General features: G+C 44.1%; 3 protein-coding genes and 1 long non-coding RNA gene across 29 annotated transcripts; 1 reads left to right on the top strand and 3 right to left on the bottom strand.

The window, feature by feature from the left end:
- Nucleotides 1-16,719: 16,719 nt before the first annotated feature.
- Nucleotides 16,720-281,852, bottom strand: CLOCK (clock circadian regulator). Of its 16 annotated transcripts, none has more exons than XM_033945122.1 (22): nucleotides 281,661-281,852; nucleotides 262,376-262,426; nucleotides 253,427-253,517; nucleotides 243,909-243,968; nucleotides 233,587-233,735; nucleotides 201,721-201,812; nucleotides 175,877-175,966; nucleotides 171,012-171,132; nucleotides 156,774-156,905; nucleotides 148,173-148,291; nucleotides 141,655-141,737; nucleotides 134,588-134,694; nucleotides 124,969-125,116; nucleotides 119,674-119,749; nucleotides 115,433-115,577; nucleotides 99,867-99,967; nucleotides 76,757-76,846; nucleotides 59,735-59,893; nucleotides 57,215-57,418; nucleotides 45,494-45,693; nucleotides 28,994-29,231; nucleotides 16,720-18,156 (listed from the first exon to the last, which is right to left on the bottom strand). In XM_033945122.1, exons 3-22 carry the CDS (start codon nucleotides 253,444-253,446, stop codon nucleotides 17,992-17,994), a joined length of 2,499 nt encoding a protein of 832 aa, XP_033801013.1. In that variant the 5' UTR covers nucleotides 253,447-253,517; nucleotides 262,376-262,426; nucleotides 281,661-281,852; the 3' UTR covers nucleotides 16,720-17,991. The 16 variants fall into 16 exon arrangements, with proteins under 16 accessions (XP_033801013.1, XP_033801031.1, XP_033801078.1 ...); XM_033945140.1 differs by having other exon boundaries at nucleotides 253,427-253,513; XM_033945187.1 differs by lacking the exon at nucleotides 243,909-243,968.
- Nucleotides 281,853-297,532: 15,680 nt separating this feature from the next.
- On the bottom strand, nucleotides 297,533-386,261 carry PDCL2 (phosducin like 2). Of its 4 annotated transcripts, none has more exons than XM_033945002.1 (6): nucleotides 385,977-386,037; nucleotides 368,091-368,211; nucleotides 360,265-360,355; nucleotides 328,970-329,113; nucleotides 301,139-301,347; nucleotides 297,533-297,896 (listed from the first exon to the last, which is right to left on the bottom strand). In XM_033945002.1, the coding sequence occupies exons 1-6, from the start codon at nucleotides 386,007-386,009 to the stop codon at nucleotides 297,745-297,747; spliced, it is 750 nt and encodes a 249-aa protein (XP_033800893.1). In that variant the 5' UTR covers nucleotides 386,010-386,037; the 3' UTR covers nucleotides 297,533-297,744. The 4 variants fall into 4 exon arrangements, with proteins under 4 accessions (XP_033800893.1, XP_033800875.1, XP_033800903.1 ...); XM_033944984.1 differs by lacking the exon at nucleotides 385,977-386,037 and adding an exon at nucleotides 385,565-385,654; XM_033945012.1 differs by lacking the exon at nucleotides 385,977-386,037 and adding an exon at nucleotides 386,118-386,261 and having other exon boundaries at nucleotides 297,534-297,896.
- A 37-nt stretch (nucleotides 386,262-386,298) lies between these two features.
- On the top strand, nucleotides 386,299-402,328 carry LOC117360767. Its single transcript, XR_004539510.1, has 3 exons — nucleotides 386,299-386,436; nucleotides 400,379-400,467; nucleotides 401,933-402,328. It is a non-coding gene; the product is annotated as an uncharacterized LOC117360767 (long non-coding RNA).
- NMU (neuromedin U) lies at nucleotides 400,293-448,028 on the bottom strand. 8 transcript variants are annotated; one of them, XM_033945026.1, is made up of 11 exons: nucleotides 447,285-448,015; nucleotides 432,599-432,657; nucleotides 428,242-428,289; nucleotides 428,090-428,149; nucleotides 425,515-425,565; nucleotides 418,477-418,506; nucleotides 418,317-418,367; nucleotides 413,364-413,438; nucleotides 409,407-409,460; nucleotides 402,570-402,609; nucleotides 400,293-400,525 (listed from the first exon to the last, which is right to left on the bottom strand). In XM_033945026.1, exons 1-10 carry the CDS (start codon nucleotides 447,439-447,441, stop codon nucleotides 402,571-402,573), a joined length of 624 nt encoding a protein of 207 aa, XP_033800917.1. In that variant the 5' UTR covers nucleotides 447,442-448,015; the 3' UTR covers nucleotides 400,293-400,525; nucleotide 402,570. The 8 variants fall into 8 exon arrangements, 7 of the variants coding, with proteins under 7 accessions (XP_033800917.1, XP_033800943.1, XP_033800926.1 ...); XM_033945052.1 differs by lacking the exon at nucleotides 413,364-413,438 and having other exon boundaries at nucleotides 447,285-448,023; XM_033945035.1 differs by lacking the exon at nucleotides 402,570-402,609 and having other exon boundaries at nucleotides 447,285-448,021.
- Nucleotides 448,029-461,060: the final 13,032 nt, after the last annotated feature.

Raw genomic sequence — 461,060 nt, 5'->3', positions numbered from 1 at the left:
CTACAAGCCAGCCTATAGGAGCTTATCTCTTCTGCTCGAGTTTATTTTCATAGTTTTTAGTATTTTCTTTCATGGGTTTGCCCTCGTGCTGTGGTTTCTCTGCAAGGACATCCTTGCAGCAGGCGATCACAGATTGTTGGAGAATGTTTGCTTCTGGGGGGGGTTTCCTGCTCTGCAGTAAGCCCCCTGGACAGCCTGCAAGTCAGATCGGGGCTCCAGGTTTGGAAGCTAGCTCGCCCGAGGTTCATCCGCTAGTGGATTTAGTGCAGGCTGAGCAGTTCTGTGGAGGCGTGACTGGGATCAGAGCCAGACTGCGTGCCTCCACCAGATGGTTCTTCGTCATATGAGAGGGTGGCGGAGGTCATCGGCCGTGGTGGTTGGGCCAGTGGGGCACTCAAAAGACTTGAAATCCAACTTCCTGAGGTTTTAGATCTCCCTACATGCTGTTCCAGCATTGCCTGCAGCTTCTCTCAGCCAGCCTGTTTAGCGATTTTGGATGGTTTCCCTCCATGCCCTACCTCCTCCTACCTCTAAAATCCCCAAATCACCATTTTTATTTTTTTTTTCTCAATTATATTCATTTCTGGAGAAAGGGGAAGGCCTAGACCTTCGCCGATAAGGCAGCGGCACAGCAGTATCTGGACTCCCGGGCTATTTTAATGCAAAATTGCACCTGCGGCGACCATTTTGGATTTTTCCCAATTTGAAAAATTATATTTTTTATAGTTAGGGGCTTCGTTTATGCTCCAAACTTCACAGGTGGCCTCCTCAGGTCAGGATCAATTCATGCCTTTTTTTGCGGTGGATGGCTGTCAGGTGCGTTGCGGCCTACGAGGGGGGTGAAGTTTGCAAGAATGCGGTGCCTTCCACTCCGGGGAGACCCTGTTTGAGCCTTCTGCCCCAATTTCTGCAAAAAATCATGTCGGTAGGCGCTCAGGAGAGCACTGGTGGTGTATCAGTGAAACGCAAGTGTGGTTCCGGAGAAAAGCCTCATAAGTCTACCAAGCACTTTAGTCTGATGCGCACAAGGCGGCTCTCGCTGCGGTAGACCTTTTTCCCCTGGAACTTGTGAATATGCTGTCGGGCATACTTAGTTAAGAAATTCATGCCTGTGGTCACCCCACTGACATCTGGGCCGTCCATGGAGACTATGTCTCCACGGGACCCGGGTCTTTCGCTTTGTTCCCTGGTGGGGACCACTGAGCGGAAAAGGGCGATGGCTGCGATTACGTTGGACACTTTCTCGATCCCTCTTTCACAGGGAGATTTGGCGGTGTCTGCAGATGTGGCAAACCTGGCGGAGCTCCGCGATCTTCAAACCTGGTCATTTAGAGGACCTCATTATGGAATCTCTACAGGAATTAAAGCTGGAGCCAGATCAGCCAGTCCAGGTAGAATGTTCTCTCATGAGTGATCAGAGACTGCTAACTGGACTTTCTGATAACAATGATGTGGTTCGTATCCTGGTGATTTGGGATAACCTGGCGGGCCCCTTGAAATGTGCTCAGGCCTCGGGTTGGTTTTACCAAGCACTTTGCTTCACTGAAGGTGGATTCAGCTATAAGTCAGGTCACAAAGCATTCTTCCCTCCCTACTGATGGAGGGTAGTCCTGAAGGATGCTCACGACAGGCATGTGAATTTCATCCTTAAACGGCTGTTTGATTTGGCTGCGGCCAGTGTCAAGGTGGCGACAGCCTCATCCTTCGTTGGCTCGGGCATGCCACTCTAAACTATGCCATGACCTTGATTTTCTCATCTCTGGGATGGATTATATGGCCTATGCCTTTATATAGTGAAACTTTTCGCCAAGCTGGGTGCTTATTCGGTGTCCGTCTGGAGGATGCTGGGGATCTGGTCTGGGGTAGAGAGTTGCGCAGGGACAGAAATCCCACCCATCCCTGTGAGGAATCCCTCCATCCCCACCCGTCCCCGCGAGGAATCCCCTCCGTCCCCGCCCATCCCTATAAACTTCAGAAATAGTTATTTCATTTAATTATGCTACTGAATTAAAGGCTCTGGTAGAAACCCATTTACAAATAAGCAAAAAGACTTTATTAATTTGGAAATATTAATTGGGAAGTATACATACTTTGTAAACGGGTTTCTACCAGAGCCTCTAATGTTTATAAATTTTTATCAACACAACTAATATACTACTTTATCCTGAAGCAAAAAAAAAAAAAAGAAATATAATTTTTTTCCTACCTTTGTTGCCTGGTTTCTGCTTTCCTCATGTTCTCATTCAATTCCTTCCATCCACTATCTCTCTTCTCTCTGCGTCTTCCATTTGCTCTGTTACTGTGCCTCTCCCTTTCTCCCCCCTTCCAAATTGGCCTGGCACCCATCTTCTTCTCTCCGCTCCCCCCATAGTCTGGCATCTCTGTCTTCTTCCCTGCCAGCATCTTCTCCCCACTCTCTCTTCCCCATTTCCTTTCAGTGTCCTTCTCCCCCCATCTTCCCCATGACCTGTCAGCGTCCTCCTCCCCCCTCTGTCTTCCACATGTCCTTTCAGCATCCTTCTCCACCCCCATCTTCCCCATGTCCTTTCAGCGTCCTTCTCCTCCCTCAGTTTTACCCATTTCCCTTAAGCGTCTTTTCCTCTCCACTCCACCTTTCCTCCCTTTATCTCTCCCTGCCCCTTACCTTTGTGGCGCTTCCCCGCCCGCCCGACAACAGAACAGGCCCGGTAAGACAAACCTCCCTGCCCTGTAGCCGCGAGTCTAAATTACCTTCTTACAGCAGCTGGAGTATTGAAGCTGCTGTAAGAAGGTAATTTAGATTTGCGGTTACAGGGCAGGGAGGTTTGTCGGACTGGGCCTGTTGTCGGTCGGTCGGGGGAAGCGCCACAAAGGTAAGGGGACCTGGCCAGCTGTGCACCCCCCCTAAGGCTGCACCCGGGCGGACTGCCCTCCCCGCCTCCCCCTTGGTACGCCACTGCCTTTTCCCTACCTGCTCTGCCGCAGCACACAGCCGACCGGAAGTCTTCCCGATGTCAGCGCTGATGTCGGAGGAAGGGAGGGCTTTGCTTAAGCCTCGCGAGTACATCCAACCCCGCAACCCTAGGGGGTGTCCCCATGGGATCTCTGTGACCCGAAGGGGGAACCCACAAGATCCCCTTCATCCCCGTGCAGCTCTCTAGTCTGGGGACTCCTCTTCCAAGGCCAGCTTCTGTTTAGCCAGGGCCTGGATGACCTTAAGGCACGTGTACAAGACAGCAAACCCAAGGCTTTGCCAGGGAACAGGTCCTGTCCTGCCAGAAGTTCGGGGCATTCTCATTTTTGACCGTTTTGATGCCCTCACCAGTACATCAGGCAAAAGGTACCCTTCTTCTTTCAGGCCGTGCTTCATTGGGGGGGGGGGGAGTGAGGGGTCTGGCCATCAGCTCCTCCAAAGAAACAGTTCTGACGCCAGGCCCCCGGCCTCTCTCCCGCGCATCGGGGTGGGGGGGGCTCCTGGAGGAATGGGAGACCATCACGTCTGCAGAGTTTTGGAGTTTCTCTGTCCTATCTCGGAGTACTTTCTGAATTCCTCTGTAGGCCGCCCCGAGAAAGTGCTTCGGGTACAGGCCACAGTCCAGACTGTTAGATCTTGCGGTGATCAAGCCCGTGCTAGAGGGCGACTTAGGCGCAGGGAGATACTCGATATAATTCATCGTTCCAAAGAAAGGCTCTGAAGATTGGAGACCAATCCTGGGTCTCAAAGCGGTCAATATGGTGCTGAAGGTGCCCCACTTCCGCATGGAGACGGTGCATTCTGTCATTGCTTTGAGAGTGCCGGAGGCGTTTCTGGCCTCCCTGTATTTCACATCCTGGAGCAGCACTCTCAGTCTGCGTCTCTTCCATTCAGATTGAGTCTCTTCTATTCGGCGCCCAGGACTTTGACCGAGGTGATGGTAGTGGCAGAGTATCTCTGCTCCCTGGGTGTCCTTTGTCCATCCGCATCTGGATGACTGGCTATCAGGGCTCCCTCTCTGGCCAAGGGGATCCAGGCTGTGCAGCAAGTGGTTCACTTGTTACAATGTCTCGGCTGAGTGATCAACCTTCAGAAGAATCAACTTAGGCCTCTGTTGAGCCTTCCCTGTCCTACCTGGAATCTTAATCTGGTTCTTCACTCTCTGGTTCTTCCACCATATTAGCCTCTGGAGCAGGCATCCCTTATGTATCTTATGATCAAGAAGGTCTTCCTGGGGGGCTATTACTTCAGCTCGTAGGTTTTTGGAGCTTCAGGCTCTCTCCTGCCGGGATCCTTTTCTGCATATTACAGATTCCACTGTGATGCGTATTGTTCCTTTCTTTCTTCCAAAAGTGGTTTCCGCTTTCCATGTGACTCAGGAAGTTTGGCTTCCTGATTTTGCTTGCTTCTTCTGGTTCTAGGGAGCAGGACCGGGTGATGCAGTCCTTGGACGTGCACAGGATTTTGTTGCGGTATCTGGAGCTCACTAATGAGTTTCACCTCTCTGACCACCTATTCTGGTGGGGCCTGCTTCTAAGGCCACCATTTCTAGGTGGATCCGTGTGGCCTTTTTCATGGCGGTCGGGAAAAAAGCCCCCCCCTCGTGGAGTGGGCTTAATTTACAAGAGGTGTTTCGTTGGCTGTTTCTCTAGATGAGATTTGCAGAACTGTTACCTCGTCCTCTTTGCATACGTTCACCTAGTTTTACAGGATCGATGTGGCAGCCAAGCAGGATGTTGCTTTTGGTGCCTGTTTTGGCTCATCAGTCCCACCCTGATTCTTCAGGACTGATGTTACATACCACTGGTCCTGGAATAAAGTGGGATTGTACAACAATAGATTAGGTTCTTACATCTGCTAATCTTTTTTTCTTGTAAATCTACACTTTATTTCAGGAACCCACCCTATACCTTTCTGATTCGTCGATCATCTGCCTTTACCAGTACTGGTAAAGCTGGATTGCTTATCAGCCTTTATAAGAGTGCCATCAGAATGGGTTTAGCACTTAAGTTTGGGGAGTTCCTGGTTCAGGTGCTCCCTTCTGACAGTGTGGGCTGTCTCTCCCTTTAGCACAGTTTTGTCATTCAGGTTTTTAATGTTTCATAACCTGATCTCTCATTTTTCATTGCTGCTGTTTTACATTTGTTGATATAAGCAAAATTGACTTACTTGCCGGGGAGTTTCCCCATTCCTCTCTTTCTTGTTGTTTTCTACAGATGTTCCTGGCTGCTTTAAGAGTGACTGAGGTTACAGAGACAGCAATGAGGAAAAAGGGGGAGGGGTTTAATTTAAGTCTCTGAAGTTTGAGGCTTCCTACAAAGTCTTGGCGGGTAGACGGAAATAACACACTGGTCCCGGAATAAAGTGTGGATTTGCAAGAAAGATTAGCAAAGGTAAGAACCTAATATTTATTTCCATTAGGATTCAAAGTGCATGTTAAATTTTATATACAGTGGAACCTTGGTTTACAAGCATAATTCGTTCCAGAAGTATGATCGTAAACCAAATTGCTCATATATCAAAGCGAGTTTCCCCATAGGAAGTAAGGGAAACTCGCTTTGATTCGTTCCACCTCCTCCTCCCCCCCCCCGAAGCTACCGGCGCTGCTCCATACCCCCCCCCCCGCTTGTGTCGCCCCCTCCCTCCCCTGCGATCCTACACACACACCCCGAGCACCGCAACGACATTGCTTACCCCGATTGGGCACCGGCACCAGCACCAATGCACAGGAGGTGCCGGTGCCCGAAGATCCTCCCTCTTCTGGCCTGGGCTGTGCGACGTAGATCCTCCCTCTTCCCTGTGCTAGGCTGGGCTGGGTTTGAGCATTTGCGCATGCTCAAAGCCTTCTGGTCTCGCTTTCTCTGAGATTCTCAGATTCAGAATCTCGGAGAGAGCGAGACCAGAAGGCTTTGAGAATGCACAAATGCTCAAAGCCCAGTCCAGCCCAGCCCAGGGAAGAGGGAAGATCTCCGTCGCACCGCCCAGCCCAGAAGAGGGAGGATCTTCGGGCACTGGCACCTCCTGTGCATTGGTGCTGGTGCCCAATCGGGGTAAGCGATGTTGTTGTGGTGCTCAGGGGGGGGGGGATGCCGGATCGCGGGGGTGGCGCTCGTAAACCGAGTCAAACTCTGTTTCCGAGGCGCCGATTTTGCGAATGTTTTGCTCGTCTTGCAAAACACTGGCAAACCAATGCACTTGTAAACCGAGGTTTGACTGTATACTTAAAATGATTCATTACATGATTAAGTATTAAAGTGACAATCAATAAATGCAGTGTCCACAATATCATGATTTGATAATTACAATGTTCAAGCTCTGCCTCTGTGCTGTTCTCTTGTGCAAGTAGGAATTTGCATGCACTTGTCATTAATCTGCTTTCTACATTTATTTTAAAACTATTTCACCAAGTGTTAATATCCAATGCTATATATTTAGTATCTTAAGTGCAATCACTTTTTATCTATATTTTACTGCAATAATGTCAGCTGGGGGTTACTTAATCCAACCTATTTCGCTGGAACAGCTGCTTCAAGGATAACCCTTAATTTTGCCTCCATGGTTCCTTCCCCTGCATGTGTAAGTGCTTGAACATTATAATTACCAAATCAAGATGTTAAGTGGTAGAGACAGGGTAGGTAGGGAGGCAGGCCTACCCCCCCAGGAAGGCAGCAAGAAAGGCCCGGCCTCTCCCTCCTCACTCCCCAGGCAGGTGGCAAGCAGCAGGCAGGCCCTAGCCCTCTTCCTCCTCTCCACCCCCGTGTACTTTTTTTTTTTTTTTAACTTCTGGCGCCTCACTCGCTGAGAGCAGTGCACAAAGGTTGCTGGCTGCCTGGTCCCCGCCGTGAACAGCAGACATGGCTGCCTCCTCTTCTGTTATTTGGCAGCATAGCAGCGCATTATCTGTCTGGCCCCACACCGCTTCCCAATAGATGCACCCTTATTTTTTTGCGGGAAAAAAAGTGTCTTTAATGGAGCGAAAAATACGGTAAGTATTTAAAACATTAAACCCCACATTTTACAAAACCGCGCAAGTGTTGAACGTCGGAGCAGCGCAGAGCATTGAGCGCAGTGGTGTAAAATGGGGAGGTGGTGAATGTGATGAATAGATATGTTTTTTTTTATTTTCCAGAAGAGAGCATAATCAAAAATTCACCTGACTTGGATTGGGTAGGAAAAGGAATGATCTAGTATTAATTTTGATTTTATATGTTTTAAGGAAAAATAGCCTTGTTTTTAGAAGTCTTGAAAAATGAGAATTTGAGTGAAAAATAAGATTATGTAATAAATTAGAAAGTTTGACTGAATTTAAATCAAATGATTTGAATACAAGTCAAAAACACAAAAAAAACCTGCAGATGAGCATACAAGATGTAGGCTATGTTTATTAAAACATTTATTGTAGTTAATGTCACCACCTCGATATAAACCAGGGGACCTGACACGGTCTGTGTTTCAGTTAACACGCCTTCATCAGAGGTCCCTAATCTGTAAAGGTATCAAATCAAACAACAGTAATAAACGTGAGCCTGTGTTGTATGAAATTAATCGCTGCAAAAGTATCTCTAGAAGCTTTGCAAGAATGCAAGTCAAGCCATTTTAAATTTAATTTGAGATTTGACCGGTAACCAGTGTAAGGTTTCCAGCGAAGCAGCAGCTCATTCAAACCTAGACAGCCCAAGTATCAACCTTACTGCTGTATTTTGTAGCAGCTGTAATTTCTTTTATAACATTACTCTAATTCTGTCTATAGTGAAATTTCAATAATTTAACTGTGGAAGCAATATTGCCTGTACTATAGTTCTAAAACTATCCTGATGAATATGTTTCACGAAGTTGCCTTAATTTTTTTTAAAAAAGGTCTTAAATCCTTATTTGGTAAGGTAAGTTTGAAATCTGGATTATTCCGAGAACTTTAGATTTACTTTTTGGTCATTATAACTTCTCCAGTGCTCCAGGTTATTTTTTTTTTTCTTGATTTCAGGGTCAAAATCACAAAACCATTTTTGTTTAATTTGAGATAATTATTATTTGTCCAATTGTCTACTAATGAAATGTTGTTAAACCTATCTAGAAGTGGAGTTAATAGGTAGATGTGAATCACTTGTTTACTGTTTCAAAAAATTATAGTACTAGGGGGGCATACGATGAAGCTACTAAGTGGCAGATTTAAAACAAACTGAAGAAAATATTTCTTCACTCAACATGTAATTAAACTCTGGAATTCATTGTCAGAGAATGTTATAAAAGCAGTTAGTTTAGCAGGGTTTAAGAAAGTTTGGATAACTTCCTACATGAAGAGTCCATAAGATGTTATTAAGATGGACTTGGGGCAATCCATTGCTTATTCTTAGAATAAGCAGCATAAAATCTTATTTTTTGGGATATTGCCAAGTACTTGTGACCTGGGTTGGCCACTCTTGGAAACAGGATACTAGGCTTGATGGACCTTTTAGTCTATCCTAGTATGGCAATTATGTTCTTAAGCTGCTGAATTCAATGGATGAGACATCTATAGTAGAGTGGCAAAAATCCATTTGTGCTGCTTTTGCCAATCTTTAATACCTCCTCTTTTCACACATTCGCATCACACTGCTTTATAAAACAAAACTCAACACAACTGCCAGTTTGGTCACACAGTCCTTCAGAATTTGTTTGCAGTCTAGAATATAGCTCCAACCCTTCCCAGGCCCATTTTGTTTTTGTTCCAGGCTGTCCATATAAAAGAAAAATCACAGAAACCTTAGTTATACATTTTGGTGGAATACATTATGCCATATATTTAAAATGGAACGAGCAATAGCAGTATAAAGAGGGACATATACTAACTTTATAAAAATATGGGGGCCATTGGCAAAATAGTGTAGTGCAGTGTTTTTCAACCTTTTTTGGGCAAAGGCACACTTGTTTCATGAAAAAAATCACGAGGCACACCACCATTAGAAAATGTTAAAAAATTTAACTCTCTGCTTATATTGACTATATATAAAGTAATTCTCTTGAATAGGAATCAAATAAACACAAAGAAAGTATTTTATAATTACTTTATTACGAAATAAAAATTATAAAAATTATAAAATACTTTATTCAGTGCGAAACCTGGGCCTGTTTGGCTGAACACAAAGCTGATATTCTGGCTGGAATCGAAGAAAGACACACACGTAGCTCTTCGTCAACAGCTCTCAGTCTCTCTCTGTATTTGGTTTTTATAGCATACAAAAATAGACAAATATACCCTCCATCCTTTTTATTAAACCACAATAGCAGTTTTTAGCGCAGGGAGCTGCGCTGAATGCCCAGCGCTGCTCTTGACGCTCATAGGCTCCCTGCGCTAAAAACCACTATTGCGGTTTAGTAAAAGGGGACTATATTGTAAAATATAGACAGCAGATATAAATTCAGAACTGTGCATAGTAAGTGAAGGGAAGTTTTCATCTCTGGGAATTTACCCAGTTAACTATTAAGTTATTTGGGCAAATTCCTTTGAAAACTGTGGTAATACTGCCTCCACTTTGCTAAATTTAAAATCAAATCATTTTTCCTACCTTGTCTGGTGATTTCTGGTTGCACTTTCTTCTTCTGACTGTGCATCCAATCTTTCTTCCCTTCTATCAGCCTGTATGCTTTCTCTCCTCCACACCTCATTCCCTCCCCCAACTTTTTCTTCCTCTCTCCCTGACCTTTCTTTCTTTTTTTCTGTTTCTCTTCTTTCCTTCCGTTTCCCTGCCTGCCCCCTTTCTTTCTTTCTCCCTGCCGTTCCCCAAGCCACTGCCACTGCCGCTGCCATCGGGGAACAGGACCCACCAATGGATAACAGGCCCCAAAGCCGACGCGGACGCATGCTCTCCCTGACGTCAATTGTGCAATCGGAGAGGAAGTTCCGCCCAGCCAGGCAGCGATTGGCTGGCCCGAACTTCCTCTCCGACTGCAGAATTGACGTCGGGGAGAAGAAGACTTATCGGCTCGATAGATTAGATCGCCAAGACAAAGTGAGTCCTGGGTGATCGACTCACTTTGCCTTGGCGAGCTACTGGCGCCCCTGCCTCGGGCCCCCTGTCAGCTCCGGGCCCGGCGGCCCTGCGGCACACCAGGCAACATCTCGCGGCACACTAGTGTGCCGCGGAACAGCGGTTGAAAAACACTGGTGTAGTGAATAGTCATCACTTCTTCTCTTCTCCTTTTCTTTTTTAGCACACTAAAAGGGGGAGGGAGTTGGAAATAATTTTACATAATATGTTATACTATGATATATAATATGTGTATATTTTTATTGAAAATATGATGAAGGGTGGGTGGTAAGGGGGGTTATTGATTTACTAGATTTTTATATGGTAGATATCAAAGTGCTATTGTGGAATAATTTGTTGTAATATATTCTTTTATGCACTTGTTTAATTTGAAAACGAATAAAGAATTATTAAAAAATAAAAATAAAAAATACTTCCTCTTGACATCTGTGAATAGAGTTTATAAAAGAGTATTTTCACTGGGCTACAGGCACCAGTTATGCATCTCCATGATGGACAGTCCTGCTGCGCCAAGTGCACTTCTTGAAACCCCTGGGAGTTTGAGAACAAGATGGGAAAAATAGCTGAGATGAAATCAAATGGCTCAATGCTGAAAAATTCCCTGAACAGCTGCTTGAGGCCTAAGGGAGCTGTAGAAGAACAAAAAAAAAATAAAAGGGAGTAGAGGACTAACAGCCCCATGTGAGAACTGGCAAGGCAAGTTAAACCATGAACCATAGTTTAAAAAAAAAAAAAAATGTTACCAAGACACCAGCTATGGCGAGAGACCATATATGTGTCCTCACTGCTCAGTGGGAAAGTGTGTGCATGTATATTCTTTTACTCAATACCTTTCAAATTAGGGATCCCTGATGAAGGCGTGTTAACCAAAACATGGACTGGTTGGGAATGGGAGAAGGAAGCTGACTTGCAAAATGCTGGTAATGAGGGGGTTGGAGGCTGACAGGCTAAAGAAGGGAGAAGGGGCTGAGTTGGGGAGTTGAAGATGGAGAAGAGGAGCTGAAAATATTGGAGAAGGGTGATAAGCAGGAAGGAACAGAAGTGATAAAAGAAATGTAACATTAACACCTCTGCTTTCTAGGTCCTTAGGTTGGACCTGAATTAATGGAGTTCAACCAGGTCAAAATTGGCTGTGGTATTGCTCTCCTCCCTTCAAACTACGCCCATGCTTTTTGCCTTCTACTCCCCTTTCTCTTTACTTCACACCCCTGAAAGACAGAGGAACAAAGTGAGAGAGATGGATTGTGGGGTGAATGAGTGGAAGGCAGCAGGGCAAGTGAGGAAGAGTTAGGAATGAAGAAGTGGAAAGCAGAGTAAAGTATAGGGGAGGAGGAGAAATGTGCGATTTGCCTCTCATCCCAGATTAGGCCACAAATAGGGCATGAATCCGAAGTATCCTGCCCTGAGTCCATCTCACCTATTTTGGAGCACAAACAAGGTGTACCTGAGGCAGAAATAAGCTTTTCAGTTGAAATCTGGAAATCCAAGATGGCTGCCACATCAGCAATTTTAGACAATACAATGAAACCTCCTGCCCAATGTGAAGGGCGGCCAAAAGCAAACAAGATGCTAGATATTATTATTAAAAAAGGGATGGTTAACAAAATTAAGAATGTTATAATGCCTCTGTATTGCTCCATGATGCAACCTCACCTGGAGTATTGCGTTCAAGTCTGGTCTCCTATCTCAAGAAAGATATAGTGGCACTAGAAAAGGTTCATAGAAGAGCGACCAGGATGATAAAGGGGACATAACTCCTCTCATATGAGGAAAGACTAAAAAGGTTAGGGCTCTTCAGCTTGGAAAGAGACAGCTGAGGGGAGATATGATTGAAGTCTATAAAATTCTGAGTGGAATAGAACGGGTACAAGTGGATTGACTTTTCACTGTGTCAAAAATTACAAAGACTAAGGGACACTCAATGAAGTTACAGGGAAATATATTTTTCACTCTGAACGTATTGCCAGAGGTTGTGGTAAGAGCGAATAGCGTAGCTGGTTTTAAGAAACGTTTGGACAATTTCCTGGATGAAAAGTCCATAATCTGTTGTTGAGAAAGACATGGGGGAAGCCATTGCTGGCTCTGGATCAGTAGCATGGAATGTTGCTACGCTTTATGTTTTCGCCAGGTACTAGTAACCTGAATTGGCCACCATGAGAACAGGCTACTGAGCTTGATTGATGGACCTTTGGTCTAACCCAGTAAGGCTATTCTTACGTTCTAATACTTATCCTAAGGTGTTACATCTATCAATTGTTCTGCCAACATTCTTCCTAAAATCCCATGTCCAAACTGGCAAAAGTGCATTGCACACACTCTGGACTGTGAGAGAACTTTGGCCATCTATCTAGAGTGGATTAAAGCCCATAAAAAGATCTCTCAGTTTTTTGTTTCTTTTGACCTGCCATTCACACATTATCCAACTGGCTAGCAGATTGTATCGCCTTCACTTATGCCCAGGTTGGGCTTACTCTGTAGGGTGATATCATGGCTCAGAGTCTCAGAACCATGACTGTGTTGGTAACCCATTTGAAATCAGCCTCCATCAAGGAAATCTGCAAAGTGATAATCTGTTCACACATTCGCATCACACTGCTTTATAAAACAAAACTCAACACAACTGCCAGTTTGGTCACACAGTCCTTCAGAATTTGTTTGCAGTCTAGAATCTAGCTCCAACCCTCCCCAGGCCCATTTTGTTTTTGTTCCAGGCTGTCCATATAAAAGAAAACTAGTTAATTCAGTTTCTAGTTAGCTACAGGCTTTCACTTTCACCCCCGCTTGTTACAGGCCTCAGTTAATTTCCTTTTTACTTTGACAGCCAGGTAACTAGGAATTTCTATCCATGTGAGTATCTCATCCTGCTTGTCCTCTGAGAAAGCAAGATTACTCACCAGGGACAGCAGGAAGAATATCCACACAGTCTTCCTTCCCTTGAAATCGCATTCTATCAACTATTATATTAGACTGACTGGTCCCACAAAGCAATGACAGGTGGGAAGACATGCATGCATGTGTGGTGACACACTTCCAAAGGCTTCCAGAATAGTACGCTGTATTGGAGCTCCAGCTCACATCACTTCTCCAGGTGGCTATTTATCCTGCTGTTCTCCGAGAACACCCGCTACAAGTACAATAAGATATCTTGCTAACTTCATAGATGTAAAAAGTCTTAATGTTACTTTATTGAAACAGGTACCCATCCATCCCTTTTAAGTTAAATCCTATATTCTTCTATCATGTCTCTGGCCATTCCTATTCTCCTATTCATATGCCTGTGCAGTACAAACCTGACAAAATGATACATGCAAACACTAGTTCTGCCTTATACTAATTACAGTCTGAAGAAGAATTTCTAAATCTCTATTCGTTCAAATAACTATTATGCTATGTGAATAGTATGTGATTTCAGTTGTCAGTCCAATTAAATACAGGCCTCCCTTTTAAATACGTTCAGGGTTTATTTTAATTGTATTAAGTGCACCTGTTCTTGAAATCTTTGAAATGGTTTCAGATATCAGAGTTATAAAGACATACTAGCAAATACTTTTACAAATCATTTAGTTTCAACTGTCAACTTGGATTCTGATTTGTATTTTAATTCCACAGGACATTTTTAGATTTACAGTTTTTGAAATGACCTCAGACTTAGCTACTTCCATTCAGTCAAGTTGATCAAGCAGTAATGTTTTTAATCCCTCTCCTCCCCACGGAAACCTTTTCTGGGCATCACATTTACATATGTAGATCAGTTATGGCAAGAACCACTGAAAAGTAGACCTGAGAGAGAGCTATAAAAATATAAAATATCAGGAAAGATATTTGAAAACACCAAGAGAAAGGTAAATTCTTATTTAAACCTGCTCACTATTGCATAAAAAAAGTTTAACTTATGTTTTGAAGCATTTTCTTGACAGAAATTCTCTCAAAATATGTATGTTTTCAAACTATTGGATCAGACTTTTTGTGGGGGGGGGAGAGGGGAGTGAAATGAGAATGTAGCAGGTTTCTTCCTCTTTTGTGGCTTTCAACTCATTTGGAGCTGGGTTACTGCAGTATATGTCTTTGTCATAATAGCTAAGGTATTTTCCCTGTACTTCATAACCCTCAACTTGCTTACTCTAAGCTAAGCAATGACAAACCCCAAATGGGGACCAAGCATAAGTGCCTTTTGTAAATTTGCAGTCAAGGCACTAAGTGGGGAATTCATCAACATGTGGTAAAAAAGATCACTCTTTCCAATACCTTGATGCCCTGTGGGATTCAGCAACTTGCAAGTTCCTAGTATCGCAGGTTGCTGAATCCTGGGTCAGAAGAAAACTGCTGCTTGCGAGTCATCTCACAAGTAGCGTTATTCCTACGCTGAAGACCACTGGGCTGTAAAACTGCAGCTTGATACTTCTGGGCCAACAATGCAGGGTCCCTCCAGGTATCTGGCCCACCTCCACCCTCCAAAAGGGCTTCCTTATTTTATTGGTGGTCCAGGGGGCCCGGATTTGGCCAGTAGTGATGCCCAGTTGCTCCTGGCAAGTCCTGTGCTGCATTCTAAATGGCGACTACAACTAGGGATCATATTCACCAGCAGTGGTTGCGCAAGACTACTGTTGGGGGCACCATTTTGAATTCAGTATAGGACTGGCCAAAGGCTGCTGGGCATCACTCCTTGCCGAACACTCCCTCAGACCCCCCTCCCTCCCCAATAACATGGTAGCACTTTGGAGTATGAGGGAGGTTTGTTCTTGTGGGTGGGTGAGCCTTGTGGTGGGGAAGGGTTATAGTAGGGGGGGTAGATATCGGGGGGGGGGGGGGGCGGGGGACTCTGCACTAGCAGCCCAGGAGTGTGGCTCTGCAGCCTGATGCTCCTAGATGGTAAAATAACAACCCTAGCAAAACGCTGGTGATATTTTACAGTGGTTTTTTGGGGGCTATAACACAGCATACAGTAGTATATCACCGCAAGTCGTGTTAGGGTATTTGCATAGTAATGAGATGCAAAATATGCATTTACATATTTTGTATCTCATTACTACCTAACCTGTGATGTCTTAATTTCCACAGTATTTACCTTACAGTTAAGCAGTGTTAGGCCCTTTAGGTTAGTTTAAGGGCCACATAACCCTTATTGAAAACAAGGCTTTTTTTCTGAGAAGTTTTATGATATGGATTGAATCAGATTGATATGAAGTTTTGTGTGCTAAATGTTATGGTAATATATGGACTTTTATTGATAATGAATGGCAGATTATGTATACTTAATAGAAGAGTTATTGATAGGTAGGAGTATAACAGTTGGGGGAATTGTATACTTGGGAAAGCTTAGTTATATTGCCAATTTTATTGTAGTATGTAATGTTTAATATTGTAAACTGCTCTAGAACTTCAGTTTGAGCAGTATATCGCATATTAAAATCAAATCAAATCAAACACCTCTTGGTGAATTCACCACTAAATGTGCCACTGTTGTGCAATAACCTTCCCTTATGTAGAAACTAATTTTATATTTTAACTTCCGTGTTGTCCTTGAATCGATAATTCATTCTACTCTTAGGTTTTATACTTTATAGGCTTGCTCTTATGTTCTAATTTAATCAACTGTAAACTGAGTCGAGCTCCTCCGGGAGATGACCCAGTATCTAAACTGAAAATTGGTATTGGCACTGAAAGCAGATCTACCTCAGGAACTGAACTCTGGTTCTCTGCATTGCAACATGTATTCTTAAGCTACCAAGTCAGCCTTGAAGCAGATGATTTGAAAACTTTATAACAAGTTTTCAAATCATCCATTAAAAGATAAAATTTATATATAAAATAACCTTTCTCTCACAAAAATCTAACCTGGACCAGACAGCAGCCTTCTTTTTCACACATGCTACTTCCTACTTTTTGTAGTCAATTCTATCTTTCACAGACCTAGCTTTTATAAACATCAATCTTGGAAAAATAATGGAAAGATGTTATGTAACCTTAAGTGCACACTTTTCAACCACCATGATGATCGTCAGAGGATCAATAAGGTCTGATTTTTCAGGAAACCAAGCTGTGCAAAAATAGGCCAAATTCATGTTTGAGGTATAGTCCCTTTTGGAGCGCTGTGGGGAGTAGATAGAAGAAACAGAAGAACCCTTTTGACTATCAAATTCAAGATTACCTTAGATTCCTTGGGGCAAGTGTTGGGTATCTATGCCACATCTTTGATCTGGGCATGTAAAGAAGAGGCATTTTAATGTTCCTTATATAATATTAAATATTGATAAAATGAAAATAATTAAGGCACTGTATCACAAACTGTGCCGTGGCAAATTCTAAGAGTTCCGTGATATGCCAACGAGGAGGAGAGGTGCCAGCTGATTGCTTACAGGATGTGCCTCTCATGACGAGAGGCACGTCCTGTAAGCTGTCAGCTGGCGCCTCCTCCTCCTCCAGCAACTCCCACTGGCAGTAATAGGAGGCTCAGGGCCGCGGCTGGAGGGCATCCACACATATCAAGGTGATGATGTCAAACAAGAGTGTGACAACGCGTTGATGTCCCCGCATTTCAGGATGTCCTCCAGCCACGGCCCCGAGTTTAATGTGCCACAGCTTCAAAAAGTTTGCGACACACTGAGCTAAGGAAAAGAAAACAGGACTTAGCTACTGTCAGATATTTCAAGAGAAAATGAAATGTATATGAAGCCACAAAACTTCCAGAGATGTCTCTGTGGCTCCAATGCTTCATAGATTCTGGCACATTCTAATTTCAAAGACAATAAATCAGGCAAGCTTGCCCTTTACTAAAATTTACATGTGTTAAGCAGGAAAAATAATATTAACAGGATACTCATTATTTGCATAAAGTATTTAAAACTGTCAAAAATGTGTTACAAACCAAGGACAACATATTTAAAGATGGCAGACATATCACCTGAATCAATAAACCAAGGCACTGTGGGATATACATTTTAAATAGTCCTGAATCATTTCCATGAAAGAAAAAAAGCTTATTTTTTTAATTGTTTGATAACCTCTTGCAAGCTATCATTTTCACCACAGACTAAAAGGTGCCAAAAATATTTAGCAAATGTAAATAGCTTGTGCAATCACTCCTATAACGGAGCCATTCTTGAAAATGTACTTTCATATAATGTGCTTCATAAAGCCTTTACATAAGTATTTCCAACTACAGTATAAGAAAAATAGCTCTGAGACATAAAATTTTAATCTGTCTGCTGTACAGAAATGAAAACGTCTCGATCCAAACCTAACATAAATGAAGACAAATAACCAAAACATTTTCTATGGAACTTAACATTCAAGGTGCTGTAATTTAACCAAAATAAAATCCTTAGTGGTATATTAATCTCTCACACAGCTGCAATATCCAGAAAATACGGCTTGTGCTGAAGTTAAGGTAAAACCAAAAATGTAACAAATCCCTCCCCCCCCCAAAACAAAAAAACTGCAACGATGTACTATGTCATAAACAAACAGCACACTGGAAAACAGTGTATGCATCTAGGAATTTAGAGATATCTACTCAAATCTACAAACAGAATTACAATCATGCATCATATAAAATATGTTGCTCTGTGTTTATATATTTTACAGCTTTTATACAATACAGAATTTGATTCCACATGACATTTCAAAAACATTTAGTGTCCCATAATTATCGAGAGAAAAAAATCCCCATCTTTTTGGATTGTCTTCAGGACATTATTGTCAGCACACTTCAATGACTCAAGAGCCATTTCTAACATAACACTGGATACACATAATGAACTGCTTCAACATACTTTAAAGTGCCATTTTCTGCAGATAGCTTGATGTAGTGAACATCCTTGTCGTGCTTCCTCTGTGCTAACACCAAAACCTGGGCCACTGACTGTTTGTAGTAGCCATATCTATTCCAGGTTATAAGTAGTAGAATGCCATAATGTATTATGTAAAACTCTTGACATTTCTTCTGCCAGCAGTAGTGCCATTACTGACTGAGCAGTTCCCACACTATGTGCATTACTCACAATCATCCTTCTGTCACTGCTGCTGAACTTTGGAAGGATCATCCATGCTGTCATTTCTAGGCTGGGAAAGCTGTTGTGACTGCTGCTGGTGGGACTGAGTAAAAGTGTCCTGCTGTAATGGAAAGGCAGCTGAGAGAACAAGTTGAGTTGACTGATTTCTAGGCAGTAATCTGTTTGCCTTGAGACAAAAAAAGAAACAAATAAAACCCAGAAATCAGAATTAGCATTTTCTCTTTCCAAGTTTATTTAAAATTTACTATCTTGCCCAACGGAAACCTAAAATGTTAAGAAAGATAAAGGTACAGTCATAACACACATAGACATGGTAAAGAAGGTTAAAAAAAGGGTGGAACTACAATAACTGATAGGATAAACTTCTGTTAGTCCCTAGAGAATTTCATATGCTAACTGTTCAATACCAATCTGCAGTCTGGGTGTTGCAGAAACCCACACCTTTTCTGAAGACATGCTCCTCCCTCCTAGGTTGAGAGTCATCAAGCAACCTTAGTTCAGTCCCAAAGCCAAGCAAGGTGGTAAGGGGGAGAATTCCCATCAACACAAGTAAATCATGAATTGGCTTGCACTGTAAAATATTAACAAGTGAGAAACAAGCACAAAGGCAACTCAGAAAAAACACAAAGGAACAATACAATACTAATCTGCTGTATGCAGTGAGCACCCCAAGGCCTTCAGTAACGTGTATACTCACAGAAACTCCCTACAGGATCTGCCAACTGGCTGGAAAAACCTCAAACCTTTAATGAGATTGACTGAGGCAGAAAGGAGCAGGCTACTCCAACAACTGAGTGAAGACAAAGAGGGCGGGTCGTATGGAATTCTCCAGGGACTAACAGAAAGAAGATTATCAAAGGTATAAACATATATTTTCCATTCTGTTATGTCCCTTCCGGATTCCATATGCTAGGTGATGTACCAAAGACATGGTAGCTAGGGAGGGACAGAAGAGACTGCCCTCAAACCTGAGGTCCTGAAAAATGGCATCAGAATGCCCTGTCACAATTTCTCGTTAAAATCCGGCAAAAGTATGAAGAGAGGACCAAGAAACCGCCCTGCAAATTTCATCAGGATGAATTGCGAAAGATACCCCCCATAACACAGCCACACTTCTTGTCGAATGCTGTAAACGAGGTCAGCGGCTGCTTGCTGGGGGGCGACGGAAGTCGTGGAAATGGCCATTCTAATCCATTGAATGATCGAGGACTTGGACGCTGGCCTACCACAGTGAGGCACAGCAGTGAGAACAAAAAGGTGATCAGACAACCTGAACTCAATTGTCCTTTCCAAATAAAGGAGCAAGACCCTCTGGACATTCAAATTGCAAAGATCTCATCTGGCGCTCCAAACCTGTCAGATGAAATGCTGGCAACCTAACCTCTTGATTGACTTGGAAAGCCGAGACCACCTGCGGCAAGAAGGAAGGTACAGTACAGAGAAAAACACCCGTATCCAAAACACGAAGAAAGGATTCCCTGTACAAAAGAGCAGAAACTACAAAATATACCGTGCTGAGACAAAGGTGACCAGAAAAAATGTCTTTCAAAGGGGGCCTCACCAAGGCCCTGTAAAACAGTGTCAAGATTCCACGAACGGAAAGGAAAATGCAAGAGAGGCCGCAGACGAAGCGCCACTCTTATACACCTGGCAACATCTGAAAGAGCAGTAAATGAACTAGCACCTCAGCACGCTTGAAACTACGCAAAGCCTACAACCTGAACTTTCAGGGAGGCCACTGCCACCTAACTGGGAGCCTTCTCAGGCTCCACCCAATTCCTAGCACTCCACTGTGAGAAAGCCTACTAGGCTTTGGCAGAAGAAGCCATAGTAGAAGGGACTTCGAACACAAAAGAGTTGAGAAAACTACCTCCAAATAACCGCTCATCATCAAGGCTGAGCACTCAAGAGTCATGCTGTAAGACCAAAACGCCTAAGGTTCTCCATGGACACCGGTCCCCGACTAAGAAGATAGTGAAGAAAAGGGAACCAGAGCCTCTCGTCCCGCTAAAGCCGTACGAGAATTGCATACCACGAGTGGCAAAGGCCAATCCGGAGCCACCAGGCTGGGATGCGTCGCTGTCCAGCGGAAGACCTAATCAACCAGAAGCCACTGAGGGAACCTCATACAGACACTTATGAGTCAGCCAGGGCCAAACCAAGGCATCCGGTCCTAATTTTTGCACTGTTCGTTGACCGAAAAGGCGCCCGGCCTTCAAGATCTCTGCCGAAGCCAACAAGATCCTCTGGGGAAAACCCCATCTCTTGTAAGAGCAGATGGAACGACTCATGTGAGAGGAACCATGCTCCTGAGACCAGGAACTATCAGCCGAGGAAGACTGCTGGAACATTGTCGACTCTGGCCCCATGGGCCGCAAGAAAGACAGAAGCAGCTCTTCCGCCCAGAGGAACACTGCCGAGTTTTCTGGTCCAAGAGAGAGAGCACTAGAACTCTCTCGTGAAGTACATACTCCACTGCTGTGGTGTCAAAAACTTGCACCGCTGGTCTTTCTGAAGGGGCTGGAAAGCGAGTAGCGCCATCCGAATTTCCTGAAGCTCCAGACTATAGGCCAACAAACGTTGCAGACCAGGAGTCCACTACCCTACTACCCCTGAATACAGTTGGTCCCGCAATGAGCCCGCAACCCAACAGGCTGGCATCCATGCAAAGAGTTATCCACTCTGAAATCCAAAGAAGCTAGCCCTAGCTGAGAACCACTTCCTGAAGCCACCAGCTCAAATTGCTTCTAGCTGGCTCCATCCAGGAGAGCAGCCTCTGAAGAGGGAAAAACTTAGCAGAGATCACAAAGATAGGAGGGACTCCCATCACGGGTTCATGGGTGCTCTGACCCAGGGGATCGCCTCCAAGGAGGCTGCCCGAGACCCAGAACCTGCAGATAAAACCAGGCTGAGAGCCAGACAGTCCGAAAGAATTCTATCTGTTGACAAAGGTTCTGTCCACTTGCCCTGAAAAGAAACACATGACCCTGTCTGGAGACTAAGAGAAGCTCCAGAAACTCCAGGGACTGGGAGGATACCAAGCGTCTTCCTGAACTTGCCAATGCCTGTAGCAGAGACACTACTGTCCCCACCATGCCTACATACATCCAATGAGATGGAGACCGAAGCATCCACTGTCCCAGAAAGGGTGGATGTGACCCCCCTGCTGGCAGAAATCCACCTCAAGTACAATCACTTCGACAAAAGTACAAGGCCAAGGGGCAGAGCTGCAAACTGGAAAATACAGTTGCACAACATGGAAATTCAGAAACCTGTGATGTTTTGGGCAGCATGAAATATGGAGGTAAACCACTGGGAAATCTAAAGACACTGGAAACTCGCCTGGAGACAGCAGCTAGCACAGTATACTCTTGTTGTCCATTCGGAAAAATGGAATTTGCAAGAAGTGGGTGATCGACTGTAGAACCAGAATATGTCAAGTCTCCGAGCTTTTCTAGCATGAGGAAGTATAAGGAATATCCACTTAAGCCCCCATTCGTGGACTGAAACAAGGTCCAGCATCCCGAAGATTAAGAGGTGCTGCAGAATATCGCAGACCCTGGACTCTGTTGCTGTTGACTTGCCAGAGTCTAGAAACCAAGCTGGAGGCAGACAAAGGAGGACTAACATGTGTCTGACAAAAGTCGAGTCAACTCCTGATAAAATGGTAGAAGACAGCCTGCGAGTGAGGAAGCCATGCCCACCCCAGGCAACATCGGCGTTCTTCTTTTTTGTGTGTAAGGCATAGCCACTGCACAGGAACCTGAGGACGCCTAGAATGGGAACCAGAGTAACATGATCGTAGCCCAGGAAATGACTCTAGGAGGGAAAACCTGAGTATCCCTGATGACACCTGTGGGAGGAATGAAGAGAACGATCCCCTCCCGATGTCCAGCGAAACTGGTTCACAGAGAGCATTGTAGAGGTCATCCAGACCTACATCAACAAGAATCTGACCTTTGAAAGGATGGCCGCTGAAGGGGATCCTCGAGACAGCAACCTCATCCAAAGACAGTTCAAAGAGTTTGGTGCTCAGACTCTGCACCAGCAGAAAATATACTGAGAACTCGAATGAGATCATAAAGGTTGCCCAGCATTACAGACACACCAACCAGCACCAGCTCTAGCTGCAGCCTACAAACTTGCATAAGGGCATACAATGCATCCAGCAAATAAACTGTGCCCGCCCCAAAAAAATTGAGCATAGGGAACCATCGCCTCACTTTCCAGAGTGCACTTTTGAGTGTGACATGCACGAGTGACACAAGATGTCACCAAAGCAGTTTTAATGCCTAAAGCAGCTGTGTCAAAGAGCTTCCTGAGGACCACCTACACACGGTAGTCCTGTGTATCTTCCAATACTAAGCCACCCACATTGGGGGAAAGGAGAAATTAGGTTCTTACCTGCTAATTTTCTTTCTGTTAGCTTGTAGACTGGTGTAGTCCTTACTAATGGGTAATATGCCTCACTGCTACCAGCAAGTGGAGACTGAGATCAAACTTGAAAATCAGTATAGCATGCTCCTCTTGCTATTCCAGTTTGCCGAATAGCCAAGCAGAACCTAGGAAATTTCTTAACTGAAAAACAGTAAATAACACTCCAAACTGGAATGTAAGAAAACAACAAACATCTTTAAACAACTGTTGGAACATGTATAGAACTTGATCCAGGAAGTAAACATCCCCACAACTCACCAGCTAAGCTAGCTGAGCCATTGCTGCTGTTCTTAATTCTCCCTGACCCTAGAAAAATACTAGAACCCGCAGAAAAATTAAAAATCTGCATGCAAGCAAAAACCTACAAACACCGCACAAAGACAGACAGGGTGGGGGACTATACCAGTCTATAAGCTAACAGAAAGAAAATTAGCAGGTAAGAACCTAATTTCTCCTTTCCCCCAATGTAAACTATGAGGAGAAATAGCGCAAGAGGCCAATTTCAAGCCCTTCTTTAGATACGTAAAAGGGAAAAAACCCGCAAAAGAGGCGGTGGGACTGCTGGACGACCAGGGAAGAAAAGGCTACATCAAGGAAGACAAACAAATTGCAGACAGACTAAATTCCTTCTTTGCGTTTGTTTTCACGAAGGAGGACACCGCATCAATACCCGAAACAGTGAAAGTATTCAAGGGAGTAATAGAGGACAGCCTCACCACGGTAGAAGTGGACTTGGACCAGGTATACTACCAGATCGACAAACTTAAAAGTGACAAATTCCCTGGACCGGATGGAATTCACCCAAGAGTCTTAAAAGAACTGAAGGTAGAAATCGGGGAACTACTGCAAAACCTCGACAACCTGTCAATTAGAACTGGACAGATACTGGATGACTGGAAGATAGCGAACGTCACGCCAATTTTCAAAAAAGGATCAAGAGGAGAATCGAGCAACTACAGACCTGTGAGTCTTACATCTGTCCCTGGAAAGATGGTTGAAGCACTGATTAAAGATAGCATAATCCGGCACTTGGATACTCATGACCTGATGAAAGCCAGTCAACACGGCTTCAGGAAAGGGAAGTCATGTTTGACAAATTTAATTCAATTTTTTGAGACAGTGAACAAACAAATTGATAGTGGACAACCGGTGGATATAATATACTTGGACTTCCAGAAAGCGTTCGACAAGGTTCCACATGAAAGACTTCTCAAGAAACTACAAAGCCATGGAATAGAGGGAGATTTACTAATATGGATAGGCAAATGGCTGGAGAACAGATTGCAGAGGGTGGGCATAAATGGGAAGTTCTCAGACTGGGAGAATGTGACTAGTGGTGTGCCCCAAGGCTCGGTACTTTGGCCCATCTTATTTAATATTTTCATCAATGACTTGGAAGAAGGACCGTCCAGTGAGTCATCAAGTTTGCAGATGACACAAAGCTATGCCGGGCAATCAGATCGCAGAAGGATAGCGAGGAACTCCAGAGCGACTTGTGTCAGTTAGAGAAATGGGCAGAGAAATGGCAGATTAAGTTTAATGTGGAAAAGTGCAAAGTAATGCATCTGGGCAAAAAGAACAAGGAGCACGAGTATAGAATGTCAAGTGCAACTCTGGGTAAGAGCAAGCAAGAAAAGGACCTGGGTGTACTGATAGGACAGTTCCATCACTAAAAATTATTGGAACTCGTCGCACTGACATTTTTTCTGTTATAGCCCAACAATTATGGAATAGCTTGCCCCAGTATCTTAGAGTAGAAAAAGATTTGAAACAGTTTAAAAGTAGCTTAAAAAGTTTCCTTTTTAAAGACGCATTTAATGTATGAAATTAATTTACCTAATTCTTCTCTAACTTATTTTTTCTCTTCTCTTTCCCTTACCTCTTGTTTTTTTTACCTTACATTTTTTTTTTTTTTATACAATTGTAGTTTTACCCTTTCTTTCCTTATGTGTCCGTTAGTCTGTATGATTTTATTTTTAACAATGTATTAAATTTTAATTAACCTGTTATTTACATTATTATTTGTAAATCGCTTAGTAATTTAAATAAGCGATCCAACAAATCAAAAATAAACTTGAAACTTGACCCTGAAACCATTGGCGCAATGTGTGGCGGAGGCAAAGAAAGCAAATAGAATGTTAGGCATGATAAAGAAAGGAATCACGAGTAGATTGGAGAAAGTTATAATGCTGCTTTATAGAACAATGGTCAGACCACACTTGGAATACTGAGTTCAACATTGGTCTCCCTACCTAAAGAAGGATATAAAACTGCTGGAGAGGGTGCAGAGGCAAGCAACGAAGCTAGTAAAAGGTATGGAGAACTTGGATTACGAAGAACGACTTAGGAAACTGGGATTGTTCTCCCTTGAGAAGAGGAGACTGCGAGGATCTGATTGAGACTTTCAAAACACTGAAAGGAATCGACAAAATAGAGCAGGAAAAAAAGTTATTTACAATGTCCAATGTGACTCGGACAAGAAGTCATGGACTGAAACTGAGGGGGGACAAGTCCAGGACAAATATCATGAAGTTCTGCTTCATGCAGCAAGTGGTGGACACCTGGAATGCTCTCCCGGAGGAGGTTGCTGCGGAATCCACCATTCTAGGATTTAAAGGCAAGCTAGATGTACATCTCCTTGCAAGGGGCATAAAGGGATACAGGTGACTAAGGTTACGCCAGGGTACACCTGGCTGGGCCTCCGCGTGTGCAGATCGCTGGACTTGATGGACCTAAGGTCTGATCCGGAGATGGCAGTTCTTATGTTCTTAAACAGGCAGCATATTCTTCCAAGCCATGATGAATGGGATAGAGGGGGTTGGCGAAGAAATATAGAAGTTATAGTGTGTGTGTGTGTGTGTTTTTTTTAACTATTTGCTGAACTATGCTCAGGTTGGGCCAGTACCTAAGGAGGTGCAGGCAGTGGTGATGGATGCGTCTGCAGTATGACAGCTAACTTCTGAAGCAGTTCCCAAAGTTGTTTCATAATGGACAGCGCCGGTACCGTGTCTAGAGCTATTGGTACAGATGGAACAGAAGGTGTCAAGGCATTGGTGACCTCGATGAAGAGGCATGCCTCAGAGGTGACACAGCCTGCACTGATGGGGAGTGCTGCTTGCATTAACATTTTGACTGCATTGACTTACTCGATGCTTATTTAGTCAGGGATGCATGCTGAGAAGGGGAAGAATGTGTCTCAGCCTGTTTCTCTGATGGAGGTACTGAGTCCGACATCGAGGGAGGTGTCAATGCCAAAATCAGTAGTAAGGGTACCAGGAGAGCAGCAGGATCCACTGTGGAAGATGCAGACATTGAGGAAGTTCCCCAAAGATTTTCCTGTTGGAATCGCTGAGCCTTCAGAGAACGTGTTAAAGTGAGATCAAAAGAAGCAACTTTTACCGATGGTAGAGGTAGACATTCTTCTGAAAACAACTTGATGCCTGCTGAAGAAAAGAGGCAGCTGAAGGCCCAAAAACGTAATATTAAGAAAAAGGAAAAAAATAGAAAAAAAACCGAAGTACTAAACTACAGTATACCTGAAAGAAAATTAAAAATGAAGTGAGAGAAAAAAAAAGTGCAAAGGAAGGCATTAAAAAGTAAACGTGCTGAGAGTCTCCAAAGACACAGCTTCTTTGCTCTGTGAAAAACAAATAACTGATGGTCCCACGAGCCGATGTCAGGCAGGAAGGCACATGCATGGTACGGGCCGTCTCGAGACTTTTGAAGAGTTAAAGTGATACCACACTTTTAGACCATCAGTACCGGGCTCCATGGATGACATCACTGTTATGTGAGAATATGCTGCTTGCTTGTCCTAAGACAAAAAAGAATTCCATGACCCATGCTCTGCCCTACTTGTTTACTTGTAGTTTAACTATATGTTTATAGCTATTCTGAATTTTACTCAGCTACTGGATGTTTAGCACAGACATTGCACAACTCTTAACTCCCCCACACACAAAAAAAACCAAACAAACAAGGGATGGTAGGGGCACTTTGGAACACAGCAGGGAAAAACCCCTTCACTGTCTACCAGCTGTTTCTCCACCACCTCTTGTTACTGATTGTTTTATGCACAAGCACAACAGGCCATCCAAATATGGGGCAATCAAGCAGAACTTCATTGTTGAACCCAATGCAGGTCATGTTTTGGCATGAACCACCCGGAACAAGGGCCATACAATATAATCATGTGCTAGAATACCATCAAACTAAACTGGGAATGGGTGCTGCTGAAGCTGGCAAACATCTACCTAGTTATGAAGCCAAATGTGTAAGGATGACATTATCCTGCTTGTCCTGGGAGAACTCAAATCTTATTTCAGATATATTTGTGGTAATTTAGTTAGGACTTTTACTTAATCTTCCTTATAGGTCAGATTTTTTTAAAAAAATTGAAATATAAAGTTTTATGGCCTTTGGGCCACAATGCAGTAGCCAACATTTACAAGTTCTGTCTAGTAACTCGGCAAAACCACCAATGTTTTTAATTGGACTACATTTTTTATCTATCAAATGTTAATGGATAGTTGCCAAATGCAAAAAATTTGAGAACCAGTTTTATATATTGCATCAAATGTTTCCATTGCTACTAATGATGAATTGGGAGAATCTTCCTACGGAGAAGAATTATCATAGTAATATGGTGTTTGTTAGTGCCAAAGAAGATTTTGACCGGCTAACAATTCTAAATTACTAAGTAAGCAAAAGAAAGCAGAAATCTTCCACAATTTAATCAACAAAGACTAACGCCAGGATTTTCAAAAACCCATGTTAAAAAGCGACAGTCTGCTAAGGCAGCCATTTTAATACCAAATCTAAAAACCCAAGACATTCTTAAAAACTCGCTCATGCAAATAAGTTCGCCAGACAACAGTGAAGGTTTCCTACATTTGCATGTGCCCATCGCCAATGGGCACATGCGCAGAAAACCCTCATAAAAAAACAAAAGCACACTCTCCCACTGCCCCTGTGTTGTGATGCAGCAGGAGAGATGCCCATTCTCTCCGCTGCATCACAACACCCCTTCCCTAACATCCTGGCCATGACCCCAGGCAGCAGGAGAGATGCCCACTCTTTCCTGCTGGAAATAAAAATCTACTGAAAAAAATCCAGCCCATACAGGTTGTGCCCCCCCCCCCATTCTGTGGCAGCAGGAGAGATGCCCATTCTCTCCTGCTAGTAGTGACCCCCCTCTCTCTCTTACCTGACAGATGAACCGGCAAGGACAGAGACAGACATCCTCGTTGCAGCTGCGTTGTCTGAATTGGGTAATCCCCTCCCCGGTACATCTTGGGATGCTCCGGGAAGGGGCTTGAGGCTCTGATTGACCCAGGGTGTTTAAGGCCCCTCCCTAGAAGCGTCCTAGGGTTCTGATTGGTCCAGACACCCCATAGGCGGGCCTTAGGCATCTGGGCCAAGCACAGCCTTAGGCATCTGGAGAGGGGCCTGAAGCTCTGATTGGCCCAAGATGTTTAAAGCCCCTCCCATAGAGAGAGGAGCCTTAAACATCTTCATCCAATCAGAGCCTCAGGCCCCTCCCTGGATGCATCAGGAAGGGTCCTAGGACTCTGATTGGCCCGGACACCCCATAGGCGGGGCCTTAAGCACCCTTGGCCAATCAAAACTTCAAGCCCCTCCTCAGTGCATCCCAAGATACACCGGGGAGAATACCCAATTCAGATGACACAGCAACGCTGCAACGAGGATGTCCATCTCTGTCCTTGCCGGCTCATCTGTCAGGTAAGGGAGAGGGGGGGGTCACTACTAGCAGGAGAGAGTGGGCATCTCTCCTGCTGCCATGGATTTTGTTTTTAGATTATTATTTTTTATTTGCAGCAGGAGAGTGTTCGGGTCCATACAGGCAGGATTTTTTTTGTTATTTTTAAAATTTCCAGCAGGAGAGAGTGGACATCTCTCCTGCTGCCGCAGGATGGGGGGTGTCACGGCCAAATTCTTTTTTTTAACTTTAATAGTGCTGCAGACAGGAGAAAGTAGGCATTTCTCCTGTTGTGATGGGAGGGGGGGTTACGGCAGGATTTTAGGCAAGGGGTGTTCTAGCAGTCTCTGACACTGACCAGCACCCATGGACCACTTGCTTTTTTTCTAGCAAAAAGCCAACGTTGCTTTTAGAAAATGGCTTGGCAATTTTTAAAAATCCACTGGAGGGGTCATTTCAATGTTGAAGAGCCCATTTGCATGTATCGGAGACTGCTAGAATCCTCGCTAGAGAGGAAGATAATCCCTTTTGATAATCCGTTGCTGAACTTCCAGAAAACAGTTTAGCGACAGCGTTAAAGCTTTGAGAATCTAGCCCAGAGATTCTTATAAGGAGAATATAAGCCTTTAGTGACATTTAGCATGCAGATGTACCACTTTAGTAGTATGAGAGACTGGATAGAGAGGAAGCATAGAAGACAAGTGATAGATTCTCAAGAGGCCCCCCCCCCCCATCACATAATGTACTATTTCCACTAAGAATATTCTTTGAATGCTATCTTGTTGCTAGTGTCTTCAGTCCATGTATTAGTTTTCACAAAGTGCTGCCATCAAGCAAGTTGCATTACCTGTATGAACTGTTGAGATTGCTGGGTCAGCTGTGCTCGAAGGGGCTGCTGCTCTTGAGGATTCTGCTGCTGCTGCTGCTGCATAATAGACAATGTTGGAGAAGGCTGCTGCTGTGTAGAAAAAGTGGGGTAAGCTGTCATCACTTGACCCATGAACATAGTACTTGGTACCATGACTGTTCCACATGCCACAGGAGCAGTCACTAATTTGGTTACAAGTTGCTGGCCTTGAGAAAATCTGAAAAATAAAAGTTAAATGATAGTTTAAGTCAGTGTTCTTCAACCTTTTTACACCTATGGACCAGCAGAGGTTGAAGAACATCGGGCTAAGTCGTGGGAAAGACGCTGCCCATCTCTACCCAATCTCCACCCCAGACCTCGCCCCCATAATAGTACTAATTGTAACACTATTTTTTCCATTCATTTTTCACAGATACACAATATAATCTTATTGACAACACATAATGGTTAATCACAAAATGAAACTACACAAAGCACACCGACAGCAGATGTAAATTCTCAAAATTGACATAATTCAATCACAAAATTCAAAAATAAATTAATTCCCCCTACCTTTGTTGTCTCCTTCCCTCCATGCTATGCCTTACCTTCTGGCCTGCTCCCGCCTGGCCATTTTATGCCACCCCTGGTGTTATCTTCAGGCCGGCTCCCTCTTCCTCACTGATGCAGTGCACAAAGCTGCGGGCAGCGGCTCCTTGCGCGTCCCGCACCTCATCTGGAAGCCTTCCCTCTGATGTTGCAATGTCAGAGAGAAGGCTTCCGGTTTAGGCACAGGACGCACATAGGAGCCACTGCCCATGGCTTTGTGCACTGAATCAGTGAGGAAGAGGGAGCTGGCTCGAAGATAACGCCGCATCGATCGCACTGTGGACCGGCGGTTGAAGAACACTGTTTTGTGCCTGATGCACATGCCGGCAGGAAATTTCTGTGGACCTGCACCGGTCCATGAACTGGTGATTGAACACTGGTTTAAGTAATTCACTAATTCTAAAACAAAGTGGGTGTGGAACTATTACATTCTATGAAAAATAAATATTTATATTTGCTATTGCCTACATTTTCTTCTGTATGTTACAAAACAAGACATACCAAAGACTACCATTACGTGGATTAGGATCTTTAAACCTGCATTTTGCATCTAAAATATAGACACTATTAATATTCATGTAAAATTCATTTGATACAGCTTTAAGCCTTTGAAACAGACAGCATAGTTGCTTACCTGTAACGAAAGATTACGTTCTTAACTTTACTAGAATTAGTTTTTGTAAATCCACACTCTTATTCCTAGACTAGTGGGTTATGCAACTAAGGTCATCAGACTTGTAGGAAGCCTCAATCTCACAATGTTTTCAGTCCATTTCCTCTTATCTCAGGACTGCCTCCCAGGAAGCCAATTAGTGCAAAAGTAGACAGTGACATCTGTAGAGGACAAGACAAAAGGGAAGGGTACAGGGATACTCCCTGCCAAATAAGTCTAATCTGCTCATAACATGGTAGCATGTTTAGAAATGCTTCTAGTTTCATGCGCAGGACCCAAGAGGCAGGCAAAGCTCTGAAGTCTCAATGCGTGGTTGAGACGATGGTGCAGAGATGAGGGATTTAGATTTGTTAGGAATTGGGCTACCTTCTGGGAAAGAAGCAACCTATTCCGAAAGGATGGACTCCACCTTAACTGGGATGAACCTGGCTGCTGGAACTAACATTTAAAAAGCAGATAGAAGGAGAAATTAGGTTCTTACCTGCTAATTTACTTTCTTTTAGCTTCTCCAGACCAGTAGAGGTTAATCTTTACGAATGGGTATATATCCAATCATGACCAGCAGGTGGAGACTGAAAACAAAACTTTGGGATAGTATATACTATCCTCCCTTCTCTATTTCCCTCAGTCTGCCGAATAGCCAAGCAGAACCAAGAACTGGAAAACAGAAAGAAAACAATACTCCGAACAGGAGTAACAAATAACATATCCAAATGCTGTTGGAAAATGCAGAGGAGAAATACCCGAAGGAAAATGTCCCCACAGCTCGCCAGCTAAGCCAGCCGAGCCACAGCCGCTGTTCTTTAATTCTCCCCGGCCCTAGAAAAATACTAGAACCCGCAGCAAAAAAACAAAACTGCCCGCGAAACAGCCCCAACAACAACAACAACAGACAGGGTGGGGACCTCTACTGGTCTGGAGAAGCTAAAAGAAAGTAAATTAGCAGGTAAGAACCTAATTTCTCCTTCTTTAGCACTCTCCAGACCAGTAGAGGTTAATCTTTACGAATGGGACGTACCAAAGCAGTCCCTCTCACGGGCGGGACCCCCGAAGGGCCGATACCAGAACACGCTCACCGAACACCGCGTCCCGACGCGCCTGAACATCTACCCGATAATGTCTAACAAATGAATGCAAGGAGGCCCAAACCGCAGCCTTACAAATATCCACCGGAGGCACGAGCGACGACTCAGCCCAAGAAGCCGCCTGACCCCGAGTAGAATGAGCCTTGAGAAACTCCGGAACCGGCTTCTGACTCAGAAGATAAGCGGAAGCAATCGTCTCCTTGATCCAGCGCGCAATAGTAGCCTTAGAAGCGCCAGCCCCCCGACGAGGACCCGCCAGAAGGACAAAGAGATGCTCGGAGCTCCGAAAGTCCCGGGTCCGCTGCACATAAGCGCGGAGGACCCGACCGACATCCAACTTGCGCAGCTGCCGTTGCTCAGAAGAGCCCTCCCGACTACCCAAGACCGGGAGGACCACCGATTGATTGACATGAAAAGGAGACACTACTTTCGGCAGAAAAGAAGGAACAGGCCGCAAAACAACCCGCTCCCTCGAAAATTCCAAGAAGGGAGCCCTACAAGAGAAAGCCTGTAGCTCAGAAACCCGCCTAGCGGAAGTAATGGCCACCAAAAAGACCGACTTCAGCGTAAGGTCCTTCAAAGAACAGCCATCCAACGGCTCGAACGGCGGGCGCACCAAAACCGAGAGAACCAGATTGAGATCCCAAGAGGGAATCGAGGGCCGAATGGGAGGCCTGAGCAACTTGGCCGCCCGAAGAAAGCGAATTGCATCAGGAATGGCCGACAACCGCTGACCTGTCACCAGCCCCCGAAAAGCCGACAGTGCCGCCAGTTGAACCCGGAGAGAAGACCAAGCCAGGCCTCTATCCAGGCCATCCTGCAAGAACTCTAGAATGTTAGGCAGGGAAGCACGAAAAGAGACCACTCCCCGCGCCCGGCACCATTCCTCAAAAAGACGCCAAACCCGCACATAAGCCCGAGAGGTAGAAAGCCTCCGGGACCCCAAAAGTGTAGAGATCACCTTATCTGAATATCCCTTCTTACTAAGGCGGCCCCTTTCAAGAGCCAAGCCGTAAGACAAAAGGGAGACGGGTCGAACATGGGAATGGGGCCCTGCGTCAGAAGATCGCACACGAGAGGCAGAGGAAGAGGATCCGCCACCAGATGCCTCACCAGATCCGCATACCACGGACGACGAGGCCAATCCGGAGCCACCAAAACCACCAGCCCCGGATGGCGAACAATGCGAAGCAGTACTCTGCCCACTAATGGCCAAGGAGGGAACACATACAACAGCCCCTCCGTTGGCCACGGTTGGACCAGAGCATCCAGACCCTCGGCCAGACCGTCCCTGCGACGACTGAAGAAGCGGGGCACTTTGGCGTTGCCACTTGTGGCCATCAGATCCATCAGCGGCTGCCCCCAAGCCTGCACTATCAACTGAAACGCCACGGCGCCGAGACACCACTCTCCTGGATCCAAGAAGTGACGACTGAGGAAGTCCGCCTGAACATTTTCTACCCCGGCAATGTGAGAGGCCGAGAGGTCTAGAAGATGTGACTCCGCCCAAACCATGAGCCGAGCCGCCTCCTGCGCCACCTGAGTGCTCTTGGTGCCCCCCTGACGATTGACATAAGCCACCGCTGTGGCATTGTCCGACAGGACTCTGACCGACTTGCCCAACAAAAGGGAGTGGAAAGCCAACAGCGCCAGCCGGACCGCTCTGGTCTCCAACACGTTGATCGACCAGGAGGCCTCCTCCGCGGACCAGGTACCCTGAGCTGAGTGACCCAAAAACTGAGCCCCCCAACCCAGGAGACTCGCATCCGTAAGGAGCACTGTCCACTGCGGAAGATCCAGACCCACCCCCTAAACTAGGTGAGGGGTCTGGAGCCACCAACGCAGACTGCAGCGCGCCAAGCCCCGCAGGGGAACCGGAACATCCATCCCGTGCCTCTGGGGAGACCACCTCCGGAGCAGAGCATACTGAAGAGGACGCATGTGGGCCCGCGCCCACCTCACCACGTCCAGGGACGCCGCCATCGACCCCAAGACCTGGAGGAAATCTCGCGCCCGAGGACACCGGGACGCCAAAAGCAGGCGAATCTGAGATTGCAATTTGCTCACCCGGGCCTCTGGGAGGAAGACCTTCCCCAAGGAGGTGTCGAACAGCACCCCAAGGTACTCCAGACGCTGAGCCGGGACCAACCGGCTCTTGGAAAGGTTGACCACCCAGCCCAGCGACCGGAGAAACTCCACCACCCGAGCCGTAACCCGGGAGCTTTCCTGCAACGACTTTGCCCGAATTAACCAGTCGTCCAGGTAGGGGTGTACCAGGATGTCCTCCGACCGCAAGGCTGCCGCGACGACCACCATCACCTTGGTGAACGTCCGGGGAGCCGTGGCCAGCCCAAAGGGAAGCGCACAGAACTGATAGTGCCGACCCAAGATCGCAAAGCGCAGGAAACGCTGATGAGAGGCCCGAATGGGAACATGCAAGTAGGCCTCCGTCAGATCGAGAGAAGTGAGAAACTCCCCCGGCTGAACCGCCAGAATGACCGACCGCAGAGTTTCCATACGGAAAGAGGGAATCTTGAGAGCCCTGTTGACCCCTTTCAAATCGAGGATGGGCCGAAAGGTCCCCTCCTTCTTGGGCACCACAAAGTAAATGGAGTACCTGCCCGTGCCCCACTCCGGAGGGGGCACTGGCACAATTGCCCTGAGATCTAGCAAGCGCTGAAGGGTCTGGCGAAAAGCCTGCGTCTTCCCAGGAGTCTGACATGGAGAAGCGAGGAAAAAATCCAGCAGAGAGCGGGCGAACTCCAGGGCATAACCGTCCCGCACCACCTCCAGGACCCACTGATCGGACGTGATCTCGGCCCATTTGGGGAAAAAGTAGCGCAGCCGGGCCCCCACCGGAACCAAAGGGGGCGCCGGCAAGGCGTCATTGTGCAGGACGGGAAGCGGGGGAACCGGCGGCGGGATTCCCTGCCCCCCGACGGGCCCCCCGAAAGGGCTGCATGCGCTGGAAGAACCGACCCCGGGAAAACCCCGGAGACTGGAAAGAAGCAGCCCCACGCCCAGGGCGATACTTGCGAAATTCCCGCAAACGCCCCCGGGCCGCACCACCCCGAGACGCAGGGCGGGCACGGTCCTCCGGCAGACGGGGCACTTTCGAGTCCGACAGAGTCTGAATCAACTTATCCAATTCCTCCCCAAATAAAAACGACCCCCGAAAGGGAAATTTAGTAAGCTTAGCTTTGGACGCAGCATCCGCCGCCCAAGCGCGCAGCCACAAAACACGCCTTGCGGCCACGCCAAAAGCCATAGACTTAGCCGAGATCCGCACCAAGTCATATAGAGCATCTGAGAGGAATGAGGCAGCCATCTCAATCTTCGCTACCTCCTGATCCACCAGAGACCAGTCATCAGACTCCCGATCCAAGACACGCTCCGCCCACCGAAACACGGCGCGAGCGACCAGTCCCCCACAAATAGCCGCCTGGACCCCAAAGGCCGAAACCTGAAAATTTTGCTTAAGCAAGTTCTCCAAATTGCGCTCCTCGGAGTCCCGCAAGGCAGAACCGCCCTCAACAGGCACGGTATGCCGCTTGGAAATTGCCGAGACCACCGCATCAACGACTGGCGAAGCTAACGTAGCCCGATCCCCTTCTGGAATCGGATACAAGCGAGCCATGCTGCGCGCCAGCCGAAACGGCGTCTCCGGCGTTTTCCACTGCTCTAGAATAATATCCCGAATATTCTGATGCATAGGAAAAGAGCGGGAAACGGAACGGATCCCCCGTAACAGAGGGTCCCCCACACACGGAGTCTCCAGCGGCGCGTCCTCAAAACGCAAAACCGAAGAAACCTGTTGAATAAGGTCAGGCAGCTCATCTCTCTGAAAAAGGCGCACCACGGACGCCTCTTCACCGGAGAACGGGAAACCCGACAACCCGCCGCCAGCTTCCGTCCCCTCCAGAGGGTCCTGGAAATCCTCAGAAGGGTCCAGGTCCTCCTCCAGACCGACACGTTCCTCCGACCACAAATCCTCGTCCCACGAAACCCGCGGACGCTTGGACAAGGGAGGCGGCGGAGGGGACGCCACACCAGACGAGAGAGGCAAAGCCGCAGGGAGCGCGGAGGAAACCCCACCCCCCGAAACCCCCTGGGCGCAACCGGGACCCCCAGCCGCCTGAAAATAGGCTCTGCATAAGGAAAAAAAGAAATCAGGAGAAAAACCCCCCGAGGGTCCCAAGGGACTCCCTGCCACAGCAGGGGACCCAGCAGAAACCTGCCCCTGCATAGACAAAACAGGGGGAAGGTCACCTGAGGTGGAAGACAAAATGGAGGGGCCAGACAGAGAAGATGGCGACTTTCCCGCCAAAAAAGCTCCCTCCATAGCTTGTAGCGGCTGAGAGACCTGAACAGTCTCAGCCGCTAAAGCAGGCAAGCCGGCATCAGCTGTCAAAAAATCAGCTGAGAGGGAATCCTCAAAAACCCGACCGTCGGCGGCTCGGGGAATCCCTCCGTGGGCGGATGGAGAAGACCGGGCTTCTCCACTGCTCCCAGCCGACTCGCGAGGCACCATCGGCGGGGAGCTCTGGGCGCCTGCAGCCACTGCCGACGGAGCTCCTCCACCGCACCGGCCTGAACACCGCTTGCACAGGCCGGCTGCGAGTGCCTCGCGTCTGGAGCACAATGAGCACTTTTTCCCTTTAGAAGTGCTCATTGCTCCATACGCGACCTAGCTGTAAAAAAAAGTGCCGGTTAGTTGAAAAAATACAGTAAAATACAGTTTTCTTAAAGGGAAACAACCCTCCAGACCAGCACTACCTCAGGATTTTTTTTTTTTTCACAGAACAGACTCCACAGGCTCTCGAAGCAATATGCCTTGCTTGATTTAGGGGGCAAGGCTTACTGCTGAGGCTCCTCTAAAAAAATGTGGGGAGGTGGAGGAAGTGGGGGGAGGGACCCCGCTCGAGACCCGCCGGGTTTGACACCCCCGAGGTCGGACGAACCCCCAAACAGGGTCCGCCCAAGCTCCGTCCGGCCAAAAACAGGGACAATAAACCCCCTAAACAAATTCCAACAGCCCTACCAAGGGAGATGGGTACAGATCACATCAACACCTGCTGGAGACTGAAAGAAGACTGAGGGAAATAGAGAAGGGAGGATAGTATATACTGTCCCAAAGTTTTGTTTTCAGTCTCCACCTGCTGGTCATGATTGGATATATACCCATTCGTAAAGATTAACCTCTACTGGTCTGGAGAGTGCTAAAGAACAGCTTTTAAACTAAGATGGGAGGTCACCCAGGAGCAGATGGTTCGGTGTGGAGTATCCTTGAAAGATACTGTTGAATCCGAACATTTATGGAGTCCCAACAGAGAGGTTTCAAAAATGGTAAAAGAAAGCCAAGAGTGCTTAAGAGGGAAGAAGAGTATGTCAAGTTAATCCCGTCATCTTCTCAGCAGCCCTTAGGAAACAAGGAAAAAAACATAATTTCAAGTGTCTGTATACAAATGCTAGAAGCCTAAAAATTAAATAGGAGAGTTAGAGTATATAGCACTGAATGAACATGTAGTAAGGTTAGCCCACCAGTTTTCTCATAGGGGTTACCCTAGACATAGTATTAAGAGGGACTTTAAAAGGGTGTTATAAACCCATAATGAATGGTATGCTAGCAATCAACATCAAAGTGCTTCCCATAGATAAAACCCTTTAACTTGTGTCTTGCATTATTCTTCCAATATTCCTCTAATAAGGTCGGTTTTCTTAAAATATTGGCATGTGCTTGGATTTCACCCACAATTGCAAGGCCTTCCAAGGTATGCATATACTAGGAACTGCAATCTAGGAGTTATTAAAAGCCCCTAAATACAACAGAGAACAAGTCCCAGGATATTTTTGTTGTGGGCACTGTTTATATTGTAAATATGCGATCCAAACGATAGCAGTGCAGCATCCAAATTCTACAAAATGGTTTTATATGCATAGCCATACTGATTGTATGACTAAGGGAGTGATTTATTGTATTGTGTGCCCCTGTGGTCTTTTTTATATTGGACAAACAAGTCGCCAGATAAAAATTCATATTGCAGAGCATCTCAGCAAGGGCAAAATTAAAGCCCTTTTAACTTATCATTGGCAACAAAGTAATCATATGGTGGAAGAATTAAGATACTGTCCTGATCAAGCTGCAACAATCTATGGCTGTTGTTAAAAGAACAGAGAATAAATTTTGAGTGGTGTATGGTTGAACTGTACGGGTTGAATCACAAAGTGGCATGGCCTCTGGTATAGTGGAAAGGATCGTGTCAGTATGCTTTCAGCGTAAGCAAACCAGATGCTATTTATTTACTGTGATTAATTTAGCCCTCCCCACATTGGGTAGTTTAAATCTTAGTGAGTTTTCCCTGTTTAGGATGCCATGAAAGAATTATGATAGAATCATCTGCAGCGGAGCTTGGAGTTTTCCCTGGCTATCTCCACTTTATCATAATAATATTTCATGTTTTAAGCTTAAACAATTTTATTGATGATAGTAAAAAGAAAGCAGACAATATAAATGCAGCCATCTATACAATGGGAATCACTACACAAAAAGAATTTGAACAGACCAATTAATAAGGTATCATCATCAGTTTTTCAAACAAAGTGACTGATATGTTACAACTATCCCCAATCCCAACTATCAACAAGAATCTGGGCATAGCTGTCTCAGGGTCCTGGACTCTTATGAGCCCTGAGAAGCAAGGGCACAACCTCCCCCCCTACCCATTCCCTAACTTACACCAATGAAAAACATATTTTATTGATGACATGGAGCAACAAAAACAAAAAAAAAACTCAAGTACCGCCATTCGGGCATCTGCATAAAAAACAAGAGGCAAGCCATCAGTTTGTACATACTGTATATACTCAAATATAAATCGATCCAAATATAAGTCGAGACCCCCATTTCCCCCCTCCAAAAGGAGGAAAATGGTTGACTTGAATATAAGATGGGGACTTAATATTCAAGTGCCATGCCCTGCCAGGATCTGCACCCAGTGTCCCCTCCCTCATGCCCTCTCCTGCCAGGTTCTGCACTCGGCCCCTTTCCCTCCCTGCCCTACCAGGCTATTTATTTATTTTAAAAATTTCTATACTGTTTAAACCTAAATGGTTTACATATCTTTACATACATAATTCAATAAAACAAGTAAAATCAAACAAACATGAACAAATAACCCTCAGAACATCGTAGAACAATGGTTCAGCAAAAAACAATCACAAAAGATCAGTATCTAGAAAAATGCTTTTATAAATACAGTGTTCCCCCGTGAATTCGTGGTTCGGACTGCTCTGACCACCTCTTCCTGTAGTAAAGTCAGGCTATACCAATCAGGAGCTACGTGGCAAAACAGCTCCTGATTGGTGTAGCCCAACTTTACTACAGGAAGAGGAGGTCTGAGCAGACCGCGAGTGATTTTCTTCACCCGCTGATGCTCCAGCTACTCTCTCCTGCCACATTTGTGGTTTTTCAAAATCTGCGGGGGTTCCTGGAACGGAACCCCTGCAAATTTCGGGGGAGTGCTATAACTGATATGCAGCCAGCCACCCTCCCTATAAGGCTCTGAACCCAGCCCCCCTCATTAATTGCCAGGTTCCGTACCCAGCCCCCCTTACTACTTGCCAGGCTCTGCACCATGTCACATCTTCCTGCCCTGTACCCTCTTCCCCCTCTGGTGGTCTAGTGCTATTTTGAATGTTTCCTGACCCACCTTCACCCCTTGCATTGCAGACATCTCTTGTAAGTCTCTAATAAGTGGGTCCAATATTAACACGAACAGCAGAGGTGACAAGGGACAACCCTACCTCGTTCCTCTACCAATGAAAAAGCACTCAGACTCACTATCTGGAAATACTATCTTAGCCCTTGGAGACGCTTATAGCGTTCACACCGCCGACACGAAAAACCCACTAAAGTGAAAGCCTCCAGCGTGGCAAAAAAAAAAACCCATATGACGTTATCAAAAGCTTTCACTGCGTCAAAGCTCACCAATAATGATGAGGTTTTCCGCCACGCCTGCTGTTCTAGCGACAAAAGAAACCATCGAACATTCTTGGCGTTTTTCTACCCTTAATGAAACCCATCTGTGATTCATGTATCAACTCTGGTAACACTTTAGCCAATCTGTTCACCATGATCTTAGCTAACAATTTCACATCCGTATTCAACAGCGAAATAGGATGGTAAGATGCCACTAATTCCGGATCCCTGCGGGGCTTAGGTAAAACCAATATTTGTGCAACATTCAGATTATCTGGCATTGTCTCTGCATTTATCATTAAATTAAACGTTAGCTAAGGCCCCATAGAGAAAGTGTGTTCTTGGAACCCTGCAGGTCCCTGTACCTATTTTCCTGAGTTGACCCCATAAGGGGTCTCCAAGGCCCCAATCACATACCCCATAAGCTCTCGTGAGTCTCCCCATCATTCAAACACCACCAGCCGCACTCATGCATCCCTTCCTAGCATCCCCTCTCCTGCTCACTGAGTGGCTCCTCCCTCCCATATGTCCACCCTTTCCCCAGCATTCACTCCATATGAACAACACTTCACACACCCCTCAAACACCCCGTTCTGCAGTCTGAAACAAAGGTAGTCAAAGTTACAATGCAGAAACTTCAAGGTGGTCTCGCTACTTCTCCGGACAGAAGAATGGCACTGGATGCAACTCCCTTCTTCCTACACTTACAGCAGCTTTCTTTTTTTGGAGCCGCTTCATCCTTAGCTGCCATGTTATGCCCTTCCGCCAGCAGATTAGGAGCCTCCAACACCATGAGCATTCTCCAGGCTTCCTCCATTGTGTGCACAGTTTTTGTCACCAAACCCACCGTTAGTGCCATAGCAAACGGGTAGAGCCAGCGATAACGCAGGCCCTCCACTCGCAAATAACTAGTAACTGGGCCCATTTCTTTGCACTTCTGGAGTGTCAAAGGGGCCACATCCTGGTACATGTCCACATGGAGGCCTTGCCAAGTTAGTCCTTACACCTTCTGGCTGCCACATAGTAGCTTCTTTTTGGCAGTAGCTGGCAAGACACAGCACTGTCTCATGGCCAGTTCTCCGATGGACGACCTAGAGCAGGGGTGTGCAACCTGCGGCCCGAGGGCTGCATGCGGCCCTGTGAAGTATTTTGTGCAGCCCCGGTTGAGGGTGATGCAGCATTTTCCTCTGCTGCCCCTGGGTGTTTACCATCTTGCCAGCTCCCTCCTGTGTCTTGCTGCAGCATTTGAAAGTTTGTGCGGCCCCCAAAACATTTTTTTCGGCCAATGCGGCCCAGTGAAGCCAAAAGGTTGGACACCCCTGACCTAGAGCATGGTGAGCTCTCTCAATGTGCACAGCCTCCTGCTGCTCAGTGGTGCCCTGCTCCTGGGCCACCTGCCTTGCATCGTGGAAATGGGTTTCCTCTGGCACCCCTCTTATGCGCAGGTTGCATTTCCTGGAGCGATTCTCCAGGTCTTCCACTTTGTCCCACAGTTCGCGCTCACTTTTCCTCAACTCGGCCAACTCAGTTTGGGTGTCCACTATGTTCTCTCCATAGCCATCCAGGCGGTGAGTGAGTTCCACCAGATCCCTGGAAGGTGAAGAAACAGTGTGACAAGGCGGTGGCTGTTGCCAGAAGGATGCTAGGCTGTATAGAGAGAGGCCTGACTAGTAGAAGAAGGTGTTGATGCCCCTGTACAGGTCGATGGTGAGGCCCCACTTGGAGTATTGTGTTCCGTTTTGGAGACTGTATCTGGCAAAGGACATAAAAAGCCTTGAAGCGGTCCAGAGGAAAGTGACGAAAATGGTAGAAAGTTTGCGCCAGAAGCCGTATAAGGAGAGACTGGAAGCCCTGAATATGTATACCCTAGAAGAAAGGCGGGACAGGGGAGATATGATTCAGATGTTCAAATACTTCAAAGGTACTAACATAGAACAAAATCTATTCCAGAGAAAGGAAAATGGTAAAACTAGAGGGCATAATTTGAAGTTGAGGGGTAGTAGATTCAAGAGTAATGTTAGGAAATTCTTCTTACGGAGAGGGTGGTTGATATGTGGAATGCGTTCCTGAGGGAGGTGGTGGAGAAAAAAATGGTGACAGAGTTCAAACAAGAGCGGGATGAAAACAGAGGATCTCTAATCAGAAAATAATGAGTATACATTGAAGGAACTAAGGCCAGTACTGGGCAGGCTTGCATGGCATGTGTCCCATATATGAATATTCAGTTGACGACGGGCTGCGGAGGGTTTTGATGGCTGGGATGGTTAAGATGGGCTGGAGTGAGCTTTGATGGAGACTCCAGTAGATGGAACCTAAGCACACTACTGTGCAGGGCTCTGGGTTTCTGGCTCAGAAATATCTAAGTAAAGGAACATTTAAACTAAATAATTAATTTACAGAGCATGTATGTTTGGGCAGACTGGATGGACCACTTGGGTCTTTATCTGCCGTCATTTACTATGTTACTATAAGACTGCAATTTCTCACTACCTACAAGAGAGCATTCTGCGACAGATCAACTAACCTCCAACTTCAACTCCTAGAGGAACTCAGAGATCAGATCAACCAGGTTTGCGGGTGACAAAAAATCTCCTCACTGTGAGACCCTTACCCAGATCCTGATTCTGGAGATCTTCGAGCACTGCAGCATCCCCGCAGTAGTAGTGCTAGTCTATGTAAGCAAAGGCATGGCCGGGCATCCAGGTCAACTGCACCAACAGCTGGTGATACCTCGATAAGACTGGACATAAAACCTATGTCATGAGAAAGGGAAACCCTCATAGCCAGCGAGGACGTCGAATAAGGTGCAGTGACACCTTTTTCTTTGCCAAATAAGCCTGATAAAGCAAGTTAATAAATTCCGGGTGAAACCTGTTGTCTGAGGCAGAAGCTGCCTTCCAGGGAGCCACCCGTAGAACCTCTGGAGGACTTGTGCACTTTAGGTGCCTAACTGCAGCTGCATTTAGTTGGGGCCTCAAGGACGTTGTCTGTGAGGCACACTTACAACTTTTTGGGCTGTCCCCAGCTAGTAACAGTGGCAGGACCCTCTTTAGGGGCCGAGGGAACTTCGCCCCCCTCCCATGCTGTGGAGCACGTGGAACATGGCTGCTCACCAGCCATCCACTGCAAACAAGGCATGAATCTGAAAGTATCCTGCCTTGGGGACTCCATCGGAGTGTTTTTTTCAAAAAGAAAGCTTGTAGAGTCAAAAAATTAACTTTAAATTCCAATTAAGAAAAAAAATCCAAGATGGCTGCTGCCGAGCAATTTTGAAAAGAAAATAGCCCAGGAAAAGCATAGGGACATCCAAACAAACCCAGGGATTTTAGGGGTGGGGATGACTAGGGCTAACTCCCAAACTGTCCAAAAACCACCCAAATCGCTGTGACAGAGTGTCAGCTTTGTACCGACATGCTGTGTGCTGGAAAGCTGAAGAAGCTGAATCAGCTTACAGGCAGATTCTTTGCCTCAACAAGCCTTGCAAACTGGTCTACTGCTCTTCTGATTTCCCCCACTGGCCCAAGTCCTGTGGCCAGCGACCTTCGCCACTGGAACACACCGCACGCACCTGGTGAAGGAGCGCAGTCGGCCCTGATCATGAACATATCTCAAAGGAGCCACGCAGCCTGCGCTCAAACCCACTAGCAGATGAATCTGGGGCGAGCCAGCTCCCAAGTACAGTCTCTGAGTCCTGATCTGAAAGTGCAGGCTGTCCAGAGGGTGAACTGCCAGGCAGCCAAACCCCTAGAAAAGGACTTTCCCCAAAGTCTGCAATCCTCCGCAGCCAGAGCTGTCCTCGCAGGGAACCTCTATAGCACGAAGACGCAAATCACAAACAATTTTAAAGAAAAATAAACATGAGCAGAAAAAACTAGCTCCTACTGTCTGGCTTGTAGGCATGCAACTTGCTTCCAGGGAGGCAGTCTGAGGTAAGAGAGGAGGGATTGAAAACATTGTGTGATTGAGGCTGTCTGGAGACCATAGTTGCATAACTCACTATTCTAGGAATAGAGTGGGATTGTATAAGAATGGGGTTTTCTGTAGATGGCAGAATGCAGCCACACTTGCTGGTGAAGTCCTCCAGTCAGATTCCGAGTGTGGTGCTGTCTTCTATAGGGAATCTCACTTTAAAGGGCCCTGGAGCACAGATCAGTGTTTTTCTTAAACGCTAGCCACCGTCATTAAAAAATATACCCAGATTCTCAGCGCTAATATCTAGATACTGGTGCTGAAAATCTGGGCTAGCATTACATAATACATTTACCTGGGTATCAGTGATATTCAGCACCGATACCCAGATAACTAGTTAACTCAGGAAGGCTCTCTGGGGACCGGCGCTGAATATCACCGATACTTGGATAAAATCTGGCTCTGCTTCAGCCTCAGCATTACTTAGATATTGTTAAGTAGTGCTGCATGATTCAGGAAAAAATATTTCGATTTGATTCAGCCTATTGAATTGATTTTTCGATTCGATTTTCCTGCCCAATTGGGTGTTTTTTTCAAACATCATGGTGGGTTTATTTTAAAACCTCTTCACCTCCTTTGCCTTCTCCTAACCACACTGTGCTGTGGTGTAAACAAAATAAACAAACAAAAAAGACTTTTCCTCTCTCTGTTAAATCCTAGCTCACGTTTGCGGTCTAACACCAGCTCTGGCAGGATACACGTTTCAAATCTGACATATTGTAATCACAAAACAGAAAATAAAAATATTTTTTCTACTTTTTGTTGTCTGGTCATTATTCAAATCTTGTTGGTCCCAGGCTCTGGTTGTCTTCTGATAACTTGCTTGCCACGGTCTTCTTCATTCTTCTTTCTCCATGCTAACTATCCATCTTCCATCTCTGTCCTCCCCTCTGTTTCCCTTCCCTCCCCCGGAGGTCTGGCATCTTTCATTTTTTTCGTCTCCATCCACAGAGCCACCTTTTCGTCTCCTTTCTCACCACTCCAGGGTCCACCATCTCTCCCTTTCTTTTCCCAATTACCCTCCTATCCAGTATCTCTATCCCCCCTCCACCCCATCCCTTGTGTCCAACTTCTCTCCCTTTCTGTTCCTTCCCTCCCTAAATCCCATTGTCCACCATCTCTCTCCCTCTCCTCTGTTTTTAGACCCATTATTTCTTCCCCCAAAGTTTGGCATATGCATATCTCTTTGAACCCCCTTCCCTCCCTCTGTATACTTCTACATCAGGGCACCCTCCCCTGAAGTTCTGTTCCCCCCCAAAGGCCTGCACCCCACTCCTAAAGGCCTGCCTGTCCCCACTGAAGGCCTGTGCCACCAACCCTGAAGATCTGTGCCACCACCCCTGAAGGCCTGTCCCCCTGCCTATCCCCCGTGAAGGACTGCATCCTCCCCTTGGGAAACCTGCGTGTTACCCCCTGACCTCCCGCGCATCCATTTTCCTAATTTCAGCAGCGGAGCAGCCTGCAGAAGGATCGCCAGTGCTAGCGATCTTTGCAAGCTGCCATAGGCCTTCGAAGCTCTCTTCCCTCTGCCACAGTCCCGCCCCTCCTCTGACGTCAGAGGCAGGATCACAGAGGCAGAAGAAAACAGCTCCGGAGGCCGATGGCAACCTGTAAAGCTCACTAAAGTACCAGCAATTTTCTCTGAAGTCTGCTCCACTGCTGGAATTAGGTAAATGGATGCGTGGGAGGCCAGGGGGGAAGCCGGAGGCCAGCACTTCCCGACTGACCCTCCCCCCTCGCCCTCTAAAGTGGCAGCAGCCGGCCAACAAGAGGCAGCGCTGCTGCTCCTGCTTTAGGGGGCGAGGGTAGAGAGTCAGTCACTAAATCGGGAGGCTGATTTTTTTGTTGTTGTTGTTTTAAATCGATTTGAATCAATTCACCTGAAGTGATTCGGTGAATCAATTTGAATTGTGAATCAGGCAGCACTACTGTTAAAGCAGTCTGTCCAGATTTTCAGCAGCATTACCCAGACAATTCCATGGAATCCAGGTATGGCCCCGGTATGTAAGGCTTATCTGGGTATGAGTAGCTCTTATCCTTAAGTGCAGCTGAATATTAGGCCCAAACATACTCCCATCCATTTGTTAAATAAGAACTCTTGTTGCACAGTGATATCCAGCAGAAGTATAATTGCTGAAAAAAAAAAATCACAAAAACAACAAAAAAAATTAACACGTCTGGTTTACCTGATTTGCCTGTCCTGGGTAAAAGTGGTCATTGAAGCATTGTTGCTTGATGGTATACTAGAAGGGATCTGAACCATATTTCCTATGGTAGGCTGGGAAATCACCATAGTGTTATACAAGGGGGTAGTAAGTGTTCCCTGTGTTTGGTTAGGAAGAGAAGTCTGCTGATTGTGTCCACTCAGTACATTCTGCTGACTTTGCTAGAAAAGGAAGACATTTCATGTATTAGTTCAGTAGACAAACGGTGAACAGTACAACACCTTTGTGTATAAAGAGATTATGCCCTTACCTTGATAATATCTTTTCCAGTAGATAGGTGTGTCATTCTGGACAAGCAGGTCATCTCCCCATGGCCGCGAGTCATATTCAGAAGGAATCCACTCCAGATTTTTTTCTATCCTCCTACTTCACCGGGAGCTCTGCAGTTAGTACCCAAGCATGCAAGAGCTCCATCGAAATTATGTGAAGGACAAAAATGGAAAATTTTCCAAACATATTAACACTAGAACACTCAATGAACAAATAACAGCCATCCAGCTGCACGCGACTTCAGGAAATGCTCCAGCTGCTTGTTAAGAGAAAAAACGCCAGTGAAGGTAAAGGCAAGGGAGGAAGATTCACGGACCGCGGCGGGCGAGAGGGGGCTGCTGCTGGGGACAGAGGACCAGGCTGAAATGAACCTTTTTAAAAAATATATTAGGTTCCCACAGAGCTTGGGGGGGAAAAAAGGACACCAAAGCAAAACTGGCCTAGGAGTAGGAAAGAGAAAGGGCAGAAGGACAGGCAGGTGAGCCAGATGCTGGAAGCTGGGGGTAGAAAGAGGGAAAGAAACTAGATGGAGTTGGAGAGGAGAAATCTGGACACAAGAAGGTAACAGAAACAGAGGTGAAATTATGTACATGGGGATATAGGGACAAAGTCATAAAGGGGAGATACATGGGGATGGTATATTGACACGGGGGGGGGGGGGGGGCAATGCCGGTCACAGGAGGGAGTATATAGATACAGAGGGGAGATATTAGAAACAGGGAAAATAGGAACACAGAAGGGAGATGGTTTGTGCGGTTGGAATCAGATGGTTTGCAAAGACGGGATGGGGACTGAGCTCAAGGGGACTGAGCTTGCAGGGACAGGACGGGGACCGAGCTCGTGGGGACAGGATGGAGACGAGCTCACGGAGATGGGGCGGAAACAAGGACAAATTTTTCCCCCATGTCATTCTCTACTCAACTCATGCGCATTTATATTACGTAGGTTCGAGGATCATTTCATAAATAATGCACATCTCTTTTTTAATTTACATGTTTTATTTTTTTTTTTAACCATTTCTTTACAATCCTTCAATATAGTTTCCCTGCTTTGCAATGACTAAGTTCCAACGTCTGGGAAGCTTCATTATTCCATCCAAGACACCGTTTTTGTTCAGTTGCAGAATGGCTTGGGTAATGGCGGAAGAAAGCTCTTCCAGAGATGCAAAACGATGTCCAAACAGGTTTTTTCAACTTTGGAAAAAGGTCGAAGTCTAGTGTACTCATTGCCTGGACTATAGGGAGCATGAAGTTAACACCTCCCAGCTGTATCTGCGTAGTTTTTTGATGACGACATTCCCTATGTGCGGGCAGGTGAGCGTTGTCGTGAAGAATGAGTGGCCCAGCCAAGAACAACTGAGGTTGGGTTTTGTGCAATTTTCTGCGCATGTTTTGCAAAAAATCACAACACACTGCTGTGACCCTTCTTCCACATGGAACTTTGTCTATGATGATGATGCCTTCATGATCATAAGCAAAAATAATCATTTATTTGACATTTGATTGAGCTTATCAAAATTTTATTGGTTGTGGGAAAGATGGAACTCTCCACTCGTTGGACTGTGATTTCCGCTCCGGCTCAATGTCTCTGACCCATGTTTCATCAATAGCAAAAATACGATTCAAGAATGCCTGACCTTCAACGTCAAATCTTTGTTTCAGCACGATTGCATTGTCCAGGTGTCTTTGCTGCTGTTCAGCAGTCAAGAAGTGGGGGACTCATCGCACAGAAATTGATCTCTTTTTTAAATCATTTGTCAGAATTCGGTGTACTGTCATCAGTGGAATCCCTGTGGTTTCAGAAAATTCCTCGCATGTCGCACGACAATCTTGTTCAAGAGCATCAGCCACGAGTTTCATACATTGTTCATCGGTTGTTGATTTCAGTCTTCATGGTCTGCATCATCATCTATGCTCACACGACCACTCTGAAAACAAGTTGCCCACCGAGAAACTGTACTACAGTCCATTGTTAACTCACCACAAACTTCACGTAATGCACTGTGGTTTTCTGTCGGGTTTTTGCCACCTAGTTTCAATCTTAATGTACGACTTCTGATAGTCAACAGACAGTACCCGAGACACCTGCAGCCTCCATTTCCCACACTTGTCACAGCTACAGTATGTACACTACAGAGCTCCTAAGCACATGTCCTGCTGCTTCAAGCACTGAAGTGAAAGTGAAACATGGTTTACTGCAATTGCATCATCCACTCCCCAATGTTGTCAACCTGTGCAAGAAATGACCCTCGTATTAAAACGTCTATCATATCTCCCCTCTCCTGCCTTTCCTCCAAGGTATACAGATTGAGATCTTTAAGTCTGTCCCCAAGATTATATGATTTATTTATTTATGTGACTTTACTCAGTTAGGTTCTAATGAATAAAGAGATTGTGTCCTTACCTTGATAATATCTTTTCCAGTAGATAAGCAAGTCATTCTAGACATGTAAGTTATCTCCCAATGGCCGTGAGCCATCTGCAGAAGGAATCCACTCCAGATTTTTTTCTCCGACTCTCCTCTACGTCACTGGGAGCTCTATTGCCACCAGTAGTTAGTACCCAAGTATAAAGAGCTCCATCGATAGTATGTAAAGTAGGGTCACCAATGGGAGCTTTCCTAAGAATCAACTGTTCTACTCAAATGAGAAACTTTAGAAGAACAAACAGCAAACAAAGCATCAAAAGAGCTCAGGAAGTACCCGTATTTTCACTTTGAACATATATACAGAATACTTCAAGGCCCCAAAGGGCTGACTGGCATCCAAAAATCAAACTTGGAGAAGCATAAGCAGAATGAGATAGTAGGCAGGCATAAGAAGGACAGGGTGGGAGTCTAGAATGGTGACAAGTCAAAAGTGCGCGCCGACAACCTAGCACAGACAATTGAGCACAAGGCGGAAGTGCGCCGAAGAAAAACAGTATTTTAAAGGGCTCCGACAGGGGGTGTGTGTGGGGGGGAACCCCCCACTTTACTTAACAGAGATCGCGCCGGCATTGTGGGGGGCTTGGGGGGTTGTAACCTCCCACACTATATTGAAAACTTCACTTTTTCCCTAAAAAAGAGGGAAAAAGTTAAATATCCAGTAAATGAGGGGGGTTACAACCCCCCAAACACCCCACAACACCAGCGTGCTCTCTATTAAGTAAAGTGGGGGGGTTCCCCACCAACACCCCCCCCCCCGTTGGAGCCCCTTAAAATACTGTTTTTCTTCCGCCTTGCGCTCAGTTGTCTGCGCTGGGTTGTTGGCGCGCCTTTGTCGTCGCACGCTTTTGACTATGAACTGTCTAGAATGACTCACTTATCTACTCTAAAATATATAATCAAGGTAAGGACATACCTATTGCACTGGAAAAAAGTGAGTCATTCTAGACATGTGGGATGTACAAAAGCAGTCCCATAAAGTTAGGGCGGGCTGACTTTGCCGACCCTCAAAATCAAGGATCCAAAGGCAGAGTCCTGTCTCACCGCCACATCCACTCTGTAAAATTTGTCAAATGTGTGCTGAGTGGACCAAGTAGCTGCTCTATAAATCTCCTCAGGGGAGATAGCTCTAGCCTCAGCCCACGAGAAGGCCATACACCTGGTTGAATGCACCTTAACAGAAACAGGAGACTGTTTAAAACAATTACAAACAGTCCAAAATACAGCCCTAAGACTAATATACTCGCTGAAAAAATATGACTACATTACCTCAGTTTTCCAAGACTCACACTGGCTCCCAGTACAAGCATGCATACAACACAAATTCTACTGCACCCTATTCAAAGCCCTAAATGGAAATGGACCAAGCTATCTGAACAACACATCTGGAAAAACACATCTAGACTAAGGAGAACTCAAACACACTTTACCCACCCCCCCAATCAAAGGCATGCAAAGCCTACTAGCCACCAGACCACTAGTGGTCTACTAGCCACCAGAGCAGCAAAAATAGACCACCACCTCTCAAATCTACTGACCACGACGCCCAACTACAAAACATTCAGGAAAGAACTGAAAATCATACTATTTAAGAAATTTGTGAAATGATCTAACCAAACCCTATCGATCATTCCCAGATCCCGACGCATACTATAGCTATCAACCTTGTAATCTCCCTGGGAATGCCCAGGCTAATTTCTTGTTGTAAACCACCTAGAACTGAAAGGTTTTGGCGGGATAGAAGACATCAATGTAATGTAATGTTTACCGCATAGAATGTATGTTGATGAAATGGCCTTATGGATCCATCTGTAAACAGTGGCCTTGGAAGTGAAAGTGCCCCGCTTTGAAGAATGGGTCAGCACAAACAGATGGTTAGACGCAAAACTCATTCGTGACCTCCATATATTTTGTTTATTAAAAAATTTATATACCGCATACAACTATGCATTTCTATATCACGTACATAAAATCTTGTTTCCCTCCGATTATCACATATAACATAGATATTTACACATCCAACTTCTTCAAAATGTGATCCTGCTTTCTAGAACCTGTAGGCTGCAAAACAGGCAAACACACTTCCCAATTAACATGAAAGGACGACATCACCTTTGGCAGAAACAAAGAAACTGGGCGGAGAGAGATTCCAGGCTCCGAGATCCTCAAGAAAGGCTCTCTACAAGACAAGAGTCTGGAGCTCCGAGACACATCTCGCTTAGGTAATGGCAACAAGAAAGACTGCCTTTAGTGTCAGGTCCAAGAGGAAAGCATCCTTCAGAGGTTCAAATGGAGTTTTGGTGAGGCCAGACATAACCAAAATAAGCTCCCACGAAGGGAACGGTGGTTTGATATATGGTCTAATGCGAAGAACACCTTTCAGAAATCTGGCCACTTCAGGGTGAGACGCAAGCGAAGGACTATGGTCCCGGCCTCTGAAACAAGAGAGCCCAGCAACTTAGACCCAAAGAGAAGCCACGGTGAGGCCCTTAGCAAGGTCTGCTTGGAAAAAAAATAGCACCACTGAAACCAAATATGGCTCCAATGCTGGAACGTCTTCAACACCTTAGCGTAGGCAGACACAGTAGTCAACTTCTTAGATTTCAGAAGAGTAGAAATGACAACATCAGAATGTCCTTTGCGCTCTAACACTTCACGCTCAAAAGCAATGCCATAAGAGCAAAGTTATCTGTATTCTTCATGCAGACTGGCCCTGAGAGAGGTCTGCAACTGAAAGCCACGACCTAAGTGAAAATGCATCAGATTTGTGTACCATGAACTGCGAGGTCAATTTGGAGCCTCCAGAATGACCAGTCCCTGATAGTCGCAATCTGGTGAAGGATCTGTCCTATCATGGGCCAGGGAGGAAAAACAAACAGTATAACTCCCTGCGGCCATGGCTGAACTAGAGCGTCTAGGCCCTCGCTTCTGGGCTTGAATCTTCGACTGAAGAACCGGTCTGCTTTCATGTTCTTTGCCATTGCCATGAGGTCAAAGTGAGGCCAACCCCAATGCCGAAGACAGCACCCACTTGCCCAGATCCAAGATATGTCTGCTGAAGTCTGCTTGAACATTGTCGACTCCTGCCATATTCGCTACCAAAAGGACTAGAGATGACGCTCCGCCCAAAGAAAGAGCAGGTAGGCTTCCTGAGCCAGAGAAGCACTCTTGGTTCTTCCCTGGTGATTGACATATGACACCACTGTTGCATTGTTGGAGAAGACTCTGTCTGCCCTCCAGAGTCATCTGCCCTCCAGAGTAATCTGCAATTTCACCAGAGCCAAGTGAATGTTCCGCAGTTTCATTCAGTTGACTGACCATTTCTTTTGAGAGGGTGTCCAATGCCCCTGAATGGGAAGATGATTGTAATGGACTCCCCAGCCTTGGAGACTTGCATCTATTGTCATAATCACCCAAGATGCAATCCACAGCGGGATGCCCCTGGAGAGGGACTGCGGAAGGAGCCACCAAGTTATGCTGCCCGGGCCTCCAGAGTCCAAGGAAGAGCTGTCGGCAACTCTTCCATCTACGGAGCCCAGTGAGAGAGCAATGTGTGCTGGAGAGGATTCATATGTGCCTTTGCTCAAGGAACCACATCTAGTGGCCACCATGGCCCCCAGGACCTGGAAATCGTCCCAAGCTGACAGAGATGCTTTGTCCAGGAGACAAGATATCTGATAGCACAGCTTCTGTCTGTGTGCCTGTGGAAGACGGATGTGTCCAGCTGCCATATCAAACAAGACATCCAAGTATTCTATGGACTGCGTCGGGGGTCAAATTGACTTTCCTATAATTCACAATCCAACTGAGGTCTTCCAGGACCTGGACCACCTGATCTACTTTGCGCTAACCCTTGGCAAACGAGGGGGCTCTAATCAGCCATCATCCAAGTATGAATGTATCTGCAGCCCCACTTTCCTCAAGTGAGCTGCCATGGTCACCATCACATTGGTGAAGGTGCGAGGAGCCGTTGCCAGGTCAAAAAGCAGAGCTGAAAACTGGTAATGATTTTCTAGAAAATGAAACCTGAGGAATTTGTGGTGTGTTGGAAAAATTGGAATATGCAAGTAAGCCTCTGTGAGGTCCAGTGAGGCCAGGAACTCTTCTACTGAGGCCACTGCTGCTATGACTGCACTATCTCCATGCGAAAGTGTGAGACTTTGAGTACTCCATTAACGTGCGTAAGCTCCAGGATTGGACTCAAATCGTCTGAGCCTTTCTTTGACATGATAAAGTATATGGAGTATCTGCCAAAGTTTTTGGGCAGCACTGGTTCAATAGCCTGAATATTCAACAATCTCTAAACAGTGGCTTGTGCTTTGACCACGTTGTTTGGGCATCCCGCCGAAGAGGCCACAAACCAATTTGTCAGAGGCTGAGCAAATTCCAGCTTGTAGCTGGACTGAATAATGTCCAGAACCCACTGGTTGGACAAGATGTACACCCAAGCCTATAGGAATGCTGAGATTCTGCCTCCAATATGTAGAGAAGCCTCCCTCGGCCTGGCATTATTGTGCCTTTATGACAGAGGGAGCCGAAGAGGAGATGGAAGGCTGGTTACGCCTGGAGCCTGAGAACCTCTGCCTGTAGCCCAGGGAAAATCTCCGAGATGTGGAGCTTGAATATGGGTGGGAACGCCTGGAGCTCCGAAAATTAGTGTCCTGAACCTCTAGAGCAGTGGTCTCAAACTCAAACCCTTTGCAGGGCCGCATTTTGGATTTGTAGGTACTTGGAGGGCTTCAGAAAAAATAGTTAATGTCTTATTAAAGAAATGACAATTTTGCATGAGATAAAACTCTTTATAGTTTCTAAATCTTTCCTTTTGACTAAGTCTTAATAATAATATTGTCATTTATAGCTAAAGAGACAGATGATCAAGAAACTGTTTTATTTTACTTTTGTGATTATGATAAACATTCCAAGGGCCTCAAAATAGTACCAGGCGGGCCGCATGTGGCCCCCGGGCCGCGAGTTTGAGACCACTGCTCTAGAGGTTCTGAGTCTGCTGTCAGGTAGGGTCTTAGGGTGAAGGTCCACCACCGAATTCATGAGTTCGTCCAGGCCTTTGCCAAATAATAACCGCCTCTTAAAAGGGAGTTACACATAAGAGTAGCTTTAGAAATGGAATCATCAGCCCATTGTCTGATCCAGACCATCCTGCGAGCAGAAATTGAATATGCTGACACCTTACTCAAGACGCGCATAAGGTCATACAAAGCATCAGCAACATAATCTACCCCAGCTAACAGAAGCTGAGGAGGAGGCTCCACAGCCTCACTTTCCGGAGTATGCAGCTGGGACAAACAAGCCCATTTGACAAAGGACGCCACCGAGACAACTTTGACTCCCAGAACCACTGCTTCAAAGAGTCTCCTGAGAACCAAATCCACATGGCGGTCCTGCATGTCCTTGAGCACCATACTACCCTCATTGGGAAGGAAAGTGTGCTTAATCAACGCATAACTAGGCTGACTAAAAAGCTGCTGGCACTCCTGCTGCATAGGATACAGACGGGACATAATGGTTCTTGTCACCTTGACAGTGCTTTCCGGAGAGTCCCATTGCTCCAAGATCAGAACGCTCATATCAGGATGCCAGGGAAAAGCAGAAGATTGAACTTGCACTCCACAAAGGAGAGAAGGAGAGGTAAAAGGAGCTGGCTGAGTGACTAAATTAAACTCTTGCAGAGTCTCCAAGATGAGATCAGGCAAAGCAGCTGACTTAAATAAATGCAGAACTGTGGGATCATCCTCAGGTTCGAAAACCATAGAAGGATCCGAAGATCTGGCATACTGTCCTGAGACCCGTGCCATGGGAAGAACATTCCCGAAAAACAAGGGGTCCGCAAACTGATCATCATAAGTATCACTCAAATCAGGGTGGGCCAACTCAGGAACAGTGGCTGACTGAGAAGAGGACGTGCTTAAAGAGGCAAAACGGGCTGAGAGAAGTCTGAGGCAGATAGGGACTGCACAGGGGAAGCACGGCTATCCCGAAAGGCATTCCACAAATATTTCATAAATTCCGAGAAGGCCTCCGGTCCCTGGGTAGCAGAGCCACCCATAGATGACTGGGCTTTGCGTTTCTTGGGCTGCAGGGCATCCATGTCCTTTCGTGCGAAACATTTTGCCCTATCGGGCCCTAAAAACAGAAATAGCCACCCATTTTGTCACCTGCTTAGACAGGGGAAGAGGATAAGCATGGCACTGCTGCCTCTCCCGAACACGGTACATGGTGCAAGGTTGCTCCGTGGGCACTAAATTTGCATAATCCTGGCAAGGATTTGAAGCAGACGAGTCCAAGGACTCCATCCCAGCAAGTTTTGAGGCAAAAATAGCAGTTTTGGAAGTACACAGAGCTTTTGAAAAAAGGATTGTTAAAATACAAGTTTTTAAATCTGGCCTGCACCCCCCCCCCCGACCCTTTCATCTCTCCCTCCCATCCAAACCCTGCCGATCGTGAGACTGAAATACCTTGTTCCAAACAGCAGCATCGGCAGCAATCTAGACAGGCTGCTTTGTGGCCTTCTCCCGCCAGGGTATTCCTCTGCCACATCACTGATCATGTCATCAGCAATGCGGCACATGGAATGCTTCTGTGGGAGAAGCAAAGCAGCCTGTCTAGATTGCTTTCGTTTGGAACAAGGTATTTCGGTCTCGTGGTCGGTGGGGTTCGGATGGAAGGGAGAGGTAGAAGGGTCAGTAAGGGGGGGGGGTGTGCGCGGCGGCAGCAAAGCTAGCAGGATTGATCAAGCACACGTTTTTGAGCTATGGTACCGTAGTAAGGTGCTGAGGAGATTACTACTGTATATAGCTCATGTTCTGTCTGTCTAATTTTACTCAGAAGTGTGCTAAATGTAGTACTGTTAATGAAGCGGATTGTGCTCTTTTGTCTCATTGAGGTTACAGCTTCAGCAGATAAGCAGGTTTTTAATTTGCCTTTGAAATGGCTGCTTCCTGAAAATAAGACCTAGTGCATTTTTGGGGCCAAAATTAATATGACAGTGTCTTATTTGGGGGAAACATGGTATTAAAAAGACATTTGTTTTGCATTTTTCCTGCAATGCCTGTGTTTTCCCAGTAGATGGCACATTAACCTTTGTTGAGATGTGACGTATTACTCCATTCCACATTTTTGATTTGCATTTTGAGCCCCATAGTACACAAGAGTGGCCCAAAGAAAAGTGGTGCAGAGTGTTTAAGAGGGAGTGAATAGCAAAATATTTTTTCACTGAAGTTTGATCAATGGCTGTATGTCTGATATGCCAGGAAACTGTTGCGGTTTTCAAAGAATACAATATCAGCTGTCACTTTGCCACGAAGCATGCTAACTATGCTAGCAAGCAGTCACCGCAAGAACAGGAGGCTACTGCTCAGAGGTTGACAGCAAATTTACAGGCTCTTGGTCTGGCCCCTCTGCCAAATTTAAGAACCCATTGTGGCCCACGAGTCAAAAATTTTGCCCACCCCTAGACTTGACACAGGTGATCTTTATTAACTTACTTAGGGCTAGATTCACTAAGCAAACTGATTGTGCATCGATCAGTTTGCGAGCCCTTTGCAACCCAATTTCCCTCCTGGAGTATTTACTAACCTGTTTTGCAATCCAATTCCGACCCACGCATGCAAATGAGGGGAACTGCATGCAAAGTAGGCAGGGATGCGATTCACTAAACAAATTTGCTGATTCGACTGAGCTGGCTGATCAACCCAAAAAGCAACTGCTGAGGACCAGTCACTGAAGCCCTTTCCAACTGCCTTCTGCCGCCCTACTCTCAACCCTGTCAGCCCCAATCTCCTGCTTCCCCAATCTGCCTACCTGCCCTAACTATAGCTGCCCTTATCGCCTGCCTTCCCCAATATGGCTGCTTGCCCTGACGCTGCCCTCATCGCCTGCCTGCCCCGACTCTCCCACTCTTCCTGCAGTGTAAGCCCATGCTTTTAACTCGCAGGCTTTAAGCGGGTTAAAACCACGGGCTGTAAAAAAGTTTTTAAAAGTGCCGGGCCGGAGGTCCAGCGCATGCACGGGGATTGCTATAGAGCGATCCGTGCCGGCAGATGGGGCGTTCCTCTGATCACCCCGATCTGCATTTTGGAGTTTGCTGAATTCGTCGGACCTACCCAGATCAGGCAGGTTAGTAAATCTGGCCCTAAGGGCCTTGTTAAGACAATTTTTGTAAGCAAAGCTATGTGAGTTTGCTTTGACAAAGGATGCAAAAACTAATGCAATCAAGATTGTTTGTTTTCTTAATTTCTGAATACTACAAAAACTGTTCTTCCTACTTTAATGTATTTGGAATTGTATGCTTAAGACAGCAGAATGTGAAAAATGCAAGGGAATGAAGACATAAGAGCATAAGAGTTGCCATACGGGGACAGACCGGAGGCCCATCAAGCCCAGTATCTTGTTTTCAACCATGGCGAACCTAGGTCCCAAGTAGCTTGCTAGATCCCAAGTAGCAAACAGATTCTATGCTGCTTATCCTAGGAATAAGCAGTGGATTTCCCCAAGCCATCTCAATAATGGCCTATGAACTTCTCCTTCAGGAAATTATCCAAACCTTTATTTTAAACCCTGCTAAGCTAACTGACGTTTATAAGGCACCATCGTGCATCACATTATTAGCTCCTGGAACTAGCTAAAATAGTTTAGGTACAGATTATTACTTTGTCTTGCAGTTTTTTCATTCCCATAATCCACTGTCCCATAAAAGTCAGTTACATTCTAATTTCTGGAAATAGAAACATTTTCTGTAATTTTAAACTTTGAACTGAACTGTGAGAATATTATCATTTACATTTTTAAAGGAAAATGAATATGTGCTGGAAGTAAGCTTATATTTGCTATACTTTAGGATTCTGCTAGGTACTTGTGACTTGGACTGGCCACTGTTGGAAACAGGATACTGACGGAGTGCGGCTATTCTTAAGAACAAAAATACATTTGAGTTAGTTAAAATTTTGGCAGCTTAGTGATAAGTACTCTTACCTGGACTGTGCTTTGTAGAGGCTGCTGTTGTATAATGTGCTGAGTGCTTATATGTCCAGTGTTCCCTCCTCCATGGAGCTGGTTAGCTTGAATGACTTGCCCCTGCATGCTTACTGGCATAACCTGTTGAATGTTTGTAGGGTTTCCAGAAGAAAATTGAACTGATCCAAAATTTAATCCAGAGGATGACTGCTGTAAAAACATCTTTAAGAAGTCAAAACATTAAATTAGGAATCTATCAATAACAAAAAATGGCACATGTGGGACTATGTGCAACTTATGAAGTGAAAATAATAATAATAACTTTATTTTTGTATACCGCCATACCCCGAAGAGTTCTAGGCGGTTCACATTAGTTAAACAGAGATTACAAGTGGTTACATATCAAATTGATCATAGAGTTGCAAACAGCAAGGCGAGAGTAGTTACAAGTGGTTGCATATCGAATTGATCATAGAGTTGCGAACAACAAGGAGCGAAGTGGGGAGAGAGGAGGGAGAAGGGGGAGGGGAGTAGATCAGGACGGGGAGAGGAGGAGGGTAGAAAAGGGGCATTAAGGGTCTTGATCTCGGAATAGGTGAGTTTTGAATAATTTTCTAAAGTCGAGGTAGTTGTAGGCCTGGAGGACCATTTGGGCTAGCCAAGGGTTTAGTTTGGCGGCTTGGGAGGCGTAGGTTTTGTCAAGGAATTTTTTTGAGTGGCATAGTTTTAGGGAGGGGAAGGCGAAGAGTTGAATTTTTCAGGAGTTTTTATAGTTGTGGTTAAGGGTGAAGTGAGGGGTGATGTAGCTTGGGGATAAACCAAATATTGTTTTGTAGCAAAAACAGGCGAATTTGAATATGATTCTGGATTCTAGTGGGAGCCAGTGGAGTTTGTGGTAGAAAGGGGTGATATGGTCCCATAAGGATACTGTATTTTTCGCTCCATAAGATGCACCTCACCATAAGACGCACCCCAGATTTAGAGAAGGAAAACAAGAAAAAAATCCATTCAGAACAAAACTGTATACTAATATATACCCAACACCTTTAAATTCCATCCCAGCCCCCCCTATCAATCATCACTTTTACATACTCCTCAGCATCTTTAAATTTTGTCCCAGCCCCCCCCAATCAATCAATCATCACTTTTACATACCCCCAGCACCTTTAAATTCCATCCCAGACAACCAGCACCTTTAAATTCCATCCCAGCACTCCAATCAATTAATCATCACTTTTACATACTCCCAGCACCTTTAAATTCCATCCCAGCCCCCCCGACAGTACCTTTAAAATGTGGAGGTCAGTGGACGGTTGCCTGTTGCTTGTTGGGGCCCGTGGTGCACAAGCACACTAATGCCTGGGCCCGCGCCACTTCCTAATTGTGCCGGTCACTGGTAATTGGCTGGACAGCTGTCTGTTGATTACCGGCATGTAAGGGCCGGTGGCATACAAGTGCACTGCTGCGTGGGCGTGTGCCACTTTTGAATGGCTGATTCAGTTCCCATGAGGAGCTAGCAAGAACTGAGGCAGCCATTCAGAAGAGGTGTGCGCCCATGCAGCAGCGCGCTTGTGCCCACAAGCAGCAGCCAGCCATCCACTGACCTCCACAATTAAAAGGTACAGCCCGGGGGGGGGGGTATATTCACTTCATAAGATGCACCCTTATTTCCGCCCACTTTTTTGGGGGAAAAAGTGTGTCTTATGGAGCAAAAAATACAGTATTTTGCTGAACTGAACCATAAAGTACATCCTGCTAGAGAAATCCGATACTCAGAAGCTACCAACAACTAATTTCCAGGTTATGCACCAAAGATATTCAAACAGCTGTATGAATACATTTGGTTCAAACATTTTAATTAGCAAATAACCCTCTAATAAAAACAAACAATAAAAATCATTAGGTCCTTGAAGGACTGGAACTGGACTGTTCAAATGCCTTTACAGTAAACAGGTAAAACAAATGTTTTCAAGTGCTCAGGTCTTCTGTTCAGAATGATCACACAAGGCCCTTCTTTTCAAGTTTGCTCCAAAAACAAATATTAATGTTTCAACCGGGGCTGGTCCTACTACTGAGCAACTTCTTTATACATGACCGCACTTTTCAAACTAATGACTTATGCAAATGAGATTCAACAATGAGGTTCTGCACCAGTGAACTAGCCTATCTAGGAGTGGTGCACCCATTCCATAGCTGGTGAAGACCCCAAAGCCCTGTCCAGCTGATGAGCTCCTCAAAGGTACCCTGAACTTTCTCCTACACAGCTCGGTAGTCAGGAACACCAGCATTCATACTCATACATTCTCAGTTTTCACACATGCCAAGATGTCAGCTTGAGTGAGTCAACCAGATTTGTTTAAACTCGCAACCACACAAGCTCCAATGCAACCTGGATTAAATCCAAACTGCTTTTCCTTCAGCTCGACTACAATTTTTTAACTTGACTTAGAAAGTGGCAGATAAACACAGAAAGGCTTTCTTCTAGAAAAGCTAGTTTTTCAGACCTGAAATAAAAAAAATAAAAAAATTACATCCTACCTGAAGCCCCTGCCCATGAACTAGATGGAGTTGTTCTTGAATTTTACGGAGCTCTTCTTGCTGACGATGGATATTTGCCTCTATCATTCGGGTTCTCTGCTCCAGCTGATCCTTGAGGTGCTGCATAGCTCCTAGCTGGGCTGAGAGCTGAAAAACAGGCTAAAATGCCACATTAAACACAAAAGTAGAGTTTAGAATATGTAGTTTTCAAAAAAAAAAACCCCAGATTATCAAAATATTTTTCCAATTCCTGTCTCCATATATATCAAAGAAAGAAATATATTGACTTACAAATGTAGTTTGCCTTTGTCTAGTTTAGCGCTATGCATACACATTTTCAGGTAAGAGCTGTGATTTGAGCAATTTATAACCATGTCACGAAGAAAAGCAGTAATAGTGAGTTTGTGGGCCAGCAAAATATGAAGTTAAATGACTTATATTTTCAATGCTGTACTAGCACAATGAACAAAAACAGATCTTACTATAGCTTCCCAAGAAAATCTGGCCATTTTTTTGCACATACATAGTAAACAAGAGACTAAGACCTATATTCTATAATTGGCGCCAGATATTTAGGTGCCCCACTGGCTCCCAAGCAAAGCATAAAATGCCATTTAAACAACATTTTAAACCGATTTTCAAGGTGCCTACTGGCGCCAGAATCGTGCCTCCATAGGTATGGCTAATGCTGGAAATGGCATTGGGCGTGATTCACATCAAAGGTAGTGCCAAAGGTGGCTTACATTTCCAGTGCTTACTTTTGCCTGAGTTGTGATTCTCTAAACGGTGCTGTCACATGACTGACATGCGATCCAATGGTGCCGTTTAGAGAATCCAAGCCTAAGTGTAGAACTCAGCAATAATATTTTCAGATTTCATTATATAAGGCAGAGTCTTTAAAAATATATATATATTCTGGAAGCAGACACAAATGTCAATGTAGCTCTCATTTATCACTATGGGCTCCTTTTACTAAGGTGCGCTAGTGGTTTTAGCGCGTACTAGACGCTAACGCCTCCATAGAGCTTGCGTTAGTATTTTTCGATTAGCGCATGGTTTGCACGCGCTAATCTTCAGCGTGCGCTAAAAATGCTAGCGTACCTTAGTAAAAGGAGCCCTATATCTTCCTATAGGGGTCCAGCATAGTTTATAGGAAAATAGAGAAAATAAGTAAAAAATAAAAACGAATATAAAAGTCCATAAAAAACATTTAAAAAAAAGAAAGAATCAAAAATACAACATCAATAAAAGTAATCTAGCTAGTGCTTGCTAAATAAGGTGGTCTTCAATTTTTTCTGAAATGCAATTCAACTCAATTCTATTGGTTGATGATAAGAAGTTCCAAAAATGAGGTCATGGAAAAGAGAACACAGTGTTGAATTTTTTTGAAAAACAAACAACTCTAATAGTAGGTGGATGGAAAAGCAGCTGACTTTGCAAATGAAAATAATGTCTGAACAAAGAACACTCAATAAATTTATTAATAATTCTGAAATAAGTTTATAAAATGTTTGAAATACCAAACAGGCTGACTTAAACAATATCTGCTCAAGTATTGGAAGTCAATGTAATTTTGCTGTGTAAGATGAAACACTATCAAACCTGATCTTGTAGATCATCTGGGCCAAAGTTGGAGCTTATTCAATAAAACTTCGTAGACAGACCCAGGTAAAGAACATTACAATAACATGTGGAAATATCAGCATCTGAATTTTATTGGTTTAAGATTGAATTCAGGATTAAATATATATTAATACTATTAACTTATCTAAGTATGCAAGGGTGTGCTCCACAATATATGGTTGAATGTGTATCCTCCTATACTATGCTCCAGAAGCTGCGTTCAACAACACAGAAAGCACAGTTACTTACTGTAACAGGTGTTATCCAGGGACAGCAGGCAGATATTCTCACATATGGGTGACGTCATCCACGGAGCCCGGATGGGGACAGCTTCGCAAGCTGATTTGCTTGCAGAACTTAGAAAGTTTGTGACTGCCGCACGAGTGCCTACCCGTCCAGGGTAGGGTACGTCTCTCTTCAGTTGAGATAGCTAGCAGAGAAGCCAACCAGGGGAGGTGGGTGGGTTGTGAGAATATCTGCCCGCTGTCCCTGGATAACACCTGTTACGGTAAGAAACTGTGCTTTATCCCAGGACAAGCAGGCAGCATATTCTCACATGTGGGTGACCTCTAAGCTAACCAAAATGGGATGGTGGGAGTGTTGGCAACTTAGAAGAATAAATTTTGTAATACTGCCTGGCTGAAATTGCCATCCCGCCTGGAAAAAGTATCCAGACAATAATGAGAGGTGAAAGTATGACCCGAGGACCAAGTGGAAGCTTTGCAGATTTCCTCAATAGGAGTAGGACATAGGAATGATAGGATGGACATAGGTATCTTATGTAAGTGGGAGTTAGGAGTTGAAAGCAGCCTTGAAAAAGTGGGCTTTTTAGCTAGAGATGGAACTTGATGTACTGACTCGGGAAGTCTGTTCCAAGCATATGGTGTAGCAAGATAGAAAGGACGGAGTCTAGTTGGCAGCGGAGGAAAAAAGTTGGGATAAGAGAGACCTACCCAATAGGGGAGCACAGGAGCAGGTAAATGAGGAGAGATGCTAGATAATGTGCCGCAAAAACATTTGCTCCTTTTAGTGATTCAGAACACAGCGGTTAAAATGATCTATGGTCTTAAAAAGTATGACCATGTAACTCCATTTTATTGTGAGTTGCATTGGCTTCCAATGGAGGCTCGTGTTCTGTTAAGTTGGACTGTTTCTGCTATAAGGTTATGTATGCACCGCTCCATTTTACATGGCTAATAGATTTTCTTTAGCATCGTATAAATATAGTAGAAGATCTCATGCTCTGTTTACTTTTCCATCAGTACAAGGCTGTAAAAGCAAGAAATTTCTTGACCATACTCTAGCATTCCAAGCGGCTTCCCATGATAGAGAATTTCGATTGTTATTGCTCGGAACTTGTACCTATAAACACTTTAGAACCCAAATGAAAACTCATGTTTTTTCAAAATACTTGGTCAAATAATTTTCCTGCCATAATCAAATTGTTTTAAGTTTATAATTGTCAGCCTAGAGGCCTCTGGGAGATTATATCAATCTGACCCTGGCATGGGAACGCAGATAGACCCTTAGTGCAGGGAAACTGTTTTAAGTAGCCCTGATTGATATATTTTAAGTTTCAAGTAGCCCCGATTGAATCATGGCTACCTAAAAGGTGTTAATGCCTGATTAAGAGGGTGCTTAGGACAATGGTGCACAGATCAAGCCAGAGACTTAATCCCATCAGGTTTCTCACCCTCCTTTGTTAATTAAATTAACCATTGTCTCAAACAGTTTACAAATTCTAAACAGAAAGATACTGGGGGATACAATATTTTCTCTATTCAGAATAAGATTCCAAGGTATAAAAGCCTGCTCTCTGCAACACACAAGTTCTCTCTCTCTCTCTCTTTTCCTATGGAGCTATCTCTTGGCTCTTCTGCAAGCTTCTATGTCCCTCTCTGCCTCTGACCTCTGTAAGGCAGTGAGACTGCTTGCTCTCTGCTTAAGTGTAATGCTCTCTGCTTAATTGTAATGCTTATAAATATTACTTTTCTGTAAGACTATTTCTATAATATATTCTTTATATAATCACCCCTGGCTGTGCTTCTTATTTGATTCTATCCCTAATGAAACTTCTGTGAAGGAACTGAACCTGGGACCTGGCGTTTGTCAGTACGCCTTTCACTTAACCCCTACCACCTAATATTGTGGGGGCCACTTTCAAACTGACATTTTGGGGGCTCTGTCTCGGTCCTTCCTGATGATTTCATTTGGATAAGTAGAATTTAATTTTTTTTTTATGCACTGTGCAATAGGATTATGTATAGACAGAGTGATATAGAAATCAAAAGTCCTTGGAAAACCCTTAGATTGATTGTACGTTAGACTGGATGACACACTGTTGAAAAGTTCCAGTAATATTGTGGGGTTTTATACTTGGTGAGATTTTATTTCAATTTTGATTGATAGACAGAGTGAGATAGAAATCAAAAGTCCTTTTGGAACCCTTAAATTGTTTTAGACTGGATGACACAATTGTGAAAAGTTTCAGTAATATTTTGGGTTTTATATTTGGTGAGATTTTACTATCAAAAGTCTTTGTAGTTTACCTGTGCCAGTTTGCATTGTATGATTTGCTATTATATGCTTGCTAGGGTGTTGCATGTAAGAATATTTGAGCTGCTCTGAAGAAAAGCAGGGTTCAAAGTGAAAACAGTCACTCAATTAAGACACGCCACATCTGTACTAACTTTTATTTTTTTTACCTTGTGCTTTTAATTCTATTTCTTGTCAGTCTCTGCCCTGGTGAAAGGCCCAGTGCACACTGGACTGGAACTGGCAGCTGACACCTCTGCTCTTCTATATTTTTTCCTGCTAAACTTCTGCCTGTAAATTTCAGGTAGTAACCAGTGTGGGCAAGTGTAGGCATAAGTGTATTACTTATGCCAATGACTCTTGCCTAACACGCTTTACCTTCCTTTTCTACCTATTAACTAAAGTCTCCCTCCTTCATAAGTGGGAGCTTTTCAATCTCAAAGGCTACACACAGACAGGGACATTTAGAAGCCCATTCTCTCTCATGAAATATATGAGCAAGGCCCACGAACCAAGGCAGACTTCTGCAGCCTCAAATATGAACCCTTTTGATTTTCAAGAACTCATACACATTCAGTACAGGCAACTAGTCTCTCTCTCTCTCTCTCTATGCATTCAGTACAGGCAACCTGGTTTCTCTCTCTCTACATTCAGTACAGGCAACATGTTTTCTCTTCCATTTTCTATCTCTTATTTGGATCACACTGGAGTACAGCTGCTGAATGATATCGGGACTCTTTTCAAATCCCTCCCTGTATGCACAGACATCATTTCATCTCAAGGGCGAACACCACCAGTTTCCAGTGACTTGACTGATCCTGTGCAAACATCAGATCCTGTGCAAACATCCTTTCATTTCAAGTGTGAACCTCATCAGTTTAAAGAGACTGCTGGTTCCTGCTGGACTAATTCATCTTCATGCACCCTGACTGCAAAGACTTTTCCACACATGCTGTACACAATGTTTCCTGTTCATCGGATATAGCCACCTTCCTAAGAACGCTTTGCTGTACAATTCCTCCTATTTAACCTATTCTATGGACATTCCAGACTTTATTTCTTATGCTGTACATCCACTACCTCTTGGAATGGGGAATGAGACATTCCACAAGCTGCTGAACTTTACTGAACTCCATACTTACATTGGTAGGGGTTAAGAAAACTTCCAAAGAAGTGATTCATACTATCACTTTTTAAAATGGACAGATTGCACAAAATTTAATACAAGACGCTCATGTCTCAGTTTGGGAACTTTTCTTTGGGTATTCGCCCACTGCAAACCATGTATTTAATGTTTTAATTCACCCTATCATTATCTTAATTATTGTACAAATTTTGTTATGTATTATTATGATTTTTCTTTGCTGTAAAGTGAAACACATGTACATTTCTTTACAACGCTTATCATACAAGCTTCCCTCTAACTTTTAAGGCAGTTATACATGTATTTCCAGTATCTTTTTTGACACTTGCTAATTTGGTCCTAATTTGGTTTTAATTTGGCATGGCCTATTGCATGACCATTACCAGGGTCAGATATAATATTATCCCATATCCCATACTTAGATACTCTCTCTTATGACATCTTGGTACCTTTATACCTGAACCTCCTGAAAAAGCTTCATCCATTATGCACGGTTCACTCGCTCAACGACGGGTAAGATATAGGCATACTGGGATCCCCGCCCAGATTATGGCCTATACGACCTAAGACAGAGGTTTGAACTCGTAATGGGAACTGTTTACAACCTATCTTCATAGCTTGGAGATTCTGCAAGACAGGGGACGTACTGTTGGAGGTAAGCGAGGGTACCACAAGCTTGCCCTCATTTCAAAGAATAAAAATAAAAATAAAAAAATTATGGGAGATGTCAGCCTAGAGGCCTCTGGGAGATTATATCAATCTGACCCTGGCATGGGAACGCAGATAGACCCTTAGTGCAGGGAAACTGTTTTAAGTAGCCCTGATTGATATATTTTAAGTTTCAAGTAGCCCCGATTGAATCATGGCTACCTAAAAGGTGTTAATGCCTGATTAAGAGGGTGCTTAGGACAATGGTGCACAGATCAAGCCAGAGACTTAATCCCATCAGGTTTCTCACCCTCCTTTGTTAATTAAATTAACCATTGTCTCAAACAGTTTACAAATTCTAAACAGAAAGATACTGGGGGATACAATATTTTCTCTATTCAGAATAAGATTCCAAGGTATAAAAGCCTGCTCTCTGCAACACACAAGTTCTCTCTCTCTCTCTCTTTTCCTATGGAGCTATCTCTTGGCTCTTCTGCAAGCTTCTATGTCCCTCTCTGCCTCTGACCTCTGTAAGGCAGTGAGACTGCTTGCTCTCTGCTTAAGTGTAATGCTCTCTGCTTAATTGTAATGCTTATAAATATTACTTTTCTGTAAGACTATTTCTATAATATATTCTTTATATAATCACCCCTGGCTGTGCTTCTTATTTGATTCTATCCCTAATGAAACTTCTGTGAAGGAACTGAACCTGGGACCTGGCGTTTGTCAGTACGCCTTTCACTTAACCCCTACCACCTAATATTGTGGGGGCCACTTTCAAACTGACAATAATCTTTTGTAAATCGCCTAGAATTTATGGTTAAGCGGTCAAGAAGTACGATGTTATGTTAGTGTGCCGGAGCTAAAAATAAGTTTGAAAGACACTGAGCTAAATACATTCTTGAAGAGGTGGGCTTTTACTCTGGATTTAAATAATTCCAGGGGCAGAGCTTGACATACTGATTCGGGCAGTTTGTTCCAGGCATAGGAGGAGTGTGTGGCGAAGTGGTTGGATCTACAGCCTCAGCACCCTGGGGTTGTGGGTTCAAACCCCGCGCTGCTCCTTGTGACCTTGGGCAAGTCACTCAGTCCTCCATAGCCCCAGGTACGTTAGATAGATTGTGAGCCCACCGGGACAGATAGGGAAAATGCTCGAGTACCTGATTGTAAAAACCGCTTAGATAACCTTGATAGGCGGTATATAAAATCCTAATAAACTTACAGCAAGAGAGAGAGGATGCAGTCTGGAGTTGGCAGTAGAAGAGATGGATGGATCATATCACTGAGTCAGCCACTGACTTTTGGCAACACACACAGAGGAATCCCTCCTGCAGTGTCTCACAGCAGAGTACAGGAGTGATTTGCCATTGCCTTCTCCTGTGCAGTGTGTGGCTCCTCTGTGTCACTGCTACCCAACATAGGGCACCCTCAGCCTACAACACCTGTATTCCCAGGTAGTCTCCCATCCAGGTACAACCCAGGCCTGACCCTGCTTAGCTTCTGATAGAGCAGGCCTACTCAGGGCAGCCAAGGCCATAGGTGAGTAGAAGAGAAGGTTACAGATAAGAGAGATTTGCCTTTTGAACGGAGTTCCCAGAGAGGAGTGTAGGGAGAGAGGAGAGCCAGAACTGCAAGGTCCGCCCAGCACTACAAGGTTGAGGCGGAATAGAAATCAGTAATGTAATGTAATAAAAATGATAAAAGAATAGGAAGACTTCCCTATGAGGAAAGGTTAAAGCGGCTAGGGCTCTTCAGCTTGGAGAAGAGAAGGCTCAGGGGTGATATGATAGAGGTCTATAAAATAATAAATGGAGTGGAAAATACTAGGACTAGGGGACATGCAATGAAGCTACTAAGTAGTAGATTAAAAACAAACCAGAGAAAATGTTTCTTCACACAATGTGTAATTAAACTTTGGAATTCGCTACCGGAAAATGTGGTGAAATCAGTTAGCTTAGTGGGGTATAAAAAGGTTTGGATAATTTCTTAAAAGATAAGTCCATAGGCTATTATTGAGATAGCTTGGGGAAATCAACTGCTTATTCCTAGGATAACCAACAAAAAATCTGTTTTACTACTTGGGATCTAGCTAGATACTTGGGACCTGGGTTAGCCACTGTTGGAAATAGGATTCTGGGCTTGATGGAACTTTGGTCTGTCTCAGTAAGGCAAGTCTTATGTTCTTAATATTAAGGTTTCAGATCAAAGATGGCAAATGCACAAAAGGATGTAATCATGTCACTCCCCTCAAAAATCTTGCTACATCAGGATGGGAAGTGAATGACACTTCCCCCACTCAAGCTGTAAAGCAAGAAAGGTCTGACACCTGTACTTTGGGGGAGCCAACTATGAGGCCCTTCTCCAGCCTGTCCTGTCCGCAGGACCACAGACAGTGGAGTCTGGAAAGACTCCACATTCTGTGTAGCTGAGAAGTCTTCCAAAACCTTAGAACAGACCGATCAGTCACCGTTTTTAAAATCTTAGGAGGGTAGCCATGACCATCTCCGAGTAGCTCCTGTGTGCTAAGGCTGCGAATTCAAGAGCAATGCCGTAAGTCCAAAACGTTCCAGATAATCTAGGGACTCTGTGAAAGAAGAGTTGGATGAAGTGGCAGTTTGAGACATTGGTTCCTCTGTAGATGGACCAGATCCATGTACTACGGCTGACACAGCCAATCTGGGGCAAACAGGATTACAAACCCCGGCCTATCATAGGCCATGGGGAGAACATGTACAACAACCCCTTCTCTGACCAAGGTTGTACTACAGCGTCTATGCTGATACTTTCAGGCTCGAATCTTCAGCTGCAGAAGCAAGGCTTTCATGTTGGCTGCTGGCGCCAATAGATCAAATGTCGGAAATCTCCATCGACACACAATACTGTCAAAGGCCTTCAGGAAAAGGTACCGCTCAACTGGATCCAGGGTCTGCTGGCTAAAATAGTTGGCCTGCACACTGTCCACACCCGCTACATGTGTTGTAGACAGTGCCTGCAGGCAGCCTTCTGCCCAGCAAAACAACAACGGGGCTTCTATTCTTAACGGAATATTCTTGGTGCCTTCTTGTCTGTTGACATATGCCACAGCCGTGGCATTGTCCAAGACAACTCTAACCGCCTTTCCTTCTACAGCGGTCTCCAAGGCATGAAGTGCTAACTGGATTGCTCACAGCTCCAAACTGTTGATGGATCATGTCCTCTGAGAGGATGACCATCGGCCCTGAAACGGGCGACCTTTGCAATGACAGTCCCTAGCCATAAAGACTGGCATCTGTTGTCAGAATCATTCAAGAGGAGACGTGGAGAGGCAAGCCTTTTGATAGGGACTCTGGCTGGAGCCACTAACGCTGACTTTAATGGGCCCCCACCTTCCAGGGCAGTGGCATTTGAAGGGAGTCCATCTGCAGAGACCAACAGGACAATAGTGCATCCTGCAGAGGGAGAAGATGAGCTTTCACCCAAGGAACCACTTCTGTGGTTGGCAACATTGACCTCAGTACCTGGAGATAGTGCCAAGCAGAGGGAGCTGGCATTGCCAACATTTGTTGTTGAAGCTTCATTCTGCATGACTCTAAAAGGAAAACACGGCTTTCTGCCTTGTTGAAGTGAATCCCCAGGTACTCCAGGTGGCTCTTCCGGAAATTGATGATCTAACACAGATCTTGCAGGAGTTGTATAACTTGCACCACTGCTCTTGATCTTGGAAGGGGCTCTAATCAGCCAATCATCCAAACATGGATGCACCTAGAACCCTGACTTGCGCAAGTGCACCGTCTCAATGACCATCACCTTGGTAAAGTGTGAGGCGCTGTTGCAAGACTGAATGGAAGTGCTGGGAATTGAAAATGTCTCTTCAGCATGTGGAAACTCAAGAATTTCCTGTAAGCAGGAAATATAGGAATACGCAAGTACGCCTCTGTTAGATCCAGCGAGGCTAGAAATTCCCCCGGTGCCAGCGACGCAATGACCAAATGAACAGTCTCCACCCAAAACCAAGGCACTTTTAGCACTACATTGACTGACTTCAGATCCAGAATTGGCCTCCAGTTATCAGAGCATTTCTTGGGCACAATAAAGTATATAGAGTATCTGCCCACGTCTGACTCCTCAGTGGGAACAGGTTCCACAGCTTGAATATCCAGAAGTCATTGCACCATGGCTCAGACCCTGCTCGCTTTTTCTAGCCATCCAGTCGGAGAATAAACAAAAAGATCCTTCAGGGTCCAATAGAATTCCAGTTTGTAGCCTTCTTGAATGAGGTCCAGACCCAGTGGTCTGAGTAAATTATCATCCAGGTCTCCCAGTAAGCTGACAACCTTCCTCCTATCCATGGGAGGTTGGCTACAGCCTGGCATCATTGTGACTTCTTGGAGTGAAAGTGCGATGTTGGAGCTCTCCTGGAGCCTCTGAACCTCTGTCTCGATACCTGAAATGATTTCTGAACAGAGGGCACTGCAGAGTATTGATAAACTGTCACACACCATGAAAGGCACTGCAACTGCTCTCCTCAGGCACATGGTCTACTGTCTGGTAAAGATTTAGGACAACGGTCTGCCACACTGGCCATAAGATCATCCAAGCCTTTGACAAAGAACATAAGGGCCTTGAAAGGAAGCCTGCTCAAAGTAGCCTTGGAAGCAGAATCTCCCACCCATTGCCTGATCCAAAATATTCTATGGGTGGAGACAGAATAAGCAGAAACTTTGCTCATGACTCTGATGATAGAAAGCATCTAATATAATAAAACCCTTACTCGCGCATGCACAGTTGAAACAGTGTGATCCCTGCCGCTGTGATTTGTGCCTCCGTGACCGTGTTCATTTTGCGGGGCGTGTGCAGCGCATGCGCGGCAGTGGAATCTGTAGTGGTTTGATTTGCAGTGTGTAAGAGGAGCTTGCGGCGCTGATTTTCCCCATTGCCAACGTCGCTTCCAGCCTAGGGCAGGGAGGGAGGCTTTAACTCGCTGCTCCTGCTTGCTTCGGGCCTTCCTCACTGCTGGGTCCTGCTCCTGCCTTCATGCACAAAAAAAGTAGGCGGGAACTGGCAGTGACGAAGGACCAAAGCAAGCAGGAGCAGCGAGTTGTGAATGCTGCGCTGCCGACGGTTGTGTGAGACCCAGGAGGAGAGGGGAGGGGGGATGAGAAACGCTACTGATGGCTGTGCGAGACCGCGGAGGGGAGGGGAAATGCTGCCGATGCCTGTGTGAGACCGCGGAGGGGGAATGCTGCAGCAGCAACCTTTTGGGGGGAAAGAGGGAGAGGGGAAACCAGGGAAGGGGGGCAAGGGCTACTGCAGGACAGGGGGCGCAGGAAAGGGGTGCTAGTGAACAGGGGAGAGGTAAAAGGAAGGGAGAAGGGCTACTGCTGGACAGGGGGAGCATGGAAAGGGTGCTGCTGGACAGGGGGGAGGTAAAAGGAAGGGAGAAGGGCTACTGCTGGACAGGGGGGAGGTAAAAGGGAGAAGGGCTACTGCAGGACAGGTACAACAGAATGGGTGATGCTGGACTGAGGAAGTAAAAGGAAGGGAGAAGGGCTACTGCAGGACAGGGGGAGCAGAGAAGGGGTGCTGCTGCACAGGGAAGGATGGGAGGGAAATGCTGCTGCTGCACAGGGAAGTGGGGGGGAGCAGGGCAGGATTAATTCGTCGAGGGCCCCTAGGCACATAAGTACACTGGGTCCCCCGCCCCGCCCCACCTCACCATGCGCCCAGGCGGAAACAGGAAGCTGCGTCAGAGGGAAGCTTTGGGCAAGCAGCACTGCTTGCACAATTACAGTTCCCGTTGCCTTTCTTACCCACGTTGCTTGCTTGTCTTACTTTCCATCGATGGGGGGGGGGGGGCCCACTTTGCTGATAAGGGGTGACCCATGTTGCCAATCGATGCTGGAGGGGCCCATCGCCGTTTGGAAAAAACAATGTTAATGCCCTCCTTCATTGGGGCCCCCTGACCATTTCGGGCCCTAGGCACGTGCCTACTTGGCCTATTGGTTAATCCTGCCCTGGGGGGGAGAGGGAAAGGGGGCCAGGGAGCAAACTTGCTATGCTTTAGGGGGGAGGGGTGTGCTGAGGGGCAGGCAGTAATCTTGGTTTGCTCGGGGGGGAGGGAAGACAGAAGGGGGCCATGGAGAGAGACAGAAAGACAGGCAGGCAGCGCACGAGAACGAAAGACAGACACACACAGAAAGACAGCGGGCAGGGAGAGAGTCAGAAAGCAAGAAAGATAGACAGACAAGGGGCCAGGGAGAGAGACAAACAGAAAGAATGACAGACAGGCAGTGGCCAAGGAGAGATAGGGAAAGAAAAAAAAGATAGACAGCTAGCAGCCAAGGAGAGAGAGAGACAAAGAAAAAAAGACAGACAGCGGCCAAGGAGAGAGAGAAAAAAAAAGACAGACAGCTCATATGGTAAGTTTTCATTAAATTTTGTGATCTGTTAAGTCTACACATCTATTCTAGCACCCGTTAATCTAATGGGCTTAAACACTAGTCCACTACATAATCCACCCTCAAAATTAGCAACTGGGGGCTGGCGTCCTCCTCCACAGTCAGAGCCTGTCACAGGATGGTATGGCTGGCGCGTGTAACAAAGAAAGCCACTACCTCCGCCCTGAGCCAAAGATCCAAGGCCTCAAATGGCATCTTCAGGACTAAATCCATCCTCCGATCTTGTGCATTCTTTAAAATTACTCCACATTTACTAGGGAGAGAAGTATGTTTCATAACCTGTGCCACTAGTACCGTATTTTCACGCATATAACGCGCGCGTTATACGCGTTTTTACCTACCGCGCATACCCCTCGCGCGTTATATGCGTGAGCGCGGTATACCAAAGTTTTAAAACATAGTTCCCACCCCGCCCGACGCCCGATTCACCCCCCCAGCAGGACCGCTCGCACCCCCACCCCGAACGACCGCTCGCACGCGCTCCCATCCGCACCCGCATCCACGATCGGAGCAAGAGAGAGCCCAAGCCCTCTTGCCCGGCCGACTCCCCGACGTCCGATACATCCCCCCCCCCGGCAGGACCACTCGCACCCCCACCCCGAACGACCGCTCGCACGCGCTCCCACCCACACCCGCATCCACGATCGGAGCAAGAGGGAGCCCAAGCCCTCTTGCCCGGCCGACTCCCCGACGTCCGATACACCCCCCCCCCCCGGCAGGACCACTCGCACCCCCACCCCGAACGACCGCCGACTTCCCGACAATATCGGGCCAGAAGGGAGCCCAAACCCTCCTGGCCATGGCGACCCCCTAACCCCACACCGCACTACATTACGGGCAGGAGGGATCCCAGGCCCTCCTGCCCTCGACGCAAACCCCCCTCCCCCCCAAGAACCTCCGACCGCCTCCCAGCCGACCCGCGATCCCCCTGGCGACCCCCACGACCCCCCCACCCCCCTTCCCCATACCTTTGGTAGTTGGGCCAGAAGGGAGCCCAAACCCTCCTGGCCACGGCGACCCCCTAACCCCACCCCGCACTACATTACGGGCAGGAGGGATCCCAGGCCCTCCTGCCCTCGATGCAAACTCCCCTCCCCCCCAAGAACCTCCGACCGCCCCCCAGCCGACCCGCGATCCCCCTGGCGACCCCCACGACCCCCCCACCCCCCTTCCCCGTACCTTTAGTAGTTGGCCGGACAGACGGGAGCCAAACCCGCCTGTCCGGCAGGCAGCCAACGAAGGAATGAGGCCGGATTGGCCCATCCATCCTAAAGCTCCGCCTACTGGTGGGGCCTAAGGCGCGTGGGCCAATCAGAATAGGCCCTGGAGCCTTAGGTCCCACCTGGGGGCGCGGCCTGAGGCACATGGGCCCAACCCGACCATGTGCCTCAGGCCGCGCCCCCAGGTGGGACCTAAGGCTCCAGGGCCTATTCTGATTGGCCCACGCGCCTTAGGCCCCACCAGTAGGCGGAGCTTTAGGATGGATGGGCCAATCCGGCCTCATTCCTTCGTTGGCTGCCTGCCGGACAGGCGGGTTTGGCTCCCGTCTGTCCGGCCAACTACTAAAGGTACGGGGAAGGGGGGTGGGGGGGTAGTTGGGGTCGCCAGGGGGATCGCGGGTCGGCTGGGGGGCGGTCGGAGGTTCTTGGGGGGGAGGGGGGTTTGCGTCGAGGGCAGGAGGGCCTGGGATCCCTCCTGCCCGTAATGTAGTGCGGGGTGGGGTTAGGGGGTCGCCGTGGCCAGGAGGGTTTGGGCTCCCTTCTGGCCCAACTACCAAAGGTACGGGGAAGGGGGGTGGGGGGGTCGTGGGGGTCGCCAGGGGGATCGCGGGTCGGCTGGGAGGCGGTCGGAGGTTCTTGGGGGGGAGGGGGGTTTGCGTCGAGGGCAGGAGGGCCTGGGATCCCTCCTGCCCGTAATGTAGTGCGGTGTGGGGTTAGGGGGTCGCCGTGGCCAGGAGGGTTTGGGCTCCCTTCTGGCCCGATATTGTCGGGAAGTCGGCGGTGTTGTCGGGAAGTCGGGAAGTCGGCGGTGTAAGGGGGGTGGGGGGGTCGTGGGGGTCGCCAGGGGGATCGCGGGTCGGCTGGGGGGCGGTCGGAGGTTCTTGGGGGGGAGGGGGGTTTGCGTCGAGGGCAGGAGGGCCTGGGATCCCTCCTGCCCGTAATGTAGTGCGGGGTGGGGTTAGGGGGTCGCCGTGGCCAGGAGGGTTTGGGCTCCCTTCTGGCCCAACTACCAAAGGTACGGGGCAGGGGGGTGGGGGGGTCGTGGGGGTCGCCAGGGGGATCGCGGGTCGGCTGGGGGGCGGTCGGAGGTTCTTGGGGGGGAGGGGGGTTTGCGTCGAGGGCAGGAGGGCCTGGGATCCCTCCTGCCCGTAATGTAGTGCGGGGTGGGGTTAGGGGGTCGCCGTGGCCAGGAGGATTTGGGCTCCCTCCTGGCCCGATATTGTTGGGGAGTCGGCGGTCCTTCGGGGGGGGGGGAGGGATGTATCGGACGTCGGGGGGGGGCATCAGGCTTTCAGGATGGGGACAGACCTTCAAGGGGGGACAGTGCACGGAAGTCAGGGGGGGTGAACGGAGAGTCGGGACAGCGCACGGAAAGTCAGGGCGGGCGAAAGGAGCGTCGGGCAGCATGCGCGGTATACCCGTGAGCGCGGTATATCAAAGTTTTTGTGCAAATCATCGTGATTTCTGCGCGCTATATTCGTGTGCGCGTTTTATACGGGTGCGTGTTATTTGCGTGAAAATACGGTAATCTACTTTAGGTGGGACAAACAGCTCTAGAAATCTGGAGCCAGCAGATACAACTTTGCCATAGTCTTGGCAACCCGCAAAGGGCCCTCTGGAGTCTTCCACTGCTACATTAACATCATTGTAATATCTGGATGCGAAGGAAAAAAGATGGTCTGAAACTTAGAACTGCTCATGACAGAACGCTGAGCAGAGTTCTGCGGGGGCTCAAGCTTTAAAACTGTAAGGATTCAATGATCACCTCCAGCAAAACCACTGGCTTAAAAAGGCGGCACACCATTGGGTCTTCCCTCTGGTTAAGGGCCATCACAGCCCTCTGACTGGAGGCTCCTGCCTGAGACCCCCGAATCCTCCAAAACTGAGTATTCATTTTGAGGTAGTAAAGGAATAGAATCATACTCCCAGTTGTTTTCCAACCGTATCTGCTGTTCTGAGAGGGAAAATCCCTGTTCGCACCAACCAGCATGACCCCAGATGGTGTAAATGGGCCCCTATAGCCCATATAAGCTTCGAACATAAGACTGACAAATCAAGAGTGGAATTCTGCACAGGATGTCATTTGGATATCTGCGGGGAAGCCCCTTGTCTCTTCATGGGCTGAGACATCTGCGCTTCACTGAAGATGCCAAGTTGCTGTCCGAGGGCTACAGGGGAGAATTTTTCTTCCAAAACTGAGCCACCTGGAACTCCATTGCCCTAGAGGGGCCAGAGGGGGCTAAGCCCATGGCTTCTGCCACCCCTCATGTGCCTTGCAGAACGTGGCACAAAGACGTTCTTCCACCGGCCATCCAGCGCGAATCTGGCATGAGTCAGGAATCCATTTCTAACTATTTTAATCAAAATAGAGGAGTTTTTGAGGCAGATAAAGGCTTTTAAATTGTACTGAAAAATCCAAGCTGGCCACTGCAGCAGCTTTTTAGTGTCAAAAAAAGGCCCAGGAGAGCTAAATAAAAGTTAAAAAAATGTTGGAAAGGGTTTTTTGCAGGTAGGAGACCCAAATTCAAGCCTCAGAAACCCCCCTAATGCAATTAAAAACCCCTACCAATGTTTCCCATAGACTACAATAGACTGCACTCACAGTTATGCTGGTGCTGTTCCTGTTTCAGCTTAAATAGTAGCTGGGAAATGATGAAGACTTCTGCCTCAAACAAGCATAACAATAAAGTCTTAGATGTTTGGTTCTTCAGGCTGCCCATCAGACCCCACAGCTCCATGCATATCCTAGGAGGAGGGGGAATGCAGCTGGCAACCAATAAAATCATACAGCCTGTGCTCCAGCTCTGTTAACAACCAGGAGCGAGCTACACTACAATGGGGTTGGTCCCCAAGCCAATATTAGTGCACGCTGGCTGGGTATGTGCCCTGCAAAAGGGTTGCCCTCCCAGCTACAGACCTCTGACACTGTCTTCACCCAGGCAGAGCTGCCCCAGGAAATCTGGGGACCTATGTAGCATCAAACAAGTCTCCAAATAAATAAAAAAGATCTCAAATGTTACAAACCAAGAGCAGAATAGATCAAAAAGACATTTCAACTCGCATATAGAAGGAAAAAAAACTGAGAAACGTGTGCACAGGGCAGAGAAAGAGAAGCCAATAAAAGTAGATGATGCCTTCTACACAACTCGTGATTAGAGGTGAATAACCCACTGGTTCAAGACTTATGCCTTTTGCACTAGAACTTTAAATAATGCGGGTTATAAATCTTTTAAAATAAAAAGTAGCACTACAAAAATGATAAATATTATCAGAGTGAAGGCTAGCTTTCACTTTTTAATCAAAAAATGGCAAGAAAAATAATCTTAAATGTTAGTATTTTAGTTGTGTTAAAGAAAATTATCTTATTCTTTTATTTATTTAATATTTGAATTAAATAAAACTGTCATATTCATACCTGGGTCGTGCCTGCCTGGATCTGTAAAGTTGCTGCAGACTGAGAAATCAGTGGTTGTAATGACTGTCCAACGGACTGAGAGCTTAAAGACTGAAAATACAAAGAAATACCATAGCTACTCGTAAATGGGTAGAACACATGGCCTAATACAACACTCTATATTGGATACATTATGAAAACCAACACTGGCTTTATTTCCTCAGAATTCTGCAGAGAGACAAGGAAGCACTGGTAGCACCTCGATTGGCTTACTCTCTTGCTCTCATTTTCTATTCCCCTCCCTCCTCATAGTGCCATTAGTGCACTCTTTCATCCCTATCCCATGGCACCTATGACATACATGTTCCTCCTTGCCCCCTCTCCCCCTCCATGCCAGCATGCAGCATTGGTCTGGTGCTGATCAGGAGGAGGAAGAAAAACAGAGGGGCCATGCAACAAGCCAAATCCTCTTCTTATGCCACTCAGTGCTGAATGCATCATTTAAACAGCAGGACTCTATAATGTTGCACATGGTTCAAACTTTGGATTGAGCACCAAAGCAACAGAGGAGGAAGACATGGCTCAATGAACAATTTGTCTCTTTCCTCTTCTGCTTTTGATCAGCATCAGGCTGTCACTGTGTACTTGAATAGAGGTACTGCAGAGTCATGGTGGTATGCACTGGGTCTCTGTAACACATGGGGAGGAAGGGAGACAGGGAGGCAGAGAATTCTGGATGTCTGTGTTCCACGGAAAGGGGGGAGAAACGGAAAGAACACAAGGGGGAGAGGAAAAGAACACTGAGTGTGTGTATGCTACCAGGAGGAGGACAGCACTGCGTGTCTGTAGGCCTGAAGGGGTATGTTTGTGATAGATGGAGGGGTGAATCTGGGGAAGCAAGTACCAGTAAGGAGAAAAGAAAAAGCTATAGAGATGTATGAAGGGAATCAGTTATGGGGAGTAGTCATTGAGAGACTACTCACATTTTTTTTTGGGGGGAGGGGAGTGCTAGAGGGGGTTGAGAGAGCAGCATGGAATATGTGCCTGAGAGAGGGAGGTTGAGAGGGAGCTATATGGGTTGTGTGTGTCAGAAAGAGGGAGGTTGAGAGGGAGGCTATGCTATATAAGAGGGTGTGCCAGAAGGAGGTAGGTTGGGAGGGAGCTATATAAGTGTAGGTAGGAGGAAAGAAAATTGAGAGGAGCTATGCGGGTGCGGATGTAAGTGTATGTGCAGGTGCAGGAGTGAGGGAAGAAGGATGAGAGAGAACTAGGGGTGTTTATATGTCCCAGAGGTAGATATTGAGAAAGGGATAGACCAAAATGGTTATGGGAGTGTGTGCCATGGGGGTGGGGGGTGATTTGAGACAGAGCTATGGGGTATGTGAAAGCGGGAGAGTAGATGAGAGAGAAGGTAGGAGTAATGTGCCTTAGGGAAGGAAGTTGAGAAATAGTTATGGAAAGTGTGCCATAGGGAAAGAAATTGCGATATGGCCATGGGTGTGTGTACCAGAGGGATAGAGCAATGGGTGTGGTGTTGTGTGTTCATCCTAGGGACAGGGATTGAGAAAGAGAAGGATGAAGGGAGAACCATGAGGGGGGGTGGGGAGACCTTTTGGGAGAAAGAAAAAATAAAAGTTGGGTGGGTGTCTACCCTGCTAAGGGGACAGAGAAGACTGGAGACCGAGCTCGCCAGGGATTGGAGAAAAGGAAGGCGATCAACTCAAGATGGAGGGGAAGGTAATGGAAGATTAGGTTCTTACCTCGTTAATCTTTCCATTAGAAGACATAGAATTCCATACTGAAGCTGTTGTCCTTCTTTAGTTCCGGACTTTACACAAGGATATCATTCAAATCTCTCAACACCTTCCCTTTAGCGGTGGAGAATAGCTCCTTCTTCAGTTAGTATCAAAGCAATCAAATTCCACAGAAGAAAAGAGGAGGGGTACGGGGAACTTCCCTGGAGCAAACTATAATTCTGTTTTGCTCTGTAACTCATGACAAAAGCACAATGATTAACAATAATTAACATGAACTTATAAGTATCTAAGGACCAACCTGCTATGTGCAACTAGCACTATAGGATAAAAACCCCCAAGTTTAAGAACAGCATTATTCATACTATTTATTTTTCCATCCAAATGACAGGCGCAGAAGTCCCGTGATGGACATCAGCAATGTCTGAGGCAGTAAACAGGCAAATAGTAAGTCTGCACAAGGCAGGCTCTAAAGAATCCTGTGTCTTGTAACAGAAAGATTAATGAGGTAAGAAAATAATCTTCCATTCTGTTGCAAAGACATAGGATTCTCTGAAGCTGATGTACCAAAGCAGTGTCAGATGTCTAGGGAGGGTCAGATGAATCTGCCCATAGCACCAAACCCAAATGTGGCATCCTCTCGGGCTGCCACATCTACTCTGTAGAACCTTGTAAAGGTATGAAGAGTAGATCAAGTAGCTGCTCTACAGATTTTGTCGGGTGGAACAGCCTGTGACTCCACCCAAGCAACAGCAAAACTTCTAGTCTAATGTGCTGAAAGAGAGATAGGCGGCAGTTTTCCACAGGCAATATATGAAGAAGAAATTGCCATGTGAATCCATCTGGCAATTGAAGCCTTGGAGGTGAACCTGCCAAATCTTGATTGGCTAGTCAGTACAAAAAGATGGTCTGATAGACAGAAATCATTGGTCCTTTCCAGGTAATGAAGAAGGACACTTTGCACATCCAACCTCTGCAAACTCCTGTCCTGTTTAGCTGAACCCATAAGGTGAAAAGCGAGCAAACAAATCTCTTGATTGACATGAAAGGCTGAGACCACCTTCGGTAGAAAGGACGGTACTGCAGGCAGAAAAATACCAGTCTCCTTAAACCTGAGGAATGGTTCCCTACAGGAGAGAGCTTGCAATTCCAAGATTCGCCTCACTGAGACTATGGCCAGAAAAAACCCATCTTGACCGTGAGGTTCAAAAGGGACAGTCTTGCAGAGGTTCATATGTGGCCTGAGATAGGTCCTTCAGAATGACATTAAGGTTCCATGATGGAAAATGCCGATGCAATAGAGGATGTAATCTAAGTGTCCCTCTCAAGAACTGAGTGATACCTGGGAGAGGCGCCAGTGACTGCTGGCCTCCTAGAGCCCGAAAGAACAAGAAACATGCTACCTGTATCTCGAGAGACACAACTGTTAGGCCTTTTTCTGGTCCAGCTTGCAAGAATGCCAAGAACACCGGAACTGGTACCTGACAAGGCTCTACCTGTTTCTTAGTGCACCATAGCTGAAAAACCTTCCAAGTTTTAGTGTAAGCCACAAATGCTGAGGGCTTCTTTGCTCTAAGGAGGGTAACAATGACTATCTCCAAATAGACCTTACAAGTTAGGGCTGTGCACTCTAGAGCCATGTCGGAAGACCAAAGAGCCCTAGATTCTCCATGGGTACTTGGCCTTGACTGAGGAGCCCCAAATGAATCGGCGTTTGAAAGACCTGCCTCTCTGTAGTCGTATCAGATCCGAATACCAATGCCGGTGAGGCCAGTTCGGGATCACCAGTATCAACAGACCCTGGTGGTTGAGATAATGAGATCCAATTCTGGTCTTCCCCAGCGCTGCACAAAGAGGCTGAATGCTTTCTGGGACAGGGACCACTCCCCTGGATTCAGAGTCTTCCTGCTTAAAAAGTTGAGCCAATTGAAACTTACTCCAATATATATAAGATACTAGATGTCTCAGCAAATTGATCAGTTTTTTCTTAAACGCTGAGAGATATGAAATGGTAATGGGGAGTGACAGCCCCCCTCGCGGAGTTCACCATCCTGTCATAGCATTGTAAATCTTTTGATCAATCTCTGAGGCATGGTAGTATAATCCTTTGTTCTTTTATTTTTATTTTCTCTTTCTCGTTATATAATCTTTCTGTAATGATTCTTAAGCAAGATTACAAAAATCAGATGGCAAAAAGTCTAGCACTCAACGATCAGCGTTAGATACTTTGGCAAAAGATGAGAGTATCATAATTCAACCAGCAGACAAAGGTGGGAGAGTGATGATTATGGATATAGATCAATATGTGGCAGAAACCACGCGACAACTATCTGATTGTACATATTATGAACCGCTACAAGGAGATCCCACACAACACATTAAAGATGTCATGTCACATTTACTGGTACAAGCGCTGGAATCGCATATCATCAATGAGAAAGAATTTAAATTTTAGGATCCCGGTGATATATTTTGTTCCAAAGATCCACAAGTCCTTGGAAAATCCTCCCGGGAGACCCATCGTATCAGGGATAGGTTCACTGTTAGAACCCCTGTCAGAAATGTTCAATAATATCTTAAAGAATGGGTTCCTTTGGCCGCCTCTTACGTGTTGGACTCCGCCAATATCATCAACTTCTTGATAGGAAGTTCCATCTCATGCCATACTTATTACCTTGGACATCTCAACATTATATACTAACGTACCACAAAAAGAGGCCATTGATATTACTATGGAGGAACTACAAGCCTTAAGAGTTATCTGAAGCCAGGATTCAACTTTTGATACATTTAGCATCTATAGCACTGGGTATGAATTATTTTCAGTTTGACACCACTTTTTATAAACAAATAAAAGGCACGGCAATAGGGGCTAAAATGGCCCCGTCCGTTGCCTGTTTATACATTTCAAAATTTGAGCGCACTTTTTTGTATACCTCTGAATTCTGGCAATACCTTCTTTTCTGAAAACGCTACACAGATGACATTGTTGCAGTGTGGACGGGTACGCGAGAACGCCTTGATCAATTTTTTGACTGGCTTAACCACTGTGATGCACACTTACAGTTTACTATGATTACTAGTGAACGTGAAGTCCCCTTTCTGGACATTAGCATATCTTTGAGATATGGTATTTTTACCACAAGTATCTATAGAAAACCCACAGATAGGAACAACTTACTGCAGTATGATAGTTTTCATCTCAAACATTTGAGAAACAATATTCCATTGGGACAGTTCCTGCGTCTTCGGAAATTATGCATTACCATAGAGGATTATATCAGCAAAGCAAATGACATGAAGAATAGATTTTTAAGCAGAGGCTATCCTCCTTCCATCATCAATAAAGCCTACAAACGAGCACTATAGGCAAATTGACCCTTGTTATTACATCCTAGGGCAAAAATGGATGAGTCTCCACTGGTTTGTGTTCTCCCATAATCCCTCTCGCATTTCAAATCAAACACATTATTAAAGCGCATTGGGACGTTATGCAATATCATCCGGAGTTTCAAAATACACCTAGATTTGCATTTGCAAAAAGTCAAAATCTAAAACAACGGTTAGTCAGGTCCCAATTCACAAGGCGGCAGCCAGCTAACACCATGCTAGGTGAACATAGGGCATGTGGATGGTGTAAAATGTGCAAATGTAGTATCACTGTACAGCAGATGCAACTCCCTGAATGGGTAATGAGGAAGACACACCGCTGATACACAGATTGTAATTCTGAACAAGTTGTATAAATCATTTGCTGTCCGTGTGGGCAGCATTATATGGATATATCAGTCGGAGTATTAAAATCAGAGAGGGAGAACATATCAGTAGAATTCGGTCAGCCATCCAAGAAGCACCGTTGGTGTCTCACTGGCTAACACACAAACATGAAGATGAAGATTTACAGTACTCCATACTAGACACAGTTACTAACTTAAGAAGAGGAGATATAGCACATATTTTATGGCAGAAAGAGCAACGGTGGATATATGCTCTCAACACTCTCCAACCACATGGACTTAACAATGAGATTGAGTGGTTGGCATTTCTTTAGACTCTACACATATTTCAGTCCAAGGATTATGTTTCTAGCCTGTTGCCATTGTTTTACAATTGTCAAATCGTGATAAGTACTTACGTCACCACGCCACTATGTCTTTGGCTGAGCAATGAGATATCACATAGGGGAAGTCCAAATGGTCACATCATTACGTTTTGATGTCATCACGTCCTGGCGTCAGTTTGAGTAAAACTTTTTTAGCGGGCTGCTGACGGCGTTCCTTATGAGTTACACTTAGAACGCTGCCGTGCAAGCACTGATCAACTTAAACACGGTATGCATTAGAATTTGCTTTCCCCCTGCATTTGCCAGTAAAGTTTTTGTATCGCAGTGATGCAGTGTAGATTAGAAATTACTACAAAGTATACACTTTTTTGTATTTGTATTTATAGAAATATTGCAGAAACACAGTAGGACCTTTAAATGAACGAGTTACACCATCATTGATTGGAAAAGGTGGAAGTCTCTATTCAGGTCTCCTGAAGCAGACCTCGAAACGGGGCCACGTTGAGACTCCCGGAAAAAGTTCAAAGTTAAGTGAAGAATCTTATTTGACTAGTGACTTTTTGCCATCTGATTTTTGCAACCTTGCTTAAGAATCATTACAGAAAGATCATATAACAAGAAAGACAAAAAATAATAATAACAAAAAAACAAAGTATTATACTACCATGCATCAGAGATTGATCAAAAGATTTACAATGCTATGACTGGACGATGAACTCTTCGAAGGGGGGCTGTCGCTCCCCATTAGAGTTTCATATCTCTGAGCGTTTAAGAAAAAACTGATCAATCTGCTGAGACATCTTATATATATTGGAGTAAGTTTTAATTGGTTGGACTATAGTGCACTTTTTACCTCCTTCTTTAAACCACAGTATCCTGTTTTATCACAGTTGATTGGATCTGTGCTTAAAAAGTTGGCCTGAAGTTCTCTATTCCAGTCACGTGGGCTGCTGAAAGTTCCTATAAGTGAGCCTCTGCTCACTTGAACATGATCTGTGCCTTCAGGCACTTCTGGTGTCTCCCTGTCTATTCACATAATGCACTGCGGTGGCATTGCCGGAGAATACTCTGACCGCCTTTCCTGGCTGGAAAGTCTTCAGTGCTTTTAGCGCCAAGTAAATGGCTCTCAGTTTTAGATGATTTATGGACCACTTGCTTTCTGAAGGGCTCCACTTGCCCTGGAAAGGGTGACCATAACAATGGATCCCCCAGTCACTCAGGCTGGCATCGGTCATGAATGTCAACCATGAGGTGATTTGGAGGGGCATGCCCTTCGCTGAGGCATCCCCTTGGAGCCTCCAATGTAGGCTGTTTCTTGCCTCCCATGACCAGGAGAGCTGCATTTGTAGAGAATGCCATTGCGGGGACCAGCTGGAGAGGAGTGAATCTTGGAGTGGATGCATATGCACTCTTGCCAAGCGAACAACCTCCAGGGAGACCACCATTGAACCCAGCACCTGAAGATAATGCAAAGTCGTGAGGCTTAGCAACACTAAGATCTCTGTGATCTGCTTCCTGTGCGTCTGTTTTCTTGTGATCTGCTTCCTGTGCGTCTGTTTGCTGTGTCAAAGTGGACAACCAGATATTCCAAGCACTGAGTTGGCTGTAGGTGACTTCCTGAAGTTAACTATCCAACCGAGTCCCTGGAGAAGATCCACCACTTGCTGCACTGCATGCATGCCTTCCTTCCTGTCTTGAGCCAATCGTCCAGGTAAGGGTGACCCTGCATGCCCATCCTGTTACCACCACCATCACCTTGGTAAAGGTGCGTAGAGCCATGGCCAATCTGAACGGTAGCGCCACAAACTGGAAGTGCGTCTGGAGAACATGGAATTTCATCTTCTGTATAGGCCTCCAATCTTCTGTGCCTTTCTTGGGCACAATGAAGTACATGAAATATCTGCCGGAGTTTGATTTGGCTTCAGGAACTAGTTCTATTGCATGAATGTCCCAAGAGCCATCGTACCATCATTCGGACCCTGTCCTCCTTTTCTGGCCATTCAACTGGGAAGTCAAAGAACAGATCTGGAGGGGGTGGAAAATCTTGATCTTGTGCCCTTCTTAAATAATGTTCAGAACCCAGCAGTCTGAAGATATCTGTTCCCATTCCCTCCAGAAAGCAAACAGTCTTCTGCCAATGTCAGGAGGCAGTTGATCCGGGGTCACTGTGGGTTTTGGTAGCTGAGCCGCTGCGAAACACCAAGGTTTGTTGTGTGTCTGTAGTTGCCAAATCTGTCTGGACCCTTGGAAGGATCTCTGAGGGGTTTTGAGGCAGAAAGAAATTTTTGAAAAAAAGATTGATAAAAATCCAAGATGGCCACTGTCAGTAAAATCGCATCAAAAACGGTCGTGGAAGCTTTGTCGAAAAAGGTGTCTTGGAGGTAGGGGAACCTAACTCTAACCCCAGAAAACCTCGGATAAATCTTTTTCAGACACTCCACTTCCCCTCCCCCCACAAACAATTTTCCCCATAGGGAATAATGAGAGTAATCACTGATTTCTGGTGCCTGTCTGTCAGCTTGCAGCAGCCTGCCTGCATGGAAAGCATTTCTGTCACAGAAACTGCTGGGGTCTAATTCACCACTGGAATTCTTGTGGCTGACAGTCAGGCGGATACCGATCAAGGACTCAAAACCCCAAAAGTCCACATGGCGTATTGCAGGAAGAAAATTTGCAGCCGGATCCCTGATACCCAGAGGGTTGTTACACAGGGGTCCCACAGCCTGTGTTCAAGCCTCTGATAAATCAACAGATAAGAAAGCTCCCAGGGGAACAGACCCATAAACTCTCGGACCACAAAGCAGGAAGGTTCCACAGGTACTCCAAGAGATTGGTCTGCAAGCAACTGCCTGCCCTCATGGTCTACATCCTTTCCCTGGTGGAGTAAGCCCAAGAAGGGAACCTCTGAGCACCGAAGCCATGCAGGAAAAAAGGACCCAATAGATAAAAATACCTGAAAATAATAAAAAGAAAGCAGAGCAGAACAGAACACACATCAGTTCGCTTTGCTGAAGGAAAAACTGAAGAGAAAGTTATTCACCACTGCTGAAGGGGAAGAGCTGAGAGATTTGAGAGACATCATTCTGCAAAGTTTGTGACTAAAGGACAACAGCTTCAGTACAGTATCCTTTGTTTTTGTAACAGAAAGATAGATTAGATGTGGGACTGCTGAGAAAGCACAGTTACTTACCGTAACAGGTGTTATCCAGGGACAGCAGGCAGATAGTCTCACGAATGGGTGACATCACCAATGGAGCCTCGGTACGGACCACCTTAAAAGTGCATCACCACTTTAAGTCTTTAGAAAGTTTGCGATAGCCCGAACCGCGCATGTGCGAATGCCTTCTCACCCGTAGGGTGTGCGGTCCCTCGGTTAAGATAAGCCAGCTAAGAAGCCAATCCGAGGAGGTGGGATGTGAGAATATCTGCCTGCTGTCCCTGGATAACACCTGTTATGGTAAGTAACTGTGCTTTATCCCAGGACAAGCAGGTAGCATATTCTCACGAATGGGTGACCTCCAAGCTAACAGAGATGGGATGGTGGGAGTGTTGGCCTAAGAAAATAAATTTTGTAATACAGATTGGCCAAAGTGCCCATCCCGTCTGGAGAAAGATTCCATACAATAGTGAGAAGTGAATGTATGAACTGAGGACCAGGTGGCAGCTTTACAGCTTTCCTCAATGGGCATAGATCTAAGGAAAGCCACAGAAGCTACCATAGCTCTAACTTTATGGACTGTGACACGATTCTCCAGTACCAGTCCAGTCTGGGCATAGCAGAACGAAATGCAGGCAGCCAGCCAGTTGGAAATCATTCTCTTGGATACAGGATGCTTAATGTGACCATGTATTTTTTCCATCAAAACGGGACATCTATTAATTGTTATTCCTGCCCCAATTCCACCCTAGCCCCACCCCAATCCCAACAACAATTTCTTCAATTCATTTTTCATGTACACATAATATCTTATTAATTCATAATGGTAACCATAAAATTAAAAAAACCCACAAAGCACACTATACACAGAGAAAATGTTAATTATCATTTATATTTGGGGGGGGGGTTCAAAGATATCAAGGCAGATGACTTTAAAATATGCAATGTCACCTCAGTAACTAGAGAAAAATAGACAAATATAGTGCAAAATATAGACAGCAGATATAAATTCTCAAAACTGACACATTTTGATCACTAAATTGAAAATAAAATCATTTTTCCAACCTTTGCTGTCAGGTGATTTCATCAAGTTTCAAGTTTTATTTTAATTTGATGAATCGCTTATTTAGATTTACTAAGCAAGATACAACATTAATAAAAAATTTCATGAGTCTCTGGTTGCGTTTCCTTCTGACTGTGCATGCTTTCTTTCTACACTCAGGCCCAACAATTGTCCCTTTCTATTCCCTCCCTCCTTCCTTCCTATGTCCTTATTGCCCACTCCTGTGTCCTTAGTGCCCCCAGTGCCTCCTTCATATGTCCTTAGTGCTCTCAGTGCCTCCTATATCCTTAGTGCCCCTTCCCGTGTCCTTAGTGCCCCCTCCCGTGCCCTTAGTGCCCCCAGTGCCTCCTTCCTATGTCCATAGTGCCCTCAGTGCCTCCGTCCTATGTCCTTAGTACCCCTTCCCAGGTCCTTAGTGCCCCCAGTGCCTACTTCCCATGTCCTTAGTGCCCCTTCCCATGTCCTTAGTGCCTCCTTCCCATGTCCTAAGTGCCCTCAGTGCCTCCTTCCCATGTCCTTAGTGCCCCTTCCCATGTCCTAGTGCCTCTAGTGCCTCCTTCCCATGTCCTAAGTGCCCTCAATGCCTCCTTCCTATGTCCTTAGTGCCCCTTCCCATGTCCTTAGTGCCCCTAGTGCTTCCTTCCCATGTCCTAAGTGCCCTTAGTGCCTCCTTCCTTTGTCCCCCTCACTGCCTTCTAGCCTTTGTCCCACCCCCTCCCCCTAAGCCTACCTGCCTGCCTGCCGTGCCAAAGCCTGCCTGCCTACATCCCTGCTGTGCTAAAGCCTGGCTCCCTCCCTGTCGCACAGATTCAAACCCCCCCCCCCCCGGGTCCTGCTTCTTGCCGCCCAGAAGCCTTCTTCCCGATGTCAATTCTGACATTAGAGGAAGTTCCGGGCCAGCCAATCGCCCTGAATTTCCTCTCCAATGTCAGAATTGACGTCAGGAAGAAGGCTTCTGGGCGTCAAGAAGCAGCGGCTGCGGCGGACCTGGGGGGGGGGGGTTGAATCTGCGTGGCAGGGAGGGAGGCAGGCTTTAGCGCAGTAGAGAGGGGAAGTGATCGCCAATCCGTCGTCCCCGCGCACAGCTTCGGGACGCTGTCCCTGAAAACGGGACATTTCGGCTTCCTGAAGCGGTGGGTCGGGACAATGGGATGGTCGCTCCTATAACGGGACGTACGGTCACCTTAAGGATGCCCCAACTTGTTTGGATCAAAAGAGATGAAAAGTTGGGGAGATGTTCGTTGTGGCTTTGTCTGGTCAATATAGTAGGCCAAAGCCCGCTTACAGTCCAAAGGATGCAAAGCAGTTTCTCCAACATGAGAATGAGGTTTAGGTAAAAACACTGGTAGAACAATTGACTGATTGAGATGAAATTCAGTGACAACTTTTGGAAGAAACTTTAGATGCGTATGCAGAACCACCTTGTCATGATGAAAAACTGTGAAAAGTGGATCTGCTACTAATGCAGTAATAGCACTAAGATGGACTCTGATAGATGTAGACTTGAGATCAGAGTCAGACAGATGAAGAAGATAATCCAACACCAATTCCACTGCCAAAGATGTTGCATCGTGATGATGAAGAAGACACCAGGAAGAAAATCTAGTCCACTTTTGTTGGTAACATTGCTGAGTGGCTGGTTTCCTGGATGCATCAAGAATTTGACTAACAGGCTGAGAAAGCCGTAAGACAGATGAATTCAGCCTGAGAGAAACCAAGCTGTCAGGTGTAGAGATTGTAGGTTGGGATTTAGAAGTGATTCCTGTCTCTGAGTGAGCAGAGTAGGAAATATTGGAAGAGGCATGGGCTCCCTGGAGCTGAGCTGAAGGAGAAGGGAGAACCAATGTTGTCTGGTCCACCGTGGAGCAATGAGAATCATGGCAGTTGCTTCCCTCTTAACCTTGAATAAGGTTCGCAACATGAGAGGAAGTGGAGGGAATGCATATAGAAACAGACCCGTCCAATCCAGGAGAAAGGCATTTGCTGCCTAACGGAGAGGACAGTAAAGTCTGGAACAAAACTGGGGCAGCTTATGATTGTGAGGAGCCGAAACAAATCCATTTGAGGAGTGCACCACTGAGCAAAGATGGACTGGAGAGTTGCAGAGTTGAGAGTCCATTTGTGAGGTTGAAGAATTCTGCTGAGGTTGTCTGCTAGGGAATTTATCTCCCCTTGAATGTAAACAGCTTTCAAGAACAGATTGCGAGCTGTCGCCCAAGTCCAGATTTTTTGGGCTTCCTGGCACAACAGGAGAGAGCCTGTGCCTCTTTGCTTGTTTATGTAGTACATTGCTACTTGATTGTCCGTGCAAAGAAAGAAGACCTGAGGGCAAAGAAGATGATGAAAAGCCTTGAGGGCATAAAACATCGCTCTGAGTTAAGAAATTGATGTGAAATTTCCGCTCCCTGGTGATCCAAAACCCCTGAGTCTGCAGATCATCCTTATGAGCCCCCCCAGGCATAAGGGGATGTGTTTGTCGTGATGATCTTGTGATGAGGGGATAAATGAAAAAGAAGACCTCTGGATAGATTTGAGGTCATCCACCATTGAAGCGACCGCAGAAAAGATGATGTCACAGATATATGTTGTGAGAGACGATCCGTCACTTGAGACCACTGGGAAGCCAGAGTCCATTGAGGAGTGCGAAGATGTAGTATTGCCAGTGGTGTGATATGGACAGTTGAAACCATGTGGCCTAGAAGAACCATCATGTGTCTGGCAGAGATGGTTTGAAGAGGAAGCAATTGCTGACAGAGACAGATGAGAGTCTGAAGTCTATCTGGAGGAAGAAATGCTCTCATGAGAGCAGTGCCTATGATTGCCCCAATGAATTGCAGACGTTGAGTTGGAATGAGATGTGATTTGGGGAAGTTGACTTCGAATCCTAGAATCTGGAGAAAAGAGATGGTCTGAGATGTTGCTTGGACCACTTCCTGAGATCTGTAATGGAAATAGGGCGAGCACACCGTCCGCACTTCTTAAAACCCGTCTGAGGACTGACATGGAGGAAAAAATGGCCTCGGCAAAATCAAAAGTCGAGGCACAAGGAGGGAAACAGGCCCCGCCGGGCCGAATTCGCAAAAGCGAAAAAGTAAAAAAAATTTAATTTTTTTTTACTATAAAAAAGAAAGAAAACAAAAACTGACTAAAAAGTCAAAAAATAATCCGCGTGAGCAGGAAGGCAGCAAAAAAAATATCAACAGCCGTTGATGAAGCGACTTCTTAGCACCGTGGAAACTAAGAAACTGAGGAACTGCACTCGCACATGCGCGGTTAGGGCTATCGCAAACTTTCTAAAGATTTAAAATGGTGATGCACTTTTAAAGTGGTCTGTACCAAGGCTCCGTCAGTGACGTCACCCATTCGTAAGAATATGCTGCCTGCTTGTCCTGGGATAATGACTGGAACCTGGGCAATGAGAAGTCATGCCTTTATGATGGGGAAGTATTACAGAAAACAATTATAAAGACTGTAGAATTTTCATATAATGTTTGCAGAATTCCTCCAGGAGTAATATATATATGACATATGCTTATTTCATTTTTTTTTTTTTTTTATTTATTTATAAATTTCAAATGAACAAATCAAGATAAATCTTGTACAGAAAGTGATTACATCAAAAGAAATGAAACCTCATAATTTTACACAGAAATCAAGTTTTTGTATAATCTCTCAAGTCCACAATTATGATCCATGATGTAAATTAAACGGAATTGAACATAGAACTTTTATTAAAGATAAGTGGTACGTGGTTAACTGAAATTCAGGCGCCTTATATCTTAAAGCCCTCATTCTTTCCCCTTTTCCAGGCGAGACAAGGAGAGAAGGGCCGTCAACTGGTTTGGTTCAAAGAAAACATATTTCTGAGAATTATATTGAACTATGCACTTGCAAGGGTGGCGAAGATAGAAAGTTCCCCCAAGAGCCAAAACTCCAGGTTTTAATAGTAGAAACTCCTTTCTACGTCTTTGTGTGTCTCTTGCCAAATCTGGGAACATCTGTATCTTAAGATCAAGAAACTTTTTTTCCTTATTTTTGAAGAATAGTCTCAATAGCCAATTCTTATCTAGCGTAATAGCCAGGTCACAATCAATGTAGCAGGTATTGCAATTTCTTTATCAGATAGTTCAAGTAAAGCTGAGACATCAATTGGTCCCTGAGTTTTTTCTTGAAGATCCTGATTTTTATTAGGCAAATAATAGACCTGGGTGAAAGGAGGTAATGAATCTTCCAGTACTTCCAATATCACAAGCTATCACCACTGCATAAAACAGACCTTGCAGCACATAATGAAATCCAACCAACCAAATTTTACAGGGGTGTTGTCTAGGGTTTCAAATGAAACTCTGCAAAATTTTTTGGATCTATCTCAATTTAGTCACGAGCTAGGGGTGGTTGAACAAAAGCAATCGATCCACTCACATGGCTCGTGTCACCTAAAACGCCAACTTTGCTTAAGCACTGCGGCAGAAGGAAACTATCTAGGAGTCTGAAATTTTGCATTTTGGTACAACACCTTGGGGCAAGTTTCTGTGTCAAGTTTGAAATCTTTTGCGAATGTGCTTCCATTTCTACAGGTCAGTAAAGTAGGCAAAAAAAATTCACTTACAAAAATTTTTGGTAAATTTGGCTCCATACTGCTGCTGGTAGGTAAGTCAGATGAGGATACAACTTTACCAGCAGACATGTACCATGAGGTACTTCCAAGATTTGCAATATGAGCTTTTACAGTCAAGTGAAGCTGAAGATATGATCATCCAAAAAATATGGCTTTATGCATTTATGCTTCATAAAAATAGGGAGATTGCCAATATAAATTTGTAATGAATATATCAAATCTCATCAACTTAATCACAGTTCTTAATATTACTCAATAAATACTTAAATATTTGTAAAGTGCTCAGACCAATAACCAATAGTTTAGTGATAACACCAAACTGTGGTTATGAAAGGGACCATCATTGCCTTTACAGTCCCTGACCCAACCATTAGAAATACTTAATGATAATAGGTAAAAAACCACTTATCTGAAGTAGCTGGAAGGTTGGGTACTCAATAACCACAGCTGTGATAAAGTGCCAGTGCTCAATGTGCTTGAACGTGCATTCAATTTTAACTAAATCGCCATGTTAAAATCCCTGGCCCCCCAACCCTATTATCATTAAGTATTTCTAATGGCTGGGTTAGGGACTGTAAAGGCAATGATGGTCCCTTTCATAGCCACAGTTTGGTGTTATCACTAAACTATTGGTTATTGGTCTGAGCACTTTACAAATATTTAAGTATTTATTGAGTAATATTAAGAGCTGTGATTAAGTTGATGAGGTTTATGCATTTATGCAAATTTTCACTGTTTTTCAGATTCAAATAGCTCTAATGTGTAGGGTTTTTGGGGGTTTGTTTTTTTATATCATTTGAAAGAGCATGTTTTTTTTACTATAGAAGCTATCCTGTTTTATCTTTCTTTGGTGAGAATTAGGGAATGACACGGGGAAAAAATTTGTCCCTTGTCACCGCCCTGTCCCCGCGACCACCGTCCCTGTCCCCGCCCCATCCCCGTCCCAGCAGCATCCATACAAGCCTCAGTACTGCAAAATTTAGCTTATTCCTTCCTTATAAATCAAAGTTCTGGCTGCTGAACTAGAGAAAGAGATGTTCAGCTGGCAGGGCTTTGTTTATAAATTTTTATAAATTTCTGCATCTCAATGGCCACAAATTTGGTTTTGGAGAATGAGATGTACAATGTCAGCATCTATGAGGCAAACTTGGTTCTTTTTGTTGCATAGAGCTTTTTGGACCCCAGTTCGTTTGCAAAAGTTAGATAGATCTAAGTCTAATAAATGCTGGCATTGTAATCTGGAAGTAGGGACATTGGATCATTTACTTTTTTACTGTCCCTGTATTAAATTATTTTGGAATTCAATTTGGACGCAGGTTAACCGTTTACTTGAAAATCATGTTGCTTTGTCTTATGATACTATTCTGTTTGGCATGGCTATGAGGAAAAAAAGTCAAATTTCATCTTATAATAACAAACTTCTATTAATAATGACAGGGGTGGCAATTCAGCACATTATGGCTAATTGGAAAAATTATACAAATTTTAATTATTCTTTTTGGTGGAATTCACTTTGTCACATTTTTAAAATGGAAAGAGCAATTGCTGTACAGAAAGGTAATTATAACAACTTTATAAAGATCTGGGGGCCATTAGAGAATTATTGTAATGAATGAACATCGTTTTCCTTTCTGATGGATACATGTATTTTATTGGGGGGAGGGGGAAAATTGGATGATTAATATTTTTATTTAATGTTTGGATTTCTGTTGTATTATGAAAATTTCGTTGAAGAATTGTTGGGTGGGGGGAAGGGTTATAATTTCTACTTTAATGGATTATATGTATAAGAATGTCAAGTGCTGTATATTTTATTAGTAATGTAATGTTTTAATATTAATCACTTATTTGTCAGTTTTAAAATGAATAAAGAATTTTTTTAAAAACCCACAATTAATATACTACTTAAATAAATAAATAAAAATTTTTTTTTCCTTTGTTGTCTGCTTTCTGCTTCCCTCATCTTCTCATTCAATTCTTTCCATCTACTGTCTGTCTTCTCTCTGAGCCTTCCATTTGCTCTGTTACTGTGCCTCTCCCTTCACCCCCACCCCAATTGGTCTGGCACCCATCTTCTTCCTTCTGCTCCCCCATAGTCTGGAATCTCTGTCTTCTTCTCTTCTAGCGTCTTCTCCCCACTCTCTTTTCCCCATTCCCTTCAGCGTCTTCTCCCCACTCTCTCTTCCCCATTTCCCAGCATCTTCTCCCCACTCTCTCTTCCCCATTTCCCAGCGTCTTCTCCCCACTCTCTCTTCCCCATTTCCCAGCGTCTTCTCCCCACTCTCTCTTCCCCATTTCCCAGCGTCTTCTCCCCACTCTCTCTTCCCCATTTCCCAGCGTCTTCTCTCCACTGTCTCTTCCCCATTTCCCAGCGTCTTCTCCCCTCTCTTTCTTCCCCAGTTCCCTTCAGGTTGCTTCAGCTTCTTCTCCAATCCATCCCCCCACCCCCTTCACACGGTCCAGCAGCTCCCTCCCGCCGGCCAGCCATTCATCTCCCTCCCTCTCTTCCCCTTACCTTCTCTTCATGGCAATTTCTATAAGGCTATGCCTTGTATTGTAGCCGGAACCTTGAAGTCGCCTCGCATTTGCTGCTGGAAAGGTCTCCTCTAATGCAACCGGAAACAGGAAGTTGTGTCAGAGGAGACTTTTCCAGCAGCCACACGCGACGCGACTTCAAGGCTTCGGCTGCAATACAACACATAGCCTTATAGAAATCGCCACAAAGAGAAGATAAGGGAAAGGGAGGGAAGGAGATGCACAGCCGGCCGGCCGGTGGGAGAGAGGGGGCTGCTGGACAGCACACTCGTTCACTGCGTGTGCTCACTCCTTTAACTGCGGATACAAGACCATTCACTGCTCCATGGGGCGGTGAATGGCCTTGTCCCCGTACTCGTGGTGACCTTTTTTTTATTACCGTGTCATTTTCTAGTGAGAATTAAAGCTTCAAACATAAGCATTAGTTGTATATGCACACAAATGTTTAATATTTTTAGTGGAGTCTAGGGAGTTAACTTTCTTGCATTGTCCTAGGGCACACCCAACTTATTTTTTGGTGTCTTTTAATAATATTGAAAAGAGGCATGTTTAACACAAACCATGTTGTATGCAAATAAACAAGGTTCATGAAGTTTCACAGTTAAGTTCAGATTGTTACTGTTTTATGATCCCCTTCCCTGTATCCATGCATTTTCATATACCCACTGCCACTGGTCGTGAAGATCATGACAAGTGTATTATACACTGAGACCACATATTTATCAGTTATTGATCCATTGTCTGAAAGATTCCCAATAGTCAGATAATACCATATAAATTTCTAAGCTTTATCAAAGACAAAAAAGAAGAGTGTAAAAACCACACATTTATAGTACGCATACATACTGACAAAGATCAGGAAATCGCATAAATTCAACTTTTAACTCAGTTTCTTGCACATGGTTTTGAAAGTCTGGTCAATGTTTGCCAAAATAGCTTGTGGATAAGTGTACTGTCTGCCTGATGAAGTGGTCATAGGTGCATTAAGGCCTGCAATAATATGCTGTTCAGGGATCCAGCATATGTCTCTGTGGGGAGGCCACAGAAATGACCGTGCAGGACTTTGTGGATGCAAAAAATTAACCAGGATGTTGCATTCTTTCATTGAAATTTCACATACATGACCAATCCACCAAGAATTGTCATATGTGCAAGCTACGTATTGTCCAGGTTGAAAGCTGGATGCTTGAAAGGTAGGGACATGTTCAGGATCAGTATCAGACTCTAAGACATTGGCAATGAATGAGCTGGTGTCACTTGAAATTTTGCTAATGCAGAATCTAGCAGTGTCTAGGGTTTAAATTGGTAATTTTCTCTAGTTCCAGGTACTGTATGGCACATACTAAACCTTTGCTCCTGAGCAGGTCTCATTGCTTCAATATCTTCCTTACCAATGAAGAAAAATTTGATTCCCAAGACAGATTTATCACAGAATTCAAATAGACCCCATGATGTCAAAATTTGGTTATTGAGAGGGCATTGTAAGCTGGCATGGGCAGCTAAACGCTTGGCTATTCCCCCAATCCCATCACATGGAGATTTGCCATGGCTGGTGCCAAAGAACTTCCATTCAGCAGTAATTTGAAAGTGAGTATCATGGCTGCAGAGGTTAATGAAATTCTTGAAGTTTCTAGATTGTGCAGGAGAACTATAACTAAAGTAGTGAATATGGCTTAAGACAGGCAAGACTTCCTTCAGATGCAGAATAAGCTTCCTCAAAAATGCAAGAACAGCAATAGTATCGTGACGCAAGTAGTCACTGATCATGCATATGCATAGGCTTTGGATATCAGGATTGCAGCAGTAGACAACGAAGGGGTGTAATGTTGCTTGGCTATTTTCCCAGTGAAACCCCTATACTACATCCTGAACGATGAAGGAATAATTTTCAGCGAAGTCCATCAAAACAATAGCATGCCCCTTCTTTATATTTGCTTTCAGTTCCTTCAGATAAGCACTTTGGTACTTGGAAATAAAATGGTGGCTGGTCAAATTAGAAATTTTTCCAATTAATTTGGAAGTGAAGTCTTTTATGGATAACTGTCAAGTTTCCAGTGTATCCTGATCATTGTGAATCCACTGCTTAAATTCAATTATATCATCTGGATCATGTTCACCAAAGAACTCAGTAAAATATTCCGCCAGAGGGATCTGCCCAGGACATATTTCACACCGCTACAACATGCAGTTTTTTTTAGTTCATATCACAGACAGTTTTATTCAGAAGCACCTTGTAGTCATCTGGAACTGCAATTGCTGAAAGCATAAGTTTCACATTCTGGTGAATTGTGCAGACAGACTGAATGAGTCCCTGATGAACTGACCGTGGCATACCACTTTGAGAACCCAATTTCAGGCCCATTCTGACTGCGATAGGTGGTGTACAGTTCCTTCAGATTGCATAATAGCAATTTTTTCTGCTTTTGCACTTTTTCACCACAGATCCGAACAGAGACATAATCTTTTTTGCCTGGGAATATTCTAGAGATTTCGACTTCATAAAAATCCAGGACTTTCTGTGTAATCTGCTGAGCAAGCACTTTTTCTCTCTTTGTTGCTGGAACAGCAAAAATGCCATCCTGCTGTTTCAGCTTCCTGGCATTTTTAACCATTCTTATTGAAACACCAAATTCCAAAGCAGTTTTCTCAATAGTCCAGCTGTGTGGAGCAAGAGTGAGAATTTGTATTTTCTCCCTATTACTAGATAATTCCAACTTCTGCTTCAGTTCAGTCAATAGAAGGTCATAGTCAGAACACCTTTTACATTGGCCACTTTCTGGTTCTGCTTTAATATCAGCTGGAGTTAAGTCACCAATAACTGCAATTTGGTCTGCAATTGCATTATGGGCTTCAGAGAGTTTGTGTTTAGCATAACTTAAGGAATTTTGCTTGCTAATCCGTTGAATCTTTAGAGGAGAGATTCCTAGTGGTGAAAAGCTGGCACTGAGGTTTCCAGATGCATTGGTAGGGTCATCACTGTCAGAATCAAACTTAGGGCTACTTATATCTTGCAGTTTGACACGCAAGTCTTGCCTGCATCTTAGGCAAAGCTTTTGGACTTTTTTAAACTCGTGCTTTGTGATAGCTTTTAAATGATCAGCTGCAGGAAGATCAATTGGGTGTAGACCTTTGATATTGCAGTGATTCTGTTTTCTGGACAGATTACAGCAGTTTTTCTGTAGAAATTTAAACTTCGTCAGAATCAAGGCTTCATGATGAGTAGAGATATTAGATTCCACGGACAAAGTAGAAAGTCCAGAGCGTCTTTTAATTAATTCTTGGTCAGGCAAAGAGAAATCAGAAATAAGTTTCAAGCAGCTTTCTCCGGTAAAGAAGGTAGATGGTTTCTGGCACTCAGAACTATCATAGATTCCAATACTGCAGGACTCTAGCTTATTATTAGTCTCCATAAGATAAGAGTCACCTAAAAATATAGAATAAAAGTAAGGTGAAAAATATCAGTGTGAAAACACAATGAAAATAGAGCAAAGCAAGTTGTACATGTCAGCAAGTGCAGAGTAAGTTTCCAAAATCCACACAGGCATAGTCTAGTTAACTAGGGAAAGAACCAGATGCTGCACAGAAAGAATAGATGGAAAGCAACATGCCAAAGCCAAGCTTTGCCAAATAATGAAGTCATATGGTGTTATAAGGTCATGATGAACCTTAAAGCCAGACTTGTTCATACAGCCACTGTGCTGTGATAGTTGCAAGTCAGAACATGTTCAGAAAAGCTGCATGTATCAGACATACTTCTACAGCTATGCGTACATTCTTGTGAATCACATGATTATGCGTTTGGGCATGCACACAGTAAGTAGTTTGTGCAAGCCAATGCATGTTTTCACTGTCATCTTGCAAAAGTGCACAGTAAGTTTGTCAAACATTGAAACGAGTACTTGTGGCTGGCAAAGCTCGGTTATGAGTTTTCAGATCAATATAGTTCCACTGCACATTCACAATGAAGTGCCAATGACCCTTCAACATAACATGTTTATGCAAGCAAGTAATGCTTATCTTTGAAGCTTTAATTCTCGTCAATGAAAGATCGGGTCCAAGATGAAACAGGATAGCTTCTGTAGCAAAAAACATGCTCTTTCAAATGATATAAAAAAACAAACAAAAAACTACACATTTGAGATATTTGAATCTGACAAACAGTGAAAATTAGCATAAATGCATAAAACCATATTTTTTGGATGATCATATCTTCAGCTTGATTGTAAAAGCTCATATTGCAAATCTTTGAAGTACCTCATGGTACATGTCTGCTGGTAAAGTTGTACCCTCAGTTGACTTACCCACCAGCAGCAGTATGGAGCCAAACTTTGCTAAAAATTTTCATTCATGAAATTTTTGCCTACTTTGCTGACCTATAGAAATGGAAGCACGTTCGCAAAATTTCAAACTTGGCACAGGAATTTGCCCCAAGGTGTTGTACCAAACTGCAAAATTTCAGATTCCTCAGTAGTTTCCTTCTGCTGCAGTGCTTAATCAAAATTGGCGTTTTAGGTCACACGAGGCATGGGAGTGGATCGATTGCTTTTGTTCAACCACCCCTAGCTCCTGACCAAATTGAGATAGATCCAACATTTTTTGCAGAGTTTCATATGAGACCTTAGACAAATCCCTGTAAAATTTGGTTGGATTTCAAGGGGGTCAAGCGTGGGCAGTTTTCAGTATTGGTCCACTTGACATGGAATGACCCTTTTACTTATTCGGAATAGACTCCAAGGCTCTCAAAGCTGAAAGCCTGACCAACCAGGGGGCCAGGTTGCCGGCTGAGGCACCTCTACAAAAAGTTGGGGAGGTGGAGGAAGGTGGGAGGAGGGACCCAGCACGAGACCCGCCGAGTTTAACACCCCCGAGGTTGGACAGATCCCCAAAAAGGACCCGTAGAAGCTCTGTCCGACACAAAAGGGGAACCTAGAAGTCCAAAACAAATTCCAACAGTACTAAGAGGGGAGCCAAATTAGTCTTATCACCTGCTGTTGGAGACTGAGGAAGACTGGATTGCTAGGGGGAAAGCTATCCTGATATACAAGTTTGTTTATAGTCTCCACCTGCTGGTAGCAGTGAGGTATATAACCCATTCATAAAAATTATACCAGTCTACCAGGCGCTACAAAAGATGCAAATCAACAGATATCCTAAGTTCTTAAGACAGGGCTCCAATGGAAGTAGCTGACTCAACTGTACTGGTGCTAATGTAATAAAGTACCCACATTGCCTTGGATTTAGAGAGATTTAACTTAAGAACATGTGGCTCTAACCAAGAAGCAATTGCAGCTAAATGTGAATTGAGATAGATCAGGGCAAGAAGGATCTGTAAAAGTTAGCAACTGCATGTTTGTGGATAAATAGGCACTAATTTCCAAAGACTGACAAAATAGGGCTAATGGACTCAACAAGCTGTTAAATGAAACAGGGAAAGAACTGATCCCCAAGAGCTTCACTATGGAAAGGATAATGATTTTTTTTTTAAGTTACTCAATTAAACAGTTCACAATAATAACGGTCAGTTAACAAAAACTAAACAATTTAAGCACTTTCTCTAAGACTACAGTCAAAGATGTGATAAGAACGCATGGTCTACCAAGACAAAAGCAGAAGTGAGATCTAGAGAGATTATTAAGGCAATCTTACCTCTATCTAGATACCCATGGATATCACTGAGCAAAGTTCAAAATAGAAACCAAAAAAACTGTAAGATATACTCTTTGTACTAGACAAGTATGTTTTAGAAAATTTATATAAATTTATATAAATAGCCTAGAAACTATTATTTTGAGTAATTAATTAAAGAAGGCAGGCTGAAGTCTGAGGACAGAAATATAAAAAGCCATATTTCACATGAAATCAGAAAATGTACATTCTTAACTTACATAAAAAAACAAACAGTCGTTCTTGGTCTCTGCTTTTATGAAAGGAAAAGCATTACCTGGCTACTGATAGATGACCTCCGCTGCATCGCCTTATCATGGCTAGATAAATTTTGCCTTGGAGGAGTGTTAGTGTTCGTCAGCATTTTTGTTGGTGTAGCTAATAAACAAACAATATCATCTTTTAAAATTATCATAAAAGCAGGATGAAACCACACATTTTGAATATAAACCCTTTTTCAAAAAAGTGAAACTCGTTTCTGCTGCTAGCAAATATCTTATTCTACACTATTTGTTACCTGTTCATTTCTCTCAGATAAGCTGTGGTCAAAGCATCCCATAAAAACATCTCTCTATAAAGTACACAAAGGACAAAATAAAATGACAGCAGAGTTTGTATTCCCTTTAATTTTTTGCCCAGCAGTTTTCTCCTTGTACTTCCAGCTCAACTGAACCCACTCTGGAACTCCCTGTGGAGAGGGAAAGAGCAAAAGTCCATAGACGATGGGCTTCTTTGCAAAAGGGTAAGGACCCTGAACCCCCTTGTTTGTTCAGATAGAACATCGCTACTTGGTTGTTTGAATCAGAAGCTGTATGTTGCGCACATACTTGCTGAACGCTCTGAATGCATAATAAAATTGCACGAAGTTCCAGCAAATTAATGTGCATATGGAGTTCTCTTGTTGACTAAAGACTCTTGAGTCTGAAGGTGAATGGGATGCGCTCCCCAGCCCTTTGTTGGAGGCATCTGTGATAATGGTGAGAAGAGGAGGTGGAGGCTGGAACGGCATCCTTGTTTCAGGGCTGGAGAGTGAATCCACCAAGATAGAGAAAATGCTGATGCCAATTTAGTTTGAGATGCCATTGCAGAGGACACATGTGTAGTCTGGCATGTGGCACTAGAGGAAGGGATGCAGCCCGGTGACCTAAGAAGGCACAACACTCTGCATGCCAGAACAGTATGTGAGAGGGAAACTGCGAAGATTGGGTTGCAGTAGATAAGTATCCTGCTGGAAAAAAAAATGATCCCCAAATGGGATTGGATGGGCATCAGAAGGTTCAGAAGGATGGGATACCAGATCTGGCTGGGCTAACAAGGAGCTTTGAGAATCAGTTGAGCTCTGTCTCTGATGGTCTTTGAAGAACTTTGGAGATCAGCGAGATTGGCAGAAAAGCATAGAATCAATTGGAGGTCCATGGAATTGAGAAAGCATCCCTGGCGACTGCTTGAGGAGCAGGTCCATAGGGAGCAATAATGGGAACACTGAACATTGTTTGTGGAAGCAAATATAGTAACATAGTAGATGACGGCAGATAAAGACCCGAATGGTCCATCCAGTCTGCCCAACCTGATTCAATTTAAATTTTTAAATTTTTTCTTCTTAGCTATTTCTGGGCAAGAATCCAAAGCTTTACCCGGTACTGTGCTTGGGTTCCAACTGCCGAAATCTCTGTTAAGACTTACTCCAGCCCATCTACACCCTCCCAGCCATTGAAGCCCTCCCCTGCCCATCCTCCACCAAACGGCCATACACAGACACAGACCGTGCAAGTCTGCCCAGTAACTGGCCTAGTTCAATATTTAATATTATTTTCTGATTCTAAATTTTCTGTGTTCATCCCACGCTTCTTTGAACTCAGTCACAGTTTTACTCTCCACCACCTCTCTCGGGAACGCATTCCAGGCATCCACTACCCTCTCCGTAAAGTAGAATTTCCTAACATTGCCCCTGAATCTACCACCCCTCAACCTCAAATTATGTCCTCTGGTTTTACCATTTTCCTTTCTCTGGAAAAGATTTTGTTCTACGTTAATACCCTTCAAGTATTTGAACGTCTGAATCATATCTCCCCTGTCTCTCCTTTCCTCTAGGGTATACATATTCAGGGCTTCCAGTCTCTCCTCATACGTCTTCTGGCGCAAGCCTCCTATCATTTTCGTCACCCTCCTCTGGGCCGCCTCAAGTCTTCTTACGTCTTTCGCCAGATACGGTCTCCAAAACTGAACACAATACTCCAAGTGGGGCCTTACCAATGACCTGTACAGGGGCATCAACACATTCTTCCTTCTACTAACTACGCCTCTCTTTATACAGCCCAGCATCCTTCTGGCAGCAGCCACTGCCTTGTCACACTGTTTTTTCGTTTTTAGATCTTCGGACACTATAACCCCAAATAGATCCATCACATAAGTGCCCCATTGGTGAAAAACAGATTGCAGTACTTCTGTATTTAAGGCCCACAAGTGAGGATTGAGCTTTCAGCTGAAGGAATATGCAATAACATTCATTTTTCCTGGAATGTATACTGCGAGCATATCCGTGGAGAAGGAGAGAGCAAAAGTCCATAGACGATGGGCTTCTTTGCAAAGGGGTAAGGACCCTGAACCCCCTTGTTTGAATCAGAAGATGTGTTGCGCACATACTCGCTGAACGCTCTGAATGCATTATAAAATTGCACGAAGTTCCAGCAGATTAATGTGAAAATGTAGTTCTCTTGTTGACTAAAGACTGAGTCTGAAGGTGATTGAGATGCACTCCCCAGCCCTTTGTTGGAGGCATCTATGATAATGTTGAGAAGAGGAGATGGAGGCTGGAACGGCATCCTTGTTTGAGGGCTGGAGAGTGAATCCACCAAGATAGGGAAACCGACTTTTGTCTGAAAAAGGAATCAAAGTGGCCAGAGACTGAAAATACTGATGTCAATTTAGTTTGAGATGCCACTGCAGAGGACACATGTGTAGTCTGGCATGTGGCACTAGAGGAAGGGATGCATGCCAGAAGAATATTGCATCCGATTCACCAGTAATAATTGCCTGATGACTTTCTTCTGGTAGACAAGCCCTTGTAGTGACATTGTTGAGCTGTGCGTCTATATATGTGAGGTAATGCACAGACTGCAGGTTGGATTTGTCGTGATTAGAAAGCCCAGTGCTTGGAGGGGGTGCACTGTGGCTTGAATGGTAAGCAACAGCTGTGAGCAACAGGAGTGAGCTACTAGGAGCCAGTCGACCAGGTAAGGAAAATACCATGTGATGTTTTGCCCTGAGGTCGGCTGCTACCACTGCCAAACACTTTGTGAACACACATGGGGCTAATGATAGGCCGAAAGGCAGAACTTTGTATTGGTAATCTTTGTGAGACACATGAATCTGAGGAATTTCCAGTGGACAGGATGAATTGGGATGTGAATATACGCATCTTTGAAATCCAGGGCAGCTAACCAATTACTGTGACTGAGAAGAGAAAGGATTGCTGGACGAGAAATCACCTGGACTGTTTCTGGTGTGAGAAATTTATTTAAAGGACGAAGATCGAAGATAGGCTGAAGACCTTGCGTGTTCTTGAGGATGAGAAATAACCCGAAATAGAATCCACTGAGCTGTTCTTGCTGGGGAACTTCCTCTATTGCGTTGTTCTGTAGTAATCCAGAAATGTCCTCTGTGAGTTGAGGAAAGTGCTGATGCAAGATATTGGACAAAGGAGAAATTATGTCTTACCTGATAAATTTCTGCCCTTTAGTCCTACCAGAACAGTCCAGAATGAATGGGTGTCTTCCATATACAAGTGTTTGGAAGAATTGTAGTGCCAAGCAATTCACCCCCTAAGGATGTCTTGCAGTCTGGGATGCACAGTATTTCAAGAATCCAAACAATGGCTCTCAAAACTTCAATTACAATTAAAAATGAAAAACTCAACAGCCAATGAGATCAGACTGTCTGAATCTGAAGTTGTAGTGAGGCTCAGTCTCAACTAGCAAACAGATAGTGCTTCGATCCAGAAGTTATATGACAACAGGATGTTGTATGAAACCTTTTAGTATACCACTTAGCTGTCATAATAGTTCACAGCAGTGTACATGTGCCCTCAGGCCTTCCTTTCCCTATTACTACCTTTATTTAGGTCTTGTGTCAACTTACTTGCACTATTAGATTTGGTTCAAAAATATTTTAGAGATATGTAGGAATGGCTGAAGATAATTTACCACCTATTGTTAGAATTCAGTATACTGTACATCCTTCCCTGGAAAGTCTGCAAGACTTTGGCAAAGGAGATCAATATGTGCAAAAATGTGATGGATTTCCTAGAGACTGCATTAGATTTAGTTACACAGAAATTGACACTAGAGGTCACTTATGACATATGAATGAGCAGTATTCAAATTTCTCAGATCTTTCTAAAATGATTGAAAAAAGGGAAAGATGAATATTTGGTGTACAAACCAATAGTTATTGCCCTGGGAGCATCATTTTCTCTTCTGATTTTTTTGTGTTTTTTTTAGGACTAAACATAATTAGGATTACTAGGCTAAAAATAAATAGTTGTCTTGCTGTATAAGCTGGCTGTAGGAATTCTTGCTGGTACAGTATTATTCCTTTATTAGTTCCTATTCTTGACCTTGTGTATTGTGGATTAACAATTGTAATCCTTGGGGTTATCATATAGTGGTCATTATGCAATAAATTATTTTCGCCAAGAGGAGGAAACTGATGAACTGCTCCTGAAAGATCAGTGGATTGCTGGAGAAATGTAATACCGTCCCTCATATTTTTGTTGTTTTTACAGCAGAAAAAATATAAAAGAATACCCATGAGAAGTTGAGAAGTTCTTATTAGTACTGACTGAGGAATAATTGCCTGTTTAGGGAGGGAAATTTATCTCAGACACAGTAGTGGGAGAAAACTGCCCACTTTTTAGTGGCTATAGAGGTATGATGTCGTGGAGTCATAACTGCTTCTTGGAAGCTGTGGCTGAATATCCTGAAGATTAGGGGTGCCTGGTCCCTCCAAATCTTTGTCTACAATTTTGAAATGATCTCTGGCCCGAAGGCCCCCTGCGAACTGGCGGTAGCACCTGGAGGTCTGAAAATTACCCTAACATCATCCAAGCCTTTCTCAAAAAGTAACTGTCCCTTGAATGACAGTTTACTTAGGGTCGCCTTTGAGGAGGAATCACCTGCCCACTGTCTGATCCATAGCATCCTGCAGGCAGAAATGAAGTAAGCTGACATTTTGCTCACAACTCTGAAAAGGTCATACAGAGCATCAGCCACGTAATCCACACCATTCATTAAAAACTAGAGATCTTTGTCCACGATAGTATCCAGATTGTGATAGCAAGCTTGGGCAGCAAAAGACACTACCGTGGGTGCTTTCAAATCTGAGACACAGCCTCAAAGAACCTTTTGTGCACAAAATCTAATCTACGGACCTGGGCATCCTTCAATACCATGCTGTCTTCACTGAGAAGGAAGGTATGTTTGGTAAACTGCGCCACCAGTAAATCCACCTCTGGGGGAACAAAAGGCTGATTAAATGCAGCATCCATCAGATAGAGCTTTGACATAGCATTGACCATCCTAAGAGGCCCCTCCAGTACCTCCTATTGATCCATAAGCATTTTTGTAATGTCTTAATATGAGGGAAAGTAAGAAATCTGTGCCTTGGTGCTGCCCATAAGTGAGCACTGCATGGCAGATGACTGAGGAGCCTCTAACTGCAATTCTTGGAGGATTCTGTTATCATCCCAAGAAGCACTGAAAGTTTAAAAAGCTCTGTAGTTTCAAAGTTCTGTAGTTTTGAAGTGAAGAGATTTCCCTAATTTTCCAATGTAGGTAACACCTTTTAGGGAGGAGAAAGATTATTTGAGCTTTTGGATAAATCTGGTGATGTCAGGTCTCGCAGCATTCCAAGATAGAGAAATTAAAGGGGGAAAGAATGACATGTAGTTTTGACGTGAAGAATGTATACAGTTGGATCCTCACCAAAGTCTGGAACCTCCCCCAAATCTGCTATAGAGGACCTTGACTGGAAGAGCAAAGGCATTAAAATAGAATCATTATCATCTGATTTGTCTTCTAACTGAATTTCTCTGACATGAGCATGGCACCGTTGCTAAGAAATTGTGCTCTATTTTTTTATTTTTTTTTGGGGGGGGGGACCCCAGTGCTAGCAGGGCCACAATTCCAGAGGATTCCATGTAGCCCATGTTAATTATACAAGCCTCAAACATCATATTAATAAATTCAGGGGGAAACCCCTGCCTAGAGTCACCATATTTAACTACAGAAAAGCCCGTACATATGGCCCAGCCCCATTCCGCCCCCCAGCCCCGCCTTGCTCTAACTTTACCCCTGCCCATTTCACCTTCAGTCCCGCCCCCAAAAAGCCTTATCTCTTTTATCCCAACCTCCAGTCTCCAGGATGTCAAATGGATGAGTGCGACATTATTCGCACATGCTTGATGAAAGCCCTCCAGACACAGCCAGAGTTCGGGGCTTTCCAAAATCCGGACATACTGCCGGGTTTTGGAAAGTCCATCCAGGAACCTGGACAGTCCTCTAAAAAGAGGACATAGAAACATGACAGCAGATAAAGACCAAATGGCCCATCTAGTCTGCGCATCCACAGTAACCATTATCTCTTTCTCTCTCTGAGATCCCAGGAGTGGGATCCCTAGGATAGTAGACTTGGGGGTGGGTCAGTAGAGTGGGCAGACCTGATGGGCTATGGCCCTTATCTGCCGTCATCTTCTATGTTTCACATGCCTATCCCAGGCCCTCTGAAATTCAGACACAGTCACCATATTCATCACCTCCTCCGGGAGAGTATTTCCTTAGATTACTCTGGAGCCTATCACCGCTTAACTTCATCCTATGCTCTCGCATTGCAGAGTTTCCTGAAAGAGACTTGACTCATGCACATTTATATTATGTAGGCATTTAAACAACTCTTATTTTATCTCTCCTCTTCCACCTTTCCTCCAAAGTATTGAGATTGAGATCTTTAAGTCTGTCCCCATACGCCTTACCATGAAGGCCACACACCATTTTAGTAGCCTTCCTCTGGACCAACTCCATCCTTTTTATATCTTTTTGAAAGTGTAGCCTCCAGAACTGTATACAATATTCTAAATGAGGTCTCACCAGAGTATTACAAAGAAGAATCGATACCTCCTTTTTCCTACTGGCCATACCTCTCCCTATGCAACCTAGCATCCTTCTAACATTCGCCGTCACCTTTTCAACCTCTTTGGCCACCTTAAGATCATCACGTCTGGGTTTTTCCAAACATCTGGTAACCCTATCCCTGCCCCTGTTTAGCTCCTCTGGGGTTTTCCAGCTGTATTTCACTGGGGACACACTTGTGCTGCTCTTTGGGTCAAATTTGGACATTTTTTCCTTTCCTTGGACTGACTAGGTACTAACAGCCCCTGAGGGACCAGAAGGGGTTAAGCCAGAAACTCCCGTCTCCCACTCACATGCCACCTGGCACATCGAACAAGGATGCTCCTTGGACTGATAAACACCACAAATGGGGTATGAATTCATCCTGACCTGAGGAGTCCACCCCACCTGTTTCTATGCAAAAACAAGATGTTTTGAGGCAGATTGAGGTTTTAAAATTCAAATTGGGAAATCCGAGATGGCTACTGAACAGCAATTTTAGCTCTAAAAACGGCCCAGAAGAGCTACACTGAAAAATAAAAAATAGCAAATTGGTGATTTAGAGGTGGGGGAACCCATCTCTAATCCCAGAACTCCTAAAAATTGATTTTATGAATACCCCCCCTTTTGATTTGGTTTGTCAGAATGACAACCTGTTATTCACTGTGTGCTGGGAGTTGCAAGAATGGAAGCTGCAAACAACTTACAGAAAGAACCTCAACAAGCCTGGGATCTGGACTGCTTGTGTTTTCTGACTGCCTCTCGGATGCAACAAACCAGCCGGAGACCTCAACCCCCATCAGATCACGTGCATACAAATGGGGGAGAGGAACGCAGTTGGCCCTGATTTGGGAAAAAAATACCACTCAGCCTGCGCTCAAGTCCACTGCAGACAAACATGGGGTGAGCCTTGCTTCCAAAGGAACGATCCCCGAGCTCCTGAACTGTTAGTGAAGGCTGTCCAAGCAGGTGCACTGCAAAGCAGTCTGCCCTTTGGAAGCAGACCCTCGACTTCAGAGTCTGTGCTCTTCTGCAGCCAGAAAAGGGATCCTTTGCAGCACCAAAAAGCCTTGCAAATGGTTAGCAAAAAAGACTGAATTTAAAATGAAAAGAAACACAATCAGAAAAGACAAGCTCCTATTGTCTCACTTATAGGAAAACAACTGAGGAGTTGAAAGACAGCCAGAAGGAGCAAAATAATTCAAATGAAGTTCCCTACAAGAGTTCTCGTGGGAAGAGGTTGACTACCCACGGTTCAGGAATAGAGTGTTTGTTGTACTAGATTGCAAGGTTTACTACATTGGCATCATGACTCTAATGCCACTAAGGGATTTAGTTACAAAGCTGCAGTAACATATCATATTTTACCATAGCTTAACATATCACAGGAGTCACTAATCTATGGTAAATCTGTACCACAGATTAGTAACTCAAAGAGTAATGCAATTTGTGATCAACTTCACAAGTTGTACTATTTTTCTCTCTGGGTTTGCCTTAAAGGAACCAGAGTTGTTTAAATTGTGACCACCCCTCAACTTGTTCAAGCTCCCTGAAGAGACACCCCCCAAACACTTCCTCCAGACCTAATAGCCTGTGTGAGGGAGGGGGTAGAGAGGAAGAGAAGCAATCTCTAGTCATTCCTGCACTCTAGTCTGCAAGATTCAAAATGGCACTGAACAAACTTTAACAGTAGTCTCGCATTTCTAATTTGTCAGCCTATTAGCAGTACTACCATAAGACTATTGCCATAAACGGACCAACACCATTTTGAACCCTGTAGTCTTGCCACTAGGAGGCAGGAGCAACTGAGGATCACTTCTGTGCCCCCCAACCCCAAGGATAGGGCCAGTAGATCTGCAGGGCTGCTCCAGGGGGGCGAGGGGAGAAAGTGGTAGAGGGAAGTCTATTGGGAGGGCATCTGATCTAGAGGTGGGAATCAGGGGCTAGCATCACAAACTGAAAACCTCTAGCCCTTTTAAGATAGCTCTTGTGAGAAACTGAGGCACATGTTACTGACATGATGATCCAGGGAAGGAAAAACAATTTTTCTATCAATAATGCAGTTTGCAAATTTCAATTCAACTGCATTTTTCAATATGCATAATGCTAAGATACTTTGTTTGTCATTATTATGTAGCATAAACTGCAGTAAAATGAAAATGTATTAATAGCAAATATAGGGGGTCTTTTTACTAAGGTGTGCTAATCATTAGCATGCACTAAATACCAAGAAGCCCATTTTAAATCTATGAGGGGGTGCTAAAAAGTTCTCAGCCCAACCAACCAACTTCCTAAATTCTGAGTGTTATTTTGCCACTGTAGCTGAAAAGCACAGTTACTTACCGTAACAGGTGTTATCCAGGGACAGCAGGCAGCTATTCTCACATATGGGTGACGTCATCGACGGAGACCGGATGCGGACGCCTCACAAGCAGACTTGCTTGAAGAAACTCGAAGTTTCGAGTCACCCACACCGCGCATGCGCGAGTGCCTTCCCGCCAGCACAGGGCGCGTCTCCTCAGTTCAGATAGCTAGCAGAGAAGCCAACCAGGGAAGGTGAGTGGGTTGTGAGAATAGCTGCCTGCTGTCCCTGGATAGCACCTGTTATGGTAAGTAACTGTGCTTTATCCCAGGACAAACAGGCAGGTATTCTCACATATGGGTGACCTCCAAGCTAACCAGAATGGGATGGTGGAAGTGTTGGCAATTTAGGAGAATAAATTTTGTAATACTGTTTGGCCAAAGTGTCCATCCCTTCTGGAGAAAGTATCCAGACAATAATGAGAAGTGAAAGTATGAACCGAGGACCAAGTAAAAACCTTACAAATTTCCTCAATAGGTGTAGATCTGAGGAAAGCTGCTGAAGCTGCCATTGCTCTGACTTTATGGGCTGTGACTTTACTGTGAAGGGGTAATCCAGCCTGGGCATAACAGAAAGAGATACAAGCCGCCATCCAATTGGAGATGGTACGTTTAGAAATAGGATGGCCCAACTTATTTGGATCGAAGGAAACAAAAAGTTGGGGAGCAGTTCTGTGTGGTTTGGTGCGTTCCAAGTAGAAGGCCAAAGCACGTTTACAGTCCAGAGTATGAAGAGCTGATTCTCCAGGGTGAGAATGAGGCTTTGGAAAAAACACTGGATTGGTTGAGATAAAATTATGAGACCACTTTAGGTAGGAATTTCGGATGAGTACGAAGAACAACTTTGTCATGATGGAACACCGTGAATGGTGGGTAAGTAACTAAAGCTTGCAGCTCACTGACTCGTCGAGCCAAAGTGAGGGCAATGAGAAACACCACTTTCCAAGTGAGATACTTCAGATGAGCCTTATCAATTGGTTCAAATGGAGGCTTCATGAGTTGAGTAAGGACAACATTGAGGTCCCAAACCACAGGAAGCAGTTTGAGAGGAGGTTTGACATTGAAAAGTCCTTTCATGAATCTGGAAACCACTGGATGAGCAGAGAAGGGTTTCCCTTCAATAGGCTGATGGAAAGCCGCAATTGCACTGAGATAGACTCGTATAGATGTAGACTTGAGACCAGAATTGAATAAGTGCAAAAGATAGTCCAAAACAGAAGATAAGGAGGAATGCTGAGGCTCCTTATGATGAGAAAAACACGATGTAGAAAATCTAGTCCATTTTTGGTGATAGTATTGTCTAGTTGTACGCTTTCTAGAAGCTTCTAAAATGTCTCTAACAGATTGAAAAAACTGAAGAGGGGTTATGTTGAGAGGTACCAGGCTGTCAGGTGTACAGACTGCAGGTTGGGATGAAGCAGAGATTCTTCACTCTGTGTAAGCAGAGAAGGAAAAACTGGTAGAAGGTATGGCTCCCTGCTGCTGAGTTGAAGTAGAAGGGAGTACCATGGTTGTCTCGGCCACCGAGGAGCGATTAGAATCATGGTGGCATGATCATTCTTCAATTTGACCAGAGTCTTGAGAATGAGAGGGAATGGAGGAAATGCGTAGAGGAAAAGATTTGTTCATTCCAGAAGAAAAGCATCTGCCTCGAGGCAGTGAGGAGAGTATATCCTGGAGCAGAACTGAGGCAGTTTGTAGTTGTGGGGAGCTGCAAAGAGGTCTATCTGTGGCGTTCCCCACTGTGAAAAAATGTGATGAAGAGGCGAGGAATGGAGAGTCCATTCGTGAGGTTGCAGTAGACGACTCAAGTTGTCTGCCAAGCAATTCTTTGCCCCTTGAATGTAGACAGCTTTGAGGAAGGTGTTGTGGCGGATTGCCCAGTCCCAAACCTTCAGAGCTTCTTGACAAAGGGAGGCAGACCCTGTCCCTCCTTGTTTGTTGACATAATACATAGTTACTTGCTTGTCCGTCCAAACGAGGACTACTGTATCGTGAAGTAGATGTTGAAAAGCATGGAGAGCTTTGAGAATCGCTCTGAGTTCCAACTGATTGATATGACACTGACGATCCGTACTGGTCCAGAGGCCTTGAGTACGGAGACCATCGAGATGAGCGCCCCAAGCGTAGGTCGAAGAGTCTGTCGTGAGGACCTTCTGATGAGGGGGCATTTGAAAAAGCAAGCCTCTGGAAAGATTGGAAGAGAGCATCCACCAATGGAGAGACTTCTTCAAGGAAGGAGTGACTGAAATGTGTCGAGAAGGAGGGTCGCAAACTTGCGTCCATTGAGATGCCAGTGTCCACTGAGGAATTCTGAAGTGAAGTCTGGCAAAAGGAGTCACGTGCACTGTGGAGGCCATGTGACCCAGAAATACCATCATGTGTCTCGCTGAGATGGAAGAGCGGGAAGACACTTAGAAACATAGAAACATAAAAGATGACGGCAGATAAGGGCCATAGCCCATCAGGTCTGCCCACTCTACTGACCCACCCCCAAGTCTACTATCCTAGGGATCCCACTCCTGGTGACAGAGTTGAAGAAGAGCTTCCAGACGTTGTTGTGGAAGGAATACTCTGAGTTGGAGAGAGTCCAGAACAGCTCCAATGAATTGTAGATTCTGTGAGGGCTGAAGTTGAGATTTGGGAAAGTTGATGTCGAATCCCAAACTTGTAGGAACCAGGTAGTCCATTGGGTCGCTACATTAACCCCTTGAGATGTGGAATCTTTGATGAGCCAATCGTCGAGGTAAGGAAATACCTGAAAACCATGATTCCTTAGAACTGCCGCTACCACTACCAGGCACTTGGTGAACACTTTGGGAGCGAGGCCAGGCTGAAGGGTAGTACTCTGTATTGATAGTGAAGATTCCCCACCCGAAATCTGAGGTATTGACGGGAGGCCGGATGAATGAGAATATGAGTGTAGGCCTCCTTGAGATCCAGAGAGCATAACCAGTCGTTCTGCTTGAGAAGGGTATAAAGGGATGCCAGGGATAACATTCGAAACTTTTCTTTGACTAGAAATTTGTTGAGAGCCCTGAGATCCAGAATGAGTCGCAGATCTTCCGTCTTCTTTGGAACAAGGAAGTAACGAGAGTAAAATCCCCTGTTCTGCTGTTCCAAGGGAACTGGTTCGATGGCATGGAGATGAAGCAGAGCTTGAGCTACCTAAAGAAGAAGGGCGGTCTGGGATGGATTGGAAGGATACTCTCTTGGAGGAAGCTCTGGTGGAACCTGAGTGAAATGAAGAGAGTATCCTTCCCTGATGATGGTAAGCACCCAGAAGTCGGATGTAATTATCGTTCATCGGTTGTAAAAATGATGGAGACGACCTCCTATAGGGGGAAAAAGATACAGAGACAGAACGGTGGAGGTTATGCTCTGTTGTAAACAGTCAAAAAGGCTGAGAAGTCTTAGGTGCAGCAGAAGGTTGGTGTTTGTGTTGCTTCTGAGGTTGCTGTTTTTTCAGAGGAGGGCGAGTATAAGGAGCAGGCTTTGGAGCAAAACGCCTTGATAGATAACAGCAGGGCGTGCAGGCTTGGCAGGAGCTGGCTTTCGTTTAGGTCTGACTATAGAAGCAAATTATTTTTCATGGTCAGATAATTTCTTGGTGGCTGCCTCGATGGATTCATCAAAGAGGTCGTTGCCCTGACAAGGAATGTTAGCTAAGCGGTCTTGAAGGTTAGAGTCCATGTCAATGGTACGAAGCCAGGCAAGACGACGCATAGCTACAGAGCAAGCAGCCGCTCAGGCAGATAACTCAAAGGCATCATAAGATGATTGGAGGAGATGCAGACGTAATTGAGAGAAAGAAGCAATGACTTCTTGAAACTCAAAATGCATTTGGTTATCCAAATAAGCCAAAAACTTTGGTAGAAGAGAAAGAAGAAATTCAAAATAAGTGATGAAATAAAAATTATAATTGAGGACTTTAGAAGACATTAAAGCATTCTGGTAGATGCAACGTCCAAATTTGTCCATAGTTTTCCCCTCCCTTCCAGGAGGAACTATGGCATAGACCTTGGAAAGATGGGATCTCTTCAAGGAGGATTCAACAAGCAGGGATTGATGAGATAACTGTGAGTTGTCAAACCCTTTGCGATGCACAGTTTTATACCTAGAGACCAATTTTCCTGGAACTGCTGGTATGGAAAAAGGTGCTCCATGCATCAAGCAAAAGTCTGATTCAAAAGCTTATGAAGTGGAAGCTTAAGACACTCTGCCAGAGGTTGAGGAAGATGCATGACTTCTAGATACTCCTTAGAATATTTAGAGCCAGTAACCAATCGAACATCCAAGTCTACAGCCATATGTCGCAGGATAGACGAGAAAAATAGCTGATCTGCCAATGCTTTGCCTCGAGAAGGACTCAAGGACGTCGAGGCAGCCTGTGTTGAAGAAGAAGCTTCGGCATGGAAAAAGGCATCAAAGGAACCTGGTGACTTGGACGAGGCAATCGAGACCGGAACATCCTCGAGGTCCGGCATCGTAGACCTCGAATGAGGAGTCTGGTCGAGGTTGGAGTAGATTGAGGCTTCGAGGAAGATGGTCTATCCTGAGAAAAAGAACGATGCCTGGAAGGATACCTTGATGAAGGCCTCGAATGGTGGTGAGAACTGTGTCTGGAACCAGATCTTGAGGATCGAGGAGATTTCGCCTCGGAGTCGTATGAATAGGACTAGAGGCTGTAGATCGAAGCTCCAGAGGCTCGATGGAAGGACCTCGATGCACTCTCAAAGACTCTGCTCCTTGTTTAGAGTGTGAGGATTCTCGTCGATGCACTCGCAAAGAATCTGCTTCTTGCTTTTCGTGCTTGGATGGCAGACCAGACACTCGCAGAGACTCTGCTCCCTGCAAAGAGTGTGGAAGCTCAGACTGGGACAAAGGAAGCGGCTCGACCTCGCGGGAGTCTGCTGAATGCCCAGGCTGGATAAGAGGAAGCAGTTTAGGTCCCATGTTAGTAAGGAACTGAATAAACTGCTTCTCTATCATGGTCTGGAAAGAAGCCGGCAAGGATGGATCCACATCTGAAACTGGACCACCTGCTTTGGCTGGAGGTTCCTTCGAGGTAGTGTGAGTGTGTTTCGACTTAGAAGTCTTGGACACTTTAATCACCACCGGTGGAACAGACTGCTGAGCTATCTGACCTGAGGAAACAGGGGAAGATACAGCAGATGACGTCGAAGCAAGAGCCGCTGCAAACGACGAAGGTCTGATGAGGCTCGAGGTGGAAGCAGTAGGCGAAAAGGAGGGTCGATGGAAGTCGAGGCCGAAGATGCTTTCGAAGTGGAGGGATCAGTAGGAGACTCCATCTCGAAAAGCTCGAAAAGCTTGTCCACCAGAATGCAACAAAGCTTGAAAGCACGAGGCTGAAGTGTTTGGCAAGGCAGGCACGACCTAGGATGATGTTTCAGTCCAAGGCACTTGAGGCAGCGTCCGTGAGGGTCCGTGAGAGAGATCACACGCTGACACTTGCTACACCTCTTAAAGCCTGTAGCAGGCCGGGACATAGACAGAAAAATAGCCGCCGCAAAGTCGAAGCCCTCGGGCTGCAGCCGAGCAGCCCGTCCCGGAAAACGAATGGAAGAAGAAAAAAAAACATTTTTTTTTGAACTAAAATAAAATAAATAAAATAAAACAGCGATTCGTAGAGAAAAAAACACAAACTGCGGTTGAGAGAAGGCACAAAGTGAACGAAGTTAAACGCAGAGAGTCAAAGACAGACTTCTCAGCTCTACAGAAAACTGAGAACTGAGGAGACGCGCCCTGTGCTGGGCGGGAAGGCACTCGCGCATGCGCGGTGCAGGCGACTCAAAATTTCGAGTTTCTTCAAGCATGTCTGCTTGTGAGGCGTCCGCATCTGGGCTCCGTCAATGACGTCATCCATATGTGAGAATACCTGCCTGCTTGTCCTGGCTTAAAGAGTGTTATCTTATTTTGTTAAGTGCCAATCTGCAGAAACAAAATTCTATGCTTTGACATTGTTTCAGGTAATTGATTCAGGTAACCAGATCCACATCATTTTATTCTTGACTAGGCTTAGAATTTTACAGCACCCCCCTCGTATGGGCTTCTTAGCATTTAGTGCACACTCATCATTAGTGAGTACTAAATCTATCAGAGCACCTTAGTAAAAGGATCCCAGAAGATTTTGTCTTTTAATGCATGTTAAAGTGGCAAAATCCTATGTTAGCCCCTTAAGGCAAGTTAGTAACTACCTCTCTCTGAAAGCAATATTACAATTCCTACAAAGCAAAAACAAGTTATTTCACAGCTATTAATTACTAAGCTTGCTCTGTAAGTACCATGGGGTACTTACAACATGGGTCAGACACTGCTGTATGAGACGATGACTTTCTAGAACTCCTCGAGGAAGCTGAAGGTGTTCCACTGTGATCAAATCTTTCCAGTGCTTCTTTAAGACTCACAGTATTAACATGATTTTCAGATCCTGAATCCCGGCTCTAAAGGAGGACACAAAAATATTATTGAGAAATAGCTGTAACGTAACATAAAATCACATTTGTATACCGTAAAATCTTGCAGTTCTATGCAGTTTAACAAACTAAGAAGACTGATCAATCTCAGTGATTAACAAGTCAATTTTCCAAACAAACTTGGTTTTTTTTGTTACATAGAGCTTTTTGGACCCATGTTCGATTACTAAATTAGATAGCTCTAAGTCTAATAGATGCTGGCATTGTAATCTAGAAGCAGGAACTTTGGACTATTTAATATTCTATTGTCCCTGTATCATGGTCTTTTGGAAATCAATCTGGTCCCAAATTAATTGTTTACTGGAAAACCATGTAGCATTATCATATGATACAATTCTGTTCGGGATGTCAATGAGAACAAAAAGTCAAATTTCAATAAGTAATAATAAACTTTTTTTTGATTATGACAGGAGTCGCCATATCACCAGTAAATGGAAAAATTACAAAAGGCTTAACTATACATTTTGGTGGAATTCGCTATGTCATATTTATAAAAAGGAAATAACAATTGCCATACAAAAAGGGAACTATAATAATTTTAAAAAGTTTTGTGGGCCATTGACAAATTATTGAAATGATTAAACGCCATTATCCACTGAAAGTACATGGGGGGAGGGTATAAAGTTATAGTAAAGGTTTGATCAATAGATAAGAATATAATATTTATATGATATTTTTGATTAAAATATTTGTGGGAAGGGTGGGTGGGGAGGGTATAAATTTATGTTTTTAAGATGATGTTAGAAGAAATACAAGTAATGTTTACAAGGTTTAAATGATGTAATATTGTGTTCTTGATGTAAGATGGACAAATGAATAAAGAATTTGAAAAAAAAAAACAAGTCAATTTTCCAGGAATTTTGCGAATAAACTAGATTTTAACAATTTTCTAAAATGCATATAAGATAGAGAAAGATAAAATAGTCTGTGAAACTCTGTATCCTAACTAGCACTTGGTAAGACACTAATCTTTGTAAAAATATCTTATATGACCACTCATAAACAGAAGGGAAAACAAGCAATGCAGTGGCTTGCTGTACTATCTGTTCAAGTACAGTAATGATAAATTGATAAAAAAAAAAATAAATTTGAATACCTCAATGTCTAAGTCAGTAAGTGCAACCCCCACCCCCAAACCTGTAAGACAACAAGGCTGATTTACCAACAAACCCCTCCCTGTGGCAAAAAAATAAATAAATAAAAATCAAGAAAGTATCGGTGTCTTAAAAAGCTTTATTACCAACGATTTCACTTCCTTGAGATGGACTATGGTCACCTCACAAAAAGTATTTGATAAAGATTGCATGTGTACATCTGAAGGGACATTGGATTTTACATGTGACAGTTTCCATTAAAAAAAAAGAAACATAAAAATCCATCTCCATCCTTAGTACTCCATCTTCTGTTGAACTGAAGAAATGGTTTGCAGCCAAGAACAGGAGGAAACAGCTAAAAAATCTCAAAGTAAAATGTAGTGGTGGTTGGTGATTTTTATTCTAAGAGGTACAGAGGTGCCCATCTGCTGACCAGACATGATGTCAAGGGAGGTGTGTAGTTCTCCTGGTGCAAAAATTTGAGATGTAACAGATCGTTTGCTGAGATTCATCAAGCCTAAGGACCATTATCCTATGCTGCTCAACCATACTACTCATCCATACTGCTAGCCATCTCGCTGAATATATCAAAAGTGACTTCATGGCCCTGGAACAGAGGGTGAAGCAATTTGGTGCACACGCGGTGTTCTCATCAATCCTCCCTGTCATGGGTAAAGGACAAATGAGGGAAACTTGCATCCTGGAGCTGAATTTGTGTCTGCGTGGATGGTGTCAACGTGACTGATTTGGTATCCTAGACCAGTGTTTCTCAACCGTTTCAAGCCAAGTACCCCCTAAGCTTAACAAATACCAACCGAGTTACCCCGCCCCAGACTCCACTCCTATAATAATAGTACTAATCCTAATGCCATTTCTTCTATTTAATTTTATAAACAACCAATCTCAACCAAGGTCTTGAGGAATGCAAATTAAACTTTTCATACAACATTAGATACATAAAAAGTACTTGTACTGATTAGTCACTATAGGCAAGTTCTCTCACACACATCCCCCCTCCCCCTTCCAGTGGTCTGACATCTCCCCTCCCTTCCTCCTTTCTGGTCCCCCTTCTAGTCCAATATTTCTTCCTCTCTCATCCCCCGGATCATGTTCAGCATTTTTCACTACTGCCCACCAGCCCCATGCCTATTCCTATCACCCCTCTCCAGCACCATGCCGAAAACCTGAAGTTTTAATGCCATTGTACAGGTCTATGGTGAGACCTCATCTGGAGTACTGTGTTCAGTATTGGAGGCCACATTATCAAAAGGATGTGAAGAGAATGGAATCGGTTCAGCGAATGGCTACTAAGATGGTCTCAGGACTCAAGGATCTCCCATATAAAGAACATCTAAGCAGGCTGCAGTTATATTCTCTTGAGGAACGCAGAGAGGGGAGACATGATAGAGACGTTCAAATATCTTACAGGCTGTGCTGAGGTGGAGGAAGATATATTTTTCCTTACAGGTCCCATGGCAACAAGAGGGCATCCACTCAAACTCAAGGGTGGGAGACTTCATGGCGATATCAGGAACTACTTCTTCACCGAAAGGTGGTTGATCGTTGGAATGGTCTTCCACGTCAGGTAGCCAAAGGCAGCAACGTGCTCGTCTTCAAGAGACAATGGGATAAACATGTGGGTTCACTCTGGGGAAATGCTTAGGGAAGGGTTCTTTGAGTGGGCAGACTTGTTGGGCCATCGACCCTTTTCTGCGTCATACTCTATGTATTCTATGTATCTCTCCCTAAATCACTATGTCCAATATTCCGCCATTTTGCATCTCCTTCAATCTGTCCCTCTGTTCCCTCTCCACCACCATATCCAACTCAATAAACAATTAATCTGTGGAATTTCTTGTCAAATTATCCACTCATGCCATGCCCCCTAACACAAAAAGAATTTATTATTAGTATTAGTACAGTGGTACCTCGCAATCCGAATGCCCCAGAACTCGAACGTTTTGGAATCCAAACTTTTTTTTAAAGTAAATTTTGTCTTGGAATCCAAACGCTGCTTTGGAATCCGAACACCCTGCACATTATGGCCCTGATTCTGCAAAGTGCTCCTGATTGTAGGCAGCTGTAGGCGTCCTACAGCTGTCTAATCAGCCAATCGGGAGGCATTTTTTCTAAAAAAAAAAAAAAATGCTCCCCAGGTATAGCGGATGCAGCTACGGCCTCCAGTCTCCCCTCCCCAACCCCCTCCCTGACGATCGCAGCAGGAGGGTGCCCAACACCTCCTGCTAGACCCCCCAACGGCCCCCTCTAATATCACCAGCAGGAGGGTGCCCAACCCCTTCTGCCGGACCCCCCCCCAATGAAAGCCCCCACCCCGGAACCCCTCCTTGGGCTTATCTCTAATTTGGCCGGACGGCAACTCGCACTGTCCAGCCTACAGGCCCGCATCCGTCCAAATGAGGTGGGCCCACCCCTCCATTGCCCAACCCACAGGATCCTAGGGCCTGATTGGCCTAAGCACCTAAGGCCCCTCCTATAGCATAAACCGCCAGCATAGAATTCCGCTTGCCCAACTGTATAAAAGAAATAAAAAGAAGCCGATGTGTTTCTCTGAGGATACACAACTTGGAAGTTAGCTAGACAGCCTGCCTAAGGCCCATCCACACAACTACCAAGCTCTTGTTTCATATTTGATCTCTTTTGGGGTTTTCTTGGTGGGTTGGAGGAGAGGAAGAAAAGTTGCAGGGGAGCACCTGACTCCCACAACCTTGATTTTCTTTCTTTTGGTCTTCCAACCTCCTCTTCATCCTGTAATCCCTCCATCTTCTTCTTTCTTGCCCTTATCCAATTTTACCCCACAAAAGACACCTTCCCTCTCCAACCAGCACCATAACCTCTTTTGGTGACGGAAACCAGTCTGTTATCCAGGCAGCTGTAATTTTCCCATTATTGGCAAGCAAAAAATATAGATAAATGAGAAACTATAAAATGCAGGATGGTGCAGTGCTTACTTTATCAGCAGCTATCAATGAAGGAGATTCTACAATGCCCAGCTCTCGCCTTCGTTCTGCCCGAACTTCTGCACAACTACAGAAACAAACAGAAATAAAGATATATATTTAAATTTAAAAAAATCATCAGTAAAAACTATGAAGATTATGACTATGAAGATTATAAATTAATGTATGTTTAATACTGACATAAAAATGCCATTTGCAAATAAAAAGAGGATTAAAACATTACTAAAGTTACTATTGCTAATACTTATTTTAAATCAAGGTCACAAAGACATTTCAAAAAAAATAAATAAATAAATAAAATACTTCCCCCTCCAAAACGAATCTTCCTTGTCTGCATTCATAGTTATAAATTATTTAATACAGCTCTAATGAATTAACCTATATAAAGCCATTTACTCTATAATAAGATACTTTTTCCAGGGTTATAACACATGAGTAGCTTTTAACACTCATCCAAAAGCCATCCAAAGAGCATCATCTAGCAAAGGACAGATCTTTTTATCTTCCCAAACTATACCAGATGGGGAAAGCTAGATGTTGAAAATTTAGGCACCAGACAAAATAATTAGGAGAAAGAGGAATGTTATTAAACTTATATCATATGTGTGCCATGCAAAATGCAAAACAAAAGGAAAGATGAATTGTGTTTTTACCTGTTAATTTCGTTCACTTGATTCTATAATACACTAGTCCAAACTAATGGGTTATGCCATTCAACCAGCAGATGGAGGCAAAGAACATGAAATTTCCAGTGATATCACCTACAAAGGGACTAGTGCAGTTCTGGAACTTGCTAGTAAACCACTGACAAAGCTGAAATCACCAGCAACAAAGAACAAGGAATGAAGAACACAAACCTCAATATGACAGGGAAAGAACAGTTACTTACTGTAACAGGCGTTATCCAGGGATAGCAGGCAGATATTCTCAGATGTGGGTGACATCATCCACAGAGCCCGGTACAGACAGAGATAAAAGTGTATTGTCACTTTCAACATTTTAAGAAATTTCGAGACTGCCCGCACCGTGCATGCACAAGTACCTTCCTGCCCAATGTCAGCTCATGGTTTCTCAGTTCCGTAAGCAAGCTAAGAAGCCAACCAGGGGAGGTGGGAGGGATGTAAGAATATCTGCCTCCTGTCACCATATTCTCACATGTGGGAATCCATAGCTTACTGAATAGAAAGAAAATAAATTATGTAAAACTGCTTGGCCGAAACAACCATCTCGTCAGAAATAGTAGTCCTGACTACCATCTAGACCAGGGATCTCAAAGTCCCTCCTTGAGGGCCACAATCCAGTCGGGTTTTCAGGATTTCCCCAATGAATATGCATTGAAAGCAGTGCATGTACATAGATCTCATGCATATTCATTGGGGAAATCCTGAAAACCCGACTGGATTGCGGCCCTCAAGGAGGGACTTTGAGATCCCTAATCTAGACAGTAGCAAGATATAAATGTGTGAATTGAGGACCAATTAGCTGCTTTGCAAATATCTACAATGGAAGTGGAACACAAAAAAAGCCACTGATGCTGCCATAGCTCGGACCATGTGTGCTGTAACACGCCCTTCGAGTTGCAGCCCAGCCTGAACATAGCAAAAGGAAATGCAGGCCGCTAACCATCTGGAAATAATTTGTTTGGTTACAGGCAGACCCAGTCTGTTAGGATCAAAAAAGAGATGAACAGTTGAGGGAAAGACCTGTGTGGCTTAGTCCTTTGTATATAGTAAGACAAGGCACGTTTACAGTCCAATGTGTGAAGAGCCATTTCCCTAGGATGAGAATGAGACTTTGGAAAGAAAACAAGTAATACAATGGATTGATTAAGGTGAAATTCCATGACTACTTTCGGAAAAAATTTAGGATGAGTTCTGAGAACCACCTTATCATGATGAAATACTGTAAAACATGGGTCACAAACCAGCGGTTGAAGTTCACTCATTCGACGAGCAGAAGTAACAGATTAATAAATAATAATAATAATAATAACTTTATTCTTGTATACCGCCCATCCATAAAGAAGACCACTTTCCAAGTTAGAAACTTAAGATGAGTGGTTGCCAGAGGTTCAAATGGAGGTTTCATCAGGCTGGTGAGAACTATTGAGATCAGAGATAACTGGAGGTGGCTTCAGTGAGGTTTTGAGTTCAAGAGTCCTTTCATGAACAGCAAAGATAGGTGGTGTAACCGTAGCTTATCAAGGCATGGACACGACTATATCCTGTACAAAGTCAATTTTTCTTGGAGCTATGGGAAGAATGAGAGGAGTTTACCAGTTCTTAAACATAGCTTCCTTAAGTATGAAGAGGTAATTTGAAGAGCTCTTTAGGAGGCTCATCAAAACCCAATACCTCAAGGCGCTCAGCTCGGTTCAATGTCTGACTCTAATTTAACACAGAAACATAGTAACATGATGGCAGATAAACGCCAAATGGCCCATCCACAGACAGTCTCCACCACCTCTTCCGGGAGATTTTTCCACATATCTACCACCATTTCTGTAAAAAAGGATTTCCTTAGATTACTCCTGAGCTTATCACCTCTTAAAAGGCAAAGTTTTCCTCATCTGCCTGATAAACTTGGTGAAAGATAATCTCTCTGCGTCTGGGTAGTGGAGATGGATCTGGTGGGATGATATACAACTCTGGAGCAGACAACATAGGTTCAAGATCAGTATCAGTATGAACAGAGAGATCTGAATCAACTTCCCAAACTCCAGGAGACTCTGTGTAAGAAGGAGAAGATGGAGATGGATGCTTTTTGGTCTAGGGAGTTTGATGACAGTGAGAATGTCAAGAAGAACTCCTGCGATGATGTTGGTACCGGTCAGTTGAAGAATGTTGAGAATGTGTAGATCTTAACTTACGTCAAGGTGAATGAGAACCCATACCGCGCGATGCTTAGATTTACTAGAAGACTGAGGATTGGTACCTTGAGATCTTGATATATTTATATTGGTGTGATATACAGGCCTCCTTCACAGACGGAAGAAGTAGATAGAGATTTAATAGTAGACATTCAGACTATATCTAAAAAAGGGGAAGTCTTGCTAATAGGTGATTTTAACATACCGGATGTTGAGTGGGGTATCCCTATTGCAGAGTCTTCTAGAAGTATGGAGATTCTGGATTCTCTACAAGGAGAACTGTTCAAGACAAAGAAGAACTCCGAACCCTTTTGCTTACCCTCCACTCAAGGGCACTCAGCGCAAAAAGATGTTTGATAACCTTCTGGCGACGCAAGCAGCAAAACTTAAACACTCCATCTCCAACCTGTTGACGGCAACGGGCGACTTCAAAACTTTTCGAAAAGAAATCAAAACTCTACTTTTCAAAAAATTTATCCAGATATCTTAACCCAACCCTTCCCCCTCCTCCTAGATAAATTCTCTCCCAAAACCTCCACTTAAATAATCTCTTCCTCCCCAAAACACCAACCAAGTATTCAGATCCCTGAAATGTAATGTAATCTTATTTGTACTCTAACTGTAATCTATTTGTTATATCACACAGTAACGTACAGTCAATTTAATATCCAATTTGCAAGTTCTTCCGGAATTAATCCAGCTACCTCTCCTCCCTTGTAACCAAAAAAACCCCAAAAACAACTAATACTGTTGTAACTTCACTGGAAATGTCCAGTTAGCTCTTTTGTAATCTGCCTTGAACTGCAAGGTATAGGCGGAATAGAAGTCCCTAATGTAATGTAATGTAACTCACAAGGGATGGGGGTCGTACTGGACTTAGTGCTTACAAATGGGGAAAGTGTTTCTGATGTTACAATGGGTGATTATCTGGCATCCAGTGATCACTGCATGGTACAGTTTAATATTAAGATGGGTATAGAGAGGGCTCATTCAAAAGCAAAGGTTCTAGACTTTTAAAAAACTAACTTTGTTCGGATGGGGATTTACATGAAGGAATTATTGTCAGGATGGGAACGTCTGGAAGAAAAAGCAGTGGGCAAAATTAAAAGGAGCGACTGTAAGGGCGACAAAACTTTTTGAGCGGCAAGTAAGTAAAAGTAAGAGAAAAAAAGGACACTGGTTCTCAAAAGTAGTAGCTGAGAAGGTAAGGAATAAGAGGTTAGCTTTCATAAACTACAAAAGAGTGCAGAAAGAGGAAGACAGGGAAAAATATCTGGAAAAGTTGAAAGGCTGGTCTTGAAGTCAGGAAAGCAAAGATGCAAATGGAAAAAATAATAGCTGATACGGTAAAACGGGAAGACAAGACACTTTTTAGATATATTAATGATAGGAAGAAGTACAAAGGTGGCATTGTGAGACTCAACGGTGAAAGGGGGGGGGAATATGTAGAAGCTAATAAAGAAAAGACCAAATTGCTTAACAGATATTTCTGTTCTGTGTTCACGGCTAAGCACCAGGAGCGGGACCGCAGATGAAAAACGTGAATAGAGATCGAGGAGTAATAGACCCTGATCGATTTTCAGAGGGCTGTGTTCGTGAGGAGCTAGCTAAAATAAAGGTAGACAAAGCAATGGGGCCGGATGGTGTAAAATGGCCGCATTTACTGTTTTTCCTATTAATGCCCCTCCTTTCCTTCTGTGTCCCGAGTTCATGCTCCCTCCCCATCACTGCCTTCCAAGCCTTTGTCCCACCCCCTTCCTCCCTCCCCCAAAGCCGACCCACGCCGAAGCCTGCCTGCACACAAGATGATCCACCACTGATTCCTCCTCGCTGCCGCCCCCATCAGCTCCTTTTAATTATCCCCAGCCACAACTCCAGGAAGGGAAGGGCCAGGCATATGCAGCAATTGCACGCCGCCGGCCCACAAGCCTTCCCCCGACATCAAATCTGACATCAGAGAGAAGGTCCTGGCCAGTCAAACAGCGATTGGCTGGCCTGGACCTTCTCTCTGACGTCAGAATTGACATCAGGGGGAAGGCGTGTGGGCTAGCAGCATGCAATCGCTGCACGTGCCTGGACCCTTCCCGGAGTTGCGGCAGCAGTGGAGGAAAATTAAATGGAGCTGGTGGATGGCGGCGGGGGGTGGCAGGGAGGAATTGGCAGTCAGCCAGGCGGTACACATACCGTAGGTTGAGAAACACTGACCTAGGTGAGCTCTCCATAGGTTCATCATTAGTCTGCATCTTCAAAGGGGAAGGGGTGGTTAACAAATTTATTTGACTTCACTCATTTTTGGTACCTTCAGATCTTACTTTCATAATGCCAACAAATAAACTTTTCTTCTCAGCCACTACTTTGGCTAAGAGATTGCTTTTCTACACCATTTGAAGGCCAAGCTTCTGTAGATATTTCATTACCTTACTACAGTGTGTGCGCAGACAATGAACTCTGGCCTGGAATTCCACTGGTGATAAGTGATATAGTACTGAGTTTGAAGCCATATCCACTGTTGTCCTTTTGTCAAGAACCGGTAATAACATGATTTGCCTTTTCCATATTGCATTACTAGAAAAAGAAAAAAAAAGTGCTTTACATTTTTAGTCTATGAATACTAATCAACGTGTTTTCTGGGAAATGCTGCTATTAATTTCTGCAGTGCTACTAGAATGATGTACTTTTTTTCTTTTAAAATACTGTATATAGTTCAGCTAAAACATTTTAATCCATTTACAATACATTGATTTCTGACTTTTGATCTTCCCATGTGTCAATTCTTATACTAATATTAAACTAAAAGTAAATGTCAATTAAAACAATAACCAAACTATTCACCTAACATACCCTCCACTTTTACAAAACTACAGAAGCGAATTTTAGCGCAGGCCGGCGGCTGAATGCTCTACACTGCTCCCGACACTCAGAGTGCCTATGAGTGTCAGGAGCCGCACAGAGAATTCAGCGCACCAGCCTGTGCAAAAAACTGCTTTTGGTTTTTTGTTAAAAAAAAAGGGGGGGGGATAATAACTTGGAGGGGCATTTTCGATAGGATGTCTAAGTCTAAGTTTGGACGTCTTGGGAAAGACATCCAGAAATCCAGTACAGAAAATGTCCATTTTCATAACAGCAAGATGCCTTTTTTTTTTTTTTTTAATGACTTATCTAGATGTTATGGTTCTTCGTATGTCTATCTTTTTTGGCCACCCTCTAATATAAAGACAACCAAATGAAAAATGCCAAAAGCCAGCTTTTCAGAATTCCTAGCAGCTAGCATTCTCAGAAAACTGCCCACACAGATCTGAGCAGATCAGAGGGGCACTCTAGAGGTTACTGTAAAGAATGTCACATTTAAAAGTCCCAGGTACACATCACTATAACAGAGAAGAGAGCTTAGAGATGTAAATGGGATGAAATTAAGTTTGGAGGGTAGAATGTCAACTATGCATGCTAGGATCGTAGCATCAATGATATCTGTGGCTGGCGTAGAACTATGGAATGCCTTGCCTGGTATCCTGTTTTGTATGGGGAGGATTAATTTTAAGAAAATGCTCAAAACTCAATTATTTGCCAATGCTTTTTTATGCTAAAGTATATTTCAGTTGATAATTGCCTTTTAGAATTTTTCTGACATCAATGTATGATTTAAAGCTTGCTTGTATTTCTGAATTGATTGAATTTGTGCTCTATCCCTATTATAACAGGGACGATTAATGATGTTGTTTAGATATGTCTATGTTATATGAGATAATCAGAGGGAAATAAGATTTTATGTATGTGGTATATAAATTTTTTAATAAGTAAATAAACCTGTTTATATTGTATGTTGAGCCCTTCAAAACCCACCCAAAATTTACTGTACCTACCTGTATACCATAACAATACACTTCTCCCTCTGAATCCGCGGTTTCGGTACCCGCAGATTTGGTTATTCGCGATTTTTTTTTTTTTTAAACGCTGCATCCCGCACCTTCCCCAGACCTTACCTGGTGGTCTAGCGGTGACGCAGAACAGGATCAATCTTCCTACACTCCTGCCCCGTGCAGAGCCATCATCAAAATGGCTGCCGTTAGTTCCCGTTATAGTCTCGAGACGACTCTACACAGGGCAGGAATGTAGGACAATTGAGATATACAAGGAGGCCACATCAATACTGACAAGAAATATATCCTGTGTCCACTGGCCCTCTATAGCAGATAATTCATGAAGGAAATGAGTAGTATCTTTCAAGGGATTGCACTTTCTCCAAACAGGGTTGCAAATGATGATTCACAAACTTACATGATCTTTCCAAAAGAGAGTCACGAGCAGACACAATAGAAAGGTTTTTATGTATTTTTGGAAGAAGGTAGAAAGCAGGCACTTTAAACTGACGGAAAGTTAGAAAATTAAACTCATGCAAAGTCAGAAAGCCTGCCTTCCTACCCTCAGAGGAAACATCTAATACCAAGCTATAAACTCAGTCTGAAGGATCATTCTCTAAAAGATGATAATTATTCATAGTCTGAAGCTGAAAACTAGCCTCAGAGAGATAATCATCCCTGTCCCATAACAACAATAGCACTACCCTTTGGCAGCCCATCAAACAACGATGGACCTTTCAGAACATAGCCATAGATAAATTAGAACTGAACCTATATGAGGAAGATTCCATAGACTCAACATCTTTAAGAATGGACAGGCAAAAGGCTGCCAAAATGGGATCCAGAGGTCCAGAAGGAACCCAAGTAGATTTATTGCACACAACAGATCTATCAGTATACAAGCCATCACCTTGATCAAAATGGAGTCTCAATTGGAGTTTACGAATAAATTTTTCAAGTTCAATACGAAACTGAAAAGGGCGGCGACTGTCGCATGGGACAAAGGATAAACCCTTAGAGAGCATACTTTCCTCTAGGGCACTCAGATCATATTTGGAAATATTTACCACAATTGATCCGCTCGAGTCTGCATTCGAGTGCGGGGTCTCCTGTCCCTGCCTCTTCTATTGCCCCCTGAACCCTTGAGACTGCCTCTCCCTGGGCGAGACTGTCATCTTTTAGGGATACATCCTCACTTGCGCTGGAACCCTCTGAAGATAATTGGAATTTAGTGGATTTCTTTTTAGCATTCTGACCCACCGGTCCACTCTTAGCCTCCGCATCACTCCTCATCCATACATATACATACCCGGATGAATAATCCTTCTGATCTCGCTAAAATTTAGTAATTTTTTTAAATAAATCTTTATTAAGTTTCAAATAATCATAGTGCATAACAGTTATTTTTGTTGGCGTAGTTCAGATCTAAACTTATCAGTTTTATTAGTAAACTCAGCAAATTTCTCCTCATACAACTCAGTATTGGATAGGGCCTTCAACCCTTCTGTTGATCCTTTGATTGTTCCAGGCTTTTAGGGATACTGGCAGCAATGGCAGTGCTTTTCAACAGCTAAGTGCTTGTGGTTTTTTGCATTTTTTGCTTTTGATTGTGCACTGCTGATTACTAACTGTGCCTTTATAGTATATTGAGTCTTTCCCTGCAAGAATTGAAATGACTCTTTGCATTACCTGAATGGAAGAAGAAATGGCTGATTGTTTGAATATTATTTAAGAAAGTGGAGTTTTTTTGAACCCATGAAGCTCATCTGAGGTTTTTTCTCTCCCCTTTTTTTGAATCATTTTGTGTGCGATTGGCCTCTCTCTTTATTCTTCCTCTTTCATGCATTGAGTAAATTTGGTTTGTGTGAATGCAGGGGGGCTTTCTATGTATCAGTGATTATAGAGTATGTATAGTGGATTTTTGTGATTGAACGTACTCTCTCCTGGGAATTTTGTAATTGAAATCACCCATTATTATAGTGTTGCCCATTTCTCCAGCTTTCCTTATCTCTGAAAACAATTTCTTCATCTGTCTGCTCATTTTGTCCCAGGGGACAGTAATATAACCCAACCTTTATATTCCTTCTCTTCACACATGGAATTTCTATCCATAAGGATTCCATACTGTTATCTATGCCAAGCAGAATGTTATTTGACTTGATTCAATTCCCTCTTTAACATATAGCGCAACCTAGTACTGCCTGATTCAGGAAAAAAAAAAATTTTGATTCGATTTTCCTGCCCAATTGGGTGGTTTTTTCCACACATCCTGGTGGGTTTATTTTATAGCCTCTTCACACCCTTTGCCCTCTCCTACCCACACTGATCTTGTGGTGTAAACAAAATAAACAAACAAAAAATACCTTTCCTCTCTCTGCTAAATCCTAGCTCACGTTCGCGGTCCAACACCAGCTCTGGAAGGATACACATTTCAAATCTGACATATTGTAATCACAAAACAGAAAATAAAATTATTTTTCCTATCTTTTCTTGTCTGGTTATTTTTCAAATCATGTTGGTCCCATGTTGGTCTGGTTGTCTTCTGATCAGGCTCTCCTTCTTTCTTCTTTCTCCCTGATAACCATTCGTCTTCCATCTCTGTCCTCCCCTTCTGTTTCCCTTTCCTCCCCTGGAGGTCTGGCATCTTTCTTTTTTTTCATCTCCATCTCCCCGCAGCTGCAGTGATGGACCCCACCAGCCCCCGATCCACCATCTCTCCTTTTCTCAACTACCCTTTCATCCAGCATCTCTCTTCTATGTCCCTGTCCCTATTCTCCTCTCCAGTACTGTCCCCCTTGTGTCCCTTTTCCTATGCTCCCTCCATGCCCAGCTTCTTATCTCTCCCCATATTCAGTTTCTTCTTTCTCTCTTCCTTACCTCTTGTATCCCCTTCCCCAAGTACAGGCTTTCTCCTACTATCTCTCCTGCCATCCTGCACCCTGCCCATCTATCTTGGAGCAGTATCTGTCCCTCTTGCACCCTTCCCCTTGTGGTCTTGCATTTCTTCTCCCTCTCTCCTTTAGTCCAGCACCTCTCCTTTGATTTCCTCCACCTCTTTTTTGTTTGGTCTCTCTCTTCCCTTCACCCCAGGACTGGCATCTCCCTTCCCCTCTCTTACTCCTTCCTCCTCCTCCCTCTGCACAGGCCTGCCTCCCTACCATGAAGGAACTCTTCCTCCTCTTCCCTCTGCACATGCCTGCCTCCCTGCGATGAAGGCCTCCTCTCTGCCACGAAGACCTGCTCCTCCCGCAAAGGCCTGCCCCCCTGCCGTGAAGGCACTCTTTGGCCTGCTCCCCGCCGTGACTGCCTGCTCCCCCCCCCCCCACAAGCCTGTATCTTCCCCCAGCTTCCCCGCTCTTACCTTTAGGCTAACATGGCAGCCTGCAGGATCACTAGTGCTACAGCAATCCCTGCAGCTGCCCGTCGTCCTCAGCCGCACATTCTCTCTGCCACGATCCTGTCCCTGATATCAGAGCGGGGAAGCTGGGGGAGGCCTTTCTGACTGACTCTACCCCCTCAAGCAGGAGCGGCAGCAGATGGCCAGCAAGAGGCAGCGCTGCAGCTCCTGCTTTAGGAAGGCACGTGGGAAGGGTCGGTCACTGAATCGCGAGGCCGATTTTTTTGAAAATTAAATCGGGCAGCACTAGCGCAACCCCCCCAACCTCTAATTTGATCTACTCTATCTTTGCGATATAATTTGTACCCAGGTAACACAGTGTTTCATTGATTGTGCTCCTTCCACCAAGTCTCCGAGATGCCTATTATATTTATCTCATCATTACCAGATGCTAGGGTCCACCTTGGGGGTTAGCACTCAAAAAAAGATCTAGGTGTCTTTGTAGACAATATGATGAAACCTTTTGCCCAATGTGTGGTGGTGGCAGCCAAAAAAGCAAACAAAATGCTAGGAATTATTGAAAAAAGTACAGTTAACAAGACTAAGAATGGTATTATGCTTCTCTATCACTCCATGGTGCAACCTCACCAGGAACATTGTGTTCAGTTCTGGTTGCCTTATCTCAAGAAAGATATAGCAGAACTAGAAAGCGTTCAAAGAAGAGCGACCAAGATAATAAAGGGGATGGAACTCCTCTCATATGGGGAAAGATTAAAAAGGTTAGGGATCTTCAGCTTGAAAAAGAAATAGCTGAAAGGAGATATGATTGAAGTCTACAAAATCCTGAGTGGTGTAAAACAGGTACTCCATCAAAAATTACAAAGACTATGGGACACATGAAGTTACAGGAAAATACTTTTAAACCAATAGGAGGAAATATTTTTTCACTTAAACAATAGTTAAGCTCTGGAATGTGTTCCCAGAGATTGTAGTAAGAGCAGATAGCGTAGCTGCTTTTAAGAAAGGTTTGAACAATTTCCTGGAGGAAAAGTCCATAATCTGTTATTGAGACAGACATGGGGGAAGCAACTGCTTCCCCTGGATTGGTAGCATGGCATGTTGCTACTCTTTGGGTTTTTGCCAGGTACTAGGGACCTGGATTGGCCACCGTGAGGATGGGCTACAGGGCTAGATGGACCATTGGTCTGACCCGGTAAGGCTATTCTTATGTTATATTGGCTTAACCATGAATTGATAAAGAGGGGGTGGAATCCAAGATGGACACTGGAGCTGGTTGCTCCTTAGTTTTCATTGACTTTGGATTACCTTGGGAGATTGCAATAATGGGGAAAAGAGGAGGAAAGGTGGTGCTCCACCTACAATATACCTCTTCCAAAACCCCTCAGTATACAATAACACACTATATGATTTCCTCTACTGGCGATGTAAGAGGCTTCATTGCTGGAGCGGAAGAAGGTGGTCCCTTGAGGAAGCAGTTTCATTGAGTCTACCAACCCACAAATCACTGCAAATTGTTTGCTAGTAAAGGCAAATAGCTTCTGCTGCTGGAGGGAGTCCTGATATTGATCCTGAAAGCAAATGAGTGCAGCTAGCGGTAACTACTGATCAGAAGACTCAGGGCACCTCAGTCACAGAGCAGGAAGGAGTTCCATCGACAGTCGTGGAAGCTGGAAGAAAGGCTCCCACTACCTTCTTAGTAGTCTGTGCAGTGGAAGTTTTACCATCTGGCCTGGTAACTTTGGAATTGATTTGGCAAGCAATTGCTTGTCTGGGACATGAAAGTAAGAATCTGAAGCAAGTAGAGATGGATTTATAATCTTTAAATGCTAAAGAACTTACATAGGAAACAGACAATAGAAGTGATGTGCAGAAGCTGGAAAGATTTGAGAGGAATTTAAAGGGTGTTTCCCAGATGCGAATAGGGAAACACAGGAACAGCGGAAGCAGTATTTTGCCTTGAGAATTCAGATTATATAAAATGGGTATATAGTGGTACCTTGGTTTGCGAGCATAATTCGTTCCAGACGCATGCTCGTAATCCAAAGCGCTTGTATATCAAAAAGAATTTCCCCATAGGAAGTAATGAAAACTCAGACGATTCGTTCTCCTCCTTCCCCCTCCCCCCCCGACCTATATCCCTTCTTCTCTCTGTCTTCTTGTCTTCTCCAACTCCCTGTTTCGGCATTTCTCTCTGTTCTCCCCTCCCCTCTCCAACTAGATATAGAATTTGTATTCTCCTCTCTTTCCATCCCCACAGACCATCCCTACCTTTTTCTTTCTCTCCTCTGCGGTTCACCTTCAAGCCTGCCTTCAGCTGAACAGCCGCAGTCATACAACTAACCCAAGATACCTCCCACCAGCATCGCAGCATTCCCTCTGCCAAGCTCTGTCCCTTTTGAGTCCACTTCCTGTTTCTGGTGGAGCTGGATGTGGCATAGGCAAATCGGTGGTGCCAGTATAGGTTAGTGGGTGCTGTTGGCCAGTGTCGGCTAGAGGTAAAGGTTTGAAGGTGAACCGCAGGGGGAAAGAAGCCGGTTCCCGGGGTGGGGTGGTGGCAGCTCAGTTTGGGGAGTGGCGCACTCGTTTATCGAGACAACACTCATTTTGCAAGTTAAAATTTGCTGGAATGTTTTGCTCGTCTTGCAAAACACTTGCAAACCCCATTGCTCACAAACCAAGATTTGACTGTACTTGTTTCCTACGTTTTTCAGTTAAATGTTTAGTAAAAGATATTCTTTTTATGATTCTAAACAGTTGCAGTCATTACTGGATAAGTTAGTTGTCCAGACTGAAGCTTTGGTCCAGGTCATGGAAGTTCACTGAACCATAAATGTGCATGGTATTAATTGCTCTAGGGCCATCAAATATTTTGTAGATATTTTTCTTCTGTAATAGGGACACTTCCAAGATTCTTTCTTTATCCCTCCCTCTGCTTTTTGGAGACTGAGGGCTCCTTTTACTAAACTGCGGTAGCGTTTTTAGCGTGCGCTGCAGATTAGCGCGCGCTAACCCCCACGCTACACGGAAAAACTAACGCCAGCTCAATGAAGGCGTTAGCATCTAGCGCATGCTAAAACCGCTGGTGTAGCTTAGGGGTTTTTCTGATTTATTTCTTACTGTATGGATTTTTTCGTTATTGTTTGAAAGAATTATGTTTTCTCATCTCGATTTTCTGTTATTCGAGCGATTGTTAAATTTTGCTTGAAATCCAAACTATAATTTCAACAAATATATAGCGAAAAAAAAAAAATAAAAGAATTGATAATAAGTGTGACCTGTTGGCAGACTGGACGAACTGTTCATTTACTATGTTACTTGCATTATTCCCAAGTCAATCCTCTGCAACCTAAATTCATGTCCTCTAGTTCTACCACCTTCCCATCTCTAGAAAAGGGTTGCTTGTATATTAATATCTTTCAAATACCTGAATGTCTGTATCACATCACTCTGTCTCTCCTTTTCTCCAAAGTATAAGAACATAAGAATAGCCTTACTGGGTCAGATCATTGGTCCATCAAGCCCAGTAGCCCGTTCTCACAGTGGCTAATTCAGGTTACTAGTACCTGGCCAAAACCCAAGGTGTAGCAATATTCCATGCCACCGATACAGGGCAAGCAGTGGCTTCCCCCATGTCCTTCTCAATAACAGACTATGGACTTTTCCTCCAGGAACTTGGCCAAACTTTTCTTAAAACCAGCTACGCTATCCACTCTTACCAGATCCTCTGGCAACACGTTCCAGAGCTTAACTATTCTCTGAGAGAAAAAAAATTTCCTCCTATTGGTTTTAAAAGTATTTCCTTGTAACTTCATCGAGTGTTCTCTACTCTTTGTAATTTTTGAGAGTGAAAAATTGATCCACTTGTACCCATTCTACTCCACTCAGGATTTTGTAGACTTCAATCATATCTCCTCTCAGCCATCTCTTTTCCAAGCTGAAGAGCCCTAACCATTTTAAGTCTTTCCTCATACAAGAGGAGTTCCATCTCCTTTATCATCTTGGTCGCTCTTCTTTGAACCTTTTCGAACGCCACTATATCTTTCTTGAGATAAGGAGACCAGAATTTAATGCAATACTACAGATGAGGTCGCACCATGGAGCGATACAGGGGCATTATAACATTCTTAATCTTGTTAACCATCCCTTTTTTAATACATCTTCAGGTCATCAAGTCTTTCCTCATACTCCTTTAGGCGCAAACCCCATACCATTTTTTGACTCTTTTCTCTGAAACGCTTCAAATCTTTTTACATCCTTAGCAAGATAGTCTCCAAAACTGAACACAATACTCGAAGTGGAGCATCAACACCTCCTTTCTTTAACTGGTTATGATTCTCTCTATGCAGCTCAGCATCCTTCTGGCTGTGGTCACCTTGTTTTGTCACCTTGAAATCCTCAGACACTATCACTCCAAGGTCCCTCTCTGAGCTGTGCTTATCAAATCTCTCATCTCCTATTTCATACATCTCCTTAGAATTTCTGCATCCCAAGTGGATCACTCTGCACTTCTTTGCTTTAAATTTTAACTGCCAGAAGTTTAATCATTCTTCTAATTTTTGGAAATCTCTTTGAAGTTTAAAAGAAAACTGAGGCTTATGCTTCTGGGAAGCTGCCAATATCATATTACAAGGTAAATGACTATGTTATATTATTTTATGTTAAATTTCTTAACTCCAAATAACACAAGTTGAGTTTTTTTTAGAAAAAATGAGTACATGTTGAACACTACTAGACATGCATGCCTAAAGATGAGCAAGTTGCTAAACTTCACAAGTTGAAAAGTTTTAAATTTATTATTGGAAAGTTTCAACATTTACTTACAGTGCTGGTGGCATTTTGCAAGATTTTCCAAGTCATCAACATGATAGTAATCATACCCCGAAGTCCCCAGAACTTCAAATGGTAAATAACCTATTACTGGAGGTGCCCTACATCACAAAAGACATTAATGTGTTTATAATTACATTTAGCTTTTACTTTGTTCTAACAAATGCTTCTAAATCTTTCTTGGATACAGGCAGCACATAGTTATATATTATGGAAAAAATATTACTCCTGTCATCAATTTAATGAAGTGTTCACACCGACAATGTTTAATAAGGTAGTTCTTAAACCTGTCCTAGGAGACCCCCCAGCCTGCTGGGTTTTCAAAATATCCCTAATGAATATGCACAAGAGAGATTTACATGCCTACTACCTACTTTGTATGCAAATCTCTCTCATGCTATTCATTATACAAACTCAACAACAAAAGAGAGCTATGACTACAAACTATTTACTTTAATAAATATTTAATCATTTATTATAATTTCATATAATACATACATACAACCTCCAATCACCTCCCCACACATGAAGCCTACCCAATCACCCAAATCACTTCATGAAATGTTCATTTTATCAATAAAGTGCTGTTTTAAATACGCAGTCTTCTTCACTGAGTCAATTTTCCATTGCTTTATTTCTTCAATCAATTATTCATATCATCTCCTCTGTTCTTATCACATTAGTCCAACCTGATCATTGGAGACAAATAAGCTCGACACAGTTCTGTGCTTTACCCTAAGGCGTCATCAGGAGCTTAAAGCAGGCTCCACTTCTTCATGATTACTGATACTTCATAATATTCTTTTTCCTGGCAGCCAACAGGAACAAGACACCCAAACCAGGACCTCTCTCCAGTTCAACCAAAGGCCAAACTCAATTTCCTTATTCATTAGGGATATCTTGAAAACCCAACTGGCTGGGGTTCCCCAGGACAGGTTTAAGAATCACTGGTTTAATACATTATCTGGAAAAGTAAAGTTTAAGAGCCAAATTTAAAACTATTGCACTTCAATCTAGATATTGGGAAAGGGGGAAGAGTCATCATCTACCCCACTGGTAGAGAAATTCTTTATTCATATGTATATTTTCTTAACAGTAAAACTTATATTCTTGCCCTGAAACTGAAGGAGCAAATTATGCTAAGTGTCTTAGCCAATAAACAGAATTTGACAAAGGCTTGGAACATCACAGTACTTGTGCCTCATTTCTTACATAGTTTAGATACATTTTGCAAACCAAAAGGACCTTGGTTGATTGCAGAAAAAAAATAAATAATAGCAAAACAAAATTGCCCAATACACTATAAACAAAAAAAAAACCCACACCAAAATATTTTTTTGTCGTCGTATCTTCCAGTTTTTAGCACCAGGAGCCACGCAGAATGTTCTGTGCTGCTCCCGATACTCATAGGAACAATATGAGCATCAGGAGCAGTGAGGGGCATTCAGTGCGGCTCCATGCGCTAAAAACTGCTATTGGAGTTTAATAAAGGGGGCCTTAGTTCATCCTGTCCTGAATGAAATTGATGTAAATTGTTCTAAATATTTCCCACTGCACCACCATACGACCTTGTGAAAATAAATTGTTAATGAAATAAAAACACATTAAGTTTTTTGGCGTACTGTATACACTCGAATTTAAGTCTAGGTAGCCCTTCCCCCCCCAAAAAAAAAAAAGAGGAAAAGGGGTTGACTCAACCAGAGGGGGGGTGTTAATATTTAAGTGCCCTGTCCTGCCAAGCTCTACACCCAATCCCCAATCTGCCAAGCTCTGCAAACAGCCCCCTCCATTTCTGCCCTGCCAGGCTCTATACCCTGTCTCCCCTTCCTCCCTCCCTCCCCTGTAACCGCTTCCTCCCTCCCGACGCCTTGCAGGCCTTCACCAAGCCTGCTGTAAGTCCTGGTAGTCCAGCGGTGGGCTGGGACAGGAGGGATCCCTTCCCACCTCCTGTCCCAGCTGACTGTAAAGCACAGTTACTTACCGTTAACAGATGTTATACGGGGACAGCAGGCAGATATTCTCACATGTGGGTGACATCATCCAAGGAGCCTGGCATGGATAGTGCTAAAGTGTACAGTCACTTTAAACTTTTGCAAGCTTCAAGACTACCCACACTGTGGATGTGCCTTCCCGCTCGACATCAGCACGTGGTTCCTCAGTTCCATAAGCAAGCTAAGAAGTCAACCAGGGAAGGTGAGCACAGCAGAAGGAAATACATGCCGCTAGCCATGTGAAATAGTTCTCTTGGTTACAGGCCAGCCCAATCTGTTAGGATCAAAAGAGATGAACAGTTGAGGTGCAGTCCTACGTGGCTTAGTCCTTTGTATGTAGTAATCCAAGGCACACTTACAGTTCAGTGTATGACGAGCTGTTTCTCTAGGGTGAGAATGAGGCTTTGGGAAGAAAACTGGAAGTACAATGGATTGATTTAGGTGAAATTCTATGACTACCTTTGGAAGGAATTTAGAATGGGTTCAGAGTACCAAGCTGTCATGATGAAATACTGTGTACGGTGGGATCAGAAACCAAATACCTGAAGTTCACTCACACTGCAGGCAGAAGTGATAGAAAATAAGAAGACCAAGTAAGAAACGTAAGTAGAAGCCAGTGGTTTAAATGGTGGCTTCATCAAACTGGTAAGAACTACATTTAGATCCCAGACAACTGGAGATGGTTTGAGCGGAGGTTTGGAGTTGAATAGTCCTTTCATAAATCTGGAAACCAGCGGATGAGTGGCCAGAGATTTATTGTTGATAGGAACATGGAATGCGCTAATAGCTCTAAGGTGAACTCTAACGGAGATGGTTTTCAGGCCAGAATTGGATAAAAGGAAAAGATAATCCAACACTATAAGAAGAGAAGAGATGGATGCATCTTGGTGATGGAGGGTACACCACAAATTGAGCTGGTTTTTGAGGAGCCAAAGACTGAAACTTTTGAGGACTCCGTTGTTTTTGTCTCTTCTGTGATGGAGTTTTGTAGAAGAGAATGCTGGATACTTTCTCTTGTAGAAAAAAAGAAGTAGGTACTGCAGCAGGTTTAGATCTGTTTAAAGAGTTCAAATTTTGCTCATGCTAAGTAAGCTTTTGAGTAGCTGCCTCTATGCGGTCGCCAAAGAGTTCTTCATCAAAACATAGTATGTTGGCTAAGCAATCTTGAAAATTAATATCCATGTTAGAAACTTTCAGTCAAGTGAGTAGTCTTATAACCACAGACATGACTCTTGATGTTAGTTCAAATGCATCAAATGGATACTGTGAGTAGTCTGCTGAAAATCTTCAAGACGATCTGAGAGGAATATGATGTTCAAAATCAGTTAACTTCTTTGCCAGATGTTTAAGATAGAAAGACATAAGCAATGCCTCTGCTGGGTCAGACCTGAGGTCCATCGTGCCCAGCAGTCCGCTCACGCGGCGGCCCAACAGGTCCAGAACCTGCGTAATAATCCTCTATCTATACCCCTCTATCCCCTTTTCCAACAGGAAATTGTCCAATCCTTTCTTAAACCCCAGTACCGTACTCTGCCCTATTACATCTTCTGGAAGCGCATTCCAGGTGTCCACCACCCGCTGAGTAAAGAAAAACTTCCTAGCATTTGTTTTGAATCTATCCCCTTCTAATTTTTCCGAATGCCCTCTTGTTCTTTTATGTTTTGAAAGTTTGAAGAATCTGTCTCTCTCCACTTTCTCTATGCCCTTCATGATCTTGTAGGTCTCTATCATGTCTCCTCTGAGTCTCCGCTTTTCCAGGGAGAAGAGCTCCAGCTTCTCCAATCTTTCAGTGTATGAAAGGTTTTCCATGCCCTTAATCATTCGTGTCGCTCTCCTCTGGACCCTCTCAAGTATTGCCATATCCTTCTTAAGGTGCGGTGACCAATACTGAACACAGTACTCCAGGTGCGGGCGCACCATTGCCCGATACAACGGCAGGATGACTTCTTTTGTTCTGGTCGTAATACCATTTTTAATAATACCCAACATTCTGTTCGCCTTCTTCGCGGCTGCTGCGCATTGCGTCGTTGACTTCATTGTTGTATCCACCAGTACACCCAAATCTCTTTCAAGGTTACTTCCCTCTAATACTAATCCCCCCATTTGGTAGCTGAACATCGGGTTCTTTCTCCCTATATGCATGACCTTGCATTTCCCTACATTGAATTTCATCTGCCATTTATTCGCCCACTCCTCCAGTTTGCTTAGGTCCCTTTGTAGGTCCTCACACTCTTCCGTAGTTCTGACCCTTCTACAGAGTTTAGTGTCATCCGCAAATTTTATAACTTCACATTTCGTCCCCGTTTCCAGGTCATTAATAAATACATTGAACAGCAGCGGTCCAAGTACAGACCCCTGCGGAACTCCACTCGTGACTTTCCTCCAGCCCGAGTAGTGACCCTTCACTCCAACCCTCTGTCTCCTGCCTGCCAACCAGTGTTTGACCCATCTGTGTACGTCCCCTTCCACCCCGTGGTTCCACAGCTTCCTAAGTAACCGCTCATGGGGTACCTTGTCAAAGGCCTTTTGGAAGTCAAGGTAGATGATGTCTACAGGTTCCCCTTTGTCCAAATGGCTGTTTACCCCCTCGAAGAAGTGCAGTAAGTTTGTTTGGCACGATCTTCCCTTGCAGAAGCCAAGTTGGCTCGCTTTCATCAGCCCATTTTTTTCGATGTGCTCACAGATGTTGTCCTTTATCAGTGCTTCTACCATCTTGCCTGGAACCGATGTCAAACTTACCGGCCTATAGTTTCCCGGGTCTCCTCTTGACCCCTTTTTAAAGATAGGTGTAACATTTGCTATCTTCCAGTCCTCCGGTATCTCTCCAGTTTTCAAGGATAGGTTGCAAACTCGTTGGAATATTTCCGCTATCTCATTTCTTAGTTCTTTTAGTACCCTAGGGTGGATTCCGTCTGGGCCTGGTGATTTGTCGCTTTTCAATCTATCTATCTGTTGGAGGACATCCTAATGGCTCACCTCTATTGCCGACAGTTTTTCTTCTTGATCACCATGGAAGATCACGTCGGGTTCCGGTACTTTGGATGTGTCCTCGCTTGTGAAGACTGACGAGAAGAATTTGTTTAACCTGTCAGCTACCTCTTTTTGCTCCTTTATCCCTCCCTTTTTATCTCCATCATCCAGAAGTTATAATTAAGAACTCTGTTGGCTAACATAGAATTTTGGTACAGATGACAACCAAATTTATCCATAGTCCTCCCCTCACATCCTGTTGGCTTTATTTATGGTTGATTCTACAAGCAACGATTGATGTTGAAGTTACAGCTTGTCAAAGCCAGGACAGGATATTATTCTTTAGATCAAATCAATCTTTCATGGAGCTATATAGAGAAAGAAAAAGGAGTCTCAAATTTTTAAAAAGTGCCTCTTTGAGGAGACCATGTAAGGGCAACTTAAGTAACTCCTTAGAAGACTCGTTGAAATCTAAGGTATCAAAGAGCTCTGCTCTGGGCTCAATGTCAGCCTCTAATTTGACAAGGAGAGTTTTTCCCAACTGTCTAACATATATACTGAGTTAAAGTCTTTCAAACAGAAACCGCCTTCTACTATAGTGTTAAACTAACTAAACTAAACTATAAACTTAACCTTATATACTGGGTCTTCAACCAAAGGAAGCTCAACACGGTTAACAATAAGTTAAAAGATAAGTTAAAATACAAGAGAATTAGTTTTCAAAATGTTTAGCGAATAAAAAGATTTTAAAGATTTACGAAAAGATTGGAAGGAACTGAGACACCTCAAAATTAGAGGAAGTTCAAGCAAATACCAACTGAGTACCCCCACCTAGGCTCTGTGAATCCATGTTTCAAGATTTCGACCAAGACCATGACTGATTGGCTGAAGGTTGGGTAGGTCCGTAGTAAGCATTTGGCATTAACCTCATGCTTCAGTGTTGTTGAAGTCATGTACAGGTGATCGTTCTTTGTGTTAATTGGTGGAGCTACTGTAAATATCTTTTAATCTGTAAACCAGAAAAAGCTCCGGGTATTTGGTCAAAAGCTGCTTGCACTGTTTCAGGCGTGTGTTTTTGTTCTATAAAGTTAACTCTTGGGCACGCTTTTTAAGACATTTTAGTTTAAGATCATCATGAATTATCTTAACCACAGTTGTCTGGCTTATTCCTGCTTCTCTTACTATTTGGTAAGTTGTTCAGTGTGTTTGTGGCACATCCTCCTGGCTCAGTACAAATTCGTATACAACATCAATGTGCTCTTCTGTGCAAATCGAATGCGGTCGTCCGCTGTCTGGCTTATGAACCACAGTGCCTGTCATTTGGATCTTGGATCAAGGTTGTTTTTGCTCCACCCCTTCTGTGGGGACTCTTTCAACAATCGTCGACTGCTGTAAACTTTTAGCAGTACCAAGTTCTTTATCAGAATTTGTTCTTTTCCAGTCAAAATCATTTTGATACAGAGACTGTTTACAAGCTTCATCTGCTTCTACATGTATCCCAGAGCAACAATTAATTTTCACAAGTAGTGTAGTGGTGCGGTGAGAAATATTTGTAACATTTTACATCAACTTTATTCAGGACATAACACACTCAATTTCATAAAAATCATCAGAGTTCTGTGGAAGATATGATAGAAAACATTTTGGTGTGTTTTTTTCAGTTAGCCTGGTCGTTCGCAGTCGGCGGTCCCAGTCATTCACAGTATTTTCCCACCGCGAACCGCCAACAATGAGAGGGCAGCGGGAGAGGCAGGAGAGAGCAGCTGGAGCACCAGCGAGTGCAGGAAATCACTCGCTGTATGCTCCGACCGCCTCTTCCTGCACTATCGGGCCTTATCCAATCAGGAGCTGCTTTGACACGCAGCTCCTGATTGGTAAGGCCCGATTAAGTGCAGGAAGAGGAGGTCGGAGCATACAGCAAGTGATTTCCTGCACTCGCCGGCGCTCCGGCTGCTATCTCCTGCCTCTCCCGCTGCCCTCTCCAGTCTCCCCCATGAAAAACCGTATTCGCGGTTTTTTCAAGATTCGCGGGGGTTCCTGGAACGGAACCCCCGCGAATATCGGGGGAGTACTGTATATCACATTATTAAAGAAACAAACCTGTGGTCCAAAAACAGGAACTTCCATTCTAAACTGTGTCTAGATGTAAATTCTTCATTGGGTTCTTCAACTGTACACATTTCCTAAAAGAAAACCACAAAGTCATAACTTACAAAAATACTAACTCCTTGACATTCAGACCAAAACTGTTAGCATTTGTTTTAAATGCTGATCACTGCTTAATGGCTACCGCTGAATATATGGATAGGACTGTGAGGTGTCAGCACTACTGGGACAGCTTTTTTGCTGTCCTAGGTTATCCAAATAAATTCTCTCTTCACTCTGACGTTATCCAGAGAGTTTATATATGTGATCCCTCATTAAATAACACTGAGAATAAGCCTCCTATCAAAATTATAACGTCTCGATTTTGCTCCCTTTTGATTGATTATGGCACACAATGCACAGTTCTCCTGTTGGATATAGACTGATTCCTGAGGAAGGACTGTACCTCCAAGAGCTCAGTTGGACCCTAGATATCACATGGGAAATTCATTCAAATAAGTTATTATTTTTGTTGTGATTATTATAAGTTTGTGCATGTGGGACAATATATAATTTATGTGCTACAAAATATACAGTATTGCAGGATTGAGACTAAGAACATGACACATGATTTCTTGAGTGCTTTTGTACATATATTAATTTGATGGACACTTATGATTGTGATTTTCAGTTTATGTGCAAGAGAGACCCATTGATGTTCCTAGTGACCAGATTCCAAAACACAGTCCTGAGACTAATTTATTCACTAAAAAAACATGACCATATCACCGAGGCATATCTTGACTCACACTGGCTCCCAATTCAAGCAAGAATACTATTTAAATTCTACTGTCTATTATTTAAATCCATAAATGGTGACAGCCAGTCAGCGGCCTGGAAGAGCTAGAAGGTCTGGACGAAGGCCTGGACAAGGAAGGCTTCTCTCTGGAAGAGGACCTGCGCCTCGATGAGGGCCTCGACCGACGAGAGTACTGCCTGGAAGCAGGTCCCATGTAAGGTCGAGAAGACTTCGCCCTATGTCTCGAAACGGGCAAAGCCTTTGATGAGTGAATAGGGATGGAACCTATAGATTGAAACCCCATAGACTCAGTAGTTTGGATCGAGGAATCTCGAAGCACTCCCAAAGACTCAGCTCCTTCTATGGAGTGTGAGGATTCCTGACGAGACACTCGCAAAGACTCGACTCCTTGCAAACAGTGTGAAGATTCCAATCGAGTCACTCGCAAAGACTCGACTCCTTGCATACAGTGTGAAGATTCCAATCGAGTCACTCGCAAAGACTCGACTCCTTGCATAGAGTGTGTAAATTCCAGACCAGACACTCACAAAGACTCGCCTCCTTGCATAGTGTGTGTAGATTCAACATGAGGCATAGGCAGTGACTCAACCTTGTGAGAGACTGCTGATTGCCCAGGCTGGACTGCAGGAAGCAGAGTCGAGGCAGGACTGTATTTGCTCAGTAATTGAACAAATTCACGCTCTAAAATGGTCTGGATAGTAGCCTGCAATTGTGGATCCGAGTCTGAAACTGGACCACTTGCTAAGGCTAAAGGCTCTGAGGTGGCAGAAGAAGCATGCTTCGACTTAGAGGATGGATGCTTGGATATCTTGAGGACCACCGTAGGAACCTTTTGCTGAGGTATCTGATCTGAGGGAAGCTCAGGAGAAGATATGGCAGGTGTACTCGAGGCCAAGGACGATCCAAATGAGGAAGGTCTGATGAGACTCGAGGACGGAGTTGTGGAGACAGGAGGATACCCCACTGAAGGCTTAACCGAGTCGGAAGTCGAGGTTGAGGGTGTAGCTTAAAAGTCCATCCTGTAAAGCTTTTCCACTTGAATTTGACAACGATCGAGTGCTCGAGGTTGAAGGGTAGCACAGCGAGTGCACAACTTCGGACTATGGTTAGGTCCGAGACACTGAAGACACCAGCAGTGAAGGTCCGTGAGGTAAATCGCACGCTGACACTGGCTACACTTCTTGAAGCCCGTGACTGGCCGGGACTTAGGAGGGAAGATAGCCACTGCCAAGTCGAAGCCCACAGGCTACAGGAGCGCGACAAGCCCCGTCAGTCAACAAAAACTAAAACTTTTTTTTTAAACAAAAAGAAAAGTAAAGCACAGCCATTCGGTAATAAGAAATTAAAACACAAACCGCGCTGAAGAGAAGGCACGAAGCAAACGAAGTTCAGCGTAGAGTGTCAAAGACAGACTTCTCGGCTCCGCAGAAAGCTGAGAACTGAGGAGATGTGCCCTGGACTGGGCGGGAAGGCACTTGCACATGCGCGGTGCGGCAAACTCGAAACTTCTGAATTTCTACAAGCAAGTCTGCTTGCAAGGCTGTCCGCATCCGGGCTCCGTGGATGACATCACCCAAATGTGAGAACGGGCTGCCTGCTTGTCTTGGGATAAGGGGATGCATCCATCATAATGCATCCATCGTGATAAGAGGGTAAGTGAAAAAGAAGACCTCTGGATAGAATGGAAGACGTCATCCACCATCGATGTGACTGCAGAAGAGATGATGTTAAAGATATATGTTGTAATAGACGATCCGTTGCTTGAGACCACTGAGAAGCAAGGATCCACTGAGGAGTGAGAAGGTGTAGTCTTGCCAGTGGTGTCCCATGGACAGTAGAAGCCATGTGTCCGAGCAGAACCATCATGTGCCTTGCCGAGATGGATTGAAGAGGAAGCAGTTGCTGACAAAGGCGGATGAGAGCCTGAAGGTGATCTTGAGGAAGAAACGCTCTCATGAGCATGGTGTCTAGGATTTCCCCAATGAATTGCAGACGTTGAGTTGGAATGAGATGTGATTTGGGGAAGTTGACTTTGAATCCTAGAACCTGAAGAAAAGAAATGGTCTGAAATGTTGCTTGGACCACTTCCTGAGAGGATACAGCCTTGATTAACCAGTCGTCCAGGTAAGGGAAGACTTGGAGGCCGTGTGATCGAAGAGATGCGGCCACTACAATCAGGCACTTCATGAAGACCCTGGGAGAGGTAATGACACTGGTTATTTGAAAACGGAGATACTTCCTGGAAGCCAGATGAATTGGAATATGTGTGTAGGCTTCCTTGAGATCCAGAGAGCAGAGCTAGTCATTGTGATTGAGGAGAGGATAAAGCAGGGCTAGAGAGAGCATCCGGAATTTCTCCTTGACTAGAAATTTGTTGAGAGCTATGAGATCCAGAATGGGTCTCAGTCCCCCTGTCTTCTTTAGAACTAAGAAGTAACGGGAGTAGAATCCCTGCGCCTGCTGATTGAGGGGAACTTCTTTGATGGCATTCAGCAGAGGAAAGGATTGAACCTCCTGGAGAAGAAGGGAGGACTGTGCAGGGTCCAAAGTAGACTCTCTTGGAGGATGGTCTGGTGGCAGGGTGTGAAAATTGAGAGTGTAACCCTGACGAATGATGGTGAGGACTCAGAGGTCTGATGTTATGAGCTCCCAACAGGCAATGAAAATTTGGAGACAGCCTCCGATGGGCTGAGGCACAGTCTGCAGAATGCTGACGTTGGCTATGTTCTGTAAAACACACATCAAAAAGGCTGTGTAGACTTTGGAGGGTAACCTGTGGTTTTTTTTGCTGCTAATGTGGTTGCTGTTGTCTTTGTCTCCTGGGTTGAGAAAGAGCTGGAGTCGCAGGTTTTGCAGCAAACCTTCTCTGATACGAAGAAGCTGGTCTGAAGGGATGAGAAGGTGGATGCTTCTTTTTGGGCTTGACCAGGGTGTCCCATATGGTCTCATGAACAGACTTCTGGGTAGCTGTGTCAATGGAAGGGCCAAAAAGCTCATCTCCTAGACAAGGTGCATTCGCTAACCTGTCTTGATGGTTGACATCTAGCTCAGAAACCCGAAGCCAGGCCAGACGTCTCATGGCCACCGACATTGCTGCAGCACGTGAAGTGAGTTCAAAGATATCGTAGGAGGAACGAACCATATACTTTCTAAGCTGGAACAGGTCAGAAGTAAAATGCTGGAAAGCAGGAAGCTTACACTCTGGAAGATAGTTGTAGAAAGTAACAACTTGTTTGACTAAATGCTTCATGTAGAAGAAGTGAAAATTATAATTGTCAAACCGGTTGGCTAACATATCATTTTGGTATAGTTGTTTACCAAACCGATCCATGGCCTTGACTTTCTGCCATGAGGTACAGAGGCATACACACTAGCCCCCGAGGATTTCTTCAAGGTAGGTTCTACCAGGAGAGACTCGTGTGGAAGTTGTGGTTTGTCAAATACAAGAATAGGTACCACCTTATACAAAGAGTCCAACTTACGAGGGGCCACAGGAATAGTAAGTGGCATCTCCAAATTTTTGTAAAAAGTTTCTCTTAAAATATCATGAAATGGAAGCTTGAGGAGTTCCTTGGGTGGTTGATCATAATCCAAAGCATCCAGAAACTGTTTAGATCTTTAAGAATCAGCTTCCAGAGGGATGAACAAAGTCTCTGACATCTCCCAAACAAACTTGGAAAAAGAAGATTTCTCAGACACTAGAGGAGCCTCTTGAGAAGAATGATAAAGGGATTCATCCTCTGAAGAACCCTCATCTTCAGACAGGATAGGATCTTGTTCAGAGTCTCCCCATAGATCTGAATCCTGAACAGTCCTAGATCGATGCCAAACACTTGGTGTCGAAGGCTCAAGATGTTTTAATTTCTGCAGTGCCTTTCCAGACCTCACCGACATCAACTCAGGTGACGTCTGTGTGGAGGACGACGTGTGTCGGCGATTCATTAACAAGAAGTGGAGGCACCGATGGAGACTCCGCTGCAGGTGCAACCGGTGTCGAGGGCTCAGAACGAACTGGCACCGGGGGAGTCGGTGTCAACATGGGCAGAAGTTAGGTTGGTACCAGCATTTGTAACTGCTCACGCAATTCTTCTCTTAGCAAATCGTAAATCTTTTGCTTAAGAGTAAGAACCGATACCACTGGCTTTTTTGCCTTTGGTGTGGCTCTACGCTCCAGCGAAGAGGAGGCCGATGTCGAGGCACTCACTGAGAGTGGAGCGTTTCTTGGGCCTCTTTGAAGTCGGCAGGACTTGGCTCACTGCTACGTTGACCTGAGGCCCAAAGGGGGTGGGGAAAGGCTTCTTAGATGGCTTACCCACTGAAGTATGCGACACTGCAGCTGGTTCCACCGGTGTCAAAAGTTGCGGTGTCAACTTGGCCAGTGGCAACATCGGAAGCAGTGTAGAGTCTCCTCCCATTGCGACACTGAAAATAAGCCGCTGTTAGATTAAGCGATTCTTTAAAGTTCTTTTCTGTAGAGAAGAACAATGGGAACAGTCTTCAGGACGGTGCTTGGGCCCCAAACACTGGAGACACCAGCGGTGTGGGTCAGTCAAGGAGATGGGGTGAGCACAAAGTCCACACTTTTTGAAACCTGTCTGTGAGCAGGACATTGAAGGAAAACTGGCCTCGGATAAATCAAGACCCGAGGCCAAGGTGGTCGAACAGGCACCACCGGGCCGAACCCACAAAAGAGAAAAAAAATGAAAATTGTTATTTTTTTAAAAAATGAAAACAATTAAAAGAATAAAAGGAAAAAGAAATGACTGAAAAGTCAAGGTCCGTGAGAGCAGGAAGGCAGCAGAAAAAAAAGTTTCAACAGCCGATGAAAAAAATGCATCTTAGCTCCCCGGAAACTAAGAAACTGAGGGACCCTGCGTCTTACATCAGGCGGGAAGGCACTCACGCATGCGCGGTTCGGGCTATCGTAAACTTTCTAAAGACTTAAAGTGGCAATGCACTTTTAAAGTGGTCTGTACTGGTGACGTCACCCATACGTGAGAATATGCTGCCTGCTTGTCCTGGGATAAAGAGTTTTACCTCCTGCAAAATTGTCATTTCTTTAATAAGACATTAAGTATTTTTTCTGTGACCCTCCAAGTACCTACAAATCCAAAATGTGGCCCTGCAAAGGGTTTGCGTTTGAGACCACCGAGATAGAGTGAAGCTGGGCTGTGCAGCCCAGGAAAGGAGCTTCAATTATTATCCAAAGATAGCACCCTAGTTGCTAGACTTAGGACCCATGATTGTAGGGTCAATGCATAATCCAATGCATAATCTCCTGCTGAAAATTATCCCTGCAATGACTGGCTAAGTAATCTGAGACAGAGAATTTAAAATTGGGGAAAGATTTCAGATATTTTTAATTGAAGGGTTATACAGCTGTAGTTCAAAAGAGAATTGTTTTAATTCCACTAAATACTCAAAGGGACAGGAGGAAACTGCAGTGCCAAACACCCAAACAACTCTAGTATAAATAAATCATAAAATCTTTTCAATATCTTACACAACCGTCTAGAAAACTGGTAAAACAAATTAACATTTTATGGTGGTAAGGTTAGGAATGTTATCATTAGCATTCTGTAAACTGTATGTCAGTCAACCTGCAAACTTTGAGCCCTTAATTAGCTCATTTATTGTACTTGTAGATCATGACACAAAACTAAGCAGCAGTAAATATTTCTTTTAATTTGAAGAAGCAAAACCTGAAACATACCTTAATAAACTGTGGGGTAGCTAATCTCACTGTAGCTACAAAACAGACCCTATCCTCGTATGCAAGTTTGAGGGATCGTTTCAAACCTCTTTCAAAACCATTATGTACAGAGTTAGGCACTAAATCAGAGTGAACAGACAAGAACAAAATAATGCAAATTGACATATTGAAATAAATGCTCCTACCACTGTCCTCACCCACCCCCTCCTGAAAATTTTTTTTGTCAGAACATGCAACACCTTAGAGGATCCCTTTGTAAAGAAAGATTAGGTTCTTACCTCAATCTTCTTTCTTGTAAATAGGTATGTCATTCTTGACAAGTGGTTAGTGAATCCAAACCCACATGCTTTGCAGAAGGTATCAATCACTGTTTTCAACTCCTCTTCCTTCCTCAGTGGAGTGTGCTGTCCCCTTCAGTTTGTCCCAAAGCAGGCGATAGCCCTCATAACAGAATATAAAAAGGAGAGGATACTCCCCAATAACACAGGTATGTTCTGCTCTGCAAGAAATATACTAAACACAATTTATGGACAATGTGAACCAATAAAAACAGCAGTGTAAAACTGCAAGTATGTTTATAGAGCTCATACATTCCCCAAAGTGTGACATGTTTGTTTTTCTTATTTTATTTTTTTGGGGGGGAGGTTACAATTATATAAGTGCTTGAATCCCTTATATCTGACTGGCCTGAAAAATTTTAGACTACAAACTGTCATTTCTGTATAAGACGGAAACCAATAAATAGGTGAGTCATATGAAGTAAAGGGCGGAGTTCCAGAATGACACACCTATTTACAAGAAAGTGGATTACTGAGGTAAGAACCTACCGTATATACTTGAACATAAACTGAGATTTTTGGGTCAAAAAAAGTCCCCAAAAGGGGGTCTGGGTTCCATTCAAGTCAGCACTGACCCCCCCCCCTCCAAAACCTGTTGCAGGTCACTGCTGGGCCTGTCGTAAGACCTGGTGGTCAGGCGGTCGGCCGGGACTGGAGGGATACCTTACATCTCCTGCCCAGCCAACTTTGAACAACTTTTACTTCCCCATTCCCCCCCCCCCCCCAAGTTCCTGTTAAATCTCTGCTGGTCTACAGGTGGGCCGGAACAGGAAGGATCCCTTCCCTCTCCTGCTCCGGCCAACTCTGAACAATCTTTATTTCACTCTTCCCCCCCCCCCCCCGGCATTCCTGTTAAATCCCTGGTGGTCCAGCAATGAGCCACCTCTCAGAGGTTTTACCTCCTTCCCCCACCTTTCAAATCCCTGGTAGTCCAGCGGTGAACTGCGGCATGATGACCTTCCTTTGATCCTGCCTGTGCAAAGCTGCTAGCTGATTGGTTGCTGCGAGTTCTTGCAGTCCCGAGAGAACTCATGGAAGCCAATCAGCTAGTGGCTCTGCATGGGCAGGAGCGAAGGAAAGTCGCTCCTGCTGCGGTTCACCACTAGACCACCAGGGATTCAAAAGGTATGCAGGGGACGGTAGAAGATGATAAAACATTTGAGAGTCAGCCAGCAGAGGAGGCGGGAGGGAACCCTCCCCTCCTGGCCCACCGCTGGACCACCAGGCTTACGGTAGGCCCGGTGGAGGGGGACAGGGGACAGAACCTTTCAGGACAGGGAAGGAGGGGGACTGGGTGCAGAGACCGACAAGTGAGTAAGTGAGGGTGGGTGGGTTCAGAGACTGATAGGGCAGGCAAGGGAGTAACAGAGGGAGCTGGATGCAGAGTCTGGCAGAGCAGGGAGGAAGGGGGGAACAGAGTGCAGAACCTGGCAGGGCAGGGTACTGCCCTTGAATATTAACACACACACACCCAGTTTATATTTGAGTCAACCTTTTCTCCTCATTTTTTGTGGGGAAAAGTTACCTCGGTTTATATTCGGGTCAGTTTATATTCGAGTATATACGGTAATCTCTCTTTCTAGTGCAAACAGGTGTGTCATTCTGTCCTTGGATGTACCAAAGCAGTCCCTGGAGTCTAGGGTGGGAATGATGAGCCTGCCTTTAGAGAATGACACATGGACAAAATTTTTCCCCAGCCCCGCAGGAACTCAATTTCCCTGTCCCGCCCCACAAGTTTTATTGCTGTCCCTATACCTGTCCTATTCCTGTAAGCTCTGCCTTAACCATATAAGCCTCGGACACTTATGATTTTAAAGTATTTGAGGCTTGTGCAGATGAGGACAGAGCTTACAGGAATGGAGCAGGGACAGAAAAAGAACTTGCCAGGACTGGAAAATGAGTTCCTGTGGGGATGGAGAAAAATTTGATCCCGTATTGTTCTCTACCTGCCTTCAATACCAAGGACTCAAAAGCTCACCAATACCAAGGACTCAAAAGTTGTTGTTTCGTTGCAAGCTCTCACTGCTACATTCACTCTGCAGTACTTTGTAAAAGTATGAAAAGTGGGCCAGGTAGCGTCCCAGATCTCAGGCAGAATCACTCAGGCCTATGTCCAAGAAGAAAAAATATTTATTTTTAAATAATAATAACAACTTTATTTTTATATACCGCCATACCACAAACAGTTCTAAGCGGTTTACAAGGGAAGAGACTATACAGACAGCGACATTCAGCGAACTTTCGAATTTACATTGGCTTCTTAAGTTTAGTCAGATTTATCTGGAAGTGTATTGGGAGTACATGTGCTCTCAAAGATATTGGCAGCTGTAATAAGCTGACTTAATGGCCATGCAAATCAATCTAGAAATAGTGGTCTTAGGCACCAGTTTCCCCAGTTTAACTTCTCTGATGAGCACAAATAAATGACAGGAGAGACAAAACTCGTTAGTGACCTCGAGATACCGAAGTGTTAGTCTCAGCATATTCAGCAACCACAGAACTTTTGTCTTTTTTTCTCCGAACCTGTGGAGTGGAATGCCGACAATCATACTTCTTGATTAATGTGGAAAGTTGAAACTAGCTTCGGCAAAAATGAAGGCATTGCATGCAGGGAAACCCCTACATCCGAAGTCTTGAGAAAAGATTCTCTGCAGGATGGCACCTGCAACTCAAAGATTCCTCTTACTGATGTGATAGCTACTAAGAAGGCTATCTTCACTGAGAGGTCCATCAAAGATGCCTGCTGTAAAGGCTCATACACAGGGCTGGATTAATCAATAGGCTCAGAAGGCACGTGCATAGGGCCCGAAACTGTGAGGGGGACCCACTGAAGGAGGACGACTCACCTTGCCATGAACGGCAACTGGCCCCCCTCCCGGAATGAACGGCAACAGCCCCCCCCCCCCCCAGCATCAATGGCAACGGGCATCCAGGCATCAACCCCAATGCAGCCGGATTTGTTACTGGAAGGTCCCGCGATGAATGCGTCTGCAGGTTCATTCCCCTCCGACGTCACTTCTTCCGGAGCAAGTAAGTGACGTCGAAGGGGGATGGACCGGCAGAAGCAGTCATTGCAGGACCTTCCAGTAACAGATCCAGCTGCATTGCGGTTGATGCCAGGAGGGGGGCCCATTGCCATTGCTGTGGGGGGGGCTTTGCCATTTCTGCAGGGGGGGGGCAATGCCCTCAGCTGTTATAATGCTACTTTCAGGCAAAGGAGCTCAGAAGGCAGAGCCGGCAGCAATGTTTGGAGGGGGAAAAAGGAGCATGGAAGGGTGGTGGAGGAAGAGAAAGGAGTTATGGTGGTATGAAAGGGTGGTGGGAAGGATGGTGGGGCAGTGTGGTATGGAAGGGTGGTGGAGGGAGAGAAAGGGGGCAGATGCTGATGGAATTGTGTGCAAAGAAAGGGAAGGATACTGGATGGAATTGGGTTGGAGGAAAAGAAAGTGGGGTGGAAGGAAGAGGAGAGAGTGGAATGCCAGACCATGGGGGTGTGGGAGAGGGCAGGAAAGAAGAGGAGAGGAGAGAGATGCCAGACCATTGGAGTAGGAAATGGATGAAGATGGATGCCAGATCAATGGAGGTAAAGGAAAAGACGGAAGGGGGAGGCATACAGTTTCTGGAAGTGGCACAGAAGGGCAGAATATGAAAGGAAGATATTGACAAGAAGATGAGGAGAGCAGAAACCAGACAAGAGAAAGGTAGAAAAAAAATTTATATTTATTTATTTTTTTGCTTTAGGGGACATGCATTGCTGTTTCTGTGGTGTTGCATTGTATGCAGAGTTCAGCGTCTTTGTGGTTTTATTTAACCTTTGTCTACATATTTCTATTTTATCCCCCCTTTTACAAAACTATAGAGCATTTTTTTAGCGCTGGCTGTGGCTAAAAACCATACTACAGTTTTGTAAAAGGGGGGAGAGGTTAGTTTGTGATTACATATTCCATACTAGGTGAAGGTGTTTTCTGTGATCTGTTTGCATGAAAGACATGTTTTTTTGTTAGCGATGATATTAGCATTGACTAGCCTTGTTTGGCGAAATGCATCAGGCATGGTTCTTGGGAACACCCTGAATTAACCTGATTTGAATCGCCTTATTTTCTGCCAATCTTCTTTTGTTTCATGTTGGATTCTTTGGTAGACTGATTGCCTTGTTGTTTCGTTGCAAGTTAACATGCATGTAGTGGAACATACTAGAGGAGTTACAGATTTGGTTCTTTATACATACATAGAGTGAGGCAGTTGAGAGGCATTGTAAACTTGGTTATTAATATAGGTTTATATTTTGGATAGTATTACTGTTTTACAAATATTTGAACACTTTTATATATGCATGGAAAGGGTTCAGAGTTAAAGTCCTAGGTAAGTAGGTGGGAAGGGAAGAAAGGGGAATTTGTTCAGAGATGTTTGGGGGTTGCATAGAAGAAAAACTGTGCACTGGTATGCTAATCTTTGTTTGTTTTGAATTAAAAAAAAGAAAAAAAGAAATACAAGTGTAAATAAAGAAGTAAATAAGAAAACAGATAAATGGGACGGGACATGGGTGGGGTGGGACATGAGCGGGGTAGGGGTGGGGCACGGCCAGGGGGGCCCAGTGTACTTGTGTGCCTAGGGGCCCTCGAAGAATTAATCCTGCCCTGCTCGTACAGGGCCTTGGTCAGACCCTCTAGTCTAGGGCAATGTTAAGGTTTCATGATGGAACGAACTGAAGAACATGTGGATACAACCTGAGAGCTCCTTTCAAGACTCTGGCTATATCTGGATGAGAGGCCAGAGAGACATTTACTTGGGCTCTGAAACATGAGATACCTGTCACTTGTACTTTGAGAGAACTGATTGCTAAGCCCATTTTCGATTCCTGCTTGGAAAAATGCTAGCACCATTGAAATTGGGGCTCACAGTAGTTCCACCTTGTCTTTAACACACCAGTGCTAAAACATCTCCAAGCCCTTAGCATAAGCTGAGACTGTGGTTGGCTTCTTGGCTCTAAGGAGAGTAGCAAAAACTACCTCTGAATATTCCCTGTGTTCTAACTCCTCACACTCAAGGGCCATGCCATAAGACCAAAGCAGTCCAACTGTTCTAGGGCAACTGGTCCTTGAGGCAGTAGCTCTGGAGATACTGTGAACTGGAGACACGTGTCCCTCTGTAAACAGATCAGATCTGTGTACCAAGGCCGCCGCAACCAATCTGGGGCTACCAAGACAACCATACTCCTGGGTCATTTGCAATCCTGTGGATTAGTCGGCCTATCATGGGCCAAGGGAGAAACACTTGTAAGAGTTCCCTTAATGGCCACAGTTGAACTAAAGCATCCAAACCAGTGCTTCCATGCTCACATCTGCGGCAGTAAAAAATATCTACTTTCCTGTTTGTTGCCGTGGCCATCAAATCGAATATCACACAATACTTTGGGAGGCTTCTGGAGACAATGACCACTCTCCAGATGTAGAGTCTGTCTGCTGAGAAAATCGGCTTGCACATTGTCAACTCCCATCTATATGTGCTGTGGATTTCTCTTGCAGGTGGGCCTCTGCTCATCTGAACAAAAATTGGTCCTGTTGGTGCCTCCTTGCTGATTGATATAAGCCACCGCTGTTGCACTGTCCAAAAAGACTCTGACTGCCTTGCCTTCCAATCTGGTAAAGGGTGGGAAAATTAGAGTTTGTAGCCCTCTCGAATGATATCTAGCACCCATCTATCCTTTGCTAATTTGCTCCCAAGCCTCCACATAAACTGACAGCCATCCCCCGATCTGCAGGAGGGACACTGCGGCTCTGGCATCATTGCATCTTTTTAGTGGTTGTCACTGGGCCAAGAACTGGAGGACTGAGGCCTACCAGTCCCTACCTGAGACCTCCAAGTCTCCCAAGAATGAAGCCTCACTGTGTCAGTAAAGTTTCACCAAGCCACAGTCCAATAGTTTTGAGAGGGATTTTTTTCCTTTTAGTCATGACCCCTGGTGGCTCCCTAGCCCTAGAGACCTCAGAGGGGAGCTAAGCCTGAGGCAACACACACATGTCAGATTCAAAAGGTATGCGGGAGACGGTGGAAGGAGATAAAACTTCAGAGAGTTGGCCGCATGGATGCTCCTCAGCCAAACATACAGTACAAAACTGGCATGATATGGGGGTAAAAGGGTCTGAGGAGTCCATTACCATTGATTTTAAAGTCAAGCAATGGATTTTGAGGCAGATGGAGGACTTTAAAATAAAACTGAGGAATCCAAGATGGCCACCATGGCAGCGTTTTGACACAAAAATTCTAAAAATGGAAAAAGATAGGATTTTGGAGGAGGGGGACCCTCTAGGCAACCTTACAAATTGCCAAAAGTTCAGTTTGCAGACCCCCATCCCCCTCAATTTTTCCATAGACTGTAACAGTCTGTACTCACTGAGATATACTGTGCTGCAAAGGTGTCCTCAGCCTGCTTCAAACAAAATCAGTCAACCATGTTGAAATCTTCTGGCTGCCAGCTGGAGCGAGACCAAACTGGACCTCTTCCTCCTCTGAATCATGCATGCGAAGTGGGAGTGGTAACACGTAGCCTGCACCCTGAAAGACCCCCAAAAGGACCACTGCAGGTACCAAATCAGCCTATGCTCAAGCTCCTAAAAAAAATCAGGGTGCAAGCTAGCTTTGATGGAAATGATCCCCAAGCTCCAAAAATATTAAGCAACCTGGTTAGCAGGTACCATAGAGGGAGACTTGGCCTGCCAGTTGCAGACCCCAAATCTGCTTCTTCTCCCAGGCAGTTACCCAAGAAATATTGGGAACTCAGGAGTACCAAAAGCCTCCAAAATTTGAATTTTAAAAAAAAAGGAAAATAAAAAAAAATTTTAAATAGCAAATAAGACAAACACCTTACTGCAAACGTGCAGAAGGAAATACCAAAGGGAGCAGCATACTCCGCTGAGGAAGGAGGAAGTTTTGAAAAATGTGATTGATACCTTCTGAAAAGAATGCGAGTTTGGATTCACTACCCTCTTGTCCAGAATGACACCTATTGTACTAGAAATGAGAGATATGTCTAAGCAGCACTCTAGAAATTTCAACATTTAACTGCATAGTTTTTTTTCAGGTTTTTTTATTATTTATCAATTTTACACAATATTATCAAGCATTTAACATCTTGTACAGTAAGATTGTAATTAGGAACATAAAAAAAGAAAGAAAAAACCAAAATAGGAGAAATATAAACATATTCCCCTTATAATATTAAGCAATCAATAGTCCACAATTATATCTGTAATCCAAAACTTTCAAAGAGTGACTATTTAACAATTAAGGAAAATCAATTTAAGGGAAAATCAAAGTGACTGAAGTCGCAGGGAGTAACTCAATAACATTGTTAACTCAATAACATTATTTATTTTATTTTCATTGATTTTAAGTTAATATAATATGCAAAAGATTTTGTGTTGCGTGAGCTGTCAGTGCACAGCGGTAATTTTATAATGGGGAAACTCATGCCAAAAATTCAAAAAGGCAACTACAGTACTTTAAACTATTTTACAAAGACAACATAGGTGCTTCTGCATTATTTGCAACAGGGTAAAAAGCAGACTTTGCAAAAAGAATTTCCTTCACAAACAGTAAAATTTTGTACAGTTTCCCACGTATAAAATGTTATTTAAAATAATGTTAATGTGCTACTGAAATGCAAAATTATGAAAAGCAGCTCAATTAGTGCATAATAAAACTACATGAAAAATTTCAAAAAATATTTTTCACCAAAACAGCCTTCACAGAAGTTATACAAAATTTTCTGTAGCAAAATAGTGCAAGATAACCGAACACAAGTGGTGCCCAACCAGCAAGTACAACAAATATATATGATAACAACACTATAATTATATTTATTTTTGATTAAGGAAGAAAAAAAGACCTCACTGGGGTAGGCAGACTCACTATTTCTATTTCTAGTGAGTTTGCCTACCCCAACGAGGTCTTTTTTCCTCCTTAATCAAAAATAAATATAATTATAGTGTTATCATATATATTTTTTGTACTTGCTGGTTGGACACCACTTGTGTTCGGTTATCTTGTAATAAATTGGTATGAGCCTTTTGAGACTCCCATTTTTGTGTATAGTTGCAAAATAGTGCTTGCAGAAAAATATACTTTAGTACATCAGCAAGAAATACCAACTGTGCACTTACAAACATATTACATTTTTAATATTTAGCTAAATTGACAAGCAAATCCCAAAATATGTCATTTTATTCTGTTACAAATAATTTGCAAAAACTTGATGGCTTACCATTATTTAAGCATTTGAAATTTCCTATAAATTTTACATATTCATATGTAGGCAGCTCTTTAGGGTCTATTGTTCCTCGCAGCATATGGCAACAAAATTCTGATTGATTTTTTGCTGGAAAGAATGAAAAATCTATGCAATGAAATAAATAGTAGGAAAATGAAAGTCATGCATGTTTACAAAGAAGCTATTCACAGTAGACTCTCAGTTAACCGGCACCCATGGGGATTGATATTTGCTGGATAAAAAAATATTATGTACTTACCCTGGTAAGCTCTTTTCGAGTAGATAGGTGAGACATTCTGAATCTAGATAATAGTTATTTCCCCATACTTGCGTGCTGCAGAATAAATCTACTCCGGATTTTTCACTCTGCCTCCAGTGTACTTCACAGACCAGTTTAGTGCCCTCTACAGTCAGTACCCAAACACTGAGAGGCACCCACATATGTGAAGTAGAGGCACCTCTAACAGGCTAAACCATTGTTCTGCTCAAATATAACTAAAGAGTATCATTAACCGCCAACACAGGCTTCAAAGGAGCTCAGTAACTACTCCCCAACAAGTTGAACATATATACAAATTCTTCTCAACCCCTAAGGGCTGACTGGCCTCCAAGAATCAGATTAGAGAAGCATATATAGGCTGTAAGCAGGCACAGCAAGGACAGGGCGGGGAGTCTAGAATGTCTCATCTATCAACTGGAAAAGAGCTTACTAGGGTAAGTGCATAATCTCTTTTTCTAGTGCAATAGGTGAGACATTCTAGACAGTAGAGATGTACCAAAGCAGTCCCCCACATAGTCAGGGTGGGCTTGCTGCGCCGGCCCTTAAGACCGAGGACTCGAAGGCCAAGTCCTGTCTTGCAGCAACATCCACTCTGTAGAATTTGGCAAATGTATGAAGAGAAGACCATGTTGCCGCCCTGCAAATCTCTTCAGTAGGAACAGAACAAGCTTCGGCCTTGATAGAAACAGGAGACTGTGGCACAGAAATAATGTAGGCTGACAAAATGACTCTTCGGATCCATCTAGAGCAGGGGTGTCCAACCTTTTGGCTTCCCTGGGCCGCATTGGCCGAAAAAAATGTTTCTGGGGCCGCACAAACACTACAGCAAGACAGAGAAGGGAGCTGGAAAGACAGTAAACACCCAGAGGCAGCAGAGGAAAACACTGCATCGCCCTCAACTGGGGCCACACAAAATACTTCACGGGGCCGCATGCGGCCCTCGGGCCACAGGTTGGACACCCCTGATCTAGAGATTGTGGCCTTAGAAGCCAGAGCATCCCGCTTAATTAAATGAGTCAGCACAAACAGATGGTCAGAGAGATGGAACTCATTAGTGACCTCCAAATAACGCAGGAGAACCCTGCACACGTCTAGTTTCATCAAAAGGCGAACCTGTGTTCTGAAACCTGTCAGCTGAAAGGCAGGCAAACACACTTTCTGATTGACCTGGAAAGTTGAAACAACCTTCAGCAAGAAGGAAAGAACTGTCCGCAGATAAAACCCTGCCTCCGAAACTCAGAGAAAGGGGTCTCGACAAGACAACGCCTGCAGTTCTGAAACCCTACTTGCAGAAGTAATGGCGACCAGAAAACCAGTCTTGATTGCCAAGTGTAAGAAGGAAGCATCCCGAAGAGGCTCAAAGGGAGCTTTGGTAAGGCTAGACAGCACCAAGGTAAATTCTCAGGCCAGGAAAGGATATTTAACCACTGGCCTGACACGAAGAGCCCCCTTCAAGAAATGAGCAATATCAGGATGCAACACCAAAGAGGACAGACTGTCCCGGGATCTAAAACAGGACAGTTTGGTAACCTGGACCTGCAGAGATACCACAAAGAGGCCTTTATCCAAACCAGCCTAAAGAAGGGTAAGAATCCGCAAGACCAGAGTCGAATAAGAAACCACCTGGTCTTGGGCATACCAATGTTGGAAGGTCTTCCACGCTTTAGTGTAGGCCGACACCCTAGGCGACTTCTTAGACTTGAAAAGCGTATCAACACAAGGGCAGAATATTCTTTATGCTCTAAGGCTGCGCGCTCAAAAGCCATGCCGTAAGAGCAAAGTGACCCGGAGCTTTCATGGCTACTGGACCCTGAAAGAGAAGGTCCAGAGAGACGTTTAGGTGCAGGCTGCGACCCACGCACAGACATACCACAGTCTTCGAGGCTAATCTGGAGCTACCAGAAGAATGCAGACGAAATGAGCTGTAATCCTATGAATGACACAGCTGATCATGGGCCAAGAATGAAAGACGTACGGAAGGACACAAGGAGGCCACATTTGCACCAGAGCCTAGAGCCCCTCGCTTCCTGGCTCGGATCTTCGCCTTCTTGTTTCTTGCCATGGCCATGAGATCGATGCAGGACTGCCCCCAGTGCCCCACAATTGCTTGGAACACCTCTGGGGATAGGCCCCACTCACCCGGATCCAAAGTCTGTCTGCTGAGGAAGTCTGCTTGAACATTGTCCACTCCTGCCACATGGACTGCCATCAGCACCAGATGATGTTCCGCCCATACAAAAGAAGGTGGGCTTCCTTAGCCAAAGGAATACTCTTAGTTCCTCCCTTGTGATTGACAGTCTACTGCCGTCACATTGTCAGAGAAGACCCTTACCGCTTTGCCCTCCAGGGTCTTCTGTAATCTCATCAAGGCCAGACAAATGGCTTGGAGCTCTAGTCAGCTGATTGACCACTTTCTGTGTGTCGGAGTCCAACAACCCTGTATAGGACAACAACTGCAGTGAGCTACCCAGCTCCGAAGGCTGGCATCCGTCATTACCACAATTCAGGAGGCAATGTGAAGCAGAATGCCCTTGCTGAGTGACTGCAGGAGAAACCACCGGGCCACGCTTGCTCGGATCTCCAAAGTCCATGGCAGGCACATCTGCAAGACATCTCGGTGGGGTGCCCAGCAAGAGAGTAAGTCATGTTGAAGAGGGTGTATGTTCGCTCTCACCCAAGGGACTACATCCAGCGTGACAACCATGGATCCCAGAACTGGAAGATAATCCCACGCCTAAGGAGCCGACTTCTCCAAAAGAGCAGAAATCTGGACACACAGCTTCTGTCTGAGATTCACAGACAGGTAGACACAGCCCACAGCCGTATTGAAGAGAATTTCCAGGTATTCCAGTGACTGTGTGGACATCAGATGGCTCTTCCTGAAGTTGACAATCCAACCCAGGTCTACCAGCACCTAGAGCACCTGCTCCACTCTACATTGTCCCTCAGCCAGCGATCAAGCAGTCATCTAGATAAGGGTGAACTGGCAACCCCATCTTCATCAGGTAAACTGCCACTACCACCATCACCTTGGTGAAGGTACGATGTGCTGTCGCCAGCCCAAAAGGCAGGGCAGAGAACTGGTAATGCTGTCCCAGAACATGAAATCGCAGAACTTGTGATGGGCCGGAAATATGGGAATGTGTAAGTACACCTCCGTAAGATCTAGGGAGGCCAGAAATTCCCCCAAAGCCACTGCTGAAATGACCGACCGCTCAGTCTCCATTTGGAAGCAGGGAATCTTAAGAGCCGCATTCACATGCCACAAATCCAAAATAGGCCTCAAAACTTCTGAGCCTTTCTTTGGCATGATAAAGTATATAGAGTATCTGCCTGAGCCCGAGATTGCGTGGTACTGGCTCTATAGCTTGAATATCCAGTAAGTGCTGAACAGTAGCCTGGACTCTGAGCACTTTGTCCAGGCCTCCGGACGAAGAAACAAGACCAATCTGACAGAGACTGGGCAAATTCCAGCTTGGAGCTTGATTGAATAATGTGCAAAACCCACTGGTCTGCTGTAAATCGCATCTAGGCAGGCAGAAACTCTGAGAGCCGGCCCTCTATTTGCAGTGGGGCATCCTGCGTCCTGGCATCATTGTGAGTTTCTGGCAGGGTGTGCAGGACGGGCGGCAGAAAGTTGGGACCGCCTGTAGCTGGCGTACTGACTTCGGGAGCTCTGGGAAATTCTCTGCAATGTGGAATGTGCATACTGTCTGGAGCACCTGAGCCACAAAAATTAGAATGACTAGAACCCCTGGAGGATCTTGATCTACTATCAGGCAGAGTTTTGGGGTGACGGTCCATTGCCGAATCCATGAGGTCATCCAGGTTTTTGCCAAATAATAATGGCCCCTTAAAAGGCAGCCTCGCTAAAGTGGCCTTGAAAGTGGAGTCAGCAGTCCATTGCCTGACCCAGAGTATTCAGTGGGCTGAAATGATAGATGCCGACACTTTAGCCAGCACTTTCAAAAGGTCATATAAAGTAATCCGTCCCAGCTATTAGAAGCTGAGGAGGAGGCTCCAACGCATCAACCTCTAGCGTGCGCGTGCAACAAAAGACATCACCACAGGAGCCTTGATGCCTAAATTGGCCATTTCAAAAAGTGTCCTGAGGACCACATCCACACAGCAGTCCTAAATATCATTTAACACAACTCCCCCATCACTGAGAAGAGAGATGTGCTAAGTCACCTGTGCCACCAAGGAATTTACCTTGGGCTGCCCCAAAAGCTTCTAACATTTATGGGCCAGCAGATAAAAGCGGGACATAGCTCTAGAACTCTTCAAAGGACCATAAAACTCATGTCTGGATGCCAGAGAAAGGTCGCAAATTGCGTGCATATACTACAAAGCCAGGAAGAAAAAGAAGTGGATGGAGCCGGATGAGTCACTAAGTTCAATTCCTGCAAAGATTCAGCAATAAGATGAGGCAGAGCAGCAAACTTAAATAAGCGCAGGACAGGAGGATCATCACCAGGAATTGGAACCTCCAGGGATCCACAGACCCAGCACACAAGTCCGAGTCCCCTGATCCAGGAAGGGCTGCACTGTCAAAACAATGCATCAGAGAGGTCAGGAACAGCATCCAGATCCCCCAGAACACGAGCAGGTAGAGCAACATTCGTAGCAGGTGGAGGCAGGGACTTCCCCAAGGGTACCAAGATACTTTAGGGGGGTAAGGAGACTGCCCAGCAGCAAAACAGTGACTAGTGGTGTACCCCAGGGCTCGGTACTTAGGCCGATCCTTTTTAATATTTATATCAATGACCTGGAGGAAGGAACATCCAGTGAGATCATCAAGTTTGCAGACGATACAAAACTATGCCGGGCGATCAGATCGCAGGAGGATAGAGAGAAACTCCAGAGTGACTTGTGTCGGTTAGAAACATGGGTGGAGAAATGGCAGATGAAGTTCAATGTGGAGAAATGCAAGGTAATGCATTTAGGCAATAAGAATAAGGAATACGAGTATACAATGTCAGGTGCAACTCTGGGGAAGAGTGAACAAGAAAAGGACCTGGGTGTACTGATAGATAGGACCCTGAAGCCGTCGGCACAATGCGCGGCAGCGGCAAAGAAGGCAAATAGAATGTTGGGCATGATAAAGAAAGGAATCTCGAGTAGATCGGAGAAAGTTATAATGCCGCTTTATAGGGCAATGGTCAGACCACACTTGGAATACTGCGTCCAACATTGGTCTCCTTACCTAAAGAAGGATATAAAACTGCTGGAGAGGGTGCAGAGACGAGCAACAAAACTGGTGAAGGGTATGGAGAAACTGGAATACGAGGACAGACTTATAACACTAGGATTGTTCTCCCTTGAGAAAAGGAGACTGCGTGGGGATATGATCGAGACCTTCAAAATACTGAAAGGAATCGACAAAATAGAGCAGAGAAGATTATTTACATTGTCCAATTTGACACGGACTAGAGGACATGTAATGAAGCTATGGGGGGACAGGTTCAGGACTAATGTCAGGAAGTTCTGCTTCACTCAGAGAGTGGTTGACACCTGGAATGCCCTCCCAGAGGAGATTATTGCGGAATCAACCGTCCTAGGCTTCAAGAGCAAACTAGATGCATATCTCCTTAAGAGAGGCATATAAGGATATGGTGGACTATAAATTACGCCAGGTGTACACCTGGCAGGGCCTCCGCGTGTGCGGATCGCCAGACTTGATGGACCGAAGGTCTGATCCGGAGATGGCAGTTCTTATGTTCTTTGAAATTCTGAACACAAAAACTTCATAAAGTCAGAGAAAGTATCTGGTCTCTGGGGCATAGAGTCACTCTTAAATGACTTAAATTTGTGCTGCTTAGGCTGTGGAGGATCCGCAGCCTGGCTGACCAAGGAACCAGCCATGTCGCGTTCCAAAAGCAATGGAGGTCGCTCCACCAGGCTAGCCAAGCGTTTAGTCACCTGCTTCTATGAGAAGGCAGCTGAGCTGGTGGCTACAGCCCACCCACCCCCACCCCAGTTGCGGCACATGGCACAAGGACGCTCCAAAAGCACTAAATCTGCACCAACCTGACATGAATTCACATGAGAAGATCCTGAGGACTCCATCCCAACAGTTTTCCAGGCAAAAAATGAAGTTTTGAACAAGTAGGGAGAAGAAGAAAAAAAAAGAGCCTTAAAAATCCAAGATGGCCACTGGTACCAAATTCACACCAAAAACGCGATATTTTTTACACTTCCCAAAACTTAAAACCAGCAATTTTAGGATTTTTTCAGGAGGGGGAACACTTAGAAACACAGAAAACCTCTCATTTTAAACTTTCCCCAATGTTTCTCACAAGCTGTCAGTTCTGAGTGACCTTATACATTGGGCTACACCTGCTTCCAGCTCTCTTTAGTAGCTAGAAAAAAATTCACTGCCACAATGCTGGGAATGCTTTCTCAAATCTGATCTTCAGGCTGCCGGTCAGACTCCACTGTCTGACTATGCCTCCACCCCTGTGGACCACCAGATGTGCACCAGGACAGGTGCAGGTGCAAAAACGCAGCCGGCACGCTGCAGAACACCATTGAGCCCCCTAAGCATGCCTAACAGACTGCGCTCGACCCCTGCTAAACAGAAGGTGAGACTACTTCAGGGAAGACCCTGCGCTCCAATGACAACTATGCAGACTGGCTAACAGGTACCCAAAAGGATCGGCCTGTCAGCTACAGACCGAAATCTGTGAATTCTCAAGCAGGCAGAGCTCCAAATTTGCTTCAAATGTGAATATTCCCTCAAAGGGGACAAACTATGTCAAAATTAGAACAATAAAATGAGGAGAGCAGAACACACACAGCTGTAAAGGGCGCTAAATTGGTCTGAGTATGAAGTATACTGGAGGCAGAGTGAAAAATCCAGAGTGGATTCCTTCTGCAGCATTTGAGTATGGGAAAATAACCCTATTGTCTAGAACAGTGTTTCTCAACTCGGTCCTGGAATACCCCACTTGCCAGTCAGATTTTCAGGATATCCACTACAGAATGAAACGGGGACTGTTTACCACGGTAAACCCGAAGGAATGGAGACATTTGAAAATGGTTTACTGCAGGAATGGGGACAAGACCTTTTACCTCCCCGTGGGAACGGTGAAAAGTCTTGCTCCTGTGGTAAAAAAAATTGCGTCCATGTTAGACTCGGCATCTCTTCCCCAGCTCCTCTTGAGCCTATTTTACCTTCAGGGGCCAGCCATACCACGATGAAGACAGAAGGAACCCAAAACCAAAGCCTGAGACCAATGTGATTAGAAGAATAAAATTACCAGACAACAAAAAGTAGAAAAAAATTAATTTATTTCATATTTTGTGATTACAATATTTCAGATTTGAAATATGTATCCTGTTAGAGCTGGTATTAAACAGAACTGAGGACTGCAAAGCCCAGACTGTGCTTCTTTAGTTTCCAGCTGGCTTAGGGCTCTCTCTCTGACCAGGGGGCAGTTGCCCTAGTTGCACTCCCCTAACACTATTCATGACATGTGTGACTAAAGTATTCTGTTAGCTTGAATTTTCTATGTAGCATTCTGTAATAATTTGGTTTGTTCAGTTTTCACAATAGTGGAGGAGATATTTGTGAAAGGGAGGGGAGATAGCGGTTTTGTTGATCCTTGCTCTGTATTATTTGTGTTTATAAAATGACAACTATACAGAATATTGTCTCTTTTTATACTTTAATAAAATAAGTTCAGTATAAAATCATAACTATTCGAGGCTTGTGCAGATGGTATCTAACAGTTTGCAGGGCGGGGACGGGGACTGAGCTCACAGGAACAGGGCGGGAACGGTGATAAATTTTTCCCTCGTGTCATTCTCTAATATCCACAATGAATATGCATGACAGAAATTTGCATATAATAGAGGCAGTGTATGCAAATCAAGTTTATGCAAATTCATTATGGATATTCTGAAAACCTGACTGACAAGGGGGTACTCCAGGACTGAGTTGAGAAACACTGGTCTAGAATGTCTCATCTATTGCACTGGAAATGTAGTTTCTGGTTGCTTGAGAGTTACTATTAAAAACAGGCCTAATACTATACCCCATACTAGTTGCCATACCATAAACTGTTCCAGACAAAGTACCGGATATGTGGTACTCAGATGTGGCGTTCTAAGTTTACACTTAAATTTCTGCCAGAAATTGATTTTATTTTCATTTTTATTTAATGTGTTAACAGTATTTCTTAAGAATTTTTTTTTTTTGGTTGCTTGAGAGTTCTGGTTAATTGAGTTCCGGTTAACAGAGAATCTACTGTATCAGCATTTCTCTTTCTAAAGATACGTTTGAATGTTAAAATATTTTAATATATTTAAAGGATAGATTTAATGATAAGCTTCAGTGGGCTCCTTTTACAAAATTGTGCTACCAACTAGCATGCACTAAATGCAAAGAAGATCATGGGATTTGAATGGGCTTCTCTGCAATAAAAGAACATAAGAATTGCTGCTGCTGGGTCCATAGTGCCCAGCAGTCCACTCACAGGGCGGCCCTTAGGTCAAAGAATTTGAGTCTAGCCTTATCTGTGTATGTTCTGGTCCAGCAGGAACTTATCTAATCTTTTCTTGAATCCCTGAAGGGTGCTTTCTCCTATAACAGCCTCTGGAAGAGCGTTCCAGATTTCTACCACTCTCTAGGTAAAGAAGAACTTCCTTACATTTGTACGGAATCTATCCCCTTTTAACTTTAGCAAGTGCCCTCTCGTTCTCTTCACCTTGGGGATGGTGAACAATCTCTCTTTCTCTACTATGTCAATTCTCTTCAATAGCTTGAATGTTTCAATCATGTCCCCTCTCAGTCTCCTCTTTTCAAGGGGGAAGAGGCCCAGTTTCTCTAGCCTCTCATTGTACGGCAACTCCTCCAATTCCTGAACCATTTTTGTTGCTCTCCTCTGGACCCTCTCAAGTAGTACTATGTCCTTTTTCATGTACGGCGACCAGTGTTGGATGCAGTATTCCAGATGGGGGCGTACCATGGCCCAGTACAGCAGCATGATAACCTTCTCAGATCTGTTTGTGATCCCCTTCTTAATCATTTCTAGCATTCTGTTTGCCCTTTTCGCCACTGCAGCGCATTGTGCGGACGATTTCATTGTCTTGTCTACAAGTACTCCCAAGTCTCTTTCCTGGGGGCTCTCACCAAGTATAGCACCGGACATCCTGTATTAGTGCATATGATTTTTGTTACCGACATGCATCACCTTGCACTTATCCACGTTGAACCTCATTTGCCATTTCGCAGCCCATTCCTCGAGTGTGTTTATGTCTCGTTGTAGGTCTTCGCAATCCTTCTGTGTCCTCACTACTCTAAATAACTTTGTATCGTCCGCAAATTTAATCACCTCACTTGTCGTGCCAATTTCTAGGTCGTTTATAAATATGTTAAAGAGCACAGGCCCGAACTCCAAACCCTGCATCACTACACTCGTGATGCTTTTCCAGTATTGTCCATTTACACCCCACTCTCTGTTTCCTATCCGCCAACCAGTTTTTAATCCACGTAAGTATATCACCCTCGAATCCTTGGCTTGCAATTTTTTGAAGTAGACGTTCATGCGGGACCTTGTTGAATGCCTTCTGAAAATCTAGATATGGGCTTACATAGTAACATAGTAAATTATGGCAGATACAGACCCGAATGGTCCATCCAGTCTGCCCAACTGTACATGCTCTATAAATTAATAATTTAATAATAATTTCTTAGATATTTCTGGACCAGAAACCCAGAGCTCTGCCCCATAGTGTGCTTAGGTTCTATCTACTGGAGTCTCTGGTCAAAGCTCACTCCAGCCCATCTAATCCATCCCAGCCCTCCCCTGCCTGTCCTCAACTGAATGGCCATATACAGCAGTGTTTTCCATCCTTTTCAAGCCAAGTATCCCCTAAGCCTAACAAATACCCACCAAGTACCCCCAGCCAAACTCCGCTCCAAACCCACCCAAACTCTGCCCTTGACTCACCCAAACTCTGCTCCTGACTCCACCCCCTTAATAATAATACTAATTGTAATGCAATTTCTTCCTTCCATTTTTCATATACACACAATATAATCTTATTAATACATAATGGTAACCATAAAATTATTTTTAAAAAACCCCACAAAGCACACTGTATGCAGAGAAAGCACAGTTACTTACCGTAACAGGTGTTATCCAGGGACAGAAGCAGATATTCTCACTGATGGGCGATGTCACCGACAAAGCCCCAGTACATAGAAACATAGAAGATGACGACAGAAAAGGGCTACAGCCCATCAAGTCTGCCCACTCTGCTTACCCGGTACAGACACTTGAAAAGTTATTGATAGCCCACACCTCGCATGCACAAGTACCTTCCCGCCCGACGTAGGCGCGCGATCCCTCAGTTAAGATAAACCAGCTAAGAAGCCAACCCTGGAAGGTGGGTGGGATGTGAGAATATCTGCCTGCTATCCCTGGATAACACTTGTTACCAGTAAGTAACTGTGCTTTATCCCAGGACAAGCAGGCAGCATATTCTCACAGATGGAAGAAAATTGGGCAGGAAAAACCTGCACGGAACAAGAGCCATGAAGAGGGGAGAAAACAAAATGGCGATCCATAAGGCCCCAGAGGCCAAACTGACAACGGTAAAGAAAAAATAAACTATAAGTGTACTTTTTAAAAAAATTTTTAGTGTTAAACTGTCAAGAAAAGAAAAAACTGAAGAAAAAAAAATCAGAAAACTGCAAGAGTGGGAAGACAGCGAAAATAAAATTTTTCATCAGCTGTTGAAAACATGACTTTTTAGCTCCGCGGAAACTAAAAAACTGAGGGACCACGCACCTATGTTGGGGAGAAGGCACTCGCGCATGCGCGGTGCGGGCTATCGAGAACTTTTCAAGTTCTTGAAGTGTCCATACCGAGGCTCCGTCTGTGACGTCACCCATCAGTGAGAATATGCTGCCTGCTTGTCCTGGGATAAAATGTTAATCATCATTTATAGTCGGGGATTTTTTTTCTAAATATGTCAAGTAAGATGACTTTAAAATATGCAATATCACCTCAGTAACAACTATAGAAAAATAGACAAATATAGTGCAAAATATAGACAGCAGATATAAATTCTCAAAACTGACATTTTGATCACTAAATTGAAAATAAAATAATTTTTCCTATCTTTGTTGTCTGGTCATTTCATGAGTCTTCTTCCTTCCTTTCCTCACTCAGGCCCAACAATTGTCCCTTTCTATTCCCTCCCTCTCATGTCCCAAGTTAGTGCCCCTTTCCTCCCTCCCTCCTTCCTATGTTCCATTAGAGCCCCCTTCCTCCCTCCCATGTCCCAAGTTAGTGCTCCCTCTGTCCTTCCCATGTCCCGAGTTCGAGCCCCCTCCCCCTCAGTGCCTTCCAGCCTTTGTCCTTCGTCCTCCCTCCCTCCCATGTCCTAAGTTCAAGCCCCTTCCCCTTCACTGCCTTCCAGCCTTTGTCCTTCAACCTTCCTCCCTCCCTGACGTGCCAAAGCCTGCCTTCCTCCCTGCCGCGCTGAAGCCTGCCTACCCATTCCTCTGCTACCCAGTCCAGCGACACCGATTCCTCTTCCCCTGACCGCCGCTGCCACTCGCTGCAACTTTAGGAAGGTAAGAAGGGTCAGCGTGCAGTGATTGCACGCCACCAGCCCACAGCCCTTCCCCTAACGTCAGTTATGACGTCGGAGAGAAGGTCTTGGCCAGATTGGCTGGAGAATGGCTTGTGGGCCGGCGGCATGCAATTGCTGCACGCTGGCCCTTACTTTCCTGGAGTTGCGGCAGTGAGCAGGAACCAGCGGCGGCAGGCAAGCAGTGGCGGGGGACGAGCGGCCCCATAACGCATGTTGAGAAACCCTGATATACAGGACACAAACCATGCAAGTCTGCCCAGTACTGGCCTCAGTTCCTTCAATATATACCCATTATTTTCTGAGTAGAAATCCCATGCTTGTTTAAACTCTGTCACCATTTTCCTCTCCATCATCTCCCTTGGAAGTGCATTCCATGCATGAAATATGTCACCGTTTTCCTCTCTATCACTTCCCTCGGGAGTGCATTTCATGCATCAACCACGCTTTCCATAAAGAAGAATTTCCTAAAATTACTCTTGAGTCTACCAACCCTCAACCTCAAATTATGCCCTCTGGTTTTACTATTTTCATATCTCCCCTGTCCCTCCTTTCCTCTAGGGCAGGGGTATTAAAGTCCCTCCTCGAAGACCACAATCCAGTTGGGTTTTCCGGATTTCCCCAATGAATATGCATGAGATCTATTTGCATGCACTGCTTTCACTGTATGTTAATAGATCTCATGCATATTCATGGGGGAAATCATGAAAACCCGAGGAAGGATTTTGACACCCCTGCTCTAGGGTATACATATTAATTGCTTCCAATCTCTCCTCATACATCTTTTGGTGCAAACCTCCTACCATTTTTATCGCCTTTGTCTGGACCACTTCAAGTCTTATGTCCTTTGCCAGATACGGTCTCCACAATTGAAAACAATACTCCAAGTGGGGCCTCACCAATGACCTTTACAGGGGTATCAATACCTTCTTTCTTCTACTGGATACGCCTCTCTCTATACAGCCTAGCATCCTTCTGGCAACAGCCACCACCTTCTCACATTGTTTCTTTGCCTTTAGATTTTCAGACACTATCACCCCAAGGTCCCTCTCCCCATCTATGCATATCAGCCTCTCACCTCCCAGCACATACGGCTCCTTCCGATCTCTAATCCTCAAATGCATTGCTCTGCACATCTTTGCATTGAATCTTAGTTGCCAGATATTAGACAATTCCTCTAACTTTTGACGATCCTTTTTCATGTTTTCCACTCCTTCCTAGGTGTCTACTCTGTTACAAATCTTGGTTATCATCCACAAAAAAGCAAACCTTTCCTTCTAACCCTTCAGCAGTATTGCTCACAAACATGTTGCAAACAAACAAGACTGTGGAGACTCAATGTCCTCGGACCTTCAGTTGTAGTTTATTCAAAATTTAAAAAACAATAAAACCACAATATAGATACTGTCCACATTTATCATGAATGGACCCAACACAAGTCTTTTATAAATGTGAAAAAGGATGAGGGGCTCTGATAACCCAAATGCTGAAGTTCGCATGTAAACCACAATATAACAGTTAATGTTGAACAGGATCGACTCCAACACCGATCCTTGAAGGACTCCACTACTCACCTTTCCTTCCTCTAAGCGAATTCCATTAACCACCACCTCTGGCGTCTGTCCGTCAACCAGTTTCTAATCCAGTTCACCACTAGTTTCTAATACAGTTCACCACTTTGGGTCCTAACTTTAGCCAGTCAAGTTTGTTCAAGAGCCTCCTATGAGGAACCATGTCAAAGGCTTTGCTGAAATCTAAGTAAACATCTAGCATATGCCCATGATCCAATTCTCTGGTCACCCAATCAAAAAATTCAATCAGATTTGTTTGGCACAATTTACCTTTAGTAAAACCATGTCGCTTCGGATCCTGTAATCCATTAGATCAATGTATTGCAAACTGTGTGCCTCCTGAGATTTCTGGTGTGCCGCGGTACACTGGGGAAAAGGAGAGGTGCCGGATGACTGTCTACAGGACGTGCCTCTTGTGAAGAGAGGCACGTCCTGTAAGCAATCTCCTGACACCAGCACCTCATCTCTATGCCGGCCCTTCTCTTCAGAGCGGGTCTTTCTCTTGTGACATCATCATGCTGATGCCAGCGCATTTCCGGGTGTCTCGAGCCGGGGACACTAGGTTTTAGTGTGCCCCGGTTCACAATAGTTTGCGAGACACTGCATTAGATTCTAGGAATTTCACTACCCTTTCTTTCAGCAACACTTCCTGCATTCATCATACCACTAATTTGTAGTGCCACTCTGTAAAAGGAGACTGGTCTGTTAAGCTACATTTTCTTGAAGATATTTTACATAAAATACAGGGATTTCAATCTTAAAACAATTACTTACATTTTAAGTGTTCTGATGTCAGTGTATCCTGGTCCAGCATATGAGAAGACAGAATTTTATACACTTCTGAGTATTCTCCCTCTGGGACAAAATTAAAAATACTTTGATCTACAAGATCTGACTGAAAAGAAAAAAGAAATTCTTACAAACCAGTTTAAGTCATTTCTTGCAGAAAAAAGATCACATAAGAAAAAAGGCATACTTCCTAGACTCCATACTCTCATCTATTCTCTGAATTCTTTAGTTTCTTCTCTGTATTTGCTCTCCTTAAATTCTAATCTTCATTAAAAAGAAATTAAGGGCTAGATTCACTAAGCCCAAGGATCCGATCTGATTCGTGGGCAATCCGAGGCCGGGCAACCGATTCTCAACGCGCCCACATGCAAAGTAGGTCGATCGTAGGCACGCCCCCCACCGACTACACAGATCGCTAGAGAGCAATCCTAATGCATGCGCAGATCATCTTCTTTGCCTGTAGATGGTCTGCGTATGCTTACAGAGCTGGAAATGTTTTTTTACTACTTCGCTAGCCTGTGGTTTTAACTTCCTTTAAACCCGTGGGTTAAAACCACGGCTCGCACTGCGGGGAAGGGCGAGCAGGAGAGTCGGGGCAGAGAGCGGTGAGGTAAGAGGAAAATCAGGGTAGAGAGCAGGGCGGCAGGGAGCAGGAGAGTCGGGGCAGAGAGCAGGGCAGCAAGAGGAGAGCTCGGGCAGAGAGCAGGGCAGCAGTTGGGAAGTGTGCTAAAGGGGCAGCAGTCCGGCTCCTTGTGACTGAATCCTTTCTTCCGGCAGAGGACACCACATGGGGTCTTACGGCACTGAAGCCACCAAGAAAAACAGTCTAAGTGAAAAAAAATAAGAAAAAGATGCAGAGAACAACAAAAGACTTCTGCATGAATTGCTCACAGAAATTGAAAACTGTAAGGGGCTCACTCTCTCTTTCTCTCTCTAAGGTAGGAGGAACACATGCGCAGAAAAATGTTTGGATTTCTGCAACTCCCAGATTGCGGTAAGGGATTGAACACCTCTAGAGCATATAATCTGGAAGGGACGCTACAGAATAAATCATTAGGCCAACAAGTCTATTTTGAGCTGTAAATAAGGTACCGTATTTTTCGCTCCAAAAGACGCACTTTTTCCACCCCCAAAAAGGGGGTGGAAATAAGGGTGCGTCTTATGCAGCGAATACCATGTGCCCCCCACCCCTGGTACCTTGATGTAATCCTGGCGGTCCAGCGCTGCATCGGCAGGCCCCCCCTGCTGGACGGCCACCCGAGTCCCCATCTGCCAGGCAGGCATGAGCCCTGAGTGCCCCTGCCTGGTTCCGTGCCGCCGCCCGAATGGTGTCAGCTCGGCCCAGCGCTGTATTGGCAGGCTCTCCCATCTTCCGTGAAAGTGAAAGGCAGGCACGAGCCCCGAACGCGCCTGCCTGGTCCTGCGCCACCGTCCAAATGATGCTGTTGGTTCTCGCGATACTCACGGGAGCTGCCGGCACCATTTGAGCGGCGGTGCGGGACCAGGCAGGCGTGGTCGGTGCTCGCATCTACCTTTTGCTTCCGGCGCAAATGGGGGAGCCTGCCGATGCAGCACTGGACCGAGCTGACATCATTCGGGCGGCGGCACAAGACCAGGCAGGTGCGCTCGGGGCTCGCGCCTGTCTCACTGCCGCAGCAAATGGGGACTTGGGCGGCTGCCGATGCAGTGCTGGACCACCAGGATTGCATCAAGGTACCAGGGGGTAGGGGGATGTTTAAAATACCAGGATAGCCGTCTAGGGAGGGAGGGAGGGAGAGATTTTTAAAAGTACAGAGGGTATGATTAAAAGAAGTACGGGGGGTACATGGGGGGATGATTTAAGGTACTGAGGGTATGGGGGATGATTTAGGGTATGTGAGAAATATGGGGCCTGCCTGCCTGCCACTAGGCCAGCCTGCCCTGTGCCCTGTCCCTGCCTACCACTAGATCACCAGAGGGGGGACAGGGTCAGGGCCTGACAAGGAGTATGGGGTTGGGTACAGAGCCTGGCAGGGAGAATTTGGTTCAAAATATTTTTTTCTTGTTTTCCTCCTCTAAATCTAGGGTGCGTCTTATGGTCTGGTGCATCTTATGGAGCGAAAAATACGGTATGCATTTTAATTTCTTTCCGTGTGCATTTGCTCACAATTTAGGTTTAGAAAGAAAATTAATATAAATTCTATAATTGTATTTTTTATGTATTAAAAAAAAAAATAATTGAGCAACTCTAAATGTTCACCAAAAGGCTTATAATTTGCCACAATTAACAGTGGGCAGACATAGAACAAATATAGACTTATGGAGGTCATGTCCCATGAACTTGATTGTTTTGGCCATCCTATCAATGGGCTTTTTTATTCTGGACTGTGCATCAGGTTGGTATAGTGTCCGCAGCATAGACCAGTATCTGGACTCCTTTACCCTATTTACGTAGTAAGAATCTATATCATACCAGTCCTTAATCAGTTTTATAACAGGAAACATCTCAATGTTCCTTTCTCTTGTTACTTGGTCACAGTATGGGTAAGCATAAAAAGCAAAAAGCTGGCAATCATAATATTTTTTACAAGTTTTCCCAAAGTACCTATCTCAAAATGTATTTAATTACAGCTGCATTGACTTGGAAACCTAAACATGCCATACTTGTTGAGAAGTTCTTGTCAAAATGGTTCTTCCAGTTGTCAGCCTGTGTTTGCAGTTCCTGGAACTGTATGGTAATCTCCTGTTATGGGTGTGCCCCCTCCCTGCCCCATCCCCAGCCCGTCCCCTTCAATGCCCCATCACCGTCATTCCCTTCAACGCCCCGTCACTGTCACCGCCATCCCCTTCACCGCCCCGTCACCGTCACTGCCATTCCATTCACCGCCCCGTCCCCGCAGTATCCATATAAGCCTCAGTACTGCAATATTTAGCTTATTCCTTCCTTATAAATCAAAGTTCTGGCTCCTGAACTAGAGAAAGAGATGTTCAGCTGGCAGGACTTTGTTTATAAATTTTTATCAACATAACTAATATACTACTTTATCCTAAAGCAAAGCAAAAAAAGAAAAAGAAAATAAATAGAATTTTTTTTCTACCTTTGTTGTCTGGTTTCTGCTTTCCTCATCTTCTCATTCAATTCCTTCCATCCACTGTGTGTCTTCTCTCTGTGTCTTCCATTTGCTCTCTTACTGTGCCTATCCCTTCATCCCCCCCCCCCAAATTGGTCTGGCACCCATCTTCTTCCCTCCGCTCCCCCATATTCTGGCATCTGTCTTCTTCATTTCCAGCATCTTCTCCCCACTGTCTTCCACATTTCCCTTCAGGGTCTGTTCCTCTCCACCCTCCTTAAATGTCTGTTCTATTCCTTTCCACCACCACCCTTCCCTCCCTCCTTCACCATCTGTTCCTTTTCTACCACCCTTCAGCTCCTCTCGCGCGGCCTATCTACCTTCCTCCCTCTTACTTTCGTGGCACGTTACAATGTAATTTGTGCAAGCCACTGGAGCCTGCGAGCTTGGTCCCCAAACAATCTCGCTTCTGTGTTCCTATTTTCCCCATTTCTAATATCTCCCCTATGTATATGGCATTGCCCCCCCCCCTGTGTCCATATACCATCACCATGGCATGTATGTCCCCTTTATGTCTCTATTCCCCTCTGTTTCTGCTACCTTCCTGTGTCCAGATTTCCCCTCTCTTCCTCTTCCACACCAATGTGTCTCTTCTCTTCAACCCCATCTAGCTTCACCCTCCCCCTCCCCCCCGCTTCCAGCATCTGGCTCACTGCCTGTCCTCCTCTTTCTTTCCTGCTGTGGGTTTCTTTCTCTCCCTCTTCATCCCCTTGGCCCAGAATCTCTCTCTTTCACTCCCTCCTTCCTAGTGTGAGCCGGGAACACACAGCGCCTCCTCCCGCCCGATTGCAGCATTTCGTCAGCTCCCTCCCTCCACTTCACTTTAGATGCCGAGTTTGCTGGATTTCTTTTTCTCCCAGCCGCACGTGTTCAAAAAGCCGCGCATGCGCGGCTGCTCAGTTGTTCAATCTTCTTCTCTGACGCAACCGGAAACAGGAAGTTGCAGCAGAGAAGATCGAATAACTCGAGCAGCCGCGCGTGCATGGCTTTTTGAAAGCATGTGGCTGGGCGAAAAAGAAAGCCAGCAAACTCTGCATATAAGGTGAGGTGGAGGGAGGGAGATGGTGGGGGCTGCTGGACCGCGCGATCCTTGATTGCCTCACTGAGGAGACAAGACCATTCACCACTCTATGGGGCGGTGAATGGCCTTGTCCCCGTCCCCGCAGCGACCACTATTTTTCTTTCCCCGTTTCGGCGGGTTACCCGCGGCTACCCGCGGGTAACAACCACCATGTCATTCTCTACTCACAGTCCCCAGTGGACCTCATTGGTTCACATTCACCCAACCAAACTTTAGTTTTCGGTTTTGGCCAAAACCAAACTATAAGATTTGGCAGCAATTTTTGTTTCTATCAGCCTCCAGTACATGGCTGCAAGAGTTATGCATTATTCTTTAAGTGGCATAGAATGTAAATGCAAAGGGGTTGTCCACATGGGTGAATATGGGAGAAGCAGAGAAAGTACTGCTACTTATCTTTGCCAGTTACAAAATACCACAAGTTTCATGTGCCCTTGCTGAATTTAGGCTCCAGCAGTTACACCATGCTAACTACAGATGCCTAGATTCAAGGTGCACCAGTACCAGGTTAGGGTATTCTCTAACAGCATATGAGTACCTAGGTGCCGATATAAAATAGGCTCTCACTGAACAGCATCAGGGCACCTAAATAGAGGTACCCACTTATAGAATTACCTCCTTTATGTGTGAGAGAAATCATTTAAACTCAGTATGATACTTACTGGCAAATGTTCAAGTAAGGGAGTGACACTTTCAGACACATATATTATATTTCCATCTGTCATGATTGCTAGAAAAAAACCATCAAGAGCCTGAAATTAAACATGACAACATTTAATTAAAAGGAACAATAAAGAGCATAGAAATCAAAAGTTTTATTTGAGAAAATCACATGGGTTGGGAATAAAGTGCTTCAATAAATGCATTCACCAAGTTGTTCAAATGTTGTGTGTTAAATTTCTCCCAATATATTCTGTAGTGCTGCACACTATTAGTAAGTATAAATATTACCTCCGCATTTTTCCTCATGTACAGCACTTTTTACACACAAAAAGGTAAAATTTTGTCATATCTTTTCATTAATCTAGGCACACTAGTATGAACATGGTGAAGTGGTTAAAGCTACAGCCTCAGCACCCTGAGGTTGTGAGTTCAAACATACACTGCTCCTTGTGACCCTGGGAAAGTAACTTAATCCTCCCACTGCCCCAGGTACATTAGATAGATTGTGAGCCCACCAGGACAGATAGGGGAAAATGCTTAACAACCTGAATAAATTCATGTAAATCGTTCTGAGCTTTCCTGGGAGTACGGTATAGAAAATTAATTAATTGAATAAATAAATAAATAATATATGTATATATGTTAATGTTTTATTTCCTACCCGACCGCCTCTTCCTGTACTAAAGTCGGACCTCACCAATCAGGAGTTGCTTTGACATGCAGCTCCAGATTGGTGAGGCCCGACTTTAGTACAGGAAGAGACGGTCGGAGCTTACTGCGCGGAGCATACGTGTCCGGTGGTCGCATCCGCAACTACCTTCAGCTCTCACCTCCTCCAGCACTGGACACAACCACCATCTTAAATCAAGCAGTCACCGCCAGGGGAGGTGCTGAATTTCGAGACAGTTCACGAGATTACATACACACACACAAGCTGCACTGCCTCCAATGGTTACCTTATGTTCTGGAACGTTGCCCGCCTCACTGCTGTAACCTCACGCAAGCGCTTTCCTGCATCTGTACATGACTGTACCCTCAACTCCACCTCACAATCGCATACAGACGCAGAAAAGCGCTTGCGTAACATACCGAGGGCATCAAAATAGTTACCTGGCAAGCCGCATGTGGCTCGAGGGCTGCGAATTTGAAACCACTGTTTTGCTGGTACTCTTCAGAATGTTATTGCTAAAGCAGCATAAAGTCCTCTGCAAGGTTGGCTTAACAGGACCAGAGGAGTCTCTGGTCCAGGGCACAGGCAAGTAAGGGTGCCAAAACTCCCAGCTTCTGACCTAACGTTACTTATTTTCTTCCCCCCTTTCCAGTGGGTCCAGTATTCTTCCCCGCCTCTCGATCCCCATCTCTCAGAAATTCAGGACTAGACATGCATCCTCCATCAGCACTGCCTAAGAATAGATTTACAAGGGATTACGCAAGACACCAGCATTCCTTTCCTCCCTCCCCCCCTCCAAAGGGTCACCCATATCAGTTCTCAAGAGTACCAACGGTCATAATCTCTCCAAACTAAAGCAGTTTGAGGTGCATAACGTCCAAAAACCTGCCTAAGTTAGCACTTGGATGTCCTAATAACTTTCAGGATGCCTAGCAGCACTTCTAAGCTGCTCTGTGTCCAAAGCTGAAAGGGGCATGTTGGGGTGTGTATTAGGGACAGGAATCGAGTGGGCTTCCACCTGGACATCTTGAAGCAATAATCAAAGCTTTTCCAGGACATCCTAGGCAGAACACACATGCCGGAACTTAGACCAAAGTAAAACAGGTCTAAGTGCCCCAAAAGTGACCAAACTGACAAGATGACCACAGGAGGGTTTAAGGCAGTGTATCGCAAACTGTGTGCCTCGGCACACTGAGGAGGAGGAGAAGTGCCATCTAGCTGACTTGCCTCTCACTGCGAGAGGCACCTCCTGTAGGGCCAGAGGTTTGTATGCATATCTACAGGCAGCATCTCCCTGCTGCCTTTGTATTTCTCTCTGTACCCCACCCCCCCAACCCCGACCAGTAGCAGCTCGGTGTCCTTTTAACTTGGTCACAAAGCTGCCGCTATGATTAATTTAGACACAGTTTCATCCGGGAGCCTCGGGGCCTTTGCTAGGCCAGCCCATTTCGATGATGCAACTTCCTCTTTCGTCAAGGCGGGCCAGCCTAGCAAAGGCCCCGAGGCTCCCGGATGAAACTATGTCTAAATTAATCATAGCGGCAGCTGTGTGACCAAGTTAAAAGCACATTGAGCTGCCACTAGAGACAGGAGAAGTACTGCTGGACAAGGGGGAAGGGGGAGGATGGAAGGAGGAAGGGAAAAGGGGTACTGCTGGATATGGGGTGATGCTGGACAGGGGGCAGGGAAAGGGAGAAGAGGTGCTGCTGGACCTGGTAGAAAGGGAGGGAAAAGAAAGATGCTACATACTGGAGAGGAGGGTGAGATGGTGGATGGGGAGAGAGCATATTAGCTGTGAGTGGGGGAAAGGGAAGGGGAGAAGGGGTACTGCTGGACAGGGGGAAGGGGGAGGATGAAAGGGAGAAGGGGTACTGCTGGACAGGGGGAGAGGAAGGATGATGCTGGACAGGGGCAGAGAAAGGGAAGGGAGAAGAGGTGCTGCTGGATCTGGTAGAAGGGGAGGGGAAGGAAAGATGCTACATACTGGAGGGGAGGGTGAGATGGTGGATGGGGAGAGAGCATATTAGCTGTGAGTGGGATTGGGGGGAGGGAGGGAAGGAAGGAAAATTGTTACAGGAGGAGTGAGAGTGATGAAAGAGGGAGAAAAGGACATGGGGTGGAATAGAGGGAGAAATGATGCATGGGGAAAGAACATGGGTTGGGGAGTGGGAAGGATGTCACTCAAGGGAAGAGGCAAGGGGAGAGAGAAAAAGTGTGCAGGAGGCAGAAATGGTTGGACTCAGAGAGGGCGAGATGGATGGGGAGGACAGAAAGGAGGGAAGGAGAAATGTCAAACTCAGGAGGGGGGAAGGAGGAGAGGGCAGAGTGAAAAGTTGAACCCATGGAGGTAAAGAGAAGTTGGTTAGGGGAGGGAAGGAGGACCAGAGAAGAAGCATGCAGGAGGAAGAGAGAAAGAAATGTTGGACTGGTGGAAAGGAAGGAGAAATGTTGGAATGGGAGTGGGCTTGTAAATCAAGAGTTTAAGAGGTATAATCAGCCTGTACTCTCAGATACCTGCTTGGTAGATCATCAAAGATCTCAATGACCAAATTTTGCAGGTTCAGATATCAATCATTGAGTACAGAGTGAAAACTCAAAAAGTGTACTAAAGTGCTCAAACTAAGAATTGAAAATAAATAAATAAATGAACTTATCTTAGTGTAGTGTAGTTAAGATAAGTTCATTTATTTATTTATTTTCAATTCTTAGTTTGAGCACTTTAGTACACTTTTTGAGTTTTCACTCTGTACTCAATGATTGATATCTGAACCTGCAAAATTTGGTCATTGAGATCTTTGATGATCTACCAAGCAGGTATCTGAGAGTACAGGCTGATTATACCTCTTAAATTCTTGATTTACAAGTCTATTTGAATTTTAATCTTGGGATTCCTTGACTTGGTACATTGAAATTTGTGATGGAATGGGAGTGGGGCCAGAAAGCAGGAAGAGAAGGGAGATGGACTGCAGGGGGTACAAAGGAGGAAGGGATAAAAAAATGTTATACTAGAGTGGGGGGGGGGGGAAGGAGAGATGATTAAAGGAAGGGAGAGATACCAGACCAGGGAATAGAAGGGAAGGAGGAAGGGGGAAAGGAAGGAGAAAGATGTCAGACTACTGAGAAAAGGTAGGGAAGCGGAGAAATGTCAGACTACTAGGGGAAAGGAGGGACGGAGAGAGATGTAAGACCTAGGAAACGGTGAGGGAAGGAGAGAGAGAAAAAGAGAGGAAAGGAAGGCAAGACCTGGAAAAGTAGATTCTGAGAAGAAAGCAGAAAAATGGAAAAATTGAATGTTAAGTTAATGCCAAAGATGGATGCAAAGCCTAGTACAAATTGGCAAGTAATTGTAGAGATTCTTTTATCCAGCCTGATACTCTCCAATCAACACAGATTGCAATAGGATCTGGATATGATGAATATGAATGCATCTCGCCTGAATTCAAAAAGACGCCTCAGCCCCACCACTCCTCCGCTGTAATAATTTATACTGCGGGAAGCATACTGTGGTGCTTCATCATTAGCTGTCAATTTGTTGTCATTTCTTCAATTTATTTCTTATTAAAGTGTTATCTTAAATAGTATAAATAAATGCTTCATGTCTTCAATATTATAAAATTTGAAGTATAATCAATACTTATCTCAGCCAAACCTGGGAGTCAGACCCGACATGTTTCGCACGGGAAGGAAGATCTTTGCTCACATTTAAATTGGAGTCGGATGACGGCGGCAACCTTGGGAGACCCTTGATAAAGCACCTTCCCGTGCGAAACATGTCAGGTCTGACTCCCAGGTTTGGCTGAGATAAGTATTGATTATACTTCAAATTCTGATTGGCCCAGGCGCCTTAGGCCCCACCAGTAGGCGGAGCTTTGGGACGGATGGGCCAATCTGGCCTCATTCCGTCGTGCCTCATTCCGTCGTTGGCTGCCTGCCGGACAGGCAGGTTTGGCTCCCGTCTGTCCGGCCAACTACACAAAGGTATGGGGAAGGGGGGTGGGGGGTGTCGTGGGGGTCGGCCAGGGGGGTCGCGGGTCGGCTGGGGGGGCGGTCGGAGGTTCTTGGGGGGGGGTCGGTCGTTGGGGGGAGGGGGGTTTGCATCGAGGGCAGGAGGGCCTGGGATCCCTCCTGCCCGTAATGTAGTGCGGGGTGGGGGTAGGGGGTCGCCGTGGCCAGGAGGGTTTGGGCTCCCTCCTGGCCCGATATTGTCGGGGAGTTGGGGAGTCGGCGGGGCAAGAGGGCTTGGGCTCCCTCTTGCCCCGATCGTGTCGGGGGTGCCGCGGTTGGCTGGGACAAGAGGGCTTGAGCTCCCTCTTGCCCCGATCGTGTCGGGGGTGCCACGGTTGGATGGGGCAAGAGGGCTTGAGCTCCCTCTTGCCCCGATCGTGTCGGGGGTGCCACGGTTGGATGGGGCAAGAGGGCTTGAGCTCCCTCTTGACCCGATCATGTCATGGAGTCGGCGGGGCAAGAGGGCTTGACGTTAGAGAAAGGGCGAACCACCGGAAGAGGAAGCAGCGTAGGCGCAGGGCTCACAGAAGGGCCGGGACCGCCAAGAGGAAGCAGCAGGACACCGGTAGGAGCTTCTACATGATGGGGGGGGGTCGGGAGGCTGTGGGGGTGCGAGCGGTCCTTCAGGATGGGGGTGCGGGTGAGGGTGGGAGTGCGTGCGAGCGGTCCTTCGGGGTGGGGGGTGCGAGCGGTCCTGCGGGGGGGGGGGGGAATCGGACGTCGGGGGGGGGGAACTATGTAAAAAAAAATTTGTACAACGCGCTCACACGTATAAAGCGCAAGGTTATGCGCGGTTTGTAAAAACACGTATAACGTGCGCATTATATGCGAGAAAATACGGTAGATCTAGATCCTACCATTTCCTCTCATTATTGACCAATTGCCAACATACCTTTGTTGACAAAAATGATAGAATCAATCGTTGCTAGTCAACTTACTAACTATCTTGAGAAATTTTCAATACTTCAACCATTTCAACATGGATTTCGTTTAAATTTCAGCACCAAAACCTTGCTCATTTCCCTACTTTCAAAAATTCAACAATTACGATTACAAAACAAATATGTTATTTTGTTTCAGTTTGATCTATCTGCAGCGTTTGACATAGTGCATCACGACATTCTGCTTTATTTACTTTCAGACATCGGTCTTAATCAGGCTGTTCTCGACTGGTTCTCCAAATTCTTATCGTCTCGTTCCTATTCAGTTAACATTAAAGGTGACATCTCAAAATCCTGGCAGCCCCCTTGTGGGGTCTCTCAAGGTTCTCCGCTCTCCCCAATCCTGTTCAATCTCTATATGACTACATTGAACCTTTACAAGTAGTCATCTTGGGAAACACTGTTCACCTATGCAGATGACATCTTTATATTGATTGAGATTGATTCAGATATCACCAACCCAGCTTTTAAAATAAATAATTGTATCTTCAAACTCCAAGCCCAGGCTACGTCTGTCCAGATGAAGCTAAATGCTGCAAAAACAAAACTTTTATGGCTAGGCCCAAAATTGGACTGTCTTACTCTAACTGTAACTTTGGATTCCGGGGTCTCCCTGCAGATATTGAGAGTTATCATAGACTCTTCTCTTAACTTTAAGGATCAAAAACTCCCTTGTCAAGAAGTGCTTTTTTAGCCTCCAAATGTTGAGAAAGGTCAGAAGCCTTTTCCACCAACAACACTTCTCTGTTCTGGTCCAATCTATCATATTATCCCGGCTAGATTACTGTAACGATATCTATCTAGGCATAACAAAGACCTGCCTTCAAAGACTCCAACTGATATAAAATACCGCTGCAAAATTAATTTTTGGAAAAAGTAAATTTGACCATGTATCTCCTTTGCTTTTAAACCTTCATTGGCTTCCGGTCTATCTCAGGATTCACTTTAAATGTGCATGTATTACTTTTAAAAATTTATATGGTATCTGCTTCCCTCTTGTCCCTTTATTATGGAATGCTTATAGATTCTCCTATGCAAGAGGCACCCAACAATTCAAACTCTCCCTTCCTTCAGTGAAAGGAATCAAAGGAGTCAAGAATTTCAGTCAATCCTTGGTTTTCAAATTTTCTCAACTTTGGAACGAACTTTGTCTTATTTTATTATTATTATTATGTTCTTGTATACAGCCATACCCAAAGAGTTCTAGGCAGTTCACATCAATTAATTCACATCTGAACACGGATTTACAACATTTTGTCGGAGTTATAAGCAACGAGGAAGGATATGTTGGAACATTTTCGCAGAAATATATCAGAGTTACATGTAGCGACAAGGTTGGATGGGAAGGAAAGAGGGAGGGAGAGCCAAGGGAGGGGAGGGGGGAGGTGGATTATTGCGGGGGAATGGGGGTTAGGGGTCCTGTTCGCGGAATAGGTATGTTTTAAGAAGTTTTCTGAAGTCGAGGTAGGTCGGGGCCTCGAGCATCATTGGGGCTAGCCAAGGGTTCAGCTTCGCCGCCTGGAAGGCGAAGGTTTTGCCGAGGAATCTTTTGAGCTGACAGTTTTAGGGAGGGGAAGGCGAACAGCTGAATTCTGCGGGATTTCTTATTGGTGCAATTCATAGTGAAGTGGGGAGAGAGGTATCTTGGTGATAGAGCAAATACTGTTTTGTAGCAGAAGCAGGCGAATTTGAAGAGGACTCTAGATTCGAAAGGCAGCCAATGTAGTTGGTGGTAGAAAGGGATGATGTGTTCCCATTTATTCAAGCCGAAAATGAGGCGGACGGCTGTGTTCTGAATCAATTTTAGTCTTCTGGTGGTTTTCTTCGTAGCGCTCAGGTAAAGCAATGTTACTTACCGTAACAGTTGTTATCCAGGGACAGCAGGCAGCTATTCTCACTAGTGGGTGATGTCATCCGACAGAGCCCCGATACGGACGTCTCACAAGCATGTCTTGCTTGAAGAAACTTAGAAGTTTCCAGATGCCCGCACCGCGCATGCGCCAGTGCCTTCCCGCCCGATGGTCCGGGCGCGTCTCCTCAGTTCAGGTAGCTAGCAGAGAAGCCAACCCAGGGGAGGTGGGTGGGACGTGAGAATAGCTGCCTGCTGTCCCTGGATAACAACTGTTACGGTAAGTAACATTGCTTTATCCCAGGACAAGCAGGCAAGTATTCTCACTAGTGGGTGACCTCCAAGCTAACCTCAATGGGATGGTGGGAGAGTTGGCAACTTAGGAGAATAAATTTTGTAACACTGTTTGGCCAAACTGTCCATCCCGTCTGGAGAATGTATCCAGACAATAATGAGAGGTGAATGTATGAACCGAGGACCAAGTGGCAGCCTTACAAATCTCCTCAATCGGTGTCGATCTGAGGAAGGCTACAGAGGCTGCCATAGCTCTGACCTTATGGGCTGTGACTTTACAGGGAAGGGGTAATCCAGCCTGGGCATAGCAGAAAGAGATACAAGCCGCCATCCAGTTGGAGATGGTACGCTTCGATACAGGTCGTCCCAACTTGTTTGGATCAAAGAAGACGAAAAGTTGAGGAGCAGTTCTGTGTGGCTTGGTGCGATCCAAGTAGAAAGCCAAAGCACGCTTACAGTCCAGAGTATGAAGAGCTGATTCTCCATGATGAGAATGAGGCTTTGGAAAAAACATTGGAAGCACAATGGATTGGTTGAGATGAAATTCAGAGACCACCTTAGGCAGGAATTTAGGATGAGTGCGGAGGACCACCTTGTCATGATGGAATACTGTGAAAGGTGGATCCGCCACCAAGGCCTGAAGCTCACTGACCCTGCGAGCAGAAGTGAGAGCCACTAGAAAAACCACTTTCCAAGTGAGAAACTTCAGTGGAGACTTTTTTAGAGGCTCAAAGGGAGGTTTCATAAGCCGAGAAAGGACAACATTGAGATCCCAAACCACTGGAGGCGGTTTGAGAGGAGGATTGACATGAAAAAGTCCTTTCATAAATCTGGAAACCACAGGATGAAAAGAGAGAGGTTTCCCCTGTAGAGGCTGATGGAAAGCCGCAATAGCACTCAGGTGGATTCGTATAGATGTAGACTTGAGACCAGACTGAGATAGGTGTAGAAGATAGTCCAACACAGAGGATAGAGAGGCTCGCTGAGGCTCCTTAGAGTTGGAAATACACCAGGAAGAAAATCTAGTCCATTTTTGGGAGTAGCACTGACGAATAGCAGGCTTCCTGGAAGCCTCCAAGACATCCCTCACCGCCTGGGAAAACTGGTGAGGGGTTACGTTGAGAGGAACCAAGCTGTCAGGTGGAGAGACTGCAGGTTGGGATGAAGTAGAGATCCCTGATGCTGAGTAAGCAGTGAAGGAAATACCGGAAGAAGGAATGGCTCCCTGCTGCTGAGTTGAAGTAGAAGGGAGAACCAAGGCTGTCGGGGCCACCGAGGAGCTATCAGGATCATGGTGGCATGGTCGGACCTCAGCTTGACCAGAGTCTTTTGAATGAGAGGAAACGGAGGAAACGCATACAGAAAGCAATTCCCCCAATCCAGCAGAAAAGCATCTGCCTCGAGGCGATGAGGAGTGTAGATCCTGGAGCAAAATTGAGGCAGCTTGAAGTTGTGGGGAGCCGCAAAGAGGTCTATCTGAGGCGTCCCCCACTGAGCAAAGATCTGATGAAGGGACGTGGAATGGAGTGTCCATTCGTGAGGCTGGAGTAGACGACTCAAGTTGTCTGCCAAGACATTGTCCTTCCCCTGAGGAAGGCGTTGTGGCGAACCGCCCAATCCCAGACTCTGAGAGCTTCCTGGCAGAGGGAGGCCGAGCCCGTGCCCCCCTGCTTGTTGACATAATACATGGCGACCTGATTGTCTGTGCGAATGAGGACCACCATGTCGTGAAGCAGATGTTGAAAAGCTTGAAGAGCATTGAAGATGGCTCTGAGCTCCAGAAGATTGATTTGATGGAGTCGGTCCGCACTGGTCCAGAATCCCTGAGTGCAAAGCCCATCCAGATGCGCTCCCCAGGCATAGGTCGAGGAATCGGTTGTGAGGACCTTCTGGTGGGGAGGAGAGTGAAACAGCAAACCTCTGGATAGATTCGAAGAGGTCATCCACCAAAGTAGAGACTGCCGAAGAGCAGGAGTGACGATGATGTGTCGAGTCAACAGATCTGACACCTGAGTCCACTGAGATGCCAGGGTCCACTGAGGAATTCTGAGATGGAGTCTGGCAAACGGTGTCACATGAACTGTAGAGGCCATGTGGCCCAGGAGTACCATCATGTGTCTCGCTGATATGGACTGGCGAGAAGACACAGACTGGCAGAGAAGAAGAAGAGCATCCATGCGCTGAGGAGGAAGGAATGCTCTGAGACGTAGGGTATCCAAGACCGCCCCGATGAAGGGGAGCGACTGTGTAGGCTGTAGATGAGATTTGGGAAAGTTGATCTCGAATCCCAAACTCTGCAGGAACAGAATCGTGGACAGAGTCGCCGAGATGACCCCCGATGCTGAGGGGGCCTTGATGAGCTAGTCGTCGAGGTAGGGGAATACCTGAAGACCCTGGTTCCGGAGTGCAGCGGCCACCACTACCAGACACTTCGTGAAGACTCTGGGAGACGAAGACAGACCGAACGGAAGCACTCGATACTGCAGATGCAGATGTCCCACCCGAAATCTGAGGAATTTGCGAGAGGCCGGATGAATGGGAATGTGAGTGTAGGCCTCCTTGAGATCCAGAGAGCATAACCAGTCGTTCTGCTCGAGGAGAGGGTAGAGAGAAGCAAGCGTCAGCATGCGAAACCTCTCTTTGACTAGGAATTTGTTGAGGACCCTGAGGTCCAAAATGGGTCGCAGGTTGCCCGTCTTCTTCGGAACAAGGAAGTACCGGGAGTAAAACCCCTGGTTGTGTTGGTCCACAGGGACCGGCTCGACTGCCCGGAGCCGGAACAAAGCCTGGGCTTCCTGAAGAAGAAGGGCGGTCTGTGTCAAGTTGGAAGGATACTCTCTTGGAGGGTGGTCCGGAGGGACCTGATGGAATTGAAGAGAGTATCCTTCCCTGATGATAGTAAGGACCCAGAGGTCAGTGGTCACGTCCTCCCAGCGATGATAAAAATGATGGAGGCGCCCTCCGATGGGAAAAACAGGGGGAGGCAGACGAGATTGGTTATGCCCTCGACGAGACAGTCAAAAAGGCTGAGGAGCCTTAGGGACAGCAGACGGCTGAGACTTTTGCTGACCCTTCTGAGGAGGCTGCCGCTTCGCAGGTTGCCTCGCTGGAGGAGCTTGCCTCGGCTGATAACGCCGCTGATAAATCAATGGCGGTCGAGAGGGTCGAGACTGCTGAGGCTTAGGCTTCGGCCTAAGAATGGACTGGAAGGACTTTTCATGATCCGACAATTTCTTCGTGACAGTCTCGATGGATTCGTCAAAAAGATCCGCCCCAGCACACGGGACGTTAGCCAGGCGGTCCTGAAGATTCGGGTCCATGTCAATGGTCCGCAACCAGGCCAAACGGCGCATCGCCACAGAGCAGGCTGCTGCTCGGGCCGAGAGCTCAAAAGCATCATATGCAAATTGCATCAACTGAAGACGAAGCTGGGACAGCGAAGCAACCACTTCCTCAAACTCAAACCGAGCCTGGGACTCGATGTAGGGCGTGAATTTCTGAAGCACAGGCAGAAAAAATTCCAAGTAGGTGGCGAAGTGGAAATTATAATTCAGGACTCGGGACGCCATCATAGAATTCTGATAGATGCGTCGTCCAAACTTATCCATGGTCCTGCCCTCGCGGCCCGGAGGCACCGAAGCGTAGACCTGGCCAGGATGAGACCGCTTGAGCGAGGATTCGACCAGGAGGGACTGATGAGAAAGCTGAGGTCCCTCGAAGCCCTTATGATGCACCGTGCGGTACCAAGCATCCAATTTTCCAGGGACCGCAGGGATAGAGTAAGGAGACTCAAAGCACCTCATGAAGGTCTGGTCGAGGAGCTTGTGCAGAGGCAGGCGTAAGGACTCGGCCGGAGGACGAGGCAAGTGCATGGTATCGAGATATTCCTTGGAGTATCGAGACCCAGCATCGAGGGTAATGTCCATGTCATCCGCCATCTTTCGAAGGCGCGGGGCCCCAGCCACGCGGCCGACCCGGTGTCGAAAGAAAAAATTTTTTTTTTTTTTTTAAAAGAAATCAAAGAAAGAAACAAACGCACGGGAGAGCCAAAAGAACCCAACCCGCGGGAATATAGAAGGCAAAAAACAGATTCAATGGGCGCAGAATTGAAGTTGAACTTCTCAGCTCCGCGGAAGAAAAAGAACTGAGGAGACGCGCCCGGACCATCAGGCGGGAAGGCACTGGCGCATGCGCGGTGTGGGCATCTCAAAACTTCTAAGTTTCTTCAAGCAAGACATGCTTGTGAGACGTCCGTATCGGGGCTCTGTCGGATGACATCACCCACTAGTGAGAATACCTGCCTGCTTGTCCTGGGATAAATGATACCGTATTACAGTAATCCAGTATGCTAAGAATAGAGGATTGTACTAGTAGGCAGAATGCGGTGTCATCGAAGTATTTTTTTATGGTGCGGAGTTTCCAAAGCACCGAGAAGCTTTTCTTGACAATGAGATCGGTGTGGTTTTCCAGGGATAGATGTTTGTCTAGCGTGACTCCCAGTATTTTCAATGTTTGTTCGAGTGGGAAAACCAATCCTTTCACTTGGATTGTGGTGTCTTTGATTTTGTCTTTTGGGGTGGTCAGGAAAAATTTAGTTTTGTCGGGGTTTAGTTTTAGTCTGAAGGAAAGCATCCAGAGTTCTATCTGAATGAGTATGTTTGTGATGTAGGCGAGAAGTTCCTGGGATAGATTGGTTAGGGGGATGACTATTGTGATGTCATCGGCATAGATGAAAAATTAGAGCTTGAGTTTATTTTAAGGGGTCCTGGTCCTTTTCAATTTTTTTGTAAATCTTTAAAAACTATTTTATTTGCCAAACACTTTGGAAACTAGTCATATTAATATTTTCTGATTGTTACTTTTTAAAGTGTATTTTTAGTTACTGTTAACCGAGTCGAGCTCCTTTCTGGCTGAAGACCCGGTATATAAAGTTAAGTTTTAGTTTAGTTTAATCAGGCTCTCCATATACTTGAGTTGCGTGGTGCAGAAGTTGGTGAAATCTCATGGTTTCAAGTCCTGTGAAACTTCCCAAACCCCCTGCACTGTGTGGTTTAAGTATATGAAGAACCTGATCGCTGTGCCAGGCTGAGAGAAGGAGCTTAAAGCAGCGCTGCAGAAAGAAAACAAGAATCTTTTGGTGGGTATGAAATCCCGGGCACCAGGATGCAATTTCTAGGTGCCATGGTGAATTGGTGCCCAGGATGATATACATGCATATTATTTAAAAAATTCAAAATTAGTTTACCAAAGAGTATCTATTCGTAGATGTCGGACTATCAGAATCTGGCCAGTACCAAAAGTATTCTTCTATGTACAAAATGACCTTCCTGTTCCTCACTAATCCACATTTAACTTTTCATCATTTAATTATTATAATAAATTTTCTAAATATAACAGTATTGACTTATCTTCAAAAATCATAATTAAACTCTCTCCAACATGATCACGTTTTCTTGAGAACTTTGAGATTTTATGAGATGCTTGTTTGACATTATTTATATTCATCTCTCTGGGACATTTACCTTTATAACACAGGGATATGTTTTTGGACATTCAATAAATGCATCCAGTTATAAAGTGAAAGGGGAAATTTATTTATTTAACTGGATTTCTACCCCGTCCTCCCAGGAGCTCAGAACGGGTTATAAGCCAACATTCACAGTATGTTACATTGGACAGTACGTTTGGTTAATACAGTACAATACAATACAATATACTATAATACAATATCATATAATACAGTAGCATAATGACAATGCTGGACAGTACAGTAACTTAAGGACAGCTTGGAAAGGGACATTCGTAGGATTAGGGATTAGGACTTGTATGCTGCCTTTTTGTACAAATCAGTTTACATACAGGTACTTCAAATATTTTCTCTATCCCCTATCATAGAAACATAGAAAGATGATGGCAGAAAAGGGCTATAGCCCATCAAGTCTGCCCACTCTACTGTCCCACCCCATTAAGTCAGAGTGCTACTCGACCTACGTAGAGATCCCACTGGATGTCCCATTTATTCTTAAAGTCGAGCACGCTAGTGGCCTTGATCACCTGCACCGGTAGTTTGTTCTAGTGATCCACCACCCTTTCTGTAAAGAAGTACTTCCTGGTGTCACCACCAAATCTCCCTCCTCTGAGTTTGAGCGGGTGCCCTCTTGTGACTGAAGGTCCCTTAGGAAAGAATATGTCGTTTTCCACCTCGACACGACCTGTGACGTACTTAAATGTCTCAATCATGTCACCCCTCTCCCTGCGCTCCTCCAGAGAGTAGAGCTGCAACTTGCCCAGTCTTTCCTCGAATGAGAGACCCTTGAGTCCGGAGACCATCCTAGTGGCCATTCGCTGGACTGACTCAGCTCGAAGTATATCTTTACGGTAATGTGGCCTCCAGAATTGCACACAGTACTCTAGATGAGGTCTCACCATGGTTCTGTACAGTGGCATTATGACTTCAGGTTTATCTGTCCCGGTGGGCTCACATCTATCTAATGTACCTGGGGCAATAGAGGATTAAGGGCTAGATTCATGAATCTGCCTGATTGGGTCCAATCCGGGCAGGTCCGATGCATTCATCAAACTCCAATTTGCAGATGGGGGCAATTGGAGGAACACCCCCATCTGCCAGCATGGATCACTGGTGTATGATCCTGACACATGCCCATCCGAGCCGCAACTTGGTTTTTTTTTACTTTTAACTTTTTAGCCCAGTGAGCCTGTGATTTTAACTCGCTTTAAACCTGCGGGTTAAAACCACGGGCTCACAGTACGGGGAAGGGCAGAAGAGATTCTGGATGGCAGGCAGGAGAGATCCAGGGACGAGCAGCCAGGGCAGCGATTCAGGAGAGAGCAGGGCCGTGATTCGGAGCAGAGTAGGGCAGCGATTCGGGGCAGAGCAGACAGGAGAGATCCAGGGAACAGCATCGGGACAGCAGGCAGGAGAAATTCAGGGCAGCAGAGAGCAGGGCTTCAATGGAGATGGAGAGTCGGAAAGTCGTTTGCGAGTGTTCTCCAGCAGTCACTTCTTCGGTTGATCTGCCAGCCCAGTCGGTTTCAAAAAAATTTTTTATGAATCGTGTCCCTGTCTACTTTGCATGTGTTTCCCCTCATTTGCATGCACAGATTGGAAGCAGATCGCAGGAGAGGTTAGTGAATTGGGCAGGAGGAAGATCTGGTCGCAAAGGGGTCACAAGCCGATCGGTATACAATCAGTTTGCTTTGTGAATCTAGCCCTAAGTGACTTGTCCAGGATCATAGGGAGCAGTGTGGGGTTTCAACCCACAACCCCAGGGTGCTGAGGCTGAGGCTCTAACCACTAGTCCTCAGATAGCCAATCTCAAGTGCTGGCTGCTCTAGCCATTCCAGCAAGACAATATCAGAAAACAGCAGTGACAGCAAGGCCCATAAAGGGCTCAACAGGGAACCTTATGATGGCCAAGAAAGGACCAGACAGTTCTGGTATCCATGAATCCTGAGGATATTTTTAGAGGGCAAAGAGTTACCTATTTAAGAGGGCAAAGTTTAAGAGGGCACTAGTTTAAGAGGACAAAGAGTCACCTATTTAGATCCTATTTTATAAGTGCCCATGTGTGATCCTATTTTATAAATGCCCATGTGTCTATAAAATACCACTATAAGCAGCAGAAATGGTGCCTACTTTGAAAGCACAGACACTTACACCTGCAGTGATGTATAAAAGACTACCTTCCCCCCAATTTCCCCTATTACTGCATATGTTTGTTTGGTTTTTGTTTTATTTTATTTATAACCCACTTTTCCCAAAGCGGCTCACAAGTATAAACATACATAATAAAAAATACATATAAAAACAATCACACAAATAATTGACCAGTGCTTACATCTAAACAGCTGTCTTAATGCCCATATTTCATATTACAAAATAGGTGTCTCTTCAACACCTTCTTGAACCCATCGAGATTACATTGCTTTCTGATATATAAAAGTAGGAGATTCCATTCCTGGGGTCCCCTACAGGAGAACATAGTCACACGTGAAGAATTCAGTCTCAGGTCCCTTACAGATGGCACAAACAAATCGCCATGATGGACAGAGCGCAATTTTGACAAAGGGACATAAGCATGAATAGTACCCACCAAACCTGCAGGAGCCAAACCATTCAAACATACATGTATCATACTGAGTGAATTTTGAGCTTAAACAAAACGTAATATTAGACAAAGGGACCTGAGTAGACAAATCACAGGTTTTTTTCATTATTACATCATTTATTTAAGGAACAAAAGTTATCTAACACATATATAATTCACGTGAAGTAACTGCTCCCTTAGTTACATTACATTACATTGATGTCTTCTATCCTGCCAATACCTTTCAGTTCTAGACAGTTTACAACAAGAAATTTGCCTGGACATTCTCAGGGAGATTACAAGGTTGATAGAAATACAGTAGCGTCGGGATCTGGGAATGGTCGATATGGTTTGGTTAGATCATTTGACAAATTTCTTGAATAGTATGGTTTTCAATTCTTTCCTGAATGTTTTGTAGTTGAGAGTCCTGGTCAGCAGATTTGAGAAGTGGTGATCTATTTTTGCTGCTCTGGTGGCTAGTAGACCATCATATATTTTTTTGCTTTGCATGCCTTTGATTGGGGGGTGGGTAAAGTATGCTTGAGTTCTCCTTGGTCTGGATGTGTTTTTCCAGATTAGGCGGTTGTTCAAATAGCTTGGTCCATTTCCATTTAGGGCTTTGAATAGGGTGAAGTAGAATTAGTGTTGTATGCGTGCTTGTACTGGGAGCCAATGTGTGTCTTGGAAAGCTGAGGTAATGTGGTGGTATTTTTTCAGCAAGTATATTACCATATTTTTCGCTCCATAGGATGCACATTTTTCCCCAAAAAAATTGGGCGGAAGAAAGGGTGCGTCCTATGGAGAGAATACAACCCCTGCCCCACGGTTGTTACCTTATTTCGACCGCCGCCCACTGCTCCTGGGTTCTGCTCCTGCCCGAATAAGTAGAGGAAAGGAAAGGCCAATGGGGTGCAGTAATTGCACACCGCCGGCCTAGAAACCTTATCCCCGACGTCAATTCTGATGTCGGACTGAAGGTCCAATGGCTGGCCCAGACCTTCAGTCCAATGTCAGAATTGACATCAGGGGTAAGACTTCTGGGCCGGCGGCATGCAATCACTGCACCTGCCTGGCCTTTCCCAGCAAATCGCTCCGTGCCGGCTCCCGCGACCCGCTGCAGAGCCAGGAGTCCAAACCCCCCACCTCTGCTGCAGCAGTGGGAGGTAATTGAATTGAGCAGTCGGGTGGGTGGGCAGAAGAGGACAAAAGCTGGAAGGCAGTGAGGGAAACATGGGAGGGAGAGAGGAAGGGATACCAGTAATTGTTGGGCCTGAGTGGGGGGGGAAAGAGGACAAATGCTGGAAGGCAGTGAGGGGAACATAGAAGGGAGAGAGGAAGGGACAATTGTTGGGTCTGAGTGGGGGGGGGAAGAGAACAAAGGCTGGAAGACAATGAGGAGAACATAGGAGGAAGGAAGGAAGGGACAATTGTTGGGCCTGAGGAAGGAAAGAAAGAAATCACCAGACAACCAAAGGTAGGAGAAATGATTTTATTTTAAATTTAGTGATCAAAATATGTCAGTTTTGAGAATTTATATCTGCTGTCTATATTTTGCAATATATTTGTCTATTTTTCTGTAGTTGTTACTGAGGTGACATTGCATATTTTAAAAAGTCATCTGCCTTGACATCTGTGCCCTGTCCACAACTAGACCACCAGAGGGGGGGGGACAGGGTACAAAGCCTGGCAGGGAGCAGGGTGCAGAACCTGGCAAGGAATGTGGGGTTGGGTGCAGAGCCTGGCAAGGAGAATTTGGTTCAGAATGTTATTTTTTCTTGTTTTCCTCCTCTGAATTTAGGGTGCATCTTATGGAGCGAAAAATACGGTAGTCTTAGGGCTGTATTTTGGACTGTTTGTAATTGTTTCAGCATGCTGGAAGGGCATGACAGGTAAAGTATGTTACAGTAGTCCAGGAGTCCTAGGATTAGCGCTTGTACCATGAGTTTGAATTGTTCATTGTTGAAGTATTTTCAGACTTGTCTTAAGTTGCACATGGTTGCGAATGCCTTCTGAACCATTTTGCTGATTTGAAGTTGCATGGTGTAGCCTTTGTCTATCATTATTCCCAAGAGTTATAGGTTGGGTTGTAAGGGATATGTGATGGAGTTTATTTCTAAGTTTGTTATGGTTGGGGTTTTGTTTCTTTCTAGAAGAAAGAATTTGGTTTTGTCTTGGTTCAGTTTTAATTTGTGGTCTCTCATCCATTTTGGCACTGTTTCTAGTGCAATGTGTAGTTTGTTCGTTGTGTTGGGGGTGGTTTGTTTGAAAGGCAGGAGGATGGTGATATCGTTTGCTAATTGTATGACGTTATACCATGTTCGTCTAAGCATGTGCCAAGTGTGGTTAAGTAAACGTTGAAGAATGTTGGTGATAGTTGGGAGCCTTGGGGGACTCCAAGGGTTGTTTCCAGGATTCTGATTGTTCATTATTTGCTTTTACTCTGTATCTTTTTGAGCGGAGGAAATCCTTCAAACCAAATGACCGGATTTAATTGATAATTAGATTCAGCTGACTGAATACAGCCAGACATAACTGCAGCCAGTCCTGCTGAATCTGAACTTCACTATACATCAGGGGTATCAAACTCAATCACATAAGGGGCCGAAATCTGAAAAAAAAAAAAGCTAAGCCACGGGCTGAAATTTTAATTAAGATAATTAGGGGTCCTTTAATTAAGGTACGCTAATCGATTTAGCACGCGCTAAATACGCACCTTAATAAAAGGACCCCTAAGTGACTAAAGCTTAGTCTTAGCAGAAGTATAGGGTTACGTCTCCAACCCCACACCAGCTCTGTGGTGTAAACAAAATAAATATTGTAATCACAAAACAGAAAATTATATGTTTATATTATATTTATGATATAATTGATTATAATATTTGAAAGAAGGTGGGTGGGACGGGATATAATTTTTATGTTTTTAGAATTATATGAGAATTACAAGTGTTATTGTTGTTACTAATGATATATTCCTGTACGCTTGCTGTAAGTTTTCAAAATGAATAAAGAATTAAAAAAAAACTAGAAAATAAAATTTTTTCTACCTTTTGTTGGTCCCAGGCTCTGGTTGTCTTCTGATAACTCGCTTGCCAGGGTCTCCTGCCATTTGTCGTTTTCTTCTTTCTCCGTGCTAACTATCCATCTTCCATCTCTGCCCTCCCCTTCCATTTCCCTTCCCTCCTCCGGAGGTCTGGCATCTTTCCTTTTTCTCGTGTCCATATTCGCAGCTGCAGCAATGGACCCCACCATCCCCAGATCCACCATCTGTCCTTTTCTCAACTACCCTTTCATCCAGCATCTCTCCCTCCTTCCCCACCACCCCAGGGTCCACCATCTCTCCGTTTCTCTTCCCAACTACCCTCCTATCCAGTATCTCTATCCCTACTCAACACATCCCTTGTGTCCAACTTCTCTCTTTTTCTGTTCCTTTCCTCTTTCCCTCTTCTCTGTTTTTTTCTTCCCCATCCCATCCCACCCCACCCTCCACTGTCCGGCATATGCACATCTGGACCCCTTCTTCTACACCAGGGTACTTCTACACCAGGACTTGTCCCTGTCCCGAAGGCCTGTATGTTTTCCCCCCGTCTTCTTCCCGGTCTCACCTTCAGATTTGGCCCACCGTTCCTACCCTCCCTCCATCCCAGGTTCTTGGTCTCCTCTGGTCCGCCGGCACAAACCACTGCTGCTCTTCACTTGCGTCTGCCTTCACCTGGCCTCCTCTTCAAAGCAGCCTGCTGAGGATCACCGGCCAGCTGTAACGAACCTCACATGCCGCTGTCCACCTCGGTAGCACGTTCCCTCTGATGCAATCACGCCTCCCTCCTCTGACGCACTGGATTGCGTCAGAGGGAACGTGTTACCAAGGTGGACAGTGGCCTGCAAAGTTCGCTACAGTTGGCCGGCGATCCTCAGCAGGCTGCTTTGAAGAGCAGACCAGGTGAAGAGCAGCAGCGGCACAGTGGTTCGGCTGGCCAACCAGATTTACTATAAAATTTAAAATGTCTGGCGGGTCAATTTTTAACACACCACGGGCCAGATTTGGCCCGCAGGCCAGAGTTTAACATGTCTGCTATACATTAAGCCTTACTCCATATTCAACCCACATTGGGAATTATGTTTGATAGGCCTTCAGTCATCTATCCTTTGCCTATGGATGCTAAACAATTTTTGAAATGGGTGGTATTGATGGCAAAAGAAGATGCCCCCTCTTTATTACAATGGAGACTGTTAATATCATCACTACTTTGAAAAAATAGAAATTGGAGATCTGAAAACCAGTAACAGAAAAATTCCAACATACATGGGAAACCTTTTGGAACTCTTTCTCCTAGGGCACTTAGTAGGACGCTTCCTATATAACTGGCAGTACTCTGTTGTACAGAACCTTTCTGGACTGAGTTGTGGTTGGGGGAAAATGCCATGTTGGGAAGGAGGATAATGTTTATTCTTACCTGTTGAGTAAGAACATAAAAATAGCCTTACTGGGTCAAACCAATGGTCCATTAATCCATCTTCACAGTGGCCAATCCAGGTCACTAGTAACTGGCAAAAACCCAAATAACAGCGACATTCCATGCTACCGATCCAGGCCAAGCAGTAGCTTCCCTCATGTCTGTCTTAACAACAGACTATGGATTTTTCCTCCAGGAAATTGTCCAAATCTCGGGTCTTTTCCAGATAAGCCCCGCCACTAATGCAAAAAGTGCACGAGCGAAAACTTAAGCCCCGCCACCACTAATGCAAAAAGTGCACGGGCGAAAACTTAAGCCATGCCACCTTATAAATTATTAAACTATTGAAGCCCTCCAAGGAAATTATTCACATGATTTGAATAATGACTCGTGGGGTTCAAGGGGGGGCTCCGGGCCCCCCCTTGTATATCACTTTCCCCAAGTATTCACTTAGCATGGTGTTAGCTAAAACTGTGGCGGGGGTTAACTTTTTGGCGGGGCTTATCTGGAAAAGATCCCAAATCTCTCTTAAAACCAGCTATATTAATTGCTCTTACCACAACCTCTAGCAACAAGTTCAAGAGCTTAACTATTTTCTGAGTGGAAAATATTTCCTCCTATTGGTTTTAAAAGTATTTCCGTGTAACTTCGATTATCCCCTAGGCTTTGTAATTTTTGACAGAGTAAAAAAAAAATTGATCCATTTATACCCATTCTATATCACTCAGGATTTTGTAGACTTCAATCACATCTCCCCTCAGCCATCTTTTTTCCAAGTTGAAGAGCCCTAATCTTTTTAGTTTTACCTCATACGAGAGGAGTTCCATCCCCCTTTATCATCTTGGTCGCTCTTCTTTGAACCTTTTCTAGTTCTGCTATATCTTTCTTGAGAAAAAGCAACCAGAATTGAACATGTGGAGATGTTGATTTATTATTCTTATTTATTTATTTTTAGCATTTATATACCACTTATATTCTAAATAGTTTACATTCAGGTACTCGAGCAGTTTTCCCTGTCTGTCCCAATGGGCTTACACGCTATCTAATGTACCTGGGGCAATGGGGGATCAGAAATAATCAATTTTTCAGATGAGATAAAATCAAAATGAGGATCAAAATGATAAACACCGAAAACAAAACAAAAGTACTGTATATACTAGCTCTCAAACTCTTGAATTCACTTAGGACTAAAAGGGCTTTCAACGACTACATATTAACAAAGGAACTGTTTCAATAGGTTATATTTTTATTTCAAAAGATAAATGGATAAATTAGTTCATTGAAAAATAATTAGAATTACTTACTAATAAATCCCTTTACCAGAATTACAAATCTGGCCTTAGCAATATATGGTTAATTCAAATGTAATGGTCATTCTTAAAAGGTAATAATCAAAAATTATGTATTTTAATCAGATTATGGTACATGTCAAATTAAATAGCAGTTCTTTAAAAAACAAAAGATTAGGTTCTTACCTTTGCTAATCGTATTTCTTGTAAATCTACACTTTATTCTGGGATGATTGGGTTATTTCCACATACCTGCCAGGACTGTAGGATGGCTCAAATTCCAGGGACTTGGGTCTTCTTCTATCAAACTGCGATAGCAGTTTTTAGCGCGGGGATTCGCGCTACTCCCGACGCTCATAGGAACTCAATGAGTGTCGGGAGCAGCGCAGGCCATTCAGTGCAGCTCCCCATGCTAAAAACTGCCATCGCAGGTTGATAGAAGAGGGCCTTGAGCTCCACCCCTCTCACCTCAGCCGGCCCCCTGAGGATTTTATCGTAAAGCAGCCAGGAACATCTGTAGGGGACAATGACAAAAGAGAGAGGGGTACAGGGACACTCCCTGACCAATAAGTCTAATCTGCTCATTTCAAGAAATGCAAAACAGCAAAAATTAAACCTAACTGAACCAGGTCAATAAACATTATAAACCTGAATGACAAGAAAACAGTGCCATTAGGAGACACCACCTGCACTGTCAGAAAAGGGCACCCAAACTAGGGACCCTCCAAAACTAAGTGCTATACCCATTCTGAGGGCACTCTTATAAAGGCTGGTCAGAAAACAGAAATCCAGCTTACCAGTACCTGGAAAGGCAGACAATTTGTGAATCAGCAGCACAGGGTGGGTTCCCGGAATAAAGTGTAGATTTACAAGAAAGAAGATTAGCAATGGTAAGAACCTAATATTTTGTTCTTGTACAATCCCACTTTATTCCAGGATGACTGGGATGTAATAGAGTAGTCCCGGAGAATCAGGATGGGACTGATGAACCTGCTGCCAAACCAAGAGGCATCATAAGCAGCAACCCACTAGGCTGCCACATTGATTCTGAAAAACTTGGGGAATGTATGCCAGGTAGTGGCTCTACAAATCTTGCCTATAAAGATAGCCGGAAACTTTGCCCAAGAGTATGAAATATTTTAGTAGAAGGAGCCCATCCCACAAGGGGGTGGGGTGCTTCTTTTCAAGCCACAACAGAAGCCACAAAAATGGCCATATGACTCCATCTGGCAACCCACCAGAACAAAAAGTTGGACAGAGATGAAAATTGTTCTTAACCACCAGGAACCGGAACTACAGCTTGCGCACGTCCAAGGACCGCAACACCCAGTTCTGAATCACATGGAAAGTGGGAACCACTTTTGGAAGAAATGAAGGCAGAAAAAATCCTCGATAGATTCAAAGGAAAATTAAAAGGATTACAGATGCATTTGAATCTTAAAACTTCATACAAGGCAAATGTCATTCTCTTTTATGCTCTTATTATCTATAATTCATTGTAGTTCTCACCACTTCCCTTTTGTTTGGGTATGTCTCTGTCTACGTTTTTAGCTACTAAAATGTTGTTTGTTCTTCCCTTTTTTAAAAAATTGTATATCTTTTAGAAATTTGGATAATGCGATTTCATCAAATTTTTATTAAACTTGAAACCTGAACAGTGCGCAGTCCCACACCAGAGAAAATGCAGAAAGGAATCCCAGCAGGAAAAAGCCAGAAGCTCCGAAGCCCTGCAGGCAGAGGTAATGGCCACTAGAAAGACAATCTTGATCGCAAGAGCCATGAGAGATGTGCTCCAGAAGGCTAAAGTGGATGAGCCCGAGTGGGGAGAACCAGGTTGAGATTCCAAGTCAGACATGAAAGGCCTGGCGGTGGCTTTTCTCCGGGTACAGATTGCTGATCTTTCTTGTATGGGCCCTTCTTCTCTGAGGGGCTCCTTAGCAGCTTTCTGGATGTAGTCTGTTTTGTGCGAGGCGCTCTGAGGCTTTGGTCTCCACTTTGAGATAAGAACCACTCTCCGTGGTCCAAAGTCAGATGACTGAGAAAATCCGCATGAACGTTGTCCACTCCGGCCATGTGCGCCAACTGGTGCCTCTCCACCCATAAGCAGAGAAGCAGAGCCTCCATTCTCAGAGAAGCAGTCCTGGTACCCCCCTTTTCAGATGACATATGCCATTGCCATGGCATTGTCCAAGAAGATGCTGACGGCTTGATGACGGTGACGACCATCATGTGGAGAAGAGTTAGCCAAATCGCCCGAAGCACCAATCAACTGAACATTCACTGGCACTCAGAGGGAGCCCACTGGTCTGAAGCAGGAATGGTCAAACAAAGCCTCCCAGTCTTTGAGACGCACATCCATCATCAGAATAACCCATTCTGAAATCCGGAGGGGAAGATCCCCGGAAAGAGAGATCGCACCAACCAGGCAAGACTGGCCTATACCAGTGTCATTCGGGGCAAAGGATCATGTAGCAGGTTCTGTTGCCGACTCCAGCACGAAACAGAGCATCCTGCAGCGGACACCAAATGGGCTCTTGCCCAAGGGACCATAACTATTGACACCACCATGAACCTGGAAGCACTGCCACGCTGTTGGGACTGTACCCGGAGCCTCTCAGAGAAGAAGGGCCCATACAAGAAAGATCAGCAATATGTACCCGGAAAAAAGCCACTGGAGTGGCCAGGTCCCTGATAACCTGACAAAGCTGCTCCTGATGAAACATGGGCAGGAACGCTTTGTTCTGACCCATGGGAAACTGAACTCCCAGGTATTCCAAATTGTGAGTCAGCTCGAGGTAACTTTTCTCAAAAATGATCACCCAGCCCAGACGCTGCAACCATTACACAACCTTAGGGACAGCCTGACGCCTCCCAGCTACAGGTGAACCAAGACACCCAGGGTGGAAAGATGACCGAACTATAAAGAAAATAAACACAAGCAGAAAAGATACGCTCCTACAGCCTGGCTTGTAGGAAGGAAAACTGAGTCTTCAGGGGACAGTGCTGAGATGAGGGGGTAGAGCTCAAGTCTCTGGAATTTGAGGTTTCCTAGAGAGTCCTGGTGGGTATGTGGAAATAACCCAATCGTCCCAGAATAAAGTTGGATTGTACAAGAACATTACATATGCCTTCAGATCTGTTTGGCAAAGCTAATGTAATATAATTATAAAAATAAGTACAGTGGTACCTCGGAATCCAAACACCCCAGAATTCAAACAACTTAGAATCCAAACTTTTTTATTAAATTTTGTCCCGGAATCCGAACGCTGTTTGGAATCCGAATGAACGGGAACTGCAAGCGTTGCTCAGCCCAAAGCTTCCCCTCTGACGCAGCTTTCTGTTTCCACCTGGGAGGGAAGCTTTGGGCTGAGCACCACTTGCAGTTGCTGCTGCCATCTTGCTGCCTATGCCGGTGGGGGCCCGATCTTGCTGTCTATGCCAGGGGTACCCGATCTTGCTGCCTCTGTTAAATTTATTGGAAAATCTGAATTTGTGGGACCAAGGAACAGATTAATCCAGTTTCCATTATTTTCAATGGGAAAAATTATCTTGGAACTCGAACAGGGTTCTGGAACAGATTAAGTTCGGATTCCAAGGTACCACTGTACATACATTTGAAGAGAGGCCAACCAAATTTCATTTTTGGTTTAGTGACAGAATACGCCCAAAACCAATATGCAGCCTTATTTTAGTTTCAGGTAAAAACTTTGTACTGTCTCCATAACACTCCTCACTCCACCACACTGGAGCAGGCTCTATTTACTCCCTCCCTCCAAAACAGTATTTCCCACTTTCTCCCTCTCCAGGCCTACCTTACAATTGCTGATAGTCTAGTGGTATACTCAGGGCAGGAGTGATTCCCAGACACGCTTGTCCATGCCATCTCCACTGTCAAAATGGGTGCTAGAACCTCTAGCAGCAATCTCAGGTCACAGCAGCCATTTTGACAGTTTAGATAGCAAGGAAGGCAGCAAATGAGAGATCACTCTTGCCCCGACTACACCACTTGAACACCAGGGATTATAAGGAAGGCCGGTGGGGAGGAGGGGAAACACAAAAGTATGGAAGAGAGAAATCTGGATGTCAGGCTACTCTCATTTGGGGAGTAACATGGGGCGAGGCAGGGCAGGGAATAGTAGCTAGCTTTCAGTTTTATTTGGTTGCCTTCTACATTTGATAAATATAAAAATCTATCTTTTAAACAATAAGATTTTCAGAATAACTGAAGAATCTTACCTCTAACATTAACTGTGTGAACTCTTCATTACTAAGGAATGTAGGTTTCCAGTCCTGTTGTATCTCACTGGCGTCTGATTGTGCGGTGATTTCTGGGAATAGATTGCACTTTTAAATATTGCCAAGCATTTGTCCTAATATGCCTCACTAAAGGAAAATTAGGTTCTTACCTCAATAATCTTCCTTCTAGTAGAAAGGCATGAGTCTTTAACCAGTGGGATATTCTCCTTTAATCGCGAGTTGTGTAGAAGGCATCACCTAAGTGAACATATGGAAGGTGGACCATGTAGCCGCCCTACAAATTTTCTTGAGCGGAACTGCCCGGGATTCTGCCAATGTAGAAGCCACACTCTTCATAGAATGTACTCTCAAAGAAGCAGTGGTTGCTTTTCATACCTGATATACGCTGATGAAATAGACATACAATCCATCTTGAATTGAACATCATTGATGAAAGCTGGTCAATACTGGATAAAGGGAACAATATTCTTACTGGTCCTATTCGACCTTAGTGCTGCCTTTGACACTATTGATCATCAACTCCTCTTGAACAGGCTTGCTGACATTGGCTTTAGAGACTCGGCTCTACAATGGTTCACATCCTTCCTATATCAGAGACCGCAAACTGTGCTACTAGGCCAGGACAAATCTAGACCCAAACCCATTAAATATGGAGTTCCCCGGGGTGTGTTGCTGTCCCCACTTCTCTTCAACCTGTACATCAGGCTAGTCATGAACATTGCCCACAAATATAATATCATGATTAACTCCTACACTGACAATATATAACTACTGATCCCACTAGGTGAGGACCAGTCCGCCCAACTCACCCACCTCCACCACTGTCTCGATGACATGAAGAGCTGGATGACAGACAACAAACTCCAGCTAAATGCCTCTAAAACCAAACTCTTCTGGATCAGAAAAAAAGAACACCAGTTTCACCTGCCCAACGTTATCCTGGGAATCCACCTCCCTAATGTCAAAAGACCAGGTTCACAGCCTTGGAGTGATAATAGATAGCCACCTGTCCCTCTCTGCTTACATTTCACAGGTGATCTCCACATTTTTCTACTACTTACACCAACTCTGAAGAATCAAACCCTACCTCTCAAAACCAGATCTTGCTCAGCTCCTCTTGGAATCGCCACAAGAGACCTAAAACGCCTCCAGAGGGTGCAAAACTCAGCAATCCGCCTCCTGTACAACCTCAACTTCCGCGATCCCATCACCCCAGTACTCCACGCAGCCCACTGGCTACCTGTCAGCAAGCGCTGCACCTTTAAGGTCCTTGTAATGGCCCATAAAAGATTCCCAACAAATAAATAACTAGAGGGGTAAAGAGTAAATAATGAAATTCTCAAATAAATAAACAAATAAGTAATACAAGAGAATTCAAATAAACAAAAAAAATTATATACCAAAACGATTTAATAAATGTGCTTAATAATATCAATCCATTCTAAAAACCAGAGGAAGGCAGAAAAACTCCATTCAGCAGTTCTATCTCCACTAATTCATAAATAACAAATACTCTCATAAAAATGACAAATCTGAAAACACCAAAACTAATCCTAAATCAGTCAGCAAATGTTTTTTGGGTAACCCTTTCCGGTGGTCCTGATCACTGCTCCTGGTTGATTCAGTTTCTTTTCCTCACCCGTGTTCTTCTTCTTGAGAAAGAGTCTTATTGAAGCGCGATCTGTGTTGAGGAAGTTGACTTTGTTTTGGATTGATTACATCTATTATATATTTGCTGAGTTTGTGTGAATGATGAACTTGGATTTTACATTGATGCAGTTGAACTTTCTAAGCACTGTGTGAAGAAACTGGGACTTGGCAACACTTGGACACCATTTTTTTCCAGTTGGTTAAGGACCCTTTTTGTTTCTATCGATTCTCCTTTAATTGGATTACAACTGAACTACAAGAACATTTGCTGACTGATTTAGGATAAGTCTTGGTGTTTTCAGATCTGTCATTTTTATGAGAGTATTTGTCATTTATGAATTAGTGGAGATAGAACTGCTGAATGGAGTTTTTGTTTTTTAGAGTGTATTGATATTATTAATTACATTTATTAAATCGTTTGGTATATAAATTTTTTTTTTTTGTTTGTTTATTTGAATTTTCTTGTATTACTCATAAAAGATTCCACCACAAAACCTCCACCTATATAACATCCAAGCTGTGAACATACACCCCCAACCGTCCTCTCCGCTCTGAATCAGAGAGATGACTCAGCATCCCCCTAGGAAGATCTCTCAAAATAGAAACTGCAAGCAAACACTCCTACAGCCATTTTCTTCCTCGACTATGGAACAAATCGCCTACTCAGATCAGGTAGCTGAATTCACTGATGGCTTTCCAAAAAGCAAGAAAGACCTTCCTCTTCTACTAAAAATGCATTTAGCAGACAGACTCCCTTTGTATACTCCTGTTTGTAACCACTCATGTCTTTAACTTACATTGTGAATGTCTTATTGTAACCCATTCTGAGCTTCTGGGAGACGAGACAAAAGTCTAAGGCCCAGATTCTCAAAAATAAAAACAGCATTAACGCGGTCACTAAACTGGTTTCCAACGGTTTATTTAGCCTGCATTTATTTTAGCAGTGGATTATCAAAACAGCTTAGAAACATAGAAACATAGAAAAATGACGGCAGAAAAGGGCCATAGCCCATCAAGTCTGCCCCCAACTTTACCCTCTTAGAGATCCCACATGCGCATCCCATTTACTCTTAAAATCTGGCACGTTACTGGCCTTAATCACCTGCACTGGAAGTTTATTCCAATGATCGACCACTCTTTCGCCATCTTCCTGGTGTCGCCATGAAATTTCCCGCCCCTGATTTTTAGTGGATGCCCTCTTGTGGCCGAGGGTCCTTTAAGAAAGAAAATATCATCTTCCTCCTCGATACGACCGGTGATATATTTAAACATCTCAATCATGTCTCCCCTCTCCCTACGTGCTTCCAGAGAGTACAGCCGCAATTTATTCAGCCTCTCCTCGTATGAGAGATCCTTGAATCCCGAGACCATTCTGGTGGCCATTCGCTGAACCGACTCAATTCTCAGCACATCTTTTCGGTAATGTGGCCTCCAGAATTGTACACAGTATTCCAGATGAGGTCTCACCATGGATCTGTACAACGGCATTATGACCTCGGGCTTCTGACTGACGAAACCTCTACGGATACACCCCAACATTTATCTAGCCTTGGAAGAAGCCTTCTCCACTTGATTGGCAGCTTTCATGTCTTCACTAATGATTACTCCTAAATCACCATTTAGGGTGTAATTTCTGCACAGATTTCTGCTGCCAATGTGCATGACCTTACATTTCTTAGCATTGAAGCTAAGTTGCCAAGTCGAGGACCAATGTTCCAACAAGAGTAGGTCCTGTGTCATACCGTCGGGCAAATTGCTATTACTTACTATGTTACATAGTTTGGCGTCATTGGCAAATAATGTTATTTTACCTTGAAGCCCCTGAGTCAGGTCTCCTATGAATATGTTGAAAAGGATCGGGCCCAAGACCGACTGGTTACCTCCGACGTTTTGGAGAGGGTACCGTTAACCACCACCCTCTGAAGTCTACCACTTAGCCAATCATTGACCCATGTAGTTAGTGTTTCTCCTAATCCCATCGATTTCATCTTGCTCAATAACCTACGGTGTGGAACGCTATCAAAAGCTTTAGTGAAGTCCAAGTACACAACGTCCAAGGACTCTCCCAAATCCAGTTTTCTTGTGACCCAGTCAAAGAAGCTAATTAGATTGGATTGGCAGGAACTACCCTTGGTAAATCCATGTTGGTGGGGATCCCGTAGATTCTCTTCGCTCAGGATTGTATTTAATTCATGTTTAATTTGTGTTTCCATGAGTTTATTCACTATCGATGAGAGATTCACCGGTCTGTAATTCGCAGCCTCTGTCCTGCATCCCTTTTTGTGCAGTGGAGTGACTTTAGCTGTTTTCCAGTCCAAGGGGACTCTTCCCGTACTCAGGGAAAAATTGAAGAGCACGGATAACGGTACCGCTAGGACATCACACAACTCTCTGAGCACCCTGGGGTGTAGATTGTCCGGTCCCTTGGCCTTGTTCACCTTGAGTCTTGATAGTTCGCGGTAGACATCGCTGGGTGTAAACTCGAAATTCCGAAACAGGTCTTCTGAGTTTTGCCTTGCCTGCAACTGTAAACCGGACCCCGGCGCCTCGCAAGTGAAGACTGAGCAGAAGTATTCATTTAGAAGTTCTGCTTTATCGGAATCTGATTCTACATAATTCCTGTCTGGTTTTCTAAGGCGTACTATCCTGTCTGTTTCTTTTTCTGTCACTAATATACCTGAAGAAGGATTTGTCCCCCTTCTTAATGTTCTTCGCTAGATTTTGCTCTATTCGAAGCTTGGCCTCTCTGACTGCCATTTTGACTGCTTTAGACCTGGGTATATAGTCTGTTTTAGCCTCCCTTTCCCCAGATTGTTTGTAGGAAATAAATGCTCTTTTCTTTTCTTTAACGAGGTCCGAGATCTCTGCAGTGAACCATTGGGGTCTATTTTTTCTTCGTCGTTTGCTCACTGTTTTTATGTAGCGGTTTGATGCTTCGTGTAGGGTAGATTTCAGGGTTGACCACATCGCCTCCACATTATCGGTTTTGGCTTGATTTTGTAGTGTCTGATGGACGAAATCTGCCATGAGTTTGAAGTCAGTGCCCCGAAAGTTGAGTACCTTTGTTCACGTGTTTGATCTAGTGAAACCTTTCCTGAGGTTGAACCATACCATGTTGTGGTCGCTGGAGGCTAGCGTATTGCCTACCGAAATCTCCGAGACGCTTTCTCTGTTTGTGAGTACTAGGTCCAATATTGCCTGATCCCTAGTGGGCTCCAATACCATTTGTTTGAGTCGTGCTCCTTTTATGGAGGTTAATAGCCTTCTGCTGCCGCTGGTTGTCGCTGAAAGTGTATTCCAATCTGCATCGGGCATACTGAAGTCTCCTAACAGTACAGTGTCCCCACGTAAAGTGATATTCTCTATGTCCTCGATTAATTCTATGTCCTTGTCTTCCAGCTGTCTTGGAGGTCTGTTTACTACACCAAGATACAGGCATTTTTCGGTACCTCTGACCAGATTCACCCAGAGGGATTCTCCGGTGTACTTGACATCTGTGATTCTGGTAGTTTTTATGTCTTCTTTAGTGTATAGAGCTATCCCTCCTCCTAACTTGCCCTCTCTGTCTCGACGAAGTAAGTTGTAACCCGGTATAGCCATATCCCACTCATGAGAGTCCGTGAACCAAGTCTCGGATATCGCCACCACGTCTAGCTCGGCGTTTATTATTTCCGTCTCCAATTCCAAAATTTTGTTGCCTAAACTGTGTGCATTAACATACATAGCCCTCCATACCTTATGTTTGCTAAGTCCCTGTGGCGGTCTTTTGCGAGCTTTCTAGCAGTCTCCAACACTGCCATGCAAATAGGCTCTTCAGTATTCAAACTAGCACTCCAGTGGATTCATAAACAGTTGAGCCATTCTCCAAGAGCAGCGTCAGCTTTTAGCAACAAAAATCAGCGACTGGTGCTGGTATAGTGACAGTACTGTGAAAAACACATCTCTGGCGTGTGTTTCAAAAACAACAAAAATCCCAAATTGAAATTCAACAAGAGAGATGCCCTATCTCTCCTGCCGCGTCACCGCCAACCAACACCCCGAAAACTCCCCTGGCAGCAGTAGAATTATCCATGTTCTCCCGCCCAACTGACATACACACACAACCGCAGTGGGCAATATGCCCAATCTCTCCCACCACAAACCAGCACCCCTTCCCCAACTCCCCTTGGCAACCTTAGGATCCTCCCTGGATGCAACTGGGGCTCTGATTAGCCCAGACACAAAAGGCCCCACACAGAAGCATGCCTGCTGACCAGAGGGAGTAGGCATCCCTCCAGCCAGTCATCTGAAAATAAGGTAAGGGGGAGAGGGCAGGGGGTCAACAGAGGCATGGTGGAGGGGGTTTGCGTGGTGACAGGAGAGCATGGGCAACTCTCCCACTGCCAAGAGGGATTGGCTGTTGGTTGACGGCAGGAGACATTGGTCATCTCTCCTGCTGTTGTGGTGTTTTGGTTTTTTTGTTTATTCTGCGCATGTGTCCATCACTATAACTAGCGATGGGCAAATGCTAATTTAGCGAGTCTTCGCTATTCTCCACCAGCCTCATTTACATGAGCATTTTTTGGAGAATGACTTGCTTTTTTAAATTGCTACTATAACAACTGCGACAAAAGCCTGTGGTTTTTTTTTTTAAATCTAGGACTAAATAAATAAATTAAATAAATAAATATCCAAGAGCAGTTTTACTGTTGCTCAAATCCTGACTGCTTTCTCTGGCTTGCCAGCTGAAGAGTCCACAAATAAATCCAGAAAAGGATCAAAGAATCCGAACTTATAACCTCTCAAATGATGTCCAGCACCCAGTGGTCCAAGCAAATCCTTGTCCAAATCTCTCAGTAAGCCGACAACTTCCCTCCTATCCACAGGGTTTCGGCTATCGGTGTTACTGAGAATTCTTGGAAGTTGCTGTGGAGCACGACTTGGAGGGTGGAGCTTCCTCAACTCTCCAAAACCCTGCTGAGCACCCTGAAACGATCTCTAAGCAGTGGACCCCGTTGAGCACTGATGATATAGTCTCAAACCATGAAAAGTACAATGATCCGATTCCCCCAGGGGCACACAGTCTACTATCTGACAAAGACTTAGGATGACAATCTGTCACACAGGCCATCAGGTTGTTCAGCTCCTTGTCAAAGAGCTTTTGGTCTATGAAAGGTATCTTGTACAATGTGGCCTTGGAAGCAGAATCTCCTGCCCAATGCCTGATCCATAGCATTCTACAGGTAGAGATAGAAAAAGCCGTCACCTCGTTCATGACCTGAACATGTCATATCGAGCATCTACTACATAATCCACCCTCGTAATTAGAAACATGATGGCAGATAAAGGCCAAATGGCCCATCTAGTCTTCCCATCTGTAGTAATCATTATCTCTTCCTCTCTCGATCCCACGTGCCTATCCCATGCCACAGAAACTTGACGGCAGATAAAGGCCAAATGGGAGTAGGCGTTGCTCTCCGCTGACTGAGCTTGACACTAAATGTTATGGCAAGTGTGTGCAACAAATTAAGCCACAGCCACCGCATTCAGAACCAAAACCAATGATTCAAACTGTCTCTTGAGGACTAAATCCACCCTGCAGTCTTTCACACCCTTTAACATTACTCCACCTTCACTAGGCAGAGACATACGCTTGGCAACTTGTAAAACCAACGAATCCACTTTAGGAAAGTTGCAAAGGTTAGGACCATAAACCAGGCGTGGATGTTATTTAAAAATACTGTCTTGGAAACCCAGACCAGATGAATTCCACGTATCAGCAAAGGTGAAGTGAAAGAGGCTATTAGAGCCAAAAAAAATCATCCTTTAAAGAATGGAAAAAAGATCCGAATGAAGAAAATAGGAAGAAACACAAGCACTGGCAAGATAGATGCAAAGCACTGATAAAGACAGCTAAGAAAGAATATGAAGAGAAACTTGCAAAAGAGGCAAAAACTCATAGCAATTTTTTTAGGCATCAAAAGCAGAAAACCTGTGAGGGAATCTCTGGGACCATTGGATGATCAAGGAGTGAAAGGGGCGCTCAGGGAGGATAACGCCATAGTGGAAAGCCTGAATGAATTCTTTGCTTCGGTCTTTACGGAAGAAGATATAAGAGATCTACCTGAACCGGAAATGGTTTTCAAGGGTGATGATGCAGAGGAACTGAAAGAAATCTCGGTGAATCTGGAAGATGTACTAAGCCAAATCGACAAGTTAAAAAGTGATAAATAACCAGGAATGGATTTATAACCCCCTTTGGCAGCAGGAGAGATGCCCGATCTCTCCCGCCACCAACTAACACACCTTCCCAGTAGCGAGAGAAATGCTCAATCTCTCCTGCCTAACCAACACACACACCCTTCGGCAGTGGGAGAGATGCCCAATGTCTCCCACCGCCAACCAACACCTCCTCGGCAGCAGGAGAGTTGCCCCCACTTTCCTCCCACCCGCAATCCCCTCCTTGCCTCCAACGACCCCTGCCCTCTCCTCCATACCGTGTTTTCGGATGGCTGGCTGAAGGGATGCCTACTCCCTCTGGCCAGCAGGCCCGCCTCTTCAAAATGGGTATTAAAAGAACTCAAAAATGAAATTACTGACCTGCTGTTAGTGATCTGTAACCTGTCGCTAAAATCGTCTGTACCTGAAGATTGGAGGGAGGCCAATGTTACGCTGATTTTTAAAAAGGGCTTCGGGGAGATCCAGGAATTTATAGACCGATAAGCTTCACTTCAGTGCCGGGCAAAATGGTAGAAACAATTATAAAAAATAAAACTGCGGAACATGTACAAAAACATGATTTAATGAGACGGAGTCAGCATGGGTTCAGCCAAGGGAGCTCTTGCCTCACAAATTTGCTTCACTTCTTTGAAGGTGTGAATAAACATGTGGATAAAGGTGAGCTGGTTGATATAGTATATCTAGATTTTCAGAAAGCTTTTGATAAAGTTCCTCACGAGAAGCTCCTGAGAAAATTAAAGTGTCATGGGATAGGTGGCAAAGTTCAGTTGTGGATTAGGAATTGGTTATCGGATAGAAAACAGAGGGTAGGGTTAAATGATCATTTTTTTCAATAGGGAAGAGTAAACAGTGGAATGCTAAAAGGGTCTGTACTGGGACCAGTGCTATTTAACTTATTTATAAATGATCTGGAAATTGGAACAAGTGAGGTGATTAAATTTGCAGATGACACTAAACTGTTCAAAGTTGTTAAAATGCATGCAGATTGTGAAAAATTGCAGGCGGACCTTAGGAAATTGGAAAACTGGGCGTCCAAATGGCAGATGAAATTTAATGTGGACAAATGCAAAATGATGCACATTGGGAAGAATAACCTGAATCACAGTTACTGGATGCTAGTGTCCACCTTGGGGATTAATGCCCCAAAAAAGGATCTGGGTGTCATTGTAGACAATATGATGAAATCTTCCGCCCAATGTGCAGTGGAAGCCTAAAAAGCAAATAGGATGCTAGAAATTATTAAAAAAGGGATGGTTAACAAGACTAAGAATGTTATAATGCCCTAGAGCTGACTGCCTCCTGCTGGAGTTCCCACTCTGCAGTCAGGCACCTCTGCAGCCACTACCGGCATCTGCCGATCAGAGGAGAGGTCCTCTCTCCTCAGGATAAGAACACTGTGAGCCGTGGAACGCGGCCACGTGACCGAAGGGACATGGCCAAAGGGGCCAGACTTCTCTTTGGAGCCCCTTCAGAGCCAGGAGGAGCAGTTGGGAAGAAATTAAGGGAAAACGAAAAGCCAAGATTAATCCTTCTTCATCTTTAAATGTAACTGGACCAATGGATCGTCACCTATCTGTGTTAACTGGAATACCTCTAGAAGGTAAGATTGACTTACGAACCCAATCTGCCTCTCTCTCATCTGGTGAACCCACGCCTCCACCTCAACCTCTTACTTTATTACTAGAGAAGGCTGACTCCTATTAGGTTCGGATTCAGCCTCTCCATTACCTTTTGAGCTGGACTCTAAAAACTTATCGAAGGGGGAACAATCTTTTATGGTGTCTCCTGTTTCAATGCCCACCGGTCCTAATTCTAGGCCTGAGTTGGGCAATAAATCAATTACATTGCAAGATGTCTGGACTGTAGTAAGCAGAATTGAGAATTCATTACAGGGCACAATAGTACAGCTTTGTCAATTTTCTTCAGAAATAACAAATAAAGTGGCTGAGCATGATACTCAATTGGCAATAATGGGAAAGAAATTGAATAAAGTGGAAGCATCTGTCTCTGTAATGCAATCTTGTGCTATATCTCATGTTAAGGATAATACTTTATTACACTTGCAGTTGGAAAAAATGGAAAACACTATGAGATCTAGGAACCTCAGATTTCTGAATTTTCCTATATCTCATTACCTTTCTCCTTTGGAGCTACTAAAAATGAATTTGAAAGATATACTTTCTTATACTCATCTAGAAAACTTTTCTCCAGATAATCTTTATTATTTCCCTAGTGGTACCAAAAAGATTTCAGAAGAAGGGGGGAAATATCAACTAGTGTCACCTGATACTTTAAATATTTCTCAATTTCTGGAGTCATCAAAAGATTTTATAGCCAAAATAGCAACATTATTAGTCACTTTTATGACTGAAATTTCTCAATTTCTGGAGTCATCAAAAGATTTTATAGCCAAAAGAGCAACATTATTAGTCACTTTATGACTGAAATAGAAAAACAAGATATTCTTAAATTGTATTTTCTAAACAAAATTGCTCTGTTCTGTGGTCAACAGATAAATATTTTTCCAGATGTCTCTAAACAGATGCAGTACAGGAGGAAGCAATTCCTGCAACTCAAGGCTAGAACCTTGGGTGTGGGTGCTTCATGTAAATGCTTGGTGACATATCAGAATACTAGATATATTTTTCTTGATCCAGCTCATTTAGAAAACTTTCTTTTAGATAAACCTAAATTGGACATATTGCCTGTAACTAGTGCAGAGGCTGAGAAGTAATGAAACGATAATTATTTGCCTGACTCTAGAGTGTATTAGAATACTGTTTTTATTTTTATTTCCTCTTTAGATACAGAGACTATGGCAGGAATAGCCAGCCCTTAATAATGTGGACTTGATAATGTATTTCAATTTTGACTTATTTCCTTTACAATTGTTTATATTACCTGAATTTGTTATATGTTGTAACAATTAATAAATTTATAAAAATAAAAAAAAATTAATAAAAGAATGTTATAATGCCCCTGTATCGCTCCATGGTGCGACCTCATCTGGGGTATTACGTTCAATTCTGGTCTCCTTATCTCAAGAAAGATAGAGTGGCACTAGAAAAAGTTCAAAGAAGAGCGACCAAGATGGTAAAGGGGATGGAACTCCTCTCATATGAGGAAAGACTAAAACGGTTAGAGCTCTTCAGCTTGGAAAAGAGAAGGCTGAGGGGAGATATGATTGAAGCCTACAAAATTCTGAGTGGAATAAAACGGATACAAGTGGATCGATTTTTCACTCCGCCAAAAATTACAAAGACTAGGGGACACTCGATGAAGTTACAGGGAAATACTTTTAAAACCAATTGGAGGAAATTTTTTTTCACTCAGAGAATAGTTAAGCTCTGGAACGCGTTACCAGAGGATGTGGTAAGAGCAGATAACATAGCTGGTTTTAAGAAAGATTTGGACAATTTCCTGGAGGAAAAGTCCATAGTCTGTTATTGAGAAAGACATGAGGGAAGCTACTGCTTGCCCTGTATCGGTGGGTTTTTGGGTTTTTGCCTTGGGTTTTTGCCAGGTACTAGTGACCTGGATTGGCCACCGTGATGGTCTGACCCAGTAAGGCTATTCTTATGTTCTTATGACATGACAAACAGCTGCTGAAAATCAGGAGCCATTGGGTACAATCTTATCATAGTCCTATCCACCTGTTGTACTATTACTACTACTACAATTTATCACTTATATAGCGCTAAAGTCATACACAGCGCTGTACATTTTGACATTTAATAGACGGTCCCTTCTCAGAAGAGCTTACAATCTAACTTAGACAGACTGACATGACATATAGAGTTGGGGATGGGTAAGGTGAGAAGAGTTAGGAGTTGAAAGCACTCTCAAACAGGTTGGGTGGGTTTTTAACAGGTTGGGCTTTTGAACGCTGCCAGAGACGGAGCCTGCTGTAGGAATTTGGGCAGCTTGTTCTAAGCATACAGCACAACAAAGTAGAAGGGATGGAGTCTGGAGTTGGCAGAGGAAGAGAAGGGCACAGATAGGAGGGACTTACCAGCTGAGCGGAGCTCGCAGTCGGGAACAAAGGGGGAAATAAGTGAAGAGAGATAGTGAGGGGCAGCTAAGTGAGTGCATTTGTAGGTCAGTAAAAGGAGTTTGAATTGTATTTGGAAATGGATGGAAAGCCAATGAAGTGACTTTAGGAGAGGGGTATAGCAGTTCTCACAGAATATGAGTTGTGCAGCCGAATTCTGGGCGGATTGGAGGGGAGCGAGATGTCTAAGCAGGAGGCCTGAGAGTAGCGAGTTGCAGTAGTCTAAGTACAAAGTGATGAGGGCATGGATAAGGGTTTTGGTAGAGAGCTGGGGTAGGGTCAGATTTTGGTAACATTATAGAGGAAGAAGCGACAGGTTATAGCGATATCTTGTATCTGAGCAGTGAAAGAGAGATAGGAGTCAAAGATGACCCCGAGATTATGAGCAGACAAAACAGGAAGGATGAGAGTGTTGTCCACAGAGAAAGAGAACAAGGGAAGAGAGGGGAACAAGGTGAGTTTAGGTGGAAAGATGAGCAGCTCCATTTTAGCTATACTCAGTTTCAGATGGCAGTGAGACATCCAGGCGGCAATGTTGGACAGGCAGGCTGATACTTTGGTCTGGGTTTCAGTAGAGATATTTATTTATTATCAATTTTTAAAATTTCTATCCCGTCTAAATTCTAGGCAGTTTACAATATATCCATATGCATAATACTTAAAAACAGTTCAAAAGAGAGATAAATCAGAAGAATTTAAATTCACAGTTAATCTTCAATCAAGAGAAGTTAGACCCTATAAAAAAAGCACTGACAAACAATTGTGTTCAAGGAGTTTTCTGAAAGTTCTTCTGTCAACACATTCCCTTAACTGTTCTACCAGCAAATTCCATAATTTCACCCCAGCACAACAAAAAGTCATTGCACCAGCCTCTTCGGCACAGAAAGGTAGATCTGGAAGTCATCAGCAGAGAGGTGATACTGGAAGCTGTGGGATGAGATCTGTGCTCCAAGTGAGCAAGTGTAGATTGAGTGGTCCCAGGACAGAGCCTTGAGGTACACCAATCGATAGCAGGAAAGCTGTGTAGGAGAAATCACCATTGCATACACTGAAGGTGCAATGGGAAAGATAGGAAGAAAACTAGGAGAGCACAGAATCCTGAAATCTCAACAAGGACAGCGTGTCAAGGAGTAGGCGGTGATCAACAGTATCAAAGGCAGCAGACAGATCGAGATTGATGAGGATAGTGTAGAAGCCTTTGGATTTGGCCAAGAACAGGTCCATAAGGGTAGTTTCAGTAGAATGTAGTGGGTGAAAGCCTGAGGAGAAGGAAGGCCAGGCAACGGTGGTGAACAGTAGTGCTGCCCAATTCAAATCGGTTCACCGATTCACTTCGGGTGAATCGATTCGAATTGATTTAAAACATTAAAAACTTGGCTTCCCGATTCGGCTGACCCTCCCCCCTCTCACCCCCTAAAGCAGGAGTGGCAGCGCTGCTCTTGCTAGCCGGCCGCTGCCGTACCTGCTTTAGAGGGGGAGGGGGAGGGTCAGTCGCGAAGTGCTGCTGTCTGGTTCCCCCCCCCCCGGGCGTCCGGTTTCCCCCTGGCCTCCCCGCACCATTTATCTTATAGGAGCAGTCTGCAGAGAAGATCACAGTACTAGCGATCTTTTCAAACTATTTCGCAGCTGTTTCCTCCGCTGTGATCCTGCCTCTGACGTCAGAGGAGGGGCGGGACCGCTGCAGAGGAAGCAGCTCGAAGCAGTTTGCAAAGATCGTTAGTACCGCGATCTTCTCTGCAGGCTGCTCCTATAAGGTAAATGGTGCGGGGAGGACAGGAGGGAAGCCGGACACCAATGGGAGGCCAGGGGGAACACGCAGGCCTTCCGGGGAGGGGGGGGGGACAGGCCTTCAAAGTGGGGGCAGGCCTTCAGGGATGCTGGCACAGGCTAGCCTTCAGGGGTGGGGTGCAGACCTTCAGTGGGGGACAGACCTTCAGGGGAGGGGGGCCCTGGTGTAGAAGTACACAGAGGGAGGGAGGGAGGGAGGGAAGGGAGGTTAAAAGAGATGTGCATATGCTGGCTTGGGGGTGAAGAAATAATGGGTCTAAAAATAGAGGAGAGGGAGAGAGATGATGGACAATGGGATTTAGGGAGGGAAGGAACAGAAAGGGAGAGAAGTTGGACACAAGGGATGGTGTGGAGGGGGGATAGAGATACTGGATAGGAGGGTAGTTGGGAAAAGAAAGGGAGAGATGGTGGACCTTGGGGTGGTGGGATGAAAAGGTAGTTAAGAAAAGGTGGATCTGTGGATGGAGATGAAAAAAAGGAAAGATGCCAGACCTCCGGGGGAGGAAAGGGAAATGGAAGGGGAGGACAGAGATGGCAGATGGATGGTTAGCACAGAGAAAGAAGAAAGAAAAAGACCATGGGCAAGCAAGTTATCAGAAGACAATCAGAGCCTGGGACCAACAAGATTTGAATAATGACCAGACAACAAAAGTTAGAAAAAATAATTTTATTTTAAGTTTTGTGATTACAATATGTCAGATTTGAAACGTGTATCCTGCTAGAGCTGGTGTTAGATCGCAAAAGTGAGCTAGGATTTAACAGAGAGAGGAAAAGTCCTTTTTGTTTCTTTATTTTGTTTACACCACAGCGCCAGTGTGGTTAGGAGAAGGCAAAGGGGGTGAAGAAGCTATAAAATAAACCCACCAGGATGTTTGAAAAAAAAAACAAACAAACCCAAACACCCAATTGGACAGGAAAATTGAATCGAATCGAAAAACCAATTCAATAGGCTGAATCGAATCAAAATTTTTTTTCCTATCGGGCAACACTAGCGAACAGCACATTCAAGTAACTTGGATAAAAAGGGGAGTAGGGAGATGGGGCGAGGATATGTGGGGTCCAGTGAGGGGTTTTTGAGGAGGGGTGTGAAAGCATCAGGGACAATTGCAGTAGAGTGCGATAGGTTGAGGATGTGACAGATAGGAGGGATGACAGAGGGGTAGATAGCGCCGAGTGAGTGGGAATTGGATCAGTGGAGCAGGTAGTGGGTTTGGAGGAGGAGAAACGTTATGTGGTTACCTCTTCAGTGAACACGGACACTTTTCAGTCAGCCATCCAGGGCAAACCTGGCATGATTCAGGAGATAAAAAGCCTGAGTCTCTTATCAATTTTTAATCCAAATTGAGGAGTTTTGAGGCAAATAGGGACTTTTAAAATGAAACTGGGAAATCCAAGATGGCCACCGCAACAACATTTTGGCACCAAAAAAATGGCCCAGGAGAGCTACACCAAAGTTAAAAAAAACCTCAGGAAATGGGTTTTTGGATGTGGGGGACCCTAAACCTAGCCCCAGAAACCCCCCAAACTAAAATTAAGAAACCCTTCGATGTCTCCCATAGAAAGCAACATTCTGTACTCACAGTTGTGCTGGTACAATGCCTGCTTCAGCCAAGTCAGTAGCTGGGATATGTAGAAGAATACAGTACTGCCTAAGACAAGCATGTAAAAATGATCCAGGTGCTTGTATCTTCAGGCTGCCAGTCAGACCCCAAGAAAACTTGATACCCCAGATCCCAACAGCTCTATCCACATTGTCATGCGGAGGGGGACCCCACTGGCACCCAACAGAATCTTCAGGCCTGACACAGATCACACAGCCTGAGCTCAAGCTCTGAGAGTACCAGGAGCGAGCCTTGCTACCAAGGGCACAGACCCTGAGCCACCAGAAAAGTGTTAATGCAGGCCAGCCAGGCAAGTGCCCTGAAAAAGGGTTGCCCTCCCAGCTACAGACTTCTAACCCAGAGATTCTGTGTCTTCTCCCAGGAAGAGCTGCCCCGGTAACACTAGAGACCTCTGAAGCCTCAAAATCCAGATAAAACCTGAAAATAATAAACCAAAATCAAAGCAGTTCAGAAAGACACCTTCCAACTCATATGTAGAAGGAAAAACTGAGGAGCTACAGTTCAGCCCAGGGATGCAGGAGGTGAGGCCGAAAAATATAGATGATGCCTTCACACAACTCACGATTAAAGGAGAATAACAAGTTTCAATTTATTTGATATACCGCAAATACAACCACAGTTACGGTAGTCTAAGCAGTTTACAATAATAATATATTAAAAATTAAAAAGACATAACAAGGGAGGCAATAAGCAAAAACACAAATATAACCAACATACAAACAAAAATGGGTAAAGAATGGGGAGGTTACAATAAAAACAAAAAAAGGTGGGGAAGGGAAGGAGTGCAACAAAAGGGAAGGGAAGAAACTGTGAAATTCTGCCCAAACAATTAACTATAATAGCTAAGGTCAAGAAGAAAGGGTGATCCACAGCATGATTAAAGTAAGGAAAAAGGTCAGGAACCCATTGGTTCAAGACTTGTATGCCTTTTGCACTAGAATTCAGATGATGGAGCACTAGCACAATGTGTTTCACTCAGACAGCCACTTTTAGTAGTGACATCTCAAGAAACTACTTTTCTATAGAAATAATTTCATTAGTTTTTAAGATTATTATACTGATACTGTAAGTAAAGTATAATCAAATATAAAAGGCATCCTACCAATTAAGCTTCCTGCTCCTATTTCCTACATGCATGTAAGAGTGCAGTGCTTTAACAAAGAGTGCAGTGCTTTAAAATATTTTCTGCTGAGTAGCATTTAATAGAATGACTGGGGATGGGTGGAGACAAAGGGTAGGAAGGGGTATAATTAAGGGGGCCTGAGGTAGAAGGGGGATTGTTTAGATTTTAAATAATTTAGAGATGACTCAATGATTTTTATTAACAATTTCTAATTCATTTTCTAATTCTAATTTCTAATTCAGGAATGTTCTTTTAACCTAGCAGACAAGTTTGGTATCATGAGACAGCATACTTAGCAAAAGGGGAGGTGAGAAGGGGTTTATGGGAAAATGTTGTTTCCATTGTAAACACTTGTATAATGGTCAGTTTCAGACATTTTTCTTTATATTCTCGTTACACCTTTGTTGATTCAAAGCCACTGGCTACCAGGATATTATAGAATCCATTTTAAAATTCTGGTGATTACATTTAAAGTTTTATACATTTAAAGTTTTATACATTAGACAGCCTAGTACGTTAAGAAAACTAATTAGGCTATATGCCCCTACCTGGGAGCTGAGATCGTCAGGCCTCAGTGCTTCAGGTACTGAAGGTTATATTTGCTAAATTGGAAGCTACACCTAAGGGAGCTTTTTTTTTATCATGTGCCTGATTTATAGAATTCTCTATTAAAGAATTGAGGGATGAATTGTCCCTAATTTGTTTTAAGGGGGGGGAGTCTGAAAATCTGGCCATTTCAGCTAGCGTTTGGAACTTTATTAAGGGATAGTTAGGTTTAGGAAATAAATAAGTGTTTGACGGTTGTTGGTCAATGTGGGATGTTATGAGAATTGAGTAGGTTCAACGAATGGCCACCAGGATGGTCTCGGGGCTCAAGAATCTCCAATATGAAGAAAGACTGAATAAATTGCAGCTATACTCACTCGAAGAACGTAGAGAGAGGGGGGATATGATTGAAACGTTTAAATATATCACGGGCCGTATCGAGGTGGAAGACGATATCGTCTTTCTTAAAGGACCCTCTACAACTAGAGGGCACCCGCTGAAAATCAGGGGCGGACAATTTCATGGCGACACCAGGAAGTATTTCTTCACTGAAAGGGTGGTCGATCATTGGAATGAACTTCCACTGCAGGTGATTAAGGCCATCAGCATGCCAGATTTTAAGAAAAAATGGGATACGCATGTGGGATCTCTAGAGGGGTGAAGTTATGAGGGTGGGTCATTAGGGTGGGCAGACTTGATGGGCTGTGGCCCTTTTCTGCCATCATTTTCATTTTCTATGTTTCTATGTTATGTTTTCTGAGGGGAGGTTTTGGGGAGGCATACTGTCCTTTATAAGATTGGTGCTCCTTTCAGTTTTTTATACTGTACACCAGTGCTTCTCATAACGCGGTATGCGCATCCTTGGGGGTATGGTGAGGAAAGTGCTGAGGAAAGTGAGATCCTGTTTCCACCAACAACATTTTGCCATCCTTGTACAATCTATCATCCTCTCCAGACAAGACTATTGTAACTCCATCTATTTAAGTCTAACCAAAAAAAGTCTTCAAAGACTTCAGTGGATTCAGAACATTGTGGCCAAGCTGATTTTCACAAAAAGCAAATACGATCATGCTTCCCCCTCCTGTCCAAACTTCATTGGCTTCCAGTAATTTCCAGGGTTCACTTTAAATGCACCTGCTAGCTTTCAAGATCCTACACGGCATCCTCCTTCCCCTAATTCCACTATCTTGGAACTCCTTGAGTCCTGATTCCATCAGATCCACCCAAAAGCTTAAACTATTCCAGTGTTCTCTCTAGCGGGTTTTAGCAGGGCGCTCCGCCCGGCTAATTTAGGTGAGTACACGGCTGTCAAAATTTTTAAAAACCCTGGAGCATGGGTTCAATTCACTGCAGGCTAAGGTGGGAGATAGGGCAGCGAGTCAAAGGAAGGGAGGGAAGGAAGCAAGCTTATGTGCGTGGTGAGTTGTGCCTAAGGAGGGAGGAGGAGGAGCAGGAGGCGGGGTGGGCTGGTAGGACGGTTGGTTTTCAGTTTGCCTCTGGAAAGAGGGGGAGGGTTAGCGTCTGCATGCTTGGCCCCTCTTAGTGCTTGTTGTTCTGCTGCAGTGCAGGGCGAGCGGTGAGCCTCTTGGCCAGCCAGCAAGGGGCTGCGGAAGAAAAATAAGAGCCTCCCGGTCTTCAGCCATGAATTTGTGATTCAAAATCATGCCGATATGTTGTCGTGCATGGCCATGGTCATCCTGCTGGGACTCATGTTCGAGGTATTGGGAAGCTGCTACCAGTGTGGCCTGTCTGCGCCTGTCAGCCTGTGCAACTTATGTAACGAAAACCCCTGTCCTCCCTGCCTTGTCCCAGCGCGCCTAGCAGCGAATCACTTGTAAGGCTTACCAAGTTTCTAAACCTTTATCCCACCAAACTGAGGTTAACGGTTTTACTTGCTTCGGGCCTTCCTCACAGCTGGGTCCTGCCTTCACGGAAACAGAAAGTAGGCAGGACCTGGCAACTAGGAAGGCCCAAAGCAAGAAAAAGCAGCGAGTTGTAAGCTTCCCTCCGTCGCTGACCTATGGAAGATAGGTCAGCGATGGAGGGAAGCTTACAACTTACCTAGCGACTCTGCCGACGGTTGTGTGAGCTGGGAGGGATGGAAAGAGAAAACGTGCTGCTGCACCGAATGGGGGAGGGGAGGGGGAAGAGAACTGTTCTGCTGCTGCACCCATTTTTGAGGGGTAGGGGGAAGGGAAGAGAAAGCACAGTTACTTACCATAACAGGTGTTATCCAGGGACAGCAGGCAGCTATTCTCACATATGGTTGACATCATCAGCGGAGCCCAGATGCGGAAGCTCGCAAGCAGACTTGCTTGAAGAAACTCAAAGTTTCGAGTCGACTGCACTGCGCATGCCTGAGTGCCTTCCCACCCAGTGTAGGGCACGTCTCCTCAGTTCAGATAGCTAGCAGAAAAGCCAACTAGGGGAAGTGGGTGGGTTGTAACTGTGCTTTATCTCAGGACAAGCAGGCAGGCTATTCTCACATATGGGTGACATCCAAGCTAACCAAAATGGGATGGTGGGAATGTTGGCAATTTAGGAGAATAAATTTTGTAATACTGTTTGGGCAAACTATCCATCCCTTCTGGAGAAAGTATCCAGACAATAGTGAGAAGTGAAAGTATGAACCAAGGACCAAGTAGCAGCCTTGCAAATTTCCTCAATAGGTGTAGATCTGGGGAAAGCTACTGAAGCTGCCATTGCTCTAACTTTATGGGCTGTGACTACTGTGTAGGGGTAATCCAGCCTGGGCATAGCAGAATGAGATACAAGCAGCCATCCAGTTGGAGATGGTACGCTTAGAGATAGGATGTCCCAACTTATTTGGATCAAAGGATATAAAAAGTTGAGGAGCAGTTCTGTGTGGTTTGGTGCGTTCCAAATAGAAGGTCAAAGCACGTTTACAGTCCAGAGTATGAAGAGCTATTTCTTCAGGATGAGAATGAGGCTTTGGAAAGAACACTGGAAGAACAATGGATTGGTTGAGATGAAACTCCGATACAACTTTAGGGAGGAATTTAGGATGAGTGCAAAGGACCACTTTGTCATGATGAAATACCGTGAAAGGTGGATCAGCAACTAAAGCTTGCAGCTCATTGACTCTTCGAGCAGAAGTGAGGGCAATAAGAAACACCACTTTCCAAGTGAGATACTTCAGATGAGCCTTGTCAATTGGTTCAAATGGAGGCTTCATCAGTTGAACAAGGACAACATTGAGGTCCCAAACCACAGGAGGCAGTTTGAGAGGAGGTTTGACATTGAAAAGTCCTTTCATGAATCTGGAAACCACCGGATGAGCAGAGAGAGGTTTCCCTTCAATAGGCTGATGGAAAGCCGCAATTGCACTGAGATGGACTCGGATTGATGTAGACTTGAGGCCAGAAGTGGATAAGTGCAAAAGGTAATCCAAAACAGAAGATATGGAGGAATGTTGAGGCTCCTTATCATGAGAAAAATACCACGTAGAAAATCTAGTCTATTTTTGGTGATAGCATTCTCTAGTGGTAGGTTTCCTAGAAGCCTCTACGACATCTCTTACAGATTGAGAAAACTGAAGAGGAGTCATGTTGAGAGGTACCAAGCTGTCAGTTGTAGATACTGCAGGTTGGGATAAAGCGGAGATCCCTGACTCTGTGTAAGCAGAAATGGAAAAACTGGTAGAAGGTATGGCTCCCTGCTGCTGAGTTGAAGCAGAAGGGAGTACCAAGGTTGTCTCGGCCACCGAGGAGCAATCAGAATCATGGTGGCATGGTCATTCTTTAACTTGACAAGAGTCTTGAGAATGAGAGGGAATGCATACAGGAAGAGATTTGTCCATTCCAGAAGAAAAGCATCTGCCTTGAGGCGATGAGGAGAGTATATCCTGGAGCAGAACTGAGGCAGTTTGTAGTTGTGGGGAGCTGCAAAGAGGTCTATCTGAGGCGTTCCCCACTGTGAAAAAAGGTGATGAAGAGGCGAGGAATGGAGTGTCCATTCGTGAGGTTCCAGAAGACGACTCAAGTTGTCCGCCAAGCAATTCTTTGCCCCTTGGATGTAGACAGCTTTGAGGAAGGTATTGTGGTGAATTGCCCAGTCCGAAACCTTCAGAGCTTCTTGACGAAAGGAGGCAGATCCCATCCCTCCCTGTTTGTTGACATAATGCATAGCGACTTGGTTGTCCGTCCGAATGAGGACTACCTGGTCGTGAAGATGTTGAAAAGTGTTGAGCCTTGAGAATTGCTCTTAGTTCCAACAGATAGATATGACACTGATGATCCAGTGGCCTTGTGTACGGAGACCATTGAGATGAGCGCCCCAGGCGTAGGTCATAGAATATGTCATGAGGACCTTCTGATAGGGGGGCGTTTGAAAAAGCAAGCCTCTGGAGAGATTGGAAGAGAGAGCTTCCACCAACGGAGAGACTACTTCAATGAAGGAGTGACTGTTGTGTCGAGAAAGTGGGTCGCAAACCTGCATCCATTGAGATACCAGGGTCAACTGAGGAATTCTGAGGTGAAGTCTGGCAAAAGCAGTCACGTGTACTGTGGAGGCCATGTGACCCAGGAGTACCATCATGTGTCTCGCTGAGATGGAAGAGCGGGAAGACACTGTATGACAGAGTTGAAGAAGAGCTTCCAGACATTGTTGTGGAAGGAATGCTGAGTTAGACAATATCCAGAACAGCTCCGATGAATTGTAGATTCTGTGAGGGCTGAAGTTGGGATTTGGGAAAGTTGATTTAAAATCCCAAACTTTGTAGGAACCAGGTAGTCCGTTGGGTCGCTACAATAACTCCCTGAGAGGTTGAATCTTTGATGAGCCAGTTGTCGAGGTAGGGAAATACCTGAAGACCATGGTTCCTTAAAGCTGCTGCTACCACTACCAGGCACTTGGTGAACACTCTGGGAGATGAAGCCAGGCAGAAGGGCAGCACTCTGAATTGATAATGCAGATTCCCCACCCGAAATCTGAGATATTGACGGGAGGCCGGATGAATAGAAATACGAGTGTAGGCCTCCTTAAGATCCAGAGAGCATAACCAGTCGTTCTGCTCGAGAAGGGGATAAAGGGATGCCAGGGACAACATTCAAAATTTTTCTTTGACCAAAAATTTGTTGAGAGCCCTGAGATCCAGAATGGGCCGCAGATCGCCCGTCTTCTTCGTAACAAGGAAGTAACGGGAGTAAAAACCCCTGTTATGCTGTTCCAGAGGAACTGGTTCAATGGCAAGGAGACGAAGCAGAGCTTGAGCTTCCTGAAGAAGAAGGGCGGTCTGGGATGGATTGGAAGGATACTCTCTTGGAGGAAGCTCTGGTGGAACCTGAGTGAAATGAAGAGAGTATCCTTCCCTGATGATGGTCAGTACCTAGAGGTCGGATGTAATTGTCATCCATCGGTGGTAAAAATGATGGAGACGACCTCCTATAGGGGGAAGAGAAGTCAGAGACAGAACAATGGAGGTAATGCTCTGTTTGAGACAGTCAAAAAGGCTGTGAAGCCTTAGGTGCAGCGGAAGGTTGGGATTTTTATTGCTTCTGAGGCTGCTGTTTCTTAGGAGGAGGGCGATTGTAAGGAGCCGCCCTTGGAACAAAACGCCTCTGATATATAGGAGGAGGACGTGTAGTTTTGGCAGGAGCTGGCTTTGGCTTAGGTCTGACAATAGAAGCAAAGGATTTTTCATGTTCAGACAATTTCTTGGTGGCTGCCTCAATAGATTCATCAAAGAGGTCATTGCCTGCACAAGGAATATTGGCCAAGCGGTCCTGAAGATTAGGGTCCATGTCAATGGTACGAACCCAGGCAAGGCGACACATGGCTAAAGAGCAAGCAGCTGCCCGGGCAGACAACTCGAAGGCATCATAAGATGAATGAAGTAGATGTAGTCTGAATTGTGATAAAGAAGCAATGACTTCTTGAAATTCAAAGTGTTTTTGAGTATCCAAATAACTCAGAAATTTAGGTAAAAGTTATGAGGAATTCAAAATAAGTGATATAATGAAAGTTATAATTCAGGACTCTAGAGGACATCATAGAATTTTGATAGATACGACATCCGAATTTGTCCATAGTTCTCCCTTCCCATCCAGGAGGAACGGTGGCGTAAACCTTGGAAGGATGGGACCTCTTTAAGGAGGACTCCACAAGAGATAACTGTGAGTTGTCAAACCCTTTGCGATGTACAGTTTTATTCCTAGAGTCCAATTTGCCTGGAAGAGCTGGAATGGTATAAGGAGTCTCCAGGCATCTGGCAAAAGTCTGAGACAAAAGCTTGTGAAGAGGAAGCTTACGTGACTCTGCCGGAGGTTGAAGTAGATGCATGACTTCGAGGTACTCCTTAGAGTATTTGGAACCAGCATCTAATTGAAGATCCAAGTCACCAGCCATCTGACGAAGAAAAGATGAGAAAGATAACTGATCTGCCAATGTTTTGCCTCGAACAAGGTTCGAGGACGTCGAAGCAGCCTGGGTCAAAGATGAAGCTTCGGCAGGAAAAAAGGCATCAAAAGAATATGGAGACTTGGACGAATAGAACTAGAGGCTGAAGATCAAAGCTCCAGAGGCTTGGAGGAAGAACCTTGATGCACTCGCAAAGACTCTGCTCCTTGCTTTTAGTGCTTGGATGATAGACCAGACACTTGCAGAGACTCTGTTCCCTGCAAAGAGTGTGGAAGCTCGGACTGGGACATAGGAAGCGGCTCGAGTGGTCTGGTCGAAGTTGGAGTAGATCGAGGCTTCGAGGAAGATGGTTTATCCTGAGAAGAACGATGCCTGGAAGAATGCCTCGATGAAGGCCTCGAATGGTGGTGAGAATTGTGTCTGGAACTAGATCTCGAGGATCGAGATTTCGCCTCGGAGAAGTAAGCAGCCGATGCCGATGTATGAATAGGACTAGAGGCTGTAGATCGAAGCTCCAGAGGCTTGGAGGAGGAACCTCGATGCACTCGCAAAGACTCTGCTCCTTGCTTAGAGTGTGAGAATTATCGTTGATGCACTCGCAAAGAATCTGCTCCTTGCTTTTCGTGCTTGGATAGCAGACCAGACACTTACAGAGACTCTGCTCCCTGCAAAGAGTGTGGAAGCTTGGACTGGGACATAAGAAGCGGCTCGACCTCGCGGAAGTCTGCTGAATGCCCAGGCAGGATAAGAGGAAGCAGTTTAGGTCCCATAATAGTAAGGTACTGAAGAAACTGCTTCTCTAATATGGTCTGGAAAGAAGCCGGCAAGGATGGATCCACATCTGAAACTGGACCACCTGCCTTGGCTGGAGGTTCCTTCGAGGTAGTGTGAGTGTGCTTCGACTTAGTAGTCTTGGACACTTTAATCACCACCGGTGGAACTGACTGCTGAGCTATCTGACCTGAGGAAACAGGGGAAGATACAGCAGATGACGTCGAAGCAAGAGCCGCTGCAAACGATGAAGGTCTGACGAGGCTCAAGGTGGAAGCAGTAGGCGCAGAAGTCGAAGTCGAGGGATCAGTAGGAGACTCCATCTCGAAAAGCTTGTCCACCAGAATGCAATGACGCTTAAAAGCACAAGGCTGAAGTGTTTGGCAAGGCAGGCACGACCTAGGATGATGTTTCGGCCCAAGGTACTTGAGGCAGCGTCTGTGAGGGTCCGTGAGAGAGATCGCGCGCTGACACTTGCTACACCTCTTAAAGCCTGTAGCAGGCCGGGACATAGGCAGAAAAATAGCTGCCGCAAAGTCGAAACTCACGGGCTGTGGCCGAGCGGCCCATCCCGGAAAATGAACGGAAGAAGGCAAAATTTTTTTTTTGAACTAAAATAAAAGAAACAAAATACAACAGCGATTCGTGAAGAATAAAACACCAACCGCGGTTGAGAGAAGGCAAAAATTGAACAAAGTTAAACGCATAGAGTCAAAGACGGACTTTTCGGCTCCGCGGAAAACTGAGAACTGAGGAGATGCGCCCTGTGCTGGGGCAGGAAGGCACTCGTGCATGCGCGGTGCGGGCGACTCGAAACTTCAAGTTTCTTCAAGCAAGTCTGCTTGTGAGGCGTCCGCTTCCGGGCTCCGTTGGATGACGTCACCCATATGTGAGAATACCTGCCTGCTTGTCCTGGGATAATTACAAGCATCAGGAAAGAAATGGAAAACAAAGTTGAAAATGTTATAAGAGATCCTACATGTCTGTCCCACGCTATCTTGAATTCAGACACAGTCTTCGTCTCTACCACCTCTACAGGGAGACCATTCCACGTATCTAACACTCTTTCTGTATCATTCTGTGGACAACCAGACCAAGGCTTATCTACCTGTGAATCCATTGTTTTCTTCTTTTGTATAATCTTCGCTACTGCGCTGTGACTGCAGCCAACTTTGCTGGCAATCTAGCAGCACAAAAATCTTCCTCGCTCATCACTAACACACGAACACAAGTGGCTGCACCTTGATTACTGTGTGTAATTTTGGTCTACAGCATCTCAAAAAATATATAGAGGGATTTGAAAAGGTATAGAGAAGGACAATGAAATTATAAAAGGGATGGGACGACTTCCCTATGAGGAAAGGCTAAAGCGGCTATGGCTCCTCAGCTTGCAGAGACAGCTTAGGGGAGATACGAGAGGTTTATAAAATAGTGAGTGGAGTGGAACGAATAGATATGAATCACTTCTTTACTCTTTCTAAAAATATTAGGACTATTAATGAAGCTATTAAGTAGTAGATTAAAAACAAACCGGAGAAAACATTTTGTCAATCAACTTATAAACTCTGGAATTCACTGCCAGACAATGTGGTGAAAGCAATTAACTTAGCAGGGTTTAAAAAAAACTTGAATAATTTCCTAAAATAAAAGTCCATAATCAATTATTAAGATGGACCTGGGGAAATCCACTGCTTATTCCTTGGATAAGCAGTATAAAATCTTGTTTTACTCCTTGGGATCTTGCCAGGTACTTGAGTCACGGGTTGGCCACAAGGATACTGGGCTTCATGGACGGTCGGTCTGTCCCAGTATGGCAACTATTATATTCTTATGAGACATGATTCTGTTGCACTCTAACCTGAAGGATGCACTGATGAACAACTGTGAATCTCTCCTCTCGGTGCAAGTTGTACCAAAGAAGGTGAATATGAAGTACTGTATTCAAAAGGCTTCAAGAGGGCACAACTGCCTCACTACTCTGTGGTGGTCTTATTTACTTTGGAGCAGGCCAGAAGCTTGCGGACTTATGTCTCAGTGTGCCTAGTTAAAGAGGCATGGACTTTGAACGCATTGAGAGAAAACTTAATCAGGTCTCGATGCTTAATCAGCAAATTTAATTATCTCACTAGTTATTCCCATCTCTAGATCACTGATAAATATGTTAAAAGCAGCAGTCCCAGCACTGATTCCTGGGGAACCCCACTATTTACCCTTCTTCATGAAAATATTGACCATTTAAACCTACTCTATTTTCTATCTTTATACTTATCTTATATTGCCAGAACTTAAGAGCTACGTGTGCTAGGCAGAGTCCTCACTAACGTCACCCACATGTGAAAATACACTGGGCCTGCTCGCCCTCGGAAAATAAATTCTTAAACTCCTTCAGAAAAAAATTATAGAAAAAAGATATTACGCTACAGTGATGTGCAAAAGTCTGGAACCACTAGTAAATTTTGTATTCTTTCAACTTTCTGCCCTTTGTTGACCCAACAGATTTATCTGTGTACCACATTATAAGGGATACATTTGTTTATCAGAATCAAGTTTTTATTCAAGTTTGACCTTAAATTTCTGAGTTTGTAAGTTAAAGTTGCCATGTTAATAATTTGCTGGCCAAAAAAAGTACATATGAGCATCACCTATCCTTCATGTTCATGTAGATGGCTTTGAAAATAGGTTGCTTGTGTGTCAGTGATGGCTCAGTATTTTGTGGGCCACCCTCTGTACTTGATCACCTCTCTGCACTGTGTCAGCATTGAGTGAACTAGTTTGATGAGGTGATCATGGATGACAACATGGTTCCAGGTTGTAATAAGTGACTCAGTCAACTCGCATTTTGATGTTGGATGTCTCTTGGATATCTTCCAAGTCACCTTTTGCCACAAGTTCTTAATCCGATTGAGATCCAGAGATTGGGCAGGCCAGTCGATTGACTCGATGCTGTTCTGACGCTTCCAGTTGATCACCTCTTTGGAGCAATGGCAAGGTACATTTCATCTTGGAACTGATCTGGAAACAATTGCTGAGCTGATGGCACCATGAACTTGTGCAGTATTGTGCTGTAATTGACCATTCCATCGATAATGTGCAGATGTCCAATGCCACTGGCAACCATGCAGCCCCAAACCATGACCTTCAAAGGATGCTTCACAGTGAGGATGAGGCACTTAGGCTTGAACTCCTCACCAAGAAACCTCCTCATATAGGTGGGGCCTGGTTATTAAACAGGCAGAAGGTGTTTCATCACTGAAAAGCACATTTCCCCACATGTCACAAGTCCAGCTTCAATACTTCTGCACCCATTCGACCTGGTTGCATCTTTGGACGTCAGTCATCATTGTCTTAGAAACATGACGGCAGATAAAGGCTGAATGGCCCATCCAGTCTGCTCCTCCACAGCATACACTATCTCCTTCTCTCCCTAAGAGATCCCACATGTCTGTCCCAAGCTATCTTGAATTCAGATAGTCTTAATCTCCACCACCTCCACCAGGAGACTATTCCATACATCTACCACCTTTTCTGTAATTAAGTATTTTCTTACATTATTCTTGAGCCTATCACCTCTTAACTTCATCCTATATCCTAAACTAAACTAACTAAACTAAACCTTAGGTTTATATACCGCATCCTCTCCACAATCGTAGAGTTCGGCATGGTTTACAAGAGTTGAGAGAGAAAGGAACTCCAGTGAAGGTTAAAGGGTATAGTGAGAAGGATATTTGGGGGGCTTAGGATGCCAAAGATGGGGTAAGTATTACATTTTTTGAAAACAGCCAGGTTTTCAGATGTTTGCGGAAGAGTTGGAGAGGGCTCAGGATCCGAAGGGGGGAGGTAAGGTTGTTCCAGAGCTCAGTGAATCTGAAGGGGAGGGAGGTCCCTAGTTTTCCTGCACGGGAAATGCCTTTTAATGAAGGAAAGGATAGTTTAAGTTTGTGAGTGGGTCTGGTGGTATTAAAATTTAAGGAGTTCCAGGAAAGTGGGATAAAGGGAGGGAGGATGCCGTGAAGGATTTTGAAAGTTAGACAGGCGCATTTAAAGTGGACCCTGGCAATAATCGGAAGCCAGTGAAGCTTGGACAGGAGCGGTGAGACATGGTCGAATTTACTTTTTGCGAAGATGAGCTTGGCCGCGGCATTCTGGATCCGCTGAAGTCTATGAAGGTTTTTCTTGGTAAGGCTTAGGTAGATTGAGTTGCAATAGTCCAATCTGGACAGGATGATAGATTGGACGAGAACGTAAAGTGATTTTGATGGAAATAGGATCTTACTTTCCTCAGCATGTGAAGGCTGAAAAAGCATTTTTTTTGCCAAGGAATTGAGGTGGTCGTTGAAAGACAAAGTGGAGTCGATGATGATGCCCAGAACATTGCTCGAGGACTCCAGCTGCAGAGTGGAACCAGAGGACAGAATTTTCCTTCATTTGAAAAAGACTCATCTCCTGTACATTATTGCCACAGAGATATTTAAACATTTCTTATCATATCCCCTCTCCCCCTACTTTCTTCCCAAGAACAGTGGAACCTTGGTTTACGAGCATAATTTGTTCCAGAAGTATGCTCATAAATCAAATTGCTCATATATCAAAGCGAGTTTCCCCATAGGAAGTAAGGGAAACTCGCTTTGATTCGTTCCACCTCCTCCTCCCCACCCCCGAGGCTACTGGCGCTGCTCCATTCCCCCCTTGAGGCCACCGGCGCTGCTCCATACTTCCCCCCACCTTGTGATACGGCATCCTTCCCCCCCAGCTCATGTCGCCTCCCCTCCCCCGAGATCCTACATCCCCATCCCCCCACCCCCGAGCACCGAAATAACATCCCTTACCCAGATTTGGCACCGGCACCAGCACCAACGCACAGGACATGCCGGTGCCGGTGCCGGAAAATCCTCCCTCTTGGCTGTGCTGGGCTGGGCAGTGCTTCGGAGATCCTCCCTCTTGCCTGTGCTGGGCTGGACTGGGCCTTGAGCATTTGCGCATGCTCAAGGCCTTCTGGTCTCGCTCTCTCCATGAACACATAACAGAAGTAATTGTTAAGCAGTTCAGCCTTATCCTTATTGTTTTCTGCATATTTGTTCCCTTCACCCTTGAGCCTCATTATGCTATTTTAACACTTCTTCCTATCACTTATATATCTAAAAAATGTTTTGTCTCCCAATTTTACCTATCAGCTATCTTTTCTTCCATTTGCATCTTTGCTTTTCTAACTTTTCCTGCGTTTCACAGCTTTTCCACATATTTTGATCTGTCTTCCTCTTTCTATGATGTCTTGTAATTTATGAAGGCTAACCTTTTCCTCTCAACTTTTTAGCTACTACCGTGTTTCCCCGAAAATAAGACAGTGTCATATTAATTTTGGGCCCAAAAAATGCACTAGGTCTAATTTTCAGGGTAGGTCTTATTTTTTTCATGTACATGATCATCTTTCCTTTCCTCTCCTTCACCCCAATTCATCTTCTTTCCTTTCTTTCCCCCACATGTGCAGCATCTTTCCTCCCCTCTCACCCATCACCTTGTGCCTTCCCTCTGCAACAACTTTCTATCCCTCCCTCCCTACCATCCCTCGTGCAGCAGAACCCTTACCCAGTTTCTATCCTTCCCTCACTCCCTCATGCAGCAGAACCTTTGAGCAGCCCCCACCCCCGTCGCCAAACCCCCGCTGACCCTCCCATGCAAACTCCGCCGACCACGAACCCTACATACCTTATCAAGAGCAGCATCGGCAGCACTCTAAACAGGCTGCTTCGAGGCCTTCTCCTGCCGGGGCATTCCCTCTGCTGCATCACGGATGATGTCATCAGTAATGCGACACACGTAAGGTCCCGGCGGGAGAAGGCCGCGAAGCAGCCTGTTTATGGGGTGCTGCCAACGCTGCTCTGGAGGGAGGTATGTAAGGTTAGCGGTCAGCGGAGTACAGAAGCGCGGCGAATCCAAGGACTAGGGCTTATTTTGGGGTTAGGACTTATATTAAGATCTACCCTGAAAATCATGCTAGGGCTTATTTTCGGGGTAGGTTTTATTTTCAAGGAAACATGGTATATTTAAGAACCAAATCAGTCTTCTTTTCCTTTTACCTTTATGTACTTTCATAAAAAAAGTTTGTCACATTTAGAATAGCTCCTTTCAGTTTCGCCTACTACTTTTTCTACTTCATTCAGCTGTTCCCATCCAACTAACTCCTCCTTGAGGTATTCCCCATCTTGATAAAGTTAGATCTTTTGACATTTAGAACATTCAAATTTGAGTAAGTTCTTTTGTCCCGTATTTTAATATTGAACCTCACCATTCTGTGATCACTAGATGACAAAATGATCACCCACCATAACCCCATATTGAACCTCATCATTTGTAAGTACAGTACTAAGTCCAGAATAGTTTTATCCCGTGTGAGTTCTGTTATTAATTGCCAGAACAATTCTTCCTGTAGCGAATCCAAGATCTCCTTGTTTCTAGACGACTCTGCAGCATGGAAGGTCCAATCAACACTTGTTGCATGCTTTGCAGCCCAGCAGCCCAAACTGCAGACATTGGTGACAAATTGTTGATGAGATGACACTGACATGACACTCGTCTGATCCTTCACGCAGTAGCTGAGGTGAGGTCAACTTGCAATTGGTCAATGAAATCCGTCAAAGTGCATGGTTTTGGCATGATGTTGATGAATGTGGACAACCAGACCAGTGAACCCATTGTTTTCTTCTTTTGTACAATCTCTGCTACCACACTGTGACTGCAGCCAACTTTCCTGGCGATCTAGCAGCATGAAAATCCTTCCTTGCTCATCACTGACACATGAACACACTCCTCCAACATCAGGTTCCAAGTGTTTATGTTGATGCAGAAAGTGTATGAAACTCAAAAAGCTCATGCTTTTTACAGTTCCCTATTATCTAGACATATGGACTGTGATTGGCTGATGAAAGCAACCTCCTGATCGGTCACAAATAACACGTGCTGATTGGATAGTCTCGATCCAGTTTTGAAGCATGATTTGTATAAGTTATAGTAGCTATGTTCCAGTATCAACAAAATTATAAAATTAGAAACAAATGGCCTTAAAAAGTTGATTCTAACAGCCAAATGAATCCCTTATAATGTGATATACAGACAAATCTATTGGGCCAAAAGGGGGGGGGGAAGGTCAGAAAGTTGAAATAATGCAAAATTCACAAGTAGTTCCAGACTTTTGCATACTGAAGGGGCACATATATTTGTAAGTTTTTCTATTCCTGCTTGTGTAAAAGGAACTGCTGAAACAGTTATCATTTTGCCAAGAACCCACAAGATCTTTTCTTTTTGTGTTCTGAGCTCTGTGTCCCCATTTTGTTCTGTAGTTGACGTGTTTTGATAAGAAACATTTGTTAAAAAAGAAACATTGCTAGACCTTAGACAAGATAGTATTATATGCTATAATGGAAACTTCCCACTATTCCTCCCCACTTATGTTTGCTACCTTTTTCTAGTTGCTTTTATGTATCCTGTTACCAAATATGGTCTTTCCTACAGTCATATGCTAAGAAAACTGACCCATGTGAAATGCTATATATATGTTACAGTACTCTGAATAAAGGATATATATCTCTTGGCATATTGGCATGTGCGTTTGTGTGTGTATGTGACAGCAGGACAGCAGAACGAGGCTAATACAAATTGGGACCTGGTCGTTTCACACACCACTATATATAGAGACTTATTACCTTTGTGCTTTCGTAAAAAATCAATGCTCGTCTGCAAGACAGTAGATTTGTCCATTTTCCGGGCATTTCCTGGAAGCATGGATCCCAGTTCTTTGATGAGAATATTAAACTGGTCTCTACGTTTCTTTTCAGATTTATTTCTGGATACTCTGAGGGTGGAGAGAGGAGGGAGAGAATAGAAAGACAAAAGTTTTATTTTAAAACCAAATTTAAAAAAAACAACCAAATGAAGTACTGTACTGGGTTTCAATGTTGACTACTACGAATTGAAATTAAAGATTAAGAAACAAAAGAAATAATATTAGGGAGGCAAAAGAAGATCCCCTATCAACTCTTCTCAAAAGACTGGTTTTCTTTGAGAAGGTCAAAAGGGATGATCATAAGTTTTTATAACTTTTTTAACGGGTATAATATAGCAAAGGAGGAGAGTGTGGCATAGTGGTTAAGAATTACAGCCTCAATACCCTGAGGTTGTGGGTTCAAACTCTGCACTGCTCCCTGTGACCCTGGGCAAGTCACTTAATCCTCCACTGCCCAAGGAACAGATATGATTTGGAAACAATCTGATCCTCTTGATTGAAAATTTTTTTGTAAACTTTTTACTAAATATGCCAAAAAGAACTGTCAACTAGATAATTGTCCTTTGAATGTATTGAAAACTGCTCCTTTTGTCTTAAAGCAGATCTCTTCAAATGGACTACTTTTTCTTTAAATAACAGTTTATTTCTAAGAGAATAGATCAAATTTTGATTACACCTATAATAAAAAATGCTAAGGAATCCATCACGCTTAATACTAACTATTGGCCCATAGCCAGTATTCCGTTGTTTACCAAGGTGTGGTCAAGGCTGACTTGGGCCTCCTTTTATAAGGTGCGCTAGCGTTTTTAGCGCGCGAAGGATTAGCGTGTGCAAACCTTGCGCTAAACGAAAAATACTAACGCAAGCTCTATGGAGGCATAAGTATCTAGCGCGCATGGTATTGTAGCGCGCTAAAACCGCTAGTGCACCTTAGTAAAAGGAGCCCTTGGTGAAATATTTAGAAAAATTTCATATTCTTCATGAATATCAATCTGGGTTTTGTTCAGGATTTAGCAGAGACAGTATTGGCCTCTTTAACTGACCATCTCCATGGGTTATTGAGTGTAGGTTCCAGTGCGTTGCTTCTTCAGTTGGATCTAAGCAGTGCCTTTGATCTGGTTGTTCATGAGATCTTGTTGTACTGCTTGAACTCAACTGGAACTGGCTTGAGGGTTGAGGGAGAATCAGGAAAAAGACCTTCATGAAAATGTAGGTGCAGACCTCTATGAAACCCCAAAAAGTTATATTTTGAAGAAAGTCATTGTGCTACTGAATTCTAGTTTCTGAACAATCATTTCGATCCCTGTCAGCAAGAAAAAAATAATTTGCTCTGTAAGAGATTCATCTTTGCCCCCAAAAGCTGGCAAGCATCTGCTGACTATTACAACATTGGTTATCTGCTGACTGTAACAGCCTTGGATATTTTAGGATTTTCCAGAAGACGACGAACCCAAAACAAGAACAAGAAGATAAGCCCAGGCACCATTACTGCAAGATAAGATGTCCTACCAAAAGTTATTTAAACTACTAATGAAGGACAATGAAGCTCAAGAAGAGAGAGGGTCTGCTCTCAGGAATTACTGAACTTGGTATTGAGAATGCATTGTCAGGGAAATAGAAAGGTTAGTTTTGACACTAGGTGACATCATGCTTCAATATGGCTCCAAGATAAAAATGCAGACTATACAATTAGTAGATATGATAAATGTGTCAACCCAATAGAAAGTGAGTATGTAATCATACCGGCTGGCTTAAACTTTAGGATAGATCCATAAACAGAAGGTGGCCACTCTGTATGTATCCATTGGCTCAATGTGCTGTACTTTGTTGTTCCATGAAAAGCTGACTTTTGTCTATTGCTAATAAACCGATATTATATACAGCAATTTGGTTGTTGCGAGGTCAGTTTTATGATAGGGTCTGCAGCCTACCTTATCATCTGGTGATCCCAACCGGGCTCTTTGCCTTTGCTTTTGCGCTCGCCTTTATTGACTGGCGTTTTGTAGCCACCAGCACTTATATTTGACTAGTGTGTATAGCAGGAGTAACTGAGCAGAGCCAGCAGTGACTGGTGCATATCGCCGGAGTACCCGAGGTGACTGGTGCATAAGCCCGTGTTCTTGAGCTAGAGCCAGCAGTGACTGGTGCATATAGTCAACGAACATGAGCAGAGTCAGCTTTGCATCGTTTTTGACTGGTGCATTGAAGCCAGCTTTGAATTGTGTGCTTTCTAAATGATATGAAGCGTTAGAATAAGAAAATGGTTATTATATTATGCTGCTTTTTAGAATGCTTTGACGGGGGGGGGGGGTGTTTAATGTGCTTTACTAACAATAGACGATTTTGACGTTGAATTGTGCTATTTTTATGAATTATCACCATTGGTACCATGTGAATACAGTCACTTACAAAGCTTTTCCTGGTAACCAAACTTTAATCTGATCTATCACTGTTAACTGTTTATATACATTTCCAGTCAGCATGCACCTTGGTGAACATATATTGACAGTATATGGGAACTGATGCCCGACTTCTTTTTTTCTCCTTAACCTACATTTTCCTCCTGAAACTTCCAACCTATTAAAGGTTGGTGCAGCACACTTTGTTTTTAAGCATACTTTTGAGGGTGGTCTTAATGCCAGTAAAACTCTACTGAAAACCCACAAAATTTATGTTCTCGAAGCTATCTTTCAAAGCCTCTCTTCTACATAAAAGAGAGCATTTCTCCATACGATTAAGCCTTTTCTGGCTATGTCCTGGTGCCAACAAGTGAATTAGGGATATTCAGAGTATACATGTAGGAGTAGACGGATTTAAATCATCATTGTTTGTGCATAATGGAGTAGAGAGAAAATAGATGAGAAAGTGTACAGAGGTCTTGATAGCATTGCGTATTTTTTAGGGGATGTATGAGATGATTTAGGTTGGTCAGATGGGACTGTGCATCTGACAATGCAAGGGAAATGCAGGGGGGTTACCGGAGGTTGAAGATATGATAGTGTAAGTTGATGAGAAAAATCAGTTTGTATATTCACAAAAAAGTAGAAAATGAAATGAATGTTGAGTGAATGATTGGACATCCTTGCATGCTTGTTTAATGTATGCTGTGAGATAAACCCTTTATTTTTACAGGTCCAAGAGGTTGCCGTCACTTTTTCCCCATTATTAATGCCTAATTTGTTTTCTAGAGCTCTAAAACTGCAGTCTTCTGCCCACAGCGGATCATGTGGTCCTGCATTCTTTTCTTATGACTCTGCTTTGTATACAGTGCAATTTAGGAAATTACTTATTGGCCTTCATTTATGAGTACTCAAGAATATAGAAACACTGACCATTGTACTCGATTTGAAATGTACATTCTATCACTGAGCGGTGCTGGTATAATTCCTGCAAACTCTGTGGTTTTGAGACAGTGCCTTAAACATTTCCTAGTTTAGATGTTAAAAGTAAGATTTATTCCTCTAACAACCAAGGGGTTCCCTAACTAATTTAGAGGTTTATCCTTTACAGTATAAATAAAGACACCAATATATTGAGTCAGCGAAATTAGGGGTAATTAGGACAGCTGATATTGCCAGAAATGCATTTCTGTCAGTTTATCAATTTGCAAGGACACACGCTGGAAGCATTGAAGATAGTGTTCACTGACCAAATGTTTTGGAGTCTGCATAGATAAGATTGTGTGTCTTAACCCTGTTTCCTTTTTTGTATTGTGTATTGTGCTTAGCTAAAAGGGAATGGGAATTTTTAGCATACACTACTTTGCCTTCTCTTTTATTCTATTTATGGTATGCATACTGTCTAATTTTTCTATTTTCCCTCCACCCATGTGGCATTCCTAGAAGTTCCTTTTTTCCTTCTTACGAGAGGGGAAATATATATAAAGTGCATTGTACTACTTTTCATCATGTGATGTAACGTGCTGGCCTGTTTATTTTTTTTTTTCCTTCACTTGTACAATTGTCAGTACTAAGAGGTGGGGGGTTTTTTGCGTATGACACAGTGCAGCTGAAGGACATGTATAAGGGAATATGCATTTTGTCTAGTTGTGACCTTTCTCTCTTTCAATAAACATATATTTAAAAAAAAAAAAATTAGTGCACTATAATAGTTGCTGGACGTCCAGGGTTTATTTTTTTTTTAGCACTGCACTTCAATTGTTATATTTTGTCTTATCAACGTTGAAGGTTACACAAGCACAGTTTCCAGCTAACAAGCAGTGTGTTCTGCTTCTATGATTTTTAGCTAGACATAGAGAATGCTTTGCTCCTTTGCAAGAATATGAGATATTTAAGTAAATAAAGGAGGTCTACACTGCTGCTAGGTTGGCAATCTGTCTTTAGATTTGTGTACCTGTGTATATGGTATTTTCATTCTGTGCAGTATGTTTTTCTCTCTCTCTCTTGTTTACTCGAGATGAAGTGAACATCTGTGGTGGTGCTTGGGATTATGGGGGATGTAGTGCTGAATTTCTTTAACTGTACAGATCTTTGCAAATGTTTCCTTTTTTTCTCTCATTGTTTCAGTCTGTATGTGTAATCAAGCCGGCATAGTTTTAATGCAGTCTGTCTTTGAAATGCCTGGCAGTGGAGGATAACGTCCAGCATTAAATGGCCTTTTTCCTATTTGGGGAGAACCTTATGTAAACATCTTTTATGTTAGATGACTCTATTATGTGTAATATGCATTTCTAGTGACATGTATATCCTGGACATACAGATGATTCAACTGGACTCTACAGACCTATCTTTTCACTTGTGTATGCTGGACACCCTGCTGGAAACTACAGACATATTTTCCCATAGCCAGGCCCAGACTGTTTGCAATGCTAACAATGATGTTCTTGTTTCCCTGCTGGGAGGATATCCCTTCAAGGTTATGCTGAACTGTTATCACTGCTATATGACTTCATAGACTTCATATGCCAGACACCATAGAAAGCCATAAAACTTTTATAATGAGCAAGGAGCTCTGCTCATGTGGGTGTAACGAAATGAAAGAACTTGGTACCAAACCATGGGTTTCCTGTCTCCCAACCAAACTATGGGAACCAGACTGCTGGATTGTTGAAAGGTCATCTTTGCCAACTTTTCATCTTACAAGGACACCAACTCGAATACGCACAGAATTGTAACACCTCTAATTAGCAGCTGCATGTCTCAATGCTGAAAGAAGAAAGTTCAACAACAGTTCTCTGTTTCTGCAAGGCCCCCCTTTTACTGGGGGGGGGGTTGTGGAGGTGAGAAAGAGGCGTGGACGAATGGGAAGAGTTAGATGTATATTATTTTTATGTACCAATAGGGAATTACAGAACCAGAATTCGGGGATGGACTTTCTTGGAACAAAGGAAGATTTGCTCTGTATAAAAAACACGTGCATTCTAGAAAAAGCCAGAGAGATTCACTTACTTATGCTATGGGGAACTGCTAGCCCCCTGCTAAGCATATGAGTGCAAATTCTTCTCTCCATTGCATATTCTGAACTGACAATACGTTTTTTTAGATATGTCTTTGCTGCTGTAATACTTATAGTTTTTATATTAACAATAAACAAATATTGTCTGTTTTGGAAGATACAATGCCGTCTTGTAGTTATTCCAATGAGGTAAACAAAGCAGCCTTTTACTTCACTAGTTTTAACTCTGTTTCATGAAATTTTTTGGAGAGGTTGTCCTGAATGATCTTGGCCAGGGTGATTGTTGTGATTTGCTTTGGTTTTCTCCCTCTCACATTCTTTCTCTCTCCTGCAGACTGCAGCGGTGGGAAGGGGAGGACCTGTGACTTTCATCTTTCACTTTAGGAAATTTTAATGTGTGATAACTTGCACTACAGTTGTGTTCTATGAATGCCTGAGTATATTTTTGTTCACCGTATCTTTTGCTTATGTTATAATTGCACTTGAGAATAATTCACCTGTTTAATTAAGAGCTAAAGCTAGTTCTTGGAGGTCCTGTTTATATTGAGAATCATAATAATTTATTTTACTCGCTTTAATGTAATCTTGAATCCACATTTGAGGACTTGAGTTGAGTTAGTTGTAAGAATTTCCTGTATTTAGTTTTCCTTTATTTGGATTGAATATGATTTATATTCTACTAACTTACTTTCTTATTATGTCATTTGAAAAATTAATAAAATAATTAAGAATAATTGAGAATCATTTGGTATATGACTTTTCTTATAAGCCTTATGTATCTTTCTACAGACTAAATTATGTATGGGAGCAATAGAACAATGTTTAAATTGTTACCGGATGCATTTTTCTTTTTTCTCTTCTTGGAGGACTAATTTATGTTTCATTAATGAAGTTATGACCCTTTGGTGAGATGCGTACTTTCTTTTGGGAGCTACTATGTTTGAAATTGCCCCATATCTTGTATGTTTGCTTTTTGAATTTCAATAACACTGTTTGGTGTTGAGCGTCTATACATGCCACACATTAGCATCTCAGCATCTGAACTGAAACCAGTTTGTACAAGCAAAAAGCAGGAAATGGTCTCCCAACCTCTGAAAGTCTCCCATAAGCTTCTGTCATATATCTCAATAGGCAGTGAAATGCTCTATCCTGAAAGAAATGTTGTAGGTTGTGAGTGTATGAGGCTTAATAAGAAAAAATATGCAATCGTGATTTCAATTTTATTCCTTTTTAATTTATACTTTGGTATTTTTTCATGTTTTCCCAGGTGCCCTCGATTTTGGTTCTGATTTGTTTTTGTACCCTTTATTTTTCCCAGGCAAGGCAAATCATAGGTTGCATATGCAGGAGTTTCGTCAGCCATAAGCCTGAAGTCATTATGCCATTGTATAGATCCATGGTGAGACCCCACCTGAAATACTGTGTGCAATTCTGGAGGCCGCATTACCATGCTGAGACTGGAGTCGGTCCAGAGAATGGCCATCCGGATGGTCTCGGGACTCAAGGATCTCCCATACGAGGAACGGCTGGATAAGTTGCAGTTGTACTCACTCGAGGAACGCAGAGAGAGGGGTGACATGATCGAGACATTCAAGTATCTCAAGGGCCGCATCGAGGTGGAAGAAGATATCTTCTTTTTCAAAGGTCCCGCTGCAACAAGGGGGCATCCGTGGAAAATCAGGGGCGGGAAACTGCACGGGGACACCAGGAAATTCTTTTTCACTGAAAGGATGGTTGATCGCTGGAATAGTCTTCCACTTCAGGTTATTGAGGCCAGCAGCATGCCTGATTTTAAGGCCAAATGGGATAGACACGTGGGATCTATTCACAAAGGTAGGGGAGGGTCATTGGGGTGGGCAGACTAGATGGGCCGTGGCCCTTATCTGCCGTCTATTTCTATGTTTCTATGATCTGTGAGGAATGGCCCCGATAAAGCCTAAGGGGGTAATAATAATTTAAAAAAAAAAAAAGTCTAAAAAGTGTCCTAAATGGCTACACTTGGACGATCAAAAAGCCTGATTGTCCAAGTACCCATAACCAAAGCTGGTTTTTAGACGTATCTAAAAACAGCTTAGGCCTTTCCCCTGCCACTAAACGCACAGAGAGAAAAGAGGTGTGTTTAGAGGAGGGGAAAGGGCGGGCAGTGGGCAGGAGGTGGGCCGACCTACACCTAGGCGTACAACAGGTATAACCAAAACATTTACAAGTTGCCTAGTCAGCACTTAGACCTTTTTGACTTAGACGTAGTCAAACCAGGTCTAAGTGCCGAAAAAGGGGCTGCTGAGCTGGCGCCATCAGTTCAGCAGCACGGCATCCTACCCACCGCAAGCATCGCGGCAGGAGAGATGCCTCATCTCCCCTACCGTGATGCCATCACTCCTCTAACCAAACTGCCGCGATCCATCACCCCCCCTCGCAATTAACATCGGGCCAGGAGAGCTCCCAAGCTCTCCTGGCCCTGGCGACCCCCCCGACGCTACTCGTTCGGGCCAGGAGGGAGCCCAAACCCTCCTGGCCCTGGCGACCCCTCCGCCGCTGCTCGTTTGGGCCAGGAGGGAGCCCAAACCCTCCTGGCCCTGGCAACCCCCCCGCCCCTACTCGTTCGGGCCAGGAGGGAGCCCAAATCCTCCTGGCCCCTGCGACCCCCTACCCCCACCCCGCACATTACGGGCAGGAGGGATCCCAGGCCCTCCTGCCCTCGACGCAACTCCTATTCTGATTGGCCCAGGCGCCTTAGGCCCCACCTGTGGGTGGGGCTTTGGGACAGCTGGGCCAATCCGGCCCCATTCTGCTGTTAGCTGCCTGCCGGACAGGTGGGTTTGGCACCGTCTGTCCGGCCAACTTGAAACAAGGTACGGGGAAGGGGGGTGGGGGTGGGGTCGGCCGGGGGGTCACGGATAGGCTGGGAGGGCGATTGGGGGTTCTGTACAATTGGTCCCCACCTTACCATCTTCAATTTTAATAAAACTTGGCATGTAAATACCCTAACTTATGGCACTAAGCAATGCAAAGTTTCAACCCCTAAAACCTGAAATTCATGTAGTAAGAGGTGCCTAAGTAGAGGCCTTAAATTTTTTGTGTATGTCGTACGAAACAAATGGGCAACTTCAATGGCCTCCTGTACACAGAGTATTGCTAACATCAGCCTGAAAATTAACCCCTCTTCTACGAAACTGCGATAGCAGTTTTTAGCACGGTCAGCTGAACAGAATGGCCCACGCTACTCCCGACACTCATAGGAATTTTAAGAGAGTCGAGAGCAGCATGGGCCATTCAGCGTGGATCAACGCGCTAAAAACTGCTATCGTAGTTTCATAGAAGAGGGGATTAGTCTACTGATGCAACTTTTTGTACTTAATAAGCTTTTAGAGTTTCAAAAGTCTAGGCTAAGTGCTCTTCTAATGCCTCAATGCCAAAGTTAGCCAAAAACTCAATTCGCTAATTTTGGGCTTCATCTTTGGGGGCCCTAGATTTGTAACAAATTTAAGTGTTGACTTCTTGCTTGGTACACCTGCTCAACTATTGATTACTGTTCATCTATGAAAATTTCCAAGGCCTGCTTTCATTTATTTGCAAAGATATTGCAAGTCAAACAGAGCAGCAAAAATATTAATAACAAATTTTATCCATTTTTGAAGTCTTGTACAGTGGAACCTTGGTTTACGAGCATAATTCGTTCCAGAAGCATGCTCGTAAACCAAATTACTCATATATCAAAGCGAGTTTCCCCATAGGAAGTAAGGGAAACTCGCTTGATATGTTCCCACCCACCGAGAACCGGCATCGCTCCCCCCCTCCCCGTGCAAACCGGCACCCCCCGCCCGAACAGCAATGAACCTTACCCCCCATCTGGCACCGGTATGCAGCCCACAGAACGTGCCGGTACAAGAAGTTCCTGCCTCTTGCCTGGGCCTTAAGCATCTGCGCATGCTCAAAGCCTTCTGGTTCTCGCTCTCTCTGAGATTCTAGAAACCTAATCATCAGGTTAGAAACCTAATCATCAGGTTAGAAAGAGTCTGAAGTTTATCAGTAACAATATTGCAGAGCTGGAGGAGTTGCCGTACAGACAACGATTAGAGAAACTGGGTCTTTTCTCCCTTGAACAGAGAAGATTGAGAGGGGACATGATCGAAACATTCAAGATAATGAAGGGAATAGACTTAGTAGATAAGGACAGGTTGTTCACCCTCTCTAAGGTAGGGAGGTCACTCTCTAAAACTGAAAGGGGATAGATTCCATACGAACATAAGGAAGTTCTTCTTCACCCAGAGAGTGGTAGAAAACTGGAACGCTCTTTAGGAGTCTGACATAGGGGAAAACACCCTCCAGGGATTCAAGACAAAGTTAGACAAGTTTCTGATGAACCAGAACATGCACTGGTAGGGCTAGTCTCAGATAGGGCGCTGGTTTTTGACCAGAGGGCCACCGTGTGAGCGGAATGCTGGGCATAATGGACCACTGGTCTGACCCAGCAGCGGCAGTTCTTATGTTCTTAATTAAGGACTCTGACAAAAAATCAGTTCACACCTGGTCAAAAGTTGTGCATAACTTGTCGAAAAGAGATAAACACCACAATGACTGCTCAAGCTTCATTATCTGATCCATCATCTGATGAAGAACCAAAAACTGAAAAAGTGAAGGCTTGAACTATAAATTTCCAAGTTATTCGTATTAACATAGTGCTATTATATGTCTACAAATGTTATATTTTTCAAGGTTTTTACACAGAGAATTTTAAAAGAATAAACTTTTGGAACCTTTTCTGACTTCAGACCCTCACTTTTATATACAAGTAAAACATCAGAACAACGTGCACTTCTGTCCTACCTTTTTGCTTTATCTTTATCATCATCTTCCACCAGTCCATCAAAAATACTAATATCATCTCTACAAGAGATAAAGGGAGAAACAAACTAAGGCATACTAATGTTAAGCAAAATTCTTCCATAAAAAGAAATTAGGCTTTTACCTTGATGATATCTTTTCTAGTAGATAGGGATGATGTGCTAAACCATAGGGTTATCCTTCTGCACTCACAAGCATATTGCAGAAGATGTCAATCATAGTTTTTCAATTCCTCTTCATCTTCCATGGTCTCTACTGCCCCCCTTCAGTTCGTACCAAAGCTGGCAACAGCCCTAGAGAAAAAGACAGGAGAAGGAGGACTACAGGGAATTCCCCCAAACCAGGGGTCTGCATGACAGCGAGACTCTTCTGGTAGATATAATTGCTACCAGGAATTCTGTTTTGACAGATAGATCCATGAGAGAGGTGTCATGTAAAGGCTCATACCCTGTTGAATCCTTCTAAGACTATGTTAAGATTCCATGATGAAAACAGATCTTGAATCGGTGTCCTTAGTTTGAGGGCTGGATTATGGCCCTCGAGGACCGGAGTTCCCCATCCCTGTTCTACAGGAATAAGAGATCCACGTACTATGAACGCCTGGGCCAGGGTGGAAACACATACAGTAGCCTGGTCTTTGGCCTTGGTTGAACCAGGATGTCTAGCCCTGCACTTCTGGGTTCAATCTTCAGCTGAAGAAACGAGTCACCTTTTCGTTCTTTGCAGTCATCATTAGGTTGAACATCAGACATCATCATCGTTTCACAATGGCTAGGAATGCTTTCAGGGACAATGACCACTCTCCCGGGTCTAATGTCTGTCTGCCGAGATAATCCGATTAAATATTGTTCACCCTGGCTATGTGTGCCACAGAGATTGCCTACAGGTGAATTTCTGCCCAACAGAACAATGTTTTCACCTCCTGCCAGAGCGGAGTACTCCTGGTGGCATGGCATGCTGCTACTATTTGAGTTATTGTCAGGTACTTGTGACTTGGTCTGGCCTCCATGATGATGGGATACTGGATTAGATGGACCATTGGTCTGACCCAGTACAGCTAGTCTTATGTTCTTCTGGTGCCTCCCTACCTGTTGACAAAGGCCACTGTTGTGGCATTGTCGGAGAAGACTGACTGCTTTGCCCTCCAGCAAAGACTGCAGTCATTGCAGTGCCAGACAAACGGCTCACAGTTCCAGCCTATTGATAAACCATTTCCACTGAAACAGAGTTCATTGTCTTTGAACTGGATGACCGCTGGAATGAGCCCTCTAGCCGAACAAGCTGGCATCCGTCATTAGGATGACTCAGGAATTGATCCGGAGTGTGCTTCTGGAGGAAAGACTCGGCCTTTTGCTGTGTTGAATAAGACCCCCAGAAATTTCAGGGACTGTTCCAGAACTAGGTGGCTCTTTCGAAAGTTCACAATCCAGCCCAGACTCTGCAACATCTGCACAGCTGCCGCTACTCCTTTTTTTCCTCATTCTGCTCGAGATGGTGCTCTGATGAGACAATCTTCAAGTGCAAGTGTACTTGCCAATCCTCTCTGCAGAGATAAGCAGCCATTACCATCATAACTTTGGTGAAAATTTGAGGCACTGTTGCCAGCTAGTAGTGATTCTCCAACAAGAAGAGAAGAGTGAATGTGGTCCCTCTTCACAAAAGTGGATGCAGAGAGGAAGCAGGAAACTACTGGCCAGTAAGCCTCACTTCAGTTATTGGAAAAATAATGGAAACATTGCTAAAGGAAAGGATAGTGAAATTCTTAGAATCTAATGGATTACAAGATCCAAGGCAACATGGGTTTACTAAAGGTAAATCATGCCAAACAAATCTGATTGAATTCTTTGACTGTGTGACCAGAGAAATGAATCAAGGACATGTGCTAGATATAATTTACTTAGATTTTAGCAAAGCTTTTGACACGGTTCCTCATAGGAGGCTCTTAAATAAAGTCCATGGGCTGAAATTAGGGCCCAAAGTGGTGAACTGGATTAGAAACTGGTTGACGGAGAGATAGTTCTGCCCACAGAAAGATGTGAAGTGCCTTATGACCCTAGAGACTCCCCAATTCGTAATCTATTCGTATTACATTCAGAAATCAATTCTATAGTGCTACCAGACACACACAGCGTTGCACAGAGGCACAAAGAATAAGAAAAGCTCTAAACCTCCACAGACTCACCCTTCATGGACCCCGAGAGAGACAAGAATATACCCGTATAAAACATCACTGTGCAGCAATTTGCCTTCTGCCGACCCATAACGACAAAAAACCGAGATTGGGCGGCTGAGCACAGGGCAGAATCTCTTTCTTAAGCACTGTGAGGCGTAACAGTATAGTCCAGATTAAAGTAGTTAAGTCTTTCAAGTAGAGAGAGTGGGGAAACACACAAAAGGTATATCACCGCAACAGTGACAAAAGCTGTTGAAACACTCTCGACGCACAGAACCCCGAAAACAGGGACGCCGCGGGATACAGTGACCTAAGTCAGCTGCAAAATAAACCCCGTGAACGCTGCAGTGTTCCCGCTAGCACTGGAGACCCAAGTGCGTGCCTGTTTCATGTCAAAATGAACCGGCTCTATCAAAAGCGCATTAAAAATCTACCCGGAGCCAACCATTAAAATATTTTTCTCACTGTCATAGCATAAAATGCTTAAAATGAACATTGGAAAGAAATAAATGAATGTTGCTTCGTTCTCCTCAACTTAGGAAAATAAGCGTGCGCCTCTTGCGCTCAGTCAAGAACCAGCTATGTGAAGAACACACCCGGAGCCATCCAAATATTCACCTCCACCCGGTCACAGGAACTGCCAAGCAGAGTCCGCCTCGGGGAGAAAACCCACTACCGCTGTGGCACTGCTGCCAGAGTATGAAAACAAGCACGCGCCTACAACACAAGGGAAGGCACCAGTTCCATCAACAGAGCTCTATCCTTACACCCGAAGCCTTTTACTGAATAAACTTCATACAAATTTAAATTTACTTGTCAGTTGCTAAACTATTTCCACAACTCTACAAAAGATAGCGTTTGATAAAAAAAACATATTCCTTCTGTAGATTCACACCAAACCCGCAGCTCCACCACAACCAGAAACCAGAAAAGAAGTTCAAATGAAAAACATATACTCACAATTTTGTTGATAGGGCCGGCAGATGCCGGTTGCTAGCACTATGAGGGCAGAAATGTTTAATAGTCACTGTGGTCTCTTTTTTTTTTTTTTTTAAACAGTGAAGGGAAAGAAGAAAAATCGAGACCAAATCAGACCCTCTATCATTGGAGGGAAGGTGAAGCAGGGACCTGGGGGGACCCAGGTGTAATCCCTAAAGCCAGCACCGTTCAGCCAGACACCCCTGTCTCACTGAAGAGAAACCTCAACAGGAGAAATAAAATTGCCATCTCACTGAAGACAAACCTCAACAGGAGAAAATAATTGCCAAGTCACAGCCAGAATCCATGAGCTAGATGAATAGCAATCATCACCTGCTGGGAGATAGAGCATACTGATGATGCAGGAGCCATGCCAGCCAACAGGATCACATGTTAATCAGTTTCTCTATCTCCACCTGCTGGTACAGGATCACCTGTTAATCAGTTTCTCTATCTCCACCTGCTGGTACATGTGTGCTATCCCATTGGTCTCTGGATTCATCTGCTGCTGTTGCTAAGGGAAGTGGAATTTTGTCAGCTTAGCTTTGGATGCCACATCTACCAACATTGCCTGAAGCCACAAGGTATGACATGCAGCCACCCTGAGAGCCATAGACTTGGCTGAAGCCCGCAACAGGTAAGGCAAGCAAGAGCAAGGAAGCAGCAGGAGAGAGTGAAAGAAGGAGAAGGAAGCAAAAGCAAGAGCAAATAATCACACGAGGGGAAGAGGAGGCAGGAGACTACAGGGGGAATCGGCAAGAGTTAGTTCCGCCCATCCCTGACGTTGACCACCGAAGCTCCCCCTTAAAAGGGGAGGGGCCAACGGCACTCAGCCGTTTGGCGCGCGTCGAAGGCGAGCGTTAAAGGCGCTCGCCTTAGCAAGAGTGCCTTTGCGAAGGGCCTTGAGAAGGGACGCCAAAGGAGAGCAGAAGGAGACCACAGCAGGCGCAGAGGACACACAACTAGGCAGACACAGCAGACAACAGGCACAGAGGACAGCCACAGCAAACACAGAAGTCATCCACAGCAGACCAGCAAGCGGGCAGCAATGGAAGCAGCAGACAGAAGCAGCATGTTGAGCTACCCAGTTTTCTGCACTGTCTGCCATATGCATGACTATCTCTCTTCTAGGAGGCGGTCTTACGTATGCGCTCGATGCAGAGAACTGAAGACTCCTGGAGGGCAGAATACTGAAACTGGAGGCACTTCAAGCAATGGAGGAGGAAGACAGAGATGCAGAAAACACCAAGACAGAGTATGCAGCAAACATTAAGACAGAGAACACCATCGAGGAAGAAGTCCGAGAGCTGGAGAAGTTCATAGAGGAGACATATAAGGAGGCCGTGGAAAATCACCAGCAACAGTGGAACTGCTGAGATACACCTGCAGAGAGCGTGGACCACCCGATGGACAACCACCAGGAAGAAATGGGTGACACAGCAGCAATATCTGGAAACAGCGGAGGGAACCCAAAAGAAGACGAGTCTGGTGCAAGCCACCGCCAGGATGAGAGAAAATAGATGGGAACGAGGGACATGAACCTACGGCTGGAGAGATGGACATACACCAGGGACACGGACCTGCGCCTGGAGAATCAAGAGAAGAGAGAGAGGACAACAATCGTTGTGGGGGACTCCATCATCAGACAAGTCGACAGCCACATAGCGGGAGGAAGACTGGATCGACTGGTGACCTGCCTAACGGGAGCCAAGGTAGAAGACATAGTGAGCCGCACCGACAGGATCATTGACAGCGTGGAAGAAGAAGATACGGCGGTGGTGATCCATGTGGGGACAAACAATGTGATCAGCAAGAACTACAACAGGGAAGAACTGTAGGACCAGTTCCGGATGCTAAGAAGGAAGCTGAAGACCAGAACACAGAGGATAGCATTCTCGGAGATCCTGCCGGTACCCAGGGCCGACGAGAAGATGGAGATGCAAATGGAGGCAGCTGAAGCTTCAAGCAGTCAACGCATGGATACGGCGCTGGTGTGAGAAAGAAGGATTCCACTTCATGTGCAATTGGACGACGTTCTGGGGCAAGAGCAAGCTATTCAGGAAGGACAGACTCCACCTCAGCAGAGACAGAACGAGGCTACTTGCAAGCAACATCCAGAGAGAAGTTGAGAAGTTTTTAAACTAGGAAGAAGGGGAAAGCCGACAGTCGACCGAGAGAGAGTCGATGGTTCGGGAACAGGTATACCTGGAGGATACCGTGCAGGAAGGGAGAGAGGAAGACCCATCAGATCACAAGCAAGACAGATTGAAAGGGACACAAGAGGGAAGGAAATGCAAGAAAGGAACAGGTCGTAAACTCAAATGTATGTACACGAGCGCAAGGAGCCTAAGGAATAAGATGGGTGAATTAGAAGCTATGGTACAAAAAGATAACGTTGACATCATCAGCATCACAGAAACATGGTGGACTGAGGAAAACATCTGGGACACTGTGCTACCGGGATACAAACTATACCGCAGAGATAGAGTGGCTCAAAAAGGTGGGGGCATTGCCATATATGTCAAAGAAGGAATTGAATCTACTGGAGAGAACATACCACAACTGATGGATAAGTTAGAGTCTCTATGGATCAAAATTTCAGGAACAACTGGACTGGAAACGAAGATTGGCATCTACTACCAACCCCCAGGGCAGTCCGAAGAAATTGATGGGGAAATGAGAGACGAGATTAAATGCAACTGCAAGGGAGGCAACGCAATTATCATGGGTGACTTCAACTATCCGGGATAGACTGGAACCTAGGCACCTCAGGCTGCGTTAGGGAGACCAAGTTCCTGGATGCTGTAGGCGATTGCTTCCTGGAACAACTTGTAAAACAAAATACAAGAGGAAATGCAATTCTGGACTTAATTCTAAATGGACTGCGAGGACCGGCACAAAGTGTAGAAGTAGAAGGGACGCTGGGAAGCAGCGATCACAATATCATCCGCTTCGAACTGGATGCAGGTGAGAAACATCGGTCCTAAACGACGGCCACGGCACTGAACTTCCGAAAAGGGAATTACAAAGGGATGAGTCTCATGGTGGGGAAGAAGATTAAGAAAAGGATAAGCACTGTAAAAACTCTAGAGTAAGCTTGGTCACTTTTTAAGGACACAGTCACCGAGGCGCAAAATCTATATATACCGCATATCAACAAAGGATCCAAAATGAAAAAGAACAAAGAACCGGCATGGCTCACTGTAGAGGTGACGGAAGCAATCAGAGACAAGAAAACTACATTTAAAGGAATGGAAAAGGTCAAAAACGGATGAAAACTGGAATAAGCACAAACATCAATGAAAGGTGCCATAAGGCGGTAAAAGGGGCCAAAAGAGACTACGAGGAATAAATAGCCAAGGAGGCAAAAACTACAAGCCGTTCTTTCGATATATTAAGGGGAAGCGATCTGCGAAGGAAGCAATAGGGCCGTTGGATGACTGTGGAATAAAGGGAGTGCTAAAGGAGGACAAAGAAATTACAGACAAACTGAACACATTTTTTGCGTCTGTATTTACCGAAGAGGATATACACAGCATACCGGAACCCATCAGGCTATATGCTGGAAACTAAGACAGGAAACTGACAGGGTTGACAGTCAGTCTAGAAGAGGTATGCAAGCAGATTGATACGCTTAAGAGCGATAAAGCTCCAGGTCCGGATGGCATCCATCCGAGGAGTCATCAAGGAACTGAAAGGGACTATTGGCTGAACTGCTTCAGAATCAGAAAATAATATTAAATATTGAACTAAGGCCAGTACTGGGCAGACTTGCACGGTCTGTGTCTGTATATGGCCATTTGGGGGAGGATGGGCTGGAGAGGGCTTCAATGGCTGGGAAGGTTTAGAAGGGATGGAGTAGGTTTTAACTGAGATTTCGGCATTGGACATTGGTACGATGAGTGAGGTAGAGCTTTGGATTCTTGCCCAGAAATAGCTAAGAAGAAAAAATTTAAAAAATTTAAATTGAATCAGGTTGGGCAGACTAGATGGACCATTTGGGTCTTTATCTGCCGTCATCTACTATGTTAATAGCCAATCTGTCGATCAAATCGGGAAAGATTCCGGAAGACTGGAAGGTGGCAAACGTTACGCCGATCTTCAAAAAAGGTTCGAGGGGAGATCCAGGAAACTACAGACTGGTGAGTCTGACCTCGGTACCTGGAAAGTTGGTAGAGGCGCTGATAAAGGACCGCATCATTGATCACCTTGACGGACACGATCTGATGAGAACCGGCCAGCACGGTTTCAGTAAAGGAAGATCTTGCCTGACGAACTTGCTGCACTTCTTCAAGGGCGTAAACAGGCGGATAGACAAGGGCGACCCGGTCGACATTATATATCTGGATTTTCAGTAGGCGTTCAACAAAGTTGCACATGAACGACTACTTCGGAAAATTGCATACCATGGAATCGAGGGTGAAATACTCATGTGGATTAAAAACTGGTTGGAGCATAGGAAACAGAGAGTGGAGGTAAATGGACAATTCTCAGACTGGAAGAGTGTCACCAGCGGGGTGCCGCAGGGCTCAGTGCTTGGGCCGTGCTCTTCAACATCTTTATAAACAATCTGGACATTGGTACAATGAGTGAGGTGATTAAATTTGTGGACGATACGAAGTTATTCATAGTAGTGAAGACACAGGGAGATTGCGAAGATCTGCAACATGACATAATCAAGCTCGAGAAATGGGCAATGACATGGCAAATGAGGTTCAACGCAGATAAGTGCAAAGTGATGCATGTCGGGAACAAAAATCTCATGCACGAATACAGGATGTCCGGGGCGGTACTTGGAGAGACCTCCCAGGAAAGGGACTTGGGAGTTCTGATTGACAAGTCCAAGAAGCCGTCTGCGCAATGCGCTGCAGCGGCGAAACGGGCAAACAGAATGCTAGGAATGATCAAGAAGGGGATCACGAACTGATCAGAGAAGGTTATCATGCTACTGTACCGGGCCATAGAGCGCCCTCACCTGGAGTACTGCGTCGAGCACTGGTCACTGTACATGAAAAAGGACACGGTACTACTCAAAAGGGTCCAGAAAAGAGCGACTAAAATGGTTAAGGGTATGGAAGAGTTGCCGTATAGTGAGAGACTGGAGAAACTGGGCCTCTTCTCCCTTGAAAAGAGGAGACTGTGAGGGGACATGATTGAAACATTCAAAATACTGAAGGGAATAGACTTAATAGATAAGGACAGGTTGTTCACCCTCTCCAAGGTAGGGAGAACGAGAGGGCACTCTCTAAAGTTGAAAGGGGATAGATTCCGTACAAACTTATATTTTGGTGTCTTTTAAGGATATTTTGTCTTGGGGTTTTTTGCTATAGTAATCTCCAATACTGGGAGACAGTCACCTGAGGCTACAGAAAAAATGGAGGTGCTTCCCGCCAAAATCGGAGCCAAAACTGCTAAAAACGGAGCTCTGGAGGCCTGCAGCATCTGAGAGGCCTGAATCGAACCCAGCCGCTAAAGCAGGCAAGCTGGAAGCAGCGGTAAGAGAGAGTCCCCAGCAGCATCAGCGGTAAGGGAATCCTTTTTGCCCTGACCATCGGCAGCTGGGGAACCTCCTGCATGGGCATCAGGGGAAGCCCGGGCTTCCCCACTGTCAGTTGCCAATTCATGAGGCACTTGCGCAGGGTATCCCTGGCCGCCGGCACCCGATGCTGACGAGGATCCCCCTCCACTCCGGCCTGCACATCACTTGCAAAGGCCAGCTGCGAGTGCCTCGTGTCTAAAGCACAATGAGCACTTTTCATCTAGCTAGGAGAAAAAGTGCCGGTTAGCAGAAAAATACAATAACATACAGTAAATTTAAAGGGAAAATACCCTTTAGACTGGCACAGCCTCAGGATTTGGTTTTTTTGATTTTTCTCATAACAGACTCCATTGGCTCTCTAAGCCGGTGGCCAGGCTGCCAGCTGAGGCACCTATACAAAAAATTTGGGGAGGTAGAGGAAGGGGGGGAGGGACCCAACTCGAGGCTCGTCGGGTTTGACACCCCCGAGGTTGGACGGACCCCCAAACAGGACCCATCCAAGCTCCATCCAGCAACAAAAGTGGACAAGCGGCCCTAAACAAATTCCAACAGCACTAACAAGGGGAGCCTATATTTTTTCTAGCTTACTACCTGCTTGGAGACTGAGCAAGACTGGTTTAGGAGAGGAAGCCTCAGCTAATATACTACAACCAACGTTTGGTCTCAGTCTCCACCTGCTGGTCACAGTAAGCTATTACCCATCAGTCAAGAACTGTACCGGTCTAGAGAGTGACAAAGAACATTTTTTAAAAACTTTGCTGAGACTGATGGCTAATTTTCTCATTAAACATTTTAAATTTTTAAGCATACCTGTCTGCAATGGAGCTCATTTTATGCCTGTTTATGGTAAAGAACAGAAGATGCCACACTTTAGTCTTGTGGTAGACATTTGTACACCTGTCTGGGGGAGAAAGGAAAACAGATAAATGATACTGCTTTAAAAAAGGACATGTTCATATATACAATGACAAATCTTCTCAAACAGAAAAGTGGAACAACTAGAAATATAGTGGAACCTTGGTTTATGAGCATAATTCGTTTCAGAAGGCACCCATCCCGCACGAACCGGCACCCCCCGCCTGAACAGCATTCAACCTTACCCCCCATCTGGCACCGGCACTCCAGCCCACAGGACGTGCCGGTGAAAGAAGTTCCTGCCTCTTGCTTGGGCCTTGAGCATCTGCGTATGCTCAAAGCCTTCTGGTTGTCACTCTCTCTGCCAGTGCCAGATGGGGGGTAAGGTTGAATGCTGTTCGGGCAGGGGGTGCCGGCAAATCGAGTCAACGCTCGGTTTGCGAGACAAGATTTGTGAGAATGTTTTGCTCATCTTGCAAAATACTCACAAACTGCATTACTCGCAAACCGAGGTTTGACTGTATTAAAAACTTATGCATTTAGTTTTACATTATACAGATCCATTTTCTTCTATACATGAAAAAAAGTTGTAAATCTATGTTTTCTGCTGTTATGAATTGTACAGTTACAGATATTGTTACAAATGAGGAATGTGAGGGGAGTACAGAGACCAGCAATCAATGTTTCTTACTGAAATGGGCAGCGACATGGCAAATGAGGTTCAACGTGGATAAGTGTAAGGTAATGCATGTTGGTATCAAAAATCCCATACACGAATACAAGATGTCCAGGGCGGCACTTGAAGAGACTCCCCCCAGGAAAGAGACTTGGGAGTACTGGTCGACAAGTCAATGAAGCAGTCTGCGCAATGTGCCGTGGCGGCGAAAAGGGCAAACAGAATGCTAGGAATGATTAAAAAGGAGATCACGAACAGATCAGATAAGGTTATCATGCCACTGTACCGGGCCATTGTACGCCCTCACCTGGAATACTGCGTCCAGCACTGGTCACCATACCTGAAGAAAGACACAGTACAACTCGAAAGGGTCCAGAGAAGAGTGACTAAAATGGTTAAGGGATTGGAAGAGTAGCCGTACAGTGAGAGATTAGAGAAGCTGGGCCTCTTCTCCCTTGAAAAGAGGAGACTGAGAGGGGACATGATCGAAGGGATCAAGGGACATGATCAAGATAATGAAGGGAATAGACTTAGTAGATAAAGACAGGTTGTTCATCCTCTCCAAGGTAGAGAGAACAAGAGGGCACTCTCTAAAGTTAAAAGGGGATAGATTCCGTACAAACGTAAGGAAGTTCTTCTTCACCCAGAGAGTGGTAGAGAACTGGAATGCTCTTCCGGAGTCTGTTATAAGGGAAAACACCCTCCAGGGATTCAAGACAAGGTTGGACAAGTTCCTGCTGAACAGAACGAACGAAGGCAGGGCTGGTCTCGGTTAGGGCACTGGTCTTTGACCTGGGAGCCGCCGAGTGAGTGGACTGCTGAGTGCGATGGACCACTGGTCTAACCCAGAAGCAGCTGTTCTTATGAAAGCTGTTGCTAACCTACAGAAAAGGTATCATACAAAAACAGACATTATTGAACACATAGATAAGAACATAAAAGTTGTCATACTAGGTAGGACACAATGAAGGTCCATTAAGCCCAATACTGGCTTAAAAATGAGTTTCATTTTTGAAACGTTTAAGTCAAATTTGTATATAACTCGGATCATATGAGAATCTGTATGTACTGTACAGTATTTGTGTATATATGCACTGTATAGTCTCTTTCCCTCCTTCCCCCCCAGCCCATGCAGTAAATTCTCTCTCTCCTTTCCACTACCGCAGCCTGTGCAGTAGACTCTCTCTCTCTCTCTCCTTCCCTTGCCACCACCCCAGCCTGTGCAGCAGATTCTGTCTCTACCTTATGTAAACTTCGTACCATGGGGTGAAAGGAGACGTACATAGATAGATCAGAAACTGGTTGGCGGGTAGGAAACAGAGGGTAGGAGTGAAGGGCCACTACTCGGACTGGAGGAGGGTCACAAGTGGGGTCCCGCAGGGCTCAGTGCTCGGGCCGCTGCTATTTAATATATTCATAAATGATCTAGAAACAGGGACGAAGTGTCAGATAATAAAATTTGCGGACGACACCAAACTATTTAGTGGAGCTCGGACTAAAGAGGACTGCGAAGGGACTTGAACAAACTAGGGGAATGGGCGACGAGATGGCAGATGAAGTTCAACGTTGAGAAATGTAAAGTATTACATGTGGGAAACAGAAACCAGAGGTACAACTATACGATGGGAGGGATGTTATTAAATGAGAGTACCCAAGAAAGGGACTTGGGGGTAATGGTGGACATGACAATGAAGCCGACGGCACAGTGCACAGCGGCCGCTAAGAAGGCAAACAGAATGCTAGGCATAATCAAGAAGGGTATTACAACCAGAACGAAAGAAGTTATCCTGCCGTTGTATCGGGCGATGGTGCGTCCGCATCTGGAATACTGCGTCCAATATTGGTCGCCGTACCTTAAGAAGGACATGGCGTTACGCGAGAGGGTTCAGAGGAGAGCGACGCGTCTGATAAAGGGGATGGAAAACTTTTCATACGCTGAGAGATTGGAGAAACTGGGTCTCTTTTCCCTGGAGAAGAGGAGACTTAGAGGGGATATGATAGAGACTTACAAGATCATGAAGGGCATAGAGAGAGTAGAGAGGGACAGATTCTTCAAACTTTCGAATAATAAAAGAACAAGAGGGCATTCAGAAAAGTTGAAAGGGGACAGATTCAAAACGAATGCTAGGAAGTTCTTCTTTACCCAACATGTGGTGGACACCTGGAATGCGCTCCCAGAGAGCGTAATAGGGCAGAGTACGGTACTGGGGTTCAAGAAAGGATTGGACAATTTCCTGTTGGAAAAGGGGATAGAGGGGTATAGATAGAGGATTACTGCACAGGTCCTGGACCTGTTGGGCCGCCGCGTGAGCGGACTGCTGGGCACGATGGACCTCAGGTCTGACCCGGCAGAGGCATTGCTTATGTTCTTATTAAACATTACTTTGATTTCCTCTCTTTTCGACTGCTGGTTCAATCTTTAATCTTAAGTACCCTAGACTAATGCAATATCATATACTTGGGATCTTTTAAGAAAACCATCAAACGACTGAAAATCGTCCAGAACGCTGCAGTCCGTCTCATCTTTGGCCTCAAGAAATCGGATCATGTAAGCTCATATTACAAAAAACTACACTGGCTGCCTGTGGAAGCAAGGGTCATCTTTAAGTTTACTTGCCTTTGCTTCAAAACCATAACAGGTTCTCCCCAATCCACCTGTCTCACCATTTCGAATTTCCAGGCACAACCTGTATACATAGTGCTTACTGTTCACCTTTCCATCCTTGAAGGATTGCATCTACAAGAGATTCCTTGATCGAACACTATCATTCCAAGAAGGCAAATGGAGCAAATGTTTATTAATAATAATAATAATTTTATTTTTATATACCGCCAAAGCCACAGTAGTTCGAGGCGGTTTACAATAAGACGAGCTGGACAGTCAGCGAAAAAAATAATAATGATGTCTTTGAATGCATGAATATTTGTAGGGAGGGAGAGAGACAGAGTAGAAGTAACAACGTAGGGACTTCGAGTACATGTAAGTAGTATACAGGGATACGGCTTTAAGAGTTCTCGGTTACAAATTGGTTAAACACGTTGGTTTTAATTAGTTTTTTGAAGCTGAGATAGGATGAGGAGTGCTTGATGATGTTGCCTAGCCAGTCTAATCTAATCTAATCTAAACCTTAAGTTTATATACCGCATCATCTCCATGAGAATGGAGCTCGACACGGTTTACAAGAACTTAAAATAGTGGGTAGAGAAGAAGAAAAAGGATTACATGAACTTATGTGTAGAAGGGGGGAGAGAAAGGGGGGAAGGATAGAGCTACAATTTGCTGAAAAGCCAGGTTTTCAGTTGTTTGCGGAATAACTGAAGGGAGCTCAGGTTCCGCAGCGGGGTGGTGAGGTCGTTCCAAAGACCTGTGATTTTGAAGAGAAGGGATTTTCCCAGTTTGCCTGAATAGTGGATGCCGCGTGGAGAGGGGAAGGCTAGTTTAAGCCTTTGGGCAGTTCTGGAGGAGTCGGGACTGGAGGAGTTGAAAGACAGTGGGATAAGAGGAGGCAGGATTCCGTGAATGATCTTGAAAGCCAGGCAGGAACATTTGAAATGGATTCTGGAGATTATTGGGAGCCAATGAAGTTTGGCAAGGAGTGGGGAGGCATGGTCAGACTTGCGTTTTGAGAAGATCAGTTTGGCTGCAGTATTCTGGATTAGCTGGAGTCTTAGAATACTTTTTTTTGATAGATTTAAGTAGATGGCGTTGCAGTAATCTAGTTTGGAGAGGATGATGGATTGGACAAGGATGGCAAAGTGTTGTTGGCTGAAGTAGGATCTAGCTTTCCTCAGCATGTGAAGGCTGAAAAAGCATGATTTTGCCAAGGAGTTGAGGTGGTCATTGAGGGAGAGAGAGGAATCGATAGTGATACCAAGGACCTTGCAAGAGAACTCGAGCTGTAGTGTATCGCCTGTGGGTAGTGTGAAAAGTGTGGGCAGGTGTTTGAATTTTGGGCCGAGCCAGAGTAGTTTTGTTTTAGATTCGTTTAGTTTCATCTGTACCGAGAGGGACCAGGCAAGGAGTCTCATTATGCAAGCTGTAATGTTTTCGTGGAGGTTGGTGAGGTTCTGGTCAGTCTCAAGGAGGACAAGGATGTCATCTGCATAAGTGTAGATTGTTTCCAGGGGGGATAGTTGAAAGAGTTTCAGGGAGGACATGTAGATGTTAAAGAGAATAGGGGAAAGGGGTGATCCTTGAAGGACACCGCAAGATGGAGTCCAAGGAGTGGACATGGTGCCAGTCGTTCTGTTGACCTGCTTGGAAAGCAAGAATTCTGTCAAGGAATCTTTTATATCGGCTGGTTTTTATTGTAGGGTGGCTAAACATATGTATTCTGCATGTAGGCCTGGTGGAACAATCCAATTTAAAATGGGAGACCAGGTATAGGGGGGCCATACCAAGAATAGATTTAAAACATAGGCAGGCAAATTTGAACAACACTCTTGCTTCTAGGGGCAGCCAATGAAGTTTTTGGAAGTAGGGGGTTATGTGATCCCATTTTTTATACCGAAAATCAGTCACACTGCCGAATTTTGTATGATTCGGAGTCTTTGAATGGTTTTCTTGAGAGACCCCAGATAAATGATGTTGCAGTAGTCGAGTAGGCTTAAAATGGAGGATTGTACCAGTAAGCGGAATGATGCTGAGTCGAAGTACTTTCTGATGGTTCTTAGTTTCCATAGTGTTGAGAAGTCTTTTTTGATCAGTAACTCTGTGTGAGTATCTAGAGTGAGGTAACGGTCCAGAGTCACTCCCAGAATTTTTATGGAATCGACAATAGGGAAGTTCTGACCGTTCAGGGAAATTGAAGAATCTTTGATTTTGTTATTCGGGCACGTCAAGAAGAATTTGTTTTTTTCAGCGTTGAGTTTCAGTTTGAACTCAGTCATCCAAGATTCAATTTGCTTTAAAGTTGATGCCAGATGATTCTTGGTCTCAAGGGTCAGGTTTGTTAGGGGAAGGACTAAGGTGATATCATCGGCATAGATGTAAAATTTGATTTTTAATTTTTGCAGTAGATTCGCCAATGAGGCTAGGTAGATGTTGAACAGAGTGGGGGGATAGGGGGGAACCCTGTGGTACTCCGCATGGGTTTATCCAGCTGGAGGATTGGATATTATCGCTATAGACTCGGTACGACCATTTGGTCATGAAACCTTGGAACCATTTTAATACATTCCCGGATGATCCAATTGTCTCCAAGCAGTCAATTAGGATAGCATTATCGACTAAATCGAAGGCACTACTTAAGTCCAACTAAAGGATTAGTGCACTAGAACCCTGGCTGAATAAATTTAGGAAGGAATCCAGCAATGAAGCAATAACTGTTTCCGTGCTAAACCCAGAACGAAAACCTGATTGATTGTCATGAAGTATGCTGAGTTTATCCAGGTATGTTACTAAATCTTGGTTTACCAAGTCTTTCATCAGCTTTACAAAAAAGGGAATGTTCGCAATGGGTCTGTAATTCGATGTCAACTTGATAAATTCCTTGGGATTTTTTTTACAATCGGTGTGATTAGTATCTGACCTAACTCCTCAGGAAATGTACCAGACAGTAATAGAGAGGAGAGTCAATTGTGTAACTTGGCTTTGAAGGTGACTGGGGCGGCTTTCATCATGTCTGGTGGGCAACTGTCAAGTCTGCAGTAAGAATCAACATATTTTGAGTAGAATCTGCAGAACTGTTGCCAGGTGGAGATAGAAAAATTATTCCAGTACATGTCTACCCTGGGTTCATCAATGTGTTGGGCGACTGGGTAGTTCAAATGGTTGGTTGTGGAGATTGATAGGTTGGATCTTAGGTTATTTATTTTGTTGTTAAAAAATTCAGCCAGGGCATCGGCTGATGGTGGGGAGTCTGTAGTAGGGCGGGAAATGGCCTGTATATCTTAAAGATTGTTAACTAGTTTAAATAGATTTTTGTGTTGGTGTTGGGAAAGTCTATTTTTTGTGCGTAAAAATTCGTGCATTTTGTAGTTATAAGTTTTTTTGTATTCTTTTAATTTTTGTCTCCAATTTGTTCTTCCTTTGTTATCTCCTGATTTCAGCCATTGTCTTTCTAGTTTTTGTAATTCTCGTTTCGCTGTTCCTAGCTCGGCGTCAAACCAGCCGTCCAGGTTTTTATTTCTCATTTTTCTTAATTTGATGGGGGCAATCTTCTTTAAAATACTTGTGCTCGTATTGGTCCAAGAGTCTGCAGTGAGGGAGACTGAGGTGATATCGTAGTGTGACCAGAATTCTACTGGATTTACCAAGCCTTTGGTGGCTGCCATTTTCCTAATCCTTTTTGCCTCCTTGGGCTTGGTTGGGGAGTGTTTGGCTTGCCAGTTAAATTGGAAATTGCATAAACGGTGGTCCGACCATTGAGTATCAGTCCAAGTGGTTTGGTGTCAGAGTATTTTGGGGTAAATTAGGTCTTTGGAAGAAAAGGTGACTAGATCTAGTTGATGTCCTTTTTGATGGGTTCTTTCTGGGGGTGGCACAAGGAAGTCTAGGGAAGTGATAAAGGATAGTAATTCTTTGGCATCGCCCTTCTCTACCTGCTCTAGGTGGATGTTCAGATCACCAGTCAGGAGGTTGTAGAGTTGTAGAGCTGTAGAGTTGTAGAGTTTGTAAGGAGGAATTCAAAGAAGGTATCCTTGGCAGTGGACCATTTCTTGTGAGGAATGTAAAATAGCGTGATGATTAAGCCCTCTTCTAACTGATCAGACCCAAGTTTTAAAGAAAGGATTTTGAGATCGTCTGAGGATTTTGAAGCTAAGATGGTGGCTTCAAATGAATCTTTTACAATGAAGGCTAATCCTCCCCCCTCTTCCCTTGCTTCTGGGCAGAGAAATGATTTTGAATCCAGGTGGGAGGCACTCATGTATGATGATGTCATTATTGGAGATCAGCCATGTTTCGGTTAAGAGGACAAAGTCAGGGTTGGTCTCTTCAAGCCAGTCTTTAACCAATTGTAATTTATTCCTAATGGATCTAATGTTTAGGTAAAACCCTTGGACATTTTGAAGGTGGGGGGGGGAGTCAGTTGTTGCTGAGTAGGAGACTTTCCTCAGTCTCCGCTGCTTTTTACAGAAAGGTCTGTTTGGTTTACGTGAGGGAGGTAAGACCGGGATTTGAAAATGGCCCCATTCGGAACAGTCATGTATGAATTGATGGGCAGGTCTCTGGGGTTCTAAGTTGGTGTAACGGGGTCTTGTGAGGATTGGGATAGGTGTATAGGGCATTGGCTGACCTGCTTATGTAACAGGATCAGTAAAACATGAGAAACAGTATTAAATGCTGATTTACAGAACTATATTTCAAACGCATTTTCTTATTAAACTTTCAGGAAGTCAATCAAAACTTATCTCTTTGACAAATTTCTACGATTCCACTTCTGTCTTGATGCATTCCTAAAACACTCCCAGATAAATTAAATTAATCTTAACATGAAAGTTTTTTGTTTTATCGCTGTCTGTATACAGTTGCTTCCTCTGTAAACCACTCTGAACTATTTGTGGTATTGCGGTATATAAAAATAAAGTTATTATGATTATTATTATTATTCCCACCACCCCAGTCCATGCAGCAGATTCTGTCTTTCCCTCCCTCCCTTCTCATGCTCAGCCCATGCAGCAGATTCTCTCCTTCCCTTACCACCCTAAGTCCATGCAGCAGATTCTGTTTCTCCCTCACTTCCCACCACCCCAGCACATTTACCTTTTCTTCAGGATGCTGGCAGCAGTTCCCACATGCTGGTGCGGCTGACCAAGAAGCTTTCCTTCTGACGCGTTTGCATTCTGCATCAGAGGGAAGGTTTCCAAGTCAGTCGCGTTAACGTGTGAGAGTCACTGCCGGCAATTGCCTGCATACTGCATATCCTAGGAATAAGCAGTGGATTTCCCCAAGTGCATTTTAATAATGGTTTATGAACTTTTCTTTTCGGAAATGATTCAAACCTTGCTAAGTTAACTGCTTTTACCACAATGAATTCCAGAGCTTATTTACACAGAGTGAAAAAAATGTAAGCTTATTATCCTGAAGTATATTTATTGATCAGCCGAGTATAGGGAAACAGTGCACTCAGGATAAACATTAATGAAAGATTAGGTTCTTACCTTTGCTAATCTTCTTTCTTGTAAATCCACACTCCATTCCTGGACTAATGGGTTATTTTCCTATACTCGCCAGAGCTTGTAGGAAGTCTCATTACACAAAGCCTTGAAACCCTCCCCCCTCTTACCTTAGGATTGCCCCCCAGGAATCCAGTCTGTGACAAAACAGCCAGGAACATCTGTGGAGAACAAAGGCAAAAGAGAGGGGTATGGTGACACACTCCGATAAATAAATCTAATCTGCTCATAACAAGAAAATTTAGAACAAACAGGAATTGAAACAGGTCATTAAACATTAGGAACCTGAATGACAAAAAACAGTGCTATAAGGAGACACAGCCTGCACTGTCAGAAGGGGGCGCCTGAACTAGCCAGGAGTCCTCCACCCACAGTCTCACCAATAGAGGGTGCTGTTTTACTGTCACATTTTTCAATTGTGAGGGACAGGCAAGTTCTGCAGGACTCCAGGGAACATACCTGTCCTTAGCGACTGAAAATATTCCACCCCCTAGTGGTAGCAATGCAGCTGGAGGACACCTGCTCAGCTTAGAGGGAACAGTGCTAGGGACCCTCCCCCCAAACTAGGTACTAAGCCCATTCTGATGGCACTCTTATAAAGGCTGGTCAAAAAACAGAAATCCAGCATATTGGTATTTGTAAAGGCAGTCAATTGATGAATCAACAAATCCCAGGGCGGGTTCCAGGAATAGAGTATGAATTTATAAGAAAGATTAGCAAAGGTAAAAACCTAATCTTTCATTCTTGTACAATCCCACTCTATTCCTGGACCAGTGGGACAAAACAGAGCAGTTCCAGAGAGTCAGGGTGGAACTGATGAACCTGCTGCCAAAAATAGAGAAACCAAAAGCAGCATCCTGCTTGGCCACCACATTTATCCTATAAAACTTGGTGAATGTATGCAAAGAGGACCAGGTAGTGACCCTGCAAATCTCCTCCAAAGAGATTGCCGCCGACTCTGCCCAAGTGGATGAGATGCTTCTGGTAGAATGAGCCCTCATTGCAAAGGGGGGGCTTCTGACAGGCAAAGACTTGGGCGTGTGGTTTTGCACACTAGCCTTGAGGTCATCCAGACCTTGGTCAAACAGGAATTGCCCCTGGAAAGGCAACCTGCTCAATGTTGCCTTTAAGGACAAGTCACCGGACCACTGCCAGATCAACAGCATCCTACGCGCTGAAATGGAAAGCTTGCAGAAGACCTTCAGCATGTCATATGGGGCATCTGCCATGTAGTCCACCCTCAAAACTAGGAAGTCGAGATCCCGGATCATGATAGTGTCAGCATCATGGCACAGCTTAGAATGGCAAGACCTGGCCACAAAGGAGGAGGCTGTCACTGCCTTAATTTCAGCGGCCCAAGTCAAGAAAGCACTTGAGGATAAAATCTACTCTACGGTCCTGAACATTCTTCAGGACCAGCCCCATCACTGGGGAGAGAAATGCATTTAGTAACCTGTGCCACCGAGAAATCCACCTTCAGGGACACAAAGCACTGGTTAAAAGCATCTGCCATCGGATAGAGCCGAGACATGGCCCTAGCGCATTTCAAGGGGCCCTCAGGTGCCTCCCAAATGTCCATGAGTATCTTTACTATGTCAGAATGATCAGGAAAGGTGGCGGACTGCAGCCTCTGGTCATTTTTAAGGGAACATTCCACAGCGAGAGGCTGCCCGGCCTTCAACTTCAACTCCTGAAGGGACTCGGAGGTCAAATCCACCAAATGCGCAGGCTTAGAAAATCTCTGTTATCATGGGATCTTATCTCAGATTAGGGCAGGGGTAGGGAACTCATGTCCTCAAAAGCTGTATTCCAGTCGGGTTTTCAGGATTTCCCCAATGAATATGCATGAGATCTATTTGCATGCACTGCTTTCAATGCATATTGATTGGGGAAATCCTGAAAACCTGACTGGAATACGGCTCTCGAGGACTGGAGTTCCCTACCCCTGAATTAGGGGATCCACCCAGATACAGAGAATTCTGGAGATCCGCAAGAGCTGCAACATCCCCCGTTATAGTGGTGCCCGCCTGTATAATTAAAAGGCATGGTCAGGGCATCCGGGTCAACCACAGATAGAGCCAGCACGCTAACCAGTACCACAGTGGGGGAGCAGGGAAAAAGCCACATGCCCTGGGAAGAAAGGGTCTCCACAGCTGGTAAGGATGCTTGCGGAGAGGCAGTTGGCATCAATATCTTAGCCAAATAAGCCTGATACATCATGTCAATAAATTTGGGAGAAAACTCATCATCTGGGGCAGAAGCCGCCTCCTGCGGATCCTTCTCGGAACTCTTGGAGAACTTGTGAGATCCCCCAAAAAAGCAGCAAACTGCTCAAAAACCACTTTTAAAGACTCCCCCAAAATCTCTGTGAAACTTTCAGCTCTGTACTATGCTGTGTGTTGAAAGGCTGCAGAAAGAAGCTGAATCAACTCTGCTTCAACAAGTCTTGCAAACAGGGCTGCTGGTCTACTGACTGCCCCGAGTTCTAAGGCCAGAGACCTCCGCCACCAGAACACACCATACACATGACCTGGTGGAGAGGCACATCCCGGACACACCTCCACGGAGCCATGCAGCCTGCACTCAGATCCAGTAGCAGACAAACCTTCACAAGTGAGGACACATCCACTGTACCAGAACCCGACATGATCTTCCATGGTGATCAAGAAGAAAAACTGTCAATAATAGAGGTGAGCCATGAGGATGTCCTCCAACAGATAGATAGATTAAAAAGCGACAAATCACCAGGCCCGAACGGAATCCACCCTAGGGTACTAAAGGAATTAAGAAATGAGATAGCGGGAATACTCCAACGAGTTTGCAACCTATCCTTGAAAACTGGGGAGATCCCGGAGGACTGGAAGATAGCAAATGTTACACCTATCTTTAAAAAGGGGTCAAGAGGAGACCCGGGAAACTACAGGCCAGTAAGTTTGACATCGGTTCCGGGCAAGATGGTAGAAGCACTGATAAAGGACAGCATCTGTGAGCACATCGAAAAACATGGGCTGATGAAAGCGAGCCAACATGGCTTCTGCAAAGGAAGATCGTGCCAAACAAATTTACTGCACTTCTTTGAGGGGGTGAACAGCCAGTTGGACAAAGGGGAACCCATAGACATCATTTACCTCGACTTCCAAAAGGCCTTTGACAAGGTACCCCATGAGCGGCTACTTAGGAAGCTGTGGAACCACGGGGTGGAAGGGGACGTACACAGATGGGTCAAACACTGGTTGGCAGGCAGAAGACAGAGGGTTGGAGTGAAGGGTCACTACTCGGGCTGGAGGAAGGTCACGAGCGGAGTTCCACAAGGGTCTGTACTGGGACCGCTGCTGTTTAATGTATTTATTAATGACCTGGAAACGGGGACGAAATGTGAAGTTATAAAATTTGCGGATGACACTAAACTCTGTAGAAGGGTTATAACTACGGAAGAGTGTGAGGACCTACAAAGGGACCTAAACAAATTGGAGGAGTGGGCGAATAAATGGCAGATGAACTTCAATGTAGGGAAATGTAAGGTCATGCATATAGGGAGAAAGAACCCAATGTTCAGCTACCAAATGAGGGGATTAGTATTAGAGGGAAGTAACCTTGAAAGAGATTTGGGTGTACTGGTGGATACAACAATGAAGTCAACGGCACAATGTGCAGCAGCCACGAAGAAGGCAAACAGAATGTTGGGTATTATTAAGAAGGGTATTACGACCAGAACAAAAGAAGTCATCCTACCGTTGTATCGGGCAATGGTGCGCCCGCACCTGGAGTACTGTGTTCAGTATTGGTCACCGTACCTTAAGAAGGATATGGCAACACTTGAGAGGGTCCAGAGGAGAGCGACACGAATGATTAAGGGCATGGAAAACCTCTCATACACTGAAAGATTGGAGAGACTGGGGCTCTTCTCCCTGGAAAAGCGGAGACTCAGAGGAGATATGATAGAGACCTACAAGATCATGAAGGGCATAGAGAAAGTAGAGAGGGACAGATTCTTCAAACTTTCAAAACATATAAGAACAAGAGGGCATTCAGAAAAATTGGAAGGGGACAGATTCAAAACAAATGCTAGGAAATTTTTCTTTACCCAGCGTGTGGTGGACACCTGGAATGCACTTCCAGAGGACGTAATAGGACAGAGTACGGTACTGGATTTCAAGAAAGGATTGGACAAATTCCTGCTGGAAAAAGGGATAGAGGGGTATAGATAGGGAGCTACTGCGCAGGTCCTGGACCTGTTGGGCCGCCGCGTGAGCGGACTGCTGGGCATGATGGACCTCGTGTCTGACCCAGTGGAGGCATTTCTTATGTTCTTATGAGCCAGTTCCCAAGGAAACCCCGATCAGAAAATGCACGCTGTCCAGAGGGTGCACTGCCAGGCAGCCAACACCCTGGAAATAGACTTTCCCCAAAATTTGTGATCTCTAGCAGTCGGAGCTGTCCCCCGCAGGGATCCTCTGCAGCACAAGGCAGAATTTGCGAAAAGACTGAATTTAAAGAATATAAACACGAGCAGAGAAGACAAGCTCCTACAGTGTAGCTTGTAGGAAAAAAATGGATTCCTGGCAGGCAGTCCTGCGGTAAGAGGGGAGGGGCTCAAGACTGTGTAATGAGGCTTCCTACAAGCTCTGGCGAGAATGGGAAAATAACCCACATGTCCAAGAATAGATTGGGATTATACAAGAAATGTTGATTACATTTTCTGGCATAATTACAATTAACACCTTTCCTCCCACTCTATCCCCCACCCCCCAACTGACAACAAAGTCAGGCAAAGCACATCATATAAACAGTAGTACATGTTCAGGTTCTTCAAGTGTTTAAAAGTCAGCTATGTGCCATAAATATAAGAGATGACCAAAAAGGCTTTCAAAAAAAAACAAATTTCCTTGGCCCAAGATTACAGGGTTCCTACTTCTCTGCATTCCAAAGATGCCTGCAGTATCATCAACGATCTCCACTGTTGTAGCAAAGGTTGGCTTTCTTACCCAGCAACACAGACCACTGAGCAAAGGCTCTTTGGAACCGATGATCTCAAGGCAAACTTACCAAACAACGTGGAAGGCTGTGGAAACTATCAGACTTGCCATAAAACAGACACATGTACAAATAATGTCCCCAAAATTCTTCCCTCATGGGTATTGCCAGAACACGAGTCTTAGAATTGCACTGGGTTTAAAAGATTTCAAATAACAGTTATTCTGATACAGTTTTAACTCAAAATGCCCTGGATGGACAAACATACAGTCTGAGGATAAATTTGTACTGCAACATGTTTTTGCCAAGTCCAGTGATTTTCTATCCCAGATACAGCAGGTGCTAGGAGCAGCTAGGAAGGTTTAGTTAATTAGTTAAGTGCCATCAACTTGTGTTCAAGTCCTAGTGACTTGATGAATTACAGATCTAAAAAGAAATCAGTTTTATGCTAGTCCAATGAGGTCCTCCAGCGTCTTCCCCATGGTTATTTTCAACATGTCCAGCCATCTGATTGCAGGTCATCTGGCTCCTTCGATCTTCCTAAACATGATGTGGTTCTCCAATGATCTTTCTCTTCTGACAGTATGGCCAAAATAAAAACGGTCATAACTTCATCATTTAGGCTTTGAGTGACATAGCCAGTTTGATCTCTTCCAAAATCAATTTGTTAGTTCTTCTGGTGGTCCACGTTATGCATAAAATCCTTCTCCAACATCAAAGCTCAAATGAGTCAATCTTCTTTCTGTCTTTTCCGAAATGTCCACCTTTCACATCTGTAACTGACCACAGAGAAAACAAGTGCGTGGACAAGTCTGATCTTCATTTGGATGTTATTTCCATGCTTTTGAATACTTTGTTGAGAGCCTTCACTGAAGAGTGACCAAGTGCTATTCTGTGGAGTATTTCTTCCCTGCTAGTTGATTCTTTGTTTGCAAAAGTGCCCAAGAGACTGAAATCCTTTACAACTTCTTTTCTATCGCCTTCGAGCTCAAAATTTTCATCATTTTCTGTGATCTTCATCTTTGTTCAGTTCTAATCCCATGCTATCACTTTCAGCTTTGACTTTTCTCAGTAGATATAGCATATCTTCTTTGCTGCTGGTAATCAGAGTTGTATCATCTGCATAGGGCAGGTTCTTTATATTTTGGCCATCAACTTTGAAACCAATGCACTCTTCTTCCAAGTTTGCTTTTCTGAAGATAGCTTCACAAAGTTTGAACAGATAAGGTGACAAGATGCATCCTTGCCTGATGCCATGTTTTATTGAAAATCAATCAATGTTACCATATTCTGTTCTCACTGCAGCTTCTCAATTTTTGTAGAGGCTTTTTATCAGCCGAGTTTTGTGTTTGGGTATTCCCATGTGCGCTAGAGTTTACTGTAGATGATGAAGCAAAAATATAGGAGCTTTTGGTTTTCTTTGCTCTTTTCCAATATCATTCTAACATTGACAATAACATCTCTTGTTTCTCGACCTTTTCTGAACTTCAGGTAGTTCTTGCTCAACATATGATTGTAGCCTTTGTTGTATTATGTTCAGCAATATTTTGCTGGTGTGTGGAATTAATGCAATTGTTCTGTAGTTGTTACAGTTTTTGGCATCACCTTACTTCGGTATAGGTATGAACAGTGATCTTCTCCAATCGGTTAGCCATGTTTTCTCCTTCCAAATCTGTTGACAGTCGCATGAGGACAATAATAGCACCTTCTTGAGCCTTTGATTAATTCAACTGAAATACTGTTGATATCAGGTAACTTGATGTTGTTTTTTGTATAAAGCTTTAACTGCTTCTATTAAAATATCTGGGTCTTCTTCCTTTTCCAGTCCAATTTTCCCAAAGTTATCCTCATTGCCTTTTTTGTATAGATTTTCCGTATATTCTTTGCATCTCTTTTTAATGCTTTCTAGATCACTCAATATCATTGCATCTTTAAGCATCCCAAATTGAGGCTGGAATTTCTGCCACAATCCCTTAACCTCCCGATAAGCTAATCTGATTTTTCCACTTACATGTTCCGATTCAAATTTTTGACACATATCCTTAGATATCATTCTTTGTTTTGCCGAACTTGACATTGAAACACTCAGTTTATTTGTGATACTTTTTCTCTTTTATCACTAGAAAGTTTTGCTCATCTTCTTTGTTCCGCTACTTTTCTGGTTTCTTCTGAGATCCCATGTGATTTCTTGGCTTTCTTTCTCTTTTGGAGCGGGGTTTTATTTTAGCTTCATCATTAATTACGATTTTGATGTCATTCCATAACTCTTCAGGCTCTCTATTTCCTGTATCAAGACAGGCAAATCCATTGTCTATTTTTATCCAATAGTCTTATGGAATATTTTCAAGGTCATATTTTGAGAGGTCTCGATCTTCTTACATATCAATAGCTCAGTCCTTGTAGTCAAATCTACAGATTTCCATCTCTTTCCTATGCAAATGCAGTCAATTTGATTTCGATATATGCCATTTGAAGAGGTCCATGTATACTGGCAATATTTGTGGTGTTGGAAATGCATTTTTATTATTGTCAGTAGGTTCATTTGTATTAAGTAACTGTATTAAGTTATCACCAGCTTCATTTCTTTCTCCTATGCCATGCTTTCCAATCACTGCATCTTCAAGTGTACTTCCTACTTTTGCATTAAAGCCCCACATAATAATCAGTAGACCATGTTTCAGTGGTTGATCTATTTCATTTTGAAGTTGTTCATAGAAAACTATATCTTCATCTTCCACGTCTGTCATAGGGGCATATATTTGGATCAAGGTGACATTGATCAGCTTTCCCTGTAGACGGAATAACATGACTATCATTGATAGCATTGTACTTTATTACAATGTTATCAATGTACATATCTGATAACCTACCAATTCCCTTAGTGGAACATACTACCAACTGGAAACCTATCCCATGATTAGACCATCACATACTAAATTTCTTCCTCAAGCTACCCAAGACCAGTAATCAAAGATAGACTAAAGATATCAAAAATGCAGAAATATATCAGCAGAAAAATTCTAGAATATACTCACAGCTCAAGTACATCCAGTGGATGCCAATATTGACGACATTCCATCAAAGAAATTAAAACCTGGATAAAAAGACTTTCCCAAAAACACTGTCATCTAGACATCTGCCCAGCACAACTACTGGAACACACCACAGCAGAGTTCTTGCGATAGTTGACAGTGCTTATAAACAAGTGCCTGACCCAAGGCAAATTACTCAACAGCGATATCCAAAGTTACCCTAATCCCAACACCTAAAGCATTAGGATTAAAAACTTAACAAAAAAGTAGAGAACTTTAGACTGGTAGCAGGCATCCCATGGCCTGCAAAGCTACTAGACTTCTGCATCAACACACATCTTACCCAATATTAGAATAAAATGAATGGCAAACACACCTTACAACATGGCTTCAGGCCCATGCACAGCACTGAATCACTATTACTGAACTTACCTCTAAGGTAAAACTTAACCTAAGTAAAGGTATCCAGACAATACTACTCCAATTCAACATTTCGGCAACATTCAATGAAGTAGACCACTCACTTCTACTAATGAACCTAAATGAACTGGAAGCTAAATGAAAAGTACTACAATGGTTCGCCCAATTTCTGAAAAATAGATTGTATGAGATATGGAAGGGTGAAAAAAAAAATTTGCAAAGCTTCTTTGCGATGCCAGAAATACAACACAATACAGCACATAAAAAACACAATAGACTACCTAAGTCTGGCTGGACACAAAAAAAACTACCTCAAACTAAACAAGTCCAATACCAAAATTCTCTGGTTTGGCAACTTCAACTCACTGCCTTGTACAGAAATTGAACTAACTTCAGGAAAGAAACTACAAATAGAAAGAACCACCAAAGTGCTGGGTGTCATTCTAGACTCTTAACCTATAAAGAACAGATAATGCACCTACCCCTTCCTTCTGTATCAATTAATTTTGTCTCGTCAGTCATATTTATATAATTTGTTTCCCTTTGATTATTGTAACCCAATATTTTTATCTTTTGTTCATCGCTTAGAAGTCAATATAAGCGATTAATCAAATACATAATAAACTTGGAAACTTGGTCAGTCCTAACAGAAAACAACTTCAGGACGACCAGTCAAGCAATACTACTACCTTACCTAGAATACCGCAACTATACAATGGTATTACAGAAAAAGAATTTTAAAAAACTAAACTATAGACACTCCAGAATACTGCAGCCAGTCTGATACTGACAGAAAACAAAATGGAAAAAGCAACTCCACTCCTAAAAGAACTACACTGGCTACCAATAAAGAAAAGAATTCAGTTCAAGATGATCTGCATGATCAACAAAGCCGTATATGGCGAAAACTCCCACGAGTTCACCACAAACATCAAGTTCATGCATTCCTTCCTCAACTTCCTCAAGATTCCTTTCCCTTCCCCTCAACAAGTTCACCAAAAAAAGATGCTCGAGTCCACTTTTGAATTTCAAGCTCTACAAATTTGGAATAAACTCCCTACATCTTTACGACAGATCACCTCATACTTCTGCTTCCGGAAGACAGTTAAGACAAGTGGTGCCTCACACAACGAACTTAATCCGTTCCAGGAGCAAGTTTGTTATGTGAAACGTTCGTTGTGTGAAACGCGTTTTCCCATAACAATACATGTTAAAAAAAATAATTCGTTCTGTAACATAAAATATGCTAAGATGACATAAAAAAAGATAAATTTTTGGTTATTATTTTTATTTAGATACATCTAAAAACATAATTGTTTTTTAAAACAACACACATTTTTTAAATTTAAAGACAGACTAAGTAGAGTCTAATTTTACAGTGAGAGGGCAGAGTCTCAGCGGCAAAAACTGGGACTTAACTGTTCTTTTTTTTTTTTTTTTCTACCGTGTTTCCCCGATGATAAGGCAGGGCCATCAAATAAGACAGCCCCCCCTTTTTAGAAAAAAATGTAAAATAAGGCACCCCCCCGCAAATAAGCCACCCACCGATACCTGCGCTTACCCGAATCGGGTGGTACGGTGGGTGACTCCGTGTAGTCCCTGGCACCCCCGACACGATCGGGGCAAGAGGGAGCTCAAGCCCTCTTGCCCCCCCGACTCCCTGACACGATCGGGGCAAGAGGGAGCTCAAGCCCTCTTGCCCCCCCGACTCCCCGACACGATCGGGGCAAGAGGGAGCTCAAGCCCTCTTGCCCCCCCGACTCCCCGACACGATCGGGGCAAAAGGGAGCTCAAGCCCTCTTGCCCCCCCGACTCCCCGACACGATCGGGGCAAAAGGGAGCCCAAGCCCTCTTGCCCCGCCGATTCCCCAACTCCCCGACAATACCGGGCCAGGAGGGAGCCCAAGTCCTCCTGGCCACGGCGACCCCCTAACCCCACCCTGCACTACATTACGGGCAGGAGGGATCCCAGGCCCTCCTGCCCTCGACGCAAACCCCCCCCTCCCCCCAACGACCGCCCCCCCCCAAGAACCTCCGACCGCCCCCCCAGCCGACCCGCGACCCCCCTGGCCGACCCCCACGACACCCCCAACCCCCTTCCCCGTACCTTTCTGTAGTTGGCCGGACAGACGGGAGCCAAACCCGCCTGTCCGGCAGGCAGCCATCGACGGAATGAGGCCGGATTGGCCCATCCGTCCCAAAGCTCCGCCTACTGGTGGGGCCTAAGGCGCCTGGGCCAATCAGAATAGGCCCGGGAGCCTTAGGTCCCTCCTGGGGGCAGGGCCTGAGGCACATGGTCGGGTTGGGCCCATGTGCCTCAGGCCCCGCCCCCAGGAGGGACCTAAGGCTCCCGGGCCTATTCTGATTGGCCCAGGCGCCTTAGGCCCCACCAGTAGGCGGAGCTTTGGGACGGATGGGCCAATCCGGCCTCATTCCGTCGATGGCTGCCTGCCGGACAGGCGGGTTTGGCTCCCGTCTGTCCGGCCAACTACAGAAAGGTACGGGGAAGGGGGTTGGGGGTGTCGTGGGGGTCGGCCAGGGGGGTCGCGGGTCGGCTGGGGGGGCGGTCGGAGGTTCTTGGGGGGGGGGCGGTCGTTGGGGGGAGGGGGGGTTTGCGTCAAGGGCAGGAGGGCCTGGGATCCCTCCTGCCCGTAATGTAGTGCAGGGTGGGGTTAGGGGGTCGCCGTGGCCAGGAGGACTTGGGCTCACTCCTGGCCCGATATTGTCGGGGAGTTGGGGAATCGGCGGGGCAAGAGGGCTTGGGCTTCCTTTTGCCCCGATCGTGTCGGGGAGTCGGGGGGGCAAGAGGGCTTGAGCTCCCTTTTGCCCCGATCGTGTCGGGGAGTCGGGGGGGCAAGAGGGCTTGAGCTCCCTCTTGCCCCGATCGTGTCGGGGAGTCGGGGGGGGCAAGAGGGCTTGAGCTCCCTCTTGCCCCGATCGTGTCGGGGGGGCGGGGGGGGGGGCAAGAGGGCTTGAGCTCCCTCTTGCCCCGATCGTGTCGGGGAGTCGGGGGGGCAAGAGGGAACCAGGCGGAGAGAGGGCAGTTAAGCGCAGTGCCTGCGCGGAAGGATGCAGCTCGGGCGACTTCGTTGTGTGAAACGAAGTTCGTTGTACGGATCAAGACATAAAGTTCGTTGTGCGCAGCGTTCGCTGTGCGAGGCGTCCGTTATGCGAGGCACCACTGTATCTCTTTTCCTTATAAGATAACTCTAGCCTCCTCATCTTTCACCAAGATTCAATTATTGTTTGATTGAAAATGGTCCTGTCCATTTGAGTTCACTGATCCCTATCAAATCAATTTTGGGTTTTTCCATCTGATCTTTAACAATTTCCATTTTTTCTTGATTCATGCTTCATACGTTCCATGTTCCTATGTTAAGAATATCTTTACAGCTTTTGATCTCCCTTTTCTGTCCATCAGCAGCAGCATCAGGACGTCTTGGTTGCTTTGATTCATCAGCTTCACAAACACTGGGGCATACTCTGGGTGATGATCAGCATTTCTTTAGTAGCACAGTAAATGCCTTCCAACCTAGAGGACAGAAGGTTTACTCTCTCCCATAATATTTATTTTAAAAATTATAACCCGCTCTATCCCTAGACAGGTTACAAAATAATGCAAGAGGATATCATTTGTGATGGGAAGTTTATAAGATTAGCAAGTGTTATGTACTGATCAGCATCATATGTATCCACTAATTTTCCTGGGTGTATTTATGGAAATCAGAGGGCTTTTTAACATTATTTACCAAATGCTGTAAAGCTTTGTTTCTCAGACAGAGAATTTGTTTGCTAAATTGCTGTCTCTCAGCACTGATAAAATAACAACACACTTTCACATATTGTTATGATGACTGGTTATATGTGGATGAAAATCTAGAGACCTTGGACTGTTTTGGGTTGCCCAGAGATACTGGTTTACCACTTGGTAAGAAATTTATTCTTATCCTAGTAAGGCTGGGGGTTTCTGTTTGGTCCCTTCAATACCTCTAAATATCTAATTTTATTTTGCCTCCTATTAGTGCAAAGGCAATCTGACTTTATGAAAACTCTGACAGTGGTTTATTTGACTGACTAACTTTACCAAATACTTCTGTCAAGGGGGGGGAAGAGGGGGAGCTACTTTTTGCATTCTTTTTTGTTTGTGTAATGCGATTGCAAGTAGTGCTGTTATGATCTTGTATAGTAATTTAAATGGGAAATAGAGTGTTCCAAATACAGTAGACTCTCTGCTAACTGGAACTCAAGCAACCAGCAACAACAACAACAACAAAAAAAAATATCAAAGAAATACTGTAATACTTTAAATAAAAATCAACTTCTGGCAGAAATTTAAGGGCTCCTTTTACTAAGCTGTGCTAGCGTTTTTAGCGCACGCTAAAGATTAGCGCATGCTAACCTAGCGCTACACAAAAAATACTAACACCAGCTCTATGGAGGCATTAGCGTGTAGCACGCGCTAAAACCGCTAGTACAGCTTGGTAAAAAGAGCCCTAAGTGTAAACTCAGCACGCCACACCACACTTTGCCTACATGTCCAGAAGGGATCATTCACTATGAGTCCAGATAATGATTGAAAGGTTTGAAGAGGAAAGGGCTCTATGACAAGAACTGAAGTAATAAAGGTAATGAGGGATGCCTCAGTTACCATGAAGACATGAGAATCATGGTGGTTTTAATCATGCTGAAATGTGAATAAGAAGTTCCATATTACAGAGACGCAGGGGAATGCAGGTTGGAGCTGGGTTGTGATTTTGTACACCACTTAGGCAACTTTTAAGCGGTATATCAAATTTTAAATAAAACTTGGAAACCTGGCCAGGCCAGAAGAAATTCAATGGAATCCAAAGGATGAGGAGAGTTCAGACTGGAACATAATTGCATAAGATTGCAATTGCTGGCAGAGAGGAAGAGACTTAAGCGTGGAGAGCCCCAAGAAAAATTAGATTTAACATAAAGGAGATGAAGGAAGACATCACTCTTGAGGCAGAGAAAATGACTGTTAAGAGTATTCCGTTGCTCTACTAGCTTCTAAGAATACACATGCATCACCTCTTGACAAGAGGAGAATGGTCTCCTCCTTGTACTGAGAGATGATGTGTTCCTATCTGGAAGCAGAGGTATTTCCTGCGAGCCGGAAGAATAGGGGTATGCATGTAGTCTGCCTTGAGATTCAGAAAGGAAAACCAGTTATTCTCCTCTAATTGGAGAGAAAAAGTGCCAAGGAATAGTATGGGAAACTTTTGTTATATGAAATACTTGGAGTAGAATCTTTGGCCCCTCTGCTGCGGAGGTACTGGTCGATGGAAATCAGTTGCAAAAAGTCCAAGAGTTCTTGTTGAAGAAGGGAGGTCTGCTGAGAACTGAAAGAATATATTCTCAAAGGCATCTTACGAAGATGAAGTACAGCCTTCGTTGAAGACCTGCAAGGCCCAGTTGGTGGTGGTGATTAGTGTCCAATAATGTTAATAATGCGCGAGATGATCCTCGATGGGATGTGGAGTAGGGTGGAATGGCAAAACTATGGCAGACTCTTGATAAGGAAGTAATAGAAACATTGGTGGTTCAGTGGTAATTTGATTGCTGGAGGTAGCAATGTTTTATCAACCAGAATTTCAAGTAGAGGAGCAAATTAAATCTGTAAGAGTGGAGTGGTGGAGGCACAACTGAATACTGAGCTAAAAAGTAGTGCTCTATTTAGAAGGTGAGTAGGCCTATGCAGAGTACTAAGGTCCAGGATTAGCGGATGACCTTTTACCTGGCTCGATATTTGAATGGAACCCCTCAACAGTGTCAATATCAGAAATTGATAAGAACTCTCCTTGTTTGAATGGAGTTCTGATAAAGATAAGAGTATATCTTTAGTTTACCCTAGTCAAGCTGATGAGCATTAGTAGTATAGGGCAAGCGAACCTCCAGTGAATGTGGATGGAGATTGTAAGATATTGATTAGGCAGTGTAGGATGCCAAGAAGTAGAATGAACTTTTATCAAAAAGGAATCGAGATGTTGGAGAACGTTGGCTTCTAGAGTGCTTTGGAGCCAGAGTTATGGATGACACTGATGGCATAGTATAACGCCTTTTAAACAATGTGGTCGACTGTTTAGGATCATGCGACTTAGAGGCTGAGGGAAAGGTCATACAGCATCCTTGTCTGGTGATCATCTGCATAAATTTTTCAATGTGATCACTAAAAACTTTGTCTCCCATGCAAGGAGAATTCACAAGGCGATCCTGGATGGCGAGTTCCAAGCTTTATTTATGAAGTCATGCTTGCCGTCTCATTGCAATGGACAAGGCTGATGCTCTGGAAGATACATCAAAAGCAAAGATTGATCTTGACATGAATGTCCTACTGTCAAGGAGATCATGCAAAGTTTGCTGAAAGTCAGGAAGCCGGTCTACAGTAATAAATTGTTCAAAATGAGACAGGTGTTGAACTAAGTGCTTAAAATGGAATACTTGAGTGCTTAAAGTGCATACTTGAGGATGCAGCTAGTAAGCATCATATTTTGAAAGCGCTTACGACCAAATTTAACCAAAGTATGACTTCTCGTACTTGGAGGTGCAGTGGTATATGATCTAGATCTGGATGACCTCGTCAAAACAGATTCAACCAGACGAGATTGATGTTGCAATTGTGGCCTATTAAATCTAGAACATAACTGCATCCTGTAAAGGGAATACAATTTGGATGGAGCCACTGATGCAGGGGAATCTCCTAGTTTTTCAACATGAAGACCTTATGGGGTCATGGATTGGGAGTTTTAAACATTCCCTTGAGCTCAAAGTCAAGTGCATCTGAAGATGCAGCTCTTGGTTCCCGTTCAGATTCCATATGCACAGAAAGAGCTTGATCCATTTGCCGTATGAATATGGCAAGGGAAAGGCTCTCCAGAAGTGATCCACATGTAGGTGGAGAAGATGTATCTGACAAAAGTCCATAGGCCTCCAGTGCAGAATATTGTGGGCAAGAGAAATTCTGAAGGGATAGATTAGAGTCCTTCTGTTGTAAAACTGGAGATATAAAACAGTTCCACACGATGCAATGTAGTGTGGTAGCAATGGTGCCGATAATAGTGTCGAAATGGACGCCTTAGTCTCTCTTGTTATCGGTCTGATGTCGATGAGGACGTGCTTAAATGATGGGACTTGAATTTGTGTCAAGGTGGAGACTGAGATGCAGTACCACGCGAGCCCTCATAGAGCTATGTATGGGCTGGACCTGGAGGAGTCAGTGCAGCAGTTGGCTTTATGAAAACTCTGAAATTGGTTTATTTGACTAACTTGACCAAATACTTCTGACAAGGGGGGTGGGAAGAGGAGGAGGTACTTTTTGCATTCTTTTTTGTTTGTGTATTGCGATTGCAAATAGTGCTGTTATGATCTTGTATAGTAATTTAAATGGGAAATAGAGTGTTCCAAATACAGTAGACTCTCTGCTAACTGGAACTCAAGCAACTAGCAACAACAACAACAACAAAAAAATATCAAAGAAATACTGTAATACTTTAAATAAAAATCAACTTCTGGCAGAAATTTAAGGGCTCCTTTTACTAAGCTGTGCTAGCATTTTTAGCGCACGCTAAAGATTAGCATGTGCTAACCCAGCGCTACACAAGCATCGATGTTAGTTCCTGAAGTAGCTCTCACAGTTTATCCTAATTGGTAGGATGTGGTACCATGGATGGTACAGGGTGTCGAAGCGTTGATGAGCTTGATTTTGGAGCACACCTCAGATATGACACTGCTGTCAACGTCATTTGGCATGCATCAACTTACTTGATGCTATAGATGCCTGCATTGTTTGGCAAGGTGAGGCATGGGAATCCTTCTTAGTCTGTTTTCCTGATGGGGTCAGCATCAGTACCAAGGCAGCTGACTTTGGCAAGAGTTGGTAAGATTCTACCCGCTGCTCAGGACCAAGGCGCTAAAGACACCAGTTGTGTGGATCAGTGACTGATATGCCCTAGTGCACCGAGAACTTCTCTTGAAGCTGATAGAAAGCACTGACATAGAGGAAAAAAAACACCAACGCGAGATTGAAGGAAAACAAGTTTTCTTCCGATGGTCGAGTACATTCATGACCGAAAAATAGTCAATGCTGCCTGCCGGCAAACCAGCTGAAAGAAGACTGAAGGCCCAAAAATGAAAAAGTAAAAACTTCAAACAAAACTCTGAGAAAATAAAGAATTATCAAAGAAAATAATATTAATTTTAAAAATCGATACGGAAAGGCACAAAAAAGGAAAAAAAAAATGTGCAATTGGAGAGACTCCCGACACACATCTTCTTAGCTCCATGGAAAATTAAAAACTGATGGTCCCGCAAGCCTATGTCAGGTGGGAAGGCACTCATGCATGCGCCATACGGGTAGTGTTGAAACTTCTTTGAAGTTAAAGGGAGAGTACACTTTTGTACTGTCCGAACTGGGCTCCATGGATGCCTGCTTGTCCTGGAATAAAATGTCATACAGCAAATCAGCTATCTATAGTGCTAGACTCTCCACTGCCCTGAAACTACAGGAAGTCCAGCAGGTCACACTGTGTTTATAGTACAAAATATAGATCCATGGTTAAGAACATGCATGTGAGAGAGGGGACACTGAGAGAAGCACTCCCATCTCGAAGATGGTTTTTTCCTTCAAACTACTGGAATAATCTTTTGCTATGCCTAAGAGAAGGGGGAAACAGAGGGGTGTCCCTCCACCTACCTCAGGATCCTCGACGCTGAGGCAGACTGTGATTACAGCACAGTCCAACCTTCCATTTCAGGCGCTTCTGCTGCTGTGAGTTGGGAAACTCACAGCTTAGACGGCGAGATGTTACTCTCGTTGAGCCCGTGAGGACCGCATGCCCCTCCCAAGCCCGGAGAAACGTCAGCGGAGTGGAACACGCAGGAGGGCTCCCCCAGCGTATGGAGTGAGGCGCATTCTCTAGCTGCGATGGACCCGGAAGCGATTACAACTACGCTGACTCCGGTGTTGGAGGTGCAGCGTTCAGGGAGTGTGGAACCTTTGGCAGCCAGCGGTGGTGAGGTTGCAGGAGCCCAGAGTTTGTCTCTTGGAGTAGAGGCCTCTAAAAATCTGGCTGTTATCTCCTCCCTCAGTCCGTTGGCGAGACCCCAGGCAGTAACTCTGGATTCTATTTGGACTGCGATTGAGAACCTACACTCGGTATGCACTAACTTTGTTTCTATTACTTTGAATTCTACCTCCAGGATAAGTTCCTTAGAGACTTCTGTTCAACAACATCAAGTGGACTTAAAAAATTTAGAGAAAGTAACAATTGAGACCAATAATTTACTTACTGAACAAATGACAGATAAATTGATGATCTTGAAGAAGATTGAAAACTTAGAAAACCAACAGAAAAATCTGAATTTGAGGATTCTTAACTTTCTGGTTGCTAAGTTTATGCCACCTCAAGAACTGTTTAAGAATTTCATGTTGTCTGTCTTAAATGTTCCAGAAGCAAATCTTCCCCCGATACAAAAAATGTATTATTTAAAACAAATGCAAAAGGAAAAAACTTTAGTAGTTGAAAATACATAGTTGGATGTTTCTGCTATTTTGCAATCTTCTGATATTGAAACTCAGGGGCGGGCAACATTATTGGTCTCATTGGTATTCTTACAAGATAAAGAAATGCTGTTTGAAATTGTATTTTAATTTAAAACAGATCACCTATTTAGGTGAAAGGGTATATATATTTCCAGATATCTCAAAGTGGTCACAATCCAGGAGGAAAGAATTTTTGACTTATCGATCAAAGGTGATTGCTCTGTGGGCAGTGTTCCAGTTAAGGTTTCCCTGTAAATGTTTTGTCTCCTATTAAGGGAGTAAATTTTCTTTGAACTTGCCCAATTAGGTATTTTCCTGGAAGGTAAAGGAATCTCTACACAGCCTGATTGAAACAGGTTACTTATGCGGTATTAAGTTATGGAAAGGATAATATCACAATACTGCTCTATTTCCTAATCTTTTATTTTCTTTGGTATACGTCCCCTTTCCCAAGGGGCTTTATTCATTTTGTCTCCTCTCCTTAGATTGTGGACTGTATTAGATGGTTTTTTCTTTCATTGTTTACTTTTTGGGCCTTAGTTTTTAACTAAGTGAGCTTATACTTTTGTATTGCCTTTAACATTTTTGTAAATGGGATGTATTAAAATGATAAATAAATATATATAAAAAAAGAACATGCATATTATTTTGTTGTAATCATATATGGGGCCCAATTACTCTCATGACATTCATAGCAGCACAACAAAACACTAAACCAAATTATAAACATACATACCAACCAAAAATTCTTCAAGATTGAAGTTCAAATTCCTTGTATAATGTATACAATATTAAACACATTCGCATGGATTTGCAGATCACAGCAGCAGTTAACATCTCAATTATTAACCATACTTCCTACTTGTATTAATTAAAATCACAAGCATTTGCAAATACTTGTATCAAAAAACACAACTCTTCTACAGGTATTAATTATAATCACAAGCATTTGCAAATATGAAGTATCAAAAACACATCACTGAAAAGCACACACATACGCAAGTCTCTCAACCCTCCGAAGTCCTCAAAGAGCGCCGTGAGAGAGAACTTCACACAAGCACCTCACACCACAGCCAGCAATGGAGAGGTGGACGAATAAGAGGGGGTGGGGTGCTGTCTCCCAGAGAGATCCAGGCTGGAGCTCTTTGGGACAGCTAGGCAAACGAGCCCCCTATATGCCAAGTGGCAACCATCCTCCTTCTCGCCTTCCCTGATGCCTCGTGCCCGGCTAAGCAGGAATTGAGAGCGCAGCCACTGCCAGTAAGAGGGACAGTAAGAAAGTGGGTCAGTAGGCCTAGCAGGAAAGTGGGTCACTAGGCCTAACAACAGCTGCGCTATTTTAAACACTAAGCACCGCCTCGCTTCAAGACAGCACTTCACACCTACAGTGGACGCCGAAGCACTCACCAGTCGCGGTCTCCACCGCCTCCCGAGCGCGTAAGACCACAGTGCAGCCGCACCCCCAACGCTCGAACCTCAGTGCGTGGTGTGCCCCCGTATGCTAATACCGCACATGCGCAATTTGTCGCCTTCTTCCAGTGTGGATTCACCGCTTAGATCAGAAGAACAAGCCCGAGTAAACTGATGGGAGTGGCGCGTGGATACCGTCACTCCCTTACCTGAACGGCAGGGTTATCTGCGCAGGCGCTGCTGTGTTAAGTTGTGTTAACCAAAGGAGTTGTTGTTGCTCTTGTCAATACCTACACACACACACAAATTATTGACTTACCATTAAATATCTAGTGAATTGGAATCAGAGTATTCTTTTTCTTTTAACACAGCAAATAAAACTGAAACGAGGACATCCTGTCAACGCTAGAGGTGACTCAAGAGTCATATGTGTCTAAAACTCATTGCTGAGGCCGGCCAAACCGAGGGTCGTCTTAAGGATTTGGTACCCTAAACCAGGGGTAGGCAATTCCAGTTCTCGGGAACCAGGTCAGGTTTGCATGCACTGCCTCCTTGAGATGAAAATTATTTCATGCATATTTAATAATAATAACAACTTTATTCTTCTATACCGCCATAGTCGTGAGACTTCTAGGCGGTTTACATTGAAGAGAGCTGGACAGTCAGCGAGTTATAATATGCAGAGATAAGAGAAATACAGCATGCAGAATCTTTAAAAAGGTAGCAAAATACAATATACAGTTAGAAATTTGAGACTTATATGCAGGAGTGGACATGTTTGAAATATTTGAAATTGTGAATATCCTGAAAACCTGACCTGGCTCTGGCTCTCAAGGACCGGAATTGCCTACTCCAGCCCTAAACCAACTGTTACTTTTGCATCCCAGCCTTGCAGATCGCAAGGCTCATACGAGGGGGTGCTGAAAGGTTCTCAGCCTAACCAAGTTCCTAAATTCTGAACGTTAGTTTGCTACTTTAGCTGAAAATAGTTTATCTATGGACTTGTTAATATTAAATAAAAACGCTTCTTTCAAAGCGAACCCTGCCATATTGTTTCTATTCTACCTCTTCCCTCCCTTATATGGTTTTATTTTTATCTCGATGTACTTCTCAACTTACCTGATCCCCTCTTATTTGTTCCAGTATGTCAGTAACCACCTCTTTTACTAAGGCGCACAAAATGCTAACGCGTCCATAGAATATAATGGATGCATTAGCATTTAGCACACGCTAAATCAGCTAGTTTACCTTTGTAATACACTCCCCTTTTAATAATTTTATCATTTTCTTTTAATTAATATTTTTTTATTGGAAACCGTTTAGGTACCTGTTCGATAAACGATATATCAAAGAATAAAGAAGCTTGTTTTATTTTGCAAAGTGCCAATCTGCAGAATCGTAATGCTAAGTTTTGTCATTGTTTCAGATAATTGATTAAACCATATCAACAAAAAGTGTGGAATTTTCAAGTGTGGAACTCTAAGCCGTCATGAAGTTCCTATTCCTGCAGAAGAAAACTCCAAAGGAAATCCATTAATTTATGATAACATGCATTGAGTGTAAAATGCCAATCTTACTTCACAGTGAAGAAGTGGTGTGCAAACTTTCAGCTTGGAGACTTCAAAACCGAAGATGCAGCAAGGTCTGGGAGGCCTCCAATGGTGTCAACTCCTGAAATTGTTGACCATGTCCATGACCTGAGTTTGGCAGATCGGCGAATATTGCCTAAAACAATTACTGAGACTCTCATATATCCAAGGAATATGTTGGGTGTATAATCCACGAGCAGCTAGGTATGCAGAAGCTGTCAACCAAGTGTGTGCCCAAATGTTTGAATGCTGACAAGAAGCAACATCGAGTGGACACTTCCAAGTTGATTCTGTAACATTTTCAGCGAACTGGTACCAACCTTTTGGAATGACTAGTTAAGTGTTGATGAAACATGGTTACACCACTATAATCTGAGACAAAACAACAGTCCATGCAATGGCGGCACTCAGGTTCTCCAAAGCTAAGGAAATTCAAGACCCAAAAGTCAGCAGGAAAGGTCATGGCCACAGTGTTTTGGGATCAGGAAGGTGTTGTAATGACTGACTATCTTCCAAGGGGCCAAACAGTTAATGCAGAATACTACTGTAACTTGCTATGCTAATTAAAGGAGGCATTGAAAGAAAAAAAAGGAGGGAAGCTACTGAAAGTTCTCGTTTTGCAAGACAATGTACCTGCTCATAAGGCTTTTAAAATGATGGATCTATTGACACAATTGGGGTTTCAGTGCAAAAGCCATCTACCCTATTCACCAGATCTTGCTCCATCTGACTATTATCTGTTTCCAAACCTTAAAAAGAGTTTAAAAGGGTGACAAATTTTTGAGTATTTCTGAGGTGATTGCAACAACAGAGCAGTATTTCAATGACCAGACACCAAAGTATTTTTTGGAGGGATTACAGAAACTTAAGACATGATGTGCCAATTGTTGAACTTAGGGGTGAATATGTGGAATAACTTGTAAGTTTCATGGCTCAAAGTCATTCCCTTCTTGGTTGGCCTGAAAATGGCTCCACACCAGAAGGTACTTTTGTTATTTGATCATTTTATTTTTGTGACAACTCCTACAAATGTACCTGCCTTGGGTGGTGGGAGGAAGGATTTTCAGGGCAGTCATTAAGCAAGGAGATTGAAATTCTCAGCCTGGTGGGTGGTTTTGCTAGCTCATGCAGGTAGAGTCAGGAAAATGTGTTTTTGAAACAAAGTTCATTGGTTGCCCAGCCCTATTCTGGATCAGTAGCATGGAATGTGGTTACTATTTGGGTTTCTGCCAGGTACTGTGACCGTTTGGCCATTGTTGGAAACAGGAAAGTGGGCTAGATGGTCTGACCCAGTATTTTTTTTTTTAAATATATAAATCTTTATTAATTTTCAAAGCTAATACAAAGTGCCATGAATTATACAGATATTAATAACAAAATAAGCATTTAAATTCCATTAATAGCAATGCAGAATATAAAAATCCCTCCCCTCCCATCCAACAATTAAATCAAGAAATGAACCAAAAAGATTTCCCCCCACCCACCCATGCCGTCCTGGATATGTATCGAAATAAACAAAAAATTTAAACAAAGACAACTATGTTGAATTAACAAAGGATGTCAACGGACCCCAAACCAAATTAAATAACTTGCTATGCCCCAACATATCCGCATTCGTATTTGTACCCCAAACATAAACTGGCCCACCAAAACAGAAAGTTGAGGTGATCGCAATTCTTCCAATTGCGGGTTATCATTTGCATACCTACCCTGTCATAATCAAGAAGAGCCTGCCTTTGTAGCGATGGGAGACTTAATATGCAGCAATGTTCCACATATAATTGCCTCATACGTCAAAGGGATTGTTGATTCCAGGATGAGGTTAATCTGTCCCCATATTGACTTCCAGAAGCTGAGTATCAAAGGACAATAGAACAACAGAGGATTCTGTGTCCCAATGTCTAAATGACAGTGCCAGCATCTATTAGATTTGGAACTGTCTAACTTGTGTAACCTAACAGGGGTCCAAAAAGATCTATGTAACAGAAAAAAAACCATGTTTGTCTCATAGATGCTGAAGCTGTACGTTTCATCCTCCAAGTCCAAATTTGTAGCCATCGAGATGCAGAAATATACTGCTTTATCTCAATGCTCTAAATGTCCCTAAGACCATTTTTTGGTTTCTTATTCAAGAATTCACTGGGTGGCCTGATGCCCCAGCAGATCTGTCTGGAAGCATAGGACCTGCAAGCTATAATGCTTTTTAAGATTCTGCCAATCAGGGAATCCACTCTGAATGGCCTGCTTCAACTGCAACCACCTATAATTTTGAGATTTTTAAATTCCGAATAATTGTTGCAGTCGTGAAAAATACAGGAGGTTCCCATTAGATATAAAATCATCTAATGTTTGAATGCCTGCCTGCATCCAATGCTTCCAGAAGATCACAGACCCGCCTATGTGAACCTTGGAGTTTAGCCATAAGGATTGATAAGTGGATTTCTCTACTGGAACATCTGTTAATTTATTAATAAATTTCAATGTTTTCCAAGTATCAAATAAAATACTATTGTCCTTAACATATCTAGGTAACTTGATACACAGCATATGAAACAATCGTAATGGGGACATAATTTGCCACTCTAAGTACAGCCAATCTGGAAGATTTCCCATAAGCTCAGGGAGGATTCAATACATACCTTGGCAGTATTTTTTTAATGTTCTTATGAGACCCTAGCACCAGGGAGGAATAGGAGGAAGTCCTGAAGGCCAAGTCAGGAGAAATTTGCTGTGCATGGTATCTGAACCACCAACTTCTGCCTTAGGAAACAGAAGGAGGGGAGCAGTGGCACTGTATTTGTTTGGCTCGGGGAGCTTCAACATCCCTGCCAGCAAACATAAAGGGGGGGCTGACGTTTTAGAGGGGGCCTGAGCCCACCAAGAACACCCTTTGGCTATGCTACTACTACAGCCTATGAGGTTCATAATTGAAACAGAAATACATCTTAAAAACCCACCTAAATCAGTACTTGGATGACCTAAAAGATAGGTCATCCAAGTACCGATAATCAAAATGGGTTTTAGATGTATCTAAAAGCAGCTTAAGCCTTTTCACTGCCGCTGTGTGCCCAGAGTGAAAATGAGTGTTTTTCGAGGAGTGGTTAGGGCAGGAGGTGGGGAGGATGTGGAACGACCTAAACTTAGTCATTCTGCATTGATAATCAAAAGTTTAACGAGACTGCCTAGATGGAACTTATAAGTTGTGACTTAGGCGATCTAAAAACAGATCTATGTGCCCAGAAGGTATCAAAAGTGACCAGATAACCACTTCCAGGACAATTTACAGACCCCCCACACACAGACCCAGTGATCACTGCCCCCCCCCCTACACACACAGCCATACAAATCAAAATAAAAATGTACATACCTGTCTCCAGAACATCAGCACCTGGCATAGGAAAGCCTAGTAGAGCTGCACAGAGATGGCTTAAGTAGTCTGGGAAGTGGGTTAGTGAACCATGAAGAGGAGGACCCTGGCCCATAAGCCACTACTGCATTCATGGTGGAAAATGTGAATCCACCCAGGGCAGGATTAATTTGTCGAGGGCCCATAGGCACACACTGGGCCCCCCTGCTCCGCCCCACCCCACCATGTGCCCAGGCGGAAACAGGAAGCTGATTCAGAGGGAAGCTTCGGGCAAGCAGCACCGTTTGCAAAATTATAGTTCCCGTTGCCTTTCTTACCCGAGTTGCTTGCTTGTCTTACTTTCTGTCGATGGGGGGGGAGCCACGTTGTTGATCGGGGAGGCTGCGTTGCCAATCGGGGGGGGGGCCCACATTGCCGATCGATGCTGGAGGGGCCCATCACCATTTGGAAAAAACAATGTTGATGCCCTCCTTCATTGGGCCCCCCTGACCATTTCGGGCCCTAGGCACGTGCCTACTTGGCCTATTGGTTAATCCTGCCCTGAATCCACCAAAACCTTACTGTATTGCCATATGGGTGCTACCTGCAGCCATAAGGGCTATTGGGGTGGTAGACAGGTGGATATAGTAGGTTTGGGGGGGCTCACCATGACCTGCAAGGGAGTTGTGGTGAGATGTTTATGTGGCACCCTTTTTGTGAAGTTCACAGCAGTGCCATGTAAGGTGCCCCACTACTCTGATGCCATGTTTGGGTGTCCATTCCATCACTTTGCTGATCCCTCCCATGTCCACAAGGTCTTTTTCTAGCCATTTTGGACTTGGATGATTTTTTGGAGGAGAATGTGGTATAAAGATAGACGACTTAGCAGTCTGGACGATCAAATGGCTGGACATAGAAGTAGCCAATTCTCGGAAAAAAAATATATTTTGGGCGTATTTTTCGAGAATGGACTTTAGATGCTGCTTACTTTGGACAACTAGCACCTTAGGCCCAAAATGGACTTAGACAGGTTTTTTAATTATGTCACTCCAAATGTCTTTCTTTATCCTCCCTCTTTTCACCTCTCCTCTACCTTCCCTCTCCATGAAAAGTGGATTTTGGGAACTACATGCTGGTTAGTCTGACCTCTTTGATGAGTAAATTAATGGAAATACTTCTAAGACAGAGGGTAGTAAAGTTTTTGGAATCCAGTGGATTGCAGGACCTGAGGCAGCATGATTATACTAGAGATACAGACCTATCATGCTTCCCTCATTCATCAGAAGACTCTTACTTTCAGGGGTCATCTCTCAAAGTCCCACCATGGAGCTAAGAACTCCCACTCTTATTGCAAAACTGGTCCAATGGCAGCAGGAGATGATGTTTTATTAAGACTAGGGCTGTATTTTGGAAGTAGACTCTGAAAACTTTGACACGCAGCTCCTGATTGGTGAGGCCCGACATTAGTGCAGGAAGAGGCGGTCAGAGCATACTGCGAGTGATTTCCTTCACTCGCCAACGCTCCGGTTGCCCTCTCCTGTCTTCCCTGCTAAAAACCATATTTGCGGTTTTTCAACATTCGCGGAAGTTCCTGGAACGGAACCCCTGCAAATTTTGGGGGAGTACTGTACGTCTAAAAACCCGCCTAAATCGGCACTTGGACGATCAAAAAGACAGGTTCTCCAGCTACCAATAATCAAAACAGGTTTTAGACGTATGTAAAAGCAGCTTAGACCTTTTCACTGCCGCTGGATGCCCAAAGTGAAAAGACAAAGAGTGGGAGGTGGGTGGGATGTGGGCCAACCTAGACTTAGTCCTCTGGCAGCCATAATCGAAAGTTTGACGAGATTGCCTGAACGGAATTTATACATTTTGACTTAGACCAAGTCAAAACAAGTATAATTCCAGATCGGGCCACTGAGCAAATCGTGGCTGCTGCCATAAGCTCAGCGACCCAGGCAACTCATTCCCCTGCCCCTGTAACGATCGCGGCAGGAGGGATGCCAAGTCCCTCCTTCCTGGCACCCACTGCAACCCCCAATAGTTCTCCAGCAGGAGAGATAACCAATCTCTCCTGCTGGATACCCCCACCCCCATGACTTCCCAGCACCTGCTGCGACCTTGATAGTTCTCCAGCAGTTCTCCCTGGTTGGGGGGGGTCTTGGTGGGGGTGGCCTTGGGGGGTCTGAGTGAGCTACCTTTGGGGGAGGGGGGTCCAGCTGGAGGGACTGGGCATTTCTCCTACTGGCGATCATTTGGGGACGGGGTGTCTGGCAGGAGAAATTGAGTATCTCTCCTGCTGGAGAATTATCAGAAGTCACAGCGGGTGTCGGGCAGGAGGGACTGGGCATTCCTCCTGCCATGATCATTCGGGGGATGTCTGACAGGAGAGATTGGGTATCTCTCCTGCTGGAGAACTATCGGGGGTCGCAGCGGGGGCTGGGCAGGACAGACTGGGCATTCCTCCTGCATCGATCATTCGGGGGGAGGGTTTGGGGGTGTCTGGAAGGAGCGACTAGGCATCTCTCCTGCCTCAATCATTTGGGGAGGGGAGGTTCAGGGATAGCCGACAGGAGGGACTGGGTTTCAGGGTGGTTGTGGGCAGGAAAGATTAGGCATCTCTCCTGCCGGTGATAATTTTGGGGGCTTGTGGCAGGTTCCGGCAGGAAAGATTCTCTAACCGGTACTTATGACAGACACCAGTTAGAAAATCATTCTTGTAGGCGAAGGACTGGTCCTTCCCACCCATAAAAGGTCTTGTTTTGGGCATTTGGGACTTGGGCAACTTTTTTTTTTAAATAGGGCTTAAAGGTAGACGTAGTGGCGGTCTGGGCGATTAAAAGCCTGAATGTACAGGTAAGCCATTCTCGAAAAAAACTCCACAGTTTGGATCTTTTTTTGAGAATGGACATTTCCCTGCTGCCTACTTTGGGTGCTTAAAGCCTTAGGCCAAAAAGGGACTTAGACTTTTTTTATTATTATGTTCCTCTATGCTTTTAATCACGCAATTGAGTGAATGGTGTGGTGGCTTTATTAGCCTCCTTTTCAAGGTAATATATAGAAATAAAACAAAACCATAAAGGAAATAAAGTGATACCTTTTTATGGGACTAACAAAGCACAGTTACTTACCATGACAGGTGTTATCCAGGGACAGCAGGCAGATATTCTCACGAATGGGTGACGTCACCGACGGAGCCCCGGTACAGACTATTTTAAAAGTGCATCGCCACTTTAAGTCTTTAGAAAGTTCATGATAGCCTGAACGGCGCATGCACGAGTGCCTTCCTGTCCGACGTAGGGCGTGCGGTCGCTCAGTTAAGATAAGCCAGCTAAGAAGCTAACCCGGGGAGGTGGATGGGATGTGAGAATATCTTCCTGCTGTCCCTGGATAACACCTGTTACGGTAAGTAACTGTGCTTTATCCCAGGACAAGCAGGCAGCATATTCTCACGAATGGGTGACCTCCAAGCTCTGGATAGATTTGAGGAGGTCATCCACCATTGAAGCGACCGCAGAAGAGATGATGTCACAGATATATGCTGTGAGAGACGATCCGTCGCTTGAGACCACTGGGAAGCCAGAATCCACTGAGGAGTACGAAGATGTAGTCTTGCTAGTGGTGTGACATGGACAGTTGAAACCATGTGGCCTAGAAGAACCATCATGTGTCTGGCAGAAGGTTTGAAGAGGAAGCAATTGCTGACAGAGACGGATGAGAGTCTGAAGCCAACCTGGAGGAAGAAACGCTCTCATGAGAGTGGTGTCTAGGATTGTCCCAATGAATTGCAGACGTTGGGTCAGAATGAGATGTGATCTGGGGAAGTTGACTTTGAATCCTACAATCTTGAGAAAAGAGATGGTCTGAGATGTTGCTTGGACCATTTCCTGAGATGAGACAGCCTTGATCAACCAGTCGTACAGATAAGGAAAGACTTGAGGACCGTGTGATCAGAGAGAGGCGGCCACCACAATTAGGCACTTCGTGAAGACTCTGGAAGAAGATGCCAGGCCAAAGCGAAGAACCTTGTATTGGTAATGACAGTGATTGATTTGAAAACGGAGGTTCTTCCTGGAAGCCAGATGAATCGGGATATGTGTGTAGGCTTCTTTGAGGTCTAGAGAGCATAACCAGTCTTTCTGATTGAGGAGAGGCTAAAGCAGGGCGAGTGACAACATCCTGAATTTCTCCTTGACTAGAAATTTGTTGAGAGCTCTGAGATCCAGGATGGGTCTCAGTCCTCCGGTCTTCTTGGAGATTAAGAAGTAACGGGAGTAGAATCCTTGGGCCTGTTGATCGAGGCGATCTTCCTCGATGGCATTCAGCAGAAGAAGGGATTGCACCTCCTGCAGAAGAAGGGAGGACTATGCAGGGTCCAAAGCTGAATCTCTTGGAGGATTGTCTGGTGGAAGAGTCTGAAAATGGAGAGAGTAACTCTGATGAATGATGTTGAGGACCCATAGGTCCGATATGATGATTTCCCAATGACTAATGGAAAGCTGAAGACGACCTCCGATGGGCTGAGGCAAAGGATGAGAAATGTTGAGATTGGCTATGATCCTGAAAAATAGGTCAAAAAGGCTGTGTAGATTTAGGTGTAACATCCTGCTGTTTTTGCTGGGGTTGACGGGGTGCTGCTGTTGCTGCTTCTGCAAGGTTGAGACTGAGGTGGCGGCAGAGGTTTTGCAGCAAAACAACACTGATATGAAGACTGTTGTCTGAAAGGCAAACAGGTGGAGGCTTTTTCTTGTTTTTAACCAAAGTATCCCACATGGTTTCGTGAGCTGATAAATTTTGGGTGGTTGTATCTAAGGAAGCTCCAAAAAGTTCATCGCCCAAACAAGGAGCTTTAGCAAGACGATCTTGATGGTTAACATCAAGCTCCGAGACTCTGAGCCAAGCTAGGCGTCACATTGCCCCAGATATAGCCGCAGCATGAGATGTTAGCTCAAAAGCTCATGTATTTGCACAGCTTTAGCAAGTCATAAATGTAATTTTGAAAAGCAGGTAATTTGCGATCAGGTAAGTACTTCTGAAAAGTGGCCATTTGGGTAACTAAATGCTTGAGATAGAAGGAGAAATGGAAAGCATAGTTACCAGACTGGTTGGCAAGCATGGCATTCTGATATAATCGTTTGCCAAAACGGTCCATTGCCTTACCCTCTCTGCCAAGAGGTACAGAAGCATAGACACTGGCTCCAGCAGATTTTTTAAGTGTGGACTCCACCAGGAGAGACTCATGGGGGAGCTGAGACTTGTCAAAGCTCAGAATGGGTACCACCCTATGTAGCGAATCCAGCTTGCGAGGAGCCACAGGGGTGGTCAAAGGAGTTTCTAAGTTCTTGTAAAAGGTCTCCCGCAAGATGTCATGAAGGGGAAGCCGAAGAAACTCCTTAGGTGGCTGCTCTTAATCTAATACATCCAAAAGTTATTTAGATTTTTTTGAGTCAGCTTCAAGAGGTATAGAAAGTGTCTCTGCCATGTCTTTCAAAAATTTTGAAAAAGAAGACTTATCCATTTGTTGAGAAGGTTCTTGAGAAGATGTAAGTTGAGAGTCTTCAGCTGAAGACACATCCTCATCAGACAGAACAGGCTCTTCAGAATCACCCCAGAGGTCCGAGTCTCGAGTGGGTGGAATAGGGTGTCGAGCAATGGGTGTCGATGATTCCATATGTTTCATCGTCCTCAAAGCCTTGCCTGATTTGACCGAGATCGTCTCGGGAGATGTTTGGGAAGAAGAACGGTGCCGAGCTGTCTCTGACATCGAGCATTTAACCAACTCAGATGGCACCGAGGAAGATTTTTGCAATGTCGACACCAAGGCTTCAACTTTCGGTGCCGATATTGAAGACTCAGACCGGACTGGCACCGGAAGAGCCAGTGTTGCCATAACAGGGAGTAAGAGCTGTAACTGCTCCCTTAATTCCTCTCGCAGCAGTTGTTGAATTTGCTGCCTTAGGTCGGGCACCGGTACTGCTTGCTTTTTTGCTGGTACCGTTGGTGCTGATCTGCACTCTGGCAATGAGGAGGTCGATGTTAAGGCACTCACTGATATAGGAGCCGATCATTTCTTGGGTCTCCTCGAGGTCTGCAGGACTTGGCTCACTGCTGAAGTGACCTGGGAGCCCGAAGTGGTGGGGGAAGGCTTCTTAGCTGGCTTACCCACTGCATGCGACACCGAAGATGAATCCATTAATGTCGGGTGTTGCGATGTTGACTTCGGTGTGGACCCCGACGTCAGTGCTGATGTTGAATCACCCTCCATAGTGGAACCGAAGAGGAGACGCTGTTGTATCAGACGATTTTTAAGGGTCCTCTTCTGGAGTGAGGAACAAGTGCATGATTCAGCCCTATGCTCCAGCCCCAAACACTGGAGGCATCAGCGATGCGGATCTGTGATGGAAATAGGGCGAGCACACCATGCGCCTAATTTTTGGTTTAAAGAAATGTGATCATTTAAGTCCTTATTATCAACAATTGCACTGGTTGCCTTTCGAGGCATGTATTTTTTTTAAGTTTGGCTATCTTTGCTTTAAAGCTTTTTTTGGTTTAGCTCCGGATTATCTAACTTCCCAATTTAATTTTTATAGATCATCTAAAAATACCCGTAATAATTTTATGTTTATGTACCCTTCAGTTAAGGCCTGTCGTTATAAGAGATTTTTGAATAGGACACTTGCATTTCAATTAGGGAAAATGAACTCTTGGTTAAGCCCGCTGATCTTTCAAATGGATTCTTATAGTGTTTTTAGAAAATTTTTAAAAACCTATTTGTTTGATAAGTTTGTCAAATAATTATGCATTTTTATCTTATTATTAAGTTTTACATTTTTATGTATTTGTCACTGATTGTACAGTTCTTCTTTGTTAACCGCCCGGAACCTCACGGATGGGCAGTATACAGGAATAAACTTATTATTATTATTAATAAAACCTGTCTGAGGACAGGACTTGGAGGAAAAAATGGCTTCGGCAAAATCAAAAGTTGAGGCACAAGGAGGGAAACAAGCCCCACCGGGCTGAACTTGCGAAAGTGAAAAAGTAAATTTTGTATTTTTTTACTATAAAAAAGAAAGAAAACAAAAACTGACTAAAAGGTTAAAAAATAAGCCACGTGAGAGGGAAGGCAGCGTAAAAATATCAACAGCCATTGATGAAGCGACTTCTTAGCTCCACAGAAACTAAGAAACTGAGGGACTGCATGCCCTACGTTGGGCGGGAAGGCATTCACACATGCGCGGTTCAGGCTATTGCAAACTTTCTAAAGACTTAAAGTGGCGATGCACATTTAAAGTGGTCCGCACCGGGGCTCCGTCGGTGATGTCACCCATTCGTGAGAATATGCTGCCTGCTTGTCCTGGGATAATGCATTTTATGATTAGTTTTCAAAGGTAACCCCTTCTTCTTCTTTAGGGGGGTGGGGGTGTATGGCAGGAGGGACAGGGCATCCCTCCTGCCAGCAATCATTCAGGGGGAGTGGGGGTGTCTGGCAGGAGAGATTGGATATCTCTTCTGCTGGAGAACTATCGGGGGTCATGGCGGGTGCCAGGCAGGAGGGACTGGGCATGCTTCGGGGGGATTCCCTGCTGCAGCCGCTGAGCTGAACGCGGCAGGGATATTTCCTTGCCACGATCAGCTCAGTGGCATTGTGATTCTCTAACCAGCGCCTGGTTAGAGAATCGGGGTGGTTAGGCGGGGTTAACAGACAGATACAATTCTATATAGTACGCCCTTGTGCAATTCTCAAAAGTTGCATAGGCAGCTTCTGAGACTGGGCATCCTATACAGAATCCAGGCCTGTGTGTCTAGAAAATTGACTTTTTCTAGGGAATAGTCAATTTTGAATTTGATAGTAGGATGGTATTGAAAGAATTGTAAAATTGTTTGAGAGTCTCTACTCCCTCAATCCAAATCACAAAAATATCATCAATATATCAGTGGTATTTCAGGGGTTTTGTTTGATATGTGTTTAGAAATATCTCTTCTAGTTCAGCCATGAAAAGGTTTGCATATTGTGGTGCCATACTGGTGCCCATAGCAGTGCCCATGATTTGCAGATAGATATCATTTTTAAAGCGGAAATAGTTGTGAGTTAGAATCAATTTGATTAATGCTGTAATCGCTTCCAGTGAGTGTTGGTGGTCCAGTGTAAATGTTTTAAGGAATTTTTCACATGCAGCAATGCCATCTGCTTGGGGGATGTTGCTGTATAATGTTTCTACATCCATTGTGACTAGACGTGTGCCGGGTGGTATCTGTTTGAGGGAGCGAGGAGCCATAAATAACTACATTATTTGAAGTACAGTATTATATTTGGGGGGTTTCCTGTGATATGTATGTATATTGTCACAAGCCCGGCACCAGTACCAGCCTTGTGCCAAGTAAAAACATTAAAACTAGGGTTACCAGATGTCTGGATTTATCAGACATGTTCGGGTGTTCAGACGGCTTTTCAAAACCCAGCACTTTGTCCAGGTTTTGAAAAGCTTCCTCTTCAGATTGCGTCAGGAGTGGGCATCCGCGCATGCATGGATGCAATGCGGTGACATCAAATTTTAAACAAACATGATGTCATCACTCCGCATGTGCAGATGCCCGACCGACTGATGAGAACAGGCTGGGGAGGCGAGGCTGGAGCATGGTGTGGGCGTAACAGGGCTGGTCTGGGTAGAACAGGGCAGGACTATGGATCCAGATTTTATGCAAGGAAAGTCTGGTAGCCCTAATTAAAACCACCTTAGTAAAGCTTGTCAGGGCTGATCAATGTAGAACTGACATACACCACAGCACAAAGGTAAACCCCTATTCTGAACCTGAGAATAGCACTGCTGCTGAAAGACTGCCAGGAAACACTGCTAAGCACAGCCAGAGAAATCAGGGCATGGTCCCTTTAAGTACTTCACTTTTAAGTTGCTGGCTAAGCAGGTTGAGAGCAATGCAGACCAGAGCAGCAGCCCTCCCCTGCGTAAAGCTGGACAGGGCAGGCCAGTACACAGGGAATTTGAAGTCTGGGAGCCTCAGTTGGAAAGGCAGCCCAGGGAAACAGATACACTTGGTGAAGCTCCTGATACACTTCAGCCTGAAGATGTGGTAATGCAGGAACCTGAGGAGGTATTCAAAAATAGCCCAGGATAATGCTGTGGAACCTATGGAGGTTTGGGGTTCACCTGAACCACAATATGAAGAGACTATGGAAGTGAGTTGATGATTTCCTGATTTGAACAGAACTGTTTGTGTGCTGCTAAATTTAAAGGTTTTCTGAATTTGGTGTGAAAAGCTGAGTTCTTTTTTGTGGAAAGGGCTGTGAGCAATTGCAGAGTCAGGAAAGCTGACTGGCAGAGTGTGGCTTAACACTACTGCAGTTGTTTGAATGAAGTTTCTTTTTTCTTTTGCTGCTACTAAAAATATATATATTTTTTATTTCTCCTTGACTGCTGGGAAGTGCACAGTGTGGCTGACATAACAGACGGAAAGCAGGGAAAGTAATGAACTGGGCCAGCACAAGCTGAGAGCTTGCTGTTAAACTATTTTTGTTTGAAGCATTTGTTTGGTGGTGTCTTTTGAAATGTTTGTCATAACACCCAGGAAACATGAGGGAACTGTGGAGGATTTGCCCATCATCTTTTGGAGTGGGAATGAGGGCTGCATTTTTTACACAGTGCTGATATTTTGGTGAATCCACTAATTCTCCCTTCTGCAGCTCCATGGAGCTGTGTTGCAGTTTTGGGCGCAGCTGAAGGAAAGGCCGAGTAGGCTCAAGTGGGAAAATTTATTGCATTTTTGATTTGTGTTTTACCTGTGCTTTAATGTGAGGAACCTGTTTCTTGAACTGTGGAAGTAATTAAACCTCACTAGTACTGAGAGAAAACTTTAAGGAGGGCAATTGAAGCCCAGAGGTCCTGTTAGGCCAGGGCACTGAACTTTTGTGTGAAAACATTCTCAATATTTTTTTTGATTTTGACCAGCTTTGTTTTCTTCTGAGATTGCAGTATCAAATAAACTTGGCCCTGTTTGATACTTACCACTTGATACTGCCTGAATTTACTGTATATTGAACTTAAAGATTCCAACTAGGCAGGGTCTTCCTCCCTCTTGGGGAAGTATGCTGGGTATCAAGCACCATGGGTTAGTCCTAGCCATTCACCAAAGGATAGCCATGCTACAATATGTATGCCCAAATTTAGTTTAAGACCATTTTTGAAAATATTTTATAAAGGCAACATAAGTGCCTAAGTACCTTTAAAAAAATAGGTACCCAGAACCCATCCCAGTAACACACAAATGCCCATGCACAAATGTACACGTTTTGAAAAGGTGTAAATGTGTGTGTGAAATCTATGCATGTACCCCTCATTTTTTTATAAAATATACCTTCACTAATACCATACTACTGGGAACACGTAACCATAGGTCGCATAAAAGTAGGACTCTAGGAGCACTCTTTCTGTATGCCTATTTTTTAACACAAAGGGGGTCCTTTCACTAAGCTGCGGTAAGTAGTTGCACATGCTTATTGCAGGTCAAAAGCTACTACCGCGGGATGTGTTCAGGTGTCCCACAGTAGTTTTGGGATTGGCGCACACATTGGCACATGTTGAGCGATTAGTAGGAGCCCTTACCGACTATAAAATAGGTGGCATTAAGGGCTCACATGCTTATTGTCTTATGTCACTTTCAAAATTAGCACTTGACCATTAATAGGAAAAAGCAAATTGGCCTCAGCACGCAGGAAATCCACACACTAAAAAATAGCGTAGGTCACTTTTTAGTGACGCTTTGTAAGCGGGCCCCTTAGGCATGGAAAAGTGTTAATAACATTACTTCAACTATTCACCATTGTAGATGTATATGTTAGAAAAAAGCAACAGTATTTACAAGTTTTCATTTTTTTAATATAGTTTAATGTAAATTCAAGATAAATATATATTGCAAAGCTTTATTTGCAGTGCTTTATAATGTAAATTTATTAACTGATCGTAGTGTTGTAAATCATTTTTCATTAAAAACATGAATTAGAAATTACCCCCCCCCTTTTTATGAAACCGTGGTGATAAAAGCTCTGATGCTCATAGAATTCCTATGAACATTGGAGCTTTTACCACAGCAGCCAGCGATAAAAATACCTAATGCAGCTTTGCATTATAAGTTAGTGTTGGAAACTACAATGACTATCATCATCTTCAAGATGAATAGAACTGTTCCTAATGGAAGATGTCATCATATCAATAATTTCCTTTTTTGGATTTTCTTCCAGGTCTGATTTAATTGCTCCCACTTCTGACAGAGTCCATTCAAGTTCTGAAAAAGTAGATGGAGTACTACTTAGCATAACCATAGTTGCAGTAATTAATAATTTTCTATAAACATTATGTTGGGGTATAGTTAATAGAGGAATTAAGCATGTTAATATCCAGAGTCAATAATAAAAGTATGGCAAAACATTTCAGAAAAACCTAGAGCTCCTTTTACGAAGCCGCGTTAGCGGTTTTAGCGCACGCAGCTTTTTAGTGTAAGCTAAACCTGCACTACGCAGCTAGAACTAAAGCCAGCTCAATGCTCAATAAGTATAGATTATTTTTTTTCTTTTTGCTCATTCTCGGGCTTCAGCCTCAGGGTGTTTTCCTCGGCTGATCTCTTATTCACTGTCAAAATTGAGTTTAATCTCACTGACAAAATTTTTCCTTCCATGTCAAAACCTTTAATGGGTTTTAAGAAGTGCTGCTGTTGTCAGCAGCCTATTTCCATCACTGACCCTCATAGTTGGTGTCTACAGTGTTTAGGCCCTGAACACTGAGTCGATTCTTGTGCTCAGTGTTCTGCCTTATAAAAGCATTCTATCAAGGCCCATCGCATTTAACAGGAAAAGCTCTTTGGCTCGGCCATGGACACCAGCATATCTTTGGAGCCGTCAACATCGAAAACTCCTGGATTGGCATCGACATTGGAAGATCTTACAGCATCAGGGAAGCCAGCTAAGAAGCCATCCACTTCCCAGCAAGCGTTGCAGGTTTCAACAGCATCGAGTCCCCTGATGCAGACCAAAGTGCAACGCCATTGTTCTCCAGCATTGCAGGTTGTCTCTTCTTCACAGTGTGCATCCTCATCCAGGTCACCCACTCTGAGCAACCTGCTGCACCAATGATACCAGCTGTTGAGTCATCAGTACCGGTGCATACTTTCAGGGAGAAACTCGATGAGTTCGGTAATATGTTAAAATTACACTGCATGCTGGTGCTAATATCGACTCCCTCGATAACTGCCCAGCCTAAGCATAGCACTATGAGTCTCAAGGTACCAATGTCAGCTATCCATCAGAGCATCGGGTTACTTCTCATGGATCTTCTGCGAGGCATCGTCACTCCTCATCTCAATGACATTATACCTCCAGACATCGATTTTTGCACCGATGTTCTAGTTCATCTCATCGACGTTCTCCATTGAGGCATCGATCCACTACTCTGAAGCATCGAAGATCTTCTTCAACATGGAGTTTGATGCCAAGGCATCATCGGGCCTCATTGTGTCGATCTCATGCTTCAAAGTCATTGTCTTCATCGGATCGGTACCAAAGATGCCACAAACTTTCCCGTAGACATCGTTCTCATTGATGCACAGCTTCTCCAAGTCTTCTTTATGATTCAGATTTGCAATCTGACTCATAGTATGGCCCTTCTTTATCTGCGACTGAGTTTTCTGACACACCTTCAGAACAGTCGCCACAGAAAATGCCTCCCAGAAAAAGATCTCCTCCAGAAAGACTTTCCTTTACTAGGTATATTAGGCAGTTGGGAAAAGCCCTACCTTTCAAATTGGAAGTGGACACTGGACCAAGCGCTGAGTACCTGGCAGTCTTGGACTATGATAAGCCTCCCAAAGAGCTCCTCAAGTTACCGTTACATGGCATTCTTAAAGAGCCACGTCTCAAAAATTGGGAAACGCTTTTAACTATCACAGTAGCTCCAAGGAAACTATATTCCATTTACAGAATAATTTCTTGTCCAGGGTTTGACAAACTACAGCTACAACATCAATCATTACTTGAGGAGTCAACCCTTAAAAAATCTTCAACTACAAAAATTTGTACCTCAGCGCCACCAGGGCATGAAGGCAAATTTGGACAAATTTGGATGTCACCTTTATCAAAAGTCTAAGCTGGCAAGCAGGATCCTTGATTATAATTTCTACCTGTCATATTATCTAAAAAATACTTGTAAGGACATTGCCTAACTTTGAAAAATATATTCCTTCAGAGCACCTTACAGAATGTCAGCAAACTATTCACATTCTTTCACAGAATGTATATAGTGAGGTCAGACTATGATGCTTTGGGAAAGCAGCAGCACTGGTATAAGATGGAAGAGTGATACTGGAGGGGTGTTGGTCCTGACTCCACCAGCTGTGTGGCCTCCTGCTAAAAGGTAAGCAGCCACGCAGCTGAGACTCCCTCATGAAAGGTGCTCTGAATGCTACCTCTGCTCTGCATCATCTCCAGCCCTGAATCAGTCCAAGGAATGAAAGACTTGACCTACAAATTAAATACAGGTCTTTTTCATGGCAGTACACAGCACTTCTACCAGGCCATCTCAAACTTTTTCCACCTGATATTCAGCCTACGGCAGTAAGCATCATCATCTGAGTTGCTCAAAGTCACAGGCTGAACTGACCACAGATATTTAGTGCCAGCATTAAATATCCAAGTGTCAGCAGTCACCTAGATTTTACTTTGCTGGTTAATGGATTGAAAATCTTCACTAACTTGCTAAGTCGACCCTCTGCCCATGCCCTACTACCCCATCCTCTCCCCTAGCTGGTTAATGGATGGTCAGGTAGCAGGGATATTCAGTAGCACTGACTGGTTAAATGACACTGAATATCCCCGGATAGCCCTAGGCAAGCCATTTAAATGCAAAAACCACCCACAAATAAATTATAACATTGCCTTACAAAGTGTAAAAAGTGCTCAGAACCAATTGAATGGTGAAAAGATCACAAGTGGGGTAACACCCCGTAATCTGTGCCTTTTATGTTCAGTCACTGCACTTCAATCAGTTAAATGGTCAAACAACAATCCAAACTTTCAAAATTTTTCACAAAAATATAGTACTCATCTCAAAGAGGGTTCTGATGCATTTTGCCAAATCAGCTTCCTCAGAGAACCCACAAATGAAACGCTTTAATACAGATGTGCTCTCATGAGATCACAATTTATTTGTGGGTGGTGTTTGTATTTTGCATTTCACGTATCACCCATGTAGTATTGAATCTATTTTCCCAAGTTTTGTTTGTTTGGGAAGCCATTTAAATGATCAGGAACCTCTCTTAGCCATTTAAATGGTTTTGAATACTGAGCCATTTGTTTTTTTATAAGCACTTAAAGTTACATTGCACTATCAGTTTCCATATTGGCTAATATGGACATCTCAGCAATTTTTTTTTTCTTGTTTCTGTATTATTACATTGTGCCTATTTTTATTGTGCCTTGCATAGATAATAGGCGGGTTAAAAATGGTTAAATAAATAAATAATTTTTCATAAATTACCTTCTAGTTTCAGATTTGTCCCTCCACATTCAACAATGCCAATAAACTGGCCTTTAATTTGGCCATTTTTGTATACAAATAATGTTGGTAAACATTTGTCAGGATAGTTTTTAATACAGTTAGTAGCAATGGCCATCAGGAACTTGGTTTCTGGAAACTTTCTAGCCAGCAAACTGAGATGATGGTTTAGTTGCATGCACACTGGTATGCTAAAAGAAAAGAAAATCATTGTTTTCAGTTTGCAGATCTGAAATCACAGTTTATGTGTCATGATTAAGTAGACAATGGTTCTTTGTGTGTCTAAGTGTTTTGAAAATGAGCCTCAATGTATATTTGAATATATACTTTGTTAAAAGCAGTTACAATTTCAGAAAAGAACTACAAAACATTCAGAAAAGAACTGAAAACCATACTATTCAAGAAATTTGTCAAACGATCTAACCAAACCATATCAACTCTTCCCAGATCCCGACGAATACTATAGCTATCAACCTTGTAATCTCCCTGGGAATGCCCAGGCTAATTTCTTGTTGTAAACTGCCTTGAAAGGAAAGGTATTGGCAGGATAGAAGACATCAATGTAATGTAATTTTTGATATAACACCAAAGCAATATAGCTGCTTATCAATTGGTTGTTCTAATATGCACAGCTAGTTTAACTAAACTCAAATCTCCATAGCAAACTGTCTTTTCAGTAGCATTCTAAATTCAGAGATACATTTAAAAACTAAGGGATAGAGGATTATGTTGTAAGCTCTACTGAGCAGGGACTGCCTCTTGAATGTTTTAATGCACTGTGCTGTGTATGTCTAGTAGCATTATAGAAATAAGTAGTAGTAGGCAGTGAGCATTTACACCAGCCATGTTCAGACATAGCACAGAATGTTCAAGTTTATATAGCCAGCTATCTCTTAAGACTTAAATGTGATATTCAAAAATAACCACATAAAGATAGAACTTTGTTTTATGCAGTCCAATTAGGCTGTTTAAATTAGGTAGTAAAGTGCTGAATATCATCAGTGAACTGCATAACTGACAACGCTATCCCTGGACTGCCCACAAGCTAGCTGGCTTTCAGTTAGTAGTCAATGCTGATATTCAACAGCATTAACCAAATAAGTGCAGACTAGGAGTGAAGATCAGGGCTCTAAAGGCTTTGCGCTTTTTAATAAATCATACATTACCTGACCCTCTCCTGGCTGCTTAAATTAATTTGAATATTGACCTGTAAGAGGCCTGATTACTAAACGTTGTTAAGGTGAAATTTGTTCTAAATTTCCTTTTGTTGAGTCCTGCTAGACCAGTCTATATGAGAGGGTTTAGCCTCCTGACCAGCAGATGGAGGCAAAGAACAATGACAATTTAGTAATATCATCACTGGTATAAGATTTGGAACTTGCCAGTATACTATTGAAAAAACATACCTGCAGCATTTTCACAGTATTATTAATCAATCTTATTGTATATATCTCCTTAATACACCAAGGTTAAAACACAAATAGTGCAACATCAGAACAGGATCTTTATAACCCTGATTTCACTGGTTTTCAATTATGCCTAGATTCAGTGGCTGATTGGCTAATTATTTTATTCTAAACCAAAACAAATCTATAGCACTCTGGATCACATTATGGATCCTACTCTTTTAGACTGTCCTTTAACTCTGGTTAACACCTTGAAATATCTTGGAGTAATTCTTGGCAATTATCTATCATCTGAGAACCATATTTCTAGAACTGTTCAATCCTATTTTTGATTGTTTTATTCATTCCCTCTGATCTTATCTGGATGACAGTTCATGTGCCACTCTCTTCTTCTCTTTAATGCTACAAAATTGGACTTTTATGATATCATCTATGTAATATATTCAGTAACAAGAGGCATGGATCTGCCAACCAGCAAAAATGACACAACAAGCAGATCCATCAAACTGAAAAGATTAACAGAAAGAAGATAACAAAGTTAAGAATCTAATCTTCCATTCTATTACATCTTCTCAGGAGTCCATACGTTAGGTGACGTACCAAAGCAATGGCAAAGTCTAGGATGGATCAGAAGAGCCTGCCTGTAACACAGAGGCCCCAAAAGCGGTGTCCTCGCAAGCCACCACATCTACTCTGTAAAACCTCGTAAAGGTATGAATAGAAGACGAAGTAGCTGCCCTATAAATTTCAGCTGTAGGGACTGATCGAGACTCAGTCCATGAAGACTCAGTCACTCCAGGTAGAGTGTGCCTGAGAGTAACTGGTGGTAAATGTATGTCGAAGAGATGACCATGCAAATCAATCTGACAACATAAGCCCTGGACGCCGGCTTACAATGCCTGGCCTGATTAGTGAGCACAAGTCGATATTCAGAAAGACAATAATCATTGATCCTAAGTAGTAAAGACTCTTCACACATCCAGTTTCTATATTATCCCATTCTGCATGTTCAACACAGTGGGATGAAGAAGGCAGACAAACCTCCTGGTTGACATGGAAATTGGAAACACATTTCAAAAGAAAGAAAGGGCTCTCTATAAGACAGAGCCTGCCATTCCAAAATATGCTTTGCACAGATGATTGTCACAAGGAACACTGTTTCTAACCGTGAGGTCCAATAGGGATGGAGCTTTAAATGGCTCATATGGAGCTTTAGTAAGACCCTTCCAAACTATGCTGAGGCTTCCATCGGAAAAGGATAATGTAATGGTGGCCTTAAATGGAGCGCACCTCTTAGAAATCTAGTTACGTCCAGATGAGCTGTAAGTGAAATTGAACCATTGTGAAACCTGAGAGACCTGCCATGTGAACCTTGAGGATAGCCACTACAAGCCCTTTTTCCCGACCAGCCTGCAAAAAAGGCAAAGAACACTGGAATGGGAGCTTGCAGCGGTTCCACCTGATCACTTTCACACCACTGATGAAAAGCTATCTAAGCCTTGCCATAAGCCGTCATAGTAAACAGACATTTAGCCTGCACGACAGTGGCAATGACTATGTCTGAATAGCCTTTTGGAACCAGGGCTTTGATCTCAAAAGCAATGCTGGAAGACCAAAGTGCTAGAAATTCTCAATTGGGGCTGGTCCCTGACTGAGAAGATCGCGATGAAGAGGGAGCCTGCGGCTTCTGTCCTGCTGAAGACGGACGAGGTCTGCATACCACAGATGGAGATGCCAGTCCAGGACCACTAAAATCACAAGACCTAGTTAAGTTGTGATACTGCAGAGGACTCGGCCTACCACGGGCCAAGGTGAGAAGACATAAAAATTATTTAATTTCAACTGTAGATTCACATGTTTTGCACCTTAAACATTTGGCATGTCCACTTGGTACAGGGCCAGAGTGCATAGGTGTATTGAAATCTGAAGGGCACAGAAACTCCTTTAGATTAGACCAGGGGTGTCCAATGTCGGTCCTCGAGGGCCGCAATCCAGTCGGGTTTTCAGGATTTCCCCAATGAATATGCATTGAAAGCAGTGCATGCAAATAGATCTCCTGCATATTCATTGGGGAAATCCTGAAAACCCGACTGGATTGCGGCCCTCAAGGACCGACATTGGACACCCCTGGATTAGACAGTCTACTATAAGCAATTTTCAAAGGTTTGGAAGCAAAAGGCTCTTCTAGCTGAACAATATGCCAGGGTCGTTTCAATACAGTGACTACCTCATTAATGCCTGCACTGCATTGTAAAACACATGTAGGGGTCCAGTCTTTATCAGGCGCCAGTTGTTGTTCAAACAGAAGGTCTCTGTTAATAAACTTGTCACGAGTGTGTGCTTCATTTACAACCTTCTCTGGATATCCCCTTGCTACCAGGCATGACTTCAATGAATGGGTTTGGCATTTGTATGCTTGCACATCTGAGAAAACTCTTCTCTACCATAAGAATCGAGAAAAGGGGAGACTCTTCTTTAGAACAAAAGGGTGACAACTACTAAACTCCAAAAATGTATTTCTGTCTGTGCTCTTCCGAAATACTGAGGTATATAAAGAATTTCCACATTTTTAATTTTCATATCAAGAAAAGCAATCAAGAAAAGCATACCTGTCATTTCCATTATATGCAAATCTCTCTCATGCATATTCATTAGGGATATCTTGAAAACCTGACTGGCTGGGGGTCCCCCAGGACAGATTTGGGAACCACTGCTCTAAAGGATCAGATGTCAAAGTAAATTGAATCTTGGAGTGACGAAACTTAAGCCATTGAAAAAATTCTTGCAATTGAACCTCAGTGCCTGTCCATCTATATATCTGACCCAAAGCTTGACTAAAGAAGTATATGGATTATTAAGAATCCATTGCTTCTCAAAGGTCAACATAAATAGGTTGGCCACAGATGAAGCCATCATGGCACCCATGGCAACACCTGACATTTGCTGGAAAAAAAGTTCACCAAACTTGAAAAAATTATTTTTCATTGCTAGAGCAGCTAATTCAATAATCCAGCAACATCCTCATCCAGAAAAACAGTCAAACTTCAAGGGCTTCATCTTGGGCAATAACAGTATATAGTGATTTTACATCTACGGCGTAACAGTTTTTTTATTGATGATCAAAAGGAAGTAAGAACATAACAAGTTGCCTCTACTGGGTCAGACCAGAGGTCCATCTCGCCCAGCGGTCCGCTCCCGTGACGGCCCATCAGGTCTATGACCTGTGAAGTGGTTTCTGAGCATTTCTATAACCTACCTTTACTTCTATCTGTACCCCTCAATCCCCTTATCCTTTAGGAACCTATCTAAACCTTCCTTGAACCCCTGTAATGTGCTCAGGCCTATCACAGCCTCCGGAAGTAAACATACAATATAAATGCGATTAGCCATACAATAGAAAAGACTACATAAACAGTCTTTACAATCAAGGAAGAAAGGATCATCGTCAGTTTTTAAACAGTGTCACAACTATCCCCAATCCCTACTACAAGATAAAAATGCAAACACATCCGTCTCAGGGCCCTGGATTGTTATGGGCTCCGAGGATCAAAGTGTTCACCTTCCTTATTTTTAGGAAGCTTGGAACAATACAGCAAGGACCACAGAGAAATACAACAAGCAAGAAATGGAAACAGTACTGGACTTTGAGTTTGAGCTCTAGAGGTGAAAGAATGCCGCTATTCAGTTTTTCTGTGCAAGTTACTGATGGACTAACAGTGACTATAAGAATTGACTAACTTCTTGAAGAAGCCCGATGTAATACAAAAGCTAAGTATTATCTCATTTCAACTATAAATACATAGCACTTGGTAACAGCCAAGTTTGGCCGATTAAGTAACTGAGATTAAACTCAATCAATGATAGTCTGGTTAAGTTTTTCCTCATGACTTGCTCTGAGGTCTGACTGCAGACACTTGAGATTGGTTATCTCTGTGGATTGAATATTGTTTGATTTTACTCTTAAACAAGGTATATTCAATTTTTGGTATTCCCCTTTGAAAAGCCAGCAGTCCTGAATAAACAGTTAGGGAAAAGGCACAAAGCTCTCCCTAAAGAGGAACCTCCTGGCTCAAGTGGGAGTAATGCCTGTACTCCCATGGAAGTGGATGAAGCAGAGGCCACTTCAGAGGCACTGGCAACTGATCCAGAAGTGCCAATGGAATTGCAAGCTGAACTAGTGTCTGAGGATTTATGCAGCACTCCTGAACCAATGGAGGTAGGAGTGGTAACCTGCTCTGGATAAGCACAAGGACTGTGAGGTTTTTTTTTTCCTTCTTTGGCTATTGTGGGCTGGGGTTTGTTTTCTGGTCCCAGCCACATTGATTGACTGCCTGGACTGAGTTTTGGTTTATTCTGATTTTGTTTTTCTGCACTTTTCTAAAGCTGAGAGTGTTTCATTTTTGGGGAGAAGTTTGCATATATCAGGGCGGGAATTTTGAAAAGCTGTTTGTGCTTTTTGATAAGCAAACTTGGGACACTCTTCTCTTACCCAGCCAAACTCTATTTTAGGCTTGAGGCTTTTTGTGGTTTGTGCAAAGAATAGTTGAATGATAAAGTGTATTTGCCAGGAACTGTATCTTTCTCTGAACTATACTTACCTGAGCTCTGCTAGGAGCAGACTTAGGGAGGAAGTCTTTGTTGGCGAGCACCTCTGTGAAGAAATAGAACACAGGGTGACTTGTTTGCATCAGGAGGGAAAAATCCTGAAAGCTGCCAGAGTTTTTCTCTGGGGTTTTTTTTTGGGTGTTTTCATGTATGTTGATGATTTAAGCCATTCTGAACTTGAACTTGACAAAGTAAATTTTCTTTCTTTTGGATTATCATCCTAGAACTTTGTTGGGTGTTATTGTTCAGTTCCTTTATTCCCTGCAGGGTGACTTCCTTCAGAGTTACATACTGGTGTAATTTTGAACGGTGGCCACTGGAGGCACTGCAGAGTCCTGGTGCCAGCTACACTCTCCACCCTTATAAGATGGGGCGGTAGTCGAGATCCATTCTTTCAAAATGGCACGCCCCAAAATACTCTGTTTTCTAACCCAAAGCCTATGCCCTCTCCACTGAAGCCCACTAGAACCCATCATACTCAACAAAAGGACTTCTGGTGACACCACTACTATACATCTTGTGACATTTCCGCTCCCAGAGACGATCATGTCAGGCTGAAACCCAATAGTAAATCCTTTGACCGAGACCAGAGACTGACTAAGGATGATAAGACAGGAGATCCTGAAAGCAGAGCTGCCTATTCTGAGCCTGATCAGGAGCTAGAATTCAGATTAGCTACACGTCCTAGTAAAAGACTAAGCTCCCTTAAGAGATTTAATCAGGTTCCTAGTTGCATTCTTCCCAGCAACCTGGGGGGGAGCCAGAGAGCACAAAAGTTAGGAACACAGACACCTAGAACAGGGAGTGGCACAAACACTCTTAAACAGCTCTCAAAGGCAGTAAGGCAGGCTGCGCATGAGGACCTGGCAGAGAAGGTTGTCCGGGCCAGGCAAAGGCCAGACCTCGCTCAGGAACCTATGGAGTGGGAGGATTCCATAGCTTAAGAGTCAGCAGAGCAGTTGGGTGCTCCAGAGAGCATGGACATGACTGAATGGAAAGTGCCTGAAGCTGAAAACGTGGAAGACATGGATGTGAGCTTGGCAGTCTCTCACTAAGGACTGGAGGTACTGGTTTCCATAAGGAGATAGTTGTTGGGACTGTTTGCTGGAAAACTATTTCTCTTTTTGTTTTTGTGTAAAAGTTTTGGTTCTACTGAAAAACCAAGCTGAGAGCAGTGCTGCAGCAGCATTCAGCATTAATTACGTTGCTGCACTCCAGCTATGCAAAAGCCAGGAGAAACTGAAGGAAGTTTTCTTTTGGGCTTGTGGAGCAGTTTCCCTGTTTCCTGTTATACTCCAAGGGACTTACAGAATTGGGGTAGGATCCCCGAAGAGCTAAGGGTTGGGATTCTGCGGGAGCTTGTTAAAGCCATTTAAGAAAGGGGAACCAGCAATTCTGTTACCCAACAGTGGAAAGGACTGCTGGAAATAACAAAAGTCTGCAATACTGCATTTTCTTTCTTTTCATGTTTGAAGTTTGTTTTGCAATGCAGTATATAAATCCCTGGTGAAGAAACAAGACTGTATGATTGAAAGTCCAGGACTCAAGAATAATCTTGAGGACTTTTCCTTTTTGGGACTAGTTTTTGTTTTTCTCTTGTTGAATATATGGTTCAGAGCTGGGTGAAGCTAATAGAACCTTATTGTGGACTCCTATGAACTTACCTGATACAAGAACTTCTGTTCTTCTATTGAACTGTTTTGGGAGGATAGAAACCTTTTTCCTTTGGAGCGAAAGGAAGATAATGTTAATGCTTCCTGGTATTATTTTTGGTTTTCTATTTTGGCCTTTTGATAACAAATTAAACCTTTGACATTTTGTTGATTTGGATTGGCTTTCGCTGGTGTTTATTGTAGCAAAATCCAAAGTATTGGGACATCAGTAAGGTCTTCCTCATTGGGAGCCATGCCAGGGTCGTGCTGCCGCCTGTCGGTGGTCCTCCACAAGCTTCCAGGGACCCCGGCAGTTGACAATCTCAGAACCTGTAAGATATAGGCTCCCACCCGCTTCCAAAAGACCTGAATATCCGGGTAAAGCCAGAAAACATGGAAAAAGCTAGCCGTCTCCAGTTTACACTTTACACAATATTGGGCCTCCTGAAATCCCATTTTAAACAGGTGGGAAGGTGTGAGATAGGCTCTATGGCTCACCCTAAAAGCACATTCCCTCAGCCTAGCACTATAAACTTCAGTGGGGATACGTCTCACACTAGTCCTGGGATTCCAGTGGGACACTAAACCTCCCAAGTCTTGTTCCCATCTTCAGGAGGTATCTCTGTTGATAGAGCTAACCAAATGCCAGAAATAGATACCCTCCCCACAGAAACAAGATCAAAGAAATAACGTATTTTATCCACCAAAGGGAAGGCCAGGGCATTTGTGTCCAGAGATCAAAAATAATGTTTTGGGTTTTTGTTGTTGTTGTTCAAACAATTTTTATTGGTGACAAAGCATAAAACACACAATACAATAGAGAACCCAACAGTTTCAGCAAATTTGTACAAAAAAACAACCAAATACACCCCCATCCCCCATCCATCCCAGAACAAATCTATCCCACATTGTCCCCTCCACTTCCCCCCTAAGGAAAACCACACAAAAACAAGGATTCTGTCAAAAGTTATACACCCATAGACTAAAGCTCATTAAGGATGTAACTGCCAAATAGGGTCACCAGATCTTCAAATACAGTCTCCTCCCCTTCCATTTTCCACGAACATCCTGAGCTTCCCAACTGGCCAGTTGATGCAAGAGATTGCACCAATGCCAATAGATGGGCACAGTAGTGGAGGTCCAATGTTGCAAAATGCATTTATGCGCCACCAAGCTCATTTTCTGACATAACAGAATCTGATCTGCAGGCAAAGGCCTAAATGCTTTTGAGACATCTAAGATCAGCTGAGCTACCTTGCCCTCAGTGGTTGATGGAGAATCCTCCGGAAAATCCCACAATACGTTTCCAATAAATTTGAATAAAAGAGCACAGCCAAAAAGCATGTTCTAAAATATTTTGGTCCTGCCCACATTTCACACAAATAGCAGTAGCGATTTGAAAATAATGTTTTAGCTGACAAAATGCATAACAGTCTCCCCACTTGGGAGTCACTTTGTGCGTGATTTCCTTATAAGTGAGTAAACTACCATCAGGGCCAAGTAAGTGTTCTAACAGGACTAATCCAGCCTCTTCCCAGCGGCAAAATGCCCTATTGTCCTGTCCTGGTAGGAAATCTAGATTCCCTCTGATGGGAAGTAAAACTGAAAAACTGGGATTTCCACCTAAACATGTTATCAAAAATCTCCAAGCTTCTCTAAGGGGCCAGACCCGCCAACTATGTTTAAGGTCAGTGGGCAATAATTTAGTATGTGCGTGTAAGATGGAATTAAAATGATATGTGCTATTGTCACAAACCCGAGCCCAATGCCGGCCTTGTGCCAGTTAAACCCCGGAGAAAACGTTCACTGAAACTAGTCCGGGCTAATCACTGTGTCCCTGATAGGCAGGAACAGGACCAGGAAGCACAGGCTGTGTTCAGACCTGCTTTAGAACACAGCCTGGTGAAAACTGGTAGGGCCCCTTTAAATCCTCCATTTTGTAAGAGGCTGGCTAAACAGGGTAGAAGGCAGCCTCAGCTGAAAGAAGTCTGGCCCCTGAGTAGGACTGGGCATGGTACAGCAGCTTGGCAGCATTTGGAAAGCTGGCTGTCCAGGAGAAGGGGAGAAACAGGAGAAGCTCTCAGGTGGAAGGAGCCTCCAATTCCTCCAGATCCCAAGGATGTTGAAATGCTGGACACAGAGTCAGAAGGAACAACCCTGGTAAACCCAGAACATGAAGCAATGGAATGGAGTGCTTTACCAGAGGTGGGACTGACTGAAGAAATGGATGTTAGTTGATTTAATCATGCACTGGTGTTTGGCATAGCGTGCTTTGAGGTGAACTTTTCTTTTTGGTTTATTTTTGAATGTTGCCATTTCTTCTGGGACAATAAGGATTTTCCTTGAGCATGCTAGCTAAGGGATGTATGCTAGCAAAGTGTTTGCTTTGATTGGAAGTTTTTTTTCCCTTGTTGCCAAGATGGCTCCTGTGAAAGAACTTCAGCAATTTCTTTCATAGAGTGGGAATATCCTGAAGGCTGGGTCAGGATTTGCCCAACACCTTAGCGGAGGGTTTGTGGGTTATTTGCTCTTTGAAACAAGGAGCCGTTCTTGGCAAATCCGCCAGCCTTCTGCCACTGCATTTGAAAAGGCAGTGCTGCACATTGCCACGTGCCATAGTTTGTTTTTTCAATTTGCAAGGAAGACTTTTGAGAGTTAAAGTCTGCCAGAGACTCTATTATACTTTGGACTGTACTCACTACTTGCCAGTAGAACTTACCTGGGACATTAATAAAACTCTGGGAGAATTAACCAGACCAGGCTGGTAAACACAATATTATTTTGTTTTCATTATTATGGCCAAGACCTTTTGAGTCTATTTCTTTTCATGCATTTTTGTTTGGGACCTGTTCGGATGGACAATAAATTTGAGTTCTTTCTTTTGAAACCTACCTGTGTGAAGCCATATTGTTTTGAATACAGGATAGCTTATCCACAACAGGGTCTTCCTCCCTCTTGGGGAAGCACGCTGTGAGAATATTTTAAGCGTAGGCCGGTTACCGCAAGCCTCGAGGGCCAGCCACGCTACACTATATAAGCCCATTCTAATTACAGAGAGCTATAACACTGGCTACCCCTAAGCCAATCATTAACATGTCTAACGAGGCAGGTAAAATTATAGAGTCGTATGTCCGGAAGGCCTAGGCCTCCCAAACGCCATGAGCCAAATAAGAAAGCAAAGGGTAGTTTTTTTTAAGTTCATGAAATTTTTTTTATTAATTTTGATAACGAAACAGGTTTACGCTGTTTTGAATGGATGCCGCAAAGGGTAGTTTTGATTTGTGATTTGCCCAGCAAAATTTACAAAGCAACTTATTAAGATAGTGATCAATATTGGCCAACATTTGTAAGAAATGCATGGAATCTTTCACTATTTTTTTTAGTTCTGGCACTTTCCTCTGTCCCACCAATCAAGCTGTTTTTCTCTCTGAAGAATTTCTTTAAATTGATTTTTCGGTATGGGGTTTCTTTGTAAAGTCCATTCTTTTGAATGGCTTTTCTACTGAGAACCTTTCTCAAGCCTTTGATTGGCCTGAGTTTGAGCTGATGTCATCGAGAGGGAGGAGTCTCAAGATTCAAGATCAGACAGCCATCTTTGTGTGGCCAGCACAGAGCCCAGGAGTGCCGATTGAAAACTTTAGTGATTGGGGGCGGAGCCTGACAGCCAAGAAGAGCAGACGCATGGGGTAATCGCTCCTCCACACTGACTTTCAATTCACATTATTGCAGCTTATTCAGGTAGCTTTTTCATTTCTTGCGGATCTACTTCGATCGCTTTCATCTACCTGTATGTCTCCACCAAAAATTAATAAAAGCGATCCATCATCACCTGCCCCATCAAGCGGCAAGAGACCTAAAACGGACCCGAGCGCACCAAACAAAATGGCGTCACAGCACAAGGATTCACAGCTCGATATCCTCATTAAAGAAATGCGCTCCGTCAAACTTGTTATGTAAGAACAAGTTGAAGAAACTAAGCTTTTGCGGGTTGAGATAGAAGCGCTCAATTCACAGTTTGTAGACGCCAGACACCGTATTGATGCTCTCGAGGAACAAACCGCTTCCCTGCAAACGAAAATCTCCTTGGTTGACAAACACAACAAGCTCCTTATCGCCATTCAGCGAGACTTGGAGGACCTTTCGAACTGATCTCGGAGGAGTAATATTAGAATCATCGGTTTGCTGGAAGCATCGGAGGGCTCAGATGTGGCAGCTTTTCTATCTGATTTCCTCCCTAAAGCTCTTGGCCTTAGTTTTTCGCCCCCGCTGGAAATAGAATGAGCGCATAGAGTGCCTTCTAAACTCTCGGCTCATCTAACTATAGCACGACCTATAGTGGCGAAACTTCTGAGATTCCAACATGTATTTCAAATCATCTCAGCGGCAAAAACCCTTCAACTATTACATCAGGGTAGGAAATTTTTCATTGTTCCTGATTTGGCTAAATCCACGGCGCTCAAAAGAAAAGCGTTCCTTTCTCACCGGCAGGAACTAAAAGATCTTGGCGCGAAATATGGCCTCATGTACCCAGCCAGGATGAAGGTGACATACAACAATCGCACTACCTCCTATACTGATCCAGAGGAGTTCGCCTCTTTTCTTGAGTCTTTGCGAATGCAATGAATTGTGCTCTGCAGATAGCTTTCTTCCTTGTATTGCTTGTTTATTCCTTAAGCCTGAATAGCCATATATCTTATTTGCTAATTTAGGTGTGGAGCTGTTTTCGATTTCTCCTTGTGTTTCTCACTGTTCCTGCAGGAACAACCACATATTGTTTTGTTGATATGCATAACTGCATTGTCCCTTTTTCAACCATGCGTGTTTGGTCTGTCACTTTTCTCAATATACTTTTTCTTACTCTATATTTCTTACAGGAGTGGTTTATTCCCTGATGTTCATTGTATTGCACTCATGTTATTTTTTATGCCTGATTGCTTTGATGTGAAATTTTACCCTTTAAACAATGGCTGATTTCCATGTTTTCTCCCACAATGTTAATGGGCTAAACCATCCTATCAAACGTAAATAGATTGCTCATTACATTAATATCAAATACCCGGATGTAGTTTTCCTCCAGGAAACTCATCTTCCCTCTACTGCAGCATCTAAACTTGCCTTCAAAGGATACTCCTCTCATCTTTTCTCTCCTGCAACTCAACGTAAAAAGAATGGTGTATCCATTTTGTTCAATGATAAATTGCAGGCTACTATTCTATCTCATAAAACAGATACAGAGGGGAGATGGTGTCTGGCTCATGTTGGGTTGCACTCAGCTGAATTTCTCTTTTTAAATATTTATGCATCTGTCTTGGATCACCCAGAATTTTTCAGGGAGATTCAAACTATCCTTTTGGAGTATAGATCTTGTCATTTGATCATTGGGGGAGATTTCAATCAAACACAAGATCTCTATTTAGATAGATCGTCATCTTGTAAACCTTCTACATCTAATTATTGTCTAGAACTACATGCTCTCAAATACAACTTCTCTCTTGTAGATCCATGGTGACTTCTACACCCGAAAGGTAAGGAATATTCCCATTTCTCCCCACCTCACAATACATACTCTAGAATTGACTTTTTTCTCATTTCTCCTTCTTTAACTCAAAAATTAACCAATATCATCATTCATCCAATCACTCTCACAGATCATGCAGCTATCTCTCTACACCTTACCATCTCACCTATGCCCACTTCTACCCCTTCATGGAGACTTAACAATCATCTATTCGATGAAGAGATTTCTGAAAAGATTATACTTTTTACTACAGAATTCTTTGCTCTCAATTCTAGAGACCCTGAGGTTTGTCCCTCTATCATTTGGGAAGCGTACAAGGCCTCCCTTAGAGGCGAATTGATCAAACTCTCATCTTGGGAAAAAAAAACATACGCTGCAAAGAGAAAAAGATCTTGAACAATCCATTAAGCAGTTGGAAATATCTCACATGTCTGATCCTACGAGTATCATCAAATTCTAAAACTTAAATATGAATACAATTCAATTCTTTCTTATAAAGCTAGACAAGACCTGTTCTTGCACTTCTCAGGACATTATATGGGAGACAATATTATGGGAAGACCACTGGCTAGATATCTTAAAACTAAATCTAAGAAATTACACATTTCATCTGTCTGAAATTCTACTGGTCAAATTGTCACCTCACCAAAACTGATTTCCTCACAATTTGAACAATTTTATACTACACTTTATCAATCAGAACTCTCTTTCATCGGACACAGATATTGATTCCTTTCTAGATCAAATTGATCACCCTCAACTATCTGACTCCTCCAGATCCAAGCTAGATATTCCTATTTCCATTCTGGAAATTGAAACAGCAATTTCATCCTTGGCTAATAATAAGGCGCCCGGACCCGACGGATATACTAACAAATTTTTTAAAAAATTCCATACCCTTCTTGCCCCGTACCTTCTTAACTATTATAATTTTCTACACCTGACTTCTGAAAAGCAATTCAGTTTCACTGACGCCACCATTGTATTCTTCCCAAAGCCGGATAGGGATCCCAACCTTGTTAAAAACTTTAGACCTATATCCCTTTTAAATCTAGACTATAAGATATTAGCCAAAATTCTTTCTCTGAGACTGAATAAAGTGATATCTTCTCTTATACATAAAGATCAAGTTGGCTTCATTAAAAACCGCTATATTGGTGATAATTTAAGATTTTTTAATAACATTAATGTCCATGTGAAATCTATTTGTGACCCTGAAGTGGGTCTGGCCATAGATGTTGAAAAGGCATTTGATTGAGTTGAATGGCCTTTCCTGCTGCGGGTACTTTGATGGTACAACTTTGGCTTCTATTTTACTACCTGGATCAAAACTCTTTACTGGCAACCCTCCTCTCGCATCTTTCTTTTTTTTTTTTTTTTTTTATACCTCCTCTCGCATCTTAATTAATAACTCCCTTTCCAACAGGTTTTCCCTACATAGAGGTACCGGTCAAGGCTGTTTATTGTTTAACTTGGCCCTTGAGCCTCTTCTAGCTTCAATTCGGCATTGCGCCTCCATTCAGGGCATCCCCTCCTCTTCTAGACAAATCAAACTTGCAGCCTATGCTGACGATATTCTTCTGTTTATTCAGATCCTATTAACTCTTTACCAGCTCTTATTGACATAATCACGGAATATTCCTTACTTTTGGGCTATTTAGTAAATTGGGATAAATCGGAACTATTTCCTCTGAATGATCTCATAAGTTATCGGGCGCCAGCAAGTTATGAGCCAACTCGCCCGATTCTCCTCTCGCCGCCCTGCCATCTGCCGTACGCCTCTTCCGATTGTGCGCTGTGACGAGAAACGTGTGCGCTGCGATGTAATATTTTGTGCGCCAGCGCAGCTTAGCGGGAACACTGGTTCAAATGGTTTTATTTATTTCCCCAAATTTATTTTTGTTATACGCATTGAAAATATTTGATATTGCGTTTAAATCAAAATCTCAATAAACTTGAAACGAGTGCCCGTGAGATTGTGGGAGGGTTAAATACTCAAAACTTAGAAGTTTTTGCTACGCCAGCTTTCTGGTATCTTTACATACAGTGGCGTACCTAGCATATGTAACATCCGGGGCCCATCATTTTTTGGCACCCCCCCCCATCTGTAAGAAAAACATGATTTTTAGTAACAAACCACACGTCACACATGAGTACCTAGGAAAAGGCAGCATCTTACATATTGCAGTGAGCAGTACATCAATACACCCATTGTAAAACTAAACAAGCCAGACCAGCACAGATCAATCCTACACCGTCAATCCTAACAGAAAACACACAGAACACAGAAAACACCTTCGCCTAGTAAGGAATATGTAATCACAAACTAACCCCTCCCTCTTTTACAAAACTGTAGTGTGGATTTTAGCTACGGAGGTAACAGCTCTGATGCTCATAAAATTCTGAGCATCAGAGCTGCTACCACCAAGGCTGGTGCTAAAAACGCTTCACAGTTTTGTAAAAGGGGGGATAAAATAAAAATACATAGACAAAGGTTAAATTGAACCAGCAAGAAGCTGGACTCTGCATACAATGCTTCACAGAAACAGTGACACATGTCTCCTAAAGCAATAAATAAATAGAAATTTTTTTCTACCTTTGTCTTCTGTGGTTTCTCCTTTCCTTATCTTCTTGTAACTCTCTTCCTTCCATCCACTGTCTGCCGTCTCTCTTCCCCTATATGGCATCTTCTCTCCTTCTATGCCCCTTCCAGAAACTGTATGCCTCCCCCTTCCATCTCTCCTTTCACCCCATTGGTCTGGCATCTCTCTCCTCGCCTTCCCTCTCCCACACCTCTCCTCATAGTCTGGTATCTCCCCTTCCCTGATTCTCTGGCATCTCTCTCCTTTCCTTTTCTTCCATCTTTCGCTCCCCCTCCATGCTCTCACATCTCCCCCTTCCTTTTCCCTTAGACTGGCATACCTTCCTCCTACGCTCCAAGCCCTGGCATCTCCTTTCATTCCCTCCCTCATCTTCCTTCTCCCTCCAGCTGGGTACCGCAACACTCTTCCCTGCAGCTCTGCACTTCCCCACAATTGCCATGCTTCGGTTCCTCTTCTTCCTTCCTTCCTCCCCCCCCCCCCCGCGGGACCCTGCGGCACCATCAACTCTTACTCCCTCTAATGTCGGCCCTGCAGCTCCAGACTTCCTCGCACCTTCTCCCCTCCCCCTTTGGATCGCTATTATTTTAAATGTTATAGCCGCGGAGCTGTATCCATCAGTGGAGATGTCTAACCTCGGCCTGCCCCGGAACTCTTACTGCAACAGTGACTTCCTGTTCCTGCCTAGACGGGCGGCGGCTGCAGTAAGAGTTCCGGGGCAGGCCGAGGTTAGACATCTCCACTGATGGATACAGCTCCGCGGCTATAACATTTAAAATAATAGCGATCCAAAGGGGGAGGGGAGAAGGTGCGAGGAAGTCTGGAGCTGCAGGGCCGACATTAGAGGGAATAAGAGTTGATGGTGCCGCAGGGTCCCGCGGGGGGGGGGGGGGAGGAAGGAAGGAAGAAGAGGAACCGAAGCATGGCAATTGTGGGGAAGTGCAGAGCTGCAGGAGCTGTTATAGCCGCGGAGCTGTATCCATCAGTGGAGATGTCTAACCTCGGCCTGTCCCGGAACTCTTACTGCAGCAGCCGCCCGTCTAGGCAGGAACAGGAAGTCACTGTTGCAGTAAGAGTTCCGGGGCAGGCCGAGGTTAGACATCTCCACTGATGGATACAGCTCCGCGGCTATAACATTTAAAATAATAGCGATCCAAAGGGGGAGGGGAGAAGGTGCGAGGAAGTCTGGAGCTGCAGGGCCGACATTAGAGGGAGTAAGAGTTGATGGTGCCGCAGGGTCCCGCGGGGGGGGAGGAAGGAAGGAAGAAGAGGAACCGAAGCATGGCAATTGTGGGGAAGTGCAATCCCCCCAATGCGTCCCCTTACCTTACCTCCCCTTACCTTTGCGACGCGTGTGTGCGCTGTGAAGAGAAACTTGTGCGCTGCGATGTAATATTTTGTGCGCGAGCGCAGGCCAGCGCAGCTTAGCGGGAACACTGCTCATAACCCTTTCTGAATTATCCTATTTTCCTTTCAAATGGTCCAATGAGGCTATTAAATATTTACGTATATTAATCCATAAAGATTCCTCCCTCTTTATGGACCTTAATGTTTCTAAAATAAAACAATAGATAACTCAATCAACATCAAAATGGTCCCCTCTTTTTCTATCCTGGTGGGGAAGAATTGCATCTATCAAGATGACATTAGCACCTCAGATCACTTATATCCTGTCTATGCTTCCTTCTCAATGTAAAAAATCTCTTTTCCAATGAATTAACACCAAACTTTCTAAGTTTATTTGGAACAATAAAAAACCTCGAATAGCTCTCACAAAATTGAAAGCCTCTAAACTACATGGAGGAATGAACCTTCCTGATTTTCATTTATACCATCTTGCTTCACTAGCCAAGTACGGTGCTTTTTGGCTCCATAAATCTCCCTCACAAGATTCTCCCTCATGGCTTGAGTTGGAACATTTCATTTGTACTCCATACCCTATTTTTCTTTTTTGCCACTATGAATATTCCTAAACATTTACGGGAATATACCTTACTGAGTGCAACCCAACAAGCTTTACGTCACCTAGATGCTGTGGCAGATACTTCTTTCTATAATGAATCTGATATGTCTATTTGGAACAACTCGAAACTCAAATGTAATGGCAAAACCTTTTGTTGGAAAAGATGTCAAAAAGCTGGGATATGGTCAGTAGATCAACTAATAACCTCGAATTCGATTATATCTTTTTCATCACTATGCACCAATTTCCATCACTTCACACTTGCCATTCCCAATGGCTCCTCCTGACTTCAACATTATCCAAGGTTTCCTTACAGTTTGATGATAAAACATCCCTGAATGCTATTGTACGTTGGTGCAAGATAGTACTATCTGGTGGAAAAGCTATCTCTATGTTCTATCACATTCTATGAGACCATCACTTCACCTTTTCTTCCCAGTCTATGAAACACTGGGAGAATATACTGTAGGGGTGTTTCCTTATTCATACCTGAAGGTTAGGCCTCTCTGACGTCATAAAGCCTGAACCATTTGTCTGCCAGAAATCATTCCAGCCTGAACCATGCAAGAAGAGAAAGAAGAAAACATCTTTGCTGTTTATGATGCCTGATGCATTCTGGGTATATATTAGAACTGTATTCTAGTCAAGGACATCCAGCTATGCCTACATGCTCAGCCTGTGTGAATCTTGGGAGAAGCATTGCTCCTGTGCTGTTCTTATCTAATGAAGGCGCTTCTGTTACACAGCCTGTGCGAGACTCTATACAGAAAGGCTATTCATTCAAGCTTGCATCTTATCACAGGTTTCTCTGCACATCTATAATAATTAAGACCTGAAAATTTACCTCTTGTGACTCTCTGCCTGAGAAAGAGAAACCGGACTTTTGTACAGATCTGGATTCCATCACATAAAGGAAACCTTTGCTGCCAACCTAATTTACAGCTGTTCCAGGGTCTATCAGACTTTGTTCCTGATTGGAGAATTCATATCTTCAGTGCTGAGTAGAAGACGTCTTCCCTTTCACCTGATTCTGTGCTAAGGCCTAATCGGATGGTGAGAATAAGGAAATTATCTATAATCTCAGCTGGGATTAGATAGAATTCTATTGTCTTTGGGACAAGGAAGTGAAGTACCTGTGGTGATAAGCTATATTTTTAGAGTTGCTGCTAATCAGGAATTATTTAGTGTGTAAGAATTAGTTTTGCTCATTTACTTGGGGATTATTGTGTAATAATTATGTAATGATATATATATATATATATGTATTCAGAGATATTGTGAACAAATTAGTTTATTATTTACTGCTGGCTTGTGAATTATATTTTTCTATAATAAAATATTTCATTTAGCCTTGTCTCTATTCTTAGTATAAAATGGCAAAATAACGAACCTTGGGTAAGGAGTTTATGGTTTCCCCTAGAAAACTAAGAAACACGTAACTTGTTTATGTAACTGATTATTCATCCATAAATCTACCTACAATACTTTCTACACCCTTACAAGATATTGACTGGGAGTTCCTATGGTCAATGACAAATCGGCCTTTGATGTCTTCCAGAGTTTCCCAATCTATGTTCTACGTTATGTGGCATGCTGTTTGGACTCCTTTTCGTATGTGGAAGGCTAAGCTCAAATCAGACCCTAAATGTTGGCATTGCCTTCACGCTGATGGTACAATTGACCATATGCTGTTCCACTGCAAAGATATCTATCCTTTCTGGACTCGCATCTGGACAACCATGAAAGATATTACGTCTTGCACTTCTGATCTAACTTTTGATACCATAATTATTCGCTCTCAACACTCGTGCTTTGCTTATTCTGACTGTCCTCCCAAATTGATTGATGCCATGTTTGTAACAGCTATTATGCATATTCTTAAAAACTGGAAAACAGCCTCTCTGCTAGATTACACCTTTTGGTGGAACTCATTATAATAAATATGAATCTTATGCTTTTGAAAAACACTGTGTTGCTAAACTATCAATGCGCTCTTCTCTTCATCTTTCACCATGTAAATTCCTGGATTGTTATATGCAATCTAGCTAGCCAACCACTCCTACCACTCCTTGACTCTTTTTTTTCATTATCTTCTTTTCTTTCTTTCTCTTCTTTTCATTCCCTCTTTATATACTACTTTTAGCCTTATTTGTATGATCTAGTTTGAACGGTTTAAATCAGGGGTAGGGAACTCTGGTCCTCGAGAGCCATATTCCAGTTGGGTTTTCAGGATTTCCCCAATGAATATGCATGAGATCTATTTGCATGCACTGCTTTCAATGCATATTCATTGGGGAAATCCTGAAAACCCGACTGGAATACGGCTCTCGAGGACCAGAGTTCCCTACCCCTGATTTAAATATATAGGCTAATGTTCTTGTTATGTAACATAGCTCATATGTACAGATATTCTTTCGTTGGATTGTATCTCTTCTGTTTGTTATCATCCCCAAATTTTCAATAAAAAATATGAACTAAAAAAAAAAGAAAACTTTAGTGATTGACTATTTTGGAGAAAGGTATTTTTCACACACATTTCTATGATTGTTCCTGTTTTTGCAGGCTCTGCTTTCCTCAGTTCTTGATGCAGCCGCGAGGCAAAATGCTTGCCTCTTTGTCAGTGGGGATAGGAGCCTGACTGCCTTTCCACACATTTCAAGATAAGTTTATTGTTACTTCTATAATGTTTGGCACAGTGACTACCTTGAATGAATAGTGCCTGTGAAGCATTTAACTGTTTTATTAACTGTCTGTATACCTATTTCACTTGTTCTTATGGTCAAACAGAGATTTTTATGCCTCTGAAGTTATTTGCTCTTTCTACCGTGTTTCCCTGAAAATAAGGCACTGTCATATTAATTTTGGAACCAAAAAATGCACTAGGTCTTATTTTCAGGGTAGGTCTTATTTTTTTCATGTACAATGATCATTTCTCCCTTCCTCTCCTCCACCCCAATTCTTCCTCTTTCCTTTCTCTCCCCCACATGTGCATCTTTCCTCCCCTCTCACCCATCCCCTTGTGCCTTCCCTCTGCAGCATCTTTCTATCCTTCCCTCCCTCCTATCACCTCCACCATGCACCCCCCCCTCTCGCTCACCCTTCCATCTCTTCCTCCCATCCAAACCCCACCAACCGCGAGACCGATATACCTTCTTCCAAATGGCAGCATCAGCAGCAATCTAATCATGCTGCTTTGCAGCCTTCTCCTGCTGGGGCGTTCCATGTGCCATATTGCTGATGACTTCATCAGGAGCAAAAACTGCAAAGATGCATAGATTCCATGTTCATAAAGCAAAAATAGAAAGTTTCTGTAGAAGATATTGTAAAAGAAGTCTTCTCAGTAGATTGTCGCTTGAAAAGATGTCAGCCCAATACCAAAAGCAAAAACTTTGTAGGGATCATGCATCAGGATGCAGGGAAGAAAATTTACTTAGACGAACTGAAAACAGTGTCAACAGTGCTGCACAACTGGAAAGTCAAGGAAACCAGTACCAGGGACTTTGATGGTGCATCGATGAAGTATCAGCAGTACCGTAAAATCGTACCGATACCAAGTTACAGGCATCATGAAAAAAACATTGAAGTTGTTCCTGAAGAGAAAAAAAAATCACCTGGTACCTTTGGCTATTTAGCCGGTACCATCGGTACACAGAGCCCCATTCTATGAGGAAAACAGCATCTGTACCTTTGGTTATTTGTTCAGTACCATAGGTGCCTGCAGCCAGAAATGGTCACTTGGTCGGCATGAATGGACTCTATGCCATAATGACATGCAATACTGGCTGAAAAATCCTGGTGGCTCTTGGAAGACGCTGGTACCTTAGGCTTCTCTGATGGTACCATTAGTGTCGCAGTTTGCTTGAAATGGTCACTTGGTCGGCATGAATGGACTCAATGTCATAATGACCTGCGATACTGGCTGAAAAAATCTGGTGGCTCTTGGAAGTCACCGGTACCTTAGGCTTCTCTGACGGTACCATTAGTATTGTGACTCGCCTGAAAAAGGGGGCTATGGATAAGATGCAGCCCTCTCTGAAGAATAGTCGAGCCGCCAGAATGGTCACTGAAAGGTCAGCATGAATGGACTCAATGCCATAATGACCTGCGACCGTCCTCCAACACCGATGTTGATGCTGACATGTTCGATACTGGTGTTGATGACATCTTCAATTAATGATGACTGGAGAGACGATTCTTCAGTGCATGCCACGGCACCTGCCACACTTATGAAGATCCCGAAAATGGGTAAGATATTGACGGGGAAAACAACGTCTCAGCCAAAATTGAACCTGAGACAATGTCAAAAGGCCCTGCTGACTAAGCAAAAAAAAAAAGTGAGGTGAAGAAAAGTAAAAGACTCGTCATTTGTCTTCTGTTTTTTTACAAGAAGAAAAAACGAGAGAAAGAAGAAAATAAATAAATAAAAATCGATGTTTAAATATCTACATCTTACTATGCAAGGGTAACATATATTATCAAAGGTGAAATCAATATCAAACACTTTCATTAATCACCTTATATTATCTCCATGTTCAATCACATTCAATAAACTTTATTATCAGCTGGTGCTAAATAGTGAACACTCAGACCCACAACTTACATCCCAGTGAAAAAATTCACGGAGTAGCTGTATAAGAGACCATCATCGTTGTTCACAGTCTCGCCCACCAAAAAGCACAGTTACTTACCGTAACAGGTGTTATCCAGGGACAGCAGGCAGATATTCTCACATGTGGGTGACGTCATCCACGGAGCCCCGATGCGGACAGCTTTTCAAGCAAACTTGATTGAAAATTTCAAGTTTGCTAGTGCTGCACCACGCATGTGTGTGCCTTCCTGATCCACTAGAGGGCGCATCCCCTCCTCATGGTCTTCAGTTTAGATAGCTAGCAAAGAAGCCAACCTTGGGGAGGCGGGCGGGTTGTGAGAATATCTGCCTGCTGTCCCTGGATAACACCTGTTACAGTAAGTAACTGTGCTTTATCCCAGGACAAGCAGGCAGCATATTCTCACATGTGGGTGACCTCCAAGCTAACCAAAAAGTGACGGAGGGAAGTTGGCAATTCAAGAAAACAGATTACGCAAAACCGACTGGCCAAACCGGCCGTCACTCCTGGACAGAGTATCCAGACAGTAGTGGGAGGTGAAAGAATGAACCGAAGACCAAGTGGCAGCCTTGCAAATCTCCTCGATAGGCGTTGACCTGAGGAAAGCTACAGAAGCCGCCATCGCTCGGACTCTATGTCCCGGGACTCGACCATGCAGCGCGAGACCAGCCTGAGCGTAGCAAACCAGCAGCCAACCAGTTGGATGAGGTGCGCTGGGAAACAGGGCGTCCCACCCGAGTAGGGTTGAAGGATAAAAACAATTGAGGAACCGTCCGATGAGACTGAGTGCGTTGAAGATAAAAAGCCAACGCCCTCTTACAGTCAATCGTATGAAGCGCCACCACGCCAGGATGAGAGTGGGGCTTCGGAAAAAAGACCGGAAGAACAATGGAACGATTGAGATGAAAGTCCGAAACCTTCTTGGGCAAGAACTTGTAATGAGTACGCAGGACCACTGCGTCCTGATAAAATACAGCAGAAGACGGGTCCGCAACCAGAGGTTGCAGCTCACGGACTCTACTACGAACAGACGTGAGACCAACCAGGAATACCACCCGCCAGGTGAAACAGATCAAAAGAGCGTTATCAATGGGTTCAAACGGAGGTTTCACCAATTGAGCCAGGACCACCCTAAGATCCCAAACCACCGGAGGGGGCTTGAGCGGAGGATGAACATTGAAGAGACCCTTCAGAAAGCGGGAAACCGTCGGATGGACGGAGAGCAGCTTCCCATCCAGCGGCCAAGGAAAGGCAGCAATCGCACAGAGGTGGACTCGGATAGATGTCGATTTGAGACTAGACCGAGACAAGTGGAACAGAAAATCCAGCACTGAAGGGAAGGAGGCAGAGAGTGGATCCATGCAGTGCTCAGCACACCACGCAGCAAATCAGAAGCATTTCTGGGAAAAGCATTGCCGAGTGGAGCCCATACGAGAAGCCTCGAGAATATCCCCACCGACTGAGAGAAACAGAAGGAGGGAGGCACGTTGCGAGGAACCAAGCTGATAAGTGTAGAGACTGCAGATTGGGAGGCAACAGAAACCTCAACACTAAGACAGCAGAGAAGGGAACATAGGTAGAAGCAGAGGCTCCCTGACACGCTGAGAACCACAGCTGTCAGGGCCACAGAGGAGCCAGCAAGATCATGGTGGCGCAGCCCGACAGGAGGTGCATCAAAGATCTGAGAATCAGAGTAAAGGGAGGGAACGCATAGAGGAACCTGCCTATCCAATCGAGAAGGAAAGCATCCACCTCGATGCAAACCCGGGAGAACATCCTCGAGCAATATCGAGGCAACCAGTGAGTGAGGGGCGAAGCGAACAGAACTACTTGTGGGGTTCCCCACCGAACAACCACATGCCGCAGAGTCTGAGAATGGAGCGACCATTCATGCGGCCGAGAAGGGCGACTCAACGTGTCCACCAGACAATGCTGCTCGCCCCGGAAATACACCGCCCGAAGAAATAAGTAGTGGTGTAACGCCCCCTGCCAATGACGAAGGGCTCCCCTGCAAAGTAACAGGGAACCTGTACACCCTGGCTTGGTCACAGAATACATCGCCACCGGGATGTCAGGACGCACCAGGACCCCGCAATCTTGCAAACAATAACGAAAATCCACCCCGGCATTATAAATGGCCCGGAGCTCCAGCAGATTGATGCGGCTGCGACGGCCTGCACCCGACCAAAGACCCTGAGTCCGAAGGCCGTCGAGGTGCACCCCTAAGCCTATGCCGAGGAGTCCATCGGCAGAACCTTCTGATGCGGGGATACGAAGAGGTGGCCCCCAACGAAACAAGCGTGTCAAGGAGGGAGGCACCACAATGTGCTTGGAAGCGGGATCCCGATCCTGCCACCACTGAGATGCTCGGGTCCAGCGGGGAACACGAAGATGAAACCAGGCGAACATCGGGACATGAACCGTGGAGACCCATGATCCCAAAAGGATCTGCATCAGCTCGGCCGAGGCCGAAGACTGCGGAGACACCAGCTGACTCAAGCGCAGACAGACGGCCTGCCGAGGCAGAAAAGACCGGAGGCGGACCGAGGACAGAGGGGCCACCTTCCGGCATAAACAAACAAGGGCCACCCCCTGAGGCCGAGACAAGAAGGAGCACAGACAAACTGGGTCCAGGTCCGCCCCGACGGACTCCCGAGACTGGGGCGGGCAGAGTCTGAACCACTCCCGGACTAGAACTAGTGCAGGTCACGAAGGGCCTGGACCAGACGCAGATGGGAGGATGGGAATGCCCAACCGACAGAAGCGAGGCTATACTCCCGGTGCGTAGACATGGAGACACCCCTCCCAAAGGGAGGAATCCCAGAAGGAGAGCAGCCCGGAGGCTATGCGAGAATAGTCAAAAAGACGGCCAGGAGTCGCCGAAGCCGGCGACTGGACCATAACCCGGCGCTGCTGCAGCTATTGCGGCTGCTGCGAAGGAGGCCGAGAACACAAGAAAGGTATCCGGAGGGCCCCTCCGGAGAAGGAGTCCAAACCACCAAGGCAGACGGGATTCAGCTGAAGGCGTCCTGATAGGTGAAGGACCGGTCGCGTTCTGAGAGGCGGTTAGTGGCCACCGCAAGAGAGGCCTCAAGAAGCGCAGAACTCACGCAAGTAAAAGTGGCGAGACGATCCTGGAGGTTCGGATCCTCAGCCACACTCTGCGCCAAGCGAGATAACGCATGGCAGGAGCAATAGAGCCAGAGCAGGGAGAGAGTCTCCTCCAGACAACCAAACTCCATACTACAAGATTCCGTCACGGCTGCCCGGAATGAACCGAAGAGAAAGCGGGGAACCTTTTCGAACAGGAGCCGGAGACGCCGAGGCACAGAGCCCCAGACGACGTCGAGACACTAAGCCCCCGTCGATAACGGGGCGCAAACCCGCAGTCGACGCCGAGGCCCAAAGCCTCAGCCGCTGCCGAGATATAAAGCCCCCAGCGACGTTGCGGCACCAAGCCACAGTCGACATCGAGACACAAGGCCACCGCCAACCAAAGGGCAAAGCCCCAAGCGACGTCAAGTCACAAAGCTCCAGTCGACAGCGAGACACGAAGCCTCGGCAACAACGAGGCACAGATCTCCAGCCGACAATGAGGCCCCCAGCCTCAGTCGACGTCGAGGCACAAGCCTCAGGCGCCGTCGAAGCACAAGCGTCAAGTGACGCGGAGCGCACGGCCGCAGCCGACATCGAAGGTACAAAGCATCCGTCGACGTCGAGACACCCAGCCTCAGTCGACATCGAGACACCAAGCCCCTGTCGACATCGAGGCAGAAAGTCGAAGCACAAAGCCTTAGACGACGTCAAGGCACCAAGCCGCCTCCTACGTCGAGGCACAGGGCCTCAGTCGACGTCGAGGCACCAAGCCGCAGTCGACGTCGAGGCACCAAGCCGCAGTCGACGTCGAGGCACCAAGCCGCAGTCGACGTCGAGGCCCAAAGCCACAGTCGACGTCGAGGCACAAAGCCTCAAACGACGTCGAGGCACAAAGCCGGAGTCGAGGTCGAGGCACAAAGCCTCAGTCGAGGTCGAGGCACGAAGCCCCAGTCGACGGCGAGGCACGAAGCCCCAGTCGACGGCGAGGCACGAAGCCCCAGTCGACGGCGAGGCACGAAGCCCCAGTCGACGGCGAGGCACGAAGCCTCAGTCGACGTCGAGGCACAAAGCCTCAGTCGACGTCGAGGCACGAAGCTCCAGTCGACATCGAGGCACATCGAGGTTCAGAAGTCAGCACCGTACCAATGAAACTGGTAATAAAGGTGCAGCAGTGCGCTCCATAAAGGGCAACCTCGAGATGAGTATTCCCATGAAAGGAGGCACGCTTCGAAGGTCTCGTAGAGGCGGGCACGACTGCACTCGATGCCTGGAATGCCTGAGACTCAGCCGGTGGCATTACCGAGGTAACGCAGCTAGAAGAACAGAAAGAAAGAAAGAAGACTTACCGGGGATCGAAGCTTCTCAGTCCAACGAAGGAAAAATGGTCCTGACCATCCTGCTCACACGAGGTGAGCCCAGAGAGAGGCCAGGGAAGAAGAAAATACAGCTGCAGCCAAATGAGGCCTAGCCGCATGGCTGAGGCCCAAGAAGGGCCTGCCGGTGGAACCAGCAGAAACACAATAAAAAGTCATTTTTTTTAAATTTTTTTTTTTGAAACAAAGAAATACACGATCAATCAACAAACGCACAGCGACTCCCTAACAAAATAAAGAAGCCGCGGTGCTAGAAAGGCACTTATAAGAACGCAGAGAAGAGAGACAGGGTTTTCTGGCTCCGCGGAAAACTAAGAACTGAAGACCATGAGGAGGGGATGCGCCCTCTAGTGGATCAGGAAGGCACACACATGCGTGGTGCAGCACTAGCAAATTTGAAATCTTCAATCAAGTTTGCTTGAAAAGCTGTCCGCATCGGGGCTCCGTGGATGACGTCACCCACATGTGAGAATATGCTGCCTGCTTGTCCTGGGATAATATAACAAATTTTTTCAATGGGATGTAAGTTGTGGGTCTGAGTGTTCACTATTTAGCACCAGCTGATAATAAAGTTTATTGAATGTGATTGAACATGGAGATAATATAAGGTGATTAATGAAAGTGTTAAATATCTACATAACATATATGGGCATAAGCCGAGTCTCTTTCATTTGAAAGGAAGCTTCGGAGTGAGTGGGCATAGGATGAAGTTAAGAAGCTCAGGAGTAATCAAAGGAAATAATTTTTTACAGAAAGGGTGGTAGATGCATTGAATAGTCTTCCGGTAGAGGTATTGGAGACAAAGACTGTGTCTGAGTTTAAGAAAGTGTGGGACAAGCACATGAAATTTGAGAGAGAGAGGAAGAGAAAGTGGATGTTGGGGATGGGCCATTTGGCCTTTATCTGCCTTCATGTTTCTATGTTTCTATGATAGAGAATCATGGTTAAGATAACAAAGTTGACAATATATAATTTAATATTGATAATTATTACCTTGAGCTGTACAGATGTAGCACCACCCAAACATCTTCTCCAGCATTTGTGACTTCTTTCACATATTGGTCACTTATAATCTCTGTCAGCTCCCCAAACGTTTGTCTTCTCTGAAGAGATTTCAGTTCCTGTATGCGCTGTTGTCTAATGCACAAAGAAATTATTCCTTGTTCCCTTTTGTATATATTAGTAAATTATGTCAGACAATGTTTCTTTATCATTTGAATACAATACCCATTGTCTTGTATAATATTATTTGTACATATAGGTGGTAATTTTCTTTTTTTTTAATTTCTCATATTTCAATTATCTTATCAGTCATAAATCTTGTACAGAAAAGATTGAAACAGTCTAATACATATCAGGAAAACAATCATTCTCAAGTCCACTATTTTTAGATCCAAGATTACATAGAGCAGAATATTCTTTAGCATCTCTCCAGACCAGTATAGCTTCACTGATGGGTAATAGCTCACTTTGACCAGCAGTTGGAGACTGAGACCAAACTTTGGTTGTAGTCACCAATCTGCTGACTTCAACCACAGACTACAAAACTTTCAAAAAAGAAACAAAAACCTTACTCTTCAAAAAACACATAAAACCAATATAACTTTATCAATAAAGTCCCAAACTCCACCGGCATTACCAATCCACTCCTTAGCAACTTAGAAAATGCTCTTTTATAATCTTATGTATTAAGATCATAACAATTCTTATGTAATCTGCCTTGAACTGCAAGTTAAAGGCGGAATAGAAGTCACTAATGTAATGTAGTTTCATAGTTTAGTTTATTAAAATTTGATTAAATGCTTAACATAAAATTCAAAGCGTTGTACAATAAAAATTGATTAAATATTAATTAGTATTAATAGCTGTAGCTCCCTCTAGCAAACCGGTGTTTGCTCAGTCTCTCAGTAGGTGAAGGTGAGTTGTGCCAGTCTCCCCTTAATTAGAGAATGACACGGTGAAAAAATTGGTCCCCGTCACCGCCCCGTCCCCGTCTCACCATCCTCTGCACCGCCCCGTCACCGCCATTCCCTTCACCGCCCCGTCACCGCCACTGCCACCCCATTCACCGCCCCGTCACCGCCACTGCAACCCCATTCACCGCCCCGTCACCGTCACCGCTGCATACATAAAAGCCTCAAACGGGTACGATTTTATATACTTTTCTAATATCTCCCCTATGTATCTGCCATTGCCCCCCCCTGTGTCCATATTCCATCCCCATGGCATGTCCCCTTTTTGTCTCTGTCCCTATGCCCCATGCACATAATTTCCCCTCTTTCTGTTACCTTCCTGTGTCCAGATTTCCCCTATCTTCCTCTTCCATACCAGTGTGTCTCTTCTTTTCAACCCCATCTAGCTTTTTTCCCTCTTTCTTCCCCCCCCCCCCTGCTTCTAGCATCTGGCTCACCTGCCTGTCCTTCCCTTTCTTTCCTGCTGTGGGTTTTTCTTTCCGTTTTCATCACCTTGGCCCAGAATCCTTTTCCCTTTCACTCTCTCCTTACAGTCTGAGCCGGGAACACTAGCGATCGCACGGTCCTCGCAGCCCCCACCCGCCTGCCCAATCGATCCTAGTGTTTAGCCAGCTCTCTCCCTTCTCCTCACCTTAATTTGCAGACTTTCTTTTTCAGCGACCTGCACGCTTTCCCAAAGAGCCGCACACGCGCGGCTGCTCAGTGTTCAATCTTCTGCTCTGCTGCAACTTCCTGTTTCCGGTTGCGTCAGAGCAGAAGATCGAAACTGAGCAGCAGCGGGTGCGCGGCTCTCTGATAGCGTGCGGGTCGCCGAAAAAGAAAATCTACAAACTAAGGTGAGGAGAAGGGAGAGAGCTGGCTAAACACTAGAATCGATTGGGCAGGCGGGTGTGAGCTGCGGGGACCGCGCGATCCTTCATGCCTCACTGCGGGGACAAGACCCATTCACCGCCCCGCGGGCGGTGAATGGCCTTGTCCCCGTCGCCGCAGCGACTGCTAGTTTTCTTCCCCGTTTTCGGCGGTGACCCGCGGCTAAAATGCGGTGGCCGCGGGTAAACCGCCACCGTGTCATTCTCTACCCTTAATTAGGCCTGTTGGTATTTGTTTAGCTCTCCTTGTCCCTGTTCTTGTGCCAGACTGAGCTTGGGGGGACCCTGTTTGGGAGTCCACCTGACCTTGAGGATGCCACACTTGATGGGTCACGAATTGAGTCCCTCCCCCCCCTTTCGTCCACCTCCCCATATTTTTGTAGAGGTTCCTCAGCTGTAAGCCTTGCCACCGATACCGGCAAGGCAAATAGCTTATAGAGCCAGTAGAGTCTGTTCTGAAAAAAAAAAATCCTGAGGCAGTGCTGATCTGAAGGGATCTTTCCGTGCTTTAAGAACATAAGAACATAAGCAGTGCCTCCGCCGGGTCAGACCATAGGTCCATCCTGCCCAGCAGTCCGCTCCCGCGGTGGCCCAAACAGGTCACGACCTGTCCAAATCACCAGAAGGGGCCCCCATGCCACCCTGGTTTCCCATTGAGTGCTATCTTCCCATCAAAGTCCTAGCCCTCCGGTCTTGCACATGCACGACCTGGTCGGGTTTCTATACTTATTTTCTGGTTAGCTTTCTCAGTATCCCACGATCCCTTTATCCCTCAGGAATCCGTCCAGTCTCTGTTTGAATCCTTGTACCGTACTCTGCCCAATCACGTCCTCCGGTAGCGCATTCCAAGTGTCCACGACCCTTTGGGTGAAAAAAAACTTCCTTGCATTCGTTTTGAACCTATCTCCCTTTAGTTTCTCCGAATGCCCCCTCGTACCTGTTGTCCCCTTCAGCCTGAAGAATCTGTCCCTATCCACCCTCTCTATGCCCCTCATGATCTTGAAGGTCTCTATCATATCACCCCTGAGCCTCCTTTTTTCCAGAGAGAAGAGCCCCAGCCTATCCAACCTCTCGGCATATGGGCAGTGTTCCAGCCCTCTTACCAGTTTCGTTGCTCTCCTTTGGACTCTCTCGAGTACCGCCATGTCCTTCTTGAGGTACGGCGACCAATATTGAACGCAATATTCCAGATGCGGACGCACCATCGCTCGATACAGTGGCATGATGACTTCCCTCGTCCTGGTTGTTATGCCCCTTTTTATGATGCCCAGCATCCTGTTGGCTTTTTTTGAGGCCGCTGCGCACTGTGCAGATGGCTTCAGTGATGCATCCACCAGCACTCCCAAGTCTCTTTCAAGACTGCTTTCTCCCAACAATGCCCCCCCCAATTTGTAGTTGAACAACGGGTTCTTTTTCCCTATATGCATGACCTTGCATTTTTCCACGTTAAAGCGCATTTGCCATTTGTTCGCCCAGTCTTCCAGCTTGTCTAGGTCCCTTTGCAGGTCCTCACACTCCTCCCTGGAGCTAACTCTGCCGCACAGTTTGGTATCGTCTGCAAATTTTATAACCTCGCACTTTGCCTCCTTTTCCAGGTCATTGATAAATATGTTGAAGAGTAACGGCCCCAGCACCGATCCCTGCGGCACACCGCTCGTGACTCCCCGCCAGTCAGAATATTGGCCCTTTACTCCGACCCTCTGCAGTCTACCCGACAACCAGTGCTCTATCCATCGGTGCACATCCCCTCCCACCCCGTGGTTCCACAGCTTCCTAAGCAGCCTTTCATGTGGCACCTTGTCGAAAGCCTTTTGAAAATCGAGGTAAATGATGTCGACGGGTTCCCCATTGTCCACCCGACTGCTTATTCCCTCAAAGAAGTACAGAAGGTTCGTTAAGCATGACCTTCCCTTACAGAATCCGTGCTGGCTTGTTCTCAGTAGGCCATTTCTCTCAATGTGCTCGCAAATGCCGTCCTTTATCATAGCTTCCACCATCTTCCCTATAATTGAAGTCAGGCTCACTGGCCTGTAGTTACCGGGGTCACCCCTCGATCCCTTTTTGAAGATAGGTGTGACATTCGCCAATTTCCAGTCCTCTGGTACCTCTCCAGTTTTCAAGGATAGGTTACAAACATGCTGTATTGTGCCCGCTATTTCTTGTCTTAGCTCCTTCAGAACCCTCGGGTGGATCCCTTCCGGACCCGGTGATTTGCCGCATTTTAACCTGTCTATCTGTTTGAGGACATCCTCCTTACTTACCTCTATGTGCTCCAATTTTTCAGCCTGTTCCCCACTCATGAGCTCCTCTGAGTCCGGTATATTAGATGTGTCTTCTCTCGTGAAAACCGACGAGAAGAACGTGTTCAGCCTCTCAGCTACCTCTTTATCCTCTTTAATCACTCCCCTCCTATCCCCATCGTCCAACGGCCCCACCTCCTCTCTCGCTGGTCGTTTCCCCTTTACGTAACTGAAGAATGCCTTGAAGTTTTTCGCCTCCCTGGCCAGCCCCTCTTCGTATTTCCCTTTTGCTTTTCTAACCTCTCGGTGGCATTCTTTTTGGCATTTCCTGTGCGCCTGGTGATTTTCCTCCGTTGGATCCTTTTTCCATCTCCGGAAGGATACTTTTTTGTCGTTTATTGCCCTCTTTACTTCTGCTGAGATCCAAATCGGGTCCTTTGACCGCTTGTTCTTGCAGCCTTTCCTGAAACTGGGGACGTACATTTTTTGTGCTTCCTGCAGGGTGTCCCTGAATAGGGTCCAGGCGCTTTCCACAGTCTCCATCCTAAAGATGTTTCTGAGCTTCCTCCCCACCATTTCCCTCATAGCAACATAGTTCCCCTTCTTGAAGTTGAGAGCAGTTGTTGCGGTCCTCCTTACTATGGGTGTCCCCCTTTCTAAAGTGAATCTGATCGCATTGTGGTCACTGTTGCCTAGTGGTCCTCCCACTTCTACCCCTCTTGCAGGCCCTCCTAATCCGTTCAGGATGAGGTCAAGAGTAGCACTCCCCCGCGTCGGTTCCCTGATCAGTTGCTCCATAAAGCAGTCCCTCACAGCTTCTACAAATCCTATTTCCCTAGTGCAGTTGGAGTGACCCGTACTCCAGTCTATCCCCGGGTAGTTGAAGTCCCCCATCACTGTTACACTTCCAGTCCTGCACTCCTGTCTCAGTTCAGCTTCCAAGTCGTGTCCGACTCCTTCCGGCGCACCAGGTGGGCGATAATACAGCCCCAGTTTTATGTCTGCACCCTTGTTTCCCGGCAGTTTGACCCATAGCGATTCCAGCCCCTCTGCCTTCGTTGCCATATCCATCCCGACCGAGTAGATAGAGTCTTTTATATATAGTGCTATGCCTCCCCCCTTCTTGTGGGTCCTGTCTCTCCTGTAGAGCTTGTACCCCGGCAGCGCCACATCCCATTGATTCTGCTCTGTCCACCATGTTTCTGTAATTCCAATTATATCTAGGTCTTCCCCCTTGGCCACGACCTCTAGTTCACCCATCTTGGCCATGAGGCTTCTTGCATTTGCGTATAAGCACCGCAGGTCCCGTTGTTTTTTCTCCACCTCTGCATTCACCTGGGCCGCCTCTCCTGTTCCCTGTACTTCTGCTTTGCCTTCAGCCTTTACCCTCGTAGCTTTCAGCTTCCCCACATTTCCGCCACCCCACTTCCCCGCTTTTCCTCTGGGTTTTCTTGCCCCCTCCTGGGCCCCTGCCTCTGTTCGATCCCCCTCGCCTTGTGTAGCCCCTATGATACTCTCAGCTTTCGCCCTCGCGCCACCTTTAACTGGCAGTGCCGAGCTCTATCTTTATAGAGAAGATGCAGTATATAAGCTTAAAGTTTAGTTTAGTTTGTGCTCTAGATGCAAGGCAGCTGCGGCCGGCCTGTGCACGTGGTGTGCAGGCGGCCGCGAAGGGGAATCATCGTCAGCATCAGGTGCCGGCGTCCAGGGATCTCCTTCACGAGTGTCTCGCGTGCCAGCTGTTGACAGCAGGGAAATCCTGGCTTCCCTCACCACCCACACAGGGATTCCCTTAGCCGCCGACATTCAGAGAAATAAGGTTCCCCTTACCACTGATGGTTATGGGGACTCCCTTACCGCTGCTGCTGACTTGACTGCTTTAGTGGCTGGGGAGATTCAGGCCTCTCAGCCACTACAGGCCTCAGGGGTCCCGTTTTTGGCAGGCTCGGCTCCATTTTTGGTGGGAAGCACCTCCATCTTGTCTGTAGCCTTAGGTGACCTTCCCCCTGTATTGAAGAGCCAGGGGCAGGTTTCTGCTATGCATAACGATCCACATCAAGTTCCGTTTTTAGATATTAACATTATTCTCACTCAGGGTCATTTCACCACCAGCATCTATTGGAAACCTACCGATAGGAATAATCTTTTACAATATACTAGTTTTCATCCCCAACATCTTAGGAATAATATCCCCATTGGTCAGTTCCTTCGGCTACGCAGACTATGTTCCACCACACATGAATATGTACATCAAGCAACACAGATGCAAGCTCGTTTTGTAGAAAAAAGATACCCTTCCTCTGTGATTCGTAAAGCTTACAAAAGGGCACTTTATTCCAATAGGGCACTGTTGCTAAATCCCACTAGTTCTCAAGATTTATCACCCCTGGTATATGTCCTCCCTTACTCCATTCATGCATTCCAGATTAAACGAATCATCAAGCATTATGATTGATATTATGTGATACCACTCTGAGTTTTTGGAATTTCCCAGATTTGCCTTTTCCAAACAACAAAATCTTAAACAAGTGCTGGTGCACTCACAATTTTTGAGTTCACCCCAAAGGCAAGTTGTTGGTGTACACAGCCAGTGTGGTCACTGTAGAATGTGTGCGTATAGCGTTAAACTATCGGAGATGACGTTTAGGGTCCAACCTAGAACCCGAAGTTTGGCTACCAACTGTAACACAGAACAGGTAGTATATATTATACAGTGTCCCTGCCATCTTCATTATATAGGCAGTACCATCCGCAGCATTAAAGTAAGAATAGGTGAGCATCTGAGTAGAATCAGATCAGGTGTCAAAGAAGCCCCTTTAGTATCCCATTGAATAGATTTACAACATCAATTGTCAGAATTACAATTTTCTATCTTAGATGTAGTTTCGGTCACAAGAGGGGGTGATGTTGCTAAAATATTGTGGAGGAAAGAACAGAAGTGGATCTATAATTTACATATATTGAGCCCTCATGGTCTTAATCAAGAAATAGAGTGGATAGCATTTCTGTAGATTCATACTTCTATCATATATACATAGTAACATAGTAGATGACGGCAGATAAAGACCCGAATGGTCCATCCAGTCTGCCCAACCTGATTCAATTTAAATTTTTTTTATTTTATTTTATTTTATTTTTTTCTTCTTAGCTATTTCTGGGCGAGAATCCAAAGCTTTACCCGGTACTATGCTTGGGTTCCAACTGCCGAAATCTCTGTTAAGACTTACTCCAGCCCATCTACACCCTCCCAGCCATTGAAGCCCTCCCCTGCCCATCCTCCACCAAACGGCCATACACAGACACAGACCGTACAAGTCTGCCCAGTAACTGGCCTAGTTCAATATTTAATATTATTTTCTGATTCTAAATCTTCTGTGTTCATCCCACGCTTCTTTGAACTCAGTCACAGTTTTACTCTCCACCACCTCTCTCGGGAGCGCATTCCAGGCATCCACCACCCTCTCCGTAAAGTAGAATTTCCTAACATTGCCCCTGAATCTACCACCCCTCAACCTCAAATTATGTCCTCTGGTTTTACCATTTTCCTTTCTCTGGAAAATATTTTGTTCTACATTAATACCCTTTAAGTATTTGAACGTCTGAATCATATCTCCCCTGTCTCTCCTTTCCTCTAGGGTATACATATTCAGGGCTTCCAGTCTCTCCTCATACGTCTTCTGGCGCAAGCCTCCTATCATTTTCGTCGCCCTCCTCTGGACCGCCTCAAGTCTTCTTACGTCTTTCGCCAGATACGGTCTCCAAAACTGAACACAATACTCCAAGTGGGGCCTCACCAATGACCTGTACAGGGGCATCAACACCTTCTTCCTTCTACTGACTACGCCTCTCTTTATACAGCCCAGAATCCTTCTGGCAGCAGCCACTGCCTTGTCACACTGTTTTTTCGCCTTTAGATCTTCGGACACTATCACCCCAAGGTCCCTCTCCCCGTCCGTGCATATCAGCTTCTCTCCTCCCAGCATATATGGTTCCTTCCTATTATTAATCCCCAAATGCATTACTCTGCATTTCTTTGCATTGAATTTTAGTTGCCAGGCATTAGACCATTCCTTTAACTTTTGCAGATCCTTTTTCATATTTTCCACTCCCTCTTCGGTGTCTACTCTGTTACAAATCTTGGTATCATCTGCAAAAAGGCACACTTTACCTTCTAACCCTTCAGCAATGTCACTCACATACATATTGAACAGGATTGGCCCCAGCACCGAACCCTGAGGGACTCCACTAGTCACCTTTCCTTCCTTCGAGCGACTTCCATTAACCACCACCCTCTGGCGTCTGTCCGACAGCCAGTTTCTGACCCAGTTCACCACTTTGGGTCCTAACTTCAGCCCTTCAAGTTTGTTCAACAGCCTCCTATGAGGAACTGTATCAAAGGCTTTGCTGAAATCCAAGTAAATTACATCTAGCATATGTCCTTGATCCAGCTCTCTGGTCACCCAATCAAAAAATTCAATCAGGTTCGTTTGGCACGATTTACCTTTTGTAAAGCCATGTTGCCTCAGATCCTGTAACCCATTAGATTCAAGGAAATACACTATCCTTTCTTTCAGCAACACTTCCATTATTTTTCCAACAACTGAAGTGAGGCTCACCGGCCTGTAGTTTCCTGCTTCATCCCTGTGACCACTTTTATGAATAGGGACCACATCCGCTCTCCTCCAATCCCCAGGAATCACTCCCGTCTCCAGTTGTGGCTTTTCAGCACTCATTTACATTTTCAGCAGTTTATTTTCACAATATTCAGCAGTTCATATTTAAAGTAGTGGAAGTACATTGCATACATGTAGTTGTGGTTTTTTTAGCCCTCATCTACACCTCCTAGTTGCAGCCCTCATCTACATCTTGGTAGTCCATATTTGGAGCAGCAGACGGACTCTGTACATTTGCAATTGGGGGTTTTCAGCCCTTATTCACACTTTAGCAGCTTAATATTAGAGTAGTGGAAGGATTCTGTTATGTTTTGTTTAAGGACTCGTTTCCAAACATCATGACGTCATCACGTTTTTCAGCGTCTGTATGATAATCAGTATTTAACAAGCCAGGAAAATCGCGTTGGTCTGACGGTTCAAAGACTCAGAAGTTACCATGTTTCAGCAGCGGTATGTACGTTTGACTTGAGAGTATTGCATTTTGTGCCCTGTGTAAGCCTTAAAACGTACCATTATTGCCAGTGTGGGTTTGCTACAAGAATTTACTCACACGAGGCATGTTTATAAGTTTATTTTAGAATCTTCACCTGCATGTCACAACAGAAACCTTTTCCAGCTTGAACTTGTTATAGGAACCTGTTTAGAGTATCCACAATCGGGTCCCCTGAAGCAGGGATCGAAACGGGGCCGCGTTGGGACCCCCCTTAATCCTGCTTACAAGCTAAGTAAATTTTTCAGAATTTGCCACAGGTGCAGTGACATTTGCAATTTGAAAAGCAGTACCTTATTAGGACAAAACTTTTTAGAGATGAGTTTTTCATATATACCTTTGAAGGAAGTGATCAAAGACTTTTCATAAAAGGACTATGACTGGAAGGTAAACTCTTTCTCCAAGGGAGGTCTCACAACCTTCTCTTCAGAGTTTCGTATCTCTGAGCTTTTTTATAAATCTGTTTGATCACCCTTCATAGGTTAGTTACCTATACAGGCCAGTTCTCTCCGGTGTGTATCCCCTGCTGTGGCAGGGAGTCCCATTGGGCCACCAGGGGGTTTCCCTCTGATTTGTCTTGTGTAAGGCTTATTTTTCAGCGGCCGGGGGTCCTGTTTCCACGTCGGGGGTCCTGTTTCCATCCTGGGGGTCTTGGGGGGGATTTTTCCCTTGACAAACACTCCAGTTCAGCCCCCCTCAGCGCCGGTTGTGTTCCTGTCTCCTCCTCTCTTGTCCAAGTGGCCGAGGGTCTCATGGAACGATGATTTTGCATATGAGGCACAGTTTTCTATTGATGAGGACCTGGACCTTATGGGAGACCTCCAGGATCCTCACGGGGGGACAGATGCCATTAGCGGCAGCTTTGCGGTTCTGTCAGCTTGCGAGGATGCGTCCGTGGTGTGCATTTTTCAGTGGGAAGAGCTCCAGGAGCTTATTCTTCAGGTCTCCTCGGTATTGCGTTTCGAGGAAGACACGAAGGAGCCCCGCATATGGTGGACCCTCTGCTTAGGAAGATCCTCTCTGTATCTCGCTCTTTTCCTATGCATCAGGATATTTGGGATATTGTTCATGCACAGTGGAGAGTACCGAGGTGCCCTTTTGTTTTGCGTATTCTATGGCCTGCCTGTATCCCATCCTGGAGGGAGATAGGGATACCATGAATTTGCCGTGGTGGACGCGGTGGTCTCCGCTATCGTGAAGCGGCATACTATGCCCATTGAGGGCGGCTCCACCCTCTGAGGAGAGTAGATTAGAGTCTCTTCTTAAACAAAATTTTGATGTCTCTGCCTTAGCTGTTTAGGCGGTGATTTGTCGCGGTCTGGTGGCTTGGGTCTGTTTTCGGTAGGCCAAGCGTGTCCTTTACTGCGAATCTGATGACTGGTCCTTGGTGGATAAGGAGGTAGCCAAAATTGAAATGGGTGCCTCTTACCTCTCTAATGCTTTGTATGACCTGTTGCGAGCGTCGGCTAAGTCCATGGCGCTTGGAGAGGCCACTCATCATACCTTGTGGCTTCGGGCTTGGTCGGTGGATGCGGCATCTAAGGCTAAGCTGACAAAATTTCCCTTTCGGAGGTCTTTTTGTTTGGTGAGGATTTGAAGAAGTTGGACGAGACCTTAACCAACTCCAAGGTGCCCAGTCTTCCAGAGGATATGTCCACATGCCTGTGCGTGGTAGCATTGCTCGGGGGCGTGGGCGTGATTTCCGCAGATATCACCCTGGTCGAGGGGCTGCTTCCTTCCTGGCCTCTGGGTCATCCCGGGATCATTTCTTTCAGCGCATGCAGTCCTTTCGGGGGGCCCGTCGGGGGAGATGTGATTCATCCATCGGTTCCCCACCACCCATCCTTCCCAATGACTCCTTGCCAGCGCTTCCCTTGGTTCTGGTGCGTGCTTGGTTGTGAGATTTTTACCAAGGGTGAGCCGTGATCACGATGGATCAGTGGGTCCTGGAGGTGATTCGGGACGGATATGCTCTTGAATTTTCTCTCTCCTTGCCATATCACTTTCTCGCTTCTCCTTGTCAGGTGGTGTAGAAGAAGCAAGCTTTTCACCAGACTCTACAATGGTTGCTAGATCTTCAGGCGGTGCTGCTAGTGCCTCCACAGAACATAAGAACATAAGCAATGCCTCTGCTGGGTCAGACCTGAGGTCCATCATGCCCAGCAGTCCGCTCACGCGGCGGCCCAACAGGTCCAGGACCTGTGCAGTAATCCTCTATTTATACCCCTCTATCCCCTTTTCCAGCAGGAAATTGTCCAATCCTTTCTTAAACCCCTGTACTGTACTCTGCCCTATTACTCCCTCTGGAAGCGCATTCCAGGTGTCCACCACTCGTTGGGTAAAGAAGAACTTCCTAGCATTCGTTTTAAATCTGTCCCCTTTCAACTTTTCCAAGTGTCCTCTTGTTCTTTTATTTTTCGAAAGTTTGAAGAATCTGTCCTTCTCTACTCTCTCTATGCCCTTCATGATCTTATAAGTCTCTATCATATCCCCTCTAAGTCTCCTCTTCTCCAGGGAAAAGAGACCCAGTTTCTCCAATCTCTCAGCGTATGAGAGGTTTTCCATCCCTTTTATCAAGCGTGTCGCTCTCCTCTGAACCCTCTCGAGTAACGCCATATCCTTCCTAAGGTATGGAGACCAATATTGGACGCAGTATTCCAGATGCGGGCGCACCATCGCCCGATACAATGGCAGGATAACTTCTTTTGTCCTTGTTGTAATACCCTTCTTGATTATGCCTAGCATTCTATTTGCTTTCTTAGCGGCTGTTGCGCACTGTGCCGTCGGCTTCATTGTCATGTCCACCATTACCCCCAAGTCCCTTTCTTGGTTGCTCTCATTCAATAATATCCCTCCCATCGTATAGTTGTACCTCGGGTTTCTGTTTCCAACATGCAATACTTTACATTTCTCAACGTTGAACTTCATCTGCCATCTCGCCGCCCATTCCCCCAATTTGTTCAAGTCCCTTTGCAATTCTTCGCATTCCTCTTTAGTCCCAGCTCCACTAAATAGTTTTGTATCGTCCGCAAATTTTATTATCTCACACTTCGTGCCTGTTTCTAGATCATTTATGAATATATTAAATAGCAGCGGCCCGAGCACTGAGCCCTGCGGAACACCACTCGTGACCCCCATCCAGTCCGAGTAGTGGCCCTTCACCCCTACCCTCTGTTTCCTACCCGCCAACCAGTTTCTGATCCATCTATGTACGTCTCCGTCCACTCCATGGTTCTTCAGTTTCCGGAGTAGACGTTCGTGAGGCACCTTGTCAAAGGCTTTTTGGAAATCAAGGTATATGATGTCTATGGGGTCTCCTCTGTCCATCCGTTTGTTAATTCCTTCGAAGAAGTGCAATAAGTTCGTTAGGCACGATCTCCCCCTGCAGAAACCATGTTGGGTTGTTTTCAAAAGTTCGTTTCTTTCCAGATGTTCATCGATGTGTTCTTTAATCAGTGCTTCCGTCAGTTTCCCCGGAACCGAAGTCAAACTCACTGGTCTGTAGTTTCCCGGGTCACCTCTTGATCCCTTTTTAAAGATGGGCGTGACATTGGCTATCTTCCAATCCTCCGGGATCATGCCTGTTTTCAAGGATAGGTTGCAAATTTGCTGCAGTAGTTCCGCTATCTCCTCCTTTAATTCCTTCAGAACCCTGGGATGGATTCCGTCCGGACCCGGGGATTTGTCAGTTTTAAGTTTTTCTATCTGCCTGTGTACATCATCAAGGCTCACTTCCATGGATGTTAATTTTTCTGCTTGATTTCCATTGAATATTTGTTCAGGTTCCGGTATGTTGGTTGTGTCTTCGTTTGTAAATACAGACGAAAAGAACATGTTGAGTCTTTCTGCGACTTCTTTCTCCTCCTTCACCGCTCCCTTCCTGTCTCCTTCGTCCAGCGGTCCTACCTCCTCCCTAGCTGGCTGTTTCCCTTTAACATATCTGAAGAACGGTTTGAAATTTCGTGCCTCCCTGGCTAGCCTCTCTTCATACTCTCTTTTGGCTTTTCGAACCACACGGTGACATTCTTTTTGATACTTCCTGTGCTCCTTCTGGTTCCCTTCAGTTTTGTCCTTTTTCCATTCCCTGAATGAATTTTTCTTATTGCCTATCGCTTCCTTCACTATTTTAGTCATCCATACTGGGTGTGGCACAGGCAGATATTCAATTTACTTTGTGGTGCCCAAGAAAGAGGGGACTTTTCAGCCTATCATAGATCCGAAGGGGGTCAACAGGTCTCTGTGTGTTCCATCTTTTCACATGGAAACCCTGAGATCTGTCATTCTGGCAGTTCAGCTGGGGAAATTTCTGACCTCTCGATTTGATTGAGGCCTACTTGGATTTCCGATTCATGCCTCCCACCAGCGGTTCCTTCACTTTGCAATCTTGGGTCGGCACTACCAGTTTTGTGCTCTCCCTTTTGGTCTGGCCACGGCTCTGTAGACATTCAACAAGATCATTGTGGTTGTGGTGGTAGAATTGCGCAAGGAGGGCATTCTGGTTCACCCCTATCTGGACGACTGGTTGATCAGAGCGAAGTCTTTTCAGAAGAGCTCCCGGGTTGCGGCTCGGGTTGTGGAATTCCTGCAGTCGCTGGGATGGATAGTCACCCTGTCCAAGAGCCAGTTGGCTCCGTCTCAGTGCCCGGAGTACCCTGGGGTTCTTTTGACACCAGCTTGGGGAAGGTCTTTCTGCCAGAGGCCTGCGTAGTCAAGTTGCAGTTGCAGATTCGCCTTCTGATAGCATCCCTGTGTTCTTGGGCTCAGGATTTTCTACAGGTCTTGGGGTCGATGGCGGCCTCCCTGGATGTGGTTCAGTGGGCCTGAGCTCACATGCATCTACTTCAGTAGTGGTCACCCCAGGTGTACGAATTGGACTCTCCCGTCCCTCTTCGGGGGTTAGTTTGTCACAGTCTCTGTTGGTGGCTCCAGTCTTCCAATCAGGTGCAAGGTGGACAGTTCTTATCAAGGACACCAGTCTCTTCAGTTGGGGAGCTCAGTGTCTTGGTCCCTCAGCTCAAGGCCGCTAGTCTCGAGAGGAGGCTTCTTGATTGATTAATATTCTGGAGACCAGGGCCTACTGGCTAGCATTCCAAACGTTGTTGATGGGCAAGTCTGTTCGGGTTTTCTTGGACAATGCCACGGCAGTGGCTTATGTCAATCATCAGGGGGGAACCAGGAGTTGTCTGGTGATGCAGGAGGCGGCTCTGCTCATGGTGTGGGCGGAGTCTCATCTTCTGGACATCTCGACTTCCCACATAGCAGGGGTAGAAAATGTCCAGGTGAACATCCTCAGTTGTCAAGTGCTAGATCCTGGAGAGTGGTGTCTCGGTCCTACAGCCTTCGAGTTGATTGTGCAGGCTTGGGGTCAGCCAGTCCTGGACCTGATGGCCATGAATGTCAACACCAAAGCTCCTCAGTTCTTCAGTTGGCACAGGGATGTTCAGGCCAAGGGGTTGGATGCTCTGTTGCAGCCCTGGATGACAGCGGGTCTCTTGTATTTATTTCCTCCGTGGCCGATAGTGGGCAGAGTTCTTCTTCACATTGCTTGGCACCCTAGCCATGTGATACTGGTGGCTCCAGACTGGCTCAGGCACCTATGGTACACAGATCTGGTTCATCTTCTGGTGGTAGATCCTCTTCTGTTGCCTCTCTCTAAACTAAACTAAACCTTGGGTTTATATACCGCATCTTCTCCACAAACGTGGAGCTCGGCCCGATCTTCTGTCTCAGGGCCCCATTCCAATGTTCGATCTGGGTCCCTTTTGTCTTACAGTTTGGCTCTTGAGAGGGAATGCCTAGGGAGGGGGGTGTCAAGATGGCGGATGGCATATGAGCGCTCATAACGTTATAATTTTGCTTCTCAATATTTCCTTGCTGGAAATTCTACAATTTGAACTGCTATGCCGCATTCTAAAAGAAAGGGGATGGTGAGTCCCGCGTTATCGATGGCCCTTACGTCATCCCCGATTCAACCAACGATCAAGCAACTATTTGAATGCCAAACTCCTTCCAGCCCTCAGGTTACCCAGCGGGGGATGGCTGCCGCTATGGAGCTGAGTGAAGGAGCGCTCAGCAACTTGGACTTAGATGTTTCTCTGACCCCCGATGATCTCCATGCCATTATGTCAAACAGAGGTACAGAGTGAAGACATCAGCCCCGAGAGAGAAGAGGAAGAAACCCTGGAGCTGAGTTTGGGTGGAGCTTCAGCCACTGGACGCTTACTGAGCCCAAAAAATGCCGAGGGAGCTAGGAACCCGGCACCAGGGACTGCAACCACATTGGAAACTGTTCTTGCTACCATACAGAAGATGGGTGAGATGGTGGATAAAACAGCACGGGATATGGAGGAACTACAAGGAAATGATTGAAAAGGAATCAACTCTATTAAAGGACTCTATTTCCACCATTATCAAAGATCAGAATTTTTCATCACAAAAAATCGAGCAAATTGAGAATTATAACAGACGTCTTAATTTAAGAGTTCTAAATTGTCCAAAAATTCAAACAATGTCACCTGTTGAAGTCTTTAAAAAATTCTTGGTAGAAAATTTGAATTTTTCTTCAGAACTAATTCCGCCTTTAAACAAAGTGTACTATCTACCCTCTAAAAATATGGAAACAGGTGACGTTCCTACGAACCAAATTGCTGTTTCTGAAGGTGAACTACATAACCTTACAGCAATTATTGAAGACTCAATGTCTGATATTAAGGAGAGAGCTACTCTATTAGTTAATTTTGGGCTCCTTTTACTAAGGTGAGCTAGCGTTTTTAGCACGCACTACCCATGCGCTAAATGAAAAATACTAATGCTAAAACCGCTAGCACACCTTAGTAAAAAGAGCCCTTTGTTTTCGAACAGAACCTTTCCTTTGTAATAAGACTATACTTTTAAAAAACTGGTTCTCTTTTTTGTGGTCAGCGGGTATGGATTTATCTGGACGTAACAAAATCCACTCAAATACGATGTAAAAAGTTTCTTGTAGTGAGGGAAGAAACCAAGAAATCGAGTGCCTCATTCTTGTTAGCTTACCCCTGTAAGTGTGTTATTAAATATTTGGGTTTAAAGTATGTTTTCTTCTAGTCTGAACAGCTACCTTTTTTGGACATTAAGAATTTATCCAGTGGAGTGGTTAGAAGCACAGAATGAAATACTGAGGGATAAAAGCCGTTAAAGCCTTTTGTTGTTGTTGTTAAATATATTACATGTATTTCACACCCCCTTTTTTACCTTATGTTACAAATATGTTGAACCATTTTTAATATTATGTCATTATTTAAAGTTTGATTTGTACTGTATGTTGAACCATTTTTAACACCCAAGGGTTCTGAAAGAACTAAAGGAAGAAATAGCGGAACTATTACAGCAAATTTGCAATCTATCCCTGAAAACTGGCATGATCCCAGAGGATTGGAAGATAGCCAATGTTATGCCCATCTTTAAAAAGGGATCGAGAGGTGACCCGGGGAACTACAGACCAGTGAGTCTGACCTCGGTTCTGGGGAAAATGGCGGAAGCGCTGATACATCGATGAGCATTTTGAAAGAAATAAACTTCTAACAAGCCAACATGGCTTCTGCAAGGGGAGATTGTGCCTAAAGAACTTATTGCACTTCTTTGAAGGAATTAACAAATGGATGGACAAAGGGGACCCCATAGACATCGTATACTTAGATTTCCAAAAAGCCTTTGACAAGGTACCCCATGAACGCCTACTTCGGAAACTGAAGAACCATGGGATGGAAGGAGACGTACATAGATGGATCAGAAATTGGTTGGCGGGTAGGAAACAGAGGGTGGGAGTGAAGGGCCACTACTCAGACTGGAGGAGGGTCATGAGTGGTGTTCTGCAGGGGTCGGTGCTTGGACCACTGCTATTCAATATATTTATAAATGATCTAGAAACAGGGACGAAGTGCGAAATAATAAAATTCGCAGATGACACCAAACTATTTAGTGGTGCTCGGACTAAAGAGGACTGCGAAGAATTACAAAGGGACCTGAGCAAACTAGGGGAGTGGGTGGCGAGATGGCAGATGAAGTTCAATTTAGAGAAATGTAAAGTACTGCATGTAGGAAGCAGAAACCCGGGATACAGCTTTACACTGGGAGGGATGTTATTGAGTGAGAGTACCCAAGAAAGGGACTTGGGGGGTAATGGTGGAGAAGACAATGAAGTCGATGGCACAGTGCACAGCGGCCGCTAAGAGAGCGAATAGAATGCTAGGTATAATTAAGAAGGGTATTACAACTAGAATGAAAGAAGTTATCCTGCCGTTGTATCGAGCAATGGTGCATCCGCATCTGGAGTACTGCGTCCAATATTGGTCGCCGTACCTTAAGAAGGATATGACAATACTCGAGAGGGTTCAGAGGAGAGCGACTCGTTTGATAAAAGGTATGGAAAACCTTTCATACACTGAGAGATTGGGGAAACTGGGGCTCTTTTCCCTGGAGAAGAGAAGAATTAGACACCTACAAGATCATGAAGGGCATAGAGAAAGTGGAGAGGGACAGATTCTTCAGTCTTTCGAAAACAACAAGAATGAGAGGGCATTCGGAAAAGTTGAAAGAGGACAGATTCAAAACAAATGCTAGGAAATTTTTCTTCACCCAACGGGTGGTGGACACCTGGAATGCACTTCCAGAGGGCGTGATAGGACAGAGTACGGTATTGGGGTTCAAGAAGGGATTGGACAATTTTCTGAAGGAAAAGGGGATAGAGGGGTATAGATAGAGGATTACTATACAGGTCCTGGACTTGTTGGGCCGCCACGTGAGTGGACTGCTGGGCACGATGGACCTCTGGTCTGACCCAGCACAGGCACTGCTTATGTTCTTATGTTCTTATACTGAATTTAAAGTTTGTATTGTATTGTTTCCCACTGAATGTATTTTAAATTGTACATCGCTTTGAATTATGATTAAGCGATTAATCAAAAGAACCATTAAACTTGAAACTTAAACTTGATTCTCTCTTTAATTTCTAGATACCCCCTCCTAATAATAATTTGGGTGTCTAAGGAAGAATTCAAGTTATTATTGTTTGGATTTGTTTCAATGTTAGATATGATTTTGTATTGCTTTAACAAGGAGTTGTACTTGTAATCTATAATAATAAAACCCTAGAGCACGAATGCGCTCTTGAAAATTCGTGATTCCTGGCGCCGTGAGGTGTGCTTCTGTGGCAGTATTCTATTTGATACCTCACGGCGCTTGCAGGGGCTGGAGGCGCGTGTGGTGGCTGAAGGCGCGTAACTGTGCTCTCTCCCTGCCCGCGTCCTCGGCAGGAAACACACCTCCCGCCCTCACTCGCCGTTGCCGCCACTGATCCTCCTCTTCAGAGCAGCCTGCAATCGTGGCCGGCTTTAAAGAACCTTGCAGGCCGCTCTCCAACCTCAGTAGCATGCTCCCTCTGACGCACGAGATCGCGTCAGAGGGAACGTGCTACCGAGTTGGAGAGCGGCCTGCTAGGTTCGCTAAAGCCAGCCACCACAATCGCAGGCTGCTTTGAAGAGGAGCAGGCCAGAAGACGCCGGGATGGAGGGAGGGTAAGAAGGGGATCAATACCAGGAGCCAGGGGGAGAGGGAAAGGGGGCTGCTTTGGGGGGAGGTGTGTGCTGGGGGGAGACAGAAGGGGCCATGGATAGGGAGAGGGAAAGGGGGCTGCTTTGGGGGGAGGTGTGTTGGGGACAGACAGCTTTGCTCTGGGGGGAAGACAGAAGGGGCCATGGAGAGACAGGGAGAGGGAAAGGGGGCTGCTTTGGAGGGGAGGTGTGCTGGGGACAGACAGCTTTGCTCTGGGAGGAAACAGAAGGGGCCATGGAGAGATAGGGAAAGGGAAAGGGGGCTGATTTGGGGGGGAGGTGTGCTGGGGACAGACAGCTTTGCTCTGGGGGGGAAGACAGAAGGTACCCTGGAGAGACAGGGAGAGGGAAAGGGGGCTGCTTTGGGGGGGAGGGGTGTGCTGGGGGGAGACAGAAGGGGCCATGGAGAGATAGGGAGACGGAAAGGGGGCTGCTTTGGGGGAGGTGTGCTGGGGACAGACAGCTTTGCTCTGGGGGGAAGACAGAAGAGGGCCATGGAGAGACAGTTAGGGAGAGGGAAAGGGGGCTGCTTTGGGGGAAGGTGTGTGCTGAGGGCAGACAGCTTTGCTCAGGGGGGGGAGACAAAAGGATACAGACAGCAGCCAAGGAGAGAGAGATAAAGAAACACAGACAGACACATCTATTCTAGCACCCGTTAATGTAACGGGCTTAAAGACTAGTATATGTATAATTGAATAAAAAGAAAATTAAAAAAAAAGAAAAAAGAGAGGGAACGCCTAGGTAGGAAAGATTATTCAGATAAAGTGATTTCCACTCTCTTGGGGACTCGGAGGCTTTCCACTTCTCAGGCTTATGTGCGTGTTTGGAGTATTTTTGGTGTGCTTCACAGGGGATGGTTTTCTTTCGTGCTTCTTTGCCTCACATCTTGGATTTTTTGCAGGATGGCCTGGATAGGGGTTTGGCTCTGGGTTCAACTGATGGCTTTGTCTGCATTTTCACGGTTTGCTGCACGGTATGCGTTTAACTTCGTTCTCGGACGTAGTTCACTTTTTGTGGGGGACTAAATTGATTCAGCCTCCTGTTCGGCCTTCGGTTCTGGCTTGGGATCTCAATCTGGTCCTTTCCATGCTTGTGCTTTCTCCTTTTGAGACCTTCGTTTCCTGCTCGTTAAAGGATCTCACTCTCAAGGCAGTGTTCCTGGTGGCCATTGCTTCTGCGAGATGAGTTTCTGAGTTGCAGGCTTTCTCTTGTAGGCCTCCCTTCCTGGAGTTTTCTAGGGAGCGGGTTGTGCCTGTTCCTTCCTTTCTGCCAAAGGTGGTCTCGTGTTTTCATGTCAACCAGTCCATGGTTCTCCTGGTTTTGGGTAGTCGGGAGAGTTCCTTGGAACGAGGCAGTTGCACAGGTTGGATGCCTGTAGGGTCCTTTGCTCTTATGTTCAGCAGACCCAGGATTTCCGGAAGTCGGATCATCTTTTTGTCATCTTGGCCGGTCCTCATAAGGGGGACGGTGTTTCCAAGGCTACTATTGTGCGCTGGATCAAGGAGACTATTGCTTCCGTGTATCTTCTTTAGACAAAGCCTGTTCTGGAATTTCTCAAGGCTCATTCTACTTGGGGTCAGACAGCCTCTTGGGCTGAGTCTTCTCTGGTGTCTCCAAGGATATCTTTAAGGCCGCAGTTTGATCTTCTCTGCATTCCTTCGTGCGTCACTTCCGGGTGGAAGTTCAAGCGCATCAGGACACAGTGTTCGGTGAGCCTGTTCTCGTGGCGACCCTCCACGATGGGTACTGCTTTTGTCAATCGCATTTCAATTATTCGCGTTTTTTAGTATGCTGGCTCCTCCCCCCATTATGTCACTGAAATCGCCGATGCACACCTTTTACAGAGAAAATCGCTGATTCCAAATTGCACAGAGAATATCACTGATTCCCAGCAATTGTACAGTACAGAGGAAATCGTTGATTAACACTGTTTACAGAGAAAATTGCTGATTCCCAGCACTGCACAGAGAAATAAATGTTTTCAACTTAAATCGCAAATCTCATATTTTTTGTTATTCGTGATTTCTCCTTATTCGCTAAGAGTTTTACTAGAAAACTGCGAATAACATATGAAAAGTTATTTGCAGTTTTTCAGTATTCGCTGTCTGGCTATTCCCCTATCACTGCAAATATGGAGGGAGAAATGTATTGATTGCTATACATTTGCATGGATATCTCAAATTAAAGGTCCCTCTTATGAGAGTGACTCCTGGTTTCAAAAGCAAAAACTGAGACCTTTGCTTTTGTGTATCCCGAGAAACATCTGGGAATATCTGGATCTTAAAACCCAAAAATGCTGTCTGTTTTTAAAGAACATTTTCAAAATTGTGGCCGGGTCGGTCTCCGAGTATGTGGGAAAGCCTGGCTCGGACCACAAGTAAGAATTTTGTAGCGCCTTTTATGTGGTCAAGTGAAGGAAAACCCGGATGCTGGATTTCTGGAAAACTACACCAGGTTTATTAGTGCTCCAAAAGTAAACACAAAAAGAAACATTCAAGCTGGGCTTGTAGGACTCTCTTATACAGTTCCTGCAATCTCATACAGTTCAGTCCAGGAGATCGCATTGGGCTTAATTTAGGAACTGGATAGTCCTTATTTACAAAATAATCAAAATTCAAAATCCCCAAATTCCACGGTAACTCTGGGCATTCAAAGTCCCATTTCCCTTCTGGGTTTATCAGCCTCTCCTAGTCCCAGTACCTTTCTTCACAGCTGAGTCCAGCTAGTGTCAGCTCCTTCGCATCTCTTCACAGTCAGAGCATAAACAAAAGTAACTTTTCCTCTTGTCACTGTAACACGCTGTCCTCCCCAGAGAACATTCACAGCCCTGCCTGGCAGGCTGTGCGGGGCAAGCCTCTCCACGCCCTCCCGATATGCCCCCTTATCTTCTCTATCTCATGCTCCCAGGGAGTCTGACCACAGTGTTATTTACAGGGCACTCTTACTTAATTATGCAGTGCTGCCTCAGCCCTGCTTACAGCGGTGCTCTGGCTCTGGTTTAAATAAAACGGATAACTTTCTTTACAGAAAAGGACAGAACCCTCACACCCTGTAACCTTCCAGGTCCATGTCCTCCTCATGCACGCTATCCCCAGGGTCACTATACATTTCCCACTCACACTCTAGGGAACCCGGGATTTCCAACCCCACATTCACTCCCGGCTTTTCCTCCCATCCCCCGCTCTGCATGCTTGCCAGTTCTCCTGTAGCATTTACCTTAGGATAAACTCCCAGCCATTTTCCCTGAGGATTACTAGGCCAGTCCTCAAGCCTCCCGGGGTTTACACTGCCCTCCCTTGTGAGCTGGCCACTGGCAAGACGTCCTTGCTGGGGAATAGGCAACCTCTGGAAGCTCAGATCACTGTGGGTTGTCTAACTCTCCCAATCAGAGCCAGGTGAGCCTCCCTGCTTCCTCTGCTGACTTCCTATTTGAGGCTTTTCCAGCTGCCAACTACGAGGGCTGACTCCACCCTTTCTCAAGTGGGTTTCAGGTTTCTCCCTGACTCAGGGAAAGGAGTGATAGGGGATATTATCTGCTTTCAGTGCCCTCCCTGCCTGAATTCGGGACTGGGACACAATCTGCCTACTTTCCTTTCTCATGGGCTGAGCCAGATTGTGGCTGTTAGCAGGAGGTTCCTGCTTTATTCTGGAGCCTACAGGTTTAAGGACTTCACTATGGGCTGGTTTGACTGCTCTTTGGACCGTGACAGGAGCTTCCCTGTCACAAAATCCACATTTTATCTGGAAAAAGTTCCACCAATGCCACTAATGTTGAGGATTTAGCTGCCTCTTTATCAGAGGACTCCAAAATAGTTGAAATATCTAACTGTTCCTCATTTTGATTTAAAATTTGTTGTTGGTCTTGCGATCTTCTAATTGGTAGATGATAAACTTGGGAGAAGGGAGGAATTGATTCTTCTGGAACTAAAAGTACTTCAAAAAATATCTTTTCAACATCTCTCTAGGAATCACTGAGAACACCTGAGGGAAGCTCAGGAAATGTAAATTGTTATTCCGGGAACTATTTTCCAATATTTCTATCTTTCTCCTCAAGTTCATATTATCTTTAACTATAACATCCTGTATTTGACATAGCTCACTTAAATCCTTATCATATTTATCAAAGCAAAATTTTGAAGAAACCATTTCAACTTTTAACTTTTTCAGTTTTTCTTCTTGCTTTTTAGTTCTTCCCTCCAGACTTTGAATTTGAGGGCACAAAGATTTCCTTAAATTAGCAACTAAGTCCCATAAAGAATCAATAGTAACTCTAGGAGGCTTAGTCAAGGAAAACTTTTGCTATTGTACAGTTGTAATCTGCTCACCAATCTGTATTCCTGATTGCCTCAGTTGGAATCCAACTCCTTCTCAGTAATTTGTAGACTTGCCGAATTCTTAGATGGCCTGTCCTCCAATTGGGAAGACTCCAGGCCCACTGAGGTTTTCAACAAAGCCTCTGGGTTTGGAACCGCCACCAACATCGGTGTGTCCTGAATCCACTTCGGGGAACTGGTGTTCTGCAGCTGAGGCTCAGCATGGTGTCCAGGCCAGGGAACTGGAGGAGCTCTACAGTTAGGGCTCAGCATGGTGTCCAGCCTAGGGAGCTCTGCCCAGGTGGTAATTTTCTAAAGTATTTTTTTGTGTTAAAGCATAAAACACTGCATTGTTTGCCTATCAATTTCTGGATAAAGAGCATTGAAGTGGTTTCTGCTGATGCAATCCTGTAGTCTTTACAACCCAAAGGCAGAGGTTCAATATAGATGAAACTTAAGCATGTGTATCCATTACTGAGAAATGGATATGTTCTAGTATAAACATTTGCATTTTGTGAGCCAGTTGATGTGAACAGGAGCAATTCTATAACAGGGTGCCTCAAATTAGGCACCACAATGGAGCAAGCAGGGCGCCAATTCTATAACAATACTTAGGCACAGATATGTCAACATAGAACACAAGCACAAACCTGCTGTGGCATTTCAGAAATTAGGCACAATCATTTATGCCAGGTCAATAGCTGGTGTATGCACGTATACCTAAGTGAGTCAATCCATGCATACAGCTGATAGTATTCTATAAGTTGTGAACATTGTTTGGTGGCATGCCCAGGAACTACTTATATTCCACCCATGTGTATGCCCCCCTTCCAGTAACACGCTATATGACTTAGATGATACCTTTTAGAATAGCACATATATGTGTACCATTGCTGATTATTGGTGCAAGTAGTGTGTACTGCAAGGTGCTCATTTATAGAATTACATTCAACGAACATGTATTTCAGATTTTTAGAAGGCATTTCACAAAGTCCCTCATAAGACTCCTTGAGAACTCGCAGCAACAAATCAGCCAGTGACCTCGAACGGAGCGGGAGACCTGGAAGATCACTCCTGCTCTGTGCACCGGCTGGCTACGAGGGACGTGAAATGAATGCAGGTGAGATGGAATCAGCCAGCAGCCTCGAAGGGAGCAGGAGGGCAGGAAGATCGCTCCTGCTCCGTGCACTGGCTGGTACATGGGGGAGATGGGAGGGTGGTGTGGATGTCCAATTTCAGCAGGCACAGGAGGCCGAAGGGATTCCTCCTGTCCCGCCCATCACGATCTGGTGAGGAGTCGGGGGATGCGCAGGGGAGGCAGAGGGTTTGGATTCGGCTGGAGCAAGAATGAGTCTTGCAGCAGGAGGAGTCTTTGGAGGCCTGCAATAGGTCTGGGAGGGAGGCAGGTAGGCGATGGGCCAAATATAAACCGAAACCCCCAATTACGGGCCATTTGACCCCAAAATCTCAGCTTATATTTGATTATATACGAAAGTCAGCAGGAAAAAAGGGGTGGGGTGGAGATGGAAAGTTGATAGGTAGGTGAAAAGGGTAGGTGAAAGGCAGCAGGAAAAAAGAGGTGGGGTGGGGTAGAGACAGAAAGTTGATAGGTAGGTGAAAAGTAAAGAGTACTGGAGGATGAGAAGGATGAAAGTTGAGTGGACAGAGAGGCAGAAAAGAAAGACATGGAAGAAAGAGCTAAAAGCAAACGATCAGTATGTCAAGAGACAAATACAGGGGAGGAATGAGAGAAGATAGGTGGAGAGAGAAGAAATGGCAATTTGATAACAGACACTGGAAAAAGGAGAAGACAATGGAAAAAGACTGGAACCAATATGACTGGAAAACTAAACTACCCAAAAGATAGAAAAAAGTATTTTACTTTTAGATTGGAATATGTTAACTTTGAGAAATACTAAAATGACAATAAAGTTCATGAACTTGCCACCATGTGCTTACGTTGGCAGTACTGTACAAACAGCTTGGTAAGGTTTCATAACACGTCCAACATACCGGAACCTGAGCAATTCTTCAACGGAAGTCAGGCAGAAAAATTAACATCCATAGAAGTGAGCCTTGAGGACATTCGTAGGCAGATAGAAAAACTAAAAACTGACAAATCCCCGGGTCCGGATGGCATACATCCAAGGGTTCTGAAGGAATTAAAGGAGGAGATAGCGGAACTACTGCAGCAAATTTGCAACTTATCCCTGAAAACAGGCGAGATCCCGGAAGATTGGAAGATAGCCAACATTACGCCCATCTTTAAAAAGGGATCAAGAGGTGACCCGGGAAACTACTGGCCGGTGACCCTGACTTCGGTTCCGGGGAAAATGGCAGAAGCACTGATAAAAGAAAACATCGATCAACATTTTGAAAAACATGAACTTCTGATAACCAGCCAGCATGGTTTCTGCAAGGGAAGATCGTGCCTAACGAACTTATTGCACTTCTTCGAAGGGATCAATAAACGGATGGACAAAGGAGACCCCATAGACATCATATATCTAGATTTCCAAAAAGCCTTTGACAAGGTGCCCCATGAACGTCTACTCCGGAAACTGAAGAACCATGGGGTGGAAGGAGACGTACATAGATGGATCAGAAACTTGTTGGAGGGTAGAAAACAAAGGGTAGGAGTGAAGGGTCACTACTCCGACTGGAGGAGGGTCACTAGTGGTGTCCCGCAGGGCTCGGTGCTCGGGCCGCTGCTATTAAAATATCTTCATAAATGATCTAGAAACAGAGACGAAGTGCGAGATAATAAAATTTGTGGACGACACCAAACTATTTAATGGAGCTTGGACTACAGAGGACTGCGAAGAATTGCAAAGGGACTTGAACAAACTAGAAGAATGGGCGGCGAAATGGCAGATGAAGTACAACATTGAGAAATGTAAAGTATTACATGTGGGGAGCACAAACTCGAGGTACAACTATAAAATGGGAGGGATGTTATTGAATAAGAGTACCCAGGAAAGGGACTTGGGGGTAATGGTGGACATGACAATGAAGCCGTCGGCACAGTGTGCAGCGGCCGCTAAGAGAGCGAACAGAATGCTTGGTATAATCAAAAAGGGTATTACAGCCAGAACGAAAGAAGTTATCCTGCCGTTGTATCAGGTGATGGTGCGCCCGCATTTGGAGTACTGCGTCCAATATTGGTCGCCGTACCTTAAGAAGGATATGGCGTTAGTCGAGAGGGTTCAGAGGAGAGCGACACGTCTGATAAAAGGTATGGAAAACCTGTCATATTCTGAGAGATTGGAGAAGCTGGGTCTCTTTTCCCTGGAGAAGAGGAGACTTAGAGGGGATATGATAGAGACTTATAGGATCATGAAGGGCATAGAGAGAGTAAAGAGGGACAGATTCTTCAAACTTTCTAATAATAAAAGAACAAGAGGGCATTCGGAAAAGTTGGTAGGAGACAGATTCAAAACAAATGCTAGGAAGTTCTTCTTTACCCAACGTGTGGTGGACACCTGGAATGCGCTTCCAGAGGACGTAATAGGGCAGAGTACGGTACTGAGGTTCAAGAAAGGATTGGACAAATTCCTACTGGAAATGGGGATAGAGGGGTATAAATAGAAGATTACTTCACAGGTCCTGGACCTGTTGGGCCGCCGCGTGAGCGGACTGCTGGGCACGATGGACCTCGGGTCTGACCCAGCAGAGGCATTTCTTATGTTCTTATGGTATATCAGTGTCTCTCAACTGTGTTCATGTCGACGTGTGGCAGTGTCTTGCTGAGTGGTGTTCATTATTGTTGCATGTTTTTGTTTGCTGTTGCGAGAATGTCAGAGCTTGAATTAGAGCAACGAACAAACATTAAATATATTGTTAAACTTGGCAAGAGTAGAAGTAAAATCAGAGACATGTTAGTCCAAGTTTATGAGGATAATGCCATGAAAAAGCAGTATACAGTGTATTTTTCTGAGGGGAGAGAAAATGTAACTGATGAAGAAAGGTCAGGGCAGCAAGTAAACATCGATAGAGAAACAGGAAAATCTTAACTGAAAATTTTGGCATGAGAAAGATGTGTGCAAAATTCATCCTAGAAAAAGTACTACATACCTCAGCAATGAGGTATGTAGTACTTTTTCTAGGATGAATTAATGAATTTAATTGTCAGACCTCATATGTATCTCTCATGTTTTTGCATTTTCTTCAGTACTGCTGTTTTTACTTCTTGAGGTTTTGCATTCAATTTATATCTGCATATGTCTAGTTCTAACTGTGGCCCCTTGTTCTGCATTAGGTGAAGGCCTACATTTTAGGTGTGTGAATGAGAAGTGGTATTCTATTAACATGTAATTTCTGTATTCAGATGTGTGGCAGTTAGTTCCACTTGCTCTTTTTCCAAATAGAAGGTTTATTAGTGTTTTAAGGCCTAACATAATATCTGTAGTGTGTAGAAGAAGATGTAATGCTAGTACTATTAGCACAATAGCTGGACCACTTTAATTTTTTCTTACATGCATACATCTCTGGTTTTAATCTCCATAATGCTTACAGAAGAACAGGTCAAATATCAGTCATCTGAGTTGGGCTAAGTACAGGGGTTTGGGATATTTGCTAACTCTGAGAAACAGGATGACAGGCTGAACAGAAGACAGAAACAAGAGCTTATCTAGGAATGTTAAAACAAACAGGCCTTCTTTGAAATCACTAATAAGCTGCTTTTCAACCTTTTTTTTCTTACTATTCTCAGACTTTACCTATAATGAGCAATTACTTCAGACTACTTTTCCTGTCTGCCTGGTTCATAGCATTTCTTGCTCTTTTCTAATCTTAGTTCTATGATTTTTCTTTTTTTATAATCTGATACAGTTTTATGTTTAACACAGAATACGAAAAGATTAGGTTCTTACTTTGTTAATCTACTTTCTGATAGACAATACAGTACTCCCCTGATATTCGCAAGGGTTCCTTTCCAGGAACCCCCGCAAATCTTGAAAAACTGTGAATACAGTTTTTCATGGGGGAGACTGGAGAGGGCAGCGGGAGAAGCAGGAAAGAGCAGCCAGAGCACCGGCAAGTGCAGGAAATCACGCGCTGTATGCTCCGATCGCCTCTTCCTGCACTAAGTCGGGCCTTACCAATCAGGAGCTGCGTGTCAAAGCACCATCCTGGGTGTCTACTGTATTTCAGATTTTGGTATCATCCACAAAGAGACAAATCTTGCCCGACAGCTCTGCAGCAACATTATTTATAAAAATGTTAAAAAGTACAGGCCCAAGGACAGAACCTTGAGGCACACCACTTTCTTCAGAGCGATCTCCATTGATCACTACCCTCTTTCACCTTCCATTCAACCAGTTCTTGACCCAGCCCATCAATTTGGGACCCATCCCGAGGGCACTCAGTTTATTTATTGGACGTCTGTGTGGACATTGTCAAAGGCTTTGCTAAAATCTAAATACACCACATCTAGCGCACTCCCTCTATCCAAATTCTCTGGTCACCCAGTCAAAGAAATTGATCAGATTTGTCTGACAAGACCTACCTCTAGTGAATCCATGTTGCCTCTGGTCCTGTAATCCACAGGATTTCAGAAATTTCACCATTCTATGTTTTAAAAGCATTTCCATTAATTTGCTTACCACAGAAGTCAGACTTACCGGCCTATAATTCCCTACTCCTTCCTAACTTTCACTTTTGTGGAGAGGGACCACATCTGCCCTTCTCCAGTCCTTCGGTACCACTCCCAACTCTAGAGACTCATTGAAAAGGTCAGTTAGCAGAGCCACCAGAACTTCCCTAAGTTCCTTCAGCACCCTCAGATGTACATCATCTGGCCCCATCACTTTATCTATTTTTATTTTAGCTAGCTCCTCAGAAACACAACCCTCTGAAAACTGATCAGGGTCTATCACTCCCCCATCCCCATTCATGTTTGTCTTCTGCAGTCCTGCTCCTTGCACTTCAGCCGTGAACATAGAATAGAAATATTTGTTAAGCAATTCAGCCTTTTCTTTATCAGCTTCTACATATTTCTCCCCTTCACCTTTGAGTCTCACAATGCCACTTTTTGCACTTCTTCCTATCACTAATATATCTAACAAATGTCTTGTCTCCCCATTTTACTGTGTCTGCTATTTTTTTCTTCCATTTGCATCTTTGCTTTCCTAACTACACGACCAGCCTCTCTTAACTTTTCCAGATATTTTTGCCTGTCTTCCTCTTTCTTCAATCTTTTGTAGTTTATAAAAGTTAACCTCTTATTCCTTGCCTTCTCAGCTACTACTTTTGAGAACCAAAGTGGCCTTCTTTTCCTCTTACTTTTACTTACTTGCCTAACAAAAAGGTTTGTCATTCTTACAATTACTCTTTCTGTTTTGCCCATTGTATTTCTACTCCTTCCAGACGTTCCCATCCAGACAATTCCTTGATGTAATCCTCTATCTGAACAAAGTTTGTTTTTTAAAGTCTAGAACCTTTGCTTTGAATGAGCCCTCTCTATACCTGTCTTATTATTAAACCATAGATCCACGAACACAAGTGTGGAAGGACAATATAATATTAAATACAACTCCCATCTACTCAAAAAACACACTCCAAAGAAGAGGACAGAGTGGAAATAAATGCAGAATTCCCTGTCAGTACAAGAGCTTCACAAACATCTTAGCCCTCCAGGGATTCAAGACAAAGTTGGACAAGTTCCTGCTAAACTGGAACGTACGCAGGTGAGGCTGGACTCATTTAGAGCACTGGTCTTTGACCTGGGAGCCGCCGCATGAGCGGACTGCTGGGCACGATGAACCACTGGTCTGACCCAGCAGTGGCCTCAGAACCCCCTCCCACACACAAACACCTTCTTAAGTGAAAAGGGTGTGGAAAATTCTCCGTCTGTTTTGAGAATTTATATTTGCTGTCTATATTTTCCACTATGGCCCCCTTTTACTAAACCGCAATAGTGGTTTTTAGCGTAGGGAGCCCATGAGCGTCGGGAGCAGTGCGGGGCATTCAGTGCAGCTCCCTGCGCTAAAAAACAGTATCGTGGTTTAGTAAAAGGGAAGGGGATATATTTGTCTATTTTTGTATAGTTGTTACTGAGGTGACATTGCATATTTTAAAGTCATCTGCCTTGACCTCTTTGAAAAAACCCCCAAATATAAATTATAATTAACATTTTCTCTGCATACAGTGTGCTTTGTGTTTTTTTTCATTTTATTGTTGGTAGATCATTTTGACTTGGTCATTTTAAAAGTAGCTCACAAGCCAAAAAAGTGTGGGCACCCCTGTCTTACACAATGCACACATTTAGAAGATTGTTCTTATATAATGTATTATTTTTGAAGAACATAATGGGGCTCATAATAAAAAAAAAAGTCTTAAAAGTGGCCTAAATGACTACTTAGATGATCAAAAAGCCTGATTGTCCAAGTACCCATAATCAAAGCTGGTTTTAGACGTATCTAAAACCAGCTTAGGCCTTTCCCCTGCCTCTAAAAGCATAGAGCGAAAAGATGCGTTTTTAGAGGCGGGGAAAGGCCGGGGGGGTGGGCGGGAGGTGGGCCGACCTACACCTGGGCGTACAACAGGTATAACCAAATTTTTTGACAGGTTGCCTAGTCGGCACTTATACGTTTTGACTTAGACCAAGCCAAAACAGGTATAAGTGCCGAAAAAGGGGCCACTGAGCTGATGGCGGCTGGCGCGATCAGCTCAGCGGCACTGCAACCTATCCACCCCCCCCCCCATTGCAACCATCGAGGCAGGAGAGATGACTCATCTCCCCTACCACGATAGCGATACCACCAAGTGCCGCCAAATGCGGCACTTGGGATCGCTAAAGCGGCAGGAGAGATGACCCATCTCTCCTGCAGCGATCCACCCCTCCCCCTGATACAGTCGGGCCAGGAGAGAGCCCAAGCCCTCCTGGCCCCTCCGACAATGATCGGGCAAGAGGGAGCCCAAGCCCTCTTGCCCAGCAGCATCCCGACAACATCGGGGCAAGAGGGCTTGGGCTCCCGCTTGCCCGATCATTGTCGGAGGGGCCAGGAGGGCTTGGGCTCTCTCCTGGCCCGATCGTATCAGGGGGAGGGATGGATCGCTGCAGGAGAGATGACATTTTTGTAAGTATGGTGTGCCAAACTGAATTCTTTTTGTTAATATAGTCTTCTCTTTGACCAAATGTTACCTATATTGTTCAATAGCTCTTTCATCCTCTTCATCAAGATCATCCTCAGCCTCTTTTAGATCTTTGAGAGTCATTCTTTCATAAGGCTTCACTGAAAACACAAACAAAAGTAATCTCAATCAGGGGTTCTCAACCCAGGCTTCAGAATACACCAAGCCACAAGATAAATTTGTACGTACTGCTTCCATTGTATGCAAATCTCTCACAGAGTATGCTAATTTTGTCAAATACAATACAATTCTGTGTAGATCATGGCATTGCAAATTACAAGGATGATTCTATAAATCTATTTTTATTGTGCTTATATATTTGTCCTTGGGTTCTGCGAAGAACCAACCTATGGCTTATTGCTAGTTAGAATGTACAGTATAATGGGGAGGAATTAGTATTAGAGGATAAATTGTTAAGCAGTATCACGTGTTGATGCATGTATTGTAACAAGTTTCTATAAATTTCTGGAAAACCCAGTCAGTTGAGTTTTCAGGCTATCCCTAATGTATATGTATGAGACAGATTTGCATGCCTGTCACTTCCATTATATGCAAATCTGTCACATACTTATGTTTATTTGGTATTTGCTGTACCACTTTTGGTGACTGCATCATGCATATTCATTAACGATATCCTGAAAAATATGACTGGAAGATGGCCTCCCAGGACAGGTTTGAGAACCACTGTTTTACATGGTACAGATACACTTCAATTGGACTAGGGTGAATCCTTATTGAGTTAGTTGTGAGACCTGACTCCATCAGGTATTCAAGTAGTTTTTGTATGGGACAGATATAGGTCCTTGTCCTCACTCTAGATGGCCAACTTTTTCCACTTGAAAACATATGACCTTCTAGTGAATCTTTGCTGGAGGCAAGAGAAATCTGAGACACCCTTGTGGACCATGATTTAATGGTAAAAAAGTTGGAATCTATAGGGCTGTCATCTACTGTTTTGAATTGGTTTGAATCTTTTCTGCATAATAGGACATATTCAGTAAAAGGAAAGACATCTACAGTGGTGCCTCACACAACGAACTTAATTCGTTCCAGGAGCAAGTTTGTTATGCGAAAAGTTCGTTATGTGAAACGCGTTTTCCCATAACAATACATGTTAAAAAAAATAATTCGTTCTGCAGCATAAAATATGCTAAGATGACATAAAAAAAGATAAATTTGTCAAAATGGTGAAAATGGTGGTCTTGCTGAGGCCAAACTCTTTGACGAGGTCACACTGTTTTACCCCACATTCACTCCTTCTAATTATTTCCCGTTTCATTTCAACAGAAATCACCTTCCTGCTTTTTTTAGAAGCCATGATATATAAAAAATATTGAGTTTATCTTAAAAGGACGACTGTATACAGTGAGAGAGGGCAGTTAAGCGCAGTGACTAACGACTGCCTGCAGTGCCTGCGCGGAAGGATGCAATACATCGGCAGCTCGGGCGACTTCGTTGTGTGAAACGAAGTTCGTTGTGTGAAGTTCGTTGTGTGAAACGAAGTTCGTTGTGTGAAACGAAGTTCGTTGTGTGAATCAAGACATGAAGTTCGTTGTGTGCAGCGTTCGTTGTGCGAGGCGCTCGTTATGCGAGGCACCACTGTACTTCTAAAAAATATCAGCTATCTTGTACAGTTCCCCAAGGGTCTGCACTATCTCCTAAATTATTTAACATCTTGGCTTCACTTATTTCTTTGATTCAGGAGATAGGCTTTAGAGTTTATTGTTATGCTGATGACATTCTATTAGTTGCTAAAAATGATCCAATTGGCTTAGATTTGAATCCTCTGAAAGAAGGACTTACAGTAATTGCCCAATAGTTAGCTGACCATAGATTAGCCCTGAGTATTGAGAAATATGTATCCTGTTAGATTACAGGACATTACTTACAACCAAATTTGAAAGTTGAAATTTTCAGAAAGAAAATCCCATTGGTAAAAAGTTTTAGATATCTGTGAATTTGGGTTGATTATTAGCTGATCTTTGAAAAACAAGTGTCAGATATCATAAAAAAAAGGATTTTACACATTAAGAGCCTTGAGGACTATAAGATGACTATTTCAGGAGAAATATCTACCGTATTTTCACTCATACCGCGAACCCGTGTAAAACGCGCACACGGGTATAGCGTGCGGGAAACTGTAATTTATGTAAATAAATTTTTATATACCGCACACACCCCTATACCGCACATGCCGCCCCGACTCTCCCGTCGTTGCCCGACTCTCCTTTCGCCCGCCCCGACTCTCCTCTGGCCAGCCCGACTCTCCTTTAGCCCGCCCTGACTCTCCTCTGGCCAGCCCGACTCTCCTTTAGCCCGCCCCGACTCTCCTCTCCCCCTTGAAGTCCTGTCCCCCCTTGAAGTCCTGTCCCCACCCTGAAAGCCTGATGCCCCCCCCCGACGTCCGATTCACCCCCCCACAGGACCGCTCGCACCCCCACCCCGAAGGACCGCTCGCGCTCGCACACGCATCCGCACCCCCATCCTGAAGGACCGCTCACACCCTGTGACAAACCCAGCACCAGCACTAGTTCGGTCCCTAATAGGATCGGGTGCAGAAGAGCTGATCAGATTGATTCTGGCGCTCAACTTGAGACTGACCTCCCTTGCCCCTATGATCAGAGCAGTAGTGATCTGGAGCAGAGGCAGGCAGACTGGCAACAGCAGCCTCCGGGCTTTAGGGCAGTTAGAGAAGCCACAAGGAATATAGCTGCATTAGATAAACCCAGGCAGAGAAAAGCTGCTTTAGAGCCAAAGCCCATCCCCCGTTACAGGCTGAAGGGGATTGGCTCTGAGCTGTTTAAAAGCAGGCTGAGACAAGCAGCAGGAGGAGGAGCGAGTGACCAGGGTGAGTCACTCCCACAGCCTAAGGCAGGTGAGGAGCTGTGGAGCAGAGCAGGAGAGACAACCGTGCCAGATTGGCCCATGCAGGATTTGGAAGAAATCCTTCCCACTTCAAACTTCCAGATTCCAGACCGTGTGGAAAGCATGGAGGTACAAGTAGCTGGCCCTATGCTAGAGAGCCAGACAGAATGTATGGAAACTGAATGAAGAAAGTGAGTAACTGGGAAACCATTAGTGGTTTGTGTTTTTTTTTCCCCCCTTTTGCCTATGTTTTTCTGCTGTGCAAACAAGCCTGAAGAATGTGAGATAGGTTTGGACTTTATGAGTATTTTTGAGTTTAAGAATAATACTTACCTGAATCCTAAACTATGGAAGTGATTTAAAGTCAAGTTTGGAAACAAGAAGCTCAAGATAGAACATTTTAAGTTTGTGTTTTGAACTTTAGAAATCCTGCTGTGGCTCCCGTTCCTGAAGAGCTAATTAGCTTATCTCCCTCAGCTGTTTGTTTTGCCTGCACAGGGAGCTGAGGGAAAAGCTGATCCGTTTGCAAGAGCTATATTGCCTAAAGAGTTTTGGTTTAATTTGGATTTACAGCAAAGGTTTATTTCAAACTTTATTTGGCTGCTGAAATCTGCTGTTACATGCCTTTGATATTAATGCTGAGAGAAAGTTTGAATTATGAGTGAGCACCAGTGTAAAGCAATCCTGAGTCAGAGCACATGATTCCAGGAATAACCAACTACAGGAGTTTGCTGTTTTGTGATATCTTTATTTTACAATTGACTTTATTTTTGAATGAAATGCAAAAGTGATTTTTGTTTTATGCTGCATCTTTTTGACCTCTGGGTCAGAATAAACATATTATTCTTTCTTAAAGAACTTGGTTTGGACTGGTGATATTTTGAAGCCCTTTGCTTGCCTTGTCTCTCCCAAGCCTGGGCAGTTGCTTAGTGCTACCTTGAAAAGTCCTGAAGGTACCCCTGGTTAGAGGGGACACGCCAGAATCCTTGTGTTTGTCACACGACAGCCCGCCGCTGCAGAGGGTTTGTGACAACCCCCACAGCCTCCCCCCCCCCATCATGTAGAAGCTGCCTACCGTTGTCCTGCTGCTTCCTTTGCCGGCGGTCCTTCCCCTTCTCTTAGCCCTGCGTCTACGCTGCTTCCTCTTCCGGCAGTCCCGCCCTTTCTCTGACATCAGAGAAAGGGCGGGACCGCCGGCAGAGAAAGCAGCAGGACGACGGTATGCAGCTTCTACATGATGGGGGGGAGGTTGTGGGGGTGCGAGCGGTCCTTTGGGGTGGGGGTGCGGGTGCGTGTTCGAGCGCGAGCGTTCCTTCAGATGGGGGTGCGAGCGGTCCTGCGGGGTGAATCAGACGTCGGGGGGGGGGGGAACTATGTAAAAAAAAAAAAGGGGATAACGCGCTCACGAATATAACGCGCACGGTTATACTCGGTTTGTAAAAATCATGTATAACGCGCGCATTATATGCGTGAAAATACGGTACATACCCTTCTTCATGTTTTAATAATCTCAAAATTGGATTATTGCAACATTGTGTACTTGGGGACCTCAAATAGGAATCTGAAAAGATTACAAACTTTGCAGAACACTGAAATAAAAGTTCTAGGCTTTAAGAAAAAATCTGATAGCGTAACACCTCTTTATTTGCAATATCATTGGCTATCTGTTCATTATATAATTCAATTTAAAGCTCTATTCCTTGCACATAGAGTTTTCTATTCTTTACAGCCTGCTTATTTACATTCATATTTGATTCTTTATTTGCCACTAAGAACCTTGAGATCTATTCAAGATAATAGAATGGTAATACCCTCTGTTTATAGAGCTAGGTGGGAGTTTACTCGAAATAAAGCGTTCTACTTTGAAGTTCCAAATTTATGGAACCATATGCCACGAGAGTTGAGATTAGAGGCAAATTTAAAATCTTTCAAAATTATGTTAACAGTTTGTTTTGAGTTTTTTTTTTTTTTTTTAATTCTTTATTTGTTTTCAATCTTACATCAAGTGCACAAACAATAAAACAATACAATTAAACACATCACTTGACAATCTTTCTGATTTATCTTACAATACATAAAATTACCACCCTCCCCTCCCATCATTCCTCTATTATTTCCCCAATAAGAAAAATGTAAAATATACCTCCCCCCTCCCCCAATCATTAGACGGTGTATATTACAATAGAAAATGGTGTTTACTCATTACAATAAGAAATTAATGGTTCCCAAATTTTATTAAATTTCTTATAGCTTCCTTGTTGTATAGCTATTGCTCTTTCCATTTTATATATGTGACATAATGAGTTCCACCAGAAATTGTAATTGAGTCTACTGTAATTTTTCCAATTACTTGTGATATGCTGAATGGCGACTCCTGTCATTATCAATAAAAGTTTATTGTTATGTGATGATATTTGGCTCTTTTTCCTCATAGACATACCAAATAGTACTGTATCATAAGATAATGCCACATGCTTTTCCAATAAACAATAAACGGTTTTTTTAAAGAAGCATTTGGACAAGATTTAAATCAATCCCATATTACTCACCTTCTAAATGTTCTAGATCTTCAGTCAGCATGAAGGACAACAAAGTTTTTCTCCCGGAAATCACAGAGTGAAGCTCATGCATCAGATCAGGGAGTTTCGGAACAGGCCAGCACCGACAGTTTGGTATTACTTACAGATTCTGGGATCAATGATGGCAATGATAGACATGGTCCCCTGGGCAAGGTCCATTTACACACTCTCCAGGATGCACTCTTATCCCGCTGGTCCCCCTACCTTGGACAACAGACTTGGGTCACAGTCTGAACTGATAGTTGAAGCCACAATCTCTATCCCAGGGAGTGCTGCTTTGCATCTCCACATGGGTGATCCTGATGATGGATGCCAGCCTTTATGGTTGGGGAATTCATTTGTGAGGGTTTCCCGGTGCAGGGATGTTGGTTCTTCTCACACAGGAAGTAGTCGATCAACCAGTTGTAGCTGAGAGCCATCTGCTTGGCAATGTGGGCACTCTGAAACTTGCTGCAGGGCAAAGCGGTATGAGTTTCCTCAGACAATGCAATGGCAGTGGCCTGCCAATCAACAGAAAGGCGCCAAGAGTGCTCAACTACAGCTGATGGCCCAAATGCAGTTTCAGTAGATGGAGATCCACCTGTTGGCCCTTTCAGTAGCACATGTAGCAGAAGTAGACAAGTGGATTTCCTAAACCGGAAGACTCTGGATCCTGGAGAATGGGCTCTATCTCAAAAAGCATTCGACACCATTATATGTTGGTGGGGGCATCCAGTATATTCGACCTCATGGCGTCACTGGAGAACAAGAAAACAGCTCAGTTTTTCAGTCAAAAGATACAACACAGGAAGCATAGGCCTTGATGTTCTGGTGCAGCCATGGCCAGAAACAGGGCAGCTGTATATGTTCCTGCATCCAGGGCTAGTAGATTTCATGGCACCGGATTGGCTGAGGCATCCATGCTATGTGGATCTAGTCCATCTAAAGTGGGACCAGGGCCTCAGACTTCCATCATCCAGGGTTGCTCTCACAGGGCCCAATCGCCCTGGAAGATCTGGAATGCTTTGATCCTACGGCATGGCTCTTGAGCACGCAGCCTTGGTGTGAAAAGGCTATTCAGAGGCCACTCTCCTAAAGTCCAAGATGCAGTCAACCATGGTCGCCTATGTGAAGGCCTGGAGGTACATCCAGGGCTGGTGTGCCCAGAAGAGTGAGGATCCAATCACAGCACTAGTGTCGCTGGTTCTAGCTTTCCTTCAAGAAGGGTTTGAGGAAAGACTAGCGGTTTGCTCCTTCAAAGTACAGATAGTCTCTTGTGCTTTATATCCCAGACTAATAGAAGGATATTGGCCTCTCACCCAGATGTGTCCAGATTTTTGAAGGGAGCATTATGTCTACATCATCCAGTGTGCCAACCTTTTCCAACGTGGAGTCTTAATCTCATTCTATGGGCTCTTACTAGAGCTCCATATGAGTCTTTGGAGATGGAGTCATTGGTGGACCTGACAGTTAAAACAATGTTTTTAGTGGCAGTCACATCAGCATGACAGATGTCTGAGCTACAGGCCTTATCTTGCAGAGAGCCCTTTCTCAGGGTTTCAGAGGCAGGGGTTTCACTAAGAGCAGTCCCCTCTTTCTTTTTTTTTAAATAAATCTTTATTCATTTTTACATCTTACAACAAGTGTATCAATAAATGACAATTGAAATTGAATACATCACTTGAATCTTTATCATGTTTAATATTAAATCATAAAATTTAACCCCCTCCCACCCATCCCTACCATAACCTACATCCCACGGGTTCCAGATTGATGTGCCTATTGCACTAGAAGGGAAGATTAGGTAATTACCTTGATAATATTCTTTCTAGTAAATAGGCACATCACTCTGAAAGCCCGTCCTGTCAGATGTGCATTAGCCTGCTTGCTGTCTCAGACATATCCATATTACCAGATTCCTTGTTTTTTTCCCCTGTCCAGCACTGCCAAGGATAGGGAAAACTACTGCTATTTTGAAAAGACAAGGGGGTATCTTTCAGAACTCCAAGACTGTTAGTGCAGGTTGCACTCAGGTAGGTGGCCTTTTCATTTCACCTCATTGTACGGTTAAATATTTTAAGGTTTCATGATTATTTTAAGTTAAATGTTGTGATATAAGCAGAACAAACTTGTTTCTCGGGGTGAGTCCCCGTATCTCTCCCTATTATGTTTCTTCTCTAAGGCTGACCATCTGCTTTGATACAAACTGGGGAAAGACAGAGCAGAAAAATTTAAATGAGGCTCTCTACACCAGATTTCACAGATTGGAGGGTCACAACCCACAGATTCCAGAATGATATGCCTATTTACATGAAAGATTATCAAGGTAAGTACCTGATCTTCCCTTTCCTCTAAGTTTGTTTTAAGCCATGCCAATTTGAAAGCTGATTAAAAAAAAAAAAGTCTTATGTACCTGCTGCTTCTTTCTGCATTTGTAGAGCCATTTCTTCCAGATCATCTTTGGGTTCTTCTTTTGGGGGAAGAATCCCAAAATCTCTTAATATGTCATTCCACTCTGTATCTTCATTAGGATCCTAGAATGAAATTTAGTAAGAAAAATATGATCAGTTTTATTTCCTAAATGCCAATCCTAATGACAAAATGTATTGATTATATTTTCTTCCTGAAATACCTTCTAAGGCTGTGCCTTTGGAACTTAAAGGTAAATCTTCAAATGTAGTCAGCATCAACATGTATAAAGGTGAAATTTAAACTTAGCTTTTAATTTATTTTCTGTAAATCCTTATGCCAGACAATGGAATTAGAGAAAAACAGCTCTGAGTTGACTTTATTCCCCTTATAGTGGACTAGTAATACGTTCAACTCCTCAGTATCCTATGTCAAGCCTAAGACAACCAAAGGCAATTATTTTTTGATTCCAATTCATGATGAAAGAGTTTGGGAACAGAGATCTCAATATGTATATTTGAAAGGAAGGCGGAAGAGGGGAAATATAATAGAGACATTTAAATACCTCCAGTTCTGGAATGAGGGGGCATACAATGATAGTGAAAGGGGATAGACTCAGGAGTAACCTAACCAAAAAGCACAGTTACTTACTGTAACAGGTGTTATCCAGGGACAGCAGGCAGATATTCTTGACTGATGGGTGACGGCACCGACGGAGCCCCGGTACGGACAATTTTAGAGTGATTGCACTCTAAGAACTTGGAAAGTTCTGGCATGCCGCACCGCGCACGCGCGAGTGCCTTCCCGCCCGACAGAGGCGCGCGGTCCCCAGTTATGATAAGCCAGCTAAGAAGCCAACCCGGGGAGGTGGGAGGGACGCAAGAATATCTGCCTGCTGTCCCTGGATAACACCTGTTACGGTAAGTAACTGTGCTTTATCCCAGGACAAGCAGGCAGCATATTCTTGACTGATGGGTGACCTCCAAGCTAACAAAAAGAGGGATGGAGGGAAGGTTGGCCATTAGGAAAACAAATTTTGCAAAACAGATTGGCCGAAGTGTCCATCCCGTCTGGAGAATGCATCCAGACAATAATGAGATGTAAAAGTATGAACTGAGGACCAAGTAGCAGCCTTGCAGATTTCCTCAATAGGAGTGGAACGGAGGAAAGCTACAGATGCTGCCATTGCTCGGACTCTATGGGCCGTGACAGAACCTTCCAGTGTCAGTCCGGTCTGAGCATAACAGAATGAAATGCACGCTGCCAGCCAATTAGACAACGTACGTTTAGAAACAGGACGTCCCAATTTATTCGGATCAAAGGACAGAAAGAGTTGGGGAACTGATCTGTGGGGTTTCGTACGCTCTAGATAGTAAGCTAGAGCCCTTTTACAATCCAAAGTATGCAGAGCTTGTTCCCCAGAATGAGAATGAGGTTTTGGAAAGAAAACAGGCAACACAATGGATTGGTTGAGATGGAATTCAGAGACAACCTTAGGGAGAAACTTTGGATGTGTACGCAGAACCACCTTGTCATGGTGAAAGACCGTAAAAGGTGGATCTGCAACCAGTGCATGAAGCTCACTGACCCTCCTGGCAGAGGTAAGAGCAATAAGGAAAAGTACCTTCCAAGTGAGAAACTTGAAAGGAGTGGAAGCCAAAGGTTCAAATGGAGGCTTCATTAAAGCGGAAAGAACCACATTGAGATCCCAGATAACAGGAGGGGCTTTAAGAGGTGGTTTCACATTGAAAAGACCCCGCATGAACCTGGACACCAGGGGATGAGCTGATAGAAGTTTTCCATGGATCGGCTCATGAAAAGCAGCAATGGCGCTGAGGTGGACTCTGATGGAAGAAGACTTAAGGCCAGAGTCAGACAAAGAAAGCAAATAATCCAACAACGTTTCCACTGCCAGGGAAGTTGGATCAAGATGATGAAGAAGACACCAGGAAGAAAATCTTGTCCACTTCTGATGGTAACATTGCAGAGTGGCTGGTTTCCTGGAGGCATCTAGAATGGAACGAACAGGCTGAGACAAAAGAGTATCATGAGCGGTCAGCCCGAGAGATACCAAGCTGTCAGGTACAGAGACTGGAGGTTGGGATGTAGAAGGGTCTCCTGATGCTGTGTAAGCAGAGAAGGATACAGTGGAAGAAGAAAAGGTTCCCTGGAACTGAGTTGAAGTAGAAGGGAGAACCAATGTTGCCTGGGCCACCTCGGAGCAATCAGAATCATGGTGGCTCGTTCCCTCTTGAGCTTGAACAAGGTTCTTAACATGAGAGGCAGAGGAGGGAAAGCGTACAGGAACAGATTTGACCAGTCGAGAAGAAATGCATCCGCTGCCAGACGGTGAGGGGAGTAAAGTCTGGAGCAGAATAGGGGCAGCTGGTGATTGTGAGGAGCTGCAAAGAGGTCTATCTGAGGAGTGCCCCATTGAGCGAAGATAGACTGTAGAGTTACAGGATCGAGTGTCCACTCGTGAGGCTGGAGAATTCTGCTGAGCTTGTCCGCTAAGGAATTCTGTTCTCCCTGAATATAGATAGCTTTCAGGAAGAGATGGTGATCTATGGCCCAAGTCCAGATCTTCTGTGCTTCCTGGCACAAGAGGCGAGAGCCTGTCCCCCCCTGCTTGTTGATGTAGTACATGGCCACTTGATTGTCTGTGCACAACAGAAGGACCTGAGGAAAGAGAAGATGTTGGAAGGCCTTGAGGGCATAAAACATCGCTCTGAGTTCCAGGAAATTGATGTGATGCTTCTTTTCCTGGGCTGTCCAAAGACCTTGAGTCTGGAACTCGTTCAAATGAGCTCCCCATGCATAAGGAGAGGCGTCGGTGGTGATGACTAGTTGATGAGGAGGTTGATGGAACATAAGACCTCTGGATAGATTTGAGGATACCAACCACCATTGAAGAGATTGACGAAGAGATGATGTCGCAGATATGTGTCGTGAGCAAGGATCCATCGCTTGGGACCACTGAGTAGCAAGGGTCCATTGAGGAGTGCGCAGGTGAAGACGTACGAGGGGCGTGACATGGACTGTGGATGCCATGTGACCCAAAAGTATCATCATTTGTTTGGCAGAGATGGAATGTTGAGGAAGCACCTGCTGACATAGAGACTGAAGGGTCTGAAGACGGTTGGATGGTAGGAATGCTCTCATGAGGAGTGTGTCCAGTATCGCTCCAATGAATTGAAGTCTTTGAGTGGGAATGAGATGAGACTTGGGTAGATTGATCTCGAATCCCAATATTTGTAGAAATAGGATGGTTTGGTTGGTGGCCAGGAGAACTGCTTGAGCGGATGTGGCCTTGATTAACCAGTCGTCCAGGTAAGGAAATACCTGAAGGTGGTGAGAGCGTAGAAAAGCGGCTACCACAATAAGACATTTGGTGAACACCCTTGGAGATGAAGCAAGGCCGAAGGGCAGCACCTTGTATTGGTAATGACAATGATTGATCATGAAGTGGAGATACCGTCTTGAGGTTATATTGATCGGTATGTGAGTGTATGCCTCTTTGAGATCGAGGGAGCATAGCCAGTCGTCTTGATTGAGAAGAGGATACAGAATGGCTAAGGAAAGCATCTTGAATTTTTCCTTTACCAGATGTTTGTTGAGATCGCGAAGATCCAAAATTGGTCTGAGATCTCCTGTTTTTTTGGGTACTAGAAAATAACGGGAGTAGAATCCCTGCCCCTTTTGATCTAGAGGAACTTCTTCTATAGCATTTAGAAGGAGGAGGGATTGGACTTCCTGGATCAGGAGGGCAGATTGAGGACTGTTCAAAGCAGACTCTTTTGGCAGGCTTTGGGGCGGAAGAGTCTGAAAGTTGAGAGAGTAGCCGTGGCGGATGATGTTGAGGACCCATTGGTCCGAAGTGATAACTTCCCACCGGCTGAGGAACAGAGAAAGACGACCTCCTATAGGTTGAGGCAGGAGAGCAGATATAGGAGTACTGGCTATACTTTGGAGAATTAAGTTAAAAGGGCTGTGTCTTCTGCTGTGGAGGTGGCTTCACAGGCTGCTGTTGCTGCTGCTGTCTGGGAGGCTGACGTTGTTGCTGCCGCTGACGCCTGGGTTGCTGAGCTGTTGCTGGCAATGGGCGAGCTGTGAAGCGGCGTTGATAAGCTGACTGTTGTCTAAAAGGCCTTGTTGGGGGAAGCTTTTTCTTATTTTTAAGCAGGGTATCCCAGCGTGTCTCATGAGCCGAGAGCTTTTGAGTGGTCGAGTCCATGGATTCCCCAAAGAGCTCATCCCCTAGACACGGGGCGTTGGCTAACCGATCTTGATGATTAACATCAAGCTCGGATACCCGAAGCCAGGCCAGGCGACGCATTGCCACAGACATTGCTGTTGCTCTGGACGTAAGTTCGAAGGTGTCGTAAATGGACCTAACCATGAACTTACGTAGTTGAAAAAGAGACGACAAGCAATGGTGAAAGGATTGTTGTTTACGTTGAGGAAGGTACTTCTCAAATGAAACCATGGTGGTAAGGAGATGTTTAAGGTAGAAAGAAAAGTGAAAAGCATAATTACCAGCTCTATTTGCCAACATTGCATTTTGGTAGAGCCTCTTACCAAATTTATCCATGGCTTTACCCTCTCTGCCAGGAGGTACAGAAGCATATACACTGGCTCCTGTAGATTTTTTAAGGGTAGATTCGACAAGTAAAGATTCGTGTGGAAGTTGAGGTTTGTCGAACCCAGGAATGGGAATTACTTTATATAGAGAGTCTAACTTACGTGGGGCCCCTGGAACCGTTAAGGGAGTCTCTAAATTCTTGTAGAAAGTCTCCCTCAAGATGTCGTGAAGAGGGAGCTTCAAAAATTCCTTTGGAGGTTGGTCAAAGTCCAGGGCATCCAAAAAAGCTTTAGACTTTTTGGACTCAGCCTCCAAAGGGATGGACAAAGAATCACACATATCTTTCAGGAAACTGGAGAAAGATGAAGTGTCATGCCTAGAGGACGGGTCATGTACAGCAGACTCCTCTTCATCTGAGGAACATTCTCCTTCAGAGAGAAAGGGTTCCTCTGAATCTCCCCACAGATCAGGATCCCTGACATGGGGAGAACGGTCCCGAGACTCTGGTGTAGATGGTTCTACATGTCGGGTTTTGCGCACCGATTTACCCGATCTCATCGATACCGAACCAGGCGATGTAATCGGTGCCACCGGTGCCGAAGTCTGCACCAACTGATGTTGAGCTCTCTGCTCCGGTGCAAGGACTGGCATCGATACCGATGAGGTGGAGTGAATCGGTACCGAGGGAGTGGATACCGACAATACAGGTTGTTCCACTATCGGTACCGGCTCAGTGCGGACCGGCACCGGAAGGTTCGGTGTCAGGATAGCTGGAAGGAGCTGTTGTAATTGCTCCTTGAGCTGTGCCTGGAGGATGGCCGTAATACGGTCATCAAGGGATGGCATCGGTACCGCTTTTTTCTTCTGCGGTACCTGCGGTGCCGCTCGACGCCCCGGAGATGAGGAGCCCGATGTCGAGGGACTCACCTCTATAGGGGCGGAGCGCTTCCGCTGGCGCCTCACAGTCGGCAGGATTGGACTCACTGCACTCGAGACCGGAGGACGCTCCAGCGGGGAAGGCTTCTTAGCCGGCTTACCTGCATGCTGGGACGCCGATGCGGTGTCGCGCGGCATCGAAGAAGAGGGTGCCGACTGAACTGGTGCCGAAGTCGGAGTCGATGGAACGGGATCGGACATCTCGGCACCGAACAGTAATCGCTGTTGTATTTGGCGATTCTTTAATGTTCTCTTTTTAAGTGTGGCACAGCGGGTGCAGGTGGAGGCCTGATGCTCAGGACCCAAACACTGTAAACACCAGTTGTGTGGGTCCGTGAGAGATATAGGCTGAGCACACCGCTGGCACTTTTTAAACCCTGGCTGAGGGGGCATGAAAGTAAAAACGGCTTCAGCCAAATCGAAGGCCGAGGCTTCGATGGTGGCAGAAGGCCCCGCAGGGGAAAAGCCAAATTGACTAAAAAGAAAAAGATTTTTTTTTTTTTTTTTTTACAAAAAGTAAAGAAAAAAGAAAAAAGGCAAAAGCCAAAAAGGTTTATGCGAGCGGGAAGGCAAGTCAAAAAAATTTTCAACAGCCGTTGAAAAAACGCGTCTTCTTAGCTCCGCGGAAACTAAGAAACTGGGGACCGCGCGCCTCTGTCGGGCGGGAAGGCACTCGCGCGTGCGCGGTGCGGCATGCCAGAACTTTCCAAGTTCTTAGAGTGCAATCACTCTAAAATTGTCCGTACCGGGGCTCCATCGGTGCCGTCACCCATCAGTCAAGAATATGCTGCCTGCTTGTCCTGGGATAATACTTCTTCACGGAAAGGATATTCATGAAATAGCCTTCTGGTGAAAGTGGTGGAGACAAAGACCATACTTGAATTCATGAAAGCTTGAGATAAACAGGGCAGGATTAATGAATAGGCCCAGTAGACACGTGCCTAGGGCCCGAAGTTGTCAGGGGGGGCCCGATGAAACAGAGGACTCAGGTGTTTTGTTTTTCATTGGCAACATGGGCCCCCCCCGGGAAAGATCGGCAGCACTGCCCCCCCCCCCCGGGAGATCGACACCACCCTCCCCCTGGCATCGGCATCAACATCAACGAGCCACAATAAGTGGTGTCTGAGGGGGTGGACTGGCAGATTCAAGGAGTTGCTGTAAGGTCCCGCGATGACTGCGTCTGCCAGCTCTGCTCAGGGAAAAAGTAAATGACGTCAGAGGGGTTGAACCAGCAGATGCAGTCATCGCGGGACTGTGCAGCAACTCCTTGCATCTGCCGGTCCACCCCCTCCGACGTCACTTATTCTGGTTGGTTGATATCTATGCCGGGGGGGAGGGCGGTGTTGCCGATCTCCAGAGGGGGCCAGCACTGCCGATCTTTCCTGGGGGGCCTGCGTTGCCAAAGGAAAAAACAAACAAATTCCCGAATCCTCTGCTTCTTCAACAGGCCCCCCTTCTCGAAAGGGTGGTGGAGGAAGAGAAATGGGGCAGGGTGGTGGGGCAGGGTGGTAGAAGGACAGAAATGGGCAGATGCTGAAGGAATTAGTGTGCAGGGAAAGGAAAGAGATATAAGGGGAAGGATACTGGATGGAATTGGGTTGAAGGGAAAGAAAGGGGACAGATGCTGAATTGGAGGGAAGGGAAGAGAAAGGGGAGAGAGACATAAGGGGGAAGGATCCTGGATGGAATTGGGTTGGAGGGAGAGAAAGGGGGAAGATGCTGATGGAAGTAGGGGAAAGGGAAGAGAGACATAAGGGGGAAGGATACTGGATGGAATTCAGTTGGAGGAAAAGAAAGGGGACAGATGCTGATGGAATTGGGGGGGAGGGGAGAGAGACATAAGGGGGATGGATCCTGGATGGAATTGGGTTGGAGGGAGAGAAAGGGGGCAGATGCTGATGGAAGTGGGAGGAAGGAAGAAGAGAGGAGAGAGTGAAATGCCTGACCATGGGGGTGTGGGAGAGGGAAAGGAAGGAGAGGAGAGAGATGCCAGACCATTGGAGGAGGGAAGGGAAGATGATGGATACCACACCAATGGGGGGGAAGAAGAGATGGAAAGGAGAGGCAGACAATTTCTGGAAGAGGCATAGAAAGAAAGCAGATGCCATATGGAAGAGGCAGAGAGATGGCAGACAGTGGATGGAAGGAAGAGAATGATGAGAAGATGAGGAAAGCAGAACCAGACAACAAAGGTAGAAAAATATTTCTATTTGTTTTATTTATTTCTTTTTGCTTTAGGATAAAGTATTATTGTAGCTGTTTTGATAATCGTTTATTAATAGAAAATGGAAATAAGGGGATCCTGTTTATTGGACTAATTTTAATACATTATTTACTAATTCAGAGACCATAGCTCCTTTCGTCAGGTCAGGTCAGGGATACTGTAACAGCAGTATAGTTTACTGATCTGAAGAAAGAGGTTTTAACCTCTGAAAGCTAAGTAAGAAATGTATTAGTCCAATAAAATGACGGGCACTAAAGTTTTTACCCGCCATGCCCCATGCCTCCTACCCATATGCAAAATATAAATGAGTGGGCTTTCCAAAGCCCTACTAGCTGAAGATCTTTTACTCTAGGAAGTAAGGGAAGATTTGTTCAAAGATGTCTGGAGATTGCATAGAAGAAAAACTGTACACTGGCATTGGTATGGTAATCTTTGTTGTTTGTTTTGAATTTTAAAATAAAAGAAAAAAAAAATAAAGTGGAAACAAAGAAGTAAGTAAATAAATGGGGCGGGGCAGGGCGGGGCAGGGGAGCCTAGTGTACTTGTGTGCCTAGGGGCCCTCGACGAATTAATCCTGCCCTGGAGATAAATACATAGGATTTCTAAGGGAGAGGAAAGGCTAGTAGATAGTATGGATGGGCAGACTGGTTAGAACAAAAAAGAATTGCAGACGAGAGTACAAGATGCAATTATATATTGCGGTTAATATCGCCACCTTTTTACAAACCAAGGGACCTGACACGGGCCATGTCTCGGTTAACACGCCTTCATCAGGGGTCCTAACAGATAAAGATGAAAATGACTAAAAGTCTCAAATATAAATAAATACATAAACAGATAGATGAATTAGACATGATAGAAAACCAGCAGATAGTGAACAGATATGAATGGTGATATGGTGAACCATAGGTGATATGATGTGCAAGATTGAAATGACAGGACTAAGTGTGGTGCATATATGTGAGGTGCAAGTGTAAACATGGATTTGATAATAAGCACAGTAAAATATAGGACTAACCCCTCTTCTACAAAACCGCACTAGCAGTTTTTAATGCAGAGAGAGCACAAAGAGCCGCGCAGAATGGCCCGTGCTGCTCCCAACGCTCATTGAGTTCCTATGAGCGTCAGGAACAGCAGGGCCATTCAGCGCGGCTCCCCACACTAGAAATTGCTAGCGTAATTTTGGGGGGGGGTAAGTGTGGTGCATGTATGTGAGATGCAAGTGTAAACATGGATTTGATAATAAATACAGTGAAATGTGAACCAAAAATAAGGATGAATAAACGTACCGTAATCTGTAAGGTATCAAGTCAAACCGCAAAAAGAATAAACTGGAAACATAATGAAGTATAAAATAAGCAAATGTGTCAAAACGTAGATTATAACATAATTCAATATAATAAATAAAAAAAATAACAATTTAATATAATAAAAACTTATAATCACAATTATAGAAAGTATATATTTAAAATGGTAAATCATCAATAAAAGTATAGAAGCACAAAGAGAAGCCATAATGGTAACTATAAATTTAAAAATATAGGAAATAAGTGGTCTCTTGTGCAATATGAATTATGTCCCATTTATTTCATAATAAACAATACTAAACATAGATGGAATGGGTAAAAGTAAAAGGGCAAAACAAGGCAAAATGAAGGACGCTAAGGAGGATGAAATAAAAACCAATATAGATAATATTTAAATTAGACAGAAAGAACAGACCATAATGAACCTCAAGAGTAAGAAATGTGAGAAGCGATTTACGCATGTCTTCAAAAGACATTGCAGACATAAAAGCTTATAAGCTCAAAAGTAATGATGGAAACATCTACAAAAAATACATGAAAAGAAATATAATGATATCACATATAAAGAATCCTCATAGTGAAAGCAGTAGAACTAAACATATGTAGAAGATAAATTAAAAGAACATCAAATCAAAATGAAACTACTAAAAATTCAAGAAAAGAAATGTAATGCTGACAAAGTCCACTCAAAAAGGGGCACACGTGAGAAGAGGTTACAAATCCAATTTGTGCAGATTTGCAGGTACTCGACACAGAGTTAAAAAAGGGGTGGCTCTTAATTGACAAGGGGATGTGACTCATGTGGAGACCTGGTGGATAGAGTCAGTCTGTGACCCTTTGTTCAACTCAAGCACCTGCTTTTATCATATTTTTTTTAAAGTCCAGGGCTTTATAGGATACTCCCAAACATTGGGCTTAAGACATGTACATAGATTGAATGGCTCCTGCCAATCTGCAAACATTCCTAGAATCAGATTTAATATAATATCCCAGAATCCTTTGCTTGCACTCTGGATATGCTAGCACACAATAATGTAATGCTGATACCCTGAAACAATTTTGGGCTCCTTGGGTGTTAGTGACAGGTGCTCAACCAGGCCTGGTTGAACTGAGGAAGAGGATATGTGAAGGAGTCTATAGAACACTTCCACTTCCCCTCAAGGACACTCCCTCAGTGTCAGAGCCACCTTAAAACCCATAATCCCACCCAAAGGGGATGGGAGGCGTGGAGTCAGGAGGGCAAGTCCAGGAAGTGTAAAAGGCCAGGCCAGAGTTAGGTTAAGGAAGCCCAGAGAGAAATAGTGATGCTCACTGTAGATGCTTCCACCTTGAAGCTGAAGAAATGCAACCCATACATTCAGATAGGCCAAGGTCAACTTGGAACCTTGAAGCGTTTGTTTCAACCTGGTTGGAAGCAGGTCAGCCTCGTGTACTCACTAGAGATTGTGCTGGTAACTCTGTAACTAAGAGTTGCTGCTCAGCTGAGAGACTTTCATTTAAGCTGAAGGAGCAGGCCACCCAAGGACACTTACTGCATGTTTACATAATTAGCTTTGAGTATTGCTTCCTCCTTTCTTCTGAAGTGAAGAAAGCCTTTAATAGATATTATATGCTTTCACATTGTGAGCCCCTTTACCAGCTAAAAAGTGTTCCTGTCTGCAGTGAGGTAGGAGTCAGCTGGAACCCCGTGAAACTGAGCATGTACTGCCCTGGACACGTGCCCCAATGTTCACATTGTGAGCCCCTTTACCAAGGTCATGCATTTGGGCTGCAAAAACCTGAGGGAATGGTACAGTTTAGGGGCGAAGAACTTATGTGCATGACAGAAGAACGGAACTTGGGTGTGATTGTATGTGATGATCTTAAGGTGGCCAAACAGGTTGAAAAGGTGACAGCTAAAGCTAGGTTGCATAGGGGGAGGTATGGCCAGTAGGAAAAAGGAGGTATTGATACCCCTATATAAGACTTTGGTGAGACCTCATTTAGAATATTGTGTACAATTCTGGAGGCTGCACCTTCAAAAAGATATAAAAAGGATGTAGTTGGTCCAGAGGAAGACTACTAAAATGGTAAGTAGTCTTCATCATAAGGTGTATGGGTATAGACTTAAAGATCTCAATCTGTATACCGGTAATTTGGAGGAAAGGCGGGGGAGGGGAGATATGATAGAGACGTTTAAATAGCTACATAATGTAAATGTGCATGAGTAAAGTCTCTTTCAATTGAAAGGTAACTGCAATGAGAGGGCATAGGATGAAGTTAAGAAGTGATAGGCTCCGGAGTAATCTAAGGAAATACTTTTTTTACAGAAAGGGTGGTAGATACATAGAACGGTTTCCCAGAAGAGATAGTGGAGACAGAGACTGTATCTGAATTCAAAAGGGCCTGGGATAGGCATGTGGGATATCTGGAAATAGGGGCAAAACGTCAGCCCAGAACGACGGCCACGGCCCTAAACTTCTGAAAAGGAAACTACGAAGGGATGAGACGCATGGTGGGGAAGAAAATTAAGAAGAGGATAAACAATATAAGAACGCTGGGGCAAGCTTGGTCTCTTTTTAAAGATATGTCACCGAGGCGCAAAATCTATATATACCACGTATCAACAAGGGATCAAAGAGGAAAAAGAATAAAGAACTGGCGTGGCTCACTGTAGAGGTTAAGGAAGCGATCAAAGACAAAAAAACCTCGTTTATTGAATGGAAAAGATCGAAAACAGATGAAAACTGGAATAAGCACAAACACCACCAACGCAGGTGCCTTAAGGCGGTAAAAGTGGCAAAAAGAGACTACGAAGAAAAAATAGCCAAGGAAGCAAAAAACTTCAAGCCGTTCTTTCAATATATTAAAGGAAAACGACCCGCGAAGGAAGCGGTGGGACCGTTGGATGACCAAGGAATAAAGGGAGCGCTAAAGGAGGACAAAGAAATCGCCGATAGACTGAACACATTTTTTTGCATCTGTATTTACCAAAGAGGATATACACAGCATCAGGTTATATCCTGGAAGCGAAAACGGGAAACTGACAGGGTTGACAGTCAGCCTAAAAGAGGTATACAGGCAGATTGATAGGCTTAAGAGCGATAAATCCCCGGGACTGGATGGCATCCATCCGAGGGTCATCAAGGAACTGAAAGGGACCATAGCTGAACTTCGGATTCCTGAACCATGGAGAGGCGCTGCAAGGACTACAGGGACCTGACGGACTTCACCTGACCAGAAGGGGAAAGAACGTCTTTGGACACCGACTAGCCCGCCTACTTCGTAGGGCTTTAAACTAGGTAAGTTGGGGGAGGGTACTCACTCACGTGCTGGCGCAAGTAACCAACTTGGCGAGGTAAGTTGCCAATCCATTTCTGAGTCCGAGGTAAGTGCACACTGCATTTCCGAGTCAGAGGTAAGTACACACATTGCAAACAGTATTATAGGAGTCCAATTAGCTCAAGCAGGACTATCTACACAGGGACAGAGCAAACATAAGGTATGGAGGGCTATGTACATTAATGCCCACAGTTTGGGCAATAAGATTCTGGAATTAGAGACAGAAATGAGGAACGCCGACCTAGATGTGGTGGCGATATCCGAGACTTGGTTCACGGACTCCCATGGGAGGGATATGGCTATACCGAGATACAACTTACTTCGGCGGGACAGAGAGGGCAAAATGGGAGGAGGGGTAGCACAATACACTAAAGAGGACATCAAAGTTACCAAAATCGCAAATGTCAAGTACACCGGGGAATCCCTCTGGGTGAATTTGGCTAGGGGGTGAGAGAGGATAAAGCATGGAAGCTCTGGTCCCTGTAAGTCCTGACATTAGCAAACCAGGTGAAGTGGGATACATCCCGGTAAGTCCTGACATTAGCAAGCCAGGTGAAGGGGGATGGGAGAAAGACAAAGATCACTTTTCTCTTTACAGAAAAACTGCCCTCACCCCTTGCAACTGACTACTACCTTATCTATCTCTGCAGATGATAGAAACAGTAGATTAACTATGAAAAGATATTTCACCATTAACTGAAGAGCATGCAAAGATGGAGAAATACGCTGTTTTATGAGTTCAATTAGCTACTGTAGAAGTAAAACTAGAGAAAAAGCAACAGGTCCTGAGGCTGTGGGCTAGCTGTGGTTTTACACCAAGGCCCACCCAGCCAGATATCATAAAGAGATAAACAGACCATGGTCAGAAGACAGAATTCTCAGAAGAAAGAATTCATAAGAAAAATCATCTAATAGAAAGTATCAGAGATGTTTAAAGTTGGGAGGGGGGCTTGTGCTCGGAAATACTAATATGGTGGGGAAACAGGCATTTCGGGGAAAAGGTAGGTTTTACGGAAAACAGAGTGGACATATAACATGACGTAGATGAGAATAGCCAATAAATGAATGTAGTTAGGCAGTAATGCATAAGTAAATAACCAATAAGGATGTATCATGTGATGTAAACCAACGTGGTGTTGGCCACTAAGAAATGTATAAAAACCAGGCCTTTAGAAGGGAGAGGTCAGAACAGACATCAGAGGACCTCTAGGCCTAGAGGTCACCTTCTGTTGCGCTATATACTAAATGATTTATTCCTGTAAGCTGTTATTGATTGGATAAATAAATATATACTTATTGAAACCAGTATATAGCGTTCGAGGTCTCATTACCGAGGTAGGCCTGGACAGCTGCCTACATCAGGGGGAAGGACAAATGCCTGTATCTTGGTGTAGTATGCAGACCTCCAAGACAACAGGAGGACATGGATATAGAATTAGTCAAAGACATTGAGAATATCACTTTGCGTGGAGACATACCGTGTTTCCCCGATGATAAGGCAGGGCCATCAAATAAGACAGCCCCCCCTTTTTAGAAAAAATTGTAAAATAAGGCACCCCCCCTCCCCCCCGCAAATAAGCCACCCACCGATACCTGTGCTTACCCGAATCGGGTGGTACGGTGGGTGACTCCGTGTGGTCCCTCCGTCTACCGCGGGGGTTGGCAACCCGCGGCTCCAGAGCCGCATGTGGCTCTTTTCCATCTTTGCCGTGGCTCCGGTAGTGTGTCACGCAGGAATGCAACTTACAAGTCCGGCGTTGCGGCGGGAAATAGCCATGCTGAGCAGTGAGCTCAGCACGTACACAGATGAAAGCCTTGCTTGCTGATTGGTCCGGCGGCCGTGCCGCCTGACCAATCAGCAAGCAAGGCTTTCATCTGTGTAGTGCTGAGCTCACTGCTCAGCATGGCTATTTCCCGCTGCGACGGACTTGTAAGTTGCATGCCTGAAAAAGAAATCATCCTGGCCGGGGTCGGTGTCATGCTCCGGAGATCTACAGCCTTCCTATCTCCCTCTCCCTTCTACCTGCTTCCGGCCACATCCCCTGCTCCGCGGCTCTCTTCGGCAACTCAGTGAGGGAGGAGAAGAGAGAGGGGAGGGAAACAAAAGGAAATATTTCATACTGGGCTGGGCCGGAGTGGAGGGAGGGTGGAAAGACATTGAAAGGGTAAATAAGGCATCCCCCCGAAAATAAGCCCTAGAGCATATTTTGGCCTTCCAAAAAAAATAAGACAGTGTCTTACCATCGGGGAAACACGGTAGTATTGTTAGGAGACTTCAAGATGCCTGATGTGGATTGGAACAATCTTTCCACTACGACCAGCAGCAGCAGGAAGCTATTAACCTCTATAAAGGGAGTGAGACTCAGACAAATGGTATTAGAGCCCACTAGGGATCGGGCGATACTAGACCTAATACTCACCAACGGAGAAAGTGTCACAGAGGTCTCGGTAGGCGATACGTTGGCCTCCAGTGACCACAACATGATATGGTTCAACCTCAGGAAAGGTTTCACTAAGTCAAGCACATCAACCAAAGTCCTCAACTTTAAGGGCACAAACTTTGAAAGCATGGGAGATTTCATCCATCGGGCACTGCAAAATCATGCCGAAACAGATAATGTAGAGGTAATGTGGTCAACTCTGAAATCAACCTTACACGAAGCAACCAACCGCTACGTCAAATCAGTAAGTAAACGGCGAAGAAACAATAGACCACAGTGGTTCTCTGAGGAGATCTCAGACCTCATAAAAAAGAAGAAAAGAGCGTTCATCATCTACAAACAATCAGGGAAGCGAGAATCGAAGGAAGACTATCTGGCCAAGTCAAAAGCAGTCAAAACGGCAGTCAGGGAGGCCAAACTCCTAATGGAGGAAAACCTTGCGAAGAACATCAAGAAGGGCGATAAATTATTATTCCGGTATATTAGTGACAGAAAAAGAAACACAGATGGTATAGTATGCCTTAGGAAACCCGACGGGAACTATGTAGAATTGGACTCTGACAAAGCCAAACTTTTAAATGAATACTTCTGCTCGGTCTTCACTTGCGAGGCGCCGGGATCCGGCCCTCAGCTGCCGAAGAGGGAAAACTTGGAAGACCCGTTTCGAAATTTCGAGTTTACGCCCAGCAGTGTCTACGAGGAGCTATCAAGACTCAAGGTGAATAAAGTTATGGGACCGGACAAACTACACCCCAGTGTGCTCAGGGAGTTAAGTGACATCCTGGCGGAACCGTTATCCACGCTCTTCAATCTTTCCCTAAGTACAGGAAGAGTCCCGTTGAATTGGAAAATGGCTAACGTCATTCCACTCCACAAAAAGGGATGCAGGACGGAGGCTGAGAATTATAGACCGGTGAGTCTCACATCGATAGTGAGTAAACTTATGGAAACACTAATCAAACGCCAATTGGAAATGATCCTGAACGAGGAGAATCTACGAGATCCCCATCAACATGGTTTTACGAAGGGAAGGTCCTGCCAATCAAATCTGATCAGCTTCTTTGACTGGGTAACAAGAAAGCTGGATATAGGGGAGTCCCTGGACGTCGTGTACTTGGATTTAAGCAAAGCATTTGATAGCGTCCCACACCACAGGTTATTGAGCAAGATGGGTTCGATGGGACTGGGTGAAACATTAACCGCATGGGTTAGGGACTGGCTTAGAGGTGGACTTCAGAGGGTAGTGGTAAACGGTACCCTCTCCGATACGACAGAGGTGATCAGCGGAGTGCCACAGGGCTCGGTCTTGGGCCCGATCCTATTTAACATCTTCGTAAGAGACTTGGCTGAGGGGCTTCGAGGTAAAATTACATTATTCGCCGATGACGCCAAACTATGCAACATGGTAGGCAATCGCTCTATATCTCTCCCTCCATGAGTCCAACTTTTCATTTTCTGCTCTCTCCCCCTTCCCCCGAGTGTGACATTTTTCTTTGCCTCCTTTGTGCCTTTCCCATCCATCTCTCCTTCTCTTACCACGAGCCCAACACTTTCTGCCTGCTGCACGCTTTGTCTTTCTCCTCGCCCATTCCCTTGTGTGACATCCCTTCATCCTACCTCCACCAGATCATCTTTCCCCAACCTCATTCACAACTAACGTTCTCTCCCCATGCACCATTTCTCCCTCTCCTCACCCCATGTCCATTTCTCCCTCTTTTATAACTCACTCCTCCTGCAACATTTTCCTTCCTTCCCTCCCCCAATCCCATTCACAACTAATATGCTCTCTCCCCATGCACCATTTCACCCTCCCCTCCAGTGTGCAGCACTTTCCTTTCCCTCCCCTTCTCCTTCAAATCCAGCAGCACCTCTCCCTTTCCTTCCCCTTCTACCAGGTCTAGGAGCACCTCTTCTCCCTTCTGTTTCCCTCCCACCTGTCCAGCAGCACCTCTCCCTTTCCCCAAGTGCAGCAGTTCTCCTTCCCCATGTACCTCTCCTCCCTTCCCTTTCCCTCCCCGTCCAGCAGCACCTCTCCCTCTCCCCATGTCCAGCAGTAACCCTTCTTTCTTCCCCTTCCCTCCTCCCCCTTCCCCATGTCCAGCAGTATTTCTGCTTCCTTCCCTTTCCTTCATCCCCCTTCCCCATGCCCAGCAGATCTCTCCTTCCTTCCCTTTCCCTCCTCCCCTGTCCAGCGGCATCTCTCCCTCTCCCCATGTCCAGTAGTACCCCTCCTCCCCTTCCCCATGTCCAGAAGTACCTCTCCTCCCTTCCCTCCCTTCATGCCTGCCCAGCAGCACCTCTCCCTCTCCCCATTCCAGCAGTACCCCTTCTTTCTACCCCTTTTCCCTTTATCACTCTTCCCCATGTCCAGCACTACCTCTGCTCCTCATTTCCCTCCTCCCCTGTCCAACAGTACCTCGCGTCTCTTTCCCTTATCCCCTGTCCAGCAGCAGCCTCGGAGGTGGGCCAGCCTAACAAAAGCCCACCTCCCCCCCCCACCCCCCAGGCTGCCTGATGGAATCACCTGCTAAACTCACGCTATTAGTAAATTTAAAGCACACAGTGAGCTGCTGCTGCTGGGGATGGGGGGTGGAGCGAGAAGACGAGGAAGGTGGGAGATGACGGCATAAGGAAGTTGGGAAACATACAGCACCAAGTGCCGCGTACCCCCTGACAATGGTACACATTCCCTGTGTTGAGAACCTCTGGGCTAGAATGTCTCTCCTGTTGCACTGGAAATGCTCTTTGCAGGTTCATTCTTCTTCCGGCCTATACTGTCACGCCTCTTTCTCTTACCAATGTTTTGTCCCTGTCACATGGCTCCCCCCCCCCCCCCCCAAAAAAAAATAAATAAATAAATTTGACCTCCTCCCCGACTTCCCTCTTGCTATACCCCCCTGTATCAGCTGCACAGGAGAGGAGATACTGCTAATCTAGAGACGACTCCGTCTCTCATGGATAATTGGCTCGTTCTGGTCAAAAGAATCAGTCAGCCACAAGAGGCGGGAAGAAACTAGCTGTTAGATGTACTTCTTCTTCCTCCTGCTGCAGTCATTAAAAAAAACAAACAAACCACAACCTGCTGGTGGGTAAGGAGGATCGATTGTGTCATACTGTCCACTTAATGGGATTCTGCAGGGCGCCCTGAATGCAAACCTCATGTGACCTGTTGCCCCTAAATCAAAGCGGGGGCGCCTGTAGACTAAAGGATAAAGATTACCTGCATGCTGGATTTCTTTTGTGGCGCCCCCAAGTAATTTACACACCGATAGCCGACTACGAGGGAGATTCGGGTAGATGGCGGCGGTTCACTTCCCGCATCCGGCTCTACTGCAGTGTGGTGGAAAACTAGCGGCACCTCCACGGGAGCCGTTAAAGTTTAGTCTTTCACGTGCCGGACCCAAGGCTTGTTTTCCTTAACGGCAAAATGCGCGGTAGATACACGCGCGTATGCATACCTACATCATGATTTCAAGTTGATTAAAACATTAATGTTGAAAACGTACCAGACTTCCTTGTGGAAATTAAAGTTATTCTAGGTAAGTAAGTAATTACTCATCACAGTTTAGACTCTAGCTAAAATAATTACTTTTCCTTTCGAGGATGCAGCAGTTTTATTCAAATAAACATAGTCTAATACAATGTTCTTCAACCTTTTTACACCTAAGGACTGGCAGAAATAAAATAATTATTTTGTGGACTGGCATCGGGCTAAGTCATGGGCCAGACCCTGCCCATCTCTACCCAATCTCCACCCCAGACCCTGCCCCCATAGTCTTAATTTGTAACACTATTTTTTTTCCATTCATATATACACACAATATAATCTTATGAACAACGCATCGATTGCACCGTGGACCGGCAGTTAAAGACCACAGTTTTGGGCCTGATGCACATGCTGGCCCTGTGGACTGGCAGGAAATTTCTGTGGACCAGCACCGGTCCATGGATCGGTGGTTGAAGAACACTGGTCTAATACAAACAGCCTTTGTAATAAACATAAGTAGAAATAAAACAAAAACATAAATGAAAAAAAATATACAGTATCTTTTTTTATTGAACTACCCCCCCCCCCCCCCATACACACACACTTTTTACAAAAGCATGAAAGAGTGGGTTCTTTTTAGCGCTGGCAGGGTACCGAATGTGCTGCTTCCAGGGTCATAGAGTTCCTAGGAGCATCGGAGCAGCACGGAGCATTCAGCATGCCAGCCGGCTAAAACCCTCTTCCATGCTTTTCTAAAAGGAGGATTAATGTAATGTAATATAGTCCAAAAAAAATGAATTATTTTTTCCTTTATGTTTTTGTATTATTTATGTATTTACTGTATATATCACTTTTAGCCTAAGTGGTTTATATTCAGGTACTCATTTTTTTCCTATCTGCCCTGATGGGCTCACACTCTTTTGAACCTGGGGAAACGGGGGATTGAATGACTTGCCCAGGGTGACAAGGAGCAGCATGGGATATGAACCCATAACCTCAGGGTGCTGAGGCTGTGGCTCTACATATTACCTTGAAGAGTGGACTAACAGGCCACCACACTTTTTCTCTCAATAAACATATGGGATGGACATAGGAGCCAGTTCTGTGGGTGTTTGAGCATACCCAGTATTGAACAAACTCCTTGACAATGTCAAAGGAGGTATAATTTTCATTGGGTTTAGCACCCCCCCCCCCCTCCAATGATTTGAAAAACTGGCTGCTTTGGTGATGGATGCAACACTACTCAAAGACACATAATAATATGTAGATAATCACCAAGGGTCAAAATTTGCCCACCAGAGCCAAGAAAGTCTTCTATCAGCAACTTATGAGAGCAGATTTTGAAGAGTTTATGATAGATGCAACAGTGCCCCAAGATTGTCCATACTGGAGTACAGTTTAATAAAACTAGATTAGAATCAAGGGAATAAGCAATTGATAATTCTAATGCAATAGGCATATTATTCCTGAACCTTTGGGTAGTCAATCTATTCCTGCGAGAATTTTTTTATCCACCTCCCATCTCTCTGTGCTGTGCTCCAATCCTCAGTTTGTCTCTCTAAATGTGAGATGATAGGAGCCTGTCTCTTATGTTCATGTTTATTTTTCCTTTATTCCATCTCCAACCTGGAACTCTGTCCGTCAAGCCTTCCTCTCATAAACACCTCTCTACAAAAAGGCATAGTGCTCGCAAATTGGAAGTCAGCATTCATCAGACCAATCTTGAAAAAAAACCAACACTCGACCCTAATATGCCTGGCAACTTTAGACCTGTCTTCAAGACCCTGGAAAAAACAGTGTTAAACCAATTATACTGCTTCATCAAAAATGTGGTATAAAGATAGACGTCTGGATGATCAATGGCCTGGATGTCCAGATAGATGATTTTCAAAAAAAAAATTCTAAATATATTTTTTTGAAAATGGACATTTTCCCCCTGCTGACTTTGGGTGTCTAGTGCCATACGTCCAAATTGGACTTAGACATATCTTTTGATTATGCCCCTCTAAGTATATTGGTATTAGATCCCTAGTATGTGTCAAATTAGGATAAATCCAGTGCAAATTGTAACCTGTTAACTGTGTATTATGTATGTTTAATCTGTAACCCATTCTGAGTTCTTTGGGGAAAATGGGATAGAAACCAAATTAAATAAATAGATTTTTTTTTTTTTCTATCTGATTGTGTGGCTTTTCAGTGATGCATAGGCTCCCAGTTCCAGGAAATCTCTGGCTGCAGGAGATCTCAGAATCTCAGGTCAGAAGTCTGTAGCCAAGGGGGCAGCCTGTTTCTCAGGGCACTTACTTGGCCAGCCTGCACTAACAGTTTGGGAGCAAGACTGCCTCATGTTCTATCTGCAGAGGGCTTGAGAGCAGGCTGAGTGGCAGTTTTCTTCAGGATCGGGGCTGACTGTATTTCCTCCCTCAGACTCTACGTAAGAGGCCTGGTAGAGGTTGAGGTCTCAGACCAGTCATGGGTCTGAGAAGCAGTCCAAAGAAACAGGCAGTCCAGTTTCCAGGTTTGTTTGAGGCAGAAGTTCTCCTAGTAAGCTAACTGCAGCTTCAACACAAACAGCTCCCAGCACTTGCATGGCAGCCTTAGAACTGAAATTGGGGGGAGGGGAGTTCTTTAAAAGTATTTTGGGGGGTTCTGGGGCAAGAGCCAGGGTCTTACCCCTAAAATTGCTAAATCCTAACCTTGTGTAGCTCCCATGGGCAGTTTTTGGTACTAAAATAACTGCTGTGATGGCCATCTTGGATTTCCCAATTAGGAAATAAAAGCCTCTGTCTACCGCAAAACACTTCGATTTAGCTCAAAATCAGATGGGATGGACACCTCGGGCCAGGATGCTTTGAATTCATGCCAGATTTGTATGGATGTTCCACATGCAGCTTGACATGTGAGGGGAGGGGGGTGCGGGAGCATCTGGCTTAGTCCCCTATAGTTCCCCAGTGACTCAAATTCCAGGTCACAATCCTGGTTAGAACAAGGAAAAAGCAATAGTTCATCCCCAGTGAAGCACAGCCACGCACCTGAAACCCCAGAAAGAGACACAGGAGCGACCACAGGGACTCCCTGGGCAACCTGGACAAAGTTTTCCTCCAGAATTCATTAATATGATTATGAAGCATATTTGATTAACAGCAGCCACATGGAAACCTCAGGAGTCACAATGATGCTGGTGCTGGGGGTCTCTCCCCCTAAGAGTGCAAGTCCATTCAAACAAAGTCATACAGAAGAGATGAGGATCCAGTCGGATGAGGACTGGAATGAGGAACATTCAGTAAATATGTCTTTACTCTCCCAGTATGGGTACTCTATATTAGGTGATTCTGCATCATGGGGGGGGGGGGGGGTATCCTGATCTGGTGAAGGTCCTGGATCTCAGAAATGACCCAATGGTATGCAGGCTGTTTAAATCATGTAGGGACTCCATAATTAAGGGATTAAAGATAGAGATTCCGCAAACCTCAGCTACCTAGTGCTTGCTCATGAGCAGCACTAAGGCTCAGACTACATGCTTTCCTTCTCATCAGGACATTACTAAAATGTTAACAGACCACTGGGAAGTCCCAGAAGGGCCTAATCGGATGCTGCCTTTAACCAGCTATTTACTCCACCAAAGGTAGATTCCCCAGTAGTGCAGGTTACCAAGTGAAGGCAGAGTAGTATTGAAAGATACCTAGGACCACAGGCTGGATTTTATTCTCAAGAGACAATTCAAAGCCACAGCCTTTGGGTTAAAGGCAGAAGCTTCACACATCGCACACGCTTGCCACTCCAAGTTACGCCATAATCCGGAGGCAGCTGCTGGATAGGATCACCAATTTCTAATGTCTAGTGTGGACTATGTAGCAGATGCTCTTTATGATCTATTCAGAGTATTGTAGCCACACTGCAGCCCTAGGCCGGGGCTCAGCAGCGCTCTCAGTGGCTACACACAAAAAGTGCACCGGCATGTGACCCGGACTGGAGTCACCCTGCAGGATTTACAAAAAAGGAACTGGAATCAAACAAAACCACAAACACCGTGGTAGCTTGGCAATAATGTAAATTTAATTGTCAGAATAGCCAAGGGCCAAAACAAAGTAAATAATGCAACTTGCCTCAGTGTTCAATCCCTGGCTTGTGGTAGTGTGGAGGATGGTAGTCTGATGGTATCCCCGCCGGCTTCCCTGCGGATGCTTCACGAAGGCGCGCATGCGCCTTTGTCACGCACTTTCGTCAGCGTGCCGTTGGCACTGCTGTCCTCAAGAGTCGGGTTCCCCGCTGGTCAGGGAGAGGGGCGGAGCAGAGCTCCCACGCTGTCTCTCCTCTGATGGTCTCTGGGTACTGCAGTCTGCCGGTGAGGGAGCCTGAAGCAAATGGCCGCGCGCTTCTGCTGCTGCTGTCCTCAAGAGTCGGGTCCCCCGCTGATCGGGGAGAGGGGCGGAGCAGAGCTCCCACGCTGCCTCTCCTCTGATGGTCTCTGGGCACTGTGGTCTGCCGGTGAGGGTGAGGGGGCCTGAAGCAAATGGCCGCGCGCTTCTGCTGCTGCTGTCCTCAAAAGGTTAGAAGGATTGTAACAAAAGAGAAGAAACTAAAGACCGAAGCACAGGGAAAGGAAATGAAGAAAAGAAAATACCAGGATTTAAATTGCATATATACTAATGCAAGGAGCCTAAGAAACAAAATGGGGGAATTAGAAGCCATGGCCAATGCAGAGGACATATACATCATTGGAGTCTCTGAAACGTGGTGGAATGAAGAAAACAAATGGGATACAGCACTGCCGGGATACAAGCTCTATCGCCAGGACAGGTCAGGACAGAAAGGAGGTGGAATAGCCCTATACATAAAAGAAAGCATACAGTCGACAAAAATGGACACAGCAGAGACAACCAACAAGCTGGAATCGCTTTGGGTTAAAATACCGGGAAGGAAAGGGCCTGAAATAAAGATGGGCCTATACTATCGTCCACCTGGGCAAACCGGAGATATCGATGAAGAAATGGAAGCCGAGATGAAGCGAGAATGCAAAAGCGGTAACATGGTTATTATGGGAGACTTCAACTACCCCGGAATAGACTGGAGTCTTGGAAGCTCAAAATGCGCTAGGGAGATAGAATTCCTGGAGGCTATACAAGATTGTTTCATGGAGCAGCTTGTTAGAGAACCAACGAGAGGAATTGCCACTCTGGATCTAATCCTAAATGGGTTAAGGGGACCTTCAAAGGAAGTAGAGGTAGTGGTACCATTGGGAAACAGCAATCATAACATGATCAAGTTCAAGGTTGAGGTAGGAATACTGAAAGGAAAGAGAACCATAGCGACAACTTTCAACTTCAGGAAAGGAAACTATGAAGCAATGAGGGAAATGGTAAGGTAAAAACTTAGGAACACTTCCAAAAAATGGCAAACGATAGAACATGCCTGGTCTTTTCTCAAGAACATGGTGAGCGAGGCACAAAATCTGTATATCCCCAGATTCAGAAAGGGGTGCAAAAAGAGTCGAACAAAAGACCCAGTGTGGATAGCTAAAATAGTGAAGGAAGCGATAGGCAATAAGAAAAATTCATTCAGGAAATGGAAAAAGGACAAAACTGAGGGGAACTGGAAAGAGCACAGGAAGTATCAAAAAGAATGGCACCGAGTGGTTCGAAAAGCCAAAAGAGAGTATGAAGAGAGGCTAGCCAGGGAAGCATGAAATTTTAAACCGTTCTTTAGATATGTTAAAGGGAAGCAACCGGCTAGGGAGGAAGTGGGACCGCTGGACGACGGAGACAGGAAGGGAGTGGTGAAGGAGGAGAAAGAAGTGGCAGAAAGACTTAACATGTTCTTTTCATCTGTATTTACAAACGAAGACACATCCAACATACCGGAACCTGAGCAATTCTTCAGTGGAAATCAAGCAGAAAAATTAACATCCATGGAAGTGAGCCTTGAAGATGTACGCAGGCAGATAGAAAAACTAAAAACTGACAAATCCCTGGGTCCGGACGGAATCCATCCAAGGGTTCTGAAGGAATTATAGGAGGAGATAGCGGAACTACTGCAGCAAATTTGCAATCTATCCCTAAAAACAGGCGTGATCCCGGAGGACTGGAAGATAGCCAACGTTACGCCCATCTTTAAAAAGGGATCAAGAGGTGACTCGGGAAACTACAGACCAGTCTGACCTCGGTTCCGGGGAAAATGGCGGAAGCACTGATAAAAGATACCATCGAGAAGCATCTAGAAAGGAATAAACTTATGAAAATAAACCAACATGGCTTCTGCAAGCACTGATAAAAGAAAACATTGATGAACATTTTGAAAGAAATGAACTTCTGATAACCAGCCAACATGGTTTTTGCAAGGGGAGATCGTGCAATAACGAACTTATTGCACTTCTTTGAAGGAATTAATAAATGGATGGACAAAGGAGACCCCATAGACATCATATATCTAGATTTCCAAAAAGCCTTTGACAAGGTACCCCATTAACGCCTACTCCGGAAACTGAAGAACCATGGGGTGGAAGGAGACGTACATAGATGGATCAGAAACTGGTTGGCGGGTAGGAAACAGAGGGTAGGAGTGAAGGGCCACTACTTGGACTGGAGGAGGGTCACGAATGAGGTCCCGCAGGGCTCGGTGCTCGGGCCGCTGCTATTTAATATATTCATAAACGATCTAAAAACGGGGACAAAGTATGAGATATAAAATTTGCGGATGACACCAAACTATTTAGTGGAGCTTGGACTAAAGAGGACTGCGAAGAATTGTAAAAGGACTTGAACAAACTAGGGAAATGGGCGATGAGATGGCAGATGAAGTTCAACGTTGAGAAATGCAAAATATTACATGTGGGAAAAAGAAACCCGAGGTACAACTATACGATGGAAGGGATGTTATAGAATGAGAGTAACCAAGAAAGGGACTTGGGGGTAATGGTGGACATGACAATGAAGCCGACGGCACAGTGTGCAGCGGCCGCTAAGAAGGCAAACAGAATGCTAGGCATAATCAAGAAGGGTATTACAACCAGAATGAAATAAGTTATCCTGCCGTTGTATCAGGCGATGGTGCGTCCGCATCTGGAGTACTGCATCCAATATTGGTCACCGTACCTTAAGAAAGATATGGCGATACTCGAGAGGGTTCAGAGGAGAGCGGCACGTCTGATAAAAGGTTTGGAAAACTGGAAAGATTGGGAAAACTGGGACTCTTTTCCCTGGAGAAGAGGAGACTTAGAGAGGATATGATAGAGACTTACAAGATCATGAAGGGCATAGAGAGAGTAGAGAGGGACAGGTTCTTCAAACTTTTGAAAAATAAAAGAACAAGAGGGCATTCGGAAAAGTTGAAAGGGGACAGATTCAAAACGAATGCTAGGAAGTTCTTTACCCAGCGTGTGGTGGACACCTAGAATGCGCTTCCAGAGGGCGTAATAGGGCAGATTACAGTACTGGGGTTCAATAAAGGATTGGACAATTTCCTGCTGGAAAAGGGGATAGAGGGGTATAGATAGAGGATTACTGCACAGGTCCAGGACCTGTTGGGCTGCCGAGTGAGCGGACTACTGGGCACGATGGACCTCAGGTCTGACCCAGCAGAGGCATTGCTTATGTTCTTATATAAACTGTTATTATTATTTTCTTAGCCTCCAAGCAAATAGGTTTTCTTGGAATCCTCCTTTTACCTCTGGTAGAGCATGGAGTTCCTCTATTCATTTTTTTCTATTATGTTCCTTACCTTGCCCCCAAGCTCTCATATTAGACATTAGGTCTAGGTTTTTGTGAGGCAACTAGAATTTTTCTGAATTCTTGGAACCCAACTCTCCATCCATCCTTTTTATTAAAGCTAGAGAGTCCTGCATCTGAGAATATGCTGCTTGCTTGTCTAAGGATAAAGCACAGATACTTACCGTAACGGGTGTTATCCAGGGACAGCAGGCAGATATTCTCACAACCTGCCCACCTCCCCTAGTTGGATTCTTCACTTGGGTATAGAATTGATGACCTCATGAGCTAGCATCAGGTAGGAAGGCACTCGCACATGCACGGTGCAGGCAGTCTAAAAACTTGCAAAAGCTTAAAGTGATATTACACTTTTCACTGTCCATACCAGGCTCTATTGCTGACATCACCCACATGTGAGAATATCTGCCTGCTGTCCCTGGATAACACCTGTTACAGTAAGTAACTGTGTTTTATAATCCTTTTGTTTTTGTTAAATACTTTACTTTGCTGTACAAGTGGATGCTTGATTATTAATGAAAAATTTCAATTAAAAAATAAGTTAAGTACTGAAGTTTGTTTAGATTTCTGCCACTTTCAACCCGTTGTGTTTGCCATAATTGATTTTAATGAGAGGTCTTACCTTATATTACTAGTGGAAGGGGTTCATCAAAAATGATAAGTGGATATTGCCTCTCCATATTTCTTCTGAGATTCAGATTGTGCCTTTCTCTCCTACCATTTCTGACTTGATTGTCCTCTGACCAACATGCTGCCTGACAGCTTCTCCACTCCAGCTCAGTTTGCTATGTACTGTCTACCTGTGCAATGCATATGTGGCTTTGAAACAAGCATTATATTCACAAACCATGACAGCAGGTGGAATAAATACTCTTCTGAACAGTTGCAGGAAAGGTTTTTGTCTGTTATCTGCAGTGAAAATAGGAAATGTTTTTTGAAAATATATATTTAATACTGTTCAAAGGAACTTATTTAACCGAGGGGTCTCGTTACCAGTCGTTTATGAGTCTTTAAAAAAAAACAAAAAAACGAGCAAACAACTTTTTCCAAGGCTCTGTAAATACATAAGCAGAAGTGACAGTGTGGAATTGGATAGTCACTAGATGGCAGCATGATCTTATACAGCTCTGTTATCTATTTATACTACAGTACTAAGAGTGTTACCATAATTATTGATCCTAATTGTTATTCTAAAAGTTACAAGTCAAGTAACTGCACATAATTTATTTTAATTACACTCATTTGTGTAGTGCTGCCAGGTATATGCAGGAATTTATATAGTAAACAATCCATGCTTCTGGATTGCTAAAATTGGACTTATACCCTATGAGGCTCATAATAAAAAAAATTTTAAAAGTCTAAAAAGTGGCCTAAATGGGTACTTGGATGATCAAAAAGCATGATCGCCCAAGTATCCATAATCAAAGCTGGTTTTAGACATATCTAAAACCATCTTAGGCCTTTCCCCTGCCTCTAAATGCATAGAGCGAAAAGAAGCATTTTTAGAGGAAGGGAAAGGGCGGGCGGTGGGCTGACCTAGACATAGGCGTACAGCAGGTATAACCAAAAGTTTAGGAAGTTGACTAGTCGGCACTTATACGTTTTGACTTAGACCAAGTAAAACAGGTATAAGTGCTGAAAAATGGGCTGCTGAGCTGATCCCTGCAGCTCAGTGGCCCCAGCAACCTGCCTACCGCCTACTGCAACTATCGCTGCAGGAGAGATGGCTCATCTCTCCTGCCGCGATGGTCATCTCCCCTGCCCATGATCCTCACCCTGAAGTGCCGCGGTTCGGAGGGGGGTGGGAGATCACCATCACGGCAGGAGAGATGAGCCATCTCCTGCAGTGATCAGCCCTCCCCCATGACTCGATCCGGGCAGGAGGGAGCCCAAGCCCTCCTGCCCGGGGGAACCCCCACTCCTCAACTATGATGGGGCAGGAGGGAGCCCAACCCCTCCTGCCCAGGCGAATCCCCTACCCCCCACCCCCACTAAGATATGGGCAGGAGGGATCCCAGGCCATCCTGCCCTCGACGCACCCCCCTCCCACAATCGCCCCCCCCCCCGCCGACCCGCAAGAACCCCCCACCTCAATCCCCCTCCCCGTAAAAGATGTCTGGATGGCCGTATTCCAAGCCCATCCATCTTGCATCCCACGAATGGCTGGCCTTAGGGCCTGATTGGCCCAGGCGCCTCAAACCCCGCCCACAGGTGGGGCCTGAGGCACCTGGGCCAACCGGAATTGGCCCAGTAGCCTTAGGCCCCTCCTGTGGGTGGGAGTAAACTGAAAGGAGTAAGCATCCCTCTGGCCAGCCAATGAAAAAGGTACTGGTGGGGTCTGGGTGGGCTTGGAGGGTGCCGGGGGATATCTCGGGGGGGTGGGGGGGTTCCAGAGGAGGGACTAAGCACTCTTCTGCTGATGATCTTTGGGGGGGTGCGGGGTTCTGGCAGAAGGGACTGGGCATTCCTCCTGCTGATGATCTTAGGGGGCATCCATCTTGCCGGGGATGTCTCAGGGGGGTGGGGTTTCTGGCAGAAGGGAGAGGGCATTCCTCTAGATGTCTCGGGGGTGGGGGGTTTCTGTTAGGAGGGAGTGGGCATCCCTCCTGCTGGGGGATGCATCAGGTTGGTGGCGGCAAGAGGAATTTGTCACTCCTCCTACCGCAAACATTCAGGGGGGGGCTTCAAGGGTTCCAGCAGGAGGGAGTGGGCATCACTCCTGCTGGTCATCTTTGCAGGGGGGATGGATGGTTTTACTGCTTCAGTCGCTAAACTGATTGCGGCAGGGAGATTCCCTTGCTGCAATCAGTTCAGCGGCTGTGTCTATTTGAAATGTAAGCCAGCATTTTGCTGGCCTACATTTTAGGCACCTTTTGTAGCCCTAAGGAGATGCCCAGGGCCGCCTAAGCTTGCCAAAGGCCACTTCCGGGCGAAGCCACACCCACACCTAGCCTTGGGCAAGTTTAGGCGGCCCTAGGTGCCTCCCTAGGCTCATGAAGACGCCTACAATGTAAACTACCCGCCTTTAGGTGTTTTTTTTTATTTTTAAGTGTGTCCTGATTGGCTGATTAGACAGCAGTAGGATGCCTAACACTGCCTACAATTGGGATGCCATTTATAGAATTTACTCCCATGTGTCTGTAAGTGCTAGCGCCCTAATTTAATTTTTTTCATGGCCATGCACTAAGGGCTATTCATTGAAAAAAATGAAAAATCAGCCACTTTATTGCTGTGGTAAATATGATCTTAGCAGGTGGGAAAATCCTGCCTAAGGGCAAACTAAGGCTTCTTTCTACCATGGCTGGCTTAGTACAGTAAAAGAATCCCCAGTCAATAACAAAAGGTTAATACAGTAGCAAGAAGTGGCCTGGAGCCAATTCAACAGTGTCACATAGATTTATTTCAAAGGATATTAGAAGAGAGTTCATATAATCTGAGAGGTGGGATGTCTTCATCACATTAACCACTTATTCATAAATGAATTAGAAAGAAAAATTACAAGACTCACATTCCTATAACAGTGGATACAACTGAAAGTTACCAGCTGTTCTCAAATGAGAACTGTGGGTTGCGAACCTACACTCAGCAAGTCAAGTACTTATGCTCAATGCACTGTTTCCTGCACTTTCTTCAGGTAGAATGGGGTAGGCAACTACAGTCCTTGAGGGTCACCCAGTTAGGGTTTCAAGATTTCCCCTGTGAATATGAAAGTTTCAAGTTTAATAATAATTTGATGTATCACTTATCGTAATACTAAGGGATTATGCAAAATACAATAAAATCATGGGATACATATAATTAAAAATGCATAAAGACAAGACATGGCACAAAAGGGTAAAAGTAAACTACAATAAGATAAAGTAAAAGAACATAAAAGGGTTACACAATAGGAAAGGAAGGGTAAAGTTCATACTATCTATTTCAGTTGAGAGCAGAGAAACTAATATTAAGATAAGACGTATCAATGTTCAAAGGCATCTCTGTATAGAAACTTTTTAGCAATCCTTTAAATTTATCTAAGTTAACTTCTTCCCTAATGTAAGTGGGCAAGGTATTCCAATTATGAGGGGCGATAATAGCAAAACAGGTTGTACAGCGAGTGCCAAATGTCTTAAGAGTAGGCATGAACAGGAGGTTTTGGGAAGAAGATCTAAGAATTCTAGTTGGATTGTGGGGATATCTATAATGGAAGCAGTATATCAAATCAATCTCACACATATTCACTAAGAAAATCATAAAAACTTTACTGAGTTGTGGCTCTCAAGGACCATAGTTGCCCACCCCTGATCTAGATTCACATGTTTTGATGCTGTAATTGAATAAAGCAGAAGATTTATTGTACTGGATGATCCACATAGGGCCCCTTTTCTAAAGCCATAGTAGCAATGCTGCTGCAGCAAATGCACCAAAGCCCATAGGAATTGAATGGGCTTTGATGCATTTACCGCAACAGTATTGCTACCACAGCTTTAGAAAAGGGTCCCTTAGTAGTCAGTAAAATGCTTGATATAAAGTTTACAATCAATACACTTACTTTGATTAGGAAATTGTTTGAGGAATGCCTGAAACTGTCAATGAGTATCTTACACAGTCATTAAAAATAACATTAAAGATAATAACTAATTTTAAATACTAGTTGACCTAGGTAAAATGACCTATCTGACAATTTAGCCTCCGTATGCTTCATATTGATTGTGATAATTGTATTATGCAGGATATAAGGGGGGGGGGCATAACCAATATGTATTAGATACAATTTTAGTTAAGACCTTATAAGACACTAATATTATATAAAAAGATGTAGCTGAATAGTAGAAATGCTTCAGAAACTTGTGACACAGCATAGTATAAATAGCATGCAGAGTACATATTTTTCTTAATGGAACAATATTTTGGTTTAATGTCTGGAACAAGATTCTGGAGCCATAACATTACAGTTCCCGAAATTAAGCTAAAAGTCACACTAACATATTTGTCGCTTATAGAGTTAGGGGAAATCATGTGACTATAACCATGTGATTGTAGCCTACAGAAGTGTATTGTCTAGCAAATGAGAAAGTTTCTGTAAACTAGATATTTGCAATAGAATAGTTCATGTCTGCAAGGTCAGTATGATCTCAGTGAGCATGTTGTTCACTTCCTTCTATTGTGAACAGGTGAAACCAATAGCATGTGATGAGTTAAGTCATTGTTCTAAGGAAAAGTACAAATGAAGTATAATTAACAGGAAACCATGTGACTTGAATAGAACCAATAGAATATTGTTGAAGTATGCAATTTGTAAATGGCTTGTAATTGGAAGATATACCAACTATATATGTTTAATAATTAATTAATTGATGATGTCATTATCCCAATAAAATGGCCAGTCACTGGTAATTCAAGGAAACTTTGGCTGTCAGCTTACCAATTTCAGTAAGCGGTCAAATGCTCCTCAAGGCCTTGATTATTAACCACATTTTTGTGTTAGATTTCTTGCTTGATCTCCTCTGAGATAGATTAAGAACTTAGGGATATATTTCAGAACTTAGGGGCATGTTTGTAGCCTGTCCACATAGGTATTTAGACCAGTTTTAGCCAAGTATAAAAGACATAGGACTCTTTTTACAAAGGTGTGCTAAGCGATTTAGTGCACGCTAACCATGCACTAAACGCTAACGCGTGCATGTTAGTCTATGGGCATGTTAGCGGTTAGCACGTGCGTATATTTAGCACATGCTAAAACGCTTAGTGCACCTTAGTAAAACAGGGGGATAGTCCTAGGACAGTGGAAAGGGTTGTTTACTTGAAGGAAAATAAGCTTGCATACTTGAGATTTTGAAAAGTATGCCCACTATTTTTCCTCCTTTCACTGTTTCTATTAATAGCAAGTATTAAGTAAACAAGTATTAAGTAAATAGCAAGTATTAAGTATTAAGTAAACTTTTAGCACATGTAATTTATGCTAGCCAATGTGAAAATATGCTGGAAGTTTGTGTCCAAAAATTACCCATGCACTTTGCAACTATATAGAGTATTTGAAAATTTCCCTTCAAAGTATTATTATTTAAATATACTATGATAGATGTCCTTATTTACAACAGAAAGTTATATACAGTGATACTGTCAGAGATAATGTATTCTGCATTTATAGAGCTTATAATTTTATTACTTACAGTTGTAATTATACCAGAAGGAAACATTTAAATAATTTTAATATACTTTTAATATATCCAAGAAATGAAACATTTGCAACCAAAAACAGCAACTAATTTTCAAACATTTACATTCTAGAATAAACTTAAGAACTGTACACATTGGAAGGATCATATATAACAGAAAATGAGTCCATTTAATCTGTTTTCCTACATCCTTGCTTCCAGGTAAAATGGATCAATCTGCATGCCCACAGAATTGCTTCTAGGCAAAAGAATCAAAAACCTTAAATAAAAAAATCTTGATGTTAGATGATGATATAAATCCATAAAGTTTGTTCAGACAGATAAAATATTTTTATAGACTACTTGTTTTATTTTATCAGAGAGCTGAAATTACTATTGGTCTCCCCTAGATTAGATGTTCATCTTACAATGCAAAATTTGCCCATAATTCTCCAGAGTCACAAAATTTACCTTTTTCTGCAAAGCAATATAAATATTTGGCTAAGTGGGCTGGCAGAAGGTAAAGCCAGTGCAACTATGGAACATGAGAATAGTCAGACCACTGGTCCATCTAGCCTAAAAGTTCTCAACACTATATACCATTTTGAGCCAATCAGGGCCTTAGGCCCTTCCCACTGCATCCCAAGATGCACTGGGAGGTAGAAGGCCCATCAGTTGCAATACGTGACCATGTAGGCAGGAAGAAGTGGGCTTCTCTCATGCCGATTTTGCATCGGAAGGTACATGGGTGTCGGGTGACGTGGGGGACGGTGTTGCCTCGTGTCAGGTGATGTGAGGGGGTGTTGCCTCATGTCAGGTGGTATTGGGGGTGTTGCCTGATGTCAGGGGTGTCGGGTGATGGGGGAGTCCAGGAATGTTGTGGGATGTGGGAGGAGGGATGTTGGGGGGGGGGGGGGTTGGGCCTAAGGCTGCAGTTGATCCTGGCAGGGGAATCACCTTCAGCTGAGCTGGCAGGAATCCCCAAACCTACTCAGCTGATGGGGATTTCTCTGCCCCAATCAGCTGATGGCAAGACCTCAATGTGCTGTTTTTCCCCCTGTCTCTGGGTGGTGGGAGGGGGTTGTGATTACTGGGGGAGTAAGGGGGGTCATGCCATAAACCCTCCAGTGGTCATCTTGTCAGCTTTGTCACCTATGGGGCACTTAGACCTGTTTAACTTTGGTCTAAGTCCCGGCATATAAGTCCTGCCTAGCATGTCCTGGAAAAGCTTTGATTATTGCTTCAGGATGTCCAGGTGGAAACCCGCCTGTTTCCTGCCTATAATACACCTCCCAACATGCCATTTTGAGCTCTGGATGCACAGCAGCTTAGAAGTGCTGCTGAATGTCCAGAAAGTTTGTTTTGATTATTGGCACTTGGACATCCATGCTATTAGGACATCCAAGTGCCGACTTAGGCAGGGATTTAGACATTTTAAAGTTTTGATTATGCCCCTCTATGTGTATATGAAAAATGAATGGAAGAATTTGCATTATAATTAGTAATGGGGGTGGGGTCTGGGGCAGAACTTGAGTGGGTCTGGGACGGAGCTTGGGCAGGTCTGGGGCGGAGCTTGGGCAGTCAGTAGTGGTTGGGGGAACTCAGTTGATATTTGTTAGACTTATGGGGTACTTGGCTTGAAGAAGTTGAGAAACACTGATCTAGCCCACTATCCTCTTTCCAACAGTGGCCAATCCAGATCACAAGTATCTGGCAAAAACCCAGATGGCAGGGGCTCCATTAAGTACATAGGATGAAGAAGACCCGATCCATGCATCTATCTCTCAGAGTATGATCTGTGCATTGCCTGATATCCTGTGATGTTTTTGTGAGACTAAGAACAGTGCAAGACTTTGGATACAATGTGGCTCATGTTCTCTCAGGGTTTCCGCAGCTGGCATTGTGCTTGTTGCAGGTTTCCGGGTCTTGCTGCGCCATTTTTTATTTTTTTATTTTAGCTCATTAGATCTAATCGGAATGTAAATATACATTTGTTTTTAATGTTTTTAGACTCCTAATGCAGGCCTTCGGCAGCAACATGAATCATGTTGAGTCATCTCGAATTATCCAATAAATTCATCTTTGCTTACTCCATTAGTCTTTGTCTCCTTCATTGTGGAATTGTTTGTATGTTTAAAAAGGAATCTAATGCATCCAGTGTTGGCATGGTCACTTTGTTTAGCATGTGATAACAAGTGTTCTATGTTATATTATTATTATCTGATCCTGCATGCAGAGAAGAAATACCTGCATAGTTATGTGTATGTGTTGTATCTATGGTTGAATCTAACACAGAAAGTATGAAAAAAATATGAAATGAATACCTCATTGGTGGAAACCTGCAGCTCTCCTTCCATTACGTGGCTAGAAAAAAATATCCAGATGAATATTTTAAGAATGATAGAAATACAACAGTAATAACTGTCTATAGGGCATATTTTGATGTATTGTCATTTAGAATTTTGGTACAATCTCTCATGATCAGTCAGCTTGATTAATGTAATATTGCCTATTTAGGAATATCTTAGCAAAATATGCAGTGACTACAGATGGTTCAGAATGCGGCGGTTAGGTTAATTTGTGGGTTAAAGAAATACAATCATATAACACCGTCTTATCGTAAGTTGCATTGGCTTCCAATGGAAGCCCATGTGAAGTTCAAATTTGGTTGCTTTTGTTGTAAGGCTCTGTTTGGTCTTATTCCCAAATATCTAGTTGACCTCTTTTTCTTTGCAACTAATAAACACAGGAGAAGTTCACATTTGAATTTTGTCTTTCCGCCTGTTAAAGGTTTTCAACTTAAAAAATACCATCAACACCTTTTGTCATATCAGGCGGTTTTATGGGGTAAGGATTTGGAACATCTGATAATGTCCTCTAATTCCTATGAAGAATTTAGGAGAAATTGAAAAACATATTTGTTCTCCAAATACATGGGTAATTAATTTGCATACACATGGATATTAAAGTTTCAGTAACTTGTTTTGTATAGAGGACTGCGAAGAATTGCAAAGGGACTTGAACAAGCTAGGGGAATGGGCAACGAGGTGGCAGATGAAGTTCAACGTTGAGAAATGTAAAGTATTACATATGGGAAGCAGAAACTTGAGGTACAACTATATGATGGGAGGGATATTATTGAATGAGAGTACACAGAAAGTTACTTGGGGTAATGGTGGACATGACAATGAAGCCAACGGCACAGTGCGCAGCAGCCGCTAAGAGAGCGAATAGAATGCTTGGTATAATCAAGAAGGGTATTGCGACCAGAACGAAAGAAGTTATCCTGCCGTTTTATCGGGCGATGGTGCGTCCGCATCTGGAGTACTGCGTCCAATTTTGGTCGGTGTACCTTAAGAAGGATATGGCGTTACTCGAAAGGGTTCAGAAGAGAGCAACACGTCTGATAAAAGGTATGGAAAACCTTTCATACGCTGAGAGATTGGAGAAATTGGGTCTCTTTTCTCTGGAGAAGAGGAGACTTAGAGGGGATATGATAGAAACTTACAAGATCATGAAGGGCATAGAGAAAGTGGAGAGAGACAGATTCTTCAAACTTTCAAAAAAATAAAAGAACAAGAGGGCATTCGGAAAAGTTGAAAGGGGACAGATTCAAAACGAATGCTAAGAAGTACTTCTTTACCCAACGTGTGGTGGACACCTGGAATGCGCTTCCAGAGGATGTAATAGGGCAGAGAACGGTAACGGGGTTTAAGAAAGGATTGGACAATTTCTTGCTGGAGAAGGGGATAGAGGGGTATAGATAGAGGATTACTACACAGTTCCAGGACTTGTTGGGCCGCCACGAGAGCGGACTGCTGGGCACGATGGACCTCAGGTCTGCCCCAGCAGAGGCATTGCTTATGTTCTTATGTTAATTATCTGGTCATTAAATCTTGATTCTATTCAACTGTATATCTTTTTAGTAAACTTTTGTTAACCACATAGAACTTCACGGTCCTGCGGTATATAAGCTGATTGTTATGTTATGTTATCTATACTTTTTGCATAAATAAGCACATCAAATAAAACCCTAGGTAAATTTGTTATTTTGACATAGTAAATAAAGTGTTGAAGAGATGTTTCGATTTGCAAAAACATTTTCCTTTTTTTATTTTATTTTTTTATTCAAATTTTACATAAGAACATAAGAATTGCCACTGCTGGGTCAGACCAGTGGTCCATCTTGCCCAGGAGTCGGTTCACACGGCGGCTCTTAGGTCAAAGACCAGTGCTCTAAATGAGTCCAGCCTTACCTACGTAAGTTCCAGTTCAGCAGGAATTTGTCCAACTTTGTCTTGAATCCCTGGGTGGTGTTTTCCCTATAACAGACTCCGGAAGAGCGTTCCAGTTGTCTACCACTCTCTGGGTGAAAAAGAACTTCCTTACGTTTGTACGGAATCTATCCCCTTTCAGCTTTAGGGAGTGCCCTCTCGTTCTCCCTACCTTGGAGATGGTGAACAATCTGTCTTTATCTACTAAGTCTATTCCCTTCAGTATCTTGAATGTTTCGATCATGTCCCCTCTGTCTCCTCTTTTCAAGGGAGAAGAGGCCCAGTTTCTCCACTCTCTCACTGTATGGCAACTCCTCCAGCCTTTTAACCATTTTAGTCGCTCTTCTCTGGACCCTTTCGAGTAGTACCATGTCCTTCTTCATGTACAGCGACCAGTGCTGGACACAGTACTCCATGTGAGAGTGCACCATGACCTGGTACAGCAGCATGATAACCTTCTCCGATCTGTTCGTGATCACCTTCTTTATCATTCATAGCATTCTGTTCACCCTTTTCGCCGCCACCGCACATTGCGCGGACGGCTTCATCGACTTGTCAATCAGAACTCCTAAGTCTCTTTCCTGGGAGGTCTCTCCAAGTACCGCACCGGACATCCTGTATTCGTGCATGAGATTTTTGTTACCGACATGCATCACTTTACACTTATCCACGTTGAACCTCATTTGCCAAGTCGATCCCTATTTTCCATGGTTTCTTTCAATTTTGATGTTCATTCCTGTGTCATTCTTAATGGTATCCAACAATGGGCCTTTGGTCTCCCCTGCTTCCTTTTATACCTGACCATTTCGATTAGCATCTCTTTTTCTAGTGAATTCTCCCTCATCACATGTCCAAAATAGGTCAGTTTCTGTCTGGTAATCTTGCCTTCCAGGGAAAACTCTGGGTTTATATGAATAAGAACATTTTTGTTGGTGATCCTAGCTGTTCATGGGATTCATAGAAGTCTTCTCCAGCACCACAGCTTGAAGGCATCGATTTTTCTTCTATCTGCTTTCATGAGTATTCAAATCTCTCTGTCATATGTCTTGATTGGGAACACAATGGCAGTGATCAGTTTGATAGTAATTGAGATGTCCTTGCACTTCCATATTTGATCCATGCTCACCATGGCTTCACGCCCCAGTGCTAATTGACACTTTATCTCTGCTGTCAAACCGCAACTGCGATCAAAGAGGGACCCAAGGAAAATTAAGCTGTCAACCACTTTTATTTCTTCATTGTTATCTTTATGTGAACTTTCTTTATGTAGACTTTCATGATTTTGGTATTCTTGATGTTCAGGTAACTTCCCATCTTCTCGCTTTCTTCTTTCAGCTTCAGGATCAACTTCTTGAGGTCCTTCTCACTCTTTGACAGCAGGGTAGTATCATCTGCGTATCTCAAATTGCTGATGGTTCTTCTGCCTATTTTTACCTTAACACTCAAATAATCCAAGTCCAGCTTCCTCATGATTACTTCTTCATAGAGGTTGAAAAGAAAAGGATAAAGGATACTTCCTTGTCTTGTCATTTTGATCTCGGTTATGCACCTTGGCGGCAAAAATCCATGCAGGACTTACACCCTAAATAGTGAGATCCTAGCAAGGACTGTAGCAGAACGTAACTTGGGGGTGATCATTAGCAAAGACATGAAGACTGCCAATCAAGTGGAGAAAGCTTCATCCAAGGCCAGACAAATCATGGGTTGTATCTGTAGAAGCTTCGTCAGCCATAAGCCCGAGGTCATAATGCCATTGTACAGATCCATGGTGAGACCTCATCTGGAATATTGTGTGCAATTCTGGAGGCCACATTATCAAAAAGACGCAGAGAGAGGGGAGACATGATAGAGATGTTCAAATATGTCACGGGCCGTATCAAGGTGGAAAAAGATCTCTTTTTTCTTAAAGGACCCACGGCAACAAGAGGGCATCCGTTGAAAATCTGGGGAGGGAAATTTCAAGGCGACACCAGAAAATATTTCTTCACCGAAAGGGTGGTTGATCACTGGAATAATCTTCCACTACAGGTAAGCAGGCCAGCAGCGTGCCAGATTTTAAGAAAAGATGGGATTGGCATGTGGGATCTCTTCATCGAGGAAGTTAGGGGGTGGGTCATTAGTGTGGGCAGACTGGATGGGCCGTGGCCCTTTTTTCTGCCGTCATTTTCTGTGTTTCTATTCTGTATTTCCAGAAGTATTTTCATACTTGGTTCTGTATTTCCAGAAGTATTTCCATACTTGGTTCACACTGTAGCTTCTTGATCATAGTAGAGCAATCTGATTAACCTGATCAGGTGTGCTGGTACTTCTACCTCACTTAGTGCTTCCCAAAGCTTGTCATGCTTAACACAGTCAAAAGTCTGGATATAATCAATGAAGCACAAGTAGAGCTTCTTCTGGTACTCCCTTACCTATTCTGTGATGTGATCATGGGTCCTTCTGCCCTTACCAATCCAGCTTGAGCATCAGAAAGTTCTTGATCAAGGATGTTGCCCAAGCGCTTCTAGATGATCTTTAGAAGCACCTTGCTGATGTGGGGGATCAGGGTGATTGTTCTATAGTTGGTACAGTCCCTGGTGTTGCCTTTCTTCAGCAGTGGGATAAAAACTGATTTTTTCCAGTCCTTTGGCCATGTGCAGGTCCTCTAGATCTTCTGGCATAGTGCTATCAGTTTGACTCTTGGGACTGGTTTGAGCAGCTCTGCAGGGATTCCCTCAATGCCAGGTGGTTTGTTTGGCAGCTGTCTCAGCACCTAATCTACCTCACTTTCTAATAGGTCTAGTTCTGCTTCCTCTTAACCTGCAAGCTCTTCAGGGAAGTCAGTGCTGGTGCTGATGTATAATTCCTCAGTGTATTGTCTCTCTCCTCTTATTAGTGATTAGGAGGTTGGTTGCAGTTAACCAGCTCCTACCACGTATTGGCTTCTTGTATGGCACATGCTTTTGAGTAGTTTCAGTGATAATTCCTTTGATCTCTGCCCACAATTCATCTGGGCCCCTCCTTCCTGCCTGAGCAGGTTGAACCTGTTACTCACTTCAGTTGCATACTGCACAAGGATCTCACTGACATCAAACTTCCTCTGCATGTCTGGATGCTTGATCGTGCTTAGTCTGACCCTGACTTTGGCTTCAAGGAGTTGGTGATCAGATCCACAGTCTGCACCTGTACAGATTCTACCAAATCATGTCCACCCAAAATTGACTCTGAAAAAGATCTTCAGCAGTGTATTATTGTCCCAAGTCCTGCTCCCATTTAGTAACTGTAGCCTGAAAGAGATTTCTCCAAGATTTAGTTTGATTCTTGAATATGTATACCTTGGAGGAAAGAAGGTATAGAGGAGATACGATAAAGACATTTAAATACTTGAAGGGTATTAATTTACAAAAAACCAACCTATCCAGAGACAGAGCAGTGGTAAAACTAGATGACATAATATGAGGTTGTAGGGTAGTAGACTTAGGAGCAATGTCAGGAAATACTTCTTCACAAAGAGGGAGGTGGTTGCCTGGAATGTCCTCTTTGTGGAAGTGGTGAAGGCAAAAATAGTGATGGAGTTCAAAAATGTGTGAGATAGACCCAAAGGATCCCTAAATAAAAAGAGGATAGTATTGACACAAAACTCGACAAATCAAAAACTATAATTTCATTTATGATGCACAGGAGTAGTGCTTAAATGGAAGCCCCAGCAGCAGGGAACTAAAGATGATGCCGGATGGACTTCTACGGTCTGTGTCCCATATATGGCAAGACAGATCAGGAGGGGCTGAAGTTGGCTTTGAAGGCAACTCCAACAGTGGAACAGTGTAGAGTAGTGTAGCTGATGTCGGACAGATTTCTACAGTCTCAATCCCATATGCAGCAAGATAGATCAGGAGCAATTATGCATATTTTATACCACATGCAGGTCTTACCTATCTTGAGGGGGAGGGGAAGACATCTTATACATTACATTAGTGATTTCTATTTCGCCATTACCTTGCGGTTTGTGGCGGATTACACAAGAACTGTTATGATATTAGGAAGTACATAAGGAAAAGTGTGAACATTTTCTAATTTGCTAAGGAGTGGGTAGTATTGTAAGTGGAGCTTGGGACATGTCTGGTTGTGTTATATTGGTTTTATGTATTTTTTGAAGAGTAGGGTTTTTGTTTCTTTCTTGAAGGTTTTGTAGTCTGGAACTTAGTAAGTAAAATGAATTGCTGGGTTTTTTGCTTCAACATTGCCTTAAGAATGAATGTGACTGTTGGGCAGACTAGATGGATAACAAAAGTCTTTGCAATCATTTACTATGTGCCCTGTTCTACTCCCACAGCTGATCCCCAAATGTGGCTTGCAAACAAGAACCCTGATGACTTAGTAGAACTGTTGTACAGTGGTGCACTTGCATATATTTAAACATGTGAAATGTCCTGGTCCATAACATCTAGACAACATATCAAAAAGATTAGATCAATTACGTTATAATTATATGATTCCTTTCCTACACTGCTGCTGAAACCCTGTATCTTCAAGATCAGGGTGAAATGAACTATTCCCTACCAGGGAAATATTGGGGGGGGGGGGGATATGTATACACCCTAAGACCTAAGAATATGTCCCCAATCAGTTAGTGATTTTAAAACTACTGACTGCCATGGGCTGAATATCTGGGGTATGTATACAAGGCCATATGCTATCCACCCTATTTTGTAATACGAGTTAGCTATTACAAAATATTTTATGCATATTTGTTTCTAAAAACATATCTCATACTATCTCCAATTCTAGGCAGCTTACAATTTACATAATAAAAACAAGAGTACTCCTAAAACAGAATAAAATATTGCAAATATTTGGCATTGGTCACTTTTTTTAAACATAATTCATGTGAAGTAAAAATGGTCATACCCTGAACAAAAAGTAGCCTCTACTTTGAATTCCTCCAGGTCCTTCAAGTTCTTCCTGAAACAAGAAAATATATTTGAAACCAAATTACAATAAACAGAATTTTCGGAGACAGAATATTTGATAGTATAGATCAGTGAAACAAGCTCCTACTTTAACACATCTTGAATTGTAGTTTTTGCACAACAGAATATGACAGATGAAAAAGAATGTGAAGAATTTTTCAAGGCCTGCAATTTCCCTTTGAAAATTAACCACAAGGGGCCCTGAATTTGCTACTGAGACTTCTGAGCTTTCTGAGATTTTATTTGTCTCATTTTATTGTTGAAGCTAAAACTGTTACCAAACTTCTGGTGGGAGCAATTATGTTTCCTCTTAGTCTAAAATGATGCTCTTTTTTGTTGTTGTTGCTTTTGTCATAATATTGTTATCAGCAAGATTCCTATACAATTCACTGATTACTTATAAACATAATCAAATTTATTGTATTTATTTTTAGTTATTTATATACTGCCTATTAATTGTCTAAGCGGTTTACATTCAAGTACTCAATCATTTGTCCCTATCTGTCCCGGTGGGTTCACAATCTATTTAACGTACCTGGAGAAATGGAGGATTGATGACTTAATTATATAAAGAAGCTTAAAAACAATAACTATTATTGCTTCTATGAACTCATCTAATCTGCCTATTCTAGTGTTCTTTATTGCAAGGTCTGCAGGACAATGACAGCCCACGGATACCTTTGGGGTGGTCCGTGCACCATCCACACACCCGACAGTCTCATAAAGCTGGGTTTTCCCAGCTGTGATTCAGCCAGACTTCATCTGCCCACGTCAGGGGCCTTCTCTCTGCTGCAACTTCATGTTGCTGCGAGGGAGGAATGCATGGAGAGAAGACCTCCAGGGTAGCCAGAAGAAGTCTAGCTGAATCGTAGACAGGAGAACCCAGCTTTGTGAGACTGTCAGGTGCGTGAATGGGAGGGAAACCAGCTGCCTGGCTGTCAAGGAGAAAGTCAGACCCAGATCCACTGGAGGAAGAGGAGGACAGGAAAGACCACACTGAAGTGTGCAGAAGAGGGGCAGAGTGAGTTGCTGGGGAAGGGGAAAGTAGAAATATCAGACTTGTGAAGGGAGGAGGAAAGGAGAGTTGGGGAGGAAAGACCAGATTGGACTGGGCAGAAGAGAAGGATGAGAGTTACAGACTCAGGGAGAGAGTGCAGGAGATAGGGGATGAAGAGTGCAAGAGGAAGGAAATAGAGAAGGGAGAAGCTGGACATGGAGAGAGAAAGAGACAAAAAAAATACTGAGGGAGGAGGAAGCATAGGGACAAGGGCATGGAGTACTGCTGGATGGAGGAGGAATAGAGATACAGAGAAGGGAAGAGAACCAAGAGGGAGGATACAGTACACATGGCTGGATGGAGGGGAAAAGATTTTGTATATTGATGGAGGGCAGGGAATGGATGAAGAGCTAGAGAAGACGGCACACATGGGGAAAAGAGAAAAGGAAGAGGTGATACACATGGATAGAGAGGAAGGGAGAAGAGCTGGAGGAGATGGTGCATATGGATGGAGGGGAAGGGAGGAGAGTGGGAGAAGATGGTGCCCATGGATGGATGACAGTAGAAGGGAAAGGAAGAGAGTAGGAGACTGAAATGTAGATTTGAGAAAGCAGAAAAATGGAAGACAGCAGTATGTGAAAAATCAGTGCCAAAGATTGATGTGGCAGAAAGTTAAAGAAGGAAAGAAAAACATGGACAGGAGGCTCTGTAAAACAGAATTAAGAGCCCAGACTGGGACACACAAGCAGACACAGAATAATATGATTAGAAAAATACTACTATTGCTATTATTTACTTCTAGAGCGCTATCAGATGTATGCAGCTCTTTAAAAGTCACAAAGGAGACAGTTCCTGCTCGAATGAGTTTACAATCTAAACAATCAAGACAAATAAGATACAAAGGTAGGGGCATGCTATTGTGCTGAGCATCACCCGATAAAAAAAATTTGCTCCCAACACGGTATTTAATATTGTGATATCGGAACTTTGAGCATCGGGGCCTTTATTCACTCTCCTTTGCTTTCTAAATGGGACTCTGCGCCCAGTGCGTTGTTGTATATCCCTCTTCGTAGGACCTGGCACTGGGTTTGCAGGTTTCATTCTCTTAGTCCTCTGGTCTCTCCATTTCTGCCTTTGCGCTATAATGCTTGTTTTCCTCCGGGGGTTGACAATGCTAGCTTTGTACATTGGGAAGCAAAGGGGATTTGTTTTTTGTTTCATTTGGTTGATGATGATGGGCTGATCAAACCATTTGCTGTGCTCTGTGAGGAATTTACTATACCTCGAGCAGATGTCTATGCCTATCTCCAGATTCGTCACTACGTATCCTCATTGCCTAGTACTCAGCTTTCGGCCTCTTGCCGAGAATTGTTGTTGGAGGCTTTTACATTTGGCTCTCAACAGCCTGTCCCCTTGAAATTTCACCACAGACATCTGAAGGACGAGTCCCCTATGCTTGCTTGTCTCAAACTGCGGGATGCATGGGTGGGAGATTTGAATGTGGACTTCTCTGATGAAGTAATTGTGAATGCTATTAAAAAGTTACCATTGTATAGTAAATATGCTGTTTATTGGGAACAACATTACAAATTGACTCTTCGCCTGTACGTCTCTCCTCGGAGAGCTTCTCTAGCGGGGCTCTGCCAGACAGCGGACTGCCGACGCTGTGGTGCCCCGGATGCTGACCTTGGTCATATGTTTTGGTCTTGTCCAGCCATTCAGACCTTCTGGGATGCTGTTTTTCTTTTTGTTGAAGACATTTGGACCATTACCATTCAGCGATCTGCCTTGGTATTATTTGGAGCCTCTCTCCACTTCCATCCTCGTAGGCCTGGGGCCTCCGCCTTCCACGTTGTCTCCAGTGGCCCGTAGCCACATTTTGAACTGCTAGCCCCTTGATATGTGTATTTACAGAACCCTTTTTTTTTTTCTCTTCTTTATTTTGCATCAGTGAGAGTGGGTGGGGGAGGAATGGGTCATGGGGAGGGTTGGTGGGGTGGGTTTGTTGGTTTCTGGTGTGAAATTTTGAGCTGCCTTGTTGCTTTTTGCCTTGTTGTTTCTCTTACTGCTCAATAAAATATATTTGACGTTAAAACCGTAGCATGTTTTTTTTAGCACCGGCTGCCATGGTAACAGCTCCAATGCTCACAGAATTCCTATGAGCGTCAGAGCTGTTACTGCCCTGGCTGGTGCTAAAAACTGTGCTATGGTATTGTAAAAAAAGAGGGGAGGGGAATAAGTAAGTGGTTAACAGGGATTATTTGATAGTACACAGGTTGGTGAAAGTTGTAGAGGCCCTGAAAGCAGCAGGTGGCAGAGTGGATGTTTGAGGAAGCCCAGAATGGAGGTGCACAGCCAACATAGATATCTTGCCCCACTGACTGAAAAACAGTGGAGCAAGTGTAGCGGAGTGCTGATTCATAAGCAGACAAAATACACCCGGTTACACAAATAGACCCCAGCCTCAACTGCCCCCAGCTAGCCACCCAGCCGCACACTCCCATCCCTAATTCCCACCTCACCACACAAAGCACCCAAAACATCATGACAAGACACCCTCACCCAGAGAAGCTCTAAGCTCCTCCAGCCCTGAATGAAGGCATGATACTAAATACAACCTATACAAATAAGTGTTTTCCACCTTTGTCCTAAGAAGTAAGGACTACTAAGGATTGCAATTCTAGGAATATTTTTCATGCAACATCTTTTACCTCTATATAATTGCTAGCTGCAAAAATATGTAGACATACATTACAAAACATACATTTCTAGATAAAACTTCTCTTTCATTAGTTGTAGGGCACTATATGGTACCATTTTCTAAATGAAACTATCAGGAATTGCAAATGACAACATACAGAATGGGAATGTAAGCAGACATTGTTTAAAGTTACATACGTCAGTTTTGAATCTCTTCATCCTTCTCTCATGAAGCTGAGGAACGAGTTGCAGCAAAGGATGCAGGACAGACGACTGAGAGGACATGAATACAGACAAATGAGCAACAATGAACTGCTCCCTTTATGAGGCAAATGATGTCTCATAGTGTTGTTCATTGACAGACCACACAAGAAAAGACTGAAAATATTTAATCAGACAGCTTCTTTGGATACTCTAAAAAGTGACCTTCGAGATAGCAGCCACATATGAAATTTCCAGTGAGATTAAGTGAAGGACATGTTCCATCACAATAAGGGATTGTTCTGCTTGCTTTCAAGCTAAACTTATGCACAGTTTATCCAAACATCCCCATTTAGTGTGTCTCAGTGGACAGTGCAATAACGTATGTCATGCCTCTGCAGCTTCCAAATAAGGGTTTGTGAGCTCCTTAGTGTTTCAGAAAGATTGTTTCACTCTTAGAATTAAGAACCATAAGAGGATGCGGTATATAAGGTTTAGTTTAGTTGAGTATTATTGTTAGGTTTATTTCACAACTGCCTAGCAATGTTTTGGCTACAGATGAATGCCTAGTAATAAAGCTGTTGTCTATATTAGCTTGATAAGGATGAAAACAAAGGAGGTCTTTTACTAAGGCGCGCTAGCCGATGTAGCGTACGCTAAGTGCTAATGCGCCCATTATATTCTATGGACGCATTAGCATTTAGCGCGTGCTACATCGGCTAGCACTCCGTAGTAAAAGACCCCCAAAGTAAACTTAACATCTGGAAGAGGTTTTCAAACTTTGAAGATTCTGGGATGATCATGAAGTTTTAATAAACATATTTAAATCAATTAGTCATTTGGAGGGTAATTTTATTACAGGGAGCCTATGTATGCACTATTTTATAAAGACAAGTAGGCATCTACCTGATTTTATAAAATAAGCACATGTTGGCAGAGAATACCTCTTGAATATAGGTGTGATCACTTATATCTACTTAAGAGCTGGCATAAATGAAGACATATACTTTACATACATACAGTATGCACATAGGTCAGTATATTTTATAATTCATGTGTGTAGTGACTTTACTTATGCTCCACCCAAACTGCACCCTGTGCATACCCAATGGCAAAGTACATACCTTCATGTCACGGCAAATACTTATTAAAAAAAAAAAATAGATATTTTATAAGAGGTCATTTACACATGTATGTGACCACACATGCATGGGAATGACTTTATAAAACTACCTCCTTATAATGGTTTCCTTCTGAAAATCTCACTTTAAGACTCCTCAGCTTTAGATCTGCACCCCTTGTTTAGCAAACAAAATCAACCTGGAAAACAAATAATGGATTTCTGGCATAAAAGTCTATATTGAGATAGACCTGAACCATTTTCACAATTCCAGCTGTATTCTGTGGGCTGCGGTTACAATCCTGTAGCAAAACTTTAACAATTCAATATACGGAGGAGTAGAGAAGTCAAAATGACCAAATAACCAAAAAATAACTCCACTGTTATAATAGAGCTGTCATTCACCATGCTCTAATGAGCATCAGAGGAAAAGGTCTTAGATTCTTGATGAGCAAAATACAATAAGCTCTACCCACACTATATCACAGGTATAATAAGCCTCCAAAGTTCAGTAACTGGGAAAAACAGAAAAATACAAGCACATAACTGCACAATACATTAAACTTAGTCCCACAGATTTAGGCCTGCATTTCATGGTATTTGCCACTTCCTTAAGGCAATGAGACTAGAAAATGCTGAAAACAAAATGTTAATCAAATAATTACTACTATCATAGCTATCACACCCTAAAAAATCCACAATAATGTACTCATAGTGATGTAGTTACTTCTTCCCTTCAGACCTAACCTTCCAACATGGCACCTTAGCATGTATAACTCTACCTCAGTCAATCGGGCAAAAATGCTCTTGATTGGTCAGTAGATCAGACAGACAATTTCATTGGCAAAGAAGCTATCAGATTTATCAGACACAAATAACACATGTTAGTAGAAGTAAATTCAATCAATGGTGGTCCTTTAGGATGAACTTTATTCAAAGTGAAAATCCAATACTGTTTATGTTACAGTAAAATTAACCTCCGATTGCCTCCACGGGCAGCTGAAGAAATATAATCCAACACAAAGCAGTGTAACTCAGAAAAAGTATGTTGCACAATAGGGGCATGTGTGATACCTCTTGTAATGGCATTACAATGCTCAACAATCTTCAATTTCAGTTTTCTAGTGGTGTGACCTATTTATAGTTTACACCAAGGGCACAGTATCACATAAACAACAAAATCTGTATCACAAATAGTAACATGTAAAAACTTTTTTTTCTGATAATAGGGATTCTTAAATTCAAATATTGTCAATATTACTTCACAAATCTTACATTTACCACATGGACTGTGCCCCCCACCCCACTTTACTCATACTGCTGGTGTGGAACCCCTTAATATAGCAGGACTCAACAGTTCTGTGAGGTTTGATCCTCTCCTGTTAGCAATCTGTAGCTGCTGTTCTGCAAAACAAGGCATAGCAGAAACCGCATTCCAGTGTCTGCGAATAATGCAACTCAATTGATTTTCTCTAATACACAGTACACATGCCACCACTCTGTCTTCTGTTTTCTCACGAGAGAAGGACAGAATAAAAGGTCCAGATTCATATGGAATGCTTATTTATAAGCCTTGCATATCACCGTGAAGGGGGGGGGAGTAGAGATATCCATGCTATTCTAGCCTTTTTGAAAGACCTTCAGAATGATCTTCAAAATCTTCCATTGTTAAATTGAGAAATTCGTAGACTTTGCTTGAGATGAGAAGGATAAAATTATTATAATGCAAAAAGGTCTTATGATCTGTTACTTTCTGAAATACTGTTGTCTTCAAGGTGTTCCCAGTTCATGTCACTAGAACATCTAAAAACGAGATCTCAGTTTGACTGCTCTGCAGGACAAACTTGATCTTTGGGTGTCTATGATTCAACCATAGGACAAAATCATCCAATTGTGCTTTACTCCCAGTCCTGAAAAAGAAAATATTATCAATAAATCTAATCCAACATACCATATGATGCCTGTATGAGGCTATAGTAACTTATTGATCATCAAACTTTGACATAAACAGATTGGCTACTGAGCTATTGTTGCTTCCATTGCCACTCCTGATTTTTTTTTTCTGGACTGGGTGTATTGGATTTTCATTTTGAATACAGTTCATCCTAAAGGATTGAATACTGCCACTGATTGGTTTTACTTCTACTAAAATGTGTTATTTGTGTCTGTTTGATAAGTCTGTTAGCTTTTCTGCCAATGACAGTGTCCAATCTACTGACCAATCAGGACATTTTTGCCCGATTGGCTGAGGTAGAGTTATACATGCTAAGGCACAAAATGAAACAGGGGAAACAAAACCACAAACTCAAAAGCACAAAACCAGAGTGGAAATGTCCCAATCAGAATGATGAACACCAAAAAAGTGTCCTTCAACTCATCTGATGAATACAAATGCCTATATTCATCCAAAGTCTCGTATATGCATCCAATGACTCTACGACCCGACATGCACATGTTTCGGCCTAACCGGCCTGCCTCAGGAGTCTTATGAGTCTTCAACAGGTGTGTTAGAAAAACCATATAGTATACAACGATGCACACACCCTCTAAACACAGCTACTAGGTAGATGCACCGAAGCTCGCATTTGACACCCGTATGGGCCAGCAACATCAGAAATCAATACCTGATGTTCATTAGACCATGGTGAATGGCAGTTCTAGTATAATGGTGGAGTTATTTTTTGGTAATTTGGTTATTGCAAAACTTAGGGCTCCTTTTAAGAAGGTGCGCGCTAACCATGTGCTAAATGATAACGTGTGCATGTTAGTCTATGGACGCATTAGCATTTAGTGGGCGCTAAAATGCATAGCGCACCTTAATAAAACAGGGGGGTTAAACATGCACAATTGGTTTTCTGCTATTTATTATTTCAGAAGTGGTAGTCAATTGACACGTATCAAAAATTGCAAGCTACAACAAAATTTAAGAAAATTTCTGGCAACCAGTTCAGTAGTTTTTGGACTTTTAGGTTCTCATAGGAGCTCACAGTATGTTATAACTATAAACACTCTAAGATGAAGACAGGAACTGGATGTGGTGCAGCAACACTGGGATAGGAAACATATCATAACTTAGAAAAAAGATCTAGTTTAAGGAAATATTTAAAAGGTCTCCAAACAAGTTGCAATATATTTCAAATTGAAACATATTGAAAAAGATAACAATGAACAGAAAAATGTATTAGGAAGGGAAATGAATGCACAAAGTGTTCATGTTATGTTTTACAAAGAGGGATGGAAATCTTTATGCTTGCTAATAAGTGCCAAACAGGCACCACTTGTGAATAGGACCAGAATATGAAAGCTGAGCACTTCTGAAAATGACAAGGCAAGACTGAAGTACTGCTTCCTACAATTCTTGTTCTATTTGTATTCCATCATCCTGTGCTACACTTGATTAATTCAGATTTTAAAACATGTCAGATTAAAAAAATTTAAAAAGAGTTTAATGAATCAGCCCTAATGTTTCAGATTACACTTTGACTTTCATCTTTTATAACATCTCATCAAACATTTACTAATGATATAATTTTTCCGGGCAAACTATATATATTAATGAGATTGTATCATTATTAGCCAATTATTTAAGATTTTGAAATGGCTTTATTTTACTGGATTACTCTTTTTTCACATTTGTTAAACCATACGTTTTTAAATTTTTCTAGCTGATAAAACTGTTTAATTATTTTGTTGTAAATTTAAACTGTGCCAAATCAAACCTGATGGTTTAAATGTAGCAATTGTTAGGATTAATATAAACAGGAATACTGTCCTTGATTTTTTTTTAATAGGTAAGCAATTTGCTCACAAGCAGTGGCTGTGCAACTTACCATGATGTCTGAGTTGCCTGAGTCATGAGTCTTAGCATAATGAAATAAGAACTGTGCAAAAAAAAAAAAAATATGTGATTTTACTACAGAACAGGATAATAATGGATTATGGTTTCTTGACAATTTTAGTGTGATAGAAACACACAGAAAATTATCTTACCCTCTTGGCATTGTCTTTTTCATCTAAACCCTGTGGGAATAATAAAATATAGGCACTTTTTAATTTTTTTAAAACAGGCAAAAATAATATTCATCCCTAAGAAGTGTGAAAGAAGCAATTTGAGAGGGCAACACAATTTTGTTTTCCTTCTGACCTCAGGACTTCCTACATCTGTCTATCATGAAATTGAATTCAGTCCTTTTATTTACTTGTCCCTAGATTCCATATATGGCACCTAAAAAAACAGCGCAGATCAGAATGGCACTTAGTGCAACTCTATGAAAGACACTCTCTACATATGGAATCATGCTTAGTGCCTGTATGTGTGAATAACATTTAGGTGCATATATTCAAGCCAATGAAAACCAGGCTTAAATTTGTGCACCTAAGTTTGTGTGCGGATCGGGTGTATTCTATAACAGTGTGCCTAACTTTTAGAAATGCCCAAGATCCACCCATGCTTCTTCCCTGGCCATACTCCCCTTCAAGTGCCAATTAGGGTCAATTATTTTTAATGACCAATTAGAAGTCCTTATTAGCTTATTAAACAATTAAGTTGCAGAATTTGAGCAGTGGTGAATCGGGAGAAGACACGAACCGCGATGGAGTTCAGCGGCTGGAACAAGATCAGTCTCAGATGACCCAACTCAAGCCACTTTTCAGACCACCGGTGGTAACCCTGGACTCTCTTTGGACAGCAATAGAAAACCTACATTTGGTATGTAGCAACGCTATTTCCCTAACACTTGGGCTGCCATTAAAAATTAACCAATTGGAAACTCAGGTTCAACAGCAAAACCAGAAAATTAGGGAGATTGAACAAACTATGTTAGAGGTCAAAACCTTTAACAAACAAGTTTTTATCTACGGAAAAGTGAAAATCTTGAAAATCAAAATAGGAGCCTGAATTTAAGGCTACTGAAATTTCCTATACCTAAATTTATGACATCAAGAGAGATCTATAAAAAAATTTTGATCTCCATTTTGAAAATCTCAGAGTCTAATATCCCCCCGATACAAAAACTTTATTTCCTTAGAAGAACAAGCACAGTTAGGAATTTCGGAGCTACTGGAATCTTCTGAAATTGAAATTCTGGGTCGCGCTACTTTGATAGTATCCTTTGTTTTTCTTCAAGACAAGGACATGATTTTGAAACTATACTTTAATTTAAAGCAGATCTTTTATTTGGGTGGAAAAATTTATATTTTTCCAGATGTTTCATGATGGACTCAAACCTGAAGGAAGGAATTTATGCAATATAGGTCTAAAGTTATTTATTTAGGAGCCCTGTAAATGTTTTATTAATTACCAACAAAATAAGTATATTTTTTTTTACCCAGAACAGTTGCGTTTTTTCTTAGAAAGAAAAGGGATTTCTGATGTTACCTAGGAAAGTACAGGATAACTCATGTTTGTTAATATTTAGCCGAGGTTGACTGATCTATTCTTTATAAATATATTTGTATCTACCCCTTTTTCTTGGAAGGGATTTTTACTTACTTACTTTGTTCTCCCAGTCGTGGACTATATATTAAGTTGGAATTTTCTGTGCTTCATTTCAATGGTATGATTGTATTTTTTCTAATTTTCTTTTCAAAGTTAATTCTTTGTTTGTAATTAATTGATAACAAATAAAAAATTTTAAAAAAGGGAAGAACGAGCAACATTTTAGTAACTAAAGACGTAAAAATTATATATTACCGTATTTTCACGTAGATAACATGCACCTGTGTAAAACGCGCACACGGGTATAGCGCGCGAAAAACACAAATTTATGTACAGAAATTTTTATATACCGCGCACACCCGTATACCGCACATGCTGCCCGACTCTCCTTTCGCCCGCCCCGACTCTCCTCTGGAGACCCCGACTCTCTTTTCACCCGCCCCGACTCTCCTTTCCCCCTTGAAGTCCTGTCCCTACCCTGAAAGCCTGATGCCCCCCCGATGTCCGATTCACCCCCCCCCCCCGCAGGACCGCTCGCACCCCCACCCCGAAGGACCGCTCGCACGCACCCACACCCCCACCCTGAAGGACCGCTCGCACCCCCACCCCGAAGGAGCGTTCGCACTCCCACCCCGAAGGACCGCTCGCACCCCACAGCCTCCCCCCCTCCCCCATGGAGAAGCTGTCTACCTTGTTTCCGGATGCCAGCGAGCCCAGCTGTTTCCTCTGCCGGCGGTCCCGCCCCTTCTCTGAGCCCTGCTGCGCTGCTTTTTCTTCCGGCGGTCCCGCCCTTTCTCTGACGTCAGAGAAAGGGCGGGACCGCCTGAAGAGGAAGCAGCGCAGCACAGGGCTCTGAGAAGGGGCAGGTCCGCCGGCAGAGGAAGCAGCTGGGCTGGCATCCGGAAACAAGGTAGACAGCTTCTCCATGGGGGAGGGGGGGAGGCTGTGGGGGTGCGAGCGGTCCTTCGGGTGGGGGTGCAAGCGGTCCTTCGGGGTGGGAGTGCGAGCGCTCCTTCCGGGTGAGGAATCGGGCATCGGGGGGGGGGGGGGAACTATGTAAAAAAAATTTTGTACAACGCGCTCACGCGTATAACGCGCAAGGGTATGCGCAATTTGTAAAAACCACATATAACACGCGCGTTATATGCGAGAAAATATGGTACATAAGATTAGGGCCTCATATTTTATTCAATGACGATATGAGAATGCTATAAGAAGTTTATAAGAACAATTGTTGCCAACATAGCAAACCTTTGTTTAGAAATGAACCAGTAAGACAGACTAAAGAAGAAGAAGAAACAGCTCAGGTGAAATATCATAGAGGTCTATAAAATACTGAGTGGAGTGGAATGGGTAGATATGAATCACTTTTTTACCCTTCCCAGAAATATTAGGACTAGGGGGGGCATGCAATGAAGCTAGTAAATGGTAGATTTAAAACAAACCAGAGAAAATATTTCTTCAGTTAACATGTAATTAAACTCTGGAATTTATTGCCAGAAAATGTGGTGAAAGCAGAATTTTAAAAAGGTTTAGATAACTTCCTAAAAGAGAATTCCATAAGCCATTAACTGTTTTACTCTTTTGGGATCTTGCCAGGCACTTGTGACCTAGTTTGGCCACTGTTGGAAACAGGATACTAGGTTTGATTGCTCTTCGGTCCATCCCAATATGGCAATTCTTATGTTCTTATGTACCAGTGCTGCCCGATTCACGATTTGAATCGATTCACCGATTTGAATCAGGTGAATTGATTCGATTCAATTTCCCCAAAAAATCGGCCTCCCTTTTCAATGATTAACCCTTCCCCCATGCCTTCCAAAAGTAGGAGCTGCAGCGCTGCCTCTTGCTGGTCATCCGCTGCCACTCCTGCTTGAGGGGAAAGAGTCAGTCAGAAAGGCCTCCCCCAGCTTCCCCGCTCTTATCTCCTTAAGGTTAACATGGCAGCTTGCAGGCTCGTTGGTGTTATAGCGATCCCTGCAGCTGCCCGTCGTCCTCAGCGGCACGTTCTCTCTGCTACGTCCTACCCCTGCTCTGACATCAGGGACAGGATCGCAGCAGAGAGAACATGCCACTGAGGACGACAAGCAGCTGCAGGGATCGCTATAGCACTATCGATCCTGCAGGCTTCCATGTTAGCCTAAAAGTAAGAGTGGGGAAGCTGGGGGAGGATACAGGCTTGCAGGGGGAGCAAGCATCCGTGGCGGGGAGCAGGCCGAAGAGTGCCCTCGTGGCAGGAGGGCAGGCCATTGAGGAGGGAGAAGTCCAAAAAATGCCTTCACGGCAGGAGGGCAGGCCATTGCGGGGGGGGGGCATGTATTTGCGGCAGGGAGCAGGAGCAAAGAGTGCCTTCATGGCAGTGGGGCAGGCCTTTGTGGAGGGGGCAGGTCTTCGCGGCGGGGAGCAGGCCGAAGAGTGCCTTCACGGCAGGGGGGCAGGCTTGTGCAGAGGGAAGAGGAGGAAGAGTTCCGTCACGGTGGGGAGGCAGGCCTGTGCAGAGGGAGGAGGAGGAAGGAATAAGAGAGGGGAGGAGAGATGCCAGACCTGGGGTGAAGGGAAGAGAGAGACCAAACAAAAAAGAGGGGGAGGAAAGCAAAGGAGAGGTGCTGAACTAAAGGAGAGAGGGAGAAAAAATGCAAGACCACAAGGGGAAGGGTACAAGAGGGACAGATACTGCTCCAAAGTAGGTGGGCAGGGTGCAGGATGGCAGGAGAGATAGTAGGAGAAAGCCTGTACCTGGGGAAGGGGATACAAGAGGTAAGGAAGAGAGAAAGAAGAAGCTGGATATGGGGACAGATAAGATGCTGGACATGGAGGGAGCATAGGAACGGGGACAGTACTGGAGAGGAGAATAGGGACAGGGACACAGGAGAGAGATGCTGGATGAAAGGGTAGTTGATAAAAGGAGAGATGGTGGATCTGGGGATGGTGGGATCCATCGCTGCAGCTGCGGGGGGATGGAGATGAAAAAAAAAGAAAAATTCCAGACCTCTGCGGGAGGAAAGGGAAACAGAAGGGGAGCACAGAGATGGAAGATGGATGGTTAGCACGGAGAAAGAAGAATGAAGGAGAGCCTGATCAGAAGACAACCAGACCAACATGGGACCAACATGATTTGAAAAATAACCAGACAAGAAAAGGTAGGAAAAATAATTTTATTTTCTGTTTTGTGATTACAATATGTCAGATTTGAAATGTGTATTCTTCCAGAGCTGGTGTTGGACCGCGAACGTGAGCTAGGATTTAACAGAGAGAGGAAAAGTATTTTTTATTTGTTTATTTTGTTTACACCATAGGACCAGTGTGGGTAGGAGAGGGCAAAGGGGGTGAAGAGGCTATAAAATAAACCCAACAGGATATTTGGGAAAAACCACCCTACTGGGCAGGAAAATCGAATCGAATTGAAAAATCGATTCAATAGGCTGAATCGAATCGAACTTTTTCCCCTTAATCAGGCAGCACTATTATGTACTAAGTACTTACAAAGTATGACCTCTACTCTCAGAAGAGAAAAAACAATATCCTCATTGATACACACTGACTAGGCTTTCCTTCTGTAGACCACATATAATATGAAGAGAATCCTGTCTTATTCGATCTCTCAGGGACTATTCCATCATTATGGATCAAAACCATTGTGATCTTTCTTCAAGCTATCAGTTTCCTAAGCATTCATAGAGAGGCAAACCAGATTGATCAGAATCAGCAAGATGTGTAGGGCTACAGTCAGACCAGCCTTTTTGTGTGCCTATGATGCCAGAACCAAACCAACATGGATTCTACAGCAAAGCACTCTGAACTTGTGACACTACAACATAGCCAAGCTGCCTGTCTGTGAAACATAGAAACTTGATGAAAGATAAAGGCCAAATGGCCCATCAAATCTGCTCATCCACATCATTCTCTACCACCTCTACCGGGAGACTATTCCAGCATCTACTACCCTTTCTGTAAAAAAGTATTTCCTTAGATTATAGCTGAGCCTATCACCTCTTAACTTCATCTTATGCCCTCTTATTCTGGAGCTTCGTCAAATGAAAGTGATTTGTCTGATGCACATTTATGCCACATAGGTATTAAAACAACTTTATCACATCTCACCTCTTCTCCTTTTCCTCCAAGTATATATATTGAAATCTTTAAATCTGTCCCCATATGCCTTATGACGAAGACCACAGACCATTTTAGTAGCCTTCCTCTGGATCAACTCCATCCTGTTTATATCTTTTTGAAAGTGTGGTATCCAGAATTGTACACAGTATTCTAAATGAGGTCTCACCAGAGTCTTATACAGGGGCACCAATACCTCCTTTTTCCAATTGGCCATGCCTCTCCCTAGGCATCCTATCTTTCACCGTCACCTTTTCAACCTTTTTGGCCATCTTAAGATCATCAGATACTATCATACCAAGTCCTGCTCTTCTTTCTTGCACAAAAGTTCTTCACCTTCTAAACTGTATCATCCCCTTGGGTTTCTGCAGTCCAAATGGATGACCTTGCATTTCTTAACATTAAATCATAGCTACCAAATTTCAGACCATTCTTCAAACTTTGCTAAGTCCTTCCTCATGTTATGCACCATCACTCCATTGCAGATTGTTGTATCTTCAGCAATATTGCTTACAAAAATGATAAAAAGAACAGGCCCAAGAACCAAACCTTGAGGCACACCTCTGATAACATCCCTTTCCTCAGAGAGATCTCTATTGACCACTACCCTTTGTGGCCTTCCACTTAAACAGTTCATCACTTTGGGGCCCATCTCGAGGGCACTCAGTTTATTTATTAGATGCCTGTGTGGAACGCCGTCAAAAACTTTGCTAAAATCTTAATGCACCCCATCATGTGCACTCCATTTATCCAATTCTCTGGTCACCCAGTTAAAGAAATTGATCAGATTTGTTTGACAAGACCTGCTTCTAGTGAATCCATGTTGCTTCGGGTCCTGTAATCCACTGGATTCCAGAAATGTCACTAATCTCTGTTTTAAAAGTATTTCAATTAATGAATCATTTAATTAAGATTTATAGCCCGTCCTCCCCAAAGAACTCAGAACGGGTTACAGTTCACATTCACGGTGTTACAATATAGGGTTTATATATAGTTTGTTGCAATATATCTTCATATAGGATTACTTATTTATGCTGATGATGGGTTGAGTGACCAGGCAAAAAGGAAGATTTTTACAGCTTTTCTAAAGTTAAGAAGTCCTTTAAGGGCTCTGATATGAGGAGGTAGGCTATTCCAGAGGTTTGGTAAGAAATGGGAATAGGATCTTATCCAGACTGTCTGGAGTTAGTTGGATTGTCCTGATGGTGCATGTAGGCGTATTTCATCTTGGGAGCGTAGCAGCCTGTAGTTCCCTATTTCTTCCTTACTTCCACTTTTGTGGAGAGGGACCAAATCTGCCCTTCTCCAGTCCTCTGGTACCACTCCTGACTCTAGAGAAGTATTGGAAAGGTCAGCCAGTGGAGCCACCAGAATTTCCCTAAGTTCCTTCAATACCCTTGGATATATACAATCCAGTCCCATCGATTTAGTTAGCTCCTCAATAACACAATCCTCTGAAAATCAATCAGGGTGTACCACACCTCCATCCCTATTTGCATTTGTCTTCTGTGATCTCGCTCCTGGCGCTTCAGCTGTGAACACAGAACAAAAATATTTGTTAAGCAAGTCAACCTTATCTTTATCAGCTTCTACATATTCCTTCACCTTTGAGTCTCACAATGCCACTCTTGCAGTTTTTCCTATCACTAATATACTCGTACCTAAAAGTGTCTTAGCTCCCGTTTTACTGTGTTGGCTATTTTTTTCTTCCATTTGCATCTTTGTTTTCCTGACTACTCGACCAGCCTCTCTTAACTTTTCCAGATATTTTAGCCTCTTTCTGTGATCTTTTGTAGTTTATGAAAGCTAACCTTTTTTCCCTTACTTTTTCGGCTACTACTTTTGAAAACCAAAGTAGCCTTCTTTTCCTCTTTTACTTACTTTTCTTACAAAATAGTTTGTTTCCCTTAAAATAGCTCCTTTCAGTTTTGCCCACTGCTTTCCTACTTCTTCCAGATGCCCCAATCCAGACAATTGATGTAATCCCCCTTGTGAACAAACTTCCCTTCCCTTTTACAAAAGCGCAGAAGAGAATTTTAGTGCTGGCCAGCGTACTGATTGCTCTGTGCTGCTCCAATGGTCAAAAAGTTCCTATGAGCATCGGAGCAACACAAAGCATTGCTACTGGTGCCGACCAGTGCTAAAAACCTCTAATGCGCTTTTGTAAAAGGGGGGAGGTGGGTTAGTTATTTTAAGTTTAGAACCTTTACTTTTGAATAAGCCCTCTCTATACCTGCCTTAATAAACTACACCATGTGGTGGTCACTGGATGCCAGATGATCACTCACTGTGACATCAGAAACACTTTTGCCATTGGTAAGTATGGCCCCATCCCTCATGGGTTTCATTACAAACTGCTGGAACAGTTTTCCTTGTAGAGAATCCAGGATCTTCCTATTTCTAGAAGACCCCACAATAGAGATACCTCAATCAACATCTGGCATGTTAAAAATCACCGATTAGTAATACTTCCTCTTTTACAACTTTATTCTAAGAGGCAACAAAAAAGTTTTTCAGAATTATCTGACAACACAGCACATTTTTCTAAATCAGTTTTTCATGCTGATTTCAGATCTGTTAGTTTTGTTCAATCACGTAAAATTTTAAAGTAATGAGTAATGTTACTTTATAGCATTTTAGCATATAGGATTTTAAGAATTGCAGCATCAACTTAAAGAAATGTTGCAGTATCTTCAGTTCAAAGTCAAATAAGCACATAGCATAGCATAATTATACTGGTCTGTGTCACTTAGCAACCGATATTTCTTCAAAAATGCTTAGAATATGATTTTGGATGATTTTTTGGGATAAGAATATGGTATAAAGATAGACAAATTAGTGGTTTGGATGATCAAACGGCTGGACGTAGAAGCGATGTTATTCTCAAAAAATATATATATTTTGGATATATTTTTCGAGAATGAACTTTGGACGCTGCTGACTTTGGATGACTAGCGCCATAGGCCCAAAACAAATTTAGATGTTTGTTTTTTTATTTTGCCCCTCCACATGTTTACTATTAAATCTATGTCCACTTCTGTTTGTGATGGAGGCCTGTATATCACACCAATGTAAATACAAGGGTGAATCAAAAATTAAAGGCAATTGTTAAATTATGTGATAACTGGAACAGAGCTAGCAAAATGCAACACCTAGATATTCAGTACCAACATCTAGGTATGGCCTAGCAATGAATATTCATGTATTTAAAAAAAAAAAAAAAAATCTGTGGTAACCAGTACCTAAAAAGAAGTTGACCATTGCATGTTAAAAAAAACATTTCCTCTCAAAATTGGGAAAACTGGGATCGGTTAAATTATACGTTCTGGTGGGAATCTCTAGGCCGCATTTTTTAAATGGAGCTTATGATGGTCATACAACAGGGACATTATAAGAAATTTATGGATGTGTGTGGCGCAGTGGTTAGGGGGGTGTGTGGCGCAGTGGTTAAAGCTACAGCCTCAGCACCCTGGGGTTGTGGGTTCAAACCCACGCTGCTCCTTGTGACACTGGGCAAGTCACTTAATCCCCCCATTGCCCCAGGTACATTAGGTAGATTGTGAGCCTGCCAGGACAGACAGGGAAAAATGCTTGAGTACCTGAATAAATTAATGTAAACCGTTCTGAGCTCCCTTGGGAGAACGGTATAGAAAATTGAATAAATAAATAAATAAATAAATAAATAAAAATAAAAATACTAATCCAGCCATTGACAGGATTCTGCAAGGAGTGATTGTTGATTTTGCCCTTTGATCATGCACGTCCAGGGAGGGTGGGGAATTATTTTTATTTAGAGTGCAATTGTTGGGTATGTATAAAGGGGGAGGTTGATATATGTATTTTTCATAAATATAATTTGATAGAATTTAAGTGTTGTTAAAGTGTAAAATGTTTGTAAAATATGTTGCACTTATTTTTGATTTTAAAATGAATAAAGATATTTAAAAAAAAGTTTCATAAACTAACAGCTAATAAGTAATCCCATCAGATTTAACTGTATCATTTAGATGCACAATGAAAAATGTTTCAGAAACACAATGCTGTTTCTCATATTACCTGAGACTTCTGAAGAATTCCCATTACCATATAGCAGAGCTCTTCCAATGCACTGGATGCCTAATGACAAGAAAATAGATATAGGTGTGTGATGGGGTTTCCAAAATAGGACAGTAAATTATTTTATGCAGAGCACTTTTAAATGATCTCACCTGAGATCGAGGATCTGTAGACATAAAAGCAGAGCATGTATTATCTATCTGAAAAACAAAAGAAGTAACATGTTTGTAATTGCAGCCACAGAAAGGTGATATATCAAATTCCATACCCTTTCCCTTGCTTAATGCAGTCTGTCCATTTTACCTTGTCTCTTGCAATGCTAGAAATCCTACCATCACTTTTTCATTACAATAGGTCCTATACACTTGTTTTCATATTGTATATTCTAATAGGATTATGGTCCTACTAGTTCCACTCTGAGATTGTTCAGTAGGCATTATATTCTCACATTGAGAAGGGAGGGGGAGGAGAGAGAGAGAGAATCCTTTATAGGTGACAGGTGAAGATCCACCCCTGAAATCCTCTAACATATTAGGCCAATAAACACAACTAAAGGCCTAAGATGGCTGAGAATGCTCTAACTAAAACTGTCAAGCCTTTGCACAATCTATGCTTGCTGAAATCAGCAAGCCAAGCGAAACTTATGCTAAAATGAGCAAGTGAAACGAAACTTATTCTTTTACATGGCAACTGGTGTCACATCTGCTGTAATGCCATATGAACAGGGAAGTGAACCTAAGAAGGATGAGGACATGTCTTGACCAAGAATACAAAAATACATTATTTGCGAGATATATCCTGGAATGGGCGGATTCTTACCGGACACTTTGCTCAAAATTGTTGAGTTGATATTAAAATGACATTTGATGGGAATAGATAGTTATTTTAGTAAACAGGACATGCGTATGGTATGACACAGATATTATGAACCAATTAATAAACTGATAAATGTAATGATGTTTGTAAGTGACCAATAAAAACCAACAATATGATATGTGCCAATGTGGCCTCAAGCTGTCAAGAATTGTATAAGAAACAGCCTTTGTGATTATGAAAACAGGACAGACATCCAGGTATACTCAAGTACTTGAGGCATACTATCTGTCAGCTCCATATGCTGTAAAGATTTGTTCTTGTAAAGATTTGTTCTGTAAAGATTTGTTCTGTTATTGATTGTTAATAAAATAAATATATATTAATTATAACAGCATATTGAGTTTCTGTGAAGCCAGGTATTGAAAGCCATAAACAGGTGGTTTTCCAGCGGCTTTTCAGTGGTGACTTTCCCAACTGTGAAATAGGGAATTACGCAAGCCTTAGGCTTCACGGACAGTGGATTGCAGGCCTATGTCTGCTTGGCAGACAGCTTGTGTCTTTGATGTAGAAATTGATTTGTTAATGTATATGAGTGTTGATTAAGTGTTGAATTGTGCACATTCCACTAGAATGATTGTTTCTTTCCTAATGCATTATCTAGTTCTTTTTTTGTTTGTTTGTTTTAGACTTTTAATTGTATATCACTTTGATTTGCTATGCAGTATATAATGCTATAACAAATTACATAACATCAGGCATTGGGGATATGAGCCGAGAAGGGATTGGATATTGGGGAAATAAGCAGGAAGGGATTTGGACATTGGGGAGAGTGTCAGGAGGGGGGAAGCACCACCACACCTGTAGTAAGAGCAGCTTTGCTACTGGACTGCTGATAGCAAGGCTGCACTTACTGACGAGTCTTGAGGTGGCAGTAAGTGCAGCCATGCTATTAGCAGTTCTGAAAGCTAGTGCACAGTGCTATACTGTACATTACCTGTCACTGATGGCTATGTCTCTGCTCTGTCCCTGTCATACCCACTCACCAAATTAGCAGCTAGTGTAGATTTTTTGTCACTCTGGCTAGATGTAAGGTGCAGTAGGTGTTGATACGGACCTGTGTTAATGTCTGCCATACATAAAACACATATTAGCTGTTTAACATGGCTTAGTAAAATGACCCCTAAGATTGGTCTAGCAGGACGATAAGGGAAATATATATAAAACGATGAGCAAGAGTACATGTGTATCTACCTGCAAATGCAGCTGGAGTGGCCATTTTATAAACACTTATGTTGAAAAGCTGAATCACATGAAACCTCAACAACTCCCAAATGTAAACGCTGGCACTTCAGCTTAGAAGTGGTGCTTTTACTATCTCCACTCATCAGTGGCTTCCACATTTAGCCTTCCCATTTTACAAACCTATGCATATAGAGGCTCATTTTCAAAGCACTTAGGCATACACACAGGGACAAATTCTGTAAAGGACATCCATCGACTTAGGCATCCAAATAAGCCCAATTAATGACTTTAATAAGCATTAATTGGAACTTAGACGTATATAGATTTCATGTGCTTTGCTTAAGTAATGCAATATTAAACATCTTTTTCTATTATCAAATAGGAGTCCTCTTTACCCCCAAAATAGAAGTTTAGTATGCAATATATATATTTTTTTCATGTGCTTTGATTGAGGAACATAGAGGCCAAAAGAGGAATTGGACAAGTGTTGAAGGTATATGTTTGATATTTATCCTAGAGAAATGACTGCTTGTAAATCAAGAGGATATAAGCTTGGCTTTGGAATTGACATGCAGTTTACTATCCGAGTGTGTGTGGTGCAACGGTTAGAGCTACAGCCTTAGTAGAGAATGACATGGGGATAAATTTTTCCCCACAGGAACTCAATTTCCCTGTCCCATCCTTGTGAGTTTTGTCGCTGTCCCTGTCCCATTCCTATAAGCTCTGCCTTAACCGCACAAGCCTCAGACACTTATGATTTTAAAGTGTTTGAGGCTTGTGCAGATGAGGACGGAGCTTGCAGGAATGGGACAGGGACAGGAAAAGAACTCACGGGAACAGGACGGGGAAAATTTGTCTCCGTGTCATTCTCTAAGCCTTAGCACCCCACTGCTCCTTGTGACCCTGGGCAACCAGAACAGAAGAGAAATATGATAAAGGAGCCAGATTTAAATACCACATACAGTAGGATATAAGTGGTATATAAATAAATATAATAGTGGTGCCAGTGTTTTACTGCATGCAATTATAATGTAAAAAAAAACCCCAGCATAAAATCACCATTTTATGACATCATAACGCTAACACACAATAACGTTATAGACATTATTAGGACGTCAGTGTAATGCCTAAAAGGCGATTCTATAAAGGACGTCTAACAATATATACACGCTTAGATTCACTCAGTGCCCCTGAGCGCGATTCTCTATAGTGCATCTATCCATTATAGAATCGCGCTCAGCATTCTGCTGCTGGAAGTCTAAACAGCGCCTAATTTTTAGACGTCCTTTGCAGAATCTGCCCCACAAAGTACATAGTAACCTAACGTATTTTGTGTGTCTTAATGCTTTGAAAATGAGCCCCATATTTTTTCATTTTAGAAGTGGAAATAAGCAATGGGATGATGGAGAAATAATTCCTTAATCTCTCGGATAAAGGCCTAGTCAAAATAAGGAGCACTGTCCAGAGTGCTGAGGCTGTGAAGATATTCAGTGCAAGTACTGGATGAGTGCTGCTGAATACCCTTCTTGATGGCATTTATCCAAGTAGCAGGTACTGCTATCCAAATAAAAGCCTTTATAAATAAAAACATAAGAATTGCCGCTGCTGGGTCAGACCAGTGGTCCATCGTGCCCAGCAGTCCGCTCACACAGCGGCCCCCAGGTCAAAGACCAGTGCTCTAAATGAATTCAGCCTCACCCGCGTACATTCCAGTTTAGCAGGAACTTGTCCAACTTGAATCCCAGGAGGGTGTTTTCCCCTATAACAGACTCCGGAAGAGCGTTCCAGTTTTCTACCACTCTCTGGGTGAAGAAGAACTTCCTTACGTTTGTACGGAATCTATCACCTTTCAACTTTAGAGAGTGCCCTCTCGTTCTCCTTACCTTGGAGAGGGTGAACAATCTTGTCTTTATCTGCTAAGTCTATTCCCCTCAGTATTTTGAATGTTTCAATCATGTCCCCTCTCATGTCACCTCTTTTCTGTGTGGTTTTTAGTCTGTATACCGCTTTGTTCTTTTGTTAGGTACGATGGTATAGCATATGAACTATTAAACTTAAAAACTTTTAAACAATCTGCCTCTGTGTATGTGTAGCTGTAACCTGCCTAGGTGTTAGGCAGGAAAGAAATTTGTAAAATAAATAAATAAAACAAACAATACAAAACACAAAATTGCAGCACAGTGTGGATCTCATGTCTAAATAGTGGCTTTCTGAAATTAATACCGTATATGTAAATGTATCTAAAATAAAGGCTTTAGTTTCCTAATTTTAAAGGTTCACTTTTTTGAATATTGAGCTTAGATGTTTTAAATGGTCCAATTCCTACACAATTAAGACCCCTAATACAGAATCCTACTTTTGTTGCAATGTACGGATTCCATATATTGACATTGTGGTTACAAAGATGGACAAGTTATACCTACTGCAACTGTATTTGTGATAATTTCTTACCTCATTCCATAGCTGCATGTCATGCTCATCTTGTAGTGTCTGTAAGGATAGTGGTGCTCCTGAAAACAAAACAAACATTTATATACATGATAGACTCATGGTTTTCATTGAATTCAAACAACTCTAGCCTTGTTCTGATCTTCTCACAGCTATGCTTCTGTGGTGACTCAGACAATGGCAAAAATATCCAAATACCATGTATGTATCTGTAGTCATTTCAACTTCTCTGTCAAAAGAAATACCAGAGGCATGATAACTAGAACAATTTCCTGGAACAATGCTTTTCCTTTCTATTTCAGTTGGATACTCACTAATATCTTTGGTCACTACTGTATGGTTTTGTGCACTCCTCCCATCCTTTCATATGCTCAAGACGTTTATCCTGTTCTCGGCATATCCATGTATCTATCCATGTACACATATCCGTGTATCTATCACTTGCCTATTTGCTAAGAGTATCAAAATTTCTTCAGTAATAATGTTACTCCTGTAGACTATTTGTAATGTTTCACCATTCTTGCTTAGTATCAGTATCTTCTCCTTTCTCTCCTTCCCTCCCTCGAAGTCTGAAAACTCCCTGTCACTTCCACTCCACCCACCACAGCATCCTGTCCCTTTTTTCTTCCTTCATGTTCCTCTTATCAAAGTCCAGGATGTCTCCCTCTCTCCTCTCTCTCTTCCTCCCTTGGTACAGCATCCTTATGCTATTCTGCACCTGGATCCATCTCCCTTTCTCCCTTCCCCTCCTGCACAGCATTTCTTTCTCCTCCTCCTGGTTGGCGATTCCATTCTGAGGGGTACAGAAGCATCCATCTGCAGACCAAATATGATGTCCCGGAAGGTATGCTGTCTGCCTGGTGCTAAAATCCAAGATATTACAGAACGTTTGCCAAGAATCAACAAGCCTGATAACTATTATCTGATGCTACTCATCCACGTTGGCGCTAATGATACTGCCAGGTACCCTTGCAAAAGTATCAAAAGTGACTTTGTGGAACTGGGAGAGAAGGTGAAGCAGTCAGGTGCACAGGTGGTATTCTCGTCCATCTACCCTGTCGAGGGTAAGGGCCAGGTCAGAAAAGTACACATCCTAGAGTTGAATGAGTGGCTACGTGGATGGTGTCATCAACAGTGTTTTGGCTTCCTGGATGACTTTCTAAGAGCTGATGAGCAGGGATGGTATCTATCTGTCAAAGAAGGGAAGAAGTGTCTTCAGCAGCAGGCTGGCTAATCTACTGAAGAGGGCTTTAAACTAGAAATGATGGGGCAGGGTGATCAAAGCCCTCAGGTAAGTAAATCACTGAATACCTCTATACGGATGGAAAAAGGGGGGCAATGTCTGGAAAGCAGTATATACTAATGCTCGAAGTATGGGAAAGAAGATTCTGGATCTAGAAGCTGTGATGGAAGAAGATGAGTTGGATATAGTGGCAATCACAGAGACGTGGTTCATGGAGAACCATGACTGGGATGTAGTTATACTGGGCTATAATCTGTTCAGGAAAGACAGGGTAGGAAGAAAAGGAGGGGGAATAGCGTTATATGTTAAAGATCATATTAAAGCCACAAAATTGCAGAATCTGCAGGGCAAGGAAGAGGCACTTAAGCAAACAAAAACAATACTGCAAGAAAATGTACAGGAATTTAATGCCTTTTTACTGCAAGTACTGTTGGTTTTTCTGCTTGTTTTGCACATTGGTCACCTTCCAATCTTCAGCTGCCACAGGGAATTTTAATGACAGGTTACAGATCAGCAATTTCATTTTTGAGTTCTTTCAGTACCCTGGGATTTATACCACAAATCTAGTTTACATTTATTTCTCTTTATCTTGTCAATTTGGCTAAGTATGGGGCTCATTTTCAAAAAAGAAAGTTGTCCAAAAAGTGGCATAAAAGAGCATTGTGACAGATTAAGGGGTTTTCCTTTCCCCATGCAAATATTATACCCCTGGGCCACAGGGGATGCTAATCAGAAAGAGAATGGACTACATGTCCCAGAATACCCTGAACTTTGGGACTCAGTGCTGAGTCAAGGGAGGAGGGGACTCAGGGAGAAGTATATCTGACAGGGACTTTAATCAAGGAGAAGGAAGTCCCACAGGAAGAGGTCCCTGGAAGAGAGAGGAACTCCCCATTTTTTTCCTAGATGTGGGCTGAGGCAGAAGCCTGGGAAACCTGACTGAACTTGAGCTGAGAAAGAGACTGTCCAGGTGATATCCAGGTGAGGCAGTTACTGATAGCCTGGCTGAGGTAAACCATTTGCTACATTCAAGTTGTGGATTGCATTAAATTGGCATATGATTCAAAACTATAATAAATAAAACTTTTGGTTCAGTGTGTCTTGGCTGTGTGTGTGAACCAGCTTTGTTACATATGGTGTTTCTGTGTGGTGTAGGGTTTTTTTCCTTTGTGCACCGACAAAGGAGATAAGCTCCGCTGGAGAGAGGGACCTGTGAAAGTCTAGATAGCGCTGGATAAGCAGGCTATTTATTTTCCAATTTTCTTTGGAGCTAAACAAAAAGAAAAGTGCTCATGTGTATATAGTTTTAATTTGAAAAAAAGAAACTTCTCCATATGCTATTCAACAACTTGTTGGAACAGAATGGTCAATCTAGGGCATTCATTTTGGAGTTTTTTTTCACGTCTATGAATTTTTATGGATTTGAGCATGGTTGATTGTACCAGTTATGATTTGTTGGTTTTCAGTGACTTTTCAAGCTACTTATCTGGAGTTTCAGATCACATTTTTCATTTGTACTGTTGTTAGTTCAAGTCAGACCCCCAAAAAAGCCTGTTTAGCTAAAACATGGACCATGTTGGGTCCATCCTATATAGGTCTATACCCTACATTGATTGTGGCTGTTGTCTCCTCATCATCTACACCGTTTGTATATACAGTATATTGGATTTTAGCCCCTTTATTGGGATTTTATCACATGTATTAATAAACTTTTAACTGTTTATCATGAACATTGACTCCACAGCTCTCAACTTTTGTTTTGCATTCTGTGACCAGGCAGGACTGGTTCTGCTCTGATCATGGTGATTTCTTGGTTATCCACCAGGGGGAGCTGGTAGTACTAAGAACTCACCAGGTATCTGATATCCAGGTCACCACAGGGGGAGCCCAAGAGCTGTGCAGGTCCAAACTGACTCAGCTAGATCAGGGCGTGCCCCTGCTCTAGAAAAGGCAGCAGTTTGGGACAAACAGTTAGGCAGGATAGGAAGAAGGATAAGGTTCCTCTCCCACAATGATCCCCCTGGTCCAAGCAGAGGTGAAAGCTGTACACCCATGGAGGTAATTGAGGCTGGTGACTCTTTGGATCTGCAAATGCTGGAGGAAGAAACCCCTATGGAATTGCAAGGGAGTCTGCCTGAGGAGCTTGTGGAATATCCTGAATCCATGGAAGTTGGATTAATTACCAGGTGCCAAGAATGACCTTTTTGACTGTGAGTTTTTGTTTGAGCTCTTTTTGAACTCTGCATTTTTGTGGGAATCTTTGAAGCTGTGAGGGTGTCTTTTTGGGTGAGGTTTGCAAACACCCAGGGAGGGAATTTTGATAGCTGTTTTCTAAAGCTGTTTGGAAAGGCAAACCTAGGACACTCTTTATTTCCCAGCAGTGCTCCAAACACTGTTGGAGGCTTCCGTTTTGGGAACTGTGAACTTTACACATACCAGAGCAGAGAACTATAGTGTTGCATTTCAACCTGCTTGGGAGCAGGCTGTGTCCACCCTGAGAGAAGAAGCTCTGAGGAGAGCAAGATCTCAGGAGGCTAAAGGACTATTGTTTGAAAAGAAAGAATCCTGAACTGTTAGTGAATGATTGTGCTGGTTGTTTTGTTTTGCTTTATGAACCTTTTGCAAGAAGCACTATCTATTTTGGTTGAGCCATCCTTACCTTTATTTTTGAAAGTAAATTTATGTTATATTACACAACTGTGGTTGTGTTGCTTTTTGACTGAGTTCCTGTTGTCTCTCCAGTCCTGCAGGGTGACTCCAGGCCGGGTCACACGTGGTTGCTTGGTTTATGTCTAGCTACTAGGAGTGCTATAGAGTCCCGGTCCCGGGGTGTGGCTACAATTCATATTGGAGTCATATGCCATTGGTAAAGCACCCTTAAACTATTCTCCTGTAGCTTCACTGATATAGATGTTTTATAATCCAAAACATATATTTCCTTTCATCCCACTCTAACATAGTCCCAAGTCAGCTTTTCAAGGACTTATAGGAGGTAAACTCCTTCCCATTGTAAACATTACACAGAGCTATAATTAATCTCCAGGCCCCTTTCTTTTTTACCTATAACTATCCTAAATCCTAATCTTGTATACTGTAATTTGTGATGGAAAATTCAATAAATATTTAAAGAGCTTTGTTAGTGTGTGTTCAGTGAAGCAGGACCCCCTCCCTCCAAAAAAACCCAAAACAAAACAGAGGAGGATACTGCAGCATGCAGTAAAGTGAAATCATTCTAAGTTATGATCTCTGGGAGAGCTATTCCTTTTCAGTGATGTGTAAAAATGTAACCACCTTGTGTGCCTGACTCAATCCTGCTTGTGGATGGAAAAACTGACACTATAATTTCATGAAATGCAATGACGCAAAACCAGAACTCAACAACCTGTTTTAGTTGACTTGGCTGAGGTGTCAATCTTGTTATCACAATAGCTACTACATGCGGTTTCTGAAAATACAGTAAACTGAAAATTGGTTGCTGGCAGCATTTGATTCCCTCTTTGTTTAAATTCTCATTTCATTCTCTGACAATATACAGATCAGTCACATATATGGATCATGTACTTGTCCAACTTCCATCTAAAGAGCACTCATGGACTTAAGACATTTTTGTTTTTCCCCACTTTCTCCTCCACCTTCAGAAAATAAATGTAAATACAGAGTTTAAGTACCATGAAAAACAAAACCCACCTTAGGTAAAAGAAGGAAAAGATCATAGGGATAGACATCCCAGATTCAATAAAACACAGAAAGGAGTCTCTACAAGATAAGGCTTGAAGTTCTGAAATTCTTCTGGCCAAAGACATAGCAAAGTAAGATCCTTAAAAGGTAGCTTTAAATAGGGATTCAAAAAGGTTTTTCTAAGGGCCTTAAGAACAAGATTTAAGATTCCATTAAGGCAGACCTGTCTAGACAGAGGACTCAGGTGATTTACAGCCCTCACATACCCCTCTGAGTGGGCTTCCAAAGAAAATCCCCACAAAATCGAGTTAGAGCTGCTACTTGGACTTTGAGGAAATTCAGGGAAAGACCTTTCTTAAGCCCTTCTTCAAGAAAGCCTAGAATTTGTGGCAATTTATGGCAATGACACTTTAGATGAAATAAGTTTTCTTTCTGTAATAGAAGCAGATTTTTTTTACAACCTTGCAGAAGAGAAACAATGACTTATGTCAAGAAACCTTTCTTCCATAGGCATGACTTTTCAAGAAGCAAGCCCTGAGATCAAAATGGATAGGGATTGGAATTGGACCCTGAATCAGAAAGCCTCTGTAAATGAGTAGAGACCATCTTCAAGCACATCAGATCTATGTACCTAAGACTTTTTGGCCAATCAAGAGCTACAAGTATCCCTGGAAGATGGACAATTCAAAGATATCTGCTTAACACTGGCCACAAAGGAAAAACATAGGTGGTCTGTTTGCCAGTGTTGTAGAAGAGCATCCAGACCCTCCATATTGGGGGTTTTCCAATGGCTGATTATGTAGACGAGCATTCCTCCTGGATTCCATTAGATTTATTCCTGAGACTCTCCAATATTACTTAATCAGATGGCATGTTTTTTTTCAATAGCTGCAACTTCCCCAGATCCAGAGAACGTTTGCTGAAAAAAAATCCACTTGAGTTTTGAGAGTTCCAGCAAATAGGAGCTGCTGAAATTAGAGGAATTTTATTTATTTAAAATATTTATATTCCGCATATCACAAAAATCTATGAAGGTTACAATATACATGCAAATGAATTAAAACGGACAACTACACACATTAAAATTACCGTACACATCCAAAAGTTATCAATAAAATACAGCAAATATATTTGACCTTTCATAAATTACCAAAAACCTCCTGAAAAAAACCCAAAACTTTCAGAGCTTTATGGAAAGAAAAAAAAAAAAGGAATTTAATGTATCACATCTGGAAAAGCATTCCACATCCATGGGCCCATAACACTAAATACTCTAGAGCAAATTGTGGCTTTTGCAATAAGCACAAGGGAGGCATTTCCAATAGATGCTGAGACACTGACCGCAAAGTGTGGGAAGGAATATATAGTATAATTAAAGAACCCACTACTTTAGACAGCATCTGCTAGATGGCTTTAAATACCAACACTAAGATTTTAAACTGAACTCTTCATAAAACTGGAAGCCATTGCAACTTAACTAACAAAGGAGTTATATGTTCAGTAGGGGGAATACTACCTATCACCTTAGCTGCAGCATTTTGCACAATCTTCCATGCTTGTAATGCTTTTTTAGGAAGACCACAAAAAAGTGCATTACAATAATCCAAATGAGGCAACACAAAACACTGAATAACTTGCCGAAAATATTCTGGGGAGAGCAACTTATGGAGTCTCAGCACCTGGTGGATCTTAAAAAAGACCATCCTGACCAGCGAAGCAAAATGTCCCCAAAAGGATAGGGAAGAGTCTAACAACACCCCAAACTTTTGATCTCTTGTTGTATTGGAACTGAAACTCCATCATAATCAAAGTTCAGAGGCGCACCAAAATTCCCAGCAAATGATGACCACATAATTTTTGTTTTTTATATATTTAATCAAACCCATTCCTTGACATCCAAGCCACTATGACATCCAAATAAGAAGACAATACTTGAAAACCCTGAGAATAATCATCAGGTACTTCAAATAGAAATTGCAGGTCATCTGTAACATTTTTATTCCTTGATGCTTTTGAAACTTAAACCGTCCTTCTAAGGACGACTTAGATTCAGGAAAGGTTTCTACCTTCAGTTCCCCCTCCCTTTGTTCTTTCCCTTGAATGTTCTCTTTCTATCAATTGTAGTTCCAACCCTTCTTCCCTTTTGTTCCGGTTCGTCAATGTCTTTATAAATTGTCATTTCCCTTGGTTTGTCTTTGTTCATATTGTATTTTAATCGGTACATTGTTTTGGCGTTTTATGTACACCGCCTAGAAGGCTTGATTAGGCGGTTATAAGAAATTTTAAATAAACTTGAAACTGAAGGAGTCTGGGACTGGTTTTCCTGAGTCTTGAACTAAGTTTTCTCCTTAATAAAAATGCTCAATTATGTTTAATTGCAGACTTGACTTATCTCATGTTCTAGCCTGCCTACACTGGGTGTTGTAGCTTGGGTGTTTTAGCTTCTTACTGTGTATGCTGAGATAACCATGTTAGATTTCTCCCTCCTGGACATGTAACAGAAAGACTGCAGGGCTTAGATAAGTGATCTGTTCCATATAGGACAGGGATCTCAAAGTCCCTCCTTGAGGGCCGCAATCCAGTCGGGTTTTCAGGATTTCCCCAATGAATATGAATTGAAAGCAGTGCATGCACATAGATCTCATGCATATTCATTGGGGAAATCCTGAAAATCCGACTGGATTGCGGCCCTCAAGGAGAGACTTTGAGACCCCTGCTATAGGACTATAAGGTTAACCCCTGAACCAATAATAAGTGCGTGCTTATGACCAATGATTGTTAAGAAAATGTAGCAAAAGTAACAAATGAGAAGTTGTATCTAGCATCCAGTTGTCTAGCCAGAAAATGTATAAATGTCACTGTAATTTCCTGTTTTCGGCACTTCTGAAGCTGCCAACTTGGGGCTCAGGAGTCCGCATATGCTGAATAAAACACTTGTGTTTCATCAAGTCTCTGAGTTTTGTGGCTGACCAAAGTGATCTTTCACAACAATACTGCACTCCTAAATCCAGAAATATTTTACCAATCGGTGCCATAAACAGGTTGAACAACAGTGCAGACAAGACAGAACCTTGCGGTACCCCACAATTCAGCATAAAGAACTGAGATTGCACATGCCCATCAGTCACACAAAAATTCCTGTTTGCAAGAAATGAACTGAACTATTTAAGCACAGTTCCAGAAAGCCCCACCGTATGCAAACACTAAAAGGAATGAATGGCTTACTGTATCAAATGTGATTAGGGAAGGGGAAAGAAAGTACCAAGCGTCAAAGCAACATCAATGGACACTAACAGATAATGTTTGCCTTTATCAAAACCTTTCCAAATTTCTTCACAAAGTGATAACAAAAGCAACTCAGTATTGTGACCCTTACGGAATCCAAACTGAAAATCATCCAAACTATGAGAAATGACAAAATCTTCCAATTGCTGAAGGTTTTTCCAAAACCTTAGCCATAAACATCAGATTAGATATAGGATGAAAATGCTCCACCTTTGGAACATCTAAGGAAGGTCCTCTAAAAATAGGTTGTCCCCTATTATCCTGAGACTTAAGAGTCCCCTACATCTTTAACCAACCTCTCTAGATCTTCTCCAAACAGAAGTTTACTTCTAAAAGGAAGCTTTGTTAAACGTGACTTAGACATTGGAAGCTGATTCAACTTCTAAGTCAGAGCCATTTTCCATCTGAGAGTGTCAAACACTGGCTGTGAGCCAGATGGTGTAGCAGAATATGGCTTGTTTGTACCATTGTCAAGCTGCAATGGGAGTTGAACCAGTAATTTCTGGATCTCTGTGCTTACTCTCAACTGGTTGCGTAAACCATTAGGTTATTATTTACAATGAAGTAGCTCTATAATATCACTAGCTGTCCAATACAATTGAGAGTTGCGAAAGTACAATAGAATCATTTAGAGACACTACAGCATATAGCTAGCAATGTGGAACTCAGCCCAGCAGAAAAGCACAGTTACTTACTGTAACAAGTGTTATCCAGTGAAAGCAGGCACATATTCTCACATGTGGGTGATATCCACGGAGCCCAGTATGGACAGTGGGAAAAGTGCATTGTCACTTTAAGTTATTAGAAACTTTGTGACTGCCCACATTGTGCATGTGCGAATGCCTTCCTGCCCGACATTGGCTCGCAGTACCTCAGTTCCATAAGCAAGCTAAGAAGTCAACTAGGGGAGGTAGGAGGGATGTGAGAATATCTGCCTGCTGTAAGCAACTGTGTTTTATCCTTGGACAAGCAGGCAGCATATTCTCACATGTGGGACTCCCTAGCTTACTGAAATAGGATGGAGGGAAGGTTGGCCATTAAGAAGAAAATAAATTATGTAATATTGCTTGGCCAAAATGACCATCTTGTCTGGAATAGGATTCTAGACAGTAGTTACCGTATTTTCTCGCATATAACGCGCACGTTATACGTGGTTTTTACAAACCGCGCATACCCTTGCGCGTTATACGCGTGAGCGCGTTGTACAAAATTTTTTGTACATAGTTTTCCCCCCCCCCGACGCCCGATTCATCACCCGGAAGAAGCGCTTGCACTCCCACCCCGAAGGACCGCTCGCACCCCCACCCGAAGGACCGCTCGCACCCCCACAGCCTCCCCTCCTCCCCCATGGAGAAGCTGTCTACCTTGTTTCCGGATGCCAGCCCAGCTGCTTCCTCTGCCGGTGGTCCTGCCCCTTCTCAGAGCCCTGTGCTGCGCTGCTTCCTCTTCAGGCGGTCCCGCCCTTTCTCTGATGTCAGAGAAAGGGTGGGACCGCCGGAAGAAAAAGCAGCGCAGCAGGGCTCAGAGAAGGGGTGGGACTGCCGGCAGAGAAAACAGCTGGGCTCGCTGGCATCCGGAAACAAGGTAGACAGCTTCTCCATGGGGGAGGGGGGTGAGGCTGTGGGGGTGCGAGTGGTTCTTTGGGTGGGGGTACAAGCGGTCCTTCGGGGTGGGAGTGCGAGCGCTCCTTCGGGGTGGGGGTGCGAGCGGTCCTGCGGGGGGGGGGGGGGAATCGACATCGGGGGGGCATCAGGCTTTCAGGGTAGGGACAGGACTTCAAGGAGGAAAGGAGAGTCGGGGCGGGCGAAAACAGAGTCGGGGTCTCCAGAGGAGAGTCGGGGCGGGCGAAAGGAGAGTCGGGCAGCATGCGCGGTATACGGGTGTGCGCGGTATATAAAAATTTATGTACATAAATATGTGTTTTTTGCGCGCTATACCCGTGTGCGCATTTTACATGGGTGCGCGTTATCTATGTGAAAATACGGTAGATATGAATGTGTGAATTGAGGACCAAGTAGCTGCTTTGCAAATTTCATCAATGGAAAGCTACTGATGCTGCCATAGCTCGGACCTTGTGTGCTGTAAGATGTCTGTTGAGCTACAGCCCAGCCTGAGCATTGCAGAAGTAAATACAGGCCACTAATAAAGTGGAAATAGTTCTCTTCATTACAGGCCAGCCCAATCTGTTAGGATCAAAAGAGATGAACAGTTGAGGTGAAGTCCTGGGTGGCTTAGTCCTTTGTATGTAGTAAGCCAAGGCACACTTACAGTCCAAAATGTTTAGAGTTATTTCTCCAGGAAGCAAAAGGACTCAGACTCCCACCAAGCACTGTCTGTACAATTAACACTCCACTGTTAATTGCTGCCAAAGAGAAACTGGCTTTTTATTATACTAAATAGCTAGAGAGCTCTGTAATCTTACCTGCTTAAATAGGAAAGACAGAAATCAATCAATCATCCTTCCTTCATCCTCAGAAATATGAGCCGGACATTAATATAACTGCAAAAAACTTCTCCCTAACTACATCTATGCCAGGGGTAGCACTGGGTAAGAGCTGACAGTTATGCAGGTGCCAGCAATTTCCCCAACCAAGGTCCAGAGCAAGATGAAATATTAAGAAACTGATTTTAAAAACCACCACCACAAATTGAGATAATATAAAAATAAAACCAGATATTTCCTAAACAAATATAACTATGAGGGCCCTGGCATTGAATATCGGCATGATCCATATTAAAAAACGACTCTTCCCTATAATTTCCCCCCTCCCACACACACAATGAGGTCCATAGCCCCCTTTCAAACTTGCTCCTGATGAAACAAGATCTGCCACACCCCTGCAGGGTCCATAATCCCTCCCATCCCCAACTCTGGATAGGGCTGCCAGATCTATTTGAAGTCTCTGGTGATTCAGTGGGGTGATGGGGGCAGAAGTGAACTCCAATCACTCCTGATTTTAGCAGCTGCCATAACAAAATGGCGGCCACAACCTTTCAGGGACTTCAGGGAGGCCGGTAGGGATTATCCTAAATTGGGGGTTGAGAGATGGGAGGGGATATGAAATTCATTGAAGGTAGGTGAGAGGGGAGATCAGAAAAAAAACTGGAACTTGTATAAGTGGACTGGCCTGCTTAAATGAGCACCAAATATTTATTGCTGCTGCCCAGACATAGACCATCACTAAATATCTGGGGCTAATTTGCCCCACAGATATCATTGCTTTAAAAAATACTGACCACCATGGGCTGAATATTGCTCTTAATGTGTCTAGTTCTGAAAATGGAAATCTGTGTATGTTATTGCCTATCCACCTATTTTTCCTTTGGGTAAACAATTCATGAAGTGGTTATCTCCAGGCATTCTTTTAATCATAGAAAGGAAGAGGTTGGAAAAGAGAGTTAGACACTATTTAAAACAGGATTTATACCTGTCAAGGGCATTTTCAAAAAAAGTCTAAGTCTAAAAGGAGCCCTTAGTATCATTACAGAAATGTAAACCAACCAATAAAGTCATACTAGTCAAACACAGTTACTCTCATTATTTTTATGTTTTACAATTACCTGACAGTTAAACCAAAACCTTAAAAACTTAGGGCTCCTTTTACTAAGCCACAGTAGAGATTTCTAGGAATTCTATGAGTGTTGGAGCAGCACTGGAGCATTTAACATTCCGTTCCATGGTAGAAACCTCTACCATAGCTTAGTAAAACCCAGGGATCCTTTTTACAAAGGCACGCTAGCGTTTTTAGTGCACGCACGGGATTAAAAGGAGGCAGTAGCGGCTAGTGCGTGCGGCATTTTAGCGGTGCGCTAAAACCGCTAGCGCACCTTTGTAAAAGGAGCCCCCAGTGTCAGACATCAGCATCTGGCATTACAGACTTACTATTCCATCTTCTGTCCTTGGCTGAAGACAAGACAGATTCTGGGTGAATATGTTTTGGAAGGCATAAAATAGGCATTCATTCTGAAAGCAACTGAAGTCTCATTTTATGAAATAGTATCAGTAGAATAATATTTAAAATCTGCTGCAAGAATGCCAGCACTGCTAAAGTGATAATGGGTATTATTATTGAAGAGTACAGGATTAATAATATTATTTATTTTATTTATATAAATGCTGTACATATTATCTTACAAACATTCAAAATGGTTCACATAAGATTGCTTTTCTTTGACTTTAATGGAGTTATTGTCACAATTTTCCATTACAAAATGACCAGAAGATGGGTATATTTTACACACACACACACACCCCTTTTATCAAGCTGTGTTAGAGGTTATTTTGCACGGGCCATTGAGGTAAGTGCTCCAGTGCTCATAGGAATTCTCACCCCCTTTTACAAAACTGTAGCGCAGTTTATAGCGCTGGCTGCAGCGATGACAGCTCTGACGCTCATAGAATTCCTATGAGCAATGGAGCTGTTACCACCGTGGCTGGTGCTAAAAAAAACACACTACAGTTTTGTAAAAGGGGGAGGGTCTATGAGTGTCAGAACGTTTACCATGCCAGCTTGTGTTAAAAATCTCTAACGCAGCCTGGGGCTCCACCTCAAGGTCCTGGTGGTATGACAACCCTCATAATGTTTCCTCTTTTTTTTTTTTTTCCTATTATTTACAATATAAGATGGTTTTCTCTTTTCATAGTAAGACTTAAGGCACAGTCTTCTAAAATTTCAAAGCCTACAGCAGGTCATCACCATGTGCACAACTTTTTTCTACTTCTAGTCTTACAACTGAACAAGACACCACTCAAAATTAAAGGTGTCTGTTTTTGAAATGTGCACTTATGGATAGTGTGTGGATCTGGGGAGGGGGTGGTGTTTCAATATTCCTTCAAAGTCCTCGCTTGCACTCTAATATACCCTGAAAAAACTTGAATGGACAGGACTTCACATATAAACGTTTATGTAGAAAGTTTATTTGTTATAAAAATAGGACATTACATTTATTCAACTTAATTGTGCAAGCCTTTAAGCTCTATTGAGGCAAAAAGGGGGCTGCCTTATAAAAAAAAAACAAAGCTACCCTGCCTTTAACAACATGAAGAGCATATACAATGTAGGCAGTTACAGATCTTTCTTTTTTTTTTCTTTGTTTTTTCCTTGAGCAAATGGATTCTGCGACTTGCAGATTAATCAAACTAAAATATTCAGGCAGCAAGAACAAGTCATTGGGTTCCAATAGAAAGTTAAAGTTAGGGGTTTTAATTAGCAAATGTTCTAAGCAGAGTGATGCTACTTGCTGGAAAGGATGTGGTAGAAGAGGTACATTCTTTCATATGTGGTGGGAATGTCAGAGGGTACAGAGGTTTCGGGAACATGTATTTGGTTATGTGAGCAGATTAATTCAAACTCCACTTAATTTGAATGCCGAAAGTGCATTATTGGGATTAAAAATAGAAGGTCTAACATCTTCTCAATCTAAACTTGTGGATTTGGCATTTATAGCTGCTAGACTGACATTGGCTCAGCAATGGCGTATGCAAGATGTACCTACATTAAGAGATATGAGGGAACGTCTGGGAACAGTCTGTGAGAAATACAGATTATCGGCCCTGTTAACAAATCAATGGGCAAAGTTTAATGATATATGGGAAAGTTATATCCAAACAGAAAAAGAAGTCTAATAAAATAATATATTGTCTTATTCTATTAGATGGGGATCCAGGCCTCCGGGGAGGTAGGGGATAGATTTGTTATAATAATAGATAAATAAGTTGCATTAATGCTATTAATATATTAAGATTGTGAATCATACTCAAACGATGATGATGTGATGCAGTGAAGTAGGATTTCTTTCATAGTAGGATGGATAACTTGCATTATTATTATTAGTTTATTAAGATTGTGAATCACATTTAATGTTGATTATATGATTTAGTGAGATTGCTGTATTAGAATAAAAAATTATTAAATAAAGAATAATAAAAAAAAAAGAAGTTAAACTTAGGGCTCCATTTACAAAGCTGCGTTCGGGCATTAACGTGCGGAATAGCACACGCTACATTGCCCCGCACACTAGACGCTAATGCCAGTATTGAGCTGACGTTAGTTCTAGCCGCGTAGTGCACGGTGTAGCGCGTGGTAATATCTTGCGTGCGCTAAAAATGCTAGTGCCCTTAGTTCCCCGATCTCTACACCTGCACCTCAGACAGAAAAAGAAGCAAATAGTATTGGTTTAAACTAAACTAAACTAAGCCTTAAGTTTGTATACCGCATCATCTCCACGGAAGTGGAGCTCGACACGGTTTACAAAGCTTAAAAATATAGGAAAAGAGGAGAAGGAATTGCAAAGTATATAAAAAGAGGGGAAGTAAACAGGAGAAGAGATGATATATGTTAGAGAAAAGCTAGGTTTAAATAGAAAATCAAAGCACCGCAGCATTATGAAGCAGAGCAAAGCAAGAAGTTGAGGCGAATGAACCCGATCTTGCAGGCAAACAGTGGGAGGAAGGAAACGTAAACTGACGGTTTCTCTCCTTACCTTTGCAAGCACACATGCAGGAGGCTAAGAGGAGAAGGAGCATCAGGCTGCCCAGCACGCTGCCCTGGGGCAACTTCCTCAGGACGCTCCTGTTTCTGTGGCCGGTGGCTGACGGGGAGGGCGGAGCTGCTCTCTGGCAAGCGTCGGGAGTCGGCATCTCTCGCAGGCTCTTTCTTGGCGGGCGGGCTCTCTTCTTGCTTCCCGCCTTCACTTTGCAGCTCTGGCTTAGCTTTCCTCAACTTTTAAGGTGCCGGCAGCACGTGGGGCCGGGCTGCGTGAGGAGGGTGGATACCGGGGTGGGAGTCTAGCTTTCAAGAAGTGAGCACGACTGAAATGAGGTGATCAGATTTCCCCCCCCCCTCCCCCCTCTCCTAACGGAGTCTTGTTGCACTTTCTGATGAAAGAAGCGAGTTGTCACTCGGACACCCTGTGGTATTTATCAAAACACACGAGACACGAGGGAAGGAGTGCAAAGCCAACTTTCCTGAGGCGCCTCAATTACACCGTCCGAGAATGACTCGGGAACGAATCTGCACCCGTCGTTGTTGCCCGCTCTGTGGGTGCTTGAACACCCCCCTAATATTGACCCAAACTCCTTTATTTTGACCAAAGAGCATTCACTTGCGTTGCCCCCCCCCCTCCAATCATCTTGAAAAGTTGGCCCCTAGGGTCCTCGTCCCTGTTTGAGGCTTGTGCTGCAGCTGAGGCCAAAGCTCGCGGCGACGGGGGCAGGAACAGGCCAGAACTGGCGGGGCGGGGCGGGGATGGAGATAGATCCGGGAAGGGGTAAAACACGGACCTGGCGGATCTAATCCCCGCACGGCCTTAAAAATCTGAGGTCCGTGTCGGTGCCACTTGTAGTCTCTGGCTCTGACAGACCTCGATGGGATTTTAGCGCTGACAGATCCGTCTCAGCATAGGGAGGGTAAAGTATTAGGATCCGTCAGCGCTAAAATCTCCTCGAGGTCTGTCAGAGCCAGAGACTACAGTGCTGGAGCGGCAAAGCAGAAGCCAAGAGAGCGGGGACGTAGGTTTCGGACGTGCAGTTATGGAAAAGAAGTCTCCAAACTCCAGCACTAGTCTCTGGCTCTGACAGACCTCGAGGAGATTTTAGCGCTGACGGATCCTAATACTTTACCCTCCCTATGCTGAGACACGGACCTCAGAGTTTTAAGGCCGTGCCGGGGATTAGATCCGTCAGGTCCGCGTTTTACCAAATGTGGCCCCGTGACAATCTCTAGAAGCTTGGAAGGTTTTGCAGAAGTAGGTCGACTGACAAGTAGCATAAATGTAGTCTCTTCTTTGCGCCCCCCCCCCCCCACCCCCAAATAGTGCTATTCCAGACCGGTGAAAACCTGCACATTTCTGGAAAAGTGGAATAAATCAGAGAGGGATCTCTCGCGGGAACAGCAACAAAAACAGGACGATTTCATTACTGTGTGACAACGTATCCATCACAAAGATATAATGTAGTTATTTATGATTTCTGAAGCGAAATATCAAATTGTTTCCAATATCTTGATATTTCCATTACTTATCATTATCTCCTGCTGCACCGGGGAGAAGTGAAATGTGGGAAGGGCACCAATTGATTTTTTTTTTTCCGGCTGCCGGTTTCGTACCCAGTTACAGTTTTGCCTGAGCAAAGCTGGGCAAAGGAATGAGAAACGCACCTGTACATGAGAAACTGAAAAGACCATTTCAGTCATCATTCTTTACTCAACTTTTGTGTTACAAACAGAGTTTTCATTGACTCTGACTTTTTAGAAATGGTCTCATCTGAGCAAAAATGGGTGGAAGTTGGAACAAATAGCTTAACATGTTAATCTTAGAACCCCCCCCCCCCAAAAAAAAAACCAAAAAAAAAAACACCTTTCCAGAAGAGTTTTGATTTTACATCACCTTAAAGCCAGAATGCCAAAACGCCTAAATATGCCTTTTCCTGGGTAAATATTTTCTGCAACACTTAAAACCAACTAGTAGTGTAGAGGGAAGGGGTAAAACGCGGACCTCACGGACCTGATGGACCTCGGGGTAAAATGCGGACCTCATGGACCTGACGGACCTCGCGGATCTAAACCCGTATGGCCTTAAAAATCTGAGGTCCGTGTCGGTCCGTGTCCGTGGCGCTTGTAGTTTCTGTCGCTGACAGACCTTGATGAGATTTTAGCGCTGACGGATCCGTCTCAGCATAGGGAGGGAAAAGTGTTAGGATCCGTCAGCGCTAAAATCTCTTCGAGGTCTGTCAGAGCCAGAGACTAGTGCTGGAGCGGCAGAGCAGAAGCCAAGAGAGCGGGGACATAGGTTTTGGACGTGCGTTATGGAAAAGAAGTCTCCAAACTCCAGCACTAGTCTCTGGCTCTGACAGACCTCGAAGAGATTTTTAGCGCTGACGGATCCTAACACTTTTCCCTCCCTATACTGAGACGGATCCGTCAGCGCTAAAATCTCATCAAGGTCTGTCAGCGACAAAAACTACAAGCGCCACGGACTCGGACCGACACAGACCTCAGATTTTTAAGGCCGTACGGGTTTAGATCCGTGAGGTCTGTCAGGTCCACGTTTTACCCCTTCCCTAGTACAAATTGCCATATCTATTATGAGCTTACAAAGAAGAAAAGTTAATGCTTAAATTGTAAAACTGAAACTATCAATAAAAATAAATTTGACAAAAAGAAAGATTAGGCTGTAACTTAAATGAAGCCTGAATGTAATTAAATAACCACTTTTTTTTTTTTTTTGCCATACTTTCATATTTCATTTAAATAATCTTGAACTGAGAATCTACTAAAATCTAGTTCAGTTTATCTAAAACTGTATCTGGCAAACTAATGGCTAAAATCTCTGCAGCAGTATTGAAAATACAAGCTTCAGACATGACAACATATTAATTTAGGAGTTCCATATCCCCCCTACCCCCAGAATGGAAATAGACTTTTAATAAGGATGTGCATTATTCCTGCAAGCTGTGCAAAATTAATTTCAGTATGTAATTAGCGGAAAAAAAGAGCAGAACCAGCCTGATTTTTTTTATTATAAATAATTAAGGATGTTTTGTTTCTGACCATCTGAAAGAAAACTCCACTTTTTCCATACAAAATGTTGTTAGTAGATAGTACTGAAGATCTGTGTTTGGTGTTTTTAATGTTTCTAGTTTAATGCTGTTATTTAGAATTTTGAATAAAATCAGAACTCAATATTACAGTAATTAAGAAGGTAATAGAATGGATGTAATGTTTTTCATCTAAATTTTCACTATGGACTAAATATATTGGTTAATGCCTCTTTAGTTCTAACTCAGAGCTTTGCACATACTAATCTGTTATCTAATTTTTTTTTAACACCTGCCAGTGATGTTTTGTAAGGATCTACTAGTGATGATTAGCAGGTCTAGAATACTGATGTTTCTTCTTGCCTTTCTGCACCATCTTGAAATCTGCCTTTTACATCTCTCTCCTTAAATCATGATAATACCTGGAGTGTGAAGAAAGAAGTCTAGATTGGGACTGATGAAGAAGTTAATGAAAACTCAAACATGCAGAGAAGGCCTTTGATCGTGTAGAATGGACCTTTATGTACCAAGCAATGGATTGGTTTGGTGTGGGATCTGGATTTATTCATAGTACTTCATAGTACTTTCTGGTGGGCAAATCTATGTTTAGTGTATAAATGAATGCTGATTTGTCAGGAAACACAAAAATATTCAAATTAGTCTGGGGTCCATTGGCGTCTTTTGTAGAATTGTTGTAGTTTTATTTTTGCTGATATAGTACTTGCATATCCAGGGATGGGAGGGTGGGTATTTCTTTATATGATTCCTTGTTCTTTTCTCTGATGGTTGGGAAGGGAGGGGGTATTTCTGGGTATTGATAAACAGATTATGAATGTTTATAAGTGCTTAATTGTTATGGTTATGACATGTTATGTTATGATGCACTTTTGTAAGATCTGAAAATTTAATAAAGATATTTTAAAAAACCCATAAAAACATGCTTGTGCAAAGGTAACCAAGACTACAAGCTAAAATCATTTCTCAAGTAAATTAAAATTAAATTCCACCTTTTTGTAAATTAAATTCCACCTTTTTTGTAATGAGAGCAAGAAAATATACAGTATATCACTTAATTTTTGGACACTTCTCTATTTAAAATCAATGATTTTCCTATTCAGTTTGGCAGGACAAAACAACATGTAATGCTCTTTCTTCATAAATTGTGACTAAAAAAATACATTTATTACAAGGGCTTCTTATTGGGGTCATGAGAACAGGAAAAGTAATGGGCCTGATGACAGTGTAGTCATGATGACTTGTATGGTCCAGCTGTGGTGGTGGAAGTGCTACTACTATTTATTATTTCTATAGCGCTGAAAGGCGTGCACAGCGCTGTACATTTTAACATACAATAGACAGTCCCTGCTCAGAAGAGCTTACAATCTAATTTAGACAGGACATTTCAGGGTTGGGGAGGTTATAGTGGGTATAGGTATCTAACAGCAGCAGGGTTGAGGAGATTATATATAGTAGGTATCTGACAGCAGTGAGGGGGAATTAAGAGTTGAAAGAAGTTTCAAAAAAGTGGGCCTTTAGCTTGGATATCAACACTGCCAGGGACGGAGCACAATGTATTGATTCAGGCAACCTGTACCAGGCATACGGCACCGCAAGAAAGAAAGGACAGAGTCTGGAGTTGGCAGTGGAAGAGGGTACAGAAAAGAGGGGCTTGCCCGATGAGCAGTGATCATGGAGGGAAGGGGGCATAGGGAGAGATGAATGAGGAGAGATATCGGGGGGCTTCAGAGCGAACGCACTTGTAGGTCAGCAAGAGGAGTTTAAACTGTATTCGGAAATGGATGGGGAGCCAATGAAGTGACTTGAGGAGAGGGGTAATGTGAGAATAGCGGCTCTCACGGAATATGAGTCGCACAGCAGCATTTTGAAAGGATTGAAGAGGCGAGAGACAGGCAAGCGGGAGGCCCGAGAGAAGTACATTGCAGTAGTCTAAGCACAAGGTGATGAGAGCGTGGACAAGGGTTTTGGATGTGTGTTCAGAGAGAAGAGGACGGATTTTGGTAATGTTATAGAGGAGGACGCGACAGGATTTGGCAGTCTGTTGGATCTGAGCAGAGAAGGAAAGAGAGGAGTCAAAGATCACTCCAAGGTTGCGAGCCGATGAGACAGGGAGGAGGATAGCGTTATCCACAGAGATAGAGAACAGCGAGAGGGGGCAGGCGGGTTTGGGGGGAAAGATAAGGAGTTCAGTTTTAGCCATATTCAGTTTGAGGTGGCGGCAAGACATCCAAGCAGCAATGTCAGACAGGCAGGCTGAAGTTCGAGCATGAACTCCTGCAGAGATATCCGCCATGGAGAGGTAGATCTGGGAGTCATCAGCATAGAGGTGATATTGAAAACCATGAGAGGAGATCAGCGTACCAAGAGAGAGGATATATAGGGAGAAGAGGAGAGGGCCCAGGACAGAGCCTTGGGGTACGCCAATAGACAGCAGGACGGCGGCGGAGGAGGATCCACTGTAACATACGCTGAAGGTACGACAAGAGAGATAGGAAGAAAATCAGGAGAGAGCAGAACCCCGGAATCCCAGTGAGGATAACGTGTCGAATAGGAGGCGGTGATCAACAGTGTCAAAGGCAGCAGACAGATCGAGAAGAATGAGGATAGAACATGAGCAGTTTCTGTAGAGTGGAGAGGGATAAAGCCCGATTGAAGTGGGTCAAGAATATTATGAGAAGAAAAGCAATGGCGGTAAACAGCACGTTCGAGTAGTTTGGCTAGGAAGGGGAGGAGGGAGATAGGGCGGTAGTTGGAGGGGGACGTAGGATTACAGGCACAGAGAACTATATTATAATAAAGATATAGGGCTCCTTTTACTAAACCACATTCGAGATTTCTACCATGGGCCAGTGAGGTAAATGCTCCAATACGCACGCATAGGAATTCTATGAGCATCAGAGCATTTACCTTGCCGGCACGGGTTAGAAACCTCTAACACGGTTTAGTAAAAGCCAGTAATAGTTTGCAACTTGCAGGGATACAATGGATGTCTGAGGCCAAGAAGACTGGGTACTAGAATTGGTCAAGGCCTGGATAGGCCCAGCTTGAACAGTGGTGCTGAATGCTGCATTTTCTAGGAGGAAGCATAATCGCACTGCAGTGGTGGTTTGTGGCCTGTATCAAGTAGTCTCCCAACAGGAAGAAAAAAGAAGAATGCAGAGCTGGTGGTTCTGGTAGAAAAGCATGCCACAACATGGTAAATTAGTAGCAGCTATAGTTAAAGTAGCAGAGGTGATAAAGCCCAAAGAGAAGGGTTAGTGGACAAGGGCTGAGTTGTGATGGAACCTGGATTGCTGAATAATCTGGGACAGGGATAATCGAGGAAAGTATTGAAGCAGTGCTGTTTATTGCTGATGGCCGTTAATCTTTGTGCCTGGCTGCTGATGAAGGGGGTGAGGGAAAGAGCTCCTTAGAGGAGGGGAATTAATGTGGGATTGTTAATGTCATTTTTTCACATAATAACATAGTAAATTATGGCAGATAAAGACCCGAATGGTCCATCCAGTCTGCCCATCTATGCTCTATAAATTAATAATTTAATTGAAATGGTCCTTTTTCTTAGATATTTCTGGGCCAGAAACCCAGAGCTCTGCCTGGCAGTGTGCTTAGGTTCCATCTACTGGAGTCTCTGTCAAAGCCCACTCCAAACCATCTCACCACTGAAGCCCTCCTCACACCAACCTCAACTGAATGGCTATATACAGGACACAGACTGTGCAAGTCTGCCCAGTACTGGCCTTAGTTCCTTCAATATATACCATATTTTTTGCTCCATAAGGCACACTTTTTCCCCCAAAAAAGTGGGTGGAAATAAGGGTGTGTCTTATGAAGCGAATACACCAACCCCCTCCCATATCTTTTTTTTAATCCCTGCGGTCCAGCACTGTATCGGCAGGAGCCTTCCCTCCCTGAATGGCTGCTACTTAGAAACTTCCTCCCACTTCCTATCCATCCTGAAACCTTATTGGATGTAAGCAAGCCAACCCCACCCATGGCCTTTTAAGCAAAATTTGAACTCCTGCGAGGGATAGAGGGGAGGTAAGTCTCCTCAAGCCAAATGAAGAACTGCGTGTTTATGATCTCATCGCGTTTCAGAATGGGGTTTGGAAGTGAGGTGCCAAACCCCACCCTGCTCTGCTCCACCAGCCTCCACTAACTGTTTGGCATGCAGGAGCACTGGTGATGCTCCTCCATCCGCGGGTATGGTACTGAATGGAGACCTGCATGTATTTTTTATCTCATCACATTCCAGAATGGGGTTTGGAAGTGAGGCGCCAAGCCCCGCCCCGCTCCACTGGCCTCCACTGTGTGGCATGCAGGAGCGCTGGTGATGCTCCTCCGTCCACAGGGATAGTAGAGAGTCAGTGGCTATCACCATGGAGACCAACCTTCAGAAGCGGAAGGAGGCTTGCAAGTCCCTGCATATTAAAATGATCAGCATGGGCAATGCTGAGGTGGGCAAGGTAAGGAGGTGCTACACTCTCCCTATCAATGGGGCCCTGGGGGTGGGGAAAGGAAAGGTCATTGTGAGGGCGGTGATGCTTTAGCTCAGGTCAGTAAGTTCCTGAAGGCTTTTGCTGTAAGTGAGATTTTTGGGTAGTAGCAGTCTGCAAAGTCATGTACAGCAATAATGTTTGTAACCTCCTGGGAGCAGGATTTTGTTACTAAAAATTACTACCGTAAATAATGCTGTGAACTGTCTGTAGCATCATTTGGAAGGGAGGCAAAAAGGAACCTACTAAAGATGTGTCATTCAGCAAAAATTATAATACCGTATCTTCAAGTTCCATTTGAGCTGGTGGAGTTTGGAGTATGAGGAAGTTCCACTGCTTCAGCTGAATGAGTCCTGCAAGAACTGACAGCAGCCATTCAGGAAGCAGCGCAGGACAAGGCAGGCACAAATAAATCTCGTGCCTACTTTGCGCGCCACTCAGCCACTGCCGGAAGACATCAGGATGTAGCCTGGGATTAAAAAAGGTACCAACGTACTGGGGGGGGCAGGGGACAGGGGCCCTGCCTGCCCGCCTGTCCTTTCCCGGCCTACCATTAGACCACTAGAGGGGAGACAGGGTACAGAGCCTGTAAAGGAGTGTGGGGTTGGTTGCAGAGCCTGGCAGGGAGAATTTGGTTCAGAATATTTTTTTTCTTGTTTTCCTCTTCTAAATTTAGGGTGTGTCTTATGGTCGGGTGCGTCTTATGGAGCGAAAAATATGGTACCCATTATTTTCTGATTAGAGATCCTCTATGTTCATCCCATGCTTGTTTGAACTCTGTTACTATTTTCCTCTCCTCTACCTCCTTGGGAGCACATTCCATACATCAACCACCCTCTCCGTAAAGAAGAATTTCCTAACATTACTCTTGAATCTACTACCCCTCAACCTCAAATTATGCCCTCTAGTTTTACCATTTTCCTTTCTCTGGAAAAGATTTTGTTCTACGTTAATACCTTTCAAGTATTTGAATCTTCTCTGGCTTCCTTTTCTTTTAGGATATACATATTCAGGGTTTCCAGTCTCTCCTCATATGTCTTTTGGCACAAACCTCCTACCATTTTCATCACCTTTCTCTGGACTGCTTCAAGTCTTCTTATGTCCTTTGCCAGATACGGTCTCCAAAATTGAACATAGTACTCCAAATTTCTTTAAATGTCCCTCTTGTATGGCTATTGCCCGCTCCATTTTAAAGATTTGGCATAACGAATTCCACCCAAAATTATAATTGAGCCGATCCCAATTTTTCCAGTTTTTCATTATTTCCTGTATGGCAACCCCTGTCATAATGAGCAAAAATGTATTATTATCAGAAGAGATTTGACTTTTAGCTCTCATTGCAGTACCAAATAACACAGTGTCATAAGATAATGCCACCGGATTTTCCAGCAGATTATTCACTTGGCCCCAAATGGATTTCCAAAAACTAAATATCAATGACAATAGAATAATAAATGATCTAATGTCTCAGCTTCGAGATGACAGTGCCAGCATCTATCAGACTTAGAGCTATCTAATTTCTTTAAATGAACTGGGGTCCAAACTGCTCTATATAATAAGAAAAAACAAAGTTTGTCTTATAGATGCCGACGCCGTACATCTCATCCTCCAAGCCCAAATTCATGGCCATTGAGATGCAGTAATTTGATGCTTAATCTCAATGCTCCAAATGTCATGCAAACCAGTCTTTGGTTTCTTATTCAAAAATTCAGATATTAATTTATACCACTGAGTGGCCTGGTGTCCCAGGAAGTCCACCTGAAAACATAAGAACGGCAAACTATATTGACAGTTAGATTTTTCCATTCAGGGAACCCCCTTCTGAACGGCCTGTTTCAACTGTAACCATCTATAACTTTGTGATTTGTTAAGACCAAATTTGTGTTGCAATCGTGAAAAGTCAAGCAGCCTACTCTCTGATATAACATCATCCAAAGTATGTATACCTGCCTTCATCCAGTGTTTCCAGATGACCTTAAACCCGCCAATTTGAATCTTGGAGTTCAGCCACAGATTCTGACATGTGGATTTATGGATTTTAAATAGGTGTTAAATTATTTATAAATTTTAAAGTTTGCCACATGTCTAGTAAAATTCTATTGTCCTTATACAATCTAGGTAACTTGATACTTAGAACATGACCTAATTGCAGTGGAGACATGAGTTGCCATTCCAACCATAACCAGTCTGGGAGATTTTCCATGAGCTCAGGGAAGATCCAGTACATACCCTGATGCATAATATAGGCTTGATGGTACCTGTGAAAGTTGGGAAAATTTACCCCACCCTCCGCAATTGGTTTTTGTAGAGATACCAAAGCAATTCTTGCTGCTTTCCCCAGCCAAATAAATTTTGTCAGAATGCTATTTAATTTCTTGTAAAAAGACCCCTGAAAAAACACTGGCAACATATCCATTTGGTAACAGACTACAGGAAGAAACATCATCTTAACTGTTTGGACTCTCCCCCACCAAGACAGATGTAATGGGTTCCAATGCTCACATATTTCTGTGACCTTCAGTAATAAAAATTTTTCATTTACTTTCATAGTCTCTTCTAGTGTACTTTTTATCCAAATACCTAAATATTTTATCCCCTCTTCCTTCCATAGAAAAGGGCATGTGTCAAATAAACCTTTTGTACAATATACACACATTTAGGGAAGAACCTCTGATTTGCTCCAGTTTATTTTGTAGCCAGAGAATTTTCCAAATCTATCAATCAGATCAAGTAAATGTGGAATGGTGGTTTCAGGATTCCTCAAGTGAAGCAATATGTCATCTGCATAAGCAGAGACCTTGTATTCCCGACCTGCATAAGGAATACCATGTATCTCCTCTGCCTGATGAATAGCCAATACAATGTCAAAAAGCAAAGGAGATAACGGACACCCTTGTCTAACTCCTCTTCTAAGACAAAAACATTCAGAAAAATTATTAGTAATGTAATCTTGCTTAAGGGGAACTATACACCTTCAATTTTTCATGTGGTTCATAAACACTTTCTTCCATTAATGGCACAGTATCTACTCCATTCTTGTGTGTAACTTTGCCAGACAATCTTGGTCCTTCTTCAAGATCTTGTTCCATAAACACAGAACAGAAGTATTTGTTTAGCATGTCTGCTTTTTTCTCATCACTCTCCACATATCAATACATATCATCTTTTAGGGCTTCTTTTATCAAGGCGCGCTACAGGGGTTAGCGCGTCGGACATTTCATCACGCGATACCCCCCCGCAGCAAGCCTAAAAACGAATGCCTCATCAATGGAGGTGTTAGGGATTAGCATGGTAGGCGATTGAACGCGCGGTATTCTGCGCGTTAACCGCCTACCGCACCTTGATATAAAGAGCCCTTAGTCTCGCAATTCTATTTTTCATATTCTTCCTTTCTGAAAACATTTTGTCTCCCTTTTTTTACATTTCTAGCCATTTGCTCTTTCGCTTCTGCTTTTGCTAGACATCTCTCTCTCTTGGCTTCTTTCAGTTTCACCTGGTAGTCCTTTCTGTACTCCTCTTTTGAAGTTTTTTTTTATATTTCAAACTCCAACTCTTTTGCCTTTATTTTCTCTGCCACTAGTTTAGAAAACCATAGTGGTTTCCTTTTTCTCTTGTTTTTATTTATTTTCCTCACATAAAAGTCAGTAGCTATTTTTATTGCTCCTTTCAGCTCAGACCACTGTTTTTCCACTTCCCTTATGTCCTCCCATCCTAACAACTTTCTTCAGGTACGCTCCCATTTTACTAAAGTCCGTACGTTTGAAATTTAGGACTTTGAGTTTTGTGTGGCCGCCCTCCACTTTAGCTGTTATATTAAACCACCTGGGCACCTGCTCGAACATTAGAGATACTCTCTCCATTTGTGAGGACCAGATCTAGTATTGCTTTTTCCTTTGTGGGTTCCATCACCATTTGTCTGAGCAGAGCCTCTTGAAAGGCATCCATAATCTAGGGGCATTCTAGGGGTACTGCAGTGAACACATTAAAAAAAATCCCAGGTACACATCTCACCATAACCCGCTTATATTGTATAGTGAGCCCTACAAAACCCACCCAAAATCTACTGTACCTACATAAAGATGACACCTGCAGGTGTAAGGGCTATAGTTGTGGTGTACAGGTGGGTACAGTAAGTACCCCGCATAGAATTTTAGGAGATCCATTAGAAAATGGTTCATGCCACTGACCCAATCTCATCATGAATATACACTTTCTAGCAGGGACACATGAATTTGTAATGAATCTATTGGGTCCTTACACAGTAATAAAATGTAAAAGCAAAAAAAAACAAATTTCTCCAGAGTTTAAAATAATGATCTGTCTTAAGATACTTATTTGCTGGGACTATATTTAATAATTTTCCAAAAGAAGACCCCAGTAATGCTACTGAATCAAACTAATTTACTTTGCTTTTATTTGTAATCACTCATGAGAAATTTTGACAGAGCTACTGTGTCTCATTATGGCAAGGAGCAAGATGCATAACACTTTTATAGGCGTTCAGCACCTTAAAATGCCATGACCTTTTTCAACTATGAAAAAGTGCCATCGTCCTTTTCCCCAACAAAACAAAAGAATCCCAAAGATAAGAATGATTTAACAGAGATTCTTCTCTTACATAGCATTTATGTGGCATTTATACAGGAGCTAATGAGGTTGTAGAAAAATCAGTTCCTCAACTCAAAGCAAGGATCTATGCTAAAAAGGAAAGTAAAACTTAAGCAACAATGCTTTTAGCAGACTATTTCATGTACAAAAGAAAACCAGAAAAACAAAATATTGCATGCTGCTAAGAATCTGAAAATGGCAATGTTCTGGATCTTTATGGTGAATTTTCCCGTAATTTTGTGGAGCTGACTTTGCCCCGGAAGATAATCAGTGTGATCAGGACAAGAGAGCTCCAATAAAGAGTAAAATCCCCAAATAACCCTTTTCATAACAGCAGCATATTCATATCCCAGTGAACACATCTCATCCCCTGTCTTCAAATGTTTTTGACTATCTGTAGTTTGTGTTACCTTTTAAATGTAAAAGGGCCAAAAAAAGAAGCTCTTCTGATTCCCAAGGTTTGCTCTTCAGAGGCCATGATTTTTTTTAAGAACAAGAATCTGAAAATAGTTGCACATACTTCTGTCAAAAGCTTGCCTCATATTCATATATACTCCAATACATTTTCACCTCAAATCAATAGAAGTCAATAGGAAAAACCCATCACTCATACTCACATATAAAACTACCTACACTAGAGGAATTTCAAAATATTTATCCATCTATCTTTGAGAGCTAGCTAGTCAAGCCTAAGTGGTTGAAATTAGAGAATGACACGGGGGAACTCAATTTCCCCGTCCCATCCCCATGAGTTTTGTCGCTGACCCTGCACCATTCCTGTAAGCTCTGCCTTAACTGCACAAGCCTCAAATACCTATGATTTTAAAGTGTTTGAGGCATGTGCAGATGAGTACAGAGCTTGCAAGAATGGGGCAGATATAGGAAAAGAACTTGCCAGGATGGGAAAATGAGTTCCCATGGGAACGGGGAAAAATTTGTCCCTGTGTCATTCTATAGTTGAAATGTCTCCCACCCCTCCACAGACAAGCCGAGTTTAATAAAATAAATATACAATGCTCATAAATCTTGCTTATCGAGAAAGGAGTAGGGCCAAAGATATGACTAAATCAGAAGACAGAATTTAGGGGTTAGGGGGAAATTCTTCAAGGTGCAGTAGCAGTTTGCCCTTTACCACGCCTTGATGCCCCATAGAATTCAGCAACCTGTGGAATCCTAGTACCGCAGGTTGCTAAATCCTGGGCCAAGAGAACAACGCTGCTTGCAAGTCACCTAACAAGAAGTTTTAATCCCATGAGCCCAGAACATAAGGCTGTTCAAAACCACAACCTGAGTTTACTGGCCTGCAGCTCTGAGTTCCCCACCCAAGGCCAGTTCCCCTATAGTGGTTACCTTACATAGACATTGGTGGTCCAGGGCATCTAGGAGAGTTATACAGGGGGTGGTCTGTGGGTACAGGGGCTCTTCAGACAGGAGCAATGCCCAATCGTGGACTTCATACCTTCCCTGGATGACCCCCTCCCTAAACTCTCCAGACCTCCTGTGGACCACCATGTCCATTTAAGGTAGCCACTATAGGGGGCAGGCCTTGGGGGAGACCTTATGTCAGGGTGGTTTAAGTTAGTTGGGGGGGGGGAGCTGTAGGCC

The sequence above is a fragment of the Geotrypetes seraphini genome, chromosome 1, assembly GCF_902459505.1.
Source record: "Geotrypetes seraphini chromosome 1, aGeoSer1.1, whole genome shotgun sequence".
NCBI classification, from domain to species: Eukaryota; Metazoa; Chordata; class Amphibia; order Gymnophiona; family Dermophiidae; genus Geotrypetes; species Geotrypetes seraphini.
The sequence above is the reverse complement of the archived record's forward strand: the minus strand, read 5'-3'. Positions and strand labels throughout refer to the sequence as shown.

Coding starts and splice junctions, on each gene's coding strand:
- NMU (XM_033945026.1), bottom strand. CDS start 447,441: ATGCCGACTCCCGACGCTTGCCAGAGAGCAGCTCCGCCCTCCCCGTCA. Junction 428,150..428,241: donor CTACAGATCCTCGATCTCAG/GTGAGATCATTT, acceptor TCTTGTCATTAG/GCATCCAGTGCATTGGAAGA. Junction 418,507..425,514: donor AAATGCAAATAGGGATGGAG/GTGTGGTACACC, acceptor TTATTCCCACAG/GGTTTAGATGAAAAAGACAA.
- PDCL2 (XM_033944984.1), bottom strand. CDS start 385,654: ATGAACCTGCAAAGAGCATTTCCAGTGCAACAGGAGAGACATTCTAGC. Junction 360,356..368,090: donor AATGCAGAAAGAAGCAGCAG/GTACATAAGACT, acceptor TTGTGTTTTCAG/TGAAGCCTTATGAAAGAATG. Junction 301,348..328,969: donor CTACATCTGTACAGCTCAAG/GTAATAATTATC, acceptor CTTTTCTTTTAG/CATACCAGTGTGCATGCAAC.
- CLOCK (XM_033945122.1), bottom strand. CDS start 253,446: ATGAGCTCCATTGCAGACAG. Junction 243,969..253,426: donor ATGAGCTCCATTGCAGACAG/GTATGCTTAAAA, acceptor TATCTCTTGTAG/AGATGATATTAGTATTTTTG. Junction 148,292..156,773: donor TTTCAAATGCTTAAATAATG/GTAAGCCATCAA, acceptor ACTCTGATTTAG/TGCCTAACTCTGTACATAAT.